Here is a 576716-nt window from a genome sequence, read left to right as displayed (position 1 = left end):
GGTTTATGGATGCAAAAGGATTCTGTATACTTATTTTATTCTATTTTATTATTTATTATATTTATTATTTTATTTTATACTTCTTTTATTCTGTTTACATGCACTTGGTAGATTTAGTCATCATTTCACTTTGCTAAGATCCTTTTTTTTCTAATTCTGTCATCTACTTTCTTGGCTCCTCCTCCCAACTTTCAATGATTCATACTATTGAGTAACGTGTTATCTATAGTTTTGTTTTGTTTAGTAAAATACCTTCTATGTGTTTTTTTCTGCTAAAATGATCCCAGAGCCCTCAGTTTGAGACTGAACAACATCATTATGGCACTCTTTGGTGCAGGTAGTAGTTATAGGGTTGCCCTTTACACTGGGGCATTGCAATGAATAGTGTAAAAAAGGACAGAGTTAGCACTAATATGCCAGGAACTGTACTTAGCATACTACTTGTTTCTATGTCATGTGACCCATGTCAGAACCTTGTCCACCCACAAACTATACTGTTTGTTTCTACATAGTGAAAATAATTAGTCCTTCAGTGTCTCAGTGAGTAAGTTAATCTTATTCCTTTTCATTTGTAGATATAAATGTGGAGACACAAACATTTAAACATTTTGATGATCTGTCATCTGTTACATTAATGTAACAGACTAATAATGAACACTGCATCACTTGGAAGGTAAAAACCAAGTTGTACCTCCTACTAACTATTTAAATCAGAGTGCATTTACTGGATAAAAATAGCTCAACTCATTAATTTTAGTAGAAATGAGGGGAGTGATACTTGCTAGAAGTTGGAATTACCCCTAAATTACCTGGAATTTCTTTATGTTTCTATTGCCAAACATATATTAGTACTGACAGAACAACTGAGTGAGAAGCAGACCTAGTGGATGAAGACTGTATGATGATGGAAAGAGCCTGGTTCTTTGAATGACCTCATGAAATGGAGCCACCTGCCGGACTCTAACATCATGTGGGACTGTTGCAGAAGAGAGAAGCAAAGATCTGTGTCCTTTAAGCCACTGTATCAATGTTTCCTTCGACTGGTACCTTGAGCAGCCCCTGTAGTATTTTGGCCTTCGTCGGCATGCCTTCATTCTCTTCCACTCAATCTCTATTATCACTCCTTTAATTCCCTGGGCTTAATAGGACAGTTCCAGATGGATATGTCAGGTACTTTAATCCCACACTGATTTAAGCTAGTGGTCTTCAGAAGGAAGATGTGTTACACACTTCCTAGATCAAAAACATACAAAACCATCAGAGGTATTCTGATAGCTTGTATCTTAAATCCTTTGTGGGATGAATTCAGTATTGCCAAGTTTTAGGGATGGATCAGGTCTCAGAGATGCTGGAGTGCTTTGGTGCATTCCCACAAAGTAAGAACTTCATCAACCCTCCATAGGATAGCACAAGTGTTCTGTGGAGTCTGAATGCTGAACACCAACTATTTGTCCATTAGAGTCCCCTGGTTTCTCGGCCTGACTTGGCCTCCAAGTGAAAAATTCTTATATTGGTCAATGATGAATAGTTGGGACATTTTCCCCACCTTTGTGCCTCCTCCATGTTTATCTGTAGAGCTTCATTAAGTGCTTTATCTTGTAGTAATAATAAAATTGTGTAGAAAATAATAATGATCCACAGCTTTCATGGAAGCTGTGCCTTTGCTCTTGGGCCCAGATTTTCCCATGCTTCCTACATACTTTCTTCTACTATGGCACAACTGTTGGTTTCTCCTCAGTGTGAGGAAAATTGTACTTTTAAAAGTTTTTCTTGGGTTAGGGGGTAGCTCAGTGGCAGAGTACATGCTTAGCATGTGCAAGACCCTGGGTTTAATCTCCAACATTGAAAGAAGAAAGGCTTTTTCTTTTTGTGACTTAGATATCCAGGACCAAAATTGGTCTTCTCATGTCCCCTACCTTAGAAAATGGTATTGCTATGAGTTTTTAAATGAGCTCAAGCACTCATCTAGTTGTGTAAATCAAGTGCTAGAATCTCATCTGTAACCACCACCTGTTTACTTTTACCTCCTAAATACCCTTTGACTCTGTTCCTTTCATCTCTTGATCTCTACACTTACCTAAGCCTCCATCACCTCCTAATGGTCTCACTATCCCTAGATGATCCCCTTCTAATCTGTTCCACACACTAAAGCCAGGGTGTACTTTCAAAACAAAAATCTCTTAATGTTACTAACCCTCTCCAAATCTTTATGCTCACCAACAAGTAGGTCTGCCCAGATAGACATAAAGAAGGGGAAAAAAACAAAAACAAAAAAACACAAGGGATTCCTAGGTTCTGCAACAAAGACATAGAAATTTCTGCATACATATAATCTGGTAGCAATTTCATCAGCAAGAAGTGGGACTGGAGGCCTGGGCAATGTGGATTACTGAGCAGCAGAACTGTTACCTCACATGGAGTGAGATCGTGAATACATGGTCAGGGATTTTCACACTTTATTATAGACCTGGTAACTGTGACAAGCCATTGACCACAGCCGATCCAAAACACACAAAAATGAGCAGAGGCATCTGGATGCCTCATGTCCTCTGTGGTGTCTTTTGTCCATGCTGACCTCAGGTCCATATTGATGCTCCAGAAAAAGTGGTGACAAAAACTGATTGGCGCCGATGGGTTTAATGTTTCCCCTTCTCAAACACAGTCCTGGTCTGTTTGTTCCACAGTCTGTAGAACCTTCCAATCCATACTTTTTGGGATCAAACTCCTAAGAAGGGGAGGGGGAGGGGATGGAAAAAAAAAGAATTAAGACGTATTATGTATGTGTATCAACTCCCCACAATAAATGTAATCATTTTTGTTATGGCTTATATATAGATGTCCCCCCAAAGCCTCATGTGCTCATAGGTGAGGCTTTTGGGAGGTGACTGGATCATGGGTGTGGGATGCTTATCACTACATTAGTCCTCTGATGGGTTTATAGCTGGTTGTGCTGTTGGGAGCTGAAGACTGGTGGGAAGAGATGAGTTACTGTGGGCGTGGCCTGGAAGGATGGTTTTATACACACACACACACACACACACACACACACACACACACAGTGGACCCTCAAGTTACAGCTGGCCTGACATATGAACAACTTGGGCTAATTAGGTTAATGGAAGATTCATCTGCCTCTTGTTATCTATAGGGTGCACCCAGGTAAAAATCCAGATCTCAGGTGTATTGACTTACAACCAACTTGAGTTATAACCAGCCTTCAGGAACTGGTCGAGTTCATAAGTCAAGGGTCCTTGAGGCCCTGCTTTCTGCTTCCTACCTGCCTTGCCATGAACTCTGTGACACCTCTGTGTTATGCTGTCCTGCCTTGGAGCCAGCCAATTATGGCTTGAAACGCCTACAAACGGTGAGCTAAAATAAACTACTCTTTAAAAAAAAACACAAAAAAACAACTACTCTCTCTTTAACTTGTGAGTGTCAAGTGTTTTGTCCCAACGATGAAAAAGTAACCAAGACAATTTTGTACTGCAAACATGTAATAAAGAAAAACAACCTTCTCTAAGTGTGGCATGTGGCTGTGTTTTCCCGTGCCTGTCTTGCCCCACTTTTTCTTACTCTCTGTCTCTCTGCAGACACAAAGACTTTCCAGTTCGTTGTTTTTGTGATTAACACTCCCTCTTGCCCCAAAGCTGTCCTTTTAGCCTGGGTACTCTTCTCTCTTCTATTCAGCTAAATGATCCCCTCATCTTTCTGAGTTTAGCTCAAGTAACATTCCTCCAGAAAGACTCTCCTGAACTGGTTGCTAATTAGATCCCATCACTAGAAGCTTTTATAGCACTTTGCATCTCATCCTAATATTGGTCATCATTACAGTTTGCATTTCTATGTAATTTTTTTATTAATACCTGTTGTTCCAGGAGAGTAGAGACAATGTCTTCTTTTGCATACTATTGTTTCCCCTGTGTCTATTCTGATGCCTGGCATGTTAGGCACTCAATAAATTTAATGAGGGAATTAATGAATGGTCTTGTTTTTGTTTTGGTAATAGGGATTGAACTTGGGACCTTTCACTTTTGAGGCAGGTGGCAGAACCACTGAGCTAAATCCCCAGCCCCTGAATGCTCTTGTTATAGAGAGAAATCATTATGTAATTGACTTTTCTCTTATTGAGTGGGATTTGGCAGCTCATTAACAAGTATTTATTGAGCTTTATGAGGTAGAGAGAATTGTTTTATATTTTTCAATAATCCTATAGTATGCAGTATATGAATGCTGTGCTGTGATTCTAAGGAAGACAATTGAGGCTTAACAAAAAGAGACTTATCTTCATCTTCTTATGAGATATGCTCGAATAAGATAAGTAACTATAGATACCAACATGCAAAGAATGAAATCACTTCCAAAAATAACACAGAGGACAAGTTAATGATGTAGCTCAGTTTGATGGAAGGAAAGTTACTAACAGCTTCCTCTTCCATCAGTGATTTTGAGTGTCCTTGTTAAGGATATCTCTGTTCTGGACAAGTACAATGTGACATGGTGACTCACCACAGGGAGTCCAGAGTAAGCACTGCATAATGCAGGCAGTTAGGGTGAGCTGATAAAAGTTCCTGTCTCTAGAAGAGGAAAGAAGCCATTGTACAGCATAGGGTCAGTGTTTGTAGAATTGTAGCAAAAAACAAAAGAAGCAAGAGTCTCATTTCTGAGGCTGAAGCTACTTTAGGGAAATGCCACTGTTTTCACCACTCATTGATGGGGACTCCATGTCCTTTACCAAATGGTTGTGTAACAAAGGAAATGACTCAAAGGGAATTAGAGGCCTCAGACTTGGATCTAGCGGCAATTCACTGATGAGTGCCATGTACAGCAACACATCTTTGTTTTCTACATCAAGCACTGTGAAGGACCTCAATGAAGGCTTCAGGGAAGGAAGTATAGCTGGTACACAAGAGCCAAGGATGAAGGATGAGCCATAAAACTTTTCCTGATAGGCAATGGAGCAACAGTAATATGAAGACCCACTTTATAAGTATCTGATGACTGTCGAATGGTGTGTTTGTCTCACTTGAGAAATACCATGCATCTTTGGGGAAACAAGCTATTTTGTTGATTAGTAAATCAGAAGTGTAAGAAAAGATTCAAAACTTTTGTTTATCCCAGATGTCTACTGAAAACCCAACATTGCAAAAGAAAGAAAGAAAGAAAGAAAGAGGAAAGAAAGAAAGAAAGAGGAAAGAAAGAAAGAAAGAAAAAGAAAGAAAGAAAGAAAGAAAAAGAAAGAAAGAAAGAAAGAAAGAAAGAAAGAAAGAAAGAAAGAAAGAAAGAAAGAAAAAAGCCCAAAGCCCAACATTCCACTGAGGAACCAATTCAGTGCCTAGAAAGGTAATCTCATTTGGACCTGCCTTAAAGGAGATGGTAATAGACGGTCAATATTTTGTTCAGTATAAAATTGATTTAAAAAACCTCCAACTACTGGTAAGTCAACATTAATACCTTTTGAAAACATATAGATTTAGAGGTGAACCAAGGTAAGGGGAGTTCACAGAGACAATGGAAATATAAGGTTAAGAGAATGGTAATATGAAAAGGATTAGTAATGAATTTTGAAACAAAAAATAAGTAGGAGATGGTAGTCATTTGTTGCTTTTGGCAGTCCAAAATCAATCTCCTTTCCATAGCTGATTTCCTTTCTTATTTCATTTCATTGCAGGAGATTTTTTTTTCTCCCATGTGTGTTGTCCTGATGGCAGAGAAAGTATATCCCTTCCTCTAAGGAAACTTAAAGAAATTCATCCTTTTTCACTCTGGGGGATGGACACATGACCTGGCTCAACCAATCAGTGAGATTCCTCACTGTCTGAGGAATCTGAATCTTGAATAAATGTTGAAAGAATCTGAGAAATAGGCCATTCACCACAGGGGTAGGACAGTAGTATTATCTGAGTACTCCCCTCTGTTGTCTTTCTGTTTAGCCCTGAGTGTCTTTTACACCTGCTGAGTTTAATAGCTTAATACTTATTTCTCTATTCTCCTGATGATTCTCTGAGCTCTTACATCCTTCTAACAAATTCCTTTGGCTCAAGACAGCCAGACTGACTAATATATAAATGGCAAATTAGTATGAAGTTGAAATGGTACAAAAATAAAGTGTTCAAAGTCATATGGTCTGGAAAATGTAGGGCTTAGAAAATTCTGGACTAGAGTCAGAGGATGTTTCTGCTGGAGGCAGAGAGAACTGACTGTGTGGCATTTCTCAGGCTTTGAAGTAAATCTCAGAATTAAGCAGAAAAGTGCTACATTTCCCCTCGGAGGACCAAGGGTATGGAGAAGAATGACATAATTGCAACAGCAATACAGAAATGACTTGAGTTTTTTTTTTAATAGTAGAAATCTAATATGGAAAACTAGATAATTTGGAAGAATTAAAAAAGTAAATAGGGGAAGGTGAGACAACACAGAAGTATGCAACACAGAAAGCAGCTACCTCCCATCCTTGCCTTGGGTGACAAAGGGAGAAGGTAGTAAAAGTATAGAGGCAAGTGGTAGATGGGGAAGGGGCTTCTGCCCTATGGGAGCCAGGACCAAGGAGGGGCATTATGACTGGTGGGAGCCAGGGTTATGGAGGAGGCAGAGTGACTCTTGGAGGTACCATATCTATAGCACAGAGAGAGGGTTAAAAACACACTGGCCCTTCTTCCTCCTGTGTTCAACCCTTCTAGGGTTGGACCTAGCTGGAAACTAGGTGATGAAATTCTGGAAAGGGCAGTTTATAGGAGGTGCACAGGAACAAATAGGCAATGACCCCAAAGAGTGGAGACAGGCCACCAAGCCAGCAAGGGTACTGGTCTATTCAAAGATAAAGGCTGAGAAGAAACTTAAAGACCTGATTAAAACCATAGTCATCTGAAAGACACTAGTTGTATTAGTTTCTTATGGCTGCTATACAAACTCTGATAAATGTAATGGCTTAAAACAAACACAAATTCAACTTACAGTTCTAGAGATGAGAAGTCTAAGGTCAATTTTACTGGGCTAAAGTCAGGGTGTCATCAGGCTGGTTTCTTCTAAAGGCTTCAGAAATGAGTCTGTCTTCTGGCCTTCTAAAGGCCACCTGCATTTTCTGGTTAGCAGCCCCTTCCTCTAATCACTCCTGCTTGCTTCTGTCATATCTCCCCTGACTGTCACTTTCTGCCTTCTTTTTGTAAAGACTTTTCATAATTGAGTCCCCCCTGAATAATCCAGGATGATCCCATTTCGAGATCCTTAATGTCATTACAACTGCTAAGTCTTACTTGTCTTATACGTGAACATATTTACAAAACTTTGGGATCAGGACATGAACATCTTTGGAAAGCCCATTGTTCAGCCTACCACATGGTAAATCTTTGGAGCTAAGTCAACTATATGTTATTTCTTGGAATGGGTATAGGCAACTAATTTACAGTTGTGTCCTGAGATCCTATTTGTCACAGAAAAATAGAACATTACACTTTGGATGAACACTGAAAGGCTATGGAATTGGCATCACAGAAAAGAAGGACATTTGTATGGGACTCAGTCTACAGGGAAGGCATTGTAAAACAAACATTTACCTTTGATCTAGGCTTGACTCAGCCAGTCTAGCATTGTGGCAGAATCCACACAAAAGCCCACCCATTTGCTCTGTTTCCTTATGTCTCTAGATCAACCATAGAATTGTAAACACACAGCCTGAAAACGATATGAGAGGTTTACAGAATCCAATTGGAATTATTGAAAAGCCTAGAAGTGCTGTGGTGTACATGACATGAATAATAAGAAAAAAGTCTAAACTTCAATTAGGCACAAAATAAAATAGCTTCAACTGGATAGGGGGTTAAAAACTTCAGATTATCTGATGAAAGAAGTATGTACAAGTATAACTTCTTTTTGTTTGTTTGTTTTTTGGGGTTTGTTTTTTTGGTTTTTTTTGGTACTGGGGATTGAACTCCAGTCCTTGCACTTGCGAGGCAGGTGGCGGAACCACTGAGCTAAATCCCTGGACCTGAACAAGTATAACTCTTAACTAGGAGCAACCTACCCCACCTGAAGGATATGGCATTTGACATTCTTTATTGTCATAGAAGCTATCAAAAAAAAAAAAAGCTCACTATGTCTTTCAGTGACTCAGACAGAATCCCCTTGATTTATTTATTCCCTGAGACTGCATTCTGGCCTCAGATGTCTGATCAATAAGCCATCTCAGGCCTTGAGATAATGATCCTATTGTTGTCATTGTTAAGCCAGAAACCTCAATTCACCTAAGATAAGAAATATAGTACAAGAAAAATCAAATATAAAGTATAACAAAACCACAATATTAAGACCTGTATGTTAAGAATAGGAACATTTATTGAACACTTGATAATAAAAGTACTTGCCATCTGTAAAAATTTGTTATATTAGAGAAGCTGACAGGTTAGTCTTCTGCATGGAATTTAAAATTGATGTTTGAATTTGGACTTATTATTTTAAAAAATAGGCATGAGAAAAATGGACTTAGCTTATAAGTAACATTGTATTATTTCAAGAAACTTACAATTTTTAATTTGTTAGACTTACAAAAATAATTTCTAAGTACTTGAGGAAGATTGTGCTTCTTCTGGTTGTATCCTGTCCGTTTACAAATTTGAAAAGCTAAAAAGATGTGAAACACATTACTTTTAATAATGAAGTTTAAAACATTAAGAGATATTTCATTAACTAAATTTATAAATGGGATTCATCATTACAGATATTTAGAATGTTTATTGTGAATTTATCAGACACCAATCAAAGGCCTCCTTTTATAAAATGTTCTAGATTTATAAATAGCTTAATGAGATTTTAAAGTTGAACATCAAGTCTTAATGTAAATCAAGTTTTAAATTTTACTAATCAGCTAATTTAATTTAAATCTGGTAAGTATAGAGTTTCCTATATACAGCTTTCCTTAGATATCAGAATACACACATCAACAGACCACACACCTGTGAAAGTTCTGGACTTCATTAGTCTAGTGTTCTCACCAAGAGAAAACAATTTAACTAGGATCACATACATGGAGGTTTAGCGAAGGCTACCCAACTCATTTAGGAGATTTTTGACCTGTTGCAAATCATAATCCATTTCTGCACTGATCTTCATCTTTACCATCATCAACTCTGCATCATTAGTTCCAAAGAGGTCTCTTCCAAATCATCGTGTTTGCTTGGTTTTCTGGCTACTCTCTAACTTGGTTCTGAAACTCTTCACTTTCCCATTGATGGAACTTATCATGCCTCACAGCACACATGTGCTCCACCTTGTGAGTTCAGAATCAGTTTGCTTTTTATTTTTCCTATGAATCTATAATATCAAGATCAACTCACTTTTGTATCTGTCTCTTCAATTTTGTAGCTTGCTTGTAAGTTTCCTTCTTTGCATTTTGTAGAGTGCTGCTCTTTTTCTCATTACCTGCCCAACCCTTGACATTTTGCTTCATTTTGTAATCAGTCTTTTAGGAAGTACCTATAATTTGTGATATTGTGTATTGATGGCATTAGATGAAAATGTTCTGCATTTAGAGTTGCATGACAAAAGGATGCCGTTGTATTTTGAGTATTGTGAGCAGAATGAGCTTTTATATGATTGTAGAACTGAAGCAACAGAGTCCTAATTTTTAAGGCAGCAGGGGAAACAAATCTGGACTAAAATAGGCGGACTGGAGCTGAAAGGCATCCTATTACCTGAGCATTAGGGCAGCCAAATGATCAATCTCACACAGCCCTGCCAGCTCACATTTTCCAGGTCATATGTCTTATCATTCCATTGTGTAACTCGGGACAATTTACAGCCTGGCAGTAGTTGCTTTATATATTTTTCAAAGTGTGTGCTAAATAGCTCTAATTCAGCCCATTTGCTGAGTTCCTCATATGTACATTTGTGTTGTTGTTGTTTTTTTTTGGTCTTGATTATTTTGTAATAGGGAATTTATTCTGACTTTATAGCATCCTATAATAAGGAGATTATAGTTGCAATCTCACTTCAAATTGATACAAAATATGCAAAGACAGAATTAATGAGGAGGTATTAGATGTATTCGCTTCAATCTTGCTATTCCATCTGGGAAAATGAATCTACATTATTTCTACTCACTGAAGATAATCTCACATATAGTGTAGTACATCTCAAAATGAATCAGCTTTTTCACAGAGAAATTTTGTTTACATAAGAGATGTAAATAGTTTAAGAGCCATCCTAATAAAATAATCACTCCAGATATTTAGGATAATGTATTCTTTGGGAAAACTACATTTTCTTGGTTTAAAATTTAAAAATTACAACCAGTAAAAAATTTGGAGTCTTCATAATCAAAGAAATCTGTATTTAATAAAAAAATCTCAAACATAAAATTTTCCTTTCTTCTAACCTCTTCAGCTATGACAAACACAGTAATTTTTCACTAAAAGCCATATTCTCTCCTTTTTTAAAATTCTTTTATTGCTACACTTTAGGTATACAACACATTTACATTCATCATTGGGAACTTGTACCTTTAAATGATGCACCTTGGTTCATATTTTTTCCCCATTCCCAGCCCTCCCTTCACTGCCTCCACCTTTCCCTAATTACAAAGACTGTTTGCATTTTTTCCATTTCTCATAATTTTTCCTTTCCGTTCTTTCCTTTGCCAGCCCCTCCCACTTCCCCTACCCCTTTGGACCTTTTCTTCCCATTTTGCATTACCAATTATTCATTCTAATCATTGGTACATTTTAGGTATATAATATAATGACATTCATCCCTGGAAATTTGCACCTTTACATAATCTCTCTTGGTTCTTATTTTTCACCCTTGCCCAGCTCTCCCTTCAACCCCTCCAGTCCTCCCTATTTACAAAGATTTTGTTCCTATTTTTCCATTTTCTCATATTAATCCCATTCCCTTCTATCCTTTCCCCTAGCCCTCCCATTTCCTTCCCCTTAGCCCCTTTTCTTCCTATTTCACATTACCTATTATATATTTAGTCCTTATTTACACTTTCAGTTTCTAACACTAGAGAAACTATACAGTATTTACAGATGTGTGTCCTATTTATTTCACTTAACAGTATCACCTCAATATGCATCCATTTAGCTAAAAATGTCACAAATTTCTCATTTTTTAATGGCTGAGTAGTACTCCATTTTATAAAAAAAAAAAACACATTTTCTTTATCCAGTCTCCGGTTGATGGGCATTTGGGCTGCTTCTAAGTTTTAGCTATTACAAATTGTGCTGCTATGAACATGGGCGCACACATAGCACTGTGGTATGATTCTTTTAATTCTTTGGGGAAGATCCCCAGCAGGGGAATAGCTGGGTCAAATGGGACTTCCAGTCCTAGTTCTTTGAGATAACTCCATACTGATTTGCACAGTGGTTGCATCAATCTACACTCCCACCAGCAGTGGAGCAGGGTTCCTCTTTTCCCACAGCCCCACCTGCATTTGTTATTGATGGATTTCATGACAGCAGCATTCTTTCTGGAGTGAGGTGGAATCTCAGCATTGTTTTCATTGGCATCTCTCGAATGACCAGTGACGTTGAACATTTTTTCATGTATTTATTTGCTATTTCTACTTCTTTATCTGAGAAATGTCTGTTCATTTCAGCTGCCCATTTTTGGATTGGGTCTTTAAATTTGGGAGGTCTGATCTTTTTAAGTTCTTCATAGATTCGAGATAGTAGACCTTTGTCTGAGGAAGAGCAGGTGAAGATTTTTTCCCACATTGTGGGTTGTCTCTTCACACTGCTGGTGGTTTCTCTTGCTGTGCAGAAGCCTTTTAATAGGAAGAGATCCCACTTGTTGATTGTTTCTGCTAGTTCATGGGCAAATGAGGTTTTGTTCATAAAATCTTTTCCTACACCGATGTCTTCAAGAGTTCTACTTAACCTCTGTTCCCACTGGTTCAGAGTTTCTATTTTAATATTTAGATCTTTAATCCACTTTGATTTTAGTTTAGTGCATGGTGAGAGATATAGGTCTAATTTTAATCTTTGGCAAGTTGAAGCCCAATTTTTCCAGCACCAGTTATTAAAGAGGCTATTTTTCCTCCAGTGAGGGTGTTTGGCTCCTTTATCAAAGATGAGACAGCTGAATGTGTCTGGCATTGTTCCTACATCTTCTAATCTGTTCCACTGGTCCTCAGGTCTGTTTCTTTGCCAGTACCATGCTGTTTCTATCACAGTAGCTTTGTAGTAGAGTTGCAGGTTGGGGATTGTGATACCCCCTGCCATGTCTCTGTTACCTAGAATTGCTTTTGGTATTCTGGGTCTCTTCTTGCTCCAAATGAATTTTTGGGTTGTTTTGTCAAGATCCATGAAATATGCTGCTGGGATCTCAATTCGAATTGCATTAAATCTATATGCAGTTTTGGAAGTATGGCCATTTTCACTATATCAATCCTTCCCACCCAGGAGCAGGGGATGTCTGTCCATTTTCTGATATCATCTTCAATCTCTCTTTTCAGAGTGCCATAGTTTTCAGAGAAGAGGTCTTTGATTTCTTTCGTTAGGATGATTCCTAGGTATTTCAGTTTTTTGGATGCTATTGTGAAAGGAATTATTTGCCCTATTTCTCTCTCAGTGAGCCTGTTGTTTGGGTAGAGGAAAGCTATTGATTTTTGTGTGTTGACCTTGTAACCAGCTACTTGACTGAATTTGGTTATTAAGTCTAGAACACTTTTGGTGGAGTGCTTGGAGTATCATGTCGTCTGCAAATAATGACAGTTTGACTTCTTCATTTCCTATCTTTATTCCTTTTATTTCTTTCTCTTGTCTAATTGCTGTGGCTAATGTTTCCAGAACTCTATTGAACAGGAGTGGTGATAGTGGATATCCTTGTCTTGTTCCTGATTTTAGTGTGAAGGATTTCAGTTTTTGACCATTTAGTATGATATTGGCTGTTGGGTTTTCATAGATGGCTTCTATCAGTTTGAGGTAGAGACCATCTATTCCAATTTTTTGTAGGGTTTTCATCATAAGTGCATGTTGGATTTTGTCGAATGCTTTTTGTGCATCTATGGAGATAATCATACGGTTTTTGTCCTTGGCTCTATTGATATAGTATATTACATTAATTGATTTTCGTATATTGAACCATCCCTGCATCCCTGGGATGAATCCCACTTGATCAGGGTGTATGACCTTCTTGATGATCTTGTGCATTCTATTTGCCGGTATCTTATGAAGGATTTTTGCATCTATGTTCATTAGTGAGATTGGCCTATAGTTCTCTTTTTCAGTTGGGTCTTTCTCTGCTTTGAGGATCAAGGTGATGCTCGCTTCCAGGAATGAATTCAGGAATATTGTTTCCCTTTCAATTTCATTGAAGAGTTTAAAGAGTAGTGGCAGTAGTTCCTCTCTAAATGACTTGTAGAATTCAGCAGTGAAGCCATCAGGACCAGGCTTTTCATGGTTGGTAAGTTTTTAATTACCTTTTCAATTTCATTGGTTGATTTTGTGTTGTTCAGAATTTTTAGGTCTTTTTTGTTCACCTTTGGTAATTCATATCCAGCTAGGAATCTGTCCATTTCTTCTGTGTTTTTCATCTTATTGGCATATAGGTTCTGGAAGTAGGTATTGATGATCCTCTGGATTTCTGCTGGGTCTGTTGTAATTTCACCCTTTTCATTCCTAATTGCATGGATTTGGGCCTTTTCTTTCCTTTTTCTGATAAGGTTGGCTAAGGGCTTGTCAATTTTGTTGACTCTTTCAAAGAACCAACTCTTGGCTTCATTGATTTTTCTCTATCATTCTCTTAGTCTCCATGGCATTGATTTCTGCTCTGTTCTTTATAATTTCCTCCCTTGTGTGAGCTTTGGGGTTGTCGTGCTCTTCTTTTTCTAGAAGCTTGAGGTGCAGCATCAGGTTGTTTAATTGGACTTGTTCAATTTTCCTAATATGTGTATTCACTGCTATGAATTTCCCTCATAAGACACTTCATTGTGTCCCATAGATTTCGATATGTTGTATTGTCATTATCATTTAATTGAAGGAACTGTCTGATTTCTTCTTTAATTTCCTCTGTGACCCATTGGTTACTCAAATGTGTGTTGTTCAATTTCCATGTCTTTATAAAATTTTTCCGGTTTCTTTTGCTATGGATCTCCAATTTCAACACACTATGGTCTGGTAATATACAGGGGAGAACTTCAATTCCTTTGCACTTACTTAAACATGTTCTATGCCTGCGTATGTTGCCTATTTTAGAGAATGACCCATGTGCAGCTCAGAAGAATTTGTATTCTGATTGTGTGGGGTGGAACACTCTGTAAACATCTGTTAAGTTCATTTGTTCAAGAGTTCGATTGAGTTCTAGTATTTTATTACTCATATTTTTGCCTAGTTGATCTATCTGTTTCTGACAGTGTGGTATTGGGTTCCCCCACTACAATTGTATTAGTGCATATATGATTTTTCACATCCCTTATTATTTGTTTTATATAGTTGGGCACACTAGTGTTTGGTGCATAGATATTTATGATTGTCATCTCTTCCTCTTGGATTCTTCCCTTTACAAGGATGTAGTGTCCTTCTTTGTCTCTCTTAATCAGTGTTGGTTTGAAATCTACTTGATCTGCCAAGAGGATAGCTACTCCTGCTTTTTTGGGGGTTCCCATCACATGGAGTATTATTTTCCACTCTTTTAGTCTATGAGTTTCTTTTTGAATCAAGTATGTTTCTTGTATGCAGCATATTGTTGGATTTTCCTTCTTGACCCATTCTGCCAGTCTATTTCTTTTGATTGGTGAATTGATACCATTAACATTGATGATTATAACTGATACATATTGACTTATCATTGTCATGACTTTTTCTTTTTCTTGGATTCTCCCCCTTTACATTTAATTTTTTGTTGTTTCTGATGAGTTCATTCTGCTATGCTTCCTGGGGTTGTTTTTTCTCATTGTCTGTTCCAAGGATATTGTGTAAAATTACTTGGAGTGCTGGTTTGGTATTTTTGAAGTTCCTAAGGTGCTCTTTGTCATGAAAGTATCTTATTTCTCCATCAATTTTGAAAGATAGTTTTGCAGGGTATATCAATCTGGGTTGGAGACTGTTTTCCCTTAGGGTTTGGAATACGTCACTCCAAGCTCTTCTTGCCTTGATGGTTTGTGTTGAGAAGTCTGCTGTGATTCTGATGGGCTTTCCTTTGTATGTGATTTGTTTCTTTTCTCTGACTGCTTGTAGAACTTTATTCTTTTGTTGAGTTTCTGGAATCTTAGCTTTTGTATGCCTATGTGTAGATTTTTTTTGATCAAGGCTATTTGGGGTCCTATATGCCTCACTTGTCTGTATGTCAAGTTCTTTCCCCCTGCTTGGGAAGTTTTCTGCCATTACTTATGTGAACAGTTTTTCTATGTCATCTGCCCTCTCTCGTGTTTCTTCTTTGACTCCAATCAGTCTGATGTTATTCTTCTTTCCATCATCTAGCAGCTGCTGGATTGATTTCTCATAGTCCCTTACAATTTTGAAGCAGTTTTTCTTTTCCTGGTCACTAATTGTAATCTTATCTTCTATATCTGAAATTCTGTCCTCACATTGGCTCATTCTGCTGTGTAGACTTTCAATGGAGTTTTGGATCTCCTGGAAATCTATTTGCATCTGTTTTATGGATTCTATTTGTTTCCTATGTTGGGATTCCATCATGTTCCTCAGCTCCCCTCTAGATTTGTTAATCATGTCTTGTACTCTCAGCACAATCTCTGCTGTTATCTGAGAAATTATTTCTGATTTCATTTTTTCCAGATCCTCTTTTGTTGCTAGTTCAGGGAGTCCAGGAGGTTGAGTATCAGATCAGAGTATTCCATCTCATCTCCCTTTGGGGTTGCTGTAGGTGATCTGGAATTCTGGTTTTGAGATTTTTCCATGTCTTCTCATTTCGACCTGGATATGGGGTTGCTGTTGGCACCCATGAGGATCACCTCCTCTGAGCTGGGAGCCATGGGAAAGTGGCTCAGAAGCCCATACCTCTGGGCTGGGAGCGTCAGGATGGACTGTGGCCCCAAATCCCCTTCCTCTGATCTGGGAGCAGTTGGATGGCAGCTCAGAAGCTCCTTCCTCTTGGTTGGGTGCAGCAGGCCAGTTTGCAGCCTGGAAGCCCCTTCCTCTGAGCCAGGAGCAGTGGGCTGGCGGCTCAGAAGCCCCTTCCTCTGGGCTGGGAGTGGGGGAATGGACAGTGGCCTTGAAGTCCCTACCTCTGGGCCAGGAGTGGCCATTTTCTCTTCTTCTGTGGCTACATTCCTAAGCACTCCAGAACTGGGAGTTAAAGGAGGAGTACTTTTATCCTTTCTGTTTTTTCTTCAACAACAGACAGATGACAATGGATCTACTGGCAGACTTCAAGGCTTTCCTAACATCATAGAAACACTAGATGAAAGGAACTTGGATCCCTGAATGGCTATATGGAGAAGATCTCTCTGATGTCACTCACTGGCTGAACCCTAACATTTACTGTATTAAGTCAGTAACATTTTAGGGTCCTTACTAAAATTAAACTGTCCTAATTAAGACATTAAATAAGCATTAGTAGCTCAGAAAAGATTGTGATCTCTGATTAAATCACTGACAATGGTAGGCATGCTTAAACATTTTTTAGGGAGGTGGTTTACTTTTTATTCTCTCTTTCTTTCTCTCATAAAAAAGACTCCAAGTCAATATGTCAGTGTTTAAGATTTCATGGAAGAAATTTTCCAGTGATAGAAATTATATGAATTTATTAATTTATAATTTAAAATGCCTCTTCTTGGCCAATAAACATGTGAAAAGATTCTCAACATCACTAATCAATAAGGAAATGCAAATCAAAACCACACTGAGGTACCACTTGGTACCTATTAGGATGTTTACTACTTTAAAAAGATAAGGTGAGGAGGAAAAAATTTGAAGGCTGTGTATTGCTGGTGAAAATTTAAGATGGTATAGTCAATGCAGGTAACAGTTCCTCAAAAAATTAAACATGGTGTTACCTTATAATTTATCAGTTCTACTTTTGAGTATATTCCCAAAAGAACTAAAAGCAAAGACTTGAACAGATTTTTTTAAACCCAAATATTCATAGTAGCGTTACTCATAATGGCAAAAAATGGAAGTAACTGAAGTGCTCATTGGTGAGCTAAAGGATAAACAAAGTACAATACACAATATACATACAATGAAATATTCAGCCTTAAGAAGGAAGAAAATTCTGACACTATAAACTGGACAAATCTAGAAGACATTATGCTAAGCTAAGTGACAAATATCATATGATTCTACTTACAAGAGGTACCTAGAACACTACAGTTCATAGAGACAGAAAATGAAATGGTGGTGCTAGGGCTGGGGAACAGGAAGTTATTGTTTAATGGGAATAAATTTCAGTTTGTGAAAATTGTTCTAGAGATGGATAGTGGTGATGGTTGTCCAACAACAGAAATATACTTCATGTCCCTGAACCATACACTTAAAAAATGGTTAAATTGGTAAATTTTATGTGTATTTTATAAAAAAGCATTTTCTTTTTCATGTACTCAACACAGTTGTTTTCTACTGGCTGCTGATTGGTAGATTAATATGGGGGAAAGAATATAAGATCAGCTTAATTTTTCTCTTTGCCAGATGGTGAATCTTAAGGAAAGTAGAACAGTAATAGGCATTTATATTGGTATATCTAATACTTGTCATTGGTTGTCAGTTTCCAAGAGTTAAGTTGATTATACCTTTGTGTTCATGATATACTATTATTCATTTTTTGCTGTATTATTTTTCCTCTTTATCTTTGATGTCCCATTTCTGTGACATATATGTGTATGCACATGTGTGTGTTTACGCGTATACATGTTTATATAATTGACATAGTGCTATAGATCTTATTCTGTTTACATTTTTTATTAACAACTAATTTTGAAAGCTCTGTCCATGTTGTTCTGTGTACCTCCAGTTTATAGGTTCTGCCTGTTATAGAGTATTCCATAATGAACTTTTATCACATTTTATTTATCCATTCCCCTAGTGATGGACAATATTTTGCTTTCCATTTCCTCCTTCCTCAAAATGAAATGCTGTGATGAACTCTGCACTTGTCATCCTTAGATCTGTGGATACTTTTCTCTGGGTTTATACTCAAGAGTGAGTGTGCATATAGTGAATTTCACCAAGTTTTTCCAATTATTTTTCCAGAATGGTTGCCCTTGTCTTATGTCCCCACCAGCAGTGCATGAGAAAAACCATTCCCTACCCGCTATTCTCACCAACATTGATTATTGTCCAATTTTTAAATATTTCCCAAACTATGTATATTGCTATGAAGGTATATTTTATTCTTCCAATTTGCATTCCTTTAATTGCTAATGAGGCTAAATATCTTCTTGTACTTGTTAGCTATTCTGATTTTTCCCTTCCATACATTGCTTATTTTTAATATTTTTTCATTTTTCTAATGAAGTCCCAATCTTTTATCTGGCAAAATTTTTTTGAAATGTCACTCTTTTATGGTTTTTGACCCTGCAATTTTTTTCATCCACTCTTTGATCCAATCACTGTTTTTCTGTAATGCTATTAGTTGAAAAGAAATCCTTTATTTTCCTGTAATCAAATCCATAATTTTTGCCTCATGCTTAATACTTTTGGAATTTTGCTTTAGATCATACTACAAGGTCACAAAGTTAGTCTTTAATACTTTTTGATTTATGTTTTTAAGCCATCTAGCATGTTTCTGTATATATAGTATGATGAAAGATAAACTTTATTATTCTCAGTATATGAAAAAGGCCAGACTTTTTCAAAGATAAAAAGGATACAATTTTCCATAGAAAAATAATAATGTGAAACACTAAAGGGTGAAATAAAAGAAAAAAGATCCATGGTCAAATAAATTGCCATAAATCTGATTAAACAGTAATAAACAGATTTCTATCCTACTAACCTTTTAAGAGTATTTACTTTGCTAGAATACATTTTGAATACTCAGGAAGGGTCTAAAGGGTGGGAAAACTACCAGTACATGGACCATTGTGGCCCATGGCCAGTTTTTGTATAAACTCTCAATCTAAGAATGTTTATTACCCTTTTTAAGGAGTTGTTAAAAAAAAAAGAGACAAAGAAGAATTTTCAACAGAGACCATATGTAACCCACAAAACTTAAAATATTTACTATCTAGCCCTCTACAGAAAAAGTTTGTAGATCCCCAGTCTATAATATGCAAAGTATCAAAAATATATTGATCCTAGATCCTCTGTGAGGGAAGAGTCCCCTGGGGTGAATGGTCTGTGAGAAGAGTAGAGAAACTCTTACCAGAAGAGCAAATCATACTAAGGAAACATGACAAGTAAATGCAATGTGATATCCCAGATCCTGGGATTCTGGAACAGGAAAGTAACTTCAAAGAAAAACTGGTGAAATCCAAAGAAGGTCCGGAATTTAGTTAATAGGAAGATATTAGTATTGATTGTATAATTTTGTACCAAAGTAATGCAAGATGATAATGTTAGGGAGAACTGAAACTGGGTGTGAGGTACATGAGAATTTTCAGTACTACATTTGCAATTTTTCTGTAAATCTAAAATTATTCTAAAATGAAATGCTTATTTTAAAAATTATGACTGGATTCCATGTAGAACAATGATGAATAGTAATGGTAATTTGGTGTTGAATTTCAGGGGTGGAGGGTTCAGAGTTGTCAAGAATTCAAAGTCAGGGCTGAGATGTAAATTACCATGGAATGTTGAATGAAAAAATGAGCACAGTACTGATGAGAAGTTCAGTATAGGTGAAAGGAGAAATGTAAATTTTTTCCCATGAACTAGCAGAAATAATCTTGTGAGAGGAGAGAGCCAAAGTGGTGGCAAATGGGTCTAGTCCAGAGAGAGCAACTCAAAATAGGGATGGTCAAAATATACAGTGAATCTTTAAATTTAAAAAATTATTACAGTAAAAGACACATTGCCATTAATCCTTCTCAAAATACTTCCTATTGATTCAAACACAATTATTCCATCATTCTTGGGACTTTCTGAAGCAGTTATGGAAATTCTCTTTTGCAAGGGTCTTTATGAGTTGTGATTAAAAACATGGAGAATGCTACTGCTAAGTGCAATCCAGTGGAAAGGCAAGCTTGCAAAAAAAAACATTACAGTGTGTCCTCATCTACCTTATTTACTGGATATAGTACTATATTCAACTTCTGGCTCTTCCTCAAAATAAAAAATGACCATGAAAGGTAAATATTTTGAATGATTCAAGACATTAAGGTAGCCATAATAGTGAAAATGAAGACACTCAAGAAAGAGGGCTTCTAGAACTACTTCAGAAAGGGGCAAGAATGATGTGATGTATGTTCAAAGCAAGGCGAATTCATTGCAAAGTGTATTTTACTGTAATAAATTTTAAAATTTATACGTTCACTATATTTGTTGATCACATGTTGTAATTTATCTGTATGAAACCATCGGGTAATTTTTGAAAAGGAAAAAAAAATTTTCCCTGGCTAGAAAAGAGAAAGTATGACTAAAAATTGTCTGCAAATCCTTCAATCATTTTAATAACTGAAAGATACAAATCATAGATAAAAATAAAATCAGTATTTTCCAATAGGCAAAATTAATATATGGAGAAAAACAAGCAGCTGTTTTGCATCCACATGATCATCTTGACCCAGTGGGTTTTGAGTATGATAAGGAAGACTTAAATTAGATATGTTGGAATGCCTTTTTGACTGAGAAGCTGTTAAGCCTTAGAATATGTCATGAAGGGAGATGTAGAATTTCTTACAATGAAAGGACTATAAAATCAAACTGGAAGGTTGGCATGTATTCTCTGTAGAATAACCCTGTACTCCAGTTTCCTACCACATCCATGGCTCTATGATTTGAAAAGAAATTTTAAAGCATAAGGTCATGGCTGCTTGTGAAAAAATCAATGATCATACAGCATTCTCCCATTTGGCTTGTCATTTTTACATTCTTAGGTCAAACTGATGAATGTTACACCAAGAAAAATGATAAACTGCCCTGCTCAGCACTGTGGGAGAATAAGGAAAACTATTGTGCATGTTCCCTTTCTTGGTTGACACTTTGGACTTGGTCCTGACCTACAACACTCCTGCTAACCTGTGACAGCCTCACCATCTGTTGACAAAATCTGAGTCCAGAGATTCTGATTCTGAACGTGCTCTGTGTTATAGTCACTCTGGCAATGTGTAGTCTGTTACAAAGAGCAAGAACAGCTTTTAGGCAGAGAGGCAGAGAAGTCCCCATTTAAAGGCCAGCTCATTTGTTGTGTCTCATGATGAAGGGCATCAGTTCTAAATCACAACCTCTGAGATTATTTATATTTTTCATACATAATCAGGAACTATCCTGGTAGCTTAGTACATTTTCTAGAAAAGTGGGTTAAACTCTCTCATCATCTCAACAGTTATAATATTTCTGTTATAAACATGTTGCTGCTGAGAATATGAGGCAGCTGTGGTTCCTACAGATAAAGTCCTAACAGGACTGGGGCATTCTGAGCAGAAGTGGATGTGTTTTTAACCTAATAGATATATCAGTCTGGCAGGGGCCTTTGGCTATCAGTGACATAGGGCAATTTTCCCACCGTGGTACTGAGATTTTTCCTCCTGACAAAAAAATATCCTTTGGCTACTGTAAAAGGCAGACAATAATGGTATTTTGTCTATTCAGAGAGCTTTCCCACTGGCTTCCTGGAAAGCAAGGTTTACCTTTCCTTCTCACCTAAGTGAGTGAGGGGATGTCAGGGAGGTGGAAATGGTGGGGTCAACAAGCTTCCCCATGCTCTAACTTGGAAGAGGGGTACTGGCTCACCATTCCCCTTGACTCTTAATAGAAACTAGGAAAACAGAAGCTAAAATCACCACCTACCTTCCATTACCCCATCTATGACTCATAGCACCATTTTACTAGATGGCTTGAGAACAGCATGGTGCATCAATCACTTACATAGAGGATGGCATCTCAGTGTTTGTTTTCATCTCAAAATTTGTCTCCACTCTCCTCCTCACCCCACTTCCAGATGATATTCTTGTGTTTCTATTACCACTGATATTCTCATAAAATCTGTAGACATGTGTAGCCCTCAAAGATGAAAATTAACATAATATTTTTTTAAAACTGCTTTACTTACATGGAGGTGACAAACTGCATATAATTTACCCATTTAGATTGTACGGTGATTTTGAGTACATTCACAATTTGTTACAAACCATTAGTACAGATATAACCACAAACAATTTTAGAACATTTTCATCATCCCAAATAGAAACCATGTGCCCAGTTAGCAGTCTCTTCTGATATCCATGAACAAAAAAATTTGGTTCCTCTGCTGCTTTTTATAACTATATATCCTGAGTAAATTCTCAGTGTATATAGGTACACTATTCATTAAGCACCTACTATGTACGGGGAATTTTCTAAGTGTTACCTCTAGTCCGCACCACAGAGTAAGTAGTCTTTTTTGCATGTCAAAGATAAACAGTTGTTCAGAGATTCAACACGGTCCATTGCTGGTAAGTAGTAGAGATATGATTCACACCCAGATGACTGTACCCTCTACATACCATCATGCATAGAGCTTGAAGAAGACTAGAATACTATGAACTGTGCAAATATGGGTGAACCCTCAAAGGTAAACCAGCTAGAAAGGAACACCAGAACCATAAGCTGATATTCTTATAAGGAATTGAAAAAGTTTGGAACAATGCAGTGACGTTGTCTTACTTGTGAGAAATTTCTGATAAATCAACAGAGGTTATTTATCCAGTGTCTTAGAAACTTTTCTTGTTGCTGAGACAAAATACTTAGCACCCAAAGTTAAAGGAGGAAAGGTATATTGTAGCTCACAGTTTGTAGACGTTTCAGTTCATAGTTGGCTGGGTTCAAGGCAGGGTAGCATGACAGAGGGGCATTGCAGAAGAGAGCAGTTTATAGTGAGCAGAAGGCAGCAAAGCAAGGAAGTAGCAAGCAACAAGCAGCAATCAAAGGCAGCAGCCCTCTTTCTGTCCCCTATAGTCTATACAGGCTACATGCCCTTAGCGTAGGTAGCACTCACACCCAGATTGGGCCTTCCCATTATCCACACCTGGAACTATGCCAAACCAATAAGTGGGCTAATTTAGTAATCACATACCCTTAATCCCAGCACCACACACTCTAGAACCAGTTACCCTTGAAAAGCCCCACCTATGACAACATGAGGTTTTGAGGGGACATCTAGACACAAGCCATCACACCCAGTCTTTTTAAGTCCTCAAGACTCTAAAGCAAAATTGTTCCTCAATATAATATTCACTTCATTAAATCTAATCTTCACTTCATCTAAACCAGGAATAGCAGATAGATATCATCTTTCTTGCCAACAATAACCTTTGGTAGTAGCTACCCAGAGCACTGTGTTCAGAAGGATCCTGAAGCCCTGTTTGGCTTTAATGGAAAAGTGACATGAAGAGCAATGTCTCCTACCAAGACAAGATTGGGCAAGTGGGACATAGGAATTTGTCATCCTACTGTATATAGGGTGAAGATTGCTTGAGCTATTGAGCAATATTGATTTTCCATGAGAAAATAGGTATTTTTAAGATCCAACCATTTAAATTCTATGGAACAAAATATAAATACATGAAATCCTAGGATGCTATTATATCAGGATTCATCCAAATATCTGTACATTTTTCTTTGCTTTAAGTTTTTTAAAAAAAGACATTCCCAAAAGATTCACAGTGTAGAAACAAAATATTGAAACTTCTTCTTCTTTTCTGCTTTATTTCCACCTCATTATCTATATGCACCATCCAATATTGAAATAGAAAATACAAGTTGCGTAATTGAGAGTGAGTGAATTAAATGCAAATGACACTAGTAGGTGCCAGAATCAGTGGTAAAATATTTTGGATCTGAGAAGCAGCAACAGGAAATAGCCTCATGTGTTTCAGGAAAAACTCATTGTAGGAGAACCAGTTGCCAAAGGTGGAAGATGCCAGAGACAAAAAAGAAAGAGGTGAACAAATCCAGGATTGAACAGATTATAACTTAATAGAGACTTATATACAGAAGTATGCTTTGAGTGGCAACAAAATCTGCACTCAAAAGAAAGAGGGAAAGTTTTATATGCTTTAGGTAGAAAAAGGTGGACTGTGGCCAACCAGAATCTACCTGGGTTTTCTCAAAAACTGTTGTGGCAAATGTCAGTTAAAAGACAGTCTGGATATGACATGAAATGCTTAGGTGACTATCTAAACAACTTTGCTCATCCTACCTGGCTTAGAACATGTGCCAGGATCACCTGCCAATCAAAATGGTGATCACAGCCAAGATGGTTATCATCAGGTCAAGTTGTATGCCAATATCATGTAACCAGAGACTGCAGGACTCAATTCTCTTAATGTTTATGTGTATTCCAAATTTTTTTCTCATTTGTCCATTAAAGATATAAGCTTGCTTTATGTTCTGTCCTATGCACCAAACACGTAACAGTGAATAAAGCCGACATGTTTCCTTCTTATAGAGTTTAAATTCTGGTGAAAGACAGGTGATAAACAAATAGCTAATTTAAGAAATATAAAAGTAACTATTAAATATGAAACATTAATACTATGTATTTTATAACTCATATAATATTTTATAATATCAAATAAATAAATATTTATAATATTAAAATTCAGTAATAGACAAATGCCTGGGGCAGCACTTTCAATAGAATGTTCATGAAGACACTTATGAAGTGGTGACATTCAATGTGAGAGCTAAGTGAACGAAGGGTGCCAATCAGACACAAATCAGAGGGATGAACACTCTAAGCAGAAGAAGCTGTTTCTCCAAAGGCAGGAATGAATCTGTATATTTGAGGAACAGGATGAAGAATTATCTGGCTGGAGAAAGAGGGAGAGGGAGATGAAGTCAGTGGAGATGGAATGTTATGAACAGATTCAAAAAGTCTTCTTGGAATAGAGTCAATAAGGCTTGTTGATGGGCTGAATGGAGAATAAGTCCAAGCAAAGAAATAAGGAAAACCTCTAGTTTCTGACTTGAGTATTAAAGTGGGGAACCTGGGTCAGGAGCTTCAGTGGGGGTGAAATGTTTCAGCTTTGTTAAGTTTGACATGTTCACTAGCAAAGTAAGTAGAAATGTTAGGTGGCTAGATACATGCTTCTGGGGTAGAAAGGCCATCTGTGTTGGATGCATAGGCTACATATAGACTAGCCAGGTATACATATGCTTGTGGATCTACAGACTTAGATAAATGGGTGGGTAGATAGGTTGGTGGATAGATGGTTGGGTAAATAGAGCAAACCAGATACAGGGTAATCAGATAATTAAAACAATGGCACATATGCCCTGCTGAGGTCCCGAGTTGTGCAGAAGACACCAAATCACACTGCTGCAGGCAGGTAGCCACCTGGTTCCACACTACAAAGATGCAGAGGACACCAGACCACCAGACCAAGGTACTGAGTCCCGCTGCTCCCGGGCCAGAGGTAGGGGCTTCTGAGCCACTGTCCCACTGCTCCTGGTCCAGAGGAAGGGAATTCCCAGTCACCATCACTCCCGCTGCTCCCAGCCCAGAGGAAAGGGCTTTTGGGCCACCTTCTGTCCCGCTGCTCCTGGCCCAGAGGAAAGGGCTTCCAGGCCACCATCCCTCCCACCGCTCCCGGCCCAGATATAGGGGCTTTTGAGCTGCCATTACACTGCTCCTGGTCCAGAGGAAGGGGCTTCCCGGTCACCATCCCTCCTGCTGCTCCCAGCCCATAGGAAAGGGCTTTTGGGTCACCAACCCTACCGCTGCTCATGGCCCCTGTCTGACCTCTCCCAGCTCAGAGGAGGTAATCTGTGCAGGAGCGAACAGCGCCCCGCCCCAGTCAAAATGAGAAAACACATAAATAAGTCTCAAAACCAGACTTCCAGATCACCTACAGCAACCCCAAAGGGAAATGAGATGGAACACTCTGATACTCAACCACCTGGACCCACTGAACTGGCAACAAAAGGGGATCTGGAAAAAATGAAATCAGAAATAATTTCTCACATAACAGGAGAAATTGTGCCCCTAGTGCAAGACATGATTAATAAATCTAGAGAGGAACTCAGGAACATGATGGAATCCCAACATAAGAAACAAATGGAATCCATAAAACAGATGCAAAATAGATTTCCAGGACATGAAAAACTCCATTGAAAGTCTACACAGCAGAATGAGCCAATGTGAGGACAGAATTTCAGATATAGAAGACAAGATTGCAATTAGGGACCAGGAAAAGAAAAACTGCTTCAAAATTCTAACGGAACATGAGAAATCAATCCAGCATCTGCTAGAAGATGCAAAGAAGAAAAACATAAGTCTGATTGGGCTCAATGAAGAAACAGGAGAGAGTGCAGATGACATAAAAAAATCTCTTCACAGAAATAATAGCAGAAAACTTCCCAAGCAGGGGAAAAGAGCTTGACATACAGAGAAGTGAGGCATATAGGACTCCAAATAGCCATGATCAAAAAAAATCTACACATAGGCATATAATTGTTAAGATTTCAGAAACACAACAGAAGAACAAAGTTCTACAAGCAGTCATAGAAAAGAAACAAATCATATTCAAAGGAGAGCCCAACAGAATCACAGCAGACTTCTCAACACAAACCATCAAGGCAAGAAGAGCTTGGAGTGACATATTCCAAGCACTAAAAGAAAACAGCCTCCAACCCAGATTGATGTACCCTGCAAAACTATCTTTCAAAAGTGATGGAGAAATAAGATACTTTCATGACAAAGAGCACCTTAGGAACTTCATGAATACCAAACCAGCACTCCAAAGAATTTTACACAATATCCTAGGAACAGACATTGAGGATCACAACCCCAGGAAGCAAAGCAGAATGAACCCATCTGGCATGACAAGAAATTAAATGTAAAGGGAAAGAACCCAACAAAAAGAAAAAGTCATGGCAATGACAAGTCAATACATTTCAGTTATAACCATCAACGTTAATGGTCTCAATTCACCAATCAAAAGAAATAGACTGGCAGAATGGGTCAAGAAGCAAAATCCAACAATATGCTGTATACAAGAAACACACTTAATTCAAAAGGAAACTCATAGACTGAAAGTTAAAGGGTGGAAAACAGTACTCCATGCGACAGGAAATCGAAAAAAAGCAGGAGTAGCTATCCTCTTTGCAGATCAAGTAGATTTCAAACCAACACTGATTAAGAGAGATGAAGAAGGACACTACATCCTTATAAAGGGAAGAATCCAAGAGGAAGAGATGACAATCATAAATATATATGCACCAAACACTAGTGCACCCAACTATATAAAACAAATACTAATGGACATGAAAAGTCATCTATGCACTAATACAATTGTAGTGGGGGACCTCAACACCCCACTGTCACAAATAGATAGATCAACTAGACAAAAAATAAGTGATGAAATACTAGAACTCAATCAAACTCTTGAACAAATGAACTTAACAGATCTTTACAGAATCTTCCACCCCACAAAATCAGAATACACATTCTTCTCAGCTGCACATGGGTCATTCTCAAAAATAGACTACATACTCATACAGAGAACATGTTTAAGTAAGTGCAAAGGAATTGAAGTTATCCCCTGTATGTTATCAGACCATAGTGCAATGAAATTGGAGATCCATAGCAAAAGAAACTCAAAAAATTTCATAAACACGGGGAAGTTGAACAACACACTTTTGAATAACCAATGGGTCACAGAGGAAATTAAAGAAGAAATCAGACAGTTCCTTCAATTAAATGACAATGACAATACAACATATCGGAATCTATGGGACACAATGAAGGCAGTCTTACGAGGGAAATTCATAGCAGTGAATACACATATTAGGAAAACAGAACGAGCCCAATTAAACAACCTGATGCTGAACCTCAAGCTTCTAGAAAAAGAAGAGCAGGACAACCCCAAAGCTCATACAAGGGAGGAAATTATAAAGATCAGAGGAGAAATCAATGCCATGGAGACAAGAGAATGATACAAAAAATCAATGAAGCCAAGAGTTGGTTCTTCAAAAGAATCAACAACATTGACAAACCTTTAGCCAACCTTATCAGAAAAAGGAAAGGAAAGGCCCAAATCCATGCAATTAAGAATGAAAAGGGTGAAATTACAACAGACCCAGCAGAAATCCAAAGGATCATCAATACCTACTTCCAGAACCTCTATGCCAATAAGATGAAAAACACAGAAGAAATGGACAGATTCCTAGATACATATGAATTACCAAAGTTGAATGAAGAAGACCTAAAAATTCTAAACAACCCAATATCAACCAATGAAATTGAAAATGTAATTAAAAACTTATCAACTAAGAAAAGCCTGGGCCCTGATGGCTTCACTGCTGAATTCTACAAGACATTTAGAGAGGAACTGCTGCCACTACTCTTTAAACTCTTCAGTGAAATTGAAAGGGAAGCAATACTCCCAAATTCATTCCTGGAAGCAAGCATCACCTTGATCCCCAAAGCAGAGAAAGACCCAACCGAAAAGGAGAACTATAGGCCAATCTCACTAATGAACATAGATGCAAAAATCCTTAATAAGATAATGGCAAACAGAATGCAGAAGATCATCAAGAAGATCATACACCCTGATCAAGTGGGATTCATCCCAGGGATGCAGGGATGGTTTAATATACGCAAATCAATCAATGTAATACACTATATCAATAGAGCCAAGGACAAAAACCATATGATTATCTCCATAGACACAGAAAAAGCATTTGACAAAATCCAACATGCATTTATGATAAAAACCCTACAAAAAATTGAAATAGATGGTCTCTACCTCAAACTTATGGAAGCCATCTATGAAAACCCAACAGCCAATATCATACTAAATGGTCAAAAACTGAAATCCTTCGCACTAAAATCAGGAACAAGACAAGGATGTCCACTATCACCACTCTTGTACAATATAGTCCTGGAAACATTAGCTACGTTAATTAGAAAAGAGAAAGAAATAAAAGGAATATAGATAGGTAATGAAGAAGTCAAATTGTCATTATTTGCAGATGACATGATACTCCCTATAGAAGACCCCAAGCACTCCACCAAAAGTGTTCTAGACTTAATAACCAAATTCAGTCAAGTAGCTGGTTACAAGGTCAACACACAAAAATCAATAGCTTTCCTCTACCCAAACAACAGGCTCACTGAGAGAGAAATAGGGCAAATAATTCCTTTCACAATAGCATCCAAAAAACTGAAATACCTAGGAATCATCCTAACGAAAGAAATCAAAGACCTCTTCTCTGAAAACTATGGCACTCTGAAAAGAGAGATTGAAGATGATATCAGAAAATGGACAGACATCCCCTGCTCCTGGGTAGGAAGGATTGATATAGTGAAAATGGCCATACTTCCAAAACTGCTATATAGATTTAATGCAATTCGAATTGAGATCCCAGCAGCATATTTCATGGATCTTGACAAAACAACCCAAAAATTCATTTGGAGCAAGAAGAGACCCAGAATACCAAAAGCAATTCTAGGTAACAGAGACATGGCAGGGGGTATCACAATCCCCAACTTGAAACTCTACTACAAAGCTACTGTGATAAAAACAGCAGGGTATTGGCAAAGAAACAGACCTGAGGACCAGTGGAACAGATTAGAAGATGCAGAAACAACGCCAGACACACTCAGCCATCTCATCTTCGACAAAGGAGCCAAACACCCTCACTGGAGGAAAGATAGCCTCTTTAATAAATGGTGCTGGAAAAATTGGGCTTCAACTTGCTAAAGATTAAAACTAGACCTGTATCTCTCACCATGCACTAAACTAAAATCAAAATGGATGAAAGATCTAAATATTAAAATAGAAACTCTGAACCAGTTGGAACAGAGGTTAGGTAGAACCCTTGAAGACATCAGTGTAGGAAAAGATTTTATGAACAAAACCTCAGTTGCCCCTGAACTAGCAGAAACAATCAACAAGTGGGATCTCTTCCTATTAAAAGGCTTCTGCACAGCAAGAGAAACCACCAGCAGTGTGAAGAGACAACCCACAATGTGGGAAAAAATCTTCACCTGCTCTTCCTCAGACAAAGGTCTACTATCTTGAATCTATAAAGAACTTAAAAAGATCAGACCTCCCAAATTTAAAGACCCAATGCAAAAATGGGCATCTGAAATGAACAGACATTTCTCACACAAAGAAGTAGAAATAGCAAACAAATACATGAAAAAATGTTCAACATCACTGGTCATTCGAGAGATGCCAATGAAAACAACGCTGAGATTCCACCTCACTCCAGAAAGAGTGGCTGCTATCATGAAATCAACCAATAACAAATGCTGGCAGGGCTGTGGGGAAAGAGGAACCCTGCTCCACTGATGGTGGGAGTGTAGACTGGTGCAAGCAGTGTGGAGATCAGTATGGAGATACCTCAAAGAACTAGGACTGGAAGTCCCATTTAACCTCACTATTCCACTGCCTGGGACCTTCCCCAAAGAATTAAAAGAATCATACCACAGTGCTATGTGTGCCCAATTTCATAGCAGCACAATTTGTAATAGCTAAATCTTGGAAACAGCTGAAATGCCCATCAACTGGAGACTGGATAAAGAAAATGTGGTTTTTTTCTAAAATGGAGTACTACTCAGCCATAAAAAATGAGAAATTAGAGACATTTATAGCTAAGTGGATGCACATTGAGGCAATACTCTTAAGTGAAATAAATAGGACACACATGTATAAATACCAAATAGTTTCTCTGGTGTGAGAAACTGAAAGTGTAAATAAGGACTAAATATATAATAGGTAATGTGGAATAGGAAGAAAAGGGGCTAAGGGGAAGGAAGTGGGAAGGCTAGGGGAAAGGATAGAAGGGAATGGGATTAATATGAGAAAATGGAAAAATAGGAACAAAATCTTTGTAAATAGGGAGGACTGGAGGGGTTGAAGGGAGGGCTGGGCAAGGGTGAAAAATAAGAACCAAGAGAGACTATGTAAAGGTGCAAATTTCCAATGATGAATGTCGTTATATTGTATACCTAAAATGTACCAATGATTAGAATGAATAATCAATAATGCAAAATAGGAAGAAAATGTCCAAAGGGGTAGAGGTAGTGGGAGGGGCAGGGGAAAGGAAAGAAGTTAAAGGAAAAATGATGAGAAATGGAAAAAAATGGAAATAAAGTCTTTGTAAATAGGGAAGGGTGGAGGGTATGAAGGGAGGGCTAGGAATGGGGAAAAAATAAGAACCAAGATGCATTATGTAAAGGTACAATTCCCAAAGAGAAATGTAATTGTGTTGTATACCTACAAGGTACCAATAAAAGAATTTAATTAAAAAAATAAAAAATAATGCAATGGCACAAAATGAAGTCACTCAAAATGTATTTATATAGAGAAGGAATCCCAAGACAAACCCTAAGGTCATTACTACATTAAAAGTTGGCAGAAGTTGAGAAACCAGAATATAAGATTATAGGGGCCAGAAGTATAGGCAGAAAATCAAGAGATAAATGGGGTAGTGAAAGTTAAGAAAAAGAAACCTCTTTTCTATGAGACAGAATTATTTCAAATGATGATGAGATCAAAAACAGAAAAGTGACCACTTAATTTGGCAAGATGGAGACCATTGGTAGCTTTGTCAAGAGTAGTATCAATAAGGTAGTGGGGAGAGAATCCAAATTTAAGGAGAGCAAGTGTGTGAAGAAATAGAGACAGTGATCAAATGAAGTCTTGTAAGAATTTTGTTGCCAAAGGGAGTAGGCTCAAGGGAGGGTTTAAGATAGAAGCTATTAGACCATGTCTCTGGGCTGATATTAATGCCATATGCTGATCCAGGCATGAAGAAGAATTAATCTGATCTATTTATCTCTTTCCCTTGCTCCTTAAAAGAGAGTCCTCTGAAAATGATTAAATTTTATTTTATAGCCACTTACTTTTCCACTAGTTTATATCTTACTGAAAGTGAAAATCATGTCTGGTTCATTCTTTCATTCTGATTCTTTATTTCAGAAAGAAAGAAAGAAAGAAAGAAAGAAAGAAAGAAAGAAAGAAAGAAAGAAAGAAAGAAAGAAAGAGAGAGAGAGAAAGAAAAAAGAATGAAAGAAAAAGAGTGAGAGAAAGAGAAAGAAAGAAAGAAGGAGGGAGGGAAGGAAGGAAGGAAAGAAAGAGGGAAGGAGGGAGGGAAGGAAGGAAGGAAGGAAAGAAAGAAAGAAAGAGGGAGAGAAAGAAAGAAGGAAAGAAAGAAAAAGGAAGGAAGGAAGAAAGAAAGGAAGGAAGGAAGGAAGAAAGAAAGAAAGAAAGAAAGAAAGAAAGAAAGAAAGAAAGAAAGAAAGAAAGAGAAAAGAAAGAAAGAAAAAGGAAAGTTTTTTGTAAAGTTCTGGGCAGGGATTGTAGGGACTCCTTTATTCTTGTGTTTACAGGGGCTAGCACAGTGCTTAGGGCACAGCAGATGCTCAATACACAGATGTGGGATTGAATGTTTCTAGAATGAGTACATGAACATGAACGAATCTGAGGAATTTTCTGTAGGAAAATTTTTTTTTTAGGCTTAAATTCTTTTATTGGTACATTTTAGGTATACAATACATTTACATTTATCATTGGGTGGTTGTATCTGTACATGATATATCTTGGTTCTTATTTTTTCCCCATTACCTGTGTGCCCTTCACCCCCTCCACCCTTCCCTATTTACATACTTTGTTTCCATTTTTTTTTCTTTTCTCATAATTTTTCCTTTCCATTCTTCCCTTTCCCCATCTCCTCCCATCACACCTACCCCTTTGGACCTTTTCCTATTTCAAAGTATCAATTATTAGTTATTAATCCTTTTAATCCTTATTTACACTCTCAGTTTCTCATGCTAGAGAAACTATTAGGTATTTACATGTGTGTCCTATTTATTTCACTTAAGAGTATGGCCTCAATATGCATCCATTTAGCTATAAATGACTCCAGTTTCTTGTTCTTTATGGGTGAGTAGTACTCCATTTTATAAAAAAACCCCACATCTCCTTTATCCACTTTCCTTTTGATGGGCACTTGGGCTCTTTCCAAGCTTTAGCTATTACAAACTGTGCCACTATGTAGGAAAATTTTAACAATGTCTTGTCCTTGATTCTAAAGTTTGTTGTTAAAGCAGACATATAACTCCAGAAATGCTAAATATAATATTTCATGTAGAAAGACAGCTTTGTTGCAGAGGAAGCCACCGACTTGCATCTAGTCCCTAGTAGGAGTGATTTTGGTTGTCTTCTGTTTTGGAATACTTGTTAACATATAGTTTGTTTTTTATTTGATTGTTTTTTGTTTTGTACTGTTATAAAGAACTCCTATTTATCATCTCATCCTTTTATCAGTCCTGAAGGAACATTAGGGAAAAATATTTATTCCTACATTGGAGGTACACAAACAGAAGCCCAGGTTTTATGATTTGCTCAAGTCCACATAGCTCATTCGTGCAGAGTAGGGCTTTGACCTTAAATTTCCTGGTTTTCAGTTCAATGAATATCTACATTCTCAATTTAATTTGAGCTCTTCACCCACATCCTGTGACTCATAGAATCCACTCCTGTTTTTATTCCATTCATTTCATTTCTGTGTAAAGCAATAAAAAAAAATCTGTATTTCTCAGGGAAGGACATAGTTCATTAAGCTTCTGCAAAGTTTTAACCTTTCCAAGACTAGAGACAGATGGAATGGACCATGATGAGGTGACTTTGGTTGGTGGGAATTGCGGCTTGGAATGAATAAAGAGCATCCAGCCTGAGGCCTAATCCTCACATGGCATTTAGGGCTTTGTGATATGCAGCCTTCTGTAGCCAACAGACAGAGAATGAAGCATTACTGTTCACCAAATCATAGCAGATGTTCTACCCTTTGAAAGGTGAGATGGAGGCCTCTTCCTCCTAAGTAACGACTGTTAAAACTGAATTGTACTTTGAAGTGTGCTCATTTGGGAAATGTTGGCATCAGTTATATATACTCGTGACTATACTATGTGGCAGTCCTGACAAACAGAGACTATGTTAGCAAATCAACATGGACACAAAAGTCTATTGTATTTCTTGGTAAATAAAATCAACATAAGTAAACTGATATGTGTATTGCAGATGTTAAAGTTTAGATTTACTAATGTATGTGCGTCAGGATATACTTTTGGTCCGATGCTGGGTGCTAGGCTAGACCACCATATTAGCATAGAAAATTCAATTCAAGCCATACAGTGTTTATTTTTATTAAGCCTGTTTATTGGTACATTTTAGGTATACAATATAATGACATTCATCATTGGAAATTTGCACCTTTACATAATCTTTTGGTTCTTATTCTTTCCCCCTTCCCCTGCCCTCCCTTCAACCCCTCCATCCCTCCCCATTTATAGAGACTTTGTTTCCTTTTTTTCATTTTCTCATATTAATTCCATTCTCTTCTTTCCTTTCCTTTAACCCTCCCACTTCCCCTTCCCCTTTGCCCCTTTTCTTCCTATCTCACATTATCTATTGTACCTTTTAGTCCTTTTTTACACTTTCAGTTTCTCACACCAGAGAAACTATTCGGTATTTACACATGTGTGTCCTATTTATTTCACCTAAGAATATCACCTCAATGTACATCCATTTAACAAAAATGTCTCAAATTTCTCATTTTTGATGGCTGAGTAGTACTCCATTTTATAAAAAACCACATTTTCTTGATCCAGTCTCCAATTGGTGGGCATTTCGGCTGTTTCCAAGTTTTAGCTATTACAAATTGTGCTGCTAGGAACATGGGTGCACATATATCACTGTGGTATGATTCTCTTAATTCTTTGGGGAAGATCCCAGGCAGTGGAATAGCAGGGTCAAATGGGACTTCCAGTCCTAGTTCTTTGAGGTATCTCCATACTGATTTCCACACTGCTTGCACCAGTCTACACTCCCACCAGCAGTGGAGCAGGGTTCCTCTTTTCCCACAGCCCCGCCAGCATTTGTTATTGCTTGATTTCATGATAGCAGTCATTCTTTCTAGGGTGAGGTGGAATCTCAGCATTGCTTTCATTTTCAACTCTTGAATGACCAGTGATGTTGAACATTTTTTCATGTATTTATTTGCTATTTCTACTTCTTTGTGTGAGAAATGTCTGTTCATTTCAGATGCCCATTTTTGCATTGGGTCTTTAAATTTGGGAGGTCTGATTTTTTTAAGTTCTTTATAGATTCTAGATAGTAGACCTTTGTCTGAGGAAGAGTAGGTGAAGACTTTTTTCCCACATTGCGGGTTGTCTCTTCACACTGCTGGTGGTTTCTCTTGCTGTGCAGAAGCTTTTTAATAAGAAGAGATCCCACTTGTTGATTGTTTCTGCTAGTTCAGGGGCAACTGAGGTTTTGTTCATAAAATCTTTTCCTACACCAATCTCTTCAAGAGTTCTACCTAACCTCTGTTCCAGGCGATTCAGCCTCTCAATTTTAATATTTAGATCCTTAATCCATTTCGATTTTAGTTTAGTGCATGGAGAGAGATATAGGTCTAATTTTAGTCTTTGGCAAGGTGAAGCCCAATTTTTCCAGCATCATTTATTAAAGAGGCTATCTTTCCTCCAGTGAGGGTGTTTGGCTCCTTTATCAAAGATGAGATGACTGAGTGTGTCTGGCGTTGTTTCTGCATCTTCTAATCTGTTCCACTGGTCCTCAGGTCTGTTTCTTTGCCAGTACCATGCTATTTTTATCACAGTAGCTTTGTAGCATAGTTTCAAGTTGGGGCTTGTGATACCCCCTGCCATGTCTCTGTTACCTAGAATTGCTTTTGCTATTCGGGGACTCTTCTTGTTTCAAATGAATTTTTGGACTGTTTTCTCAAGGTCCATGAAGTATGCTGCTGGGATTTCATTTGGGATGGCATTGAATCTATATAGCAGTTTTGGAAGTATGGCCATTTTCACTATGTTGATCCTTCCTATCCAGGAGCAGGGGATGTCTTTCCATTTTCTGATATCATCTTCAATCTCTTTTCAGAGTGCAGTAGTTTTCAGGGAAAAGGTCTTTAATTTCTTTCATTAGGTTGATTCCTAGGTATTTCAGAGTTTGGATGCTATTGTAAAAGGAATTGTTTGCCCTATTTCTCTCTCAGTGAGTCTGTCATTTGTGTAGAGGAAAGGTATTGATTTTTGTGTGTTGACCTTGTGTCCAGCTACTTGACTGAATTTGATTATTAAGACTAGAAGACTTTTGGTGGAGTTCTTGGGGTCTTCTATAGAGAGTATCATGTCATCTGCAAATAATGACAATTTGACTTCTTCATTTCCTGTCTTTATTCCTTTTATTTCTTCCTCTTGTCTAATTGCCATTGCTAATGTTCCCAAAACTATATTGAACAAGAGTAGTGATAGTGGACATACTTGTCTTGTTCCTGATTTTAGTGTGAAGGATTTCATTTTTTGTCCATTTAGTAGGATATTGGCTGTTGGTTTTTTATAGATGGCTTTTATCAGATTGACGTACAGACCATCTATTCCAATTTTTTGTAGGGTTTTTATCATAAGTGCATGTTGGATTTTTTCAAGTGCTTTTTCTGCATGTATGGAAATAATCATATGGTTTTTGTCCTTGGCTCTATTGATATAATGTATTACATTGATTGATTTGCATATGTTGAACCATCCCTGCATCCCTGGGATGAATCCCACTTGGTCAGGGTGTATGACCTTCTTGATGATCTTCTGCATTCTATTTACCAGTATCTTATGAAGGATTTTTGCATCTATGCTCATTAGTGAGATTGGTCTATAGTTCTCTTTTTTGGTTGGGTCTTTCTTTGCTTTGGGAATCAAGGTGATGCTTGCTTCCAGGAATGAGTTCAGGAGTATTGCTTCTCTTTCAATTTCATTGAAGAATTTAAACAATAGTTGCAGTAGTTCCTCTCTAAATGTCTTGTAGAATTCAGCAGTGAAGCCATCACGACCTGGGCTTTTTTTGGTAAGTTTTTAATTACATTTTCAATTTCATTGGTTGATATTGGGTTGTTTAGAAGTTTTAGGTCTTCTTCATTCAACTTTGGTAATTCATATGCAGCTAGGAATCTGTCCATTTCTTCTGTGTTTTTCATCTTATTGGCATATAGGTTCTGGAAGTAGGTATTGATGATCCTCTGGATTTCTGCTAGGTCTGTGGTAATTTCACCCTTTTTATTCCTAATTGCATGGATTTGGGCCTTTTCTTTCCTTTTTCTGATAAGGTTGGCTAAGGGTTTGTCAATTTTGTTTATTCATTCAAAGAACCAACTCTTGGCTTCATTGATTTTTTGTATCATTCTCTTTGTCTCATTGCATTGATTTCTGCCCTGATCTTTATAATTTCCTCCTTTCTATGGGCTTTGGGTTTGTCTTCCTCTTCTTTTACTAGAAGCTTGAGGTTCAGCATCAGGTTGTTTAATTGGGCTCATTCTGTTTTCCTAATATGTGCATTCACTGCTATGAATTTCCCTCGTAAAACTGCTTTCATTGTGCCCCATAGATTCCGATATGTTGTACTGTCATTGTCATTTTTTTTCTTTAAATTCTTTTACCGGTACATTATAGGCATACAATTCATTTACATTTATCATTGCATGTTTGTACCTGTACATGATATATCTTGGTTCTTATTTTTTTTCCCCATTTCCTGTGTAACCTTCACCCCCTCCTCCCTTCCCTATTTACATAGATTTCATTTCCATTTTTTTTTCTTTTCTCATAGTTTTTCCTTTCCCTCTTTTCCTTTCCCCTTCCCCTCCCTTCACTCCTTCGTCTTTGGACCTTTTTTTCTATTTCAAAATATCAATTATTCATTTTAATCATTTTAACCCTTGTTTACACTATCAGTTTCTCACACTAGTGAAACTATTCAGTATTTATACATGTGTGTCCTATTTATTTCACTTAAGAGTATGGCCTCGATATGCATCCCTTTAGCTATAAATGACTCTAGTTTTTCATTCTTTATGGCTGAGTAGTACTCCATTTTATAAAAAAACCCCACATTTTCTTTGTCATTGTCATTTAATTGAAGGAACTGTCTGATTTCTTCTTTACTTTCCTCTGTGACCCATTGGTTATTCAGAAGTGTGTTGTTCCAATTTCCATGTGTTTAATGAATTTTTCCAGTTTCTTTTGCTATTGATTTCCAATTTCATCACACTATTGTCTTATAATATACAGGGGATAACTTTAATTCCTTTGCACTTTCTTAAACACGTTCTTTGAGTGTATATGTTGTCTATTTTGGAGAACGACCCATGTGCAGCTGAAAAGAATGTGTATTCTGATTTTATGGGGTGGAACACTCTGTAAAGACCTGTTAAGTCCATTTGTTCAAGAGTTCGATTGAGTTCTAGTATTTCATTACTTATTTTTTGTCTAGTTGATCTATCTATTTGTGAAAGTGGGGTATTGAGGTCTCCAACTACTATTGTATTAGTGCATATATGACTTTTCATGTCTGTTAGTATTTGTTTTATATAGTTGGGTGCACTAGTGTTTGGTGCATAGATATTTATGATTGTTATCTCTTCTTGTTGGATTGTTCCCTTTACAAGTATGTAGTGTCCTTCTTTGTCTCTCTTAATCAGTATTGGTTTGAAATCCACTTTATCTGCAAAGAGGATAGCTACTCCTGCTTTGTTTTTGGTACCAGGGATCAAACTCTGGTCCTTGCACTTGGGCAGCAGGCAGTGAAACCACTAGGCTAAATCCCCGGCCCTACTCTTGCATTTTTTCAGTTTCCTGTTGCATGGAGTATTGTTTTCCACCCTTTAACTTTCAGTCTATGAGTTTCCTTTTGAATTAAGTGTATTTCTTGTGTGCAGTTTATTGTTGGATTTTGCTTCTTGACCCATTCTGCCAGTCTATTTCTTTTGATTGGTGAATTGAGACCATTAACATTGATGGTTATAACTGATACCTATTGGCTTATCATTGTCATGACTTTTTCTTTTTCTTGGATTCTCCCCCTTTACATTTAATTTCTTGTCACTCCCCATGGATTCATTCTGCTGTGCTTCCTGGGGTTGTGATCCTCATTGTCTGTTCCTAGGATATTATCTAAAATTTTTTGGAGTGCTGCTTTGGTATTCTTGAAGTTCCTAAGGTGCTCATTGTCATGAAAGTATCTTATTTCTTCATCAATTTTGAAAGATAGTTTTGCAGGGTACATCAATCTGGGTTGAAGGCTGTTTTCTTTTAGTGCTTGGAATATGTCATTCCAAGCTCTTCTTGCCTTGATGGTTTGTGTTGACAAGTCTGCTGTGATTCTGATGGGCTGTCCTTTGTATGTGATTTGTTTCTTTTCTCTAAGTGCTTGTAGAACTTTGTTCTTCTGTTGGGTTTCTGGAATCTTAACTATTGTTAATGCCTATGTGTAGATTTTTTTTGATCAAGGCTAGTTGGAGTCCTAGTGCCTCACTTATCTGTATGTCAAGTTCTGTTCCCCTGCTTGGGAAGTTTTCTGCCATTACTTATATGAACAGTTTTTTTATGTCATCTGCATGCTCTCCTGTTTCTTCCTTGACTCTAATCAGTCTTATGTTACTCTTCTTTGCATCATCTAGCAGCTGCTGGATTGATTTCTCATAGTCCCTTACAATTTTGAAGCAATTTTTCTTTTCCTGGTCACTAATTGCAATCTTATCTTCTATATCTGAAATTCTGTCCTCACATTGGCTCATTCTGCTGTGTAGACTTTTAATGGAGTTTTTAATCTCCTGGAAATCTGTTTGTATCTTTTTTTTTTTTTTGGTACCAGGGATCGAACTCAAGTCCTTGCACTTGTGAGGCAGGTGGCAGAACCACTGGGCTAAATCTCCGGCCCAGTTTGTATGTGTTTTATGGTTCCCATTTGCTTCTTATGTTGGGATTCTATCATGATCCTCAGCTCCCCTATTTTTTTGTCTGTGTCCTCTGTAGATTTATTAATCATGTTTTGCACTATGGTTACAATCTCTGCTGTTATGTGAGAAATTATTTCTGATTTCATTTTTTCCAGATCTTCTTTTGTAGCCAGTTCAGGGAGTCTAGGCCGTTGAGCATCAGAGTATTCCATCTCCTTTCCCTTTCGGGTTGCTGGAAGCCTGGTTTTGAGACTTGTTTACATGTCTTCTCATTTTGATGGTGGGGGGGCCCTTTTGGCACCCATGCAGCTCACCTCCTCTGCACTGCGAGCAGTGGAATGGCAGCCCATAAGCCTCTTCCTCTGGGCCCCATACAGTGTTTAAAGACCAGAGCAGACTCAAAATATGAACAACTGGGTTCTATTGCTGTAATATATAATCTTAAAACTGAACACTGAAACATACAATAAATTTGAAACTTTGTGATTGTCAGGAATTGAATGTTTCACTGAAATAATGACATTGCCTTGCCATAGTGAATTAGAAAAATACATATATTTTTCTACCTATATTTTGTTTATATATTACCATAAAGGAGTTTAATGGAAGAGCTGATTATTACTATATTGGTTGATTTTCTTCCTTCCTTCTCTCACTGAGAACATACTTTGTATTACACCCTGCTCTAGTTATTGGGGATACAATAGTAAACAAGATGGGGATGCAATAGTGAACAATGTAGACATGATCCTTGGCCTTCTGAAGATTGCACTGGAGATGGGCAGAGTACAGTGGATAGGGTGATTTGAGAGACAGACACAGGATATGTTCAAGATATATTTGGTGGTTTATTAGATGGAGTCTAGAGCAGATGAGCAAAGAGTTGTGGACAAAGAATAGCTGGATAGATGGTAACCAGTCTAGATAGGTGTGTTAGTCAACTTTCTATCACTGGGACAAAATGCCTGAAAAAATCAACTTAAAGGAGGAAAGGTTTATTTTGGCTCATGGTTTCAGACCATAGTTGGCTGGCTCCATTGTTTTTGGGCCTTTGATGCGATAGAACATCATAGCAAGGAACACATGGTGGAGCAAAGTTGCTCACTTCATGGCAGGCAAGCAGGAAGGAGTGGGGGGCGGGGAGAGAGAGAGACCAGGGACAAAATATACTATTGAAGGACATGCCTCCAATGACCTACTTCCTCTGAATAGGCTTTACATTCTAAAATTTCTCCCACCTCCAAAAGCCCATTGTTATAAATCTATAAATAGATTAATTCCCTGACCATATCAGAGCCCTCATGAACCAATCATCTCCCAAAGGCCCCAACTCTGAACACCACTGCATTGGGAACTTAACCTTTAACACAGGAACTTTTGGGGTACGTTAAGATCTAAACCATAACGGTGAGGAAGACAGAGGAGGAATAGGTTTGTAAGATAAATCCAAGTGAAATATTTAGAATGAAATTATCATAAATTGTCCTCTCTCTCATTCCATTCCCCTCTGAAATAAGAGAGAGTGTATCTGAAAGTCTTTTGGAGTCCCCAAAAGAAAATTATCATCTAAATAAGCCTTGCAGCCAAGTTTTTCCTCACCAGATTGCAATGAACATTCTAATTTCACTCTCTTTAGGAATCCTGATGGTAATCCACTTTGACATTTAAGGGTATGCCATTTGTATGCTTGTCTTTTCCTTGTTATATATTGTGAGCTTTCTGAGAATGAAAGTAGTATTTTATTCATTTGTCTCAATCTAATGTCATGCATGCCATTTAGTAGGTAACAACAATTATTTCTTGAATCAATTTATGAGTCATTTGCATGGTTACTTGCTGTAATGAATTTATGCATCCTTGTCTAGTCTTCATGTGCTCTTCACTCATAGTGCTTATATCTTATGAGACTCCTTCTAGGCAATGGGCCAGATCTATCTTGCCAACCACTCTGTCTCTAGTCCTAATACATGGTGAAGTTTCAAAAAGAGTTGATTGGTATTTGAAGAATAGGATAACATTTCTCAAAATTTTGGAAAACATTTCACATATGACACAGAGGAGGGGAAAACAAAATAATGTTAGTGGTAAACTTGAAGGGCTATGGAAGCTTTACTGAGACTTCTTAATACAGTGTTGGTATGTACACATAGGTGGATCACTTTTAGATCAGCCAGATTTGATTCAGTTATTAGACTTTAAGTTAATTTTCACAGGTGAAAAAATTTGACTAATTTGACACATTGGTTCTTGAATTTGAAAGGATAGTGACTTTCTTCATTGGTTTTTTAAGTGTTCTAAGAGCCTTGAGGGTTGTGAAACCCTGGCCAAGCTGATTGTGTCAGGCTCCAATTTGTTACTTCTGCTTTTTCCCAAGTGCGCTCATTTATAATTTCCTTTGTTTACATGTTTGTATGATTTCCATGATTTAAAAGAAAAAAATTTCCAAAGCTACTACCACATAACAATCCTAAAGTTGTTCTCAGATAATATTCTGACCTGAGATAGGTGCTGGCATGCTGGCTATCTTCGGGAAGGATCAGTTTTATCTCATAGAAAGTATTAAACTGCTTTATCAGTTCAAATGTCAGAAAGGTACAGATGTGTTTGCAAAACATAACACATTTCTAATCATTGCATTTATCATTCTTTTCTAAAAAACTGCTAATATTTTTGTTATTTCTCAACCAAACAGAACTCTCTGAAAGTAGTTACATTAATTTTGTGTGTCTGTGGATATTAGCACAGTCCCTGCATGATAAAGGCATACTAAATGAATAAATTGATATATGGGTGGATGGTTGGATGGATGGATGGACGGATGGATAATTTTGATTATCAGAAGACTGGCTGTGACACAATACACTAAGACCTAGGACTTGGTAATTGTGCTGTAATCCTGTCTCAGGAATTCTGTTTTTATAAAACCCTGAATAAATTAATTTTGTATTTCATTATGTTAAACAGAAAATTTTAAAATAGAGTGTATTTTGCAAATTAAGGTTAATGAGTCACTGTTTCTTGGGAATAGAGGGTACATGAGTGAAATTAATTACAAAGGGCTATGTTATTATAATGATAATGTTAATTATAAAACACAGCTGCTGTTGATGAAGTGAGCCCAGAAAGGAATGTAATACGAACAGTTGGTTCAAATCTTGAAACAGTATTTTGGGTGGACAAAATTATTATTCATTGTTCAGAGGACCTTAGGCCAAACTTTGATGCAATACAGGCTGTGTTGAATTTTTGCAAATTCAGTAGCTTCAATGACCTAGTAGTCAAAGGAGACATTGAAAGCCAAAGTAAATTTTGAAGAGGAAAAGCAAACACAATTGAAAAAATTAAGTTTTATACATTTTATCCAGTGCTATGCTGGATGGGTACTGTATATGTACGAATAAATATGGTATGAAGGAGAAGTTCAGGTCTGGCTGGGTCAAGTATGCCTCACTCTGATCTCTAGAGCATACTCAGAGACAAAAAACAGAGTTGAGCAAGCTCACTTCAGTGTGTAGAAACTAGATCAAGTCGACCATATCTCCTCACTCTGGGTCGTGACTCCTTCGCCTCGGCCAGACGATCACCCCATACGGTTTAAAATAAATTTAACTATGTTCTTCATTGTATATAATTATATCCCTTTCCATCCAATTAAATTATGCCAAGGCTAAAGCTGTTATAACCCCGCCTATGTAATCGCCCTTTTATTTCACTATACAAGCTTGTGTAGTTCCTCAATAAAGCAGAAGCGTTCCTGAAACCTCCTCGGCTTCGGCTGGTGACTCTGAGCCTTACCCTCCAGGTCCGGGCTCCGGAACCTAGGTCTGCAAGCAGGCTTGCGGACGACAACAATGGTAGAACCTGTCAAGTTGTTTTTCAAGGTCTAGTGCTGAAGGAAACTAGAGATGAGTTACTAAATCAAGGAAGACAGGGCATATACATAGAACAAAGAAAGTATTGAGAAAGTATTAAGAAAAAAAATGTGTTCCAGTGATATGGAAATTCATAAGGAGCAGAATAATATTTCCCTAAATATTGCTTATTACTTGGATTACTTATGCCTTGAGTTTTCAAATAAAATAAAACCTTTCATCTTTTCAATATAGCCCTTAGCATAAATAAATATGTAGCAAGTATTTCTGGCAAAGGTATGCATTCCCTGAGAGGGGAATTTCCATAAACATAATCTTCTCCTCATATATGGCAGTCAGCTCCATTTTATTTTTATCCGGGGCAGGAAGGCACTTGAAGTTGCTTAGCTATCTCTTGTTCTGGGCCAAAGTTGAATCATCAGAGTGACTGACCTCATCAAACCATGTGTTTTGTATTAAATATTTGTGCGTGTGTGTGTTTAGCAAAGAAAATGAAGACTCCCCAGACCCCAAATTCTTTGTTTTTCCTACATTTACCAGTGTTATTTTTCAATACTCTGAAAACAATGTGTCTCTAATATATTCGAATACCGCATTATTACAATGTAGGATATTAATGTAACCCAGAAAAGAATGAGAATAAAACTGTGATGTATCCCTCCCCAAAAAACAGTATTTGAACTTCATGTAAATTTTATAAAAATTTGGATGAGCTTGTTCAATTTCTTTAAAAAATATGTAAGATATATTTTTTATACATATAATTTTTTGTGTGTGTGTGTGTGCCAGGGATCAAACTCAGGACCTTGTGCTTGCAAGGCAGGCGCCAGAACCACTGAGCTAAATCCCCGGGAAATTTTTATATATTTTATATATACGAAAGCTTAGAGAACAAAGAAATAAAATCTACATAATTCCATCTAATATGCTTTATATCTTCACATATTTCTATGAATTTTTTGTATTAAATTCTTTTATTGGTACATTGTAGGTGTACAACACAATTACATTTCTCATTGGGAATTGTACCTTTACATAATGCATCTTGGTTCTTATTTTTTCCCCATTCCTAGCCCTCCCTTCACGCCCTCCACCCTTCCCTATTTACAAAGACTTTATTTCCATTTTTTCCATTTCTAAGCATTTTTCCTTTCCCTTCTTTCCTTTCCCCTGCCCCTCCCACTACCCCTACCACTTTGGACCTTTTCTTCCTATTTTACATTATCGTTTATTCATTCTAATCCTTGGTACATTTCAGGTATACAATATAATGACATTCATCATTGGAAATTTGCACCTTTACATACTCTCTCTTGATTCTTATTTTTCACCCTTGCCCAGCCCTCCCTTCAACCCCTCCATTCCTCCCTATTTACAGAGATTTTGTTCCTATTTTTCCATTTTCTCATATTAATCCCATTTCCTTCTATCCTTTCCCCTAGCCCTCCCACTTCCTTCCCCTTTGCCCCTTTTCTTCCTACTTCACATTACCTATTATACATTTAGTCCTTATTTACACTTTCAGTTTCTCACACCAGAGAAACTATTTGGTATTTACACATGTGTGTCTTATTTATTTCACTTAAGAGTATTGCCTCAATGTGCATCCACTTAGCTATAAATGTCTCTAATTTCTCATTTCTTATGGCTGAGTAGTACTCCATTTTATTAAAAAAAACACATTTTCTTTATCCAGTCTCCAGTTGATGGGCATTTGGGCTGTTTCCAAGATTTAGCTATTACAAGTTGTGCTGCTATGAACATGGGCGCACACATATCACTGTGGTATGATTCTTTTAATTCTTTGGGGAAGATCCCAGGCAGTGGAATAGCGGGGTCAAATGGGACTTCCAATCCTAGTTCTTTGAGGTATCTCCATACTGATTTCCACACTGCTTGCACCAGTCTACACTCCCACCATCAGTGGAGCAGGGTTCCTCTTTCCCCACAGCCCTGCCAGCATTTGTTATTGGTTGATTTCATGATAGCAGCCATTCTTTCTGGAGTGAAGTGGAATCTCAGCATTATTTTCATTTTCATCTCTCGAATGACCAGTGATGTTGAACATTTTTTCATATATTTATTTGCTATTTCTACTTCTTTGTGTGAGAAATGTCTGTTCATTTCAGATGCCCATTTTTGCATTGGGTCTTTAAATTTGGGAGGTCTGATCTTTTTAAGTTCTTTATAGATTTGAGATAGTAGACCTTTGTCTGAGGAAGAGTAGGTGAAGATTTTTTCCTACATTGTGGGTTGTCTCTTCACACTGCTGGTGGTTTCTTTTGCTGTGCAGAAGCCTTTTAATATGAAGAGATCCCACTTGTTGATTGTTTGTGCTAGGTCCCGGGCAACTGAGGTTTTGTTCATAAAATCTTTTCCTACACCGATGTCTTCAAGCGTTCTACCTAACCTCTGTTCCAACTGGTTGAGAGTTTCTATTTTAATATTTAGGTCTTTAATCCATTTTGATTTTAGTTTAGTGTATGGTGGGAGATATAGGTCTAGTTTTAATCTTTGGCAAATTGAAGCCCAATTTTTCCAGCACCATTTATTAAAGAGGCTATCTTTCCTCCAGTGAGGATGTTTGGCTCCTTTATCAAAGATGAGATGGCTGAATGTGTCTGGCATTGTTTCTGCATCTTCTAATCTGTTCCACTGGTCCTCAGGTCTGTTTTTTGCCAGTACCATGCTGTTTTTATCACAGTAGCTTTGTAGTAGAGTCGCAGGTTGGGGATTGTGATACTCCCTGCCATGTCTCTGTTACCTAGAATTTCTTTTGCTATTCTGGGTCTCTTCTTGTTCCAAATGAATTTTTGGATTGTTTTCTGAAGGTCCATGAAGTATGCTGCTGGGAACTCAACTGGAATTTTATTGAATCTATATAGCAGTTTTGGAAGTATGGCCATTTTCACTATATTAATCCTTCCTACCCAGGAGCAGGGGATGTCTTTCCATTTTCTGATATCATCTTCCATCCCTCTTTTCAGAGTGCCATAGTATTCAGAGAAGAGGTCTTTGATTTCTTTCATTAGGTTGTTTCCTAGATATTTCAGTTTTTTTGGATGCTATTGTGAAAGAATTATTTGCCCTATTTCTCTCTCAGTGAGTCTGTCATTTGTGTAGAGGAAAGCTATTGATTTTTGTGTGTTGACCTTGTAACCAGCTACTTGACTGAATTTGGTTATTAAGTCTAGAAGACTTTTGGTGGAGTTCTTGGGGTCTTCTATATAGAGTATCATGTCATCTGCAAATAATGACAATTTGACTTCTTCATTACCTATCTTTATTCCTTTTATTTCTTTCTCTTGTCTAATTGCTGTGGCTAATGTCTCCAGAACTATATTGAACAGGAGTGGTGATAGTGGACATCCTTGTCTTGTTGCTGATTGTATGTGAAGGATTTCAGTTTTTGACCATTTAGTATGATATTGGCTGTTGATTTTTCATAGATGGCTTCTGTCTGTTTGAGGTAGAGAGCATCTATTCCAATTATTTGTAGGGTTTTTTTTTATCATAAATACATGTTGGATATTGTCAAATGCTTTTTCTGCATCTATGGAGATAATCATATGGTTTTTGTCCTTGGCTCTATTGATATAATGTATTACATTGATTGATTTCTGTATATTGAACCATTCCTGAATCACTGGGATGAATCCCAGTTGATCAGGGTGTATGATCTTCTTTATGATCTTCTACATTCTGTTTGCCAGTATCTTATTAAGGATTTTTGCATCTATGTTCATTAGTGAGATTGGCCTATAGTTCTCTTTTTCAGTTGGGTCTTTCTCTGCTTTGGGGATCAAGGTGATGCTTGCTTCCAGGAATGAATTTGGGAGTATTGCTTCCCTTTCAATTTCACTGAAGAGTTTAAAGAGTAGTGGCAGCAGTTCCTCTCTAAATGTCTTGTAGAATTCAGCAGTGAAGCCATCAGGGCCCGGGCTTTTCTTAGTTGGTAAGTTTTTCATTACATTTTCAATTTCATTGGTTGATATTGGGTTGTTCAGAATGTTTAGGTCTTCTTCATTCAACTTTGGTAATTCACATGTATCTAGGAATCTGTCCATTTCTTCTGTGTTTTTCATCTTATTGGCATAGAGGTTCTGGAAGTAGGTATTGATGATCCTCTGGATTTCTGCTGGGTCTGTTGTAATTTCACTCTTTTCATTCTTATTTGCATGGATTTGGGCCTTTTCTTTCCTTTTTCTGATAAGGTTGGCTAAGGGTTTGTCAATTTTGTTGATTCTTTTGAAGAACAAACTCTTGGCTTCATTGATTTTTTGTATCATTCTCTTAGTCTCCATGGCATTGATTTCTCCTCTGATCTTTATAATTTCCTCCCTTGTATGAGCTTTGGGGTTGTCCTGCTCTTCTTTTTCTAGAAGCTTGAGGTTCAGCATCAGGTTATTTAATTGGGCTCGTTCTGTTTTCCTAATATGCATATTCACTGCTATGAGATTCCCTCGTAAGACTGCTTTCATTGTGTCCCATAGATTCCAATATGTTGTATTGTCATTGTCATTTAATTGAAGGAACTGTCTGATTTCTTCTTTAATTTCCTCTGTGACCCATTGGTTATTCAAAAGTGTGTTGTTCAACTTCCCAGTGTTTTTGAAATTTTTTGAGTTTCTTTTGCTATGGATCTCCAATTTCATCACACTATGGTCTGATAATATACAGGGGATAACTTCAATTCCTTTGCACTTACTTAAACATGTTCTGTGTGTGAGTATGTGGTCTATTTTTGAGAATGACCCATGTGCAGCTGAGAAGAATGTGTATTCTGATTTTGTGGGGTGGAAGACTCTGTAAAGATCTGTTAAGTTCATTTGTTCAAGAGTTCGATTGAGTTCTAATATTTCATTACTTATTTTTAGTCTAGTTGACCTATCTATGTGTGACAGTGGGGTGTTGAGGTCCCCCACTACAATTGTATTTATGCATAGATGACTTTTCCTGTGCATTAGTATTTGTTTTATATAGTTGGGTGCACTAGTGTTTGGTGCATATATATTTATGATTGTCATCTCTTCCTCTTGGATTCTTCCCTTTACAAGGATGTAGTCTCCTTCTTTGTCTCTCTTAATCAGTATTGGTTTGAAATCTACTTGATCTGCAAAGACGATAGCTACTCCTGCTTTTTTTCAGGTTCCTGTCACTTGGAATATTGTTTTCTATCCTTTAACTTTCAGTCTATGAGTTTCCTTTTGAATTAAGTGTGTTTCTTGTATGGAGCATATTGTTGGATTTTGCTTCTTGACCCATTCTGCCAGCCTATTTCTTTTGATTGGTGAATTGAGACCATTAACATTGATGGTTATAACTGAAACGTATTGACTTGTCATTGCCATGACTTTTTCTTTTTGTTGGATTTTCCCCCTTTACATTTAATTTCTTGTCATGCCAGATGGGTTCATTCTGCTTTGCTTCCTGGGGTTGTGATCCTCAATGTCTGTTCCTAGGATATTGTGTAAAATTCTTTGGAGTGTTGGTTTGGTATTCACGATGTTCCTAAGGTGCTCTTTGTCATGCAAGTATATTATTTCTCCATCCATTTTGAAAGATAGTTTTGCAGGGTACATCAATCTGGGTTGAAGGTTGTTTTCTTTTAGGGCTTGGAATATGTCACTCCAAGCTCTTCTTGCCTTGATGGTTTGTGTTGAGAAGTCTGCTGTGATTTTGATGGGCTGTCCTTTGTATGTGATTTGTTTCTTTTCTCTACGTTCTTGTAGAACTTTGTTCTTCTGTTGAGTTTCTGGAATCTTAACAATTATATGCCTATGTGTAGATTTTTTTTGATCAAGGCTATTTGGAGTCCTATATGCCTCACTTATCTGTATGTCAAGCTCTTTTGCCCTGCTTGGGAAGTTTTCTGCCAATACTTCTGTGAAGAGATTTTTTGTGTCATCTGCACCCTCTCCTGTTTCTTCTTTGACTACAGTCAGTCTTATGTTATTCTTCTTTGCATCATCTAGCAGCTGCTGGATTGATTTCTCATGTTCCTTTTTAATTTTGAAGCAATTTTTCTTTTCCTGGTCACTAATTGCAATCTTATCTTCTATTTCTGAAATTCTGTCCTCACATTGGCTCATTCTGCTGTGTAGACTTTCAGTGGAGTTTTTCATGTCCTGGAAATCTACTTGCATCTGTTTTATGGATTCCATTTGTTTCCTATTTTGGGATTCTATCATGTTCTTGAGCTCCTCTCTAGATTTATTAATGATGTCTTGCACTAGGCTCACAATTTCTCCTTTTATCTGAGAAATTATTTCTGATTTCATTTTTTCCAGATCCCCTTTTGTTGCCAGTTCAGTGGGTCCAGGTGGTTGAGTATCAGAGTGTTCCATCTCATTTCCCTTTGGGGTTGCTCTAGGTGATCTGGAAGTCTGGTTTTGAGAGTTATTTACATATTTTCTTATTTCGACTGGGGCGGGGGGCTGTCAGCACCTGCACGGATTACCTCCTCTGAGCTGGGAGAGGTCAGACAGGGGTCAGGAGCAGCGGTAGGGATGGTGACCCAAACACCCTTTCCTGTGGGCTGGGAGCAGCGGGAGCGATGGTGTCTGGAAAGCCCCTTCCTCTGGACCAGGAGCAATGGGATGGTGGCTCAGAAGCCCCCACCTGTGGGCCGGGAGTGGTGGGAGGGATGGTGGCCCAGAAGCACCTTCCTCTGGGCCAGGAGCAGTGGGACAGAAGGTGACCCAAAAGGCCTTTCCTGTGGGCTGGGACCAGCGGGAGGGATGGTGACTGGGAAGCCCTTTCCTCTGGGCCAGGAGCAGTGGGACAGTGGCTCAGAAGCCCCTACCTCTGAGCCGGGAGCAGCGGGACTCAGTATGGTGGTCTGGTGGTCTGGAGTCCTCTGCGTCTTTGTAGTGTGGAACCAGGTGGCTGCCTGTCTGCAGCAGGGTGATTTGGTGTCTTCCACATGACTCAGGACCTTGGTAGGGCATGCACAGACCTGCCTCTTCTTTATTTTATAATTTATTTATATTTTGGTTTCTCACATAAGAGAAACCATGTAATATTTAACTTTCTATGTCTATCTTATTTCACTTAACAATATGGACTCAAGATTCATCTAGTCTCCTGAAAATGATGTGAATTTATTTTTCTTTATGACTGAATAAAATCTCATTGTGTGTATGAATATCATTTTCTTTAATCCATTTGTCTGTTAATGAGCATTTAGACTGTTTTCAGAGCTTTGCTATTGTGAAAGTACTCTACAAACATGGGGTACAAACAACACTATAATATGATAACTTTAATTCTTTTTGGGAATATCTTAAGGAAAGATTGTTGGATAAAATACAATTTCTATTATTAATTTTTTGGGGACTCTCCATACTGATTTCCTTAGTGGTTGGGTAAGTTTACTTCTTTGGAGAAGTGTCTATTCAATTCATTTGCCCATTTTTTGCTTAGGTCATTTGTTTTTTAGGGTTTTGAGTTTTTTTATATATATATTGTAGATATTAGTCCTCTATCAGAAGAGGAGTAAGGAAATTTTTTTTTCCATTTTGTAGATAGTCTATACATGCTGTTGATTATTTTCTTTGCTGTGAAGAAACTTTCTAATTTGATATAATCTCATTTCTTGATTCTTGGTATTAATTATTTCTTATGCTATTGGAGTTCCATTCAGGAAGTCCCTGCCTGTGCCTATGGATTCAAGTGTTTTCTCTATATTACCTTCCAGCAGTTTCAGTGTTTTTATTTTTGTATCTAGGTTTTTGATCCATTTGATTTTATTTTAGTACAGGGTGAGAGATATGGGTCTAGTGTCATTCTTCTGCAAGTGAATAACCAGTTCTTCCAGCACTTGTTAAAGAGGCTTTTTTTTTCTCCAGCACATTTTTCACCCCTTTGTCAAATATCAGATGACTAAAAGTGCATGAGTTTGTTTTTGTATCTTCTAGTCTATTTCCTTACCCTACATTTCTATTTTTCAGGCAGTCTCTACTACTATAACTTTGTAATATAACTTGAAATCAGGAATTGTGATTCCTCTCTCTTTGCTCTTTTTGCTCAGGATTGCTTGGGCTACTCTGGTACTCTTTTGATTCCATGTAAATTTTAGGTTTGTTTTTTCTAGTTCTGTGAAGAATATTATTGATATTTTGATTGATATTGCATTAAATCTGTATATCAGTCTTGGTAGTATGACCATTTTGACAATATTGGTTCTGCCTCTCTAGGAGCAGAATCTTTCCATTTTCTGATGTCCTCTTTGATCTCCTTTTCAGAGGACTATTGTTTTTATTATAGAGGGCTTTCACTTTCTTGGTTAGGTTAATTCCTAAGTACACAATGTTTTGAAGTTATTGTACATTGTATTGTTTCCCTAATTTCTTTCTTCATGACTTTATTATTGTTGCATAGGAACACTATTAATTTTTGTGTGTTGGAATCACTTGTAGGAAAATGGATGCACCTTGAGACTTAGTATTAAGTGAAATAAGTGAGATCCAGTTTTGGGGAGTTATGAATTTTTGAAGGCATCTGGTTTTATTTTCTCATGATCATTGTGTTTTGGGTTGTAGATTCAATGGAGGATAGAAAGTTTTGCCACTATAGTAGAGATGTCTCTAGTAGGTGGATTTCTCCCTGTGATGTACTTTTGGATTTGAGAATGATTCAGTGTGCCTACATTTAATTCATCCTATTCAGAGTACTAAAATTAGTCTTTAGCACTGCACTGCAGGGAGAGAACAATGGCCAGTAATGTCAACATCCAATGAGAGAATCATATATCAACACATAATATCAAACTTGTTTAAATAGTTTTCAATCTTTTTTAACAGTACAGGAAGAAGAAGAAATAGTAATGGTAGAGAACAGGCTGGGAGCTAGAAGAATAAAAAGGAAAGAAAGAAAAACTCCAAGAGAAAAGAAAGAAGAAAGAAGAAAAATAGTTTCAGTGATGATATTTTTATGCCCATAAAGAAGTGGGGGGACAGAGAGAAGGAAGAAGAGAGAAGAAAATATGTTAAGAAATTAACCATATATTATCAAATAATTGAGACTTTGTTTAGAAAGAACTCTACTATTTTTCTACTATAGGAGAAGTCAAGTAGAGAAGTATAACAGCAGGCTAGAGAAAAATTAATCATTAATGGTGTTCAGATTAATACAGTGTATATTGAAAGGTACAGAAAGGATGTCAAGTGGGGAAAAAGGAAAAATAGAGAAATAAAAATGTATCAAAGAGAGGAGAAGAGCAGAGAGATAGTTGTTATGTGAAGGGATGTAGAGAAAGCAGGGGAAGGAAGAGAGTGTAGCCTGGAGGTGAGGGAAGAGGTAAGGAGATTGCATCCAATTGCTGAGCTGACTATCCAAGGAAGTTAAATACCCTTAAGAACAATCTTTGACATGAGAATCTATGACTAAACAGTTTAGAGTTCTATGTTACTAAAGCAAGAAACTAATATAAATACCTGTATAATGATATATATGTAAAAAGACCAAATTAATTATATTGAACAAAATACCAATAGACAAGCAAGAAAAAATAGGCCAAAATGGAGAGAAAAGTGGAAAATACATATGCATATATAAGAAACAATGGGATAGGGGCAACACACTTTCCAGTCCCCCTTCTGTCTCTCTTAGGCAGAAGCTTTCTTTCTCTCAATAAATTTTTCCTACTCAAACTCCATTGTTCCTAGAATTCATTCTTCGAATTTAGAGAACACAAACTCATGTTTCAGATATCTAGTAGGTTTGGGAGTTACATCTCTTCCCTCTATATCATTTTGGGGGTCTTCCACTGAAATTACTGGTTAGAGGGCAGAGAAGCTGAGCCAGTCCCAGCACCGGGAAGAAAGCTCCCCCACCGCCATTCCATACTTCTAGGGCAGAGAAGGTGAGCCAGTCCCCGCACCCAGAAGGAAGCTCCCCCGCTGCCATTTCACATTCCTAGGGCAAAGAAGGTGGGCCATTCCCAGCACCAGGAAGGAAGCTCCCCTGCCAGCATTCCACGCTACTAGGGCAGAGAAGGTGAGCCTCGTGGGTGCCAGAATCACCCTCCCTTCTAAATGAGAAGACACATAAACAAGGCTCAAAAACAGACTTCCAGATCACCTACAGCAACCCCAAAAGGAAACGAGATGGAACAATGTGATACTCAACCGCCAGGACTCTCTGAACTGGCAACAAAAGAGAATCTGGGAAAAATGAAATCAGAAATAATTACTCAGATAACAGTAAAGATTGTGCTCAAAGTGCAAGACATGATTAATAAATCTAGAGAGGATACAGATTAAAAAATAGAGGATCTGAGGAACATGATGGAATCGCAACATAGGAAACAAACGGAATCCATAAAACAGATGCAAACAGATTTCCAGGAGATCAAAAACTCGATCAAATGTCTGCACAGCAGAATGAACCAATGTGAGGATAGAATTTCAGATATAGAAAAAAAGATTGCAATTAGTGACCAGGAAAAGAAAAATTGCTTCAAAATTGTAAGGGACCACGAGAAATCAATCCAGCAGCTGCTAGATAATGCAAAGAAGAATAACATAAGACTGATTGGAGTCAATGAAGAAAGAGGAGAGAGTGCAGATGACATAAAAAATCTCTTCACAGAAGTGATAGCAGAAAACTTCCCAAGCAGGAGAAAAGAACTTCACATACAGATAAGTGAGGCATATAGGACTCCAGCTAGCCTTCATCAAAAAAAAAAAAAATCTACATATAGACATATAATAGGATTCTAGAAATCCAACAGAAGGACAAAATTCTACAAGCAGTGAGAGAAAATAAACCAATCACATACAAAGGAAAGCCCATCAGAGTCACAGCAGACTTCTCAATGCAAACCCTCAAGGCAAGAGGAGCTTGGAGTGATGTATTTCAAGCCCTAAAGGAAAACAGCCTCCAACTCAGATTGATGTACCCTGCAAAACTATCTTTCAAAATTGATGGAGAATAAGATACTTTCATGATAAAGAGCACCTCAGGAACTTCGTGAATACCAAACCAGCACTCCAAAAAATTTTAGACAATGTCCTAGGAAAAGACAATGAGGATCACAACCCCAGGAAACCCAGCAGAATGAATCCATTGGGTGTCACAAATTAAACCCAAAGGGGGAGAATCCAACAAAAAGAAAAAGTCATGACAAGGCTTTTAAAACTTTTAACTTCATCTCCCTAATGAGTGTATAATTCAATCTTGTTATTGTACTGGTTAGTATTTTTCTGATTCTACAGTTGCACACCTTTCCTTGTGCTGGCTATTTATCATCTTCTTATGTCTATTTTTTAATCAGGTTGTCTATTAATGAGCTGTAAGAGTTCTTTATATATTCTGGTCATAGGTTATATGCATTGTAAATATGGTCTGTTTAAGGACTACTTTTCATTTTAATGATGTCATTTAAAGTTCTAAATTTTGATGGAATCTCATTTATCAATTTTTTTCCTTTATACATCATGTTTTTTGTATCCTAGTTAGTTCTTGCCTACCCTGAATTCATAAACATTTTCCCTTATAATTTCTTCTTAAAGTTTTATACTTTCAGGCTTTCCTATTTAGGTTCATAGATCCCTTCACGTTACTTTTATGTATGGAAATAAAGTGTTGAGATTAATTTTTTATATATGGATACCAGGTGTTCTAGTGCTGTTTGCTGAAAACACTGTCTCTTCCTCGGCTCTTGAATTGAGTTTATATTCTATAAAATGCTAATGTTAAATAATCTTTCAAAACTCAGTGGACCATGTATGTGTGGTTCTATTTCTAGATTCTCTGTTTTATTCAAATGATCTATATGTCTTTCCTTACACCAACATTGCCTTGATTACTGTAGCTTTAGAAGAAGTCTTAAAATTAGGTACTAAACGTCTTCCAACACTTTTTGTTTGTTTGTTTGTTTTTTGTTTTTTGTTTTTTTTAACTTTTCTAGGTCCTTTGTACTCCTACATAACTTTTAAATTTCAATATCCAATTCTTCATTTATAGCAGTATACATAGAACTGAATTTTTATATATACCTTGTGTTTTCTAATCCTGCTAAATTTAAGTACAAGTTCTAGGGGCTCCTAGAGATTTCTTAGTATTTTCTCTGTAGACGATCATTTCATCTACACATAAAGATTTTGCTTCTACCTTTCCAGTCCTATCCTGATTGTGTCATTTTATTGCCAGACTATTTTGGTTAGGCCTAGGTTTCAAAGTTTAATGGACAGATAAAGAGTAAGCATATCTGTTCTTGTTCCCCACCTTAAGGAGAAAGCATTGTATCTTCTCCATTCACATAAGGCATTCTCACTGGAAGTATGGAGTACATGTCTTTAATCTGTTGAGAAGGTTCTGTTCTACTTCTAGTCTCCTGATAGCTTTGACTATGAACAGCTGTAGAATTTAGTCCAATACTTTTTCTCCAACTAGTGACAGGATCATATGGCTTTTTCCTTTCCTCTGATAAAATGATGACTTTTGGGGGTGGATCTTCCAATGCTGAACCAACACTGCCATCCCTATAATAAAACCACTTTCTACATACTGCCAGATCTGACAGAGTTCTAATAGTTTGTTTTGTTAAACAAATTTCCATCTATGTTCATACTTTTTCTTCTATTATCTTTATCCAGTTTTACGATTAGCACAATGTTGAGTTCCTAAAATGAGGGGAGAAGTGTTCCTTTTTTTTCTGCTTTAAATGTTTGATATAATTTATCAGTTAAAATATATACAAGCCTGTTGTTGTCATATAGGTAGGTTTTCAAGCTAGGAATATACTTTCTTTAATAGGTGCTATTCAAATTTTATATTTCCTCCAGAGTTAGTTTCATTAATTTGTCTCCCAAGGCACTTCTTAGAAGTTGTGCAATTTATTTCAAAACAGATTTTTGAAATAAGCTTTCTATATCCTTTTAAATTCTGTAAAATCTGCAGTAATGTCTTCTAGGTCTTGATATTTTAATATTAAAAATGTATAATTGATATTGTGTAATAGGAAGTAAAGGTCTAAAGAAGCAGGGGAAGTGGGAGAGGTAGGGAAAAGGAAAGAAGGGAAAAAATATGAGAAAAGGAAAAAAATGGAAACAAAATCTTTGCAAATAGGGAAGGGTGGAGGGGGTGGAGGGAGGACAGGGGAAAGGGAGAAAAAAAAAAGAACCAAGATATTCATGTAATGGTACAAGATCCCAATGATGTATGTAAATGTATTTTATACCTAAAATGTACCAATAAACTTAATGAGGGGGGAAGAAACAATGGGAAAGAAGGGAAGAAAAAGAAGAGAGATTGCGCCATTCTGTTGGTGAGGATGAACATCCCTGAGCAGACTGTCAATGTAGCTGTCTTCGGATCATCATACTCAGGAGCCTCTAGTGTTCTCAGGGACCTGGAATAGGGTTGGAATAACTCTCTTGTGTCTCAGCTTCAGAGTCCTAGTCCACACCCCTACCACAGCCTCTGCAGCAGGCTCTGTACACTCTCTCTCCGCTGCTTTTTGTTTGGGGTCCTAGGCTGTGTGCCTGCCAGAGCCTCCATGACAAGCTTTCCTGTCACAGCATGCTCAGTGCCCAGCTATGGTAGTGTTCTCTTGGTTCTCAGTGATTTCCCCAATCTCCCTCCAGCATTTGATCTCAGGTCATGAATGGGACAGCCCTACCCCTATCCAGCATTTTTTCTGCATCTCCCATGCTCAAACAAATCAGTTGCCTTGGCTCTCCAGATTTGTCTCAGGCTTGTGGTTTTCACCATACCCTGTGCTGAGGCAGGTAGACAAAAGCCTGAGCCAGGGCCATTTGGGCCATTTCTCATTATCCCCAGTGCTCACCACTTCTGTCTCTGCCTCACTCTCCCTAGTCTCTCTCTGTGTCACAGTTGCCTCAATTCTCTATGCTGTGGAGGAGACACAAGCCCGAGCCTAGGCTGTCTGGGTCAGCGATGGTGACTTCTAGCTCCACACCAGTTCTCTGTAGTTCTCTCTGGCTTACAATTCACACAGTGCCTTGTATCAAGGGGCCCTTTCCATATGCAAATATCAGGGTCCTCCAGAGAAATAGTCTATTAATAATAACATATATTTACATATTAAAATCTCTCTGTCTCTGTCTCTGTTTCTCTCTATCATCAGGATTGTGGCATCAAGTGACAGTGGGGCACTTTGCTTTTCTATTCCAAAATGAAGAACTTTGTCCAGTTCTCAAGTTGGATACCAGGGCAGGTTTCCAAGGAAAACAATGGGATAAAAGGTAAATCTCAAAAGTTTCAGAGAAGATAATTGAGATGGTGAGGATTTGCCTTGTTATTTCCTCAGAATTCTACTGGAATTCAAACTATTTCTAAAAAGGCAGTGTATATTCTCACTGTGAGAAGTCCCAGATCTGGATCCATCCTAAGAGAGAGAGGGTGGAACTATTCCTTACCTTGGCCTTTTGTACCATCTTCCTTTGAAAAAAATTAATTAATTAATTTTATTAGTACCTGTTTGTAGTACATAATGTTTACATTCCTTGTGTGGAATTAGTACCTGTACATAATAGATTTTAATTTGTTTCATTTCCTTTTCCTCCCCTCCCTTCCTCTATCTCTTTCCCTCTTCCTATTTAAGAAAGATCTATCTCCCTACTTCCTATCATCTGTATTCTATATTGCTCTTTATTTATAATTTGTTTTTCTCATACAAGATAAAAAGTGCTATATTTAACTTGGGTATTTCATTTAATACTATGGTCTCAAGGTGCATCCCTTTTCCTGCAAATGACTCAGATTTTCTTTCTTTATGGCAGAGTAGTACTTCATCATGTGTGTAAACACCACATTTTCTTTATCTATTCATCTGTTGATGGGCATATAGGCTGCTTCCAAGATTTAGTTATTAAACATGTGCTGCTATAAACATGGGTATGCAAGTATCACTGTAATACGACATCTTTAACTCTTTGAGGAAGATACCTAGAAGGGAGACTAGCTGAATCAAACAGAATTTCTAGTTTCAGTTTTTTGAGGAATCTCCATACTTATTTTCATAATGGTTGTACTAGTTTACATTTTCACCAACAGTGTCGAAGTGTTCTTTTTTCCATGTAGCCTCATCAGCAATTGTTATACAATTTCTTGGTGATGATCATTCTTTCTGGGGTAAGATGGAATCTCAGTGTTGCTTTAATTTGCATTTCTCTAGTGGCCAGTGATGTGGAACATTTCTTTACGTATTTATTTGCCATTTGTACTTCTTCTATGTAGTGTATATTCATTTTGCTTGCCTGTTTTTGATTTGGTGCCATCTTCCTTAACTTCCCCTGGCTTGGACACACCTGTCCATAGATTGGCCTTCCTCCATTCTATTGAGATTTCTGAGCCCAAGGAAAACACCATTTATACAAAATCCCACAAAGTGTGTGTCCCTCTTCCATGAATACCAGATTTGAATGTGTGCCATTCTTTCCTCATCTGGTAGTGGTCAGAGTGCCAGGACACATGACACCTGAATCGTGAGTTTTGAATTCTTTTATTATGAAATATCCTATTCATTAATTAACAAATGTATATTTTTAATTGATCAAGGCATTACTGTAGAGCTTTGAGCAAATCTATTAATCTCCCCCAGCTGACTTTGTGTTTTGTAATCTTCAGATTCCTTCTCCCTTGGGTGAGGGGCTGACAGCTTCCAAGCTAATCAATGTGGGGTAATTATTTTTCTTTCTTGTACATCTATAGAGTAAAAATCTATGTCTTTTACCTTTAGGGCTCTGTTCTCAGCATTTTTCTCCCTCTCTCCCCACCTTCTTCTGTCTCTCTCTTCTGGTCATGAAAGACTCAAAATATTTCTGGGAAGGAAATATAAAATGCATTATTTTTCCCCATCTGGGCTCCTTTCAAATTCTTCTCTTTAGAAAGAGCAAGGCTCTGCCCTACCCTCTTCCTGTGGCTAGGAGTTGACTCTTAATTCCAGTAACTCAGCTTTCAGATGTATATTTATTCACCAGCCAGATTATAACAGCATTAGAGACTGATGAGCTTGTATTGTCTGAAAATACTTGTGTGAATAATTTAAATTCTAGCAAAAACTTGGATACACAAACAAATCATAGGAGATTACATTCTCTGGTTGAATGTTAACTTTAAGCATATAATGAAGCCAAAAATAAGAGGTTGTAGGAACTCTTCTGCCTTCCCTGAAACAACAACAACAACAACAATACTAACAAACGTGGTACTTACTATGTGTCAGACATTTCTTTTGTGGTTCTGGGGATGGATCCTATTCTAGGCAAGTGCCCTACTACTGAGCTTCACCCTAGCCCCAACCCAGTGAATCATCACAGAGTCTTACAAGATAGGTACTGCTATCCTTAATTTCTGATATGGAAATTGAGTTGTGAAGAGCTCAGAAACTTGTCCAAGGAAATGGTAGTCCCTCAGAATCCACTTCATGAATTTTTAATATAAGTCCCAAAATGTTTCTCAAGCAAGAAACAGACTTAGAGAGGCTCCCCACTGCCCTTGTCATGGTGGCCCTGAATGAGGGCTTTTTGGATCTGCTCTAGCCAATGGCCAGAGCCTAGGGAGGAGAGCCATTGGAACAGCAGTTGTGACTTGATCTCTTTTACTTTGGTGCCTTGGGCCCTTTTCTCTTCTTATTTTTCTTTTCTGCAGCAAGATTCATGGAGAACCCCAGAGACAGATAAACATGTTTTCTCTCTCACTTGCATAGTTGCAGGAAGCAAATGGTGTTCCTTAAAGTAGTGCCTAGAGCAGAGTATGAGGTACAAAAGGATCTGAGATTCTGCATATCCAAGGGCTCCCAGTTGACACTGCAGCTGCCACTGCTCATCCAGGGACCAAGAAGCAAGGACCTGGATTGCCTGCTTCCCACATTTGCCAACTTCAGTGGTTAAGCTACAAGAAGCTTTTCTATTAATAATTAGTTCTTCTTCATTGAGCACATATTTGACCTAGTCTCCATTTAGTGGCTCTATTTTTAATCACTGGAGTATATATTTTCCATTCATGACAATATTAGAGGCTGAACTGTCTTGCCTTTGTAATTCATGTGTTGAAGCCCTAAACCCTGGTACCTCATAATGTGACTGTCTCTGGAGATAGGCCTTTAATAAGCAGCAAGGAAATTAAAGTGAGGCCATTAAGGTGGCCCATGACTCAGTCTGACTGGAGTCTTTATAAAAAGAGGAAATGTGGAAACACAAAGAAACACTAGGCATGCATGGGCACGGGGGACAGCCATATGAGGACACAGCTAGGAGGCCATGGATAAACCAAAGTGAGAGGCCTCAGGAGAAATCAATCTTGCCTACACCTTGATCTTGGGCTTCCAGTCTCTAGAACTGTGAGAAATAAATTCCTGTTTTTTAATCCAGCCAAGCTGTGGCATTTCATTGTGGCAGCCTGAGCAGACTAATACAGAGAGTACTTGTTAACAGGTACCCCCCTTCCCCATACCTGAAAAACCAACACTGCATGAGTGTGAGGCAGCGTTCTGCCTCCCACCGGAAAAGCTGAGAAGACAATGGTTGTTTTTCCTTCTTCTTAGCACCAACAGAAGGACAGAGGACTGGAAGTCCTTAGAGGACTCTGTGTTTGGGGTAAGATGTACAGATAAGCCAGCCCAGCTCAGAACTGTTCTCGTGGCACTAGTGGTCCCCTAAGTCCAGGGGCCAGGTGGCAGTAGAGAGCCAGTGTCCAGAAGTGGTGAGGCTCTGGTAGGTGCCATGGTAGGATAGAATGTTGAGGGGCAGGAGTAACAGTGCCCCAAGTAGGCTGTCTTACCTTGTGCTGACTGTCTTGGGTCCAAGTTTCTAAACTAATCTCAGCAATGAGCACAGAATAATTTTTAGACTATTTAGACCCAGTTGTGTAAAACTGACATCAAAAATTTTACATATACTTTGCAAATAAAAGGACAATATGAATGAATATGTAAAGACTCAGACTCTAGTCTTAATTCTGCCCCCATTGAGTGGGTCCCTCAGCCAATCTACACATCATTTTCCTCAGCTGTAAAACTATAACATGGATGTACCAGATGATCTCTAGGTACCTGATAGCTGTAAGCATCCATGGCTGATTCTGCCCTTCAGTATCCTCCCCTCACCTTGTTCCTCCTGTGAACTTCCCAGTCAATGTTGGGGTACTTTGCTTTTTTCTCCAATCCTCAAAGTTATAGCAGCCTAATCCCTATAAATAGTAATTTATTGTATTAAACGTTGCCTGTTCAAATTCTATCTTGTGAACAGACTGCTCAAAGCAGTATCTACATCTTAGGCAGCCAGATAGAGAAAGGAATGAAGAAGAGACAAAGGGTGATCCCTTGACCCTCTGTTTACCTTCAGTTGACCAGATCTAAATCACATGTCCACCTTTAGCTGCAAGGTAGACTGAGAAATGTAGTCTTAATTCTGAGAGAACATATGCAAGTAAAAATTTTTATTAATATATAGAGAGAGGAAAACAAACACTGGAGAAAATAGTTGTCCCTATCACATGGGTTGGAAATGAAATCAAGGACTGGAGGATAACTGCAAGATTTTTGCACAAGCAAAAAGCATAGATGGTGGTGCCATTTATTTCTCATCATTTTTCCTTTCCCTTCTTTCCTTTCCCCTGCCCCTCCCACTTCCCCTGCTCCTTTGGAACTTTACTTCCTATTTTACATTATCAATTATTTATTCTAATGATTGGTACATTTTAGGTATACAATATAATGACATTCATCATTGGAAATTTGCATCTTTACATAGTCTCTCTTGGTTCTTATTTTTCACCCTTGCCCAGCCCTCCCTTCAACCCCTCCAGTCCTCCCTATTTACAAAGATTTTGTTCCCAGTTTTCCATTTTCTCATATTAATCCCATTCCCTTCTATACTTTCCCTTAGCCCTCCCACTTCCTTCCCCTTTGCCCCTTTTCTTCCTATTTCACATTACCTATTATACATTTAGTCCTTATTTATACTTTCAGTTCTCACACCAGAGAAACTATTCGGTATTTACACATCTGAGTCCTATTTATTTCACTTAAGAGTATTGCCTCAATGTGCATCCACTTAGCTATAAATGTCTCTAATGTCTCATTTTTTATGGCTGAGTAGTACTCCATTTTATTAAAAAAACACATTTTCTTTATCCAGTCTGCCAGTTGATGGGCATTTGGGCTGTTTCCAAGTTTTAGCTATTACAAACTGTGCTACTATGAACATGGGCACACATATCTCACTGTGGTATGATTCTTTTAATTCTTTGGGGAAGATCCCAGGCAGTGGAATAGCGGGGTCAAATGGGACTTCCAGTCCTAGTTCTTTGAGGTATCTCTATACTGATTTCCACAGTGCTTGCACCAGTCTACACTCCCACCATCAGTGGAGCAGGGTTCCGTTTTCCCCACAGCCCAGCCAGCATTTGTTATTGGTTAATTTCATGATAGCAGCCATTCTTTCTGGAGTGAAGTGGAATCTCAGCATTATTTTCATTTTCATCTCTCGAATGACCAGTGATGTTGAACATTTTTTCATGTATTTATTTGCTATTTCTACTTCTTTGTGTGAGAAATGTCTGTTCATTTCAGATGCCCATTTTTGCATTGGGTCTTTAAATTTGGGAGGTCTGATCTTTTTAAGTTCTTTATGGATTCGAAATAGTAGACCTTTGTCTGAGGAAGAGCAGGTGAAGATTTTTTCCCACATTGTGGGTTGTCTCTTCACACTGCTGGTGGTTTCTCTTGCTGTGCAGAAGCCTTTTAATAGGAAGAGATCCCACTTGTTGATTGTTTCTGCTAGTTCACGGGCAGCTGAGGTTTTGTTCATAAAATCTTTTCCTACACCGATGTCTTCAAGAGTTCTACCTAACCTCTGTTCCAACTGGTTGAGAGTTTCTATTTTAATATTTAGGTCTTTAATCCATTTTGATTTTAGTTTAGTGCATGGTGAGAGATATAGGTCTAGTTTTAATCTTTGACAAGTTGAAGCCCAATTTTTCCAGCACCATTTACTAAGGAGGCTATCTTTCCTCCAGTGAGGGTGTTTGGCTCCTTTATCTAAGATGAGATGGCTGAGTGTGTCTGGCATTGTTTCTGCATCTTCTAATCTGTTCCACTGGTCCTCAAGTCTGTTTCTTTGCCAGTACCATGCTGTGTTTATCACAGTAGCTTTGCAGTATAGTTGCAGGTTGGGGATTGTGATACTCCCTGCCGTGTTTCTGTTACCTAGAATTGCTTTTGCTATTCTGGGCCTCTTCTTGTTCCAAATGAATTTTTGGATTGTTTTCTGAAGGTCCATGAAGTATGCTGCTGGGATTTCAATTGGAATTGCATTAAATCTATATAGCAGTTTTGGAAGTATGGCCATTTTCACTATATTAATCCTTCCTAACCAGGAGCAGGGGATGTCTTTCCATTTTCTGATATCATCTTACATCTCTCTTTTCAGAGTGCCATAGTTTTCAGAGAAGAGGTCTTTGATTTCTTTCATTAGGTTGATTCCTAGGTATTTCAGTTTTTTGGATGCTATTGTGAAAGCAATTATTTGCCCTATTTCTCTCTCAGTGAGTCTGTCATTTGTGTAGAGGAAAGCTATTGATTTTTGTGTGTTGACCTTGTAACCAGCTACTTGACTGAATTTGGTTATTAAGTCTAGAAGGCTTTTGGTGGAGTTCTTGGGGTCTTCTATATAGAGTATCATGTCATCTGCAAATAATGACAATTTGACTTCTTCATTTCCTGTCTTTATTCCCTTTATTTTTTTCTCTTGGCTTATGTTTCCAGAACTCTATTGAACAAGAGTGGTAATAGTGGACATCCTTGTCTTGTTCCTGATTTGAGTGTGAAGGATTTCAGTTTTTGACCATTTAGTATGATATTGGTTGTTGGTTTTTCATAGATGGCTTCTATCAGTTTGAGGTAGAGACTATCTATTCCAACGTTTTGTAGGGGTTTTTTTAATCATAAATGCATGTTGGATTTTGTCAAATGCTTTTTCTGCATCTATGGAGATAATCATATGGTTTTTGTCCTTGGCTCTATTGATATAGTGTATTACATTGATTGATTTGCATATATTGAACCATCCCTGCATCCCTGGGATGAATCTCACTTGATCAGGGTGTATGATCTTCTTGATGATCTTCTGCATTCTGTTTGCCATTATCTTATTAAGGATTTTTGCATCTATGTTCATTAGTGAGATTGGCCTATAGTTCTCTTTTTCAGTTGGGTCTTTCTCTGCTTTGGGGATCAAGGGGATGCTTGGTTCCAGGAATGAATTTGGGAGTATTGCTTCCCTTTCAATTTCATTGAAGAGTTTAAAGAGTAGTGGCAGCAGTTCCTCTCTAAATGTCTTGTAGAATTCAGCAGTGAACCATCAGGGCCTGGGCTTTTCTTAGTTGATAAGTTTTTAATTACATTTTCAATTTCATTGGTTGATATTGGGTTGTTCAGAAATTTTAGGTCTTCTTCGTTCAACTTTGGTAATTCATATGTATCTAGGAATCTGTCCATTTCTTCTGTGTTGTCCATCTTATTGGCGTATAGGTTCTGGAAGTAGGTATTGATGATCCTCTGGATTTCTGCTGGGTCTGTTGTAATTTCACTCTTTTCATTCCTAATTGCATGAATTTGGACCTTTTCTTTCCTTTTTCTGATAAGGTTGGCTAAGGGTTTGTCAATTTTGTTGATTCTTTCGAAGAACCAACTCTTGGCTTCATTGATTTTTTTGTATTGTTCTCTTAGTCTCCATTGCATTGATTTCTCCTCTGATCTTCATAATTTCCTCCCTTACATGGGCTTTGGGGTTGTCCTGCTCTTCTTTTTCTAGAAGCTTGAGGTTCAGCATCAGGTTGTTTAATTAGGCTCGTTCTGTCTTCCTAATATGCGTATTCCCTCCTATGTATTTCCCTCTTAAGACTGCTTTCATTGTGTCCCATAGATTCCAATATGTTGTATTGTCATTGTCATTTAACTGAAGGAACTGTCTGATTTCTTCTTTAATTTCCTCTGTGACCCATTGGTTATTCAGAAGTGTGTTGTTCAACTTCCCCGTGTTTATGAAATTTTTTGAGTTTCTTTTGCTATGGATCTCCAATTTCATCACACTATGGTCTGATAATATACAGGGGATAACTTCAATTCCTTTGCACTTACTTAAACATGTTCTGTGTGTGAGTATGTAGTCTATTTTTGAGAATGACCCATGTGCAGCTGAGAAGAATGTTTATTCTGATTTTGTGGGGTGGAAGACTCTGTAAACACCTATTAAGTTCATTTGTTCAAGAGTTTGATTGAATTCTAGTATTTCATTACTTATTTTTAGTCTAGTTGATCTATCTATTTGTGACAGTGGGGTGTTGAGGTCCCCCACTACAATTGTATTAGTGCATAGATGACTTTTCATGTCCATTAGTATTTGTTTTATATATTTGGGTGCACTAGTGTTTGGTGCATATATATTTATGATTTTCATCTCTTCCTCTTGGATTCTTCCCTTTACAAGGATGTAGTGTCCTTCTCTGTCTCTCTTAATCAGTGTTGGTTTGAAATCTATTTGATCTGCAAAGAGGATAGCTACTCCTGCTTTTTTTCAGGTTCCTGTCGCATGGAGTATTGTTTTCCACCCTTTAACTTTCAGTCTATGAGTTTCCTTTTGAATTAAGTGTGCTTCTTGTATGCAGCATATTGTTGGATTTTGCTTCTTGACCCATTCTGCCAATCTATTTCTTTTGATTGGTGAATTGAGACCATTAACATTGATGGTTATAACTGAAACATATTGACTTGTCATTGCCATGACTTTTTCTTTTTGTTGGGTTCTTTCCCTTTACATTTAATTTCTTGTCATGCCAGATGGGTTCATTCTGCTTTGCTTACTGGAGTTGTGATCCTCAATGTCTGTTCCTAGGATATTGTGTAAAATTCTTTGGAGTGCTGGTTTGGTATTCATGAAGTTCCTAAGGTGCTCTTTGTCATGAAAGTATCTTATTTCTCCATCCATTTTGAAAGATAGTTTTGCAGGGTACATCAATCTGGGTTGGAGGCTGTTTTCTTTAAGGCTTGGAATATGTCACTCCAAGCTCTTCTTGCCTTGATGGTTTGTGTTGAGAAGTCTGCTGTGATTCTGATGGGCTTTCCTTTGTCTGTGATTTGTTTCTTTTCTCTAATTGCTGGTAGAATTTTGTTCTTCTGTTGTGTTTCTGGAATCTTAACAATTATATGCCTATGTGTAGATTTTTTTTGATCAAGGCTATTTGGAGTCCTATATGCCTCATTTATCTGTATGTCAAGCTCTTTTCCCCTGCTTGGGAAGTTTTCTGCCATTATTTCTGTGAAGAGATTTTTTTATGTCATCTCCACTCTCTCCTGTTTCTTCATTGAGTCCAAGCAGTCTTATGTTATTCTTCTTTGCATCATCTAGCAGCTGCTGGATTGATTTCTCATGTTCCCTTAGAATTTTGAAGCAATTTTTCTTTTCCTGGTCACTAATTGCAATCTTATCTTCTATATCTGAAATTCTGTCCTCACACTGGCTCATTCTGCTGTGTAGACTTTCAATGGAGCTTTTCATGTCCTGGAAATCTATTTCCATCTGTTTTATTGATTCCATTTGTTTCCTATTTTGGGATTCTATCATGTTCCTTAGCTCCTCTCTAGATTTATTAATCATGTCTTGCACTAGGGGCACAGTTTCTCCTGTTATCTGAGAAATTATTTCTGATTTCATTTTTTCCAGATCCCCATTTGTTGCCTGTTCAGTGGGTCCAGGTGGTTGAGTATCAGAGTGTTCCATCTCATTTCCCTTTGGGGTTGCTGTAGGTGATCTGGAAGTCTGGTTTTGAGAGTTATTTACATGTTTTCTCATTTCGACTGGGCCAGGGGGCTGTTAGCTCCTGCATGGATTACCTCCTCTGAGCTGGGAGAGGTTGGACAGGGGTAAGGAGCAGCGGTAGGGATGGTGGCCCAATAGCCCTTTCCTGTGGGCTGGGAGCAGCGGGAGCAACGGTGGCTGAGAAGCCCCTTCCTCTGGACCAGGAACAGTGGGATGGCGGCTCAGAAGCCCCTACCTGTGGGCCAGGAGCATTGAGAGGGATGGTGGCCCGGAAGCCCCTTCCTCTGGGCCAGGAACAGTGGGACAGAAGGTGGCCCAAAAGGCCTTTCCTGTGGATTGGGAGCAGCGGGAGGGATGGTGACCAGGAAGCCCCTTCCTCTGGACCAGGAGCAGTGGGACAGTGGCTCAGAAGCCCCTACCTCTGGGCTGGGAGCAGCAGGACTCAGTACTGTGGTCTGGTGGTCTGGAGTCCTCTGCATCTTTGTAGTGTGGAGCCAGGTGGCTGCCTGTCTGCAGTGGGGTGATTCGGTGTCTTCCGCATGACTCGGGACCTCGGTAGGGCATGTGCAGACCTGGCCTGTCTGCAGCGGGGTGATTCGGCATGTTCCGTGTGACTTGGGACCTCGGTAGGGTGGTGGTGCCATTTAGTAAGATGCGTATGACTGGGATCTGCACGTGTTTTGGAGTATGGGTGGGTAGAGAAAGAATCAGGGGTCTTCTTTTGCCATATTGAAATTGATATTGCCATTAGAAACTTGAGGTAAAACAACTGATCACAGAAAACTGGGACCTGGAGGACTTATGATGAGGCAGGGAGCATTTAGAGGTCTATGAATATGAAAGGTCTATGAATATGAAATTTTAAAAAAATTACATGGAAAAATGTTTAAGTACTTTTCAGTTTTGCATTGGTTGAGTTCTATTATATTTGAATATTATTATAGAGTTTTCCCTTGCATTGCTTTTCTTTGAATAATTTTAATTTTTGTATATGTGTGTGTTTAGTGAATAATAATAAAGTTATACATTTAAAAAAAACTAAACAAAATTGGCCATGAGTTGAAGCCAGGTGACAAGAATGTGGAAGTTCGTTACATAGTTCTGTATACTTTGTACATACTTTCCATATGTTGGAAATAAGCCCCTAGACTCAATATTTCAGTGTAGATAATGAAGCACTCAGGCACCAAGAAATCTCAACAAGGCTTTTTACTTGTGCAAAAGGGCACAAGCTTGAGGTAGCAGACATGCAGGACAAAGGAGTGTTGTCCCTTTTATCTCTAACACAGGAGGAACAGCTGACTTCCTTCCCACTGTCTGGTTTGGACATTTACAACCTATCCCAGCTGGCTAACTCAGATGGCACAAGGGGAATCTGAGGGTTTGCTGGGGGAAGGGAGAGCAGAGCAGAGGAGGATGTGCAGAACAGAAAATCCTTGGCCCGTGATAAGCTCTTTGGTTTGTAGCTGTGTTCTCAGAATTGGAACTAAATGGGAAATCTTTGTAACTTAGTGTGTTCAGAAAGGGCTAGATGGGGTAGAGCCCAAGATGAAGTCACTCTTGTTTGATAGAAAAGACAGAACTTATTATTTTCCACACATAATAGAAAAGTACAAAAGAAAAATGAGTAATCAGCTGGATAAGCACTGGGACCTTATGTTGTCAGGAAATCTAATTAAGGGTATGCTTCATGAAGGAAGCACTGGTCAATGTCCAGTGTGCTGAAGGTAAGGGAGATGGGGACAGAGAATTTACCACTGGATGTGACAAAACAGTTGTCACTGGTGATCTTGTTAAGATCATTCAGTGGGTTGACAGGGATGGAAGCAGTGGTGTAGAGAATAGAGCATGAAGAAGTAAAAGGAGAAATGTTAGTTTTCTGTTCTAAAGGAGAACAGAAAAATGGGGGAAATGGAGAGAGAGGGCCATAGGGTAAGGAGTTTACTTAAATAGGTACATGAAAGCATAACAGAGGTTGACTGGAATTATCTAGCAAGGAAGAAATTGATGCTATGGGGTCAAGATGTTGAGTAGGGGAAGATGGACAAGGGCCAGCCTTGTTGAAGAGCAGGGATCTTTCTTCCATTGTATCAGGTGAGAAGACAAAACGTGGGTGGAGACACACAGGTGGAGTTCATTGGTGGGAAGATGAGGTATTTTTCATCTAATTATAAGTATTTTCTCTGTGAAGTATGAAATGAGGTCATGAAAGCAAGGAAAGAAGTTGCTTAGAGATTTGTGGAGATAGGAGGAGGTGCCAAATAGTCTCCTAAGAGAAAAGGGATTAGATTTACCAGGGAAATGGAGTGCCCATTTAGGAACTGTCATGAATTTAAATTAACAAACAAGCAGTAGGATTGTTTGATTGACTTCATCCAATTTTGGCCACTGGAACACAGCCATGAAATACACATATAGTCAGTGTAGTTGGAGTTGGGGTTTTTGCAGGTGAATTTGACTGTAGGAGAGAAGAGATAAATTGTAGGCATTGGTGCAAATGGACCACAGGCTCTAATCTGGAAGAGAAGAGAATTGACTAGAGTGTGCATTCATGTACTGGAGATTAGAGGGGCTTGTGAGTTTGCAGTGTAGCTCGGTGAGAGAATCAAGTCAGTAAATATGGAGATGGGGGAGGTGGATGTGGCTAAGACAAGCCAACCACTTACACAGAGAGTTTGGAAACAGTGTGTTTCGGTGAAGATAGCATCCATGAGGATGGATGGCCAAAGGGGGTGGAGAAAGTGACACAGGAGTTAGAGATCAAGAAAGTAAGAGCCTGGTCTTCTGCTCCTTCTTCCTCCCACCAGGCATCAAGCATACAGCTCTATCTCTAATTGTTCCTTTATGCTCATTGATTAAACCTGAGGCTGGGCCAGGTCCAGAGGGAAGAGGGAACAGGAATGTTATTTAATGTACGTGCAGAGAGAGATGCGAAATAGGAGAGGTCAGAATAGTCTCTAAATTATTCCTATTCCCTCAAGTCTAATAGAAGTGTCCATTTGTGGGATTTTTAAAAAACATACTCTAATAGAGCAATCTGAGAAAGACATACCTGACTCAATTCAATTTAACCCATATTTACAGAGCACTTAAGTGTCAAATGGCAGGCTAGGTAGTATGAGTAGGGTGGAAGAACTTATGTTCTAGCTGGAGAGAGAGCAGAAACATCCATAACAATGTCAAGCAACTTCCACTAAGTGCCAAACAGTAAATAATGAGCTCTATGTCTACCTGTAGGGGATGTGAAATTCCCAAGAGATTTGTTTGAGATTTGATTTAAAGCAGGAAGGCCTGCTCTAAAATGATGTGGCACTGAGACCAAGGAGCCCACAAATCAGAAACTTGCAAATGGTGGGGGTGGGGTTGGTTGACTGGTTAATTATCTTCTGTATACCTCCTGCTTCTCCCCCCCTTTCCTGAAACTGTTGAACCATGTTATATTGGTCAGGTTCTTCAAAGAAACAGAGCAAAATGGGATATAGGATGGCGGGGGCGGATTTCTCTAAGGAATTGCTCATTTGGCGTGTGGCGTCTGACAAGTTTAAAATCCACAGGACAGGCTAAATTGGAAATTCCAGGAAAAGTTGATACTGTAGTTTTGTGTCCATATTCCTCAGGCAATGGACTGGAATTCAGGCAAGGTTTCTTTGTTATAGTCTTGAGAACTACTTCTGCTTTGGGAGCCTCAGTCTTTGCTCTCAATGCTGTCAGCTGATTGGATAAGGTGCACATTGTCCACCATCATCTGCTTTACTCAGTTATTGACTTAAATGGTAATTTTACCTTTAAAATGCCTTTCCAGCAACATCTAGCCTGACTTTTAACCAAAAACACGGACTAGAGCTCAAGCCAAATTGACACATAATATGAACTATCACACCTTCCTATAAGATAATATGAAAGCAATCTAAACCTATTGACTTTCTCTGTAAAACTTTCATTCTACATAGAGTATAACTTTTGTGTCTTTTGTGTACATGTTACTCAGCTACTTGATGCTGAGCTCCTTGAAGGTAAATAAAAGCACTGAGTGGGAGGTTAGAGCAGACCCTTGACTTATGAACTCAATTTGTTCACGCAGGCTGGTTGTAACTCAAGTTGGTCAATTGAAGGCTCAGGCGTCTCTACACAACCTTCAAAGTCTTACTCCTGTATACAGGTAGATCTCAGTGTCCTTTAGAGAGACAGTGGCCCAGTATTTCCCAACCCCACACAGCCAAGAATGTTGTAATGGTCCTTTCAGAACTCTTTAAGGGTTAAATCTATATCAGGGACCATCTGGAAGCACAAGGGGCCAGCATTTGGGTCATAACTCAAGATTTTGGTCATAAGTTAAAACTAAAATTCTGGTTGTAACCTAAAATTTTTGTATGTCAGGCTGGTTGTAACTCATGGGCCCACTGTATATTGCTTTTATACCCTTCAGAATGTCACATCTGAGTGAGGAAGAGGTCAAGATGAAAACTATAGAACAGGCTCCAGAACTAGAGATTCCTGAAATCAAAGTATTTTAGTTACTTGTTTCTCAAATATAAACTGGGAATAACCACACTTTTAAAAAAGGATTATAATTTCTTGGGAAACTTGACTTTTAATTCATTTTTGTCTCCTCCAAAATTTGGCAGACTTTCCTATGCTATCAGGTGCCATGCTAAGCATTTTGTGTGCATAATTCACTTGACCTCAAGAAAACCTCATTGTTCTCCTACATCAGTATTATTATCATCATTTCACGGAAGCAAAGGGGCTCAATAGAGAGACTTGGACCACTTTAGCTGCTCTATGAAAATACTACAGATTGAGTAAAACAGAAACAATAGAAATATATTTCTCACAGTTCTGTAAGCTGAAAATATGAAATAAGGTACTGTTAATTCAGTGTGGGTTGAAAATTGGCTTGCCTGGCTTCTTGTAAGCAGACTTGAGGGAACCAGGACAATCTTCCCTCTTCGTTTTCATGTGGTAGAAGGGGCATGGGAGCCCTATGGGGTTTCTTTCTATAAGGGTAATAATCTCATTCATTGGGCTCTACTTCATCACCTAATCACCTCCCAAAGACCTCATCTCCTAAAACTATTACTTTGAGGGTGAATATTTCCACATATGAGTTCCAGGGGAACTCAAAAACCCATACTTCAGCAGAGAAGGTACATGCATATATATGCACATGCATATAGAGCTGGCTATGGAAGTGTGGGACTGGAGCCCAGGCTGGCCTGTGTGGAGGCCTTCCCTGCAGAATGCCCTAGCACTTCTTATTCCTTCTGATCTCAAAGGCTTTTTCCACCTGGAAACCTGCATCTGTCCCAGAGCTGGTTCCTACCCTTGGATTCTAAGAAGCCTCAGAATATCTGACAGGGGCTAGCAATATGGCAGTGCCATTTGTGCCCTGAATCAAGGAAAAAGACAGAAATCCAGTCCTTGTTTGCTGGCACCTGGTGAGCACTAGCCCAGGCTGTGGCTAATGAGGAAGGGCCAGCTTATTATAATTCTAATACCAAGAGAGTCTTTTCCCACACAGATACACCTATGGGGTGGCTGGGCCCTGGGACTGAGTACTCTTTTCTCTAGGCCTCACCAGCACAGGTGCTCAGGCAGGGTTCTCTCTTGCCTCTCTACCAGGTAGTGGCCCACTGAGGGTAGAAGCCATCTGTGTCTTAGATGTTATCAGATGTTATCATATATTCCTTGTCTGGCACAGCCCTGGCATACTTTTGCTTGAGGTTTATTGAGCAAATGGATGGAAGTATGAAGGAAGGAAAGGAGGACCCTAGGTGTATTTTTTGAAATTGGCAAGATTCATCCATACCTTCTTCATCCATACAATGATCTTTACTGAGCACCTACTATTACCAGTCACAGTGTACATGGTGGAGATATAGAGACACCTAAAATGTTCTGGTTCTGGCCCACAAGGGAAAACTCATTTATTCTTTTCTACCACTTTATCCAGAGAAGGGAAACTATAGCCTTACACCAAGCTCACTCTTTAAAATACTCTTCTGTTTCCTGGGGTTTTATAGTTCCAGGATTCTAGTTATTTAACATGCTCAAAACAGTTTTTTGTGCACCAGGGGAAGGAGTTGATAAATACAGACATTCACAGAATGTGGGGAAACCCAGATTTCAGAAACTCTGCTCTTCAGAACATTTCCCATCAGTCTGTTTTTCTGAAGCACCCACTGTACCCCACCAGGATTGAGCCTGGCCGACCTCCAGACGGAGTCCTTTTACTTCCACAGCAGTGGCCTCCACCCTTTCAGAGCACAGGGTAGAGCTAATTGCACGCTGAATGGTCATCCAAAGGAGGCTGTGGCTCATGGGTAGGAAGCAAAGTGTGTTGGATATCCTATGCAGTCCCTAAGGGTCTTGGTGCTTGGGACCTCTCAAGGACCTGGACGCAATAGTGTAATTTCCTGGACTCTGTGGAATTTTGATGTTGCCTGCTATTAAAGCTACCACAAAGTATCCTTTAGACATTAAATGCACAATATATTTCTTAGTACTGTTTACTTAGACATTAGCTTGTATCCATTCTATTGCACATACTCAGTTTAAGAGGCAGCTACTGTTTCCATCTTTAAAGATTAAGGTAAACAAACAAATGAAACATCATATAAATCAGCGATGCCAAGAGAAGCCCATAGTTTTGCTTAATAAGTAGAAATTCTTTAAAAAGGTAAGATGGATTTGATTTGATATTTGTGGTTTTTTAAGAAGAGGAAGAAACTCAAGTTAGCACCCTTTCTCTTTCTTGCCATGTGATGCCTTCCACCTTACTGTTTCAAGTATTTTGCTATAGCAACAGAAAACCAACAAGGAGCTACATTCTTTGTCACCAGTTTGTCCTAAGTGACTTAACTAATTTGTTTTCTCAGAACAGGAAAGACTGGATGAGCAGCAGGAGAGTTAGGGGTCTAGGAAAAGGTAGGCTGAGAGGAAGGGAATGGTTTGATAAGGGGAATAAAAATAATTTTGGCTCCCTTCTTCATGTTTGTGCCCTCCACAAGCAATGCTCTGTCTAAAAATAATAGGTAGATAACAGGAAGTAGGGGGATCTTTTAAATGGGAAGAACAAGAGGTGGGGAGAAGGTGATAAAATTGGGAGGAAAAAAATGGAGATAGAGCTTTTGCAAATGGGAAGGGGAACAAGAGATAGAAGGAACAGGGAGGGGTAGGGCATGAAAAAGGAACTAAGATGTGTTATGCACCTGTACCACTGCCCTCAAATTCAGTTTGTCTACATTTTGTGTATGTCTTTGGGGTCATAATCAAAAATCATTGCTCAGCCGCCTCCTTGCAAGTGCAAGATTCTGAGTTTGATCCCTGGTACCAAAAAAAAAAAAAAAAAGAGAGAGAATCATTGCTAATCCAGTCATAAATTGTATGTTTTCTTTCAAGACTTTCATAGTTTAATCTTTTATATTTATCCATTTTGATTTAATTTTTACATATGGCTTTGGGAAAGAGTCCACTTTCTTTTGTACGTGGATATCTAGTTTGCTTCACAGTATTTGTTGAAAAGGCTGTCTTTTCTCATTAGATGGTCTTGAGACCCTTTTAAAAAATATATAAACTAATAATTTATTATCATTATCAAGCACTATATACTGTAAATAATTGTATATGCTATATGTTCATACTACTGCCAGCATAGTGCATTTGTTGACACCAGTGTCACCATGAAAACCTAAGTCATGCATTGTACTAGGACATTATGACTGCTACAATGTCACTAGGCAACAGGAAATTTTCAGCTCCATTATAATCTTTTAGTGCCACCATAGTATGTCAGTGATGATGAACCTTTTAGAGCTTTCAGTACAAATAACCACTGCAGCATAAGTTTGCCATGACTAATATTAGATCAAAATGTCATTCTTTTTTAAAAAATTAATTTCATTGGTACATTTAAAGTATACAATATAATGACATTCATCATTGGAGATTTGCACCTTTACATAATCCATCTTGGTGGGACCCTTGTCATTTGGCAATGTATGAAAAGAACATTGATAAGGATTGCATTGACTCTGTATATCAATTTGTATAATACTGGGATCTTAGTAATATTTAAGTCAATTAATGAATATATGATGTCTTTCCATTAAAGAAATTCCTTTAATTACTTTCAGCAATGTTTAGCCTTTTGTCTTGATTATATTAGCTTGTAAGTATTTTATTTTTTTGATGATTTGTAAATGATACAGTATTTTAAATTTCCTTGTGGACTGATCATTGTCAATGTATAGAAATGCAACTGATTTTTGTGTGTTGATTTTGTATCGTGAAAGATTTTCAATTTGCTAGTACTGACAAGGTGTGTATGTGTGTGTATATGTATGTGTGTGTGTATAACCATTAGGCTTTTCTATATATAAGATGGTATTATCCACAGGGATCATTTTACTTAACTTTTTCAGTTTGGAGACTTTTTCCTCTGGTTCTGGCTAATGAGGCTCAGAGCCTTCTCATGCCAGGCAAGTGCTCTACCACTGAGCCACATTGCCAGCCTATAACTGCAGCTTTTTATCCAAGGAATAATTGGGGTTTGAAGAAGGAGAGGATGGTGAGAAATGGATGTGTTTGGAGTACATTTTGCAGGTAGAAAAACAACAACAGAAAAGAACAAATCATTATTTGCTTGGATTTGGGTTGTGAGAGAAAGAGTTGAGGATAACTTCTAGGTTTATAAATGAATTAACTGGCTGAATCATTGTGGTATCATCTGCTTATATGCAGAAAATGGGGGAGAATAGGCTTCAGGGAAAGAAAAGCTCTGTTTGGGTCATGTTAAATTTGGCTATTGTTGTAGATGAGGTGTATACAAGCAAGAGAAGGGGAAGGGAAGAGGTCACAAGGCAGATCTTTGGGGAAGGTTCACATTTGAAAAACTGATGGAAAAAGAGGTCCCAGAAAAGGAGAAGCACTCTGAGGGGTAGAAAAAGAACCAAATAAAGATGGAGTTTTAAGAAAGTATACATGGTTAACTGTGCAGACAAGAGGGGAAGGAAGATAAGGACTGAGAAAGGACATCTTACATGGGCCACAAGGAGGTCATCTCCAACCTTTGCAGAGAGGTTTAAACAGAATGGGTAAAGCTTCTGCCTGGGGGCAGGAGAGAAAGCATATGGGAGTGAGGAGCACTCTAAATAGCTCCCCAAAGCTATGCACTAAGATGGTTCTGTTGTTACCCTTATCCCAGAAGCAGAAATCATTTAGGAGAACTAAAAGCCACTTGAAACCTGTGACTTTAGCCCATCACATCACACCAATCTCATGTGAAAGATGCTGATAAAAAACCAAAACAACAGTAGCAAAAAACAGTCATGAGAGGGCAAGGCAACTCATCTCAGAGTCCTCTCCTTTTGAGATCGTCCCTAAGTGAAAATCTTCCTCTCTTCCTAAGAAAGAAGCTGACACCACACCCCCACCCTCAGAAACTCTACAAAGCACAGATGACCTGCTGTTCAAAGTTCCTTCTTTTCTCTCTATTGGCTGACACTGTTCATAAAATATAATTTGCTGTTTCACATTTCTTTTAAATGAACAAGCTGAATTACTTGGAGGAGAAAAACAAGAGAGATAGAGGAGACTAAAGTCACAGCATCTGAAGGGCAGAAACTTACAGGTGGGCGGGCATTTTAACTTTTGAGAATTATTGAGAATTATGCCTTATCACTTCATAGAGGAATAATCTGTGAAAAGTAAGCTTATATTGTTCTATTATAAATGTTTTTCTATCATATATATGATACTTAAAAAAATATTGAGAAAGCTCCAAAAGTAGAAGGAAGCAAAAGCCACAACCAAGATAGGCCTTATTAGCATTTTGGGAGCATTTTCTTCCATTCTTTGTGTGTGTGTGAGCACCACGTACATATAATTTTAGTTTGATTTTCATAGTTGTATCCATATAGTACAGAGAAGTTTATATCCATTTCTTCTGGTGCAGCTTATGTCTATCCATGTTGCTATGAACACTTCATAATCATCATTTTAAATTGCTGCATAAGATTGCATTGAGGAAATTTACTGTATCCAAACATTCCTCTATTTTCAAACATATAGCATCTTTCCTATTTTTTAGAGATTGGTTCATTTTACTCTGTAAAATATATTTTTTTCCACCCAGGGTCTTGGTTTTGGGGAAGAAGAGTTCAAATCTGAGAAATGTACATTTCAATGATTTTGGTCAGGGGTATGAAAGTGTAAGAATGTGAATACATAATCTGTTCATTACCCCATGAGACCCACGTCAGTGGTTCTCAACTCTAGCAACATACTCAGCCAGGATCACTTGAATCTGAATCACCTCTTGAATAATTGAAACTTTACTTTTAAGGATCAGCCAGTCATTTGTAGTGTTTTATTTTGTTTTCCAAAAACTTCTCACATGATTCTAATGAGTGGTCAGCTTAGAGGACCTAAACTATTGGAAATATTTTCCTGTCTCTGACACATACTCGAGAGTAATATGTATTTATTAATAGCAGAAGAGATATAATTTTAGGCAAGCCACCCAAACTTCCCTTCAAATATTATAGAAGTAATGCAAATTATAGAGTTAATTTGTGGGATGCATAAGGCTTTCAGAAATTTTTGTCATCTACCTCAACCACATAAACTCTTAAGATGAGACTCTATTTCAGAGTTTCAATTTACTAATGCTATAAGGAAATGGATTTTTTTTATTGCTTTGAAAATTAGCAAGAGGACTTGAGGCTCTAGAATGTTCTAAATATACCAAAATTAAGTCTATTATCTGTTACTACCTACCAAGGGAGCCCAGATTTCTTTTCTTTCGCATTTTTTTCAAGATCAAGCATCGGACAGGTATTTTTAATAGTTGGCCAATCACAAACATAGCCCGGATACAGCAAAGACAGATAGGATTTAGTTTGGAGGCAGGAGGTGGCTTGTCCTGGCTTTCTAGGAGCATTACAGACATGATACTTACTTTCCATGGGCACTGTATCCTCATATGGAAAGGTGGGCAAAACATACCAGAGCTATAGTCTCACTTCTCCCTTCAAGAACTGAAAACAAACAAAAAAGCAGATAAACCAAGTTAAAGCAGTTGCTCTGTATTATTAGACTACACAGGGATGTTCTTATTTTGATTCAACCTAACTTGATCAGTAGTGTGTTAATTATATTTTTCCTTGTTTTCATCCCATGGAAGAGAGCACTTGTTTATTATCTTTGATGAATAGAAACATTCACATAGTACTTTACAACTTAGAAACATGTCTGCACACATAGTTCATTTGACCTATGTGGCAGCCTCAAGCTCTGGAAGGTACAACTTTTATTTTAAAGATGGTAAAGATGAAGCCCAGAGAACGTGGGATCTCTCCTCAGGTGAATCCAGGACTGGCTCAATCTGGTAGAGCACAGGGCATGTAACTCCTTCCTTACAATTTGAATAATAACTATTATAAGAAGTTGATTAAACAAGTTTTGTTATACCGACATAACTGGATAATATTTAGTCAATTGAATAATGACGTTGATACTTATTTCTTGAAAAAGAAAGGTGACTATGACACAGTAACAAGTTAGGTACAAACAACATTATAATATGCACCCATTTTTGTTAAAAATTACTTATGTGTATTTGAAGAAAGATGACACTATGCACAAAAATTTAGATATGTCTGGTTGGTGGTAAAATTTATGAGTTAAATTTATTTCAGTTTCTATTATCTTATTTTCTTAATCACAAACATGCATGCTTGTGTAATATAAATTAAATAGAATTGTTTATGTCTTTCTAGTTGGCTCTTTTCCACCTGAAATTGTCTCAATTCCCTCCATTTGGCACAAAGAAGCTTGCTATTTAATTCTCTGAGTTTTGTATGTTATTGTCACATGGCATTGTGACTGTTAGCTAGCATTGACTGATGACTTCCCATGTATCAGGAACCAAGTTAATCATATCACATCCATTTTTGTCTTTGATTCTCACTTCAATTCTCCCTTGGCATATAAGAGTTTTGAAGCTTAGAATGGTGAAACAGTAAAAGTGACCAAAAGGCAGAAGTGAGACGAAGCCAGATCCCTTCTAACTCAATTGCATATGCTTGCATTCATTATAGCATCCTGCCTCCCCATGCACTGGGAGTTTAAGAGGAATTCCCTCCACCACTAAGCAACTATTTTGGAGAAAAGATGAGGTGCATTCATTGCTCTGTGTCAGGATTATTTCCAGAACTGCTATTAACTTGAATGTGCTATAGACTTCAGGACCCCTCCTGCTTTTCTAGTTTACCTTGCACAGCACAAGAAGCATGTGAATCCCCAAAAACTAAGCTTGTGTAATAGGAAGTCTCATAAAAGATCGTGCAGTTACCCAGAGAACTCCGCCAATGCAGAAACCAAGCTGGATGATTCAACGAAAGGCAAGCATTTTGCTGCAGTTGCTCAGGTTTGCTAGAAAATCTGTTTATATTCGTATCAGATGCTTTTCTAGGGGAATCAACAATTTCCATTTTGTATTGGGATTATTTATGCACTGGTCTCATCCTTTCTACTGAACCAAGAGTCTCTGGATGGACTCCTTGCATAAAACCCAGTACATGGACTCCACTGAGTACGTATAAATAAATTAATTCATCAGTGAATGTGGACTTTAGTTACAGCTTATGTTTATCTCTGTTGAACTTTATTAATCTTTTTCTATTAATCAATCCATGAAGAAAAGGTAATCTTTGACATTATCTAAAGGAAAATCTCTCCTATTTATTGGACAGATGACTTGGCTGACTCCATTGAAGAAGAAGTCCAGTAATTAATCAAAGGACCCATGATGAGGGTCTGACTAATATGTTGACAATAAAGAATTCAAAAGTTGAAAGGGCCCTTAGGAAGAGTGAGACCATACATAGAGCTGTTTTCATCTTTAGAAGAAAGTCCAAAGTCCTTGGGGGAGAGAGAGATTTCAAAGAAGTAAGGGATCAGACCTCAGGAAGACCAAGAAGGGAGAATAGAAAGGAATGAAGAAGAGAAGAGGAAGAAGTAGAGGGAGAAGGAGCAGGAGTGGAGAGGAGAGGCGCCTCTTTACTCTGGAAATGTAAAGATTAAATAAACAGTGGAGTTTAAAAGAGCTCAACCCACCGTGATTGTCTCTATTACACACTATTATACACACTATTAAAACAAGATTATTTTTATCTTGAAAAAAAAAGACTTTCCCATATGAGTCTCCTCCTATTAGCTTGTGGAGATAGTATTTTATCTCATTTGAGCCTCTAATACAAGAAAAAAATGTCTAAAGAGTACTTGAAACTATCAGAGATTGTGATGGTTGGTTAAAATAAGTTAATTTTTAAAAAGTTTTAAGTTTTACATTAACAGTAACTCTGCTCTCTGGTAAATTCTCTGAGAGATTTGAAAGTTGCTCCCCTTATTAGTTGCAACAGGTACAGATTCCTACTTGGGATTTGCTGGCACACAACTAGACAATTTGCTACCTAGACAATAGTGCCACCTCCTATAATGAGGGTACAGAGCACCATTTGGGTACATTTTGTGGCTGCCTCCTGCCCCTGTGCCATTATCCCTATGTTCCTCTTCCTAGACTATAGTTTTGAATTTCAGAGACAGAAAAGTTGCGGGGGGAAAAAACCAAACAGCATGTCATTGTAAAAGACCATTAAGGAAGGTCCCAGAAAATATTTATTGTGAGACATAAAATGAGGAGGTTGGATAATGGCTTCATTAGCTCACTCAGTGGTCATTTTTCTGAGCACACTTACATGCACATGCTGTGCTAGGCCCTAGAGGTACAGCAGCAGACCAGAGACATTTCATTCTTGACCGCAGTGGATAAACATTCAGTGTTGGGGATAGAAAGGAGCCAACTGTTGCCCCCTGGGGTAAGTGGGGCAGGGTAAGTAGAAAGCTATGGGGCTACAGCTAGCCAAGACCTGGAGGGATCAGAGAAAACTTCTTCTGGAAAGGGTGGTGTTTAGAAAGAAAATTGAGATTGATTGAAAGACAGCTACATGATGAGCTGGAACTCAAAGTATATATAAGCTATGATAGAAATGTACAATGAATGGTTAACTTAAAAAATTGATTTAAGTTAACAGATACATCATCATAATCCCCCTGAAAATATTTCCCCTAACTTTAAACACACATATTCCATCATTCTTGCCACTTTCTGAAGCAGTTCTGGAAGTCCTCTTTCATGAATGTTTTTACAGGTGTGATAAAAATACAGTGAATGCTGCTGCTGAGTGCCATCCAAAAGAAAGGCAGGTTAGTAAAAAACATTATAATGTGTCCTCATCCACCCTACTAGCCAGATCTTCCACCATGTGACTTCTGGCTGTTCCTAAAGACCAAAATAACCATGAAAGGTAAACATTTTGAATCACTTCAGGACATTGAGGCAACCATGAGAGAGCAACTGAAGATACTCACAAAAGCAGACTTCCAGAACTCCTTCAGAAAGTGGGAAGAAAATGGGATAAGTATGTTTGAAATGAAAGGAAATATTTTGAAGGGGATTAATCACAATATGTCTTTTACTGCATGTGTCACAGCAAGTAGTTACATCTTGAACCAGAGTAGGACTTGGAGACCCACAATCCCTCTCAAAGGGATACCCTCAATGACCTCCTTCTAGGACTACCTCTTAAATGTCCACAACAACTCCCAAAACTACCACCCTGCATGCAAAACCAATTACAATGAGGGACATTCAAATTAAATTGTATCTAAAAGATAGCAGTTTCTTAACTAGTTGATCTTATGCCTTTCCTTTGCTATCTTGAGAATCAGAGACTAAGTTGCAGAATAATTCTATGACCATATTTAAATCAGACATTGAATTAATATCAAATACCTCCAATCTTTCTTAATATACTGATGAAATATATTGGGAAGGGACAAAAAACTTGAATTTCTTATACCATCATAAAGTTATATATTATAGTAACCAAGAAGAGTTTAAGAAAACTGTGAGAAGCAGAGAGAATGGAGAACTTAGTCAAAAGAATGATCTTATTTTTTTTAAAGAATGAAATTATGTCTTCATTGAATTGAGAAATCTCAATATATGTTTTCTCTGCATAGGTTTGTTTGTTTATTGTGGTAGCTGAACATGAAAGAAAAGCTAGTTTGCAGAAAATATTAGGGAAAAAAAGGGAATTTAGTAAAGACAGCGGTTGCATCTTGTCTTTGGTGGCAGAGGTATTCTCTCACCTGGTTGGATGCCAGCCTTCCATAAGGCTTCAATCCCTGGGAGCATTTGTCCCTCAAGAGAGAAAAAAAAATCACGAAAAACTCCAATTTAAAAGTAAATGTTTCCTACAAATGTACTTAAATCATAGGTATCTTTTTGCACAGGAAAATTCTCAAGAAAGGAATTTAGTGTACAATGTGCAAACTGACCAACAGAAAATGGAGGAGAAAAATTTGTCAGCAAAAAATATAAGAAAAGCAGCTATTGTTAAACTACCAATCTAAGGCAGATACTTACAGGAGCTGACATTTTGGCCATACATTTTCTAAACCATCATTTTTCTCCTATGCAGGTCTTTGTCCTCATGGTAGCTCTGGTAATACACGTCTTCCTGGGGGTGTCTGTTCTTCCATCTGCTTGTGTACAGCTTATTTGTGGTGGAGGATGTCATGTCACTACATGTTCTGTTGTCTGGCCAAAGCTCTCCTTTCAGTGGAAGGTCAGCCCCACCCACAAGCTGAGCCTAAAAGTCAAGGTTTTAAGAAGGCAGAAACCTGGCAAAGAAGGGTCTGGTGGTTGCCAAGAGTTCTCATGGGTCAGAGAAAGTGCTAGAAAGTGAAGGAGGCAGACACAAACATGTGGACAGTAGCTAGGAAAAATCACTGAAGTTGAGAACACAACTACTATGATTTCAAGGAAATGTCCTAACTAGAAAACATTGTATCATACAATGTTGCATGTCTGGTTTTTAGAATTAAAACAGGAAACAAAGATAATAAAATGCAGAAGTTATTTGAAAGAGGTTTTGAATTTTTTCTGAACAGTCTGGAATTTAGTCAGGAAGAAGATCAGACAGACCAAACAATGAGCAAAGTCTACCAACCTCTCCAGCACCTCACCCCCCAAATCCCACTGCATTCTTCAGCAGTCTGAGGAGAGATGGTAAAGTGGAATAAAAATTTTACTTTTAAAAGAACCAATTAGATTAGGTAATTACAAAAAAGAAATTTCTCAGTGCATTTGGTATCCCATAGAAAGCCTGGCCTTTGTGACAATTGCACATTAAAGCTACCCCATTCATCTTACAGGATTTGCTCAGATCTTCCCCTTATGGGGAACAGAATGGCTTCAGAGACTGCTCCTCAGGAGCTTCAGTGGAATCCCATAAACACTGCCCCAAATTTCTTTCTGACAAGCTCCAGGATAAGCCCAAGCAAGGTTTGTTTGGGATCGAAAAGGACAGAAGACAAGATGAACTTTAAAATTTCCAACTATGGCATCTGAACTAAAGGAACTCTGAAGACAAGCAACTGTCAAACTGCACAGGCCCCAGTGAGGACATAGCCTATGGGCAAGGTGAATGACTAGGCCCCCAACTCTGCTTGAGAAGTCTCTCTCCGACTCAGAGCTGTTGAGAATCTGTACAATGCTAGAAAAGTGAATTGGAGATTTCTTCCCCAGGGAGCTTTCCACACCATAGATGTTTATAGAATGGGTGTTGGTTTACAGCAGGGCTGCCAGTAAACCTTCCCCCAATGGTCCAGTGTGCTGAATTCACAGCCATGCAGTGGGGAGAAATCATTGGCACCCAGCATGCAAAGGTCATTATTAGCCTGGTGGCCCATTAAGTAGCTTCTACCTTGAAGCTCTATGAGGCACTTGGAGGGTGACAGAGGGAGGAAGAACCAGAGCAGCAAAATTCTCCAAGATGCTGAGTCCATGGAAACAGGGCCCTGTGTCATTCACTCCCTTCTTCCCCGTTTACTGAGACCAACTCAGTTCCTCATTCAAAAGATGTCACAATCTCAGTTGTTTTTATCTGTGTTTCTGATCCAGTCTCCAAGAACTTAATTCACTTTAGCCCTGTGGGAAAAAAATTGAAAGTCCAAGGTCGTATCTGACAGGCCAGAAAGGTCTACAAAGATTTGCATTTCTGAAGTGACATTTGGGGCCTATTACAACAAGGCTCTGGATTAGCAATAACAGAATCAATGAAATGTCTCTTTTTGGGTGCCACATTAGTTCAGCATTTTGGGACTTCTGGGGTTTTAAAGAACATGTGTGTTGTGGAATTTTCCACCCCAGAGGGTTGCATTCTTTCTGTACAACTTCAAGGAAGTAATTCTGAGGGCATGTGCAATAACAACAGTTGATAGTTAATGTGGTGCTTTCTATGGTCCAGGCTCTAGCCCAAGTACATTCACATACCATGTTACTGCATCCTTCCAATAACCCTATGAAGTATGAACTGTTGTTATTATTGTCATTACCTTTTCATTGAAAAGGAGCTGAAGCAGAGAGAGAGATAAAAATCATCTGCCCAAAATCATAGCGCTAGTAAATGCAAGGATACGGATCCAAATCTTGAATTTGTGTTCTTCCTTTGTTTTCTCTCCTACTGTTTCTGTAGAGCTGAGAGCAACCAATGCCACATCTTCCTCTTTTAAAAATCCTTAATCATTTCTCAGTCCTTGCTTTTCTTTTTTCTATAATGCTCTGAGAAAACTTAGTGTACCTGGTACTTTTCCTAAGTCCAAATTTTAATTTAAACAGTAATAATTAACATTATTGAGTGCTTACCCTGTGTGGATGTCACATTCATGGTGCCATTTACAGATGAGGAAACAGGCTCATGAAGACAAGCCACTTGCCCAAGACTCTGCAGCTAGGAAGAGGCAGATAGGTCTTCACCTTCATCTCTCTCTTCTGAACACTTCTATGAACTATAAAATAAATGTCCTATTTGAAATTCTACAATATGTAGTAGCTCTGGGAGCTAAAATCCAAGTTATGTTCCTAAGGTTTTGGATAAAATGAAAAGCATCACTGTGGGAAGAGTTGTGAATTGCAGGATGTGTTAGTAAACAGAAGCCTATTACTGTGGAGAATTGACACCACAATTACAGAATGTTTAGATATAAAGGAGGAGAAAGAGATGCCTAATGGAACTTCAAATTCGTCTACCTGAATCATCAGATCATATTATTTGTGTCCATCATATGTGCTTTAAGGGCATGTTATGGTAATGCTTATGGTTTATTGATGGTGAGTTTACCAAATTCCCTCAGATATACGCTTGGAAATATAGGGTATGCAGCATCAGTAGAAGGCTGTTCCTTCCTGTTGCAAATATGATAATCTAGAGACGTCACCTTGATGCAGCTGCATCACACACAACTGCCAAAGCATATGAAGAACTAATCTTAGGCCCTAGGAGTTTATTAATAAGTGCCATAGGAACATTTGGGAAAAAAAAGAGAGAGAATCCCATGAGTAGTGTCATTTTGGTGAGGTGTTATGTGGAAAGCGATGAGGCTGTGGAAGGAGATTTTACCTGCAAGAGTTAATATTGTGCAGATTGGGAAAGAGGGGTAGGGCAGAGACCAGAGAGTGGCATGAAAGGCACATGCATGAAGAAGTTTCAATCCAAGTCTGGGTTACTTGGTTTTGAGGAGCAGTAAAATAACTACAATAAAGCCAGCTCTACAGTCACATGTATCACTACATTTGCTCCTTTCAGAGCCTTCTTTAGATATGGGGTCAGAGGCTTCATTATCCTCAATCTATAGATAATCTCCCCCAAAGAGCTAAGAGATATGTCTGTTCAAGGCCACCCCATTAGGAAATGTCAGAATGGGACTCAGATCTCAGTGCTCTTCTGCTTCTGTCACTTCATGGTGTGACTCTCACATGTGAGAGTTTATTGTTGCTGATGGTCTTATGTGATATAGGCACGACTGAGTCAAGTGGTGCAAAGCCTTATATTGTTGGTTGAGGAATTTGAGTTTGGTCTGATAGTTATCGGTTTACAGTGAAATGAAAATGGGATTTTAACTGGTTAAATCTAACAATGGTGTACAGGTCAGGATGTGCTTACACTTTCTGCACATTAGCTGAAAATGTCCAAGATTAACATGGTGACATTGTACACGTAGATTTAAGGACAGAATTCAAGACATATTATATAAAAACAATGATGGTAATTCTGTCAATTGATTATATGTGAGGTATAAAATCAAGGAGAATTAAAGAAATTATCCCAGTCATAGTCAAGGATCTGTTTGAAGTGAAGGATGAGTTCAGACAGGGTTTGAAATTGAGGCAGAATCATCAAGTAAGAGTATCCTCTAGGAAACTGAAATGTAGGAATGTAGTGCAGGTTAGAACTCAGGAAACATCCTTAAATTCTGAAAGAAAATTCAACTTTTTTCTTTATTTATAAAATTGAAATAATGATGTCAATTCAGCCAATCTCAGAAGATAGCCAAGCAGTGTAGATAAGATAATTGTGGAGAAAATTCGTTGCAAACTATAACGTGAATAAGGAGTTAACAAAATGCACATTTGGGAGGCAGAGAGATAGTGGCAAAGTCTCCATGGTGAACTGATGCCCCAGGGAATACAGAGGGTGGTGAGCTGAGGACAGCACTGGGGCTCAGTAAGCACCCACACTGAGTTGAAGAACTGCATATTCAGAAGGGTGAGCAGTCAGGAAATGGATAATCATGGGGCCTTAGAAGTCAGAGAAGGAGGGGAGCTTTCAAAGATGTGAGGATAATCACAGAGTGAGCAAAATGGAAGTTTGAGAAATGAGAAGGCTGTGGAACAGGAATAGATGGACTTGTGTGCGTCATGTAATGTAGCAGACATACCTGCCCAGCACTAGAGGGCTAAGTGGCATGTGCTTCTTGCCTTCCCTAATTTCGCTATACTGTTTTATATCAGGAGTCAGACGAAAGCCCTGAGTGGCTCAAATGGGCATATCAGCTAGCAGACTTGGGCTAGTATTGCTCCTTTGCTAATGGCAGTCACTGAGGCCTAAGTCCTGGTCTGTGAAGTGGCAGGGCCCTGCTGAATTACGTGCAGCTGAGGTCAACATGACCCCAATTAGAATCCTTACCCCTGAATTATCCCTTCTCACTGACCTTGTGGGTTGCTTGCTAATTGTACCTGGTCCTAGTACTGGTTTCTTCTATTCTAGCAAAATAAGCAGTGCCTACTCTCTAACAGCCCTGCCTGGTGCCATCATGCCAGGTGTTCCGTAGTAATTCACTAGATGCCTTCAAAGCTCCCTAGCTCCCTATTCCTTCTCATGATTGTATTCAATAAATGCTGGATGAGCTTGGGGGCTTTTGTCTTTGTTGCCTAGAGCAACATTGATCAGGAACCAAGACTCAGCTTCACTGTAAGTCTCATTCTGTCTATTCTTTAACCTTTAGCTGGTGCTGTGGTGGCTCACAGGAGGCTGGGACTTACTGCAGGAGTCTCCAGTGATGTCTACTCCTCCTGACCCGTACAATGTTAGATCCAAAGGAGAACCTTCTCTGACGTGGAGCAGGGCAGACATACTGTGCACATTAGGAAGAGGAACTGAGAAAAAGAATGATAGCAGTGGTTCCATTAACTCAGGGAGTTTAGAATAAAAGAAGAAAGTGGACAGAATTTCAGCATGTCATGGAATTAAGTAGCAGGAGAAGAAACTAACATTTAGTAGACCACTTGCCATGCAGAACAAACACATTCTTTCATTTAAAACCAAAGAAATCTTGGGGAACTAGCTTCATTAGCTTCATTTTAAAGATGAGGAAGCTAAACCTCAGAGAGTGAAAGTCACACAACTAGAAAGTGAGAAGGTTGGAAGTCAGACCTACTGTATTTCAATTAGAGCAGTGGTGATGAACCTTTTAGAGACCAAGTGCTCAAACTGCAACCCCAAACCCACTTACTTATTGCAAAATGCCAACACTGCAATTTGCTGACCACCAGTGCAAGGGTCAATGTTCCATTGACCACTAGCTTGTTGTTTTTTGTTTGGTACTGGTGATCGAACTCGGGTCCTTGCCCTTGCGCAGCAGGTGGTGAAACCACTGAGCTAAATCCCCGGCCCTGACCACTAGCTTTTGGCTACTCTGAAAAGGGCATCTGAGTGTATTTCCTACCTTGTGGGGGGTTCTGCAAAAACCGCAGCCAGTCCAAAGAGATATATATATGTATATATCTTGCTCTTATTTTTATAAATTCTTCACAAACAACTAAATATGATGCTGCAGATTCAAATATGCTGGGAAACAGCACAATATTAAAAGAATCTCAGTCTCTTAATTAGAACATCTCTTTGCTAAATCTTAGATATTAAATTTCAATTCTTCATAAGAAAACTCAAAACTAAAGTCTTGTGTTATTAAAACAAATGTATTAAAACTCACAGCTAGTCCAAGCAACATGACAGCTCACTGACCAGCCATGCAAAAGCTTGGATGATTCAGCGCTAATGAGTTAAGCTTGTGATGTCATTGCCTGGTGCTGTTACTCCTTTCTGAGTACATGTATGGCCTCTATGTGCACTGTTATCCAATGCTTAGCTGCTGGGGAAATGCTAGGATGACTTAGCTCGCATACTGACAGAGAGGGCTCCGTGTGCCAGCTGTGGCACACTTGCCAACGTTCACCACCACTGTAATAGAATGTCTAGTAGTAACCCCTTATCCTCAGTGAAAAAATTAAATGGAAAATTCCAGAAATAAGTTTTAATTTCTGGGCCATACTGAACAGTATGGGGAAGTCCTCTGCTGTTCCACCTCATGTCCCTCAAGTTGTGAATCACCTCTCTGTCCAGCATATCCGTGCTGTATACACTACCTGACTGTAAGTCATTTACTAGTTGTCTCTGTTATCAGATCTTGGTATTAATATTGCAGTTCTTGCGTTCAAGTCATCCTTGTTTTACTTAATAATAACATCAAAGTATAAGAGTAAACATACAAATTCGAGCCAGGGCACAAAACAGGGAAAGACAAATGAACTCTGGTACTATGTGACAATCCTGTGGAGCATATGGGGAAAACATAGTACCTGCTGACCTTGGAACTAGATTCTAGCCACTCAGGGTCTTGGAACATGTTCCTCACAGATAAGGTCCATTGTCTGTACATTCTATACCATGACTTGGGTGTGACGTTTGAAGAGAGAGGAGAGATGATAAGAGGGAAAGCCTAAAGCCATATGAGGGAGAGAAGTGAGGTTCTCCAGAGAGAAGGATCATGTCCTCACTCCCTCCCTCAAACTTCCTCCAGCAATAAACACTGCAGCAACCACAGAACTTGAGAGCAGCCTCTTCCTTTATTGTGGTTACCGTCAGCTGCTACTTGCCCCTGTAGCAGCTTCCTGACTTTGGGTTTGCATCCCACCCTTCTATCTCTGATAACTTTCTTGTTGCTAAATCCTCCTGTGCTTTTTATCTCAATCAGCCACACCCTCCTTCTTAAAACAGTTTTGCTCTTGCTCTCTTGGCATTGTGTTCTTTGTTCATCTCTTACCATTTGGCCAATCTTTCTCCATCATCATTCCAGCTTCCTGTTTTCTATGTTTGTCCCATAATTGTAGATTTTTCCCAAAGTATTTTCCTTAACCCTCTCTCCTCTTCTCTTCTTATACCCCTGTGTAACCTCATCCTTGCTTATGGCTCAGCTTCCATCAAGCCCTAACTCCATCAAATTCAGCTCTAGACTGCAGTGGGACAATTCTACTTGTCTGATCAATGCTTCACATTCAAAATGACCCAAACTGAGCTCCTTATTTCTTTCTGCCAAACAGCATCTTTCTTATTTGTTCCTTTTATTAATAAAAGACACCACTTTCCTCTCAAAATACCTGACAGGACCCCCATCTCCTCTTTTCCCTGACTTTCCATATCCGGTCCTTCCACAATCAGGTCTTCTCTCTCCTTTTGATTCCACCTAGGTCTGCTCACTTACCCTGCTCTGGACAGTCACAAGGGGATACTGACCCTCTTCTTTGCACCCAGGCTGGCCTCCCTCATCTACAGCCAGAATCACCTCTCTAAAATGCAGATCTGCTCCTCACATTTGGTGTGGGGGGGTCCCTTGCCTTCAGGATAAACTCCAAACTCCTTAGAAAGGGCCCAGATCCCTCTTGAACCATTCTTTCTCTGCCCTTGTTTGTCCCTTTGTACACATCTCCTAGACTACAGTATTAGTCATTCTTCCCAAAATTTGCCATGTGCTTTCCACTTTGGGCCTTCCTGCATCCTATTTATCTACTTGGAATCCTTGATACTTTCTCCTTAGCCAGTCATCCATCCTGAGGCCAATTGAGAGCCTCAGAATCTCAAAGAAATTTGCCCTTATTTGCCCCAGCTGGCTGCTTCCCCTCCTGTTCTCTTTGTCTCTCTCCTTTCTCTCTCCACTTCCCTCCTCTTCCCCACTCCCCCCTCCAGTACTGGGGATTCAACACAGGGCCTTTGCATTGAGCTACGTCCCCAACCTTTTTAAAATTTTTTATTTTGAGACAAGATCTCACTATGTTGCCCAGGCTGGGCTTGAACTTGTGATCCTCCTGCCTCGGCGTCCCAGAGACCTGGGACTACAGATATGCACCACTGCACCCAGCTCCCATGCATTGTCATAGCACTCCACATTTCTTTCTGATGACCCTTCTGACTTCACAGCTTTGCCTGTTCACATGTGCAACTCACCACCCTGGAGATGTGTTTGCTATACACAGGGCCTATATCTATGCAGCTCTCAAGATGGCTTTGTGGTTGAGAGGTAACAGGACACCTCAAGTGTTGTCCTGCTGCTAACTATAAAGGGCACTTGAGCACACAAGCTAGTCCATGTCTCTGCACTTTGATTTTTTCATCTAAGAAATGATCATATCAGAGCACCTGGAGCTATTATCAAGTAAGTGTACCAAGGGCTACTGAGGATTAAGTTTATACACACTGTTTGACACAGTGCTTTGAATGAAGTATAGTTCCCCACTGCTCCTTGTTGCATGAGTGAGCACCTGTGTCTGGAGTTGGGTGGGCTAGAAGAGGGAATTTACTTTTCCAGAGCCCCTGAGCAGCAAGACTGGGTGGCTTGAAGTGAGGAGCAGCCAGGGTGGCTGATGCAATCAGACAGCCAAGGGCCCTGAGATTCTCAATGTGGAAGTTAGGAGTTCCAAGGAAAATCATCAAGCAGAAGACTCAGAACATCACCTAGTATCAACCAGAGAGGATGATAACATAGCAGATGAACCAGTTCGCTCTTTCTGATGGGGTGGATGCTGCTACCCTCTCCCTCGGGGCTGCTTTACACAAAATCCCATTGTTAATTCCCACAAAGATGATGCATCCTGCACCAACCTCTGTTTTCTGGAAGATTATCTGCTCCTTATTTAGCAATGGACCACTTCAGGGAAGCTTTCTTTCTATTTGCACATCAGTTGCACCAGTATATTGCTGTTGTATGTCTAAGTCAATGTGTCTGAGTGCTTGGTTCTTTCAGGTTTCTTCAGGTAGAACATAGGTCCATATCTAAAGTCTGAGCACACCCTTGGGTACAAGTTTACTGTCAACAAAGGAGATGGGTAGGGGAAAGGAAGACTCTGCAACAAGGTCTAATGATCCCATCCAAATGCATCAAAAGATATTTCTACCAAAGACAAATAAAAATAACTTCTGTGAAGTTTTGGCATAGCTGCAGCTTTGCCATGGCCATGAAAACATTTGCATAAACTGTGTCATCCTCTTAACTGGTCACACAGTGCATTCAATTTTCTTCGTAACTCAAACATATAATCTCCATCTGCTGCTGCTGTTCCCTGTTTCTTCTTCATTGTTTAATTCCCAGTAAAGTTGTGTGAGATCCTTTTTTTGGTTCTGAGCCCCCTCAGCACATTAAACTGCGGATGCTTGTCCTTTCCCATTAACACAGTGGAAATGCTGCAGCCAAATTATTTCCCAGTTTCCCTTGAATTTACTTCTTCATGTATTTCTCAGTCTCCTGTCACATACTTAATTGGTCTGGTTGGTTTTTACAGTCATATCTAGCAGGCAGTTTTTTCCTCTTAATTTTTTTTTCAGTCAAGTGAAATGTTGCAGTGTGAGGTAGTCAAATGAATTTTACATGGGCAGAAAAAGAATAATGAAAATATTTTAAAGATTTCTCAAGAGAAAACGTTGAACTGAATGGAATTTTAAATTTGGAATGGCCCTGCTTTTTGCCAGTGGCCTTTAGCTATGTGATGTTTCTGGAAAGGATGATGTGAGTTTTCTTTCTTTAACTTTTCAGGGAATATGATACTCTTGGTATCAAAGCCTTCAGCTTCTGTAATTATCTTCTCCCTACAATTGGTGATGTTTGACAGCTGTCAACCACATCCACACCATTCCATTTCATCCACAGCAGCCCTGTGGGACTTAGAACAAACCCCAACCTTAGACAAGATTCAAAGCAACTCTAGAATGCAACGTTACTCATGGTGTTGAAATCTTTTTGATTTCTTGTGCCTCATTCTAGAATTGGGCTTCTCATACCCGAGATTTGGTTACAAATTCACTTGGGGATATGAACACCTGTCTGGGCATCCCTGGCCTGAGTCTCTGTGTCCAAGGCTTTCTCTAGCACCCAGGCTTTCAAGGACTCAGGGCCTGCTTGCACTGATCAGGCCTCCTCCCAAGTCCCAAATCCTTGCTTATACTGTGACCTAGTTGAAAGGGGCTTGCTCTCTTGAAGACTGACCTTCCCAGTGAGTTCTTATTTTCTTCTCAGCTGCTCAAGGAGTCCTGGTATCTAGGATCTGTTATGGGTCTACTTGCCCCCACTCACTTCCTTGGTAAATTACCTATTACCATCTTTGTTGATGATCTTTTATCTGTGATCATACTTGCTGGATTCAATGCCCTGCCTATGATAAGGGACATCTGTAGCTGACAGCATCCCAGAAGTAGGTTTGCCTGACCCTCTCAGGCTGTCCTTCTCATTATAATTCACAAGCTCTGTTGAACCTTGGATGGAACAAATGGTGGTCTTCATGGTTAAAGAATTTAACCCATTTCTACTTTTCAGACCCTTCTCTGGCCTCTTAGATATGAATGTTCTCTAAGATTCTAATAGAAGCCTGGCTCTAAAGTCCGAGTTATCAAAGGGTTCCCTGGAAGGCATAGACACTTAGGACAAAGGAGCAGAGTAGTCTTGAGAGGTTTTCATTATAAACGTATCAGAATAACCAGAGAATAATCAATATTTCTGTAGAGTGTACCTTTGTAGAAAATATCAAGAAGTATACTCTTTACACCTCTTATAAATGTGAGTTGTTGTCATCATCACATGTGGAGCAGCTAGGGATCACTCACACAGTGCCACATACCCAACCCTTACAATACTTCTATGGAATAGACAATTCAGATTTCTGTTTGGGTTTAAATTATGTCTCACAAAATGATATATTAGAGTTGAAACTCAGGTACCTATGAATATAATCTTATTTAGAAATATGGTTTTGCAGATATAATATTAAGATGAGGTTATCTGGAGCACGGTGTGCCCTAAGCACAATATAAAACCTCTTAAAAGAGGAGGAGATGCAAACACATAGAGAGAGAAGATGATGTAAAGACAGAAGAAAAACACTATCTGATGACAGTCAAGAGATTGGAATGATGTGTTTACAAGCCAAGGAATGGAAAGGATTTCTGGTAACTACCAGAAGCTAAAAGATACAAGAAAAGATTCTTCCTTTGTGCCTTTAAAGGATCCAAGGCTCTGCTGACAATTTGATTTCAGATTTGTACTCCACCCCCGAAGTGTGAGAAAATAGTTTTGTAATTTTGAGCCAGCTAGCAGTACTTTGCTGAGTAGGTTGAGTAGTCTTGCACACCTAGAGCAATACCCATTTTACAAATGAATTAGGGATGCTCAGAAATGCTAATTTACCCAATAGCAAATGCTTAGAGCTCCATGACTCCAAATATTTGAATCTCACACTCCCAAAGTGCTTTGCTAGTTGATCTGGCCCATAACGTAAGGGTTCCTTTTTTCTTCTATCAAAATCATATTCCAGATGAACTATACAATAATGTCAATATTTCCCAAGTAAGATTGTGTAGAATACTGATTTTAGGAGATGTGTGAATGTGTTAATATGTTTTCACAATCAAGCAGAAGGAGGGAAAATCTATATAAATCAGGGTTGTTTTTTTTTTGGAGGACCCCATACAGCTTTTAAAATCTCCAAGAGAAGGATACTAAAGCTTGCTATGTATATTGTTTAGAAGTCTCTAGAGGATTCTAGAGGGGATTTATTAGATAGGCTTACAGGAGGATTAGAAGCAGAAGAACCTACAGAGGATCTCCATCAGCACACTAAGGAGCCAGAGAATCTAGTAGTTTCTCAGTCCATTCAAGAAGCTAGAAGCCATGGAACAAGAGAGATCAAGGATACTGCACCAGTCCAAGACCAAAGGCCTGGAAGCTCCCTGCAGAGCCCTTGGTATAAGTCTGTGTCAGAAAGCTATATAAACTGGAGACTGACATCCACAGATGACAGCAGCAAAAGATGCACCTGTTGCAGTAGAATGGAGATCTCCAAATGTATACTCATGATCCTTCTTTGGAGCCTACTGACCATGTACTGAATCCCTTGAAACCATGAGGTAAATTAAACCTCTCCTCCTTTAAGTTGTGGGTATTGAGTATTGTGTCCTAGCAGTGGGAAAGATGACAAATACAGAAAATTGGTACTGAAAGTGGGGTTATGACTGTGATTGTACATGATCATGTGATTTGGAAGCCTTTGGAACTGATTTACATGAGGAATTTGGAAAGGTTTGCAGATGGGGACTAGAGAAGCCTTAAAATGCTATAAGCCAAACTTGATGGCTAATTCTGGTTGGAGGTCAAAAGATCTAATTGCCAGTAGGAATGTGGACAATAAAAGGCAGGCTCAGAAGGTTTAAACTGGAAACAATGACTTCATTATCAATTGAATTAGAGGCAAATAAAAGTTTACATTTTGTCTATGCTCTGAGACTTTTCAGGAGACTGAGAATAAGGGCAGTGGATTAATTCTTCTGGCAGAGGAAATTCAAAGGCAGCCCAACATTCAGGCCATGGCATGGATACTGCTGGCTACTTTTAGCCAGAGTTATAGTGAGAATTATGGGCAAAAAATGAACAAAATATTTTGAAAAACTTAAATTTTGGTCCAAAAGGGACCATGTGTAAAGTTGGGGTGAAAGGAGGTATGGTTGCTGAAGAGATTAGCAAGATTAAAAGTAAATCAAGTACTTTGTATTGCAACAAGAAGAAAGATACATTGATGCTGTCTCAGAAATCAGCAAGACACCATCCATTCCAAGTTTAAAAGTGGCAACTTTTCATTTCAGAAGAGATTCTCTGCAACCTCTGCTTGAGAAAGGACTTCTAGGAAATTAGTTCTCCAGAATTCATTTCACCATGCTCTGTTATCCAGGCACAGAGGCTACTGCAGCCATGGTCTAAAGTGGCCCAACTACTGCTACTGTTAACAACAGACCTTGGTGTTGTTCACTCCACATTATGCTGGTTTTATCTGTGTGAAGAATTAAAGTGTTGTGATGTCAGACAAGATTCCACCAAGATTTCAAAGGAAGGCCTAGGAGGCTTGGCAATGAGCCCCTAAAAAGGTAATGCATGAAGCTGTGGGTATGAAGCCAAAGGTACAGTGGAGACCCCAGGAAGTTGCAGATGCCAGGTTCATGGAACACTGGCTGAGGAAAACTAAAGGCAGTGAAAAGAGTCCATCCAAAAGAGGACATGCAATGAGCAAGCTATAAAGGTGGGGGTGCCCAAGCCTCCTGGAGTTCACATCTTATGACCATGTGCCCTGGATACTAGACATGAAGCTATAGAACTTAGTGTTTGCTCTGTTGGGTATTGGTTTTGCTTTGGTGCAACTGTTTTATATTTCCTTGTTGATATCTTTTGGAATAGGAATCTTTCCTCTGTGCCACTGTACTTTAAGATTATGTGAATTGTTTTTTATTCTTATAGAAGTTCACAATTTGCCTTGGGTCTCAGAAGATACTTTGACTTGAACATTTGAGAAATACTGGAACTGTTCATACTTTGAGGAGGGGAATTTTGTGATTCCAGTTTAAACAGGATAGTTGTATTAGAGAAAATAAAAACTTACTATTGTCTTTTTTAGATATTAAATATGGTTTAAAGATATGTGTTTCAGTTTCGAGTGGACAAGGGGTGGAATATAGAAGTTAAGGTGGAATGTCAATTTGATTTGCTTTGGGATCCACCCAGGGGATTGGTAGAGCATACCTCTGGTGTGTCTGGGTGGGTCACAGAGGCATGACCTCGCGGTCTATATCTGGTCCCTTGCCCCTTCCTCTCTAGTGCTGCTCCTCTGCTCTGATTCTCATCTGCCATGACCTAAGCAGCTTTCTTCCACTACACCCTGCCACCACTCCTGCCTTGGAGCCTACTGACTATGTACTAAATCCTCTGAAATGGTGGGATAAATTAAGCCTCTCCACTTTTAAGATGTGGATATTAGATATTGTGTTCCAGGAACTGGAAAACTGACTAATATACTGTATTTCTCACACTTATTTGACCATAGGAGCCTTTGCATCCCATGGGATTCATGTCCTGTGAAAGATACTTTGGGAAATGCAAAATTAAAGAAACAAAACAAAAGAAAAACCCCTTTCTTACCTTTTGTTCTTGACATCATTTTCACATCAACTGTGTTTTACAGTTTTATCCTCATATGGGTCTCTGAAGAATTGAAAAACTTTTGATGCATTGAAATACATTTATAAATCATCTCTTTAAGTACACTAAATTAACTACTGTACCTTTTTTATTCTTCAGACCACTATATGGATTTTCAAGGGTCAATGTTTTCGGGTCAAGGGCCATTATGATCATGCCTATAATTGAACAAATTTGGATCTTTTGGTTGTATCCAGGGAGAATGCATTCCATTAGTGATGAAAATTCTTACAATTTTATGTTGACTCACATCAGAAACAGGACTCAGTTACTCTTGACAGTTCTAGACCCCACCTTCCTAGTCTTCAATGTGGGCAATCTAGATTTCTCCCAAACCAGCTTTCTCTCCTCCTGGTGACCACCTTCTTATAGGATAGCTAATACATCCCACTTGACTGGCCTTGCTGACCATTATTTCTAGATGGACTGTGAAGATATGTCATAATGACATACCCACTGTTGTTCCTGGAACTTATGTCTACTTGCTTTAGAGCCACTAATTAGAATTTTCCAATGGGAAGCACTGAACCAAGAAAATGCACTGGCCCCTGGGTCCCTCTGTCTCTCTCTCCCTGTCTGTACTCACTGACCTCTCTGTGTGTGGCCCCCAGGAATGCTGTGTACTTCCAAATACTTATAAGTAAGGAAATATTATACTTCCTAATCATTAAAGGGGTTCTCTCCATATTAAGGATTCTAAATTAAAATAAATGGAAACTGAGGTGTCTGAGGAAGAGGGCATTAGGAATTGTTATAGAATTTGTACATTAAATGATAATGCCAATACAACATATAGGAATCTGTGGGACACAATGAAAGCAGTTCTACAAGGGAAATTCATAGCAGTGAATGCCCATACTAGGAAAAACAGAGTGAACTCAGATAAATAACCTAATGCTGGGCTGGGGATTTAGCTCAGTGGTTTCTCTGCCTGCTGTGCAAGCACAAGGACCCGAGTTTGATCCCTGGTACCAAAAAAACAAAACAAAACAAAAAACAACAAAAACCCCAACAACCTAATGCTGAACCTCAAGTTCCTAGAAAAAGAAGAGCAAAACAAACTGAAAGCTCGTACAAGGGAGGAAGTTATGAAGATAAGAGCAGAAATCAATGCAATGGGGACCAAGAGCATGATACAAAAGATCAACAAATCGAAAGAGTTGGTATTTCGAAAGAGTTGGTATTTCAAAAGAATAAATAAAATCAATAAACCCTTAACCAAGCTTACTAAGCAAAGGAAAGAAAAGGCTCAAATCCATGCAACCAGGAATGAAAAAGTTGAAGTCACAACAGATCCAGCAGAAATCCAGAGGATCATCAATATCTACCTTCAGAACCTGGACTCTAATAAAATGGAAAACACAAAAGAAATAGACAGATTCCTAGATACATATGAATTACCAAAGTTGAATGAAGAAGATATAAAAATTCTAAACACCCCAATAACAATGAGTGAAATTGAAAATGTAATAAAAAATTTACCAACAAAGAAAAGCCCAGGTCCTGGTGGGTTCACTGCTGAATTCTACAAGACATGTAAAGAAGAACTATTGCCACTACTATTTAAACTCTTCAGTGAAATTGAAAGGGAAGCAATACTTCCAAATTCATTCCTGGAGGCAGGTGATTGTTACTTTGATTCCAAAGGCAGAGAAAGACCCAACCAAAAAGAGAACTATAGGCCAATCTCCCTAATGAACATAGATGCAAAAATCCTGAATAAGATACTGGCAAACAGAATACAGAGGGTCATCAAGAAGATCATACACACTGGCCAAGTCAGATTTATCCCAGGGATGCAAGGATAATTCAACATACATAAATCAATAAATGTAATACACTATATTAACAGAGCTAAGGACAAAAACCATATGATCATTGAAACAGATGCAGAAAAAGCATTTGACAAAGTCCAATGCCCATTCATGATAAAACCCTACAGAAAATTGGAATAGATGTTCTTTACCTCAACCTGATAAAGGCTATCTATGAAAAACCAACAGCCAACATCATACTAAATGGTCAAAAACTGAAACCTTTCATGTTAAATTCAGGAACAAGACAACGATGTCCACTGTCACCACTCCTGTTCAATATAGTTCTGGAAACATTAGCCACAGCAAGTAGAACAAGAGAAAGAAATAAAAGGAATAAAGATGGGAACGGAATAAAGATTGGAAAGGAATAAATTAAACTGTCATTATTTGGTGGATGACATGATTCTCTACATAGAAGACCTGAAAAACTCTGCCAAAAGACTTCTGGACTTAATTGACAGATTCAGTAGAGTAGCTGGATACAAGGTCAACACTCAAAAATCAATAGCCTTCTTGTACACAAATAACAGACTCACTGAGAGAGAAATTAGGGAAATAATTCCGTTCACAGTAACATAAAAAAATGAAATATCTAGGAATCAACCTAACAAAGGAAGCAAAAGACCTCTACATTGAAAACTACAGCAGTCTGAAAACAGAGATTGAAGAGGATATAAGAAAATGGAAAGACATCCCTTGTTCCTGGGTAGGAGGAACCAATATAGTGAAAATGGCCAAACTTCCAAAACTGCTGTATAGATTCAATGCAATCACAAAACTAGAGAAAACAATCCAAATATTCAATTGGAACCAGGAGTGACCTAGAATAGCTAAAGCAATTCTAAGCAATAGAAACATGACAGGGGGTATCACAATCCCCAACTTGAAACTATACTACAAAGCCACTGTGATAAAAACGGCATGTTACTGGCAAAGAAACAGACCCAAGGATCAGTGGATTGGATTAGAAGATGCAGAAACAGCATTAGAGATACTCAGCCATCTCATCTTTGACAAAGGACCCAACCATCTTCACTGGAGGAAAGGTAGCCTATTTAATAAATGGTGTTGGAAAAACTGGATTTCAACCTGCCAAAGATTAAAACTAGACCCATATCTTTCACTATGCACTAAGCTAAAATCAAAGCAGATTAGAGATCTAAATATTAAAACAGAAACACTAAACTTGATGGAAGATAAGTTATGTAGAACTCTTGAAGACATTGGCATAGGAAAAGACTTTATGAACAAAATCTCAGTAGTGTGGGAACTAGCACAAAGAGTCAACAACTAGGATCTCACTAAAAAGCTTCTGCACTGCAAGAGAAACCACCAACAGAGCTAAGAGACAACCTAAAATATGGGAAAAAATTTTATCAGCTATTCCTCAGACAAAGGACTATTATCTAGAATATATAAAGAACTAAAAAAAAAAAAATCAGACCCCCCAAATATAAAGACCCAATTTAAAAATGGGCATCTGAAATGAACAGACATTTCTCAGTCAAAAAAGTAAAAGCAGCAAATAAACATAGGAAAAAATGGTCATCGCTAGTCATTTGAGAGATGCAGATGAAAACAACACTGAGATTCCACCTGACCCCAGAAAGAATGGCTGCTACCAAGAAATCAACCAACAACAACTGCTGGAGGGGTTGCTGGAGGGGAGAAAGGAACCCTTCTCCAGTGTTGGTGGGAGTGCAGACTGGTTCAACCACTGTGAAAATCAGTGTGGAGATACCTCAAAAAACTAGGATTAGAGATTCCATTTGACCCAGCTATTCCTTGGTATCTTCCCAAAAGAATTAAAAGAATCATACCACAGCAATATATGAGCACCCATCTTTATAGTGGCACGTTTTGTAATAGCTAAAGCTTGGAAACAGCCCAGTTGCCCAGCAACTGGAGACTGGATAAAGAAGATGTGAAGTTTGGGTTTTTTTTTTTTTATAAAATGGAGTACTATTCAGCCACAAAGAACAAGAAACTAGAGTCATTTATAGCTAAATGGATGCACATTGAGGCCATACTCTTAAGAGAAATCAATAGGACACACGTGTAGACACTGAATAGTTTCTCTGGTGTGAGAAATTAAAAGTGTAAATAAGGATCAAAATGTATAATTGATAATGTAAAATAGGAAGAAAAGGTCTAAAGGGGAAGGGGAAGTAGTAGGGGTAGGGGAAAGAAAAGAAGTGAAAGGAAAAAATATGAGAAAATGAAAAAACAGAAACAAAGTCTTTGTAAATAGGGAGGGATGGAGGGGTTTAAGGGAGGGCAGGGGAATGGAGAAAAAATAAGAACTAAGATACATCATGTAAAGGTACAAAAAAAAGAATTTGTTCTTGTGTTAGGTAATTTGGAAGTGGAATTCAGGGAAGCAAATATGGTCATTTGTTCTTATAACAAATTCTGAAAACAGAGATACAAATTTCCATCCCCAAATCCACCTGTTGTTTTCTAGATATCCAGGATGTTTTTCCTCCATAGTCTTGTGCAGTTCTGTAGTATTCATGCAGGTGCAGTCAGAAGTGTTTACTCTAACATAAACTTCTCTCTGGCTAGCTAAAATAAATTAGGGACAATGTAGTCATCCATGACAATTCTGCTTGTCTTGTCTTGGTCATTTTCTCATTGCTGTGACAAAATATCTGACATCCATATCTCTTTTTTTTGTATTAAATTCTTTTATTGGTACATTGTAGGTATACAACACAATTACATTTCTCATTGGGAATTGTACCTTTATATAATGCATCTTGGTTCTTATTTTTTCCCTATTCCTATCCCTCCCTTCATGCCCTCCACCCTTCCCTATTTACAAAGACTTTATTTCCATTTTTTCCAATTCTCATCATTTTTTCCTTTCCCTTCTTTCCTTTCCCCTGTGCCTCCCACTACCCCTACCCCTTTGGACCTTTTATTCCTATTTTACTGGTACCGGGGATTGAACTCGGGTCCTTGTGCTTGGGCAGCAGGCGGCGAAACCACTGAGCTAAATCCCAGGCCCCTGACATCCATATCTTAAAGGAGAGGTTTATTTTGGCTCACATTTTCAGAAATTCCAGTCCTTGTTTGAAAGGGTCAAACAAGAAAGGGCATAAAGGGAGGACCTGACAGAGGAAAGCTACTCATATTGTGGCACCTAGGAAGCAGAGAGGAGCTGGGAGGGGAGATGTACCCCCAGTGACCTGCCTGTAACCAGGCCCCACCTCCTAACAGCACACTCAGCTGCTGAACTCATTCATAGATTAGTGCTCCCATAATCCAACCAATTTGTACACATGTGAGATTTGGATCTAAACAATAACATTTCCTAATGAATTAAAATTTAAATCTGTACCTCCAGAAAAAAAAGTTGTCAAAGATAAAATTTGGATGATCCTCTCTGGTTGCATTGTTCCAGCTTTGGTAGTCATCAGTTGCAAGATGTGCAACACAGGGAGTCAGGCCACCCTCTGAGAGTTCACTCAAGTAGCTTGTGCTTGCCTCTTTTGAAGGTTTCTTTGCATTCTTTTTGAGAAAACATGATTTAGAAAGGGATGGTAGTGGAAAACAGCTGAAATTCTCTAACATTGTCCAGAATACACAGAATAAGTTAACGTGCAACAAATGAGTGGAAGCTTGATGTCTACATAAGAACTCTCCTAGTAGGGAAGACTATATTGCTACAGGCGTTAAAAATTATTGATTGCAACAGGAATGTGTCTTTTTCTGTCTTTGGTGGTGAGTGTCACTTAAGATGGACAGCAAAGCAGGCTGATGTATCATCTCTGAAGGAAATTGACTATTTTAATCCCGAAAAGGCCCCATATTTGTCACCATTCCTAAAGGATTAGTTATTCCTGATGGGGTTTTAAGAACTTCAGCAGAAGTATTTTGTTGAGGGTCCATGTTTATAAGACTGAAATTTGGGATTAATTATACAAGGGGAACTTAAATATTAGAAGGGATATGTAGAAGTAAATGTATTTTTAGAGTATTTTTTAAAACCCAGTTATCGAATTTTCTCAGAAATAAGTTAAATTCAGAATAGTTTCTGATATCTGAATAAAGTGCACTAGAGAGTTTTGCTTTTGTCAGAATGAGATCCTTTCCATTGAGGCTCAAGTATTTTTGCCTGATGTCTTTTCTAAAAGACCAGATAGCTAGGGTTCAGATCACACAGAAGGTGTTTAGGTGGATCTTCTAAAACTGCAAGTTTTTTGCAGTCATCTCATTATGCTGTAAGAAGATCGATTCAGTAATTCCCAGTGCATGAGGTGGAAACAGATTATTTGTGAGTCCTGTAGGAGATTGATCTTACTGTGGTCAGGCAAATGGATTATAGTGAGCATAAGTAGATTGAGGGCCTTAGAATTACCTTAGTTCTCACTACTTTTCTTGATGCTTGTAGATGATAAAGACAGAGAAGTTTCTATGCAAAAGGTAACATTTTACTATTCCTTAATAATTGTGCCAATGAAACATGTGTCTATATTTCTAGAGAGAACAATTAAGGTTTCCTCAAATGAGAAAGCAAAATGAAGCATTTTTTTTCCTACCATTACTGACGCAGCTCTCCAGCAAGGAAAAGACTTACCCCACTTTGGAAATAACAATAACCAGAACATATTCATAGAGCTATAGGAGAAATGTAAAAGGGTCAATAAGCTTAGGTTTTTCATATTCTATTTTCACATCTTTATTTGGGGTTGTGTTGATACAGCTAGGGGATGTGTTGGTACATTCTTGGCAGTACGTTTTAAATTATCTCACCAATCCTGGTTTAATATCATTGTCACTTTGTCTCTGCTATTGTAGGAATATCATGAAACAGTTTGGCTAACCTCTGCTTTTATTAGGGATCACTCTGTAGGTAAACCAACTCAAGGTTCCTTAACTCATTGTCTATTATAAGGGTTTTTGTAGTATCGAAAGATCACAATTTCTAAACTATTTTGAATTCATTGGCTCATCTAAATTCATACACCTTAAATCAGTATAAATAACCCTTATTTTTGTCAGCTGGCAAGTCTGAGTGACCATAATTAATTTAGCTATCAAAACTTATTTTATTTCTAGGAGAAGTTTACATTCCAAGAGTAAATTCAAGTCAGTGATAGCATAACTTACTTGGCACTTTTTAGACTTTCTTTGCTAGTATGAATCAACAACAAGCAAGATTGAATCAAAGTCATTCAAGAGGTTATAGATCTGTGCAATATATGGGTTGTTACCTAACAGAAGTACAAAATCATGTGCATCTTTTTCTATAGCCAGTGAAAGGAGAACCATTGGGTGGAGTGTTATAGTGATGTGTGGTGATGTTTAATGGAAAAATCAACAAATTTCTTAGGAGATTAAGTGGCTGGCTGAAAAGTCCAGAGGGTTCTTTCCTATCAATAAAAGATGTGGAGTGGGCTGGGGATTTAGCTCAGTGGTTTCATTGCCTGCTGCGTAAGCCCAAGGACCCAAGTTCGATCACTGATACCAAAAAAAAAAAAAAAAAAAGATTTGGAGAAATTATTGACTTTAATAGAGATTCTAGAATAAATTGGCTCCAGTTTTACCAGCCTCACTGCAGCTGCAATAGCTCTTAGGCAAGAGGATTGTGCAGTGGCCACTGGGCCTATTGAGAGACCAAAAGCAACCCTAGTTCTCTGTTGATTCCGTGCAATTGAATCAGAGCCCATAGCATGCTTACTGAAACTTTCCATGATGAAAGAGAAAAATGGCTTTGTGAATCTAGAAACTTGGTGGGGGGGGATTCTCTTGTGATACACAGTCATTATGGTAATGGACATGGACAGCGAACTCAGATGTCTGTACTAGTTGAAGATAGTTGCTCAAGGCAGCAAGGACTTCAGGTAGATCTTGGTGAAATTCAATTTCTGTCACTGCTCTGCAGCCCCAGACCACCAGAAACAGATATTGAACAACTTGCCTTCACTATATTTGCATCAAGGCTCCTGAGGGCCTTCTTCCATCTTTCCTGGGATCACTTCTCAAGGTATACAATGTGAACATGTTGGTGAGGAATAGAGTGTGAGAGGAAGGTGACCTTGTGAAATCTCAGTATTTTTCTAAAAACAAGAACTATTGAGCAGTTCTTTCTAGATGGAATGCTGCAGTCATCCATAGTGTCCTCTGTAAACCATACCTTTTTCTTTTATTCTTTTTCTCCCTCCCTACTTCCCTCTTTCTCTTCTTTCCTTTCTTCTTTTAGCAGTGTTGGGGATTGAACCCATGGCCTCTCACATGTTAGGCAAAAGCTCTATCACTGAGCTGCAACCCTAGACCTTTCTTTAAAAATTAAACTTTTTATTTTGACATAATTATAGATTCGTATGCAGTTGTAAGAAATAATAGGGAAACTGCTTATATCCTTTCTTCCAATGGTATCATCTCACAAAACTACAGCAGGATACTGACCTTAACACACTTAGGATACAGAGCATATCCATCACCACCAGGATTCCTCAAGTTTTCCTTTTATAGTCGCATCCACCTTCTTTCTACCCTCATTATCTTAATTCCTAGAAACTGCTAATCTGTATCCTCCATTTCTATAATTTTGTCTTTCCAAGGATGTTACATAAGTGGAATCATATGTAGGTAATTTTTTATATTATTTTTTCACATAGCAAAATTCTCTGGAGATTTATCCAAGCTGTTGCCCAATCAGTAGTTCACTCTTTCACTGCTAAGTATTCTGAGGTATGAATGTGCCACAGTTTGTGAAACCACTGAAGGGTATCTGAGCTATTTCATTTTGGGGATATTATACATAATCACTCATGTATATGTTTTTGTGTGAAATAAGTTTTTACTTCCCTAGGATAAATGCCTAGGATACCATTACTTGATTGTATTATAGTTTCATGTTTAGCTTTTAAAGAAATTGCCAAATTGTTTTCCAGGATGACTGTATCGCTTTATATATGACATGTGTTTTTATCTTTTTACTTTTAACCTGGCAATATTGCTATTTGAGTTAAGTTTCTTGCAGACTGTATAACTGTTTATTTTTATATTCCATTCAGCCAAATTATCTTCTAGTTGGTATATTCAGACCATTCATAGTTAATGTAATTACTAATATATTAAGGATAAGTCTGCACTTTAATTTTTCTTTTCTGTTTTTATTATCTTTTCATTGCCTTCTTGTTGGTTATCTGAAGACTTTTAAAATTCCATTTTGATTCATCTGAAGTGTTTTTGAGTGTAACTTTTTGTATTACCTTTTTAGTTGATGATATATACTTATTACATTGTGTAAACATTACATATCACAATCTATTAGCATCATCAAATGAGCTGCAGAAATTTTATCTGTTTATGTCTTTTTATCTTCCCTCATGTATAATATAGTTGTCTTAAATAATTCATCTACATCCATTCAAACCACATCAGACAAGTTTATAGTTTTTATTTCAAACACCAATAATTCATCTAACATCCATTTTAAACCATATCAGTTTTATAGTGTTTCTTTGAGACATACCAGACTCAAAAAGGAAAGCCTACTATATTTATCCTGCATTTTTGCTTACCATGGTCTTTCTTCTTTTCTAATGTTCCAAGTTTCCTTCTTCTATAAAATCCTTCCTTTTAAGAGAACTTCCTTTGGTCATCCTTTTAGAGTAATATGCTGGGAAAAAATTCTGAGTTTTCCATCTGCTGAGTGTCTTTTGAATTACGTGTGTTTCTTGTATGCAGCATATTGTTGGATTTTGCTTCTTGACCCATTCTGCCAGTCTATTTCTTTTGATTGGTGAATTGAGACCATTAACATTGATGGTTATAACTGAAACGTATTGACTTGTCATTGCCATGACTTTTTCTTTTTGTTGGGTTCTCCCCCTTTACATTTAATTTCTTGTCATGCCAGGTGGGTTCATTCTACTTTGCTTCCTGGGGTTGTGATCCTCAATGTCTGTTCCTAGGATATTGTGTGAAATTCTTTGGAGTGCTGGTTTGGTATTCACGAAGTTCCTAAGGTGCTCTTTGTCATGAAAGTATCTTATTTCTCCATCCATTTTGAAAGATAGTTTTGCAGGGTACATCAATCTGAGTTGGAGGCTGTTTTCTTTTAGGGCTTGGAATATGTCACTCCAAGCTCTTCTTGCCTTGATGGTTTGTGTTGAGAAGTCTGCTGTGATTCTGATGGGCTTTCCTTTTTAAGTGATTTGTTTCTTTTCTCTGACTGCTTGGAGAACTTTGTTTTTCTGTTGAGTTTCTGGAATCTTAACAATTATATGCCTATGTGTAGATTTTTTTTGATCAAGGCTATTTGGAGTCCTACATGCCTCACTTATCTGTATGTCAAGCTCTTTTCCCCTGCTTGGGAAGTTTTCTGCCATTATTTCTGTGAAGAGATTTTTTATGTCATCTCCACTCTCTCCTGTTTCTTCATTGAGCCCAATCAGTCTTATTTTATTCTTCTTTGCATCATCTAGCAGCTGCTGGATTGATTTCTCATGTTCCCTTAGAATTTTGAAGCAATTTTTCTTTTCCTGGTCACTAATTGCAATCTTATCTTTTATATCTGAAATTCTGTCCTCACATTGGCTCATTCTGCTGTGTAGACTTTCAGTGGAGTTTTTCATGTCCTGGAAATCTACTTGCATCTGTTTTATGGATTCCATTTGTTTCCTATTTTGGGATTCTATCATGTTCTTGAGCCCCTCTCTAGATTTATTAATGATGTCTTGCACTAGGCTCACAATTTCTCCTTTTATCTGAGAAATTATTTCTGATTTCATTTTTTCCAGATCCCCTTTTGTTGCCAGTTCAGTGGGTCCAGGTGGTTGAGTATCAAAGTGTTCCATCTCATTTCCCTTTGGGGTTGCTGTAGGTGATCTGGAAGTCTGGTTTTGAGACTTATTTATGTGTTTTCTCATTTTGACTGGGGTGGGGGGCTGTTAGTGCCTGCACGGATTACCTCCTCTGAGCTGGGTGAGGTGGGACAGGGGCCAGGAGCAGCAGTAGGGATGGTGACCCAAAAGCCCTTTCCTCTGGGCTGGGAGCAGCAGGAGGGATGGTGACTGGGAAGCCCCTTCCTCTGGACCAGGAGCAGTGGGACAGCTGCTCAGAAGCCCCTACCTCTGGCCCGGGAGCAGTGGGACTCAGTACCTTGGTCTGGTGGTCTGGTGTCCTCTGCCTCTTTGTAGCGTGGAACCAAGTGGCTGCCTGTCTGCAGTGGGGTGATTTGGTGTCTTCTGTGTGACTCAGGACCTCGGTAGGGCGTGCACAGACCTTCCTGTGTGCAGCGGGCTGATTTGGCATATTCAGCAGGAATGAGGACCTCAGTAGGGCGTGGGCAGACCTGCCCATCTGCAGCAGCCTGATTCAGCGTGTTCTGTGGGACAACCCTGCTGAGTGTCTTTATTTCTTCTTTTCATCTGTGGGATACTTTTGCTGGATATAGAACTCTAGGTTGGAAGGACTTTTCTTTCAGTATTTGAGGACTGTCATGCCATTTCTTTCTGCTCTCCATAGTTGCTGATGAGAAATCTGCTGCACAGTAGATTCAGGCTGTAGCTCTAACAGAAGGCACTCATGTGAACATGTCCACAAGGCCAAATGTTTCTCAAGTTTCGGACTCCAGCTTTAGGCAAATAAATTATTGGTTATTCTACATTTTATAAATTAGGAAATATAATGCAATATGAACTCTTAAACAACATTTTTCAACTAAAGTTTCAAAGTTTGAAAATTTTTCCCTGGTTCATTAAAACCCAGAAAGATAGATAATCTATGCACAGGAAGGAAAAAGGAAATGTGCAAAATAACTTTTTGTGTCTGTTTCTTTTTAACCCTTCTCTAGCCAACTCCATATCAGAAATGGAACCAAACAACAGCAGCAAGAACTGCATGATTGAAAGCTTCAAGAAAGAATTTTACCCAATTGTATACCTGACAATATTTGTCTGGGGAGCCTTGAGAAATGGCTTGTCATTTTATGTTTTCCTGCAGACTTATGAGAAATCCACATCTGCGAATGTTTTCATGCTCAACCTGGCCATCTCAGATCTCCTATTCACAAGCACTCTGCCCTTCAGGGCTCACTACTACTTGAACAGCTCCAACTGGATATTTGGAGACCTAGCATGCAGAATTATGTCTTATTCCTTATATGTCAACATGTGCACCAGCATTTATTTCCTAACTGTGCTGAGTGTTGTGCATTTCCTGGCCACTATTCACCACCTCCAGCTTCTCCATGACACCAGCTTTAGAAGTGCTTGGACCCTATATGGGATCATATGGATCTTTATCATGGCTTCTGCAGCAATGCTTCTGAAGAGTGGTTCTGAGCTGAAGAACAATATCACAACATGCTTGGAGTTGGATTCTCAGAAGCTTGGTAAGCTGTTGATCATGAACCACATTGCCTTGGTGGTAGGCTTCCTGCTGCCATTCTTCACTCTCAGCATTTGTTACCTGCTGGTCATTCGGGTCCTGTTAAAGGTGGAGATCCCAGAGTCAAATTTGCGAGCTTCTCATAGGAAAGCACTGACCACCATCATCATTGCCTTGATCATCTTCCTCCTGTGTTTCCTGCCTTATCATACACTGAGGACCCTCCACCTGATCACATGGAACAAGGATTCATGTGGAGATGGACTGCATAAAGCTGTGGTTATCACATTGGCCATGGCAGCAGCCAATAGTTGCTTCAATCCTTTTCTCTATTACTTTGCTGGGGAGAATTTCAAGGATAAGTTGAGGGCTGTATTCACAAAAGATCATCTGCAGAAGGCAAAGACAAAGTGTAGCTTTCCTATTTGTGTGTGGCTGAAAACAGAAACAAGACAGTAAGGAGTTAATAGGTAAAACTTGTTTATATAGCTTATGTCCTTCATTCACTCATATCTCCAAATTACTTTGTATTTGCATCATTCCCAACAGAAGTCGATCCCCAAAATTCAACTGACCATGACTTCCATTAATAAGGCCCACTTTAGAAATTTCACTGGGTATATTTTCAGTAATAGAGACTCAACGAGGGATGTAGTAGGAAAAAAATCCCTACTAGAGTCCTGCATGCTAAATGTCAGATTGGGGGCAAATGTCAAGCACAGTGGATCCTGCTTTTCACCAGATTCTGTACCAGATCTCTAACCTATTGAACATTTTAAATTCTTAACTTTAAGACATTCCCAACTTCCCTAGTTCCTCTTTCCTACTAAATACCTCGAGATACAGATAATTAATATACCTACTAGAGGCCCAAGTGGAGATAAAAAGCACATACTAAGAATTCAGGAGAAGAACTTAACTGTGGAGAGGGAAGGCTGCCCTGTAACAAAGTAGGTCAAGACCCAAACAGGAACAGTGAGAGAGAAGGGGAAGAAAGATTAAGGCAAGAGAGGACTAATGGTAAATGGCTGAAAAGAGAAACTTCATTTTGCCTTAGGAGTTTTCTCTAACACATTGAAATCAAGAATGTTCCCTTTGGCTCTTTTTTTGCCAGGGGTTGGAAAGGACAGGAAGAAGGGCCAGGCTATGTGTGTGTATGTGTAAGTAGAGGGGCTAGGGCACTGACCTAGGGAATGAAGGAATTGTGTATGGAATAGGGAGAAAAGATAGTCATGTATCTCGATTTTACCTTGAGCCTTGAGTTTGGAGTGACATCACTGAAGTCTTCACTTTTGCCCATTAATCCATCAGGATGGAGACCAGAATAAAGGAGGAGGCTCTGTTGATTTGGTTGGGAACTCAGGGGAAATGTAGGGTGAAGAGCAATTTGCAGAGATTGTAGAACCCCTGAAATTCTATTAGGATTCAGCAGAACATGAATAAAGGATGCAAGAAAAGCACCTGATAATGGGAGTTGTTCTTGTCTGTCCACTGAAAGAAGGCTAAGGATATTACCATTGACTACCACCGTGATTACTGTACTGCCTACAATTGAGTGATCTCCTTGGTCTAGGGAGACTGTGCCAGACTCTTTACGTCCATTAATCCCACCATACCCTCACACTTAAGCTCTAGGGGAGTTTTCATTTCACAGATGAAGAAAAGGAAGCTCAGAGAAATTAAGAAATGTGTTTGAGTTCACACTTTCAGTAAGAGCTTTAAAAACTTCCATGTAGAAATATTGACTGGGTGTTCTCCTCGTTGATTAGTTGATTTATTGATTAATATTTCTTGAGAAACTTCAGGAGCAGTGGTTGAAAGCATGAGTAAGAGCTTCCCTCTCCCACTAGGGATAGTTTCCTCCTCATTCTCACAAGAAAACCGAGGTGGTATCTTTGGGGTTGCTGACCTTCAGTACAGTGCATAGTGTGGTGTTTTGAAGCTAGGGAGGAACTAAAGCAGTCTTTACACTAAACAAGGACCCCAGTGCCTTCCCTTATTCATCTACCAGAATGAGAGATGGATACCTGTCAAGAGAGGACCCTGGAGCCTCCACTTATGGGGAAACTGCCCTTTCCTAGGACAAAAGTAGACAGACATAGATGGTTGGGGATCTTCCAACCCCCAAACTGAGTATCTGCCTTGTTATCTACTTGACAGTGAAGCCCACAATGCAATGAATCCCTTTCACTCACATAGAGTGTCTAATCAATTTGCTACAGCCTCACTCTTGATTGTGAATGACTGTCAGTGACCATTACATATTTGAAGACAGGCCTTGACACAAAAAATATGACCAAGTAGCTACAGACATTTCCAATATGTATCGCCCTTGCCCCTTTATGAAAAAGCTACTGGAGGATGCGCTCCCCTGAAATAAGAATTAAATCAAGAGAGAATTAAGAAGCAAGGAATCTAACACAGGAGAAATGTGGGAAGAACTACCAGGATGTTAATACACAGCCAGGTTAGAAAACAATTCATACAGGTTGGAACAGGAATTTCAAAGACTCTAAGCCAGACATCTCCAAGAAAGTCAAGAAATCAACTGACACACACATTTAAGGGGTTTATATTTCTTTTGGAGAGTTTGGGATGAGCTAGTGAAGAATCATAGAAAAATAGACAAGCAAAAAGATAAATGTTAGGGAAGAAGAAATTGTGTAACAGAAGGAATATTACCATAGTACAGTACATGGCTCAGCTGTGAATAACATTTATATAGAGAATAAAATAGATATAGACATACTATGATATAATTTTTTTCAGGAAACGAAGGCAGAGGTGTGCATGTGTGGGGGAGATGTATAAGAAACCTTAGTTCCCATCTTCCATCAGAGAGAATGCATATTAACTAAACCTGGAAAATAACTACATAATGATATTTAGCAGTAAATATCATAAAAAGAAGAAAAAAGGATGAACAGAGATTGCCTCTATGCACAAGTTGGAGGTAAGAAGATAGGGTGAGAACTCCTCTTTTCTTTTCAAGAACTGTTCAACTGTCTAATTTGTGAATGTTCATTGCTGAAATAAAATAAAAATTAAGTTAAATTAAATTTTAAATTTCAAATTAATTCTAAGTTTTTAAAGAAACAAGAACACTATAACAGTTAACTATCTTTTTCAGGTTCTTGTTACTGAAAAGTTGTCAGTGGTGCAGTTGCTTCTTTTGTTAACAATGTCTAGTATTTACTCATGCTAAGCTTCCATCTAGAAAAAGCAAGTGGATTTTTCATGCAATACAAGAAATTGAAAATATTACCAATCGTATTTTACAGATGAGGAAACTGAATCATAGAGAGGTAATTTGCCAAAATGTACTATACTTGCAAATGATAGAACCAGTGTTTAAATCCAGTCACTATAGTTCATGTTCTCATCAACCAAAATGACCCCATACTCTTATCTACTGAACTAAACTGTAAGGAGATATTGTCTTGCAGATGAACTGCTTCTCTTTCAGGTTGGCCTTAAGATCTTCTCATTGTCTTTTGTGTTCTGAAATATTACTATAATTTGTGGAGTTATAGATTTCTTTTTAATTAATATGGTTTTGTTTTGTTTGGTTTGGTTTGGTACTGGGAATCAAACTCGGGACCTTGTGCTTGCAAGGCATGCAGCGGAACCACTGAGCTGAATCCCCAGCTCTCATTAATATGATTTGAATTCAGTTGTGTTTAACACATTGTTAAACCCACGTTTTGCAATTTTTATTTTTATTAGAGTAGTCACTCCATATCTATAAATCCTACATCCATGGATTCCACCAACCACACATGGAAAATATTTGGAAAAAGTGTTTTGTCTGTCCTAAACATGTGCAGATTTTTCTTGTCATTAGTCCTTAAACAATATATTTATACAGCATTGTATTAGTAATCATGGGTAATCCAGAGGTGATTTAAAGTCCATGGGAGGAGGGACATAGGTTATATGTAAATATTATTCTCTTTTATATCAGAAATTTGAGCATCCACAGATTTTGCTATTACTGGTGAGTGCTGAAATCAATTCTCCATGGATACCAAAGGACAACTATAGTTTACTTGTCATTTCTTGAAATGGATTTTTTCAAAGTGACATGGTTGTAATTTATAGTTTCTTGCTCTTGTTAATCCCATGTTTCCTCCAAAATAAGTCCTAACCAGAAAATAGGTATTGGTGGTTACCACTGTGATAATGGCCAGTGACATGCAGATTATACCTCAGGATTCTCTTTCTCAGGGCCTACTCTGCAATGACAGGTAAGGCAAGGTGATTATATAGCAGACAGATATTGAGGGAGGGGAAAAAAGAAGGGCATTTCAGTTGAGGGACAAGTGAATACACTATTGTGGCCTGGTAGACACACAGATCCTAGGAGGGAGAGGAGATAAGAGCAGTTTGGGTAGGATGATGGAGATGTGTGTGTCATGCTAAGGGGCATGATATAATTCAGGAGGTCATGAAGACCTGTGGAAGACTTCTGAGGGGAGCAGTCTAATGACTACAGCTGGGTACGAGGAGCTTTACTCTAGAATGAACATATAGACTAGATTTCCAATGTTGATATAGAAATATGTATTAAAGTGAAACAATTTATTCTTGATTATCTTCAATTGCATATGGCTCTCTTTTTTCTTCTCTGCTAGAGGGGATAAGCACACATTAATTTTATTAGCTTGCCTGGAAGAAAATGGCTTATAACTTGGAGAAAAAAAGTTATTCACTTTGAAAATCTATGCCTCTTTTCACTGGTCCTCAGACTGCCTTACTTTGGCCATATTAGGGCCTTCCAGTTTTGTCTAAAACAATAAGAAAATCTACACTTGGAAATTCTTCCTGAATATATTTATGGTTTGGCTGGGATCCTTTGTTTTTTAAAAAAGTGTGATGAATAATCTTGTGATGGGTAATCTTCTCAAAGAGGGCCAACCCTCATCCAATTCATTTAGGGCCTAAACAGAACAAAAAGGCAGAGAAAGGGAGAATCTCTCCTGCTACCTGACACTTGAGCTGGGACCCTGGCTTTCTGCCCTCACACTAGGACTTATACCTTCAGCATTCCTGGTTCTCAGGAGTTCAGACTTGCATTAAAACAATGGCCTGACTTTCCTGGGTCTCAGATTGCAGAATGCATATGGCCGGACTTCTTAGCCTCCATCATGTGAGCAGTGTTTCAAAATAAACTTCTTTATATACAGACAGACAGATACATAGATATAGATACAGAAAGAGATATAAATCTATCCCTATTGGTTCTCTGGAGAGTTCTGATGAATACAAAAAGCTTCATTGGTAACTGATGGGCTCTTACAGAAACTTACAGCTCTCCTACTCTCTTGGGGAGTCAAATCATTTTGTATGCTTAGTTCTCCATTTGAAATTTTAATGCATTCTGGAATAGTTTCTCAATATCTGAGTTTTGTCTCAAAGGAAAATATAAACCTGAAAAAGCAGCATGCTTATAAGAGAATGTTTGGTCAGGTGAATTGCCAGCTATTCTTGCCCTTGATACTTTCCAGCGATGGGACCTTGGCCAAGAACTTCATTCTTTTTGCCTTAGCTTTCTTATCTACAATATGAAGAACAATACTTGCCCCATCCTACAAAATAGTCGTGAGGACAAAATAAATTATGAAATATACTGATAAATCCCTACTGAATGCAAACTATCATATGCCACCTGATATTTTGAGTAAATAAGGTTTTTATTATTATTCAATTTACATTTTAAATGCCTTTGTGAAGCTTGCCATATAAATGTCATTGAACCTTTACTTAAAGCAAAAAATTACTCTGTGTTTAGATTAGTTCCCTAATTTGCTTGTTCTTTGTATTTACTATTTTGAGTGTTCTGATAATAGCTCATACTCCCATTTCTACTTAAGAAATGATGGTGATTATGCTGAATAAAACTGCAGTGCTGGACAGAAAGGAGCTCAGAAGTTGGCTTTGCCTTTGTGATGTGGGAGAAGCAGGTGAGCCTCTGGAATCTCTCCAAGTGGCCCCTTGGGGCTCTTAGGACAAATGACTTTCATCCTATCTGCGTAAGCAGTGATGTCATGGAAGCAAAGCTGGTTATGACTCAAAGCACTCTGAGTCTTCTTAACCTTCTCTTACATGCAGATATCTATAAACAGCTTCTTACATCAACATATTTATGCAACTTCCAGAAATACGAGGAAAAGGCCATCATCTCAAAAAAGAAAATTTAGACTATTGAAGCTGAGTGCTAGAATCCATAAACCAACTCAAACTGGGTGAAACTCAGTCCTGACTGTCCTTTAGGGATAGTTGAATCTCACCATCTTAAATGAAAGGTGTAGAGTTTTGTGTTGATTTGTTTTTATTTTACTTAAAGCATCAAGAAAGAGAAAGCCACAGAACTGTGAGGACTAGGCTTTGGATTACATAAAATGTGCAGGATGAAGGGTTCCAGGAAGCAGGGGGATATGGTGGGAACACCGGAGCTCTCAAGTGGGAGATCTACCACTGATTTCTGGCTCCAAAGTCCTCAGGCAATGGTAGACTCTTCCCACCTTCTATTTTCTCCTCTATAGAGTTGAAAAGATAAAAAAAAAAAATATGTAAAAGCAACAAGAAAATTTCTGGGTTCAGTATAGGCACTCAAAGCCAGGCATGGTGGCAGACACCTGTAATTCCAGCACTCAGGAGGCTGAGGCAGGAGGATTGACATGAATTTGAGGCCAGGCTGGGCTACTACATAGTGAGATCCTATCTCAATATAGGCACTCAATAAATCTTGCTTATTTTAGTAGGAGGAAACAGGGTCAGAAAATTTGAAATATGATTAGAATATACAATAGTAACATGAGAGGAAATAAAATAATTCCTAGCTCAGATCAGAGTGTGTATGTGTGTGTGTGTGTATCTGTGTGTGTCTATGAGGTCAGTTGCATATCAAAGGAAAACATTTCTTAGAGGGAACGTATATTAGTATAACCACATGGAAATCAATATGTACATTCTGCAAAAAGCTAAAAATAGAACTAGCATGTGATCCAATTATACCACTCCTTAGCATATACCTGAAGGAATCAAAGTCATCAGGCCATAGAGATATCTTCATACCTATGTTTATTGCAGCACAAACCACAATTGTGAACTGTGGAATTGGCTTAGGTGCTTATCAAAGGATGAATGGATAAAGAAAATGTGGTATATTTATACAATGGAGTATTATTCAGCCTTAAAGAACAAAATCACATCATTTGTAGGGAAATAGATGGAACCGGAGACCATCGTGTTAACTGAAATATGACACACTCAGAAAGACAAATATCACATGTTTTCTTTCATATATGAAATCTAGAAGAAAAAAATGAAATGAGACTAGAAGGGAAACTATTAGAGAAGAAGTGATCAGCAAAGGGGAGAAGGAAGGTTGGGGAGTGAATAAGGGGCGGGATATGATGAAATTATGATATATGCATATATAAAAATGCCACAGTGAAACCCATTATTCTGTATAATTAGTATGTATTAATAAAAAATGTTAAAAAGAAAGTAAAAAAAGGGCAATGACATTTCTATACTTACAATGGAAATTCCAGAAGGGAAGCTTTTGGATCTATTTGGATGGTAGTACAGGGAAAGTTGCTTCATTTTATCAATTCTATGATTCTCCTTACATATTTACTTCTGTAATCTGTGTTAAGCCAGGGAGTTTGTGATCTAGTCATAGAATGGGGTCACATTCAAAGACAAACAGCTTAGAAACCAAAGTGTGATTAATAGCCATTAGAATATCCTATTACTTCTCTTCATTGAAATGACCAAGAGGAACTGTTTTCTTAACACAAAGAAAAATATTTTCCTTAATCTTCTCTTTGTTGTTATTATCTCTCAAGATGACAGGTGCCCCAGGGACTCTCCAAATCCACTATTCTGCACTCTCAGCCCTTATTTTTGCCTTGTATTTTTGTTACCTTGAGGTAACGCATAATGCAATAATCCTATGTATGCACTTATTAAAGGATTAACATTAGCATTTCTCTGAACCATTAAACAGTCAACAAAACTCTCAAACTACTTACATAACTAAGAAACCAAAATATATAAATCAATAAATTCCTCTTAATACTTAAACATTGCAACTTGAATCCAGCACTTCTACATTCAAAAAATTGATTTTATATTTAGAACTCCACCCAAAGCACTAGCCTCATCTTCCCCATAGTTTAGATGATGAAACCAAGGCAAAAACAATTTGAAACATCTTAGATTCCTAACCTCCCCCTCCTTAACTCTTCTGCAAACCCTTCTGTCCATTCTGGAGGTCAGAGGGAACCTTTATTCCTAATTTGATGGGCACATAGGACATGGCCACGCTTACCAGAGGCCCAATCATGCAATAAGAAACAGAACACAGAAGTGACTCATTGGATTGGATTAGTCTTATATTGACACAACAATACCACAACAATTGTTAGACTGGATGGCTAACAATAGACATGTATTTTCTCACAATTTGGGTGGCCACAAGTCCAAGAGTCCAAGATTAAGGATTAGTTTGTGGTGAGTTTACAGTCTGGCTTACAGCTGGCCTCCTTCTTGCTATGTCTTCACATGGCCCTTCACCAACAGAGAGAGAGAGAGAGAGAGAGAGAGAGAGAGAGAGAATATGTGAGAATGCCCTGGTATCTCTTCCTTTTCTTATAACACTGGTCTTGAACTGAGCTTTTTATTAGGATTTCATTTAAATTTAATTACCTCACTAAAGGCACTGTCTCCATATATAGTCACAATAGGAGTTAGACTTCAAAATATGAATTTGGAGGCACACAGTTCAGTCCATAAGAGATAATTATACCTGAGATAATCAACTTTAAGGTTTATTTCAGCTCATAGTTTCAGAGGTTTCAGTTCTGGATGCTTGCTCCTGATACTCTGGCCCCATGCCAGCACAGTACATCATGATAGGAACTGGTGGTAGAAGAGACCTTTTCATTTCATGGCAGCCAGAAACCAAGGGGAGCAGCATATCTCAATACTCCCTTTTAAGGCACACCACCAATAACCTAACTTTCTTCCATTAATCCCCACCTCCTAAAGGTTCTACCATCTCCTAACAGTGCCACCTTGGGACCCTAACTTCAATATCTGGGCCTTTAAGGAACATTCAGGATCCAAACTATAGCAATGACTCTCCTCACCCCAATGGCCTGGGCTCTTCCTGATGTCAGATTCCTCACTCCTCATGGGCTGCACTGAGTCAGAACTTTGGGTATACCTCTGAGAAGAAAAAAGGAGCTGCCACGAACGTTTTCCTGTATACACTTTTTGTTAGTTAGTTTATTTGAGACAGGGTCTCATTACGTAGTTCAGGCTGGCCTTGAACTCACTATGTAGGCTAGGCTGGCCATCCTCCTGGCTTAGCCTCTTAAGTGCTAGAATTACAGGCATGCACCACTGGCCCTGGCTGTCCCTTGTATGCTTGATCTTGTGTATAAACTTTGCTTTCCTTATTGGCTGGTGTACAGGTAAATTGAAATGAAAACAAACCTTGAGAACCCAAGCCATCATCTTGGCTATCTTCAAAACTGGACTCTCTCTTATGATAATTCTGAAGAGGCAATACGATGCAATGATGAGAGCATTATACTTGGAATCAGAAGTCCTGGGTTCCAGGCCCATTTGCTAACCACAGCTCATAAACCCCCAAGCAACTACCCCTCCCCATCTCCTCTTTCTTATTCCTTCTAGCAATGCTGGCTTTCTGTTTCCACTCAAAACCAGCAACAACCCACTGCCTTGTAAATTTCCTCTGCCTGGAATGCTCTCCCTCGTATGGTCACTTGGATCTTCCTTATTGTACTTAAAATATCACTTCTCCCAGAAAGTTCTTCACTGATCATGCCATCAAAAACAATGCCCACCCTCTATCTCTATCAGACTGTCTCCCCAGACTCTGCTCCCTTTTTCTTTATAATATCAATCACCATCAGATATTATCACATATATTTATTTGCTTATGGTTTGTCTCTCCCAATATATTGCAAACTCCACAAAGGCGGATTTATTAGTTTCATTATTGCTGCAGCCGTTGGCTAGATTAGACCTCTGAACAAATAAGGCACACAAATGCTTTGAATAAATTGAATAAATGAATGACTATGAAAGAAGGCTCTTCCTTATTTAGGTCATACTCTAGAGAGCACCTGGTATGCCCTTGGTGCCATTGGGGCCCTGTATCTCAGGCAGAGTTCAGAGGTGCCATCATCCTCAGTTTCTCCAACCATGCCAATTCTCAGCTTTCTGAAGACCATGAAGAGCAGGGTGGGGTTTGTGAGAAATATCAGAAAGGCCAGCTTCCCTGAAATTGCATAGCTTTCTCATGTAATGGCATAACAGGATAAGTGAGGAGACACAGAGCAGCTCACATCCAGGAAATGTCTTAAAGGTTAAGAACAAAATGAAGAACATTAGGGAAGTGGCCTTGAAGGAGGAGAGGTTGGGAGGCTTTTGCCAAAGACAAGGAAAACTTTGCCCGGTACATATGTGCCCAAGAGAAAAGTGTTTGTGGGATAAAAGCAGAAGACAGCAGACTAAGCAAAGGAACCTGAACAAGCCCAATGTTGGTGCAGAAAAGAAGTAATGGAAGCATGTGCTAGGGCTCTCCCACCAGTGCCTAGCACATCACAGGTCTATGGGAAGGTGCACTGAAGGCTCATTATAGGTGCGTATACTGAGTCCTAGCAAAAGGTAGCATGTTGGAAAGCAATGGAGCACAGGCAGAGTCAAGTGAGGAAGCTCTTTAAAAGAGACATAAGTGATCAGTGCCTGATCCCATCAATGACCAGCTAGGAGAACCTGGGCAAGGTACTTACTTCCTTTGTGCCTTATTTTTCTTATCACAGAGGGCATAATACTATACTTACTTACAGACTGCAGCTTAATTATATGCAAGCTAGCTCAGCACAGCCCTGACACACAACAAACTGAATATGGGAGAAAAGAAAGAGGAAGAAGGAGCTAAAGGGAGAGGTAGAGTTAGACAGGGTGAGGAGGGTGAGACAGTGAAGAGGAGGATTCAGGCTGGGCAGACACATGGAACAGAGGAGATACAAGTGTTAAGAGGTTTGAGAGGTCAAAAGACCAAGGAGAGGAGCTTTGTAACAGGGGATGGTAGAGGGTGAGCAACATCTATCAGAGGAGGAAGAAGCAGAATTTGATCAGCCAAGTAACAGAGGCCCTTACCAGAGACCCAGGCACTGCTGCTAAAGCACTGGCTCTGCTAGCTGGACTTATCCTTTTGTAAAAGGCCCAGGGAAGCCCTGGTGTTTTCTGGGTACCCACAGCTGCAATGGACAGACCCATGGAAGATGCATAGGCCTCAGCAGGAAACAGCAATTTATTAACACAAGATTCAAAAGACTCAGATACCTGCTGGGAAAGAGATAGAAGCAGAGTAAATGCATCAATCACCAAAAGCAGAACAGAACTGAAACAGTTTGGAAGTCATCAAAAGGCAGATTTTATGTTAATTTGAAATAAAATATTTGGTTAGCCAACTGCTCTCTGAGTGACTTCTTGCTTTTGTATATCTGGGGTAGACATAGCCTTGCCATACATTGTCTCAGGCTTGCTCCAAATGTGTAATATCTGATTCATTTCATCCACTGCTCAATTTACCATCAGGTTCTCCACATGCTACAAAAAAAATCTCTCATACAGCCACGCCAGAAACTTTCTCTAAAGACCAAAGTACCTCCTAGATCACCCTCCTGTGTTGCAGAATGGAAGTGCCACCTAGCAAATTGGGACAAGATACTGTCACAGTCTGGCCCCAACTTCCCATTTATAAATCCACAGGAAACAAAAGTATTGCTTATTGAGTGCCAAGATCAAAACTGATCGTGAAGTAGTAAGATGGCATTTGCATGTTCCACTCCCACTCGTTCCCACTAGGTAGTTTTCTGGAGACTACATGATGTGTGACAGCACAACAGGCTGAAGCAGATTCTGAATCCAGCTATCCTTTAAGAAGCCAGACTTCACTAAAGAGATTAAAAAAAAAAAAGGAAAACACTGTCACTCTTCTATTTTTATTTTGAAAATCCAAGGTTTTTAAAAAAGTTTATGTTAGCATGTGATAGGCTTTTTTTTACTAACCAAATGTTTCAATTAGAAATATAATTAAAAATAAATTTTGATTTCTAATGCATAAATTGGTAGAATCTACATAAACAGAAGGTCTTCGGATCCTCAATAAATTTTAAGCGTGTAAAGAGGGCTTAAGAGCAAAACAACTGCAAATTGATGACCTACCTATCATGTACTGGACGTTTCTGTGCTTTCTCTTTGGTCTTCGGGATAGTCCTGTGAAACAGAGCCTGTGATCGCCAGCTTACAGAGGACCAGAGGGAGGCCCAGAGAAAGAACCACACCTCTTAAGACCCAAAGCTGGTCTGGAGCACGCCCACTCACTGCGCTATGCCCTCTTTCTAACACCCATTGCTGTAAAACGAAGATTTTATGTAAGAGAAAGCAAACCACAACATTTAGAGATATTGCAAGTGGCAGACGTCACTTTTCAATGCTTTCTGAATAATATTCTTTGTTACTAGTATCTAGGGAAGGAAGCCAATTTAAAGCAGAAACAGATATTCCGTCCCTGGCTCAGTCCCAGGCGCAGTCCCGGGAGCATCCTCTGGACTTTGCTAAGCCTGCACTGCGCAGGGTCCCTGGAAAGACCTTGCGCACCACATCTACACTTCGCCCTCTGCTGGGCGCTCTCTGCTCACCTTTCTACTGAGAATCCCCACCCCCCACCTACAGGCACCAAGGGCATTTTACCAGAGCCTGGAAATTCTCTAGGATTTTCTAGGACACCAGACTTTTATATAAGTGTACAAGTTCACCTTCAACAGGGAACCTTCCCTGAGGTGATGGATGATTAATGGTCTCCTGATTTCCAACTTCATTTTTTTCCTACAACATTCAGAGCTCAAAACGCACAAAGAACAGCTCCTCCATGAACTTTGGGCCCACACAAACCTAGGTGCAAATCCAAGGCCTCCACCTGTAGTTCTGCAAATTTGCTTCACCTTTTTGAGTCCCACCCTTCTTAGTTTTAAAAATGGAAAAGTTAACATTTGCCTCCTAGAGTTATCAGGAGCCTGGAGTGACATTAGAGAAGGACAGGGCTGAGCAGAGCTGGTTTCAGGTCCTCCACTTCTCTTCTAGCTGTGGGAGGAGCCATTCCAATGCAAAAGGAGTCACTGCCACTGCCAGTCACCCGGGTCTGCAGGAATCTTCACCATAACCCTGGCTTCCTCCCAGTCCCCATCTACTCTGCTCCCACCATGGGACAGACTCTTCTTGTGCACTCTCAGAATATTCAGTTGAAGGTAGTGATGATGGTCTTCTCTCTCAAGGGGCTTACAATTTTCTGCAATGGTTCTCAACCCTTTCAAGAATATTTCTCAGATCATTCTCCCCTTAAAAGACTTTTTAAACAAATGTTATTTTGCGGGGTGGTTTTAAGTTCATAGCAAAACTGAATGGAAAGTACAGAGAGTTCCATATAACTTCTGCTCCCAGCCCCAACTTTCCCCATCATCAACAGCCACACTAGACTGCCACGTTTGTGACAGTCCATGAATCCACACTGCCTCATCTCATCTCCCAGAGTCCATTGCTCACACTAGCGTTTGCCCTTGTATCGTACATTTTGTGGTTTTGGACAAATGTAATAAAAGGCTTTTGAAAATACTATAATGGATTTCTCTCCTTGGAGGACATGCACCCACCAGTTTGGGCCACATAAATTCCCATGGTGGAAGGAGGAGCATGATGGGATCCTGAGACCTGCGACTCATCCCAGGGACTCCGAGCAGGAAGATTTGCTTTGGGTGGTCCTATGGTACCTCCTAATTCTGGCTGGGTATATTTCCCATATAGGAAGCATGTTATCCAGAGCTTTGTCATAGAAGGGGCACTATTTTGCCAATGGCAGTGCCCAGTGGTGCCCATGTTCCCCAGTGATGCCCGTGTCCTCATCCCTGGAAATGTACATTTTGATAGGGACTTTGGAAACGTAATTAAGAAATTTGAGATAAGGAAATGATCCTGGATCGTGGAGAGGCAATGTAATCATAAGGATCCTTATAAGTGGTATTGTGAGTCAGTGAAGGACCTGTGATGAGATTCAGGAGACAGAGTCAGACAGAGACTTGAAGCTGTCAGGCTGCTGCCATTGAAGATGGAGGAGAGGGCCAAGAGCCAAGGATTCAGGCTGCCTCTAGAAGCTGAGAAGTTAGAGAAATAGATCCTCCCCCAGAGCCTCTGAACTAGTCTTGCCAAGATCTTGATTTTAGCCCAGTGAGAAAGTGTTTGGCTTCTGACCTCTAGAAGTAATACATTTGTGTTATTTTGAGCCACTAGGGTAGTTTTAATTTATTAAGGCAGCTAAAGGAAACTAACACACACTTAGAGAAGGATGTCCTCAGAGCGTGCCCAGGTGACTAGACTGAGAGCGCATCCAGTGGTGAGCAGCAGACGCCTTGTTGGCAGGGCCTTCAGGGCAGTAGCAAATGATCTTTGAAGGCACCCATTTAACCTGTGGCTTAAGAGCAGCGACTTAAACTGTGGGGTGAATCATAGCTGCTCAGCCAGTTTGATTAGCTATGATGGTCACAAGGGAGGAGCCATAGCATTAGTGACCTTGGGCCACACTGAGACTCCCAGGTGTGCAGTGGTGTGAAGATGACTGCTACAGGAAGGTGGCAACAAAACCAAAGGAATGGGAGGGACCCTGGAATCCTCAGAGAGGTGAGAGAATCAAGGTGAGTACTAAGAAGGAGACTGGGTTTCTCACTGGCCATTACCTAAAGTAGTTGGATGGAGGCAGAAGCAATGGCTGATGCTTACTGAGCATTTGCTGCATGCTGGGAGCTGTGCTAGGCCAGTGTCCTCCTTATCATATAGGATCTTCACAATACTAAGGCAGACACTGCTCTTATTCTGATCTTCTTAATGAATAAACTAAGATTTTCAAAGGTTAACTTTCCCTGAAAGCAAAAACTAGCAAGTAAAAGATTTTGATTTTTTTAAATAGGTCTGTCTACTCAGATACTGTTCCTTCCCATCTTTGCTTTAAATCAAGTGCTACAGAAAGAACATGAGCTTTGGGGAGAATGAGATGGGTTCAAATCCCAGTCCTGCCATGTATATGCCCTTGGCCTAGTTACTTAAGCTCTGTAAGCCTTTGTTTCTCATTTATACAATGGAGAAAGTAGTATCTTTCTTTTGAGGAATTAGAGGGAGTGGTTAAAAGTTCAGGTTTGGGAGCCTGGCTCCTTGCATTAGAATCTTTTTTTTTTTTTTGGTACCGGGGATCGAACTTGGGTCCTTGTTCTTGCAAGGCAGGCGACAGAACCGCTGGGCTAAATCCCTGGCCCTTCTTGCATTAGAATCTTAATCCAGCCCCTTTATAATCTGGTAACATGAGGAAGCACATCAAATCGCTTTGTAGTTCAATTTACTCGTGTGTTTTTTGTTTGGTTAATTATCCCAGTGGGGTTTTGTAAGGGTCAAAGGGCATAGTATAGAAAGTTCCTTACACAGTGCCTGGCCCACAGGCAGCATTCTGGAAGCAGAACCAGAGCTGTGAGAAGTGAGTGGGGAATGTAAAGGCCTGGACTAAAATGGAACACTGGGAGGGCTGGGGATTTAGCTCAGTGGTTCCGGTGCCTGCCTCACAAGTGCAAGGTCTGGAGTTCAATCCCCGGTACCAAGAACATAAAAAGTAAATAAATAAAATGGAACCCTGGGGTGTTCAGTTCTTCTGGGGCTGCTTTTGCTTGCAGTGTGTGGAAAGCAGACTCAGCAAGAGGCCAGTCTGAGGACTCCTGGCAATGGGGGTGGGAGGATCCCTGAAGATGGGTGGCATAATGCCTGGTTACTGGGAAGGGCTGTGGCTGCAGGACCCTGGAGGGACACAAAGAGAATCAGAAGCCAATGTTCTGAATGGACTGAGGTTGGGTGCAGGGTACTGGAAGCCTGCACCAGGGGGAGCTGTGTGAGCATCCAGCTCCCACTCTCATTCATTTTGGGCCTGGAGACTGGAAAAAAGTGCTGAGATACACTGTGTAGGCCTTGACCCCTGCCCTTTGCTGGAGCATGCTGGAGCCAGAAACTGGCTTTTCATCATCATTAATTCTGCCATCCCTATAACAAAACCACTTTCTACATACTGCCAGATCTGACTTCTAATAGTTTGTTTTGTTAAACAAATTTCTATCTATGCTCATATTTTTTCTTCTATTATCTTTATCCAGTTTTAGGATTAGCACAATGTTGAGTTCCTAAAATGAGAGGAGAAGTGTTCCTTCTTTTTTCTCCTTTAATTGTTTGATATAATTTAACAGTTAAAATGTGTATGAGCCTGCTGTTGTCATATAGGTAGGTTTTCAAGCCAGGAATATACTTTCTTTAATAGGTGCTATTCAAATTTTATATTTCCTCCAGAGTTAGTTTCATTAATTTGTCTTCCAAGGTACTTAGAAGTTGTCAAATTTATTTCAAAAAAGATTTTTGAAATATGCTTTCTATAGCCTTTTAAATTCTGTAAAATCTGTGGTAATGTCTCCTAGATCTTGATATTGTAATTTTAAAAATGTATAATTGATATTGTGTAACAGGAAGAAAAGGTCTAAAGGTGCAGGGGAAGTGGGAGGGGTAGGGGAAAGGAAAAAAGGGAAAAGAAAAAATATGCGAAAAGGAAAAAAATGGAAACAAAGTCTTTGCAAATAGGGACGGGTGGTGGGGGAGTGAAGGGAGGGCAGGGGAATGGGTAAAAAAATAAGAACCAAGATACTCATGTAATGGTAAAAGATCCCAATGATGAATGTAACTGTATTTTATACCTAAAATATACCAATAAACTTAATGGGAAAAAAAGTACTATTTGTTGCATAAACTTGGATTTTTGCATTTCAGCGATCCTCAAAATGAGGCACCTGTGGCACTGAAATTATTGGTTTCCTTCTGTAAGGAGTTATTTATTACATTATTCTATTTGAAGCCATGATTCTCATTCATCAAGTTGAATTTAATTAATTTTCATATTTCAAGAGTATGATAGCTGCTAACTACATCTACTTGGCCAATAGCTCCCTAAAACAATCTGTGTTTTCCCCTCTTGCATTTATTTGCATCCTAAAAGGCTATATTTATTTCTCTAGAGTAAAACTGCTTTGTATGATGCCAGGCCACACTGACAAATTCTGTGGAGGGAAGAGAATCTGCTAGTAAAACACAACCCAAGAATTTGTGCCAAACAGATGAATACTGACCTTGTTTCAGTAGATGGAGGAGGGCGGAAGGGAGAAGGCCTTCTACACAGGAGCCACATCTTTCCTTTTAGGGTCTGGAGGGTGTTCTGGGCTGCCAGACCCCAGAGGAGAGGCAGTTGCAAACAGCCTCTGCCTGTGGACAAAGTACTTCAAAGTGCTTTCCATTCCGCAGGGTCTATGCCTGACTCATTTGTTGAGGCAATTTGTAAATGGATTTTCCATATTTGCTTTAGAGGAAGCTTTAGAGGAAGTCTATGTCTAGGAATGTTTTTATGTCAATCCTGACCATTTCAGATCTGCCACCTTCAGGACGGATTGTGACCTCAGGACTGTATCTGTGTGTGAGGGGTCAGGTTATATTTCTATATGTCAATGTGTACAGTACTATTTCCTCCCCCAGATTATCCCAAGAATATTGCTAGAAAGCGCTCCAAAACAGAAAGACAAGCCATTGGCAGATTTATGTTATGCATAATTAGACTGACATCTATCATGTGTCATATATATATATATATATATATATATATATATATATATATATTATGTGTCTAGGTACACATATATACAATAATAGAGACAGGGCATTAAGGTGCAATTTCTTTACAGCTCCAGCAAGATTCTACCACCAATACTGTATAACTTGTAGTCAGTACTCTGATCATTACTTATAACTGTAAACAAAGTACTTTTTTGGTTTTTGTTTTTTTGTTTTGTTTTGTCTGAGACAGGCTTTGTGTAGTGCAGGCTGACCTTAAACTCACTATGTAGTCCAGGTTGTGCTCAAATTCATTATCTTCCTGTCCCATCCTCCTAATTGCTGGAATTATAGGCATACTTCCCCATGCCTCACTGTCACACATACTTTTATAGTGACCTTTGCTTTTAATATCTACCACAACAAATTAAATATTTCAACTTTCCCAGGTTACAAAGCACTTTCTCAAATATTATTTCACTTTCCCTCATAACAGTCTGGTTTTAAAGTGTGAAGTCTAAAGCTAAGAAGGCAAGTGATGTGCCCATGATTGGGGAGTCAGACAGGACTTCCCAAAGAACATTTGTTATGTTTTCTGTGTGATTACATCTTTAGGGAGTTCAAAAATACTCAGAAGTTGTGAAGTTATGAAAAAGAATGATTATCATTTAAAACTAATGAGTAAACCTTGTCCAGCCACTGTACTGGGGACTTCTCTGTACTTCCCAAGTGATCTTTACACCCTCCTTTAGATGTAAGAAGTATAAATCTCATTTTGTAGGTGAGGACTCAGAGGCTGAATGAGGTGTGACAGTTCTGCTCTGTGCGACAGTTCTGCCTAATGCACTAGTGACTGCCAGGGCCCTCCATGCTGTCTTGGGGAGGGCTTGTGCTGAGAGAGACATCTCTCACTTCCTGCAGAGGCTTGTAGGGCTCTTCTACAAGAAGCTGCCTTAAAGGAAAAGGCTGTGGTTTTGTTGTTGTTGTTGTTGTTTGTTTGTTTATTTTATTTTATTTTGGTACCAGGATCCAACTTGGGTCCTTGCGAGCAGCAGGCAGTGAAACCACTGACCTAAATCCCCGGCCCTGTTTGCTTATTTTTGCTTTGTTTTTCAAGTCAAGGTCTTGCTTTGTAATTCAGGCTAGCCTTGAACTCACTAAGTAGCCCAGTCTGGCCTGGAACTCACAGTGATCTTCCTGCCTCAGCCTCCCAAGTGCTAGGATTACAGGTGTGTGCCACCCTTCCCAGCTATATGGTTTGTGTTAAGAAGCAACTCTGCTAAGCATCAAAGCAGTTCTTTTTCCACAAGCCTTGATGGTCCTGAGAAGGAAACCAGCATGTCACTGCAGGGTTCCAGGACCCCAGTTGCAGAAGTTGCAGAAGGCTCCCTGGGTGGCTTTGTGGTGCATGAAATCCAGCTTCATCCTTTCTCCTCTGTCACATGGGCCAATGCATCTTCCCCTCCAAGCCTCAGTGTTTTTATTTGTACAATGAAGTTGACAATGTCCACCTTCCAGGGCTCCTGTAAGGATTGCAGATACTGTTTGCTAATGAAATGTCTGGTATAAAGTGCAGTCTATGAATGTTCTCTGCATCCCCTTTCTGCCCTTTCTTCCTCACATTGTAGCAGGCTCACATTGTAGCAGACATGCAGGCAGAATGCAGCTGGTCAAAAAAAAAAGGCTCTACCTGGAAAGAGGGTCCCTGCTTGCTCTGGACGAGTCGTCTAGGTTCCTCCATTCAGACATCCCACCCACATGTGTTCTTCTACTTGGGAATTTGTAAAAATGACAAAGCAATTTAATTTTTAAAAGTAGCTGAAGGTGTATGCATTAAAGAGGACACTACTTAGACAGTTCTATTTAGTGACCACCACAAGATCTACGTCAAACTCCTGTTTCTCCTCACTGAGGACCAAGGAATTGCCCTATGGTGGTACAGACCCATGGTGTAGTGTTTATCTGTCACATCTGAAGACCCTCTAGTGTTTGATGTCAGATTTTCCTTCATTCTCTCTGCTGGACTATCTATTTATTTCTGTTTCCAAGCTGGGAATGCTGACTTGTTAGTCTTTGCTTATGCAGTTGCTAAAAGTAAAGTTTTTAAGTCATGGATCATTATCAAATTGATTTCTGCAAAAGTCTTTGCTTCCCTCACCAGCGCTCTTCGGATGCCAATGCCAGTTACTAGCTTCTCAGTCTAGATAGATGTAGTCCTGTGTGCCATGTAGCCAAACCCTACCATTTCCTGTTTAAATGATTCATGTAAGCATCAGCTTATCAGCACGTGTTAGTTACTTCATATCCAATATTCTGTGGTTTCATCATGGAAACATTGGACTCAAGATTAGAGAAAGAATGAAACATGATAAAGCCACATATTCCTAGATCATGTTTATTATTCAGGGACATAGGGAGCTAGAGTGGTATCCTGAGCTCTTGGCTACATGCAGTGATTGCAAGGTAAGATGGCATTCACATAAATGTATGGCATGATTCTTGTTCACAGAGAACCTATAATAAAGTGCTGGACACACACATGCACAGAAATGGAGAAAGTTAACCTGGTCAGTGTTTGCAATGAGGGAAATAGATAAATCATATTTGTGGATTTGGGAAATGTTTCCCACAGCTGAGAATTAAGTGGGCAGTATTCCAGGATCTACAGAAGTTGAAGGGCCAACACAAAGAAGATTCTAGGCAGAAGAAACAACTCAACATGGAATTGGGAACCCGTCTAGCATGTTTAAGGCACTGAGGGTTCATCAGCCTATTTGGTTTATTTGTTTTAGGAGAATACAGGAAATCAGCTTTGTAAAGATAAGTTGGGAGGCCAGCCCACTTCCAAGCAGTGGAATTTAGGCTAATCTTTTAGATAGGGAAATCACTGAAAGCCTCAGTGTTTCAGGAAAGGGATATTGGCAGAGGTGTTTGGAGAGGTCAGTGAGGTGCAGAAGAGACCCAGGCAGAGGAGTTGTTAGAGAACTATTGCCAAGAACTGACATGAAATTGCAAGAATCCAAACTAGGACAATGCGGGAAAAGAGAAATAAGGGATGACAGGAGAGGCAACATCACAGGTGAAAGGCAGATAATCAGAGTTGGTCTACAAGACAATTAATGTATTGTCTTGTTAACTACATCAAATTTGAGGTCTGGTGAGACAGCCAGCAAGTGAAAGTTAGAAATGGCTAGAAAGTTGCTGGAGAGACAAGGCAGTGATCAGGACTGCATTCCAAGCTGTAAACATGATCTGGGTGTCATTTGGGTGGAGGAGATAAATGATTTTCTGATGGCTTTTCTCCAGGGTGTGTGTGCTGGGTGAGACTGAAGTCAAGAGAAGGCTAGAGAAGATACTGTAAATTCTGAGAGAACTCAAGGAGAATTGAAGGAGCAGGGTGTAAATGCCAGTAGGGGCAGAAGACCAGGAGATAAAGGCTTTAATTTAAATTTTTTTTTTCTCCTGTCCTCCTACCTTCCCTTCAGCCCTTCTTACCCTCCCCATTTACAAAGGTTTTGTTTCCATTTTTTCCTTCCATTCTCTTTTTTCTCCTTTTTCCTTCTTTCCTTTCTCTCTTCCCCTCCCTGTTCCCCTTCCATTTGAATATGTTCTCCTACTTCCCTATATCTATCCTCCATTATGCTCCTTATTTCAAGGGTGTTAATATTGAAGGAAAACTTCATAAGAAGGCATAGTGGGCCCTTAGTGACAGGATGGGGTGAAGATGTACAGAGAGAGGTGTCAGTAAATCAGGAAAAGGTAGGCTGAGGAACTGATTTGATTGTAAGGCTGGCTTCCTAAGGAGGATGGCACATGCAACACTGGTTCAGGCTGACATTGATATGGAGGCATCCAAGCAAGTGGGTAGGGACAGGACCTGTGTAGTCAGAAGCTGTACTGCAAAGACCTTAGCCTCAGATGGCTTGCCCCACTGAAACAGGACCTCAGAAAGGACTAGGAGATATGCACAGGGTCATAGTCCAGACCAGCAGAAGAGCTCTAGCCAGCAGATATGTTGCAATGGTTTCTTTTATGTGTGCTGTTCTCTAGGCACTATGGTTCACAGAGATGCTTCTGGGGCTGATGAAAGGGCAGAAGGCCTCCAAACTCCCACACCTTCATTCAACCTGAACAGATCTATGTTTTGTTTTGCTCTGTTTTGTTTTCTTATTGAGTTCTGTGGTAGGATTGAATTTGAAGAAAAGATTCCACTACTAAAATAAAATTTGAAAGTTAATGATGGAAAATTTCAACTACTAGAAATAAAATGGAATATTTTATTGGGAGAGGAAAAAAAATCTTAAGACAACCTTGATACAGTTGAGTGGGCCAAAATGGTCTAGGTTCTCGTGTACAAAAAGGAAAGAATTGCTAAGCATACTCCTTGTTGTATGAAACTGTGTTTATTGAAGAGTGAAAGGGAGCAGCAGGAGCAGGCAGAAAGTCAGAATAGGCAAAAAGGGCCTTTGTAACAGGCTTCCAGTATTTATATGGCCAGAGCATCCTAGGTGCCTCCCATTGTCTTTCTTCTCTGATGTCAGCAATCTGCATGACCTCCTAAGCTTAAATCTGACTCATCGTTAGGGTGGTCTTGTGTTTAAGATTGAATGGAGAGAAGGGAGGTGGCTTACACAACTTCCCTGTTTTAAAATTAAGGAAGCATAGATAATTGTTAGGAATGGTGTAGTGTTTACAGTTGAATGAAGGGAAGGGAGTGATTCAGCTCCTTTGTTTCTAACTGTACTAACCTGAAAGTCCATCAAGAAAGGAACAATTGAATAAACAGTGCCATAGCTAATGTGTAGGCCATGCATCTGTTAAACATAACCAGCAAGAGCTACACATATAAATTGACCCAACACAGGGAGATGTTCTTGGCTTGTTACTAAGGGCCAGAAGTTAGTCTCAGGATAATGCATATGAGACACACACTTATAAAACAAACAAAAGAAAGAGAAACTTATGCATTGGGTATGTAGTGATATGAAAGATGATATAAAGAAGGCTCCACATTAGACTTTGTCTTCTTTGGGCACTTTGTATGGAGCGGGATACTTTTGTATTTTGTAAGTGGTAACCATGAGTCTGTATTTTTCCTTTATATTTCTTACTTGAAAATGACTATACATTCATCAGAAGTCGCAAAAATAGTACAGAAATTTTATGTTCCCTTCATCTGTTTTCCTCACATAACAATAATGCAATATCAAAGCTATGAAACTGGCATTTATATAATGCATAGACATTACACAGATCTCACTAGTTTTACATGCACTATTGTGTGTGTATATAGTTCTAAGCAAATGTTTCACATGCATAGATTTACTGAACCACCATCACAATAAAGATACACCATGGTTCCATCACCACAGAAATCCCTCATTTTACCCCTGCATAGTCATACCCACTCTCCCTTCCCTATTCCCTGGCAACCAGTAATCTTTTCTCCATTTCTATAATTTTGTCCTTTCAAGAATGTTATATAAATGCAATCTTATATATGCATATAATTTTTAAGAAATCTGTAACTTCTTGAAAATAAATCTTTTCTTCATGCAACATAATTTCTTTGATACTCATTCAAGTGTTTCATGCATCAGTAATTCATTCCTTTTTATTTACTACTATTTGTGTGTGGAGCTAATACTATTTATTTAATCATTTACCCATTGAAGGGCATATAAGTTGTTTCCACATGGGTTATTTTTGGCTATTACAAATAATATTGCTTTCAGCATTTGTGTACATATTTTTATGCATATGTAACTTCATTTCTTTGGGATAAATGCCGAGGAATGAGATTGTTGGGTTATAAGGTATTATGGTTTAAATCTAAAATAGTCCCCCAAAAGTCTTGTGTATTTGGAAGGTGAATGGATCATGGATGTGCTATTCTCATCAGTGGATTCATTCATTTGATGAGTTCAGTAGCCAAACGTGCTGTTAGGAGGTGGGTCCTGGCTATAAGTGGGTCACTTGGTGCATGACCTGGAAGCGTATATTTGTGCCTCAGCTCCTCCTCTCTCTCTCTCGCTCTCTCTCTCTCTCTCTGATTCCTGGCTACCATAGGTTGAACAGCTTTCCTCTGCCATGGATACCCTTCTACCACATCAATTCAGCCTTGGAACCAGCCAACTTAGGACTGAACCCACTAGAAACTATGAGCCCAGTTAACCTCTCTTACTTTAAGATGAGGGTGACAAGTATGTGTCTCAGAGACAAGAAAGTGACTGAAACATAAGGTAAGTGTAATTTAATTTTAAAAAAATCTGCTAGACTGTTTTCCAGAGTGTACTATTTTACATTCCTATCAGCAGTATAGAGTGGTCTAATTTCTAAGCATCTTTGTCAACATTTGTCATTATCATTATTTTTGTTTTGTTTTAAGAGGTACAGTGATGTTTAATTTGCATTTTCCTAATGACTAATGATGTAGAACAAATATTCATGTTCCTTTTTGCCGTTTGTTTATCCTCTGGTGAAATATCTGTTCATGTCTTTTGCCCATTTTATAATTGGATTTCTTACATTTATTATTGTTGAATTTTGTGAGATCTTTATGTATGTTACATATAAATCTTTTGTCAGAAGCATGGTTTGCAAATATTTAGTTACAGTTCAGATCCTATCTTTCCATCTTTTTTGTTGTTATTGTTAAATTCTTTTACTGGTGCATTTTAGGTATACAACACAATTACATTTCTCATTGGGAATTGTACCTTTACATAATGCATCTTGGTTCTTATTTTTTTCCCCATTCCTAACTCTCCCTTCACCCCCTCCACCTTTCCCTATTTACAAAGACTTTATTTCCATTTTTTCCATTTCTCATCATTTTTCCTTTCCCTTCTTTCCTTTCCTCTGCCCCTCCCACTACCCCTACCCCTTTGGACCTTTTCTTCCTATTTCGCATTATCAATTATTCCTTCTAATCATTGGTACATTTCAGGTATACAATATAATGACATTCATCATAGGAAATTTGCACCTTTACATAGTCTCTCTTGGTTCTTATTTTTCACCCTTGCCCAGCCCTCCCTTCAACCCCTCCAGTCCTCCCTATTTACAAAGATTTTGTTCCTATTTTTCCATTTTCTCATATTAATCCCATTCCCTTCTATCCTTTCCTCTAGCCCTCCCATTTCCTTCCCCTTTGCCCCTTTTCTTCCTATTTCACATTACCTATTATATATTTTAGTCCTTATTTACACTTTCAGTTTCTCACACCAGAGAAACTATTTGGTATTTATACATGTGTGTCCTATTTATTTCACTTAAGAGTATCGCCTCAATGTGCACCCACTAAGCTATAAATGTCTGTAATTTCTCATTTTTTATGGCTGAGTAGTACTCCATTTTATTAAAAAAACCACATTTTCTTGATCCAGTCTCCAGTTGATGGGCATTTGAGCTGTTTCCAACTTTTAGCTATCACAAACTGTGCTGCTATGAACATGGGTGCACATATATCACTGTAGTATGATTCTTTTAATTCTTTGGGGAAGATCCCCAGCAGTGGAATAGCGGGGTCAAATGGGACTTCCAGTCCTAGTTCTTTGAGGTATCTCCATACTGATTTCCACAGTGCTTGTACCAGTCTACACTCCCACCAGCAGTGGAGCAGGGTTCCTCTTTCCCCACAGCCCCACCAGCATTTGTTATTGGTTGATTTCATGTCAGCAGCCATTCTTTCTGGAGGTGGAATCTCAGTGTTGTTTTCATTTGCATCTCTCGAATGACCAGTGATGTTGAACATTTTTTCATGTATTTATTTGCTATTTCTACTTCTTTGTCTGAGAAATGTCTGTTCATTTCAGTTGCCCATTTTCAGATTGGGTCTTTAAATTTGGGAGGTCTGATCTTTTTAAGTTCTTCATAGATTCGAGATAGTAGACCTTTGTCTGAGGAAGAGCAGGTGAAGATATTTTCCCACATTGTGGGTTGTCTCTTCACACTGCTGGTGGTTTCTCTTGCTGTGCAGAAGCCTTTTAATAGGAAGAGATCCCACTTGTTGATTGTTTCTGCTAGTTCACGGGCAGCTGAGGTTTTGTTCATAAAATCTTTTCCTACACCGATGTCTTCAAGGGTTCTACCTAACCTCTGTTCCAACTGGTTCAGAGTTTCTATTTTAATATTTAGATCTTTAATCCATTTTGATTTTAGTTTAGTGCATGGTGAGAGATATAGGTCTAGTTTTAATCTTTGACAAGTTGAAGCCCAATTTTTCCAGCACCATTTACTAAGGAGGCTATCTTTCCTCCAGTGAGGGTGTTTGGCTCCTTCATCGAAGATGAGATGGCTGAGTGTGTCTGGCGTTGTTTCTGCATCTTCTAATCTGTTCCACTGGTCCTCAGGTCTGTTTCTTTGCCAGCACCATGCTGTTTTTATCAGAGTAGCTTTGTAGTAGAGTTGCAGGTTGGGGATTGTGATACCCCCTGCCATGTGTCTGTTACCTAGAATTGCTTTTGCTATTCTGGGTCTCTTCTTGTTCCAAATGAATTTTTGGATTGTTTTCTCAAGGTCCATGAAGTATGCTTCTGGGATCTCAATTGGAATTGCATTAAATCTATATAGCAGTTTTGGAAGCATGGCCATTTTCACTGTAATAATCCTTCCTACCCAGGAGCAGGGGATGCCTGTCCATTTTCTGATATCATCTTCAATCTCTCTTTTCAGAGTGCCATAGTTTTCAGAGAATAGGTCTTTGATTTCTTTCGTTAGATTGATTCCCAGGTATTTCAGTTTTTTGGATGCTATTGTGAAAGGAATTATTTGCCCTGTTTCTCTCTCAGTGAGCCTGTTGTTCGTGTAGAGGAAAGCTATTGATTTTTGTGTGTTGACCTTGTAACCAGCTACTTGACTGAATTTGGTTATTAAGTCTAGAAGACTTTTGGTGGAGTTCTTGGGGTCTTCTATATAGAGTATCATGTCATCTGCAAATAATGACAATTTGACTTCTTCACTTCCTATCTTTATTCCTTTTATTTCTTTCTCTTGGCTAATGTTTCCAGAACTATATTGAGCAAGAGTGGTGATGGTGGACATCCTTGTCTTCTTTCTGATTTTAGTGTGAAGGATTTCAGTTTTTGACCATTTAGTATGATATTGGCTCTTGGTTTTTCATAGATGGCTTTTATCAGTTTTAGGTAGAGACCATCTATTCCAATTTTTTGCAGGGTTTTTATCATAAATGCATGTTGGATTTTGTCAAATGCTTTTTCTGCATCTATGGAGATAATCATATGGTTTTTGTCCTTGGCTCTACTGATATAGTGTATTACATTGATTGATTTGCGTATATTAAACCATCCCTGCATCCCTGGGATGAATCCCACTTGATCAGGGTATATGATCTTCTTGATGATTTTCTGCATTCTGTTTGCCAGTATCTTATTAAGGATTTTTGCATCTGTGTTCATTAGTGAGATTGGCCTATAGTTCTGTTTTTCAGTTGGGTCTTTCTCTGCTTTGGGGATCAAGGTGATGCTTGCTTCCAGGAATGAATTTGGGAGTATTGGTTCCCTTTCAATTTCATTGAACAGTTTAAACAGTAGTGGCAGTAGTTCCTCTCTAAATGTCTTGTAGAATTCAGCAGTGAAGCCATCAGGGCCCAGGCTTTTCTTAGTTGATAAATTTTATTATGTTTTCAATTTCATTGGTTGATATTAGTTTGTTCAGAATTTTTAGGTCTTCTTCATTCAACTTTGGTAATTCATATGTATCTAGGAATCTGTCCATTTCTTCTGTGTTGTCCATCTTATTGGCGTATAGGTTCTGGAAGTAGGTATTGATGATCCTCTGGATTTCTGCTGGGTCTGTTGTAATTTCACCTTTTCATTCCTAATTGCATGGATTTAGGCCTTTTCTTTCTTTTTTCTTTTTTTTTTTGCCAGTTTTTTATTTATAGAAAGATAATCCCCTGGCTTTAAATAGATATGTACGTACAAATATGAACAAACTTAAAAAAATACAAACCCTTGGATAAGAAGGGGGCTTGTGAGAACTCCCTTGTCATTCTCCCTTACCCAAGGGCAGAGGGCATGAGTCCGCTTTTTAAAAGTTATTAATTTTGGCCATTCTTGCAACAATAAGCCTGTAGATGGGTGATTTACCCACAAGGTGAAAGTCGGAAAAAAATTCAGAGTTTCCACTTTCTGAACTCTATGCATCTCCAAAATTAGGGCTGCCTGCTTCCTTGTTCTGTCTTTCAACTAGTTTATCAGGGTAATGGAGACTCCCTCCTAAAATGGACCCAGAAATAAGATAAACTCATAGTTTAAAAGGGCGAGGGACTATCTGCTCTAAAGGCAAATGACAAGACAAAGGCATACCAACCCCAGAGATATACTCCCCACCCCTCAAAGGGATATAATGTCCAGCCCAGGTCCAGGCCCTAGGTTCTTTGCTCTAGTCATCCCTATTTCTTTGGTATTGTCAGAAGACAAGATTCAGTTCCTGGGTGCTGGGAGAGGGACAGTGGTTTAGCGGCTTCCTAAAGTACTAGTGAACAATGTAAGCTTAAAATTTTCCCTTTTTAAAATCTTTAAAAATAAACAAATCAAACTCCATTCTGTGCTGTACACAGCCCTTTTGACTCCCTGACAATGATTTGAGGAGAGCAGAGAAGGGGAGTCAATGTCGGAAGGGCCTCCTCACTTTCTTCCGCCTCTTTGGTTTGGCTTCTCCCTTGGGTATTGTGCTGTTGGGCTTGGAGGCTGCGGTGGCCCCAGAGCCAGGCTGAGGAGCTCCAAAGAAGTTCCCCCTTGGACATCTGGCCTGGGAGTACTTGAAAGACTCAGCTCAAGAAATCCTGAAGGTCAGCAGGAGGGGCATCTGAGGGGGCTCTCTGCCGACCACTGGTGCCTGGGATCTGAGAGCCAAATGAGATGTGATAGAGAACTCTGTGGGTATCTGGAAAGATTCCCACATGTTGACATCTAGCCCACTCTGTGATGTCATAGACTTTTCCATCCATCAGTGCAAAGTAAGTGATCTTGAGCCCCAACATGCTTGACTCTGCCCAAAAGTCTCCTTCCTCAGCAGGATGCAGCCTATTACACTCAGCACAGTATCTGGCACTCTTAGGTTTCCAGTCCATTTCAAACTTCCTATGCTTTCCTTGGCATCAACTACACATCATAGTATTCATTGCTTCCTTGAGGTCATCTTGCAGCTTGGACAGAAACTCATTCACTGACCGGCTCAGCTCATTCTCTGCCATTTGTTTCATCTCATATTCTTTCCACCTTTCAGGGTTGCTGACAATGTCCCAAGCTGCCCTTAAAACCTTGAAGGCCTCCTCAGCCCGGGGATGATGATTTTTATCAGGATGAACCATCACTGCCAGCTGCCTATAGGCCTTCTTTATTTCAGTATCTGATGCTGTGGCTTCAACCCCCACCACATGGAAAGGGTTTATCTCATCCTCAGGAACCCCAGCCATGGTCAAGAGTCGAGCCACTTCCTCTTCAGGCTAGCAGTACCGCCCACTAGCTACAGGTGCATTCCCTTGGTTATTGGTCCTCTGCTTGAACCAGGGAAACTCCAGCCAACCCCGCTGAACCATGCTTACCAGCTGCTGCCATTGCCTAATATCTCTCAGTAGGGTGAAGCAACGCTGCAAGGTGGGAGAATCCAGCCATGAAAACAGCCTGATGGCCTTATCCCTCCAGCCTAACCAGTCACCCAGGCCCACCAGAAACTGCCAGCCCAACTGGAGACAGCCCAAAAGGAGGGCCAGACCCAGGAGCAGCAAAGCACCCATTCGCCTAAGAAAACGGGTGAACAGCCCTGCCCCATAGTAAACCCTTGGTTTAGAAATTGGAATACTACCTGGGCCCAGCCCCCCAGCCGTCCTGCCCAGGCTCCCACCCAAACTTGACAAAGTTCCAAATCACTGGCTTTCAGCTGCCTGCATGCATAGATGAGATGGCCACAAGTTTCCACATACTCTCCCACTAACACCAGCAGTTCAATCAACCACCAGAAGCCTGCCTGTCCAAGCTGACATAGTTCTTCTGCTCCCCACAACCCCAGGCCTCTGCGCTTATCTGTCTGACTTCGTTTCCGGCCCAGCCGATGTCGGCCAGGGTCCCTGGGATCTCAGCATCCACTCCCCCAATTATCCTTCTTGGTCAGAAAGCGGTGCCGCTGTCTCCAGGATGGTGGTTGTTCCCCACTGGACACCCGTGAAAATTCACTTGGAAATTTAAGAGGTTCCTCATCATCATATTCCTCTTCCAATTCCTCATCTTCCCCCAAGCTTGGAGATGTACAATGGTCGCAAAAATCTCTAGAAGAGCCATCTCCCTCAGAGTAAGGCCCTCGTGGGATTCCAGGGGTTCCCTGGCAGTTACAAGCAGATGGAATGGAAAGGAAAGAATGGTTCCCATCCTCATGGTACCCAGCCTCACTCTTTGAGAGTGCCTGGTCCACTCCTGACTCTTCTGAAGATACCTCACTCTGATCAGGGTCCTCTCCTTCCCTAGGTGGTCCCGGACCCCTTGGGGAGCCATGGCTTGGATCCGACCAGTGGGCAGGATTTGGGGGCTGTGTGTACTTAGGACCAGAGTGTTCTGTGAAACAGCAGATACCATTAGGAGCAGTCCCTGTTGAGTCCCTGAGTCCTGAGAATGCAAATATTTCAGGATCCGCAGTGGGTCCTAAAGTCCTGAGGGAGGTACCACCGCTGTGGTGGGCTCCACAGAACCCTCTTTCTCCTGGGTGCCTCTGGGCCATGACCCGGGGACTTCCGCAGGGTTTTAGGTCACAGCCATCATGGTACATTCTGGTGCCTAAGAGCGGCAGTAACTCCTCCCCCTCAAGCAGCGGGGCCTTGGGGCCAGGGGGAGCTACGAGAGCAGCTCCCCCAGCTCCGCCTCCCACTCACGCTCTGATTCCTCCACTTTCCTTTTTCTGATAAGGTTGGCTAAGGGTTTGTCAATTTTGTTGATTCTTTCAAAGAATCAACTCTTGGCTTCATTGATTTTTTGTATCGTTCTCTTAGTCTCCATTGTATTGATTTCTCCTCTCATCTTTATAATTTCCTCCCTTGTATGAGCTCTGGGGTGTTCCTGCTCTTCTTTTTCTAGAAGCTTGAGGTGCAGCATCAGGTTGTTTAATTGGGCTCATTCTGCTTTCCTGATATGTGTATTCACTGCTGTGAATTTCCCTCGTAAGACTGCTTTCATTGTGTCCCATAGATTCCAATATGTTGTATTGTCATTGTCATTTAATTGAAGGAACTGTCTGATTTCTTCTTTAATTTCCTCTGTGACCCATTGGTTATTCAGAAGTGTGTTGTTCAATTTCCACATGTTTATGAAATGTTTTGAGTTTCTTTTGCTATGGATCTCCAATTTCATCACACTATGGTCTGATAATATACAGGGGATCACTTCAATTCCTTTGCACTTACTTAAACATGTTCTATGTGTGAGTATGTGGTCTATTTTTGAGAATGACCCATGTGCAGCTGAGAAGAATGTGTATTCTGATTTTGTGGGGTGGAAGACTCTGTAAAGATCTGTTAAGTTCATTTGTTCAAGAGTTTGATTGAGTTCTAGTATTTCATTACTTATTTTTTGTTAGCTGATCTATCTATTTGTGACCGTGGGGTGTTGAGGTCCCCCACTACATTTGTATTAGTGCATATATGACTTTTCATGTCCGTTAGTATTTGTTTTATATAGTTGGGTGCACCAGTGTTTGGTGCATAGATATTTATGATTGTCATCTCTTCCTCTTGGATTCTTCCCTTTACAAGAATGTAGTGTCCTTCTTCATCTCTCTTAATCAGTGTTGGTTTGAAATCTACTTGATCTGCAAAGAGGATAGCTACTCCTGCTTTTTTTCGATTTCCTGTTGCATGGAGTATTGTTTTCCACCCTTTAACTTTCAGTCTATGAGTTCCCTTTTGAATTAAGTGTGTTTCTTGTATGCAGCATATTGTTGGATTTTGCTTCTTGACCCATTCTGCCAATCTATTTCTTTTGATTGGTGAATTGAGACCATTAACGTTGATGGTTATAACTGAAACGTATTGACTTGTCATTGCCATGACTTTTTCTTTTTGTTGGGTTCTTTCCCTTTACATTTAATTTCTTGTCATGCCAGATGGGTTCTTTCTGCTTTGCTTCCTGGGGTTGTGATCCTCAATGTCTGTTCCTTGGATATTGTGTAAAATTCCTTGGAGTGCTGGTTTGGTATTCATAAAGTTCCTAAGGTGCTCTTTGTCATGAAAGTATCTTATTTCTCCATCACTTTTGAAAGGTAGTTTTGCAGGGTACATCAATCTGGGTTGAAGGTTGTTTTCTTTTAGGGCTTGGAATATGTCACTCCAAGCTCTTCTTGCCTTGATGGTTTGTGTTGACAAGTCTGCTGTGATTCTGATGGGCTTTCCTTTCTATGTGATTTGTTTCTTTTCTCTGAGTGCTTGGAGAACTTTGTTCTTCTGTTGTGTTTCTGGAATCTTAACAATTATATGCCTATGTGTAGTTTTTTTTTGATCAAGGCTATTTGGAGTCCTATATGCCTCACTTATCTGTATGTCAAGCTCTTTTCCCATTTGGGAAGTTTTTTGACATTATTTCTGTGAAGAGTTTTTTTATGTCATCTGCACTCTCTCCTGTTTCTTCATTGAGTCCAGTCAGTCTTATTTTATTCTTTTTTGCATCATCTAGCAGCTGCTGGATTGATTTCTCATGTTCCCTTAGAATTTTGAAGCAATTTTTCTTTTCCTGGTCACTAATTGCAATCTTATCTTCTATATCTGACATTCTATCCTCACATTGGTTCATTCTGCTGTGTAGACTTTCAGTGGAGTTTTTCATGTCCTGGAAATCTATTTCCATCTGTTTTATGGATTCCATTTGTTTCCTATGTTGGGATTCCATGATGTTCCTCAGCTCCTCTCTAGATATATTAATCATATCTTGCACTAGGGGCACAATTTCTCCTGTTATCTGAGAAATTATTTCTGATTTCATTTTTTCCAGATCCCCGTTTGTTGCCAGTTCAGTGGGTCCAGGTGGTTGAGTATCAGAGTGTTCCATCTCATTTCCCTTTGGGGTTGCTGTAGGTGATCTGGAAGTCTGGTTTTGAGACTTATTTACATGTTTTCTCATTTCAACTGGCGGGGGGGCACTGTTGGCACCTGCACAGATTACCTCCTCTGAGCTGGGAGAGGTGGGACAGGGGCCAGGAGCAGTGGTAGGGATGGTGGCCCAAAAGCCCTTTCCTCTGGACCAGGAGCAGTGGGATGGCAGCTCAGAAGCCCCTACCTCTGGGCCAGGAGCGGCGGGACTCAGAACCATGGTCTGGTGGTCCAGTGTCCTCTGTGTCTTTGTAGTGTGGAACCAGGTGGCTGTATAGAGGAGTGGGGGAGGAGGTTGTCCAGTGGGTTGTTGCTGGGCCGTGGGCTGATTTAGCATGTTCCGAGTGACTGGCGACCTTAGCAGGGCGTGGGCAGACCTGCCTGTCTGCCGTGGGCTGATTCTGTGTGTTCCTAGTGACTCCTATCTTTCCACCTTAATAGTCTTATGGAGAGCAAAAGCTTGTCATTTCAATAAAGTCCAATTTATTGGTTTTTCTTTTATAAATTGTGCATTTATTATTATTTTTAAGTGTTTTTCACTTTGCTTAAGAGCCTAAAAATTTTGTGTTTTCTTCTTGTTCCAAATATCTCAGAAAGAAATACACAGAGACACAGAATTCAGGTAAAATAATAAAATTTCTATTTGCAAGCAGGCAGGACCACCAGAAACCAGTCTGGCTAGTATCCGCACCCCTTTTGTTCAGCATTTCCCTTTTTATATCCTTTTTAGCCATTATCTCATCCCTAGTGGTCTTTGATGTGTAAATACAATTCCAGTTCCTATTTACAAGTCACAGACACAAGATAGGCACATATAAATTGTAAATTCACCCAGCCATTGTAACTTTGTTAGGTTAATGAAGTTATTGGATAAAGAGCCAGATAACCGTCACCTTAAACAAGAGTTATGGAAAAAGCAAATCTTAAAAGAACACATTACTTATTTTGCTTCTACACCTACCTTAATATTCAATCTACTAAGTTATCTAAAACTTTTCCCTATCATTCTAATCTTTTTATAGCTCCATGCTTTATATTTCCATTTATTATTCATTTTGAGTTAATTTTCACTTAAAAGATGAGGTTTAATTGAAAGAGGTTTTTTTGTTTTGTTTTGTTTTGGTTTTTTGTTTATGGGTATGTAACTGCTCCAGTACCATTTGCTGACCAGACCATTCTTTCTCTATTAATTGCTCTGGTATCTTTGCCAAAAGCCAATTTATTTGTGGATCAGAAGGTAGTATCAATAGTGCAAAAATGCAACCCACAGGAGAGAAAGTATTTACAAATCGTATGTATTACAAGGGATTAATATCAGAATATATAGAAATCTCCTAAAATTCAACAATAAAACAATCTGATTTAAAAGTGAGTGAAGAACTTGAGCAGACAGTTTTAAAAAGTGTAAAAATGGCCAACAAGTACAGGGAGAAACGCTGAACATCATCAAAAGGTGCAAATAAAAACTATAAGAAGATACCATCTCATATTCATTGGAATGTCTCCAAATTTTAAAAATCCTTTTTTTTTTGGTACTGGGAATTGAACTCAGGACCTAGTGCTTACAAGGCAGGTGTAGTGCCATTCAGTTAAATCCCCAGCCCTAAAAAATCTTAATCCAGAAAATAACAGGATGTGGAGAAATTGAAATGATTTGTACACTATAGATAGAGACATAAAATGGTAGAGCTTCTGTACAAATGTCTAATAATTCTTCAAAAAATTAAAAATACAATTACCATATGATTAAAAAATTCCACCAATTCTTTGAATAAGTGCAAAACAATTGAAAGTGTAGTCTCAAGAAATTTGTACACTCACCTTCAGAGCCACATTGTTTACAGTAGCTAAAATGTTGAAGCAACTCAAATTTACATTGGTGCATGAATGCATAAACAAACTATGGTATGTCCATACAATGAGATGATATTTATTGTTAAAAGGAAGGAAATTCTGCAATATAATACAAAAATATGGACCTTGAGGACATTTATGCTAAGTGAAATAGGTCACAAAAAGATAAATTCTGCCTAATTCCACTTACTTGAAAGAGTTACAGTAGTCAAAATCATAAAGAAAGAAAGTAGACTGTTGGTTGCAAGGAACTGAGGGCTTGGGGGAATGGGAGTTACTAATTAACAGGTATAGAGTTTTGGTTTTAGAAGATGAAAAGTGTCATCCAGATGGATAGTAGTGACAGTTATACCATATTATGAATCTTATTTAATGACACTAAATTGTACACTTAAAGTGACTAAGATGGCAAATTTTTTGTATGTATTTTATTAAGCACAGCAAAAAGAATCAGCATACTCATATGGGCCTATTTCTTGATTATTCTTTTGCATTGATCTATGTTTTTATACCCTCACCAAAACACACTGTCTTGATTATTATAATATGCAATAGTTTTGAGTAGATTTTTTCCACTTTATTCTTTTTCAAAGTGGTTTCAGCTATTCTAATTTCTTTGTCCATACGGGCTTTATAATAAACTTTTCTATAGAAAAGTTCAATCCATGAACATGGTATATTATTCCATTTGTTTAGCTATTCTTTTATTTCTTTCATGATCAGTTGGTAGTTATAAGCATATAAGTCTAGCACATGTTTATCTTTATTTGAAAAATCCATTGAATCAATTTTAAAGTCACTTATGTAAATAGTAAGTACAGAATCAGAAGGGTTTTGAAATGAGACCAGATAATCAAAAGTAGAATATAATATATATACAAAATGATTTTTTAAAATTACCCCACAGCAAAGTGTGTTAATGCCAACTTGCTCAGATATCATACTCACTGTAATAATGAACTCATCTTAACCAACTCAGAGAGTTTCTTCTTGTGCTGAAGAATCATGGTGGTGAATAAAGATAGAGAGAGAATTCAGTTACCACTTTCCCAACTGCTAAGTCAGTAGGACATGTTTTCCAGTTCAGTCTATTACAGTTTCTTCCATTAGATATAGAGTCATAAGAGCTAGCATCAACAAAGGTCATCTTAAATCTTACATATTTTGCAAAGATAAAAGTAAAACTGAGCTCAAATATTAATCTTTTTGTATTTTGTTCTCATTTTCCCCATGATACAACAGACAGAGCTATATCAGAAGTCAGAAAAATAAAGATGGAAATATATCATCTATAAGGAGTAAGACAAATTAAATTATACCTGAAAGAAATGTGTTTTATTTTTGAGGCACACAAGACCTTTCTCCAGCAGAGTATAATTTTTTACTCTTTTGCCACAAACAAATCACAAAGAAGAAATAGCATTTTATTATTGCACAAAGCAATTCCTGAAGAGAAGGAAATGATAAGTGTGCATTGTTGTGTCAGGCCTTTGTTCAGGCTCATGGAATATATTGAAAAACACCAACATAGGCATCTATTAAAACACCTTTCAGAAACCCACACACAGGTGGAGTAGAATTCAAGACCAAAAAGTGTAAAATGGCACACAATATTGGTCTCCCTGAGCAAAAATTGTAAATATCAATAGGAAGGTATCTAATACAAATTAGTTCGACCTACTACTTGAGATTACTTGAGAGAATTCCGAATTTAATACGAGAAAAAGTAGTGGGCACAACTGCCAGAACAGTCACAGCTGGGAGTTATGGAATGAGGCCCTTAAGAAAGATGGAATGTAATTTTGTCCAGTAGGAGGATTGAGTGGGAAGCTGGGTCTTTCCTGTTTGTACATGACTTCTAAAGTCTTCAGGAAGTTATGGTGAAGGAATGACACTTCCCAAATGAACAGAGTTGCTTGCCCACTGGTTCTAAAGGTAAATTATTTGCTAAATAAGACATAGAGGAAATAAAAGGTGATTTGATCATGGTTGGGCAGAACACAAAAATTGTCAGATAAAAGAAAATTTGATGACCAAAGAAAACAAAAACTCAATACTAATATTTATTCTGGCAAGCCACTGTACTCAGTGTTGAACAATTGCCAGCTTATTTATCCTAAAGAGAATTCACTCAACTAATTATCATGATGATGCCTTTTTATAGGTGAAGAAGATGAAGCACAAAAAGGTTAAGTGAATTATCCAATATTATTCAAATTAGCCAGTGGCAGAATTTGAGTTCATGTTCTCCAATTCTTAATTATTATACTATAAAAGAGGTATAATAGAATGCTAAGTATCTGGCAGAGAATAGAAAAATTTAGTACTAAGTCCTTCCACATTCTATAATGAGGCATCACAGTAATTTCCACTTGTAGCATAGTCCCTGCCACTGCTATTGAGACTGGAAGATTCCCATTGTAATAACTTATCACAAAGACCTACATAGAGGAATACATTACAAAGGAAGAATTTTTCTATGAGGGGAGATTTGATTAAGAGACACACAAGTGTTGAAGAAATACCAGTTTCAGACTTAAGAAGCTTTGGAACAACCATTTCAACTTGAAACAGTGGGTTAAGTTGGGAGAGTCTGACAAAAAAGGACATAGCGTCTCCAAGGTCCCAGGTCCAGTGGCATAGTTAGTCTGATTCCCAGAGACCTCTGCAGTAGGTTCCTGTCTTCTGCTTAGTGTATGACACAAGGCTGAAGAAGAAAAACTAAAAGGACTAAAAAGACAGAGAAACCAGGGAGCCAGTACAACCAATGCTGCTCATTAAGCAAAGGCCCTGGTCAGTCCAAGCCACTGATTTTTATTAGTAATCAACGGGGATAAAGACAAACTATGTGCTAAAGGGGAACTACATGTGAGGACATGGAGTTGGGCAGTTACTATGGATACTAATGCAAGCAGTGCTTGTAAAGGACAAGACAAAGCATTCTCGAATTAAGAACAGAATAGGCAAAATGTAGTTATACTTAAATCCTTGTCCTTCTAGTCAAGAAGGTTTGAATTGTGGGAATGGTATTTGAGTGTGAGTTACTCTGAGCTCAGGTTTGGCTGGAGTCACTTCTCAAAACAAGCCAACTGAGGAGTTAACTCTTTTTTTTTTTGCATTTTGAGGATTGAACTCAGGACCTTGAGCTTGCCAGGCAGGCTCAGTGCCACGGAACTAAATCCCTAGCCCAGGAGTTAACTCTTTACAGCCTGCACTGCTTATAGCCTGCTTTGGGCATAATCAATATTGTGGTCTCCTACAGTTGATAGTAAAAAGAAGAGAAAAAAAGATGAGACAGCAAATGGTCCAAACATGTGCGAAGTCAAGCCCAGGTAACATGAATATGCAGCATGCCTGCAAATTACCTCCTTCGTGATTGACTCATAATTTGCTAAAATGGCTTTGCCTATTAAGCAGACAGCTAATGGAGTTGTTAGAGAGGCAGTGCCATGGAGAAGCGAAGGGAAAGGTGGCATCCCAAGGTCTCATACTTTAGAGCACAGCCCCCTATTCTTTCACACCATCTGTGGGCAGTACCAGAAGCACAACTGAGCTTCTTCTTAAGTCTGTATCATTATAGTGGTTTCCTTCTGCTCTGTCATTATGTTTAATAGTAAAATAATACTCATCCCCCCAGATTTTGACTGAATTGCACCAGACTGCAACACATAGCACTGTTCTGTTTTAGCCATGCAACACTGGCCAGTCCTCCGGGCCAGCCATAGCTGAGCCTAAAGCTAGAACATGCCTCAATTCCAGGCTTCCTACTGGATCTCAGGGCAGAACTCAAATATGTATGTCAAGTCACAGAGGGAAAGGAAAATCTTTCTTCTTACCTCTCCTTCATAGCCTCTCCTCTGCAAAGCAGAATGGAATAGTAGCCAGCAGCCTGGCAGACAGAGGCAAAATTTAGCACTCAAATCATCTGCTTGGACCCATGATTAAATTATTCAGTCATGAAAGGGTTTTCTAGGACACAGCACCCACCTGGAACCTCTGGTTCCTTGTGCCTGCTACTTACTCTGCCTGAAATGTCCTGTTCAGACCCCTCCCACCTTGTACTTGCCTAACTTTCCCTTTCATCCCATAAGAATTGTCTTGGTAAAATTCCCCAAGAAATCTACACTGACTGCCCCAAGGGACAGTGTGTGTGTGTGTGTATATATATATATATATATATATATATATAGAGAGAGAGAGAGAGAGAGAGAGAGAGAGAGAGAGAGAGAGAGAGATGGATTTATATCTCCTATTTATATCTACACATATCTCCTTAGCACCTTGTGCTCACCCCATTACAGAGTTCATTAAGCTGTGCTACAGCTTCTTTTTTACCTTTCTTTTTCTCCCACTAGACTAAAAGCTCCATAAAGGAAGTCACTGTGTATGGGTCACAGCTGATAACTAGAGCTCAATCCTGGGCTTCAACAAATGCTTGCAAGATGAGCTGATACTGAAGTCTAGTGCATAAAAGCAAGGAAAGTGGTTTAGGAAGGGAAAGATCAAGATCACAACTACTGATGTCAGACAGGGGTGGGTTAGAATTCCAGTCTTACCAATTGGTAGCTAAGTCATGACAGACCAGTCTAAATCTTCATTCTTTCATTTGTAAACAGCAACCACAATAATTATATCAGCAGATAAGAATTATTTGCTTGGTTATCTTTACAGTACCCACCTCAGGATTGAATTCAGCATTAAGTGAGACATTCTAAGTGTTTAAAATACAACTTAGCACATGCTTAAGGCTGAGCAAAATAGCAATGTACTCTTGTCTCCCAATGCTAGCCAAATTCTTCCTCTTGTAGGATGCATTTTGAAGAAGAAAAATCATTACTATGTTTAGAAAATTCTAAAAATCCTACTTGATGAAAATGGACTTGTTTTTCAGAGGCGGCTTCCAATATGCCAGAATCACTTAGTCATCTTTTACAAAGATGAGTAAATATCTATCACGTTGTCATCCGGAATGACTCAGAGCAGCAGAGCAGAGGGTCTCATTTAAATTGTATCTCTGAGCCATTTTTTACTCATCGCAAAACTTGCCACTAGGCGGCAGCCGAGCGGAGTCCCTTCGAGAGAAGGGGGGGCCCCGACCCATAAGACCTCGGGCCCCAGAGGCCAGGCTGCTGAGAAGCCGGAAGAGAAGGTGCTCTGACTCATCTAGGGAGTATTAGTTCAGAAAATGACAAGGGCTTATTTCAAAAGCGTATAAACCATAGCATCCTCATGCCCAGAGTACTATATCCCTGTAAACCTGACAGTAATCTCCTCAGAAATAAGAGAATTTGGGAGGTTGATAAATGAAGACACAAAAGTTTATAAACTATTTTAGGCGCTTCTAATAAATTTCATCCGAAGATAATTAAGTGACATTGCAAGAATCTTCATCTAGGTCATGTGTCTTCCTTGCTTAAAAGACTTCAGTGACCATTATTGTGTGTGGGTTGAGTGGCTAGTGTGGGTATTTCTAGAGGAACATAAGCAAAAGGACATTCAATTTGCCTCCTCTTTTCATAATAACAACTGCAGAAAGTAAACCTGGATGGAATCAGATAGTGGTGGTATATAGAGGATGGAGGGAATGGATCTTCAAAAAGGTATCAGAGGGCCAGGGATTTAGCTCAGTGGCGCTGCCGCCTGCCTTGAAAGTGCAAGGTCCTGAGTTTGATCCCTGCTACCAAAAAAAAAGTATCAGAAACAACCACAATCATAACAATAAGGATAATTAACATATTAATATGCACAGTATGCCATCTGCCTTACATGTTTTATCTCATTTAATCCTTACAACCATTCTCCAAAGTAGTAATTATTACTATTGCCACTCAACAACTAGGGTAATTGAGGCTCGAAAGATCAATTTGTCTTAAGGCACACAGCTAGAATCCAGAGATAAGGTTCAATCTCAGTAGTTTGACTACAGAGCTAACAGCGGGAAGTATGAGTGCTTGGCAGGACTCCTGAATGTTCTGGAATGTTCTTTTTCACAAGACCTCTTGGTGAACTAAATTGGCTGCAGAGGAGCTGCTTCCTTTGTCTGGGCTGTACATTATAGGAGCTGAAGTGTCACCTGAGGTTATCCTGAGGGGAAGGGGCTGAAAGAGAAATAGCTCCATCCGACAAATGTTGGTAATGTGGCCCTTTATGGCTGTATCAGTCAAGGCATTCACTAGTTCAGGATGAAAGTTAGAAATTCCCAACCCTACCAGGCTTTAAATCATGGTTGTTAAACAAAAGGACTGCTTGCCCTGAAAGCTTTGTGGTCTCCTCTCCATTTTCTTCTTCCAGGCCTGGGTTCACTATGCTGTCTCGCTCTCCATAGCTTTCTTTGCAAGTGCCTTCTTGGTTACTCATCAACATGGCAAATTTGCCTTTTAAACTCAGCTCAGACATTCCCTTCTCTAGGAATCATTTTGGCCACCACCAGTGGTCCATATGGTCTCCTCTCTCCTAGAGAATTCTGTAAAGGGCGTGGTGGCGCACGCCTGTAGTCCCAGCTACTCGGGAGGCTGAGGTGGGAGGATCGCTTGAGTCCAGGAGCTCTGGGCTGCAGTGCGCTATGCCGATCGGGTGTCCCGCAATAAGTTCAGCATCAATATAGTGACCTCCTGGGAGAATTCTGTAAAAACTGGCATCAGTTCTTTTCTTGCTGTATTTCCCCCCCTTTTAGCCCTTATACTATGAACAAACTCCCTGAGAACATGGATTCATGCTAGTTCATCTTCGGCTGCACAGTCATGCCCAAGGCCTGGCACAAGTGAATGATCACCAAGTAGAAGAATTCTTAAGTACTTTGTCTGCTCTCAGGTTAAGCAGTAGAAAACCCTAAACCACAAAATTTGTATTTAAAGCAGGAACAGACTTTATGCTTTCCCAGTTCTTGGTTCCAGGTCACAGTCCTCGAGAGTCAAGATCTGAGCAGCTACAACCCGAGAAAGGACAAAAGTCTGGGACATACTTGCTATTGCTGAGGCTGTTAAAGAGGAGTGTGGGAATATTGCCCTTGGGGCTTCTTTCAGAGTCTGGGAGTGCTTGACTGGAGGTCCCTGTTTATAACAAGAAGTCAGGGGCATAGAGCCTCCAGTCCCCATCCTGGTGCTTCTGGTTGTAAACAATAGCTAGGGTTCTTCCCAAGAGGATAGCAGCCCACAAAATGTTTGTATTGTTTCCAATTAGTTACGTGGTTCCAGGGCCTGAGCATGCACCTACTCTCCTCATTCCTTGCAGATATGGTTGTACACATTTAAAAAACTATGGAGAAGCAACATTTCAGCATCAACTCAATGCTCAGTGTCAGTTTAGTGCTGTCTGCAGGCACAGAAATCAGTGCCGCACTCATCTCAAAAGAAATACCTTCTAAAACCAGCCTCCGCTGAGAGCTCCTTCCCCTGAGTTTAGAGTTCCTTCCCCTTTCTAGCATGCATCCTAAAAGGGCAAAGTAAAATGCATATATCTAGGTCCTATGCTGCCAAAGATTTCAAATATATATAGTTAGCACTTCATGCTTCAAGGAAAACAGAGAGAATAATACAATAAACATCTTTGCTTCACCACCCATCTTTTTCTCATGTTAGCATTTTGGTGTATTGTTCCCAAATTATTTTTAAAGAAGTAAATTGTAGATACAGTTGAGGATTACTGAAGTGTGGGAGTGGGGTTCCACAATCACATTACTCTCCACTATTTTAAATTTGATTCTCATTATCTCCAACATTTTAAAATATTGACTACATATGTATGGATTCATATGTAGTATTACTTTGGACAACTCTAATAAAATAAAGGAGAAATTGTATCCTACTACACTTACCTCCTGTACATTTTTTCACTAAATAATACTACTTTGAGATTTAAAAATATTGACACACATAAACTTAGTTCACTCATTTTACAAAATTGCAAAAGTAGATGCTTTCTTTATTCTGTGGTCATTGGACAGTAATTATTCTTCATTTCTTCTCTGTAGAAACAGAAGAACAGTGAAGTCTTTCATACACATCTCCTTGTGAGCTATTTAAAAATGTCTCAGGAGTAGACTTCATGGGTTATATGACTGGATATCTTTCCTAGATAAGCCAAATTGTTCTCTAAGTTGTTTTTATCAATTAACAATCACTTTATCACCAAATTATAGTCAATAGCAATGGCAAAGTTTCCATTTTTCTATCTCTTTGCTTCTTCTTTAGAGGAAACATTTTAAATTTTTAGAAAAGTTGTCAAAATGGTATAATGAAAACGTGCACACAATTTAGATTTAACCATTATTAACATGTCACCACATTTTCTTTCTTCTGTCTTCAAAATTTTCTTGGTCTTTAATTTTGCATATTTAACATATATACATATATTAAAATGTGTGTTGAAATATACATTATATGTAATGTCCTAGATAAAGGATATTCTCCAGTATAACATAATGCAGTTATCACACTCAGGAACGGAACCTTAATACAATTCTGCTATTTATTATATAATTAGCATTCAAATTTCCCCATTGGCCTTATAAAGCCCTTTATAGTTTTTCCCCTAGTCCATAACTGAATCAGGAATCAAATATTACATTATATTGTCATGTATCTTTAGTCTCCTTCAATCGCATTCATCTAGAAAATCCCCAGCTTTTTAAAAATCCTTCAGTAATATTGACATTTTTTTATCCTTACCAACTCTTTTTGTTTTTTCTATTAAATTCTTTTATTGGCACATTGTAGGTATACAACACAATTACATTTCTCATTGGGAATTGTACCTTTATATAATGCATCTTGGTTCTTATTTTTTCCCCATTCCTAGCCCTCCCTTCACGCCCTCCACCCTTCCCTATTTACAAAGACTTTATTTCCATTTTTTCCATTTCTCATCATTTTTTTCTTTCCCTTCTTTCCTTTCCCCTGCCCCTCCCAATACCCCTACCCCTTTGGACCTTTTCTTCCTATTTTACATTATCGATTATTCATTCTAATCATTGGTACATTTTAGGTATACAATATAATGACATTCATCATAGGAAATTTGCACCTTTACATAGTCTCTCTTGGTTCTTATTTTTCACCCTTGCCCAGCCCTCCCTTCAACCCCTCCAGTCTTCCCTATTTACAAAGATTTTGTTCCTATTTTTCATTTTCTCATATTAATCCCATTCCCTTCTATCCTTTCCCCTAGCCCTCCCACCTTCCCCTTTGCCCCTTTTCTTCCTATTTCACATTACCAATTATACATTTAGTCCTTATTTACACTTTCAGTTTCTCACACCAGAGAAACTATTTGGTATTTATACATGTGTGTCCTATTTATTACACTTAAGAGTATCTCTATACTGATGTCCACAGTGCTTGTACCAGTCTACACTCCCACCAGCAGTGGAGCAGGGTTCCTCTTTCCCCACAGCCCCACCAGAATTTGTTATTGGTGGATTTCATGATAGCAGCGATTCTTTCTGGAGTGAAGTGGAATCTCAGCCCTGTTTTCATTTGCATTTCTCAAATGACCAGTGATGTTGAACATTTTTTCATGTATTTATTTGCTATTTCTACTTCTTTGTGTGAGAAATGTCTGTTCATTTCAGATGCCCATTTTTGGATTGGGTCTCTAAATTTGGGAGGTCTGATCTTTGTAAGATCTTTATAGATTCCAGATAGTAGACCTTTGTCTGAGGAACAACAGGTGAAGATTTTTTCCCACATTGTGGGTTGTCTCTTCACACTGCTGGTGGTTTCTCTTGCTGTGCAGAAGCCTTTAAATAAGAAGAGATCCCACTTGTTGATTATTTGTGCTAGTTCACGGGCAACTGAGGTTTTGTTCATAAAATCTTTTCCTACACTGATGTCTTCAAGGGTTCTACCTAACCTCTGTTCCAACTGGTTCAGAGTTTCCATTTTAATATTTAGATCTTTAATCCATTTTGGTTTTAGTTTAGTGCATGGTGAGAGATATAGGCCTAGTTTTAATCTTTGGCAAGTTGAAGCCCAATTTTTTCAGCACCATTTATTAAAGAGGCTATCTTTCCTCCAGTGAGAGTGTTTGGCTCCTTTGTCGAAGATGAGATGGCTGAGTGTGTCTAGTGTTGTTTCTGCATCTTCTAACCTGTTCCACTTGTCCTCAAGTCTGTTTCTTTGCCAGTACCATGCTGTTTTTATCACCGTAGCTTTGTAGTAGAGTTGCAGGTTGAGGATTGTGATAGCCCGTGCCATGTCTCTGTTACCTAGAATGGCTTTTGCTCTTCTGGGTCTCTTCTTGCTCCAAATGAATTTTTGAATTGTTTTTCAAGGTCCATGAAGTATGCTTCTGGGATCTCAATTGGAATTGCATTAAATCTATATAGCAGTTTTGGAAGTATGGCCATTTTCACTATATTAATCCTTCCTACCCAGGAGCAGGGGATGTCTGTCCATTTTCAGATATCATCTTCAATCTCTCTTTTCAGAGTGCCATACTTTTCAGAGACAAGGTCTTTGATTTCTTTCATTAGGTTGATTCCTAGGGATTTCAGTTTTTTGGATGCTATTGTGAAAGGAATTATTTGCCCTATTTCTCTCTCAGTGAGCCTGTTGTTCGTGTAGAGGAAAGCTATTGATTTTTGTGTGTTAACCTTGTAACCAGCTACTTGACTGAATTTGGTTATTAAGCCTAGAAGACTTTTGGTGGAGTTCTTGGGGTCTTCTATATAGAGTATCATGTCATCTGCAAATAATGACAATTTGACTTCTTCATTTCCTATCTTTATTCCTTTTATTTCTTTCTCTTGTCTAATTGCAGTGACTAATGTTTCCAGAACTATATTGAACAGGAGTGGTGACAGTGGACATCCTTGTCTTGTTCCTGATTTTAGTGTGAAGGATTTCAGTTTTTCAACATTTCGTAGAATATTGGCTGTTGGTTTTTCATAGATGGCTTCTATCAGTTGGAGGTAGAGACCGTCTATTCCAATTTTTTGTAGGGTTTTTATCATAAATGCATGTTGGATTTTGTCAAATGCTTTTTCTGCATCTATGGAGATAATCATATGGTTTTTGTCCTTGGCTCTATTGATATAGTGTATTACATTAATTGATTTGCATATATTAAACCATCCCTGCATCCCTGGGATGAATCCCACTTGATCAGAGTGTATGATCTTCTTGATGATCTTCTGCATTCTGTTTGCCAGTATCTTATTAAGGATTTTTGCATCTATGTTCATTAGTGAGATTGGCCTATAGTTCTCCTTTTCAGTTGAGTCTTTCTCTGCTTTGGGGATCAAGGTGATTCTTGCTTCCAGGAATGAATTTGGGAGTATTGCTTCCCTTTCAATTTCATTGAACAGTTTAAATGGTAGTGGCAACAGTTCCTCTCTAAATGTCTTGTAGAATTCAGCAGTGAAGCCATCAGGGCCCAGGCTTTTCTTAGTTGATAAGTTTTCAATTATGTTTTCTGTTTCATTGGTTGGTATTGAGTTGTTCAGAATTTTTAGGTCTTCTTCATTCAACTTTGGTAATTCATATGTATCTAGGAATCTGTCCATTTCTTCTGTGTTGTCCATCTTATTGGCGTATAGGTTCTGGAAGTAGGTATTGATGATCCTCTGGATTCCTGCTGGGTCTGTTGTCGTTTCACCCTTTTCATTCCTAATTGCATGGATTTGGGCCTTTTCTTTCCTTTTTCTGATAAGGTTGGCTAAAGGTTTGTCAATTTTGTTGATTCTTTCAAAGAACCAACTCTTGGCTTCATTGATTTTTTTGTATCATTCTCTTAGTCTCCATTGCATTGATTTCTCCTCTGATCTTTATAATTTCCTCCCTTGTATGAGCTTTGGGGTTGTCCTGCTCTTCTTTTTCTAGAAGCTTGAGGTTCAGCATCAGGTTGTTTAATTGGGCTCGTTCTGTTTTCCTAATATGCGTATTCACTGCTATGAACTTCCCTTGTAAGACTGCTTTCATTGTGTCCCATAGATTCCGATATGTTGTATTGTCATTGTCATTTAATTGAAGGAACTGTCTGATTTCTTCTTTAATTTCCTCTGTGACCCATTGGTTATTCAGAAGTGTGTTGTTCAATTTCCACATGTTTATGAAATGTTTTGAGTTTCTTTTGCTATGGATCTCCAATTTCATCACACTATGGTCTGATAATATACAGGGGATAACTTCAATTCCTTTGCACTTACTTAAACATGTTCTATGTGTGAGTATGTGGTCTATTTTTGAGAATGACCCATGTGCAGCTGAGAAGAATGTGTATTCTGATTTTGTGGGGTGGAAGATTCTGTAAAGATCTGTTAAGTTCATTTGTTCAAGAGTTTGATTGAGTTCTAGTATTTCATCACTTATTTTTTGTCTAGTTGATCTATCTATTTGTGACAGTGGGGTGTTGAGGTTCCCCCACTACAATTGTATTAGTGCATATATGATTTTTCATGTCCATTAGTATTTGTTTCATATAGTTGGGTGCACTAGTGTTTGGTGCATAGATATTCATGATTGTCATCTCTTCCTCTTCGATTCTTCCCTTTGCAAGGATGTGGTGTCCTTCTTTGTCTCTCTTAATCAGTGTTGGTTTGAAATCTAGTTGATCTGCCAAGAGGATAGCTACTCCTGCTTTTTTTGGGTTCCTGTCACATGCAGTATTGTTTTCCACCCTTTAACTTTCAGTCTATGAGTTTCCTTTTGAATAAAGTGTGTTTCTTGTATGTAGCATATTGTTGGATTTTGCTTCTTGACCCATTCTGCCAGTCTATTTCTTTTGATTGATGAATTGAGACCATTAACGTTGATGGTTATAACTGAAACGTATTGACTTGTCATTGCCATGACTTTTTCTTTTTGTTAGGTTCTCTCCCTTTACATTTAATTTCTTGTCTTGCCACATGGGTTCATTCTGCTTTGCTTCCCGGGGTTGTGATCCTCAATGTCTGTTCCTAGGATATTGTGTGAAATTCTTTGGAGTGCTGGTTTGGTATTCACGAAGTTCCTAAGGTGCTCTTTGTCATGAAAGTATCTTATTTCTCCATCCATTTTGAAAGATAGTTTTGTAGGGTACATCAATCTGGGTTGGAGGCTGTTTTCTTTCAGGGCTTGGAATATGTTACTCCAAGCTCTTCTTGCCTTGATGGTTTGTGTTGAGAAGTCTGCTGTGATTCTGATGGGCTTTTCTTTGTATGTGGTTTGTTTCTTTTCTCTGACTGCTTGGAGAACTTTGTTCTTCTGTTGAGTTTCTGGAATCTTAACAATTATATGCCTATGTGTAGATTTTTTTTTGATCAAGGCTATTTGGAGTCCTATATGCCTCACTTATCTGTATGTCAAGCTCTTTTCCCCTGCTTGGGAAGTTAAGTTTTCTGTCATTATTTCTGTGAAGAGATTTTTTATGTCATCTGCACTCTCTCCTGTTTCTTCATTGAGCCCAATCAGTCTTAAGTTATTCTTTTTTGCATCATCTAGAAGCTGCTGGATTGATTTCTCATGTTCCCTTAGAATTTTGAAGCAATTTTTCTTTTCCTGGTCACTAATTGCAATCTTATCTTCTATATCTGAAATTCTGTCCTCACATTGGCTCATTCTGCTGTGTAGACTTTCAATAGGGTTTTTCATGTCCTGGAAATCTATTTGCACCTGTTTTATGGATTCCATTTGTTTCTTATGTTGGGATTCCATCATGTTCCTGAGCTCCTCTCTAGATTTATTAATGATGTCTTGCACTAGGGGCACAATTTCTCCTGTTATGTGAGAAATTATTTCTGATTTCATTTTTTCCAGATCCCCTTTTGTTGCCAGTTCAGTGGGTCCAGGTGGTTGAGTATCAGAGTGTTCCATCTCACTTCCCTTTGGGGTTGCTGTAGGTGATCTGGAAGTCTGGTTTTGAGACTTATTTACATGTTTTCCCATTTCGACTGGGGCGGGGGGCTGTTAGCGCTTGCACAGATTACCTCCTCTGAGCTGGGTGAGGTGGGACAGGGGCCAGGATCAGCAGTAGGGATGGTGACCCAAAAGCCCTTTCCTCTGGGGTGGGAGCAGCCGGAGGGATGGTGGCCAGGAAACCCTTTCCTCTGGACCAGGAGCAGTGGGATGGTGGCCCAGAAGCCCCTTCCTCTGGGCCAGGAGCAGCGGGACAGAAGGTGGCCCAAAAGCCCTTTCCTCTGGGCTGGGAGCAGCAGGAGGGATGGTGACTGGGAAGCCCCTTCCTCTGGACCAGGAGCAGTGGGATGACGCCTCAGAAGCCCCTATCTCTGGGCCTGGAACAGTGGGACTCAGTACCTTGGTCTCGTTGGCTGGTGTCCTCTGCGTCTTTGTAGTGTGGAATCAGGTGGCTGCCTGTCCGCAGCAAGGTGATTCGGTGTCTTCTGAGTGACTCAGGACCTCGGTAGGGTGTGCACAGACCTTCCTGTCTGCAGCGGGCTGATTCGGTGTGTTCTGTGAGACTCAGGACCTTGGTAGAGCATGGGCAGACCTGCCTGCCTGCAGTGAGGTCACCAACTCTTGATAATGTCAAACTTTTAAATCTTTGCCAAGTTGATCAGAGCAAAATAACAGCTCATTGTAGTTTTAATTTGTTTTTCCTTGATTACTAGTGAGGTTGAGAAAATTTTCATGCACATATTGGCAATTAAAATTTTATCTTTTAAAATTTGCTCCTTAAAGAAATAAGATACTTTCATGATAAAGAGCACCTCAGGAACTTCATGAATACCAAACCTGCACTCCAAAACATTTTAGACAATACCCTAGGAAAAGACAATGAGGATCACAACCCCAGGAAATCCAGCAGAATGAATCCATTGGGAGTGACAAATTAAACGCAAAGGGGGAGAATCCAACAAAAAGAAAAAGTCATGACAAGGCTTTTAATACTTTTAACTTCATCTCCCTAATAAGGGTATAATTCAATCTTATTATTGTACTGATTACTATTTTTCTGATTCTAGAGTTGCACACCGTTCCTTGTGCTATACTGGGTATTTATCATCTTATGTCTACTTTTAAATCGGGTTGTCTATTAATGAGCTGTAAGAGTTCTTTATATATTCTGGTCATAGGTTATATGCATTGTAAATATGGTCTGTTTAAGGACTACTTTTCATTTTAATGATGTCATTTAAAGTTCTAAATTTTGATGGAATCTCATTTATCAATTTTTTTCTTTTATATATCATGTTTTGTGTATCCTAGGTAGTCCTTGCCTACCCTGAATTCATAAATATTTTCCCTTATAATCTCTCCTTAAAGTTTTGTACTTTTAGGCTTTCCTATTTAGGTTCATAGATCCCTTCAAGTTATTTTTATGTATGGAAAAAAAGGGTTGAGGTTAATTTTTTATATATGGATACCAGGTGTTCTAGTGCTGTTGGCTGAAAACACTATCTCTTCCTCGGCTCTTGAATTGAGTTTATATTCTATAGAATGCTAATGTTAAATAATCTTTCAAAACTCAGTGGACCTTATATGCGTGGTTCTATTTCTAGATTCTCTGTTTTATTCAAATGATCTATATGTCTTTCCTTACAGCAACATTGTCTTGATTACTGTAGCTTTAGAAGAAGTCTTAAAATTAGGTAATAAACGTCTTCCAACACTGTTTTTGTTTTTGTTTTTGTTTTTAACTTTTCTAGGTCCTTTGTACTCCTACATAACTTTTAAATTTCAATATCCAGTTCTTCATTTAGAGCAAGTATACACTGACCTGAATTTTTATATATAACTTGTGTTTTCTAATCCTGCTAAATTCAAGTATGAGTTCTAGGGGCTCCTAGAGATTTCTTAGTATTTTCTCTGTAAATGATCATTTCATCTACATATAAAGATTTTGCTTCTGCCATGCCAATCCTATCCTAGTTGTGTCATTCTATTGCCAGACTATTTTAGTGGGGTCTAGGTTTCAAAGTTTAATGGACAGATAAAGAGTAAGCATATCTGCCCTTGTTCCCCATCTTAAGGAGAAAGCATTGTATCTTCTCCATTTATATAAGGTGTTCTCGCTGGAAGTATGGAGTACATGTCTTTAATCTGTTGAGAAGGTTCTGTTCTACTTCTAGGCTCCTGATAGCTTTTATCATGAACAGCTGTAGAATTCAGTCCAATACTTTTTCTCCAACTAGTGACAGGATCATATGGTTTTTTCCTTTCCTCTGATAAAATGATGACTTTTGGGGGTGGATCTTCCAATGCTGAACCAACACTGCCATCCCTATAACAAAACCCCTTGCTACATCCTGCCAGATATGACTTCCAATAGTTTGTTTTGTTAAACAAATTTCTATCTATGTTCATACTTTTTTCTTCTATTATCTTTATCCAGTTTTAGGATTAGTACAATGTTGAATTCCTAAAATGAGGGGAGAAGTGTTCCTTCTTTTTTCTGCTTTAATTGTTTGATATAATTTATCAGTTAAAATGTTTATGAGCCTGCTGTTGTCATATAGGTAGGTTTTCAAGCTAGGAATATACTTTCTTTAATACGTGCTATTCAAATTGTATATTTCTTCCAGAGTTAGTTTCATTAATTTGTCTTCCAAGGTACTTCTCAGAAGTTGTCAAATTTATTTCAAAAAAGATTTTTGTAATATGCTTTCTATATCCTTTGAAATTCTGTAAAATCTGTGGTAATGTCTCCTAGATCTTAATATTGTAATTTTAAAAATATATAACTGATATTGTGTAACAAGAAGAAAAGGTCTAAAAGAGCAGGGGAATTGGGAGGGGTAGGGGAAGGGAAAAAGGGTAAGGAAAAAATATGGGAAGAGGAAAAGAATGGAAACAAGGTCTTTGCAAATAGGGAAGGGTGGAAGGGGTGAAGGGAGGGCAAGTGGAGGGGAAAAAAATAAGAATCATGTAATGGTACGAGATCCCAATGATGAATGTAACTGTATTTTATACCAAAAATGTACCAATAAACTTAATGGGGAAAAAATATTTGCTCCTTAATACCTTTTACCTATTTCACTATTTCATTGTTTACTACTCTTTATAGATATATGTGTTCTAGAAATAATCTGAATACCAAACCACTCCCAGTTAAAAGCAATTTTAGCTATGATGTTGGGCTATATTGTTGAACAGAGGTTTGAATTTTAATATTCATATATATCAGTTTTGTCCTTAATGATTTTTGATTTTATAAGAAATTCGTCTCTATTCCATCTCATAATATATACTTATAAATATAAAGATCTCTAGTTTAGATCTCTAGTTTACTATCAATATATTTTTCCTGTTACCTTATGATAGAGATCTCATTTCAACTTTCCCTACATGTAATATCCCAGTACCATTTCTAAAGATCTATCCTTTCTCCACTAATTTATAATGACATCCCTCTCATATATTGAGCTCCATTTTTGGCATTGTGCTAATTCTACTCTGGAGTGGAATTTGTAGGTCATAGGGCCTAGACTTCTTTAACTTTACTAAATATCACCTGTTGCTCTCTAAGGTGTTTGTAGTGATTTATACTGCCAATATAAATGACATTTTTTTATCTCTTTGTGCCTTACCAACTCCTTTTTGGGAAAAACCCCACTGGTTTATTTGTCTATCCCTAAGCTAATATCACATTTTAGATCAGATACATCTTTGCATTAAATGTTGTTATATGGGAAGGGAGCTTACCTCTTCTCCACCCTGCACCCCTGCTAGTCCCAGGAGGAGGATGACAGACATGTGGGACAGAGCCAAACCTCCTCAGCTGGGTCTCAGCTGGCCTCTCCTACCCCCACCCCTGGCTAAATGGATGCTTATTGATAAGTACCTCTGAGATTTTGTGGTTGTTTGTATGCAGCATCAAAAGGATTCTGCAAAGATTAAATGAACAATTCCCCGCGATGTGCTTGGTACAAAGTAAGTACTCTATAAATGTAAGCTATTATTACAATTTCATTTAATGGCAGTAAATGGCCTGAGTCATTCAAGTTGGAGACCTGGGACTCACTGTGGAATCCATTATTGTCCCTACACATGTCGTCACTAAGTCCACTGATTCTACTTTCATGATATATCTCACACCTGTTACTTCTCCCTATCTCAGCTGCCCATGCCCTGGCTCAGATCCTCTTCACTGCTTACTTGGGGTATTGGCCTCCCAGCAGTGACTCTTGCCCCCTCCCAATGCTTTCTCCATGGTACTGCCAGAAGGAAATTCCTAAAATAAACTTGATAACAGTAGTCCTCATTAATTTCAGGATAATACATTAACTCATAAGTATGTTTGTCCTTTCTGACCCAGTCATAGCCTACCTTCTCAGCTTTGAGCTTGGTTTCTTACCATCCTCTTTGCTCTACACAGTACTGTCTACTGTTCCTATTAATCCTATTAGTTCCTCTCTTCCACACTCCTGTTCCCCACCTACCTTGTCCCTCTCCCACTCACACCTGTTCAGGCTCCATAAAAAATGGCTGACATTAAATCCCAATCTTTAGGTAAGTTACTCAATATTCTTTATCTCTGCTGCTTGCTCTTTAAAATGGGGATAATTCTCTGCTTTGGGGATCAAGGTGATGCTTGCTTCCAGGAATGAATTTGGGAGTATTGGTTCCCTTTCAATTTCATTGAACAGTTTAAATGGTAGTGGCCACAGTTCCTCTCTAAATGTCTTGTAGAATTCAGCAGTGAAGCCATCAGGGCCCAGGCTTTTCTTAGTTGATAAGTTTTCAATTATGTTTTCAATTTCATTGGTTGATATTGGGTTGTTTAGAATTTTTAGGTCTTCTTCGTTCAACTTTGGTAATTCATATGTATCTAGGAATCTGTCCATTTCTTCTGTGTTGTCCATCTTATTGGCGTATAGGTTCTGGAAGTAGGTATTGATGATCCTCTGGATTCCTGCTGGGTCTGTTGTCATTTCACCCTTTTCATTCCTAATTGCATGGATTTGGGCCTTTTCTTTCCTTTTTCTGATAAGGTTGGCTAAAGGTTTGTCAATTTTGTTGATTCTTTTGAAGAACCAACTCTTGGCTTCATTGATTTTTTGTATCGTTCTCTTAGTCTCCATTGCATTGATTTCTCCTCTGATCTTTATAATTTCCTCCCTTGTATGAGCTTTGGGGTTGTCCTGCTCTTCTTTTTCTAGAAGCTTGAGGTTCAGCATCAGGTTGTTTAATTGGGCTCATTCTGTTTTCCTAATATGCGTATTCACTGCTATGAATTTCCCTCATAAGATTGCTTTCATTGTGTCCCATAGATTCCGATATGTTGTATTGTCATTGCCATTTAATTGAAGGAACTGTCTGATTTCTTCTTTAATTTTCTCTGTGACCCATTGGTTATTCAGAAGTGTGTTGTTCAATTTCCACATGTTTATGAAATGTTTTGAGTTTCTTTTGCTATGGATCTCCAATTTCATTGCACTACGGTCTGATAATATACACGGGATAACTTCAGTTCCTTTGCACTTGCTTAAACATGTTCTATGTGTGAGTATGTGGTCTATTTTTGAGAATGACCCATGTGCAGCTGAGAAGAATGTGTATTCTGATTTTGTGGGGTGGAAGACTCTGTAAACATCTGTTAAGTTCATTTGTTCAAGAGTTTGATTGAGTTCTAGTATTTCATTATTTATTTTTTGTCTAGTTGATCTATCTATACCTAAAATGTACCAATGATTAGAATGAATAATCAATAATGCAAAATAGGAAGAAAAGGTCCAAAGGGGTAGGGGTAGTGGGAGGGGCAGGGGAAAGGAAAGAAGGGAAAGGATTTTAATGCTGAGAAATGAAAGAAAATGGAAATAAAGTCTTTGTAAATAGGGAAGAGTGGAGGGGCTGAAGGGAGGGCTAGGAATGGGGAAAAAATATGAACCTAGATGCATTATGTAAAGGTACAATTCCCAATGAGAAATGTAATTGTGTTGCATACCTAAAATGTACCAACAAAAGAACTTAACAAAAGAATGGGGATAATTATAGTACATTTTATAGCTGTGGCAAATATAGGAGATAATTAGTACATGGTGGATAGGTAAATATTACACATTATTAGTTTCTCATTTTTATTCTTTGATGACAGCAGTAGTGGTTCTGTCATGCAGGTTGTAAGCATATTTCTACCATACTCACCATTTTCCCTCTTAACAGAATCTTAAATATCAGGCATGTGGTTTGGGTAGGACTGAGCCCCACCTCAGCTCTTAGGATGAGTCCTGATTAACTTAAGCCTAGTACAGTATTCCATCCCCTTTTCCAAGTCAGATGGCTTTCCTTCCCTGGATGTAGAGAACAAGAATCTTTATAGTCTCAGAAGCTAAAAGCTGCCACTGGGGAACAATAAGTGAAACTAGCATTATGAGGAAGCAACTGAATGGAGGGCAAAGTGGAGGCTTGTAATTTCCTCATCTGAACTGCAGATTCAAGCTTCACCCGAAGCTAGCCCTGTATCTGGACTTCTCATGAGCCTATATATTTGTTCTATTGTTCAGGCCAGTTTAAAATGGGTTTTCTACTATATGCAACATAGCGTCTAACATACTGAATTTGAAAATGAATTCTTGCACATCTCTTCTTTAGCCTATATTGCTCTAAGTGACCAAATTCTAAGGTCCTTCATTATTATAATAGGTTCCAGATGGTCCCCCAAAAGATGTATCCACCCAGAATCTGTGAGTAACTTTATTTGGAAAAAGTCTTTGCATATGTAGATAAGTAGTTAAGATGAGCTCATACTGAATTAATCAGATTGGTTCTGAATGCAATGTAAGTGCCTTTGTAAGAGACAGAAGGCATGACAGAGAGAAGTGGGGAAGGCCACATGAAATGAGGGCAAATATTTAGTTATATAGCCACAAACCAAAGAATGCCTGGAGCCACCAGAAACTCCAAGAGATGAGCTCTCCTCTCAACCCTTTGCAAGTGGTGGGGCCCTAGGAACACTTTAGTTTTAGACTTCTAGCCTTCAGAATTGGTATTTTTTTTAAGCCACCAAGTTTGGTTAAGCTTTTACAGCAGCTGTAGGAAACGAATATACCTGTCTTAGGTGGGGATCTGCCAAGACAGAAGACCCTCATCTTTAAGAACTTCTACCCTATATTGAAGTGGCCTGAATGTATTTCTGCACAGCTCTTTTGTTACTGTAGTCCTTCCTTTTGTAACACATAATTCCTTTCCATATCATCAGGTTTGAAAATTTCATCCTGGCCCTTTTCTCTCCTTTCCATCAAAATTGAAGCCAAACCAGGGTATCCATATAAACCACATAGTCTGAGTACTGTTATTGTCAGTATCGATCCTCTCATTCTCAAAATGGTCCTGATTTGGACAGTTCATTCTCTGGTTATCCTTGTTCATAAAATCTGCCAGCCTCTGCCAAACTCATTATATTTAAGATGCCAGTCATCATCTTCCTACTCATACCTCCTTAAGGCCAGTGCCCAATGGCCAGAGCCGCATGTTTCCTCCAACACAATGGGCTGGGGTGGCCACCTGGTGCATCCCTGGACTGGCCAGTAGCAGGTGAGTTTTGTCATTTGTCTCAAAAAGGTGAATTGGATCTATTAAATTCTTCTTGAGGATTTTTGTTTGGAAAATTAGATTTGGGTGGCTAGGAATATACCTATAATGAAAGAACATGAAGCAGTGTTCAAAATTTATGTATCAATCTATGGATTCTCCAGTGATGGGGTGGAAAGAAGGCATTGGGTAATGTCACCACAGAGTCCCATGTCTGGAACTGCATTCTTGAGAGTGCTGTTCACATACGATGTCTTGTAACTGGAGCTCTGAACTGAAGCTGTGCATTGCAATAGTCCTGATTGTTTCATATCCTGGCATTTTTCTGTTCCAACTCTGGTTACTATAGATCACAATCAGTAGCTCTCAAAATTGCTGAACGTTAGAATTGCCTGGGGGCATTGTATTTTTTAAAAAATTCTGGCTCCCAAGTCATACTCCAGACCAGCAATGGCAAACCTTTTAGAGACAAGTGCCCAAACTGCAACCTAAAACCTACTTATTTATTGCAAAGCGCCAACATTGCAATTAAACCTGAATACTGAGGTTTTAGTTTAGAAAAAATGACTCATACATTAATATCTCTTGTCTTAAGAGAAAAACAAATAACACAAATGCCATAGGTTTGCCACCACTGTTCCAGATTGCTTAAAAGTCAGAACTCAAGGGTGAGGGGCACATCTCAATCATTCTGAAAACTCTTTAGGTAGGGTCAACATGCAGCCAATCATTGTTAATCCCCTTCCTCCCCTTTTTGAAGTTATTCTAGTGTGTCTCTGTTGCTACCAGTACAGCCTTAGACATCACTCTTTCTAGCCTTTATGAGGGGCTGTGACACTTCCCTAGTGTTCAGGATAGTCAGATATGGCCTATGACAGTCTTTTAATTGGCCAGCAGTAATAATCCTTGTCTACAAAAATCTTATGCATTTTGCCTAGCACTCTAAATAGTGAGGTGCTTATATTGCTGGCTAATTTCAAGTCCTGCTTCAGTAGCTTTTTGCATAAAAATGAGAATTATGTAAAATAGAATCTTGTTTTTGTTCATCCATCCTGTCTCGTTCCTCTATGGGCAGGAAGAATCATTCTCAGCTACAACTGGACTGGAATTACTTTAAAAATATACAGTAAAAGTTGATTGTGGATTTTTCTTCTGGTATTTCTTACTGATTTCAGCCTGCTCATTTTGTACCATGTTTTGTCCCTCTGCCTGGATATAAACACTCTGGTTTCAGCAGTAGCAGCTGGCAGATGCCTATAGTTTATAAAAGAATACAAAGGGTGTAAGACTATATCTGGGAATGGCTACTTGTAACAACAAACTGCCTCATACTCTGGAATATTCTTTATTAAATGGCCATGGAGGAACAGACTTTTCTGCCCACAGGGTGACTTAACTCTTATATTTGCTGGAAGAATAATTGTTTATTTGTTGGTATTAGCAGCATCTACCCATCTAACTTCTGAGTGCAGCTTTTAGAAATGTTAAATGATCTGATTCCAGAGAGAAAAATGTCTTGTGATCTATAGAGACAGGTAAGACCTATTTCCAGTCAGACAGCAGCACTGTAATTTGCTTAGTTCTCACCTGAAAAGGTAACAGGAAAAAAGTATGAGCTAAACAGTTTTCAGGTAGATGTATAGGCCTGGCTTATTTGTGATTCTCCAATTTCCAGTCTACGGTCAGTATTAATAAATCTTGGCTTCTTTAGTGAGTTCAGTGCCCATAGATTTGAATTGAGGTGGCAGACAAAGGAAAGACTATGAGAACACCAGGCCAGGTACTTTAGAGGGAGAGAAAAATACTCACCAATGTTAAAACATGGCATGTCTCTTCCTGTCATGGATCTTTAGCCTCCTATTCTTCTCTTCCTGATAAATTCATTCTTATACTTCAAGACCACATCCCAGTGACATTTCTGTGAAGGTTTCTCTGACTTCCCATGTTGGGAGAGTCAGGCCTTGGACATGATCTTAGTTACATTTCTCATTGCTAAGAAAAAATACCCAGCACCCAAAGTTAAAAGAGGAAAGCTTTATTTAGCTCAGTTTGTAGAGGTTTCAGTCCATAATTGGCTGGCTCCAAGGCAAAGTGGCACGGCAGATAGAAATCACAGAAGAGAAACAGTTTATGGTGGGCAAAAGGTAGCAAAGCAACAAGGGACAACCACAGCTCTTTCTAGCTCTTATATCTTATCCAGACCACTTAGGCAGGTTGCACTCACATTCATTGTCATTTAATTGAAGGAACTGTCTGATTTCTTCTTTAATTTTCTCTGTGACCCATTGGTTATTCAGAAATGTGTTGTTCAATTTCCATGTGTTTATGAAATTTTTTGAGTTTCTTTTGCTATGGATCTCCAATTTCATCGCACTATGGTCTGATAATATACAGGGGATAACTTCAATTCCTTTGCACTTACTTAAACATGTTCTATGTGTGAGTATGTGGTCTATTTTTGAGAATGACCCATGTGCAGCTGAGAAGAATGTGTATTCTAATTTTGTGGGGTGGAAGACTCTGTAAAGATCTGTTAAGTTCATTTGTTCAAGAGTTCGATTGAGTTCTAGTATTTCATTACTTATTTTTAGTCTAGCTGATCTATCTATTTGTGAAAGTGGGGTGCTGAGATCCCCCACTACAATTGTATTACTGCATATATGACTTTTCATGTCTGTTAGTATTTGTTTTATATAGTTGGGTCCACTAGTGTTTGGTGCATAGATATTTATGATTGTCATCTCTTCCCCTTGGATTCTTCCCTTTACAAGGATGTAGTGCCCTTCTTCATCTCTCTTAATCAGTGTTGTTTTGAAATCTACTTGATCTACAAAGAGTATAGCTACTCCTGCTTTTTGGGGGTTCCTGTCACATGCAGTATTGTTTTCCACCCTTTAACTTTCAGTCTATGAGTTTCCTTTTGAATGAAGTGTGTTTCTTGTATGTAGCATATTGTTGGATTTTGCTTCTTGACCCATTCTGCCAGTCTATTTCTTTTGATTGGTGAATTGAGACCATTAACATTGATGGTTATAACTGAAACGTATTGACTTGTCATTGCCATGACTATTTCTTTTTGTTGGGTTTTCCTCCTTTACATTTAATTTCTTGTCATGCCAGATGGGTTCATTCTGCTTTGCTTCCTGGGGTTGTGATCCACAATGTCTGCTCCTAGGATATTGTGTAAAATTCTTTGGAGTGCTGGTTTGGAATTCACAAAGTTCCTAAGGTGCTCTTTGTCATGAAAGTATCTTATTTCTCCATCAATTTTGAAAGATAATTTTGCAGAGAACATCAATCTGGGTTGGAGGCTGTTTTCTTTTATGGCTTGGAATATGTCACTCCAAGCTCTTCTTGCTTTGAGGATTTGCACTGAGAAATGTGCTGTGATTCTGATGGGCTTTTCTTTGTATGTGATTTGTGTCTTTTCTCTAAGTGCTTGTAGAACTTTGTTCTTCTCTTAGGTTTCTAGAATCTTAACTATTGTTAATGCCTATGTGTAGTTTTTTTTTGATAAAGGCTAGTTGGAGTCCTATTGCCTCACTTATCTGTATGTGAAGTTCTTTTCCCCTGCTTGGGAAGTTTTCTGCCATTACTTATGTGAACAGTTTTTTTATGTCATCTGCACTCTCTCCTGTTTCTTCCTTGACTCCAATCAGTCTTATGTTACTCTTCTTTGCATCATCTAGAAGCTGCTGGATTTATTTCTTGTTGTCCCTTACAATTTTGAAGCAATTTTTCTTTTCCTGGTCACTAATTGTAATCTTATCTTCTATATTTGAAATTCTGTCCTCACATTGGCTCATTCTGCTGTGTAGACTTTCAGTGGAGTTTTTCATGTCCTGGAAATCTATTTGCATCTGTTTTATGGATTCCATTTGTTTCCTATGTTGGTATTCCATCATGTTTCTGAGCTCTTCTCTAGATTTATTAATGATGTCTTGCACTAGGGGCACAATTTCTCCTGTTATGTGAGAAATTATTTCTGATTTCATTTTTTCCAGATCCCTTTTTGTTGCCAGTTCAGTGGGTCCAGGTGGTTGAGTATCAGAGTGTTCCATCTCACTTCCCTTTGGGGTTGCTGTAGGTGATCTGGAAGTCTGGTTTTGAGACTTATTTACATGTTTTCTCATTTCAACTGGAGGGGAGGCACTGTTGGCTCCTGCAGGGATTACCTCTTCTGAGCTGAGAGAGGTGGGACAGGAGCCAGGAGCAGTGGTAGGGATGGTGGCCCAAAAGCCCTTTCCTCTGGGTTGGGAGCAGTGGGAGGGATGGTGGCCAGGAAGCCCCTTCTTCTGGACAAGGAGCAGTGGGATGGCGGCTCAGCAGCCCCTATCTCTGGGCCGGGAGTGGTGGGACTCATTACAGTGGTCTGGTGGTCCGGTGTCCTCTGCGTCTTTGTAGTGTGGGAACCAGGTGGCTGTACAGAGGAGTAGGGGAGTGTCCAGTGGATTGTTGCCAGGGTGTGGGCTGATTCAGCATGTTCTGCATGACTCACAACCTCTGTAGGGCATGCGCAGACCTGCCTGTCTGCAGCAGGCTCTGCACTCACATTCTTAATCCTACTGCCCTTGATCCTAGCACTGCACCATGAATCAATTCCAGCATCACACACTCTAAATCCAGCCACCTCTGAAAAAGCCCCACCTATGACCACATGAGGTTTTGGGGTGACAACTAAACACAAGCCATAATATACATTATGTTATTATTGTACATATCATAGTTCCAAGTTCACTCAGCCATGGCCTGTCCCATGGCTAAGTTTGTCCCTAACAAAACCCATGTTAAAATTTGATTGCTATGTAGCAGTGTTGGGAGATGGGCCCTTGGAAATGTGATTAGGTTGTTATATTAGGAACAATGTCTTTCTCTTGGAAGTTCTGAGCCTGGATTAGTTGCTATGAAAGCAAGTTGTTATAAAGCAAGTCTGACCCTTATAGTTTGTCTCTCTCACATGCCCTTGCTCTTCTGCTTTTCTACTATGTTATCATATAGCACAAGGTACTATAGCACTAGATGCAGCCACTTAGTTGTGGACTTCCAGTCGCCAGAACTATGAACTAGATAAACTTCTTTCTTTATGATTACTATGTCTCAGGTATTCTGTTATAGAAACAGAAAATAAATTAAGACAGCCTATCTTCCTCACTAGACTAAAAACTCTTTGAATCTCTTTTATGTGTCTCTTTACATCACTGCCTATAGAAGTGCTTCCTGGCATAAGGCTATTAATAAATAGACCATAAATTTAGATCATATAAATGACACTACAAGAGTAGACAGGAATGGAATGGATTAAGAAGCAAAACCCAGCAATATGCTGTATACAAGAAACACACCTAACTCAAAAGGAAATTAATAGACTGAAAGTAAAAGGATGGAAAACAGTTCTCCATGCGACAGGAACCCATAAAAAAACAGGGGTAGCAATCTTATTTGCAGAAAAAGTAGATTTCAAACCAAAACTAATTAAGAGAGACAAAGATGGTCACTACATCCTTGTGAAGGGAACAACCCAAGAGGAAGAGATGACAATCCTAAATATTTATGCACCAAATATGAATGCCCCCAACTATACAAAACAAATATTAATGGACATGAAAAACCAAATAAACAATAACATACTTGTAGTGAGGGACCTCAACACCCCTCTATCACAAATAGACAGATCATCTAGGAAAAAAATTGACAATGAAATTCTAGAACTGAGTCAAGCTATTGAACAAATGGACTTAATAGATGTTTATAGAGTGTTCCACCCCACAAAATCAGAATACACATTCTTTTCAGCTGCACATGGGTCATTCTCCAAAATAGATCACATGCTAGCTCATATGGAAAATCTAAGTAAATGTAAAAGAATTCAAGTTATCCCCTGTATATTATTAGACCATAGTGCAATAAAATTGGAGATCAATAACATAAGAAACCACAAAACACCCACAAACACATGGAAATTGAATAACACTCTCCTGAACAACCAATCGGTCACAGAGGAAATTAAAAAAGAAATTAGACAGTTTCTACAAGTAAATGATAATGCCAGTACAACATATAGGAATCTGTGGGACACAATGAAAGCAGTTCGACATGGGAAATTCATAGCAGTGAATGCCCATATTAGGACAACAGAGAGAACTCAGTTAAATAACCTCATGCAGAACCTCAAGCTCCTAGAAAAAGAAGAGCATAACAAACCGAAAGCTTGTACAAGAAAGGAAATTATAAAGATCCAAGCAGAAATCAATGCAATGGAGACTAAGAGAACTATACAAAAAAATCAGTGAATCAAAGAGTTGGTTTTTTGAAAGAATAAATAAAATTGATAAACCTTTAGCCAACCTTATCAAAAAAAGGAAAGAAAAGGCTCAAATCCATGCAATTAAGAATGAAAAAGGTGAAGCCACAACAGATCCAGCAGAAATTCAGAGGATCATCAATACCTACTTTGAGAACCTGGACTCTAATAAAATGGAAAGCACAGAAGAAATGGACAGATTTCTAGATACATACAAATTGCCAAAGTTAAAGGAAGAAGATATAGAAATTCTAAACACCCCAATAACAGTGAGTGAAATTGAAAATGTAATAAAAAATTTACCAAAAAAGAAAAGCCCAGGTCCTGGTGGGTTCACTGCTGAATTCTACAAGACATGTAAAGAAGAACTATTGTCATTACTCTTTAAACTCATCAAGGAAATTGAAAGGGAAGCAAGCTTCCAAATTCTTTCCTGGAAGCAAGTGTTACTTTGATTCCAAAACCAGGGAAAGACCCAACCCAAAAAGAGAACTACAGACTAATCTCCCTAATGAACATAGATGCAAAAATCCTCAACAAGATACTGGCAAACAGAATACAGAGTGTCATCAAGAAGATCATACACCCTGACCAAGTCAGATTTATCCCAGGGATGCAAGGATGGTTTAACATCCGTAAATCAATAAATGTAATACACTATATTAACAGAGTCAAGGACAAAAACCATATGATCATCTCAATAGATGCAGAAAAGGCATTTGACAAAATCCAGCACCCATTGATGATAAAAACGCTACAGAAAATTGGAATAGAAGGTCTTTATCTCAACCTGATTAAGGCTATCTATGAAAAAACCAACAGCCAACATCATACTAAATGTTCAAAAACTGAAAACTTTCATGCTAAAATCAGGAACAAGACAAGGATGCCCACTGTCACCACTCCTGTTCAATATTGTTCTGGAAACATTAGCCATAGCAATTAGAAAGGAGAAAGAAATAAAAGGAATAAAGATAGGAAAGGAAGAAGTGAAACTGTAATTATTTGCTAATGATATGATACTTTACATAGAAGACCCAAAAAACTCGGTCAAAAGTCTTCTAGACCTAATTGACAGATTCAGTAGAGTAGCTGGATATAAGGTCAACATTCAATAGCCTTCTTATAAGTAAGTAGCAGACCCATTGAGAGAGAAATTTGGGAAATAATTCCTTTTGCAATAGCATCTACAAAAATGAAATATCTAGGAATCAACCTAACAAAGGAAGCAAAAGACCTCTACACTGAAAACTACAGCACTCTGAAGAAGGAGATCGAAGAGGATATAAGAAAATGGAAAGATATCCCTTGTTCCTGGGTAGGAAGAATCAATATAGTGGAAATGGCCATACTTCCAAAACTACTATATAGATTTAATGCAATACCAATTGAAATTCCAACAATATACTTCCCAGAGCTAGAGAAAACAATCCAAAAATTCATTTGGAAGCAGAAGAGACCTAGAATAGCTAAAGCAATTCTAAGCAACAGAGACATGGATGGGGATATCACAATCCCCAACTTGAAACTATACTACAAAGCTACTGTGATAAAAACAGCAGGGTATTGGCAAAGAAACAGATGTGAAGATCAGTGGAATAGATTAGAAGATGCAGAAACAACTCCAGACATACTCAGCCACCTCATTTTTTGACAAAGGAGCCAATCGCCCTCATTGGAGAAAAGATAGCCTGTTCAATGAATGGTGTTGGAAAACTGGATTTCAACCTGCCAAAGATTAAAACTAAACCCATACCTATCACCATGCGCTAAACTAAGATCGAACTGGATTAAAGAGCTAAATATCAAGACAGAAACAGTAAACTTGCTGGAAGATAAGTTAGGTAGAACTCTTGAAGATATTAGCATAGGAAAAGACTTTATGAACAAAACCTCAGTAGCATGAGAACTAGCACAAAGAATCAACAACTGGGATTTCATCTTATTGAAAAGCTTTTGCATTGCAAGAGAAACCACCAACAGAGCTAATAGACAACTTACAATGTGGAAAAAAAATTTAGCAACTGTAACTCAGACAAAGGGCTACTATCTAGAATATATAAAGAACTGAAAAAAAATCAGACCCCCCAAATTCAAAAACCCAATTCAAAAATGGGCATCTGAAATGAACAGACATTTCTCAGACAAAGAAGTAAAAACAGCAAATAAATATATGAAAAAATGTTCAACATCACTTGTCATTCAAGAGATGCAGATGAAAACAACACTGAGATTCCACCCCAACCCAGAAAGAATGGCTGCTATCAAGAATCAACCAATAACAAATGCTGGCAGGGGTGTGGAGAGAAAGGAACTCTTCTCCATTGTTGGTGGGAGTGCAGACTGGTGCAACCACTATGGAAATCAGTATGGAGATCCCTCAAAGAACTAGGACTAGAGGTCCCATTTGACCCAGCTATTCCCCTACTGGGTATCTTCCCCAAAGAATTAAAAGAATCATACCACAGTGATATATGTGTACCTATGTTTATAGCGGCACAGTTTGTAATAGCTAAGGTTTGGAAACAGCCCAAGGGCCCATCAGCTGGAAACTGGATAAAGAAGATGTGGTTTTTTTATAAAATGGAGTACTACTCAGCCATAAAGAATGAGAAACTAGAGTCATTTATAGCTAAATGGATGCATATTTAGGCCATCTTCTTAAGTGAAATAAATAGGACACACAAGTGTAAATACTGAATAGTATCTCTAGTGTGAGAAACTGAAAGTGTAAATAAGGATGAAAATGATTAAAATGAATAATTGATCATTTGAAATAGGAAATGGTCCAAAGGGGTAGGGGTGGCGGGAGGGGAAAGGGAAGGAGAATAAAGGAAAGGAAAAATTATGAGAAAGAAAAAAAGAATTGAAACAAAGTCTATGTAAATAGGGAAGGGTGGTGGGGGTGAAGGGCGCATAGGTAACGGGGAAAAAAAATAAGAACTAAGATACATCATGTTCAGGCACAAACACCCAATGATAAATGTAAGTGTAGTGTATACCTAAAATGTACCAATTAATATATAAATTTGAAAAAGTAGACAGGAATAAATGTATCTTAAGAATGCCTTATGAAGCCAACACTTACACAATTGTTTTGTTAAATCTTTTCAACAATCTTATGCAATAATTATAAATACATAAATATGAGCATTGAGGCTCAGAAGTATTAGGGTCTTTGCCAATTAATGAGAGGCAAGTCTGGGAGTCAATCTTGGGTCACTTTGACCCCAATCACATTCTCTCCCTACTCTGTGATAGCATGAGTTATTCTGAAAACTTATTTTAAGTCCAAGTGTGGTGGCACACCTGTAATCCCAGAATTTTGAAAGCCTTGGGCAGGAGGATTACAAGTTCAAGCCCAACCTGAACAATTTAGGGACTTAGGGAGACTGTCTCAAATTTTTAAAAAATTTAAAAATGGCTGGTGATGTAGCTCAGTGCAAAAGCCCTAGCTCAATCCTTAGTACTGAAAAAAAATTTAAATGGAACCATTCATTTTTCTTACTAATAAACACAAGTCACTTCATTTAAAAATTGCCATTCTGAAAATATTCTCCTAGTCTCTTATGTACAGAATGTCTGCAAAATGTGAGGCATCCTCAAGTGTATGGGAAAGTAGTTCTTTTGGGAAAAACCTAACCATGATTCATACCCATATTCAGTATCATCATTAAATTAAAATTATGAAATAACTTTGTGAGATAGGAATCCATGTTATAAGTTTCTTTCAGATGATTCTGTTATAAAAACAGAAAATAAACAGCCTGGAGTGTTTAGTACCTCTCAAAAGCAAATATCCTGTAGTATTAATAACAAATCTATCTCAATCTTTCAAGGATTTAATACAATAGCCCCATTTATAGGCAAGCTTAGAGGCTAAGAGGAAGAGGAGGAGGAGGAGGAGAGGGGTCACCTTTCATCAGTGCTTACTATGTACCAGGGACTGTGTTAAGTGTTAGAGGCCTCAGCTCATCCATTCCCTGCAATAACTTCATGACATAGACATTACTGTTATCCTCATACCACAGATGAAGAAGCAGAAGTTTAAGGAGCTTAAGTGTCTTCCTCTAGGTCAGCTACTTGTAAATAGCTCTAGCCTGACTCCCAAACCTAAGCTCTAACTCTGACATAAAAGCAGAAAGAATGATGGGGGTGTTAACAGACCCTTAGAAGACACTGTTAGCTTCCATGAACATTTAAATATACATACTCTACTATCCACAAATTCCTCTTCTTAGTATTAGTCCAAGAAAAATACTTGCACATGTTCTCAGAAGACTTAGTTGGATGATTATGATGAGAGAAAAGACAATTTTCAGGTTGCACCTTTGAAAAGGAAAGTCACTTTTTAAAAATTATAATGTATTCATTCTACGGAGTAGTGTGTATCTGCCAAGCTCTGTGCAAGACACAATGTTTCATAGTCACAGCAGGTGGTAGAGTGCTGTGGTGAAACACTATGGAAAACTAGCACCTTAAAATTAAAATATATATGTATAGATGAATATTTGGGAAAAAGATGGAAAGAAAATGGAAGGATACAGACCAATTTACTATCAATAGTTATCTCCAGGGTTAAGGTGGAGAAGGGATGGGCAAAGGAAACTTGAGCCTTATGTATAATACAAAGTAGGGCCAGGAATTTAGCTCAGTGGTGCTGCTGCCTGCCTCACAAGCACAAGGTCCCAAGTTCAACCCCCGGTACCAAAAAACAAAACACACACACGCAAAACAAAGTGGATGTCTCATTCCTCCTTTTCTCCCTCTCTTTCCCAAGGTTCAGTTTCAAGCCCCATTCTCCCAGGAATGTATCTGACCAGTAGACTGTAAATCATATTCAGAAACTTATCCACAAAAATACACAGGAAATGCCAATTTTAGATTTCTCTCTTCTCTTCATGCTATGTTATAAAAAGATTTAGACACGTGTTGAAATTGTCAATATACACAATAATACTTGGGCAATGAAAGTTTTTGCCAAATCACTAAAATCAAGCTGAAGAGAAGAGGATGAAATCTTGGGTTCCATAGATTTTTAGACAACTTTTAACTCGATGAAGTCATTTATAGTCTGAAATTCTGATAGCGTGAGTACACCAGAGAAGCCATGTAAAAGAAGATCTTGAACTCTTATGAACCCTGACATTTTCGTCATCCTCCCCTGGGTCTTGCTCCTCTATACGGCTTGCTGAAAGACACCCCACAGAAAAGAGAATCTTCTGGTGGTACTTCAAATGGAATTGTTTTCATAATTTACTTTTCTGATTGTTCAGTGTTTGTGTATAGAAATGCAACTAATTTTTTGTGTGATGACTTTATATCCTGTTACTGTGCTAACGTAATTTATTAACAATATTACTTCTTATTCTTAGTGGAATCTTTAGATTTTTTTTATATATAAGATCATATCATTTGTGAACAGAAAACATTTTACTTCTTTTCCAATTCACAAATTATTTTGTTTTCTCTAATTTTTCTGCCCAGTTGTGCAATTTTCATAGATTTTTTTTTTGTATTGCATTAGTTTTCTTCTATTCCTACTTTGTTGAATGCTGTTTTTGTGACATAATATTCAACTTTGTCAGATGCTTTTGTCTACATCAATTGAGAGGTCATATAGGGCCGGAGATTTATCTCAGTGGTTCTGCCACGTGCCCCACAAATGCAAGGACCTTTGTTCAATCCTCGGTACCAAAAAAAAAGAAAGAAAGAAAAGAAAGGTCATACGGTTTTGTCTTTCATTTTATTAATGTGGCATTACATTGATTGATTTTCATGTGCTGGACCATCCTTGCATTCCAGGAACGAATACCACTCGGTCATGGTGTATGCTCCTCTAAATGTGCTGCTCAATTAAGTTTACTAATGTTTGTTTAGGATTTGTGTGTCAATATTCATTAGGGATATTAGCCTGTAATTTTCTTTTTTTGTGTCTTTATATGATTTTAGTAAAATGAATTTGGGAATGTTTTCTCTTTCGGGAATGTTTCCTCTTCTAAAATTCTTTTAAAGAATTTTAAAATGACTGGTAGTGATTCTTTTTAAATGTCTGACAGAATTCTCCCATGAAGCTGTTTGGATCTGGGCTTTTGTTTTGTTGGTGCATTTAATCTAATGTTCTTCCTTGGAAGTTTTTTCTGTGCTGTTTTCAAACATATACCAACTCTACTTTGAATACCTAACCCTACTGTCTTCTAGCCAGCAGGGTTTCTGTTGCAAAACTTGCTGACAATCTAATAGAAACTCCCATTTTTTTGTTTTTGTGGTGCTGGTGATCAAACTCAGGACCTCATACATGTTAGGTAAGCAGTCTACCACTGGGCTATCTCCTACCCCCAGCCTTGTAGGAATTTTTTTTATATGATGAATTGCTTATCTCTTTTGGCTTCAAAAATTCTGTCTGTGACTATTGACAATTTGACTATAATGTGTTTCTGTGTTGGTCTCTTTAGCTTTATCCTATTTGGAGTTCTCTGAGCCTCTAGATTTATATGTCCATGTCATTGGATTTGGGAAATGACTATTATTTTTTCAAATAGATTTTCTGTTTCTTTCTTCCTTCTCCTCTGTAACTTTCATGATGTATATGTTATTCTTTTTTTTTTGTACCAGAGATTGAACTTGACCTTGTGCTTGAGACCCAGGTGTGATGCCACTGAGCTAAATCCCCAGCCCAATATTATTCTTCTTGATGATTCCTATAAATTCCTTAAGCTTTCTTTATTGTTCTTCTTAATTTTTGGTTCCTCTGCCTTCTTTGCGCTCACTGATTCTTTCTTTTGCCTGGTCAAGTTTGTTGTAGTGACCATTTAGTGAATTTTTCAATGTAGTTAATGTATTCTTTAGTCCAGAATTTCTATTTTGTTCTTTAGTTTCTCTATTTGAAAATTTCTTTTTTTCCACAAACTCTTTTCCTGATTTCATTTGTCTACATGTTCTCTTTTTATTCATTGAGCACCCCTCAAAACAGTAATTTTTAATTTTTTGTCACCTCACATTTCCCTTGGGTTTATTTCTAGAAATTTAACTTTTTCCTTTAACCACATTATGGTTCCCTATTTCTTTTTCTATGTCACTACTTTTTGGTGTTGGAATTTTGTCATTTAAAAAATCAGATCAACTTTGTGGTCTGATTTTATATAAAGAGGACTTTCTCCAGTCATCCAGGTAGAAATTCTGGAAAATTTCTGGACATCTGCTGCTTCTAAGTAGAGCTACTTGAAATTTTCCTGTTTCTACTGAGAAACACCTCTTCCGTCTGTAATTCCATGGCCTCCTTGTGCTGTTCCAAGTCACAGTGCTAGAATTGTACCCAGCATCATTCTGTGGGTGGAACTAGAGCATGGCTGATTATCTACGTTCTCAGAGGTCCCCAATCTGGGATATGTTTGCTGTCAGTAGGGTCTTATCAAACAAGACAGAAACAAGTCCCTCAGGCAACACTCACAAAAGTCAGAAAGTCTGGTATCTGTTCTACTCCTTTCCCTCCTCAAGGAGAAGGTAAGAGTTGGTATGTGTGTGGGGTGTTCTGGTGAGAGAGAGTGGAGAATTTTACAAATTTTCTGCTGAGCTGCAGTGTAGTTGGCTTCATGCTAATCTGTGGTGCAAGAAACATTTAATAAGCTTCTAAGTTTCTCATCAAGCATTTGGTTCGTTTGTTGCTAAATCCATGTCTCCATAGGGGATGGGAGGTCTAGACTTTCTTATCCTATCTTACTGACATTATTCCCCTGACTTTTATAATCATATGTACAGTAATTTGCATTTTTTTAAAAAAGGAAACACAAAATTTCCCTTTCTCATGTGCCACCTTTCTAGTCAATGGTATTGTTTGATCTTTTAAAATGCTCAATTTTAAGATAAGAAGTTATATTCTGCTCTGCCTATTTCCATCTCATTCTCCACATCTGAAATCATTTTGTTTCTGTTTGTGTCAGCTTGGTTTTCCCCTGTACCAGGGAAAAATAAGGCTATTAGGATTTAGGAATAGAAAATATGTGAGTGTGGAAAATTAACCATACTAGAGAAGGTGATATGTGGGAAGTAGGAGGTCGTGCTCAAAGCAGAGGCTCAGTCTGAACCCCACAAATATCTATGTCATCTTCCTTGTCAGGAGCCAACCGGTGGCCATCCAGCTGAGTTTCCAATTCTTAGTTTAAGAGGCCACCTAAAAATCACCCACAGATCAAACAGAAGGTGAGAGAGTATGTGATGACAATGAAACTCCCTTTCTCCAAGGACACTCAACCGATCATCCTGTTACCCACAGTCCCTTGTAATTCAAGTCTGCTTGACCATCACTAATTTGACCAGTCTGTAGTTAGAAACATTTTATTCTTAGCTTGAGTTTAGATATGGTGATTAATTTTATGTGTCAACTGGACCTGGATAAGAAAAGAATGCCCAGAAATCTGGTAAAGCATTATTTCTGGGTATGTCTGTAAGAATGTTTCCAGAAGGGATCAATATTTTACTTGGGGAACTCAATAAAGCACATAGTCCTCCCCGGTTTGGGTGAGCATTATCCAATCGGTTAAGAGGTTGGATAGAACTATGTAGACAAGGAATGGATTCATTGTTTGCCTAATTTTCCCATCTTCTCTTGCCCTTGGATATCAGAATCCCTATTCCTTGAGGACTTACACTATTTACACTCAATTTTCAGTTGTCTGGGCTTGAATTATTCTATGGTTTGCCTGGTTCTCCATCTTTACAGATGGCACATTGTAGATTTCTCAACCTCCATAACCATGTGATCTACTTCCTAGGATAAATCTCTTCTAAAATCTATCTATCTACAGCCTACTATTATGAATAGAATTCTGGAACTGAGGAAAAAAGCCTCTTGTAAGACTAGAGCCAGAAGACTGTGTTGTCACTGGCAGATATCTCCAGGGGCATCAGGGAATGTCAGTGATAAGGAATGTTTACTGGGAAGTGGTAGGATGTAGCGTCCTCTGGGAAGAATCTCCCTAGGTAGAAGGAAGAGGAGGACAGGTACACCAAGGAGCAAGAGATGTCAAGTTTATAAATGGAAACACACAAGGCATGGAGTCCTGCCAAGTAGTCATTTATAAAACAAAAACTGCAAAATGTATTCAAGTGGCGGTCAGTAGTGAAAAATCGTAAGCCTATTGGATCCCTATAGTGTTTCTTGTTTCTGCCTGAGCTCCACCCCTCAGTTGGCTGTTTATTAGCCTCAACAGTCACTGAAACTCTAGTAGGTCAGGCCACGGAAAGAAAGACATGTTGAGGAAGGTGAAACACAACTTCTGAGGAGCTTTTGCCTATTTCCTGGAATAGTCACAATGTTCGAAGGTTGGCAGTTTAATGTCCCCTGCCAGCAAAAAAGGGTTTCTATCCATCACTAATCAGGTGGGATGGAAACAGAGCTAGGTCAGAAACAACTGAGACTGACAAGTTTGTGCTCAACCAGGAGAAAAGCTCACATCAGCCAAGAAGGAGGCTGTTGCAAAGGTGGAGTCCTGGTGGCAGAGTACCCATTCCATCCATGGACCATTTCAGGGGGAGGGCTCCTTCACCATTTTATCAGGAATGGTAGTAAAGGGAAAATCCACCTATAATAGAAGCTAGACTGTAAGCTCCACTACCTACTATTAAGTTCCCAGGAAGCAGAAACTATCTTTACCAATGAGTCTGCAGCCCCAAGACAATGTTTAAAACCATACATTCTAAGAAAATGTTTGTTGTCCAGAGGCAGAAACCAATAGAGTGAAAAACTACTGGGTAGAAAATCTGCAAATGAACACAGACCATTTCTTCCATATCTTTTTTCCAAATGATCTTTTTGAGAAGATGACTTTGGACAATTTATAACTTCCCAGAACCTATTTTTTTGCTTTATTTTGTTTATTTTCATCTATAAGGTGGAGATAATACTTACAGGTATTATGAGTTCTTGTAAGATTAAATTTGATCATGTATGTACTGAAGTGAATGGAAACTGTAGTGATGCAAAAATATTAATCTTTGCTGTTTTTGAAATGATGGTGACAACAAAGATGATAATAAGGACAATGATCATGATGATTTATTTTAGAAGAAAGTGCTGTAAAATAGTGAAGTGAAATTTAAAGAGCCTTACTTATAGAACAGGAGTATCTGTGCTGATGGAAATAAAGGTACACAGAAGCAAGAGGCCCAGAAATGGGATTTGGCTCCTGTGGCTTCTGTAACTAGTGACACTTTGACTTTGAATCTCAGACTACAGAAATGTATCAAAGGCATTGAGTGTCTTTTCCATCTTACACAGAACACTGCTCATAGCAAGCAGTAAACATTTTGGAGCAAAATAAATGTATGAATGATTTGATGGAAGGTAATATATGGGCATTGGCCAGAGAAAGATGAGGATATTAGTTACCTAACACCAGAGATTGCTTCCTAAGAAAATTTATTCAAACAGAATCAAAACTGATATTATTACTCTCTGATTTAAAAACTGTCAGCCCTTCATTGCTCAAAAAATAAATTCCAAGTATCTTAAAAGGGCATAGGAGGTCCTTCATAAACTGGATTCAACCTGTCTCTCTAGTCTGATCTCACATCCTGTAACCCCTAATTCCTTCCACTGATGTCTTTATTCACCCTACATTCTAAGAATGATGGACATCTTCGAGTTCCCTGGAATGCTAGGTCTCTACACAGCCTGCTTCTTTCCCTTGGCAGTCTTATCCATCCTCAGACATATATCAGTGTTTCCTGTTCTTTAAAGTCCTCCTCGATGTCTCCATGCATTTATTTATTTATTCAGGGAACAAGTATTTTCTTAAAACTTTCTATGTATGAATCAGACACTAATTTAAGTTCTGGATAGAGAAGTGAACAAAGCAGACCATGTCTCTGCCCTCATGAAGTATTCATTGTATGGGGCAGGGATTAAAAACAAAGGAAAGAAAGTCAAATGTACTATGTTAGGCAGTGGCAAAAGTGAGGTGGGGAAGAAGAGTTTGGGAAGGAGATAAGCATGTCACTTTATTTATATAAAATGATGTATTAATCAGAACAGGCTGGATTAAGTTGCAATAACAAACAACCCCTAAAATCTTAGTGATTTATAACAACAAAGATTTGTTTCTAGGTCATGCTTCATGATCACTGAAGCTTTACATTCTTCACTCTGAAAATCAGCCCAGGCAGATATTTCTAGTTGCGTTAACTGAAGCTAAAGAAAATGAGATGAAGCATGCACCAGCAGTTAAGGACTTTACTAGGAAGTGGCTCGCGTCACATATGCTTACATTTCATTAGCCAATATAAGTCACATGGCCAGTGAATTAAATAAGATGTGGAAGGACAATTCTACCATTTGTCTGAGAAAAGAGTTAATCAAACATGTACAAATAGTCTTGGTGATTATTTCATGTGATTGCTGATTGAAGGGTCATTTGAGCAGTGTGGCAGTTAGGGTTGAGTGTCAACTTGATTGGCTTTGGGATTGGTCCAGGGGAATGTTGGAGCACACTTCTGAGTGTTTCTGGGTCAGTGATGTAGGGAAGGTCTTGGAGTATATATCTGGTTCCTTTCCCCTTCCTCCTGGGACTGTTCCCCTGCTCTGCTCCCCAGCCGTATTGAAATAAGCAACTTTGCTCAACCACACCCTTCTGCCATGATATTTTTGCCTTAGAGCCAGCTGACAATGGACTGAATTCCCTCAAAACATAAGCCAAATTAAGCCCTTCTCCTATAAGTTGTAGGTATCGGGTATTGTGTCTAGCAATGGGAAAACTGACCGATACAAGCAGAATCTCAAAAAAGCTCATTGGCAGATAGGATTTTTTCCCTAGTTTCTTAGACCAAGTACCTTAGAGTGATCCTTGACTCTTTCTATCTTCCTTTCATAACTCACATCTAATGCCTCAGTAAATCCCATCAACCATGATTTCAAAATACAGCCGTTGCTCACTACCTCTGCTCTCTGGTCCAATACTCATCATCTTCCCTCTGGGCAATTTCAGAAGCCTCATAACTTCTCTCTCTGCTTTTCCCTGTGCCCCCTGAAGTCTGATTTCACAGTGGCCTGAGGGGAAATTTTCCAAATTTAAGTCAGATCATGAGACTTCTCTGCCAAGACTCCCATATGGCTTCCTTTTTTTGTTGGAATAAAAGCCAAAGTCCTTATAGGCCTCATATGTTCAAAGCCCCATTCCCCAGCCCCACCCTGGAATCTCTCCAACCTCAGCCACTTCTCTTCCTCTAATTCACTTTCCTTCAGCCACACTGATCTCTTAGTGGTTTACTCAATAAATATGCATTTGAGTATTTACTGTGTGTTAGCCAACATTCCCAGGAAAAGAAGTACAATGATGAATACATAGTAAAAAAGACACATGCCAACATTGTATAGTAATTGGTGTATTTGCCAGTCTGTCTTCCTCCTGACACTATTACCTCTATTTTCATGTTGTTCATCTGTATGTCTTTGAGCCTACCACTAGACTTGGCAAAGCAAGTTATCAATACATGTTTGTGAAGAAGAAAGAAAGATAAATGGATAAAAGATAGATGATGATGATTCATAGATAGATATAGATAAAAACATGGATGGATAAACTAGATGAAAACGTGGATGGATAGATTTGATAGATAAATAATCTTCACCTTTATTGAAATTATAGCTTGAAGAGGTATAGATGAGCCTCCCACAGCTGCAAAGAAAGCCTAAAAACAGAGGGCTCTATCTGAATTCAACTAGCATTTTCAGAGAGAGGGTACAAATGAACTAAAGGTTTTTCTAGCATGCAAATGGATTCCAGACCTGAAACAATTTTAGTCTTGCTAGAGGAATCAACCTTAGGAAAGAAATAAGCTCAGGTGGTAAAGCACAGGCCATTTACATACCTCATGGTTTGAACTTTGAGGAAAGGAAAAAATATGGGTTGGTGAGATCATAAATAAAAGTAATATATTGCCCATAATATTGGGAAAGAATATACTAGAATCCTTAGAGGCTTCATTTAAATAAATAAATTTTCTATCTAAAGTTTGTGGTTAACCTCCTCATGTGAATATATAATTTTTCCACTTCCACCCATGTCTACTTCAGAGAGCACAGGCTATTGGAGTGTGTTCCAGAAACAAATTTATCTAAAGTACAAGTTGCAATCATTTTTGCTGCTAAAAATTGTAATATTTAATATAAATCTAGAAAAACAATTCATAGAGGATACAAAAAAACATTTCTAATACATTTCTCTACAAAGATGATTCTTTTCCTTTTAGAAGAATATTGCTCCCCTCTGATTGGAAACAACAACCATGTGATTTTACTGCTTTCCATGATAAAAAGGCTCCGTGGTTTGCCCTGCTTTTAGATTACTGTCCCTTCCCAGTAGTATTTGAAAGGAATTGAAACAACTGAAATTGAAACAAGCTGAGCAAGGAAGTCCTAGAATCACAGGCATGTTGACATAACACTCATGACCAGCACGTAATAACAAGCATTGTCAGACCTGTGAGCCCCTCAGATAGATAGATCTTCAAAAATTCTCCTAAGTGAGGAAATTCCACATCTTTCTAAAAATGGAAAGGACATGCCTTATATAGTATTAAAAGGCATCCACAATTTGTACTTCTCAAAACACAGAGGGGCCTATTTGTATAATTATATTATAGTATTATAATTTCTAGTTGTCTTTCACAACTCAACCAGGAGGTAAGCTCCCAATTAGAAGAGATCATGCTATTTTTAAATACAATTAATGGCACTGAAATAGGTCTGAGTACATAAAAGAAGATTGATATATGCTGATTAAATGAATGGATGCATAGCATTGCTGGAATGCTTTCATTTATCCTCTGAGAGGATGTAACATACGATTTATGGCTATTTGTTTCATTTTTGAAGTATCAACTCTGAAAATGATTTTTACTTTCTATGAAAAGAATAAAATAAACAAAGAAATATTTTGGGTGGCTAAGTTTCTGAAAAGGGAACATAAGCAGTAGGCTTATCGGTAAATGTCAGATGAAGTGGCAATGTAAATGAAGTGGTGATTTTAGTTTAAAAGACTGAGTTGGGCCTAGAACAAAGTTAAAGAGTAGGAGTTGAAGGCAAATACAAAAGAGATGAAACCACATACATGCACAGCATGCAACTGATCAGCCTAGGACTTTTAGGCTCTTTTTCTGTATGTTATCAGAAAAGGAAACTTTCAATGAAATGTTTATATTCATGGGAATTTTGTCCCTGTGGTGAGCTATATAACTTGCTAATGTGTACTTGGGAACAAGTCATCTGTGAACATACAAAAAAATCTTTCACTAGCAGACATACAAGTCATTGAACTAACTTGCTGCTGTGCCTGTCTGTTCTGCATTCTGAAAAGATTTCCTATCCTCTACAATGGCTCAGTGTGAACACTACACTGTCATTTGTCCTAATCTGGATATGGGGAGGGCAACTCTAAAGTTGCTTGAGAATGAATATTAAAGATTCCAGACACATGGGCAAATAAAAATGAGGAGGCTCAAACACAAGCGTGACAAAACAAGCAAGCAAAAGACGTAAGACACAGAAACCCTCAAGCCACCTAGAAAGAAATGTCACTCGCCTAAGTCTCTGCCATAACTTCAGGTTTTTCTTTATGAGCACAGATGGAGTAGACGTCATACACAGTCATGCCTCTATCACTGTGGCTCCTTTGAATTAGGTATACAGGGCTACAGCACTCTGCAGTAGACTACTACAGTATAGGAGTTCACAGACTCAAGTTCTGCTTCAGAACTACTTTATGATCTGCTGCTTATTAGTTGGTTGATGTATCTTCTCTTAATTTTAGTTATTTTATTTCTAGATTGAAGATAAAAATGCCGACCTGCCTCACTGCCATAGAGGAATAAATGCGAAAATGCATGTGAATATGCTATAGAGATGTGAGGTCTGTGTGGTGAACAGTGGCCAGATTTTTGAGTTGAAGAGGGAATAGATAAATGATTGTAAGTAATCGGTGGTAACTACCATGACAGAACCTCATAGGTGGCTGCCATAGACTTACTGGGTTTTACTAGCACACGCAGAGGTGACTAAACTCCGTAGGAATGGATTCATGCTAACAACACTTACAGCCAATCAATGTTTGAAGCAGTGTCAATTTATTGCTTAATACAGGAGGTTATCCTTTTATACTCCTTGTATCTACTTTCCAAGGAATCCTCTGCCTTTATTACAGTAGCCAAAAGATTGTTTTAATGAAAGGATTTTTAAAAGAGTTCTTAGTTTTACATGTAGTAGAAAACAATTATCATGGATGTTTATAGAAAATTAGTTTATTAAAATTATATTGGACAAATTGGAATTATGAATAATTAAACAATCAAGTTTGGTTACATAACTAAGATCAAAGCTCCAGATTATGCCTCAGAACTGGTATGATGAAGACACTCTCCTTCAATCATTGGATGTTAGGTAGTGCAATTTGCACTGACACACATAAGGAAACTGAAATAGTACTAAATGGTCAGTAGGAATAATGAATAATTCCACCACAGTCCCCTTCTTTGTTCTCAAACATTAACAGATACTCTTCTTCATACTACAAGATGCTCCTGCTGGACAAAATGCAACCATCCTTTATGAAGTCATACAATTTCTCCCTCTTCCCTTTTGAAAAACCAACAATTACAAATTGGTTCTGCACCCAGCTTCACATCCTGGATCTCTGAATGAGGCCATTCTCAATTCCTAAAAGAGTAATATGTCTTGATATTCTATAATTCTTGTAACATCCTATGGGTTAAATTGTAAACTGCTACCAACTCATTCTATACAAAATATTGAGGAAAAGAGAGAGAAAAGAGGAAAATAGTTAAAATCTACATATGTCACTAAAAAGGAGAGAACATATATAGATGCCATAGCTCTTTTAAAAAATTTTTTTGGTACAACTGGTCTCAAGGTACAGTAGGAACTTATGACTTTCTTCCTTCATTATCTATTCCATGTTCCTTTTCTGTGGGATTATATGGTCTTCCATTTCCGAAGGATCTGATTGCTTGATGGCCCTGAATTCACAGGATTGTTAAACTCTCTTTAACTTTTGCCATTGAACATGGCAGTTTTAAGAGTTGCTCTCAAAGTCTTACAGGTCCTAACCACACTGGTCTTTGTCCTATTGTGTAGCAGCAACTGATTCCCTCTTTAGATAGGCAGGATCAATCAACCTAGCTTACATATTAGCTCTCTTTTAAACTTACTTACTTGGTTATATGAGAATCCTGAAATAATCATCTGTAAATTTCAGTTTTAAAAGACCATTGTTTTGCTGTTCTGTGTAAATGCTCCTTCTTCAGAGTCGATACTTCTAAACTGTATAGAATTGCTAGTACATAAAGCAAAAAGAAAATGCCACTAGATATGGTTGTGAGATTTATGAACACATATATTATCTCATACTCATTCCTGCCAGTGTGATGAGTAGCACCACTAGTTCAAAGCATCTAGTGCATCCAGTAAAAAAGTACAGATGTCCACAAATTATGATGGTATGACTTAAAATATTCAACTTTACAATGGTACAAAAGCAAAATGCTTTCAGTAGAAACTGTACTTTGAATTTTGATCTTTTTCTGAAATAGCAATATGTAGAACAATACTTGCTCAGGATGCTGGGCAGAGGCAGTGAGCCACCAGTCTCAGTCGTCCACTCCAGTATGAAGGTAGCAACTGATACCCTACAATATGGTGTTGCTAAACCATGGTGTTGGTAGATTAGGCTACAACATTTTTATCTCTCAATGGGTTTATAGGGATATAATACCATTGTTAGAGAAGAACTGGCTATATTATAACCTTGGAAGATTTTGCCTCATTGCTGCCAACATAACTGAGTTTAATAGATCATTCTACTTTTCTCTAAATCTAGCTACATCTAGTCAATGCAATTATGGCAAACTAGGCTTAAAATACACATGAGATTCAGTCACTTTCCTTCCTTTTTTTTCTGTAAAATGAATCCCTTACTCAAAATCAAGGTTTTTGTGGGATACAATGATGGAGGAAGAGGCACTGTATGGGTTCTGCTTGATTTGATGGCAACCATCTTGAATTGTAACTGCCCTGACTGCTCTAGAGTAACTTTAGTCAGTTTTCCCCACATAGTTACCCAGCACACTAAAAACAAACAAAACCATTAGAGTGGTATATGGAGCTTTACAACCAGACTGAGGCCATGAGCGTGCCCTACTCTTTAATATTTTATCTAGATAAATCAGGCATATTCTGGCTTAGATGAAGTCACTCTTGTCTTAACCAATATTATATACATTCCTTCTTCTAACTCAAAGGGTTCCACTTGGTATTGCTGCTTCCCAGGGGTATATTTCTGTTATTAAGTCCCCCCCAAAATGGCACTCTGCAATCTTGGATCTGTCTGCTTCTCTTTCTTTGGTCGCATGGCACCTTGGGATTGGTTTTTACACACTAGGACTGGGTTGTTTCAGAAAAAGCATTTAGTAAGTTCATGGATGTGGTGACAGAAGAAGAATAGTAGGTATAGAAAATAAATCCAATTCAAAATTTCTCTGGGACAGTGAACCTCATCAGGGGTTTTGGTTTGGCTGACATTGTGGTCAAGTTAACAATGTTTGGAACCCAGATAGCCTTGGTAAAGGGAAGTCCATATTGTTGAGCCCATAAATAACCTCACCTCTGTTGTCCTAACCATATGTTTATGACCCCAGTGAAGAAAAATTAGGATAGTTGTAAAAAGTTGCTGATGATATCCAATGGGGTAGCTTAGCCTGTACTTGATCATATGACTAGAGCAAGTAAATAATACATACTTGACCCTCAGAGCCCAGACTGGTCAGCCAGCTAAGGTCACATTAGTTTCTAACAGGGTCTACTAGCAAGCCAAAAGATAATTTTCCAAAAATGAATAGCTGTTTTACTTGCTTCAAATCTGGAACTGCTTTTCTGGGAACATGTCTATAGGTACTCAGAATGGTTAAGTGTTTGACTGTAAAATTGTTTGTGATTATGCCAAGAAGGTTGGGAAAGCAGCAAAATCTGCATGTCTGCCTAGTATTTTCATAGGGTTTCTCCCCCAGGGCCTAGTATCTTTGATCATAACAATACATATTAGGTTCCAGCAGCTTTTTGCTCCCCAGATATCTATTTCAACAATGTAGTTGAACAACATGCTCTTTTTATATTTTTTATTAGTATATATATTGCAGTGAATAATATTTACGTCCTTTGTGTGGAGTTGGTACATATATGTAACACATTTTAATTCCCTCTTTCATTCTCTTTCTCTATCCTCTCTTAAACCTCCTTTTATTTTTTGATCCCTTTCCCATTTCAAAAAAATATATTTCCCTACTCCCTATAATCTATCTTTTATTTTGCTCTTTGTTTACAATATGGGTTTCTAATATAAGAGAAACTATGCAATACTTAAGCTTGTGCATCTGGGATATTTCACTTAACACTAAGGTCTCAAGGTGCATCCATTTACTACAAATGACTAAAATTTCTTTATGGGTAGAGTAGTACTCCATTGTGTGTAGATGCCATATTTTCTTTATCCATTCATCTGTTGATGGACATATAGGCCACTTCCAAGATTTAGCTATGACTTATGCTCCTATGAACTTGAGGGTGCATGTATCATTGTAATATTATGTATTTGTATTGTATGTATTATGTTTTAACTCTTTTGAGAAGATATCTACAAGGGAAATGGCTGAGTCAAGCAGATTTTCCAGTTTTATTTGATTTCTTGATCATAACCATTCTTCCTGGGGTAAGATGGAATCTCAGTGTTTTTGTTTTTGTTTTTGTTTTTGGTGCTGGGGATCAAACTTTGGTCCTTGAGCTTGTGGGGCAGGCAGTGGAACCACTGAGCTAAATCCCTGGCCGCTCAGTGTTCTTTTAATTTGCATTTCTCTAATGGACATTGATGTTGAGCATTTCTTCATATATTTATTGGCATTTGCACTTCTGTGAAGTGTCTATTCATTTCAGTTTCCCAGTTTTTGATTGGGCCTATTATTTTTAGAGGGGTCTAATTCTTTGAGTTCTTTGTGTATTCTAAGTATTAGTCAGTCTTTCATCTGAGGAATAGCTGGCAAAATTTTTTCCCATTCTGTAGGTTTTCTTTTCACTCTGTTGGTTGCTGTTCATTGTTTCTTTTGCTGCACAGATGCTGTTTCATTTAATAGGATTCCATTTGTTGATTCTTGGTATAATTTCCTGTGCAACTAGGGGTCTGTTCAGAAAGTCCTTGCCTATGCCTATGACTTCTTGAGTTTATCTATTTTGTCTTTCAGCGGATTAAGAGTTTCTGTTTTAACATTTAGTTTGGTCCATTTTGATTTTAATTTAGTGAGAGATATGGGTCTAGATTAAATCTTCTGTATATGGATATCCAATTTTCCCAGCAGCATTTATTAAAGAGGGAATCTTCCCTCCATTATATGTATTTGGCCCCTTTGTCAAAGATCAAATAGTTGAATATGCTTGAAGTTGTTTCTGTAAATTCTATTCATTCCATTGATTTTCATATCTGTTTTTGTGCCAGTACCATGCTATTTTTGTCACAGTAGCTTTGTACTATAATGTCAAGTACAGAATTGTGATGCTTCCTGCTTTGCTCATGTTACCTAGAACTGCTTTTGCTATTTTGCTTTTTTTTCGGATACGGGGGGGATCAAACCGGGGGTCCTGGCGCTTTTGAGGCAAGTGACGGAACCACTGAGCTTAATCCCCTGCTGCTTTTGCTATTTTGGATCTCTTCTGGTTCCATATGAATTTTAAGATTGTTTTCTCCGGTTGTGTGAAAAATGCTGGTGGTATTTTGAATGGGATTGTGTTAAATTTGTATGTCAGTTTTGGAAGTGTGGCCATTTTTACTATATTGGTTCTGTCTATCCAGAAATGGGATATCTTTCCATTGTCTGATGTCCTCTTCTATATCCTTTTTCAGCACACTGCAGTTTTTGTTGTAGAGGTTTTTCACTTCCTTAGGTTAATTCCTAAGTATTTAATTTTTCTTGGTGCTATTGAAAATGATATTTTTTCCTGTTTTTTTCCTCAGTGAGTTCATTATTTGTGTACAAAAATGCAAATGGATTTTTGTGTGTTGATTTTGTATCCTGCTACATTGTTGAATTTGGTTATTAATTCTATAAGTATTTTGGTAGACTTTTGGGGGGTCTTATATGTAGAGGATCAAGTCATCTGCAAATAATGATAATTTGACTTCTTCTTTTCCTATATATATATATCCCTTTTATTTCTTTTTCTTGCCTAATCACTCTTGCTAATATTTTGAGTACTATTGTTGAACAGGAGTGATGATAGTGGACATCATTACCTTGTTCCTGATTTTAGACGTTTTTACCCATTTAATAAGATTTTGGCAGTATGTTTGTCATAAATGGCTTTTATCATATTGAAATAAAGTCCTTCTATATACCCATTTTCTTCAATGCTTTTATCATGAAAGGACATTGGATTGTGTCAACAACTTTTTCTGTGTCTATCAAGATGATCATTTGATTTTTGTCCTTGCTCCTGTTTATGTGATGTATTATATTTATTGAACTGAATTCCATCCTTACATCCTTGGGATGAAGCCTATGTTGTCATGACCTATAATTCTTCTGATGATTTGTTGCATTGTGTTTGCTATTATCTTTTTGAGGAATTTTGCATCTATATTCATTAAGAGATTGGTCTATAATTCTCTTTTTTGGTTGTTTCTTTGTCCAGTTCTGGAGTGAAGGTAATACTAACTTCTAGGAATGACTTCGAGAGTACTCTTTTCCTTTCATTTTCATTAAGGAGCTTAAGGAGTATTGATGTTAGATCTTCCCTGAAGATTTTTTAGAATTCAGCAATGAATCCATTGGACCTGGGCTTTTCTTAGTTGTTAGAGTTTTTTAAAAATTATTATTAACTGTTTCAACTTCATTTCCTGTTATTCAATTATTGAGGTTTTTAAAATTTTATTGGTTCAGTTTTGGTAATTCATATGTACCTAGGAATTTATTCATTTCTTCTGCATTCTTCAATTTAATTGGTGTGCAGGTTTGCAAAGAAATTGTTAATAACCTTTTATATTTCAACAGTGCCTGTTGTGATTTCACCTTTTTCATTTCTAATTGCATTGATTTGGATCCTCTCTCTCTCTCTCTCTCTCTCTCTCTCGTTAGATTATCTAAGGCAGTGGTGGTGAACCTATGGCATACAGGCTGCAGCAGGTTGTTTGTATCATTGAAAGCTCTAAAAGATTCACCATCACTGGTCTAAGGGTTTGTTTATTTTGTTTATTCTTTTGAAGCACCAGCTTTTCAATTCATTGATTCTTTGTATTTTTTTGGTCTCGATTTTATTGATTTCTGCCCTGGTCTTTATAATTTCTCTCCTTGTACTGGCTTTGGGATTGGATTATTCTTTTTTGGTTTTTTGGTACTGGGGATCAAACTTGGGTCCTTGCGCTTGTGCAGCAGGCAGTGAAACCACTGAGCTAAATCCCTGGCCCCCAAGGATTATTCTTGTTTTAGTTTTTTTTTTTTTTCTTTAGTCCTGGGGATTGAACTTGGGACCTTGCACTTGCAAAGCACACTGTGGAACCACTGAGCTAAATCCCTGGCCCTTATTCTTGTTTTTTTAGGATCTTATGTGTATCCCTAGGTAATTTATTTGGGCTCACTCTATTTTTATGATGTGGGCATTCACAACTATAAGTTTCCCTCTCAGGAGTGCTTTCATTGTGTCCCATAAGTTCTGGTATGTTGTATTAGAATTATCATTCAGTTCTAGAAACTGTCATATTTCTTGACTTTCTGTAACCCATTCTTTTTCCAGAGTGTATTGCTTAGTTTCCAAGCATTGCATAATTTTTATGCTTTCTTTTATCATTGATTTCTAGTTTAATTATGCTGTGATCTGATAATATGCAAATAATTTTAACTCTTTTACATTTACTTAAGCTTGCTTTATTTGCTAGTATGTGGTCTATTTTGGAGGAAGTTCCATGTGCTGCTGATAAGAATATGTGTTCTGTTGTTGTTTGGTGAAACACTGTATATATGTATTAAGTTAATCCCTTTAAAGGTTTTATTCAACTCTGATATTTCTTTGTTGATTTTTTATCTAGTTGATATGGCTAATTGTGATAGTGGGATGTTAAGTTCACCCACTATAATTGTGTTTATGTTTATCTGGTCTTTTATGTCCAGTAGTACAGTGGTACCTCAGTTCACAAACTTAATTCATTCCATGATTCTGATCACAAACCAAATTGATTGGAAACTGAATCAAATTTCCTCATAGGGTTCAATACAAATAAGGTTAATCTGTTCTGACCCCTACAACATAGTTGTGGACCAATTTTTCTTGAAAACTGAGTCAAATTTTCCCATAATATTCAACGTAAATAAAGTCAATCTGTTGTTAACCATATGTATTTTTAACCACAAAAACATGAAACAAAGGACACTACTGTACAGTATGAAGAGAAAAAACACTAACCTTGCTTGAGGTGACTTCTGGCATGGAAGGAAGAAAGGGCGTGGGAAAAAGGTTATTGTTTGGAGGGAAAGCCCTCCTCCATAAGGACATCAGGGAGGTCTCCTTCAAGTTTCCTCTCTTCTTTGTCTCTTAGCTGCAGGGTCAATTTTGACAAAAAAAAATCTGTCTAATATCACATTTTTTCCTGCACTGCATAGCCCTCTGCAAATGAGAGATCACATTATCATTCATCAGATTCAGCATTCTGTTCATTACAGTTACATTGGGATGTTGCTTCTCAAAGAAATCTTGGCACTCATTCCATTTTTACGTAATGGATTTTATCACATCACTCTAACCTCCTCCCTGTCTTCCTCTTCCTCAGAGGAATGCTCCTCACTCTGGAGTTTTCTGCTGCTCACTCTGGAGTTCAGCAAGTTCTTCCATTGTCAGCTCCTCCTTATAGACTTCAACAAGCTCCTCTCTGTCTGCACCATTGATGTCCAGACCTATATTCTTGCCCATGGCCACAATCTCCCCTGCTATCTGTGCATCAACTGGCCACAGTTTCCTCCAAGCTGAGTTTAAGATCTGGTACATGACATTTTCCTAGGCTTTGTCAATGAGATTGATGCAGTGGAGGACATTGAAATGTTTCTTCAGAACTCTTTCAGAGTCAATGACATCTCTTTGGTGACATTAAAACTCCTGGTGAAGAGTACCTTTGTTGTACAGCTTCTTGAAGTTGCAGATCACTTGCTGGCCCATGGGCTGCAGAAGTATCATGTTGAGGCAAGGAGCTTGATCTTTTTGAAGTCATACTCAGCATCCATATCATCCACTGACTGGAGGGTGTGCCTGGGCATTGTCCATCAGAAGAAGGCACTTTCCAAGCAGTTCATTATCAGAAAGATATTTCTTAACAATGGTTGTGAACACCTTGTGCAGCCATTCCATGAACAACTGCTGGTGACCCAAGCTTTCACATTGGCTCTCCACATGCATGAGGAGTCTGGGAATGGTACACCAGTAGTGGCTTAATCTTCAGATCACCACTTGCATTTTCACTCAGCAAAAGGATCAATCTGTCCTTCATGGGCTTGTTCCCTGACAATGCCTTTTCCTCCTGCATGATATAGGTTCAGTTTAGTATCTTTTTCCAGAAGAGTTCTGTTTCAGTGCAGTTGAACACTTGTTGAGTGATATATCCTTCTGCCTTCTTGAATCCCATGAATTCTTTCTTGTAGGCTTCTGCAGCAGCCTTGTCAGAACTGGAAGCCTCACTATGTCTTATCACATTGTGGATGCCACTTCTCTTGTGGAATTTATCAAACCACCCTCTACTGGCTTTAAACTCGTTGAACCTATTGCACTTGTAGAGGGGTTTTCTTGCAATAAATCACTGCAATTTCTTGGCTTTTTCATAGATTATAGCTTCACTAATGCCATCACCTACAATGTTTTCTCATTCAACTACACTAACAAAACTTTTCCATCTCTTCTAGCACTTGTGTCCTTTATTTAGTTAGCATCATTACTCCTTTTGCCACACAGGTCCTTTGATAGCATCTTTATTCTTCAAAGTAGTCAAGATTGTAGATTTTGCCATCTTGTACTCAGAGGTCAGATCAGTCACACAAATATCAGGCTTGTGTTTTTCTACAATTTTCTTCTTCAATTCAATGGTTATTTTCTTCAAAATCTACTTAGCATTCCTGCTCTACACTTTCTTGTTACCTTCATTACTGCTCTGCAGATTCTGGTTACCTTCATTGCCATCTGCATGTTCTTGTCACTCTCATTACTGCTCTGCACTTTCGTTTTACCACCGTGCTTGCTCTGCACTTTCTTGCAGATCTGATGGGTTGAATAATACTATACAGTACTGTATGTGCTAAAAAGCACACAGAAAAGCTTCTCAGCAAGTGTGTACAGGTCTGTCTGCAACCTCAATTTTGACTAGAGGGAGCCATGACCACATGTCAGAGCAGGGAAGATGGCCACAGTACTGCTCATCACTAGATGTGGAGTTTGCAAACAGAAGCAAAATTTTGTGAATGGAGGTATTACTCTATGTATTTTATGAAACTTGGTGAGCCATTGTTTAGTGCATATATGTTAATAATTATCTTTTCCTGTTGGATTGTTTCCTTAACTAATATGTAGTGACCTTCTTTGCCTCTTTTGATCAGTTTTGGCTTGAAATCCACTTTGTCTGAATATAAGATAGCTATGCCTGCTTTTTTTTTCAAATTGAATATTGTTTTCCATCCTTTGATTTTTTTTTTAGTCTATGAGCTTCTTTTGAGGCTAAATGTGTTTATCATATAGAGCATACCATTAGATTTTGTTCTTGATTCATTCTGCCAGTCTATGTCTTTTTTTTTTTTGCTTAAATTCTTTTATTGGTACATTTTAGGTATACACTACACTTACATTTATCATTGGGTGCTTGTATCTGTACATGATGTATCTTGGTTCTTATTTTTTCCCCATTCCCTGTGCTCCCTTCCCTTTTTACAAAGACTTCGTTTCCATTTTTTCCTTTTCTCATAATTTTTCCTTTTCTTTCTTTCCTTTCCCCTTCACCTCCCACTTCCCCTACTCCTTTGGACCCTTTCTTCCTATTCCAAATTATCAATTATTCATTTTAATCATTTTAATCCTTATTTACACTTTCAGTTTCTCACACTAGGGAAACTATTCGGTATTTACACATGTGTATTCTATTTATTTCACTTAGGAGTATGGCCTCAATATGCATCCATTTAGCTATAAATGTCTCTCGTTTCTCATTCTTTATGGCTGAGTAGTACTCCATCTTATAAGAAAACCACATCTTTCTTATCCAGTTTCCAGTTGATGGGCATTTGGGCTGTTTCCAAGCTTTAGCTATTACAAACTATGCTGTTATAAACATGGGTGCACATATATCACTGTGGTATGATTATTTTAATTCTTTTGGGAAGATACCCATCAGGGGAATGGCTGGGTCAAATCAGTCTGTGTCTTTTGAAAGGGGAATTGAGACTGTTCACAATGAGAGTTATTAGAATTGACTTATTCATGTCATTGCTTTATTTTCCTGTGGCCAATTTCCTATATTTCTTTTGTATTTAACCACTCATCCTATTCATTCTGTTAGACCTTTAGTCATTGTTAACTTCACTGTCTCTTTTGAGAAATTTTTAGAATGCTGGCTTGTTAGTCATAAATTTCTTTAGGTACTCTTTATCATAAAAATATCTCATTTCTCCATCAATTTTGAAAGATAGTTTTGCTGGATGTATCACCCTTGGTTTCAAATTGTTTTCTTTTAGGGCTTGAAACATTTCATTCCAGCTCTCCTGGCCTTTGAAGTTTGTGTTGAAAAGTCTGCTGTAATCATAATGGGTTTTTCCTTTATAAGTGATATGTTGCTTTTCTCTAACCACTTTTAAGATTCTGTTCTTCTGTTGAACTTCTGGAATTTTTACTATGATGTGTCATGGAGACACATTTTTTCTGATTGTGGCTATTTGAGGTTCTATATGTCTCACTGTATGTTAAACTCTTTTCCTTATTTGGAAAGTTTTCTGCTATTATTTAAGCAAACAGTTTTTTAAAATGCCATTTGTGCTATTTTCTGATTTTTCACAAATTCCAATTATAATCTTAGATCAGTCTTCTTTGGATCAGTTAGGAGTTGTTGAACATTTTTCATGTTCTCTTGTTGTTTGTAAAATTTCTCTCATTCCTTGGTCACTGACAACAGCCCTGTCTTCTAGTTCTGACACTGTTTTCATATTAACCTTTTCTGCTGCTTGCACTTTTGATAGAATTTTTAATCTCCTGAATTTCTATTTGGAGACTATTTTGTACTCTAATTCTTTTCTGTGCTGGTCATTCATATTTTGCATCATTTTGTTTAGCTCTACTAGCTTTTTATTAGTGTCTTCTATCAACTCATTGATCATTTTGTTTATTTGACCCAATATCCGTTTACCTATACCTTTCATGAGCTTGCCAAATGCCTTATTTATCTGTTATTTTTCTCCCTGATATAATTTCCAGTAATTTGAATGTGTGAATTTTGGTTTCCTCCCTTTCAATGCCCCATGGATCAACTTTGAGGGAGCTGACATTATTGGAGGCATTTTGTTGGTTTTGTCTTCTCATGTTTTTATGTTTTGTTTATTTGTTTTTAGTGTTGAGGCTTGTGGGTTGATTTTAGTGAAAAGGTTTGTTTCTAATATAGAGATCGCTTTAGTTAATGTCTAATTTTCAATGTTGTTCTCTGGGTATGGCTAACTATTGGCCTTTCCCTCTGTCCCAGGATCCAAACAACTTCATTAACTTGGGATGGGAGGTGCAGTGTACATTGCCAAGTATTCAATTCTCCAGGTATGAGCCATAGTATTGTTAATGATCCCAAGGAAATACAGATATTGGCATCCCAAGAAAAGCAATTAATAGCAACAGCTATGTACCCTTTGCTATGGTAGCTATAGTAATAAAATCAATATCAATCATAACATCAAATACAAAATGAATATTACCAGCCTATACATTCACAATGGGCCATAATTCATATGTCTCACTTCCAGGCTAATTGAATCACCAGTGGTACATGCATGACTATCCCACTGGGTGACTTTTATTAATTTTATTAGTAAAAAGACCAATAAAATTGATTAGATCTATTTGTACTTCCAGTGGTACAAGTCACCTAATTGGACAGTCATGCATATACTACCAGTGGTTCAAGTCAGTGGGAACATATTAAAGGCCAAAAACATACACCATCCTTAACCATGAAAAAGAGATGTATAGTTACAGTATGAACACTAAGACAATAAAAATATTGACCTATGATTTTCCTACAGTAAATATTTACTATATGGAGCAGCTTTACTTTTACTAAAAATAGAACAACATTCAACACCAGCACTGTAAAATTAACTAGCTATCTAGAGATTCATAAACCTTAGTAGTTATACTAGTAAAAATAGGCATGTGGGGGAGAATCAGAGAATTAAAAAAGCAAATTTTGAGAAATTAATCAATGCGATATGAGAAGCAGGAGAGAAAAGTGAGATGGGGAATCCTATTGTGGAATAAAACAACATTCACAGGAAAGAACAAACAAGAAAAAGAAGAAAAATAGTAAACAGAGATCAAAAAATACAGGAAATATCATAAAGATAAGAAGAAAGAGAAAGAAGTTGAAAGGGGAAAACACTAAAGGAGAGAAAAGAAACTAAAAGGGAAAAAAAGGGAAACTCAAATCATCGAAAAATCTGATGAAGGAAAGATAAAAATAACAAAAAGTAGTAAAATCAAAAAATAAAAGATTGAGGCAGACAAATATCTACTTCTTTTCTATTGGCACAATATATTTTATTCTCTTTTTTTCTTTCTTGTTCTTTTAGAATATATAAGTAGGGTGTATTTTATATGCAACCATGGATAAGAGCTAATTACTGCTTTTGTTTATATAGGTCTTACATTGACCTATCAGGTTATCCCTCACCAAGCATTGCATCTGGAGTCGTTCAATATTAGGTTTCTACCAGTATATTAATTAGATCCAACCTCTTTAAAGTTTCTCTCACTTTCCAATTACATGTCCCTCTCTCTTCATTTTTCTTTCTGTTTCCATGAATAACCTCTCAAACCTCCTTTCTCCCTTCCTTCCATTCCAGATATAAAAATATCACTCTAAAATCCTATAATTTTTCTTATTTTTATTCTGTTGTCTCTTTTTTCCCTTTCCTTTCTTTTTTTCATCTCTCTTCCTTTATATCCTAGCCTACTCTTCATCAGTATGATTCTTTTGTCTTTCTGGGGTTTTGAAAGGATTGTGAACTTATAAAGCAAATTATAAATTATATGTTTATACATAGTTGGTTCTGTAGATGCTGATATAACTGGTAGTTATTCTCTCCTTGTAATATGGTGATAGGGACTGACCCTAGTGAGTTGGATGTGGTAAAAATCTCCACAATAGTGACAGAACTTTCTACTCTAGCTGACCTATAGCCCACCACACAAAAACACAAGAATCATGAGAAAAAGAGGCAATAAAATAACCACAAAAACTCATAACTCCCCCAAAACTGATCTCATGGGCACTGAAGTATATGAATTTCCAAAGAACTCACAAAACAAAGAGTTAAAATATTTAAAGAGATCTAAGGAGAAACAAATAAGATAATGAATGAAACAATTATTAAGATGTTTAATAGGCTTAAAGAAGATACAAAAAAGAAGTGGAATGATCAATTAATAAGATGATCAATGAGCTTAAATAGATACAAATAAAGAGCTGATTGAATTAAGAAAGGCAGTGAATGATATGCATGACCACTTTTGTAAAGAATTAGAAGTTTTGAAAAACAACAATTACAAATTCTAGAAATGAAAATCCAACGGAAAGTTGCAGCAGTAGGAATGATCAATCAGAGCTCAGAAAAACAGGACTTAAGGGGAGAAGGTCAATGTAGTAGAACATTAACTCAATAATATTTAAAAACACCAAGAGATAACATGAAGATGATCCAAGACCTCCTAGATAACTCTAAATGAACTAACATAAGGATAATTGAAATTTAAGAGGAATTAGAGTTAGAATCTAATAATATAAAAAAATTCACCTAAATTATTGCAGAAACTTTACAAATTTAGGGAATAAGATAGACACTCACATAAAAGAGGCATTCAGAATACCTAATACACATGACTAGAAAAGAACTCCAAGACATATCGCAGTCAAAATCTCAGAAATTCAGAACAGAGAGAATACCAAAATCTGTTAGAGAAAAATTCCAAGTAACTTATAAAAGGAACAATACTAGAATAACAGCAGATTTCTCAAAATAAACCTTAAAGCCCAGGAGAGGTTGGAGTGAAGTTTTTGAAGCCCTAAATGAAAATAATTCCCAATCCAGTTACTATATCATTCAAAAATATTCTTCAAAGTTGACAGAGAAATAAAGATCTTCCAAATAAAAAGACTCTAAAGAAATGTGTGGCCACTAAATCAATGCAGAAAATATTCAAAGAAATTCTAAACAGACAAGGCCAACATCACTCAAGAGACTAGAGGAAATACCTCTCACTGGGTGAATAGATAAACAAAAGGAAAATAAAAAAGAATCAGCACTGAAAAAATAATATAATGACAGGAATCAGTAAACACTTTCCAATAATTACATTCAATGTAAATGGTCTTTACTCTCAAATCAAAAGACACAGATTGGCAGATTGGATCAAAACAGAAAACCCAACTATATGTTGCCTGCAAGAGACTCATCTCATGCATGAAGAAACACAGATTGAAAATGGAAAAAAAAAAAAACAGATTGAAAATGGAAATCAGTATTTTATGTAGTCAGAACCTGAATACAAGCAGGAATAACTATTCTGATTTTTTTCAAAGATGACTTCAAACCAAATTGATCAAAAGAGACAAAGTTAGTACATATTGCTAAAGGGAACAATTCAGCAAGAAGAGATAATAGTTGTAAATATATATGCACTGACTGTTAGCACACACGACTTCATAAAACAAAAACTACTTGATGTAAAAGAGCAAATAGATACCTATACAATCATAGTAGGGACTTTAGTACCTCACATTCACCAATAGATCAAAGAAACAAAAATCAAATAAGGAATTATCAGAGCTAAACCATATCATTGTACAAATAAATTTAACAGATATCTAGTGTTTGATTCAACAACCATAGAGTATTACATTCTTTTCAGAAGCTCTAGGAATCTTCTCCAAAATAAACCACATTTCATGCCATAAATCATGTCTCAATAAATATAAATAAATTGAAATAATCTATTGCATCCTATCAAATCACAGTGAAACAAAACTAGAAATTAACAGCAAAAGTAACTATAAAAATTACACAAACACATGAAGATTAAATTATGCACTATTGGATAATCAATGGATTATAGAAAAATCACAGAAAAAATTTAAAAATCCTAGAATCAAATGACAATTAAAAAATCTCTTCTCAGCTTTTTGGCTAAGATCAAGTGAAATGACAATGAAAATACAGCATATTAGAATCTGTGAGACACAATGAAAACAATTCTAAGAAGGAAGTTTATAGCGATGAACACATACATCAGAGAATTAGAGTGATCCCAAATAACCCAATGATACATCTCAAGGCCTTAGAAAAACAAGAGCAATACAAATCCAAAACTGGTATACAGAAAGAAATTAAAAGAGCAGAGTGGAAATCAACAAAGTTGAGACTAAAAATTACAAAGGTCCAGTGAATCAGAGTTGGTTCTTTGAAAGAATAATCAAGATTGATAAACTCTTTCTTTCTTTTCACAAAAAGAAACAGAGAAAGCCCACATCAATATAATTAGAAATGAAAAGTTAAAATAACAACCGATCTCACAGAAATCAAGAGGATTATAAGAAATTATTTTGAAAACTTATTGTCCTATAAAATGGATAATATGGAAGAAACAGATAAATTTCTAAACATATATGACTTACCAAAATTCAGCCAAGAAGAAATAAAATCCTTGAATAGACCAAAAACAGGCACTGAAATCGAGGCAGTAATAAAAACTCTACCAATCAGGAAATGCCTAGAACCCAATGAATTGACTGATGAATTTTACCAGATCTTTAGAGATGGACTAATGTCAATACTCCTCAAACATTTTCATGAAATTAAAAGGGAAAGAACACTCCCAAAATCTTTCCATGAATCCAGCATTACCCTAATACCAATATGGGCTTAAAAACAACAAAAGGAGAAAACTGCAATCCAATATCCTTGATGAACTCAGATGCAAAAATTCTCAATAAGATACATGCAAACAGAATTCAACAAATCATTAAAACAAAATCAGACATCATGACCGAGAAAGTTTCATCCCGGGGATGCAAGGATGGTACAACATGTGTAAATTAATAGATGTAATACACCACTAAAATATGAGCAATAATAAAAATTACATAATTATCTCAATAGATGAAGAAAATCATCTCAATAGATGACCAAATCCAACATCCCTTTATTTATGAACCAGGATTTAAATAAGAATAGAAGGACTTTCCCTCAAACTCATTATAGAAATATATGACAAAGCCATAGCCAACATCATATTAGATAAGAATAAAACCTGAAGGTATTTCCTTTAAAATAAGGAACAAGACAAGAGTGTTCATTTTCACCACTCCTGTTCAGTATAATACTCAAAAGCTTAGCCAAAGCAATCAGGCAAGAGAAAGAAATAAATGGAATATGAATAGAAAGGAAGAAGATAAATTATCTCTATTTGCAGATAATGTGAGCCTTTACAAAGTTAACCCAAAAACTCCACCAGAAGACTCTTAGGACTGATAAATTCAGCAAAGTGGCAGGATACAAAGTCACTACCAAAACTCAATAGCATTCTTCTACATCAATAATGAACCCAATGAGGAAGAAATTAAGAAAACAAGTCCTTTCACAATAGGCTAAAAAGTATTAAATATGTAGAAATTAACCTAATCAAAAAAGTAAAAGACCTCTACAATAAAAATTATAGAACTCTGATGAAAGAGGTTGAAGAGGATATTAGAAAATAGAAAGATGTCCTCTGTTTCTGCATAGGCAGAATTAGTATCATTTAAGTGGCCATATTACCAAAAGTGATATATAGATTTAATGCAATTATTATTAAAATACCAACAATATTTATCACAGATCTAGGATAAAAAAAAATCTTAAAATTTACAGGAAACAGGAGAGATCCAGAATAGCCAAATAAATCTTGAACAAAAAGAACAAAAAAACCAAAGCAGGAGGCACTACAATCCCCAATTTCAAGTAATACTGTAAAGCTATAATAACAAAAACGGTATGTTACTGGCACAAAAATAGATATATGGACCGATGGAATAGAATAGAAGATGTACTTTATTCACACTCTGGGTTTCTCATATAAGAGAAACAACACAATATTTAAACTTTTATGTCTGATTTAGTTTACTTAACATTACAGTTTCAAGGTGCACCACAGGAATATAAACATAATGTACTACAAACATATACTAATAAAAAAAGACCAGAAGCTGCAGAAACATCCCACACACCCTCAGCCATCTGATTTATGACAAAGGGGCCAAAACTATTGGCTGGAGAAAAGATAGCCTTTTGAACAAATGATGTTGGGAAAATTGGTTATCCATGTGCAAAACAATGAAATTTGAGTCATATCTCCCACTATGTATTAAAAAAAACTAAAAATGGATCAAAGACCTAAATGTTAAAAGAGAAACTTTGAAACTGCAAGAAGATAACATAGATGAAACACTTGAAGTCATAGCTATAGGCAAAGATTTCTTGAATAGAACTCCAATAGCATAAAAAATAATACCGAGAATCAACAAATGGAACTACATAGAATCAAAAAGCTTCTGTACAACAGAGGAAGCAATCAACAGTAAAGAGACAATGTACAGAATGGCAAAAATTTTGCCAAACTCTTTGGAAGAAGACTAATATCTAGAAGAAGTAAAAATGATATATAAGTGCATGAAAACATATTCATCATCTTTACCATATGGAAATGCAAATCAAAACAACTGAGATTTCATCTTATTCCAGTTAGATTGGCTATCATTAAGAAAACAAAAAACAAATATGGCCAGGATGTGGGGTTAAAAGGAACACTACTACTTTCTTAGTGGGAATGTAAATTAATATAACTGCTATAGAAATCAGTATAAAGATTCCTCAAAAAACTAGAAATTCAAATTCCATTTGACCTACTCATACCTCTTTTTGGTTCATTTCTGAATTTAAGGCATTGTACAATAGTGGTACATGCCTATCCATGTTTCTAGCAGCACAAGTCACAATAGCAAAGCTCTAGGAACAGCCTACAGGTCCATCAGCAAATGAATGAATAAACAAAATATGGTGTATATACATGATGGAATTTTATTCAGCCACAAAGAATAAATTCAAGTCACTTGTGGGAAAATAGATAGATCTTGAGACTGTAATGCTAAGTGAAATAAGTCAGACACGGAAAGTTAAGTTATTGCATGATTTCCCTTACGTGAGAACCCAATTATAAACAAATTAAAAAGTAAAATAAAGGCAGACATTTTGGAGTAGGAAAAGGAAAGGGAAGAGCATAGGGAGGAAAGTAAAAGAGGATCAGAGATGACCAAGAAAAGTTATCTATATGAACAAACTTCCCACAACAAATGTAGATCTCATGTATTGCAACATATACCAATATAAAAAATATAAAAGAAGAGAAAGGGCCTCTTTCTCCTTATCACTCCCTCTCTGTGCATATGAACACACGGACATGGAAGAAAGGCCATGTGAGCATACAATCAGATGGCTGCTACCTACAAACCAACAGAAGAAGCCTCAGACTGAAACTTACATATCGATACCTTGATCTTGGATTCCAGAAACGTGAAAAACAAATTTCTGTTATTTAGGTGACTCCATCTGTAATATTTTGTTATGGGAAGCAAACAGACTAAGACACCAAGGACAAACATCGCTTTTAATTTATTGTTTTGGTGGAGGAATGGAGTCAGGAGTTTCTAACTGATCTGAACTAGAGTAGTTCTTAGCTTATGGAGCAAGAATCCAATAAGGGGATTCTAAAGATATCCAAGTAAGTATATGACAATACACTAGGGGAATTATTATGGATAGATTTGGGTTCTCACTGAGCCTACTACAAAGTGGAATTCAAGTTGAATCTCCATTTATCATACGACCTTCATAAGGCTCTATTCTCGTGGTTAAGAATGGCACGTCAGTAATTGGAAATTAGTATTGCTCAGGGACAGTTTCTAATGTCCTGAATAAGCTAGGTATTTTTTTCCTAGTAAATTAACACAGAACCCATTGGAGAATCCACAGGGTGATATATAAAAAAGTATACATGTAATGACTGCATGATGCTTACTTAAGTAGTCTCAGCTTACCTTCATTCAAGGGACTCTAGTCTATAAAGTGACTCAAACTGGGATCTGGGTGGGAGAAAGTGACTCTTTTGTGATACCTCAAGTATAGCTTTTATCCATAAGTCTTAGAGCTTTGGAATTTTCTCCAGTTAAGTAGTATCTTTATGGTATTCTTATTTATATTTGTTCTTGGGACCCAAGATCAATTAAATCAATAGCAGCATCAATCTACCCTGGGAAGGTTTTAGAAGTACTCATACCTACTGTCTCAAACTCTAGGAACAGATCCTGGACATCTACTAATTTTAATTTACCTGTTGTGTCTTAAGTTTTCCTGGTGATGCTGATGTACACAAAAGTTTGAGAACTACTGAACTAATCACTTTAAAAGGTTGTTGTGTTGGGGGATTTAGCTTAGTGGTTTCACGGCCTGCTGCGCAAGCGCAAGGACTCCAGTTTGATCCCCAGTAACAAAAAAACAAAGAAAACAAAAAAAAGGTTGTTGCTTGTTGTTTATACTGGTTTACATAATAATTTTTATGCCTACAATGGTAGGCATATCTGTTTTGCCTCTATAGTTAAGTAGCACTTGGGCTACTACTACCCAAATTTCCTAGCATCCTCAAGTAAAAATGATGATTTCATCCCAATTTCAGCATTTCTTGTTAGAAATGTCCTGGCCTACAGTGCTTTCTAAATGTGCTAACATCTCCCTCATCAATGAGTATATTTCTCAAAGCCTGAGTAAAGTGTTTATTTTTTGAGACTTCTTAGGGTTATATTGTGGGTAGGCACCATAAATCCCCTCCAATGAGCTTACTTGTCTTTCATTTATATACTGTTATACCAGAACATTTCTAGTTTCTGAAATTCAATAAATGAAGACCAGTGAAACTGAGATATTGTCAACCAATGAAGCAAACATTTAAAAGCACTCTCAGCTACCACTGTAGGTTCACGAGCTTAATTCATGCCAGGATTCTGCAAAAGATGGCTGTTTGTGTTCATATGGGAAAGATGGCTGCAGCCATATTTACTTGATGCAGAGTTCACAAGCAAAAACAAAATTTTGCCAAACACTTCTGTTTGTGAACCAAATTGTTCGCAAACAAAAGCGTTCCTGAACCAATGTACCATGTACTTTAACAATAGATTGAATTCAGAGAGTTTGCCAAGTGGTACTGTATGTCTTAGTTTATTTCTGCTGCTATAAAAGTATTTTAGAATGTTTAATTTGTGAAGAACAGAAATTCATTTCTTATAGTTCTAAAGGCTGTATGACATCTTGTTACTGTGTCCTCACACTGCAGAAGAGATGGAAGGATTAGGAGCTCTCTGAAATCTTTCTTGTAAGGGAATTAATCACTTAAAGACCTCACCTATTTATATTGCCACCTTTGTGTTTGCTAAGGTTTAAACACAAAATTAAGGTTGAAATTTAATTCTCATTATGAGGTATTAAGAAGTGGGGCCAGATAGGACCTTTAAAAGGTCAATTGGGTCATAGGAGCTTTGCCCTCATCAATGAATTAATGGGTTATTATGGGATTGGCTTTGTTATAAAATTGAGCTCTTTCTGGTCTGCTGGTTCTCTCTTACTGTGTGATGCTCTCTACCATGTGATGATCTAGCAGGAAGGTCTTCACCAGGTACCAAGCAGACACCAGTTCCACGCTCTTCAACTTTGACAATCATGAGCTAAATAAATCTCTTTTCTTCTAAATTACTCAGTCTGTGGTACTGAGTTATGCCAACTGGAAACAGACTAAACTAGGGTTTAAGTTCCAACATTTGAATTTTGGAGGGTATCTTAGTCACTTTCTCATTGCAGAGACAAAAAACCTGATACCTGCAACTTAAAGGAAGAGAGGTTTATTTTGGCTTATACTTTTAACACATTGGCAGCTGGCTACAAGGCAGAAACTGCATAATAGAAGGGTATGGTGGAGGAAAGCTGCTCATACCATGACAACCAGGAATCAGGAGAGAAGGGAGGAGCTAGAAAGGGAGATATGGTATACCCTCCCAGGCTACATCCCCAGTACCACACTACAACCAGGCTCTGTCTCCTAACTGCAAGTTAGCTATCAACTCCACTGATGAGTAAAGTGCCCCTATGATCCAATCATCTTCCAAACACATGAGGTTTTGGGCAATACCCCAGATATAAACCCTAACAGAGGGACACATACCTTCAGTAGCATGATACATATGGAGAAATTCAGCTTCATCTAAAATTATATTCTGTACTCTTTGACCAAGTGCCCTGATATGAATTTCCACAGATATTCACAATGTTTGCTGATATAAACTGATGAAATTTTACACTTATTCAGTTATCCCTTTCCTTTTGGCTTGACTTTGTAATTAGATCCCGTCATGCTGGGTTCTGACCTTGGTTTGAAATCTAAACATAATGAGGAAACGAGAAGATGAGGTTTGAGAATTGGCTGACCCTTTCCAGGTAATTACCTTAGACAAGGTCGTGTTTTAAAATTGTGAGAAAGACAGAAATAGACTCATCAGAGAGCAAAGAGGGGCTGTGTCAGCTGACAAAGGAGCCTCAGTGAGACTTTGGGGTCTAATGTGGGGGGGGGGGTAGTGTGCTCATTCTGAGTGTGTTCCCACATACCCTTACTCCAGTTCTCAGGTTATAGTCTTTCCCAAGCAATGCCTGAATTCTCACATAAGAGATGTGAGGCACCTGTGCCTTTAATTGATGTTATAATTTAAAAACTCTTTAGCGTCAACTTTGAGGTGTTGTTGTTGTTATTGTTGTTAATTGGTTGCAGTTTTTTCTTTGTTTCTTTGTTTTTGTCTTTGGATTATTGCTGCAAGTATGATCTGAGTACAAGGAATTTGGGCTGGTTGTTTGCTCTTTTTAAACTATCCAGACCACAGGAAGCAAGCATCCCATTTCCAATGCCAGGTTTTGTATCATTCAGAGTTCTTGACTACAAGAACATAAACCAACTCTAGTTAATTGAAACAGAAAAAGAATTTGTTAAAAGCTTGTTTGGTATCTTTTCAACTGATCATGAGGACTTGAAAACTAGACTCAGGAATACTCAGTCAATAACACCACTCCAAACCAGGCTTCAGAGGGCGTACCGGCAGTACTGTGGAGCACTTTTCTGTTGGCACTTGCACCCTCAGTATTGTTTGTCCACTAGGATGCTGCCATTATCATCATACCACTGCTGTCTGAGAAGCTTGAATTTTCTGTGAATGTTCTTGCTATTCTGTCACCAAAGAGAGCGCTTGTCACTTCCATGACCTTACACTGGGTTCATCTTGGGTGTAGGTCATATACCTGGTCCTTAGCTACAAGGGAGGTGGAAAAGTAGGTGTTTGGTATTCTGAGTTTTACAATACAAGACAGTTTCATCAAATAGGTGGGTTCCTCCAATTCATCCCAGAAAAGAGTTTCAGAAACTAGGCAAATAAATTAATACAAATGCCCATCATGATGTACAACATGGAATCAGAGTAAGAAAGTTTAGTTGGAGGATATCAATACCCAGTAACAGTGCTCTCTGATGTATGAAACCTCTTTCTATACCATCAGAGCATTCCTTGTGCTTCATAGTGCTGGAAGAACATTAATAAATGCCATGTCTTTAGACCTCCAAATTCTAGGCTTTGTGCTATTCATCCATTTGTTTGTTTGTTTGTTTGTACCGGGGATTGAGTTCAGGACCTTGCACCTGCAAGGCAGATGCAGTGTCACTTAGTTAAATCCCTGGCCTTGTTCCTCTATTTTTAACAAACTATTCATCAGGTTAAAGTTGTGATTCTTACATGGGGATAATTCTCACTGCTGCTCAGGGAACATTTGGCTGTGTCTAAAGACATTATCTGACTTAAATGTCAAAAGGTAGGTGCTACTGGCACCTGGTAGTGCCAGGGATGCTGCTAAACATTCTACAATGCAGAGGACAATATGAATTAAAATGCACATATAATATGCAATAAGGAATATATTCTATATATAGAATCAATATATATTATATATTATATAATATATAATATATAATCAACTAAGTCAAAATGAAAATGGTGCCAAGGCAGTCTTACTTGTCAAGTACTGATTTTACTACTTTGTCTTCCCAAAGCACTTGCCCATAAACTCTATGCCTTCTTCGCAATAATATTTATTATATTTAGCCTTGGGGGCCTCCTCTAGTCTCCATGAATAAAATGTCAGCATGGATTAGTTCAACAGAGTAGACATAATCTTAAAAGTACAAGAGAATTATCTAGCTCAGCAGATCTTAACCAGGTACAATTTTTTCCCCTTTAAGCAAAAATTAATATCTAGAGACATATTTCTTTATGTTAACTTTTTTAGTTGTCTTATGGACAAGTTCAGACTATATTGGGTAGAGGCCAAGGATGCTGCCGAATATCCCACAACACAGAATAGCCCCACAATAAACATCATCAGTTTACTTCTGGTTTTTTGGAGTTTTTTGGTACTGGGGATCAAACTTGGGTCCTTGTGCATGCAAGGCAGGTGGTGGAACCACTGAGCTAAATCCCTGGCCCAGCATCATCAGTTTAAATTGTAAGGGATGTCAAAGTGGAAAGGCTCTGGTAAGCAAGCTTACTGACATGAGAGGTAGAAGAGGAGATTATGCTTATTAGAAGAGAACAGTCACCACAGAACCAGGAGCTCAAGAGACAAGGTATGTACTACAGGAACAGGGCAGCCTTAGGTGTGGGGAAAGTTTCCTCACATGGTCCCTCTGACATGGGTGTAACTGGGCTGGGGCAGCAGTATGAGAATGGTGAGAGCCTAAAAGGGATGAGGAGAACAAAAGTCAATCTTCATGTACCCCATTATTTTCCTCCAGTGTGAAGAATAGTGGACTGAAACATGGAGAGGGTGGAGTTACATGAGAAGCCTGGCTCTTTCCCTGGCAGAGCAGGAACCTCAGTTGCTGGTAACTGCTCCTCAGAGATGAGGACTGAGCTAAAGTAATATATGGGCTGTGGATTCCAAGCCTGGTTCAAGTCAGCTCACCCTAATTGGATGAACACTAATGGGAATTCTCTATTCTGCCGGAGATTCAGAAGCATATAAGAGATACACCTACTCCAGGAAATTAGGGGTCCACAATGAGAGGTATATATATGCCTCTCGGATACAGCAGAAAATGGCACCCTGGAAGCCCAAGGCCTGTGGGAGCAATAAGGATGCAGGAAAAAATGAAGAGGAAACATGCTTCTATACAGAATAGGCCTAGCCTATACAGAATCTGCTGGGAAGGGAAGGTGCCCACTGAATTCTCCTGATATTGTGTTTTCATAGCAAACACATAATTTTACTCGGGTTGCATATCTCTTTTGGGTGGCTTTCCAAGAGGCTAGAGGAGATTATAGAGAGCTAAAAGCCCTCCAGCCACTGCTAACCTCACCACTGAACTTCCTTGGAGAGCCTATCCACTGGGGCCAGCCATGAGCAATCAGAGTAACTTGTGAGATCCATATAAAAAAACGGAAAGAGGGTACCAGAGAATGAGATGAGGCTTTCGTGGAGAGCAAAGCACCCATCATTTTAGCTATCATAACTGTGGATCCCAGGTATCATTCCAGCAGTCAGAGAGGTGGCAAGGACTCTACAAGAGACATTGTACATATATGCACTGGCACAGACATATGCAGGTACACACACATGTGCATGTACACATAAAGCTTCATAGGATCTTTGCTGTGCCTGTACACCAAGTTAATATTTATGCTCTAACACATATATCCTCCTACTTTGAAAACAAGACAGAGTGTTACACTGCAATCGGGAAGCTAATACAAGCCAAGGGATGACTGGTTTTCCTACTGCTTCAATAAATGTGACTTCTAATACGAAAAGGTAAAGGGCCTTAACCTACATTCACAAAGTCCATATCACTGGGATATGGAAGTGTGCTTTCTCAAAGCACACTTCAGCTATCCCATTTTTGGTGTCTCATGTGACTCGGTGGCGGGGCTACCTTTTTTAAGAACACCAGTTGTGCATTGCAAAACTCCAGTGGTGCCTTTCAAGTTGTACAATGCAATGACTTCCTATAGTGGAGAGACTGTACAATGCAATGACTTCCTATAGTGGAGAAACCACAAGTTTGGAAGAATATAGACAGATTCAAGTCCCAGGACAGATGCATACAACCTGAGCAGATTTAGATACATCTTTTACTACTTGATGTCTCAGTTTCCTCATCTCTAAAATAGAGATGCTCTCTACCTCTCATAAGGGGCTCAAATAAGATCAAGTATGTGCAAATCTATTCTAAAATTTATAACATTATAGAAATATAGAGTCTTAATAATATAACTTCCACAACAGCCATCTACCAGCAAAGCTCTACTATTCATCAGTGAGCACCCAAATATTCTTAATGTCTCTCTGCTGTACTAATATCATCTAGATGTTCCTGGGTGGCACCAGCCTGAAGGTTCCAATGGAATCAAATAAACATTAACTGCATACTGGCCCCCATCATCCCACAGATTTCCTATTCATTTGGTACTTTTCCAGTGTATATTATGTGTGCTTAGTGGCAGTCTTTCATATTCTTTCATCCAGTCTCTTCATCACAGTCTGCTGTGTGAAATGAGGCCTCCTTTCCCAATCACAGCTTCTAGGTTTTCAAGAAGAACAGGACTGAGGACCCCAGTGTCTCCCATTGCATCCCTAGACACTGAACCTCCCCACAGAGACTGCATGGAGCCTTGAGATAACAAAGCTTCATGAAACAGGTGCCTCTCTCTTCAGCTTTGTTAGATTTTATCACCTGGATATGAAGAACTCACTGGATCCAAGTCTCACAACGTTTCTGTGTCCAGGTCTCCTTTATTTCCTAGAGACCCCAAATGTAGCTCCTGGTGTGGTCTGGGCTGGGAACTAGACACTGGTTCACTGTTTTGTGGTTCCTTCTCTGCATCTCTCTTTGCATATCCCTGTCCATGCCCTCAAACTCTTCTTTCCCCCTTCAGCCATAAAGGGTATCTCCATGCTTACCATCTATGACCAGTGGGTACAGTAGAAATTCTATTCCCACAGGTCCAATTTCTATGTATGTTTAGCCAAGACGCACTGCTACATTTGATTTATGGAGTTATAAATAAAAGAACTGCAGAGGTTTTAAATTTTGGAACCATCATGACCAACAACACCTTTGAGTATGAGAGGGTGAGAGTTTCAATATATTTTGTCACAGTGGTTTGTCATCATGATTCACACTTAGCAAACCTCCATTTAACACTGCATCAGCATAATATTTTAATCCAGCAAGCCAGTGGACTTTAGTCATTGTTCCAATGGTACATAAATAGATCTGTTCTCACTAGCTCAGAGATCAGCTTTTCCTGCTGTGATCAATTCTTGGGTTCTTGTCTCAAAGATGATAGACACATTCCCCTCCACTCTCCAGACCAAAAGTTCTGTTCATGGGTCTGGCTCCAGAGCCTCAGATCTAGCCTAATGTAAAGGCGTCTTTCCTAAGAATGAGTCACAGGCCTGAGTCCCCATCACAACACTGTAATCCATTTCTCTACAGGGAACTTGGGTTTTCTTTTGGGGCCTTGGTGGTCTCTCAGTGATATTTTTGTTAATGAAGAAATGTGTTCAAACAACACACTTTATGACCAGGCACTTTGTTATCAGAGTTAGAGATAAAGCTGGACACATGAAATTGCTCCCTGTGAAATCTGTAGGCTCAGCCAATAACCTACTAATAGCAAAATTTAGGGGATGCTTTTTAAATCATTCTACTAAATCTCTTCTAGCAGGGTTAAATCAGGGAAGCAAAAGATAGTAGTAGAAATACAAAAACTGGGTCCAAGCCCTTGTTTGTATCATATTAGCCCTCTGACCCTGAGAAAATTATTTAACATTTCTGAGATCAAATTTTCTTCTTCTGTAAAATAAGTGATGCATAATGTATTTCTAAAGAGGATCATAATGTATATAAATCTATTCATATACAATAGAGTTTTAATAACTAGTAGTATTATTACTCAAATTGACCAGCTTTTATTCTTAAATTCTTTCCTTGGGTATTATGACACATACTGTATTCCACAGTTCTCTTTCTTCCTCATTTTCTATCCCTTGTTCACTCACTCACCAATATTAATAAAATCCTTACTTTATTGGGCCAGGGATTTAGCTCAGTGGTTGTGCCACCTGCCTAGCAAGCTCAAGGACCTGAGTTCAATCCCCGGTACCAAAAAAAAAAAAAAAATCAATGAAATCCTTACTTTATGCCACATTTTAAAAATTTATTTGTTTATTTATTTATTTATTTATTGGTACCGGGGATTGAACTTGGGACCTTGCACTTGTGAGGCAGGCAGCGGAACCACTGAGCTAAATCCCTGGCCCTTATGCCACATTTTATTAGTCACTGGGGTTATAAAAATTAATACTACATGGTCGTAGTAGAGGAGCTCACTGCTAGTAGAGAGAAACACAAACATCAATTTTAACATAATAACTACTATAGGAGAGGCCTATATAACTGTGGCCTCAGCACAATGGCCTAATGTGTTGACAGGAAACTGGGAAGGTTTCTGGCTTGAGTTTACCATTAAAGATGGTACTAATTATTTCAGGCAAAAAAGGAAAGGTATCCTGATTGGGAAGAGTATCATGTACAGCATAAGGACAGTCACTTAGCAACATCAACAGACTCCACAGAAAATATGTTGGATGATACCATTTAAATAAGTCTAAGATCAAATTGTTGTTATTGTTGTCCAAAAACTTTGGGATATAAAGGTAATCACACAAGATCGAAGTTCTCCTTGACCATCACTAACAAATGCAGATCCCAAAATGGCAACAGGGTACTTGGATCTGGGAAGTGTGAGATATGAAACCATGCTAAAAACCTAGATCTCAACCTGCATGAGATAGTCCCACTGGACAAGGCACACTAAAGCTCAGACCAGCTGAAGAAAACCAGGTTTGATTTTCATCTCAAACACATACTGTCAATGAGTGGAATGATGGGGAAGAATCACTATAGGTTTAGATACAGTTATTTTTCTTTTTCATCTCACTCATATCTCACCTTCCAGAGGATATAATTAATATTGCTCAAGTCAAATTCATATATAATGTGACTTCCCCATTAGAACTTTTCTATCAAAATATGCCAACAATTTTCTAAGATTTCCCTTTTAACCATTGGAACATTAACAATGTAGTCCATGTTCTTATTGCAAAATTCACAAAGAGGCCAGGGACAGTAGTACATGCCTGTAATCCCAGCACTTGGGAGACTAAGACAGGAGGATCACAAGTTCCAGGCCAGCCTGGGTGATTTAATGAGACAGTTTCTCAAAATAGGGGTGTGGGGGATACCTCAGCGTAAAGCATATGTGAGGCCCTGGGTCCAATACCCAACACCAAAAAACATTTCTTTTAAATGAAAAAAAAAAATTTAAATGAGCTAGGGAGATGTAGCTCAGTTGAAAGTTCTAGGTTTAATCTGTAGTACCAGAAAAAAAATCAGAGGCACCTAATAGTGTGCTGTTTAAAAGACTTTGAAAATAAGTGATGGCACAGCACCATTTACATTGGCACCCTTGTAAATTGCTGATGACATTGAAGTTGATGTTCTTTTGAAAAGAAACTTGATAATCATGATGATGATGGTGCAATTCTTGGCTAATTCATTATGCAGTACTCCTTGTGCATGTATTAATCCGTACTTCTTCTCTCCATAACTCTACTATTACTATCTCTATTTGAGAAATGAGAAAGCTGGAACACAGAGAGTTAAGAAAACTTCCCCAAGATAACACAACTAGTAAACTGCAGAGCAGAGATCCAAACAAAAGCATTGACTCTAATATTAGAGACTATATTCTGAACTATGCATTACACTTTCTTTTATTGTATCAAACACTAATATCTTTCAACATACATAGTTGTTGTACTTTTGGGAGTCAATTCTCAACAATAACAAAAACCTTTCTAATCATAGGTAATGTTATATGCAAGATTTATGTCATAGTGTTATATGCCATGGGAAGTAAACCAATTGTCCAAAGACTAGGGAACAGGGAACAGTTAAGTAAATGATGTATATTCAAGCAGTTTGACTATGTCATACCATTAAAAATGATAGGTATAGCTTCCAGGTAAATAAGAAGGATTCAACACTTGTGCCCACTATTCATCTGTATATGACAGTGAGGGGATATTTTTAAGGCTTAAAGCCACAAAGATTGGAATGAAAGGAGAGGAAACAATAGAAATTTTAATTTCAAATCTTGAGAATTCATATGTTGTCAAGTAATGTATGACTTGAGATCTGAGAAAATTGAACCCTAAATTGGCAGTGGGGAAAGGCATAAATCACTCTAATTTATATCATAGTATTCTTCAAAGCTGCAGACATTGCTGATATCAATTTAAAAATGGATTGAAAGTGGAAACTAAATATGGGGAAGAAATTGAAACCATAAGCAATTTGATACCTCATTATCTCCTCTCCTATCCTGGAAACCAGGAGATTATCTATCTCTTGACCAGTCCCAGGAAAAGGCCAGAGGTTTGGTGCTGGAGAGTTTAAGATAGATAACCTCTGGTCTGGAAGAGTGAAAGGGTCTCAATTACATGGCTCTTTCAAGAGCACTTGAAACAGATGACCACCTTCTCTTCCTTGAAACAGCTTTCCAGTTGGATTGGAGAGAGTGTTCTCTCCTGGTTCTATACCTTCCTCATAGGGTTCTATTTCATGCTGGAGTACCTCGGGATTCCATTCTTGTAGTGCTTCTCCATCTACATTATTGCCTAAGCTATCTTACTTAACCTCTCTCTTGAATTTAAATTTCCAGCCTCTTCCCTAAATACTTGACTCCTAGATCTACCTGCTACACATAAAGAACATAGTGTCTCAGACTTAACCATGTAAGCCAAACCTGCTTCTTCCACAATCTTTCCCATCTCAGAAAATGGCAATTCCATTCTCTCAGGTGTTCAGGCCAAGAGTCTTGAAGTCATCCTTGTTTTCTTCCATTCTCTGTTACCTTCTAACCAACAGATTAGTAAATCTAGAAAATATCTGGAATTTAACAATATCTCAGCACCAAATTTGTTAACAACCTGGCCCAAGACATTATCACAACATAACTAGATTATTATAATTGCCTCCTAACTGAACTCCCTGCCTTGCCATTATTCCCCCACAGTCTCATCTCACACAGCAATTTGAATAGCTCTTGTCCCTCTTATTCTCTAGGTTAATAGGCTACAGATATACCCTTCTTCATCTTCTCTAAAGATATCAGGCACATTCCCAGTTCCTGTGCTTGGGAAGCTCTTTCTTTAAATAGCCACCTGACTTACTCATTTGTATCCTTAAGAACTTGTTTAATGACATCTTCTCAGGAAGGTCTTCTTGGATCATTCTGTTTCAGATAGCCTCCCACTCCCACCCTAGGTCTGTCTTTCATTCTTCCCTATTCTGTTTTTTCATACATTTATCACTTTCAGAAAAACTGTATTTCTCTAACATCTCTCTATCTATCTATCTATCTATCTACTGTCAGTCCTAAAGGCAGGCCTTTTTATGTTTTATTCACTCCTATCTCTCTAGTGCTTAAAACATGTCTGACACAAAACAGGCACTCAGTCAAAAGTGAATGAAAAAAAGCAGCCTAGTTGAAGTAGAACTAGGAGGATATTTTTGTATGGGAAGTTGAAAATCTTGCTACACTTTTCAATCCCAGCCCAAAAAATGTTCACAGGCAGGACTTTGACTGCCAGGTAGGAAATTGAAATATCATTTTCTGAAGAATTTGACAGCTCAAGGAAAAAGAATGAAAAGGATTGACACTAAACTCCTTTGAAAATTTATACAGTTCACCTATAGAGATAACACAACTAGGCCCTCAGCCTGGAACTAAGGGGTTTCTTGAACATGGGACTTTCAGTGCTGAAACTGGGATAGTCCTAGGCAAATCAGAGTGGTTGGTCACCAAACCATAATCAACAATCCCCACCTACATGCTCAGAGTTCCCAATCACTCAGTGATAATCAAACTTACTCAGTTATGATCAAGATTACCAGACATGTTTGAAATAGTAAAAGGTCCAAAGGGGTAGGATTGGTGGGAGGGGAAGGGGAAAGGAAAGGAAAAACTATGAGAAAAGAAAAAAAATGGAAGGGAAGTCTATGTAAATAGGGAAGAGTGGAGCAGGTAAAGGGCACACAGGTAATGGGTAAAAAAAAACCCCAAGACACATCATGTACATGTACAAGCACCCAATGATAAATGTAAACATACTGTATACCTAAAATGTGCCAATAAAAGAATTTAAGGGAAAAAAAAGATTACCAGACATGTGAGCAAAGTCATTAGCTTGTAGGACTGAAACCAAAATAAATACTCATCAAAAAAGCAACGGGAGAAAACAAAGACTATACATGGAAAAGGAAAAACTTCATTGATATCCTCAGAGAGATAAGCCAATATTATATCATGAAAAGGAAAAAGAAGTTGAAGGCCAAATGTAAGAAAATTATAAAAACGATTTAGGAGACGTAAGAATTCTAGTAAGAGAGAGCAGGAAAAAGAATAGGGAAGAGGAATTATTAACAAAATAATTCACGAAAATTTCCCAGAGATGAAAGAGTTGAATTTTAAGACTGAAAGAGTCTTCTCAATGGCCACGACATTAAGAGAAATTAGATATGAGGCAGGTCTGTGCACACCCTACCGAGGTCCTGAGTCCCGCAGAAGACACCGAATCACCCCGCTGCAGACAGGCAGCCACCTGGTTCCATACTACAAAGACGTGGGGGACACCAGAACACCAGACCAAGGTACTGAGTCCCGCTGCTCCCGGGCCAGAGGTAGGGGCTTCTGAGCAGTCATCCCACTGCTCCTGGTCCAGAGGAAAGGGCTTCCCAGCCACCATCCCTCCTGCTGCTCCCAGCCCGCAGGAAAGGGCTTTTGGGTCACCAACACTACTGCTGGTTGCGGCCCCTGTCCCACGTCTCCCAGCTCAGAGGAGGTAATCTGTGCAGGCACTAACAGCCCCCCCGCCCCAGTCAAAATGAGAAAACACATAAATAAGTCTCAAAACCAGACTTCCAGATCACCTACAGCAACCCCAAAGGGAAATGAGATGGAACACTCTGATACTCAACCACCTGGACCCACTGAACTGGCAACAAAAGGGGATCTGGAAAAAATGAAATCAGAAATAATTTCTCACATAACAGGAGAAATTGTGCCCCTAGTGCAAGACATGATTAATAAATCTAGAGAGGAGCTCAGGAACATGATGGAATCCCAACATAAGAAACAAATGGAATCCATAAAACAGGTGCAAATAGATTTCCAGGACATGAAAAACTCCACTGAAAGTCTACACAGCAGAATGAGCCAATGTGAGGACAGAATTTCAGAAACAGAAGATAAAATTGCAATTAGTGACCAGGAAAAGAAAAATTGCTTCAAACTTATAAGGGAACATGAGAAATCAATCCAGCAGCTGCTAGATGATGCAAAGAAGAATAACATAAGACTGATTGGGTCAATGAAGAAACAGGAGAGAGTGGAGATGACATAAAAGATCTCTTCACAGAAATAATGGCAGAAAACTTCCCAAGCAGGGGAAAAGAGCTTGACATACAGATAAGTGAGGCATGTAGGACTCCAAATAGCCTTGATCAAAAAAAATCCACACATAGGCATATAATTGTTAAGATTCCAGAAACACAACAGAAGAACAAAGTTCTACAAGCAGTCAGAGAAAAGAAAGAAATCATATTCAAAGGAGAGCCCAACAGAATCACAGCAGACTTCACAACACAAACCATCAAGGCAAGAAGAGCTTGGAGTGACATATTCCAAGCCCTAAAAGAAAATAGCCTCCAACCCAGATTGATGTACCCTGCAAAACTATCTTTCAAAATGGATGGAGAAATAAGATACTTTCATGACAAAGAGCACCTTAGGAACTTCGTGAATACCAAACCACCACTCCAAAGAATTTCACACAATATCCTAGGAACAGACATTGAGGATCACAACCCCAGGAAGCAAAGCAGAATGAACCCATCTGGTATGACACGAAATTAAATGTAAAGGGGGAGAACCCAACAAAAAGAAAAAGTCATGGCAATGACAAGTCAATATGTTTCAGTTATAACCATCAACATTAATGGTCTCAATTCACCAATCAAAAGAAATAGACTGACAGAATGGGTCAAGAAGCAAAATCCAACAATATGCTGCATACAAGAAACACACTTCATTCAAAAGGAAACTCATAGACTGAAAGTTAAAGGGTGGAAAACAATACTGCATGTGACAGGAACCTGAAAAAAAGCAGGAGTAGCTATCCTCTTGGCAGATCAACTAGATTTCAAACCAACACTGATTAAGAGAGACAAAGAAGGACACTAAATCCTTGCAAAGGGAAGAACCAAAGAGGAAGAGATGACAATCATAAATATCTATGCACCAAATACTAGTGCACCCAACTATATAAAACAAATACTAACAGACATGAAAAGTCACATATGCACTAATACAATTGTATTGGGGGACCTCAACACCTCACTGTCACAAATAGATAGATCAGCTAGACTAAAAATAAGTAATGAAATACTAGAACTCAATCAAACTCTTGAACAAATGAACTTAACAGATGTTTACAGAGTTGTCCCCTGTATATTATCAGACCACAGTGCGATGAAATTGGAGATCCATAGCAAAAGAAACTCAAAAAATTTCATAAACCGTGGAAATTGAACAACACACTTCTGAATAACCAGTGGGTCACAGAGGAAATTAAAGAAGGAATCAGACAGTTCCTTTAATTAAATGACAATGACAATACAACATATCGGAATCTATGGGACACAATGAAAGCAGCCTTATGAGGGAAATTCATAGTAGTGAATATGCATATTAGGAAAACAGAATGAGCCCAATTAAAGAACCTGATGCTGAACCTCAAGCTTCTAGAAAAAGAAGAGCAGGACAACCCCAAAGCTCATACAAGGGAGGAAATTATAAAGATTAGAGGAGAAATCAATGCAATGGAGGCTAAGAGAATGATACAAAATATCAATGAAGCCAAGAGTTGGTTCTTCAAAAGAATCAACAAGATTGACAAACCCTTAGCCAACTTTGTCAGAAAAAGGAAACAAAAGGCCCAAATCCATGCAATTAGGAATGAAAAGGGTGAAATGACAACAGACCCAGCAGAAATCCAGAGGATCATCAACACCTACTTCCAGAACCTATACACCAATAAGATGGACAACACAGAAGAAATGGACAGATTCCTAGATACATATGAATTTCCAAAGTTGAACGAAGAAGACCTAAAAATTCTGAACAACCCAATATCAACCAATGAAATTGAAAAGGTAATTAAAAACTTATCAACTAAGAAAAGCCCGGGCCCTGATGGCTTCACTGATGAATTCTACAAGACATTTAGAGAGGAACTGCTGCCACTACTCTTTCAACTCTTCAATGAAATTGAAAGGGAACCAATACTCCCAAATTCATTCCTGGAAGCAAGCATCACCTTGATCCCCAAAGCACAGAAAGACCCAACTGAAAAAGAGAACTATAGGCCAATCTCACTAATGAACACAGATGGAAAAATCCTTAAAAAGATAATGGCAAACAGAATGCAGAAGATCATCAAGAAGATCATACACCCTGATCAAGTGGGATTCATCCCAGGGATGCAGGGATGGTTCAATATATGAAAATCAATCAGTGTAATACACTATATCAATACAGTCAAGGACAAAAACCATATGATTATCTCCATAGATGCAGAAAAAGCATTTGACAATATCCAACATGCATTTATGATAAAAACCCTACAAAAAATTGGCATAGATAGTCTCTACCTCAAACTGATAGAAGCCATCTATGAAAAACCAACAGCCAATATCATACTAAATGGTCCAAAACTGAAATCCTTCACACTCAAATTAGGATCAAGACAAGGATGTCCACTATCACCACTCTTGTTCCATATAGTTTTGGAAACATTAGCCACGACAATTAGAAAAGAGAAAGAAATAAAAGGAATAAAGATAGGAAATAAAGAAGTCAAATTGTCATTATTTGCAGATGACATGATACTCTATATAGAAGACCCCAAGAATTCCACCAAAAGTCTTCTAGACTTCATAACCAAATTCAGTCAAGTAGCTGGTTACAAGGTCAGCACACAAAAATCAATAGCTTTCCTCCACACCAATGACAGACTCACTTAGAGAGAAATAGGGCAAATAATTCCTTTCACAATAGCAGCCAAAAAACTGAAATACCTAGGAATCAACCTAATGAAAGAAATCAAAGACCTCTTCTCTGAAAACTATGGCACTCTGAAAAGAGAGATTGAAGATGATATCCGAAAATGGACAGACATCTCCTGCTCCTGGGTAGGAAGGATTAATATAGTGAAAATGGCCATACTTCCAAAACTGCTATATAGATTTAATGCAATTCCAATTGTGATCCCAGCAGCATACTTCATAGACCTCGAGAAAACAATCCAAAAATTCATTTGGAACAAGAAGAGACCCAGAATAGCAAAAGCCATTCTAGGTAACAGAGACATGGCAGGGGGTATCACAATCCCCAACCTGCAACTATGCTACAAAGCTACTCTGATAAAAACAGCAAGGTACTGCCAAAGAAACAGACCTGAGGACCAGTGGAACAGATTAGAAGATGCAGAAACAACGCCAGACACACTCAGCCACCTCATCTTCGACAATGGAGCCAAACACCCTCACTGGAGGAAAGATAGCCTCTTTAATAAATGGTGCTGGAAAAATTGGGCTTCAACTTGCCAAAGATTAAAACTAGACCTGTATCTCTCACCATGCACTAAACTAAAATCAAAATGGATTAAAGATCTAAATATTAAAATAGAAACTCTGAACCAGTTGGAACAGAGGTTAGGTAGAACCCTTGAAGACATCAGTGTAGGAAAAGATTTTATGAACAAAACCTCAGTTGCTCGTGAACTAGCACAAACAATCAACAAGTGGGATCTCTTCTTATTAAAAGGCTTCTGCACAACAAGAGAAACCACCAGCAGTGTGAAGAGACAACCCACAATGTGGGAAAAAATCTTCACCTGCTTTTCCTCAGACAAAGGTCTACTATCTTGAATCTATAAAGAACTTAAAATGATCCCAAATTTAAAGACCCAATCCAAAAATGGGCATCTGAAATGAACAGACATTTCTCAGACAAAGAAGTAGAAATAGCAAATAAATACATGAAAAAATGTTCAACATCACTGGTCATTCGAGAGATGCAAATGGAAACAATGCTCAGATTCCACCTCACTCCAGAAAGAATGGCTGCTGTCATGAAATCAACCAATAACAAATGCTGGTGGGGCTGTGGGGAAAGAGGAACCCTGCTCCACTGCTGGTGGGAGTGTAGACTGGTGCAAGCACTGTGGAAATCAGTATGGAGATACCTCAAAGAACTAGGACTGGAAGTCCCATTTGACCCTGCTATTCCACTGCTGGGGATCTTCCCAAAAGAATTAGAAGAATCATACCACAGTGATATATGTGTGCCCATGTTCACAGCAGCACAGTTTGTAATAGCTAAAACTTGGAAACAGCCCAAATGCCCATCAACTGGAGACTGGATAAAGAAAATGTGTTTTTTTTATAAAATGGAGTACTACTCAGTCATAAGAAATGAGAAATTAGAGACATTTATAGCTAACTGGATGCACATTGAGGCGAAACTCTTAAGTGAAATAAATAGGACACAGATGTGTACATACCGAATAGTTTCTCTGGTGTGAGAAACTGAAAGTGTAAATAAGGACTAAAATGTATAATAGGTAATATGAAATAAGAAGAAAAGGGGCAAAGGGGAAGGAAGTGGGAGGGCTAGGGGAAAGGATAGAAGGAAATGGGATTAATATGAGAAAATGGAAAAATAGGAACAAAATCTCTGTAAATAGGGAGTAATGGAGGGGTTGAAGGGGGGCCTGGGCAAGGGTGAAAAATAAGAACCAAGAGAGACTATGTAAGGGTGCAAATTTCCAATGATGAATGTCATTATATTGTATGCCTAAAATGTACCAATGATTAGAATGGATAACCGAAAATGTAATATAGGAAGAAAAGGTCCAAAGGCGTAGGGGTCGTGGGAGGGGCAGGGGAAAGGAAAGAAAGGAAAGGAAAAATGCTGAGAAATGGAAAAAATGGAAATAAAGTCTTTGTAAATAGGGAAGGGTAGAGGGGGTGAAGGGAGGGCTAGGAATGGGGATCAAGTATGTTAATTAGAGTTATGGAGGTCAAAAGCAAGAAATTCAACTTTTTTTTTTTTTAAGACAGAATCTTGCTGAGTAGTTCAGGCTGGCCTTGCACTCACTTTTCAGTCCAGGCTAGCCTCAAACTAATGGCAATCTTCCTGCCTCAGCCTCCTGAGTTCTGGAATTACAGGCCTGTACCACCATGCCTGGTTCAAGAGACTTGACTTTTGTGGGGAGATGGACATTGCAGGCCAATGGCAAGGGAATAGGAAGCAAAGAAATACTATCTAAACCTTGTAGAACTACTTGACTCTAAAACATCTGCCACTAAAATTAGCTAATTTTTTATTAAGTAAAATTTTTTTTAAACGCCACAATTTTTATTAAAATGTAATAGTATCAAAACTATTTAATAAATTTATATTTGATGTAACTAAGATAAACAAAGGACAAAATTAAAATATATATAGTAAAGAAACATGTGAACTGTTGGTTACCATATATATTTAATAGGTTACCATTACCCAAAGGAACTATATTAATGGCTAAGCAGAGATTGCATAGATATACAAATATGTTACTTTAAAACTTGTTTTTAAGATCTGTAAGCAGAAGTCTTACTGATTCTTTAAACCTTAAAACCCGTAATTATTAACATAATATTAATAATCCTGAAACAGGACAGAGAATATAAGAATGGTCTAAGGGTCTGAGCAATAGCCAAATTAAAATGCTACAAACAGGCAGCTCACATGAAATCTGCAGAGAATTTGAAGGACTCTCTTGGAGTTCTTTATAAAACAAATAGTAAACAAGTTTTAACAGAAATATAGAAATCAGAAAATATACATCAATAAACTTAAAGAACAGAAAACCAAGCTATTAAGTTAAAAATTTTAGAATTAAAAAAATCTGAGAATTAGTATCACTGAAAAAACTATACTTAATATTGAGAAATATATTTTAAGTAATATTAAAAATAATTTTGGAACATAATTATAGAGACCTACTGTTCCAAGAATATTAAAGTTGCCATGAATTTCCTAACAACCAGAGTTTTTGTATATCTTGGAATGCATTTATGTTACAGAAAGATTTAAGGGCAGCAGCCAATTGATCTGATGAGATTTTCTTGGTCATAATTGCCCCATAAGCTTAAGATCAAGAGCCAAAGCCGCCAGTGGGAAGTATACTCAATGTGGTGGGCCTTGAGGCCATGTCTGGCCAAATCAGCAGCAGCTTTATGGAAGGCCAGCCATGTAAGAAGGGAATCTCCCCAAAATATGATTTATTGAGGCCACAACCTAGAGCCGGTCCCACAGTCAAATTATTCACATTCTTTGGAAAGACAGAACAAGCATCAGTTGTGTTCATCGAAGGGGGACACTGTACAGGTGCACCCTGGACATTCTTTGAAATCTCTAGGCTGCTTCTGCATTCAGAAAGATGTTCAGAAGTTGGGATACAAACAGAAACTTTGTCTGTTACAATGTGGCAAGTGTGAGTTTCGTGTTGACTTAAGTGTTTGGCCATATTATCTAATCCAGAAACATCAGCTAGGAAATCACAATTAAGGCACACTAGAGTAATGCCCCTGAGATCTTCTGAATGCATCTTAAATATACAAACCTTTTACTTGGACAGTTACTATGAAAGCTCATCATGTGATTTACATAGGCTTTGCTACAGCTAGTGTTGTATCTGCAAAAACTACAGTGGATGTATGTAGGAAAATGGTTTGCAAAATCTTTTATTTCAGAACAATACTGAATGCACTTGTGAACGCCCCGACGATATCTTAAGTTCCTCAGTGCTGTATTAACTTTACCCTTTTTATTGCTATTAGCCAATGTGCTTTGTTTCTTTTGCACATTAGAGGTTTTTGATTTGTATTTAGATTTATTTCCATTAGGCTTACTTCCATTAGATTTACTGGCATTGGATTTGGGTGTATTAGGTTTACTTGTGTTTAATTTTGTGGGATTTTTTGCAGTTATATTTTTTGTCCTTGGAGGTGAGAGCTGAAGGGTAGAAGTGCTTGCACTAAAGAAGGTGTAAGTGAAGATCCTGATTGAAGAGGTGCAACTGAAGCTCGAATGGTAACTTTTGTTCCAGGAGGCAATCCTTGTAGTTGTTTAGGTTTTACAAATGTTCGATGACGTTGGGTCATGTGATCCATTTTTTCCTTGCATGTCAAAAATTGCAGCCTGCATTTTGTACAACGATGTATTCCTTTTTTCTGATGCTTCATATAATGATGCATATAGGGTGTTGCAATTTTAATAACTTTGAGACAAAATGGACACAGCAAGTTCTTAGTGTTTTCATGAGATGTCCTAAAATGAGCATCTACATCAGAAAATGATGATGATCTATAATTGCAAACCTGGCAGATATATGGCATTTCACCAGGTTTATGATTGTCCTTCATATGTTGTAAAATAACATGTTCTGTTTCAAATGATAATTCACAGATTTTACAAATGGTAGAAAATTCATGGGGGATGTGAATACTTTCAATGTGGCACTGCAGCTGAAAGGGTGTGGGGAACTGGCAGTAGCAATGCTGGCAGGTGGTGTGGTTTTTCCCAGCTCTCACTGCTCTGCTTTTCGAGTTCCAAATGGTGTTTCATGTGGTTCATGAACCGAATATTATTTTTTAGAATTTTCAGGCAACTGAGGCATTTAAAGGTTGTGTGAGTCTTCTATTCTTCCTGGACATCTCCTTCATGCTTTCCATAATAAAAGTCATTAACTAACATGATCAATTTTCCTTTCTCTGAATCAACAGACTTATTTACTGTGTTTGAAAATTCTGTTTTAGCCAGTCCTAAAAAATTATTTATCATGTCTGGACAACAATACTTCATATGATTTTTCAGAGGATCCAAAAGATTGAAATGAATATTGCACTTTGGACAAGCTCTTAGAAAAGGTGTTCCATTTTTAGACTGATTTGATGAGGTATTTGCACCTTTTGATGGCATAGCCTGGGAAGATGTCTGGGAAGGTGAGTTAATTGAAGGGAACACAGCTGAGGAATCTGTTCCAGAAACACTTTCACTGGGCTTAGGCTTTTTTGGATTAACACTGTTTCCTTCAGAAGCTGAAGGACATTTTGATATAAACGAACTTTCATTCACACCTGCTATAGAAAGTGCTGGTCCCCCTTGGTAAGGTGATAATCCTGTATCCTGGGTCAAATCAAACAGTAACTCTGAAGAATTATTAGATACAGCTTGTGATGGATTTGTTATATAACCAGGTTTAGAAAAAAGGCTGAACAATAACAGAGCTATTTGAAGGTCTAGATTCAGGATGAAAATTTACTGGCGAGGCAGACACTGGATTTGATGTTGAGTTCGTGTAGTGTTGACTTGTAGGCTTGAATGCAGTCGTAACACCTCAACTGAGTGCGCCATTCTTTATTCCCCTTGAATACAAGCCAGGGTTAACTCTATTCAAAATATTTGAAATTGCTGGTTTTGAACTTGCTATCTCCCCAACAAAGATTGGATCATCATCATCATCATCATCATCATCATCATCATCATCATCATCATCTTCTTTTACTTTCTTCTGCCATGGTTCCAGCTCTTCTTCCTCACATTCCATAAAGAGTTCTGCCATTTTTGAATTATGTTAATTGAAAAAGAGACCAATGACTAATATTTGACTTAAAATCTTGTATTTTAGCTGGGTATGGTGGCACATGGCTGTATTGTCACCATTCAGGAGGCTGAGACAGGAGGATCACCATGAGTTTGAGGCCAGCCTGAACTACATAGGGAGACCCTGTAATGGCATTATGTTAGGCCATCACAAAGCACACAGCCCTCCAGCCGGGGCCTCGCCGGCCCACTCCTCCCTGCGTGGGTACAGATGCCCCATGCGGGTCCCTAGCCAAGGCCAAGGGGCAGCTTCTGTACTCATATGCTCCGTCTCACTTTTACGTATAAGGGCACTAAGAGACGTCAAGTCCTTAAGATTCAGACTTCAACCCGTGAGTGGAGCGGGTCGACCTCAAGGCAGCCCTGAGGAGGAGGAGGAAGGGGAGGAGCGTGTGGCTGAGGCAGCGGCTCTGTCGCGGAGTGGCACCTGGGCCAGGAAGGCCTTAAGTAAAATTTTTAAAAGAAAAATTGAACACATCTAAATATGAAGTATTATGTAAGTAGGGAAAAGTACACACATCATAACTTCAAGGTGAACACACCATATAACAGCACCCAAATAGAAGAACAGAACTTTACCAATACCTAGAAAGGCCCTTTAGTGGCTCTCACCAACATCCCATTAAAGATATCCAGTATCCTCACCTGTAATACCATAAATCAGGATTCCCTGACTTTGAAATTTGTATAAATGAAATAATATATGTACACTCTTTTTTTCACTTTATTTGCTAGCATGTTTGAAGGTTCAGCTATGTTGTTTTGTGCAGCAAGACTTTCAGTATCATGGTGTAATATTCCATTTAATTAAAAATCCACTTATTTTTTATCTATTTTCTGTTGATGGACCTCTGATTTATTTCCATGTTGAGCATTTGTGTACATATATGATTTTAATAAAAATTAAAATTATCAGGCAACAACATGGAGATATGTATTGGGTATGAAACAGTAGGATATAAAATTGTATGTATCCCATGACTGCAACTGTTTGTAAATTCATTCAATAACAACAAAAATGCTTAGTAGCTTAGCATCTACAATGAACGAAGTACTGTTCTAGGCACTTAGGTACTGAAGTTTCAATAGTAAATGCAATTGTGGCCTCAATCTTTCAGGGTCTTACAAGGAAGGAGGAAAAAAGAGAGAGAGAGAGAGAGAGAGAATATTACATGCCTGATCAGTATTTCAAAGTAGAATTGTAATGATCTAATCTAACTTCCTGCAACATTTATATTGAGAACTGAAAGTAGAGAAGTGGTTAACTAGGTGAAGGGGCAGAGAGGAACTGGAAGGAAAAGCATGCCAAGGAGAAGGTACAGAGCACACAAAAGGTCTAAGGACAGAACACACTGTGTACAAAAACCTGTGTCAAGCCCAGTATGCCTGAGGCATAGGAAATGAGGAAGAGAGGGCTGCAGGACTCAGCTATGTTTAATGGCTAGGCAAGCTAATACTGAGAGGGACTCACTGAGTTTAGGACACTGAGGTCAGTGGCGACTTTACAAGGGCAATTTCAATAATATAGTGAGGACAGAATCCAGACTAGGGTCAGTTAGGAATGAGTAGAAGGTAAGGACAACAGTATTAAAATTCACAGAGGTCACATGGAAGACGCCGAATCACCCCGCTGCAGACAGGCAGGTCTGCCCAGGCCCTACCGAGGTCCCCAGTCCTGGGGAACATGCCGAATCAGCCCACTGCACACAGGCAGGTCTGTGCACACCCTACCGAGGTCCTGAGTCCCACGGAAGACACCGAATCACCCTGCTTCAGACAGGCAGCCACGTAGTTCCACACTACAAAGACTCAGAGGACACCAGACAACCAGAAAAAAGGAACTGAATCCTGCTGTTCCCGGCCAAGAGGTAGGGGCTTCTGAGCTGTCATCCCACTGCTCCTGGCCCAGGGGAAGGGGCTTCCCAGTCGCCATCCCTCTCACTGCTCCCAGCCTAGAGGAAAGGGCTTTTGGTCCACCTTCTGTCCCACTGTTCCTGGCCCAGAGGAGGGGGCTTCCAGGCCACCATCCCTCCAACCACTCCTGGCCCAGAGGGAGGGGCTTCTGAGCCACCATCTCACTGCTCCTGGTCCAGAAGAATGGGCTTCTGGGCCACCATCCCTGCTGCTGCTCCCAGCCCACAGAAAAGGGCTTCTGGGTCACCATCCCTACCGCTACGCCTGGCCCCTGTCCCACCTCAACCAGCTCAGAGGAGGTAATCTGTGCAGGTGCTAACAGCCCCCCACCCCACTTGAAATGAGAAAACACATAAATAAGTCTCAAAACCAGACTTCCAGATCACCTACAGCAACCCCAAAGGGAAATGAGATGGAACACTCTGATACTCAACCACCTGGACCCACTGAACTGGCAACAAAAGGGGATCTGGAAAAAATGAAATCAGAAATAATTTCTCACATAACAGGAGAAATTGTGCCCCTAGTGCAAGACATGATTAATAAATCTAGAGAGGAGCTCAGGAACATGATGGAATCCCAACATAAGAAACAAATGGAATCCATAAAACAGGTGCAAATAGATTTCCAGGACATGAAAAACTCCACTGAAAGTCTACACAGCAGAATGAGCCAGTGTGAGGACAGAATTTCAGAAACAGAAGATAAGATTGCAATTAGTGACCAGGAAAAGAAAAATTGCTTCAAACTTATAAGGGAACATGAGAAATCAATCCAGCAGCTGCTAGATGATGCAAAGAAGAATAACATAAGACTGATTGGAGTCAATGAAGAAACAGGAGAGAGTGGAGATGACATAAAAAAATCTCTTCACAGAAATAATGGCAGAAAACTTCCCAAGCAGGAGAAAAGAGCTTGACATACAGATAAGTGAGGCATATAGGACTCCAAATAGCCTTGATCAAAAAAAATCTACACATAGGCATATAATTGCTAAGATTCCAGAAACACAAGAGGAGAACAAAGTTCTCCAAGCAGTCAGAGAAAAGAAACAAACCACATACAAAGAAAAGCCCATCACAATCACAGCAGACTTCTCAACACAAACCATCAAGGCAAGAAGAGCTTGGAGTGACATATTCCAAGCCCTAAAAGAAAACAGCCTCCAACCCAGATTGATGTACCCTGCAAAACTATCTTTCAAAAGTGATGGAGAAATAAGATACTTTCATGACAAAGAGCACCTTAGGAACTTTGTGAATACCAAGCCAGCACTCCAAAGAATTTCACACAATATCCTAGGAACAGACATTGAGGATCACAACCCCAGGAAGCAAAGCAGAATGAACCCATCTGGCATGACAAGAAATTAAATGTAAAGGGGAAAAACCCAACAAAAAGAAAAAGTCATGGCAATGACAAGTCAATACATTTCAGTTATAACCATCAACGTTAATGGTCTCAATTCACCAATCAAAAGAAATAGACTGGCAGAATGGGTCAAGAAGCAAAATCCAACAATATGCTTCATACAAGAAACACACTTCATTCAAATGGAAACTCATAGACTGAAAGTTAAAGGGTGGAAAACAATACTGCATGTGACAGGAACCTGAAAAAAAGCAGGAGTAGCTATCCTCTTGGCAGATCAACTAGATTTCAAACCAACACTGATTAAGAGAGATGAAGAAGGACACTACATCCTTATAAAGGTAAGAACCCAAGAGGAAGAGATGACAATCATAAATATCTATGCACCAAACACTAGTGCACCCAACTATATAAAACAAATACTAACAGACATGAAAAGTCATGTATGCACTAATGCAATTGTAGTGGGGGACCTCAACACCCCACTGTCACAAATAGATAGATCAGCTAGACTAAAAATAAGTAATGAAATACTAGAACTCAATCGAACTCTTGAACAAATGAACTTAACAGATGTTTACAGAATCTTCCACCCCACAAAATCAGAATACACATTCTTCTCAGCTGCACATGGGTCATTCTCAAAAATAGACCACATACTCACACATAGAACATGTTTAAGTAAGTGCAAAGAAATTGAAGCTATCCCCTGTATATTATCAGACCATAGTGCAATGAAATTGGAGATCCATAGCAAAAGAAACTCTAAAAATTTCATAAACACGTGGAAATTGAACAACACACTTCTGAATAACCAATGGGTCACAGAGAAAATTAAAGAAGAAATCAGACAGTTCCTTTAATTAAATGACAATGACAATACAACATATCAGAATCTATGGGACACAATGAAAGCAGTCTTATGAGGGAAATTCATAGCAGTGAATACACATATTAGGAAAACAGAATGAGCCCAATTAAAGAACCTGATGCTGAACCTCAAGCTTCTAGAAAAAGAAGAGCAGGACAACCCCAAAGCTCATACAAGGGAGGAAATTATAAAGATCAGAGGAGAAATCAATGCAATGGAGGCTAAGAGAATGATACAAAATATCAATGAAGCCAAGAGTTGGTTCTTCAAAAGAATCAACAAAATTGACAAACCCTTAGCCAACCTTGTCAGAAAAAGGAAACAAAGGGCCCAAATCCATGCAATTAGGAATGAAAAGGGTGAAATGACAACAGACCCAGCAGAAATCCAGAGGATCATCAACACCTACTTCCAGAACCTATACACCAATAAGATGGACAACACAGAAAAAATGGACAGATTCCTAGATACATATGAATTTCCAAAGTTGAACGAAGAAGACCTAAAAATTCTGAACACCTCAATATCAACCAATGAAATTGAAAAGGTAATTAAAAACTTATCAGCTAAGAAAAGCCCGGGCCCTGATGGCTTCACTGATGAATTCTACAAGACATTTAGAGAGGAACTGCTGCCACTACTCTTTAAACTCTTCAGTGAAATTGAAAGGGAAGCAATACTCCCAAATTCATTCCTGGAAGCAAGCATCCCCTTGATCCCCAAAGCAGAGAAAGACCCAACTGAAAAGGAGAACTATAGGCCAATCTCACTAATGAACATAGAGGCAAAACTGCTTAATAAGATATTGGCAAACAGGACGCAGAAGATCATCAAGAAGATCATACACCCTGATCAAGTGGGATTCATCCCAGGGATGCAGGGATGGTTCAATATATGAAAATCAATCAATGTAATACACTATATCAATACGCTCAAGGACAAAAACCATATCACTATCTCCATAGATGCAGAAAAAGCATTTGACAAAATCCAACATGCATTTATGATTAAAAACCCTACAAAAAATTGGAATAGATGGTCTCTACCTCAAACTGATAGAAGCCATCTATGAAAAACCAACAGCCAATATCCTACTAAATGGTCAAAAACTGAAATCCTTCACACTTAAATCAGGAACAAGACAAGGATGTCCACTGTCACCACTCTTGTTTAATATAGTTCTGGAAACATTAGCCACGACAATTAGAAAAGAGAAAGAAATAAAAGGAATAAAGATAGGAAATGAAGAAGTCAAATTGTCTTTATTTGCAGATGACATGCTACTCTATATAGAAGACCCCAAGAACTCCACCAAAAGTCTTCTAGACTTAATAACCAAATACAGTCAAGTAGCTGGTTACAAGGTCAACACACAAAAATCAATAGCTTTCCTCTACACCAATGACAGACTCACTGAGAGAGAAATAGGGCAAATAATTCCTTTCACAATAGCATCCAAAAAACTGAAATACCTAGGAATCAACCTAATGAAAGAAATCAAAGACCTCTTCTCTGAAAACTATGGCACTCTGAAAAGAGAGATTGAAGATGATATCCGAAAATGGACAGACATCTCCTGCTCCTGGGTAGGAAGGATTAATATAGTGAAAATGGCCATACTTCCAAAACTGCTATATAGATTTAATGCAATTCCAATTGTGATCCCAGCAGCATACTTCATAGACCTCGAGAAAACAATCCAAAAATTCATTTGGAACAAGAAGAGACCCAGAATAGCAAAAGCCATTCTAGGTAACAGAGACATGGCAGGGGGTATCACAATCCCCAACCTGCAACTATGCTACAAAGCTACTCTGATAAAAACAGCAAGGTACTGCCAAAGAAACAGACCTGAGGACCAGTGGAACAGATTAGAAGATGCAGAAACAACGCCAGACACACTCAGCCATCTCATCTTCGACAATGGAGCCAAACACCCTCACTGGAGGAAAGATAGCCTCTTTAATAAATGGTGCTGGAAAAATTGGGCTTCAACTTGCCAAAGATTAAAACTAGACCTGTATCTCTCACCATGCACTAAACTAAAATCAAAATGGATTAAAGATCTAAATATTAAAATAGAAACTCTGAACCAGTTGGAACAGAGGTTAGGTAGAACCCTTGAAGACATCAGTGTAGGAAAAGATTTTATGAACAAAACCTCAGTTGCTCGTGAACTAGCACAAACAATCAACAAGTGGGATCTCTTCTTATTAAAAGGCTTCTGCACAACAAGAGAAACCACCAGCAGTGTGAAGAGACAACCCACAATGTGGGAAAAAATCTTCACCTGCTTTTCCTCAGACAAAGGTCTACTATCTTGAATCTATAAAGAACTTAAAATGATCCCAAATTTAAAGACCCAATCCAAAAATGGGCATCTGAAATGAACAGACATTTCTCACACAAAGAAGTAGAAATAACAAATAAATACATGAAAAAATGTTCAATATCACTGGTCATTCGAGAGATGCAAATGAAAACAGTGCTGAGATTCCACTTCACTCCAGAAAGAATGGCTGCTATCATGAAATCAACCAATAACAAATGCTGGTGGGGCTGTGGGGAAGAGAAACCCTGCTCCACTGAGGGTGGGAGTGTAGACTGGTGCAAGCACTGTGGAAATCAGTATGGAGATACCTCAAAGAACTAGGCCTGGAAGTCCCATTTGACCCCGCTATTCCCCTGCTGGAGATCTTCCCCATAGAATTAAAAGAATCATACCACAGTGATATATGTGCACCCATGTTCATAGCAGCACAATTTGTAACAGCTAAAACTTAGAAGTAGCCCAAATGCCCATCAACTGGAGACTGGATAAAGAAAATGTGTTTTTTTTATAAAATGGAGTACTACTCAGTCATAAGAAATGAGAAATTAGAGACATTTATAGCTAAGTGGATGCAAATTGAGGCGATACTCTTAAGTGAAATAAATAGGCCACACATGTATAAATACCGAATAGTTTCTCTGGTGTGAGAAACTCAAAGTATAAATTAGGACTAAATATATAATAGGTAATGTGAAATAGAAAAGGGGCAAAGAGGAAGGAAGTGGGAGGACTAGAGGAAAGGATAGAAGAGAATGGGATTAATATGAGAAGATGGAAAAATAGGAATAAAATCTTTGTAATTAGGTAGGAATGGAGGGGTTGAAAAAAGGGCTGGGCAAGGGTGAAAAATAAGAACCAAGACAGACTATGTAAAGGTGCAAATTTCCAATGATGAATGTCATTATATTGTATACCTAAAATGTACCAATGATTAGAATGAATAATTGATAATGTAAAATAGGAAGAATAGGTCCAAAGGGGTAGGGGTAGTGGGAGGGGCAGGGGAAAGGAAAGAAGGGAAAGGAAAAATGATGAGAAATGGAAAAAATGGAAATAAAATCTTTGTAAATAGGGAAGGGTGGAGGGGGTAAAGGGAGGGCTAGGAATGGGGAAAAAATAAGAACCAAGATGCATTATGTAAAGGTACAGTTCCCAGTGAGAAATGTAATTGTGTTGTATGCCTACAATATAACAATAAAATAATTTAATTTAAAAAAATGAAAAAAAAGAAAGAAATTAAATTATCATTATTTGCAGATGACATGATAAAAAAATAAAATAAAATAAAATAAAGAAGAGATGGCAGAAAAGATGGAGGCAGACTTTTTGGAGATTGGGAAGGGGATCATAGGAAAAAAGCAGGGGGATCAAAAATGATCAAAATATATACTTATGTGCCAATTTCCCAAAACAAATGTATTTCAAACATATAACAATAAGAACAGTTTAAACTCACTTAGACATTACAGATTTTTATGAGTGTATGGATATAGACCCTTGGAAAACTATATGTCAAAAAATCAGTATCAATATCTCTGTTCCTCACTCAAGGGCACAGATGCCAATACTATACTTTTCTAATGAAAATACGTACTTTAGCATAACAGTAGCTGGTTGTGCATCTCCATAGCTGCTCTGGGGGAATACAGGCAGCAATCTTTGTGTTCACCCACTTTGTATGATGAATAGCAAGGTGTATGTGTCAAAGTATAAACAGGTATTTTACCCATGTTATGCACCATGTTACATTTTCGTGTATATATAATTTTTTTATTTTTTTTTTTCATTTAGAATTAGCCCAATTCAGTACAATGTCACATGAAAATCTGCTTTTACAACTTTGGGAGAATGGTGAAAGTGAGTCATCAGGTGATTCAGCTACCAATGATGACTTAGATCATGTAAGCCAAAGAAGTTATGGCAGTGAGTTGGAGCAAGATATGACAGATAGAGAAGTGCAGAATGAAGACCCTTGATTCAGATGAGGAAGAAAAGTAGTAATGTAAATAAATATTTCACTCGTCAAAATGCTACAAAGTGGTCATGTATACCTGAACGACCCAATGTTAGAACGAGGTCAGAAAATGTTATTAGGTTCTTGGCAGGGGTGAAACCTATTGGGCAGAATACCAACACTGCGATTCAATGTTGGAAATTATAATGGATGATATGCTACACTAATAATGAAATACAAGTAAAACATTCTATATGCACCAATAGTAATACTCAAAAGTATGATTATCATGACACTAACTGAACTAAAAGCATTCAGGGCAGGACTTTATCATTCTAATCAGAGTCTAAAGGATTTATGGAGAAGGGACAGCTGTGGCATTGAGATCGTTAGAAAAATAATGACACTCAAGGTATTTGGTTTCCTTCAAAATTGCCTACCAAGAAAGAACAAAAACTCCAACAATTTGGCTGCTATTCACTCATTTTTTGAAAGCTTTTTTTGAACTGTCAAGCAATTTATACATTGTCTGAATACATGAAAATTGACAAACAACTTGCATTATTTCATCATTGTTGAAGCTTTTGGCAATATATGCCAAATAAACCTTCTAAATATGGTATAAAAATTTATGGTAGACGTGAAGACATTTTACACCTTGAATTTGGAAACTTATCCTGGAATTCAGCCACCAGGTCTTTATTCATGCAGTAATAAACATGACATTGTGAACAAACTTGCTGCATCTATTTCAAAAAGTAACCCAAATGTCACATTTGACAATTGGTTCACTAGTTACCTATAGTTACATTTGCTAAATGAACACCAGTTGACTAGCACAGGAACTATTCACAAGAACAAAGCCAAGATTCCTGAAAAAAATGTGGCAAGTTCACAATAGAGAAATGTACAGTACAATCTTTGAATTTCAGAAAGACATAACATTGTCTCCTAATATGGTGAAGAAAAACAAAGTAGTGTTGATACTGTCAATATTACATCATGATGACAAGATTGATAGTGAAGCCAGGCACAGTGGTACACACCTGTAATCCTAGCACTTGGGAAGCTGAGGCAGGAGTATCCTATGAGTACAAGGTTAGCCTGTGCTACATAGTGAGTTCAAGGTTAGCTTGGACTATGTAAGGAGATCCTGTCTCAAAACAAACAAACAAAAGGATTGCTAGTGAATCTTTTTTTTTTTTCTTTTGGTACCAGGGATCATATTTGAGTCCTTGAGCTTGAGCAGTAGGCATAGTGAATCTTCAACACAAATGAAGCCAGAAATGGTTTCTTGTTACATTTGGTTACATTTTACAACAAAATGAAAGGCAGAGTAGATGCTGTTGCTGAGTTATGCCGCAACTATGATGTCACATGAAACACAAAAGATTGGCCAATGGTTGTATCTTACTCAATCCTAAACATGTCAGGCATAAATAGTTTCATAATTTATTTTTAAAAATAACAAGCACAAAATATCACAGAGAAATTTTCTTAGAGCATTGGGACTAGAATTGATAAATGATCAATTACAACAGAGAAAGAACAATATGTATCTTCCCAAAGAACTCCTCAAAAGAATTCTGGAGCAGACTGATGAACAAACAGGTGAAACATCAGAAGAACCTCCTAAAAAAAAACTGAGAAGACCAGCAAGATATCAAGTAAGTCCTACCAAAGAAGATCAAAAACAAGACACATGTGCTATTAGTGTAAGTGATACTCGTGTATAAAACATGCTGTTCCCATATGTGAAAACTGCCTTAGGTGTGATAATTGAAGCAAAGATTATTTCTGTGGTAGAGTTCTGTTTATATTTTCATTTTAGTTCACCTAGGAATTTATTTCTTCTGTTATTTTTTAGATCTTGTAAGCAGGTGAACAGTTGATGTTTATTCTAAACATTCATTACATTAAAAACTTAAAATTTTATTGATATTTTATTTTCCTGTTAAGTATACATTGTTTAATATAATAAAACTCATAAAATTAAAATTAATAATTCATTAATAGAAATACTTCTAAAATATAAATGTGGGTGTTATACACCTCCCTATAATGTGCCTTCCAACAAAATTTTCTGTGATGCCCATGGGGCTTTAAGGATACAGTGTCAAGCTCTATCCCCCACTACCACCTCCCTTTTTTTGCCTCTTCCCCTCTAGATGCAAGTCTTTCTGAGAATTGGTTACATAGGACTCATGGCTGATAGGAAATGACATATTTGGTTACCACAAAAACATAAAACTCCTTATGTTATTCCTGGTGGAATGCTATCTAAAGTATTTTATCAAGAGTGCTATCTCAATCACATAGTCCTCCTTGTTTCCAGGCTTGGGAATCCAGAGCATGGGCTAATGTGGTTTCACTTTCTGTGGCTGACACCTTTTCCAGCCATCTATTTAAGGCAGCTAAGTAAGAGGCATGTCCTAGGCACCTTGGGAACCCACAAAAGAAGCCACCAAAATCTTACACTCCAAAGTCACCCTTCAGCTCAGGTGGAAGGGAGGAAGGAACTACCCTATGGAGAATTTACTAAACCACATTTCACAGGCTCCCAGACATGTGTGAAAACTCTAGAAGTTATCAGAAGGCCACCAAAGTTTGGTACAAGGGCTGGTATGGGAAGACTGCAGCTGACCTGCAAGAACAGACTCAGAGAGACCAAAAAGTCTCTAGTTGGAAAAATGGCCTGATTTTTTTAAATGAAAAATTAACCAACTCTCATGGCACTTTTCACTCCCTAGAAAGAAAAGGTGGTCCTAAAATCCAGTTTTGGACATTATTCAGAGAAATCAGCAAACTAACCTGAGATTATCTTCCAAAGTGTCAACAGTGATGTGGGGTACACGAATGATGAGCAGGAGGGAGGACCAGAGTCTTCCAGAAAAATAAATAAATAGAAATAGATCTGGAGCTGCCCCCAGCACAGAAGAGGTGAACTTTCCAGGCTGCCGAACCACCAACCCCAGTGCTGAGGAGGTGAGCATTGTGGGCACCAGCAGCACACATCCCCTGCCTGTGAAATGAGAAAACACATAAACAAGTCTCAAAACCAGACTTCCAGATCACCTAAAGCAACCTCAAAGGGATATGAGAAGGAACAATCATATACTCAACCACCTGGACTCCCTGAACTGGCAACAAAACACAATCTGGAAAAAATGAAATCAGAAATAATTTCTCACATAACAGAAGAGATTGTGCCCATAGTGAAAGACATGATCAACAAATCTAGAGAGGATGTAGATAAAAAAAAATAGAAGAGCTGAGGAACATGATGGAATCCCAACATAGGCAACAAATGGAATCCGTAAAACAGATTTCCAGGAGATTAAAAACTCCACTGAAAGTCTACACAGCAGAATGAGCCAATGTGAGGACAGAATTTCAGATATAGAAGATAAGATTGAAATTAGTTATCAGGAAAAGAAAAATTACTTTAAAATAGTAAGGGAACATGAGAAATCAATCCAGCAGCTACTAGACAATGCAAAGAAGAATAACATAAGACTGATTGGAGTCAATGAAGAAACAGGAGAGAGTGCAGATAACATTAAAAAATTATTTACAGAAGTGATAGCAGAAAACTTCCCAAGGAGGGGAAAAGAACTTCACATACAGATAAGTGAGGTATATAGGACTCTAACTAGCCTTGATCAAAAAAATCTACACAAAGGCATATAATTGTTAAGATTCCAGAAACCTAACAGAAGAAAATTCTACAAGCAGACAAAAGAAACAAATCACAGACAAAGGAAAGCCTATCAGAATCACAGCAGACTTCTCAACTCAAACTCTCAAGGCAAGAAGAGCTTGGAGTGACATATTTCAAGTCCTAAAGGAAAACAGCCTCCAACCCAGATAGATGTACCCTGTAAAACTCTTTCAAAATTGATGGAGAAATAAGATACTTTCATGATAAAGAGCACCTCAGGAACTTCAAGAATACCAAACCAGCACTCAAAAAAATTTTAGACAATATCCAAGGAAAAGACAGTGAGGATCACAACCCCAGGAAGCAAAGCAGAATGAATCCAACAGGCATGACAAGAAATTAAAAGCTAAGGGGGAGAATCAAACAAAAAGAAAAAGTCATGACAATGATAAGTCAATATATATCAGTTATAACCATCAATGTTAATGGTCTCAATTCAACAATCAAAAGAAATAGATTGGCAGAATGGATCAAGAAGCAAGATCCAACAATATGATGCATACAAGAAACACACTTCATTCAAAAAGAAACTCATAGACTGAAAGTTAAAGGGCGGAAAACAATACTCCATGTGATGGAAACCCGAAAAAAAGCAGGAGTAGCTATCCCCTTTGTAGGTCAAGTGGATTTCAAACCAAAATCTGAAACACTTCTGGTCCCAAGAATTTCAGATAAGGGATAGTCAACTTCTGTGTACAAAACTATTGTGAACATGTGCTTTTATTTCTCTTAAGTAAAAACTTAAGAACAGAACTGTTGGTTCTTAACAGTAATACAAGAAATTTCTATATTGTTTTCCAAAATGGTTTTATCATTTTACATTCATGTTAGCAGTATTAGAAAGTTCTAACTGCTTCACACCTAAGTTGACATTTGTTCTTTTAAAAATTTTAACTTAATCTCCCTAATGAGTGTATAACATGATCTTGTTATTGTACTGATTAGTATTTTTCTGATTCTAGTGTTGCACATCTTTCCTTGTGCTGTACTGGCTACTTATCATCTTCTTGTGTCTACTTTTTAATTGGATTGCCTATTAAAGAGCTGTAAGAGTTCTTTATATATTCTGGTCATAGGTTATATGTATTATAAATATGTTCTGTTTAAGGGCTACTTTTCATTTTCTTAACGGTGTCATTTAAAGTTCTAAATTTTGATGGGATCTCGTTGATCAATTTTTTTTTCTTTTATATATCATGTTTTTTGTATCCTGGGAAATTCTTGCCTACCCTAAATTCATGAACATTTTCCCTTATAATTTCTTCTTACAGTTTTATAGTTTTAGTCTTTCATATTTAGGTTCATAGATCCTTTCAAGTTATTTTTATGTATGGCAGTAAAGGGTTGAGGTTAATTTTTTAAATATGGATACTAGGTGTTCTAGTACCATTTGCTGAAAACACTATCTTTTCCTCTGCTCTTGAGTTGAGTTTAAGTTCTATAAAATGTTTTGGTTTTTTTTTTTGGTAACAGGGATTGAACTCAGGTCCTTGTGCTTGCGGAGCAGGCAGCAAAACCACTGAGCTAAATTCCTGGCCCACTATAAAGTGTTAATGTTAAATAATCTTTCAAAAATCAGTGCACCATATATGTGTGGTTCTATTTCTAGATTCTCTATTTTATTCCATTGATCTATATGATTTCCATACACCTACATTGCTTTGATTACTGTAGCTTTAGAGGAAGTTTTAAGATTAGGTAATAAATGTCTTCCAATGCTGTTTTTTTTCTTTTTACTTTTCTAGGTCCTTTTACTCCTACATATCTTTTAAATTTCAATATCCAATTCTTCATTTTTAGCAACTATACACTGACCTGAATTTTTATGTATACCTTGTGTTTTCTAATCCTGCTAAATTCAGATACAAGTTGTCGGTCCTCCTAGAGATTTCTTAGTATTTTCTCTGTAGATGATCATTTCAACTACATACAAAGATTTTACTTCTACCTTGCCAATCTTATGCTATTTGTTTCTTTTTATTGCCAGACTATTTTGGTTTGGTCCTATGTTTCAAAGTTTAATGGGCAGTTGAAGAGTAGGCACATCTGCCCTTGTTCCCCACCTTAGGGAGAAAGTATTGTATCTTTTCCATTCATATAAGGCATTTTTGCTCGAAGTATGGAAAACATGTCTTTTATCTGTTAAGAAGGTTCTGTTCTACTTCTAGAATCCTGATAGCTTTTACTATGAACAGCTGTAGAATTTAGTCCAATACTTTTTCTGCAACTACTGACAGGATCATATGACTTTCTCCTTTCTTCTGTTAAAATGATGACTTATGGGGGTGGATCTTCCAATGCTGAACCAACACTGCCATCCCTATAATAAAAATGCTTTCTACTGCCAGATCTGAGTTCTAATAGTTTGTTTTGTTTCACAAATTTTTATCTATGTGCATACTTTTTTCTGCTATTATCTTTATCCAGTTTTAGTATTATCACAGTGTTGATTTCCTAAATGAATGGAGAAGTGTTCCTTCTTTTTTCTGCTTCAAATGTTTGATACAATTCATCAGTTAAAATATGTATGAGCCTGTTGTTGTCATATAGGTAGGTTTTCAAGCTAGGAATATACTATTTTTAATAGGTGGTATTCAAATTTTATATTTCTTCCAGAGTTAGTTTTCATTAATTTGTCTTCCAAGGTACTCCACAGAAGTTGTCAAATTTATTTCAAAAAATATTTTTGTAGTACATTTTATAGATCCTTTTAAATTCTGTAAAATCTGTGGTAATGTCCTCTAAATCTTTTAACTTTATATATCTTGTTATTGGTACATTTTAGGTATACCATATAATGACATTCATCATTGGAAATCTGCACCTTTACATAATCTCTTGGTTCTTATTTTTTCCACTTTCCCCTGCCTTCCCTTCAACCCCTCCATCCCTCCCTATTTACAGAGACTTTGTTTCCTTTTTTCATTTTCTCATATTAATTCCATTCCCTTCTTTCCATTCCCCTATCCCTCCCACTTCCCCTTCCCCTTTGCCTCTTTTCTTCCTATTTCACATTATCTATTATACCATTTAGTCCTTATTTGCACTAATTTGCACTCATACTAGAGAAACTATTCAGAATTTACATGTGTCCTATTTATTTCACTTAAGAATATCGCCTCAATGTGCAAGCATTTAGCTATAAATGTCTCTAATTTCTCATTTTTTATGGCTGAATAGTACTCCATTTTATTTTTTAAAAACACATTTTCTTTATCCACTCTCCAGGTGATGGGCATTTGGGCTGTTTCCAAGTTTTAGCTATTACAAATTGTGCTGCTATGAACATGGGTGCACATATATCACTGTGGTATGATTCTTTTAATTCTTTGGGGAATATACCCAGCAGGGCAATAGCTGGGTCAAATGGGACTTCCAGTCCTAGTTCTTTGAGGTATCTCCATACTGATTTCCACACTGCTTGCACCAGTCTACACTCCTACCAGCGGTGGAGCAGTGTTCCTCTTTCCCCACAGCCCTGTCAGCATTTGTTATTGGTTGATTTCATGATAGCAACCATTCTTTCTGGGATGAAATGGAATCGCAGCATTGTTTTCATTTGCATCTCTCGAATGACCAGGGATGTGGAACATTTTTTCATGTTTACTTGCCATTTCTACTTCTTTGTCTGAGAAATGTCTGTTCATTTCAGATGCCCATTTTTGGATTGGGTCTTTAAATTTGGGAGGTCTGATTTTTTTAAGTTCTTTTTGTTTCCCATTAAATTTATTGGTACATTTTAGGTATAAAATACAGTTAAATTCATCATTGGGATATTGTACCTTGACATGAGTATTTGGTTCTTACTTTTTCCCCATTCCCCTGCCCTCCTTTCACCCCCTCCACCCTTCCCTATTTGCAAAGAATTTGTTTCCATTTTTTTCCTTTTCTCATATTTTTTCTTTTCCCTTCTTTTCTTTCCCCTACCCTTCCCACTTCCCCTGCTCCTATAGGCCTTTTCTTCCTGTTACACAGTATCAGTTATATATTTTTAAAATTACAATATTAAGATCTAGGAGACATTACCACAGATTTTACAGAATTTCAAAGGATATAGAAAGCATATTACAAAAATCTTTTTTGAAATAAATTTGACAACTTCTAAGAAGTACCTTGGAAGACAAATTAATGAAACTAACTCTGGAGGAAATATACAATTTGAATAGCACGTATTAAAGAAAGTATATTCCTAGCTTGAAAACCTACCTATATGACAACAGCAGGCTCATAAACATTTTAACTGATAAATTATATCAAACAATTAAAGCAGAAAAAAGAAGGAACACTTCTCCCCTCATTTTAGGAATTCAACATTGTACTAATCCTAAAACTGGATAAAGATAATAGAAGAAAAAAGTATGAACATAGATAGAAATTTGTTTAACAAAACAAACTATTGGAAGTCATATCTGGCAAGATGTAGAAAGTGGTTTTGTTATAGGGATGGCAGTGTTGGTTCAGCATTGGAAGATCCACCCCCAAAAGTCATCATTTTATCAGAGGAAAGGAAAAAACCATATGATCCTGTCACTAGTTGGAGAAAAAGTATTGGACTGAATTCTACAGCTGTTCATGATAAAAGCTATCAGGAGCCTAGAAGTAGAACAGAACCTTCTCAACAGATTAAAGACATGTACTCCATACTTCCAGCGAGAACACCTTATATAAATGGAGAAGATACAATGCTTTCTCCTTAAGGTGGGGAACAAGGGCAGATATGCTTACTCTTTATCTGTCCATTAAACTTTGAAACCTAGACCCCACCAAAATAGTCTGGCAATAGAATGACACAACTAGGATAGGATTGGCATGGCAGAAGCAAAATCTTTATATGTAGATGAAATGATCATTTACAGAGAAAATACTAAGAAATCTCTAGGAGCCCCTAGAACTCATACTTGAATTTAGCAAGATTAGAAAACACAAGTTATATATAAAAATTCAGGTCAGTGTATACTTGCTCTGAATGAAGAACTGGATATTGAAATTTAAAAGTTATGTAGGAGTACAAAGGACCTAGAAAAGTTAAAAACAAAAACAAAAACAGTGTTGGAAGACATTTATTACCTAATTTTAAGACTTCTTCTAAAGCTACAGGAATCAAGACAATGTTGCTGTAAGGAAAGACATATAGATCATTTGAATAAAACAGAGAATCTAGAAATAGAACCACGCATATAAGGTCCACTGAGTTTTGAAAGATTATTTAACATTAGCATTCTATAGAATATAAACTCAATTCAAGAGCCGAGGAAGAGATAGTGTTTTCAGCCAACAGCACTAGAACACCTGGTATCCATATATAAAAAATTAACCTCAACCCTTTTTTTCCATACATAAAAATAACTTGAAGGGATCTATGAACCTAAATAGGAAAGCCTAAAAGTACAAAACTTTAAGGAGAGATTATAAGGGAAAATATTTATGAATTCAGGGTAGGCAAGGACTACCTAGGATACACAAAACATGATATATAAAAGAAAAAAATTAATAAATGAGATTCCATCAAAATTTAGAACTTTAAATGACATCATTAAAATGAAAAGTAGTCCTTAAACAGACCATATTTACAATGCATATAACCTATGACCAGAATATATAAAGAACTCTTACAGCTCATTAATAGACAACCCGATTTAAAAGTAGACATAAGATGATAAATACCCAGTATAGCACAAGGAAAGGTGTGCAACTCTAGAATCAGAAAAATAGTAATCAGTACAATAACAAGATTGAATTATACCCTTATTAGGGAGATGAAGTTAAAAGTTTTAAAAGCCTTGTCATGACTTTTTCTTTTTGTTGGATTCTCCCCCTTTGGGTTTAATTTGTGACATCCAATGGATTCATGCTACTGAGTTCCCTAGGGTTGTGATCCTCATTGTCTTTTCCTAGGACATTGTCTAAAATTTTTTGGAGAGCTAGTTTGGTATTCATGAAGTTCCTGAGGTGCTCTTTATCATGAAAGTATCTTATTTCACCATCAATTTTGAAAGATAGTTTTTCAGGGTACATCAATCTGGGTTGGAGGCTGTTTTCCTTTAGGGCTTGAAATACATCACTCCAAGCTCTTCTTGCCTTGAGGGTTTGCATTGAGAAGTCTGCTGTGACTCTGATGGGCTTTCTTTTGCATGTGGTTTGTTTCTTTTCTCTCACTGCTTGTAGAATTTTGTTCTTCTGTTGGATTTCTGGAATCTTATTATATGCCTATGTGTAGTTTTTTTTTTTTTATCAAAGCTAGCTGGAGTCCTATATGCCTCATTTATCTGTATGCCAAGTTCTTTTCCCCTCCTTGGGAAGTTTTCTGCCATCACTTCTATGAGCAGTTTTTTTATGTCATCTGCACTCTCTCCTCTTTCTTCATTGACTCCAATCAGTCTTATATTATTCTTCTTTGCATCGTCTAGCAGCTGCTGGATTGATTTCTCGTGGTCCCTTACAATTTTAAAGCAATTTTCTTTTCCTCCTCACTTATTGCAATCTTATCTTCTATATCTGAAATTCTATCCTCACATTGGTTCATTCTGCTGTGCAAACTTTCAATGGAGTTTTTGATCTCCCGGAAAATTGTTTGCATCTGTTTTATGGATTCCATTTGTTTCCTATGTTGGGATTCCATCATGTTCCACAGATCCTCTATTTTTTAATCTGTGTCCTCTCTAGATTTATTAATCATGTCTTGCACCATGAGCAAAATCTTTGCTGTTATCTGAGTAATTATTTCTGATTTCATTTTTCCCAGATCCTCTTTTGTTGCCAGTTCAGAGAGTCCCAGTGGTTGAGTATCAGATTGTTCCATCTTGTTTCCCTTTGGGGTTGCTGTAGGTGATCCAGAAGTGTTTTTGAGGCTTGTATATGTGTCTTCTCATTTCCATGGTAGGGGGATGCTTCTGGTGCCCACGTGGCTCACCTTCTCTGCCCTAAGAGTGTGGGATGGTGGCAGGGGAGCTTCTTTCTGTGTGCTGGGACCAGCTCAGCTTCTCTGCACATTGCCTGGCTTCAGAGTCTCCCAGAGTGCTTCTCGTGCATCATGCAGCCAGTTAAAGTCATAGAAAGTGGTCCCGCAAGCTGCAGAACTCTCAGCAATGTGCTCAGGATACTCATTTCCTTTTTTAAGTTCTTTATAGACTCTAGATAGTAGACCTTTGTCTGCGAGACCACTGGTGAAAATGTTTTCCCACATTGTGGGTTGTCTTTTCACATCTTGGTGGATTCCCTTGCAGTGCAGAAGCTTTTTAGTAAGAAGACATCCCACTTGTTGATTGTTTTTGCTAGTTCATGGGCAACTGAAGTTTTGTTCATAAAATTTTTTCCTACACCAGTGTCTTCAACAGTTCTAACTAACCTCTGTTCCAGTTGATTCAGCATTTCTGTTTTAATATTTAGATCTTTAATCCATTTCAATTTTAGCTGAGTCCATGGTGAGACATATAGGTCTAGTTTTAGTCTTTGGCAAGTTGAAAACCAATTTTTCCAGCACCATTTATTAAAGAGGCTATCTTTCCTCCAGTGAGGGTATTTTGCTCCTTTGTCAAAGATGAGGTGGCTGAGTGTGTCTGGAGTTGTTTCTGCATCTTCTAATCTGTTCCACTGGTCCTTGGGTCTGTTTTTTTGCCAGTACCATGCTGTTTTTATCACAGTAGCTTTGTACTATAGTCTCAAGGTGGGGATTGTGATACCTCCTGCCATGTCTCTGTTACCTAGAATTGCTTTTGCTATTCTGGGTCTCTTTTGTTCCAAATGAATTTTTGGATTGTTTTCTCAAGGTCCATGAAGTCTGTTGCTGTGATTTCAATTGGGATTGCATTGAATCTATATAGCAGTTTTGGAAGTATGGCCATTTCCACTACATTGATCCTTCCTACCCAGGAGCAAGGGATGTCTTTCCATTTTTTGATATCCTCTTCAATCACTCTTTTGAAAGTGCTATAGTTTTCAGAGAAGAGGTCTTTGATTTCTTTCATTAGGTTGATTCCTAGGTATTTCAGATTTTTGGATGCTATTGTGAAAAGAACTGTTTGCCCTGTTTCACTCTCAGTAAGCCTGTTATTCTTGTAGAGGAAAGCTATTGATTTTTGTGTGTTGACCTTGTATCTAGCTACTTGACTGAATTTGGTTATTAAGTCTAGAAGACTTTTGGTGGAGTTCTTGGGGTCTTCTATAGAGAGTATCATGTCATCTGCAAATAATGACCATTTAACTTCTTCATTTCCTATCTTTATTCCTTTTATTTCTTTCTCTTGTCTAATTGCTGTGGCAATGTTTCCAAAACTATATTGAACAGGAGTGGTGATAGTGGACATCCTTATCTTGTTCCTGATTTTAGTGTGAAGGATTTCAGTTTTTGACCATTTAGTAGGATATTGGCTGTTGGTTTTTCATAGATGGCTTTTATCAGATTGAGGTAGAGACTGTCTATTCCAATTTTTTCTAGGGTTTTATCATAAATGCATGTTGGATTTTGTCAAATGCTTTTTCTGCATCTATTGAGATGATCATATGGGTTTTTGCCTTGGCTCTATTGATGTAGTGTATTACATTGATTGATTTGCATATGTTGGGATGAATCCCACTTGATCAGGGTGTATGATCTTCTTGAGGATCTTCTGCATTCTATTTGCCAGTATCTTATTAAGGATTTTTGCATCTATGTTCATTAGTGAGATTGGCCTATAGTTCTCTTTTTTGGTTGGGTCTTTCTCTGCTTTGGGGATCAAGGTGATGCTTACTTCCAGGAATGAATTCAGGAGTATTGCTTCCCTTTCAATTTCATTGAAGAGTTTAAACAGCAGTGGCAGTAGTTCCTCCCTAAATGTCTTGTATAATTCAGTGGTGAAGCCATCAGGACCCGGACTTTTCTTAGTTGGCAAGTTTTTAATTGCTGTTTCAATTTCATTGATTGATACTGGGTTGTTTAGAATTTTTAGGTCTTTTTCATTCAACTTTGCCAATTCACACATGTCTAGGAATCTGTGCATTTCTTCTGTATTTTCCAATTTATTGACATATAGGTTCTAAAAGTAGGTATTGATGATCCTCTGGATTTCTGCTGGGTCTGTTGTCATTTCACCCTTTTCATTCCTAATTGCATGGATTTGGGCCTTTTCTTTCCTTTTTCTGATAAAGTTGGCTAAGGGTTTGTCAATTTTGTTTATTCTTTTGAAGAAGCAACTCTTGGCTTCGTTAATTTTTTGTATCATTCTCTTAGTCTCCATTGCATTGATTTCTCCTCTGATCTTTATAATTTCCTCCCTTGTATGAGCTTTTGGTTTGTCCTGCTCTTCTTTTTCTAGAAAGTTGAGGTTCAGCATTAGGTTGTTTAATTGGGCCTACTCCGTTTTCCTAATATGTGCATTCACTGCTATGAATTTCCCTCCTAAGACTACTTTCATTGTGTCCCAAAGATTCTGATATGTTGTATTGTCATTGTCATTTAATTGAAGGAACTGTCTGATTTCTTCTTTAATTTCCTCTGTGACCCACTGGTTATTCAGAAGTGTGTTGTTTAGTTTCCATGTGTTTATGTAATTTTTGCAGTTTCTTTTGCTATTGATCTCCAATTTCATTGCACCATGGTCTGATAACATACAGGGAATAACTTCAATTCCTTTGCACTTACCTAAATATGTTCTATGAGGGAGTATGCGGTCTATTTTGGAGAATGGCCCACGTGCAGCTGAAAAGAATGTGTATTCTGATTTTGTGGTGTGAAACATTCTCTAAACATCTGTTAAGTTCATTTGTTCATGAGTTTGATTTAGTTCTGGTATTTCTTTGCTTGTTTTTTGTCTAGTTGATCTATCTATTTGTGACAATGGGGTACTGAGTTTGTCAATTACTATTGTATTAGTGCTTATATGATTTTTTTCATGTCTGCTAGTATTTGTTTTATATAGTTGGGTGCACTAGTGTTTTGTGCATAGATATTTATGGCTGTAATCTCTTCCTCTTGGATTCTTCCCTTTACAAGGATATAGTGTCCTGCTTTGTCTCTCTTAATCAGTGTGGATTTGAAATCCACTTGATCTACAAAGAGGATAGCTACTCTTGCTTTTTTTCTGGTTTCCATCACATGGAATATTGTTTTCCACCCTTTAACTTTCAGTCTATGAGTTTCTTTTTGAATGAAGTGTGTTTCTTGTATGCAGCATATTGTTGGATCTTGCTTCTTGATCCACTCTGTCAGTCTATTTCTTTTGATTGGTGAGTTGAGACCACTAACATTGATGGTTATAACTGATATATATTGAATTGTCATTGTCATGACTTTTTCTTTTTGTTTTATTTTCCCCCTTAGCTTTTAATTTCTTGTCATGCCTGTTGGATTCATTCTGCTTTGCTTCCTGGGGTTGTGATCCTCACTGTCTTTTCCTAGGATATTGTCTAAAATTTTTTGGAGTGCTGGTTTGGTATTCATGAAGTTTCTGAGGTGCCCTTTATCATGAAAGTATCTTATTTCACCATCAATTTTGAAAGATAGTTTTGCAGGGTACATCAATCTGGGTTGGAGGCTGTTTTCCTTTAGGGCTTGAAATACATCACTCTAAGCTCTTCTTGCCTTGAGGGTTTGCATTGAGAAGTCTGCTGTGATTCTGATAGGCTTTCCTTTGTCTGTGATTTGTTTATTTTCTCTAACTGCTTGTAGAATTTTGCTCTTCTGTTGGGTATCTGGAATCTTCCAATTATATGCCTTTGTGTAGATTTTTTTTGATCAACGCTAATTGGAGTCCTATATACCTCACTTATCTGTATGTGAAGTTCTTTTCCCCTCCTTGGGAAGTTTTCTGCCATCACTTCTGTGAACAGTTTTTTAATGTCATGTGCCCTCTCTCCTGTTTCTTCATTGACTCCAATCAGTCTTATGTTATTCTTCTTTGCATCATCTAGCAGCTGCTGGAATGATTTCTTGTGGTCCCTTACAATTTTAAAGAAATTTTTCTTTTCCTGATAACTAATTTCAATCTTATCTTCTATATCTGAAATTCTGTCCTCACATTGGCTCATTCAGCTGCATAGACTTTCAATGGAGTTTTTAATCTTCTGGAAATCTGTTTGCCTCTGTTTTATGGATTCCATTTGTTTCCTATGTTGAGATTCCATCATGTTCCTCAGCTCCTCTATTTTTTTATCTGTGTCCTCTCTAGATTTATTAATCATGTCTTGCACTATGGGCACTATCTGTGTTGTTATGTGAGAAATTATTTCTGATTTCATTTTTTCCCAATCCTCTTTCCTTGTTAGTTCAGAGAATCTGGGTGCTTGAATATCAGAGTGTTCTATCTCATTTCCCTTTGTGGTTGCTGTAGGTAATCTGGAAGTCTTGTTCTGACTTTATGTGTTTTTTCATTTTGACGTTGGGCAAGGGATCTTGTGGCACCTGTGCGGCTCACCTCCTCTGTGCTGGGAGCTGTGGCACACCTACCCAGAAGCCTCCTCTGTGCTGGGAGCTGTGACCTGCCTACCTGGAAGCCTCCTCTGTTCTGGGAGTTGTGGCATGCCTACCCAGAAGCCTCCTCTGTGCTTGGAGCTGTCTTCTAAATCTTGATTGTAATTTTAAAATCTATAATTGATATTATGTAATAGGAAGAAAAGGTCTAAAGAAGTAGGGGAAAGGAAAGAAAGGAAAAGAAAAGATATGAGGAAAGGAAAAAAATGAAAACAAAGTCTTTGTAAATAGGGAAGGGTGGAGGAGGTGAAGGGAGGGCAGGGGAATGGGGAAAAAAATAAGAACCAAGATACGTCATGTAAAGGTACAAGATCCCAATGATGAATGTAACTGTATTGCATACCAAAAATGTACAGTAAACTTAATGGAAAAAAAAATTTAAAGAAAAAAAAAATAGATCTATCTCTCCATTATAAATATAGAATTCCAACTCCATTTAGATTCTGATTATCAGCTTGCTGTGTATGGAGGACAGGATTAGCAGCTTGCTGTATGTGGAGGATAGGACAGGAAGGGCCTCAGAGCAGTCAGTGCAAAAGCATGAATTTGGGAGGTTCTAAGTGTTGTCACAAAGTAGCAGAAGCAAAGGGAGGGTGAGCTGGTGCTGTTCATGGTAGAAATCCATTGATCAGTGTTGGGACTAAGTGACAGGTCCCTCTTCATAGAAAGCATTGAGAAGAACACAGTATAATACCTACCAGTCTGTGTGACTGGTATCTAATTGCAAGGAATGATCAGCCAAACTCAAATTAAGGGACAATCTATAAACTCACTGGTCTACACTACCTAAAAAGTCCATGTCATAAAATACATAAAAGGCAGGATCAAGAAAGGCTGTAGATTAAAGGGGACCAAAGAGATGTGACAACTAACACAACACACTATCTTGGAATTTCTTTTGCTGCAAAGTCTATTATTGGGTTAACCACCAAAATATGGGCAATGTTTGTAGAATAGAGAATAATATATCAGTGATAATTTCAAAATTTTGATAATTGTGTTTAGCTATGTTAGAAAATTCCTTGTTTTTAGAAAACACACATTGACCATGTGAAGAGAGAAACAGTGCCTGGATGTATGCAACCAAGGAACACCCAAGATCACCAGCAACTACCAGAATCTAGAAGAGGCAAGGAAGGAGTCTCCCCTATAGCCTTCAGAGACAGCATGGTTCTACTAACACCTTGGTTGTTTATTTCTAACCTCCAGAACAATTGCAGAATCTATTTCTGCTATTTTAACCCTCTCCTTTATGGTACTACTTTTTTTAAGGGAGAAATGTTTATTTGTCTTACGTAGAGACTTCAGTCCATAATCAGCTGGCTCCAAGGCAAGGTGGCAGAGGGGCAACAGTTCATGGAGGCCTGAAAGTAACAAAGCAATAAGAAACCTTAACGGTGTCTTTCTGCCCCTTTTATCTTACTCAGATGACTGTGATTAGCACAGTGCCAAACCAGTAAGTGTACTGGTTTAGTAACCATACACTCTTAATCCCAGCATCACACACTAGATTCAGCTACCACATGAGGCTTTGGGGGGACATCTAGATCCAAACCATAACATTCCACCCCTGGCTCCCCAAAGACTCATGCACATCCCTTTATGCAAAAAACATTTAGTCTATCTCTAAGAGTTGCCAAAGTCTTAACAGTTTCAGCATTGCTGAAAAGTCCAAGTCCAAGGTCTCCTTTGGGATTTAAGACAAACTCTTAGCTACAAATGAAAAGAAAATTGTAAACACTTCCAACATTCAATGGCACAAGATAGACATTTCCAATCTAAAAGTTACAAACAGGGGGATACAAAGGAATGGGACCAAAGCAAGTCCAAAATTCAGCAGGGCAAACATTCAATCCTGTAGTTCCATGTCCAGCATCCCAGGCAGTCTGTGGCAAGTGGTGAACTCCAAAGGGCTTGGGCACTGGCTGTGGCTGTAGCTCCCACAGCTTCTCTCTTGGGCAAGTTCTGCTCCTTCCTTGCAGTTTTCCTCAGAGAATCCATGCTTCTGGCTTCTCCAAACTTCTGGGATCTCCACTGATCCTCCAGCTTCACACCTACAGCTTCACACCCACAGCTTCACACACTACCCTCTCAGAGGCACACTGCCTGGCCTTCCAGGCCTTCTAAAATCTGGGTGGAAGCCTTCCTGACCCCCCAACTCCTGCATTCTACATGTGCCTAAAGCCAGTGACATATGGATGCTGCCAAGGTCTGCTGCCAGCTGGAGCAGTAGCCAGGCTTCCCTCTCTCTTGGCTGTAAGGGTTTAGTGCCTAGATCCATGAGCACTAGGAACCCAATTCTGAGGAACAAATTCTCTATACCAATGCCATTCTGGAACATGGTGCCTTGAGGCTTTCTTTTTAAGGCAAAGTCTTTCACTTTTGCAATTTTGAGGCTGCAAAGGGTAGAGTCCTGCTGCTTCTTGTGATGCCCTCAGGCCATCTTTTCTATTTGCCTATTCCTTCTCAGCAATCAAGATCTCCTATGAGATCTTTCCAGGCTCCAACTTTATTGGAGCTTCCTTTCTGGCCAAACTCAGAATGTTTTACATCATTCAGCTGGGCTTTTTGCTTTTTTTTTTTTTTTTTTTTGGTACTGGGGTTGGAATTTAGGAGGTTGTGCTTTCAAGGCAGGCACTGGAACCACTGAGCTAAATCCCCAGCCCTCTTTGCTCTTGATTCTCAGCATAAATCTGGCTAAAATCTCCCAATAGCAGCCATACCATGGTCTAAACTTTAGACTGCCTTGAAATTTCTTCTTCAAGATTAGTCTACCACCCTTAATCTCAGTCTCAGGCAAAGTCTCTGGACATGAGCAAAATGCAGGCAAACTTTCTGCCAAGCCATAACATACTGGAGTCCAGCAGCCAATGCAGTCCTTCCCAGCAGTAACTTTCTGATCCTGGTCTTCACTGGCTTTCTGGTCTTCTGAGCTCTGACCAGAATCTCCCATACAGAATAGCCTAAGGTGTTTCAGCTCTACATTATCAGCTGGCATCTCTGAACCTTTCCTAACTCTTCCCCTTCCCACAAGCCAGTTCCAAGGGCTCTTGAGCCACATGGCCAGGTAATGTCACAGCAACAACCCCACTCTAGGTATCAAATTGCTGTGTTAGTTACTTTTCTCTTGTTGCTGAGACAAAATACCTGGCACCCAGTGTTAAAGGGGGAAAGGTTTATTTGGCTTAGAGTTTGTAGAGGTTTCAGTCCATAATCAGGTGCTCCAAGGCAGGGTGGCAGAAAGGCAATACTTCATGGTGGTGGAAGCAGAAAAATTAACAAGAGCTGTGGCACTTTCTTACAGTAGCTCTAGAGTACACCTTTTAAAAATTAATAACTCAAAACTCAAGAGTGATCTTCTAAAAAGGAGTAATTTTGACTGTATCATTCCTCCAGTCTAAACCTTCCAGTGCCTTCCATGTCAAGATTTTTCTGGGTACTAATAAGGCCCTCTTTCATGTTCTCTTCCTCTTGCTGTTCTCCCTTTATTTATTCCATGACAGTCACACTGGTCTCCTTGCTTTTCCTTGAAAAAGCCAAATACTCTCCCGCAGTACAGTCTGCCTCTGCCTGGAAGGTCCTCTCTCCTGCCTCAAACCTGTGCTCAGGTATCACTTTCTAAGTGAGCTATACCTTGACCACCCTGTCTAAAATTGCATCTACCACCTTCTTCACTCCAAAACTTCTCTATTCAGCTCTGTTTTTGTATCTCATTAGCACCTACTCATATATCATAAAATTTACCAATCTATTATATCTTCTCACAAAGCTAGAATATAAACTCCACAGGGTAGGGATTTACATCTGTTTTGTCCTTGAAAGCTGAAGCAGAGAACATATTCAGTAAATAGTTATTGAATGAATGAAATGAGTGAATAATTCTGTTGGGACAAAACTGATTTCTTAACAAAAGCCATCTTTTAACAGCAGACAATCCTCCCAATGGTCTGCAAAGATCAAATTCTGTGGTGAATTTATCTTCAGGCCATATTTCCCCACATCCAATTTAAACTGAGATCTTTCCAAGTCAATTAAATGAGGATTAAATGAATTACATAAAATTTATGTAAATGTAGCTAACACTGTTCCTGGCACAGAATAGATATCTAATAAATTATGTTTTCCCTCTCCTTTCCAATAAGAATGGGATTTCATTATCCTGGAAGAGGAGGTCTCTTGAGGGTTTCTCTCTTATGAGTCCTTTAGTGATAGGGACAAACGGTCTGGGACAATAGCAGCAGATGACCCAGGAATGTACATCAGAGTCTACTTTTCTAGACTTACGCATAAGCAATGCTATGTTAACAAGCAGACAAAATCGACAGGTAGCACCATAGAGGTAAGTTATGTTTCTAGTTCTTCAGCAACAGGCCTTTTGAGCTTTTGTTTTGGGTTTTTAACCATTGGTGACCTTATGCTTGTCCCTCAGCACCCTCCGGTATTTTGTGTCACCACCACCATGAACTGGCACAGTGAGTTGGAAGTTGACAGTCTCTCTGCCTTGGGATATACCTTTCCAGAAGACAGTGAAGTCACTGCCATCTCTGTCCTCACTAGAAGGAAACATATATCTCTTAAAGCACGGTATGGGGAGCTGACATTTGCTTCAATTCATACTTCTCTCTTTTACTTCCTTGTATTGAAATTATGCATGATTTTATAAAATCATTCTCTGAATGTTGTCTTTCATTATGTTCCTGGCTGTAATGTCAAATAACCCCCAGAATCCCTGAAAGTATCTTGATAAAGCATTCAAAATTTCTAAGGAAACAAACTGAAAATGAGAAAGGCTTCTCATTCTTATATATACACTGTCTCTTTTAATCCTCCCCAAGATGGATGTTACATTTTGTAGATAAGAAAACTATGGAATACATACATTCAGAAAATGCCCCTAAGACACTGTGTTACTTTCTAGGGCTACTATACAAGTTTCCCAAAACCTGGTATATCAAAACAACAGAAATTCACTGTTCTAGAAATCAGAAGTCTTAAATCAAGTCTCTGAAAAGATATACCCAAGTCCTGACATCACATTTTTTCCTCAACAACATCCATTTCCATCTATTCATTCAACAAATGTTTACTAAATGCCTTACATTTGTTAGTGGGGTTGGTTTCTCCTAAAGGCTGTGGAAAGACTACTTCCTTGCATATCTCCTAGTCTCTAGTGACTGGCAGCAATCCTTGGCTTGAAGGCTACTGTTCTAATCTCAGCCTACATCTTGATTGGACCCTCCCCTTTGAGCATCTCTGTGCCTCACATCTTCCTCTCCTTTCTCTTTTTGTAAAGACACCACTCATTGGATTTAGGGCACGTCCTAAATCTAAGCTAATCTCTCTAGATCCTTAATTACAACAGCAAAGACCCCATTTTCTAACAAGGTCACCTTCACAAATATATGGAGACATATCATTTGGGGCCATAAAACCAACTAGAGTCACTAAGAAATGACAAAGCCAGGACTCAAACCCAATTCTATCTGATTGAATTTTCCTAAATCCACTCTGCTCTCCCTAGTGCTTCCAGGAGAACTAGCATAAGCTACTGTGGACATGTACTGGCTGAGGGCAGTGCATCTTTAGTTGTCATCTTTCCCTGAGAGAAATGTTTTATTTCTAATTTTTCTATAATTTATCTCAATTCAAATAGAAGGTAAACTATGAGTCCCATTGGCAATTCCTTGGGAAGTAGATGGGCATTTATTCTAATTCTGAATATTATTTCTTCTATAGCTCTTCCTATAACAAGTTGAAACTGTTCTGAGGGTCACAGCACACTACAAGAAGCTTCCAGGAATGTCCCATTTATAAAGGTGCTGCTGACAGAGAGAGTGGTACTTTAGACCTACCTAAAATGTCTTTGTATCTCTGAATAGCAAGAGTGCTTTTGGGTACTGTGAAGTCAGGAATTATCAGAGCAAGTCCGAGTTGTCTTTACTTGGCATATCTTGAAGAAAAATTTGGCCATGGCTCAGCACATGAGAGATAATCATAAAGCCCTTGTAATATCCTGCCTGATAAGTGTCTTTTTTCTCCAAGGAGCCTTGGGCCACACCAGATCCTTTACGCTAACAATGTAACTCAGAATGGGGGCCTTAGGCCATGTGGTTCAGCTCTTTTTCTAGGAGGGCTGGAGTGAAGTCAATCACATTGGCAATTAACCATGCTTAGGTAACACCTGACCCCTGCAAAGCAAAACAAAGCAAAAAATAAGTCTGGGCGCTAAGGCTCAAGTGAGCTTGGAGTACTGTTGGCAGAACTTTGTGTCTGTTACCACACATTACTGCTGAAAGAATTAATCATTGCCCTCATGTCCCTACTATAAGAGAACAACTAGAATCTCATGCCTGGTCTCCCCTGGACTCCATCTCTGCACTTTTTTGTGCTGCTGATGTTAATCTATATTCTTTCACTGTAATCAACCATAACCATGATTGTAACAACTTTGTTGAATTGTGCAAGACTTTCTAGTGAACCATTGAGCCTGAGCATAATTTTGAGGACCCCCAAACACAGGAACTATTATCTAAGAAAAGTCCATAATTACGTTTTCACAATGCATGAATGCAAGAATATTCAATTCTTTCAAAGTCCTGCTGAATTTTAAAATCCATTATAATGAGGATTGTGCCTTTTTTATATTCATTGTCACATCTGCATCCTCCCCATGATACATATACTGCATTTTATATATACTGGATGTTCAATGAAGATCAAGTGGAAATGAAATTGAATTCTGAGACTGTAGGAAAGTAAGTATCTCTTATAACCTTTCACCATCACTCATGCATGAGTGAGCCTTGCTCTAAGTACTCTTCTGAGCAGGATTCTACCCTGGCTTTACATCGGTCACACTATACAGATCATCTGAGACTGAATTGATGGGTTTAGGATGATAAACTTTTCCAAGGTGTCTTGTCTCCTTGAAGCCTATGTGTTCAGCATTACTGTGTGGCCCCAACTGGTGTGTCTGAATTCACTCTGAGCCTTGAGAGAACATACATTCCCTCTCCTCTTCCATATCCATATCCATTGATCTTTGTAATGGACAGTTTTTTGTGTTATAGCTTCTGCAATTTCTGGCACATGTAGGAATGCTGGGCTATTATAAGTGGACAATCTTCTTGAATGTGGAAGTTTGGTGTAAGACAATCCTGGTGCTGAGAAACTCCTTAAATTGCAGTCTTGAAACAGATACCATGACCCCACAAGAAAAGCAATGACCTTAACAGACTATTTATTTATGACTAGAATTTTAATAGATTCTTTGAGGTTGGTCAAAAATCTTAGTCTTAAAAAAATAAAACTGATGAGTGGTTGAATTGTGGCAAATATTAAGGTATCTTGAAATGTCCGGAGCCAATATTATTCTCAGGGCTATCTACTTTCTTTGCTTTGACTTTGAATTCGGTCTTTTCAGTACATGATGCCAAATAGTAATCGAACAGACAGATTGGCTGGTTTTCCCTGAAACCATGTATAAACACTGAACAAAGAGGAACATTCTTCTGCTACCATCCAAAAATAGTTGAACATTTTACACTGCTTGTTCATCTATTTGTATTTTTCTCACATCATTATCTTCACTGGCAAAGTTGTCTAGGATCACAAAATGAACAAAATGGTAGATCAGTTGATTTTCAACAAAATACCAAAATAATTAAGTTGGGAAAAATAATCTTTTAAACAAATGGTTATGGAACAGTTGAATAGATGAAGACAAGAATGGAATTGGACTTCTATTCCATACTGTAAGTAACAAAAATTAACTCAGAGAACCAAAGACCTAACTATAAGGCTTAAAACTATAAAGCTCTTATAGAAAAACATAAGAGTTTATATTCACAACCTTGAGTTAAGCAATGATTTGTTAAATAGGACATCAAAACAAAGAAAATAAAAGAAAGACTAGATTTTTAAAAAGACATTGTGAAAATATTTTTAAAATGTGTGCATCACAATACACCCTTGAAGAAACTGAAAAGATAAACCACAAAAGGGGCAAAAGCAAAGCATGTACCTGATAATGTATTCATATCCTACAATCCAATAATAAAAATGCCAGTCTATTTGTAAGTGTATAAAGCATCTGAATAGACATCTTTCCAAATATACACAAAAGCATCCATAAACACCTGAAATGATACTCAACATTCTTAGCTCTCAGGGAAATGCAAATCAAAATATGATCAGAAATCATATCATATCTTCTAGGATGGCTAGAATCAAAAAGTCAGATGGTGCTGATACATGTATGGAGAATTTCAAACTTTAACACACTACTGTTGTGAATATAAAATGGTGCCCACTTTGGAAAAAGAAATTGACAGCTTTTAGAGTGGTTAAATATAAAGTTATCATATGACTCAGAAAGTCCATCTTCAGCTATATACACAAGAGAAAAGAAGCACATGTCCACACAAAAATCTGTACACAAATGATCCTAACAGGATTATTCATAATGGCCAAAAAGTGGAAACAACCCAAATGTCTATCAACTAATGGATGGATAAATAAAATGTGGTATATCTATACAATTAAATGGTTGTTAACAGTGAAAAGAAATGAAGTACTAATAATATATATGTAACATGGATGAAACTTGAAAATAATAATTATGCTAAGTGAAAGAAAGTAGTCATGAAGGACCACATATCGTGCAATTTCCACTTATATGAAATGTCCAAAATAGACAAATCTAAAGAGAAAGCACATAAATCAGGACTTGTTTAGGACTAGAAGAAAGGGGAACAAGAGGGTAGGTATGATGGCCACTGGATATACAATTTCTTTTTAGGGTAACAAAGTGATTTATGTTAATTGTAGCAGTGGTCATTAAATTGTACATTTTAAATGGATGAATTATATGGTATATGATTATATAAAAATAATATCTTTAAAGCAAGAGAGGTATTTTTGGTTTGTTTTTTGGTTATTTTTTTCTTAAAAGATGGGGTCTTACTATGTTGCCCAAGTTGGCCCCAAACTAATAGTCTCAACCAAACCTCCTGCCCCAGATATTTTTGTTTTTTAAGTTAAAATTTTAGTAGATTTTTTTCTCCCTTTCTATCCTCTTTTCAGGAGAATAGAACCAGCATTTGTTAGACACTTTTTTTTGGTGGACGCAATTCTCATTCTACCAAGACCACACAAGCTATAAAAGCAAGACTAGGTCCCCATGAGGAAGGACCTTGGTACAGTGTCAAAAATTTATACTGTTAATCTTCCTCCCAGACCTACAGGTTTTTTTAAACCTGGGTGGTTGTGCACTGAGGAAAAGGAAATAATCAATTGGGACTACCAGGCATCTGGCTCTTGTCACTAATTCTAACTGATCCAAAACATCACTGTGGTCCAACTAAGTGAGATTGTAGGGTTCAGACGATATGATGATTAATTTTGTGTCACTTTGGCTGGGCTATGGGGTGACCAGATAAAACATTGTTTTGAGGTGTAACTATGAAGGTGTTCCCAGATAAGACTAGCACTTGAACCCATGGGCTTAGTAAAGTAGAAGGCCACTCCCAATGATGATGGGCACCGTTCAATCTGTTGAGGGTCTGAATAGAACAAAAATCAGAAGGAGGAATCGCACCCCTTTTTTTCTTTCTCAGTGCTCAGGTTAGGACATCTCATCTTCTACACTAGACTTCAATTTACACCACTAGTTCCCTTGGTTCTTAGGACTTCAGCCTCAGATTGACTTGTACCACCAGCTTTCCTGGACTTTCAGCTTGCTGGCAACAGATCGTGGAGATCATCAGCCTTCATGATTGTGTTTGTCAATTCCTGATCATAGTTTCTAGAAACCCTTGATTAATACAAGTGATCAAGGGAGTTTTAGCTCAGGTTCAACTCACATGGACCCAATGGATCTCTGTTTCTAGAATGCACAACTGGAATAGACATACTTAACAGCCGGCAGAATCTCCCCACTGGTGAGATTCTGGAATGAAATCTAAACTTGTCTGACTCCAGAGCCTGTGTTCTCCCCATTACCCTAAATGTTTTGAGGGCAAAAAGCCAAAGTACTAGCAATGGGTCCCAGCAGTCCTAGAATTTATTCTACAATCTACATAATTAAGGTATAGCTGGGGATCTGGTTTCTCAGTACAGTACAGAACAAATTACAAGCAGCTGATTAGAAACACACACTCGATGGAGGCATACTGACAGCAACAATGAGGAATAAGCACTGACGACCAAACTGAAATGAAATCTACAGAAAGGAGGCAGGGACTCAAGAGCTGAGCAGCTGTGGAGATGAACCAAAATACTTCCACCTCCCCAGGCCTTGTCAAACTTGAGTGGGCCTCAAAATAACCTGGAGGGCTTACTAAAATACAGATCACTAGGGCCGGGGATTTAGCTCAGTGGTTTTGCTGCCTGCTACACAAGCCCAAAGACCCGAGTTCAATCCCCAGTACCCCCCCAAAAAAAATACAGATCACTAGGCCCCACCCAGAATTTCAAACTCAGTGGGTCTAGCATCGGGCCTGAGGATCTGCATTTCTAACAAATTCCAGGGCATGCTGCTACTGCTTGTCCAGAGGCCACACTTCAAGAACCAGCCCAGCAAACTGACAAGTGCTCCAATAATGATGTGACTCTTTAAGAAAAGATCAGATTATTCTGGGTTCCTGTATTATGTAAAGCACAGATCTATAATGCATTAAAGTAATTTTGGTCAAAATTAGTTAAAGAGATAAGGTTTGAAAATTGGAAAAATTCATTCATACAGATCCATGCTCACATATCACCTAGGAAGCAGAGGTAGAGGTTTCTCCTATTATCTTGTTCAACATCTTCTCACAATTTCTATTCCTTATCTTTTTGTCTGCTGTATTTCATTTCTTTTTTTTTGTATATCCTTTTATTGGTACATTTTAGGTGTACAATATAATGACATTCATCACTGGAGATACGCACCTTTACATAGTCTCCTGGTTCTTATTTTTCCCCCTTCCCCTGCCCTCCCTTCAACCCCTCCATACCTCCCAATTTACAGACTTTGTTTCCTTTTTTTCATTTTCTCATATTAATTCAATTCCCTTCTTTCCTTTCCCCTACCCCTCCCACTTCCCCTTCCCCTTTGCCCCTTTTCTTCCTAGTTCACATTATCTGTTATAACATTTAGTCCTTATTTGCCCTTACTTGCACTCACAATAGAGAAACTATTCGGTATTTACACATGTGTGTCCTATTTATTTCACTTAAGAGTATCGCCTCAATGTGTATCCATTTAGCAATAAATGTCTCTAATTTCTCATTTTTGATGGCTGAGTAATACTCCATTTTATAAAAAAAAACATTTTCTTGATCCAGTCTCCAGTTGACAGACATTTGGGCTGTTTCCAAGTTTTAGCTATTACAAACTGCGCTGCTATGAACATGGGCACACATATATCACTGTGGTAGGATTCTTTTAATTCTTTGGGGAAGATACCCAGCAGGGGAATAGCTGGGTCAAATGGGACTTCCAGTCCTAGTTCTTTGAGGTATCTCCATACTGATTTTCACAGTGCTTGCACCAGTCCACATTCCCACCAGCAGTGCAGCAGTGTTGCTTTTTCCCCACAGCCCCGCCAGTATTTGTTATTCATTGATTTGGTGATAGCAGCCATTCTGTCTGGAGTGAGGTGGAATCTCAGTGTTGTTTTCGTTTGCATCTCTCCAATGACATGTGATGTTGAACATTTTTTCATGTTTATTTGCCATTTCTACTTCTTTGTCTGAGAAATGTCTGTTCATTTCAGATGCCCATTTTCGGATTGAGTCTTTAAATTTGGGAGATCTGATTTTTTTAAGTTCTTTATAGATTCAAGATAGTAGACCTTTGTTTGAGAGACCGCTGGTGAAAATTTTTCCCCACATTGTGGGTTGTCTCTTCACACTCGGTGGTTTCTCTTGCAGTGCAGAAGCTTTTTAGTAAGAAGAGATCACACTTGTTGATTGTTTGTGCTAGTTCACAGGCAACTGAGGTTTTGTTCATAAAGTCTTTTCCTACACCGATGTCTTCAAGAGTTCTAACTAACCTCTGTTCCAGCTGATTCAGCATTTCTGTTTAATATTTAGATCTTTAATCCATTTTGATTTTAGTTGAGTGCTTGGGGAGACATATAGGTCTAGTTTTAGTCTTTGGCAAGTTGAAAACCAATTTTTCCAGCACCATTTATTAAAGAGGCTATCTTTCCTCCAGTGAGGGTGTTTGGCTCCTTTGCCGAAGATGAAGTGGCTGAGTGTGTCTGGAGTTGTTTCTGCATCTTCTAATCTGTTCCACTGGTCCTTGGGTCTGTTTTTTTGCCAGTACCATGCTGTTTTTATCACAGTAGCTTTGTACTATAGTCTCAAGGTGGGGATTGTGATACCTCCTGCCATGTCTCTGTTACCTAGAATTGCTTTTGCTATTCTGGGTCTCTTTTGTTCCAAATGAATTTTTGGATTGTTTTCTCAAGGTCCATGAAGTCTGTTGCTGTGATTTCAATTGGGATTGCATTGAATCTATATAGCAGTTTTGGAAGTATGGCCATTTCCACTACGTTGATCCTTCCTACCCAGGAGCAAGGGATGTCTTTCCATTTTTTGATATCCTCTTCAATCACTCTTTTGAAAGTGCTATAGTTTTCAGACAAGGGGTCTTTGATTTCTTTCATTAGGTTGATTCCTAGGTATTTCAGTTTTTTGGATTCTATTGTGAAAAGAACTGTTTGCCCTGTTTCTTTCTCAGTGAGCCTGTTGTTCTTCTAGAGGAGAGCTATTGATTTTTGTGTGTTGACCTTGTATCCAGCTACTTTACTGAATTTGGTTATTAAGTCTAGAAGACTTTTGGTGGAGATCTTGGGGACTTCTATAGAGAGTGTCATGTCATCTGCAAATAATGACAATTTGACTTCTTCATTTCCTATCTTTATTCCTTTTATTTCTTTCTCTTGTCTAATTGCTGTGGCAATGTTTCCAAAACTATATTGAACAGGAGTGGTGATAGTGGACATCCTTGTCTTGTTCCTGATTTGAGTGTGAAGGATTTCAATTTTTGACCATTTAGTATGTTATCGGCTGTTGGTTTTTCATAGATTGCTTTTATCAGATTGAGGTAGAGACCATCTGTTCCAATTTTTTGTAGGGCTTTTATCATAAATGCATGTTGGATTTTGTCAAATACTTTTTCTGCATCTATTGAGATGATCGTATGGTTTTTGTCCTTGGCTTTATTGATATAGTGTATTACATTGATTGATTTGCATATGTTAAACCACCCCTGCATCCCTGGAATGAATCCCACTTGGTCAGGATTTATGATCTTCTTGAGGATCTTCTGCATTCTTTTTGCCAGTATCTTAGTAAGGATTTTTGCATCTGTGTTAATTGGTAAGATTGGCCTATAGTTCTCTTTTTCTGTTGGGTCTTTCTCAGCTTTGGGGATCAAGGTGATGCTTACTTCCAGGAATGAATTCAGGAGTATTGCTTCCCTTTCAATTTCATTGAACTATTTAAACAGTGGTGGCAGTAGTTCCTCTCTACATGTCATATAGAATTCAGCAGTGAAACCATTGGGTCCCGGCTTCTCTTGGTTGGTATGTTTTCAATTACATTTTCAATATCCTTGATTGATATTGGGTTGTTTAGAATTTTTAGATCTTCTTTGTTCAACTTTGATAATTCATACATGTCTAGGAATCTGTCCATTTCTTCTGCATTTTCCATCTTATTGGCGTATAGTTTCTCAAAGTAGGTATTGATGATCCTCTGGATTTCTGCTGAGTCTGTTGTAATTTCACCCTTTTCATTCCTAATTGCATGGATTTGGGCCTTTTCTCTCCTTTTTCTGATAAGGTTGGTTAAAGGTTTCTCAATTTTGTTTATTCTTTTGAAGAACCAACTCTTGGCTTCATTGATTTTTTTTGTATTGTTCTCTTAGTCTCCATTGCGTTGATTTCTGCCCTGATCTTTATAATTTCCACCCTTCTAGGAGATTTGGGTTTTTCCTCCTCTTCTTCCAGAAGCTTGAGGTTCAGCATCAGGTTATTTAATTGGGCTTGCTCTGTTTTCCTAATATGAGAATTCACTGCTATGAATTTCCCTCATAAGACTGCTTTCATTGTGTCCCATAGATTCCAATATGTTATATTGCCATTGTCATTTAATTGAAGGAACTGTCTGATTTCTTCTTTAATTTCCTCTGTGACCCACTGGTTATTCAGAAGTGTGTTGTTCAATTTTCATGTGTTTATGAAGTTTTTGCAATTTCTTTTGCTATTGATCTCCAATTTCACACACTACGGTCTGATAATATACAGGGGATAACTTCAATTCCTTTGCACTTACCTAAATATGTTCTATGAGCAAGTATGTGGTCTGTTTTGGAGAACGACCCATGTGCAGTTGAAAAGAATATGTATTCTGATTTTGTGGGATGCAATACTCTGTAAACACCTATTAAATTCATTTGTTCAAGAATTTGATTGTGTTCTAGTATTTCATTACTTATTTTTTGTCTAGTTGATCTATCTATTTGCGACAGTGGGGTATTGATGTCCCCCACTACTATTGTATTAGTGCTTATATGTCATGTCCATTAGTATTTGTTTTACATAGTTAGGTGCAGTAGTGTTTTGTGCATAGATATTTATGATTGTCATCTCTTCCTCTTGGATTCTTCCCTTTACAAATATATAGTGTCCTTCTTTGTCTCTCTTAATCAGTGTGGGTTTGAAATCCACTTGGTCTGCAAAGAGGATAGCTACTCCTGCTTTTTTTCAGGTTTCCATCACATGAAGTATTGTTTTCCACCCTTTAACTTTCAGTCTATGAGTTTCTTTTTGAATGAAGTGTGTTTCTTGTATGCAATATATTGTTGGATCTTGCTTCTTGACCATTCTGCCAGTTTATTTCTTTTGATTGGTGAGTTGAGACCATTATAACTGATATAATATATACCAGTTATAACTGATATGTATTGAGTTATCATTGTCATGACTTTTTCTTTTTGTTGGAATCTCCCCCTTTGCTTTTTAATTTCTTGTCGCGCCTGGTGGATTCATTCTGCTGGGCTTCCTGGGGTTGTGATTCTCATTGTATTTTCCTAGGATTTTTGTCTAAAAATTTTTTGAGTGCTGGTTTGGTATTCATGAAATTCCTAAGGTGCTCTTTGTCCTGAAAGTATCTTATTTCTCCATCAATTTTGAAAGATAGTTTTGCAGGGTACATCAATCTGGGTTGGAGGTTGTTTTCCTTTAGGGCTTGAAATACATCTCTCCATGCTCTTCTTGCCTTGATTGTTTGTGTTTAGAAGTCTGCTGTGATTCTGATGGGCTTTCCTTTGTATGTGATTTGTTTCTTTTCACTACCTGCTTGTAGAACTTTGTTCTTCTGTTGGGTATCTGGAATCTTAACAGTTATATGCCTATGTGTAGATTTTTTTTTGATTAAGGCTAGTTGGAGTTCTATATGCCTCATTTATCTGTATGTCAGGTTCTTTTCCCCTGCTTGGGAAGTTTTCTGCCATCACTTCTGTGAACAGTTTTTTAGAATTTTTTTTGTTTTTTGTTTTCTTTAGTTCTTTTATTGGTACATTTTAGGTATACAATTCGTTTACATTTACCTTTGGGTGTTTGTACCTGTACATGATATATCTTGGTTCTTATCTTTTTCCCCATTACCTGTGCACCCTTCACTCCCTCCGCCCTTCCCTATTTACATAGATTTCATTTCCTTTTTTTTTTTTCTTATAATTTTTCCTTTCTCTCTTTTCCTTTCCCCTTCCCCTCCTGTCACTCCTTCGTCTTTGGACCTTTTTTACTATTTCAAACTATCAATTTTTCATTTTAATCATTTTAACCCTTGTTTACACTATCAGTTTCTCACACTAGAGAAACTATTCAGTATTTACACATGTGTGTCCTATTTATTTCACTTAAGAGTATGGCCTCAATATGCATCCGTTTAGCTATAAATGACTCTAGTTTTTCATTCTTTCTGGCTGAGTAGTACTCCATTTTATTAAAAAACCACATTTTCTTTATCCAGTTTCCAGTTGTTGGGCACTTGGGCTGCTTCCAAGCTTTAGCTGTTACAAACTGTGCTGCTATTAACATGGGTGCACATATATCACTGTGGTATGATTCTTTTAATTCTTTTGGGAAGATACCCAGCAGGGGAATAGCTGGGTCAAATGGGACCTCTAGTCCTAGTTCTTTGAGGTTTCTCCATACTAACTTCCACAGTGGTTTCACCAGTCTGCGTTCCCAACAACAACAGAAAAGGGTTCCTTTCTCCCCACAACCCTGCCAGCATTTGTTATTTGTTGATTTCTTGATAGCAGCCATTCTTTCTGGGAAGAATCTCAGTGTTGTTTTCATCTGCATCACTCAAATGACAAGTGATGTTGAACATTTTTTCATATATTTGTTTGCTGTTCTTACTTCTTTGTCTGAGAAATGTCTGTTCATTTCAGATGCCCATTTTTGAATTGGGTCTTTGAATTTGGGGGGTCTGATTATTTTCAGTTCTTTATATATTCTAGATAGTAGTCCTCTGTCTGAGGTACAGCTGCTAAAACTTTTTTCCCATATTGTAGGTTGTCTGTTAGCTCTGTTGGTGATTTCTTTTGCAGTGCAGAAGCTTTTTAATAAGATGAGATCCCAGTTGTTGATTCTGTCTGCTAGTTCCTGTGCTGCTGATATTTTGTTCATGAAGTCTTTTCCTATGCCAATGTCTTCAAGAGTTCTACCTAACTTATCTTCCAGAAAGTTTAGTGTTTCTGTCTTAATATTTAGATCTTTAATCCACTTCAATCTTCGTTTAGTGCATGGTGATAGTTATGGGTCTAGTTTTAATCTTTGGCAGGTTAAAATCCAGTTTTTCCAACACCATTTATTAAATAGGCTATCTTTCCTCCAATGATGGTGGTTGGCTCCTTTGTCAAAGATGAGGTGGCTGAGCATGTCTGGAGTTGTTTCTATATCTTCTAATCTATTTCACTGATCCTCAGGTCTGTTCCTTTGCCAGTACCATGCTGATTTTATCACAGTAGCTTTGTAGTATAGTTTCAAGTTGGGGATTGTGATACCCCCCAACCATGTCTTTGTTGCTTAGAATTGCTTTAGCTATTCTAGGTCTCTTCTGGTTTCAAATGAATTTTTGGATTGTTTTCTCTAGTTCTGTGAAGTATATTGTTGGAATTTCAATTGGCATTGCATTGAATGTATATAGTAGTTTTGTAAGTATGGCCATTTTCACTATATTGGTTTTTCCTACCCAGGAACAAGGGATGTCTTTCCATTTTCTTGTATTCTCTTTAATCTCTTTTTTCAGAGTGCTGTAGTTTTCAGGGTAGAGATCTTTTGCTTCCTTTGTTAGATTGATTCCTAGATATTTCATTTTTTTTGTATGCTATTGTAAAAGGAATTGCTTCCCTAATTTCTCTCTCAGTGAGTCTGTTATTTGTGTACAAGAAGGCTATTGTTTTTTGAGTGTTGACCTTATATCCAGCTACTCTACTGAATCTGTCAATTAAGTCTGGAAGTCTTTTGGTAGAGTTTTATGGGTCTTCTATGTAAAGTATCATATCATCAGCAAATAATGACAGTTTCACTTCTTCTTTTCCTATCTTCATTCCTTTTATTTCTTTCTCTTTTCTAATTGCTGTGGCTAATGTTTCCAGAACTATATTGAACAGGAGTGGTGATAGTGGGCATCCTTGTCTTGTTCCTGATTTTAGTATGAAAGTTTTCAGTTTTTGACCATTTAGTATGATGTTGGCTGTTGGTTTTTCATAGATAGCCTTAATCGGGTTAAGATAAAGACCTTCTATTCCAATTTTCTGTAGGGTTTTTATCATGAATAGGTGCTGGATTTTGTTGAATGCTTTTTCTGCATCTATTGAGATGATCATATGGTTTTTGCCCTTGACTCTGTTAATATGGTGTATTACATTTATTGATTTACTAATGTTGAACCATCCTTGCATGCCTGGGATAAATCCAACTTGGTCAGGGTGTATGATCTTCTTGATGACACTCTGTATTCTGTTTGCCAGTAACTTGTTGAGGATTTTTGCATCTATGTTCATTATGGAGATTGGCCTGTAGTTCTCTTTTTGGGTTGGGTCTTTCCCTGGTTTTGGAATCAAAGTAACACTTGCTTCCAGGAATGAATTTGGAAGCCTTGCTTCCCTTTCAATTTCCTTGATGAGTTTAAAGAGTAATGGCATTAGTTCTTCTTTAAATGTCTTGTAGAATTCAGCAGTGAAGCCATCAGGACCTGGGCTTTCCTTTGTTGGTAAATTATTTATTACATTTTCAATTTCACTCACTGTTATTGGGATATTTAGAATTTCTATGTCTTCTTCATTTAACTTTGGCAATTCATATGTATCTAGGAATCTGCCCCTTTCTTCTGTGTTTTCCATTTTATTGGAGTAGAGGTGCTCGAAGTAGGTATTGATGATCCTCTGGATTTCTGTTGGATCTGTTGTGACTTCACCTTTTTCATTCTTAATTGCATGTATTTGTCCCTTTTCTTTCCTTTTTTTGATAAGTTTGGCTAAAGGTTTATCAATTTTATTTATTCTTTCAAAAAACCAACTCTTTGATTCATTGATTTTTTTGTATTGTTCTCTTAGTCTCCATTGCATTGATTTCTGCCCTGATCTTTATAATTTCCTCTCTTGTATGAGCTTTGGATTCATTATGCTCTTCTTTTTCTAGGAGCTTGAGGTTCTGCACTAGATTATTTATCTAAGTTTTCTCTGTTTTCCTAATATGGGCATTCACTGCTATGAATTTCCCACATAGAACTGCTTTCATTGTGTCCCATAGATTCCTGTATGTTGTACTGGAATTTTCATTTGCTTGTAGAAACTGTTTAATTTCTTCTTTAATTACTTCTGTGACCCATTGGTTGTTCAAGAGGGTGTTATACAGTTTCCATGTGTTTGTTGGGGTTTTGCTGTTTCTTATATTATTGATCTCCAATTTTATTGCACTATGGTCTGATAATATACAGAGGATAACTTCTATTCTTTTACATCTACTTCGACATGTCCTATGAGCTAGCATGTGGTCTATTCTGAAGAATGACCCGTGTGCAGCCAAAAAGAATGTGTATTCCAATTTTGTGGGATGGAACACTCTGTAAATATCTATTAAGTCCATTTGTTCAATAGCTTGGTTCAGGTCTAGAATTTCCTTGTTAGCTTTTTGTCTAGATGATCTGTCTATTTGTGATAGTGGGGTATTGAGGTCCCCCACTACAATTGTGTTAGTGTTTATTTGGTTTTCCATGTCTATCAATATTTGTTTTGTATAGTTGGGGGCATTTGTATTTGGTGCATATATATTTAGAATTTTCATCTCTTCCTCTTGGATTGTTCCCTTCACAAAGATGTAGTGACCATCTTTGTCTCTCTTAATTAGTTTTGGTTTGAAATCTACTTTGTCTACAAATAAGATTGCTACTCCTGCTTTTTTCTGGGTTCCTGTGGCATGGAGAACTGTTTTCCATCCTTTTACTTTCAATCTATAAGTTTCTTTTTGAGTTAGGTCTGTTTGTTCTATACAGCATATTGTTTCATTTTCTTTTTTAATCCATTCTGTCAGTCTATTTCTTTTGATTGGTGAATTGAGGCCATTAACATTGATAGTTATAATTGATAGATATTGATTTATCCTTGTCATGATGTTTTACTTTTGTTGGCTCTTTTATTTTTTATTTTTTCCCCCTTTCCCTTTAGTGTCTTACCCTGCTGGTGGTTTCCTTCTGTTGGGCCTCATGGGGTTTTGGCCTCCATTGCTTTTTTCTAGGATATTGTTTAGAATTGCTTGGAGTGCTGGTTTGGTGTTCATGAAATTTCTCAGGTGTTATTTGTTGTGGAAGTGTCTAATTTCCCCATCGATTTTGAAAGATAATTTTGCAGGATACAACAGTCTAGGTTGGAAGTTATTTTCTTTTAGGGCTTGAAATACTTCACTCCTTGATTTGAGGATTTGTGTTGAGAAGTCTGCCATGATTCTGATGGGCTTTCCTTTATAGGTGATTTGTTTCTTTTCTCTAACTGCTTATAGGATTTTGTTTTTCTGTTGGGTTTCTGGAATCTCAACTACTATATGTCTAGATGTAGATTTTTTTTGATCATGGCTAGTTGGAGTTCTATATGCCTCACTTATCTGTATGTCCAATTCTCTACCTCTGTCTGGGAAGTTTTCCACTATTACTTCTGTGAACAGTTTTTTTATGTCCATTGTGCTTTCTCCTGTTTTTCATGGACTCCTATCAGTCTTATGTTATTCTTCTCTGCATCATCTAGTAGTTGTTGGGTTGATTTCTCGTGGTTCCTTACTATTTTTAAGAAATCTCTATTTTCATAGTCTCTAACCACAATCCTGTCTTCTATATCTGATATTCTATCTTCAGATTCCCTTAATCTGCTGTGGATACTTTCAGTGGAGTTTTTGATCTCCTGAATATCTGTTTGAATCTGTTACATGGTTTCCATTTCTTTCTTATGCTGGATATTCATGGCTTCCAGTATGTTTTTGAGCTCATCTATTTTTTCATCTGTCTCTGTTCTAGATCCTCTAATCATGGCTTTCACTCTGCTCACCATCTCTGTAGATATCTGGGAGATTATTTCTGCTTTGAATTTTTCTAGAGTCTCATTCATCTGTTTTGTTACTTCCTGTGCTATCAGTTCAGGGTATCCAGGTGGTTGGTTATGGGACTTTTCTATCTCATTTCCCCCATGATTTATACCCCTGGTGGGGTGGAAGTCTGGGTTTGTGCCTTGCTTAAATGTCTTCTCATTTTTGTTTTTGGTACTGTCCTTTGTTTAACACCTGGGTTGATTGTTTGAAATTGCTTATTGTAGGTATCTTTGTTGCTTGTAATTAGAACCCTTATGGAATGATTGCTTCTCAGAGGTGTCTTCCAGATATAGCTGGTCTTTAAGTTTTGAGTCTCTAATGACTCTAAGGCTATCTCATTTTCCTTATACTAGGAAGGTTCATTGACTAGATCAAAAACAACACCTTAGCCCAGGTGATACAATCAGCAGCACCACTGCATCAAGTAAATCTTTGGAAATAACATTTTTGGTAGTTATTAATCTATCACCTTTAGCTGTGTGAATTAAATCAAGATTAAGGACCAATCCAACATATAGTGAATAAACTCTTCAATATAACAACTTTACCCTTTGGAATGGGGAGTTAGAAGGGGTTGGGGAGGGAGGGACAGATGGGAAGAAGGATAGGGGAAGGTTAGCAGTGTGCCCAGAGGACACAGATGAGAAGGGAAAAGAGAATAATAGAAAAATAAAGAAGAACTCCAAATGAGGATCAAAACAGGGACAAAAAGGGAAGATGAACAATGTGGGAGAGCAAGAGAGTGAGTATAAGAGAGAAAGAAAGGAAAGAGAAAAGAAAGAAGAAAAAAGAAAAAAAAAGGAGAGAAGAACAAATATTTGCAGAGTAGGAAAAAAATTAAAGATAAAAGGAGCAAAAGAAAAGTAAAGAGAAAAAAACTAATAATACTAATTTTGGGAATAAAAAACAATGAAGATAAAAGGCCTCTTTCAGGGTATGTCTCTGCTGTCACAAGGCAACATGGGTAGCAGTGTGCAGATATAAATCAATGAGTCTCAGTGAGCTAGTCGCAGAACCGTGAGATTCAGGCAGATTTCTGGTGGCAAGTCCCAAGTTGAGGTCCCTGTCCTCCTGTAGGGTTGAACTCTGCAGAGTTGTATTGCAGGTTCCAGCTGCCCTTCCCCTGAAGAGAGTCCCGGTACTGATGGGAGGTGAAGATGACTCCAACTTACCCAGTACAGTGGTCTGGTGGTCCAGTGTCCTCTGTGTCTTTGTAGTGTGGAACCAGGTGGCTCTACAGAGAAGAGGCCAGAGGAGCGGTGGTGGTGGGGGGGTGTCCAGTGGATTGTTGCTGGATTCGGCATGTTCCGTGCGACACGCAACATTAGTATGGTGTCCCTGTGAACAGTTTTTTTATGTCATGTGCACTCTCTCCTTTTTCTTCATTGACTCCAATCAGTCTTATGTTATTCTTCTTTGCATTGTCTAGCAGCTGTTGGATTGATTTCTCATGGTCCCTTAAAATTTTAAAGAAATTTTTCTTTTCCTTGTCACTAATTGCAATCTTATCTTCTATATCTGAGATTCTTTCTTCACATTGCCTCATTCTGCTGCATAGACTTTCAATGGAGTTTTTAATCTCCTGGAAATCTGTTTGCATCTGTTTTATGGATTCCATTTGTTTCTTATGTTGGGATTCCATCATGTTCCTCAGCTCCTCTATTTTTTATCTGTGTCCTCTCTAGATTTATTAATCATGTCTTGCACTATGGGCACAATCTCTGCTGTTGTGTGAGAAATTATTTCTGATTTCATTTTTTCCAGATCCTCTTTCCTTGCCAGTTCAGGGAGCCCAGGTGTTTGAGTACCAGAGTGTTCCATCTCATTTCCCTTTGAGGTTGCTGTAGGTGATCTGGAAGTCTGGTCTTGAGGCTTGTTTTTGTGTCTTCTCATTTCGATGGTGGGGGTAGGGTTCTTGCTGCTTGCCCCCACGCAGCTCACCTCCTCTGTGCTGGGAGCTGTGGCATGCCTACCTGGAAGTCTTCTCCATGCTTGGAGTCACAGCATGCCTACCCGGAAGCCTCCTCTGGGCTGAGCTCTGTGGCAAGCTGATCCAGAAGCCTCCTCTGGGCTCAGAGCCATGGCACACCTATTCAGAAGCCTCCTCTGTGCTGGAAGCTGTGGCACGCTTACCCAGAAGCCTCCTCTGGGCTGTGGGCTGTGGCATGCTGACCTGGAGGCCTCCTCTGTGCTGAGAGCTGTCTCTAGTTCCTTTCTTAATATGTATCACATACTATATATTAATTTGTATATTTGTTTCTGGTCTTTCTTCTTACAGAAAATAAGTTCTATGAGAGGAAAGTTTGTTCTCCTTTGTTCACAACAAAATCTCCAGAGAACCAGGCCTGATCCTTTGTAGGATCTTAATAAATAAATAGTGAATGAATGAATGAATGAATGAGGGGGGATTCAACATGGCTGAATAGAGGAAGAGCCATGTTGAAGCTACTAAGAGAAAGTAAACTATAAATAGGTAACTGTAAGAAAGGGAGTGACATACATCCTGATGCAAAAATCAATCTAAAATAAAAGACTTTAAGATCAAACAAAACATAGGCATAGGCCTTTATACGGTAATTATCCAGCCTACAGGGCTGCCTATGTGTCTACCACCTGTGCACAGAGCAAGAACCACCATTCCCAGGAAGTTTCCCCCCAAAATGGAAAGACTGCAAATGTGTGGCAAACTCAATCCACACAGGATAGATCTGGAATATAAGACCCCTTGCCTCTTTTTCTTTCCTATAAACAGAGGACATTATAGCTGGCAACAAATTTCACTGGCCCACAGGGGTGGCGAGTGACCAGAAAACTGCTCCCTCTCCAAGGAGCCACCAGTCCCCACCCCGGACAGTGGCTAACTGGAACCTCTAGTGACAACAAGGTTAAGGACCAGCAGCAGCATTGAGAATGGCAAGTGGAACAACACAGCCCCTCCTGCCCTATGACTGGTGTGAGAAAGAGGCTTGGACTATAAACCCAAATGCAACCAGTGGCATAAGCAGCCTTGGGCTGGGAAGTCAGCACTCCCTCTGACACAAGCAGCCTTGGGCCTCAGCAACGGACAAGGGGGGGCATCACATGAAAGGAGCCAGCTGTGTGGAATAGAGGCAGCTCTGCAAGGTCTGAGAGGGGCCAACTGTACACAGAACTCTCTGTTTGAGGGCACTACAGCAACTGGGAGAGCAATGCACAGACAAATAGGGTAAGGAGATGTGAGTGGGCCATCCAGAAAGCTGCTGGCTAAAGACTGGCCCCAACCCCCATATCTAGAGGCCAAGATCAGCCTGCACCCAGCACTACTTCTACTGCAGATTTTTCAAGGTCACTTGGCTTAGATTTGGGCTCTGTCTTGTACAGAACTGTGGGTACCAGAAGAGATTTTTTCTTCTCTCTCTCATTTAGTTTGTTTCATTTTCCTTTTTCTGTTGGGTTGGGGGGGTTGTTTAGGGTTTGACTTTTATTGTTTTATTGTTTTTCCTGTCTTGTTTCTGTCTTTCCTCAACTGTCTTTCTTGATTTTTTGATATTTTCACCTGAATGAACATTTTCACTAGTCTTTCTGGTTTGCTTTGATTTTTTTTTGCTTTCTCCTTAATTCTTTCTCCCTTGTCCTCTTCTCCAGTTTCCCAAAACTTGGGTGATCATCCTCTGTCCTTCAGCCTTGCTTCTACTATATTTTTCTTCAGTTATCACTGTTTTGACCCAAACCCCTCTTAAATTTCCCCACACATACACACACACACACATAGGGTAAAATCATTCTACCGAGGGGAAACTCACTGCATACAAGTCCCCGGTTTATGTTGGATGTGGTTATACAACTATAAATCTTCTAATTTTTTTGGTACCAGGGATCAAACTCAGGTCCTTGCACTTGCTCAGCAGGCAGCAAAACAACTGAGCTAAATCTCCTGCCCACAACTATAAATCTTCGTCCTGTAGTTAAAAGTACCAAATTAGCAGTTACCATAGTTTGTCAGTTTCTAGGGTACGCTTGATGATATTGTTATTGCTAATTGTACTACTTTAGCCAGCATGCTATACCTGTTGTAGTCAGTTTTTCATCCTTGTATGACCACACTGTGATTGTCTGGGGTCATAATCATCACTATAGTCCAGTATAGAAGGAGTAGGAGCTTACTCAAATAAATAGCAACTTCACATCCCTAATAAATTGGGAAGGTAAGATCTTGGGACAGACACAAACACCAAGAGCCAGCTACACCTAGAAGAGATCTCTGAAGAATAGACATTTCCTAGGGAAGCCTCAATACTAGTGATAAAGCTACCTAACATAAGATCAATACAGAAAACAAATTAAAATAAAAAATAGAAAATGACAAGACACAGAAGCAAAATGCAACCCCAGACCTCCAGTCCATCCAGGACAAATCCAGAGGACAATGAAATAGAGGAAATCAGAAGCCACCCACTGGAAATTTTGAAATGATAACAGAAGTAAATAAACTGATTAATGAGGCTATAGAGAAAATAGGAGAAGTAATCTCTCATGTTAAAAAAAAAAAAAAGAGAGATGACAATCATAATGAAGAACCTGCTCAGTAAATCTAGTATAGACATAGATTAAAAATAAATAGAGGAGCTTAGGAAAATAATGGAAACCATGAATGCCCAATAGGAAAAAAATGGAATACATGAAACAGATTCAAACAACTATCTAGGAAATTAAAATTTCCACTGAAAGTTTGCAAAGCTGAATGAATGAAAGTGAAGGCAGAATATCAGACTTAGAAGACAGGATTGTGGTTAAAGATCACAAAAAGATCTTTTAAAAATATCAAGAGACCATGAAAAAAAATCCAACAGCTGCAATATGATGCAAAGAAGAACAACATAAGATTGACTGGGGTCAGTGAAAAAGCAGGAGTCAGTGTAAAAGACATAAAAAAACCTGTTCACAGAAGTAATGACAGAAAACTTCCCAAGCATAGAAAAAGAATTGGACATACATATAAGTGAGGCATATAAAACTCACATCAGCCATGACCTAAATAAACCTACACCAAGGCATACAATAATCACGATCCCAGAAATTGAGCACAAGAACAAAATATTAAAAACTGTTAGAGAAAAAGAAACAAATCACCTATAAGGGAAAGCCCATCTGAATCACAGCAGATTTCTCAACACAAATCCTTAATTCAAGAAGATCTTGGAGTGAAGTATTTCAAGTCCTAAAAGAAAACAACCTCCAACCCAGAGTGATGTACCCTGCTAAACTATCTTTCAGAATCAATGGAGAAATAACATACCTCCATGACAAAGAACAACTTAAAAAATTCATGATCACCAAACTAGCTTTACAAAATGCTCTGAAAGATATTTTAGAAAGAGATAACAAAGACCACAATTCCAAAAACACCAATATAAAGAAGCCACCAGGAAAGGCAAGCAATTAAACAGAGGGGATAGACAGGGAACCAACAACAGGAAAATAATATGACAAGGATAAGCCACTACGTATCAGTAAATAACCGTCAAGGTAAACTGTCTCAATTCACCAATCAAAAGAAACAGACTGGAAGAATGGATCAAGAAACAAGATCCAGTGGGGTTTTTTTTATAAAATGGAGTACTACTCAGCCATAAAGAACAAGAAACTGGAGACATTTATAGCTAAATGGATGCATATTGAGGCCATACTCTTAAGTGAAATAAATAGGATACATATGTGTAAATGTCAAATAGTTTCTCTAGTGTGAGAAACTGAGAGTGTAAATAAGGATTAAAATGAATAATTGATAATTTGAAATAGGAAAAGGTACAAAAGTATAGGGGTGGTGAGAGTAGAAGGGGAAAGGAAAGAAGGCAAAGGAAAAATTATGAGAAAGAAAAAAAATGGAAATGAAATCTATGTAAATAGGTAAGGGTGGAGGGGGTGAAGGGTGCACAGGCAATGGGGAAAAAAAAATAAGAACTAAGGTACAAGCACCCAATGATAAATGTAAACATATTGTATACCTAAAATGTACCAATAAAAGATTTAAAAAAAAGAGACAACATCCAACAATTTGCTGCATATAGGAAACACATTTAACTCAAAAAGAAATTCATAGACTGAAAGTCAAAGATTAGAAAACAATACTTCATGTGACAGAAACCCAGAAAAAAAGCAGGAGTAGCTATTCTATTTGCAAACAAAGTATACTTCAAGGCAAGACTGATCAAATGAAACAAAGAAGGTCACTGCATACTTGTTAAGGGAAAACTCCAAGAAGAAGAGACGATGATCATAAGTATGTATGCACCAAATACCAGCACACCCAACTTGATAAAACAAACATTAAAGGATATGAAAAATCAAAAAGACACTAACACAACTGTAATGGGGGACCTCAATACCCCACTGTCACAAAAACATGATTAACTAGACACAAAAATCAAGAAAGAGATATCAGAACTGAACCAAACTTGTGAACAAACGACCTTAGTAGATGTCTACAGAGTATTCAACCCACAACATCAGAATACACATTCTTCTAGCAGCACATTGGACATTCTCCAAAATAGACCAAATACTAGCTCATAGAACATGCTTAAGTAAATTCAAAGGAGTTGAAATAATCCCATGCATATTATCAGACCATAGTGCAATGAAAGTGGAAATCAATGGCAAAAGAAAGCACAAAAACTTCATATACACATGGAAATTAACAGCCTCCTGAACAACCAATGGGTCACAGATGAAATTAAAAAAGAAATCAGTCAGTTTCTACAATTAAATGATAATGCCAATAAAACATACTGGAACTTAGGGGACACAGTGAAATCAGTCTTATGGGGGAAATTTTTAGCAGTGAATCCTCACATCAGGAAAACAAAGCCAGCTCAAATAAACAACCTAATGTTTAACCTCAAATTTCTAGGAAAAAAGAACAAGTCAAGCCCAAAGCTCATATGAGGGAGGAAATTGTAAGATTAGAGCAAAAATTCATGCAATTAAGACTAAGAAAACAAGACAAAGAATTAATGAATTGAAGAGTTGGTTCTTTGAAAGACTACATAATATTGATAAATCCTTAGCCAATCTTTTCAAAAAAAGGAAAGAAAAGACCCAAACCCATCCAATTGGGAATAATAAGGGTAAAATCACAATGGATCCTGCAAAACTCTAGGAGATCATCAATATCCATGTCAAGAAACTTTATTCTAATAAGTTGGAAAATGCAGAAGAAATGGACAGATTCCTAGATACATATGAATTACCGAAGTTGAACTAAGAAGACATAAAAATTCTATATAACCTAATAACAGTCAAAGAAATTAAAAATATAATTAAAAACCTACCAACAAAGAATAGTCCAGGTATTGATGGATTCACTGCTGAATTCTACAAGAAATTTAGAGAAGATCTAATGCTGCTACTCCTCAAACTCTTTAATGAAATTGAAAGGGAAGCAATATTTCCAAAGTCATTCCTAGAAGCAAGGATTACCCTGATTCCAAAACCAGAGAAAGATCCAACCTAAAAAGGGAACTATAGGCAAATCTCCCTAATGAACATAGACACAAAAATCCTTCAATAAGATGTGCAAACAGAACACAGCAAATCATCAAGAAAATTATACACCACAACCAAGCAGGATTCATTCCAGGCATGTGGGGATGGTTCAACACATGCAAATCCATAAATGTAATATACCATATTAACAGAACGAAGGACAAAAATCATATGATCACCTCAATAGATTCAAAAAAAAGCATTTGACAAAGTCTGACACTCGTTCTTGATAAGAACCATACAGAAAATTGCAATAGATGGTCTTTATCTCAATCTGATAAAAACCATCTATGACAAACCAACAGCCAACATTGCACTAAATGATCAAAAACAGAAAGGTTTCACTCTAAAATCAGGAACAAGACAAGAACATCCACTATCACCACTCCTATTCAATACATTCTCAAAACATTAGCCAGAGCAATTAGACAAGAGAAAGAAATAAAAGGAATAAAGATAGGAAAGGAAGAAGTTAAACTATCATTGTTTTCAGATGGCATGATACTCTACATAGAAGATCACAAAAACTTCACCAAAAGACTTCTAGATTCCATAACCAAATTCAGTTGTGTAGCTGAATAGAAAGTCAACACTCAGAAATCAACATTCCTGTACACAAATAACAAACTTACTGAGAAAGAAATTAGGGAAATCTCACCTTTCACAATACCATTGAAAAAAGTGAAATATTTAGGAATCAATCTAACAAAGTAAGTAAAAGATTTGTACATTGAAAATTACAGTACTTTGAAAAAGGAGATTGAAGAGGATAACAAAATAGAAAGATATCCCTTGTTTGTGGATAGGAATAATCAAATAGTAAAAATGGCCATACTCCTAAAATTGTCATACAGACTTAATGCAATCCCAATCAAAATACCAATACCATACCTCACAAACTAGAGAAAACATTCCCAAAATTCATTTGGAACCAGAAGAAACCTAGAACAGCAAAGGCAATTCTGGGCAACAAAGCAAGGTAGGAGGCATCACAATTCCTGACCTGAAATTATATTACAGAGATACTTTGATAAAAACAACATGGTATGGCAAAAAAAACCACAAACAAACAACAACAACAACAAACCCCACAAAACCAGACCTGAGAATCAATGGAACAGAAGATGCAAAAACAACTCCAAACAGTCAGCCACCTGATCTGCAACAAAAGAGCCAAACACCTTCACTGGAAGAAAGATAGCCTCTTTAATGAATGGTGCTGGAAAAACTGGCTTTCCACATGTTGAAGACTAAATCTAGACCCATGTCTCTCACTATGCATTAAACTAAAATTAAAATGGATCAAAGATCTAAATATTAAAACAAACACTAAATCTGCTGGAAGAGAGAATAGGTAGACCTTTTGAAGACATAGGTATAGGCAAAGACTATGAATAAAATCTCAATTTCATGGGAAACATTGCAAAGAATCAACAACTGGGATCTCATCTTACTAAAAAGCTTTTTCACAGCAAAAGAAATCACCAATAGAATAAAGAGACAACCAACAGAGTGGGAAAAAAATTTTGGCAGCTGTTCCTCAGACAAAAGACTGATATCTAGAATATATAATGAACTTAAAAAACTCAACCCCTCCAAATTTAAAGACCCAATCCAAAAATAGGCATCTGAGATGAATATATTCTTCTCAGACAAAGAAGTACAAATGGCAAATAAATACATGAGCCAATATTCGACATCACTGGTCATTCAAGAGATGCAAATTAAAACAATTCTGAGGGGTTGAATAGAGGGCAGGGGAAGGGGGAAAATAAGAACCAAGAGAGATTATGTAAAGGTGCAAATTTCCAATGATGAATGTCATTATATTGTATACCTAAAATGTACCAATAAAATAATATTTAAAAAAGAAAAAAGGGGAAGAAAGGTACTGTTAAGGCCCTTTCATTGCTTGCTTTGCTACCTTTGCCTGCCAAGAACTGTTGCCCCTCTGCCATGTGCCCCTCTGCCTTGGAGCCCACTGATTATGGGCTGAAACTTCTGTGAACTATAAGCCAAATAAACCTTTCCTCCTTTAAAAAAAAAATGCTGAAATTCCATCTCACTCCAGAAAAAATGGCTGTTATCAAGAAATCAATGACAAATGCTAGTGGGGCTTTGAGGGAAAGCAACACTTCTCCACTTATCCTCAAAAAACAAGAACTAGAGGTTCCATTTGACCTAGCTATCTCCCTTCTCAGTGTCTTCCTAAAAGAATTAAAAGCATCATACCACAGCAATATATGCACACCCATGTTTATAGTAACATAGTTGGTAATAGCTAAATCTTGGAAACAGCCCAAATGCCCATTCACTGATGAATGGATAAAGAAGATGTGATTCTTTTATACAATGGAGTACTACGCAGTCATAAAGAAGGATAAACTTGAGACATTTATGGCTAAATGGATACACGTAGAGACCATACTCATAAATGAAATAAATCAGACACATGTGTAAATATCGCATTTTTCTCTGGTGTGAGAAACTGAAAGTGTAAATGAGGACAAAAATGTATAATAGATATTGTGAAATAGGAAGCAAATGTTCAAATGGAAGAGGCACGTGGGAGGGGGAAGAGGGAAATGAAGGAAGGGAAAAGAAAAGAAAGATAAAATGGAAACAAAGACCTTGTAAATAAAAAGGGGAAGAGGGGTAGAAGGGAGGGGAGGAGAATGGGAAAAATATATGAATCAAGATATATTATATACAGGTACAAATTCCCTATGATGAATCTGATCACTATATATCAAAATTATACCAATAAACTTAGTTAATGATTCATAAAAAATGAATGAATGAATGAATGAGCAAACATTTCATTTACTACAATGCATGGAGGAGATCAGAGTACAAGAAGAGGGCCAACTATCAGAAGTTACATTGCAGGAAAAAGCCCCACCCACCCCAGCCCCTCTTCGCCTCCTTTGAGAAAATGGAACTTAAGGTGAGCAATAAACCAGAGGCCTGAAATTGCTGTGCTGTGAGGAGGTTGTTTCCTTCTTGAGAGCTTGTTGGAGGTTCTAGCAAGGGAACACAGTTATTAGTATACCCTCGACCTAGGAACAGTCCTCCTCTTTCTGGGGTTGTCTGACCAGGCACACAGCTTTGGGAGGGGCACAGGTGGAGCCATGAGGAAGGGAACACCTGCCTAGCCAGCCAGATCAGCGAATCAACCCTGGTGATCAGTGAGGTGACAGATGTCGCAGCCAGATCACCCTCACATCCCTGTTTCCTTCTTTATCCAGATGCTAAAATGCAGTTCTGGCCTTAGGAAGGGGACAGAAAAGCTCCACCACAGAGCACGCACTCATATGCAGACTCAGGTTTGTTTCTGCATGGGATTCTCTGGCTGTGCCCACAATGCTTCTCAGAAAACACAGATCCAGGCCCCGCAAACCCTGCTTGGTTTATGTAGGTTTATCTATTATTTCACAAGTTCAGCATTGTTGGCAAAGGGATGTGGATGCTCTGTGGCAAACCCCTTGGCACAGTGACTCATTTGTGCTGCTGGGAAAGATGAAAAGAATACAGAAAAAACAAAACCACACATCTTACTTCCTCTCCTTTTCTCTGCCAAACTGTACATTTTTTTCCCTCATAGTCAGGCTTCCAAGAGTCCCACTACACACTTTCTTGAATATTAAACTGAAAGCCAGGTCATCTAGTCCATTTTCTGGATTGCAGAAGAAGTCATTAAGGCCTAATCTACAGAGGATGCTCCTCAAATTTGACTCTGCCCTGCAGGAGTCTACAATGTTGATTATGCCCAAAGCAGGCTGTAAGCAGTCCAGGCTGTAAAGAGTTAACCCCAGAATTGTCTTGTTTATAGAAGTGAGTCTGGCCCAAGCCTACATGCTGAGGTCAGAGTAACTTGCACCCAAATTCCATTCCCACAATTAAAACTTTTAACTAGAAGGACAATGTCCTAATTACAACCATATATTTTGTCTATTCTCTTCCTAACTCAGGAATGCTTTGTCTTTTTCCTTTACAAACCTTGTCTCCATTAGTTTCCATACTAACCACTTGAAGTCCCATCCTCACACATAGTTCACCTTTACCCCAGTTGATGACCAATAAAAATCAGTGGCTTAGACAGACCAGGCTTCTGGCTCCCTGATTTCTGTCTCTCTTAGTTCTGTCTTTTAGGGTTTTTTCTCAGGCTTGCATCATGCACTGAGCAGGAGACTGGAGCCTACTATGGAGGTTTCTGGTAATGTTTCAGGGTTTACAGTAATTGGTGCCCATCATGGAGGCTTGAACCATGAGCAATCACCTGCTCAGTTAGACCACTCAGAGCGGAAGGGGAACAGAGGACACAGAGGCCCTCAAGTTATGTTAAAGGATATCCCAACAGGAAGCAAAACCCAGAAGAAGAGGTAGGTGCTTCAGATTTGAGAAAGTAGTTAGCTGGGACTAAAACATAGGCTATCACTATATTGCCCAGGCTGGAGTGCAGTGGCTATTCACAGGCACGATCCCACTACTGATTGGCACAGGAGTTCTGACCTGGGCTGGTTCACCTGTCCTTAGGCAACTTGGTGGTCCCTGTTATGCCCAGATCGCGAAGTCCCAAAGACCACCAGGAAGCCGATTCCGATATAAGCACATGAGGGCCGTTTATTCAAGCTCGAGCAGGGGCTCCCAACCGTCACCGACACAGCAGATCAGAATTGAGAGCCCCGAATTTCAAATTAGCGGGGTTTTTATTGTGGTTACAGCAAGGTTTGGAGATTTTTCACTTAGCAGTTACATGATTGGTTGGCATTTTGCAAGCATGAAGTGTATATTTCTGATTGGCTAGGCCCATCGGGGGTTTGAGGGGTGGTTACATGTAGGTTTTACGGGGGAAAAGAGGGACAAAGGTTAGTGGTCGACTGTCACATACTGATGGTCAGCACATTGACAGATTGTTCTATAGATAGTGGACCCGGAACGTTCATTTCCTGGGCAAACAGATGGTTAAGTAATTAACTTAGGAACTTTGCTTCGTTACAGATTGTGTCTTTTGTCCCAGAGCAAGCACATTTTAACCATTAATTTGTGAGGACAATAGAGGCTAGGGGAATAGTGGATTTTAGCAAAATGGAGTCACTTTGGTCTCACAGTCCCCCACTCCCAGAAGGTCATCATATTGATGTTGAACTTAGTAAGAACACCCAATTGGCATAACACACTGCAGCCCAGAACTCCTGGACACAAAGTAATCCTCCCACCTCAGCCTCCCAAGTAGCTGGGACTGCCTGCCAACAGAGTTTGCCACTAAGTCCCCTTATCAGCAATCTATGAGCTCCTAAGGGGGAACAGATGCTGTGTTCCTCTTATGGATACAGTCTCTGGCATGTAGTAGATATCAAGAAGCATTTGATAAATGAATATATGGATGACTTACATTTATTTGTTCCTACATGTGCTCTGTAAGAGTATGATTATGAATGACATAATGAACATCTCTTTTGAGGTTAGAAAGAGACAAGAAATCATTAGGAAGGTTGCTGTGAACACTTAGGGCTGAGGTGACTAAGGAAAATTAACTTCAGCACTTACTAGGGCCTAGTGGAATTGTCTGGGTTTGGAAGCCCCATTTTCACAGTGCACTCTGAATTGATTGTTGGGAATTTCTTCAAACTAACCGAACTCATGGGAGACCAGAATGCAATTAATTAATCTACAATGTGCCAAAGGGACTGGGTATTTGAATTGGCTAATTAACCATTCTGTCCCCTTGGAAAAGTTTAATTTGGAAGCCACCTTCATTAGCTGTGTGTCTTAGTCACATTCTTTGTCACTGGGACAAAATATCCAACACTGGCAACTTAAGGGAGGAAAGGTTTATTTTGGCTCACAGTTTATAGAGGTTTTGGTTCATAGTCAGCTGGCTCCAAGGCAGAACATCATGGCACAGGGGCCTGGGATAGAAGAAACTGTTCCTGGCATAGCAGTGAGGGACAAGAGAGAGCCAAGAGAGGAAGTAGGGAGGGTGATAAGCCCTTCCATTCCATGCCTCCAGTGACCTGTGTCTTCCACCCAGATCTCAACCCCTAACAGTAAGTCACCTGTAAGTACCCATAATCTACTCGCTTTCCAAAAGCCCCACCTATGGGCATGTGAGACTTGTGGAGGACATCTAGATATAAACCACAATACTGTGTGTTCCTGGAGGACCAGTCTTAACTCTTATTCCTGTCACTCCAATCCATAGCATAGTGAATAATCACTCAAAAATTTATTTTTTCATGGAAGATAAGCTCAATGAGGGGAAGAACCTAAGAGAGTTTGTTAAATGAATGCGTGCCTGTAGTGTTCTTTCAATCAGCATAATGTTAGGACAAGGAAATCTTGTTGCATTGACCTACTTGGTTTTGATAAGTTCATGTGAACTGATAAAGCCATCTCTGTCAAGAGAATGTTGCTGCCAAGCTGATGTAATAGCATTCCACTCTCACCCACCTGGCATCTTCTTCACTGAGTGGTACTAGTGACACCAGCAACTTTTGCTTCACATCCTGAGTTTTAGTCTGCAGATCTGCTCTTTTGTCACTTTCTTTATTCAGACTGCATAAGGCTGTTCTGATTCATTTACACTCACCTTCCAATCATTCCTCCTGGCAAGTATACATCAGCAACCCACTCACCTTCTTAAAAGGGTTCAGCCAGAGCATCCCCAGCTACTCCTTTGTATTTCTTAGAGCATTCTATGCAGCACATATTGTTTCATCCTTGTTTCTTCCACAAAGCTCAATTGGGTTTTCAAGTTCAAGGTTTTCATGGTCTAACCATAGTCTGTAGCCAGCATTCAAAGGGAATCATGGAAGGAACAGACACCCAGAAAGTAACAAACCCTGCATGTCACCATAAGTGGAATCTTCCTGAGTAACTGTAACTGTGAAAGGTTTGGTTTTGCTTCTGCCCAATGAAGCCAATAACTCAAGAGTCAGAATGACAGAGGAAGAAAGATCTTTATTGGTGACAAGCTACCAAGTTGTATGATGGGAACTCTAACCCTGAATGAAAAATCTTTCCTAGGAGGAATGCGTACAAAGCTTATGGAGGAACTTGGGGAAGTATACAGCATTTTTAGTTTCAGCTAGGGGGAGGGGATCCCAGGACAGCCATAAATCCTGCAGTGGTTTGCTTTTCTGACACACATGTTATCTGAAGATCACCTGATACTCTGGGTTCTGTAACTCTAAAGCAAAGCTAGTGATGGGCTGGGGTATAGTTCAGTGGAGGAGCACTTGCCTACCATGTATGAAGCCCTGGGTTCAATTCATACTGCAAAAATAGTAAATTTACTGACTAGAAAGTTCCTTTTCTTCAGGAGTAGCTAACTTTCCAGTTAATCATTAAGATACAGAACAGGGCAGAAGAGTAGAAAGACAACTTTCTCTGGAGAACAGCTTTAACCTGAAAAGTGATGTATAATCTACATTAAAACTAGTGGAAGACTAATAATATATTGATATTAGCTTCATGACCTCCAAAGTTAGTGACTTTTAAAGTCAACTGAAAGCAAGTGAAGCTAGAGCATTTATTAGGGTTTTCCTTCAGTTACACAACTAGATCTTGGCCTTACCCATTCATTGTCAATTCTAGTTAATACATATGTAGTGCCTACTGCTCACCAACACTTTTACACATGATCTGTCTTAATTTGATGCACATAATAGTGACCTCTACTAGGAACAGAAGGTATAATAGAGTTATTTTACAGAGTAGGACATGGCAGTAGAGTTAAGTGGCTTGTCTAAGTTGGCATTGCTAATAAAATAAAGAGCAGGGATTTGAGCTGACATTATAGAACTTCAATCCAGAAATCTTTAGAATACCTTCTACCTCTATACACTAAGGATGTCATTAAGTGGCAACTTGAAGTGACTGAACCCAATATCATCTGGATCCCTTGAGTTAAGAAGATCAGGAGCAGAGTAGGAACAAAACCACCAGGTCACCACTTCTACTCTGTCTTATCCCCTCAACACTGTTCCTCAAATCCTTTCTCTGCCAATCCTTACCAAAGTGACAACTAAAGATTTAAGGCATAAACCCATGAGTATAAAGAAAACACGAAAGAAAGTGATGATGAAGAAGCAATGTCAACACAGTTTTGGGAGATGGTAACATTTTGTAGATTCAGGGGCTTTTCTGTGTACTGAACACTTGGAAGATAATCCATGACACAGAAGGTAATCTATGTCACAGAAAGTAGCAAATAAAATGAGATGGATAACTTGGAGGAGGCTAAGAAAATTAAAGGATCAAATCAGGTGGTAGAATACTAAATTGGAAGGAAGAATTGGGAGGTGGGGGGACATTTTAAAGAAAAAGTACAAGAACATTTTAAAGAAATCCACCAAACACTCAACACAATGAATGAAAAAGACACCATACCACAACACATCATCATGAAAGTCTCAATTCCTATGAAAGAGAGAATATCCTAAAGACTTGCAAAAAAGAAACACAACTACGTGTAAAAGATCAAAAATAACAATGACTTTGGACTTCTTAATACCATAAAACTAGAATATAATAGAGAAAAGCTTCAAAACAGGAACATGATAGGAACTAAATCTGTTGATTAAATATGTAGAATTAAGATATTTTCAGATGCATAGCGACTTGGATAAATTATTTCTTATGATTTTTTTTGCAAAGCTGCCAGAGTATGCAATTAGTCAAAAGCAGAAGTACAAGAAAGAAGGAAAAAGTAAATCTCAGAAGAAAGAGCAAGACACTAGATCTAGAAATCTAGCCACAGGATAATGGCAAGAAGGAATCCTGAGAGGCAAGCCCTATAACCTACCTGGGAAGGTGGAACACACCACTTTCTGGGAAGAAGAACAACAGTTCCAAGAAAGGGTTCCAGAAAAATAAATAGAACAGGTTAATTGACTGATGGCTTTGTTCATATTTTACAGATTATATGTACTGCTTAAGCAGAATTAAGGAGCTGTACAAACAGAAAATCAAATATTAGCCAGGTATGGTAGCATATGCCTATAATCCCAGAATTCTGGGAGGCTGAGGCAGGAGGATTTCAAGTTAGAGTCTAGCCTAGGCAACTTAACAAAATAGCAACAAATTAGCACCCTGTCTCAAAATAAAAACAAAAAAGGGTTAGAGATGTACTTCAATGTGAAGACCTGGGTTCAATCTCTACTACTACTACTATTACTACTACTACTACTACTACTACTACTACAAAAACAAAAACAAAATAGACTTAAGTATTAAAAGTGGGGCAAATATTAAAATATTGTATAAGAAAGGGAATATAATTATAATTGTTAATTCTTAGCTCAGCAATGGGCATTTCTGAAATGAGGAAAAACCAGAATAAACACTATAGCTTCACTTGCTTTTAATTATTTGCTTGTATGCCAATTTTAGAGGTCATGTAGCTAAGCAGTATACTTCCATGGGCTTTGCCATGGATAATTCTTCTGATATATGGGTCATGAGTAATGGCTCCCTATGTTGATTTTTAGGAACTCAGAGGAAACTCAAATGGATTGAACCCATAAACACTTCACATGGACCTGCTCAAGTGTCTGATGTGTGACATTTTGACAACAGAATGCCAGACCCTCCACCCTCATGCCATTTTCTGAATGTGCATCCAATGAAAAGCCTTAACATTCTGTTGTACATACATACTCTACCAATTATTTCACCTTTTCTTACTTTCAATCACCTTTTCCCACATCTAAGATCACCCTGTTTCTTTACCCCATAAATACCTTAAGCCCTAACCCTGAGAAAGTAGATTTGAGACTTGGGGCTGCCACCTCCTCAAGTTTGACTGCCCCCTGAACAAACTCTTTCTCTTCTACAAAACTCATGGCTTCAGTGATTGGTATATTGAACGATGGTCAAAATGGGCCTGTTTCAGTAATATTACCATAGTGCTAATACAAAATTTCTAAATACAAATTTAATAAAGATCATGTTATAACTCTGTTGATAGCTGGAAGAGGGAGGAAAAATAAACTGGAGCATGTTAAGACACATAAATCTTCACTTACCATAACAGGACAATAGCTACTGTCTGAAACAGACAAGTCAGGAAATAGCAGTAGGTGGATGTTTCTTAGAAATAGTGTTAACCTTTTTAAAGTTAAATACCAGAAAAAATAGAAAGCATTTAGAAAGGTTATAAGTTTTTATCTTCAAGGAACAGAAATAGGGAACTAGAAGATAGAAAAAATGAAACAAAGAACCATAATTCATGTAAGAGATGAAAACATAATTTTTCCTCTAACATTTTTAGGGTAACCATGGCCACTTCTTTGGGAGTTGTCCTTGGCAGAGTTACTTTGGCTTCCCTTCCCTTTGCCCAGCATTATAAATTCTGAAGAAAAGCCACATATAAATGATTTAAGATGTTAACTGCTAAATAATCTTTCTTTAGATTTTTCAGGACCAGACCATCTGGTGACCTTCAAATAACACCAAAATTCTCTAATTCTGTGCATCAACAAACACAAATCATATGAATTGTGGTGATGTTTAACTTGCAGAAAAGTACTATGTTTGTAACTAGCTCCAGGAGGTTGCCTGTGATATTCCAGCCAGAGTAAAAGGAAACATACATCTTACAAAGACCTTGCTTCACTTGTAGCCTTCCTGCCCATTGTCCCCTACTCCTCCTTTCCCTCCCTACAAAGGCCCTTTATGCCTCTGAGTTCCAAAGATGGGCTTTAAGAAAATAACCACCTTACCCATATCTTAAGGATGCTGGCCCTTGAATAAAACAGATTTACTTCTCATAACATCTCATCTCCCAGGTATTAGCATTCAAGTAATGAATGATCAAACTGAAGTCTGGTAGCATGGGTTCTTGCTTGGGACAGAAGCTGTACCAAAAGACAAGAGAAAAATGTGTATTAACATCTATGTCTCATGTATGCACACATGGGAGATACCTGAGGAATGAATAATTCTCAAGTAGATCTCAGAGAGGTGGCTTTGACTTCAGCATTAAATGTCATTACTTGCTGAAATGACCCAGAAGAGCACTTTAAACAAAGATTACATTTGTTATGCAGATCTAAGTTCAAGCCTTCTCCAAGGATAAGAGTTTCCAAAAATTTATAGACTCATCCTTTTCTTTCTGGTACAGGCAGAAGAAAGATCTTTACAAATGACTTGCTCTGTAGTTGTAAATTTACCTTGCAAAAGGGTAACTTCTACATTTGTTTTCAGAGTATTTCCTATGTCTGCAGTTTCTTAAAATAATCAGCTCAAAATAACCCTTATGACAAAGAGGCATATTTGAGGGTGACATGTTTCTGGTCTCCTACAATCATATGTTAGGATGGCATGTCCTGAACCCCATCATTTACCTTGAGTCTTTTAGTATTATATGATATAGATTCTGTATAGATAATATAGATGCAGATATACACCACTTTCTGGTGTGTGTGTATATATATATATGTATATATATATATATATATGCATACACACACACATATACATATATATTCACACATTGCTTTTGTAACAGTGGCTACTCTTGTGAATTGTCCTTTACAAGTTATGTCTCCTCTCTTTGCCCTTCACAGGTTTCCTTCTCCTCTCTATGCCTTTTCCAGTGTTATGTCCTGTCTCTTTTCCTGGCATTCTAAATTCTAAAGAAAAGCCTCAACTAAACAATTAAGATGTTGTTAACTGCTAAGTAATCTTTCTTTAGATTTACAGAACCCAGAACATCTGGTGGTCTTCAGATAATATCAGAATATAACACCCCTCCTTAGTCTTCAGTTCTGTGCATTAACTTACCCAAACCACATAAATCATTGTGAGTTTAACTTTCATAAAAATATCCATATGAGGTTGAGATTTATTGCAATATTCTAGGCAGAGAAAAAGGAAAAAAAAACACATACTCTAGATGACAAAGACTGCATTTATCTTGTAGCTGTCCTTCTTTCCTCTGCCTTTCCCTGCCTATAAAAGCCCTTTCCACTTTTGAGTTCCTCATGATAGACCTGTGAAGACAATAATACCCTCTATCTTCCAGGATACTGCCCTTGTATGAAAGTGATTTCCTTCCCACCAACTCCTGTCTCATGAGTGTTGGCAGCAGGATATGGATCTAGCAGTACTTGGATAAAAGTTAAAAATCTACAAAGAATGTTAAAGTATGTGGTATACTATAAGGAGATTTGTAGAGGTAAAGGAGGTGATCTCTTTTCCTTTTCATCATAAAGTATCATGGCTAACACACCCCATAACAAAAGAGAGGTTAACAAAAGAAAAGCAGGACAAATTTATTTTATCATAATTTTAAATGACAGGAGCCATCAAAGTGAAGATCCAAAGATACTGGGGAAGCCATCTGATTCTATGCTTAGGCTCAATGAAGCAGAGACAGTGATGTAGAAATGTGATTAGCCAAAAAAAAGAAAAAAAAGGTATGAGCTAATGGAAATGTACTGAGTTAAAAAAAAACAAAAAAACCAGCAAGGCCTTTCTGCTCAGATTCTTCTTGGCCCCTCAATTGTATTATTTCCTCCTTCCAAGTAAGGAACAGGGCCCTCCTGCACTAAGGTCTTCATTTCTTAATGGCCAACTCAGCCAGAAAAGTGGGTGAAGTTTAGTGTAATGACTGTAGCTTTTGTGGCTGATTTTGGGGAAGAATTCTGATTTCTGTGTCTTGCTTCGAGGGAGTATAAAGAATGAGAGACAGGAAGGCAGGAGAGGGAAATTTGGCCTCTCAGCCTATATATGAAGGCTTCACTTCGGGGGTATCATTTTTTGATCCCCTGAAGGAATTGAGATGGAAGCTTCAGCTCTTTAAAAATGCCCTGAGTGGCTTCCCTCTCCCCCACCTGAACTCAGCGAGGCTGTCACACTGTCCACATAGGCCTCCCTTCAGGTTCTACCTGTTCCATTACCTAAGCAAAGAGGGGCAAGCCCAGGCTGCCAACTACCTCTTCAAAGAGTGATCCAGAACCTGCTGAGCCACTTTATAACTCTCGTAGGTTCAAGGCACTTTTGTCTTCATGGTCTCTTCCTTCATTAAAAAATTTTTGGTATCTGTATTGGTATAAAATTTGTTTGATATCTGTATTGGTATAAAATTAATATAATACAAGCTAGGTTTATTATTATGTATTCTTTAATATTGTATTTTTCTCTTCTGATTTTAAAAGACATTAAAACATTTTCACTGGCCCTCATGCAGCTCACAGGCCCTGACACTGTGCCAGCTGTATCTAATGGAGAAATTGACCCAGAGAACCAAAGGCAGGAACCAGGGAAGAGTGAATGAAGCTCTCTGCTACCCTCTGCAGGATCTGGTAGGAAAGTGTCAAAAGCAAAGAAATAATACAACCCAAAGATGACAAAGTCATATTTACAATATTATCTGGTATTTGTTAAGCAGATATCATATACACTACAATAAACTATTTGAAAACACATCTATCCCATGTCCACTGATGTCTAATAGCTGCAGAAGTTGTATTTTGTGCCCAAATTCACCGAACCCATCACATGCAACCCAAGGATATGTGACCTCTGAGCCTGGCTCTTTCCCTGCCTGCAGCCCTTGTGGGATGCGTGGGGCTGCATCTGCTCCCTGTCACTCTGAATCCTTCCTTACGCACCTACATTTTGTCTTGGATGGAAAATAAGCACCACTGACCAGTAAGTGTGAAGCCTGAATGCACTGTACTCTTAAAACTCCATAAATACTGTTCCTTTGTATCTACAGAGATGAGAGTTTTTGTAAGTTTTCCCCTGCTATATAAAAGAGTACCATAAACTGAATGGCCTATAAACAATAGAAATTCATCGTTCACAGTTCTGGAGGATGGGAAGTCTAAGATCAAGGTGCCAGCTAATCTGTGCCCCAGGCAGGCCTACTTCCTGGTTCATACTTGGTGCCTTCCTACTCTGGCCTCATGTGGGAGAAGGGTTAAACAAACTGTATCAGTCACTTTTCATTACTATGACAAAATATCTGAGAAAAACAACTTATAAGAGGAAAGATTTATTTTGGCTCATAATTTTAGAAGCTTTGGTCAGTGGTCACTTGGCCCAGTGGATTTTGGCCCTACAGTGAGGCAGTTCATTGTGGGAGAAGCACATGGCAGAGAAGAGCTACTTACCTCATGGTAGCCAGGAAGCAAAGAAAGAGCCCAAGAGGGAGGAGCCAGGGACACCATATAGTCCCCAGTGACATGTGCTCATAACCTACTCCCTCCAACTAGGCCTGATCTCCTAGGTTTCCATCACTTCCCACTAATGTCATCAAACTGTCACTCCATCAACGTATTAGTCCACTGGAAAGTTAGAGTCCTCGTGATCCAAACACTTTCCAAAATCCCACATCTGGGTACATAATTTTTTTTTGGAGGGCATCTTAGATCTAAACCATAACAGAGCTCTCTGAGCCCTCCTTTTATATGGGCACCAATTCATTTCATGAGGGCTCTTGTGAGGCTTTCAACATATGAACTGGGGGGGGGGGACATCAGTTCATCCCATCTTCAACCCAAAAATTCTTTATTGAGATCTTAATGAGGCTGTTTCATTAGTATTGTGCTTCAGGCCTCAAAGACGAAAGCTGAGCCTCCACCTCCAGGTGTTTCATTTTGCAATGCTATATCCTAAGTATGGCATCCACATAAGCAGCACCCTTCCTACCTAGAGCCAAAATTCAGATGAAACTACAAGGGGGAAAACAGCTCCACTTCATTTTCCTCAAACTGTGCCTGAAAAGGACTCAGTAGGTGGGAGAAAGCAACAATTTTCATTTATATGGAATCTCAGCTTTAAGTTAATTAATCAAAACACTAAGCTACCCTGACAAATCCTTTAGGGAAAGCCAGAAGCTAAACCCTGGTATACCTTGTATGAAATAGTGATTTCAGCAGAAGCAAAATCTCACAACAGGCCTTCAAAATGTCCCAGATTATTATTTGCAGGAATATTTCTCTGTAGGAAGACTCTATTCATTTATTCCAACAGGATGATTTTCTTTTCCATTTTTCCTACCTTCCTACCCACCTTTCTACTCACTCCTCAATTAAAAACACTCCACAATTAAAAGCAAAAATAGTCTTCAGGAAAAAGAGAGATGTTTCCTAAAGTAAATGAGAAAATCAAAACAAAGGATGGGTTGAATGCCTGCCTTGATAGCAGGATTGACATAGGGTGTATGATCTATGGACCTCCAAATAATAAAAGGGAAATACTATAACTGTCTAACATGCCAAGTTTGTGTTCTCTAAAACTGAAGAACGAATTCTAGGAACAACAGAAGTTAAGACTAGGAAGAATTTATTGAAAGATAGCTTCTGTCTAAAAGAGACAGAAGAGAAAAGTGGTTGCCCACCAACCCTGCTTCTCAATGGTGTTTTATTGAGTAAAGCCACAAAGTGAGGCAGGTTCAAGGTGGGATAAAACTATAGTCAACTAATAAGATTAAAAGTATAGTTCCTTAGGTAATATTGATTCAATGGGAAATCACAAGGTGGATATGAGGTGGGGCAAAATTAGGGTCAACTTGATAATAAAATTACAGTATACTCACATAGGTAATATTGATTAAATGGGAATCAAATGGGGAAGCAAGTCATGTAGCAAGCATATATGGAATGAACAAGGATTTTCAGGAAGGGATGAGTAAGTGACCTTTTCTGGAAGGGATAGGTTAAGGTCTTACTCCCCTATTACCTATTTAGAATACCAATCACCACTGTTCATCCCTAGGGGAAATATGTGGGTGTAGTAGTTCCTCTTTTACTTGAATCCTGGCCTTCAGTGAATGTGTCTTACACCACAATTATCTTCTATGCTAAAGGCACACCCCTGCCTAACTGTCTTACAATATTTTCTAATTAGCTTAGCTGTCTACGATAAGCTGAGGCTGAAGAAAGCCATGGCCACACCAGTAATCACACATTTTGGGCTCCTCATAACCATGATAGGAGGCTTTGAGGAAATCACTTGAGTGAAAGAAATGCAGGTCTGAGGCAGAAATTTAATGAGAGATAGAAAGAATCAAGAAAATCATATATACAACAGCTAGGACTGGGCCTCAAATCATGCACTGAGTATAGTAATAGTCACCTTAGGAGAATAGGTTGGAAAGGGAATGGGAGGGGTGCAAACATTCTCTACTTTCTATTCTTTTGGAAATTTGAAGTACTTATTAAACAAAGAGCATTAATGAGATTTGACACACATAGAAAAAAGGATTATAAAACATAAATTATTACTCTCACCTACTACATGAAGATATTAAATTATTGCCTTGGTAAATCTCCAGGGGAAAGAGATAAGAGCAGAGAAGCTAGAATCAAAGGACTTGATTTTCTCACTCAACTTTCTGAGCCTCAAGTTCTTGAAGTTAAAACGAAAAAAAAAAAAATGTATCCACTGTGGTCGCTCCTATGAAGAGTAAAAATCTGATAGCCCCCGGACGCCCTACCAAGGTCACGAGTTGTGCGGAACATGCTGAATCAGCCTACGCCCTGGCAACAATCCACTGGACAACCCCCCCCCCTATGTACAGCCACCTGGTTCCACACTACAAAAACACAGAGGACACCAGACCACCAGACCACCAGACCACCGTACTGAGTCCCACCACTCCTGGCCCAGAGCTAGGGGCTTCTAAGCCGCTGTCCCACTTCTCCTGGTCCAGAGGAAGGGGCTTCCCAGCCACCATCCCTCCTGCTGCTCCCAGCCCACAGGAAAGGGTTGGGCCACCATCACTACCGCTGCTCTCGGCACCTGTCCCACCTCTCCCAGCTGAGAGCAGGTAATCTGTGCTGAATCACCCCACTGCAGACAGGCAGGTCTGCCCACACAATGCCGAGGTCCCCAGTCACGTGGAACACACACCGAATCAGCCTGCTGCAGACAGGCAGCCACCTGATTCCACATTATTAAGGCTCAGAGGACACCAGACCACCAGACCAAGATACTGAGTCCCACTGTTCCCAGCCCAGAGGTAGGGGCTTCTGAGCCGTCATCCCACTGCTCCTGGTGCAGAGGAAGGGTCTTCCCAGTCACCATCCCTCCCGCTGCTCCCAGCCCCTGTCCCACCTCACCCAGCTCAGAGGAGGTAATCCGTGCAGGTGCTAACAGCCCCCCACCCCACTTGAAATGAGAAAACACATAAATAAGTCTCAAAACCAGACTTCCAGATCACCTACAGCAACCCCAAAGGGAAATGAGATGGAACACTCTGATACTCAACCACCTGGACCCACTGAACTGGCAACAAAAGGGGATCTGGAAAAAATGAAATCAGAAATAATTTCTCAGATAACAGGAGAAATTGTGCCCTTAGTGCAAGACATGATTAATAAATCTAGAGAGAAGCTGAGGAACATGATGGATTCCCAACATAAGAAACAAATGGAATCCATAAAACAGATGCAAATAGATTTCCAGGAGATGAAAAACTCCATTGAAAGTCTACACAGCAGAATGAGCCAATGTGAGGACAGAATTTCAGATATAGAAGATAAGATTGCAATTAGTGACCAGGAAAAGAAAAATTGCTTCAAAATTCTAAGGGAACATGAGAAATCAATCCAGCAGCTGCTAGATGATGCAAAGAAGAATAACATAAGACTGATTGGGCTCAATGAAGAAACAGGAGAGAGTGGAGATGACATAAAAAATCTCTTCACAGAAATAATGGCAGAAAACTTCCCAAGCAGGGGAAAAGAGCTTGACATACAGATAAGTGAGGCATATAGGACTCCAAATAGCCTTGATCAAAAAAAATCCACACATAGGCATATAATTGTTAAGATTCCAGAAACACAACAGAAGAACAAAGTTCTACAAGCAGTCAGAGAAATGAAAGAAATCATATTCAAAGGAGAGCCCATCAGAATCACAGCAGACTTCGCAACACAAATCATCAAGGCAAGAAGAGCTTGGAGTGACATATTCCAAGCCCTAAAAGAAAACAGCCTCCAACCCAGATTGATGTACCCTGCAAAACTATCTTTCAAAATGGATGGAGAAATAAGATACTTTCATGACAAAGAGCACCTTAGGAACTTCCTGAATACCAAACCAGCACTCCAAAGAATTTTACACAATAGCCTAGGAACAGACATTGAGGATCACAACCCCAGGAAGCAAAGCAGAATGAACCCATCTGGCATGACAAGAAATTAAATGTAAAGGGAGAGAACCCAACAAATAGAAAAAGTCATGGTAATGACAAGTCAATATGTTTCAGTTATAACCATCAAAGTTAATGTTCTCAATTCACCAATCAAAAGAAATAGACTGGCAGAATGGGTCAAGAAGCAAAATCCAACAATATGCTGCATACAAGAAACACACTTCATTCAAATGGAAACTCATAGATTGAAAGTTAAAGGTTGGAAAACAATACTCCATGTGATGGGAAACCGAAAAAAAAGCAGGAGTAGCTATCCTCTTTGCAGATCAAGTAGATTTCAAACCAACACTGATTAAGAGAGATGAAGAAGGACACTACATCCTTGTAAAGGGAAGAATCCAAGAGGAAGAGATGACAATCATAAATATCTATGCACCAAACACTAGTGCACCCAACTATATAAAACAAATACTAACGGACTTGAAAAGTCATATATGCACTAACACAATTGTAGTGGGGGACCTCAACACCCCACTGTCACAAATAGATAGATCAGCTAGACAAAAAATAAGTAATGAAATACTAGAACTCAATCAAACTCTTGAACAAATGAACTTAACAGATGTTTACAGAGTCTTCCACCCCACAAAATCAGAATACACATTCTTCTCAGCTGCACATGGGTCATTCTCAAAAATAGACCACATACTCACACATAGAACATGTTTAAGTAAGTGCAAAGGAATTGAAGTTATCCCCTGTATATTATCAGACCATAGTGCAATGAAATTGGAGATCCATAGCAAAAGAAACTCGAAAAATTTCATAAACACATGGAAATTGAACAATACACATCTCAATAACCAATGCGTCACAGGGGAAATTAAAGAAGAAATCAGACAGTTCCTTCAATTAAATGACAATGACAATACAACATATGGGAAGCTATGGGACACAATGAAAGCAGTCTTATGAGGGAAATTCACAGCAGTGAATACTCATATTAGGAAAACAGAATGAGCACAATTAAACAACCTAATGCTGCATCTCAAGCTTCTAGAAAAAGAAGAACAGGACAAGCCCAGAGCTCATACAAGGGAGGAAATTATAAAGATCAGAGGAGAAATCAATGCAATGGAGACTAAAAGAATGATACAAAAAATCAATGAAGCCAAGAGTTGGTTCTTCAAAAGAATCAACAAAATTGACAAACCCTTAGCCAACCTTATCAGAAAAAGGAAAGGAAAGGCCCAAATCCATGCAATTAGGAATGAAAAGGGTGAAATTAAAATGGACCCAGCAGAAATCCAGAGGATCATCAATACCTACTTCCAGAACCTATACCCCAATAAGATGGACAACACAGAAGAAATGGACAGATTCCTAGATACATATGAATTACCAAAGTTGAACGAAGAAGACCTAAAAATTCTAAACGATCCAATATCAACCAATGAAATTGAAAACATAATTAAAAACTTATCAACTAGAAAAGCCTGGGCCCTGATGGCTTCACTGCTAAATTCTACAAGACATTTAGAGTGGAACAGCTGCCACTACTGTTTAAACTCTTCAATGAAATTGAAAGGGAAGCAATACTCCCAAATTCATTCCTGGAAGCAAGCATCACCTTGATCCCCAAAGCAGAGAAAGACCCAACAGAAAAGGAGAACTATAGGCCAATCTCACTAAATGAACATAGGTGCAAAAATCCTTAATAAGATAATGGCAAACAGAATGCAGAAGATCGTCAAGAGGATCATACACCTTGATCAAGTGGGATTCATCCCAGGGATGCAGGAATGGTTCAACATATGCAAATCAATCAATGTAATACACTATATCAATAGAACCAAGGACAAAAACCATATGATTATCTCCATAGACACAGAAAAAGCATTTGACAAGATCCAACATGCATTTATGATAAAAAAAAAAACCCTACAAAAAATTGGAATAGATGGTCTCTACCTCAACTTGATAAAAGCCATCCATGAAAAACCAACAGCCAATATCATACTAAATGGTCAAAAACTGAAATCCTTCACACTCAAATCAGGAACAAGACAAGGATGTCCACTATTACCACTCTTGTTCAATATAGTTCTGGAAACATTAGCCACAGCAGTTACACAAGAGAAAGAAATAAAAGGAATAAAGATAGGAAATGAAGAAGTCAAATTGTCATTATTTGCAGATGACATGATACTCTATATAGAAGACCCCAAGAACTCCACCAAAAGTCTTCTAGACTTAATAACCAAATTCAATCAAGTAGCTGGTTACAAGGTCAACACACAAAAATCAATAGCTTTCCTCTACACCAATGACAGACTCACTGAGAGAGAAATAGGGCAAATAATTCCTTTCATAATAGCATCCAGAAAACTGAAATACCTAGGAATCATCCTAACGAAAGAAATCAAAGACCTCTTCTCTGAAAACTATGGCATTCTGAAAAGAGGTTGAAGATCATATCAGAAAATGGACAGACATCCCCTGCTCCTGGGTGGGAAGGATTAATATAATGAAAATGGCCATACTTCCAAAACTGCTATATAGATTTAATGCAATTCCAATTGAGATCCCAGCAGTATACTTCATGGACCTTGAGAAAACAATCCAAAAATTCCTTTGGAACAAGAAGAGACCCAGAAGAGCAAAAGCCATTCTAGGTAACAGAGACAGGGCAGGGGGTATCACAATCCCCAACCTGCAACTATACTACAGAGCTACTGTGATAAAAACAGCATGGTACTAGCAAAGAAACAGACCTGAGGACCAGTGGAACAGATTAGAAGATGCAGAAACAATGCCAGACACACTCAGCCATCTCATCTTCGATAAAGGAGCCAAACACCCTCACTGGAGGAAAGATAGCCTCTTTAATAAATGGTGCTGGAAAAATTGGGCTTCAACTTGCTAAAGATTAAAACTAGACCTGTATCTCTCACCATGCACTAAACTAAAATCAAAATGGATTAAAGATCTAAATATTAAAATAGAAACTCTGAACCACTTGGAACAGCGGTTAGGTAGAACTCTTGAAGACATCGATGTAAGAAAAGATTTTATGAACAAAACCTTAGTTGCCCGTGAACTAGCACAAATAATCAACAAATGGGATCTCTTCTTATTAAAAAGCTTCTGCACAGCAAGAGAAACCACCAGCAGTGTGAAGAGACAACCCACAATGGGGGAAAAAATCTTCACCTGTTGTTCCTCAGACAAAGGTCTACTATCTCGAATCTATAAAGAACTTAAAAAGATCAGACCTCCCAAATATAAAGACCCAATCCAAAAATGGGCATCTGAAATGAACAGACATTTCTGACAAAGAAGTAGAAATAGCAAATAAATACATGAAAAAATGTTCAACATCACTGGTCATTCGAGAGATGCAAATGAAAACAATGCTCAGATTCCACCTCACTCCAGAAAGAATGGCTGCTGTCATGAAATCAACCAATAACAAATGCTGGTGGGGCTGTGGGGAAAGAGGAACCCTGCTCCACTGCTGGTGGGAGTGTAGACTGGTGCAAGCACTGTGGAAATCAGTATGGAGATACCTCAAAGAACTAGGACTGGAAGTCCCATTTGACCCTGCTATTCCACTGCTGGGGATCTTCCCAAAAGAATTAAAAGAATCATACCACAGTGAGATATGTGTGCCCGTGTTCATAGCAGCACAGTTTGTAATAGCTAAAACTTGGAAACAGCCCAAATGCCCATCAACTGGAGACTGGATAAAGAGAATGTGGTTTTTTTATAAAATGGAGTACTACTCAGCCATAAAAAATGAGAAATTAGAGACAGTTATAGCTAAGTGTATGCACATTGAGGCGATACTCTTAAGTGAAATAAATAGGACACACATGTATAAATACCAAATAGTTTCTCTGGTGTGAGAAACTGAAAATGTAAATAAGGACTAAAATCTATAATAGGTAATGTGAAATAGGAAGAAAAGGGGCAAAGGGGAAGAAAGTGGGAGGGCTAGGGGAAAGGATAGAAGGGAATGGGATTAATATGAGAAAATGGAAAAATAGGAACAAAATCTTTGTAAATAGGGAGGAATGGAGGGGTTGAAGGGAGGGCTGGGCAAGGGTGAAAAATAAGAACCAAGAGAGATTATGTAAATGTCTATATTTCCAATGATGAATATCATTATATTGTATACCTGAAATGTACCAATGATTAGAATGAATAATAGATAATGCAAAATAGGAAGAAAAGGTCCAAAGGGGTAGGGGTAGTGGAAGGAGCAGGGGAAAGGAAAGAAGGGAGAGGAAAAATGATGAGAAATGGAAGAAATGGAAATAAAGTCTTTGTAAATAGGGAAGGGTGGAGGGGGTGAAGGGAGGGCTAGGAATGGGGAAAAAATAAGAACCAAGATGCATTATGTAAAGGTACAATTCCCAATGAGAAATGTAATTGTGTTGTATACCTAAAATTTACCAATAAAAGAATTTAACAAAAAAAATCTGATAGCCCCTTATTATAGATAAATGAGCTAGGTAACAATACTATAGGCAGTCAGATAGGTCTAAGTCCTCGAGAGGGCCAGGACAAAGAAACACATGACAGCTGCACATTGGCTGAAAACCAGGCCTCAAGATGGAGACAGGATGACCAGACCCACAAACTTCTTCAAAGAACTGGGCTTAGTGAAGTATAGCTAGGCATCAACCACCCTGGGGGTGACAAGAGACCTCTGGACCCACTGCCTCCTAGGAGAACCCTTGTTCTTTCCATCCTCGCTTGCTATGTGACTTGCTTCCCAAATGGACCACCATTACCTACGTGACTATACTTGTAACCTTATTGGATGTTCATGGCTGTGGCCCACATTGTACCCACATAAGTTTCACCCTATAAAACTTCTCTGTAAAGTGGAGTCCTTCGCTACCCACTCGGGACCCCTCCTGCCCCTCAGGAGCTTTCCTATCAATAAATATCTTCCTACTTTCAACCTCTGTCATTCCTAGGACTCATTCTTTGATTTCTAGAGAACAAGAACTCAGCATATCATACAGTTAAGAGGTTGGAAGATATAATATTTCATATCTCATATTTCCCGTGATACCCTTATCACTAAATTCCTTAACTTTATGCAGTGATAGAAGTTTAAGTGCTGTGTCCTCCAAACAAAACTTCTAAGCACTTTCCTTCAGGTTGTGTTCTAGACAATGTGAGGGTTACCAGGCCTAAGGATCTGTCCTAGCAGACATAAGCCTAGATTCTTGCCCAGTGACCTCTCAGCCAGGTAGCTTGCACAAAGTTCATGGGCCTGTCACATATAAAAAAGTGTAGGTAAAGGCCAGTGGGAAACAACATTTACCTGATAACATGATCCAGTACCTGGAATGAGGCAACACAGGCTAAAACAGGTGTCATAGGCACTGAAGAAGGGAAGAAACTCAGGGTAGAGGAGGTGAGGGCATTTGCCCCAGAGCAAACTTCAGCCATGGCAACATACTCTTGAGGGATGATCTCTGAATTCCAGGAGTGACAGTAGAACAGCCACTAAATTCTAGTTTTGACTCCTCTTCCTTGACTCATTCTCACAACCCCTACCCCATCCCCCGCAGCAGGCAGCACATGGACTGGCCACCTTGTTGTGTGGTAGGAAGGGGGGAAGATGGAGAATCTCTACAGTTGGGCAGAGGGGAGACTGTCTTAGTTTATACTGCTTGAACAAAAGTACCATAGCCTAGTGACTTAAGCCAGAAATACTATTTCCAGTTCTGGAGCTGAAAGTCCAAGATTCAGGTTGCAGCATTTTGGGCTGTCAGTGAGACCTCTCTTCCTGGCTTGTACAGAGTTGCATTCTCCTGTCATCATGCCACAGAAGGAAAGCGAGCTCTCTCCTGTCTCTTCTTAGAAGGGAATTAGTCCTATCATGAGAGCTGTGCCTTCAAGATCTTATTTATTCCCATGGGCCCCATCTTCAAATACCATCACATTGGAGATTAGGGTTTCAATATATGAATTGGGGGAGACACACACACATAGTCTATAACAGGACACTTCACAGAGCTGAACCCAACACTGCAGGAAATAATTTATGCTATTCCTAACTGAAACTAAACCCATCCCAGTCACCCCAGAAAGATTAAATAAAATGAGAAATGGGGAAAAGTGTGGGTTTTTTCTCTCACTAGTTCAAAGCTTTGTAGGGAAGAGTTCATGCCGTCTGCCAAACAGAGCTACCAAGAATGGTGGCTGGGCAGGACCAAACAAGATGAGGTAGAGTGTTTGTGTGTATGTGGGGGGGGGGGGGTTGTTATGCAAACAACTGAAAAGAGGGAGCTTTCCAACTAGAGTCAAGGAAGGACGTCAAGAAGGGTGGTCTAGGGATGCTGTGGGGTCCATGGAAAGTGGCCTGGCACAACAGGAGAGGTACCAGCAAAAAGTCAGTGTTTATGCACCTGCACTTCCTGACTGCCTAAGCCCCTCAACAAGCAAAAGGGACCTGAGGAACAGGCTGTGGACATGAGACCTGAGCATGACATGGAGATGTCAAGGTGGATAGTTCAGATGTGTTCCTGCCAGAAGTTTCCTCTCTTTTGTATCTGAGCTATGGGTCAATCAAGGATGATTTATATAATGGATGTCCTGTTCTTAGGTGTTTCTAAAATGTTCCTCCTGCCTCGTCAGTTTCTAAAACTTCCCAGATGATTCTGCCTCCTCATCCTTAATGGCTAGTGTCCAATGTTGGCTAATTTTTACTTCCTAGGTTTTTGTCAACTTTTTTCAACTTTTGTGTGAAAGTTAGTCAAGTTATTAGCACTTTATTTCATTTTAAAAGTCAAAATTTGCTTACCTGCCTCACACCAAATATGCTTATCTGACAGTACAAACCCCCACTCCGTGATTAGACACTCCTGTTGTATCTCCCTCAGCAGTTAATCAGGAATCCATTTACAGTTGGTAGTTACTTGGCCTGCAGACTGTTTCCTCTGCATAAGTACTTCTGTTGCTTGCCTGAGTGTGGCACCAGCTAGTGTTAGACCAGATGACTCAAAAACTACTGGCAGATTCCAATAGAATACTGTACATAAAGACTGCACACTAGCCTAACTCTAAGGAAGGATCATAGGCTCTCTGGAGCAGATGCATGTGGAAGGAAAACTGTTGTGGCCACAGTCATGATGGGAGCCTCCAAAGTAAGAGCTGAAGTCTCTGGGTGTTGCTTTTTGCTCCCAACTGGACCCTCAGATCACCCCTAGATTATCATGTTAACCCAAAAAGTTAATGAAGATGTTTCCTCCAAAGACTTCACCTAAAACATGAGGATTGTCCTCAATTCATAATAGTGATACTAATGATAGACAGAATAGCAATAGAGTGACTGCTCTATTATTAGATTCAGAACTCACAAGATTCCACAACCTATAGAACCAAAGGATTTGGGAATCGCTGTTCTTTCTTTACATGTCAGCATCAAAATAAAAGACTTTTTTTTTTTTTTTTTTAACTGACAAAACTGAGACAGATGGTGACAGAGCTGGAAATGAACAGGAGAGATTCTTAGAAAACCAATAGTTACAAGCATCAGAAATGAGAATAGATAAACTTCAGGGCATTGATTTATGAAAAGTGTGCTATGTGCTATTTACAACTTTTTGGAGAGGAAGAGTACATTTTCTTTTTTTTTGAGAAGAGAGAAAGTTTTGAGTTATGTGACAGTATTTCCTAAAACGAGGGGTAAATGGAAGTAACAAACATTCCAATGGATATAAAAATTGGGACATTTAAATCCCTGTATGGGATTGCCAGGTAAAACACAGAATGTACCATATATTTCAATTTCAGGTAAATAAGGTGGTTTTGGTTTAGTATAAGTGAGTCCCAAACATTGTATATTTATAGATTATTCATCATTTAACTGAAATTCCAATTTAACCAGACATCCTGTATTTTTACTTGCTAGATCTGACAACACTATTATTGCAGAAAGAATGGAAAATAAAAACTCACATTGAGTTGGACATAGAAATGGTATTTTGAACACAAGAGAAAGGTCAGTGGTCACCCAATGAACACCACAAAGGATTTTTATGGAGAATGTTGGAAAAACATGCAGCACAGCACCAGCTTCTTGCTCTTATGAAAGGCTGGCTTTGTTCCTTAGAGCAATTGCAGGCTGCTCTCACTAACCCCAATTTATAACCAGCTTGGAAAATCTTCCCATAGTAGAACTGGTTTCCATGGAAACACCTGGCTCTCAAATACTCAGAGGCATTTTGAAGTGGCAGGTGTGCAGAGATTATAGTAGGTGCTCAATGAAAAATAGCAAGTAATGTGAGGAACTTGGAGATGAATTGTTTAATCATTAGCGTTTACAGAAGAGGTGACTTTTTAAATAAAATGACCTAGCAATCCAAGGTGTTTCTTTCTAGACTCCCTGGCCAATGTTTAACCTTTTAAGTATAAAAATGGACAACTCTTCACCCACGTACTCAGCTAGTTAACAGCAGAGATGGGAAAAGAATCTCCCAGGCAAGAAGCCATCATGCCATGCCACGTCCCGTGGCATAGGTTTCCTTAAAGAATTCCATAGCTAAGCCTGGGATTTAGCTCAGTGGTTCTGCCACCTGCCTCGCAAGAGCAAGGTCCCAAGTTCAATCCCTGGTATCAAAAAAAGACAAAAAAAGAATTCCATAGCTAAGACTTTCATTTTCAAAGGGTAGAATAAAATCAAAAAGTCATCTTTTATTTTTTTGCAGTGTGAATGGGACAATTTACACAGGTTCTATTTTCTCAATGCTTTGGTTTGACTGAGTTAATTTGCTTTGAACAATCAACAATCTGCAGAATCATTCCAATTACCCTCCTGTTATTTACAGATTTATGGATATCCGAAGGATCCTGGTTCCTGTCAATTTAGGTAGAACTTTTTCAACCTTTGTCCTATTTTTCATTTATCCTGTCCCCATTAAGTGATGAAACATGACCTGTCATTTCAATCTCAGTCACACATTTAGTTTGGGGTTGTGTACTTTCAGAATTATGATAAAATCTGATTCCTGATTATGTTATCATGATACTGTGTCTTTGGTAAACTCTGGTAACATTCCCAAAGACGTCTGGATACTTGACACATTTTAGAAACTACAGCAATCAACTGATGAATCTGGGCCTTGAGCACAGTATCAACAACAATAGGAGAGAAATGCACAGATTCAGACTGGGCTTCCTATTTCCTCTGCTGCACAGTAATCCAAGGCCATTACTGAATTTGGGTTCACGGACCTGGAAGCACCAGGCAGTGCTTTAGAAATGCCATCCAAAGGTATGTCATCATCTGCGACAAATTCCGCGACTGCACTCATAATTTCCTTTCCCTCATGCATGCCTTAAACTCCAGAAGAAGATACCAGGTCTCAGAACTCATCCTGTCACTTTTTAGACTGCTGAGAAGTGCCTGCTTTGATCTGAGCAAACCAAGTGCACTTTGTAAATTCACAGAGCAGTATTATGGAATAAACCTGAATGACTTCTGAGCAGCTGCCCCTGCCAGGTATACAGCTACACAGCTGGGAAATATATAAATGCCTTAGGCTTTCTCTCTTCAAATGACCACAACACGTTATAGCTAAGTAATTATAATACAAGGCAAAATGTAACATGTACCCTTAAAAGTACAGGATGTTATAGTTGAGAGGAAAAAGACAGTAAGTAGGCCTTAGCATTTTGGTAGCCTTAGCATTTTGGTAAAGATAAAGGTCAAGGAAAAGCAGACAAGGCACAAAGGAAAGCATGCCCTATTTCTATGAGGCAGGATACAGGCTTTTCCCCAGGCCCTCTGGCATCACTACCTACATCTACTCTGGACACTTTAACCAGCTGCCTGCCAGATACAAACCTCTTGACTTTTCTATTTTTGGTACCACAGATCAAGCTCCAGACCTAGCACTTGAGAGACAGGCACTGGAACCACTGAGCTAAATCCCCGGCCCTCCTCTTGACTTGTCAACAGGAGCAGAGAACCACTGTAAAGGTGGCATGTACTCATATTTTGGTAGGTAGTTCCTGGGACCAAAAGGTATCTTCAAGGTCTCAGAAGGAATGAGAAGGAAGAGTTATTTTCCCAAAGGCCGAATCTTAAAGACAAAACAAACAAGGTATGGCAGAGGCATGCCATGGGCATGCCATCTAGATAAACCTGAAGGAAAGCTGTCAAAGACAGAACAAAAGTCAAGATAAGAGAAACCACTCAACTATAAACGCCCTCTGGATCTCAGGTGACTATATCCCTCGGTGTGGTCTGGTGAGATCATTTTCCACATCCTCACCTTCTGTGGTTCTCCTTGCTAATATTGACTGCTTGAGAAAGTTCCTGGGGTGCTTAGTAGCTCTCAACCCTTGTTTATAGCTTTCATCATCTCCATCTACACCAAAGGACAGTAAACAGTTGTCACTGGCCCCAAACTTCCTACACCAGTGTCCTGGTGTGTAAAAACTTGCACCAAATGATATCCCAATAAGAAAATTCAGATCCAAGGGAGGAGAGGTCCAAAAATGCAAAGCAAAAGGAGCTTTCTCCAAAGGGTACTCATTTGCCTTCATATCAGAATGCAGGAACGCAGTGGCACCCACCAACACAGCCAAATAAATTTATTTTCTATCAGAAAGCAATCTTAATTTGGCTGATTGGTTTGACAATGACAGCTGATCTTGCCCTCTAGGTGATACGGGCATTTTTTATAAATTAGGTGATGACCCCAATATTGAACTTCCTTTCTTTCCCTTTTTTTGGTGGGATTTACTAAAATGAGCCTCAGTATTGGGCCAGGGATTTAGCTCAGTGGTTTCACTGGCTGCTGCGCAAGCGCAATGACCCGAGTTAGATCCCCGGTAGCAAAAAAAAAAAAATGAGCCTCAGTATAGGCACCACAGCTTGCCCATGATACTCCTGATGTATAAAGCCCAGACTTTCTGATACCAAGATTTGACAGCCAGATGTTGTACATAAGCTCATCATCTATCATCTTTACATGACCATCAGCCACAATCAGACAGTACCTTCTGGGTCTGGATCTTGATGGTGGGCTTCACCTTGTGGACCTTGGACACCATGTTTTCATTGTGTGTCAGCAGGGAAAGGAACTTGCCAGCCTTATCAGCCCTGGGTCCAGGATTCATGGGATCTGAGGCAAAAAGGGTATCCCAAAGGACATATAAAGAGAACTTAGGGCAAAGAATAGACTTAAAACTTATGATGCCCTAGAAGTGTTTGTTTTCTCAGGATCATAGTTCTTCAGGGTGATCTGCAGCTGCACTATTTCCAAAAACTTCCAGACACCAGCTCACACTGGTTTCTGAGCAGGAATTCTATACCACTTCCTATTAGGGCCCAGAGAGATTATATTCTTGGTGTCTCACACTGTGGCAACCAGGAAAAAAAGAACTGCAAATTTGGTTCATTTGTTTTGTTTTTGCAGTGTTGGGTATCAAACCCAAGGCCTTATGTATGCTAGCCAAGCACTCTATTCTAAGCTACATCCCCAGCTCAAGAGCTACAATTCCTTAAATCACAGAAAATAGGTGGAAAAGAACAGCCTTTACAATCACAAAACTGGTGGTACAAATTTAGATGTCAATTTAAGAACATGTAATAACATGATTATTCAGAATTATTTTAGGAGTAAATGGGAAAAGCCTCAAGAACACTGGACTTTCAAGTGCTATACAAATTAATCAGCAATGGGAAGTTTGTATAAATTGCTAGCTGTAAAATTTTACCCATGTTTATAGCAGCACAGTTTATAATAGCTAAATCTTGGAAACAGCCCCAATGTCCATCAACTGATGAATGGGTAAAGAAAATGTGGGGGTTTTTTATACAATGAAGTACTACTCTCCAATAAAGAAGGATAAGCTTGAGACATTTCTAGCTAAATGGAAGCACCTTGAGACCATACTCTTAAGTGAAATAAATTGGACGTGCATGTTTAAATACCTCATTGTTTCTCTAGTATGAGAAATCAAAAGTGTAAATAAGGACCAAAATCTATAATAGATATTGGGAATGAGAAAGGGAACAGCGGGGAGGGGGAAAGAAGGGACAAGAAAAAAAGAATAGAAGGAAAAAAATGGAAGCAAAGCTTTTGTAAATAAGGAGGGGAAAAGGGTTGAAGGGAGGGGAAGGAAATGGGAAAAAAAGAAGCAAGATATATCATGTACAGGTACAAATTCCCTATGATGAATGTTATCATGCATATCTGAAATGTACCAATAAATTTTTTAAAATTAAAAAAAAGAAATTTGAGGGCCGGGGATTTAGCTCAGTGGTTTTGCCGCCTGCTATGCAAGTGCAAGGACCCGAGCTCAATCCCTGGTACAAAAAAAAAAAAAAAAAAAAAAAAAAATTTGAATTTTCCTGCAGATGGCAGCATTGCTAAAATGTCGGCTGTAGCAAGTCTTTGTTTTTTTAATAGTTCATTCTAAACTAAATTTCTTCTCTTGTCTTGGCAATTTTAATTAGAATAAGAATGAACTTCAGCATTTGTGGTCGTGTGGAGAAACTTGCTATTTGATCAGAACAAAAACACTCGACTGAAGGCACATTTGTCAAAGGCAAAAATTATTATCTTCCCTGCCCTTTTTAGAAACCAGTTTCTTACTACATTCTAACACAGTGCTCAGCACCAAATGAGTTCTCAGAAACCATTGGATGGCTGAAAAGTTGTGTTACTTCCAGCTCCAAGGAAACTTTCATTTAAACACACAAGACAAATGTGTATCTGCAAGAGCCAAAGACACAGCTTGCCTGCATCCTGGAAGCCTGGCAACTGCCTTACTCAGGTCGGTCCCCAACTCAGCTATCTTCAGAAGAAGCAAGCACCATCCAGAACTCTAAAGGACTTTGGCACTGGCTAATATGAAACACCTGATTTTGATTATAACTGTTTACAGGGCTCATTGGGTCCAGAAAATTTTCCAATGCCATTTCACTAAGAAAATCATGTGGCTTTCTTACAGTTAATTATTGCCAGATCTTGATGAAATGACAAAACCTTTATATGTAAAAAACAGGTAAAGCATGTAGACAAAGAATCCAGGTTTATATTGAAGATTGCAGTAGCAGGAATTGAAAGCTTCTTTAAAAAAAAAAAAAAATGTGTGGGGAATGCATTTTGAAAGGAAAACCATGGTGTCCTAAGTTTTGTCTCTGATTCTCCCAATTCCTCTTTTCTAGTAGTGAGTACCCTCTCTGTGGTGTCTGCTCCACCCCCAGCTAACTGCTCACTTCTCTTTCTGGATGCAAAAACCAGTTCCCTAACAAGTTTTAACTTGTGGGTGTTGGTTGCCTCCACAGGGATGTTTGAGTACTTGTTTAATTTGAACTGAAATGCAAGGCTGGGCTTCCTACAAAAATCTTCCAACATGAACAGGTGTGGTGGAGGCTTTCACACAGGGTGGCTCCAAAGCTACAGCTGAGCTCTGGGACTGGGAAGGACTGTGGGGACGCCACTCAGTTTCCACACACCAAGCAGCCAAAGGCCCACTGCTAAAAAGCTCCTGTGGGGCCAAATCTAGGCCTGCTGAGCCAGAAGCCTGTGTTTCTTCACAACTCTGTAACCCCAACTGCCTGGACTCACCCAGAGTTGAAGAAATAATAACAATAAATAATCCAAGAAGAGCTTCAAAAAGAAAATAAGGATACTGATCACTGATAAATACAATATCCATGGTTATAGTTAATGTAATATCTTTATTTGTGACTCAGAAAGAGAAAGGGAAGGGAGCAGGTAAGGGGAGAGGAGAAGATATGGGGAAAAGTGGCTTTGACATCTTTGACATGCACCCACCTGTTTCCCACTGTGCAAATGGAGAACATGCTTCCTGGAAGAAAAGTTGAGTTGATCCCCATCTGTCACGCCTCTTCCTCAAGAAAAATCACTTACTTCCTTAGGAGGGAGGTGTGTCATCCCTGCCAGTAGTGGTGAGCACCTGGCTGTAGAAAGGATGTAGAACTCAGAGATGTTACCCACCTCCTTCTGAAGAGCCCTGGCGGGCAGAGATATGAAGCAGCTCTGCAAACCCTGAGAATTGATCACTGGCCAGAGTGACACTGATGAGCTTCCTAGTGTCTGCTCCTCCCAGGATTCTATCAGGCAGGTTCCTGTCCAGGTGTATCTCATCCATACCTGTGGACCTTAGGAAACCAACAGTGACCTCTGCAGGTGTGACCTCAAGTTCCTTCCATTACCAGTGAGATATGGAAATTGAGTGAACATCTGTACCAGGACCATACCTCAAACAACCAGAACAGGGTCTTCTTCACTTCATAGTTAGATATAGATGCAGTCACTCCCAAATCAGCCTGTAGTAGACACATCCTTCTACCATGTCTCTTCCCTGTCCTCACCAAACTCTGTAAAGGGAAGGATCAGATGCATCAAGGAGCAAGCTCTGATTCAGAGGAGGAAAAAACCTGAGAGGACACAGAAAGGAAGTTCCTCTCCCTGCCCTACAAAACTTTTCCTTGCAGTGTACTTTTTTACTCTGTACCCCTAAATAGACTATATTCATTCATTCACCCTTTCAATAAATATTTGAGAATAACCTATATTATACACCAAAGCACTTTTCTAGGCACAAGAAATACAATACTCTTCCTTCCTGGAGCTTTCAGCCTAGTAAGGGATATGGAAATTAAACTCAATTACAGTGAAGGTGCTCAGGGTCATAACAGGGCAAGTACAGGGACAAATGAATGCTGTCAGGCAATGAGTTGCCTTACAGCAGAGGGATTCTTAACTTGGGAAATCTACCTCTTTTATAGCATGTTGCAAAGAAGGCTGGTCTTTGCCTGACAGTCACATTATCTCAATCTTAAAGGGTATTCACAGCAAATACAACCCTGAAGAAGGACCCTGGTGGACAACAATCAGGGCCTCCCATTCTTGAGATGCCCAGGAAGAAAGTTCAGTGCTTCCCATAATGACTTTTCTCCCTAAATCAAACTCTAAACTCCCTCTGCTCAAACCTTCTCAGACTCACAACAGTCTTCTCTGTGCCTGATTCTTGTACTTTTTACCTTCCATTTGGACACTTAGCATCTGCTGCTGTTGTCATCTTTTGCATTCCCTCAATGTCAACCACAAATTACAGTTCAGAATCACTTTTGGGCTGGGTGCAATGGTCCACACTTGTAACATCTGCCCCTGGGAGGTTGAGGGAGGAGCATGGCAAATTTGAGGACAGCTTAGGATACATAGGGAGTTCAAGGCCAACCTGGACTATATAATGAGACTCTGGATCAAACAATCAATCAACAAACAAAGAATACTTCTGAAGGAAAGAAAGCCCTTCTGAAGCTACTCATAGAGTACCCAGTGAAAGGTAAGGATGCAGGGTACTGTTCTGTTACTCACCCTGAGAAGGCCTCGGGTAAAGGACTTAATGTCCTCCTTGTTGAATTCTTTGCCTGTAAATTAAAGATAATGATATTTGCCTAGCTTGCCTTCAGAATTAATTAGTGGTTATGTTGCACTTTAAGCCTGCACATGAAAGACTTTTGTATAAGCAGAGTGCATAATTATCATCATCATCATCATCATCACTATCATTACCTTGTGTCCAGAAGATAAAAGGTATGGGATTCCCACACAAAGTTTCCAAGATACTTGACTTTTCTAGCTTTTTAAACTCTTCTTCTATACTTTTTAAAAGAACTGACCTATTTTCCCCAGACTTAGGACTTTAGAGTCAGAAGCTGAGAGCTAGTTATAATTCCTGAGACTCATGTATCATACACCCTAACTTGCTGTGTCTTTCTCCCAGAAATTGAGCCCAAACAGTCCAAATCCATAATATAAAAGAAATGCAACAGCAGCCTACATGAGCAGAGGAAAGGGAAGGCTTTGGACAAGTTTTCAAAAATATATCATAACTCCTCAAAAAGCTATATATTTTTTCCTTCCAGAATTTCTCACTGAAAAGTTTACCTTTTCCATTTACTAGATGGCTAGATACAAAGGAATATTATTTCTATTTAATATTCTGGACTAGACCCCACATACTTGGGAGGTTATCAGTCTCTAAACTCAATACAAGTTCAAATTCTGATGGGAAAAAAGAGTTTTCCTGGGCAGATTGGCAGGGGTTTTGATGCCATCCTGCTTTGGATGGTGGGAGCTGGGAACAGAGGTAGTGTTGGTGGTAAATACAGAAAAAAGCCAAGTGAGTAGGTCCAGATTATCATAAAGAGCGTGACATTTCTTCATGCTTTAGTCAGTTTTCTTTTACTGTACTTGAGTGCCACAGTCTGGGTAATTTATAAAGAGTAAAAATTTATTCAGCTCATATTTCTAGAGTATGAACCTTGGAAGTCCTTGGAGAGATTATATTTGGGGAGAACCTTCTTCCAAGTTTAGAAATGCTTTTGATCATTCATTAGCATCAGCGACTGATCCAGGATGTATGAAGCCTAATACCTACACAATTTTTTTTAATTTTTATTTTATTGGTACATTTTAGGTATACAACATAATTACATTCATCATTGGAAATTTGCACCTTTACATAATCTCTCTTGGTTCTTATGTTTCCCCCTTCCACTGCCCACATTTCAATCCTTCCATCCCTGGCAATTTACAAAGACTTTGTTTCCATTTTTTCATTTTCTCATATTAATTCCATTCCCTTCTTTCCTTTCCCCTACCCCTCCCAATTCCCCTTCCCCTTTGCCCCTTTTCTTCCTATCTCACAGTATCTATTATACCATTTAGTCCTTATTTACACTTTCAGTTTCTCACACCAGAGAAACTATTCAGTATTTACACGTGTGTCCTATTTATTTCACTTAAGAGTATTGCCTCAATGTGCATCCATTTAGATATAAATGTCTCTAATTTCTCATTTTTTATGGCTGAGTAGTACTCCATTTTATTTAAAAAACCACATTTTCTTGATCCAGTCTCCAGTTGATGGGAATTTGGATTGCTTCCAAGTTTTAGCTATTACAAACTGTGCTGCTATGAACATGGGTGCACATATATCACTGTGGTATGATTCTTTTAATTCTTTGGGGAAGATACCCAGCAGGGGAATAGCTGGGTCAAATGGGACTTCCAGTCCTAGTTCTTTGAGGTATCTCCATACTGATTTCCACAGTGCTTGCACCAGTCTGCACTCCCACCAGCAGTGGAGAAGAGTTCCTCTTTCCCCACAGCCCCACCAGCAATTGTTATTGGTTGATTTCTTGATAGCAAGCATTCTTTCTGGAGTGAGGTGGAATCAAAGCATTATTTTCATTTGCATCTCTTGAATGACCAGTGATGTTGAACATTTTTTCATGTATTTATTTGCTATTTCTACTTCTTTGTCAGAAATGTCTGTTCATTTCAGATGCCCATTTTTGGATTGGGTCTTTAAGTTTTAGAGGTCTGATTTTTTTAAGTTCTTTATAGATTGAAGATAGTAGACTTTTGTCTGAGGAACAGCAGGTGAAGATTTTTTCCCACACTATGGATTATCTCTTCACACTGCTGGTGGTTTTTCTTGCTGTGCAGAAGCTTTTTAATAAGGAGAGATCCCACTTGTTGATTGTGCTAGTTCATGGGCAACTGAGATTTTGTTCATAAAATCTTTTCCTACACCAATGTCTTCAAGAGTTCTAACTAACCTCTGTTCTAGCCGGTTCAGCCTTTCTATTTTTAACATTTAGATCTTTAATGCATTTCGATTTTAATTGAGTGCATGGTGAGAGATACAGGTCTAGTTTCAGTCTTTGGCAAGTTGAAACGCAATTTCTCCAGTACCATTTATTAAAGAGGCTATCTTTACTCCAGTGAGGGTATTTGGCTCCTTTGTCAAAGATGAGGTGGCTGAGTGTGTCTGGACTTGTTTCAGCATCTTCTAATCTGTTCCACTGGTCCTTGGGTCTGTTTCTTTGCCAGTACCATGCTGTTTTTATCACAGCAGCTTTGAAGTATAATTTCAAGTTGGGGGTTGTGATACCACCTGCCATGTCTCTGTTACCTAGAATTGCTTTTGCTATTCTGGGTCTCTTCTTGTTCCAAATAAAATTTTGGATTGCTTTCTCAAGGTCCAGGAAGTATGCTGCTATGATTTCAATTGGGATTGCATTGAATATATATAGCAGTTTTGGAAGTATGGCCATTTTAGAGCAAGGGATGACTTTCCATTTTCTGATCTCCTCTTCAATCTCTCTTTTCAGAGTGCTACAGTTTTCAGAGAAGAGGTCTTTGATTTCTTTTATTAGGTTGATTCCTAGATATTTCAGTTTTTTGGATGCTATTGTGAAAGGAATTGTTTGCCCTATTTCTGTATCAATGAGTTTATTGTTTGTGTAGAGGAAAGCTATTAATTTTTGTGTGTTAACTTTGTATCCCGCTACTCTACTGAATTTGGTTATTAAGTCTAGAAGACTTTTGGTGGAGTTCTTGGGGTCTTCTATTTAGAGTATCATGTTATCTGCAAATAATGACAATTTGACTTCTTCGTTTCCTATCTTTATTCCTGTTATTTCTTCCTCTTGTCTAATTACCGTGGCTTAATGTTTCCAAAACTATATTGAACAAGACTGGTGATGATGGACATCTTTGTCTTGTTTCTGATTTGAGTGTCAAGGATTTCAGTTTTTGATCATTTAGTATGATATTAGCTGTTGGTTTTTCATAGATGGCTTTTTTCAGATTGAGGAAGAGACCATCTATTCCAATTTTTTGTAGGGTTTTTATCATAAATGCATGTTGGATTTTGTTGAATGCTTTTTCTGGATCTATGGAGATGATCATATGGTTTTTGTTCTTGGCTCTATTGATATAGTGTATTACATTGATTGCTTTGCATATGTTAAACCACCCCTGAATCCCTGGGATGAATCCCACTTGATCAGGGTGTATGATCTTCTTGAGGATCTTCTGCATTCTATTTGCCAGTATCTTATTAAGGATTTTTCCATCTATGTTCATTAGCGAGATTGGCCTATAATTCTCTTTTTCAGTTGGGTCTTTCTCTGCTTTGGGGATCAAGGTGATGCTTGCTTCCAGGAATGAATTTGGGAGTATTGCTTCCCTTTCAATTTCATTGAAGAGTTTAAACAGTAGTGGCAGTAGTTCCTCTCTAAATGTCTTGTAGAATTCAGCAGTGAATCCATCAGGACCCGGACTTTTCTTAGTTCATAAGTTTTTAATTATGTTTTCAATTTCATTGATTGATATTGGGCTGTTTAGAATTTTTATGTCTTCTTTGTTCAACTTTGGTAATTCTTCCATGCCTAGGAATTTGTCCATTTCTTCTGTGTTTTCCATCTTATTGTCATATAGGTTCTGAAAGTAGATATTGATGATCCTCTGGATTTCTGCTGGATCCATTGTAATTTCACCCTTTTCATTCCTAATTGCATGGATTTGGATCTTTTCTTTCCTTTTTCTAATAAGGCTGGCTAAGGGTTTGTCAATTTTGTTGATTCTTTCGAAGAACCAACTCTTGGCTTCATTAATTTTTGTATCATTCTCTTAGTCTCCATTGCATTGATTTCTGCTCTGATCTTTATAATTTCCTCCCTTGTATGAGCTTTTGGTTTGTCCTGCTCTTCTTTTTCTAGAAGCTTGAGATTTAGCATTAGGTTGTTTAATTATGCTCGTTCTGTTTTCCTAATATGCGTATTCACTGCTATGAATTTCCCTTGTAAGACTGCTTTCATTGTGTCCCATAGATTCCGATATGTTGTATTGTCATTGTCATTTAATTGAAGGAACTGTCTGATTTCTTCTTTAATTTCCTCTGTGACCCATTGGTTATTCAGAAGTGTGCTTCTCAATTTCCATGTGTTTATGAAATTCTTGTGGTTTATTTTGCTATTGATCTCCAATTTCATCACACTATGGTCTGATAATATACAGGGGATAACTTCAATTCCTTTGCACTTACTTAGACGTGTTCTATGAGCAAGTATGTGGTCTATTTTGGAGAACAACCCATGTGCAGCTGAAAAGAATGTGTATTCTGATTTTGTGGGGTTGAACACTCTGTAAATATCTGTTAAGTTCATTTGTTCAAGAGTTTGATTGAGTTCTAGTATATCGTTGCTTATTTTTGTCTAGTTGATCTATTTATTTGTGACAGTGGCACATTGAGGTCCCCCACTACTATCGTATTAGTACATATATGACTTTTCATGTCCGTTAGTATTTGTTTTATATAGTTGGGTGCACTAGTGTTTTGTGCATATATATTTATGATTGTCATCTCTTCCCCTTGGATTGTTCCCTTTACAAGGATGTAGTGTCCTTCTTTGTCTCTCTTAATCAGTGTTGGTTTGAAATCCACTTGATCTGCAAAGAGGATAGCTACTCCTGTTGTTTTGGGGGTTCCTGTTGCATGGAGTATTGTTTTCCACCCTTTAACTTTCAGTCTATGAGTTTCTTTTTGAATGAAGTGTGTTTCTTGTATGCAGCATATTGTTGGATTTTTCTTCTTGACCTATTCTTCCCGTCTATGTCTTTTGATTGGTGAGTTGAGACCATTAACATTTAGGGTTATAACTGATATGTATTGACTTATCATTGTCATGACTTTTTCTTTTTGCTGTATTCCCCCCTTTGCATTTAATTTCTTGTCACGCCCAACATATTCGTTCTGCTGGGCTTCCTGGGGTTGTGATCCTCATTGACTTTTCCTAGGATATTGTCTAAAATTTTTTGGAGTGCTGGTTTGGTATTCATGAAGTTCCTAAGATGTTCTTTGTCGTGAAATTATCTTTTTTCACCATCAATTTTGAAAGATAGTTTTGCAGGGTACATCAATCTGGGTTGGAGGCTGTTTTTCTTTATGGCTTGGAATACATCACTCCAAGCTCTTCTTGCCTTGATGGTTTGCTTTGAGAAGTCTGCTGTGATTCTGATGGGCTTTCCTTTGTATGGGATTTGTTTCTTTTCTCTAACTGCTTATAGAACTTTGTTCTTCTGTTGGGTTTCTGGAATCTTAACAATTATAAGCCTATGTGTAGATTTTTTTTTTTTTTTATCAAGGCTAGCTGGAGTCCTATATGCCTCACTTCGCTGTATGTCAAGTTCTTTTCCCCTATTTGGGAAGTTTTCTGCCATCACTTCTGTGAACAGTTTTTTATGTCATCTGCACTCTCCTGTTTCTTCATTGACTCCAATCAGGTTTATTTTATTTTTGTTTGCATTGTCTAGCAGCTGCTGGATTGACTTCTCATGGTCCCTTACAATTTTGAAACAATTTTTCTTTTCCTGGTCACTAATTGCAATCTTATCTTTTATATCTGAAATTCTGTCCTCACATTGGTTCATTCTGCTGTGTAGACTTTCAATGGAGTTTTTGATCTCCTGGAAATCTGTTTGCCTCTGTTTTATGGATTCCATTTGTTTCCTATGTTGGGATTCCATCATATTCCTCAGCTCCTCTCTAGATTTATCAATCATGCCTTGCACTATGAGCACAATCTCTGCTGTTTTCTGAGAAATTATTTCTGATTTCATTTTTTCCAGATCCTCTTTTATTGCCAGTTCAGGGAATCCAGGTGGTTGAGTATCAGAGTGTTCCATCTCATTTCCCTTTGGGGTTGCTGTAGGTGATCTGGAAGTCTGTTTTTTAGACTTATTTATGTGTCTTCTCATTTTGACTGTGAGGGGGGGGATGCTGTTTGCACTCACGCGGCTCACCTCCTGTGCACTGGGAATGGTGGAATGGTATCCCAGTAGCCCCTTCTTCTGGGATGGAAGTGGTGGAATGGCAGCCAGGAGTCCCCTTCCTCTGCACTGGGTGCAGTGGTATCGCAGCCTAGAGGCCCCTACCTCTGCAGTGGCAGCAGTGGAATGGCAGCTCAGAAGCCTCTTCCTCTGCACTGGGAACAGTGGTACCAATGCCTACACAATTTAGAAGGCCCTCACTAAGAAATTTAATACTAAAGAATAAATTAAAATTAGGTATAAAGGAAATATTTAGCAAATAGCAATCTTTAATCATCTTTCCAATACAAGTTTAAATTCTGATGGCAAAAAATGGAATCCAGATTTTTGTCATGTTTTCCACAGAGCAAACAGGATAATTTCTCTAAGAAGCTTGATTAAAATTTTCTACAATCAGTTGTGTAGGTAAGTTCCTGTCTGGTTTGCATGTCATTGTTAAAGTTCTGTACATTTCTGAGATTGTTGTTCTCAATTTTGATACTACTCTATCAAGTTTTTGTTCTCATTCTTTTTTTCTTTTTTTTTTTTATATTGGAGATTGAACTCAGGACCTTGTGCTTGCAAGGCAGGCAGCAGAACCACTGAGCTAAATCCCCAACCTATTCTTCTCACTCTTAAATTGCTACAGATACCTTGTCTCCAGGCTTTCTACCTACAGACTGAAATTCTGATAAGTGGTTGTATGTGATTCTTATCAACTCTGGAAAGAAAAAATATTATAACTATCTATGCTGCATTTTTTGGTATATTCCTGACAGGAAAGAACTAGCATTTTGGCTGGGCTTTTTTGTTCCTTTCAGTGATTGAACTAATACCTTATACACATACACTCTACCACTGAGCCACATCTCCAGCCCTTCAGTAAGCTTTTTTGAAAACCGAATCTTGGCAGAATATTCCACAGACTATCTTCTGACTCCAAATATCTCAAACCTTGTTTCACCTCCACTCTCCCCACACTTCCAGTAACAAATGGCTAGGGTCATGTCCATGTCACGAAATGACTTTGTCCCTTGCAATTTCCTGTCACAACTCAGAAGTTGGCACAGCAATAGCTTAACTCTATGTGGAAGAGACTGCAGCACATATAAATAGTTCTCACTAAAGCCAAACTAAATGTATCTCCAGTTCAACTTCCCCCAAAAGCCCCTGGACACTCACATTTCCCTGAAAATGAGGAAGAATGAAGGGGGAGAAAACAGAATGGAGTGGAAAAGAACACAATCTTAACTGATGGTGGTTGGAGTAGCTCTTGCAAATTTTATTAAAAGGATCTAATCTAACTGATAGTGTTCAGAATATCTCTTGCAAAGTTTATTAAAAGCACATATGGCCATAAAAACCTATTTCTAGAGCCTTTAAAGGGCCTATGTAAGTAATGGTCCCATAGCTTAAGCTTCATTTCCTGTGTGCAGACAGGAAACAGGTCAACACCTCAGCCCCTCCACCATGAGAGGAAGCCCTTACATCCCTCTTCCCTGAGGACCTAAGAAGATTGGAGAGGTTAAAGAGGCAAGGATGACACTTGCCTCACCAGAGCTAATGTTAGCTATGTGACTTGAAGGGGTAAATAGTAGGCAAGGAAAGTGAATTTCCTTCAGTATCATCACTCCTGGAGAGCTTTTGCAGTCAGCACAGTCAGCTGGCAAAGGAGGAAGGAGTGTGTGTGTGTGTGTGTGTGTGTGTGTGTGTGTGTGTGTGTGTTGGGGGAGGGCAGAAAAGAAAACCTGCCTAACTCTTCTGGTCTCCAATAATTACCAATAGGCACCAACGACACAGTCTTTTCTGGTATTGAATCTTGCTTTCACATCACCAAGATAATCCATCAATTCATTTATGATGCTGTTTTTTAAACTTAACCATCTTTCCTGCATTTGCATGTATGTATGCATCCTGTTACTTATAACCACTACTGGATTGTCACCAGTAGTATTTTGGATCCCTGCCTCCCATCATCAATTGTATGTTCAAAAGAAATAAAAATTATCAATACTGGTAGATCAAACAAAACCCAGAGCACTAGATAGACCAATTTAAAGCAGAAAGATAATATAACACATCCAATAGACAAACAGAAACTATTATTGGAAATCCGTTTGCTATTGGCTCTTGAAGGAAGGAACATTTTAGGGGCCTACTTTGTGTTATTAATATTATCTCCTTTTATCTCCACATTACTCCAAAGAGACAGTGTTTTTATTCATAGCTTTCAGATGAGGACATGAAGACCATAATGTAAAATCACTGCAAGAAGAAGTATGGAGGCCTGAACAAGATGCCGCAGCTAACAAAGGCTCTCTCACCAACAAGCTGTGCTTTTTCCCTATTCTAGATTAATATCTGAAAACTGCCCACAATGTCAGGTTCCCCAGCAGCCAGAGTGCCCCTCACGAAACAGCTCAGCCTTCAGATGTGAGAGCTGAACCCTGACTGGAAGTAAAGAAAGATTTTTCTCCACAACATAGTGAAATACCTTGTTCTTTACAAGGCTCCTCAGTGCTAGGTGGGTGATCCAGCCACCTCATCAGCATACTATTTCCCAGAAGAATTACCACTACCTCTGCAGACAAACTACAGAGCTGAGATTGTTTGTACAAAACTTATTTTAGAAATAGTCTAAGACTACAATTCACGAATTATACATTAGGGACCATGGGAAGTTAATATTGTTGAGTCTGAGAGGGAACAAAATCTCATGTTTACGCCATAGTAAATAAGTAGAGATATAGTTTTCACTTTGTACTCCTAGAAAAGAGTCAGGCAAATATTTGTTTTCTCTCTGAGTTCATGTGTCTGAAAGCTGATATTTTTTGCTTGTGTGCCTGAGGGTTGTTTCAAAACGAAACCAGAACATTCCTAGCCTCCCAGCATCCCTGGTGGCCACAAACAGCTGAAAATTCTACAATTGCTGTGAAATAGGTTAGAGAATGTCTCTCAGCATTTCCCACTTATTCACGAGGGCGAATACATTTTTTCTTTTCAAAATGAAGACTCAGAAAATCACAAGGCACTCATAGAGTGAGTGACCTTCCTGGTCCCATGTTTTGAGGCCACTGAGGGGGTTGGGTTGTTGCTCAAGAGAGGCAGGAATCTGGGCCAGGATCCCTTGGATTCTGTCCAAACTTCAGAGATGTTTCTTGAAGAATAAGCACATTATTTCTGAAAGAAAGAAAGAAAGAAAGAAAGAAAGAAAGAAAGAAAGAAAGAAAGAAAGAAAGAAAGAGAGAGAAAGAAAGAGAGAGAGAGAGAGAGAGAAAATCTTAACCCCCAGCAGGGAATGGGACTTGTGTGGGGTTTTTTGTTTGTTTGTTTGTTTGTTTTTGTGGTGCTGGGGATCTCCCAAGTAACTATGATATTTTGGTCTCCATGGCAGAAAGAACAAACCTTGACCCATGTGCTGTTCACAGTGCCAGACCTATGCCTGCAAGGTTGGGATGAATTTTCAGATAACAAAATTAATCATCAAGTTTAAGTGACACGTTTCTCATGGACAGAACAGAGTTTGGTACTGTCACGAACACTGGCTTTTCCCTGTGAGACCCTAAACCTCCTTCTCCAGGGCTGTGCATCTGGGGTGGCTTGTCTCTTCCCCCTTAATGCCCTCATCCTCATCCCTCTAGATATCTCAGGCTTTTTTTGATGACTGGATTTTCAGACCCCAAGGCAAGAACAAAAATTGTCACCATAAAAAGTAGGGTCCTACATCCCAGCCCAGACCTGCCTAATTAAAACATGCATTCGGATGAAATGCTGCAATCATGAAACCGTGGTCTATACCACTGTCCTGGGGAACAGTTTAAGCTGTGCCACTAACTTGCATGAGAACTAAAGCAGCCCATGTGATTTCTCTGGGCCTTGGTTTTCTCACTTGTGAAATGAGGAAGGAAAACCACTTTTAAGCACCATTGTGGTTAAGAGAGCTGGCCTTGGAATCAGGACACTCACTGCACACTGGGTCAAGTGACTCAACTTCCCCAAGACTCAGTCTATGAATCTACAAAATAATGACATCTGGTAAGACTGTTGTGAACATGGGGTGGGAAAATCTGTTTGCTTCCTGTGGCTGTTGTAACAAATTACCTCAAATATAATGGATTAAAACAACTCCAGCTTTTCATCTTACCCCTGTGGAGGTCAAAAGTCTGACCTGAGTTTTGTTGGGCCAAAATCTGTGTGTCAGCAGGACTGGGAGGCACTGGAGAAGAATCCATTTCTTGCCTATCCAGCTTCAGGAGTCTCCTTGTGACCTCAGAACCAGCAAAGGCCAGTCAGGTTGTCACAGCACATCACTCCAACCTCTGCTTCTGTTGCCAGAGCTCCTCTCTGACTTTGACTCCCCTCATCTCCTATCAATTCTGAGGAATCTTGTGATTACACTGGGCCCACCTGAAGTATCCAGGATAATCTTCCTTTGTCTTTGTCCACTGAATACCTAAGCCTGCATAATTTATAAGAATAGAAGTTTATTTCAGCTCATGGTTCTGGAGGCTGAGATTTCATGATCTGCAGCCAAATCTTAAGGGCCTCATTCTGTGTCATAACACAGCAGAAGAGTGGAAGTGGGCAAGTGGGTACATGTGGAAGAGGCAAAATAAAAATGGTGACCTTGATTTATGACAACCTGGTCTCACAGTAACTGATCCAGTCCCAAGAGAGAAAATTCACAGAAGAAAGGCATCAGTCCCTCTTGATTACTGAATCACCTGTAAAGGTCACCACCGCAAAGCTACCAAACTCCAACATGAGTTTTAGAGGAGACAAACCATATTCAAAGCACAGCACCCCGCACACACCTGCCCTCAGCTGATTAGAAACTTTAGTTCCCCTATTGCCACATAATGTAACATATGCATAGGCTCCAGGTGTTGGGACCTAGATGTTTTTTGCAGTTATTTTTCTGCCTACTACACCACATATAGGAGTTATTACTGTGCCTGGACAAAAGCACCCGATAAATGCCAGCTCATTTTATTGTGGTGTGTGATTCTGAAGACACTGTCCACAGCAGACAGTTGTATTTTGGTTGTATTTTTTCGATAAAATGATAGAGAAAGACCTTGTCAGTGGAAGTTTCTTCTCATTCTGGTTTATCTTTCTACAACTTTGGTTCCTGGGTCTAGATACACTCTCATGATTAGGGAAGTTTCTCACTCCAAGATGGGAGAGATCCCTGGCAGGCCAGCCACAGTGACCCAGCCACCATACATGTCTCAAGCTGAGTTACAGCCTTATGGCATAGTTACACAACCTAATTAACCCACTTACGTGAATTCCCTCCTACAGACCACTACTCTCTATCTTATGCACTCAGTCACTCATTCAGGTTATACTGATTCCCTGTCATGTGCTAGGCCCTGAACATAAACTGAGGTTGAATGGTCCTATCCTGTTGGCAGATCCCTGCCACCTGAAGAGGTGACAGAAGCTGCCAGTGGCATCAGAGGGCAGCTGAGTAGCCCTGGGTCCCCCAAGTTTCACTTTAACAGAGCAGCTTCAAGTTTTTCTGTTTTACACATTGAGGTTTTGTACAAGACTTTGAAAATGTTGAAGACTTTCTGGTGCTTGGCACACTGTAGGTACTCCTGTAGAGGGTCACAGCAGTCTGTCTCTAAGAGTCTGAAGGCCAGGTTGGGTGTCTAGGAATGCTGACTGCTGAGCTCCTTGTTCCAGACTCATTTGCCTTTAACCTGGAAACTTCTTTCCTCTTCACTCTTCCTACATGTGCAACCTACATGGATACCACAAGAAACTGCCCCCTACTCATTGTCTGTCTCACCTGCCTTTGAGAGAGAGAGAGAGAGAGAGTGTGTTTGTGTGTGTTTGTGTGTGTGTGTTATCCAGGCCCTTTGCACCGAGCTACATTCCTAGCCCTTTTTAAAAATTATTATTTTGAGATGGGGTCTCACAAAGTTGTTAAGTTGTGCAGGCTGGGCTTGAGTTTGAAATCCTCCTGCCTCCACCTTCCAGAATGTTGTGATTACAGGTTTGCACCAGCATACCTTATTCCTTTTTTTCCCCCAACTTTTGAGTCTCATCTTTTGCTCACCTTGCATTATTTCTGGAGTACATTTGGCCCTTTTGCCATCCTTCTGTCTCCTGTTAGTTAAAACCCAACTCATTCTCCAAACCACTTGGGTGTGTCCAACCTTAGCCAAGAAGCACTTCAATCTACCCTTTATTTACTTGGAGAAGAGCAAACCCATCCTTCCTGTCCCAGCCACTACTCTTCCCTTACCACATGATGGTACAAATATCTAACATCCACAAGGCTCTGCTGAGGCGTTTGAAATTGTTTAAATTAAGCTGTTAATCACTTACTTTCAGCTTCTAATAACACCTTATATTTGTAGTTCTTTAGAGTTCACAAAGCTCTTTGACATTATCATGTCTAATTTGAGCCTCCAACGCCCTTATGAGGTAAGCAAGGCAGTGACTCTTATTCCTGTTTTGCAAAGAAAGAGCTGGTCTCTGAGAGCTAGTGCTTTGCCCAAGGCAAGGGGCACTAAAACTGTGAAACAGGCCCCACACCCAGGTTTCCTCCAACCCAGCACTTTCTGCACAGTATGGTCTGCTCCACCTGCAAAGATTACAAAGCTTCATGACCTTTTTCAGTTTTGTTTCAGGGATGGATTTGGCAAATGAAGAAGGCATTACAGTTAATCCCAGCTGCGATTGCTGGAAAATTTGCCACACCCTCCTCAGTGTTAACTGTATGCTGGCTTTCCAAACAAACAAAGCTGGTAGGAGAAAGACAAATAGAACTTCTATTTGCATTTCATTTCAGTTTACCTTTGATTTCAAAGAAAGCAAAAAAGAAGGAACCCAGGTTTTCTGTCCTTATTACAGTCACCTTATGCAATGCTACTTGAAAATTAAATCTGCTTTGTTCTGAAAAGGAGTTTTCTTTTGATGAAATAGTACAGCCATTGGAGCCAATAAAGACACAAAGTGTGATAAAAATCTACACAATCCACCTCTGACCTGCAAGAGGATAGGAGGCTGGGGTGTAGCTCGGTGGCACAGCATGTGCTTAGCATGCCGAAGGTCCTGAGTTGCCTCTCCAGCACCACACACACACACACACACACACACACACACACACACTCACAAAGATAGAGAATAATTAAGATCCTGCCTCTTAATTATCTGGTAGCAGAAATACAATCTTCCTAGTCTCATGACTCCAAATAGTAAAATGTACAAATGTTGCCCCCTCTCTGCCCTATTCTCTCTCCTTTGACTTCCTGAACAAAATGAGTTTCCTTTTGAACCTTAGATATGTGTAAAATATATAAGATTTATAAAGATTTTGTAAAGTATTTTTTAAAATAATAGATTATACCTTCAGAATCAGGAAAAAAGAGTGGAAGCTATTGGATGCTGCCTATGAAAAGGGATCGAGGTAAAAGATAATCAGCCTTCAGATCAACTTTCCCTTACTGAGTCGCTTTAGGAGCAGAATAAGGAATACACTATAATTGGTTCCAAACTTGAATATAAAACAAAAGGCACTCCTGAGGGACTAAAGGAAGACTACCAGACCAAAAAGGATATATCAGTGATGCTCTTTAAGCCATTTGAAATATATTCTAAAGTCTTAAAAGCCAAAAATAAATCTTGGTCATCTTTGCCTACTCATTCTCTTCTTTGTTGTTTGTAACATTTGACTTCGTTTTTTATTTTATTATGATTTAAAATACATTTTGGAAAGTAAAGGTGTTCTTTACCTTAAGGGTCGTTTGACAACTTCAGACTTTACCATATTGATTTCCTAAAAGCAAAGAACAGAACACACACCATGCTTTTACATGTACATATTGTGGAAAAGATGGTGTGTTATCTTTCCATTACTGTAACAAAATACCTGATGTGATCAACATAAAAAAGGAACAATTCATTTCAGCTCCTAGGGATTTTGGCTCATGGTTTCAGCTTGTGGTTGGTTCTGTGGTTTTTGGGCCTGTGATGGGGTAGCACATGAGGGTAGAAAGGGCATGGTGGAACAAAACTGGTCATATCATCGGCCGGATGGAAAAAAAGAAGGAAGAAGAGATTAAGGTTCAACAGTATCCCTCAAGGGAGCCCCAAGTTGACCTCAAATATCCCACCAGGTCCCACCTCCTAAAGATTCCACCCCCTCCCCATGGTGCCAAGCTGGGGACTAAGACTTCAACACAGACTTTAAAGAGACATTTCCAGACCCAAACTTGAGCAAGTGGTGCTGTATGGTATTTGAAAATATACTTAGATCATAATTTTGATGGAAAAAGTAAAGTTCTAAAATATATTGTGATTTGTTTGATTCAGATATCACCTTAGGTTTAACACTATACAGCACTGTAAATATACTGGATGAAATTTAATAATAACTGTAATTGAATCAGACACACAAAGTTTCTCTCTCTCTCTTTTTTTTTTTTTTTTTTTTTTTGAGACAAGCTCTCTTATGTAGTTCAAGCTGGCCTTGAACTCACTATGTAGCCCAGGCTGGCCTCAAATTCTCCTGCTTCAGCCTCCTGAGTGCTGGTATTACAGGCGTGAGCCACCACACCCCACTAAGTTTCTCTCGTTTTAAAGCTCTGTAATTGAAAGGGACCTATGGCTTTTGTGCCCCAGACCCTGGGGCACAGAAGCCTAAAAATTTCTTTGATGAAATTATGATAGTCACTTCTAGTAACTCCTTAGAAATCTAGGGAATCCACCTATAGAGCCTTGGAGGAGAACATTTTGATCCAATGTGACAAAGACAACTGAGCCACATAAAACTTCAAGAATTCAACACTCATTTTCTCAGTTGCAAGCACATCCACAGAACACAGCAATGAGAGACTGAACATCACCTAAAGGATACAGAAATGAAAGTCTGATGCCTCATCAAGTTTCTAGACTGTGGTCCTCTGGAGAAGGCTTTCTTCACCAGTCTGCCTCATCTGGGACACACACACACACACTCATATTCTAACACACTTATACACACATACGTTTCCCCCTCCCTGCACTCCCTGATTGTGTTGCTCATGTGTAGACTGTTTATCATTGGAACTACTATATGTTTTCTGGTTTGTACTTTTTTTTTTTGGTACCAGGGATCGAACTCAGGACCTTGCACTTCAAAGTAGGCACCGGAACCACTGAGCTAAATCCCCAGCCCTCTGGTCTGTATTTTTACTAACTTGATGAGAACCAGTTTTCTGCATGTGGATAGAAGAATGAGCCTGGAGACTTCCTCTTGGATAAACTAGTAACACAAGTGTTTCTTATACTTTACCTGAGATAGGTGACATCATGCAAAGATTGCCCTACTCAGGTGCCAATCTGATGGCCTCTGGTCATGCACATCAAATCAGGTACCTTAACTCATGGCCAGTAAGTAGCTCTATCTCAGCCAGGGTGTTCCCTGACCCCAGCCCTGGGTATTAGAGGCCTTGCCTATCTTCTTAAACTTATAATTCTCTAGAAAAAGACTTGTTCCTTCCTTGAAAAGGCAGCTTACAGAAGTCATCGAGCCACACCCAATTATCCATTTTATGCTTATCAGGTTTCCCAACCTAAGCATAATTAACAGTTTGCATTGGATAATTCTGTTAGGCAAGCTGTCCTATCATTGTAAGATGTTTAGCACCATCCCTAATTTTTACTCACAGGATGTCAGTTGTATCGTGGATTTGAAATGTCCTCCAAAGGTCCATGTGTTAAAGGTTTGGTCCTCAGCTTGGCCTGTTGAGAGGTGGTAAAGCATTTAGGAGGTGGAGGCTATTCGGAGGTTTTATGCCATTGGGGGTTTTAGGTCCTCAAAGGGAGTTGTGACACCCTGATCTCTTCTCTTCCTCTTTTGTTCTCAGCCATGACATACTACATGAGGTGAATAGGGCTTCTCAGCTACATGTTCCCGCTATGGTGTATTATTCCTCCATAGGCCCAAAACAATAGGGCCAAACAATCGTGGGCTGGAAGCTCTAAAACTATAAACCAAAATGACCCTTTCCTCTTTTTAATTATCTTGGGTATTTTGTTACAGTATTGGAAAGTTAAAATGTTTCCAGACATTACCAAATGTCTCCTGGAGGATAAACTCATCCCTGGTTGTGATAACCTAATGTATATAAATAATACTGTACAAGATACATACCCATCTTGGGTTATAACAACCTGAAATTGTGTCAATCATCTTATTATAGGCAGCTAAGTTAGATAGAAGTTAATATACGGTCAGAGAGAGATTGGGGCCTTAAGGAAGTCAGCACACATACAAAAAAACGGAGACATCAGAATTGTGGCTAGAAGCAAATCTAAAGAGAGCCAGGACTCAAGATGGAGATGCAATAGCCAAGCCTGCAAGATAAGCAGCAATTTGAGACTATATTGTAATTAGCTCCTCATGGACTAGGGGGCCCAGAAAGGCATCAGGCACATAGGTGGGTGACTAAAACATCTGGATCCGTCCTCCCCTCTCTTCCCCAGAATGCCTTTGTTCTTTCCATGTACCCTTGCTACGTTACTCATTTCCCTATTGGATCAACATTAGCTAAGCAGCTATGCTTGTAACTCTATAGGTTGATTATAGTTTGATCCATGTTGTACCCAAATTGTGATTTTGCTGTATAAATTACCCTTGACGAAGGGTCTCCGTGGCCACCCATTCAGGTCCCCTCCTGTCTCTCAGGAGCTTTCTCTTAATAAACCTTTTCTACTCTTGACCTACTTTGTCCCTTGAAATTCATTCTTTGATATTTGAGGACAAAAACTCAGCACATCTGATGCCTAGCAGGTCAAGAGTTATATTTTTCTTATATCAATTTTACCATTTCATTCTCAGCAATTATCTAGCTTACCATAATACAGGTATCAACTTCATTAAAAAAAGCAAAGTATCAAGTGATAATAACAATTTGAGCTATGACAGATTTGCTTCTTTAAACTATATTCCTACTTCTTCTAGCCAAGTACATTTGTAAGTTTTTTAGGCCCCCTTTTTCTCTCATAGTACTCACTTGTATAATAAACTGTATTCCACAATTTGTTTTCTTTTCCTAATGTCTAAGTAAGACTCTAGGGTAAAGTTCCTGATAAATGCAAGCTGCAGAGTCAGTATTTATAAAACCTCTCCAAGTGCCTCTTATCACTGTCATAACAGAGCATGTCAGCAACTCAAAGAGGAAGTAAAACAAAGACGAGGAAAGATGATCTTTTAAAACTGGCATAAACATCCTCTTGTATTTGCCATGGTTTCTTGTTATCATCACTTCTCTTTTGCTGAATATTCTTTTCATGAGTCATTATTGCCAATTCTACCAGAAAAGGGATAGCATTTATTTATCTTTATTCTTACAAGAAAGGGGTGGGGAGGAAGGGAGAGAGAGAGAGAGAGAGAGAGAGAGAGAGAGAGAGAGAGAGAGAGAGAGAACATTAAGTGTCTTTCTGCCATTGCCATTGCAATTTCAGTTTAATTCGTTTTCTAGATGCTGATTAGCAGCTATGCATCACATCCTCCCTTGGGAGCTTTTATCAGCAAGCAGTCTAAAATGCTAACAGAATCTATTGCTCTAACTTCCCAGTGAGTCACACAACTTATTAAAAGCACATCAAAGTCATTGTAATCTGGATGAGTTGATAGTTGATGAAACAGAGACAAGGACATTTTATTTTCAATTAAATGAAGGTTTATGTGGCCTAATCTTAAAATTCCTTTGGCCTCAGTCCCTTATAGCTCAAAACACTTATACTTACATGTGATAATTACATTTAAACAATTAAAGCAATTCAGGTTTGGGTACAGAGCAAATAGAAGAATGGGACTGATAATTGGAAACTTTATAGAACAGCTAGGGAAAAATTACTTTCTCTTGGTCCTTTATAAAATAGGCAGGGACTTCTGTGGTAACCTAGCCCAATCCCTTTATTTTAAAATAAGGAAGTTGGGAGCCAGCCAGGAACAACAACAACAACAACAACAACAAAAAAGACATCCCAATGTTTTTCCATTAGACCATTGATGTATATTTTTTGGATACTTGGACAAGAAAGAAATATATTTGTTAATTATGATGCACCTTTATTATAATTGTAGTGCTGGATATTATATGCATCTTTTAGAAAGAGATTTGCAGTAAAGAGACCTGGACAAAAAGCATATGGCTCTAGCCCTTAAGTACAGATTTCTGGAATCATTTAGCTACTGAGTACATTTAATCTCATTTTCTGGTTTCAATGAAGAACAGATTGCATTTAAAACCATTTTGACCAGCAGAGGAGACAGTCAAGTATTTCTTGCAATAAAATGTTCTCTGCCAGTTGCTCTCGGTTGCAGCAATCCTGAGTTAAGATGCCACTAGAAAAGAAATTTAATAAGAAGAATTCAAGGCGAAGGGGTCACTGTGATTGAAGAGGCCTATCATTCTAGGAAGAGATGGAAAATGGCATTTCCTAGTGAGATGGGATAGAAGAAATAAAAAGTAGGTAGAAAGGAGATAAGAAAATTGAGATTTTAAAATTGAGGTTTTAAAACACAAAAGTTACCCAAACTTTTTTTTCCCTTTCTGGAAACTCATTCAAAACAAAATAAAACAAAAAAACTCCTATAGGTCCTTCTACAGTATGCCTGTAAATCTCACCACTACACCTGTCCTTTTCACCTGTAAATTGCTTCACCTGTAAATTGTGCTTCCTCCACCCCCAAAACAAGCAGCGTATAGATAGGCAGCCATGCTTCAACTTCAAACACATGTAGATGGCTTGCACTGCAACCTGACAAACGATGAGAATCCACATCCTAGATCACTCATCTTGAAGATGTCTCTTAAATGAAAGCTACTTCAGCTTGTAACACATCTCAGTTCCCTGAGCACCCATACTCTATTCTTAAGTGCATCCTACAATCTCTGCCTAATAAACCCTATTCGTGCCTCTTTCTGACTCGTCCTGAAATCCTTTTTCTAAGATGGGAGTCAGCAAACCTTCAAACTTATTTTAAAAGGGTAGGATAAATTTCTTATCTCAGACCCAGCCCCAGTGACACTAGCATCTACACTATTTTAGAGACCGGGAATAATGGTGCATCCTCCGTGCCAAGTTTCAAGCCATACCTACTGCATTATATCACCCTTGCCCACCTCACCCCACATTATACCACTATTATCCTCCCAACAAGGAATCATTTGGGGTTCCCCTGTACTTTGTGTAACCTTGGGTATTTAATAAGTTGGTCTGGGGAAAAATGGTACCAAGTTTAGGCCTACAATTTTGGGTCAAAAGATTGATTAGTGTCAGAACAGAAACCCAGAGGTGGAATTACCCAGGCTGTTCAAACACAAAGCCACACTTTTCACAAGGAAGCATTTCTGTGGCTGAGATCCAGTTTTCACTGCCTCTTTCTCTCTCTCTCTCTCTCCCCGCCCCCCATCACTTACTTCCTTTTTCAAAAACATCAGAATAGTAAATGGTACAATTACTGCTTAGTTATCTTTTTGATGTGCACTTCATTCCCCTGCTCCAGTATGTAAATTTATGAATTCAAATGCTAATCTTGTTGAAGGTCTGCATTATATATTAACAATAAACCTAAAAATACTATTATCAATATTTAATTGGCAAATGTCAACTTATCATGACTTTATATATTTTTAAGTGAAATATTACTGTAAACAATGGAATTACAAAAAACAACTCTTTGGGTGGGATTTTTTTAAATTTTAAAGGAATGAGTAAATCAGAATTATCAGCATTAATCTTCCAAATATCAAGATTTGTGGAGAAGAACCAGTATTACCATGAGCTTGAGGCAAAGTGTCGAATTAATCCTGCCTGATACAATGACTGCCCCACCTTGTAAAGCCACCTGTCTCCACCTGAAGATGTCAACATAAAAACATTTAGAAAGTGCTTGCTGTGCTCCAGGCAGTGAAGAGGAAACCAAAATAAAAAACCCTCATTCAGAAAACCTATAATTATAGGGGAAGTAATAGGCAGGGTATTTTAAAGGAGAAATAATAAGATGATATTGAGCAAGAAGAAATTTCAGGATGAGCTCAGAAAAACAAGATTTATCAAATTTCTCAGTATAATCAGTCGAGTCATTGTACTGTATAATGTTGTTTGGGCTATTAATATTAATAATAGTAATCATCACCTATTATGAATCCACTGTAGAGAACAATTTTTTGCAGCAGTAGAGAGAACAGACAGGCTTAAAGAAAAATGTCCCTTCAATTCTGTGATGCCAGGCACAATATAAATTCTAAGAACAAAGGTCTTAACCACCTCATTATCAAAAAATACTATCTGACTGTATGTAAGGCAAGTGCTTTCTTCCACACTTTACTCTTTTAATTAAAGATGATGATTCTTAATATGACTGACTCAGCAGACAAAACACTGGAACCAAGGTTAGTTGGGAGCATTTGTGCTTCTTACTATTTTACTTTCTGAATTAATTCACAATATAAACTTATTTTGTCATTGTGTGAAGAAATAAGGTAAAGGATATAAATAGAATGTTAGGAGAAGAATGCATATATTTAATAAAACATTTTAATGGAAATTTTTATTGTGATAATTGTAAGTTTATATCCAGTTGTAAGCAAAAATACAGAGAATATCTTTACTAGTTTCCCCCATTTTACACAACTATGGTATGATATCACAACCAAGATACTGACACTGATGCAATCTACCTGTTTTATTCGTATTTCCCCACTTCAACATGTAAATATTTGTGTTTGTGCATTTAATGCCATACAATTTTGTTTCATATGTAGGTTCATGTATCCATCACCACAGTCAACACACAAAACATTTCATCACCACAAGGATCCCTCCCTGTTTTCCTTTTATAACAAAACTTACCTGTGCCCTCCTCCATCTTTAACCACTATCAGCTACTAACCATTACTATTTTCCATTTCTAAGTTCTATCATTGTGGGTTGAGGATGTAGCTCAGTGATAGAGTGCTTGCCTAGCATGCACTAGACCCTGGGTAAAAAAAAGTTACATAAATGGAAACATATAGTATGAAAACTTTTAAGATACATCTTTTGCAAATGAAAAGGGAGCCAAGAGATTGGAGGTGGGGAAGCAGAGGAAAGAAGGGGAAGTAAATAAGAATTAAGATATGTTATGTACATGTACCAACTCTCCACAATGAATATAATCATTGTGCACTGCAAATATGTACTAATAAAAATTTAAAAATAAAAAAATTGGCTTTTTATTTTCACTCAGCATAATTTCTTGAAGATTCATCCAAGTTATTGTTTGTATCAACAGTTTTTTTCCTTTTAATTCCTAAATAGTAGTCCAATGGAATGTATATACCACAGTTTGTTTAATCATTTACTCATTGAAAGACATCTGATCTGTTTCTAGTTTTTAACTATTTCAGAAAACTCCCATGAACATTCATGTATAGGTTTTCATTTTATTTGTTCAAGATCCCAATTGCTAGGTCACATGCTAATCACGTTAGCCTTATAAGAAATCATCAGACTGTTTTCAGAGTGGCTGTACAATTTTGTCTTCCCACCAACAATGTAGGAGCAATCTAATTTCTTCACATCCTTACCACTATTTTTTTTATTTTAATCATTCAGATGGGTGTGCAGTAATATGTTGTCAATTTGAACACTTCTAATGGCAAGTGATATTGACCACCTTTTCATCTTACTTGCCAGTTGTATTACCTCTTCAGTGAGATGTCTTTTCATGATTTTGTCTATTTTCTAATTGATTTGTCTGAGGTTTTTAAATGTTGAGCTTTGAGAATTTCTTATATTTTCTAAATGTCAGCCCCTTGTTGAATATATTATTTATAAATATTTTCTCTTAGTCTGTACTTCTATATATATCCGTGTGTGTGAATGTGTGTGTGTGTGTGTGTGTGTTACTAGGGATAGAAACTAGCAGTGCTCTACCACTGAATTACACTCTCAATTTTTTCTTAAATTTTATTTTGAGCCAGACCCTTGTTAATTTGCCCAGGCTAGCCTTGAACTTGCTATCTTCCCGTCTCATCTTCCCAAGTATCTGGGACTACAGTTGTCTGTCACTGCACCTGGCTTGTGCTTTTTTCTTTTCATTTTTTACACTGGCTTTCAAAAGGCAAAACTTTATTTTGACGAGGCCTTATTTATCAATTTTTCCATTTATGGATCTTGCTTTTGGTGTCAAGTCTAAGAACTTTTTGCCTAATCCCAAATCCTGAAAGTTTTCTCCTGGTTTTTGAAATTTTAAGTTCATGTTGAGTTTATGTTTATATAATATATGAGACTTTGGTTGAGTTTTGGTTTTGTTTTTTAGGGGGGTTTCCCAAGATTTTCCCCATTTAATTACAGTTGTTTTGAATTGTCAAATCATTTTTCTGTGTGAATTGATATGATCGTACTACTTTTATTCTTTAGTCTGTTGATGTATCATCGACTAATTCTGAACACTGAACTGATCTTAGATTCCAGGAGTAACTCTCAACTGGCTTTGGTATATAGTTCTTTTATACAATTAATAATTAATTGTATTATTATAAAATATTGGCTTTAATATTTTAAAATAATTTTTGTATATAAAATCATAAGAGTTATTGGCCTATAGATATCTTTTGTTCTTTTATTTTGTCTTTTATCATGATTGTTGGCATAATACTGAGCTCATAAGATGCCTTGGTATGTGTTTCTGCCTCTTCTATTTCTGGAAGAGATTATATAAAATTGGTGTTAGCTTTTCTCTACACATTTGGTTGAATTTTTCAGTGAAAATATCTGTGCCTAAAGATTTATTTTTCACACAATTTTAAGTTGTGAATTCAGTTTCTCTTATAGTTATAGCTATTCAGATTATCTACATCATCTTGGTTGAGATTAGTTGTTTGTGGTCTTTAAGAAATAAGTCCATTTCTTCAAATTGTCACATATATAAAGGTTTGTTCAGGGTAGTTTGTGTGTGTGTGTGTGTGTGTGTGTTACTGGGGATTTAACCCAGGGAATTAAGCATGCTAAACAAGTGTTCTACCACTGAGGTGCATCCCTAGTCCTTGTTTATTTTTTATTTTGTGGCAGTCTTCTAAATTGTTCAAATTGGCCTGGAATTTGCACTGTTTCTGTCTCAGGCTTCAAGTAACCGCGGTTATAGGTGTGCATAGTAGTTGCAAGATTTATAGTAATACTTCCTGCTCTATTTTCAATGATTATTTACTGTGTGCTTTGGCTATGAGGGCTGAACTGAGTAGCTGCAACAGGGATCATCTGACCTTCAGAGGGCCCTTTACAGGAAATATCTGTCAATCTCTTAGGTTTATTTTTATTTTTATTTGTTTGGCCTACAAATAGATTAAGTCTAAATATGAGAAATTCAGCATTATACATTTTTTATTTCAAAGCTTTGATATAGCAGCATACAAAGGCAATATGAAAAGTAATGAATGCCATAAGAACAAAATACACATTTGTAGATTTGACACATGCTTGGATAATTAGGAAGGCTTTCTAGCTTGTACTAGCTTTGACCATGCAAGCTAAAGCTGCAACACAATCTTAACTCATGAAGAAATGTGTGATCATTCATGGACTTTAAATTTTGTCAAAAAAAAAAAAGCCAGGCACAATAGTGCATACCTGTAGTTTCAGTTATGGAGGAGGCTGAGTAGCAAGACCTTCTCTAAACATAAAAAATAAAGGGCAGGGGATGTTGCTCAGCGGTAGAATCTCAATACCATGGAGGAGGGGGTATCAGTCAAAAAATATGACTCTCTTGCTGTTGTTAGTTAAAAGTGTAAAAAAATTCTAACTTTGTAATAACATAAAGCTAATATTTAGTATGCTATAGTTTAAATTACTAGAAACATTAAAAATTATATTCTTATTCATCATTTATCAAGTGGTTTGAACTAGACCTACCTTCCTGTTATATTTCTTAAAATAAGGAGTGTCTTTTCTATACCTTGGCAAATGTTCCACTCCTAAGTTTGGATCAGCTACCAATATTTTATCCTTTGCACTTTAAATGTCATGAAATTATCTGAGTTCCTCCATTGTGAAGGTTTTACTGGTGTTCCTTCTTCTGAGGTACATTCATCTTTTATGTCACAACCACTTTTCTCACTTATGCCAATAGGTTTGCCTTCACTAAGTTTTCCTGACTATAAATCATAAAAGAAAGACAATCAAATCTGAGTATTTTTCAAATTTAAAATGTCAGCACTGGGGACATAGCTCAGCAGCAGAGCACTTACTTAGCACACAGAAGGCCTTGGGCTCAAGCTCCAGCACAGAAAACAAACAAACAAAAGCAATTCTTTAAATATTCTATAAAACAAAGGATACTGAAAGACAAATTAGTGACACAAAGAATGTATATTTCTAACAATGATTCAATAATCATACTGTGTGAAGAACTCCTATAAATTAAAAGGAAAAAGTCAAGTAACCATAGAAAACTGAGAATAATATAAAGAGAAAATTCAAAGAAATTGGGACCTAAATGACTAATTAGTATAATTATGGAAAAAATGTTCACACTGGTCAATAGTCAAAAAAATGAAGTTAAAACAAAAGAATAGCTTTTCATGTCTGTAAGACTGGCAGAATTTCTGATAATATCAAGTGTTGGCCAGAAGAAAGTCCCATACACTGCTAGCAAGAGTGGAAAATGATACATACACTTTGGGATATCATTTGGCATTAGGTAAATGATGATACCAATTTAAATATACTTAAGACAGAGAATTTCTACTTTTCAGAATATACTCTAGAGAAACTTTCACACTTATACTGAAGAGACCGTATAGCAAGATTTCATGAAATCACTGCTTGCAATAATGAAATATTGAAAAACAGCTTATATGTTCACCAGTTGGAAAATACAGCAATGTGATATTTGGTTAAACCATATCAAATTGCTGCCACCTTTCTTATATGACTAAATCTAATAAATTTATAAAATTAGATATCATGTAAGTGTTAAAACAAATGTACTAGATTAAATGTTAGAAACAAAACATTGGGTTTTAAAATCCATAGTATAATACATATAGCAAGATCACAAAAATATTTATGCAAACATCACTTCCTTAAGTCAGAACATGCATAACAATAAGTAGAGGTTTGTTTTCTTTTTTGAGCTGTTTAAAGATGCTAGAATGATCCATTCAAATCTATATTAGAGTTCTCCAGAGAAAGAACCAACATAATGTAGATAGATAGATAGATAGATAGATAGATAGATAGATAGATAATTTATTGAGGAATTGGCTTACTTAGGAAAATTGAAAAGTTCCATGATCTTCTACCTGTAAGCTAGAGGCCCAGAAAAAAAATCCAGTGGTGTAGTTTCAGTACAGCACAGAGATCTGAGAACTAGAGTTGCTCATCGTGTAAGCCCCAGTCTAAATCTGAAAGCCCAAGAACCAAGAGCAATGAAGGCCAAGAAAAGGAAAAGATGGATATATTAGGTATTTTTATTGTCACTGGGATCAAATACCTGACACCCACAAATTAAAGGAGCAAAACTTTATTTGCCTCCCAGTTTACAGTGTATTCAGTCCAAAGTTGGCTGGCTCCAAAGCAGAAATTCACAGTGGAAAGGCATGGTGGAGGAAAGCTGCTCATCCCAGAGTAGCCAGGAAGCAGAAAGAGAAGGGAGGAGCTAGCAGCAAGAATACACTTTTTCAGGTTATGCTTCCAGAGACCCATCTCTAAATAGGTCTCTCTTCTGAACATACACTCAACTACTGAATTTAAGGATTAATCCACTGAAGAGTATGGTATCCCCATTGCCCAATCATCTTCCAAACACATAAGACTTTTGAGGGACACTTTAGATCTAAACCATATCATTCTGTCCCTGTCTCCCTAAAGACTCATGTCTGTCTCATTATGCAAAATCCATTTAGTTCATTTCTAACAGTTGCCAAAATCTCAACAGTTCTAGCACTGATAGGAAGTCTGAGTCCGAAGTCTGAGTTCTGAGACTTGAGCAAACTCTTTAGTTGTGAGCCTCTGTAAACATAAAAAAGAGAGTTAAATACTTCCAACATACAATGGCATAAACATTTCCATTCCAAAAAAAGGAGGAACAGGAGGATAGAAAGAAATCAGACCAAAGCAAAGCAAGACCAAAACCCAGCAGGGCAAACATTCCCATAGGTACATGTCCACCACTGGGGCAAGTTGTGGGGAGAATGTGAACTCCAAAGAGCTTGGGACGCTCTCCCTTTACAGCATTACCAGTTGCAATCCACATGGCCTGTCTCTTGGACTGTCTTTGCCCAGTGCCTGGTACTTTGCTCAGCAGACATTCCACATTCCTGGCATGTCTAATTTTTGTGGTCTTCACTCCACCTTCAGTTTCACTCTAACAGGAGCACATTGCCTGGACTTTCAGGCCTTCCTTTGAAATCTGGGTGGAAATCTCCCTACCCCCACAACTCTTACATTCTGCATATCTGAAAATCAGCAACACATAGATGACATCTGGGACAGTTGCCAATTTTAGCAGTAGCTAGGATCCCTCTGATCCTGACTCAAGGGCTCTTAGTGCCTGAATGACTGTGATTAAATTTTTGGGAACCAATTCCCTAGACAGCCCTTCTGGGGGAGAGGGCCCAGGGGCTCTCTTCTCAAATGGGAGCTTTATAGTTTTACACCCTTGAGCCTGTGATTGGTGGAGTCTTGCTGATTCCTGAGATACCTTTAAACCATCTTTCCTATTGTTCTGATAAAAACTACTTGTCTTCTTAAGGCTGATCTTTTCAGCAATCATGCTCTCCATGGTCCTAACTTTGCAGGTGCTTCCCTTTATGATGAAACTGCAAACTTTTCACATTTGCCTTTTGTACCTGATTTTCAATATATATCTGACTTAAAATATCCAGCAGCACCCATGCCACACACTGAATATTGTCTGCTTTGAAATTTCCTCTGTTAGATTCATTAGTCTACCACCCTTAATCTCAATCTCCCATAAAATCTCAAGACATGGGCAAAATGATGACAAATTTTCTGCCAGTGTGTAACACACATGGCCTCTTGTCCAACTTCCAATGGAGTCCTTGATTCTAACTAAAACCTCCTGAGCCTGGCCTTTACTGTCTGCATTCCTATCAGAATTCTGGTTTTCTGAGTTCCAATCAGAATTTTCTACTAGGTCTGATTACTACATTCTAGGGATTCTCTAGCCCACGTCTGCCAACCTTTCCAAACTCTTCCTGCAAACTAGTTCCAAAGTTTTCTAGAGCAGATACAGTCACAACAACAACCCTGCTTCTGTGGAACCAATTTTCTGCATTAATCAGCTTTCTTGTTGCTGGAACAAAATAACCAGCACTCATAATTTAAAGGAGTAGAGGTTTATTTGGTTCACAGTTTCCGGTGGGTTCAACCAGAATGTGGCTGGCTCTGAGGTAGAAATGCATGGTGGAAGGAAAGCTGCTCATCCAATGGCAACCTGGAAGCAGAGAGAGAAGGGAGGAGCTGGAGACAAGAATATAACTTTCCAGGTTATGTCCCCAGTGACCCATACTCAATCAGGCCTTATCTACAATTAAGATAGGAGATGAAGAGGAGAAATTCCTGGAAGGAGGGGACCTGAATGGCAAAGAGAAAAAGAAGAAGCTATCTCTCCAAAAATGGTAAGAGCACCTGGTTCTAACAGGTAGACCACATCCAGGAAAGACAAGAGGGCACATATACTACAGGCTTCTGGTGGGCCCAAGATAAGCTTTTTAGAAACCACCACAAGCACCCAACTCTAAGCCATGCCTGGGCACACATGCTCTATAGTATGTCCTAAACAACTGAAAGTGATCCCAACTCAATTATAATTAATTATAATCTTATTTACATTGTGGTTATGAGCCCTCTTCCCACCCCGTGGGCTTTGAGCACCATGACAGTTCCTGAAAGTTCCATATGAAGACAAAAACCCAGGCTCCAACAGAAAGAAGGAGACATCCTTGATTGAAGTGAATTGCTCACCAGTTTGAAGAGCTACTCCCTCTCTGTAAAAAACCACAGATAGGATCTGAAATCTGGCTTCTTTGAAGATGTGAGCTCTTTTCACTAGCCCACTCCCACCCTAAGGAGTGTAACCTGACTAGTAAATCTATTCATGTCCTGCTCAAATCTTTGTTCAGGATATCAAGAACCTAGAACAATCACAACCCTGACAACACAAACAGCACATTTACCTAGTGAACTCATCAACGGATGAATCTTCCCCTATGATCCAATCACCTTCCAAACACATGAGACTTGGGGGGTGGGTAATTTAGATCTAAATCAAAACAATGGATATCTCAGAGAGAGAAAATTTACTGTTCTTCTGCCTTTTGTTCTGTTTAGGTCCTGAACAAATTTGATGGTTCCCATTCCATTAGCAAGGGCAGATCTTTGTTCAGTCTCCTGATTCAAACACTAATGTCTTCCAGAAATAGTCCCACAAATGTTCCCAGACATGGTTTACTCCAAATAATGCCATCAAATTATTAATACACTAATAGATTGACTAATCCACTAATGAAGTTACAGCCTTCATAATCAAATTATTTTCCAAAAGCCCCACCTCTGAGTAAAAGAATTTGAAGAACTTGGGTTTTGGGTCTATACCTTACAGTAACCAGGGTGAGAGAAGTGGCTTTGGGAGAGTGTTCAGCACTTCCTTCCCATAGCACCTTGATATACCACTCATACTGAGAGTGGTGATTAGGAAAAAGGCAGCCAAAAATTACAAATGTCCTTTGTACCATTCTCATTCATTACTTTCATTTCAATTTATTTCTTATTTGCCAAGTAACCTGTTAGCAGTTATTAATCCAAAGAGAAGACAATTACAGAAAATAAATAATTTTATGCAATATCAATAAATTTCCAGAGCTAGAAAATAAGTCGATGCTATTAATTGAGTAAAAATTGCAAACATTCTCCATTTATTCCTCAGGATTTCCCATGTATATCACATCAATACTAAATTTGTTTTAAGTAACTATTAAGGTTGACACACTTCTATTATTTCTTTTCTTTGTTTTGCTCGAGTCTCTTCATATCTAAAAGGTCATTATTTACTCCCATTGTATATTCCAAAAAAAACAACAAAAACTAAACTTCTTAGCAGTGAAGTCAAGGCTTTCTCAGTTTTCACTTCAATATAGTAGATGGCATACCCATCAATATCAATTAAAATAGGCTCAGCTCAATATGCGGAGAGCTTATAAAAACAGTGGTTTAAAGTAGACAAAAGGCAACTGTGCAATGGTCAGAAATTCAGTCTCTTTCTAAGTTGTTACTCTGTCATCCTCTACATGTAGCTTTCATCTTGTGGTCTGGCCATCATACCCAGATTGTGGCTAAAGAGAAGGAGAAAAAGTAGAGAATGCATCCCCTAAGGACAATTTCAGAAAGTTACATACATGATCATATACTTATATTCCATTGCCCAGAACTTGTCTAGGACAGGTAAGAAATATCACTTTTATTCTAAGTGGCTAGTACACAGTAAATTGTGGAGCTTCAATTCCTAAAAGAATTGATACCATGGAAATATCAGGTAGCTTTTGCCATGCCATCTTCCTCCCTTTCTTTTTTCCTTTGCCAAACAAGGGAGTATCAATTTAGTTCCTAAATAGTAACCTGGTCAGTTTTACTGGCCACCTCATAGAAAAAGGCCTTACACAGGAATGCATAAATATACTTGTAAATCTGCTTGGATCCTCTGCTCCATTTCTCCAAGGAAGCTTCCAAGAACTAAATTAGTTAGCTGATCAAGTCTTGTTCTGAAGGATGATCTAAGCGTCTTTGTTTGCTCTTGTTCTCCTCACTTACAAATGCTGGATTGCTCTCATGACAGCAGTTTCCTGGTGGCTTGCTTTGGGCATGCATGGGGTGTGAATCAAATGCTCCCTTCCACTTTACCAGAAAATTGTATTTTACTGAGAACAGCTAAGACAAAAAATAAAATTAGTACATTCACTTTAATTGTAAAGAAAAACTACTTGGAATCAACGTTAGAACCTCGTGGAAATGCTGAAGTAAAAATCAGTAGTAACTAAATTGTTCTGCACTACAGAAGGAACCGGAGACTGTAAAAAACCAGAGGCTGTAAGGGCTCAGAGGCTGTAAAGTAGAAGGATCAGAAAGAAAACCACCTACAGTAGGCCAGGGAACCAGACAGATGAGATCTGTCAATGGAAATTTGCAGGGTGTGTGTTGTGGATATGCCTGTCAATCTTTTTTTTCCTCCTCTATAAAATATTCAGTAAACTTTACTTTGCTGCTAAGAGCTTGTATGAGCAGATATTTCATGAAATTAAGAGAGTTGGGCACAGGTTAGCTCAGTGGTTCTGGCGCCTGCCTCTCAAGTGCGCAAGGTCCCAAGTTCGATCCCCGGTACCAAAAAAAATAAAAAGCGGGAGTGATTTGGGCTGGGGATTTAGCTCAGAGGTTCCAGTGCCTGCCTTGCAAGCACAAGGTCCCGAGTTCAATCCCCAGTACCAAAACAAAAAACAAAACAAAAGAGAGTTGGACAGTCTGCAGAAAACCAAGACTAATTTAAGGAAGAGAGAAGGAAAAGAGAAGGAAGAGAGAAGGAAAGTAATTAGCGAAGTCTAGAGAGCAATTTACCTTTGGCATAGAAAAAATTAATATTATTTCTTTCTTTTCTCTCTCTCCATACCTCTCAATCTCTGTCTGTCTCATTTCCTCTCAAGTCTGCCTCTGCTTTCCTCTGTCTGTGGGTCTCACCATTTTCCTTTCTACCGAAGACAGATGTGTCAGCTTTCTATCACCATGACAAAATACCCGAAAAAAAACAGCTTAAAATTGAAAGATTTATTTTGGCTCATGGTTTCAGAGGTTTCAATCCACAGTCACTTGGCTCATTTGCTTCTGGGTCTGTTGTGAGGTAGTACATCATGGCAGAAGGGCTTAAGGGAAGAAAGTTTTTCATCTCATGGGAGCCAGGAGAGAGAGAGAGAGAGAGAGAGAGAGAGAGAGAGAGAGAGAGAGTCAGAGATAGACAAGACAAAGGAAGGGGCCAGGGACAAGATATACTTCCCAAGGGCATGGCTCATAATGCATAATCCACTTCTTTCAATCAGGCCCACCTCTCAAACATGTCATCAAATCATGAATGGATCAGTGAATTACTCCACTGATGAAGCTAGAGCCCCCATGATCCAATCACTTCCCCAGAGCCCCATATTGTTGAACTGGGAACCTAAATATTGTTGCACTAAGAACCAAGCCTTCAATTACTGAGCTTTTGGGGGACATTCCCAATCCAAAGCATAACGACAGGCTTCCTCCATACAGTTAGGGCAACCACAGATTCACATTCTCCTACCCCAGAAATCACAACAGAAAAGCATCCCTCATCACACTTATATATCAATATAAAGGAAGATTCTGTTCCTGCTGAATCATTTACCTATTCTTAGACCAATCAGAATATCAAGCATATAAATGAATCATTATGGCCCAGTCTGGGTCACTTAATTTCTTCATGACCAATAAGTACTGGGCAGTATAACTGACAGCCTGTCCCCTAGTCCATTTATTGATATAATAAAACACCTGAGACTGAGTAATTTATAAATACAGAAACTTATTTTTTACAGTTTTGGAGACTGGATAGTCCAAGATAAAGGTTCTGGTGTTCAGTGCATCCCTTCTTACTGTACACATCTTCATATGGCAGAAGGCAAAGGGAATAAGAGCCCAAACTGCCCTCATCATGCCCTTGTATAATGGGCTAATCCACTTAACAACTTCCAAGAGACCCCCACCTCCTAACACTATTGTATCAGGGATTAAGTTTCTAACCCATGAATTTAGGTAGATACATTTCAGGCTGTAACACACCCCTACCCAGACTTTATAGAGTTGGAAAGAGTTACTCAGTGTAAATGACATTACTGTGACCAAATGTAATGGTCAGGCACAAAATGAGATTCTCATGAAATAGTTTCTTGTGTTCCACTGCAATTTACATGCATATCCTAAATGTAGTGAAAAACTGAGATAAAATGAATAAGATAGATCAAAACTCATTTTATCTCCTCATTATCTATATCAGGTCTGTTATGCCACATGATTCATTCTCTAATATACTGTAAAAAGGGGCTAAATTAAGACAGACTTGGGCATTAACATCTTTAAGTTTTTCATTTATTAAAGAGGACAGTAACATAGTGCTTATCTCATGGAGTTATTGTGAGGATTAAAATAGGTTATAGATGGGCCACGGATTTAACTCAGTGGCACTGCGCTTGCCTTCCAAGTGCAAGGTCCTGAGTTCGATCCCAGTACCAAAAAAAAAAAAAATAGATCATAGGTAAGGACTTAGCACAATGGCTGACACATAACATGCATACTATGAATATTATCATTATGACTGAGTGTGCTTATACCTGGTAAATAGTAAGTACTCAATAAATGTTAGTTCTTTTTCTCCTTAATAGAAGTTCTTGTTGCCATGGTTCCACATATTAAATCATTTTCTATGTCTTATCACTAATTTATATTTTAAAGCCAAATCATCTTAGGGCAAAGGAAATGCACAGAGACAATAGTTTGGGAGTACAAAGCTAAAAACATCAGCCTTGCATCTAAAAGCTGGTATTGACCTGCGATCACACCCTATGTGAGCAAAGAGACATGTGCTAGTGTTAAATTATCATCTTCCAGTCCCAAACCCTAAAAAAAAGAAAAAAAAAGGAGTAGAAGGGGAGGGAAGCAGTAGGCTTTCTGAGGACTGACTTTTTGGGGCAAGAATTCCTCTGAGCTTTTAGGCAGATATGAGAGACATACATGAGCCCTGAACTCTTTTAAGTGGCCCCGCTGGGAAAAGAAAGAAAAGCAAGGTATGAGGCCACAGGAACAAGGAAAACTGGCTAAACTGGGGCCTAGATGTCTCAATAAATTAAGTAGGTGGCAGATGCTGGGTCAGAGGTGGAGACAAGAGGAGGAACACTGGTCAGAAATGCTAAGTAATATATGGAGAGAGAGGATTTTAGGAAATTGAAGCCGAGGTATGCTGAGGAAGTAGTCAGGCTATCAAAAGTCAGGCAGCATTTCATCACATCTTCCTGGTTTCTTGAAGATAAAATTCCTTCCTGCCTATATTTGGCAGCCCAGTTGTAGATCACTGATTGCTAATTGATTCCTCGTTTGCCTAGTATCACTCTTCATTTCTCCTTCTCTATTACTCCTGGACTAAGATTAACAGATGTTTGTGTGGCAATGTTGCGACAGGGTTTAGTTCACAGGCCATACCCCAACCCCAACTGGGTAGCTTCAGGAGTCATAACCAAGAATTTCTCATCAATCTCTCTCCCAGTTTTAATTTTGGAGACCATAAAGCTGGGTTTACCTCACTTACCACATGGGTAATTATTTCAATGTACAAAGAGAGTTAAGATTTCCATTTTGTTTCTCATTCCACTAAGATATATATGAGACCATCAGTTCTAATTATACTATTGAGTTTCAGAAACATTATATCTGACCTTGCAAATGAGAGGAGGCAGTTTCCAATGTTTCTCTGGTGGCTTGGGGCTGAGGCACAAAACCCTAGTTAGGAAACAGCTTAGCAGATAGGGATCTCAGAAGGAGGGAGTATCGAATAGACACTTGTACTAAATAAGAGTCTCAGCAAAGGTTCTTCTAAGTGGGATTCTTAAACTTTCCACCAGCTGAGATGACCCTCTTGACCCAGAGCAAAACTGAGATCCTCAACTTTAAATGGCTTGGAGGGGAGACAGTACCTGTCCTTCCTCCAGGTTGCAGATTTACTACAGTATCTTTTGTAGACCATGTTGGTTCGGGTGGTATAGTAAGGTCAGGTTTGACCTCTTGGTGTTCTGGAGAAGCCTTCTAAAGGCCTTGTCTTATCTCTGACTAGACTTCAGGACAGACTGTCCTCTGAAAGGCAATATGGGTGAAGATGCTGTTCTAAAGGAAGGCTGTAAGTGATGTCAACATTTCCAGAAGTTATAAGACTCCAAGATAAAGGTGGGAGGAACACACCTCACTCGAGACCCTGAAGATGGAACAGGGTAAGAATGTCATAACAAGGAAGAAGGCTGTGATATAACCCTGGAATCCATGGCCTACTGATTTTGTACTGTGATCAGGACCAAAGCTCTATTTTTATGGCAAAGTGATTCCCACTGTCAGCAATCAGCTGAATGGGAGGGTCTATTCAACTAACACACAATCTGCAGATGACCTGGCTCAAAGTTCAATCACATCCATATTGGCTGTCAAGGGCAAGCTATTCCCTTAGATTTCTGACCCCAGGGTGGACATAAATACCTTTGTTTTCAGTTTACCTTGTACTAGGTGAGATAAGCTAAATCCTTCTGAATATTCTGTTGATGCTTGGGAAGAACTCAAGAGAAATGATCACAGAGGGTATGTAATGTAAATGTTCACCTAATCCTTGCTTTCTCTTCTTCTCTCCATCTCAAAGCTATTGTTCAAATTCCTCTGGACTCCTGCAGCCATTTATCAATTTGTTTTCTTACATCCATCTGTTCCCCTCCTCTTATTCTGAATGTATCTACTCTGTTTAAGTTCAACTGTGCCCTATGAGAACTGCTTTTCCAGACTCTTCTTAAGCTTCAGGTTCCTGAGTGTCTTCCTGGTGTTTCCAACTTCAGATTTTTGAGGCCCAGGAGAGCAAAGTTCTCTCCTATATTGAATTTTCCATAGCAATTTTTAATGCAGGACACACAACAATTATTCTATTTCCTTCATCTACTGTGGTGGTCAGCCTGGCCTCCAGTCCCCGTGCAACATCCTGTCAGGACCAGCAATGCAAAAGGGAAGAAAGACTTCTTTTCAGTTTTACTCTAGAGGCCTAGCATTTAAAAAAAAATGTTTTTGGTTTTAAGAATTTGTAGTTTCTTAGGAGAATTGGATAGACCAAAGAAATTGAAATTTCTTAAATGTAGACAAAAGGGACTACTTATCACTTTAATTAGTAAGTGAAAAATGTACCAATTTTATTTTCCTGGCTGAATGGAAAATGTCTTCCTAATAAAACATATGTTTTTCTGAAAAGTGTTTTCTCTAACAGGATGATTATGTTCCATTGGGCTAAAATATTAATTATAATAAGAAGCTGCACAAAGAAAAATGTTCAGATAAGGAAACACTTAAATGTTCCAGAAAAAATGTTTATCAGGAAATGTTATTCTAGAATCAAAACATTTCCTATTTCCAGATCAAGCCGTGGAAAAAATTATATGATATTAGTAATGAGGTCTTATATAAAAATAATTTTCATGATAGGACTACGTATTTAGAAAAAAATACATTATAAGTAATATGAGCTAAATAAAAATCACCTCAAATCATTCTTTTATAAAAGTTTATTATTCACATAAAAAAATGTAAACTTTATAGAAAAATACAGGAGTGTAGAAATTAGTCAACATCTCACCACTCAGAGATGACCATTTTTTACTATTTAAGAGAATATATTTCCAGGGGCCAGGGATTTAGCTCAGTGGTTCCGCTGCCTGCGTCACAAGTGCAAGGACCCGAGTTCAATCCCCGGTGCCAAAAAAAAAAAAAAAAGAGAATATATTTCCAAGCAGGTCTCATCAATGTAAACATACACACTTGTGTTCAATTGTACATATATAGTTTTAATGATTTGTGTTATATCAGCAATGTATCCTGATATTTTTCTCTGTCAGTAACTTTAGGTCTGCAGTATTAGTGTTCATAATTGTGCATATGTACCACATGAACCCACTGGGATGTGCCAAGTTTCAGCAACAGTTCTCCAAAGAAATCCTCATATGACAACAGTAAGAAAGTAGGAGGGGGAACTGGGTAGGTGGTGGAGGTGTCCTGTCAGAACCCTGCTAGTGAATTTCCCTGTACCACGTATCTATGGCCAGGAGCAGTCACATGCCGCTCCAGACCCTGCCAAATAAGGATGGATTGGCATGATTAGCTCTCCCCAGGATTTCTTTTCTGTGACTGATTGTGTTACTATCTAAACAAAAATCAGGGTTCTGTAATCAAGAAAAGGGTGGTCAAACACATGAAGTTTTAAGTTCAGGAATTTACAATCATTCCAACCAATGAACCAGCAACCTAGGTTGGTGACAGTTCAAGACAGCTAGTATATAAACTCATTATTTTGAAAACTGGCACATTAAGAGAAAGAATAAAATGCTTATCTTGCTTTTCCTTCATCAACTGGAAAATCAAATCATTGAGGAAGGAAGTTTTCCATTATAGAAGTATTCTAGCTAGTAAGTGAAAAAAGAAATCAGAGTAAGGATACCACTATTTCCAACATTTACTGAATTAATGAATCTAATCAAGACCTGAGACCCAATGACAAAGTTAAGAGAATTTTAGAGAGTATATTCAGGAAAATCAGATATGGGAAAATCCAGAGGATATATAATGTGGTTTCTTTAATTAATGAATATCAGGGAAACAAAAGCAGTGAGAAGGGATATCTTATTGGCTAAAAAGAACTTAGAAGACAGTTTCCATGGATAGATTTGATTTGAATTCCAAGTCACTCAAATTGTTTTTAAAAATTATGGCACTTATGAGGTATTTCAAAACTTTAACTGTAAAATATGATTACATGATTAAGGAATTAGTGTTTGCAGATATGGCAGTGGTATTTTGTATTTGTAGGAATCATAGTTGTATTTTGGTTAGGTTTTTAAAAAATTGTCCTTTTAGAGTTATTCACTGAACTATTTACATATAAAATAAGATGCTTCAAAAGGATATGACGGTGGAAAAAATGAAAGTATTAATAAAACAAGACGGTCATGAGTCTCTAATTGTTGAAGCTGAATGATGGGTAAATGGCAGTTGTTAATTTTCTATTTTTAAATGTTTGTAATTTTCTCTAATTAAAAAAAGAAGGAAAAGATAAAGAGGTGGGTTTTAGACAGTGTTCTCCATACCTTAGTTTACCCAACTAGCTTGCTATAGAATTATTTTTATGTGCTATGTTCAAACTGAATACCCAATGTGATAATATTAAGAGGTGGAATTTTTGGGAAATGATCATAAGGGCTCCACCTTCATGAAGAAATTAGTACCCTATAACAGAGATTCTTTTTGTCATGTAAGGACACAGTCAGTATTCATTCTTTGCATCATGGGAGGACATGGCAACAAGTTGCCATCTATGAAGCACAAAGCAAGCCCTTATCAGACATGAAATCTGCTGGCGCATCACCTTGGTTTTCCCAGCTTCCAAAAATGTGATCAATAAATTTCTTTTGTTTATAAGTTACCCAGTCTAATGTATTTTGTTACAGAAACCTGAGTGGATTAAGGCACCATGTTTTCCAATTATAAATAATGCTGTGATGACCATTTTTCTACATCTTTTCATACTAGTAAACTACTCAAGGTGAGATTCAAAGGGCAAATCTAATACACAAAGTCAAATTATCTTCCTCTACCAAACTATGCTTTCAGTTACATTTTAAAATTATTTAAGTGAAAATCATTGAGGTTTTTATTGGTACATTAGATTTGTAGGTATATTTTAGCAGAATGGACTGTACACTGTTTTGTTTGTTCTGCTTGTAGAGCTAGGAATGGAACCCAGAGCCTTCCACAAGCTAGGAGGCTCTATCACTGAGCTACACCTCCAGTCCCAAGTCCTATCCCCCCGACCAACCACAGAACTAGGGAGAGAACACAGGGCCATTCTACCACTGAGCTACATCCCCAGCCCTTTTGTTATTATTTAGCTTGAGGCAGGGTCTCACTAACTTGCTGAGGGGACTTGAATTTGTGATCTTCCTGCCTCAGCCCCTCTCAGTAGTAGGATTATAGGTGTGTGCCACCATGACCACCTGCATCTTCATGCCTTAAAACAGGGTGTAGCTCTTCATTCTCTCCCCTTTTGCCTTAGTAATTTTATAGTTTCATCATACTGATTTCTATATATTGATTTTATAAATGTTCCCATCACTAAATTCTGCTATTATTTCTAAAAGTTTTTCAGTTTACTTTCTTAGGTTCATAAGGTATATGTAGGTCAAGCCAAAAAGTGAGAGCAAGAAAGGTGGTATTTGACCAAGAGAGCCAGGAAAACCCAAATCCTGCCCTTGACCTCTTTCTGAGGTCCCCAGCAGAAGTACATACACCAGAAAACAAATGGTCCCTCTTATTTGCTAAGGATTTGGTCCAGACTTTAATGTTGAAGTGGATACCAAGTGTAGCTATGAGATTTAAAACTAAAGCAGGCCATGAAATCTCCTTTGTTTATTTTACCCTAGAAACCCATCTTCTCTCCTGGCTCTTATCCCCAAAATGCTGGGAAAGGCCAATCCAGGGTTGACCACTGACCAAGAAAAGCATGTGCAAAAGTAGAAAAGCATTTCTCTGATGCTGAAGGAAGCTGATTTGCAAGTTCAAAGACTGTCCAGGCCTTTCCTAGGCTGATGCATTAGATTCTTAGCCTGGTCTCCCTAGCTGAAGGCTTATCTTTCTCCCTACTGGCTCAGCTGCAGGTCTGCTCAACACAAGAACATCACATTATCCTCCTGCTTAAAATCCTTTGTGGGATTCTGTAATACATCTTGCTGGTACATTGCCATGGCCTTTTATTAGTCTACTTACCTGGGTAATTCATTTGGAAAGAGACCACATAGTTAAGTGGAAAGAGCTCCACATTGGAACCAGAGATGAATTTGAGTCCTAGTTGCTTGTCTCCACTGTAAGATGGAGCCAGAATTACTTAAATTTCAGGTTATGATTGAGATATGTCAGGAAGACCTCAGACCAAGAAAACATTTAAAAAATTACTGCTTTAACTTTAAAAAATTTTTAAATTTGTATTTTAAAGTGACTAATCAAAATTATAATATGTAACATTTTGATATATGTATAGATTATGGAACAGCTAAATCAAGCTAATATGCATTACATGTTTATTTTTATTGTGATAAGAACACTTAAAATCTCTTAGCAATTTCTAATATTCAATACACTGTTATTAACTAGAAACCATATTGTACAATAGACCTCTTGAACTTATTGTTAAAATTTCGTATCACTTGATCACAATCTCCCCACCCCCCAGTCTCAACCCTGTGTTATCATCATTTTACTCTGCTTCTATGAGCCTTACTTTTTAGATTCCACACAAGGGAAACCACATGGTATTTGTCCTACTGCACCTGCTGATTTCTCTTAAAATGTCTTCAGGGTTCATCTGTGTGGTGGCAAATGCAAATGACAGGAACTGCCTTCTTCTAAAAGGTTAATTAATATTTAACAAAGCTGCCAAGAACACAAGAGGACAGACTCTTCAAATAATGGCGTTGGGCATTTATGATAAAAAAAAACTACAAAAAATTGGAATAGATGGTCTCTACCTCAACCTGATAAAAGCCACCTATGAAAAACCAACAGCCAATATCATACTAAATGGTCCAAAACTGAAATCCTTCACACTAAAATCAAGAACAAGATAAGGATGTCCACTATCACCACTCCTGTTCAATATAGTTTTGGAAACATTAGGCATGGCAATTAGACAAGAGAAAGAAATAAAAGGAATAAAGATAGGAAATGAAGAAGTCAAATTGTCATTATTTGCAGATGACATGATACTCTATATAGAAGACCCCAAGAACTCCACCAAAAGTCTTCTAGACTTAATAACTAAATTCAGTAGAGTAGCTGGATACAAGGTCAACACACAAAAATCAATAACTTTCCTCTACACAAACAACAGACTCACCTCATAGGGCAAACAATTCCTTTCACAATAGCATCCAAAAAACTGAAAAACCTAGGAATCAACCTAACGAAAGAAATCAGCAACAGTTTTTTTGTTTTGTTTTGTTTTTGGTACCGGGGATTGGACTTGGGACCTTGTGCTTGTGCGGCAGGTGCTAGAACCACTGAGCTAAATCCCCAGCCCATGAAAGAAATCAAAGACCTCTTCTCTGAAAACTACAGCACTCTGAAAAGACAGATTGAAGATGATATCGGAAAATGGAAAGACATCCTCTGCTCCTGGGTAGGAAGGATCAATATAGTGAAAATGGCCACACTTCCAAAACTGCTATATAGATTCAATGCACTCCCAATTGAAATCCCAGCAGCATATTTCAGAGACCTTGAGAAAACAATCCAAAAATTCACTTGGAAGAAGAGACAAAGAATAGCAAAAGCAATTCTAGGTAACAGAGACATGGCAGGGGGTATCACAACCCCCCAACTTGAAACTATAGTACAAAACTACTGTGATAAAAACAGCATGGTACTGGCAAAAAAACAGACCTGAGGACCAGTGGATTAGAAGATCCAGAAACAACTCCAGATGCACTCAGACACCTCATCTTTGAGAAAGGAGCCAAACACCCTCACTGGAGGAAAGAGAGCCTCTTTAATAAATGGTGCTGGAAAAATTGGGTTTCAACTTGTCAAAGATTAAAACTACACCTGTATCTCTCAATATGCACTCAACTAAAATTGAAATGGATTAAAGATCTAAATATTAAAATAGAAACAATGAACTGGCTGGAACAGAGGTTAGGTAGAACTCTTGGAAGACATTGGTGTAGGAAAAGATTTTATGAACAAAACCTCAGTTGGCCGTGAACTAGCACAAACAATCAGCAAGTAGGATCTCTTCTTACTAAAAAGCTTCTTCACAGCAAGAGAAACCACCAACAGAATGAAGAGACAACCCAGAATGTGGGAAAAAAATTTTCACCTGCTGTTCCTCAGAAAAGGTCTACTATCTAGAATCTATAAAGAACATAAAAAAATCAGACCTCCCAAATTTAAAGACCCAATCCAAAAATGGACATCTGAAATGAACAGACATTTCTAAAACAAAGAAGTAGAAATAACAAACATATGAAAAAATGTTCAACATCACTGGTCATTTGAAAGATGCAAATGAAAACAATGCTGAGATTCCACCTCACTCCAGAAAGAACGGCTGCTATCTTGAAATCAACCAAAAACAAATGCTGGCGGGGCTCTGGGGAAAGAGGAACCCTGATCCACTGCTGGTGGGAGTGTGAACTGGTGCAACCACTGTGGAAATCAGTATGGAGATACCTCAAAGAACTAGGACTGGAAGTCCCATTTGACCCAGCTGATCCTCTGCTGGGTATTTTCCCCAAAGAATTAAGAGAATCATACCACAGTGATATATGTGCACCCATGTTCACAGCAGCACAATTTGTAACAGCTGGAACTTGGAAGCAGCCCAATTGCCCATCAACTGGAGACAGGATTAAGAAAATGTGGGTACTACTCAGTCATAAAAAATGAGAAATTAGAGACATTTATAGCTAAATGGATGCACATTGAGGTGATACTCTTAAGTGAAATAAATATGACACACGTATAAATACCGAATAGTTTCTCTGGTGTGAGAAACTGAAAGTGCATATAAGGAGTAAAAGATATAATAGATAATGTGAAATAGGAAGAAAAGGGGAAAAGGGGAAGGGATAAGTGAGAGGAGTAGGGGAAAGAAGGGAATGGAATTAATATGAGGAAATGGAAAAATGGAAACAAAGTCTTTGTAAATAGGGAGGGATGGAGGGGTTGAAGGGAGGGCAGGGAAAGGGGGAAAAATAACCAAGAGAGATTATATAAAGGTGCAAATTTCCAATGATGAATGTAATTATATTGTATACCTAAAATGTACCAATAAAATTTAAAAATAAATGGCGTTGGGAAAACTGGACAGCCCACTTGTACAATGAAATCAGTCCCTTAACTCACTTCAAAAAAAAAGAAAAATCCACACTAGATTAAAGCCTTAAAGATAAAACCTGAAACTGTAGAAGTTCAAACTGCCCCAAATCTGTACTACAAGCCTGGAGGAGGTGGACATAGTCCACTGGGGAGTTCCCAGGAAAAGGCGGAGGTGGATCCTGGGGGAGACCCCGGGGCACTGAGTCCCGGGGTCTGCGCCGAGGGGAGGGGCGGGGGCGGCTGGTAAGGGAGGAGGGGCGAGGCGCAGTCCCGTCCCCCTCCCCTCACCGCACAGCTCTTCCTTCCCCTCCCGACCGGCTGGGCTTCCCTTCGGAGTGCGTCCGCTGAGGCCGGGCCGCCACAGGGGGAGGCGCCAACTCCTGGCCTTGCTGGGCCCCCGACTGAGTAGAAACCGCGACCGAAGAGGCGGAGCACACGCAGCGCGGGCTAGCGCTGAGGTAAGGGGGTGGAGAAGAGGGGAAGCCAAGGGGAGGCGCCAGAGCTGAATCAGGACTCTCTCAGGTACCCCCGTGGGGGGCCTCCTCACTCCGGCACGGCTGCCAGGCGCCTCCTCGGCAGGGGCTATAGGGGCGAGAGCTATCCCCGGGCCTAGGGCCAAGGAGTCGCCGCGCATGCGCAAATTTGTGGTCCGGACAGGAGGCTGCACACCCGTGCGGGCCGTGGGCTGGAAATACATTGCGCCTGCGCACGGCCGCGGGCGAGGCCCACTTGAGTTTTGCAGGAGTTACGTCCTTTCTCAGGCCTTGCGCCCACGCGGTACTGCCCGTGAGTGAACCCGGGGGCCTAGGGTTGAGTTTGGCGTTGTTCTGGGACCGCGTGCCTACGAGTTGCTCAGCCTCTTAAGCTTCTGAGTTCAGGGCGCCTTGACTGGCGACCCAGCCTGAGAGTTTACCTTTCCTCCCACTCCGCTCAGTGTAGGTTGCTTGTGGTTTCATTTCTGTTGCCTCAGCCCTTGGCTCCCGACCCCTAAATGCATTTCCCTAGCTCCTGGGCCCCGAACCAGCTCGCTTACTCAGTTTCGGCTTTAGACAGTCGGCTCTGATACGGTGGGATTGGGTGGACACTGACTTTGCTAGGCAAAGCTGATTTGGAACTGGTATGGAGGAAAGGGGAGAAATTGCCTTGCTCTTCAGTGGGAAGATCCTGTTCTGCTTAGGCGGAGAAAGAACTTTACTGCCTGAGTTGAAAGTTCAGGATGGACTTTTGGCTTTTCTCTGCAGTTACATAAAATGTCGCAACAGTTCGAGCTCAAGACTAACACAGTGCATATAATAGACTTAATCTTTGTCAAAGTCGAATAAAAATGGATGAATCACAGACAGCACTTTCGAACGTTGCTTTGTCACCTAGACTCGAAAGTAATAATCACTATTTAATATTTATTGAGCCTTCTAGCTTTACATTTCCGTATATTGAGTTTCTGCTTGGGTTTACACTTTACTGAGCAGTGGTACTTGGTTAAGTCAGTTACGACTGGGGCTCCTGTGAAGAGTTTCTAACAAACATTGTTGTGTGCCTTGCAATCTTGTATAAGATACTGGTACAAACATTTAGGGGCTGTAATAGAAGAGCCCCTTCGGCCCAGAGAATTTGAGTGCTCTAGGTGAAATGTAATCCCTTTCCTACCTACTTGGCAGTGCGTACGTGTCATTTAGTAGCCGGTAAGGTACCTAGGAGGACAGATTCTCCCCCCGCCCCCCGCCTGCTGCTTTGGGTCACACTTACTGAACCTTCACTCCAGGGCTTGTGTATTTACTATTTCCTCCATGCTCATTCCTCCTCACTTTCCTACTCTGTCCAAATCTGCATGGCATGTCTTGAAACAATTATGATTATCTAAAGTGGTCACATCTCTGGTTCTCCAAGCTCTTATTCTGTAGCACTTAATCACTGTCTGAAACTATATATATAATATACAAGAAGGTATTTGTTAACTCTATCCATGAAATTGGAATCTGACTAGATTTTGTACTGAGCATAGATTCATTCAACAATTTTTTTTTTTTTTTTAACAAGCACTGTCCTATGTGCGTGGAATTTTTCAGTGAACAGAAGATCCCTTCCCTGGGAGTTTATGCTCTAGTGAAAAATGATAACCAACATTTAATTATGTTATAAAATTATAAATGCTACGAAAAAATGAAAAAGCAGTGAAAGGAAATTGGAAGTATAGATGTGGGCTGCATTCTAAACAGCCAGGTGATGGCAAGTCTAAACTGTAAGTCGAAGGTGAGGGCCGAGGATTTAGCTCAGCGGTTTCGCTGCCTGCTGCGCAAGCGCAAGGACCAGAGTTCGATCCCCTGTACCAAAAAAAATAAAATAAAATAAATAAATCGAAGGTGATGTTCAAAATGGAGAACTGGGGCTCAGAATTAAGAATTGTTCTGGGAGAAAATATTCGTTGCCATGCTGCAGCTAATTTATTCTTCATAGAGGCCCACATTGTGACTACTGTGACAGATGTCATCATCTTTGTTTAAGTACAAAATGATTTCTGCCAAATAGAGTTAAGATTACTCAGATTTTACAGTTTAGACCATCACATCAATTGAAGTGACTGGACTCTTATGTGGGAGAGACTAACCAAACAACCACTGCAGATGTGATGAGAGAAACTATACAGTTTGTTGTCCATAACCTTATGTTCTATGTCCTAGGATACAACAAGGCTCCAGTTTAAAACATTTTTTAAAAATCAAGCCTGTCCTGAACATGTATAATTTTTTTCTTATTATTCTCTGAATAATAGAGCATATCAACTGTTTACATAATATTTACACTATATTAGGTATTGTAAGTCATCTAATGATTTAAGGTATACAAAGAGGATGGGTATGTGCACTAGCTACCCTATTTCATGCAAGGGACTTGAGCACTGGCAGATTTTGGGATTTATGGGGTAAAGGGTTCTGCAACCAATCCCTCATGGATGGCTGTAGTTTCTTTATAGTTTACTGCATTTTGTGATTGCTTTTTAATGCCCCTTTGACATTAAGCCATGTGGGTGACTAGTGAAGTTCTTTTGTAAGAGTGATCATTGCTTTTTAAAATTTGAAACCATGTAGAAGGGAAGCTTAAATCACGTAATATGATACCATATTGTAATATTAAATGATGTCTTTTTCAGATTTCTGAATGAATCAGACAAACTTAACCAACCTTTAGTCTTTAATTAAAGAAAGGATAGAAAAAGAGACTGATAGGAACAATTTTAGAAAGTAAAATGTGGTTCCTTTGAGGTCAGTCCTTCACTTAAACGAAGTAGATTACAAATATTCATACACCATTACTTTAGAAGTATAAATGTAGGGAACCCATTGAATTTGCTTATGCTCTTAGGAGAGTGTCATATTCAATTTCAGGTTTTACACCTATTTTACATTAAAATATGCCTACATTTAAAGTTTATCTGGAGTTATTACAAATCAGAATTGTCCAGGAAAGGGAAACGAGAAGCAGAATTATTGTGGAGTGACATCAGGGACTCCTGTTTAAGGCTGTAAGTAGAGGTTCCCTGTAGGAATATCTACTTCAAATCCACAGATAACTCATCTCCCTCTAAGGGATATTCATCATACCCAGCAATGGCAAGCCCATATAATCCTTGCTTTCATCATCTGGAAGGAATATACATTTCATTTACATGGTGACCCCTTTCTAACAGCATGAAGATCTCCAGGAGATCTAAGTCTTAATAGCTTTTTTTTCTACATTAATCTAACATTAGAATGTCTTATCTTTTATGTCTTCAGCCTTGCTCCTCTAGCCTGAGTTTCTGTTATGTGTATCTCCCTGAGGAAAATATTGTGAGCTAACAAATATGAGTAGGTGATAGTCTGTGAGTAAATCATAAATTGAGACTTTCTTAGTCACTTTTTTGAGACTGTCTTAGTCACCCACTTAGTCACTGGGACAGAATATCCAATACCCCCAATTTAAGGAGAAGTTTATTTTGGCTAACAGTTAAGGACATAGTCATCTGGCTACAGAGCAGGAAGGCCATGGTAGAAAGGTCTGGCAGAAGAAAGCTGTTCATCCTATGGTGGCCAGGAAGCAGAGAGAGAGAGAGAAGGGAGGCGCCAGAGAGAAGATACATCCTTCCAGATCACACCTCCAGTGACCTGCCTCTTCCAAATAGACCTCACCTCCTAATAGCACATTCAGTTATGGATTCATCAGTGGATTAATAGGTATAGCACCCCCATGATCCAGTCACCTTCCAAAAGCCCTGCCTTTGAGTGCGTGAGAGTTTTGGTGGACATTCTGGATCTAAACTATAATAGCCGTACTGTAATATTTTTGGTGTTATGCTGGGTGAGATGACACTGAACAAAAGGAATCCAAATGGAAATGAGCCAAGATCAAGAGTGCTATTCGTGTTGAAGGAATTATTTATGTTGTGGTGCCAAAATTTTTAACAATTAGGATTCTATTGAATAGATATGTTAAGATATATTTAAAATTTTGATTAGCTCCATAAGGAAGTTTCAACTGGATTTACACATAACTTGCAAGTACCAACTCATGTATTCATATAACAATTTAAAACATTTTGTAGTTTGTGTTATTTTTCATTTTTGAAAGTAACAAGTGGGTGGGATGGTGTATGTCTATATTAATCGCAGCACTCAGGAGGCTGAGGGCAAAGAGTATCACAGAAAGTTTGAGGCCAGCCTGAGCTATGTAGTCAGTTCAAGGCCAACCTGAACTACATAGTGAGAGCCTGTCTCAACTCCCCCTCAAAAAAAAAAAAAAAAAAAACTCGGATAAAGAAAGTGACACTTTTGCCATGTTTGATTTAAAAGGCCAATGTTGATGAACTCAGTAGTCAGTAGTCTCTTGAAACTAAACACAGCTTCACTTTACACCGTCTGCCCCAGTACTCTTGTTGCAATTTGAAAACCTTTTACAATTAAAAGAGCAACTGAGTTTCTGTGTTCTACAAGTCAGTTTGCTGTTTTTCATAAACATATGACAACACCATTTCCTTTAAGGTTGTGCTCCATTTTCACCATCATGATATAGTTGTTTCATTTTCATTAGCATCTATGTAGGTATCTATTGTTATCTATTGTTACTTGTTATTTTCCAACATCTCATTTAAGAGGAGCTAAATAAAAGCTGACATCGTCCATTTTTGCAAGTGATAATTGAGGTTGTTTTATATTTATATGTATTTATATATATACTTATATGTATTTATATTTATATGTATTTATATTACCTGTAACTTAAGGATAACACTTTAAAAAGCTATTAATGGTAATAACTCATCAAAGCATGTACTTGGGAACTCTCATTCATGCTGCAAATTATGTGATGATGTCCTAAAGTCATTGATTTTGTTTAATTCTGTTTCTTTGATTAGACAAGCATCATGCATCATTTAGTGTATTGCCCAGGTGGAAGAGTTATTAAATAGAATTAAGGTTTTTTTCCCCCAGTATTGGGGATTGAACCCAGTCTTATGCATGTTATGCAAGTGCCCTATCACTGAGTTACATTACCAGCCCAAGAAAACTTTAAAAAAAAAATGTGTTTCTCAAACAAGACTTCAAGAGCTGACCTCATATTATCACATTGAATTTCAAAATAACTAATACTGGTATTTATCTGCAGAAATTCCTTTTTTGGGGGTCTTTTTCCTTATAGGAGCATGTCTAAAGAACAGCTATCATCATTTAGAAACTCTTGATGAACTGTAGAATATCAGCTCTAAATGCCTAACATTGGGTTGCAGTAATGTGGACACAAGCACCTACAAGCTCATATTCCTTTGCTCCACATTATTGTATTTTCTCATTTACATATTTGCTTTCCACTCAGTGCCTACCACAGGCAATAAATATTTATTGAATGAATTAGAAAAAAATGAATGTATGTCCTTTAACCAGCTTAACTTATTATCTAGGTCAGAGGTATTACTAAGTAATATGGCACATTGTGTAACAGACACACTGATTAATTCTGTTTACTTTACCAAACAATATGTACAGACTGCCAATTATATGCTTGTACAGGGAAATGAATTATTTGACCTGTTCTTTTTTTTTTTTTGTACCAGGGATCAAACTCAGGTCCTTGGGCTTGCGCAGCAGGCATTGAAACCACTGAGCTAAATACCCGGCCTGTTCTTTATGAGATTAAGAATGGATATATTTGCCACTTTATAAAGACTGTCTTCTTGTGTGCTAGTCTTCAACTGTGTAAGTTATTAAGGGTGTAAAGTCTCATACCATGCCCAAAGGAAGTTATCTGTCCCCATCAGGAATAATTTCAAAATAAACAATTGAACTATATAAGTTTAGGAAAACATCTGGAATAAGAAATGTTGTACAGCAGATAATCTTACTTGGTAGAGAATTTGGTTCTGAAAAATTACACTTGCAAAATACTTTCTTCAGTTCCCATTTCTTGAAAGAAACCAGTGGAAGAAAGCTTCTGTTTGGAGAAGCTCCTTATTCTCCCACTTTCTATCTGTATTGCAATACAATAAGATTCTACAGCAACATTTTATTACATTTAAACAAAATCAAGAAATATGTAAGAAGCTATTTTTGCAAAGCACAAAGGACTTTTTTTAAACAAAAAAACTTAAAACAAAGGACTTTTAATATGAGTAACTATGTATGAATCAAGTCATATATCCCCAAACCAACAGGTTGGGGAAGAAAATGAAGTAATATATAGTAGGATAATGAGATAATCTTACTATCATTCTAAAGTAAAATCCTATGGAATGATCTTATTCTGTGACACTAACATTATAAAAATCATGCCAGTACAAATGCCAGTCTCTGCCCTGGGTCTATAAGAAATGTTGCTCTCCTGTTCTGAAAAGAGTGGACTTTGCAAGCAGATTTAGATCAGAAACAGGAAACACGTTTTCCTAATAAACTAAAATTAAACTTTTTTCTCTATTTTGGGTTTTTCTTCCATGACATTTAAAATACTACTGTTTATGTTATTGATAAAATTTTATTTATGAGATGGCAAAGAAATTAGGGTTTATGAATTGTTATTATCAAATTCTTGTGTCCACAGTAAAGACAAAATTAGAATGGTGATATTCTGATTCAAAGATTTTTTTTAATATTGTGTAACTATATCCCCCCATACATAGATGATTAAAGATTAAAATCTTAAAAACTGCCTCACCATTGGAAACACTGTAGCATACAAATTCATTGGTAGAATTATATGGGACCTTTTATCTTTGACATTGCCTCCATCAAAACTTTCCTGTGAAAAGATTCCCATCAAAATTCTTTCATGCATATGACAAATTTTGCAGATGTCATGGACAAGATGATTTCATCATGGTTGTTGTCTCATGATAAATCATTGGTGAATTTGAATATTTTTAATATGTTTATTACTTCTATAGATAGCCTGTATCATTTGCCTATTTCTTTTTTTTATTAAATTCTTTTATTGCTCCTATTTCTTAATTGTATTGTTTTGTTCTTACTAATTTATAGGCATTTTTATATAGTTTAGATACTATTTTGCCAGCGCTTCGTTGTATATGTTGCAAATATCTTCTCCCATTCTGTGGTGTATTTTTCCTCTTTCTCAGATTTACTGGTCTTTTCTTTGTGGTTTATGCTTTCATGTTTTATTTAAGAAATCTTTCTCCTGCGCTCAGGTCATAAGGAAATTTCAGTGCTAAATACTACAGATCAGATTTTCTTTAGTATGTATTTGTTTCAGTGTCCAAATTGTTGAAACCCTCTCTTGAAACTTATGAAGTCCAAAACTTGCATTTTATAATTTTAATGTTTTTATAATTAGGTACCTCTACTGCTGATTTTTTCATAATAGAATTGATATGTTTAAAAACATTTTATTAGATAAATAATGGATTGTTAAATCTGCAAATTTATGTATATTTTTGTTCTTCTGTAATAGAATTTTTTTTTTTATTTATATTTTCAGTCTTACTAACCTTGTTATAGAAGACAGCTTTACAAGGACCTAGGAGGAACAAGATTACAGATGACAGAATACCGGGCTTCAGAAATATAAAACAATCAGGTACAAATGTTCTTGGAGGGAATGTTCCTAGCCAATCATATAAATTGATTTGGAATGAACATAGGAAGTACTTAAAATATCCATGCAGTATAGTAGAAGATCTAGTAACAAGGGCTTTGGAATTAGTTTTGGGTCTTATGCTAGCTTTGATCCTGATTGGCTGGTGACTGTTGGTCCCGTTATTGAAACATATTTACAAAATGGAGGAAATAATTATGTCTCATGCCTCTGATTGTTCATTCAGCTATTTTAAGATTAAGTGAGACACTGTCAGGCCTAATGCCTGGCAGAGGGTAACTGTTTAACTGTTGCTACTGTTGTTATACAGAATATATTTTATCAGATCATGGGTGTGTTTTTCTGTGTGTCTATTGTGGATTTTTTAAAAAGTGATGTCAGTATACCACTATAATATTGATAATTGTATCCTGATGAAATCATATGGATAACAAGGTAAAAAAACTATCGTCTCCATATTTTCCAAAAATGGTATCTCTGCAATAGAGCAAATTGGAGAAACTAGTTTTATGTATCATATTGGAATCATAGAAGAAAAAAAAAGCCAATGATTTTCTACAAAGCTGGGTAAATCAACAGATTCTTTTAGTGTCATGTAATAGTAATTAGTAATAGTAATTATAATAGTAATTAATCTTCAACCGTTTTTAAATCTTGAAGGACTTTATGATCAACAAACATGAAATTATGTTAATCTTACATTTAGTGCTAATTGAATCTTATAAAAGTCATTTCTTTGACTGTGGTAATTTCCATATGACACATGCAATTATGTTTTAACATGATCAATCAAATAAATATAATGGCCACCATTCTAAACCCCCCCCCCCCCATATCAGGGATCCAGCTCAAGACCTTGTGCTTGCCAGGCAGTCACAATGCCACTGAGCTAAATCCCCAGCTCACCACCACTGTAATTTTTATGAGTCTAGACTTGACATAAAGATGTCAAGAGAGTCATTTATTTTCCTACTTTAAAACTCAGGATTACTAGTCTCTTGTCTTAACCCTTTGTTCCCTTCTACTAGGAACAGAAGAATTTAAAATACAGTGAGTAGTCTTTACCTCTCTACTTTGATTCCTCTTACACTCCACTTATTTCCTTTTTCCTTATCCTTATCCTTTTTCTTTTTCTTCCCCTCCCCAGCACTCTACCACTGAGCCATACCCCCAGTCCTCTTCTGCCTCTTCTGTTCCCTATCTTATTTTTTATTTCAGTAATCTTGGAGGCAGACATGAAAAGGGTGTTTCTAGTTAGGATGAGGCAAAAAAGAAATCCTTGACCTGGTGGTAGCTCAGTGGTAGAATAGTTGGCCAGGATGAAAAAGGGCTTGGGTTTCATTCCCAGCAACACACACACACACACACACACACACACACACACACACCCGGACAAACACAAAGGAATCTTGATCTTGCAATCTCCAAAATGCAAAGTGTTAGAGTCTAAGGATGCTTTCAATATATATGTTGTATGCTGTGATGGTTATAGCAACAAATGAATCATGGTCTTCTATCAAAGAGATTGTAAATTCACAGAGTAACTGTGGCATGAGACAATATGAAAAGTACCATTAATGAAGTCTAAACAAACAGTCCTATGGAAATACAGAGAGGAAGTGTTCCACCTTATTTGGGATCAGGAACCACATCAGTATAAAGTTTAGTAGCAGTTATGGTGAGGTTCAGTGAAAATTAGGATTTTAACAGATCTACTGAAAACAGTATAATGTATAGAATTGGTCAAATATAGGGCTGGGGATTTAGCTCAGTGGTTTCGCCACCTGCTGCGCAAGTGTAAGGACCCGAGTTCAATCCCTGGTACCAAAAAAAAAAAAAGAATTAGTCAAATATAGCAAGCTGTCTTTCCATATGGTCAACCAGATCAAGTTTTGGTTGACAAGTTAAGTTACTCTTTTGAAAACAAACATCTTTTTTAACTTGCTTCCAAACACTAGAAATAGTGATTCACTAATAATTACCATCATTTTGAATTACAGTTATTCTGTGACTGTAATTATTATTATTAGAATTATTCTTATATACTAGAGATATATTCATAGCTGAGAAAAAATTACTCATATCTGCAGGGGCACATAAAATATTGATAAGGAACATTGTTAAGATGACCTCATTTTGATTATTGTTTTTATCTTTGTCTAATTATAAGATTCTAACTGTACTATGGCAAGTATCAGGTAAAATGTTCCAATATTACTACTTGAAATATGGATTGTATTTAAGTAATAAGGAATCAGCCTAATAAATTATTTAAAAATCCACATTATTAAGTACTCTTATTAATATCAATTTTGGGGGAGATAATATTTTATTTATATTTATATTTAATGATGAGACAGTTGTGTTCTGATTGAACTGCAGTGCACAGACACTACATCTTCCCATAGGGCTGCTCTTGTTGTCATTTCAGCACCTGCTGTCACTTCTTCATAGTAGCAAGGAATCACTGTGGAGATGGTTATTAAAGCAGTAACATTCAGTGCTATTGCTACATCCCTGATGGCTGCTATTCTGGAATTTTTTGGTTAAAGCTTAGGATAACAAAGCCATGTTCATTCTTTCATCCTTTTCATTCACTTTTCTTTTTTTTCCCATCTTAGCAAATCATATATTCTTCAGTGGATCTGAGAATTGATAAATCTGCTCTTCACAGTGATTTGGAACTTTATAATCCCAGAGAAAACTTGACCAAGGTCTGAAATTTATTTTTCCTTATCTATAGGAAGTCTACTCATTTCCTTATGCACATAAGAACCTACAGTTATTCTGGGGTTACCTTCCCGACCCGACCTCGGTGGAATGTTTCCATAAGAGTTCCAGGACAGTTACAACACCTTGTGGCTTTTATAGCTGTTTAACTCCTATGCCTAAACCTTAATTTCCTTATATTCTTTTCACCATATTTGAGCTTAGCTTATTTTCTCTGTTGGCTAGAAGTAATTGTTTTTTTCTTTTTTGAGATGGGTTCTCACTGTGTTTCCCAGACTGATCTTGAGTTCCTGGGCTCAAATGATCCTTCTGTCTCAGCCTCCCAAGTGTTGAGACTACAAGTGCACATCACCTTGCCTGACTTAGAATTAAAGTAATTTTAACCTGCCTATTTTCATCCAACATATGGGTTCCTGATTTTACCACATACTTTTTTCTCAGGGACTGCACAGGACTGAGTCCATATGGAAGAAGAACTTCCTCTTTTCTATGGAGACAGTGGCAAGGTTAGACAAAATCATGCCCTTGGAGCATGTGCATTGTGTTGCATGAAACATACTTCACTGGGTATGACAGGGTCACAGTTCATCATATTCTTTGTTTCTTTTCCATCATATCTGAACGTGACAATCAGCCAGCTTAAGTCCAAATAGTGTCTGGTTGATATTAAAAGTTTCATATCTTTTAGCATCCCAATTGATTTCCATCTGGTATTTTATTAAACTTATAAAATATATGCTCATCACCATTAAAGAGCTTAATATTGACTGTCGCTTTTATTTGTTTTCTACTCTTTTATAGTAAGTCAAAATCAATACAAAATAGAAATTAATTATGCAAACCCAGCATAATGTACAAAATTGGCAAAGCTTCTGAAACTGAACTACAGCATTACTATATGTGGATTTAAAGAGTTAATTTGTGAGCTCTTGTTGAAAGGTCCAAAAGTAGCTTACAAAAGTACTGAGAGAGCTTGACAGACTTATAAAATATTAATAGAAAAATCCCTAATTTTTCCTGGGAATGGATTTCACAAAATAAAAGAACCTGCAGAGTCAGCAGTGGAATTACTACCTTGTTACATGTAAAGTGTATATTGCTAGGAAATCCTCGAAATTTTCCATGTTGCCTTTTTTTAAAACAGGAGATTTTTTTGGTAGGCATGCCCAGCGTGTAATTTTTATTCTTTATAAATGGCTGTATTTTATTTGTTTATTTTTATTTTTATTTTTATTTTTTTGGTACTGGGATCGAACTTGAGTCCTTGCGCTTGTGAGGCAGGCAGCAAAATGGCTGTATTTTAAATTGAATTGTGACAACTGAACAGATGTTTGTAATTAAGCAAAATGTGGTCATCCACTTGATTCCTCATATTGATGCAAAAGCCTGGTACAACAGGGATCGCATACTTAAAGGACTAAGAAGGCTTCTAATTTTATGGAAGATGTATTTCTTTTGTTATATTTTTCTTCAGATAATATTAAAATCTCACTACTTTGCATTTCTCAGATGCCAGCAACAGGTGGGGGAAGTGGACCAGATGTGAGTCAAGTAGCAAAAGAACACTGGCCTGGGATTAATTATCATCTCAAGTAGTGGTATGTGTAGCCAGGAGGGTATCTGGGCCAAACTAGGACTGAATTTTAGGGATGCAGTCTTAATGACAAATAGTACCAAGCTCTCCTTTGGTCATAGTGCTTGTTTGCCCCCTACAGATTTGTCCATTGCCTATGCTGTTCTTGCTCAGCCAGTCCCTTCCTGACAGGAAGGCACAGAATGGTTAGGGGTTTCTGCAGAGATAGCTGCTGGAATGCAGAGTAACTGTCAGGTGATTGAGGCGCCTACAAGAGCTGTGTGGTGAATCCTTTCACATTGTCTTGTGAGTATGCTTTTGTGAACAGAGATCCTGTAATTACATGAGACTAACATTTATTTATTTTTTATTATTTTTTTTTGGTACAAGAAATCGAACTTGGGTCCTTGAGCTTCCAAGGAAGGTGGTGGAACCACTGAGCTAAATCCCAGGCCCTAATATTTATTTATTTTTTAAAGTGTAGCTACATGCATTTACAAATGAAATCACTAATTTTCAGTGTAACAGTACCCCCACAAACAAAAAAATGAGTCTTTGATGACTAATATCCTACAGTCACCTTCTGACAGATTTTAAAAAGCAAGATACTCACATTTCTGGTGTTTTTAGGTTCCATTGTGATTATTTGTTTTCATTAGATTGTGACCTACTGAAAGGAATGATTGCATCTCATTTTTATACCTTTAGTTCAGTAATACTATCAGACCCAAATTTCCTTGACCAGTAGTATGTTTTAATAATGTCCAGACTGCCGGTTACATTGAACACCCCCACACATTGTAATTCTAGTAGTCAGTAGAGTCATGGGCTGAGTACTATTACTTTTTGTATAAGTGGGCCAGGAAGGTAGTTCAGAACTGATGCCTTCTAGACAAGTGTTTAAGAGCTGATTAGAAATTTACAACCTGATTCTAGGCATCCATTAAACCACATTTTTGTAACAGGGCAGGCTGAAAAAAGGGCAGGTGAAAGGAGAATAGCAGTACCTATGTCCTGACTGTTTTGGACATTAGAAATAACATATAAGAACTCTGTTAATTAAAACATTTATACATCCACATTAGATACTTGATGCCACTTTCCAAACTTTGTTCTTCTTGAAATTTACAGAATGAAAATATAAAAAGTAAAAAAGCAGACTTCCTAGAAAATAAGATTGCTTCATCATATAAGGAGGTAGGTAATTTGAAGTAGAAGCTTAGACTAAAATCTAGCATAATATAATCTGTCTTTAGCTCTTTAGGGGCCTTGAACAAATTTCTCTTCTGGTAAACAAAATGTCTAATACAGAGGAAATAAATTTTTTTTATAAAAATTCTTGGATTCTTAGATTAACATAATATCACTATACAAAGTTGTTGTGTTTTAAAAATATACATACAATATAAATAGGGACCTAATTTTATACTTTCATGTACTTATAATTCCCTGTATATGCGAGATTTTTAAAAACTTGTAGATTCTCAATTAGGATTATCTTGCAGAGAATACACCCTGATGCTCTTGTAAAATGCACTCATAATTAAAGTAATTGCAGAAACAATAATTACTACTTCAGAATTAAACAAAAAAATCTAAACCTTGCTGAAAGAAAGTGATAGAAGTGAGAGAAGGCTTCATTCAAGGCACAGGGTCTGTGACTCCCTCTGATGGGGGAGTATGGTGTCAGGGGAGCTCAGCCCTATTTAGGCTCTGCCACCAACTCACAGCGGGATGCTGTTGGCAGGACAAGCTACTTTGCTCTGTATTAGTTTCTTTTTAAAAAAATTAATTTCATTGGTACATTTTAGGTATGCAATATAATGATATTCATCATTGGAAATTTGTACCTTTACATAATCTCTCTTGGTTCTTATTTTTCCTCCTTCCCCTGCCCTCCCTTCAAACCTTCCATCCCTCCGTATTTACAAAGATTTTGTTTCCATTTGTTCATTTTCTCATATTGACTTCATTCCCTTCTTTCCTTTCCCCTACCCCTCCCACTTCCCCTTCCCCTTTGCCCCTTTTCTTCCTATTTCACATTATCTATTAAACCTTTTAGTCCTTATTTACACTTTCAGTTTCTCACACTAGAAAAACTATTCAGTATTTACGTGTGTGTCCAATTTATTTCACTTAAGAGTATCACCTCAATGTGCATCCATTTAGATATAAATGTCTCTAATTTCTCATTTTTTATGACTGAGTAGTACTCCATTTTATTTTTAAAAACCCACATTTTCTTGATCCAGTCTCCAGTTGATGGGCAATTGGGCTGCCTCCAAGTTTTAGCTATTACAAATTGTGCTGCTATAACATGGGTGCACATGTGTATCACTGTGGTATGATTCTTTTAATTCTTTGGGAAAGATACCCAGCAGGGGAATAGCTGGGTCAAATGGGACTTCCAATCCTAGTTCTTTGAGGTATCTCCATACTGATTTCCACAGTGGTTGCACCAGTCTACACTCTGACCAGCAGTGGATCAGGGTTCCTCTTTCCTCAGAGCCCCGCCAGCATTTGTTTTTGGATGATTTCAAGATAGCAGCCATTCTTTCTGGGATGAGGTGGAATCTGAGCGTTGTCATTTGCACCTCTCGAATGACCAGTGATGTTGAACGTCTTTTCATATGTTTATTTGCTGTTTCTACTTCTTTGTCTGAGGAATGTCTGTTCATTTCAGATGTCCACTTTTGGATTGGGTCTTTAAATTTGGGAGGTCTGATTTTTTTAAGTTCTTTATACATTCTAAATAGTAGACCTTTGTCTGAGGAGCAGCAGGTGAAAATGTTTTCCCACATTGTGGGTTGTCTCTTCACACTGTTGTTGGTTTCTCTTGCTGTGCAGAAGCTTTTTAGTAAGAAGAGATCCCACTTGTTTATTGTTTGTGCTAGTTCACGGGCAACTGAGTTTTTGTTCATAAAATCTTTTCATACACCAATGTCTTCAAGAGTTCTAACTAAATTCTGTTCCAACCAGTTCAGTGTTTCTGTTTTAATATTTAGATCTTTAATCCATTTTGATTTTAGTTTAGTGCATGGTGAGAGATATAGGTCTAGTTTTAATTTTTGCCAAGTTGAAACCCAGTATTTCCAGCACCATTTATTAAAGAGGCTATCTTTCCTCCAGTGAGGGTGTTTGGCTCCTTTGTCAAAGATGAGGTGTCTGAGTGCATCTGGAATTGTTTCTGTATCTTCTAATTTGTTCCACTGGCACACAGGTCTGTTTTTTTTTGCCATTGCCATGTTGTTTTTATCATAGTAGCTTTGTAGTAGAGTTTCAAGTTGTGGGTTGTGACATCCCCTGCCATGTCTCCGTTATCTAAAATTGCTTCTGCTATTCTGGGTCTCTTCTTGTTGCAAATGAATTATTGGATTGTTTTCTCAAGGTCTGTGAAGTATGCTGCTGGGATTGCAATTGGGATTATATTGAATCTATATAGTGGTTTTGGAAGTATGACAGTTTTCATTGTGTCGATCCTTCCTATCCAGGAGCAAGGGATGTCTTTCCATTTTCTGATATCATCTTCAATCTCTCTTCAGAGTGCTATAGTTTTCAAAGAAGAGGTCTTTGATATCTTTTGTTAGGTTGATTCCTAGGTTTTTCAGTTTTTTGGATGCTATTGTGAAAGGAATTGTTTGCTCTATTTCTGTATCGGTGAGTCTGTTGTTCATGTAGAGGAAAGGTATTGATTTTTGTGTGTTGACCTTGTATCCTGCTACTTTACTGAATGTGGTTATTAAGTCTAGAAGACTTTTGGTGGAGTTCTTGGGGTCTTCAATATAGAATACCATGTCATCTGCAAATAATGACCATTTGACTGCTTCATTTTCTACCTTTATTCCTTTTATTTCTTTCTCTTGTCTAATTGCTGTGGCTAATGTTTCCAAAACTATATTGAACAGGAGTGGTGATAGTGGATATCCTTGTCTTGTTCCTGATTTTAGTGTGAAGGGTTTCAGTTTTGGACCATTTAGTATGATATTGGCTGTTGGTTTTTCATAGATGGCTTCTATCAGTTTGAGGTAGAGACCATCTATTCCAATATTTTGTAGGGTTTTTTATCATAAATGCATGTTGGATTTTGTCCAATGCTTTTTCTGCATCTATGGAGATAATCATATGGTTTTTGTCCTTGGTTCTATTGATATAGTGTATTACTTTTATTGATTTGCATATGTTGAACCATCCCTGCATCTCTGGAAAGAATCCTACTTGGTCAGGGTGCATGATCTTGATGATCTTCTGCATTCTGTTTGCCAGTATGTTATTCAGGATTTTTGCATCTATGTTCAACAGTGAGATTGGCCTGTAGTTCTCTTTTTCGGTTGGGTCTTTCTTTGCTTTGGGGATCAAGGTCATGCTTGCTTCCAGGAATTTGGGAGAATTGCTTCTCTTTCAATTTCATTGAAGAGTTTAAACAGTAGTGGCAGTAGTTCCTCTCTAAATGTCTTATAGAATTTGACAGTGAAGCCATCAGGACCTTGGCTTTTCTTAATTGGTAAGTTTAATTACGTTTTCAATTTCATCAATTGATATTGAGTTGTTTAGAATTTTTAGGTCTTTTTCATTCAACTTTGGTAATTTATACGTATCTAGGAATCTGTCCATTTCTTCTGTGTTTTCCATCTTACTGGCGTATAGGTTCTGAAAGTAGTTATTGATGATTCTCTTGGAGTTCTGCTGGGTCCATTGTAATTTCGTCCTTTTCATTCCTAATTGCATGAATTTGGGCCTTTTCTTCCTTTATCTGATAAGGCTGGCTAAGGGTTTGTCAATTTTGTTTGTTCTTTCGAAGAACCAACTCTTGGCTTCATTGATTTTTTTGGATTGTTCTCTTAGTCTCCATTGCATTGATTTCTGCTCTGATCTTTATAATTTTCTCCCTTGTATGAACTTTGGGTTTTTTCTGCTCTTCTTTTTCTAGAAGCTTGAGGTTCAGCATCAGGTTGTTTAATTTGGCTCGCTCTGTTTTCCTAATATGCGTATTCACAGCTATGAATTTCCCTCTTAAGACTGCTTTCATTGTGTCCCATAGATTCCGATATTTTGTTTTGTCATTGTCATTTAATTGAAGGAACTGTCTGATTCCTTCTTTAATTTCCTCTGTGACCCATTGGTTATTCAGAAGTGTGTTGTTCAATTTCCACGTGTTTATGAAATTTTTCTGGTGTCTTTTGCTATTGATCTCCAATTTTATCACACTATTGTCTGATAATATACAAGGGATAACTTGAAATCCTTTGCACTTACTTAAACATGTTCTGTGAGCGAGTATGTGGTCTGTTTTGGAGAACAACCCATGTGTAGCTGAAAAGAATGTGTATTCTGATTTTGTGGGGTCTAATACTGTGTAAACATCTGTTAATTTCATTTAAGAGTTTGATTGTGTTCTAGTATTTTGTTGCTTATTTTTGTCTAGTTGATCTATTTGTGACAGTGGCGTATTGAGGTCCCCCACTACTATTGTATTTATGCTTATATGATTTTTCATGTCTGTTCATATTTTTTTAATATAATTGGGCACACTAGTGTTTGGTGCATATATGTTTGTGATTGTCATCTCTTCCTGTTGGATTGTTCCCTTTACAAGGATGTAGTGTCGTTTTTTGTCTCTCTTAATCAGTGTGGGTTTGAAATACACTTGATCTGCAAAGAGGATAGCTACTCCTGCTTGTTTTCAGGTTTCCATCACATGGAGTATTGTTTTCAACCCTTTAACTTTCAATCTATACGTTTCTTTTTGAATTGCACGTGTTTCTTGTATGCAGCTTATTGTTGAATCTTGCTTCTTGACCCATTCTGCCAGTCTGTTTCTTTTGATTGGTGAATTGAGACTGTTAACATTGATGGTTACAACTGATACATATTGACTTATCATTGTCATGACTTTTTGTTGGATTCTCCCCTTTTTTGTTTAATTTTTGTCATCCCTGGTGGATTTATTCTGCTGAGCTTCCTGGGGTTGTAATCCTTCATGTGTTTTCCTCAGATATTATCTTAAATTTTTTTGGAGTGCTGATTTGGTATTCATGAAGCTCCTAAGTTGCTCTTTTTCATGAAAGTATCTTATTTCTCCATCAATTTTGAAAGATCGTTTTGGAGGGTACATTAATCTGGGTTGGTGGCTGTTTTCCTTTGGGCTTGAAATACATCACTCCAAGCTCTACTTGCCTTGAGAAGTCTGCTGTGATTCTGATGGGCTTTCCTTTGTATGTAATTTGTTTCATTTTTCTTAACTGCTTGTAAAATTTTGTTCTTCTCTTGTGTTTCTGGAATCTTAACTATTGTATGCCTATGTGTAAGTTTGTTTTGATCAAGGCTAGTTGGAGTCCTATATGCCTCACTTATCTGTATGTCAGATTCTTTTTCCCTGCTTGGGAACTTTTCTGCCATCACTTCTGTGAATAGTTTTTTTATGTCATCTGCACTCTCTCCTGTTTCTCATTGACTCTGATCAGTCTGACGTTATTCTTCTTTTTATTGTCTAGGAGCTGCTGCATTGATTTCTCGTGGTCCCTTACTATTTTAAAGAAATTTTTCTTTTCCTGGTCAGTAATTGTAATCTTATCTTTTATATCTGAAATTCTGTCCTCACATTGGTTCATTCTGCTGTGTAAACTTTCAATGGAGTTTTTAATCTCCTGGAAATCTGTTTGTATCTGTTTTATGGATTCCATTTGTTTCCTATGTTGGGATTCCATCATGTTCCTCAGGTCCTCTATTTTTTTTTATCTGTGTCCTCTCTAGATGTATTGTTTTTGTTTTTTTTTGTTTTTGTTTTTGTTTTTTTGGTACCGGGAATTGAACTCAGGTCCTTGCACTTGAGAGGCAGGCGGCAGAACCACTGAGCTAAATCCCTGGCCCCTCTCTAGATTTATTAATCATATCTTGCATTATGGGCAGAATATCTGCTGTTATCTGAGAAATTATTTCTGATTTCATTTTTTCCAGATTGTCTTTTGTTGCCAGTTCATGGAGTCCAGGTGGTTGAGCATCAGATTTTTCCATCTTGTTTCCCTTTGGGGTTGCTTTAGGTGATCTGCAAGTCTGGTTTTGAGACTTTTTTATGTGTCTTCTCATTTCAATGGGGGAGAGAGGGTGTGTTCTGCTGGAACTTGTGTGGCTCACCGCCTTGGCACTTGGAGGGGGCCTCTGGTGGTGGTGGTATGCCGGCCCAAAAGGCTGGCTCCTTGGTGCTGGGGAAGCTCTGCCTCTGTATTAGTTTCTTAGGGGTGCTGTAACAAATGACTACAAACCAAGCAGCTTAAAACAAAAGTTTATTTTCTCACAATTGTAGAGTCTGAAAGTCTGAAATGAAATGTTCAGTAGGGCTGTGCTCCTTCTGAACAGGGAACGATCTTCCAGCTGCTTCTGGCGGCTCCTTGTGGTCCTTGCCATGTCTTCTCCAAAAGATGCTTTACTCTCTTCTCTGCCTCCATTGTCATGTGGCCTTCTTCTTTGTGTGTTTCTGTGTGGTCCTCTCTTCTTCAGAGCACATTAGTCATTGGATTTACAGGCCCCTCCAACCTTGTATGACTTCATCTTAGCTCATTATGTCTGCAAAAACCTGATTTTCAATAAGGATACCTTCTGAGGTTCCAGGTGGATATGAAGTTTCAGATTTTGTGTGTGTGTGTGGGTAATATTCAGTGTACTGCAGCCTTGCTCTGGTCCTTCTTCAGATTTCCCATCTATAAAATGATCATTAGAATTCTTTCTAGCCACAGCATTCACCAGTTCCATGAACATGTTCCAGAAAAGATAGAATCAAAGCTATACAGTTACCCTCTGTAAACACTAGTTCCATGCACACAGATTTAATCAAGTGCATATTGAAAACATTGGGGGAGGGGAATGATGGAACATTTCTAAAAGAAAAACTTGAATTTCTCACATGCCATTGAATCCATGTAGAAGCGATGTGCAGCCTCCTGCCATTTCCCAGGTCCTCAGTCTCCTCCCAGCACTCCCTGTTTGCCTTAAGCCTCATTTGTGTTCTGTGTAGTTATACCTATGATGGTTGGGGTTTTTTGGGTCATTGTTCCTTAAAAATACAGTATATCAACTATTTACATAGCATTTGCATTGTGCTTGGTACTATAAGGAATCTGGAGATGTTTAAGTCTATGGGACAATGTCTATACATGTTATGTAAATACTACACCATTTTATATAAGTGACTTCAGCATCTGCAGATTTTGGTATCTGAGTATGTCCTGGCAGCAGTCTCCTGTGGTTACTAGAGGACAAGTATAATTTCAATACAAAGATGGTGGCCCTGCTTTTTTCTGCTTTATGTTTGTCATCCTTGGGGCAGCTGTTTATGCTTCATAGTCATCTTCTACTCCCTGCAGAACTTACTTTGAATGCAAGTTAAAGATTGTTGCCTGTGGATCAGAAAGGAACTGAAAGTTTGAGAACTTGGTAATAGAATAGTGTTTGATAATATAATCTAAGTGGAGTAGAAATGGAAACCATTGGAGCCAAGAGCAGACAGTGGAATAGATGGAATGTTGGTGTTAGAGAGGGTGGGATGGGGAGGAGAGCTGTGACTCTGGATTTACAGCCATCCATTCAAATATTTATTTGTTCACTTAACTGGTATGTACTATATAATTAACCCCATTCAAGGGTCCAGTGATGTGAATGAGACTGAATTTGTCTCTGTCTTTGTGAACTGTGCTTGAGGAGTCTGAGGACAGGGCATCTTGTAAGTCAATGATGTGGTCATTGGAATAGCAGCATTGCAGACTCATGCTAATAGACATCTTTAACTGAATCCTAAGATGGAAGAGACATATTCTTCTAGATCTGTAGAAATTAACTGGTCTACTTGACTCTATAGCAGAACTCATTTCTAGTAAGGTTGGTTTGGTAGCTGATGAGAAACAGAAGCCTTAGAAAGTCTTTGCTCATTAAAGCAAACATGAGTTTGGTGATAATTGTGGGAAATGATCAAACATGCCATCTGATAGGCATAGTGACTGTTTATATGTCTTATTGTAATTCTAAAAATTTTTGGAAGTTGAAAAGTATATAAATAAAAATGTTTCTAGTGAGGCACATAAATAAAAACTCTTTTAAAACAATTTATAATGTGCACATTTGATGTTCTTATGGGAATACAAATACTCATGATCTTAACATTTGCTGTTATGAATTTAATTGTTATCTTCCAAAATCTATATGTTGAATTCTAACACCCAATAGCTATGAATGGCAGGTATTTGGAAATAGGGTCATTGCAGATATAATTAGTTTAGTTAAAATGAGGTTATTAGGGTAGACCCTAATCCAGTATGACTGGTGACTTTATAAAAAGGGGAAATTTGGACACGACATGCATATGTGATAGACAGTGTGAACAGACAAGCCAAGAAATGAAGCTTAAAATAAATCTTCCCTTCACAATCCCCAAAAGGAGCCAAAGTAGCTGATACCTTGATTTTGGACTTTTAGTCCCCAGAACTGTTAGACAGTTAATTTATATTGCTTTGTTACACTGCCTTAGCAAACCAGTAATACTTTCTGGCTTTCTTCCTAGCAATTCCAAAGCTGAGTAGGGGACCAGGAAATCCTACTCCTCTTCAAACTGAAGGTCAGGTATAGCTTGCCCAGGAACTGAAACATTGGATCATTTCTCTCTTGTCACCATCAGCATTATTGTTTTACAAAGCTTTGTTAAGACTTAGGCAGCAGATGAAATGCCAGTGCCCCTTTTCTCCCCCTCTCTCAGTCTTTTCTTGATTTTATAACCAGTCTAGTTTCCACAGCTAAGTTTAGGACAAGCCAGTATTGAAAATATTTACTAAACATTGATACTCACCAAAGTTCAGGCTTGGGTGATTCCTGTGTCCTTGAAGATTAATAGGTGAGACCTGATTCCATCCAGGCCTCTGGTATCTGGTTGTCATGACAGCAGCATTGAAACAGGTGGCATGTAGGAAATTCCTGGTGAGAGGCCTCTGAGAGAGAGATATCACGTATTCCTCTGTAACCAGTTTAGCTTTCCTCTGCAGAAGTTAGGAAGAGCAAAGAAAGAGTATTTTTAAAACTAGTCTCAATATATTTATTGTTTTTTTTTCCTTTTCAGCCAGTGCAGGCTACTCTGTCATCTTTGAAGATGTTAGACGTGGGAAAGTGGCCAATTTTTTCCCTTTGTTCTGAGGAAGAGCTGCAGTTAATCCGTCAGGCTTGTGTCTTTGGCAATGCTGGCAATGAAGTTTTATATACTACGATAAATGATGAGGTAATTTTTCAAATGAGGTAAAATTTACCCACCCGTATTTTTAGTAATAGATTTGTTAAGTGGACGATCTTGGAGGATAACTAAGAAATAAAAATAATTTTTAAAAAGCATGGAAGTTGATTTGTATTCATAAGGAATTACTTTTAGAAAGACTGTGCCTTTTTTAGTGTAATTTATAGGCTCATCATAAATAGAGCTGCTTCAATAAGTAGTGGTTTTTCTCACAGATTTTTGTGCTTGGCACAAACTGCAGTGGCTGTCTGGGGTTAGGTGATGTCCAGAGCACCCTTGAACCTCGGAGACTGGATTCTTTGAGTGACAAAAAGATAGCTTGCCTCAGCTATGGGAGTGGTCCACACATCATCCTTGCAACAACAGGTAATAGGAACTTAACTCAACAGAGAGTTTTAGCTGCTGCTTTGTTTGTTGAGAAACAAGAGTAGGACCACCCCTGAAATTGAGAATATACTGTTTGATTGTGAAAGACTTGCCAGCTCTGCCATATGAATTTGACCATGCATTGGACAACATGAAATATGAATATATCTGAGTATCAAAATAATGTAATATAGCAGATTGAATCTAACAGTTATTGGCATTTTAGATTTATGAACAACTGCAGTAAGCCCAATAAATCCCTTCAGTTTTTACTTTATAAGTGTAACCACTGGATAAGAATACTGCACTCACTCTGGAGCATGAGAAGCCTACTTTTTGAATTTTAGATTCCTGATCTATGAGAGACTATATTTTGATTCTAGCTCTCAGCATTCTGTGCTTTATAATTTATACTAGTGACCAAGGGCTGTAGTTGGCTTTAGTAGTATAAGGAATTTATCATTCTCATGGCTATTTCATAAAGTCAGACTAATGAGATTTTAAAATTATATCTTAGAGTTTTCTTTGAGGTTAGTATTCATTTTGTTAATATTTGAACTGAAAAGAAATTTTATACATATTACTTTGTATATTTATTTATTAAAAATGAATTCTAGGGATTTTTTGTTTCTAGTAATTTCAGGTTAGATTATTCAGACCATCACTTCATTGAAAACAACTAAATTTCTAGATTTTTAAAAATTTAAAAGTTTTTCATATAGCATTGGCAAGGCAGAAAGAAATTGTCAAACCAAATTTAAGAGAAAGTATCAAGTAAGGTTAGAAGAGAACTTGAAGCCATCTTGCTTTCAGGTCGTCTTCCTAGGCACTGAAACTGAACTGTGGTTTGGATTGACTCAGGAGATAAAGAGGTCACAAGTCTGTGATAGAACTCTTCACATGCAGTCTGGAACCACAGAGGCTGCTTCCTCAGGAAAGTCTTAGCCATATCCCGAGGACTGAAGAGAATTATTTGCTCTGAGCAAAGCAGGGAGGGAGAAAGAGAGAAATGAAAGAAACCCTCTCCCTGAGAGTTTCTAACTGTGTAGTATTTGTATTTGTGTTTAATTCACATAAGACTGGTTGGTCCAAGAAATCTCAAGCCTTGAATTTGTTAGAGGTACTGGAAGTGCTTTAAGGACAGGATAAAAATTAGTACAGATTCTTTCCAGAGGAAGGCACCTTCATCAGAGGCTTGGCAAGATCACAGGTAACACTTCATTAGTAATGGACAGCACGTTGTCCAAGATAACCAGGCATACAGCAAATAAGGCACCATGAGTGGGTCAAAGACAAAATTACAACAGAGTTAAAGATTGTACTGTAATTGGCTTTTCTAAACTCAGGCAATACTTCATCCCATGAAATAGGATGAGTCTTCCAGTGAGCTGTAAGGATTAAATGAGATCCTTCCTCTAACCTGTTCAGGGACACCCCCATACACACACACACACAGGTCAGATAAACATCTTATTTTTTATTTGGTTTGGTTTGAACTCTTGACTTAGTGTAGGAGCCCAGTCCAAACCAATGGCCTTCTGTAGGTTTTACTTAACAAATGAGAACAAGCATAAACAAGAGACAGAACTAAGTGCTACACATCAGATGTTAGATTTATCAGGCACCAATTACAAGACAGCTATGTTTATCATTTGAAAATAAAAAAGTGAACTCACAGATATCTACAGAGGTCATAAAAATTTTGAAAAAGACTTAAATGAACAATATAGTAATCAAAATGAAAATTCAGTGGACAAGTTCTGTAGCAGTTTGGATACCATAAAAGACCAATAAACTGGAGGACTGGTCAGAAGAAATTATTCAGTATGTAGTGTGGAAACAATGTGGTGGAAAGTACAGACAAATGAATACATACTCTTATGATTCCACTTGTTTAGAGTTCAAGAAAAACTAAATTCTTTTATACAAGATGCATATATAAGAGGCTTTGGAGGATATACAGGTTGTAGTTTTTAGCCTAAGTAGTACATGGATGTGTGCTTTATACTTATTTGTAAAATTGTACATCTGTGTTTTATGAACTTTTTGACTTTGTAGTATATTGTACAATATTACAATAAAAAGATTTTTAAAATTAGTGCTTATTTTATAGATGAGGAAATATATTCAGAAGAGTAAAAAAGCCTTACAACCTTTTGACTTTTGATTTGATACTTTCCCTATTATTTTTAGCAGCTTTTTCTCTGATGTTTATTAAAAGTATATCTCCCAGCTGTTATAACTGCATGCATTTAAATTTCATCTTGTTGCTTTGAGGTAGAGGTCAGTTTATATTTGCCAAAGAAATTCTTGCATGAAATGAATTTGTTTTATAATAGAGAAGTTGATTGGTTCTTTGCAGCTGGATTTTAAATTTTCATTTGTGCAAGTATAGTAATATATATCTTCATATAATGAAGTAGATGTTTTAAAAGCTGGTTATCTTTCTTTTTATTTTCAGAAGGAGAAGTCTTTACCTGGGGTCATAATGGATATACGCAGCTGGGCAATGGAACAACTAATCATGGTTTAGTGCCCTGTCAGGTCTCTACTAATTTGTCAAACAAACAAGTCATTGAAGTTGCCTGTGGGTCTTACCATTCTTTGGTCCTAACATCTGATGGAGAGGTGAGAATAAAATAAAGCTCATTGATTTATTTAAGTAACATTTTACGGATTCCTTAGCAACCTGCAAGTTTGACCATTTGATTAAAATAATTCTCAAGTTCAGCATTATTCTTGATAGTCATTATGTTTATATTATGAAGTTTGCCTGTATGAAGTAAGGACTGCCATCACTGCAAAATATAAAAGAACATTTTGTTCCTTGCTATTCCAAAGGGATTATTTACAAAAAAAGAAAATCCTGAAATGTTGGAGAATATGGCTGAGGCAAAGTTAATATTTTTGTGTTATATGATATTTGGTGATAATTATTACTGTTTTGTGTAGATAACACCAATAACTAAATTTTTATAAAAGAATACATTGTGTAAGTATGATTTTTATAAAAACTTCTCTGCCAGTGTTGTAGAAATTTCAGGTTCTGAAGCACTTGGAGAACGATGGGGACCATAAATACATGCCAGTGTCCAATTGAGACACTGTAATAGACTTCACTCCTCAATCTCTTCCCCATAGGTGTATGCCTGGGGCTATAATAACTCTGGGCAGGTAGGATCTGGATCCACAGCTAATCAGGCGATCCCTCGAAGAGTCACTGGCTGCTTACAGAATAAAGTTGTTGTGAACATAGCATGTGGGCAGATGTGCTCAGTGGCAGTGGTGGACACTGGGGAGGTAAGACAAGACAGCTGTTTCATATTTTGTTTAAAAAACCATTTTTGCCATGTCAGTGTTACGCAAACATGGCATGTTTCTTATAACAGAATTGGTTGCCGTTTGTCTTTCATGACCATCCATTTTCTCATCTTCTCCCAGGTCTATGTCTGGGGTTACAATGGGAATGGGCAGCTGGGACTTGGCAGCAGTGGCAACCAGCCAACCCCCTGTAGAGTGGCAGCCTTGCAGGGCATTCGTGTGCAGCGGGTATGTCCACTGCTGGTTGTGTGTGCATGTTTTTCAATCTTCAGTGGCAAAGATATCAGTGTATTAAAACCAGTTTTCTTAGCAGGATGAAAAGTTTAGCTACTTGGCTGTCTTTATTGAAGTAAAGGCTAAAACCTTTTCCCTGAATTAAGTTGTAGCTGTTCAGAAAAGTTCTGTTTCTAGGGCACTGTCCTACACAGCTGCTGGAATGTAAATTGTTACAGCTGCTCCCAGAGAATCTTTGACAGTATGTGTTCAGAGATTTAAAAATCTTCATACTCTTTGACCTATAATTCTGCTCCTAGGGAATCATTCTAGGGAATCAAAGAGAAAGTCTCTCATAGAATTAGTTAAGAAGATATAACCCAAAAACTAAACCAAAACAAAAATCATAAAACCAACGAAAAAGGATCTTGAATAAAAGACAGTAGGTGTAGCATAATTTAATGAAACAATAAGTAAATGACTAGGTATATTACACCAAGTCTGTGTGACAAAAATGTTTATAAAGAATTATCAGTGGTATGGGAAAGTGCTCTGTTTAATGTTAAATAAAAAGAAACAAGATACAGAACTGATCACACAGTATTATTTAAAGAAATTTAGGTGCATATCTCTATGTATGTAAATAGAAGAAAACTGGAAACTCTGTTCTTGAGAGTACTTCCTATTTATACTTCTACATTTTTCACATTGCACATGTTTTACTTTAGTAATCAGAAAAAAAGAATAAAAGTGTCTCTTTTGTGTATGCAGCTCACTCCCCTTTGTTTCAAGTGAGCTGAAAAATGCCACCTGAGAGCTGCAGGAGCTGCATGGGCACCCCGAAGGGCTCAGGGTGGTCTCTGCAGTCCTGGCCTCCACAGCCTGTGCCAGTGCTGGAAGGGTATTAACATTTGCCTTTTTGGGCAGGCTTCCTCTTCTTTCTTTTCATTTTTGATCCTTAATCCATTTTGTGAAAGTAATGAAATATTTCCTTCTATTTGTAGGCCTGAGAGGATTTGTTTTTGTCCTTCCAGGTTGCCTGTGGCTTCGCACATACATTAGTATTAACAGATGAAGGTCAAGTGTATGCTTGGGGTGCAAATTCTTATGGCCAGTTGGGCACTGGAAATAAAAGTAACCAGTCCTATCCAACCCCTGTCGTTGTGGAAAAGGACAGGTAATGTGCATTTTCAAAATAACCTCAGTAGTCTTTAGTGATTAAACATGTCTTAGACATGATATAGAACTGTGGGGAATTTACTCTAGCCAGAGTATTCCTTGCTTTCTAAAACTTGGCTTGTGAGGGCCGAAGATTTAGCTCAGTGGTTCCACCACCTGCCTCGCAAGCACAAGGTCCCGAGTTCGATCCTCTACCAAAAAACAAAAAAACAAAACCTGGCTTGTGACTTGCTGGGGAGATCAACCGTGTTAAATACTCTATTTTCACTTACCTATGTTTCATTTATACCTTCAATAGCTACTCTGTGCAGACTGCAATCACTAAACTTCTAATAGCTGTTCTACATTGTTCTCTCTCACAAATGATCCTTTTCTTTTTGTTTTTAAGAGGATGTTAATAACATTTGAGGTCTATCTTCTGTGGCTTGGAAAAATGATAGTACCTTGAATGAAGTGTGAAACCAGTTCCTCTGATACTTACGAAATTTGCCAATTGAAAAGAACAGGATCATTTCATTACTTTAATCCCCAAGCTATTGTTGTGAGGAAGAGTAAAATGGTTAGGAAAATACTTAGTGTATCTGTGTACAAAGTTTTTTTTAAGTAGTTAGCATGTCTAGAATTAGTTTCCAGATTACCTTAATATTTTTGAAAGCTTTCTGAATTTCTCAGGTATGCCATATTGATGGCTTTTCACTCATTTCTTGACATAGTAGAATGTTACAAAAATATTTCATTATCATTTCTTTTAAACCAGGCTTGCAGTCATAGAAATTAATACTGATGTTTTTGTTTTCACATGCTTTTTGTTTCATTTTTTAAAAAAAAATTTTAAATAAGTATGTTGGTATATAGATTGCCTAGTGCTTATTGCAATTCTTTATATTTTTCTATTAGAATACTTAACAAAAGAACCAAATTGTCATTTTCAACCACCTCAGTTTTCATTTGTATATTGTGAACTCAATGAATTTTATTTAACCTAGGTTGAATAAGTTTTTAAAACCTATTTTTTTATTAAAAATCTTAGACTTTTGACCCCTTAAGAATTATGGAGAAGGGGAGACAATGGGGGCAAGAACTGGTACAGGTAGATGCATGCAGCCCTATCATTTGCTTATCCTGTCCAAGTATTCCTACCTACTCAGTAAGGGGAAAAGGAACAGATTGGAGGCTTTGAGTAACCACAAAAATGCCCCTCAGGACTACCAGTCCACTGAATGGGGACATTGAGCATTTAGTTTGAACAACAGAGTGTTAAAGGATAAATAAAGGTAAAACAACAATATATTTATATGGCACTTTCCCACTTCTTATGGTGCTTCCACATTTACCAAAAACTGCTCACAGAATCTGCTGTCACTTCCTACCAGTGACTTGCTCATGGTTTACTGCCGGTCCAGAGTGATGGCACAGGCTCTTCTGACTTTAGTTCCTTCCCATGGGGACAACTGTGAGGCACTGAGGTGGAAGCAGTAGGAAGCAGGGAAGCAGGGAATGGAAGGGCCTGGAGTGCCAGGTTGCTTAGCTAGACCCTAAGATTATTTGTTGCCTGTCTTTTTTAAACTGCAGTTGTTTTTGAGTTGTAAGTGTAAAAACGTTAGAGCTGGCTGTACACTTGATGTTGTCTACATAAACATTATTAGGTTGTAATGGTTGCAAAAATCATGGTGAATGTTTTCAGTGACCTGTTCCTGACTGTGTCAGTTTCCAAGGCTTGGCTTTCAGGTGGTGATTTTCTGAGCTGTCACAAAACTGGTCCTTGGTCTCAGATTTGGTCTGTGCTAGGACTTGTTCTGAACGTTCCACCCTTTCCAGTGACTGAACTTTACAGACAGGTTGTGACTTCTGTCTCAGGAAGCTTCCCTCTGACTCTTCTGGGGCCTGTGGCAGGGAATCTTGCCTAATTAGGAAAAAGATTGAATTTAGGGTGGGGTGGGGTGAGGCTTTAGGACTTAGGTGCCAGTTCCCCAAAGTGAAAAGCACAATCTTCCTACATTAGGTTCTTTGCATAAACAACCCAAGAAAACTTTTTAAAATCTTTCCTAGAGACGTCTGTTTATGAAGAACAACACTAGTATTTGTCAGTAATTTATGTTTACATAAAAGCAATTTAAAAATTAACGTAATTATCTTGTCTCTAACCCAGTCCTTCCCAATATTTCTGAAATTTCAATACTTCTCTTTGGTATTTAATTGATTGGCATCTGTGCCTTTGTTCTTAAAGTTTCATAAAAAGCATATTTTAATTAAATTGATGTAAAACTAGCTTTGCTTTGAGTTGTTAAGAATTCTGTGACTTCTTGAGGTAATCAGGAATCACTGCTCTGGATGTTTGATTATTGCTATTCCTTCTCCATGCTTTTCCTTTACAAATTACTTCTTGCCCCCCCTGTTCTTTTCTGATTTTACATCCTTTCTCACTCTCTGTTTTTTAATTTCTAGTACTTCATAGCCATTAAGCTATGTAGTTATTGCAGATCGTTTCCATTGAAGTAACACAAAACCATTCTACCAAGAACATGTAGTCATTTTTTCCTGTTAAGATTGGCTGCAACATAAAGTGTGTGAAATATTCCAGACATCCTGACAGTAAAGGCTAGCTTAATTTATAGTCATTGACAGTTGCATGTAAGTTTGGAGAAGTCCAACTTCAAAATTTGCTTTGTGGTGTGAAATCTGATGTAAAAACCAATGACTCAAGGTAAGCCAGGGTTCCTTGGCAGTTTTTTGGATCCCAGGCCTAGACCTGAAGGCTCCTTTTAAACTTTATCCACTCTCATTCCTGTGGCAGCTGCTGTAGTCAGCCCCACCCACACCCCACCCCTGATTTCCCTTCTGGAGGCAGGTGTGCCAGAGGCCATCCTAGGACGGCCAGCCTCAGTGTGCTCTGCCTGTCCCCACCCTGCCTGAGTCACCAGCTGCTGTGGTGAGTGACAAAGGTGCACCCCTTTATGAAGGCTAGTGGCAAACACACAGAAGGGAGTGTAAGAATTCAGTTATTTTGATTTTCCATGTTGAATAGTTTTGCACAGGACATTATTATAGTCCAGTCAGTGATACTTTTCATAGACTATTATTAGTGAAAAGGGAGTATTTCATTTTAAGAGGTCTCCCAGGTACACAGAAATAATTCAAAAAACCTACAAATACTTGCCTAGTCGGTCCTTGCAGTAATGCTTAAATAGGAATAGAACGAGAGCAGTTAACTAATGTTTACCTAAAGATCACTGGGCTGTTCTAATCTCCCCTCCCCAGTAGGAATACCACATTGCCTTTACTACTGAGGTGGTACTAAAATGTCTGAGGTCTTTTCCCCTTTTATTATCTGCTTAGCTATCGGTGTGTTGAACCTGCTCCCACTGCCAGACCAGCTCTGCTCTCATCTCCCTCGGCACTGCTGGGCTGGGGTTTTCTCCCCTGCCTTTTTTGTGGGTAGGGAATGGAACCTAGGGCCTTGAGCATGCTTGGCAGTGCTCTACCACTGAACTGTGTCCTTAGCCCTGGGCTGAGTATTTCTTTTTTCTTTTTTTTTCGGTACCAGGGATCGAACTGGGGTCCTTGTGCTTGCGCAGCAGGCGGCAAAACCACTGAGCTAAATCCCTGGCCCTGGGCTGAGTATTTCTTAGACTCACATGCCAAGGTATCTGGGATCTCCTTCCTCTGCATTGGTATCCGGGCCACCTGGATTCCTCCTAGGTGACATTGTTTGGAGGTGATGGTGCCCTGCTGTGGCCTCCCTCTCCTAGCCTCCTAAGCTGGTCTTTCTCGGTCACACTTTTGTTAGGTTAATATCTCAGAACACCATTTTACTCCCTGCATGGCTCTGTTCACAAAACTGTTCCCCACTTGCCGTAACTTCATATCAAGACTGAACTTTGCCCTTGGATTTAAGAGGCCCTCCAGTTCTTAGTATATCTCATGGCTCACCTCCCTTATCCTCCTTTTAGGTACTTAGTAGTGCATCTCCTTCCAGCCTTGCTGTTTCTGTCCTCTGCCCACACATTGGCTCATGCATTTCTCTCTGCCTTATTGGCTCTTGGTCCATCCCTGACAAGTGCAAAATACTCCATGGGGCTCAGTAAGCTCTCTTTACTGTAAATGTGCCCAGGTATTTTCCCTCTGCCATACTGGTGTCATTTGCAAATTGCTTGCAATGCCACTGCTGTGTCAGCTAAATTATAAACTCCTTGGAAGAGGCTTTGGAGTTTTGCAGCAGCTGTCAAATGATTTAGCTTCGGAAAGAAGCTGTTTCTATTGCTCAACTCTGCTGGGCAGTTTATTTCATGTCCTCTACACCGCAAGCCTGTGAGATGATTGGTATCTCATATCCTGTGCCCCTCTTTTTATTCTTTAAAAAGCTGATCAAGCTGATTATAAGAATGGAAGTAACTTGGTTTCTACAAACTATTGTTGCCTCAGAGCATATCCTCCTCACTACACTAGACTGCCAAAGAAGTCCATGTTGCTGCCCTCACATTCAGATATGACATGGGAGACTTGCCAGGAAAATATAAGGGAGTAGTGTATGTACTCTTTTTTGAATGAACAAATTTCTTTCACTTCCTTCTCCCATTTTCTTTATTTGTTGAAAAGAAAGTGCTTGTTGGGAAGCCAAGTACTGTAGTGTGGACCATTTTCCCATCAGGCAAGGCTTTTTTGCAGAGCACTAGATTAGAGATTTGTCAGAAACAGTTTCTTTTAAGGAAATGATAATTTTCTAAATCTGAATTTGTCATTCAAAGGATATAGTCTCTACTGTAAAGGAGGTGTTGTCCTTTAAAATGTTTAGTACTAGAGTTAAACAAAAATTACAGGAGGGCATTGTTTTGGCCTAAACTGCACTGGGCCCCTAAAGATCAAAATGGAATCACTCATGCTAGATTTCTCTTCACTAAGCTGTTTATCTGACCTGAGAAATCGAGATTAGAGTGATAACAGCCTAATTTTCTTAACTGGCCAGTTTCAGTCAATATGACAATATAGTTCCCTCTCCTTAATCCTTACACAGAAAAGGTTAGCTGACATAACCTGATGTTGTGTTCTCATTATTTTGTCTCCCTGCCCCTTCTTTACAAGGAAAGTAACTTTGAAATGACCAGTCCACTTCATGTTTTCTATGTCTAATTTCTTCTGCCCTTCTCTCTTTATGAATACAATCTTCAATTCTCAGCCCATTGGAATTCTTACTCTGTTTTGTTGAATGAAATGTTATCCAATTTTGGAACTGAAAAGAATAAAGCCAACTAAGGTCATTAAACTGTTTTAATTTTATCCTTTGATAGTAATAAGAGTATTAAGAAGCCCCTGTTGTTATGCTTTTATTCACATATCAGACTTTGTACATGGCACTTAGCATTTTATCATTTAATTCTCAAGAGACCCAAACTGCCATGAAATTGAAATTGTGGTTCCCAGAGGCTGAGTGATACTCACACAGCCCTGTGGCCTAGTGATACAATTGGGATTCCAAACACAGACTCCACTGTGGTTCCCCATAGCCTCTTTTCCTCTAGTATTCATGGGTTCTCAAGAGCTGAGAGCTGTCCTCTAATAAGCCAGTGAAATTACATGGGCCACCCATGAAAACAATTATATGTCAGCCTATGTGAGTCATGTCATATGCTGAGCACTTTCCCTCTTGGTTGTGGAATGTCAAAGTTACGGAGGCAGTGGAAGATAGATATTGCCACTCTTCCACTGACAGCGTTCAGCTGATGGGGTCTTGCCCACCCATCATATACTCTGCGTTGTTGAGTCCTTCCCAGTTAGCCAGTGAAATGACTTACAGATTGCATGTAGTAAGACACTATTGTATGCTCAGATAGAGAAAAATAAGCTAATGACCTGGCCTGCCAAGAACTTGTAATCTAACTGAATAGTTAAATGTTACCATGAAAGCTATCAAGGCCCAGCTGGAGTATTGTGGATAGGGGATGAGTGAGCCGTCTCTTACTTTGAGCCTTGAATGGGTAGGCTTTGTAAGCAGAGAGAAAGAAGGAATATTCCTACATAAATTCTGTAACCAGGAGACACAGGGGCCAAGGTATACATCTGTTTGTCCATAGGCATATGGGCCATAGTGACTCCAGGGAAGGTGGTACTGAAGGGAAGCCAAGTTCTGGAAGGCCTTGAGATTGTGTGTCAGGATGTTGTCCAGTGGGAACCATTGTAGGTCTAAAAGTCCTGGTGAGAATAGTGTCTCGGGAAAACTGCTAAGCTGCTAGCATGGTGTGATTTGGGGCTGAGGAGAAAGTCTAAGGCTGGGATACTTGGGAGGCTGATAGTGGCCAGATAGGGGGTGTGCCTGCCCCCCATGATGGTGGCTCATGGGAGACATGACAGAGAAACAATCTATGTTGCTTGTGAACTGGCAAATGAGGAGGGGACAGTCAAAGGCTACTTGCAAGTGCTGAGCCCAAGTCTCTAAGGTTGCTGGAACATAGCCTGCTATGGCAATATAGAGATGGGTACTTTGCTTGGGGTAAAAGAAAGTATTTACCATCTTCTTTGAGTATGTGTTGTGGCTTATTCTTACAGTAAAGTAAGTTTTTCTAGGTCAATAGAACAATATTTTCCACTACCAGGTGTTCTGAGAACTACTTCCCTTTGAGTTGTAAACTTAGGCACTGGGGTCATAGGCTGAGGCTGGGCTCCCTTGGGCTCCCATTGAATCTTTCCAATGAGTAGAGCTACAGAATTTGGGCTAGGAGTACAGCTCTGTTGTAGGGTACCTGTTTAGCATGTTTAGGGCTCTGGATTCCATCCCCAGAACCATAAAAAAAAAAACAACAACAAATAAGTCAAAACCACTGAATTTATGTTGTGCAGTATTAGTTGGGGGCAATTTTGAGCATGCTCTCTTTATCCCTAAAATAAGTGAAGTTTTTTTGTTTTGTTTATTCGATTATAGGAATGGAACCCAGGGCCTCACTCATGCTAATTAAGCACACACTTCACTGCTGAGCTTTATCCCCAGCCCAAGGAGGTGAAGCTTTGATTAAAATATTTATTGACCCTGCATCAAGATGGTCCACATCTTTATTAGCTATTTCTGTAATCTTTTTAAGAACAAAAAAATTAAGTCATCTCTTTTTCTTTATGATGTCTATTTGACCTGGTTGTATTTGAATTTCAAAACAGGATGGTGCATATTTTTATAGGCCTCCTGGCTAGAGGTGGTATCAAAAAGATCCTAATGAGTTACAAGTGCCATTGAAGTATGGCTCTAACATTTGGCACCTGAAAATTTAGGAGATGAGGTATGTAGGTGTTGTTTTGTTGTTTGTTTTTGTGACACCCCAAATCAGTTAAACCTAAGGGAAGCACACCACCTCATTTTTTCTTCCGCTGACTGCGTTTTTGTGGTGTTTGCTTGTGTATTTAGGATCATAGAGATCGCAGCCTGTCACTCCACCCACACGTCCGCCGCCAAGACCCAGGGTGGGCACGTGTACATGTGGGGCCAGTGCCGGGGCCAGTCAGTGATCCTCCCTCACCTCACCCACTTCTCCTGCACCGACGACGTGTTTGCCTGCTTTGCCAGTCCTGCTGTTACCTGGCGCCTCCTCTCTGTGGGTGAGCTGGTCCCTGTCCATTTGCTGCACAGCCTGAAAACTAAGAAGAAAGCTTGGTGCATTTGTTTTTGTATCACAATTTCATTATGTACGAAATCCTGATTTGTTTCCTAATAATGGGCTCCTGTGAAAGTGAACTAAGTTGATTAAAATTCTTAAAAGCATCAGGAACCAGCATTGGTACTAGATTAAAAGTACTTCTATTTGACTGCTGCTTGTTTTGTCTCTTTTTTTTCTTTTTCTGAGACAGGGTCACTCTATATAGGCCAGGCTGGCCTTGAAATCTTGATCCTTCTGTTTCAGTCTCTGGGGTGCTGAGATTACAAGCATATCACACCATGCCTGGCTGTTTTGACTGCTTTTTAATTTTACTGAGAAACAACATTTTTTTTATTTTTTATTTTTAGCTAGTATATTTATTCAAGCATTCTAAAATTTAACTTTAAATTAGTGAGGTAACTTGGGACTTTTTTTCTTCCTTGGCCAAATTTATAAGAAGATCTGTGTGGGTTTTTATCATTTATGAATTTCAGAGATGTGAATTCAAATTTAGGAGAACAAAAGCATAGTCAGTTGGTCAGTTATTTTGGGCAGTGGCATTTCCAGAGCATCAACAGAACCAGGCACATTTGAGCCTGGTTATCAACTGAGCCTAGCATTTGTGTTACTCTCTTAGAACCTGATGACCACCTCACTGTGGCCGAGTCACTGAAGAGGGAATTTGACAACCCAGATACTGCAGATCTGAAGTTTCTGGTTGATGGAAAGTACATTTATGCACATAAAGTCCTCCTCAAAATTAGGTAAGGAGTCATTTATTTTGAGAATTAAGATAAATCCATTTGTTCAACAATTATTTCATTAGTGTCCAAGGAACTATGCTAGGCATTTGGTGCTTATGAAAAAATGTAAGGTTTTTTTTTTCCCTTCTGAGGACACGGTGCAGCAGGAGGAAACATATAATAGAGGCAAAAACAAATAATGCAGATCAATACAAGTGCTGGGTGTGTGGGCAGGGAATCAAACTGTTGTCATTCTTTGGAGGGCTTAAAAAATACGCCATCCACTTTGACATTAGAGACCAGCCAGGTGGTACTACCTGGTGAGGGCATTCTGTGCTTTAACATAAATAACCTCCCCTGCTGGTAAATAAACTCAGCCCAGTGGTAATTACTCTCTTCAGTCAGCTGTGGGATACTTAACTTTTAGATGCTTTAAAAAAGAGAAAAGCTTTTCCAGACCAACAAGGTGTTGGTGAGGCTAACACAAACTTTTTAAAAATTAAATTTGTGTACTTTATGAGCAGTGAGTTGCATCCATTTTAAGGGTGCTGCTTGATGAGTTTTGTCACATGTATAAGCCTGTGAAACCTCTGTCCTGCCTCCAGATACTAAACCTTTCAATTGCCCCTTAAAGGTCTCTTAGGCACCAGCTTGGGCAGCCGTGACTTTTGTCCCCATAGATTGGTTGTTATTTTCTAGAAGTTTATATAAATGAAATGATACAGTATACATTCTTTTATGCCTGGCTTTTTCCTTTTAGCATAATGATTTTGAAATTCATTATATTGTGAAACAGATATTTAAATCTGATTTCAGTGAATCACAAACTCAGTTGGCATCTCAGCCTCAAGGCCAGGCTGTTCTGCATCTGTTCACCCGCTATAGCACAGAAGCCTTTATAAAGGAAGGGGGTAGATTAGTTTGCTGAAACAAAGTACTGTACAGGGGTAGCTTAAACAGCAGATATTTATTCTTTCACAGTTCTGGAGGCCAGAAGTCTAAGATCAAGTATTAGCAGAATGGTTTTCTTCTGAAGGCTGGGAGAATTTGTTTTGTGCTGCTGTCTTGGCTTTCAGTGGTTTGTGACAATCTTTGGTATTTCTAGGCCTTTGGCACCTTATTCAATCATCATAGGATGCTCTCCCTGCATGTCTAAGTCCAGATTTCCCCTTTGTGTAGGGACACCAGTTGTACTGGATTAGGAGTGACTATATTGACTTCATTTTCATTTGATTACCTTTTTAGAGACCGTGTCTCCAAATAAGGTCACATTCTTAAACTTAGGACTCCAACATATAAATTTTTAGGAGATAAAATTCAACGTATAATTAAGTGAAGACACAAAATTACCCAGATTTATAAAAATAAACCTCACTGATTTCTATAAATGTTGATCAGTGGATATAGTGTGAGAAAGATGGCAGGGCACCCTACTTTGTCACCATCAGCTTAGATGTGGGGGCAGCTGCCCAGACTGCCCACACCAGCAGTTTGGATTTGCAGCTTTGTTGAATAAATGAAAACTTCAGCCATCAAAGAAAGCAAGGAGCCAAACAAGAATGTTGCATTAGTCAGTTTTCTATCACTATAACAGAACACCTAAGATAATTAACTTACAAAAGAAAGGGTTACTTATTTAGTCTACTAGCAAGCTACACCCCCAGCTTAAAAGATTTATTTTGGCTCATGGTTTTTGAGGTTCCAGCCCATGATTGATTGCTTCTATTGTTTTGGGCCTGTGGAGAAATAACGTATCATGGTGGGAATGCATGACAGAGCAAAACTGCTTACCTTGTGAGGGAGCAATAGAGAAAGGGAAAGGGGACAGGTCCCACTCATTCCAGGCCCTGCTTCCAATGGTCTAAGGGCCTTGCACTAGGCCCTATCTCCTAAAGGTTCCACCTCCTCCCAACAGTGTTACCCTGGGGACCAAGCCTGTAACACATGGCCTTTGGAAGACACTTAGCATCCAAACTGTAGCAGTTGTGGAGGTGTCTGAAAGGGTGTGCTCCTCTGGGAGACTTGCTTTGGCCCAGAATTGGGACTTAACTTGCTTCAGCCCAGAATTGGGACTTAACTTGCTTCTTTCTCCCTTCAGGTGTGAGCATTTTCGTTCTTCGTTGGAAGACAGTGAGGATGATACTGTAGAAATGAGTGAATTTTCATATCCTGTATACCGAGCCTTCCTGGAATATCTGTACACAGACAGCATCAGTCTTTCTCCTGAGGAGGCAGTAGGTAATTGCCGGAAACTTTACTAAGAAATTGGCAAAATGGCAAGTAACTGACAAGGTCATTCTGTAGAACCTAAAAGAAAGTCGGTATGTGGGTAATCAGGAGTTGTGTGTGTGTTGAACCTAAACTGTGTGTGTGTGTGTGTGTGTGTGTGTGTGTGTGTGTGTGTTGGGGTAGAGGGAAGAGACAGAGACAGCTCACCACTTTTGCCATAGCAGAGATATGATTTGTTTTAAAATATCAGTAATTACAAAATGGTTCAGGTGCAAGATGATGCTATTTAGGTTAGAGGGTGTAGCAGTGGAGGTGTTAAAAAGAGATCAGATTCTGGATATACTTTGAAGATGGAGCTGGTGGGATTTGGTGATGGATAGGACTTGATGTGTGAGGGGAGGGAGGATGATTTTGCCGAGGTGTTTGGCTTGAGTAGCTGGAAGAATGAGCCATTTGTTAAGATGAGGCAGATGGATAACAACAGGTTTTGCTCTTGACTTTAAAAAGCCAGCTTCCAGCTACAAGAAATTTGAGCTGCTTAGTAAACAACTTAGAGACTGCTTGTTTTTGTTTTGTAGGCCCACCCCTAATATTTGCAGCACCCTGGGCAAGAGCCCAAATGGAGGCCTATATATCATGTCTAAAACTTTAAAGTTACGTGGTGTGATTAAAAAGTACAGTGAAAGTTTAAATTTAAAATTTTTATTGCAGGAAAAGACACATTGTCATTAATCTCCCTCACAATATTCCCACTTGCCTCAAACACACTTATCCCATCATTCTTGCCACTTTCTAAAGCAGTTCTGGAAGTCCTTTTTTATGATTGTCTTTAGTTGCATTCGTGTGGCTGCCTTGATGAGCTGAGTCTATTAAGAGACATTTGCCTTTCATGATCATTTTAACTTTGGGGAAGACTGAGAAGTTGATGGTGCTAGATCCAGTGAATAAGACGGATAAGGACACACTGTGTATTTATGAGCCTCTTTCTGATGGGCAGCACTTGGCAGCAGCTTTGACTGTATTTTTTATCACACCTTATAGACACTCACGAAAGAGGACTTCCAAGACTGCTTCAGAAAATGCAAGAATGATGGGATAAGTGTGTTCAAAACAGGGAACAGCTTGCTCCTGTTTTCAACAGCTGAATATTTGTGTAATATATTTATTCATCTTGGCTACCTTCTTAGAGCTGCACACTCAAAGCATAAATCAGCATATGCCTGTTTCCACAGCGCTTCACTGAGCATGATATTCAAAAGAATGTCAGAGTCATCTTTGAATGGTTGAATGAGTTTAAATCAGGATGCTAGAAGTGCCCCCCAGTAAACACTTCTTTCCTTCAGGATTACTAGATTTGGCTACATTTTATAGAGAAAATCGTTTGAAAAAGCTCTGCCAACAAACCATCAAGCAAGGAATCTGCGAGGAGAACGCCATCGCTCTTCTCTCTGCTGCTGTGAAATATGATGCCCAGGTAAGAAAGCACTCTTCAAACTAACCCACCTTCTGGAACAGTAGGCATCTGTTGCATAACTTCAACTAAAATAAACTCCAGGCAGATTCAAATTTAATGTAGAAAACTAATAAATTTAGAAAAAATATGTGACTATGTAATGTTAAGGTAGATGTCAAAGGCAAGAGACTATGATGGAAAGGATTGATAGCATTTCAAAAGGTAAAAAACTTTTGTACACTGAAAACATATCACAAAGAAAATGTAGAAGTCAGTGATATACTGGGAAAAATATTTGTAACATATTTATAATAAAAGAAGTTTTCCATGCTAAAAAAGAAAAATATGAGTAACTTGAAAAAAATCGACCAAAGAACAATGAAAAACTGAAAAACATGAAAAATATAAATGAATACAACTGTAATTTTTCACCTTTCAAACTGGAGCATATATTTTTTAAAAATAATACAGGCTCAGAGTAATAAGTGTTCTAAAATGGTGAGAGTATACATTTGTGCATTCTGGATCAAGTTAGTATTATTTACATATATATGCATATATATAAGTATATATAAATAACTTGGTAAAACCTCAAAGATGTAATTATTTAACAAAGGAATTTACTTATAGGTACTTATCTTAACAAATGAATTATGGTTTTGGATGAAGATTTAGCTTCAAAGGTATTTATTATAGCAGTTTATAATTTTGGAAAATGAGAAATAATGTTAATAGAAATTTGTTTATAAAATGTTAGTAATATTAAATTATGGAGCTATTCAGGGTATATCATTAAGCAAAAAACCTGTGATGCTATATTTTTTGAAGTATAAATAGCTGAATAAAAAAGACTAGAATTTCAGAAAAGATGAAAGAATATGGGAAGTGGTTATCATTGGATGGGGGGGATTATGGATGATTTTTATTTTCTGCTCTTTATTTTCTTTTCCTGAACTTTCTACAGTATCATGCATTATTATGATAATAAAGAAAACCTGTTTTAGAGCAAACGTTAGGAAACAGGCAATAACTTCTCCAAGTCAGTTTCCTTTTGGTGTAAGGATATCCTTACCTCTGGTCAAAAAATAAGGAAATGCTTTTCCACTTACGTAAATAGTATTATGCTTATTAAAGAAGATGTAGAAAATACAAAAAGTGTGAGGAAGGAAATGACTCATCAACCAGAAAAAGTTAAAACTTTCATACAACATTCTTCCTCCCCCTAGGTCGCATTATGTATGAAAATTTTTGAAGTTGAAAGATTTTTTCACCTAACATTAAGAAAAAAATCTTCCCATGAAAGCATATGGGGCCAAGAGGGTGGTCAGTGAGGAAGCTGTTCATTCCAGTAAGTAGTGAGGGTGGATTAGTCTGAGTCTTCAGCTATGAGTATATTGTGAAGGTAGAGACAATAAGATTTCCTGATGGATTAGATGGGAGGGGCACAAGAAAACATAAAGATAGCATCAAGGTTTTTGTCCTGAGAAATGAAAAGGATAAAATTGTCACAATGAGATAGGGAAAATGAGTAGGAACAGCATTTGGGGAGAAATAGCAGGAATTTGGTTTTGAATGTGTTAAGTATGCGATGTCTTACACATCCACATGAACATGTCTGATAAGCAGGTTGCATAAACTAGTCTAGAATTCAGAGGGAAATGTATTGAAAGCTGTGAGGCTGTCATGAGACTTGGGTTTGAAGATCAAGTACTTGGCACTCAGTGTATAGAGGTCAAGGAGCTAAGGGGATACCAACAAAGGAGAGTAAAAAATATTGAGCAGTGGAGAAGAGACAAACTAGAAGATGGTATCCTGGTAGCTAGGAAAAAGCAAGTATCAGGAAGGAACATGTCCTCCGTGACATCAGATGCTGCCAGTGAGTTAAGTGAGTTAAGAGAGTAATGAGAACCCCATGGGTGACCTTGGCAAGCAGTGGTGGGGTAAAGCCTAATTGGATAATGAAAGCAGAGGAATTGGAGATTGGGAATAGAGAAAACTTTTTCTGTTAAGTTTACTTATAAAAAGAAATAGGTTGCAGGGGCATTTGAAGTATAACACTTTTTAAATTTTTTTAAGATGAAAGAAATTGAAGCTTCTTTGCATAATGACAGGAACAATCCAGTCAAGGAGAACAAATTGCAGGGAACAATTACTAGAGTGGTGTCCCTCAGTAGGTAGGGCAACACAATCTAGTGAAAGAACAGGGGACTGGCATTGTATCAGCCATGGACCATTCATCCTGGGTATCAGGAAAGGGGAGAGTTCATAGGCATCTAGGGAGGCAAGGAGACATGATTCTAAGAGCTTATAGATCCTCTTTTGAGTGCTCTGTTTGCTCAGTGAAATGGAAAGTCATGTTAGTGTAGCATGATGACCAGGAGGAGGTATTGAGCCTTAAGGGGAGAGAGTATGACAGTTGTGTAGGAGAATGAATGAACTAGGAAAATGTGGAAGGATTACTCAGTATAATTAAGGGCTCAACTTTAAAAATGAAGTCATATAGAGTAGTAGCATATAGACAATATTCTTTTACCAAAAAATATTGGGGGCCTTGTTTCCCTTGTGACCAATACCACCTTAAGGCAATTTATCAAATTCCTAGAACTGCAGGAATTCCCTCCAAGTCCTGTCCTTATAATAATTATAGAAAATTCCCATTTTAGAAAGGAAGGTGGCTCTAAATGATGACTTCTTAGTGTCCTTTTGTTCTCCCACTAATTAGTCAGTTTAATGACTCTGTCCAGATCTCTAAGACTGCAAAATGCCTAGCCACCTACCTCCATGCATTCTAAAGTTTGTGTTGTTCACTTCTGAATAACCAGTGGGTCACAGAGGAAATTAAAGAAGAAATCAGACAGTTCCTTCAATTAAATGACAATGATAGTACAACATATCAGAATCTATGGGACATAATGAAAGCAGTCTAACGAGGGAAATTCATAGCAGTGAATACCCATATTAGGAAAACAGAATGAGCCCAATTAAACAACCTGATGCTGAACCTCAAGCTTCTAGAAAAAGAAGAGCAGGACAACCCAGAGCTCATACAAGGGAGGAAATTATAAAGATGAGAGGAGAAATCAATACAATGGAGACTAAGAGAACGATACAAAAAAATCAATGAAGCCAAGAGTTGGTTCTTTGAAAGAATCAACAAAATTGGCCAACCCTTAGCCAACCTTATCAGAAAAAGGAAAGAAAAGGCCCAAATTCATGCAAATAAGAATGAAAAGGGTGAAATTACAACAGACCCAGCAGAAATCCAGAGGATCATCAATACCTACTTCCAGAACCTATACGCCAGTAAGATGGACAACACAGAAGAAATGCACAGATTCCTAGATACATATGAATTACCAAAGTTGAACGAAGAAGACCTAAAAATTCTAAACAACCCAATATCAACCAATGAAATTGAAAAGGTAATTAAAAACTTATCAACTAAGAAAAGCCCAAGCCCTGATGGCTTCACTGCTGAATTCTACAAGACATTTAGAGAGGAACTACTGCCACTATTGTTTAAACTCTTCAATGAAATTGAAAGGGAAGCAATACTCCCAAATTCATTCCTGGAAGCAAGCATCACCTTGATCCCCAAAGCAGAGAAAGACCCAACCGAAAAGGAGAATCATAGGCCAATCTCACTAATGAACATAGATGCAAAAATCCTTAATACGATACTGGCAAACAGAATGCGGAGGATAATCAAGAAGATCATACACCTTGATCAAGTGGGATTCATCCCAGGGATGCAGGGATGGTTCAACATACGCAAATCAATCAGTGTAATACACTGTATCAATAGAGCCAAGGACAAAAACCATATGATTATCTCCATAGACACAGAAAAAGCATTTGACAAAATCCAACATGCATTTATGATAAAAACCCTACAAAAAATTGGAATAGATGGGCTTTACCTCCAATTGATAGAAGCCATCTATGAAAACCCAACAGCCAGTATCATACTAAATGATCAAAAACTGAAATCCTTCACACTAAAATCAGGAACAAGACAAGGATATCCACTATCACCACTCTTGTTCAATATAGTTCTGGAAGCATTAGCCATGGCAGTTAGACAAGAGAAAGAAATAAAAGGAATAAAGATAGGAAATGAAGAAGTCAAATTGTCATTATTTGCAGATGACATGATACTCTCTATAGAAGACCCCAAGAACTCCACCAAAAGTCTTCTAGACTTAATAACCAAATTCAGTCAAGTAGCTGGTTACAAGGTCAACACACAAAAATCAATAGCTTTCCTCTACATAAATGACAGACTCACTGAGAGAGAAATAGGGCAAATAATTCCTTTCACAATAGCATCCAAAAAACAGAAATACCTAGGAATCAACCTAACGAAAGAAATCAAAGACTGCTTCTCTGAAAACTATGGCACTCTGAAAAGAGAGATTGAAGATGATATCAGAAAATGGACAGACATCCCCTGCTCCTGGGTAGGAAGGATTATTATAGTGAAAATGGCCATACTTCCAAAACTGCTATATAGATTCAATGCATGTCCAATTGAAATTCTAGCAGCATATTTCATGGAGCTTGAGAAAACAATCCAAAAATTCATTTGGAACAAGAAGAGACCCAGAAGAGCAAAAGCAATTCTAGGTAACAGAGACATGGCAGGGAGTATCACAACCCAACTTGAAACTGTAGTACAAAACTACTGTGATAAAAACAGCATGGTACTGGCAAAGAAACAGACCTGAGGACCAGTGGATTAGAAGATCCAGAAACAACTCCAGATGCACTCAGCACCTCATCTTTGAGAAAGGAGCCAAACACCCTCACTGGAGGAAAGATAGCCTCTTTAATAAATGGTGCTGGAAAAATTGGGTTTCAACTTGCCAAAGATTAAAACTACACCTGTATCTCTCAACATGCACTCAACTAAAATTGAAATGGATTAAAGATCTAAATATTAAAATAGAAACATTGAACTGGCTGGAACAGAGGTTAGGTAGAACTCTTGAAGACATCGGTGTACGAAAAGATTTTATGAACAAAACCTCAGTTGCCTGTGAACTAGTACAAATAATCAACAAGTGGGATCTCTTCTTATTAAAAAGCTTCTGCACAGCAAGAGAAACCACCAGCAGCATGAAGAGACAACCCACAATGTGGGAAAAAATCTTCACCTTCTTTTCCTCAGACAAAGGTCTACTATCTCGAATCTATAAAGAACTTAGAAAGATCAGACCTCCCAAATTTAGACACCCAATGCAAAAATGGGCATCTGAAATGAACAGACATTTCTCAGACAAAGAAGTAGAAATAGCAAATAAATACATGAAAAAATGTTCAACATCACTGGTCATTCGAGAGATGCAAATGAAAACAATGCTGAGATTCCACCTCACTCCAGAAAGAATGGCTGCTATCATGAAATCAACCAATAACAAATGTTGGCAGGGCTGTGGGGAAAAAGGAACCCTGCTCCACTGCTGGTGGGAGTGTAGACTGGTGCAACCACTGTGGAAATCAGTATGGAGATACCTCAAAGAATTAGGACTGGAAGTCCCATTTGATCCCGCTGTTCCCCTGCTGGGTATCTTCCCCAAAGAATTAAAAGAATCATACCACAGTGATATATGTGCACCCATGTTCATAGCAGCACAGTTTGTGATAGCTAAAACTTGGAAACAGCCCAAATGCCCATCAACTGGAGACTGGATAAAGAAAATGTGGTTTTTTTTATAAAAGGGAGTACTACTCAGCCATAAAAAATGAGAAATTAGAGACATTTATAGCTAAGTGGATGCACATTGAGGCGATACTCTTAAGTGAAATAAATAGGACACACGTGTAAATACCGAATAATTTCTCTGGTGTGAGAAACTGAAAGTGTAAATAAGGACTAAAATGTATAATAGGTAATGTGAAATAGGAAGAAAAGGGGCAAAGGGGAAGGAAACGGGAGGGCTAGAGGAAAGGATAGACTGGAATGGGATTAATATAAGAAAATGGAAAAATAGGAACAAAATCTTTGTAAATAGGTAGGACTGGAGGGGTTGAAGGGAGAGCTGGGCAAGGGTGAAAAAGAAGAACCAAGAGAGACTATGTAAAGGTGCAAATTTCCAATGATGAATGTCATTATATTGTATGCCTAAAATGTACCAATGATTAGAATGAATAATCGATAATGCAAAATAGGAAGAAAAGGTCCAAAGGGGTAGGGGTAGTGGGAGGGGCAGGGGAAAGGAAAGAAGGGAAAGGAAAAATGATGAGAAATGGAAAAAATGGAAATAAAGTCTTTGTAAATAGGGACAGGTGGAGGAGGTGAAGGGAGAGCTAGGAATGGGGAAAAAATAAGAACCAAGATGCATTATGTAAAGGTACAATTCCCAATGAGAAATGTAATTGTGTTGTATACCTACAATGTACCAATAAAAGAATTTAACAAAAAAAATAAATAAAAAATGTTTGTGTTGTGGGTATGGATTTCTCCACTTTGTAGAATTCAATAAAAAAGATGTATATCTGTTTTGTCACACTTTCATGTGCTGTAGGCAAAAACATCATTTATAAAATTTAAGCAAGAGTACATGATTTTAAATGGGTATTATGATATTTAGTATATATCAAAAAGTGCATTTTTAATAACATGCTATACTATCAGGTGGGTATGTGAATTTTCCTTTATCCTTGAGGGCTTGCCTGGAACTGAAATATGTCACACTGCCAGTATGATCTTAGCAGCCTGCTTGGCTATGTTCAGGGATTACAGTTTCCTCACACAGTGTTTGTTTACTTAAAGGGAAATGTACTGCAAGTTTGTGTATACATTGGCATGGCTATCAGAATAGCTAGTTTTTCTGTTTTATTGCTAATTTTAGTCTTTGTCTTTAACATTTGTTATCATGTATGTCTAAAGAAGACTGTAGTATGCTATGTGTATATATAATTGCTTGGAAATTACTTTGGACTTCAATTTTTATAAATTAGTTTCAGCAACACAGAAAAGAAACTTTAAAAGTTGACCACCACCATGAAGGAAAACTTGTGCTGGGGCAAATGGCAGCACAGCCAGGATCTGAGGTTTATTGGAGGTCTCAGCAGGCTGGCCTCTTTTCTCTAGAGCAAGAAAATTATAAAGAAATAAATAAATTTGGTGGGCCTATACCATTGAGCTGTTCCCGTTTATATTGTTGAAGGTATGAGTGGTGTGATGAACTCTGTCCATCCCTGCTTTATCTTCTTGAAAAGGAAAAAAAAGGCAGTGGCCTGTTAATGATTTAAGAGAGGCAGTTTCCCAGTATTACTATTATTATGCTTATTCCTTTTCTGCTACAAGATCTTATAGGTAGAAATATTTAAAGCACCCAGGGGAACATGAAAAAGGAGTATCATGTTTTTAACAATATTGAAAGTACAATGAACGGTTCAAGTACTGACACTTGGAAAAGGTACTGAAGAATTCATAGGCTTAGGTGCCTATCTCTGGGAAAAAATAGCCGGATTCTTTGCACTGGTTGGTATGAAGGAATTTGAATGTTTTACTATTACTTAAATTTTTAGAGACATAGGTTCATGTTATATAGTTTTTATAACTGTTCTTTACATATTGTTGTACCAATAGTTCCTCCAAGTGGCTATCAAATCCTTTTTCCTTATTTGAGGAAGTCTTATACTATGGGGCATTGCACTGGAAAATATGAATTTATTAAACCATCGTTGTTGTCTTCCTAGGATTTAGAAGAATTCTGCTTCAGGTTTTGCATAAACCATATGACTGTTGTAACACAAACTTCAGGCTTTGCAGAAATGGACCACGATCTCTTGAAGAACTTCATCAGCAAAGCCAGCAGAGTTGGAGCATTTAAAAATTGATCCTTACCTGCACAAAAGGACAGAGTTTTTGTGACTTTCTATTTCCCCTGCAGAAAAGCCAGTGATGAATAATTCTCCTTAGCAACATTTATGATGAGCTACATTTGGTTTATGTCAAGAGAATGATAATTGGTCTTTGCCATCTGCTGAAATCAGAGTTTACATAGAAAGCATTGAATGGTCTGATTAGATATGGCAGTGCTTAAGGAAAACTATGCAAATGTCTTTTTTTTTTTTGGTTCCTGGGATCGAACTCTGGTCCTTGCGCTTGCGAGGCAGGCGGCGAAACCACTGAGCTAAATCCCTGGCCCGCAAATGTCTTATTATATTTGCCTTTTTTTTTCTTTTGAGTCACTTAATTTGGATAGCTTTGGTACATTGGTATATTGGTTGGTGCCATTCTGGCCAAATGTTCCATTATTCAGCTGGTGGATACTATAAAGCTAGATAAGCATTGCTGTCACTACCACATTTTCAGATCCAGCACAGTACCTTGCATATAATAGGCATGCAAGTAATTTATTGTAAATATTAAAGGTGGCTTGAAAACAGATTTGTTTATGGAATACTGGATGAAGGAATAAGTTACACAAATTTAAAATAGCCTATAATTATTGAGGTTCATATTCTTCTGATACATTGTTCTGAGGAATAGTGATTAATTTAGTGCAGTGATGGTGAACCTTTTAGAGCTTTCAATGATAATAGCCCACTGTGGCACATGTGCCATAAGTTCACCACCACTGAAGTAAAGCATTAATTAGAATTCACAAAAGGCCTTAGCAGCTAAATTGTCAAAGGCTCAAGGGCTAATTTTAATTTTCTATTAATTCTGAGTCTTTGATTTCTCATGAGATTATTGAAATATTATCTCTCTACAAAGGTTATTTCAGGGCTCATCTGCCTTACACAATTGTATACATTTCTTTGTGTTAAGGAGAATTTGCTTTTGTAAGTAAAAATGATTGTGTTTTTCTTGTAGTTGACTTTTATGTCACTATAAAACAGGTCTCAACATGACACTAGTGTAATTGTTCTAGATGAAAAGGAAGTAATACATTTCATGGACAGCATTCACAAGACACAGATATTTATACTTTTTAGATCAAAACAAGTTACCCAATTGTAAAAAAGAAACTAGAATGGGAAGTAGTGTCTGATTCTTCTAATATTGTGTCACAATATGATGTTATGTAAAGAAAACCCTTTAGAATTAGAAGTCTTGTTCTGATGCTGAACTATTTGATAATAAAGTTGCCAATTTGCACATAATAGAACAAATGTGGTTTTTTAATCTCTAAGAAGCAGCAGAATTGTATAATATTGACTTAATTCCTCTTATATATAAATCCATTTAATAAACTGTACATTTTAAAAACTGTTATTCAGATAAAATTTCTTAAGAAAGCCTACACAAAAACATAAATGGCTTATAAAACAAACCCAATCATTATTCATATTATTGCTTTTTACTGACAAGGTTACTTTTCTTTTTTCCAGTACCAGGGATTGAACTCAGGACCTTGTGCTTGTGAGGCAGGCGCAGCACCACTGAGCTGAATCCCCAGCCCATGGTGAGGTTACTTATAAGACATTTTTAAGAGCAATTTTAAGTTTACATCAAAACTGAGAGGAAGGCAGAGATTTCCCATTTATCCTCCGCCTCCACACATACATAGCTTCTCTCATTATCAGCATCCTTCAGCAGAGGGATATATTTGTTATAATTGACATATCGGCATCACTTGAAGTTCATAGTTACATTAGGGTTCACTGTTGGTGTTATACATTCTATGGATTTGGACAAATGTAGAATAGCATGGAGCCAGCATTAATAGTTTCACTGCCCTATAAAACGCTTGTGCTCCACCTATTTATCCCTTCCCTGTCCCAACCCCTGGCAGCACTGACACTTTTACTGTCTCCATAGTTTCCTGACGGTCATGGCATTGATCTCTTAAAGTATGGTAGCCTTTTCACATTTTTTTTTTCATTTAGGGGTATGCATTTCAGGTTCCCTCATGCCTTTTTATGGCTTGATGGCCATTTCTTTCTTAGTACTGTTTCAGTGTGACTATACCACAGTTTATTCAGTCATTTATTGAAGGACAACTTGGTTGCTTCTAAGTTTTGGCCATTATGAATGAAGCTGCTACAACCAACCAGGTACAACTTTGTGTAGACATAAATTTTCAACTTCTTTTGGCAAATGCCAAGTAGTATGATTGCTGTTTGTATCTTAAGAGGATATTTAGTTTTTAAAGAAACTGCCAAACTGCTTTCCAAAATGGCTGTACTATTTTGCATTCCGACCAGAAATGAATGGGAGTTCCTTTTGCGACATCCCCATCAGTGTCTAGTGTTGTCGATATTCCAGATTCTGGCTATTCTAATAGGTCTGTAGTGCTGTCTCAATGTTGTTTTAGTTTGTATTTCCCTGATGACATAGGATATGGGACATTTTTTTATATACTTACTTGCCATCTGTGTATCTTATGACTGTTTACATTTTTGACCCATTTTTAAATAAAGTTGTTTTCCTGCTGCTTGAGTTCTTTGTATATTTTGGATAACAGTCCTTTATCACATGTCTTTTGCAAAGATTTCCTCCCAGTCTGAGGTTACTTTTTGAATCTTTAGTTTCTTCTTGACAAATTATATATATATTTTTTTCCGACCTATCTAATAGAGGCAAAGGAGTCTGGATGCCTCCAGTTCTAAACCAGAGTCCTATTTTTGGAACTGTGTAGTCTTAGTCACTTGTTATTTTGTTAGCCATATACCATTTGTTTTCATTTTTTTGGATATTTTCTGTTTTATCCAACAAAGAAACCTTCAGTCATGGGAAGGCAGTTAAATAACTATGATCTTCATTTTGTTGTTGTTTCTTCTATACCTCCAATCTCAGCTCATAAGGCTTCACTGTGTCTTAGACAATCTTGTCTTCCTATTTCTGACAGGGTTTTCTGAAGCTCCTTATTAAGTGCCCTTTTGGTTTACAAACTCACTTCCTATAAAACCTGGAACTCAGAGAACAGAGAGGTTTATTTAGGGATGACAAATGGACTTCCTGTTACCAAACTCCACAATGGCTCAATACTATACTTCCAAAATATGAGTTATTACTCTGGATTTGCAGCCATATTTTCTCTGTAAGCTTTGTTATGTGAAGGGGTACATTATTATTTATCTCAGTGTATCTTATCTCTTTGCACAACATAACGATCTCTTGGACTTACAGAATATAAATGTGAGAATTCTAATTCAGTATACAGTACTTAAGCTCCACAAATAATTCTGATATTCTCCCAAGGATGAGAATCAGGTCTTCCTCTTAAAACTTGAGACTCCAGACAATAAGGAAGAACTAATTTTAGCCCAGTTTGAGAGTTGACAGATAAGTCCTGGATATGGATATATCTGTCTGAAAAAATGTTCTCTCTCTGGTCTTTGGGGACAGGGATACTAGACACTAATATGGGAAGGAAAGATCTCCTTCCTTTCTTTCCTTCTGACAGATAAGTATTTAGAAAGCCTCAGAAAAGTCCTATTTTCCTGCTATAGTATTAGGTGAGAGAAAGGTAAATTTTTATAGTGACACTGCATCAGAAATGAATGGATCTTTTCTTTTGTACAAGTTTATCTTGTTTTTCAAGACTTAAGTTTTGTTTCTTGATCCTACAAGGACGTTCAATGTTTTATAATGTGTCCAACATAATTTATCTTAACATACATAGACAAAGATTAAGACTGTACATGAATGAAGTAGGGCCCTCACAAGTTTAAGGTGCCATTTAATCCATTTTAAAAAGCAAAGGTAACCATTTTACCCCAAGCATCACTCAGGCAAGTGTCATTTCAACCAGTTGATTCTTATATTGAATAAATTTGAAAAAATTATCATTTTTATATTTCCTGTTATAAAAATTAACAAAAAATAGGCAACTTTTTTGGTCAATCTGTATTTAAGTAATTGGACTGGTAAGTGGTTAAGAATGTTGAATATGTTCTTTAGCTCAGCATTACTGTACTTTGGATCATAATATGTACAGTTTATATTTAGAGGCAGAATTCTTCACTGGTGATACTGAAAAGAAACAATTACAAACAATATAACCTTGTCTATCTTAAGCCTTCCTACTGCCATTTTCACAAGTGGTTTAAAAAATTGTGAAAAAAAGGAAAAAACCCATATCCTGCTATTATTTAAAATTTGGTCTTTACAAGAACATAGAAGCAAAACTTACAGGTTTTCCCAGATGCTTGTTAAAAATCATTTTTTATTTAGGAAATAACTGATATTGGTGTAAATAATAAATTCAGTGTTTCATATCAAAATATCACATTTAACTATAAAGTATAGCCCCCAAATAATGGACACAAAAAAAGATTTATAAAAATAGATGACTATCCCAAATTCATATTTTGTTTCTTTTAATCTCATTTACACATTATATAGTTACCATTGCTTTACTATAAAGGATATCTAAGGCAATTACCTTATAAAAAGGTATATTTTGGGCCACAGTTCTGGAAGTTGGCAGTCTAAGATCAAAGCACTCCATTGCTTTGGGTCTCTGGTGAGGGCAGCACATCATGATGGAACCACATGGCGGAGCAAACCACTTACATCAGGGGCCAGGAAACAAAGACAGGAAGGGCATCCCCCAGTGTCCTAAGCACCTCCCTTCAGGCACCCTCCTCATTTTTGTAGTACTGGGGATTGAACCCAAGGGACACTCTACCACTGAACTATCTTTCCAGGTCTTTTAATTTTCAGATGGTCTTTGCCAAGGTGCCCAGGCTAGGCTTGAACTTGAAATCCTCCTGTTTCAGCCTCCTGAGTATCTAGGATTACAGGGATGTGCCACTGTGCCCAGCTAGACTTCATCCATTAAAGGTCTTACCACCTCCCAACAGTGTCACTCTGGGGACCAAGCCTTCAGCAGTGGGCCTTTGGAGAATGTTTTACATCCAAACTGCAGCACAGCAATATATTTCTATTTAAGAAGCTATACTTGTGGTAGAAATTTAATACAGCATTTCCAAAGATAAACTTTCAAGCTGTCCTGTAAAAATCTATTTAGTATAAAGGAAAATTCTGTAGATTCATGTTGTGTACACTATATTGGCCCCGAAATGAGGAACAAAATAATCATTCTAAAAGCAAGTTTCTATGAAATCATCCAGATAATAATAGAACTAGAATGTAGGATCTTCCTATCTACCATCTGTGCCAGAAAACTAATAAAAAATAAATATATCAGTTGGACTTGTCTCATTTATTACAGTCAGCATTATATCACCAGAATGCTAAATTAATTGCCAAAAATGATAAATTTTGTTTGTCTCCTAAATATGTTTATAGTGTCATTAAGGCTGCTTGATTTTGACTTGAGAACTATATGTAAGAGTCCCATCCAAAACGAGTGCATCCTACTGATATATGCCTACTTTTCCTGCTTTATCCTATCCGCCTTTCTTCAGGAACAAACATTGCAGAAAGAAAGAAATACATTATCATCAATCAGATCATCCATTAAAGACTAAGAGTGGATGAGATACTAAGAGAGTTTACATCCAGTAGGGAACAATACTACACTGAATACAAAAATCACACCAGACCATTAAAACTCTTAAACTAATTTATTTTAAAATAGACAAACTATTAATTGTAGAAAATAGTAACATAGCAATTTTAAATTACAGTTTTAACCAGTACAAAAAAAGCAATATACCATTATTTGAAGCCTTAAGAAATCTGAATACATGATATCTGAAATACCTAAATTTGTCACTAATTCTAATGTGAACTTACTAGCAAAAAACCCGGAAGTATGGTATGCCCTTGACCTAACAACTAACTGACTTGTATGATATTCATGCAAAAATTAATGAAGAAGCTGGGTAAAACTTTCTAGTGCCTTTGTTATCAAGATAACTGTCTAAAGATTGTTTGAAACTCAACTGGGCAAAAAATAGTTTCCTAACAAATGAGGCCAGATTTCTTTTTAAAAAGAACTATGGCTTTAGACAAAGTGATTTTCCTAACTGCTAGCTGATGCTACCTTAAATACCACCTATTTTAAATTATACATTCTCTAAATAAGTTAATCATACAAGATAGTTTAAATACACCTTTAGGTGCAGGAGAGGAAGGGAAGTGCCTCTTTTTCTAATGTGGATATTTTGAAGCTTTTGCATAAACTCAGAAACATTAATGCCTAACTTACAAAGACTTTTGCCTACTTGCAATGTTGAACTAAACATAAGGTGGCTTTGAACATGCCAGTGTTAGACCATACCCACTTAAAATAGAAGATAAATAGGTAACTGCCAGTTCAAAAGATACATGGAAGACATGTACCGTTCCAGAGAAAATACAAATCTTCCAAAATTTAGGAAGGCAGATTAATTTATATCTTGATTCTTAAGGACCCAGAAACATATACAAAGTGCACTTGGGATATACTGTATTAGGGTCCTCTGCAGCAAAGCTCTCACAAGACACTATTTTTCAAGTACTAGATGGGTACTTATATATTCAGAGATCTCAATGGAAAAAAACCAAGGGTATTATTAATAATCCTCATTTTAAAGCAGAGTTGGATGAAAGAATAAGTTCTTGCAAGTTCTGAGGTATGAAAACTGTGTCAGTAGTACGACAGTATCATGTTTATATTTTTTGCTTGTACTTACAAGCAACTTTTAAAACAAGCACAGAGTACATGAGATTCCAATACTAAAATAAAATCTAAATGTGTAAAAATTAGTAATTTTTCTCACAGTTTCTAACAATAATCTGTTTCAGGAGAAGAGTTCAGGTTAATTTGGGTGAATGGGCAAATTGCAGTTGGAAGACAGGACACAGTTTCTAAGGGTGTTCATGTTAAATTAAAAAATATACATATAAATTAATAAAAACAAGAGCAAACATCACATGTATGCTACAGGGAAGGCAAAGTAGACAAGTATGAGTTAGGACTCTCACTCCAGAGACAGCCTTAACTATTCTTCAAGCACAGCAATTTTACTTTGTTTTAGAAATGCAAACATTATCTGCTATAATTTTTTAAATGGCAAGATTTACACAAGATTTTCAATCTTGTACAACAACATGAATATACCATTGACTACAACATTTAAAGTAGCTTAGGAATTACCCACACAAATATCCAACTTGCATCTCACGTTTTATTTCTACAAAAAGAGCTGGAGATACTACATGTGGCTGTGAACCTGGGAAAATTACAGTCACATCTGTGAGAGACAATGCAGCAAGAGGTGTATACAGTGTCAACCATGGTCCTGAGATCCTCACTTTTCTTCCTTGTTTGAGGTATCCATGCTGTCATTCATTTTCTGTTTTTGCATTCGTGTTCTAGTAGATGCTGGAAAGGGATGAAGAATTGTTAATAGCATTGATGGTACTGTGTAAGTTGGCATGGGGCTGCCAAACATATCATACTTATGTCAAATTGATGGAGTGCAGACTTTACACAAGCAGTGGCCTCCAAAATTTTTTAATCTTATTTCCCTGTCAGTAAAATTTTTTCCAAGCATGTACCACCCAAAGTTGTCAGTACTGTATATGTGCATAAATTATAAAACACATACCCTTAATATTAAAATGAGATGAGATTAAAATAAACAGAACTTCTCATATTTTCTTTATGCACTCCCCCAACTGGTCTGCATAGTCCCCTTCCCCACTTTGCAGAACACTGTTCCACAGATGATGAGTGTAAGTCTCATGCGTTTGAACAGACTAGAACCATGGGCTACTGGGTCTGCCAAAGTAAGTGGTGGTATTCTCTACAAAGCTAGGGATTCCCTTGTGTTTGGATATGGCTTACAGGTACTGAAAAATTAAATTGAGCATGTAAAATTTTTAAATAATTATTAATTATAATATGGACAAAACCAAAACACTTACTTATTTTAAGTAAAAATTATTGACTTTAGGGGTGGGCAGGTGGTATAACTCAACAGCAGGGGAGAGGGGAGAAGGGGGGAATAAGGAAGAGAAGGAAGGAGTGAAAGAAAGAAAAAGAAAAAGAAGGGAAGAAAGAAAGAGACAGACAAGACAGGGAGGGAGGCAGGCAGGAAGGAAGGAAATACAGATTTGGAAAAGAAAAAAGCCAATAGTCCCTTCACCCCTTCTACTCGACCACCATACAATTAGCACTCTATGATGATCTTTCTTAAATGCCAATTTTTAGGCAAACAGAGTATCTTGGAGAATGCATTAGCCTCAGGAGTTGAAACTTCCACCACTTGCCCCCAATTTTCCAGCTACATGTAGGCCCTAAACTTTGGCCTGGCATAAGAAACTCAGCATTACACCTAAGTGTGTCACAGGAAATACACTGACTACAGGCACATTGAACTTTTCTCTAAGAAAATATACATGTTTTTACAGCTTTCTGCTCCTTTTGAAATGCATGTCTGTGGGCTCCAAAATGCTTCCAAATGTCTACAAGGTCTAATTTTGGTTATGGGCATCTTGTCTATTTTCATGTACTGGGAGGAAAGCTGTAACTATTGAAAAGTTAAAATAAGAATATATTAGTTAATAAAAAAATCTAAAATTTTAAATGCTTGGTATATTTAGTTTTAACTGTAACACAGTAGCAACTTTGAAAAATATCAACCAAAAGCATTCTTTTAAATAGTTTATATTTCAAAGTTAGAATCTACAAAAATGAGTTGAAAGCCTCTCCTTACAAATTAATTGGTACCGATTTGACCTGGGACCTATAATGATAGTTTTAACACCATTCATTTCCTAAATATTTTTTTCTTTCCAAGTCCCGGTTCCCTTTCCTACCATATTATTGGATCTGGCACCAGATATCAGGAATTGTACTTGCTATCGTAGGAACATACCTAAGACAACCTAGTAGCAGTCAACAAACATTTCTCTTTCCTGCGCTGCTTCTCATCTATTACTATACTTGGCTTAATTTTTTTACAGTCTCAGAATAGCTTATGATAGAATTCCATCTGTTCTAACACTGCAATTTTTTGTGTGTGTGTGTGGTGCTGGGGATCAGACCCAAAGCTTGGAGCAAGCTATAAAACTACCACTGAGTGAGACTCCCAGCCCAACATTGCAGATTTAGATCACTCTGAAACTTGCAAAATGACTTGGGGTTCTTAATCAAAATTCTATTCTCTGGTAATAGAAAACTTTGTTGTGTTGTTCTTTTGGTTTGCTTATTTTTGAGAGAGTCTGACTATGTAGCCCAGGCTGGCCTCAAACTTCTGATCCTCCTGCCTCAACCTCCTGAGTGCTGGCATGCACCACCAAGCCCAGCTATCTAGAAAACTTTTATTTCAAAATGTTTTAAGTTGTGCAAATTAAGAAAACTCAACAATAGCAGAATAAAAAATTATTCTTTAAATAAAAGTGAGGATATTTAGAGATGATAGCCTTTCCCTGTACCTCACGCTGTGAAAGAGCTCTCCAATATATTTCTGCTGACTCAGACTGGTATCTTCTGACCATATCCATTGCACTGAAGATGCAGTCAGGCAATGTTTCACTTCTTAGTCTTTCTGCATAGAAGACTGTAGAAAGGGTCATGATGACCTTCTCTTTGCAGCACACATCTTATCTACAAATGTATGAGGTAAATAATATACTCTTGATTGAATTATATTTTAAATGCCTAAGCAAGTCTGCTACTTGAAAGAAGCAGCCTATATGTCCATCAACAGATGAATAAAGAAAATATAGTATTTATACACCATGGAGTACTACTCTGCCATTAAGAAGGATAAACCTGAGGCATTTGTATGAAAATGGATGCACTTTGAGACCATGATCTTAAGTGAAATAAATCAGACATACAAGTTTAAATATCACATGGTTTCTCTTATATGAGAAACCTAAATTATAAATAAAAAGGAAAATAAAAGATAAAAGGAAATACGGAGCTAGAACTCTCTCAAATGGGAAGGAGGGCTGGGGATTTAGCTCAGTGGTGCCACCACCTGCCTCGTAAGTGCAAGGTCCCGAGTTTGATCCCCAGGATCAAAAAAAAAACAAACCCCAAAACAACAAATGGGAAGGAGATCAAGAGATGGAGGGAAGGAGGAAAAAGAGAAGGGAAAGGGGGTAAAAAAAGGAGTTAAGATGTGTTTTGTACATGTACCAATTTCATGCAAGGTATGTAAACATCAGGTACTGCAAACGTACTAATAAAAATAAATGCATAAACAAGTCTGCTACTTGAAGGAATTATGTGTGTGGTCTTTTATAAAGGTACAAGGCTTTTCTGCAATGAAAACAATGACTTCTTTCATTTACATAAGGTGGAAATGGTGGTACTTACTCATTTCTGCTAGTTTCTGTTGAAATTTAGACTCGCCTGGAAGATGTTTACTGCAGATGGAAAAAAAAGCATAATGTTTTTATGTTTTCTATGTCTATGTATAAATGAAAAACTCAAATTTCTAATAACTATGGCATTTTCAATATTTTATGTTACTTCTCTAGTGAGGAGCTTTTATAAGCTTATAAACTGACAATCTAAAGTCATGAATTTATTATCCTATATATTTTTTTCATGAGTTCTTATAAACACAGTAGCTAATATTTTCAGGAGCATTTTTAAATTTAGTGTTAAAATTTTATCAATAGTCTTGTAAAAAACACTAGATTTTTAAGATCTGATATTTACATTGAGTTTCAATAGATGGTACTATATATGATTTTTACAGTGCTTTCAACTTTAGGCTACTTTCATAGCTATTGTTTGGAGCCATTACAACTTCCATGTAAAATTGGCATGAAAAGGACTGGTTGGAGTCAGTGCTGAGACGCTGAACTCTACCGATGACCAGCTCAGCTACTGAGAAACATTTTAGGATGGTTCCTACCTTCCGTCTGCTTCATCTGATCCTTCGATGTCAAAGCGTAGTTTTTTCAGTGGTTTAGGAGGATTGCTTCCTTCAGCACTTCTTTTGAGTACACGGTCACTATTACCTACCATCTGATTTATTTTCTGGAACTTCTCAGAAGTCTACAAATTACAGAGGTCTTTATTTTAAATTAAATGCCAGCATTTTGAAGTTAACAACCATAAATTGTGCTTTGAGGTATGTCACAAATCAGGCAGAAGTTATCTCTTTACTTTAACTTTCTGCTTCAGTGAACCAAATAAGCAGTTTCAAAAATTTCAAAATCAGAACTACTATACCAGTTCTGCCCTCTTCTTTAAAATCCCTGTCTTTTCCCTTGATGCACCTACCTTCCTCTAACACCTCTGCCTACTACTCTGAAAGTCCTGACTCTTCACTGTTAGATACTGCACCTAAAACAGGGCTCTTTCCCAGAATGCAACAAAGCTGGGTCAGCTGTCTGGAATCTTGTTTTTAGCAGGGAGGGGACAGACCAGGAATTAAACCCAGAGCCTTCATACTGAGCTAACTCTCCAATCCTTTTTATTTTTTATTTTGACACATGGTCTCTCTAAGTCACTATGTTACACAAACAGGGCTACATACTTCTGATCCTCCTGTCTCAGCCTCCCAGAGTGCTGGAATTACAGGCATATGCCACCGTGCCCAGCTTTGACAATTTTCTTAGGGTCTTATACAATGAGACAGTCACAAGAATTTGGTAATAGACAATGTGTTCACTTAATACTAATTTTTGATTCACTTTATGGGTATTATGTTGACAAGTCATATAATTTATATATTACAAACCACCACTGATATGGGATTGGTTGAAATGCTGCTAGTTCAAAAAGTGTTTTAAATTAAAAAATCAAATATCCAAAAACTTCAGGATTTGAGTCCAGGCAGTATTACTGAAGATGATTTGAGATAACACCTGAGGGGCAATATGTCACAGCAAAGCAAAAATGATTTGGTAAAAACCACTAAAGTGGGTACACGACCTTATCTTATCCAATGGACAAATATGTGGAAAAATTCTATTTGTTAGCTATCTGTTTTAGAACCAGAGTGGCTGTCTCAGGGATGTATATTAATGTGCTTACTTGGACTAAAAAAAAATGAAGACAGACATTCTGATAGAAATTAAATCTGGGGCCTGGAGAGTTAGCTCAGTGGTCCACCGCCTGCCTCGCAAGCACAAGGTCCCGAATTTGATCCCCAGTACCAAAAAAAAAGAAATTAAATCTGATTTCACTGGTGGACTTTATAGTAGGATTAGCTTTGCCACTTATGCTTTGTTTTCCAGAAATCAAATGAAAATACATATTTTGTTAAAAATATATTTAGATCATATATACAATAGGACAAAATCCTGTGTCCATATTAATAACTTCTGGCTATCAGCTTTAAAATATGGAATTGTATACAATATTTTCTCAATTAGTTTAGAGATTATGGCAAGTAAAAATGTTTGAATGCCTCTATTTTATATCTAAACAGCTCCAACCCTACTTGTTATGGTTCCATGTTTCTGTGAAGCCTGACAGCTGTAGCCTATCCTGAATTAATATTTTAACACTTGGTCATTTAGCATACAAACAATATTCTTCAGTTATTTTGTTTTGGGACAGTGTGGTTAGCAGCCTCTCAAATGCCTAGAGATCCCCACTTCCTGGTATTCACACCCTAATGTGATCCTCTTTGCCTTAAGTGTGGGCTGGACTAGTATGGTCTTGCTTCTAACCAAGATAATAAAAGTAAAGTGATGAGATGTTATGTCATTTTCAGTATTAGGTTATAAAAAGATTATGACTTCCATCTTGCCCTTTTTTTCCTTCCCTTCTCCCCTTCCAGGGAGTCCTTGCTGTGAGGGAAGCAAGCTGCCATATGCATTAGCAAGTAGCACTTTGGACAAATCAAAGTGGCAGGGAGCTGATGGCTTGAGCCAAGAGCCAGGGAGGATCTGCTAGAACTATATAAATGAGTTGATCAGTGGACGCTCTTCCAGTCAAGCCTTGATATGACTAGAGCCCCAGCTGATACTTTGATCACAACACTGAAAAGAACGCTGGATGTGGTTATGTCCTTCCCAGATTATTGACTCCTAGAGCCTAAGATAAGAAATGTTCACTAATTTTAGGAGTAATTTGTTTTGCAGCAATAAATTACGCAGGCAGTCTTCTCATTATAGAGTGTAAGCCTAGGTCAGTGGTGGCGAACCTATGGCACACATGCCATAGTGGGCTGTTTCTATCATTGAAAGCTCTAAAAGTTTTGTCATCACTAAATCATGTAAGAATCTAAACTCTTTGGCAAGTTGAGAAGGCATCACATATTAACAGTAACACACACTGAATATGGGACTGCTAAACTAGTGATGTTCCAATAGTGACATTAATGGAAGGCCAGTTAAAATAGTGGGTTCTTAGCCTGGAATAATGGTTTCAAAGCTAAGCTTTGCCGTCACTTTCCAAAAGACCACCATATAATCCCTCCACTTTCACTGGGCCAGGGTCTCATGTAATCAATTCTTAATCAATATACCACAGAAAGAATATCCTGAAAGTCTGACAGAAAGGACAAGTAAAAGTGTGTGTGCATGCATGTGTGTGTATGTGTTAGAAGAAAGCAAGTAGTTAGGGACAAGCTGGTGATATCTGGATGGTGCTTACATTTTGGATTATCTCATTTCAAAACATACTCGTATTACTGAACTTCAAACTGTTTTGTAAAGATTCCTGGATGTTTGGTCTTTGTCCCCAGTTTCTGGCACAGAGCCCCTAAAACCACTGGAACTTCCTGAATGATAAGGGTGATAGGATCACCTTTTGTTCTAATCAGGTGATGCTTGTTGGGCCCCAGATAGCTTCAGGATGGGGGCTGGTTGCCAGGAAGATACTTTTTGACCTATGTCCTAACCTCCAAGGTGAAGAGAGGGCTGGAGATTGAGTTAATCAATTATTCCTACATAAGGAACCACACCCTATTAAAATCTTTCAACAGCAGGGCTGAAAGAACTTCAGAGTTGGTAAGTGCACAGGGACATACCTCTTGTGCAGGAGACTCTTCTGGACCTCACCTGAATATCTCTTCATCTGCATGCTCACCTGTATCCTTTATTATTATATTTGTAATAGTAAGGAAAGTATTTTCCAGAATTTTGTGAGCCACTGTAGGAAATAACCAAACCTGAAAGGGAGAGGTGTTGCAGGAATATCCTGACTTTTAGCCAAAACAGATGAATATATGATATAACCTGGGGACCTGACACTTGTGACTGGTGTCTGAAGTGAGGGAAGTCTTGTAGGACTGATCTTTTGAACTTGTGGGGTCTGGTGCTAACTCTGGGTAATCAGCATCAAAATTAAAATGAATTATAGAACACCATTTGTGTCAAGTGTTGGAGAATAGGCGGTGTAAGAAAAAAACCCCACAATTTGGTGTCAGAAATGCTTTGAGTAAAAATAGTGCACATATATGTATATGCACATAAATGTGTGCTATATATATATATACACACACACACACATTATTACACATTATGTAATCTTAGAAGAATGGAAAACAGTTTTGAAGTCTACTAATTTTAAGTATGATTTGAAATTAAACCTGATTTAAAAAGAAATCTGAGATAGAGATATCTTCTAAATTCTGTTTAACTGGATAAGGTGTTTGACTAACAATTTAAAATTCAAATTGTAGAAATATTTAATTTTTTTATAAGTACACAGATATCCACCTACAAGAACACCAAAAAAGGATGATACACAGGTACACAAGAGCACTTGTATATTGCCAGTTATTTTAATTGTATTTCATAGAAAGAAAATACTCACCCCAAATGATTCACCAATTGACACTAGGATTCTGTCAAGTTAAGATGAAATGCAAATTAGTTATGAAAATCATGTATAGATTTTGTAAATGTGCAGAGATGAATGTAGAAATATCATCCTGAGCTGTGAGAAACACTGAAACGGAGGTATTCTATATACTGCAACCACTAATAAGTCATAGTCATTTGGAGCTTATTCTCACAGTGCTAGCCTAATCAAACATTCAGCTGGTTTCTTAGTGTTGTTGTATTTTTTTTCCTGGTGTTGGGGATTGAACTCAGGACCTAAACACATGCTCTACCATTGAGCTATATCCCTAGCCCTCTTAGAGGTTTTTGTTTCCTTTCTTTTTGTTTTTCCATACTGGGGATGGAACCTAGGGCCTTGCACACGCTAGAAGGTTCTCTACTAACCCTTCCCTTAGATTTTTAAAGCAAGAATTCTAGGTCTGTAAGAACATATTCTGCTATTGGCCATAGAGGGTAAAAGTTTACCCCTGAGTAACTCTTCATAAATCAATGGGTAAATTATCAAATTTATTTCACATTTTCTCATTTGAATTTCAAGTTATAGTACTAATAATCAGAATTCTAAAAAAGATCTATAATTAAGGTTATTTATTATATATCTTTAAATCAGAAATCTCTACAAATCTTGTGTTTGAACCATATAATTTATGTTCTTGATAATAAAGCTGAAGAACAGCATTTCCTAACATAAAGGTTTAAAATATACACATGAAACTGGTACATGGATATACAGACTTTATTGTCCTCCATTCCCTTGATAAGTGGTCATTATCCATATAAAATATTTGATTAACTATTTGATTAAATATGTTGCATAAAGAGTATTAAGATGCTTTCTTGATGTGTGATCAATGATTTATCAGTTAGGATATGTGACTTTTTTGCTAAAGAACTACACAGAATTAAAGTCATTAAGATCAGCAAATAGCTACATTCACTATATTTTGGATTAATTATCATCATTAAAAAAGTATCTAAATATACATTTTCATGTGGGAGCTTGGGACTGTGTGAATGTACTTAGACATGGTATGGCATCTTAGATGCCCATAATCTAAGTTGTAGATATCAGTACACAGGTAACCAACTACATGAACACCAAATAAAGCAAGCTACAGGGACACACAAGAGCACCTGCATCATATTTTCATTATTTTTACTTAATATTTTCCTGTAGAGTTTGAAATTTTAATCCCAAGTATGCATTACTCAGGTCATTAAATGTACCATACAGACATTTCTTAAAAATCGAATACAGCCCTTTCTTCTTTGCTTTTTTGCCCATTCAGTACAACTACATGGGCTGACAATTTCTGAAATGAAGCTACATTAACTATACTAGCTAAACAGCCTCTTACTTTATACAAATAAAGTCAGGTTCAAATAACACATGATAACATATAATTAGTAAATTGAAGAACTTCAAAGCCAGAGAGTACTTGTGGTTGGATGTGGAAGATAATATAATGACTTTTAGTTGCACTGAACCTTTCATCTGAGAATTTAAAACAGTTTCACACTCATCATTTCCCTAATCTGCAGTACCCTTCTGAAGTAGAAATAGAGATGGTGCCCAAGGCAATGTAAGAAGGCCACAGGCAGAATTAAGGATGGACCTCTAAAGACTTAATTGAAAGTCATTTACATTTAACAAGTCATCTTCATTTTTATAACAAGTAAAATGGACCAGGTCCACAGAAAGAATTTATAGGAAATCCAGTAAGGTACAGAATAAAATTTGCTAACCTAGAGTAATCTTTGTTTAGCACACTGGCTACTTACAAAAATATAGAAATGTTTCCCCAATGTATACCCATACTGGTTCTCAGACTGTTTACAAAAGAAGAGATCACAGCAGCAAGGAAAGTTGACTAAATCTGCGAAGTCATTCAAGTAAATAGACTTTATTTGGTGTCAAATTCTTATCATGTCAAATATAAATAAGGAAATTAGAATCTAAGAGTCTAGCTTATTTAAAACAAAGAGAGCTTTACATTTTTATGCTTAGATAAAAATGTTTGCCTCTTATTTTTATTATCACTTCCTTAAAGAGAAAACACCAACCTTGATCTCGGAGTCATTTTTGTTGGCGTTGGTAGACCTTCTGAAATTTTGTATGGACTCTTCAGCGGTGATATATAGATGTTCCCCCCAGGAATTCGTAAGGGTGAACTAGAAAACTTGTAAGGGCTTCGAGGAATGTGAGGTATTGGTGACAAGGTAGGAGGCTACAGCAAAATCAAGAAAGTAAATTTAATTTTATTAATTTTATTTAATGTTTCAGTGAGATCTATTTCTTTATAATTAGATTTCCTCAGATGATACTTTCCACATACCCTCGTGGAAGCATACTGCAAAATGTTTGTTTTCAGTCTTTGCATGAAAACTGAGTTGTAGAATACTATAATGGAATCATACTCCTCTTCTCTAATCAAAACTCTTTTGAATGTCTGCGGAAGAATAAGAAAAACACTTATTAAATAAATTTAAGGACTCTCTTTAGATTTTCTTTTTTAATAGTTTGTAATACTTTTTAACTAGTAAGAAGCAATATCATACAGGAAAAATAACCTGAAAAAGCCTTCCTAGGCTTGGATTCTAGGTGCTCTATGAGAAGTGAAAGGTTACAAAATGATCCCGAGAAGCAGACAGGCAGCAGCAGATGCCTCCCCAAAGACAGCTGGGCCTCCCCAAAGACAAGAGTGGACAGTCTGCCAGAATAAAAGGCATTTTGGGACTCAAAGGACCAGAGCTGAACAAAAGCCAACAATATTACCCATCAATGTTTAGATGATATTTTCTTCCCTGTACTTCCCTGCATCCCTCTCATGTAAAGGGTTCAAAAGTTATACTATTCCATTGCAAGAAGCAGTCAGGAGAAGCTGTATTTTTTTGACAGCGAGATTCTACTAAAGTTTTAGTTATATAAAAGCACAAGGATTTTATTTTATTTGTTTATTTATTTATTTGTAACATTGGGATTGAGCCAAGGGGCTCTTCACATCCTCAACCTTTTTAAAATTTTGAGACAGGGTTTCACTAAGTTGCTATGTTGCTCAGGCTGGGCTCAAGCTTGTGATCCTCCTGCTTCAGCCTCCTGGAGCATCAGGATTATGGGACTGCGTCACAACACCAGGCTAAACAAATATTTTATAGGATGCCTCAGATGTACAGAATTAAAATGACTGTGTTTAGAAAATAATTCCAAACACATAGCTAAAATAACCTGGTTTATATTACTCTGGAAAATTCCAAAGATAAACTGGAAAATAACCCACAACTCACCTGTATTTTACAGTACTACTGCTGCTCTATCAGGCAGATAACTAGAAACAAAATGTGTTTACACTGATGTTATTTCTTATAAGGCTGCATTTACACTGGCTTTCCCTATGGAGTAATAAAAGTAACTTAACAGAACATTTAATATCCTAATTATGTCAAGTTTATTAGAAATATCCTACTCATTGGAGGATATAGTATTATTTATTAACTTAAAGTATGGATTTGAATAATTTCATAATTTGCCTTAGCTTTCCAATTCCATTTTAGTTACAAATAATTAATAAATAATATTAAAATTTTAATTTGCCAATTTGTATAAGATCAAAATATATGATTTAATGGCTGAAATTATCTGTATTATAGATATGAATTTATCCAAATAAATTTTACCATGAAAGATTACCTACCTCCTGAACAGCATGAGGGAGATCCTTGTATGCAGTTACAATGATTTTGAATTTAAGGTCTATATTCTTCACTTTGCATATGCCATACATAGAACACATCATAATCTAGTAAATAAAAGTGATGTTAAAAATAGTCAGAATGTTCATTACATGGTTTTGTTCTTAAAAGCATTCTGTCATCTTTCTTTTAGCCTCAAAAGAGGGAAATTTAATTTCTATAAGTTTTTTTTCTCCCATCCTGAACTTGTACTGAAAGTCTATGTGAAGTTCTTAACCCAACAAAACACACACACAATAAAACAAAACACAAACACTCAACTCTCAATTATTCAGAACTCACTGTCTGGTTTGTAAATAACCCCAACTTTAACCCATATTCTTTAGTGTTTCCCAGAGGAGAAATGTTGAAACTGGAATACAGTAATAATGCAGTATTGTCCTGGCAAAAGAATAGCTATATAGATCAAGAGAACAGAACTGAGACTCAAGAAATAAACATTTATAATTTATAATCAATTGATTTTTCAAAAACTTACAGCGGGGAAAGAAAAGACTTTTTAAAGAAGTAGTGCTATGGAGGAGGGGCTAGAAGTATTGCTCAGTGGAGTGCTTGCTTAGCATGTATGAGGCCCATGGTTCAATCCCCAGCACTACAGAAAATACCAAACAACAACAAACAAATCATACAAAACAAAAAGTGTGCTGAATAACTAATTATCCACAACAACAACAAAAAAATGGGAGTTGGACCACATCTCACATTATCTACAAAAAAAAATAGCTTAAAATGGATTTAAACCTATATGTAAGACTTTTGGAGGAAAACAGGGGTAAGTCTTAACAACTTCAGATTGGCAACAATTTCTTAGGTATAACATCAAAGCACCAGTAACAAAGAAAAAACAGATTAGTGGACTTCATCAAAATGAATAACTTTTGTGCTTGAAAAGATACCAGTAAGAATGTAAAATGACAATTCATAAAATGGTAGAAAATATTTGCAAATCATATACTTGGATAAGGAGTTTATGTATAGAATATATAAACATCTCAGTGAGACAACCTGATTTCAAAATGAATAAAGGATCTTAACAGATATTTTTCTAAAGAAGATATAAAAATGGACAATAAACACAGAAAAAGAGTTAAAAGGCAAATACAAATCAAAATCACAATGTGACAATATATCACATCCACTAAGATGGCTATAATAAAGATAATTTGGAGAACATATAGAGAAACTGCACCATTACACACTATTGTTAGAAATGTAAACTAGTACACTTTCAAAAATAATCCAGTCATTTCTCAAACAGTCAAACATAGTTATCATTTGACCCAGCAATTTCCCTCCTAGGTGTACACCTTTAGAGAAGGGAAAGTATATATCCACACAAAATCTTGTACCTGAATGTTCATAGTAATATTATACACAATAGCCCCAAAACAGAAACAATACAAATGTACATCAATCAATAAACACAATGTTGTATAGATACATATAGTAGAATATTATTTGGGAATAAAAAGAAATAAAGTACAAACTACAACATTGATGAATTCTGAAAATATGCTAAGTAAAAGAAGCCAAACACAAAAGATCACAAATTATACGATTCTATTTATATGAAATGTTCAGAATAGGGAAATCTATATAAATAGAAAATACATTAATGTTGCCTAAGGTTGAAGGGGTAAATCAGGAGTTTTACTCCTAAAGGTTATGGAGTTTCTTTTTGGTATGATGAAAATGTTCTAAAACTGATTGTGGAGATGGCTGCACACATCTGTGAATATAAGGAAAACCACTGAATTGTATACTTGAAATGTGATTTGTACAGTATATGTATTATATCAACAAACTGTTACCCCCCCCCAAATAGTCCTTTTAGTCCATTTTAAGAGAATAAAAAGAAAGATAATTCACTCTGGTTATAACTCCATCCATCCATCCAACAGGCAGTTTTAGACCAACTGATTTTTAAATCTCCTACATTTTCTACACTAAAATGAAGTCTAGCTTATTACAACACACAAAAAAGCTTATAATAAACAGGTTCTTCAGTGATTTTTATAGATAAGAATGCTGTAAGTCCTTAAGTTAGTAAAATACACTCTTAAACTCTAAAGCTATAATTTAAAAAGTTATAGCAAAAATATAAATGGTAGCCAACAAGTGAACATATAAAAAGTCTACTAGGTTAATCTAGCTCCTTATGTGAATCTAGCCTCTTCTTAAGAAACCAACATATAATTAACAAATGAGAAGGAAGAAAAATATGAAGTGCTTGAATTTCTTACTTGGTCCAAATGTCTGTCTTTCATCAGCTCATACTCATTTTGCAGTGTATGCTGAAAAAGGGTCCAGATGATGTGCTCTAGTTCTGGGTGGTCAGACAGAAGGCGTGCACACAGAGTATTTAGTCGGAGATATGCTAATCGGTACACTGTAGAAACAAGAGGAATGAATATCTTTACTTTAAATGTTCAATTACAAATGGCTATTTTTCAAATCATTACATTGCTTTAACCATAATGCTGTTCAATAACATGTTAATAGCACCCTCACTTCTACCACTGTTTTCCCTATGAATAAATGAACAGGCACTATTGGAATCATTTGATATGTATTAACATGCTCCCACCAGCTTGAACCACTGCTGGTACATGCATGGCTGTCTCATCAGGCAGCTTGTACCACTGTTGGTAGAAGTGGTACAGTTAGGCATGGGACCACAGATGCATGTACCACAGGTGGTTTAAAACACCCAGCAGCGAGACAATTGAATTACGACCCAGTCGTGAATGTGTTAATTCACTCAATTATCTCAAAAACCTTATAATGTAATTATTATTATAGGACAGATTACTGTTACTATCCTTTCCATTTTACAGATGAGGAAACTGAGACACAGAGGTATTAAATGACTTGCTTAAGGTCACACTTTCTAAGTAGAAGAGGCACGATTTGAACCTAGTCAGCCTGGTTTTAGAGTCCATGATCTTGAGCTCTTGAAAGTAATTTACTCACCTTTTTTGTAAAAGAGGGAAAGGGAGGTAGATTTCAATGGCTTCTGAGTCTGGAAGGCTGAGGTTGCTTGTGTCTCTGCGTTTGCAGTAGAATTTCCACGTGTAGTTGAACCTTTTCTCTTTGGCGATCTTATAGGAGAAAGATACCTAGATGTATTCAAAGGGAAAGTTTTCATTTAAAGTTTGCTGAGAATCACACATACACACAAACACACACACCCCAAGTTGTACACATACATCCAGACACATATTATCTATTTAATCTGTTATTCTATACCAAATTTTCCGAGCAGGCTATTTTAAATGCAAACTTGGATAATGAACGAGAAACTAGAATCATTTATAGCTAAATGGATGCATATTGAGGCCATACTCTTAAGTGAAATAAATAGGACACATGTGTAAATACCGAATAGTTTCTCTAGTGTGAGAAACTGAAAGTATAAATAAAGATTAAAAGGATTAATAATGAATAATTGATACTTTGAAATAGGAAAAGGTCCAAAGGAGTAGAGGTGGTGGGAGGGGAAAGGGAAAGGAAAGAAAGGAAAGAAAAAATTATGAGAAAGAAAAAAAAATGGAAACGAAATCTATGTAAATAGGGAAGGATGGTGGGGGTGAAGGGCGCACAGGTAATGGGGAAAAAAATAAGAACCAAGATACATCATGTACAGGTACAAGCACCCAATGATAAATGTAAATGTATTGTATACCTAAAATGTACCAATAAAAGAATTTAAGGAGAAAAAAAATGCAAAATTGGAAAGACGGCTTAATGAAAAAATTATGCTTCTCATCATCATATCTAATTGTATTTTAATAAATGGCTTTTCCTAGGAATTAACTGACTTACTAGGAAAAATAATTGTACATGAATAATTTTCTATTTTAATAGTTACAGTGGTATTGAGACCAGAAAATGACTCCAGTTTAAAAAACAAGTTATTAACACCAAATAGTGTTGTAATATCTATCTGATTCTCCCAACAATTTTTTATTGATAACTATAGTTCATATGTATGACTTAAGTTATACACATACACACCTCTAACTTACAAAGTACAGAATTTTATAACTTAATACTTCAAATAATATCATCGAAACAGATTATACCTGTGTATTAAATATGACAGGTATAAATCAAGGCAGGGATATTAGCAAATATTATCTCCTGATTTACAGCAATGCTATTGCTATGTGTTACCCTCTATTTAACAGAATAATTCAAATCTATTTTCTTATTTTGTTTTAATAGGTGAGAAATAACTCTGAATAAGTTGGACTTGTATCTTACTATGGGCATTTCCATTATATATAGTTTACTAACTAGTGCAACAGGAAAAGGGACTCACTCGCACAATGAGTTTTCTAAGTACCAGTACTGTATTTGGTTTCCTATCCCCCTTGGACTTCCTTCCCTTCACTCCCCTAAACCTAACTAACAATTATATAATGACTTAACTTGGGCAAGGGTTAGTCTCCCTTGAGTTCTAGATGCAAATCTCCAATTAACTAATGGCTTTCACTACTTGAATCTCAAATTTAATATGGCCAAAGCAGAATGCTGCATTTCTTCCCCCAGTTTTTCCCATCTCAAAAAATGGTTCAACATTACATACTAGAATTTTAAAGTAAAAAACATAAGGTGTTGAGTTTTGGGGGGTTTTTTTTGTATGAAAGTTGAACCCTGAGGCTTTGTACTGAACTACATCCCTAGCCAGTTTTGAATTTTTAAAATTTTGAGACAGGGTCTGCTAAACTGCTGAGTTGATCAGGCTGGGCTTAAACTTGTGATTCTCCTGCCTCAGCCTCTCACAATGCCAGGATTACACACAGTTTTCCCCATCTCAAAGAATGGCTTCGCATTATATCTAGTATTTTAAAGTAAAAAACCCAGAAATTACATCTCCATTTTCCCAGTTCCTCAAATCTGACGTAAACCCTATTAAATTAAATTCATCTCTAATCTTTCACTTCTATCTTTAAAGTTATATCTTAGACCAACTCACCCACATCCCTCTTTTCAAATGATCTCCCCACTAGTTTTCTTGCCCTGATCCTTTCTGTTCCCCAAACCCATCTGTACCTTCAAACAGCAGTCAGAGAGAGGTACTTTAAAAATACAAATTATAGTGAGGTGTATTCCTGCTTAAAAGGTTTCCCATTTTCCTTATAAAGTCCAAATTCCTTACTATGTCCTATGGTAAACTACAAAATCTCACCCCAGGATATGTCTGCAATCTCTTCTTGTACCATTATCCTCATGCTCAAGATACCCCATTCACAGTGGATTTCTTTCTAGTCCTCAGACAAGCCAAGTTCCATCTGCCCTAAAAGATGAAGATTTTTGCCTGGCTAGCAACCACTTGTCCTTCAGGTCAAAATATCACCTCATCAGAAAAAGGAAAGTGTTCCTAAATATTCTATCATCCTCTCAGTTTCTCTCTTTCATATCACTCTGTTCATTTAATTTATAGCACTTGTTATAATCTAAAATCAACTTATGTATTAGTTTACTTGTTCATTGGCTCCTTTCTCAAGAATGTAAAACTATGAGCAGGAAGGACCTAGGCCATTCATTTTATTTCTGTCTTCCTGGCACTTAAAAGATTAACTATATCTTGAATTAAAGAAAAAATAAGGCTTGACTTCTTTATGTAAAAGTGTTGCCTACCAAACAAATGAATACAGATTCTACATGAATGCAGAAATACTGTAAATACAAGTTAGCATTGAATGACATCTCTGGAAAATGGTCTCTGTACTAATCACAGAACATTGTAATACCAATTCCTACACAGAACTAAAGAGAAATATAACAATAAGCACATTTCTATAAAAGGTAATATAGCTAGACCGATTAAGAACATGGGCTTTGGGGTCAGATTGCTCGGCTGGATTTCTGTTGACCTTAGGCAAGTTATTTTATTTCTCTAATTCTTACTTTATAGGTAACTGACAGAAATAACTACTACCTTCTAGAGGTGGTATGAAGATTAAATGAAAAACATGAATCTAAAGTATGTAGGTAACTGCCCAGAACAAATGAGCCTTCAATAAATGTTAGCTACGCTGTCTTCTCCCATTATTATTACCATGCACTAGCCAACTGTGTTGATCCACATTCCATACTACTCCCTTGATTTATCTTATGCTTCACTCCAGATGAACTGATCTGTACTCTCTGGACAATGTTTTTGCCCTCTCTGGCTATAATGGGTACATGGTATTTCTGGTTCTGGCTCCTGAAACACTATTCTGTCTCCTCTTTTCCAATTTTCATGTTAAAATCCTATTTAATCTTTAAGGTCCATCTAAACTGCCATTTTTGCTGTGAAAACTGCCCCTCATTACACCAATTCCATGTGACTCAGTAGCACTTTGTATTCCTTTACATAACTTTAAAATTTAGGTCATGCATCTTACATTCCTAATTCATAAAAGCAGGAAAAATGTCTTATACAAAAATTCAGTTTTCTACAATTTCTATATAGTACCTTGCATTATCCTTACGTTCAAAATCAGTCTGCAGTTTGAATGGACAACATAATATATATCCTACTTACATATCAGCTGCAGTGTGATTATTTTGGAGAGGAAGGTTGAGTGGACAAGTAGATTCAAGGTGTTCAGCTGGTCCTTCTTGATCTTTTGACTGTTTAATAAGATCAAATAAAGGGGAATCCTACATGAAAGAAAATGACATTAAAACATTAGTATGCTTTTTCTCATGTACATATCAAAATCATATTGTTTGACATGGTGAATAATATGAAATCAGGGACAACTGACAGTGGCTATTTAGAAGTCACAATGAGGGGGCCAGGTATTTAGCTCTGCAGTGCCACTGCCTGCCTTGTAAGTGCAAGGTCCTGAGTTCAATCCCCAGTACCAAATAAAAAGAAAGTCACAATGAGACACTTTCCTGGGAACTGAAATTGTCAGTTAACAATTTTATAATATATACATATACACAAACACAAAAGGGTAGGAAAAATATACAATCTTAAATGCTTATACAAATTGAGTATCCTTTGTCCCAGTGTTTGGGACCAAAAGCATTTTGAATTTTGACTTTTGAAAAAATATTTCAATATATGTAAAGAGATCTCTGGTCATAGGACCCGAGTCCAAACACAAAATTCATTTATGATTTATATATGCTTTATATACACAGCCTGAAGGTAATTTTCACAATACTTTTAGTTGTGTTTTGACTGTTACTCATCACATATGTAGCATTATGTTTGTACTCAAAAAGTTTCAGGTTATTGGCTAAAAATATGCAGTGCAGTGGGAGAGTGCTGCTTAACATGTACAAATCCCTGGGCTTAATCCTCAGGACAGAACCCACCCCCAAATCAGATTTTTAAAAATTCAGATTTCATTCATAGCAGTGAATGCCCATACTAGGAAAACAGAGTGAGCTCAAATAAACAACGTAAGGCTGAACCTCAAGCTCCTAGAAAAAGAAGAGCAAGACAAACCCAAAGCTCGTACAAAAGAGGAAATTATAATCAATGCAATTGGCTATGAGAATGATACAAAAAGTCAAAGCCTCAAAGTCTTGGTTTTTCAAAAGAATGAATAAAATCAATAAACGCTTAGCCAACCTTAACAAAAAAAACAAAAGAAAAGGCTCAAATCCATGCAACCAGGAATGAAAAAGGTGAAGTCCAACAGATCCAGCAGAAATTCAGAGGATCATCAATAGCTATTTCAAGAAACTGTACTCTGCTAAAATGGAAAACACAGATGAAATGGACAGATTTCTAGATACATATGAATTACCAAAGTTGAATGAAGAAGATATAAAAATTTTAAACACCCCAATTACAATCAGTGAAATTGAAAACGTAATTTAAAATTTACTAACAAAGAAAAGCCCAGGTCCTGATGACTTCACTGCTGAATTCTACAAGACATTTAGAGAAGAACTACTGCCACTACTCTTTAAACTCTTCAATGAAATTGAAAGTAAAGCAATACTCCCAAATTCATTCCTGGAAACAAGTTTTACTTTGATTCCAAAACCAGGGAAAGACTCAACCAAAAGAAAGAACTACAGGCCAATCTCACTAATGAACATAGATGCAAAAATCCTCAATAATATACTGGCAAAGAGAATACAGAGCATCACTGAGAAGATAATACACATTGACCAAGTCAGATTTATCCCAGGGATGCAAGGATGGTTCAACATATGTAAATCAATAAATTTAATACACAGAGCCAAGGAAAAAAAATATGATCATCTCAATAGATGCAGAAAAAGAATTTGATAAAATCCAACACTCATTCATGATAAAAACCCTACAGAAAATTGGAATAGATGTTCTTTATCTCAACCTGATAAAGGCTGTCTATGAAAAACCAACAGCCAACATCATACTAAATGGTCAAAAACTGAAAGCTTTCACGCTAAAATCAGGAACAAGACAAGGATGTTCACTATCACCACTCATGTTCAACATAGTTCTGGAAATATTAGCCACAGCAAGTAGACAAGACAAAGAAATAAAAGGTATAAAGATGGGAAAGGAAGAAGTTAAACTGTCATTATTTGCTCACGACACGATACTCTACATAGAAGACCCAAAAAACTCGGCCAAAAGACTTCTGGACTTAATTGACAGATTCAGTAGAATAGCTGGATACCAGGTAAACACTCAAACGTCAATAGCCTTCTTGTACACAAATAACACTCACTGAGAGAGAAATTAGGGAAACAATCTCTTTCACAATAGCATCCAAAAAAATGAACTATCTAGGAATCAATATGACAAAGGAAGTAAAACACCTCTACATTGAAAATTACAGCACTCTGAAAAGAGATAGAAGAGGATATAAAAAAATGGAAAGACATCTCTTGTTCTTGGGTAGAAAGAACCAATACAGTGAAAATGGCCATATTTCCAAAACTGCTATATAGATTCAATGCAATTCTGATTGAAATCCCAACAGTATATTTCACAGAACTACAGAAAACAATTCAAAAATTCATTTGGAACCAGAAGAGACCTAGAATAGCAAAAGCAATTCTAGACAATAGAGATATGACAGGGGGTATCACAATCCCCAACTTGAAACTAGACTACAAAGCTACTGTGATAAAAACAGCACGGTGCTGGCAAAGAAAAAGATCCAAGGATCAATGGAATAGATTAGAAGACGCAGAAACAACTCCAGACATACTCAGCCACCTCAACTTTCACAAAGGAGCCAACCATCCTCACTGAAGGAAAGACAGCCTCTTTAATAAATAGTATTGGAAAAACTAGATTTCAACGTGCCAAAAATTAAAACTAGACCCATATCTTTCACCATGCACTAAACTAAAATCAAAGTGGATTAAAGATCTAAATATTAACACAGAAACACTAAACTTGCTGGAAGATAAGTTAGGTAGAACTCTTGAAAACATTGGTGTAGGAAAAGACTTTATGAACAAAATCTCAGTAGAACAGGAACTAGCCCAAAGAATCGACAAATGGGATCTCATCTTATTAAAAAGCTTCTGTACTGCAAGAGAAACCACCAACAGTGCTAAAAGACAACCTATATGTGGGAAAAAACTTTTATCAGCTGTTCCTCAGACAAAGGACTACTATCTAGAATTTATAAAGAACTTTCTGAAATGAACAGGCACTTCGCAGACAAAGAAGTAAAAGCAGCAAAGAAACACATGAAAAAATGTTCAATATCACTGGTCATTCAAGAGATGCAGATGAAAACAACACTGAGATTCTACCTCACCCCAGAAAGAATGGTTGCTATCATGAAATCAACCAATTACAAATGGTGGTGGGGCTGTGGGGAAAGAGGAACTCTGCTCCACTGCTGGTGGGAGTGTAGACTAGTGTAACCACTGTGGAAATCAGTATGGAGATACCTCAAACAAGTAGGATTAGAGGTCCCATTTGACCCAGCTATTCCTCTGCGGGGTATCTTCCTAAAAGAATTAAAAGAATCATACCACAGCGATATATGCACACCCATGTTTATAGCAGCACAATTTGTAATAGCTAACACTTAGAAACAGCCCAACTGCCCATCAACTAGAGACTGGATAAAGAAGATGTGAGTATTTTTTATAAAATGGAGTACTACTCAGCCATAAAGGATGAGAAACTAGAGACATTTATAGCTAAATGGATGTACACTGAGGCCATACTCTTAAGAGAAATAAATAGAACACACATGTGTAAATCTCGAATAGTTTTTTTGGTGTGAGAAACTGAAAGTGTAAATAAGGATCTAAATGTATAACTGATAATGTGAAATAGGAAGAAAAGGTCTAAAGGAGTAAGGGAAGTGGGAGGGGTCGGGAAAAGGAAAGAAGGGAAAAGAAAATATACGAGAAAAAGGGGCCAGGGATTTAGCTCAGTGGTTTCACCATCTGCTGCACAAGCACAAGGACCCAGCTTCGATCCCCGGTACCAAAAAACAGAAATGAGAAAAGGAAAAAATGGAAACAAAGTCTCTGTAAACAGGGAGGGGTGGAGAGGTTGAAGGGAGGGCAGGGGAATGGGGAAAAAATAAGAACCAACATACATCATGTAAAGGTACAGGTTCTCAATAATGAATGTAACTGTATTATGTACCTAAAATGTACCAATAAACTTAATGAAAAAAATTCAGATTTCCGAGTTTCAGGTTTGGGATGCTCAACCTGTTTTAGAGAAGGTGGAAGTTAGAGAATAGACAGAAAAGACCCAATGATTCTAAATAATAAACATATGAACACTTAATAAAAGTGAAAACAGAGGTAAAATACAGTTTGATATAGTTTATATCTAGATGTCCCCCAAGAGCCTCATGCTCACAGGTGGGCCTTTAGGAAGGTGACTGGATAATAGGGCTTACAGCTGACTTGATGTTAGTAGGTGGGGCCTGGCTGGAAGAGGTGGCTCGCAGGAGGTGTGGCTGAAAAGATTTAATCTCCCATCCTCACTCCTCCTTTTGCTCTCTGCTTCCTTCCTCTCCACTAGGAGCAGGCCCCTCTGCCATGCCAGCCTTTCTGAGCACCAACCACGGAAGGACTGAAACTTTTAAAATATAAGCCAAACTACAGTAAATCTCTTCTCCTTTAAGTTGTGGGTGGATACTATCTCTCAGCAACAAAGATAGTTAACTACTAATACTACACTGTTTTATTCACAAAGCTAAAAACTGGTTCCTTGAAATAACTAATAAAAATATACAAATCTCCAGTCAAGCTGATCAAGAGATAGGACAGATAAACAGTACTAAGAATGAAGAGTGGGGGGCTGGCGATTTAGCTTAGTGGTAGAGCTGCCTGCCTCACAAGCGCAAGGTCCTGAGTTCAATCCCCAGTACCAAAAAAAAAAAGGAATGAAGAGTGGGACATAACTACAAAAATTACAGATAATAGGAGACTGTTATAAGTAATTTCATATCAATAAATTGGAAAGCTTAGACCATGTGGGAAAATACTATAAAAATATAAATTACCAATGCTCAAAAAATATAGCCTGAATATTCCTACAACTATTGAAGAATCTGAATCAGTAATTTAAAATCTCTGCACTCAGAAAACACAAAGCCTTTCTGACTTTTCCAGGGACTCTACCAAAAATTCAGGTGGCAGATAATCTAAGTTTTACTTAAACTTTCTAGAATAGAGAAAGTAGAAGTATTCCTTATCACATTTTATGAAGCTAGCATATCACTGATATTAAAACTTGTCAAAGGCATTACAAAAACCTAAATTCTAACCCATTTTTACTCATGAACAGATACAAAAATCCTAATCAAGAAGTATTAGCAATCCAAATTCGAGTGTTTAAAAAAAGAAAATTCATAATTCCTAAATTGAGCTTATATATTACAAGATTTGGTCAACATTAGAAAACCTATAATGCAATTCCCCTCACTAATAAATCTAAGGTGAAAAATCAAAATCAAAGCAGAAAAAGCTCTTATTTTAAAAACTCATTTGTACTGTATTATAAAAAACCCTCAGTAGACAAGGAACAGAAGGACATTTTCTAATTTTTTTTTTTTTGGTACCGGGGATCGAACTCAGGACCCTGTGCTTGCAAGGCAGGCGAGGTACCACTGAGCTAAATCCCTGGCCTGATATTTTCTAATTTGATAATTGGCATCTACAAGCAAAATACCCACCGCAAATATTATATATAATGATAAAACATTAAAGGCATTCCCTTAAAAAGCACATACAAGAGAAATACGCCATGTCTATTCAGCATTGTTCTTGAAGTCTCAGCTCAATTAAACAAAGAAATAAAAGATCAAAACACTAGACAGGAAGAAACAACAAAAAACATCATTACCCACAGATGATCTGACATTATAAAAAAAAATCTCGACATATTATTAGAATAAGAAACATGAGAAAGGATTGCTCTTATGAAATCAATACAAAACTATTTATATTTCTATATAAGCAAAAAGTTTAAAACTATAATTTTAAAACATCATTTATAAAAATAAAACTAAGTAAAAATCATTAGTAATACTGATTCATAAACTGTAACTTTCTAGAGGTGACTTCCTACAAGGGTATATGATGGAATCCATAAAAGGGGGGAGAATTTCTAGTGCTTACACTATACATGCATACAAACTGAAAACTTCTATATGACAAAACTACCACAAATTAAACTAAATCTTTAAAAGGTAAATAATCCTAATTAAAGAGAGCAAACTGAATGGGTACACTGACTCATGCTTTCTCTACCCCACTAAAATGGGGAGTCAATGAACTCATCTTAACAGACTTAAACCTAATGAAAGAGAATGAGAGGAAATAATCAGATGAAAAAAATTTAAAGCTGAAAAGCAAATGGAGAAATGGTAACTTGCTCAGTAATGAATTAAGTTGAATGGGAAAACTAGCAGTAGAGAAAACCAACAGGCAAACTCAATGAACTTTTAACCCTTCAAAAGTGATTTAGTGGGGCCCGAGATATAGCTCAGTGGTTGCAGCGCCTGCCTCACAACCACAAGGTCCTAAGTTTGATCCCCGGTACCGCCCGCCCCCCCCCAAAAAAATGAATTGGCGATAGCAGATACCTCAAGGTGTGGTAGGGATTAACAACAGCAGAATTGATTGGAAGTCTACTCAAGAAAAAGTTTGATTTCTAGATATTCTCCCTTTCTCCTATATTTACTGATGGGAAAAATACATATATTTAGTATCTGAAGAAAGTAAAACAGCATTGTCTGGACTAGGAGGTTCCTGATGTATTCTAGGAAAGTATAACCATACTGAAAATCATAGGATTAAGGACAAGTTTATGTAATGATGACTGTATATCCCAGACTGCTGCTTTTCTCCAAATCCTATCTTTCCAGACATTAGAATAAGAAACATGAGAAAGGACTGCTCTTATGAAATCAATACAAAACTATTTATATTTCTATATAAGCAAAAAGTTTAAAACTATAATTTTAAAACATCATTTATGAAAATAAAACTAAGTAAAAATCATTAGCAATACTGATTCAAAAACTGTAACTTTCTAGAAGTGACTTCCTACAAGGGTATATGATGGAATCCACAAAAGGCATAAACACAAATCCAATCCAGGCATAAACTCAGAAGAGTCAGAGCTGAGTAATATGATGAGTCTAAGAGAGAAGACCTAAAGATATCAAATGAGGGTTTAAGGAATTGTCCTAGCCAAGCCCCCATACAATTGAGTTTACAAACCCCACTCATTCAGATGTTCTAGCTACTTTTTACTGATTTAGCACTTGCACATTCAACTGTTTTCTTACCTTTCAGCAATTTGATGTGATTATTTCATCTTAGTCACTTGGATATATATATATATATATGAATGAATGTGTTAAAGATGTTCTCTCTCAACTTCCAGGAGGAAAAAACTGTCTTTAAAATTTACTTCTCCTTCTCTAGATATCAAGTAGATACTTGATATATTTTGAATACAAATGTGAAAATCACAGTCATTATAGTATGTGTCACTGTAAAAGTTCTATGGTTCTCAACTTTTTTCGGCCCCAGTGGACCAATAAAAGATAAACTACCATTTGTAATAGGATTCTCTAAGTAGAGGTGGTGTTAGGCATGGGTTATCTTCCATGGAGGAATCAGAACACGGGGGCATATATGATTTGGAAGAAGGAGGATCTACACAATGTAGTATTTATTGCCAAGGCATTCTTTCCTATATCTAATAAGGGCACACTGAAAAGCAATCTTTCATCTGAGTAAATCAATCCTAACAAAATCTCGCACATTCATTCTGACCAACACATGTATCGTTATACTAAGTGTTTCACATTTTCTAGCCATTGATGAACTGAGTATATTTATTAAACTGAAGTGGTGTGGGTGTAAACCCACATATGTTCACCAGGAATGGCCTACTCTCATATTTCTCTTAAGGACATTTTAGGAGACCCTAAGTCCTCACAAAAACATGCAATTAATGGGACCTACATGTATTAAAATTAACTGGGTCCGGCTGTCTATCCCGCCGCACCCGGCCCAGAGGAAGGGGCTTCCCAGCCACCATCCCTCCTGCCACTGCCAGCCCAAAGGAAAGGGCTTTTGGGCTGCCATCTGTCCCGTTGTTCCCGAAACCAGAGGAAGGGGATTCCAGGCTGCCATCCATCCTGCCACTCCTGGCCCCTGTCCCACCTCTCCCAGCTCAGAGGAGGTGAGCTGTGTGAGTGCAAACAGCACCCCCCCACCCCCCCCAGTGGAAATGAGAAGACACATAAATAAGTTTGAAAACCAGACTTCCAGATCACCTACAGCAACCCCAAAGGGAAATGAGATGGAACACTCTGATACTCAACCACCTGGACCCACTGAACTGGCAACAAAAGGGGATCTGGAAAAAACGAAATCAGAAATAATTTCTCACATAACAGGAGAAATTGTGCTCCTAGTGCAAGACATGATTAATAAATCTAGAGAGGAGCTGAGGAACATGATGGAATCCCAACATAGGAAAAACATGGAATCCACAAAGCAGATGCAAATAGATTTCCAGGAGATGAAAAACTCCACTGAAAGGCTACACAGCAGAATGAGCCAATGTGAGGACAGAATTTCAGATATAGAAGACAAGATTGCAATTAATGACCAGGAAAAGAAAAATTGCTTCAAAACTTATGAGGGAACACGAGAAATCAATCCAGCAGCTGCTAGACAACGCAAAGAAGAATAACATAAGACTGATTGGAGTCAAAGAAGAAACAGGAGAGAGAGAGTGCAGATGACATAAAAAAACTGTTCACAGAAGGAATGGCAGAAAACTTTCCAAGCAGGGGAAAAGAACGTGACATACAGAGAAGTGAGGGATATAGGACTCCAAATAGCCTTGAACAAAAAAATCTACACACAGGCATATAATTGTTAAGATTCCAGAAACTCAACAGAAGAACAAAGTTCTACAAGCAGTTAGAGAAAAGAAACAAATCCCATACAAAGGAAAGTCCATCAGAATCACAGCAGACTTCTCAACAGAAACCATCAAGGCAAGAAGAGCTTGGAGTGACATATTCCAAGCCCTAAAAGAAAACAGCCTCCAACCCAGATTGATGTACCCTGCAAAACTATCTTTCAAAATGGATGGAGAAATAAGATACTTTCATGACAAAGAGCACCTTAGGAACTTTGTGAATACCAAACCAGAACTCCAAATAATTTTACACAATAGCCTAGGAACAGACATTGAGGATCACAACCCCAGGAAGCAAAGCAGAATGAACCCATCTGGCATGACAAGAAATTAAATATAAAGGGGGAGAACCCAACAAAAAGAAAAAGTCACGACAATGATAAGTCAATACATTTCAGTTATAACCATCATTAATGGTCTCAATATACCAATAAAAAGAAATAGACTGGCAAAATGGGTCAAGAAGCAAAATCCAACAATATGCTGCATACAAGAAACACACTTCATTCAAAAGGAAACTCATAGACTGAAAGTTAAAGGGTGGAAAACAATACTGCATGTGACAGGAACCCGAAAAAAAGCAGGAGTAGCTATCCTCTTGGCAGATCAAGTAGATTTCAAACCAACACTGATTAAGAGAGACAAAGAAGGACACTAAATCCTTGCAAAGGGAAGAACCAAAGAGGAAGAGATGACAATCATAAATATCTATGCACCAAATACTAGTGCACCCAACTATATAAAACAAATACTAACGGACATGAAAAGTCACATATGCACTAATACAATTGTAGTGGGGGACCTCAACACTCCACTGTCACAGATAGATAGATCAACTAGACTAAAAATAAGTCATGAAATACTACAACTCAATCAAACTCTTGAACAAATGAACTTAACAGATGTTTACAGAGTCTTCCACCCCACAAAATCAGAATACACATTCTTCTCAGCTGCACATGGGTCATTCTCAAAAATAGACCACATACTCACACACAGAACATGTTTAAGTAAGAGCAAAGGAACTGAAGTTATCCCCTGTACATTATCAGACCACAGTGCGATGAAATTGGAGATCCATAGCAAAAGAAATTCGAAAAATTTCATAAACATGTAGAAATTGACCAACACACTTCTGAATAACCAATGGTCACAGAGGAAATTAAAGAAGAAATCAGACAATTCCTTCTATTAAGTGACAATGACAATACAACATATCGAAATCTATGGGACACAATGAAAGCAGTCTTACGAGGGAAATTCATAGCAGTGAATACGCATATTAGGAAAACAGAACGAGCCCAATTAAACAACCTGATGCTGAACCTCAAGTTTCTAGAAAAAGAAGAGCAGGACAACCCCAAAGCTCATACAAGGGAGGAAATTATAAAGATCAGAGGAGAAATCAATGCAATGGAGACTAAGAGAATGATACAAAAAATCAATGAAGCCAAGAGTTGGTTCTTCAAAAGAATCAACAAAATTGACAAACCCTTAGCCAACCTTATCAGAAAAAGGAAAGAAAAGGCCCAAATCCATGCAATTAGGAATGAAAAGAGTGAAATTACAACAGACCCAGCAGAAATCCAGAGGATCATCAACACCTACTTCCAGAACCTATATGCCAATAAGATGGACAACACAGACAAAATGGACAGATTCCTAGATACATATGAATTACCAAAGTTGAACGAAGAAGACCTAAAAATTCTAAACAACCCAATATCAACCAATGAAATTGAAAAGGTAATTAAAAACTTATCAACTAAGAAAAGCCCAAGCCCTGATGGCTTCACTGCTGAATTCTACAAGACATTTAGAGAGGAACTACTGCCACTACTGTTTAAACTCTTCAATGAAATTGAAAGGGAAGCAATACTCCCAAATTCATTCCTGGAAGCAAGCATCACCTTGATCCCCAAAGCAGAGAAAGATGCAACAAAAACGGAGAACTACAGGCCAATCTCATTAATGAACATAGGTGCAAAAATCCTTAATAACATACTGGCAAATAGAATGCAAAAGATCATCAAGGAGATCATACACCTTGATTAAGTGGGATTCATCCCAGGGATGCAGGGATGGTTCAATATATGCAAATCAATCAATGTAATACACTATATCAATAGAGCCAAGGACAAAAACCATATGATTATCTCCATAGACACAGAAAAAGCATTTGACAAAATCCAACATGCATTTATGATAAAAACCCTACAAAAAATGAGAATAGATGGTCTCTACCTCAAACTGATAGAAGCCATCTATGAAAAACCAATAGCCAATATCATATTAAATGGTCGAAAACTGAAATCCTTCACAGTAAAATCAGGAACAACACAAGGATGTCCACTATCACCACTCTTGTTCAATATAGTTCTGGAAACATTAGCCACGGCAATTAGACAAGAGAAAGAAGTAAAAGGAATAAAGATAGGAAATGAAGTCAAATTGTCATTATTTGTAAATGACATGATACTCTCTATAGAAGACCCCAAGAACTCCACCAAAAGTCTTCTAGACTTAACAACCAAATTCAGTCAAGTAGCTGGTTACAAGGTCAACACACAAAAATCAATAGCTTTCCTCTACATAAATCACAGACTCACTGAGAGAGAAATAGAGCAAATAATTCCTTTCACAACAGCATCCAAAAAACTGAAATATCTAGGAATCATCCTAACGAAAGAAATCAAAGACCTCTTCTCTGAAAACTATGGCACTCTGAAAAGAGAGATTGAAGATGATATCAGAAAATGGACAGACATCCCCTGCTCCTGGATAGGAAGGATTAATATAGTGAAAATGGCCATACTTCCAAAACTGCTATATAGATTCAATAAAATTCCAATTGAGATCCCAGCAACATACTTCATGGCCCTTGAGAAAACAATCCAAAAATTCCTTTGGAACAAGAAGAGACCCAGAATAGCAAAGGCAATTCTAGGTAACAGAGACATGACAGGGGGTATCACAATCCCCAACTTGAAACTATACTACAAAGCTACTGTGATTAAAAACAGCATCATATTGGCAAAGAAACAGACCTGAGGACCAGTGGAAGAGTTTAGAAGATGCAGAAACAACGTCAGACACACTCAGCCATCTCATCTTCAATAAAGGAGCCAAACACCCTCATTGGAGGAAAGATAGCCTCTTTATTAAATGGTGCTGGAAAAATTGGGCTTCAACTTGCCAAAGATTAAAACTAGACCTATATCTCTCACCATGCACTAAACTAAAATCAAAATGGATTAAAGATCTAAATATTAAAATAGAAACTCTGATCCATTGGAACAGAGGTTAGGTAGAACTCTTGAAGACATCGGTGTAGGAAAAGATTTTATGAACAAAACCTCAGTTGCCCAGGAAGTGGCACAAACAGTCAACAAGTAGGATCTCTTCTTATTATAAAGCTTCTGCACAGCAAGAGAAACCACCAGCAGTGTGAAGAGACAACCCACAATGTGGGAAAAAATCTTCACCTGCTCTTCCTCAGACAAAGGTCTACTATCTCGAATCTATAAAGAACTTAAAAAGATCAGACCTCCCAAATTTAAAGACCCAATCCAAAAATGGGCATCTGAAATGAACAGACGTTTCTCAGACAAAGAAGTAGAAATAGCAAATAAATACATGAAAAAATGTTCAACATCACTGGTCATTCAAGAGATGCAAATGAAAACAATGCTGAGATTCCACCTCACTCCAGAAAGAATGGCTGCTATCATGAAATCAATCAATGACAAATGCTGTCAGGGGTGTGGGGAAAGAGGAACCCTGCTCCACTGCTGGTGGGAGTATAGACTGGTGCAAGCACTGTGGAAATCAGTATGGAGATACCTCAAAGAATTAGGACTGGAAGTCCCATTTGATCCCACTATTCCCCTGCTGGGGATCTTCCCCAAAGAATTAAAAGAATCATACCACAGTGATATATGTGCACCCATGTTCATAGCAGCACAGTTTGTGATAGCTAAAACTTGGAAACAGTCCAAATGCCCATCAACTGGAGACTGGATAAAGAAAATGTGGGGTTTTTTATAAAATGGAGTACTACTCAGCCATAAAAAATGAGAAATTAGAGACATTTATAGTTAAATGTATGCACATTGAGGTGATCCCCTTAAGTGAAATAAATAGGACACACATGTATAAATACCGAATAGTTTCTCTGGTGTGAGAAACTGAAAGTGTAAATAAGGACTAAAACGTACAATAGGTAATGTGAAATAGGAAGAAAAGGGGCAAAGGGGAAGGGGAAGTGGGAGGGGTAGGGGCAAGGAAAGGAGGGATTGGAATTAATATGAGAAAATGGAAAAATAGGAATAAAATCTTTGTAAATGGGAGGAATGGAGGGGTTGAAAGGAGGGCTGGGCAAGGGTGAAAAATAAGAACCAAGAGAGATTATGTAAAGGTGCAGATTTCCAATGATGAATGTCATTATATTGTATACCTAAAATGTACCAATGATTACAATGAATAATCGATAATGCAAAATTGGAAGAAAAGGTCCAATGGGGTAGGGGTAGTGGAAGGGGCAGGGGAAAGGAAAGAAGGGAAAGGAAAAATGCTGAGAAATGGAATAAATGGAAATAAAGTCTTTGTAAATAGGGAAGGGTGGAGGGGGTGAAGGGAGGGCTAGGAATGGGGAAAAAATAAGAACCAAGATGCATCATGTAAAGGTAGAAGTTCCCAAAGAGAAATGTAAATGTGTTGTATACCTAAAATGTACCAATAAATGAATTTAAGAAAAAAAAATTAACTGGGTCCAACCTAGGCAAAACTGTTCATAAAAGGAAGATATATTTGTCATCTCCAGCTTCCCTCCTCTTTTCCTAACAGAACAAACTAAAGCTGCCCCCCAAATCCTATCCACTTCTACCTCAGGACTCCAAGAAAAATAGTTAATATTTTCTAGAACATCTGGCTTTAGTTTTCAACTGTTTTATAATGCAAACTCCTACTTTCTGACATGCCAGTAACTCATTTGGAGGGTAGCATACAGAATCCCTGAGGAAACTTTCTAAACATACATGCCACATTTCCCTTTAAACTCCCTACCTGCAAAGATTTTAATATACTCAAGAAGAGAGAACATCTACATTTTCTAAAAGTTTCTGAGCAGTTCTACTTTCTATCTCCCTCCCACCCTATCTCTACAACATCTGTAACATATCCTCCATTACTTCCTCAAAAACTATTAACTGTATTTTTCTAATTCTGATATAAATTTCTGAAAAGTGATTCACTATCCTTACTTAAATAGCAATACTGTAATAGCTCTCTATCCTGTCTTTTTAGGTTTCAAAAGCCTCCTTTCAACCTTTTCCAAAACTCTATTTGCTAATAATAATCCAAGTAAATTTGAGGTCTGTCAGGTATAAAAAGAAGTTTCTATTGTGAAACTCAGAAATTCCCTAACACATAATGAACACAGACATTCCTCGTTTAACAGCCAAGTTCCATTCTTGCAATTGTTAAATTGTTAAATGAGGAAATGTATATTATAGTATGTGTTGCATTATTCAGAACAAAGAAATGGTCAAAGGAAACTCCAACTTGATGACTTTGCTTTTATCTGCATAACTGATATGCAGTACTGTAGTGTATAACAGATCATAAAACTATAGTACTGTGTAACACAATCAGCAAAAATTACAGTACTATATACACAAGGTTCACTGTACAAAAAGAGACACCGAGGATCTATAAACAAGATGTATAGAGCTGAATTGTACAAAAAAACGATGGGTCATAAGTCTGAGCAGCAGGTTGGAAGTCTAAACAGCATACCTCAGTTGTAAGTCTGAACATCTGTTAACAGGTTGTTAAACAAGGAATGTTTGTATACAGGAAATATTTCTAGGATGTTAACACACAACATGGCCATTTTATGAGTTAAATTAAAAAGCAAAACACAATCAAGAAAACTAATGATATGATGTGCTTTCTAACTGACAGTGAATGACAACTGTGGCAGCCTGCCTTCTGGCTCATCTCAATAATCCCTGACATTGATTATTTATGGCCTTGTGTAGACTGCTCTTATAGCAGGGTTAGTCTATGTAGCTAAGGTATATGGCAAAAGTGATGGCATATCTTTTCTGAGATAAGCATATTAAACACTTGTGGTTACCATCTTAGGTACTCTTTCTCTTATAGGATCTCTTGCTCTGTGAAGAAGCAGATGCCATTTAATGACAAATGCCCTGGAGAGGCCCAGGTAGCAAAAAACTGGAGCCTTTGGCCATCAGCCCAAGAACAACTGAGACCTGTCAACAACCATGGGAGTGAACTTGGAAGCCAATTCTCCAACCCCAGTAAAGCCTTAGATGACTGAGGAGCTGGCTGATAACTGAAGGATCGCTCATGAGAAAACCTGTGCCAAAACCACATAGCTAAGCCACTCCCAGATTCCTGACCTTCATAAATTGTGTAAGAAACATTCGTTGTTTTAAGTTGCTAGTAGCTAACACTTCAGTAGATAACTAATATAGAAGCTGATGTTTTAAAAAAAAACTATGGAGAAAAGCTTGGGTAATTTAATTTTTGATAATGAAATACATGTATTTTTCACTGTAACACTGTTCCCATCCAGGATTCAGGTGGCAGTTTTCTCCTGTACTCAGGCAAGCTCCCTCATGTCATTATTTATCTATTCAAATTAATTATGAGCATAACTGTTCTTAGTACAACACTTCACTGTTGTGCTACTTAATCCTGTGACGGAAACTAGACTCTCATTGTCAGTAAGATTAGTAGATATCCCACCAAATGAATAATATTAATAGAAAAAGTTGAAGCCATATGTGTATTCTAAATGATCTTTCATAATTAGAATATATTTCTAAAATAAGCATGAAGTATTCCAGAAATTAAAGGACATCAAGGCTATGAAGTCATAGTGCTCCTATAAGAGATTATCTAAGTAAGCATAAGATCTCCAGAACTAGTAGGAAAATTAACAATAGGGGAAGTGGAAGGCAGGAATTGCTGTTGTTTTCTGGATATTTTAAGGATTATTGGACCTACAATACAGGAAATGTTTTTGTACTACCCTAAGCCAAATTCTAAGATTGTTCTAAGAAGGTTTTGTCTTGTGAAAGAAAACTAAAATAGAAAACAGGAAGAAAAATTAGCCTTGTGTTCTTTTCCATTTTATTTCCCTGGTCCTTTAGTACTGGTATTCCACTGGATCCTCTTGCCAATATATATGCTGACTGAACCACAATTATGACTCTAACTATATTTGTATTACTCCTATCAATATTATTGACTAAAACTATGCTTTTAAATTATAGATCCATACATCCAAATGCATATAAAGATCTCCACACAGAGGTATCACAAATACCTCAAATATAAAATGTTCAAACATTAGCATCAACTCATTACCTTCACCACTAGTTATGATTCCTTCAATATTTTCTTTGGTTAACTGTGTGATCAACTATCTAATCTCTCATCTCTCTACAAACCTTAGAATTATCCTTAGTTTTCCTTAATTATATCTAGGCTTCTAATATTTTCATTTAACCTTTTAATTTTAAAATATTTGTACCTTTATATTTAAAATTGTCTTCCTGTGGATAGCATTTATTTGGGTCTTGCTTTTTATACACTCTAATTATCTTTTAATTGGGCTGCTTGAAACATTTACATTTAATGTGATTATTGACATGGCTAGCTTAAATCCTGTATCTCTTTTTCTTACATCTTCTTTTTTTTCTCCATACAACAAAGGTACAAAAGCAAACCAATGGAGAAAGGATCGCCTTTACAGTATGGTGGTAGATACATGAACCTCCACCTTCTCCCCAGATCAGGCTGCCAAGTGTCCCTTACTGGGTCTCTGAACTGCTGGTCCTCTACTACTCTAGTGTCTCTGGTCTAGGAAGAGGAGTCTTGGGCCTGGGGGCTCAAATAGGCATCTGGCCAGGTTCTTTGTTGTGGCTGGCTCCCTTTTGCTGGCTTCCCCTGCCCATGGGCTTCCTATTGGGAAAGGGACTCTCAGGAGTATTGAGGTTGTTGGGGAAAGCACCTGAAGCAGATACTCCTGGCAGAACAATAGTAAAATACTGTTTCTGTTAAAAAACAATTCTCTTTCATTATCAAGACTGAATCCCAAAACTGATTCATTGAAGTAGAATTTTAAAACTTCAAGGTTTCAATTTATAATATGATGAAATGCAAAGCCATTACTACTAGGGACCTTGCTCCTAATTATCAAGATCTTTAAGATCATATTTTCTTCTGACCTTTAAATAAATATTGAGGTTATAAAGACTAAAGTTGTAAGACATGACCCTTCTCAAGAAGAAACTAACTCAAAGATGATGAAGGGAATAAATGTGAATAAGCCAAACTACACATTTTTCTAGTACTCATAAATAATTCCAAAGATATTGTTTTATGCAATAAATACCTATGAAGGGGGAAATTATTTTGGTCAATAGTAAAACAAAACAGTGAAAGGGTTTATCAAATAAAAATAACACTGTTATCAAGGATTTAAAAGTGTTTTTTACTAGTAATTGAAAATGGTTTAATTTAAATACAATCTATCCTGCTTATTTAAGGCTTATTTAAAGGCAAAAGTCCTTTCTACAAAAATTTTTTTTGCAACATTCATCTCCATTAGGTACTCAGGAAATCCCTGAAAAAGCCCTCTGTAAGTATATTACAGAGCAAGGAAACAGAATCCCAACTCTTTCCCTCAAATATTATCCATCTTGCATAAAACTTTTATTGCTTGACATAAAATTTTTTAAATTTATAGTTAGTAAATCTAAATGTTCTTAAATGTTATAAAATATGAAAGTACATTTTCCTGTTTTCTAAATTTGCCTAAGTATGCACACTTTCCTAAATAGAAAAACACATAGCATTTTTTCAAAAAGATTAAATTCTATAAGAAGTGAATGTATTTCTAACCAATTATACTCAAAATATGTCATGAGAATATTCAGGTTTTCATTTACATGCATGTTCAAATCAGAAATTAACTCATTCATTTCTCCTAATGATTAGAATAGATAAGTGGTTAAAATCACTGAGAAATTTATAGTAAGAAAGTTTGAAAGATACTATAGAATGTGTCCTTACCTAAGAGCACATTAAAAGAAAAAGCAGTGTCCCTCTTTAAATCGTAAAGATATTATTCTCTGATTTAAACTATACAAGCATATCAGGACAGACAGAAATTAAATGTAGAAAATTATAAACAGCTGATTCATTAGTGCACTAGGGTAGGATTATCTTTTTTTTCCTTCTTATTTCATTCTACTTCTTTTGTACTGCTTTTTAAGAGCCTTAATGGTATATCTTTACTACATTATAAATTTAAAATTTAAGGGCTGGGGATTTAGCTCAGTGGCATAACACCTGTCTGGCAAGTGTGAGGTCCTGAGTTTGACCCCTACCAAAATAAATAAATAAATAAATAAATAAATAAATAAATAAATAAATTTTAACTTTACTCCTAGGGAAAATTTAAGTACCAAAGAGATAATGGAATGATGTCATATGCTCTTAGAAAACCGTGCAGTGGGTCCGTGAAAGGTGAAATTAGGGTTCTAGGCAGTAGTGTTGGGTAATGTTTGTGTGTCAGAACAGGAGTAAGGGGGCCAGGGATTTAGCTCAGCGGTTTCTCTGCCTGCTACACAAGTGCAAGGACCCGAGTTTGATCTCCGGTACCAAAAAAAAAAAAAAAAAAGAACAGGAGTAAGGCCAAGGACTGTCTCTTTGAAGGACAGACACAATCTTAAGTTGATCCAGAATTAGGATACTATGTTATCACAGAGACAAGACAAATAGGATATAAGTACACTGAAGATCCTGGATGTTCATCCAGGCATAGTTAGAATAGAAGACAGCTGATATAGGATGTAAGATGTCCCTGATATCAGGAAAAGTGAACTCAGGAGAAGAAAGTTCAGTCTCTTAAACTAATAGAGTGCTAGCCAACACATCAAAGAGTAAAATACATGAATGTAATCACGGAACAGGGAGAAACAAAGTCAAGGTGGACTCTGACTTGAAATGATTCCACTGACCTGGGGCTCCTCTTAATGAAAGACAGCTACTCTCTTTAAGTAATTTGAGGACACTGTCAAGTAGCCAAAAGCAAAGTAAAAAAACTTTTGTAGTTTATGAGGAGTCATGCAAAACAAATATCAGAAGTAGATAAGCACAGTTCTACCAAGTGGAAATGCTATTTGGAAATTTCCAATTTCCATGACAATCTTGGGACATGAACTTAGTAAGTGAATTTATGGGAGACAAGGCAAGAAATATTGATTGGGAAAGGCTTTTTAAAGATATTGATCAGTTAAAAATTAATTTTCCAAAAAAAGATTAATTTTCCTGAGATATTCATATGATTCTTTTCTTATTTCTTTCAAGTCTCTGTTGAAATGTAAAGCCTTCTTTGACCTTCCAATATAGGATAGTAACAGCCCACTCTTCTTTTTCCTAACTATATTTTTCTTCACAGAACTTATAATCACAATTTTGTAACTGCTTATTTATTGACTGGTTGTCTCCTCCACATAAAATATAAATTCAGTAGTTTTTTTTCACTGTTGTTTTCCCTGTAACTAGAACAGCACTCGGTATGCAGTTGACATTTAATCAATACTCACTACTGAATAACAAGTACCACTGGATCCAGAGATGAATTAACAATAAACAGAAAAGATATTTGCACTGCTGGTAATCAAACCCAGGGCACTGACCACTGGGTTATATCCTCTGCCTAGCAGGAAAAAACTTTTTTAAGTGCCTCTCCCATTTTCCTATAATGACCAAGACAACAATCCAGCGACTTCTTCTGGGCAGGTCAAAAGGGTCCACCTCTGTTTAACTAAAACCGCAACAACAAAAGGCTGGGTTTTAAAACAAGGCCTTTTGTAGAGGAAGTCTTTCCGGTCCTTTGTTTCTGTCCTTCTGAGGTAGTGCTGGTAACATATGGTACTGATGGGAAATGTTCACTTGTTCCAAGAATTTGAATCAGTTAATTAAAACAATTACACCAGCAAAACTAATAAAAGAAATGACCGTGGAAATTTTGTACTGGGAATGAATGGCCAGTGGCTTAGAACTTTACTCGTTCTTCTATACCTTGGAAAATCCGTATTTATTAATAAGTCACTTTCTTTGAATTCTAATTGGATTAAGGGCAAAATATCTATATGAATGCCTAAAGTCAAAACATTTCTGGTTTCAAATATATTTGTAACAATGTTCACAGAACTAGATCTTAAAAACACCTGTCATCTGTAAAATAAAATAAATTCTAAACTAATACAGTCATTTATTTTGAAGATAAAACCTTTAAAAAGAAATATTAAATTTGGACTCTGAAAACAGAACTCTTTCTAAGGACAAAAATGCTATACTTGTTCAGATCCCTTCCCCATTTTTTGGAAAGATTATTAATTTTTAGTTATTTCTAATACATTTCTTTCTACAAAGAAATGTGCCACTTAAATACTATGTGAAAGGTGATATGATCAACTGATAATTTTCTTTTTACTTTATAGTAGTGTTGCAAGAAAACTACTAAAACCTGTATCTTTTTCTTTAAAACTTCATACTTCAAGTGATCCTTATAAAACTTTTCTATTTTGTTATTTTTAAAATTTATTTTATTATTTCTTTTTGGGGGTGCTGGTGATCAAACCCAGAGCCCTGCACATGCTAGGCAAGTGTTTACCACTGACCTACACCTGTGATACTGTTACTTTTTAAAGATGCACTCCTTTTTTTCCCCCAGAACTTTTATACAGTGACTGTTTTTAATGCAGTAATTTTAATTTAAATTATTTATATAGCTCGAGCTAATACTGGTGTAAGGGATAGTCTTCCCTTTTTTTTCTCCAAATTGCTACCCTGAAGAACTACTTTTTTTTTTGCACTTTATTAAATTCTTTTATTGGTACATTGTAGGTATACAACGCAATTACATTTCTCATTGGGAACTGTACCATTACATAATGCATCTTGGTTCTTATTTTTTCCCCATTCCTAGCCCTCCCTTCACCCCCTCCACCCTTCCCTATTTACAAAGACTTTATTTCCATTTTTTCCATTTCTCATCATTTTTCCTTTCCCTTCTTTCCTTTCCCCTGCCCCTCCCACTACCCCTACCGCTTTGGACCTTTTTTTCCTATTTTGCATTATTGATTATTCATTCTAATCATTAGTACATTTTAGGTAAACAATATAATGACATTCATCACTGGAAATTTGCACCTTTACTACTACTTTTTATTGAATTGTTTATATTTTTTCATTGATCTGAAGTGCTAAAATTATCATATATCAATTCACCTAATTCTAGGTCTTTATGGTCCATTTCTAGGTTCACCTCATAAATAAATGCAAATTAACCAAGATGACTATATAGTTTTGACCTGTTAAAAGTGATAATTACCTGGCCTAAGTGAGGATATGGGGACACAGGTATTACTGAAAGGAGTCCAAATTAGGAAGGAAAGAATTTTTCTTCAAAATGAAAATGCTAGCTTATATAACTCACATAGGTATTTCTATAGGCAAACAAAATTATAGGTTTTAAGGACATTTACTAAAACCTATTGGGATTTTTACTGGATTGGCATTACATTTATACATTTGTTCTAGATAAATTGTCACTTTTCAGGTGTTCTTTTTATGGTTTGCATTAAAATCTTGTAGTCTTTTGCTTTGTTTTCATCTCAACTCTATACTTTGCCTATTAAGTTTATTACTAAGGTATTTTATATTATTTGTTCTTGCTCTAAATTGAGTCTTTTTTCAAATTTCTAAATGATCATTGTTGATATAAAAATTGTAAGGCTAATGGGAAGTCATTTTAAAATGACATGCATAATTTTTGAAATTTTATTTTGATTGAAAACATGTAAGATTTATATTTGTTTAAAAAATCTCTTTATGTATAGTCAAGGTCCTTCTCTGAGCAGAGTTCCAAGTTGTTTTTCTTCTCTAAACTATACTAATTTTGTCTGTGTATGATTTATACTATGTGTAGGGTGAAAATAGAACCAGAGAATCCATTTTTCTTGTTTATGCCATCTTCCTTACATCTTTCACAGATATATGTATGCATGTAACTCAGTGACAATATTTTCAGAAACATGTCTCTGAGTCATTATAAAACACTGAAATTGGTTTTATTAAAAACAAGATTTTTTGTCCTTATATTTTATAACATTACATTTCCGTGTACAACTAGCAAATATAAATCCAGGAGCAAACATGCAAAAACTATTAAGATGCATATATTTTCATTATTGGAAGGCAAAAGGACTCAGGTATAATAGAGAATAGCTTTCTAGACCCAGGCTTCAGCTTCCAGGTGCATTCACAGATAGCAATCCTTCTCTACCTCCACCACTCAGTAATGGGTTTAAAAAGGTCAATAAATGCTTACTGAAATAAACTGAAGAGTACCTAGATTTCTGATACTAAACAATGCTGCAAAATATTACATTTACTATTCATAGAAGACCCTTGCTCTATTTATTTGGAAGGAACAGTGATATTTCCTTCCTCTGCATAAAATTTGGCACAGTACTTTGTACAAACCTAAACAATTTTTTTATTCAACAAAGATGAAGCTGAAAATGAAGAATGTTTGCCCTACTTTAATCCTGATGGATGAAAACTTCTAAAAGATTAGTTAAATTTAGTTTAACTTTTTAGTGTTTAAAAAAAGTTTATGTAGCTTACATATAAGAACAAAGCTTTGCTTAACAAACTTTTGAGTTTTTTAAAAAAGCTTATGTGGCTCACACATATAAAAACAAACTTTTGCTTTGCTTAACAGTCACCTAAGCTATGAACAAAATTTCCTGTCTTATGTGAGGAACAACAATAACAACAACAACAACAAAAAAGTTGGAACCTTTTATAGCAGGAAAAGTTAGGACTAAGTCAAGAAACTAGGATTCTAGTTCCAGTTCTGGAAAAATTCAATCAAGCAACTTAGGAATTTGCTTCCCATGGCTTCAGTTTCCCCAGTTATTCTGTGTGACTGACTACAACAGCAGAAATGGTGAAGAAAATGAATACTGCCTTGCAATAGGTATAAAACAGACTTGTATTGTGAGGTTCTAGGATGTAGTGCTATCACCAACATTAGAGGATAGGTGCTAACACTAGCACAATATGTCAACAACTAAGCAACTCAGAAATAAATATTTTAAAAAAATAAGAAGGGGCCAGGGATTTAGCTCAACAGCATCACATCTGCCTGGCAAGCAGAGTTCTGAGTTCGATCCCCAGTACCAAAAAGAAAAAAAAAAAAAGAAAGAAAACCATATGTCTATTTGGAGATTTAAGTCTGCTATGTATTAACGGTGCCAAAAAGGTATATAAAATATATCAAATGACAACTTCTTTTTCTGGCATAAAGCACAGGACCCCTATTAAGTCAAGAAAACAAAACCAGGCTGAGGATATAGCTCATTAGTACTGCCTTGCATGCAAAAGGCCCAGGCTCAATCCCCAGAACTAATGCACATAAAAACCCCCCAGAAATCTTTTCATTCTATGTTCTTACAACTTATCCTTTATCTCTATAAAATTAAGATATTATAACCTACTTCCTCTATAATAGCACTTTTTACAGTGTTACAGTTAAAATGTATTTTCACTTCATTTTGTTTTGAAAACCATCTGTAAGGCCAGAAAGGCACATTGTATCTATTCCACAGTTCAGGGTAAGACTCTGTCCAAGACAAAGTCCAAAAACTGAAGACAAAAATTTTAGATTTTAAGATTAGAGTTCTTTATACAATGCATTTATGCATATACTTATGTATGTTTCCATCTGACAAATCTGTAAAGAAACTAGAGTGCATGCATATAGTGAGGAGCTAATTTGTAATTCTGGCTTCATCAGTTACTCTACAGTTCTAAGCAAGCCACAACCTGTACATTCAAGTTTCTTCATCCATAAAATGGAAACAATATAAAAAGAGTAAAACGCGTTCTGAACATTTGAAATTCTTGTGGAGATTACGTTAGAAAGCTAAGGACTGAAAAGGATTCTAGAGGTCTAACTGAATATTCTCCTTTTACAGATACATAATAGACAAGTCAAATTATTTGCTCAAGGTCACATTTTTTAGTAGCTGGGATTAGAATCCAGGTCACTTAACACCTTGTCAAATTGGTCTTTTCACCACACCTTGCTATTTCCACAGTAGTTGAAATATTTTTTAAAACTGCAACCCATCTTGTCATTCTATGACCAAGTTAAGCTCTTATGTCCCAAGGCATACACTGTAGTGAATAATTAACTTCTTTTCTAGGAATTTAGTGTAGGACTGGGTTATGTAGTATTGTTGTGAGAATGGAGAAAATAGTCACTAAAATAATATTCTGAATTTTGGATGGAAAGGCAATCTGACTCTACTAATGGAGTTATACGAAGACATTATTGCCAGATTGGGTTTAACTTTCAATTGAAATTAAATTTTTTTATTTAATTATAAAAGCTAAACTTCATTAGACATCACCTCTGGAGGCCCTGTACTATACTGGTAGACTCTCATCTCTACGCTATACAAACATTTATCAATATGCTTTGCACTAACATGATTTGTTTTTTAATCTTAAATGAATTGCATGAGTATGTCTTAAAAACAAGACAAAGTACTACAGAAATATAAAAAGGAGTAGATGAGATTGAGAAGATTCCATAGGAAAATGTGGTAGGATTGTAAGAGGTAGACATGAAGAAGAGGGGAACAAGAAGAGATAGGAGGAAAAAAAGGAAGAAGGAATAACCAAAGAATAAGCAGAGATAAATATGCTTATTGAAGTTTTAAATCTTAAAACACAGTAACATTATTGCTCCTCTTAATTCCCTTTATCTTCTTTGCTTGGACCTGCTACAACCATCATTTCCATCCACTTTTAGTTTGCTATAATCACCATTCATTATCCTTTAAATCTTTCCTCTTCTACTCCTATCCAACCCCTACAAAATGGTTCAAACCTTTGAACTTGGGTAGATGACGAACGCTTCAGTAAAAAAGTAACATAAAGTTTTAAATGCCTGCAATAAGGATAGAAAAATAAATCACTTCCACATGATATCAAACAGGCTCACAGTAAAACTAAATCTGTCTACAACTTAATAAATTCTCCATATAGGCTAAAAGATCTTTTTATAGGAAATATATTCTGTCTACACAAGTTACAAATACTTATCAAAATAAAAATGTCTTGTATCTAAACCTAAATAGAAAACTTACTGTAAATAAACTGACTTCAAAAATTTCCAGAGAAAACTTTGTTGTTCTCCTAAGTGTAGAGACAGAAAAGACCCACATCTCATCAGAGCAAACATTTGCTTTATTCAAAATGAGCATACTCAGAATAAACTATGCGTTTTCTCACATTTTAATTATCACTGTTCAACACTTTCTTTTGAACCTGAGCAAATTTATTTTTTGCTTTTCACATATCGTCTGATTCAAAAAAAATTGGGGGGAATATCCCTTACTGTCAATGTCATGTTAGATACAACTCTCTACCCTCACTGGAGATTGAAACTAGGGCATTCTACCATTGAATATTACACATTCCCAGGCTCCCTCCCCTACTTGCCCTTTTTTGGCGACAGGGTCCTGAAGAAACTGGCCAGGTTGGACTTGCAATTGTGATCCTCCTGCATCAACTTCACAAGTAGCTAGGATTACAAATACGCACTACCATGCTCAGCTGGCCTTCAAAACTTTTAATGGGAGGACGCCATACCACCACCCCCAGCAACAAGGAGGTGAGCTGCAGAAGCACCAGCAGCACACAACATCACCCTCCCCCGTCCCCCACCCATTGAAATGAGAAGACACATAAACAAATCTCAAAACCAGTCTTCCAGATGATGTAAGCAACCCAAAAGGGAAATGAGTTGGAAAAATATGATGCTCAACCACCCAGACTCCATGAACTGGCAAAAAAAGACAACCTGGAAAAAATGAAATCAGAAATAATTCCTCAGATAACAGCAGAGATTGGGGCCATAGTGTAAGACATGACTAATAAATCTAGAAAGGACACAGATAAAAAAAATAGAGGAGCTGAGGAACATAATGGAATCCCAACATAGGAAACAAATGGAATCCATAAAACAGATCCAAGCTGATTTCCAGGAGATTAAAAACTCCACTGAAAGTCTACACAGCACAATGAGCCAAGGTGAGGACAGAATTTTAGATATAGAAGATAAGATTGCAATTAGTGACCAGGAAAAGGAAATTTCTTTAAAATAGTAAGGGAACATGAGAAACCAATACAGCAGCTGCTAGACAATGCAAAGAAGAATAACATAAGACTGACTGGAGTCAATGAAGAAACAGGAGAGAGTGCAGATGACATTAAAAAAAAAAACTGTACACAGAAGTGACAGCAGAAAACTTCTCAAGCAGGGGAAAAGAACTTGACATTCAGATAAGTGAGGCATATAGGACTCCAACTAGCCTTGATCAAAAAAAATCTACACATAGGCATATAATAGTTAAAATATGAGAAACCCAACAGAAGGAAGACAATTCTACAAACAGAGAAAAGAAAAAAAATCACATACAAAGGAAAGCCTATCAGAATCACAGCAGACTTCTCAATGCAAAGCCTCAAGGCAAGAAGAGCTTAGAGTGATGTATTTCAAGCCCTAAAGGAAAACAGCCTCCAATCCAGATTAATGTACCCTGCAAAACGATCTTTCAACATTGATGGAGAAGACACTTTCATGACAAAGAGCAACTTAGCAACTTCATGAATATCAAACCAGCACTCCAAAAAAATTTTAGATAATATCCTAGGAAAACACATCAAGGATCACTACCCCAGGAAGCCCAGCAGAATGAATTCACTGGGCACAAGAAATTAAATGCAAAGGGGGAGAATCCAACAAAAAGAAAAACTCATGACAATGATAAGTCAATACGTATCAGTTATAACCCTAAAAGTTAATGATCTCAATTCACCAATCAAAAGAAATAGACTGGCAGAATGGGTCAAGAAGCAAAAACCAACAATATGCTGCATACAAGAAACACACTTCATTCAAAAAGAAACTCATAGACTGAAAGTTAAAGGGTGGAAAACAATACTCCATGTGACAGGAACCCCCCAAAAAGCAGAAGTAGCTATCCTCTTTGCAGATCAAGTGGTTGTCAAACCAACACTGATTAAGAGAGACAAAGAAGGACACTACATCCTTGTAAAGGGAACAATCCAACAGGAAGAGATGACAATCACAAACATATATGCACCAAACACTAGTGTAGCCAACTATATAAAACTAATACTAACAGACATGAAAAATCAAATAAGCACTAATACAATAGTAGTGGGGGACATCAATACCCCACTGTCACAAATAGATAGATCAACTAGACAAAAAATAAGTAATGAAATACTAGAACACAATCAAATTCTTGAACAAATGAATTTAACAGGTGTTTACAGAGTACTGCATCCCACAAAATCAGAATGCACATTCTTTTCAGTTGCACATGGGTCATTCTACCAAATAGACAACATACTTGCTCATAGAATATGTTTAAATAAGTGCAAAGGAACTGAAGTTATCCCCTGAATATTATCAGAACAAAGAGCGATGAAATTTAAGAATATAGGAAAAGAAACCTCAAGAATTTCATAAACACACGGAAAGGGAACAACACACTTCTGAATAACCAATGGGTCACAGAGGAAATTAAAGAAGAAATCAGACAGTTCCTTCAATTAAATGACAATGACAATACAACATATCGGAATCTATGGGACACAATGAAAGCAGTCTTAAGAGGGAAATTCATAGCAGTGAATACTCACCTTAGGAAAACAGAGTGAGCTCAATTAAATAACCTGATGCTGAACCTCAAGCTTCTAAAAAAAGAAGAGCAGGACAAACCACAAGCTCATACTAGGGAGGAAATTATAAAGATCAGAGCAGAAATCAATGCAATGGAGACTAAGAGAATGATACAGAAAATCAATGAAACCAAGAGTTCGTTCATTGAAAGAATCAACAAAATTGACAAACCCTTAGCCAACCTTATCAGAAAAAGGAAAGAAAAGACCCAAATCCATGCAATTAGGAATGAAAAGGGTGAAATTACAACAGACCCAGCAGAAATCCAGAGGATCATCAATACCTACTTCCAGAACCTATACATCAATAAGGTGGAAAGCACAGACGAAATGGACAGATTCCTAAATAGGTATGAACTACCAAAGTGGAATGAAGAAGACCTAAAAATTATAAACAACCCAATATCAATCAAGGAAATTGAAAACGTAATTAAAAACTTACCAACTAAGAATAGCCCGGGTCCTGATGGCTTCACTGCTGAATTCTACAAGACATTTACAGAGGAACTACTGCCACTACTGTTTAAACTCTTCAATGAAATTGAAAGGGAAGCAATACTCCCAAATTCATTCCTGGAAGCAAGCATCAACCTTGACTCCAAAGCAGAGAAGGATTCAACTGAAAAAGAGAACTATAGGCCAATCTCACTAGTGAATACAGATGCAAAAATCCCTGATCATATTCGGGCAATTAGAATGCATAAGATCATCAAGAAGATCATACACCCGGACCAAGTGTGATTTATCCCGGGGATGCAGGGATGGTTCGACATACACAAATCAATAAATGTAATACACTATATCAACAGAGCCAAGGACAAAAACCATATGATCATCTCAAAAGATGCAAAAATTTTTTTGACAAAATCCAACATGCATTTATGATAAAAACCCTACAAAAAAACTGGAATAGACGGTCTCTACCTCAACCTGATAAAAGCCATCTATGAAAAATCAACAGCCAATATCATACTAAATGGTCAAAAACTGAAATCCTTCACACTAAAATCAGGAATAAGACAAGGATGTCCACTATCACCAGTCCTGTTCAATATAATTTTGGAAACATTAGCCACAGCAATTAGATAAGAGAAAAAAATAAAAGGAATAAAGATAGGAAATGAAGAAGTTAAATGGTCATTATTTGCAGATGACATGATACTCTATATAGAAGACCCCAAGAACGCCACAAAAAGTCTTCTAGACTTAACCAAATTCAGTAAAGTAGCTGGATACAAGGTCAAGAAACAAAAATCAATAGCTTTCCTCTACACGAACAACAGGCTCACTGAGAGAGAAATAGGGCAAACAATTCCTTTCACAATAGCATCCAAAAAACTGAAATACCTAGGAATCAACCTAACAAAGGAAAATAAAAACCTCTTCCTTGAAAACTATAGCACACTGAAAAGAGAGATTGAAGATGATATCAGAAAATGGAAAGATATCCCTTGCTCCTGGGTAGGATCAACATAGTGAAAATGGCCATACTTCCAAAACTGCTATATAGATTTAATGCAATCCCAATTGAAATTCCAGCAGCATACTTCACAGACTTTCAGAAAACAATCCAAACATTCATTTGGAACAAGAAGAGACCCAGAATAGCAAAAGCAATTCTAGGCAACAGGGACATGGCAGGGGGGATCACAACCGCCAACTTGAAACTATACTACAAAGCTACTGTGATTAAAAACAGCATGGTACTGGCAAAGAAACAGACCTGAGGACCAGTGGAACAGATTAGAAGATACGGAAACAACTCTAGACACACTCAGCCACCTTATCTTAACAAAGGAGCCAAACACCCTCACTAGAGGAAAGATAGCCTCATTAGTAAGTGGTGCTGGAAAAATTCGATTTCAACTTGCCAAAGATTAAAACTAGACACCTTTATCTCTCAACATGCATTCAACTAAAATCTAAATGGATTAAAGATCTAAATATTAAAATAGAAACTCTGAACCAGTTGGAACAGAGGTTAGGTAGAACTCTTGAAGACATTGGTGTAGGAAAAGATTTTATGAACAAAACCTCAGTTGCCCTTGAACTAGCACAAACAATCAAAAAATGGGACCTTTTCTTATTAAAAAGTTTCTGCACAGCAAGAGAAACCACCAGCAGTGTGAAGAGACAACCCACAATGTGGGAAAAATTTTTCACCTGTTGGTCTTCAGATAAAGGTCTACTATCTAGAATCTATAAAGAACTTTAAAAAATCAGACCTCTCAAATTTAAAGACCCAATCCAAAACTGGGCATCTGAAATGAACAGACATTTCTCAAAGAAGTAGAAACTGCAAATAAACATATGAAAAAATGTTCAACATCACTGGTCATTCTAGAGATGCAAATGAAAACCATACTGAGATTCTACCTCACCCCAGAAGGAATGGCTGCTATCATGAAATCAAGGAATAGCAAATGCTGGCAGGGCAGTGGGGAAAGAGGAACCCTGCTCTACTGCCAGTGGGAGTACAGACTGGTGCAACCACTGTGGAAATCAGTATGGAGATACCTCAAAGAATTAGGACTGGAAGTCCCAATTGACCTCGCTATTCCACTGCTGGGGATCTTCCCCAAAGAATTAAAAGAATCATACCACAGTGATATATGTGCACCCATGTTCACAGCAGCACAGTTTGTAATAGCTAAAACTTGGAAACAGCCCAAATGCCCATCAACTGGAGACTGGATCAAGAAAATATTTTTTTTTAATAAAATGGAGTACTACTCTGCCATAAAAAATGAGAAACTAGAGACATTTATATCTAAATGGATGCACATTGAGGCGATATTCTTAAATGAAATAAATATGACACATGTGTGTAAATACCAAATAGTTTCTCTAGTGTGAGAAACTGAAAGTGTAAATAAGGACTAAATGATATAATAGATAATGTGTAATAGGAAGAAAAGGGGCAAAGGGGAAGGGGAATTGGGAGGAGTAGGGGAAAGGAAAGAAGGGAATGGAATTAATATGAGAAAATGAAAAAATGGAAACCAAGTGTTTGTAAATAGGGAGGGATTTAAGGGAGGGCAGGGGAATGGGGAAAAAATAAGAACCAAGAGAGATTATATAAGGTTGCAGATTTCCAATGATGAATGTAATTATATTGTATATGAAAATGTACCAATAAAATTCATTTAAAAAAATTTAATGAGAGAATACCTCCATGAATAAAAGAATACTTTTGATCAATACTTTTGATCTTTGGTCAATTTCATAGTAAGACCAAATGGCATCTTATTTGTATTTTGGAAAGAAGATTTTTTTGGAGAACAATGCTATAGAAATATAAATAAAAGGCTCCCTTTTTATTTACTACAAAAATATTTAGCATTTCTTCTTTTCTGAAGCAAGAGCCTCATACATGTTTCTTGTTAAGCCTGGTTTCAAAATCAGAAATCCTTAAACATTAAGAATAAAAAGTGACTCCTTGATTTGTTATACCTACAAGTGAAAAAAATGCAGCAGTTAAACATTCAAAGTATTCAAAGAAGCAGAATCAGATATGGAAGCAGCAAGGCACCCTTGTGCAGTTCAACTCCCTTCCTTTTACAGCCAAGAAACCAGAATCCTAGAAAAGCCAAGTGACTGCCTATGAAGCTTCTCTTGTTCTCTGCCTAGTGCTCTTTAATAGTACACTTTTACACTTTCCTTTTAAAAAATATACATGGGATTCACATTTTATTGCTTACACACATGTATTTATTTCTGTATTACTTTTTACATAGAATCTGCATTAGCAACTGACAGCCTAGATTCCTTCCAGTGTACATAGAGAAAAAAATGTCAAAATATTTCAGCAATATTTCCAAGAAACAGCTTGGAGGCTTGAGTTGTTGATCTTTCTTCTCTTCAGATCTGTATTTCCTATCTGTTTCTAGTCATAATGTTTGAGAATCTCATAAAGGCTCCTAAGGAGGGTGCGGTATATACAAAAGGGATTTCAAGGTCCCCAGGTACAGATCCTTTGCATTAGATGATCAAACTAGCCCAATGTTAAAATACCACATCATGTATCTACCAACAAAAAAATATGTTTTCTCAGAACCATAGCTTGATATTTAGTATTTTTCCTCAAATAAGAGTCAGTAATAAATGGCATTTCATTAATAAATATTTCCACCATTACAAAATATTCTATATGTATAAAGTTTCATAATATATTTCTGAGTTAAAGAGAAGTTTTTTTTCTTGACATTCTAGAAAGATTCTTTTCACTAAATGAGGACAACATAATCCGCTACACATATTTTTTTTATTTTGCCTGTGTCAAATGCAACAGTTTCCCTTAGCTTTGGTTTTTCTGATATTATTTCCCACACTTTCCTACACTTCTTCCTCCCCACACACGTATGACTTTAATTCTTTTACTAATGTATAATGGATTTATGCTTTAAGGTTTGGTTCTTTTGGGGGGGGTGGAAACATTTATTGAACTCAACATTAATTTTTAGAATAATATGAAATGTTTAAAATAATTTCTCTCATATTTTTCATATTTAGTTACTTTAGTTTACGGTCCTGGAGATGGAACCCAGGGCCTCACACATGCTGAGAAAGTGCTTTACCACTGAGCTACATCCCCAGTCCTCATGTTTTAAAGTGTTATGTCTTTCACACTGACTTTCTATTTAAAATTTTTAACTAAAGTATAATTTGCCTATCATAAAATACTAAAATCTTAAGTGTTTGTTCCATTGGTTTTGATAGCATATTCATTTTAAAATTATAGTTGCTATAAGTTCTTTTTGGAAGCAAGAAGATAATATATAATTAGTTGAGTGACTCAGGAGTTGATCTGAAAAGGTCTAATAGGGGGCAATAGGTAGACCACAGGACTAGAAACAGGAAGAGAAGACATTATAATAACCATATAGATCAGAGTGAATGGATTTATACAAAAAAGATGGCAGTCCAAATAAAGAAGGAACAAGATAAAAATGTTATTACTACCAAAGCAAGAAATAACCTATATGAAAAAGAAAAGACTGATTGAGGAACACACCTTACACTGTATTGATTTATATTAGTGTTCAATAAAGGTTTAACATTGTTTTGAGCCTGTTTTGAAGCAGGCCTGGGTAAGTTTTCCTCAAAGCCATATCACAGTAGAATTAATCAGGAACTCAGAAGTTACCCAAATCCTTAAACTTCTGATAACTAACAAAATATTCCCTCTCAATCTGAAAAAAAAACATACATCTAAAAGATTGAGACTATTAATGTACTAATAAAAAATTTACTTTATAAGCTAGGTGGTTATTCACTTGGCTTTTGTATATAATTAAAATTTGAAAAGTGATGAGATGCATAATGAGATTTACTATACTTCAAATCAACTGTATAGGTATACTATATTCAAATCAGTTGTATACGTATACTATTGCAACAGTCCTGAATAAAATTTATCTTTACCACTTCAGCTTCTGACTTTGGTTTTCTTTTCTTTTTTTTTTTTTGCACCGGGGATGGAACTCAGGAACTTGAGCTTGTGAGGCAGCCATAGCACCACTGAGCTAAATCCCTGGCCCCTGACTTTGGTTTTTTTATTTCACCACCTACCCACCCACCAGAAAAAAGAAAAAAATCCATATAAGAAAAACTGACTCCCACTCTTAAATTTCAGAAGTGTATAAATCCCACCTTAAGTTTGTATGAGTTCATCAAATACAAAAGCATCTATTTAATATACTTAATTCCCTGAATTTTTAAAACTTTCTTTGTAAGTAGTCTTTGTATAAAAAAATCCTAAGGATTTTCCATAATATCAAATTTCACTTTGGTCCCATAAGTTGGCAAATAAAATACCTCAAAAAAATCTAATAATAATACATTATATTCTTCCTGCTGAAACAGCTCCATTGCTATTGCTTATTAGAAACAAGTCTCAACAAAAACCCAAGTTTATTGCTATGATTCATTCATCAGCAAACACATCAGTATCTATTAAGGGTCAAAATTGTGCTAAGAATTAGAAATACAAAGATATACAAATATACAGATAATAATGAAAATAATGTTGAATAATGAATAATTTAACAAATAGTTATATATTCATTTTTAAACATCAACTCAAACACGAAAAAACTAAAAATAAACAGGGGAGTAACAATTATATGAAGAATATTCCAGTATAGAATATATTTTAATTCTTTGAGAAAATACCACATTCAAAATGAAAGTAAAAGTAAACCAGGTCTAGGCTTATTAACTACTTTTTCACTACTGCCCACTCAAATTTTCTAACAGCTTTCTAATATAAACACATCTGTGCCTTTTTTTATACCAAAGAAAATACAAAAAAGATACAAAGTAATTCAACTCTTAATGTTTTAAGTTTATTGGTTATAAGTCATATTTATACCATTTGATTGTAGATTAATTTCCAAATTGAAATAATTATAATTCATCAACATACATAAGTAAAAATGTGGAAACAGTATAAAACAATATTGTAATGTGTTATTTTTAAATTAGCTAAGTAATTTATTAAGGAAAAATAAATTCCTCTTAAATTCCTTAACTGATACTCAAGAATACTAACAGTAAAACACAACTAGATCTACTCTTTTCTCAAAGAGGATACTTTAGGGGCTGAGGGCATAACTCAGTGGTAGAACATGTTCTTGCCATGCACCAAACCCCGGTTTCAGTCTTGGAAGCCGCATGCACACACACGCACATCAATATACATACACACACACACACACACACACACACACAAAAGTAGTTCAAAATAAGAAAAACATGTATCTCAACAGTGTGACAGCCTTAATCCTTGAGGAAATAACATTTACATTCATCTGCCTTCATTCCATCCATATGTTCTTTTGATTGGGGGAGGGGATGAGTATACTTTCAATAAAATACAGAAACCATTCATAGGAACTTTTAAATGAAAATAAGACCTAAAATACATTACAGCATATGGTTACTGTCATAGCAAGACAGTGAAAAATAGAGCTGGGAAGAACAAAAATAAAATTATGAATCTAAAATTCAGCTACATAGAACTGTTATTCTCCATAAACTATTCCAATCAATTTAAGAAGAAAGGCATTTTGCTTTCAAAAAGAATACACCTTCACTGGTGCTTAAATTGTGGGTAAAATAAAATTAATACCATACCAAAGATAAACATTCTCTCTCTTTTGTATTTATTATTATTGTTATTATTATTATTATTTTGTGTGTGTCTGTGTAGGTGCGCACACACATGCACTGGGGATGAAATCCAGAGCATAAATGCTAAACATATGCTCTATTGTGGAGCTAAATTTGTGAAACGGGTAATATAAAAATTGAAATAGGGCCTGGGATTTAGCTCAGTGGTGCTGCCGCCCGCCTCGCAGCCACAAGGTACTGAGTTCAATCCCCAGTACCAAAAAAAAAAAAAAAAAAAAAAAATTGAAATAGCTCTAAAAGAATAATTCAGTCTCATAGGAAGGATGTTAGGAAATTATCAAAAACTAAAGAGAACCAGAATTAAAGCTAGTCACAACCACACCAATCAAGTTGAATCTGAGTAATCAGAAAAAACCAGAAGACACAAGAGTGGCAGAATTACCACTGGTCTCTAAAAGTCTGTCTTTCAGTCATTAAATGGTTCTTTAAATTGCTATATTAAGATATTCCTAAAAACTATAATTTACAAGTGTGCACCCATATATATTTTATTTCTAAAAAAAGGTCAGTGCCAAACATAGAAGCAACTGAATGAGAGAAACAAGAGGCTTAAACTGATTTTTTTCTCTCTCAATTATTACTATGCAAATAAAACAAAACAAAAACAATTCTGAGATGCTGCCAGAACCACAGAAATCATTTCCACATAAAAAGCCAGCTAAGCAGCCAGTGACCATTTGCAAGCTTCCTAGGTATATTCCCAGCAGACACATTATCAGATTAAAGGAACTGCAAACAAACTGGGCTGAAACCTTTCTTTGTTCAAACCCAGCCCCTTCTTCCTGTGATGTCATATTACAAATCTAGCAAGCCTTTCTTTTTCCTCTCAGAGAAAGCCCATCTCACAGTTACAGCTGGCAACTTCGGAAAAAGCTTCAACTCAGCAAGAGCTAACATGCTTAGGAATTTACTTCAGAACCTATAAAAGATTCTTCTATTTACCACCGTCTGGGATCTGCTGCAGGAATACCAAAAAGGAAAATCTCATTTTAAAAAAGTAGAAGACAAATTGGGAATGTTTAAGTCTCTGAAACTTTGCATTGAAAAGCAAAATAAGATTGTTAACCTAAGCTTAAACATTTTGGAGTGTAAGAAACTATTAGCTTTGGAACATTCATCTTGACTACGGAAATACAAGTTTACAAAACAAAGTGGCTGTATTTCCAGACTCAGAAACGCAGCTTTTCTTTATGTCTGCAATCTTACGGGTTGGCTTCATTGACTGCGACCCTGGATTCATGGATTATCAGGAGACTAGAAAATGAGAGTACTTTCCTGTTGAAGAACCTACTAGAAACTTTGGAGCAGTAAGTTTCATGTTTCTTTTGGAGATTTCAGAGAAAGAGAAAGCATTTTATAAAACTGGCCAAAGATCCAAACTCTGCAATTATACTGGAAGTTATAGTGGTCAAAATCTGAATACCAAAGGAGACAGCAGCTGACAAAAGGACCTCGGCAACACAGAAGGACCTCCACACCACAAGCTGGACGCGCCTTTATAATGGTAAGCACAAACAGCTCCCAGTGCCCCTATGATGACTCTTTTAAGTACACACTGTATGGGTGCATGTTCAGCATGGTGTTTGTGCTTGGGTTAATATCCAATTGTGTTGCCATATACATTTTCATCTGCATCCTCAAAGTGCGAAATGAAACTACCACGTACATGATTAACTTGGCAATGTCAGACTTGCTTTTTGTTTTCACTTTACCCTTCAGGATCTTTTACTTTGCAACACGGAATTGGCCATTTGGAGATTTACTCTGTAAGATTTCTGTGATGTTGTTTTATACCAATATGTACGGAAGCATTCTCTTTTTAACTTCCATTAGTGTAGATCGATTTCTGGCAATCGTCTATCCTTTCAGGTCAAAGACTCTAAGAACCAAACGAAATGCAAAGATTGTTTGCATTGCCGTGTGGTTAACTGTGATGGGAGGAAGTGCACCAGCAGTGTTTTTTCAATCTACCAACTCACATCCTAACAATACCTCAGAAACCTGCTTTGAAAACTTTTCGGAAGCCACGTGGAAAACTTACCTCTCAAGGATTGTGATTTTCATCGAAATAGTGGGATTTTTTATTCCTCTAATTTTGAACGTAACTTGCTCTAGTATGGTGCTAAGAACTTTAAATAAACCTGTTACATTAAGTAGAAGCAAAATGAACAAAACGAAAGTTTTAAAAATGATTTTTGTACATTTGGTTATATTCTGTTTCTGTTTTGTACCTTACAATATCAATCTTATTTTATATTCTCTTATGAGAACACAAACATTTGTTAATTGCTCAGTAGTGGCAGCAGTAAGGACAATGTATCCAATCACTCTCTGCATTGCTGTTTCCAACTGTTGTTTTGACCCTATAGTTTACTACTTTACATCAGACACAATTCAGAATTCAATAAAAATGAAAAACTGGTCTGTCAGGAGAAGCGATTCCAGATTCTCTGAAGTTCAAGGAACAGAGAATTTTATTCAACATAGCCTACAGACCTTGAAAAAGATATCTGACAATGAATCTACAATATAAGCTATCTGAAATAAAACCACTGGGACCTTAACTGGGACAGAACCTCAAAGCTCCATCAACTGTGAAGTGTTCTCTTGGAAAACTTTTTCCTCCACCTCCAAAAGAAAATTAACACATGGACAGTTAAATGTTTTTAAAGAAGATTTGTATTCAATGTGTTAAGCGTTAAAATATATTCTATTGTATATACTCCATTTTATTTTTGAGCCACTTTAATGTGTTCTTTCCTCATTAAAAAAAATCTCTTTAAAAACTTATTCAAGTCTAAAAATGACTCATTTAAATCACGTGGTGACTATCTGTACTCTTTAAACTGTTCCTTTATTCCTTTTTAGACTAAATTATTTAATTTGTTGAATTTTTTATACTAAATTTTATGCTAACTCGCTTACTTATGGTTAAATATTTAATGCTAAATTGAATTTATTTCATCTGTTTCATTTTGAATTAAAGTTATTAATCATAAAGAGTAATCTGAACCAAGCATTTTGAGTATTTCCCCAAAAAGTAGCTACAAATGTAATCTTCTGAAGAGTAACAACACTATTTGACCACCTTAAGTAGTATCAATTATAGATAATGTATAAGGCTTTTATTTTTGTAGGCAAGTCATAAAAACCAGATGTTAACTAGTATGTTTTGAAATTAATATTTTCATTCATTTTCTGAATATAACACCCAATTTAAAAATGGCATATGCCACAAAAACTGAGAGGGAGGAAACTAATAAAATGTTATTTTGCCAAGTAATTTTTTAAAACATAAAATATAATGAGGTGTATTTTAAAGGTACATGTATGTCACAAAAATAAAGAACTTGGATTTTAAGTATCTTAGGTGAGAAAAACACCAGAGGTAGTGAAATGTAATACTCTGTACTTAGTGACATAGACCTAAGATGTCTTACTTACCTTCCCTCTTCTTAACCATTTTAAACCAAATATTGAATACTTGAAAATGCTATTTCAAGTAGGCAAAATGTTAGTGAATGTCAAAATAATTTATTAAATAAGACAGTTCCTCACATAAGAAACGACAAAACTGTAAGTCCAAATAACTAAACACAACTGCATTTTCATTTCACAAAACATAAAAAAGGTATGGATTAGAGCTACATTTTAGAAAAGTATCAGTTACACAAAAATGTTTATTATTTAATGTATCTGTTTTTGCCTCAAATTCAAGCAGTTCTCCAAAGTTAGCAAAAAAAATGTTTTCTGTGTGAGAAAAAGGACATATGATTGAATTCAGAATTAATCCTATTTAGTTTTTACCTTCTTAATCTTTCAAGTCTGAATACAACTTAAATAAATACTTTTTCAGATATATATTTGAATTTTACTATTCTCTGGGTTTGGGCTATAATGATTTCTCTTGAACTTAAGCCAAAAGGCCAAGAAGCGATTGGGATACACTGATTTCAGACAAATCACAATCATTTAGTAGATTAGGTAAATATGTTTTCAATAAAATAATAGCAGGGTTTTTCTTTAGGGACCCATCATCTCCTTTAGGTAAATTGAAAGCAAAGTAAATCCTTTAAAATACAAAACCAAAAACTGGTGAAGATAGTAAGCATGATCCTTTATATCCCACAAGAAGTAATATATATACTGTAAATGTACATTCTTTAATGAACCTAAGGTTCCTGGATTTAGTATCACACTCCAGAAAAGAAAATGCATTTAGCACTCTTAAATGTAGGTTTTGAATTGAAAAGCAACTAACAGTCTACTGATCTGGAATGAAGGGTCTGGGAGTTCTATTAACTTGCAGATTTTCTCAGAAGTTTTCTGGCTTAAAGATAAGTGAGTAAAAGGTAGATCTAAGGTAGATCACAAGCATGAATATTACTTCAAAATACTAGCAAAGACAGCAAATAGTTATTAGGATATGCTCATGGAGACATTTTCACTGCTTTCTTGTCAATAGGAGAATTATATGAGTAAAAGTTTTCTAAGATTCCTCACAAATCAGTATATAATGAAATGACAAATATTACTTTTCTCATCTAAAACTTTAAATAATAACTTAGCTATATGGACAGAAAGAGTAGCAGAACAAAATTACTTTGTCAGTGTTGTACTTCAAGGTAAATTATATATTCCAATGGTTTTCTTTTTTCCTTTACTCAGTAAACATATTAATATTAGAATGCTGAGAATCTTACTCGTTATTACCTTACAATGATAGAATGTATCAATTCCTCTCATTTACAAAACTAAGCCACTGTCTTTAACATCTGCATAAAGGAGTAGGTGATGTTAATCTCGTATTAATTTCTTTCAAAGAAACTAAGCTCAGAAAAATTTTCAGGTGTGGGAAACAGCTTCACAGCATTCTAACAACTGGTCCTGAACTTAGAAATTATCTTTTCAGAGAAAATATCATTCAAGTAACTAGTTTAAAAAATATATACATTGTACATAATATATCCACAGAAAGAGAAACTAAAGACACTTTTACGAGAGTTATCAGTAAACCTTAATTCAACCTTACATTCAACATAATGAAAGTAAATTTGAAGTAAAATCCTAATTATAGATAGTGGTATTTAAAGAAATTAGCCACACAGTTGAAGAACAGAAAATAGAAAATGAAGCAAACTTCACCTTCCCAACTGATAAACATTTGTTTCATGAATGGGAGGTAGCTATTAGAGTAAAGCAATTGTTTTTTGGTTGTGCAATACTGGATCCCCAGATACTCAGTCTTTGTCAATAAATTAAATTACTATTGCCTGGAAGAATCTCTACTCCCTCCCCAAACCCAAAGTTTTTAAATTCCTGCATGCCAGTCCAATTCGAGATATCACAAATGAAGGAAGATGTGACCTGGTGCTGTTAGTTATAAATGAATTTTTGTATAGAAAAACTTTAGATGTGGATGAAATCTCAGAGTAATTCTAAGGTAAAAATGTTTTTCAAAGCCTCTTTGGGGTTGGCATGGAAACTGAATTACTCATTTATAACATGACAGCTAAGAAATAAATTCCAAATTCAGTAGGATTAATAAATTTATGACTACAAAACAATATTTAAAGCAACTGGATTATTTAATGATGAACACCATTACTTAATTAGCAATATTTTCCAGAAATCAACATGTACATACTTCTAAAATCATGAATTATCAGATTACTATTTTGTCCCTTTATCATTTTTACTTAATGTCTGACAGTTTTATAGAAAAACAAAGAATATCAATTAAACAAGACAACAGACCATACAAGAAAATAATAGGAAATTCTTAAGCAAACTCTTGAGTCTTCTTTTTCTCTCTCTCTCAAAAAGATTTATTCCAACAACTTCTTAAAAGGATATAAAATTCTCTTTCATCCGAAAAGCAGTGGTTAAAAACATAACCTAAGAGAAAGGTTACCAGAAGTAGGGATAATTCAAGAATATTAATCAATTTTCAAAGTCAACACTTGGTTTACTCATATAGAGTCAAACAATCCAGTGATTTTTAAAAAAAAAATGTGCTGGGGAAAAAATCCAGGGCTTTGTACATACTAAGCAACTGCTTTACCATTGAGCTACATCCTCAGCCCTGATTTTTCAAAATAATTACAGTTTAAGTAAATGTTAAGAAAAACAAGTTTTAGCTACTACAAACTGTGTTATGAACATGGGTGCACATATATCACTGTGGTATGATTCTTTTAATTCTTTTGGGAAGATACCCAGCAGGGGAACAGCTGGGTCAAATGGGACCTAAAGAAAATGTGGTTTTTATATAAAATGGAGTACTAGTCAGCCATAAAGAATGTGAAACTAGAGGCATTTATAGCTAAATGGATGCCCATTGAAGCCATACTCTTAAGTAAAATAAATAGGACACGTGTAAATACCGAATAGTTTCTCTGGTGTGAGAAACTGAAAATGTAAAGAAAGATCAAAATGTATAATAGATGTGAAACAGGAAGAAAAGATCTAAAGGGGAAGGGGAAGTGGAAGGGGTAGGGGAAAGAAAAGAAGGGAAAGGAATATATATGAGAAAAGGAAAAAATGGAAACAAAGTGTTTGTAAATAGGGAGGGGTGGAGGGGTTGAAGGGAGGGCAGAGGAATGGGGAAAAAAATAAGAACCAAGATATATTATGTAAAGGTACAAATTCCCAATAATGAATGTCAGCATATTGTATACCTAAAATATATCAATAAAATTAATGAATGGAAAAAAAATAAAATGGAACAGAGTCTTTCTCAAATGGTGATGATAGATGGAGAAATATTTGAATGTTACTAACTTCTTAAAATGTCATCATACTTTATCACACAATCCTTATGGACAGAAATTTGGCAGTATATAACAAGCATACTTATATTTACCCTTTTGCTCAGCATTCTCACTTCCAAGTATTTATCCCAAAGACACAATTTCAACAATATGAATACATACACAGACATACAAGATGATTCATCACTTCTAGGTACTTACTCTGAAGACACAATTTAAATAATATAACAGTATACAGTACATGGCAGAAGGTCCTGGGTTCAATCCTTATCACCAAAAAGAATACCGACAAGGTTATTCAGTGCAGCACTATTTAAAATTGCAATATACTAGAAACTGCATATCTGTGATTGGTTGAATAAATTGTAGTGTACACACACAAATATGTAATACCATGCAGCATTCTCATTACTAAAATAATGAGAAAGATCTTCACAATCTGATATGGAGTGATTTCCCAAAAGTGTTGGTAAGTGAAAAAGTGTAAAAACTGTACATGGTATACAACCTTTTATCTAAGAAAAAGACAAAATAAGGAAACATGTATATATACATACTTCTTTTGACAAAAAGAAATGAAGGGTGGATAAACCAAGGTATGGGATGGGAAATGGGGTACAAGGGATATGAAAGAGTATGACACTTGTCTAATTGTACCTTTTTTATTTGTTTGAGACAGGGTCTTGCTACAAAGCCCAGGCTAGCCTCAAACCCTTGACCCTACTACCTCAGTCTCCTGAGCATTGGGATTACAGCTGTGCACCACCATGCCTGGTTCTGATTACACCTTTCTGTATAGTTTTGACTTTGGGAAGAATATTAATGTTGCACGTCAGCAATCAGCAAACTTTCTCAAGTTAGACAAATATTTTAGGCCTGCAAGCTATGTAGTCTTCCTGCAACTTCTCAACTCTGCATGGCAGTGCAAAACCAGCCACAATCAGTAAAGTGGCTGTATTTGAATAAAACTTTATTTACAAAAACAGGTGATCAGCCCATGGGTTGTTACATGGCATCTCCTGTTTTTCACAGTGCCTGGCATATAACTGGTCTCAATAATCAGCTGTCAAATACATGAACCTTGATTTCTTTTTGAAGACGGGTATGAGTTATAATCAGGGCTTTGCTTTAGGCTACTGTAACTTTAGTTAACTTCTCTATACCTCTTCATCTTTAGCTAAGGGCTTTGGGCTGGGTAAAATGCAAGGCACATTCCACACCCTGTGATTCTTATTCTAGTCACTTAAGTCTTTCATCCCTTCCTTACATTTAATAACCACCATCAACATTGTTTCTATGTCATACTGGGTCTACTGTAATTACTCCCTCACTCAGCCTGGCTCTTATTTTTCTCTCTAAACTCTCTAGAACAGTTTAACCAGATTCACCTATGAAATTGCCACTTTAACCCTGCCACTTAATGTCCAGTTTTAAAAGCTGTCAGATTCCCCAATGAAAATGAAAGGAAAAGTCCATTTTAAAAATTCTGTTATGGTTTATATTTAAATACTATTATGGTCCCAAGAACTTCAAGCACTCATAGGCAGGGCTTTTGGAAGATAACCGAATTACAGGGGTGGAATAGCTGAGTGTGATGTTATGAGGTAGGCTCTGGTCAGATGAGGCAGGTCACTGGGAGTGTGACCTGGAAAGGTCTATTTTCCTTGCCGCTCTACTTCCTGGCTGTCATGAGGACAGCAGCTTTCCTCTGCCCAGGCCCTTCTACCATGCCTTCCTGCCTTGGAGATAGCCAACTATGGACTAAAAATGTAAGCCAAAATAAGCCTCTCCTTTAAGCTGTAGGTATTTTGTCCCACCAACGAGAAAGCAACTAGCACAAATATGAACTTTGAGGGGGCCAGGATGTAGCTCAGTGGTGTAGTGCCTGCCTGGCAAGTGCACCTGAGTTTAATCCCTGGTACTGAAAAAAAAAAAAGGACTTTGAAAATATATAAAGTTCTTCAAAATATGGCCCTGACTGATTTTTGGTTTGTTTTCTATATCCCAAATAAGACTCTTCCGCTTCAGTGTGGCCTACTACTACTTGTCCAGTGTTCCTCTCTGTTGACATTAGACATTTAGGTGTAGCATACACTACTCAGAGTCCCAGCCTTCCACACCCCTCTTCTGTGTTAAAACCTTTTTCATTTAACAAGGCCCAGTTCAACTTCTAGCTTAAAACAAAGCTCTCCTATGATTTTGCTGTGTATATCACTTATTTGTTATTATTCCTTTTGGTAGGTTTTGTTTTGTTTTTTGTTCAGATTATTTTGTTTTGCTTGAGAGAGGGTCTCACTATGTAGTTCAGCCTGGTCATGAAGTATGTAGCTGAGGGTGTCCTTGAATTTGCAGTGATCCTCCTTGCTTCAGTTTCCCGAATGCTCGGATTAGAGGTGTGCCACTACACCTGGTTTTGTTTTTTAGAACCTTGCTGTGTTATTCAGGCTAGTTTCAATCCTACCTCCCTCATCTCAGCCTCCCAAACAGGTGGAACTGCAGGCACACAACAGTGCACTGAACTGATAGTTATCTTTTTATAAGAGTTGTGTCTTAACTTCCTAACTAGACTATCAAGCTCCCGAGGAAAGGGACTGGGTTTTATACTTCTTTGTATTATTTACAGGATCTAACACAAGTTTGAAAGGAAGTAGAGAACAGAAGGAAGAGGCCTATATTAAGAAAAAATTGGATATAATTTGCATGCTAGGCTAGCTTTTAATAACTAATTCTTATTTACTGATATAGAACCTTCTCTGAGTATTTTATCTGAATAGTTCTAATAAATGTTCTATATCTACACTTCACCAAAGTGATGACTTATTTAATTCTTGAAACCCAAAGGAAAAAAGTGAATTTTCTTTTGTCAATACAAGCATTCAACCCTTGTAGTTACTACTGTAACTCATTAATTTATCAACTTTAAACTGTACGTATTGAAGCCCTACCATTTAAATGAGGTTAAACAACTGCTAAAAGAAACCATTTTGTCCTTGAAGACACTCTTTTTTCATTTTGTTGTTTTTTTCCTTGAAGACACTCTTTGAGGAAATATCTTACTTCTTATTTGGAAGAACTGCTTTCCTAGGTCTGCTGCATCCGAAAAATCTTTCCCATTTTTTTTCCTTTGCACTGCTATAATAGTTGCACTTTACATCCCATGATTTTATTAGATCCCCTTATCTTCCCTTTCTTGGGTCCCTTTTTCATTTTGTGTTCTCTAGTAATTTCATTTCAAACAGGACAGTCAAGAGATAAACTATCTGAGTCCCCGTGTGGCTGAAAATTATTTCATTTTATTCTCATGTTGGACAACAGAGGACAGATGAAGAATTTTAGGTTGTCAAATATGTACTATTCCTGATGAGAAATGAAATGCTAATTTTTATCTTATTCCGTTGTAATAATTTATTTTTTCTCTCCAGAAGCTTTTATAATTTTCATTTTTAAAATTAAATTCTTTTACTGGTACATTGTAGGTATACAACACAATTACATTTCTCATTGAGAATTGTACCTTTACATAATGCATCTTGGTTCTTATTTTTTCCCCATTCTTAGCCCTCCCTTCACGCTCTCCACCCTTCCCTATTTACAAAGACTTTTTTTCCATTTCTCATCATTTTTCCTTTCCCTTCTTTCCTTTCCCCTGCCCCTCCCACTACCTCTACCCCTTTGAAACATTTCTTCCTATTTTGCATTATCGATTATTCATCCTAATCATTGGTACATTTTAGGTATACAATATGACATTCAGCATTGGAAATTTGCACTTTTACATAGTCTCTCTTGGTTCTTATTTTTCACCCTTGCCCAGGCCTCCCTTCAACCCCTCCAGTCCTCCCTATTTACAAAGATTTTGTTCCTATTTTTCCATTTTCTCATATTAATCCCATTCCCTTCTATCCTTTCTCCTAGCCCTCCCACTCCCTTCCCCTTTGCCTCTTTTCTTCCTATTTCACATTACCTATTATACATTTAGTCCTTATTCACACTTTCAGTTTCTCACACCAGAGAAACTATTCAGTATTTATACATGTGTGTTCTATTTATTTCACTTAAGAGTATTGCCTCAATGTGCATCCACTTAGCTATAAATGTCTCTAATTTCTCATTTTTTATGGCTGAGTAGTACTCTATTTTATTAAAAAAACCACATTTTCTTTATCCAGTCTCCAGTTGATGGGCATTTGGGCTGTTTCCAAGTTTTAGCTATTACAAACTGTGCTGCTATGAACATGGGCGCACATATATCACTGTGGTATGATTCTTTTAATTCTTTGGGGAAGATACCCAGCAGTGGAATAGCGGGGTCAAGTGGGACTTCCAGTCCTAGTTCCCTGAGGCATCTCCATACTGATTTCCACAGTGCTTGCACCAGTCTACACTCCCACCAGCAGTGGAGCAGGGCTCCTTTTTCCCCACAGCCCTGCCAGCATTTGTTATTGGTTGATTTCATGATAGCAGCCATTCTTTCTGGAGTGAAGTAGAATCTCAGCATTGTTTTCATTTGCATCCCTCGAATGACCAGTGATGTTGAACATTTTTTCATGTATTTATTTGCTATTTCTACTTCTTTGTCTGAGAAATGTCTGTTCATTTCAGATGCCCATTTTTGGATTGGGTCTTTAAATTTGGGAGGTCTGATCTTTGTAAGTTCTTTATAGATTTGAGATAGTAGACCTTTTTGAGGAAGAGCAGGTGAAGATTTTTTCCCACATTGTGGGTTGTCTCTTCACACTGCTGGTGGTTTCTCTTGCTGTGCAGAAGCTTTTTAATAAGAAGAGATCCTACATGTTATTTGTGCTAGTTCATGGGCTACTGAGGTTTTGTTCATAAAATCTTTTCCTACACCAATGTCTTCAAGGGTTCTACCTAACCTCTGTTCCAACTGGTTCAGAGTTTCTATTTTAATATTTAGATCTTTAATCCATTTTTATTTTAGTTTAGTGCATGGTGAGAGATATAGGTCTAGTTTTAATCTTTGGCAAGTTGAAGCCCAATTTTTCCAGCACCATTTATTAAAGAGGCTATCTTTCCTCCAATGAGGGTGTTTGGCTCCTTTAACAAAGATGAGATGGCTGAGTGTGTCTGGCGTTGTTTCTGCATCTTCTAATCTGTTCCACTGGTCCTCAGGTCTGTTTCTTTGCCATACCATGCTGTTTTTATCAGAGTAGCTTTGTAGTAGAGTTGCAGGTTGGGGATTGTGATACCCCCTGCCATGTCTCTGTTACCTAGAATGGCTTTTGCTAGTCTGGGTCTCTTCTTGTTCCAAAGGAGTTTTTGGATTGTTTTCTCAAGGTCCATGAAGTATGCTGCTGGGATCTCAATGGGAATTGCATTAAATCTATATAGCAGTTTTGGAAGTATGGCCATTTTCACTATATTAATCCTTCCTACCCAGGAGCAGGGGATGTCTGTCCATTTTCTGATAGCATCTTCAATCTCTCTTTTCAGAGTGCCATACTTTTCAGAGACGAGGTCTTTGATTTATTTCGTTAGGTTGATTCCTAGGGATTTCAGTTTTTTGGATGCTATTGTGAAAGGAATTATTTGCCCTATTTCTCTCTCAGTGAGTCTATCATTGGTGTAGAGGAAAGCTATTGATTTTTGTGTGTTGACCTTGTAACCAGCTACTTGACTGAATTTGGTTGTTAAGTCTAGAAGACTTTTGGTGAAGTTCTTGGGGTCTTCTATATAGAGTATCATGTCATCTGCAAATAATGACAATTTGACTTCTTCATTTCCTATCTTTATTCCTTTTATTTCTTTCTCTTGTCTAATTGCAGTGGCTAATGTTTCCAGAACTATATTGAACAAGAGTGGTGATAGTGAACATCCTTGTCTTGTTCCTGATTTTAGTGTGAAGGATTTCAGTTTTTGACCATTTAGTATGATATTGGCTGTTGGGTTTTCATAGATGGCTTCTATCAGTTGGAGGTAGAGACCATCTATTCCAATTTTTTGTAGGGTTTTTATCATAAATGCATGTTGGATTTTGTCAAATGCTTTTTCTGCATCTATGGAGATAATCATATGGTTTTTGTCCTTGGCTCTATTGATATAGTGTATTACATTGATTGATTTGCGTATATTGAACCATCCCTGCATCCCTGGGATGAGTCCCACTTGATCAGGGTGTATGATCTTCTTGATGATCTTCTACATTCTATTTGCCAGTATCTTGTTAAGGATTTTTGCATCTATGTTCATTAGTGAGATTGGCCTATAGTTCTCCTTTTCGGTTGGGTCTTTCTCTGCTTTGGGGATCAAGGTGATGCTTGCTTCCAGGAATGAATTTGGGAGTATTGCTTCCCTTTCAATTTCATTGAAGAGTTTAAACAGTAGTGGCAGCAGTTCCTCTCTAAATGTCTTGTAGAATTCAGCAGTGAAGCCATCAGGGCCCAGGCTTTTCTTAGTTGATAAGTTTTTAATTACATTTTCAATTTCACTGGTTGATATTGGGTTGTTTACAATTTTTAGGTCTTCTTCGTTCAACTTTGGTAATTCATATGTATCTAGGAATCTGTGCATTTCTTCTGTGTTGTCCATCTTATTGGTGTATAGGTTCTGGAAGTAGGTATTGATGATTCTCTGGATTTCTGCTGGGTCTGTTGTAATTTCACTCTTTTCATTCCTAATTGCATGGATTTGGGCCTTTTCTTTCCTTTTTCTGACAAGGTTGGCTAAGGGTTTGTCAATTTTGTTGATTCTTTTGAAGAACCAACTCTTGGCTTCATTGATTTTTTTGTATCATTCTCTTAGTCTCCATTGCATTGATTTCTCCTCTGATCTTTATAATTTTCTTCCTTGTATGAGCTCTGGGATTGTCCTGTTCTTCTTTTTCTAGAAGCTTGAGGTTCAGCATCAGGTTGTTTAATTGGGCTCATTCTGTTTTCCTAATATGTGTATTCACTGCTATGAATTTCCCTCATAAGACTGCTTTCATTGTGTCCCATAGATTCCGATATGTTGTATTGTCACTGTCACTTAATTGAAGGAACTGTCTGATTTCTTCTTTAATTTTCTCTGTGACTCATTGGTTATTCAGAAGTGTGTTGTTCAATTTCCACGTGCTTATGAAATTTTTTGAGTTTCTTTTGCTATGGATCTCCAATTTCATCGCACTATGGCCTGATAATATACAGGGGATAACTTCAGTTTCTTTGCATTTACTTAAACATGTTCTATGTGTGAGTATGTGGTCTATTTTGGAGAATGACCCATGTGCAGCTGAGAAGAATGTGTATTCTGATTTTGTGGGGTGGAAGACTCTGTAAACATCTGTTAAGTTCATTTGTTCAAGAGTTCAATTGAGTTCTAGCATTTCATTACTTATTTTTTGTCTAGTTGACCTATCTATTTGTGACAGTGGAGTGTTGAGGTCCCCCACTACAATTGTATTAGTGCATATATGACTTTTCATGACCGTTAGTATTTGTTCTATATAGTTGGGCGCATTAGTGTTTGGTGCATAGATATTTATGACTGTCATCTCTTCCTCTTGGATTCTTCCCTTTTATAATTTTCTTAAGAATTCTGAATTTCACCAAAATGTATCCACATTTATTCATCATGTTTGAAATGTTAAGTGGGCCCTTTTCTTCTGAAGCCATCTGGCCCTTCGTTAAACTTTGGGAAATCTTGTTATTTTTAATTGTTATTATTTTCTCTAATCTTTCTTGTGGGGAGGAATAAAGAGATACTGAATCAAGGTGCTTCATAATATCAAAGTAATGAGCAATATAGCCAAAAAGCAAAAATAGTTTATAATATTTTCCTCCAAGGAAAAATTACTTTTCCTCTTTTTTTCCCCAAGTCTGTTATAAAAGTCTGGATTTATCTGTTTCTGCTCTTCTTCTGACTTTGATACCATCAGGAAACACCAGCCCCGTGTTCATGTGTATGCAAAACATGAGGTGGAGTAGGTCAAGCATATACATGGTTTTACACTTACAATGGTTCGACTTATGATTTTTCTTTATAATGGTGTGAAAGTAAAACACATTCAGTAGAAACCATACTTTAAACTTTGAAATCTGATCTTTTCTCAGTGTAGCGCTAAGTCCTACAATACTCTTTCAATGCTGGGCAGCAGCAATGAGTCACAGCTCCTTGTCAGCCACATGATCACAGGGACAAACAACTGACATTCTGTAGTGTATTGTGTTGAGAACCTACAATGTTTTAGAAGTTAAGAGTACTGACTGCATTTTTGACACATGATATTTTCAACTTGCAATGGTTTTATTGGGGTGGAACCCCACTGTATGTTGAAGGTATCTATTTGTACAGTTTATGCACTTTACGGAGCTGTGGCACAAACTGCACACCAAATCTACAGTTGCTGTGTATCAGAGATGTCTTTTTCTAGTACATTAGCACAGAGGGAGGTTCATTTTCCTGATTCCTGTAAGCTGACATGGCCTGAGTACAGGTGTTTCACGTTTCCAACATCTGGTTCTCAACAAGTACTGCCCAGACCAGCAGCATCAGTGTCTATTGGAAACATGTTAGAAACACATATTCTTGGACCCTACCCTGGAAACTGTGGGGCTGCACATGGCAATCTGTAATCTGTATTTGTACAAGACTCCCAGATGATTCTGATACATGCTAAATTTTCAAGATCACTGCCTGGTATTTTAGAAATTTCTCCCGATTACTGCCCTACTGTGTTTGCTACTTGTAGCTTGTGCTCTCTATGACTCCCTTTCCCACCAGAGACCTTTCCTGTGTGTATTCTGTACTGTGGGCTACTTTTTGTTATATCCATCAACAGACCCTTCATTTACTTTTTATTCTCAAAAATGAATCAACACCTCTACTTCCTTCTATAGTTTTTCACACTTCAGAGTGTGAGCACTGCTGGGCTTCAATGGTGTGTGTGTGTGTGTGTGTCTGTGTCTCTGTGTGTCTGTGTGTATGTGTTTATATGTGTTTCTTTTCTGGGAGAAAAGAAACTTTTGTATGTTTCTGGGAGAGAAGGGAGGTAAAAGTGTATGGTCAATAGTCTGTTATTTTGAACTAGGAAAATTCTCTTTTTTTAAAAGCAATTGCAGACGTAAGTCAGTGAAGGCAAACCTGTTAGATACTGAGTGCCAAGCTGCAACCCAAAACTCACTTACTTATTGCAAAGGGACAACACTGAAATTAAACCTGAATATTGAGGTTTTAGTTTAGAAAAAACAACTCATACATTAACATCTTTTGTCTTAAAAGAAAAAATACAGTAATATGCATGCCATAGGTTTGCCACCATTGGTTTAAGTTATACAAGAGAAACCCTTTTACTTCAGCTAAAAAATAATGAAAGGATTAACTCATCAAAACAAAGCAAATCTTTATAGCAAATTTTTATATTATGAACATACTTTTCAATTTAATTTTAATTAAAAATAATATTCCATCTAATTTTACCATTCATTGATAGCTCATATTTTAATAGAGTATTAAGATCCATGAATCATATTCCAATTCCTTATTTTAAAATAATGAGCTTTTATTTAATTATATGAATATGAAATATTTACATGGGACTAAAATCTAGGCTTCTCAGGAAAGCAAGTTTTATTGTAATACTTGATGAACAGAAGCAGCAGTTTATCTGAATAAAAAATACTTAAGACTTAGCACTAAAATTATGCTATTTGCCTTATATATCACATATGTATAATTTTTACTGATGACCAAAATAACTAGTTTCAAAAGTGTTGGGCAAAAATTGCTAAACTGTATGTTGTGATCTCAAGACTTCTTCATATCAAAAAGATTAAAACACACATAATTCAATAAAATCTTAGCAACTTAAGAGAAGGAAAAAATATGGACAAGTGTTAAAAATAAAGAAAAGGATATGTACAATAGTTTCTCTAAAGATACTATGGAGTTGATCCTAGAAAATAATTACCAAGGTCAGAGGTACAAGTTTTGCATTATCATGTCTCCACTCCCCTACACCCTCAAGACATTCACTTTTCATTGGAATTTAACTTTGGAAGTTTTTTTCAGACAACTCTGTTCAAATATATAGGTTCAACTAAATTAGATAGTGGTAATATGTAGTGGTAGTATGTAGTATGTAGTGGTAGTATGTAGTACTTAAAGTATGCAATGTTAGATAATATAAAAAACAAATTAAGGGGGCTGCCTGCCTTGAAAACGCAAGGTCCTGAGTTCAATCCCTGGTACAAAAAAAAAAAAAAAACCAAATTAGTGATCTGAAAGTATGTAATATTTAAAGTAGAAGTTATTTTAAAATCTAGATAGGGTATAGTGATAAAAAAAAATGACCAGATTATTACAATTCCAGACAGGAAAACAGACTCAAAAGTTAGTAAGATTTTTAAATCTTTGAATAATTCTTAATGAGTACTAAAAAACCTTAGAGAGAACGTCTCTGTTATAGTTTAATGAAGGTAAGAACCACTAAAACTTAGCAAGAATAATAAAACAGTTTTGAAAGGGTAAGAATCAAACCCAGCTGTTTCCTATTCTACATTTCCTTGTCATGTTCTAAATGTAGCACTTACAGGAAGACACCAAAAATACTTCTGATATTTAGTCATTTCAGGCAAAAGTAGAAAAGCTTAAAAACTAGTAAGCAAATTAATAAAAACCACACATACTAAGGGCTCAAATATGCATGCTGAAATGACTGGGTTGTGACAATCCAGTTTTAAAATCATTCTATAAATATATTTAAAAGAAAAATACCAAAATGTTGTTCTACTTAACAATTAAGGGTACGTGAACTCACGATTTAAGAAAAATTGGACTTGACTGGGTCTAAAATTTTACTTAGTAACAGCCTTTACTCTGCTTGTCAGAAGTTATACCAATTAGAACAGATAATCTCATATTTCTCCTGTTTCTTACACATCCAGAATTCCAGAGCTCATCCTCATACTCCAGTTAAGAAATGATTCTAAGTTTAAAACTGAAAATCCTAAGACTCTATCCAAATAATTCCCAAACATTGGGACCCTGTATTAGATCCTCTGAATAAGTGTTCTGTGTTTCCATTCCCACAGGTTAAGTACAAAAGGTATTTCCTAGCTATTCTTCTAAGTTATTCTCTCCCTTCTTGTTTGTACTTAAATAGCGAACTAACACTGTCCTTGGGGTAATCACTGACATAAACCATAACTAAAGCAATATAACAAATGCCAAATACAGTGTAACACCCAAAGGCAACAGCACGTACATTTATCAATGCTGAAGTGCAGTAACACATTTTTCCTACTGAATGTTTTCTACTTTGAGAATATGGGATAGTGGGGATAAGGAAAAAAGTTCTCCATATGTACAATAAGCCAGGGTAAACAGGTACAATACTGATTACATGTGTTTTCAGTTGTGTTCTTAAGAAATCACTGCACAGTAGAGGAAAAGGAATGAAGTAAATGGAAATAGCAATTAAATGTAATGTTTCTGATTACATTCTACTAGGTGCTTACCACTCACAATAACTCTGAAAGATGTTATTATCTCATTTTACAGACAAGAAAAGTTGAGACAGTGATCCTTAACTTTCTCAGAAGTACACCAAAACAAGTTATATGTCATCTTTGAACCTCAGGTTTCTTTATCTACAAAGTAAGGCAATGTTTATCCTTTCAGGGCTCATTGAAGATTAAATGAGATCTGGCGATCCAAAGCCCAGGCTCCTTCTGCTACAGCACAGTAACACTCAGACACAAACACAGATAAAACATAAGGGAAAAAACCAATCATGACAGTACAACTTCCCAAAAGTAAAGTAAAACACACTAAGAGGCAGCACAGAAGAGTAACAGACTCTGGAACAGGAGACCCTGATACAAAGCTCTTACTCTGCCACCAACTAATTTTGTGGATAAGGGAAGGTTTCTTAGTTTCTATGTGCCTCAGTTTTTTCATCTGTGAAAGGGTTATAATGAGAGAATTTGTGCTTCATAAAGTTTTAAGAAGTAAAGGAACTTACATATGTAAGCACTTTTTACAGAGCCCGTACAAATACAGAAACATTATCTATTACTATTTCTACACTGAATGTCAATGAATACTGGCCAGACCAGCAGCATCAGTGTCTACTGGAAACATGTTAGAAACACATATTCTTGGACTTTACCCTGGAAACTGTGGGGCTGCACATGGCAATCTGTAATCTGTGTTTGTACAAGCCTCCCAGATGATTCTGATGTGTGCTAAAGTTTGAAGATCACTGTCAGGTGCGTAAGTAGAGATCATTTTGATGCTGATCTATATAATCAGGAAAGATTCCAAAGAAGTAAATGATGAGTTTTTTTCCAAGAAATGCCTCCTAAACCAAGTTTCTAGGAGCTACCGAAAGGACATTGCTGAGTTGCTGGATTTTGGGTTTTATCGTTGTTGACATCTCTGAATTTCTTTAGTTCTTGTGCAAATTCATGAACAAAGAGCATGTAATGTGTACAGTATGGATGGTGCAGGGAGGAGGGACAACATGAACAGACAAGTCACAAATACTTCTTCACAGTGAATTCTGGCAATGTCTCATGTGCATTAAGAGTATTTTAAGATTAAAGAAGGGGCAGATTCATATAGACCTTGAGTTCAAGTACTGGAAATCACTTAAGCAAAAGTTTAGGTATGAAAAAGACTTTATGTTTAAAACTATTTTAATACATAGCTCTGGATCAAGAACCTGAATTTACATAAGCATTTAATATAGGAGAAGATGAGCATTAGTTTATAATATTTATCTCCATTTCTTTAAGTTTTGTTTTTTAAAAAAATAATTTGTGAGGAACTACATAAAAACACATTTAATACCTTATTGATCCTTATCAATTACAAAGAAGAAAGTTATTTTATTAAATTCAGCTTATATTCTTAGATCTTTAATCAATCTATATCTCAATGGATAATTATTCAAATTAAAAATACAATTTTGCATTCACATAAGCTAATTTTTTATTCTCATTTTTGTAATCCTACTGCATATTTATATTTTTGAATCCTTCTTAGAATTTTCTTTAGAATTCGAAAAGGTAGCTCTTTTGATAAAGGAAGTATTCTTCAAAAGTAGATGTAGTTTCTGTGCTAATTATTTTTAAGAGGTGTCTGTGTACACTTACCTACTTTTTCGAGGGAAATCTTGAAATAGAATACATACTTCCTTTCTTTTTCAACACGGGATATTTAGAGTACTTTTTCTTTTCCAGCTAGGGACACCATTATAAACACACCTACATTATTAGTAAGAACTTCTCATTTGCCTCTGGAGAATGTTGTGCTCTTTGCCCAATGCTTTTCTCTTACTTTTCCTCTTTTTTGGGGGGTTATTTCTCAGTGTTTTAGTGTCTGAGAAGCCACTATACTTGTTGGCTCCAGCTTAAATCTTCTAAACTAATTAAATTAATATTCACTATTGTAAATGTCCTTTTTCCTCTGAGTTTTTTGTTGTTGTTTTGAGTGTTGTATTTTTGAGACAGGGTTTTGCTATGCAGCTCAGGCTGGGCTTGAACTCACAGTGATCCTCCTGCCTCAGCTTCCCAAGTGCTAGGACTACAGGCGTGCTCCACTACACCAGCCTTATCCTCTTAGGTTTTTGAATCAATTGTATTGACAAAGTTCTTTTCTTTCAAGTTGATTACTTTTTTACTAGTGATTTTAAAACCCTAGTGTCTATAGGAATACAGATTCTTTTCAAGGAGGTCTTGGGTGGGCTGGAGATTTAGCATTTCCTACAAGCTCCTGGATGATTCTCACTCTGCTGGTCTGTGGGCCATTCTTCTGGATGACTGATTCTAGATTAATTTTACAGGGCTAGATTTAATTTACAGGGCTTTCAAATGAAATTCTCTGTTGGTTCTTTCCTAATTCTGCAATGGAGAGAGTATAAACATGACTCTACTTTGCATATGAAGAAAGAGAGGCACAGAGTATCTGTATCCTTCTTGGGAGTCAATTAGTAATGGGCAGAAGGAGAAAACTGACAGCAACCAGCTGCTCTATGCTGGGCATCAAAAGTATTTGCCTAATTTAATTCTCATAATAACCCTATGCAATTGATAATACTATTTTCATTTTCTAAAAATGAACATTGGCTCAGGAAGGTGAAGCAATTTGTGCCACATTACCCAGCTAGCATTTGGTTCCAAATTTCACATTATTTTCTAGTTAAGTACATGTCACAGTATCAAATTATTTCAGTTAAATCATTCACACTGTATTACCAGTATAACATACAGTCAGGCATATGGGATAGTATATATAGTAAGCTCAACGTGCTTTAAAACTTTATAATGTAACTTTTAAGACTACTTTAATATTGACCTACCATTGCACATTTTCAAACCTGCTGCAAGGTTTTAATGTAGACTGATGATTGACTGGATCTCAGGAAGGGTAAATGAAAACATTTTTAAAACTAATAATCAAATCTGAGAGACACGACAAAGTATTTTTTAAAAATCACAGGTCTCTATCAAACTATAAAGAGAAGAGAATGCTTGGTATTCAAGCCTAGAAAACTTGAAAAGTAATTTTAAAAAATGGGTATTAGAAAGTGAAGTTGAATTTTAGGCTAAATGAAATAATTTCAGTTTTGAGTAGTGAAATCAAGCCCCCTAAGTTACTTGAGAAGCTCCTAGCTGTGGGAATAAAAGGCATGGTATTAGAAATAAAACTCAGTCACAGAAATAAAGGTTAATGGCTTAGCTATGTTGTCAGAAGAAATTGGATTTTAAAAAATTAACATATTTTCCTCTTGCTGGAAAAAAGTAAATACATTGTTATTTTAAATAATTCATGAGGCTCTTTTAACTATAAATATGTCTTTATATTGCTTCATTGTCCTTATTTATATTTATAAAAAGCATTAAAGGGACTTCATCATTATCTAAAAATTCATTTGCCTTCCTGAAACACAGTGCTCCCTAAAATGTAACTTAAAAAAAAACAACAAAAAAAGTCTTGTAATACTAAAACCTTTGTGCAAAGTGCACCAGAGGTTAATGATACACCACACAAACAGACAACAGATATCCTTTCTGGCTTTTTCAAAGCCACAGGCTTTTCTCCCTTTTGTGTTAACTTCCTGTCAAATCTGACATTTCAAAAGAATACCAAAGAAGCTTAAAACTCTGTTTATAAGATTGTCACCAAATCAGGACTCCAAAAATACAAGCTAATCATTACAACTGTACACATGTTTCAAACAGTCCTTCATTTAAAACTTGGAAAAATTATTTGAAAGAAATATTTTCAATCTTTTTTTATATAAAACTATGTTGCTCAAAAGTTAATTGAAACTTGCTAATACTTGGCAATCACAGAAAAAATCACTATGACAGAATTCAATTTAATAAGTTAGCTACATTTAACATTTAAATATTCAACTTTCTTGTGACATTAAAATTTAATGAGGTAATAGTTAATAATTAGCATTTCATTGTTCTCCATACAGTAAATAGTCCTCCAAAATAGTACTCGAAGACCCAATGCATTTATTGCAGGAACAGAAATTACACCCTCAATATTTTTAAGTGTATATATATATATATATATATATTTCATATTTTAAAATACTTCATAAATCATGAAGTCTTAAGTTTAGTAATATTGTTGAATTTTGGGGGGGGGGGTTTAGCGGGGATGGAACTCAGGACCTTGCACTTGCGAGGCAGGTGCAGTGTCACTGAACTAAATCCCTGGCCCCACATGGTCAATTTTAATGAAGGAAAGGAGACCAAATTTGTTTAAAGGACCACAAAACTCAATAACACAAGCAAAGCAGCAGTAAGTTTCAGACACTAAACAATAGGCTGCATAAGACAATGGTCTCTTAGAGAAAGAAAACAAAGGGTAAGCCTACATTCATCACAGCTTACTGCCTGGAGAGTGTGTCCAGGTCCCAACACAGGAGTAATAAATAGAAACAGAGCCCAGTGTTCCCCAAGAAACAGAAATGATGAGAAATCAAAGGTTCCAAGGCAGTAAAATTAGAACAAAGTGCTCCTATGGGGGGTTGCTCTTGAATCACTGACTGGGTACCCACAGCACATACCCCAGAGGAAACTACCCAAAGCCAAGGAAAGAATCATTAGAAGGAGCAGAACTATCCTTGCCATAGGGAGAGGACACAGGGCCAGGAGAAATTCTGATTTCCACCAAAGTAGAAAAACCCTGTGGTATATGAGGACAAGTACTCAGGTAGAGTACTCAGAAGGGCACTCCCTGGATAGTGGGGGAAAATTAGCCAAAGATTAAAGATTATTGTTTAAAAATATTAAGAAAAAATAAAACATTGGTAGAATTGGATTGCCCACAAATAATATAATTGTACCTCAAAATACAATTCAAAAATAATAAAAGGACTAGGAAAGTAGCCAGGACTCAGTAAGGTAAAATTCACAGCATTTAACCTCCAATAAAATATTTCCAAGTAGGCAACCCCCTAAAACAAACTAACAAATGCAAAAAGGAGAAATATCCAATTGAAACAGCTCTAACAAAGACATAGACATAAGAATTAGGAGACGAGGAAGTTTAAAAGTTTTAATACCTATATTCCATACATTCAAGAAGGTAAAATAGTACAGACATATTAAAGATATGAAAGAACCCAAATATAAGTTCTAGAAATGAGAACTACAGTAACTGTAGTATTTATACAGCAGATGGAATTAATAGATTAGACACACTGGAAGAAAAAAAATGAACTTGAAGACATCACTATCAAAACTATCCAAAATCAAATACAAAGGAAAACCATTTAGATTTTAAAAAAGTAAAGAACTGAGCACCAGTACTGAAATATGTGTGACTGAACTCTTCTAAGAAAGGGGTAAAGGAAGTCAACAAAGATACTGTAAAAGGTTATGGCCCAAATTCCCAAATGTGATGCAATCGATAACTCCACACATCAAGCAGAACTACAGGCAAAAGAAACATAAAGAAAACTAAACAGAGGCACATCATAATCAATTTGTGTAGTCAGTGACAAAGAGAAAATCTTACAAGCACCCAGAAAGAAAACTCTAACTACAGAGAAAGAAATACAAAGTAGACTTCAAAAATGATGCAAACTAGAAGACAGTGGAATGACATTTTTAAAGCACTAAAATTAAAAAAGTATTCCTCTAGAATTCTATAATCAGCAAAATATCTTTCAAAAATGAAATATTTTTCCAGACATACAATGTTGAAAGAATTCCTCACCCAACAGACCTGTTCACAAAAAACGTTAGGAACAACAACAAAAAGTCCTGTAGCCAGGAAAACAATACAGATGTAAATCTGTACGAGGAACAAAGAGAACTAGAAAGATAAATATGTGGACAAATAATACTCTTTTCATTTTCTTTCTTTTAAATCTCTTTAAAAGATAACTGATGGTAAAGCATAAGTAATATTAATGTTCTATAGGGCTTATAACTTAATGTTGAAGTAACATATATAACAATAGCACAAAAGTTAGGAAAGGGGAAATGGAAGAACCTTGTGCACTGGGCTGAGGATTTATTTTTCAAGAGATGAGCTCTTAAACACTTATGCTCAAGCAATCCTCCTACCTCAGTCTCTAGAGTAGCTGGGATTACAAGTATGTGTCATAGTGCGTGGCTCCGAGCTTCTTATACTATATGTGAAGTGGTGTAATACTAAAGGCAAACTGAAAAGTTAAAGATGAAAGCTATGAATCATAAAACCACCAATTACAAAATAAAACAAAACAAAGAAGTTTGGGAAGTAACTGAGAAGATAAAAGGAAATTAAAACATTCAATGCCAAAGAAGGCAGAAAAGGGGGGAAAAAGGAATAAAAAAAAAATTAGGATGGAGAATTTAAACTCAACTATATCAATAATCACATTAAATTTAAAACTTCTAAGTATCCAGTCAAAAGGCAGAGATTGTTAGACTCAATTATATGCTACCTATAAGAAATCCATTTTAGGCATACAGACACAAAAAGTAAAAAAAAATGAATAAGGTAAAATGTCATGCCAATGTTCATGAAAAGAAAGCTAAGGTGGTTTTACTAATATCCCAGAACAAAGTATTTACCAGGGATAAAGAGGTTTATTTCATAATTATCTAGGGGTAAATCATCAAAGAGCACTACAGTTCCTAATTTTTTTTTTTGCTTCTAAATTCTGTGAGTCTCTGGACTAGGTATTATGAGAGTTTCTTTTCTTAAGTCAGATGGGAATTTTACTTTTCAGGACCTCTCTAGCCCTCTGCCTCACCTAGTCCCTTCTGCACCAAAGACAGCAGGCTCTAAGTTCACATTTCTCCTTGCTACCACATGTCCTAGATGACTGATTCTCTCAGCCTCTTGGTTCCTTGACCTTCTCATTCCCAACAGTCTTCATCTCCATTCCAGTTCAGTCACACACTCTCAAGTTCATTTCTCTGAATACAGTAATCCACCCAGAAGCATTCTGTCTCTGGAACATTAAAATTAAACGACTGACTAAAATCTCTTACCTTTCATTCTCACAGTTGCTTCACTGCATCTATGAAACCTCATTAAAAGTTTCTGTTTCTTCAAACCTATACTTTACCAGTCTCCTCATATCCTTGGTATACAGCTGAAAACTCTAAACCATAACATTCTAATTATTCTATGACTAAAATCCTCAACTTCCCTGCTTCATTATCATTCTATTGCATCTGCCTCGCCTTCCTCCAATGCCTACTTCAATCTACTGTTCATGTTTTCTAATCCCAGTCTTGGCTACTAGGTGATGCTGGGGGGAAAACACATATCTGGGGGCACTACAAATGGTTTCTACCCTCAAAATTGCCTTTAAAGCTTTAGTGCAGTCTTTTCACCAGTCTGCTTCTCTATTAGTCTTCACAACAACAACTTCAAATCACATACACACTCCTCAAACTTTTAATTGTATCACTTTGTACTCCCCATCCCACCTCCACCTACTCACCCTCAGCAAACGCCTCTGCTCTCTTTCAATAATTAAAAGTCATCAAATAGCAATTTCCTCAAATTCTTGCCATGGCAACCACACACTACCTTACTTGCTGTTGCCCTCATTCTTTCTCTTTTGCCACAGCAGTATTTCCCATCCCGCATCCTCTTCTGAAATGGGACTGTGCCTTTCCCCATCCTCTGAATCTGGGCAAGCCCAATGAATGACTGCTTCGACCAAATGAATAGCTTCCAGCAAGAGAACTCCTAGAAGCCTTTCAGAAGCCTGTTGCTTTATAAGGAATGTGACTACCCTAACACCAAAATACTATGAGAAATAGCTTCTCACATAAGAGGGCCAAGAGGATATTATGCAGTGTGGATCTGGGAAAGGAAGAGGGAGGACAGAAGTGAGCAAAGGAAATGTGAACAGAGGAGCAGAAAGGTGCCAGACTTGGAAGTATAGAAGCATCTTGGAAGTGGATCAGAGATAACTGTCCAGTCAAGTTTTCCCAAATTCCCAACCCAAAAAATCCTGAACAAACCAAAATGGTTGTTTTAAGCCACTAAATTGTTTCCCAGGAATAAAGAACACACCTAATGGTTCTATAAAAATTTAACCCATCACTTCCATTAAAAAAATAATTTGTCTTCCAAGATACTTCTTAGAAGTTATCAAAGTTATTTCAAAAAAGATTTTTGTAATATGTTTTCTATACCCTTTTAAATTCTGTAAGATCTGTGGTAATGGTCTTCTACATCTTGATATTGTAATTTTAAAAATGTATAATTGATACTGTGTAATAGGAAGAAAAGGTCTAAAGGAGTAGGGGAAGTGGGAGGGGTAGGGGAAAGAAAAGAAAGGAAAAGAAAAAATATGAGCAAAGGAAAAAATGGAAACAAAGTCTTTGCAAATAGGGAAGGGGGGGTGAAGGGAGGGCAGGGGAAGGGGAAAAAACAAGAACCAAGATACTCATGTAATGGTACAAGATCCCAATGATGAATGGAACTGTATTTTATACCTAAAATGTGCCAATAAACTTAATGGGAAAAAAATAATCTATTCACCTCACATTCTCCAAGCTTTATCTTCACTTCTGGTATATCTGTAGTTCCCTCCTCAGGCAAAATTCTGGTAAAAGCCATCTACAGTTACTGTCTCCACTTCTTTATCTGTCATTCACATCTCCTCTTATTCTCCCCACTATGCTGAACAGTCTTTGCTACTACCATATCGCCAGGAAATTCCTTGTTGCTAGAAATTTTCAATTACTGGCTGGTTCTACAATGTCTGAAACAGCAAGCACTCTCCAGACTTGGCAATGCTCTTTCTTCATGACACCACTTTTCCTACTTTCCTCCTAGTTCTCTGGTTGTTCTATTTGAATCTTTTTTGTATTCAAGAATGAATGTCTTCAGTGCCTTCTTTAAATGTCGGAGCTCCTTGGGTTTGTCTTCAGCCTTCTTCTCACACTACCCTTGCCTCTTAGGTGACTTTTCCATTCTCTAAACTTCAGTTACTCAGTAAAACACAGGGATTAAGAATATTGAAGCCAGAAAGGCTGGTTCAAATCATTGCACTGTCATTTAGCTTGTGTAGTGTCAAGCAAGTTATTAAACTCAAGATATTCATTTTCTCATCTAGACTATCACTACCTCATGGATTATTATGAAAATTCAATAACATTATAAGAACTACTCACTAAAGTGGCTGGCACAAAGTAAACTGTCAGTAAAGAATAGCAACTTTTCATTATATGTGTACAGAAGCTCTCAAATCCATATTCCTAGTGTAGCTTTCTTCCTAACCTCAACATATATTAAACACACATATTAAAAAACTATTCCTAACACATATATTAAAAAACTATATGGCAACTCTATTTGAACGACCTATAATTACTTCAAACACTATCAAAAGGAAGTTATTCTCCAAAGAAAATCTCATCCAATCCTAAATATCTCATTTAAAAGAATGACACTATTATCCATTTAGCTACATAAGTGAGAAACCTGGGTGTCATCATAAGTTGACTCCTTTGTTCCTTATTTACATTATGTAATTAACTGCTGTATATATGTTGATTCACCTAACAAGCAATATGCACATATAATAAGATACAATGTTTATAAATGACTAGTAGGTAGTATAGATAGTAAACACAATAAAGGAGGGAAAAGCATTTCAAAATTCAAGGACTAGCAGAAACAAACATGGTTTCACAAATAACGAAACAGACAAGTCTGAATGGAGAGTACAGGCAAGGCATACTCAAAATTTTTGGACTTACAACCTTTTTACATTCTTAAAATTACAAAGAGCTTTTGTTTATGTGAGTTACATTTATCAGTATCTACTATTAGTACTCAAATTCTAATCAAAATTTAATTAAAGCCAAGTTTTAAGAATATTTGAGTTATTTTCAACAATATGTTAACACAACTAACATTTTCCAAAAAAATAATCATATTCTTTTAATAAAAAAGAATTAGAAACACTGGTACTGTTTTATACACTTGCTAATATCTGGTTTAATAAGAGACCTGAATTCTCATATCTGTTTTTATATTTCTTTGTTGTAATATGTTTTGGTTGAAGTACACAAAACAAACAAACCGTGCCTCAGCTGGAAAATAAGAGTATTTCAACAGCCTGTTATGAAAGCATGGTTATCTTTCTTGAAACTACATCAAAACTCAACAAATAATTGTTTCTTAAAGATTAACTGCAGTATGGAATCAGAGTCAATGCGCAGAAATACACTTTATATTCTAAGTACCTAAAATCCACGGTCTATCTTAAACTTTTAATGAATCTCTTACGCATGATTTACATGATATATTAGGCATTTGGTAATACTGGTTCACTGAATTTTGTAGATCTCCCAAATGCTGACAGAGCTCTTTATAGAACAAAAACAATCACATTCACTGATATCATCACTGATTTCATCAGAGAAGTCTTTGAAGTTACCAAGTTTACAGTGGTAGATACAGGTTTTCTTGGGTTTTAATTTTCACTTGAAAACACATTGGCAACCATCAATGTCAGTTATGTTCCTTAAAGTAAAATGGTCTTTGTTTATTTTCAAGAAAATTTCTGCCAAATACTTATGCCTAAACAATTATGCTTGTCAGACTTACAAGTAAATGATGTGTTTCTTGAAAAGAGTGACTACCTCAGTTTACAACAACTAATAATACTAATGCTTCTCCTCAAGACAACTATCACACTTTGGTATGAGCTTTACACACACTTCAATTTCATCATACTGAATGATAAAAAATATTTATATGCAAAGTGAAGATTTAATAAAATTAGTACTCTTTAACTGCTTCACCAAGAGCCTTCTTAAATGAAGCTGACACACTTTGTTTTTTTTTAAATAGGAGTATGCAGTGGTAAAGAATATAATTGACTACTAACCATTTTGGTGCCACTACCTTAAATCATGGAAAGGTGTCAACAGTTTTACATCATCAACTTGAATGACAACAGACTAAAGAAATGTAAATAGTATCTTTTTTTTTTTTTTTGTGGCACCGGGGATCGAACTCGGGTCCTTGCACTTGCGCAGCAGGCGGCGAAACCACTGAGCTAAATTCCTGGCCCAATAGTATCTTAATAGTAGTATGAAAATAGTTTTATCTTATAGACTCCCTGGAGTGGTTTCAGGTACTCCTAGGGAATCAGTCCCCACTCTGAACTGGTGACATAAGAAAAAAGGAAGAGACAAAGCTTCTAAAAAAGTCTTTGAGGCAAAAAATAGTTGACCTAGAGCTCCCCATTCTAAAAACATGCACTTGATTCCTCTGGCCTTCTTTATATTTGGGAAATTTCAGAATTATATCCATGTTATATTGTGAAGATTATGGATGCTTTTTTCTCAAATAAGTTTTGGGGGTTTTGTTTGTTTCACAAGCAATTATCTTTGCTAAACTTGAACTATACACACAGTTCATTGGGCAGCAACTCCAGTCACAGTTCAGATGTTTGAGTCTGTCACATTGGTTACACATAGCAATGATTCAGGTTTCTGTCAGAGATGTGGGTCAACACAGTTTGGGCTCCCTTTCTCTGGCTCTTTCCCTTGCAAAGTTCCTCTACATTCTTCAGGTGTTAAAGTTTTTCCAGCTTCAGGTTTCTAGCCTCCTTGGTCAAAGAGCTCTTCCAAGTTTTCCCACTGGCACCTTCTCCCCACACTATGGACTTTCCCCACACATCCAGCACTTAGCCCCACACTACAAATCTCCTTCCCCACAGGCTCACAGTTCCCTTCCTCCCCTTCTTAAGTAGTCTTCCTGTTCTCCCTTTCCTGACTGCAGGCTGCTGCTTTCTGTACTATGTACAGGTTGTACAGTGACTTTTTTTTTTTCAGGGCATCATGCATTCATTTTTCCATCATCATCAGATAAATGTGTCCCCAACAGAAAATTTTTATCTGAGGAATTAGCACAAGATCTGCATTTTAAGATTTCTTTGGCTGATGTAAGAAAAGAGGCCTTAAGGTAATAGATGAGAGATCAATAGCAAGAGCCCACAGAAGTACAGGAAAGAGAGAGACCATTTAGAGAATAAAGTACCCAATATAACTTGGTTTATATAGATTTATTGAAGAAAACTAAGATTTCATCACCTACTAGCATTATGAATTTAACAGATTTAACAAAATACCTGCAAGTCATATAACTTAACCCTTTGGTTTGGTACATTCTAAATCATTTCTAACCTTTAAAATTTCCAGGGAATGAGATTTTAGTAGATTTTCCAATAGAATGTCCCATCATTATATACTTATTTATTGCCTACTAATCTCCTTGAGATGAAACGAAACAGAAGTGTGCTCTTTCCTTCTTGATTTATTTCTCAAGACTGTCAAGCAAAGATGTTGAACTTATTTCCCTACAGAATTATTAAAAATATAGTGGTGTTCTTCCTTTCATTAAATTATTAGGGGAGTAGGGTGGAGTGTAGCTCAGTAGTAGAGCATCTGCCTACCATGTGAGAGGCCCTGGGTTCAATCCCCATCAATCCCCACCACCAAAAAAAAAAAAAAAAAGAGAGAGAGGTGGGAGGTAGATAGTACCTCACTTGATGTTTCCCTTAGTCAATAATACTGTATGAATATGTTCCCATTAACCTACAGAATTAATCAATAATTTTTATTGTGATATAGAATCAAAAGACTATGAAAGCTTGCTATGGGTCTTGATACAGGTATTGGCTATACAGGTGTGCTCAATTTGTGAAAACGTCATCGAACTATCACTTGAAATATATACTTTTTTGTATATACATTATACTTCAAATAAAGTAAAGTTGGTCAAAGTTCAAATATATCTGCCATGTCCATTCTCTATAATGCCAATTTTTCTCACAGTGAGAATACACACACAGTGTCCTGTTTGTGAGGCATGATTTAGCTTCACAAAGTTATCCAATACCGCCCGAGGTTTTTTATATTAAAAAAGTAATATAAAGTCCAAATATTGATAATATATCACTAAATACAAGTCCTGTATTGTTTTATCTCTTAGAGGTATCACATTTAGGGTTTATATTCACAGCCCCTTGACTTCCACATCATCGTATCATAAATTACATTCTTTTCCAAACTTTAGACATGTCATTTTTCTCCAAAAATTCTCAAAAATAAAGAAATAATATTTAGAGTCCTTGAATGCTATAACTGAGCTAAGCAGGCCTGAGTACAAGCAATGTTGGAAACAATTTCTATTAGTTCCTCTTCAATTTTCAGAGTCTTTATCCTTTTTGTATCCTCACAATGTCTACTTCAATACAAGGTACACAGCAGACATTTAATAAATGTATGTTTATAGAAATAAAATCATTTAAAAGAAACAAGATTAGTCCCTTTCAGATGATATAGTAATGTTCTGATTTCAATTTATAGAGAAGACACATAAGTCTCTGAAACAGCACTTATTTTTAAATTTTATTTATCTATTTATTTTTACTACTTTTATTTAATCTCCAAAGTTTCAAAATTTTTCTTCTAATCACTCCTTTTCTTATCAAGTGGAAGTCCTACAGTTACCAAATTCAATAATAGCAGCATATTTTTCTATCAATTTTCTGTACTTCTTTCTATGCATTGTCTATATGACAATATGAGAAAACAGTAAGAAATGAGTTATCACTTAGCCAATGAATATTGAAAACATCAAAAAGTTACAAAGTTGCATACTTCTAATGTAACTGAAGTCTTAATTTTTATTACCATTTATATAAGTTGGCATAAATTAAAAAATATATAATATCCCTTATCTAAAATGCCTGTGATCAAAAATGTCCTAGATTTTGGAATTTTTCAGGTTTTGGAATATTTGCACAGACTTTATTGGTTAGGCATTCTAATCTAAAAGTCCAAAATTGCAAATGCTCCAAAATTTAAAAAATTTTTGAGCATCAGGTTGGCCCTTAACCTAAATATGCTTAGCATGCAACACAGTTTCTAAAGAAACCGACCATTAATCTACAAATATGATGATTCACAAAGTATTGTCCAACTACACAAATTTGAAGACCATAACAGGATGTTAATTAATATTTTACAATTACTACATAGAAAATGTCACTTTTATTAAAACAAAAGCATTACCAATAACTTAAATGTTATAAATAGAATACCTAAAAAATACAATTTGGACCCTAATAATCCTTTAAATAATACTAATAATTGAACAATAGTATAGATGTTTGTACTACATTTAATGATGGAATAAAAATGAATTCTACTAAAAAAAATGAATCCTACTAAATCAAACAAGAAAAAAATGTACCTTTAAATTATCTAAATAGTATAATCTCAAAAATTTAAATTTGTTGAAATTTAAGAATAGACATTTAAATCAATAATAACATTTGCACTTCAAATGAATTACCTACATACTTTACATATTTGGGCTTTATTTTATAGTGCTATGTTTTAAGAAAAGGTATTCCTAAGTACATCACCATATAAGATGGTCTGGGGAATTCAAATAAAACTATTTTAATATTCCACTTGTTTCCTGGGCTTGAATAGTGTTATAAACTAAAACAATAATAAATACCGAATAGTTTCTCTAGTGTGAGAAACTGAAAGTGTAAATAAGGATTAAAATGATTAAAACAAATAACTGATAATTTGAAACAGGAAAAGGTCCAAAGGTGTAGGGGTGGTGGGAGGGAAAGGGGAAAGGAAAGAAGGGAAAGGAAAAATTATGAGAAAAGAAACAAAATGGAAACAAAATCTATGTAAATAGGGAAGGGTGGAGGGGGTGAAGGGCGCACAGGTAATGGGGAAAAAAATAAGAACCCAAGATACATCATGTACAGGTACAAGTACCCAATGATAAATGTAAACGTATTGTATACCTAAAATGTACCAATAAAAGAATTTTTAAAAAATAAAAAAATAAAATAAAAAAACATTCTTCATTAAATTTTATATTTGCTCTTAAGGTAGATGTTAAGATATACTTCTAACAGATAATTTATTAGCCATATGCATATGAGTCTCTTTATTTTAGCTAGTTACTTACTGAGAGCCATGCAAGGGATTCCATGATTCGATGTTCACATCTTTCTAAATGTTTTATCATTTCTCTTGTCAAGTTGGCTTCTGCTTTGATAAAACTCTCAATCACTTTGTAAAAATCAAAGGCTTTTAAATTAAGTACATTCAGAATCCATGGGAAGGATAAATCTGTTCCAGAATCAAGATTCTGAGATGTACTTCCTAAAAATGAAAGAAAAAATGTATAGATATGAAATGTTAAGACTTGAACTAAGTATTTTTATTTGGAAGGTCTTAAATATTGTAGCAAGGTTAAACTATTTTTATTTGGAGCAGAATTTTTTATTCTGGAGTATACAGACTCCCCAAACATAGTCTTCAAATTTTGACTGTATGTGTACCTATATTTTTCGTAGAAAAAACACTCATGGATTTTAAAAAATTTGAAAGGTCTGAATATCCTAAACTTTTATTACGGACAGGCTTAAAATCTTACCAGAAATTCCCTCCCATATCCATTTTAGTGCTCATTAATCCTTGGTGGAAAAAGGGTAAGATGCATGAAGATTTTGCTAATTTCATTAGTTACAAAAGGGTTTTTCTTTAAAATTAGCTATTAATGAGGATTCAGTTTTCCATATGTGTTTACTAAAGTTACTCTTTTGTTATGTATTTGTATCCTTAGAAAAATGTTCCTCTGCAAGCAAAACTTTTAAAAAACATTTGTAACATACTTCAAGTTAAATTTTAAATAATATTTTAAATTATTTAAAATTACATACTTAATTATATTTAAAAAATACTTATCAGCCTTTGTTCTGTTTAGCAGTAAATTACTAAATTTTCATAGTTGGCTTAAAAAGAACCAAAGTTTGGAGAATTCCAGCTCTAATCTTTATTGTCATGGCCATAAAGATGGCAACTGGCTGTTCTTTAATGCTATTTTGGCACTTAACAATCTTACAGTTCTTTGAAGGGATTTCCTAGATTCAGTAAGTTCAGAATAGAAGCCTAAGGAAATATCATCCTTAAAGTGACTTGAAATGATTCAGATAATAAGCCACTCAAATTTTTTATGTCATTCAGTTAGATTCTTCAGAATATAATGATCTAAAATATATCTTTCTTCTCCTTAAAACCCCCTTCCAAAAAACACAACACACTGGAGGTTTCTTTAAAACTTTAAATTGAACTAAAATGTCTATTTACTAAAATTTAACTTACTGCTATATGTAGCCATTACAACTTCAAGAGCACAGGCCAATAAAGACATATGAAAGACGTTGTCATTCAAAAGTTTGCTAAAGGAAAAAAAAAAAAGAATAATTTAAAATATTTACTTTTATAAAAAGAAGAAATATTCCTACTAAAACTAAAAAATTTACCTAAAATTTTGAATGGATAATCGTTCTTCTTCCTAAAACAGATAATTTCAGAAAGAGTTTAAATGAAACCTTATGTGTCAGTATTGAGGACTTTTCTATTATATTCTTTTTAACTTACTGATTTAAGCATGGATTCCATCACTCGGTAGTACAATCGGACTCCAAGTTTGTATCGCTATAAAGAAGAATAAGATCACAATATTTTAGAAAATCATGATAATTATTAATTTATGGTAAATTTTTTCTTGAAATACACTTTTTAATACCCTTATTAAGAATATGGCTACTAAAAGAACACAAAAAGGTAGCTTGTCTAAAACAAGATCTATGTATAAAGTGATAGCTAACATTACCAATAAATTATCATGAGGGTAGGTCTGCTACTTGATTTTCCTTTATTCCCCTTCAGTCTACATCAAGGATAGGTTATATACCCAGTACTATTTTAAGCATTTTACATTTTTATGATTAAGAGAATAGTCTTTGCCTATAAAACTTAGTATAAATTGCACGTGCAAAAACCACACAAAACTGACCTTATTAGCAAAACGTTTTAATCAAATAACTAGTTTCTATCAGTTGAAAGAATAACCAAATTTGAGTTCCATACACTTATATGCACATACAGACCATATTCCTTCAATCTAAATTAAGAGCACAAATGTCACGTGCAACCAAAAAGAAATTTCTAGTATACTTGCTAAATACACTGGTGGCACCAAAATATAACCTCAGTGAACTAGAATGAATGTGTTCAGAGAATTACAATTTGCAAATTTATTTTTACATACCACCTTCATTAATGGCACATAGTAAAGCAGAACAAAAGTAGAATCTGAATTTCACTGAAGTTAAACAACATATTCAACATCACACAGATAATAGCAGAACCAGATATAAACCCAGACTAAATCCAGAGCCCATATTCTTACCCAATGTATTGATTTTATTTTTTACTTTAGATTTCCTGAAATAATACCACTGAGAAATGGCATAAATGCTATAACTTCATGCACAAATGTATATATGAATATTCATACATGTAGAAGTCAAAGTATATAAATAAAAAATTGAGTGTAAGATTTTAATTTCTTTTACTCCTAATTTCCACAGTTTCTACAATTGGCATATGCACTTTTGTTTTAAGTGGGAAGTAGTTTCCCATAAAGTTTCCTGTAAATAACAGCATATGTGGGCAGCTGGGATATACTATCTGCCAGTATTTTATACGATTAGACAAATACTATTAGAGTATTTGTACAGTCTGGACAGAGAGTGCCTTTAAAATGCTATATAGTGGCACTAATAAAAATGAGCTCAAGTTACCTGTGATCCAATCTCAACACATCCCTGTCCAACAGCATTAGCAAATTTCTCTTTAAAGATGTGTCCAATATCCTTCACTCTTTTCAGAATATTTTCTTTTGGATTCACTGTGCAATTCTTTAAGAAATATAAGCAGAAATCAATATTGAGGATACTGCTTAATCAGACTTAAAATTTTCATTCATAGTAAAGGTTTCAATTATTTATAAAAATGTGAGAACACTTCCACAATAACAAGGTAAACACAAGTACAGAAAATAAGTGGACAATAGATTTTTCACTGGATGTTAGTGACCAAAAAATATTTGAGTACAACTAAGAAACCATTACCTAAATTTTCCATTGCTAGGCTAGGGAAGAGAGTTGCTAGACCTTCCATTCAAAATATGTTCTCAGAAAATATCTTCAATTAAAAATTATATTAGGGTGTATGTTACCCCACCACCACCAAAAACAAAGAAAACTAAGAATTGAGCTTAGTATCATTCCCTAAATTAAAACTATCTTTAAAAAGAGGCAAGAATTAGCTAAATCATTTAACTACGATTTCAGATACACTAGATGGAGAAGCAATTACAAATGAAATTCCAATGGATATGTATCATTTGGAGTTGGGCTATATCAACTTTAATAATTAAAACACATCACAGGATGATATATTAAAATGAATAGTATGATATAGCATTTACTAATTCATATTGTCATACCAAAACATATCACAAACAATTCTTACCAACTATAAATATTGATATTTTTACAAGTCAAATACATTCAAAATATTATACACTAGAAAATAAACTTTCTAACATTACAATTATAATTTTCTTGTAATATATACATTGCCATTCAAAAATTTCACATCTTAGAATATCAACAATTTTATATTCTTGAAAGAATAGAGAGAAGGTAAATATCAAACTAGAATTGAAAATCCAGCTAAATCATCCCATAGAAAACAAAGGTAAGGACATTTTCAGACAAAAAAAATTTTCATCCCAAACTAACCTCACTAAAAGAATTATTATTATTATTATTATTTTTTTTTTTTGGTACCGGGGATCGAACTTGGGTCCTTGCGCTTGCGCAGCAGGCAGTGAAACCACTGAGCTAAATCCCCGGCCCCAACTAAAAGAATTATTAAAGAATATATCTGAAGAAGAAAAAAAAGATCTCAGAAAGGAAGTCTAAGGTACAAGAAGGAATGGTAAACAAGGCAAATGGTAAACATAAGAAAATATAACTATATCTAAATAAATTAATACTATTAAAATAAGATATAAGAAGATAATGGATAATTACATGTTGGATGGGAGATAAATGTTTTAAAAATAGCCTTCTAATTTTAAATTTTTACACCAAGATATCACAAAATATCATGTTTCATATATGGCTTACATTGAAATAGGAAATCAGAATTTCTGATGGTTGATCACTTGATGAATTTAAAATCATCATTAATTGTTGAATAGTATTCATAACAGTCCTAGAGCAGAAAAAAGAGAAGAAATGTTAAGTAATAAAAGAAAAAAAAATGCCTCTATCTCTCAAGTTAAGAATATTTACTAGGGCCAGGGATTTAGCCCAGTGGTGCTGACACCTGCCTCTCAAGCACAAGGTCCAGAGTTCAATCCCCAGTACCAAAAAAAATTTTTTTTTCTAACACATGGTCACCCCCATTTATCCTTAAAAATTCCCCAAACTGAGGCCTCATTTTAAAAAAAGCTTATTACACCATGGTTTACAAGGAAATACATTTCACTTAAATCTTGAAGTATTCATAATCAATAAGTTTTTATAATTATACAACTGATTTACTAGTAAAACTAATTATTAATAAAACATGAATTGGTCAAACTAGTGATAAAGACAGCAAGATATTTAGTAACTTTTGTAGAATCAAGTGAGTCTCCTTTACAGAGATCTTCAAGAAGACAGGATATTAAGTCCTGAGTAATATTAAAAGATCTCTCTTAAAGATCTCTTTAATTCTGTAATTCTACAGGGTTTGTGTGTGTGTGTGTTATAGCATAAAAATGTTCCAATTTTAGAGCAGCAAGCACATCTGAGACACTGTACAATGTTTAGGGCTGAAAGGGTCTTTCAATATTATTTAGTAAGACATGTTCAATGCTCTCAGCCACACCTCTCTAAACTGGTATCCTTTCAAACATATTGCCATGCAACTTCTGTGGCTTCTATGCCCATTAATCTATTGAAGCTCCAATGACCAAAGCAATAAATGACCAACTGCTAAAACCAAAAGACCTTTCTCATTTGTACTGACAACTATCTTGATGCATTTGAGACTCCAACACGTGCTCTTTCCTGAAACTCACCACCCATTTCAGTTTTCTTGGCTTCACCCTCTAAAACTCCCTTTATTACAATCTAACTTCTACAGCCCTTAAATGCCAGATTTTGGCCCTTGCCACCCATTCTTGCTATGATATACCCTCACTTCAGTCAGTCACATCTATTTTTATGATTTTAACTCTACCTGATGATTCCCAAATCTATTAGGGGCCTGATACCCTACTGTTTACTAGATGTGGTCTTAATAAATGCTCAAAGAACAAGACTGTAAATATGAATTCATCAAATATTTATCAAGCCTATTCTTGCTACCTCATTCCTACCATTACTCTCTTGGTTCAGACCTTTAGCATCTTTCAACTAAATTACTGCAATAGATCAGTCCACAGATTCTTTACTTGATGTCTTCGGTAAAGCCTATACATATGAACTCTAAAAAAAATTCACCAAGTGATTCTAATCTGTACCATGATTAAGAAGAAGAGAAGGACAGGTCTATTCATCATCTTCTTCTGTCCTCTTCAGTCCATACCCTCACAAACTACTAACATAAACTTGTAAAAATCAAGTCTGACTTTACCTTTACTCCTGCTTATAACCCATTTATTCCATAATTTACATCATGCACAAGGGCATACCAAGCCTCTAATACCTATTCTCCCTCACTGCTGTTTCTTACACTTCAATCATTAGAGTTGCTAATGGTTCCCCAGATATATTATGGTATTTCAAACTTCCACGCCTTTGTATATGCTATTCCCACTCCCTAAAATGCCTGTCCTATGAAATAGATGTTTCAAAATTTAGTGCAGACAGTACTTCAAAAAGTCTCTTCTCTGTCATAGTGCACCTAGCACAATTTTTTCCCATTCTGTAGGTTCTTTTCACTGTACTGATTATTTCCTTCACTATGCAGAAGCTTTTTAATTTTATAGGATCCCACTTAATGATTCCTGTTGCTACATCTTGTGCAATCAGCATTGTTTTTAAAAAGTCCTTTCCTGGCAGGTGAGGCAAGATAGGCTGATTGGGGCTGGTACTTTTGATCTCTAGTTTTCAAGAATGAGTATTTTCTGGCTAGGTCTTATTTTCAGGGAAAGAGAGTACACTAAGAAGAAGTGGTGGTAGTGGACATCCTTGTCTTGTTCCTGATTTTAGGGAGAAAGCTTCCAATTTCTTCCCATTTAAAATGATGCTGGCAGTAGGTTTGTCATAAATGGCTTTTACCAGATTGAGATAAGTTCCTTCTATACCTATTTTCTTCATGACTTTTATCAATAATGGATACTGGATTTTGATAGCTTAAGTATTTTATTTGTTTGCAGCTAAGCTTGTTAACACTATATAATGAAAATGTACAAAGAATAATGTTGCAGTTTTGGGTGAGATTTAAGTCAAAGACATTCATTAATAAGGAATCTTCGTATGTGTATATTCCAGAAATTTCTCTAAGCCATTTGATCAGAACATTTTGTCTCTGAGCATTACCTTAGTTTGAAAGGTATTGGCATAATTTTGAATTTAACTGAGAATTTTTCAAAATAAGCTGTAATTAAAAAAAACTATTCTATATTCAAACTAAAACAATTTTAATAGAACTTTCCTTTCCAGAAACAATAAAGGAAACAAAGCATTTTGTAAAATGAGGTCCTGCACAAGTCACAGTAAAAAATAAATGTATACTTAACTTCCACCTCCTCAAAACAGAAGCTACTTTCTGTTCCCCAGCCTTGGAAACAAGGTGAAGAACAGCCTACAAGCAATGTCGGGCAAGAGGCTGCCAAAACAAAGCTCAAGCGGTTGAACATGGACATCTCAGGAAAGTGTTTGGGGGAACCTGACTAAAGGATCTGAATTCTATTTTAATAACTGATACAAAAGTGAAGTGGCTCCTCCCAAGTAGCAGTGCTGCCAGGGCCTGGCCTAGTCCTGTACTCACCTATGTTACTCTCCCGCTCTAGGGGAGATCTTTTCCTTTTAGAGGCTCAGTATCCAGGGAGCTCTCTGTGTGAATGAGGTGAGTGCCGACTCCATGGGGTATTTTAAGGCTTGGAGTCAAAGTATTTTTCTAACAGGCTAGGCAGAGTCCATGTATCAAGGCCTATATCCAGTTTGTTCTAATTTCTCACCATATTTTGGAGATCTAGGACCGCAGATCTTTGCTTTATCATCATAATCACACTTAATGTCTATCCTAACTTACGATTCATATTTTGTGCCTGGAAACAGTCCCTGTATTTAACAATAATACCTACACATAAAACAATCCACTGTTACAACTTATATGCTCACAAAACATTAATGATCTTCTGTAGACCAAGCAAATGTTTTTAACCATAATTGTCATGCATCAATTCACAGCCAGAATGCCCAAGATCAAAAAAATTTGCACAATACAAATGATAACTTAAAATATACACACACATATATACACACACTCTCACACACACTTCTTACAGAACTGTGCTTGGGGAAACTCCATTTGTTGAGTGCCACTGAAGGCATATTTTGCTAAACTGCTGCTTCAGGTATTTTTGTTTGGAATATCTATCACAATAGGGCAGAGCTGTTTATTGGATGAGCAGAAAAGAAAGATATGCTTGTGCCAACCAGAAAATTTTAAGGTCTTTCAAGTTGTATAAAATGGAGCTGCAGAAACATTTAAGTGTTCTCAGGATGCACAGTTTGGAGCTGAAATGTGATATTAAACCAGTTGCAAAAAGTGTACAGCAATCATCTCTTGAGGTCAAACCTGGTACCCAGCTATGCAAGAAAGCTTCAGGATACATAGCTTGTTGGCCTTGTCCCATATCGCCCCATAATTTGATCATGTGTGAATTTCACAAAAGATTCATACTGCACTGCTAATTTGATATTAAGGATTTGCTCATATTCCTCTCGAATTTTATCTTCATAGTCTTTTAAGAGCCTCTCACATATTATTCCAACTTGTCAAAGGGTACAGCTGGGCTGGTCCTTCTTCATCCGGGAAGAACCTGGAGAACTAGGTACCGTGAGTGCTGAGGAGTGAGGCTAGCTTTCTGAAGCGCAAGCTTCACTCTGATAGAGAACAACTTCTAAATGTCTCCACCTCTGATAACGACTATATCCTTGCTTTATGTTCTGAAAAATTTGCTCCAGAGTTGGAAGGCACCGCTTGCTGCCGGGCGGGGTGGGCTGCTGTAGAGTCTGTGGCGGGGTCTTTTTCTGAAGTGGCAGCAGCAACTCAGCATCCGGGGGCCTGAGGCCCGGAGTGGGACCGGGCAGAGGGGTGCAGCGCCGCCATTTTGGGGAACCGGGACTCAGCAGCACCGCCTGGAACTCCATGGGCCGCTTCAGTGTTGCCCTGCACGCTATGCTGCTGAAGGGCCACAGATCAGGAGGCAACGCGGCAACAACTGCGGTCTGAGCTCTGGCTCCTCAGCGGGGCTCACAAGCCAAGCCGGCTCCAATGGCCGGATACTGGATTTTGTCAGAGGCTTTTTAAACATCTCTTGAGATGATCATGAAGATTAATATCTAGAATTTACAAAGAGCTCAAAAAAAATCACACCCCTAAAATAAAAGACCCAATAAAAAATAGGCAACTGAAATTAACAGCCATTTCTCAGAAGAAGTATGAATGGCCAATAAATACATGAAAAAATGCTCAACATCCCAGGTCATCAGAGAAATGCAAAAAAAACAACACTGAGATTTCTTCTTACTCTAAAACCTGGCTATCATAAAAAAATCAAACCATAACAAATGTTGGCACAACTGGGTGGGGGAGCCCGTCTACACAGTTGCTGGCAATGAAAATTAGTAAACCACTATGTGAATCACTATGGCAATCCCTCAGAAAACTAAAAATAGAAATTCTATTCTACTCAGATATTCCCCTTCTTGATATCTTCCCCAAAGAGTTAAACACATCATACCTCAGTGACACACGCATGTCCATATTTATCACAGCACAACTCATAATAGCTAAATCTTGGAAGTGGGCCTATATATCCATCAACACATGAATGGATAAAGAAAATGTTGTATGTATACATAATGGAGTACTTCTCTGCAATAAAGAAGGATAGACTTGACTCATTTGTAAAAAAAAATGGATGACTCTTAACACGGTGTTAAGTGAAATAAATCAGATGCACAAGCTTAACTACAGCAGAACTTCTCTTATATGAGAACCCCAAAGTATAAGTACTTTTAAAAAATAAACTATAGACAATAGAAAACAAGGAAATAGATCTTTCACAAATGACAAAGAAATCTAGAGATAGAGGTGGGGAGGTTGGGCAAGGAGAGGAAAGAGAATAAAAAGATATGTCAAGTACAGGTACCTACTTACTCTCCCGGAAATGAATATAAAAATACTGTACTGTAAATATGTACTAATAAAAATGAATAAACATAAGAAAAGTCTCTTCTGTGTCATCTCATTAACTTGTCCATAAGTCTGTTGCCATTCTTATACAATGTGTTTATTTATATGTCTATACAAACATTTGAAATATATTATTGATAGTCTAATATGTAACAAGCATTATGTTAGGCCTTAATTATTAAATGGTGAAAAAGGCCCTCGACGCTGACTCTGCCCACCAAGCAGTGTGGGCTGCGTTCCCAGGCTCCCAGAAAAGAGAGGGCTGCCCACAGCACAGAGGAGGTGAAGCTTCCGGGGTGCCACACAACTGTCCCCAATGCCCAGGAGCAGAGCACCACCCAGCACACAGCAGGTGAACCTTCCAGGCTGCCATACCACCGCGTCCAGCACCCAGGAACAGAGCTGCCTGCAGTGCAGAGGGGGTGAACCTTCCGGGCCGCCATACCACCACACCCAGCACCAAGGAACAGAGCTGTCCCCAGCCCAGAGGAGGTGAACCTTCCCGGCTGCAGTACCACTGCATCCAGTGCAGAGGGGATGAGTCGCACAGGCACTAAGAGCACAATACACTACCCCTCACCTGGAAAGGAGAAGACACATAAAATAAGTCTCAAAACCAGACTTACAGATCACCTACAGCAACCCCAAAGAGAAAAGAGAAGAAAAATCTGATTTTCAACCACCTGGACTCCCTGAACTGGCAACAAAAGAGATTCTGGAAAAACTGAAATCAGAAATAATTTATCAGATAACAGCAGAGATTGTGCCCACAGTGCAAGACATGATTAATAAAACTACAGAGGACACATAAAAATATAGACAAGCTAAGGAACATGATGGAATCACAACACAGGAAACAAATGGAATCCATAAAACAGATGCAAACATATTTCCAGGAGATTAAAAACTCCACTGAAAGTTTATGCAGCAAAATAAGCCAACGTGAGGACAGAATTTCAGATATAGAAGATAAGATTGCAATTAGTGACTAGGAAAAGCAAAGTACTAAAGGACCATGAGAAATCAATCCAGCAGCTGCCTGATGACACAAACAAGAACGACATGAGACTGATCGGAGTCAATGAAGAAACCAGAGAATGCAGATGACATAAAAAAACTGTAAACAGAAGTGATGGCAGAAAACTTTCCAAGGAGGGGAAAAGAACTTGACACACAGATAAGTAAGGCATATAGGACTCCAAATAGCCTTGATTAAAAAAAAATCTACACATAGGCATATAGTAGTTAAGATTCCAGAAACTTAAAAGAAAACAAAATTCTACAAGCAGTTAGAGAAAAGAAACAAATCACATACAAAGGAAGGCCTATCAGAATCACAACAGACTTCTCAATGTGAACCGTCAAGGAAAGAAGAGCTTGGAGTAATGTATTTCAAGCCCTAAAGGAAAACAGCCTCCAACCCAGACTGATGTACCCTGCAAAACTATGTTTCAAAACTGATGTTGAAATAAGATACTTTCATGACAAAGAGCACCTTAGGAACTTCATGAATACCAAACAAGCACTCCAAAAAATTTAGACAATATCCAAGGAAAAGACAATGAGGATCACAACTCCAGGCAGCCCAGCAAAATGAATCCATGGGGCACAAGAAATTAAATGCAAAGGGGGAGAATCCAACAAAAAGAAAAAGTTGTGACAATGATAAGTCAACACATATCAGTTATAACCATCAATGTTAATGGTCTCAATGCACCAATAAAAAAAAATACACTGGCAGAATGGATCAAGAAGCAAGATCCAACAATATGCTACATACATGAAACACACTTAATTCAAAAAGAAACTCATAGACTGAAAGTTAAAGGGTGGAAAACAATAATCCGTGCGACAGAAACACACAAAAAAGCAGGAGTAGCTATCCTCTTTGCAGATCAACTGGATGTCAAACCAACACTGATTAAGAGAGACAAAGAAGGACACTAAATCCATGTACAGGGAACAATCCAACAGGAAGAGATGACAATCATAAACATATATGCAACAAACATTAGTGCACCCAACTATATAAAACAAATACTAACAGACATGAAAAATCAAATAAGCACTAATACAATAGTAGTGGGGAATCTCAATACCTCACAGTCACAAATAGATAGAGCAACAACTTAGACAAAATATAAGCAACGAAATACTAGAACTCAATCGAACTCTTGAACAAATGAACATAACAGATGTTTACAGAGTGTTTCACCCTAAAGAATCAGAATACACATTCTTTTCAGTTGCACATGGGTCATTCTCCAAAAGACCAAATACTTGCTCATAGAACATGTTTACATAAGTGCAAAGGAAATGAAGTTATCCCCTGTATATTAACAGACCATAGGGTGATGAAATCAGACAGCAATACCAAAAGAAACCTCAAGAATTTCATAAACACATGGAAATTGAACAAAACACTTCGGAATAACCAATGGGTCACAGAGGAAATTAAAGAAGAAATCAGACAGTTCCTTCAATTAAATGACAATGACAATAAAACATATCAGAATCTATGGGATACAATGAAAGCAGTCTTTCGAGGGAAATTCATACCAGTGAATACTCACCTTAGGAAAACAGAAAGAGCTCAATTAAACAACCTGACGCAGAACCTCAAGCTTCTAGAAAAAGAAGACCAGGAGGAACTGAAAGCTCATACAAGGGAGGAAATTCTAAAGATCAGAGCAGAAATCAATTCAATGAAGACTAAGACAAAGATACAAAAAAATCAATGAAGCCAAGAGTTCGTTCTTCGAAACAATAAACAAAACTGACAAACCCTTAGCCAACTTTATCAGAAAAAGGAAAAGACCCAAATCCATGCAATTAGGAATGAAAAGGATGAAATTAGAACAGACCCAGCAGAAATCCAGAGGATCATCAATACCTAATTTAAGAACCTATACGCCAGTAAGATGGAAAATGCAGAAGAAATGGTCAGATTCCTAGATACATAGGAATTACCAAAGTTGAATAAAGACCTAAAAATTCTAAACAACCCAATATCAATCAATGAAATTGAAAACATAATTAAAAACTTACCAACTAAGAAAAGCCGAGGTCCTGATGGCTTCACTGCTGAAGTCTACAATATGTTTAAAGAGGAACTACTGCCACTACTGTTTAAACTCTTCAATGAAACTGAAAAGGAAGCAATACTCCCAAATTCATTGCTGGAAGCAAGCATCACCTTGATCCCCAAAGCAGAGAGAGGCCCAACTGAAAAAGAAAACTATAGGCCAATCTCAATAATGAACATAGATGCAAAAATCCTTAAAAAGATACTAGCTAATAGAATGCAGAAGATCGTCAAGATCATACACCCTGAACAAGTGGGATTCATCTTTGGATGCAGGGATGGTTCAACATACACAAATCAATCAATGTAATACACTATATCAATAGAGCCAAGGACAAAAACCATACGATTATCTCCATAGACACAGAAAAAGCATTTGACAAAATCCAATATGCATTTATGATAAAAAAAATCCTACAAAAAATTGAAAGAGATGGTCTCTACCTCAACATGATAAAAGTCATCTATGAAAAACCTACAGCCAATATCATACTAAATGGTCCAAAACTGAAATCCTTCACAATAAAATCAGGAACAAGACAAGGATGTCCACTATCACCATTCCGGTTCAATATAGTTTTGGAAACATTAGCCACAGCAATTAGACAAGAGAAAGAAATAAAAGGAATAAAGGTAGGAAATGAAGACGTTAAATGGTCATTATTTGCAGATGATATGATACTTTATATAGAAGACCCCATGAATCCACCAAAAGTCTTCTAGACTTAAAAGCAAATTCAGTCAAGTAGCTGGATACAAGGTCAACACACAAAAAACAATAGCTTTCCTCTACACGAACAACAGGCTCACTGAGAGAGAAATAGGGTGAACACTTCCTTTCACAATAGCATCGAAAAAACTGAAACACCTAGGAATCAACCTAACGAAAGAAATCAAAGACCTCTTCTCTGGAAACTATAGCACTCTGAAAAGAGAGATGGAAGATGGTATCAGAAAATGGAAAGACACCCCTTGATCTGGGGTAGGAAGAATCAACACAGTGAAAATGGCCATACTTCCAAAACTGCTATATAGATTCAACGCAATCCCAATTGAAATCCCAGCAGTATATTTCATGGGCCTTGAGAAAACAATCCAAAAATTCATGTGGAACAAGAAGAGACCCAGAAGAGCAAAAGCAATTCTAGGTAACAGAGATATAGCAGGGGGTATCACAACCCCCCAACTTGAAACTATACTACAAAGCTACTGTGATAAAAACAGCACGGTACTGGCAAAGAAACAGACTTGAGGACCAGTGGAACAGATTAGATGTAGAAACAGCTCCAGACACACTCAGCCACCTCATCTTTGACATAGGAGCCAAACACCCTCACTGGAGGGAGGATAGATTCTTTAATAATTAGTGCCGGAAAAGTTGGGTTTCAACTTGCCAAAGATTAAAACTACACCTGTATCTTTCATCATGCACTAAACTAAAATCAAAATAGATTAAAGATCTAAATATTAAAACAGAAACACCGAACCGACTGGAACAGAGGTTAGGCAGAACTCTTGAAGACATTGGTGTGGGAAAAGATTTTATGAACAAAATCTCAGTTGCCCATGAACTAGCACAAACAACAAGTGGGATCTCTTCTTTTTAAAAAGCTTCTGCACAGCAAGAGAAACCACCAACAGTGTGAAGAGACAACCCCCAATGTGGGAAAAAAGTTTCACCTGCTGGTCCTCAGACAAAGGTCTACTATCTAGAATCTATAAAGAACTTAAAAAAATCAGTCCTGCCAAATTTAAAGACCCAATCCAAAAATGGGCATCTGAAATGAACAGACATTTCTCAGACAAAGAAGAAATAGCAAATAAACATATGAGAAAATGTTCGACATCACTGGTCATTCGAGAGATGCAAATGAAAACAATGCTGAGATTCCACCTCACCCTAGAAAGAATGGCTGATATCAAGAAATCAACCAATAACAAATGATGGTGGGACTGTGGGAAAAGAGGAACACTGCTCCATTGCTGGTGGGAGTGTGCAATGGTGCAACCACTGTGACAATCTGTAAGATACCTCAAAGAACTAGGACTAGAAGTCTCATTTGACCCAGCTATTCCCCTGCTGGGTATCTTCCCCAAAGAATTAAAACAATCATACCACAGTGATATATGTGCATCCATCTTCATGGCAGCACAATTTGTAATAGCTAAAACTTGGAAACAGCCTAATTGCACATCAACTGGAGACTGGTAAGAAAATGTGGTTTTTTTTTAATATAAAATGGAGTACTACTCAGCCATAAAAAATGAGAAATTAGACATTTGTAGCTAAATGGATACACACTGAAGCTATACTCTTCAGTGAAATAAATAGGACACACACGTGTAAATACTGAATAGTTTCTCTAGTGTGAGAAACTGAAAGTGTAAATAAGGACTAAAAGGTATAATAGATAATGTGAAATAGGAAGAAAAGGGGCAAAGGGGAAGGGGAAGTGGGAGGGGTAGGGGAAAGGAAAGAAGGGAATGGAATTAATATGAGAAAATGAAAAAATGGAAACAAAGTCTGTAAATAGGGAGGGATGGAGGGGTTGAAGTGAGGGAAGGGAAATGGGGAAAAAAGAAGTACCAAGACAGATTATGTAAAGATGCAAATTTCCAATGATGAATGTCATTATATTTTATAACTAAAATGTACCAATAAAATTAATAAAATTTAACGAAAATATGGTGAACAAAAAGTCATGGTCTCATGAACAGAATTTAAAGACTATTATGGATATTGGTGAAAAGTGAACACACAAATGAAGTTATAATTATAAACTATGACACAAGCTATAGAGGAACAGAATAAGATGTTATGAGAAAGCAAAAAGAACACTTTAAAGAAAACTGTACTTTTAAAAAAGCACTGTTTGCACTAACCTTAGAAGAAAAATTACAGCTAGCAATCCATGGAAATGAAGGAAGAATTTTAAGAAGAGAATATCAACTATGAAGACTTTCAAGTACAAAAGATCTTGGAATGTATGGGTGTCGCCTTGTGTCTAGAGGTTGCCCCAAAGCCTCATGCAGACCTAAGGTGGGGCTGAATCTAGAGTGTGTGCTGCTGAGATTAAGGGTATGTGATTACTAAACCACATGAGTGACTGGTTTGGCACCGCCCTAATCCCGATAGTATGGATGGGATAAAAGGGGCAGAAAGACACTGTAATTTTTTTTTTTGGTACCAGGGATCGAACTCAGGTCCTTGTGCTTGCAAGGCAGGCATGGTGCCCCTGAGCTAAATCCCCGGCCCAGACACTGTTCTCTTGTTTCTTTTGCTACTTTCTGGCCACCAGGACTGTTTTGTCTCTGGAAGGCATGTCTGCTATGCCACCCTGCCTTGGTGCCAGCCAATTATAGACTGAAACTTCTACACACTGTAAGCCAAATAAACCTTTCCCCCTCTAACTTTGGGTGTCAGGTATTTTGTCCCAGCAATGAGAGAAAAGTAACCAACACACTGAGAAACTGAAAGATCAATGAATAAGTCTTTGCATTATATTCCAATTGTAACTGGAAGCACCCAGTTTTAACACCATGATCTTATTTACATTTTCTAAAATGTTTACATTTTTAAAAATTTATTTCAGTAGAAGACATATTGCCATTAACCCTCCTCCTCAAAATACTTCAAACACTTATCCCATGGTTCTTGCCACTTTCTGCAGCAGTTCTGGAAGTCCTCTTTTCGGAGGGTCTTTTTTTTTTCATTAAGTTTATTGGTACATTTTAGGTATACAATACAGTTATATTCATCATTGGGAACTTGTACCTTTACATGCTGTATCTTGATTCTTATTTTTTCCCCATTCCCCTGCCTTCCAACCCCTCCACCCCTCTCTATTTCCAAAGACTTTGTTTCCATTTTTTTCCTTTCCCTTCTTTTCTTTCCCTACCCTTCCCACTTCTCATACCCCTTTAGAGGTTTTTAAAGTATTGTTCATGAGGCTTTGTGGAGAGCAGATTTAATGGTGGGATGGATAAAGGACAATGAGAGCAGCAGCACAAAGACCAGTTAGCAGGCTACTATAAAAAATCCAAGAGAAAGATGACTTGGCCAAGAATGGTGAGATTAGAAATGGAGAAAAGAAAATAGATTCTAGAAATAGTTTAGATTCAACAGATGAAGATGTAGAAAGTGAGTGACACAAAGAACATTAATAATAAGTTATAATCCAGATTCAACAGACGAAGATGTAGAAAGTCAGTGATACAAAGAACATTAAAAATAAAGTATAATCCTTCAAGATAATAAGCAGATCGAATGGTGATTTTTTTTCTTTACTGAGATGGAACACATGCAAATTTTAGGTTACATTCCTTAAGAATAGATAGAAAGAACTAGGTCTAATATTTGTAACCTAAGCAACTCATAAAATACTTGTGACATAAAGAATATTCAATATATATTTTTGACTTGTATATACAAATATAAAATGAAACGAACAAAACCAAAACACTATAAAGCATCAAACTTAAAGAACTTAAAATTAAAATTAGAAAAATTCATACCTAACTGGAGTATGTGGAGGAATCACATTTACCTCTTCATCAGGGTTACTTTTCTGTGGTGTTCTCTGCATTTCAAAACTAAACAACAAGCAAAGTCATTCATGCAGAAAATTTACAATTTGTGCCTTGTGAATCAAAAAAGGCATATGATACCTCCTGTTGCTTCATAACATCTCAAACAACATGGTAATCAATTATAGAAAGGACAGGAAATAGGTGATTCAATCAGTACCTAAATAAATTATTATCTTTTCACCACTGTTTTTCAGTGTGGATCTCTTTCCATTAGGTTTATGACAAAGAGTTGCACCAACCATTAAGTATTTTCTTGAATGTTTTAGATGTTTTTTTGCTAGTGGTATTAATAACCAAGTTGTTCAGAAGTCAAAAATATTGAAGTTCAAGTTTTCCAATGCATGATGTCTTCTAAACATTTTATTTCTGCTTACATAAAATTTAAAACATTCAGCAACCTACTTGGGACCCCTTTCGTCTCTCAGGAGCTATTCCTATTTCCCATTCCTATTCCCCAATAAATTTTCCTACTCTTAAAAAAATAAATAAAATAAAATTTACAACATTTTACTGCATTTAATTTCCAAATTACATGTAACATTTTCAAGTTATATTAAAATATTTCATACAAAAGACACAAAATTAACTTTACTTATAATTAGTCAAAACCTTTTTATAATTACTTCCAACCATCCATATGCTAGGATGGATGGTTCAAAAAAATACATTTCAAGAGAAATACATTAATAATTTAAGAGAATATATTTTTTTGAATTAATTTACAAAAACCAAGTAGCCCATAGTAGATAAAAAGAATGAAAAAAAAAAAGACCACCACTTTAGTAAACTAATAAGTTCAACCATTTTCTTTTGGTGAACATTTTAAAAATTATTATTAGGCTACTGGGAAAAAAAGATAATAGCTGAGGAGTACGATTCATATAAATTGCTATTTGTTACTAAATTATATGCTAGGAATACTGTTAATCTTTTCTTTATAAATTCTAAGTCACTAACTTATTAAAATCTTATTTAATCTACCTATATCACTATTAATCTATATAAAAAACATATCTATAAAAATATACCATGTGCAATACCTGTCTATAGGATCAGTCTGAAGAGTTTTATCATGATCCAAAAATAATCTTGCATCTATATCTTTGTTTTTAAGATAAATTTCTTCATACTGTTTAGACAGACTTTCAACCTCAAAAGAAAAAAATACTGATTATTCTTTCATGTTATTACATCTCCCAGCATACAGAAACAAATCTCATTAAAAGAATTTTTGTGTGATATACATTTAATTTTACATTGAATTTGCATAAAATAAAATTAAAATCAAAGCCTTTCTAAAAGTTTAGAAAATTGCAAACTTTTTCACCTTCAATTTTAAGCCTATTTTATGCATGAATTTCATTTATTACAACTTGATGTTGAGAAAGATCACCAATGCCACAAAACAGTATTTAAGATAAAAAAAAATATACTCATAAATTGAGTATGTCTTGTCTAAAATGGGAAAAAAAGTGCTTCAGATTTCAGATTTTTTTAAATTTTGAAACACAGTACTTATATACATAAAATGAGATATCAGGGATTGGATCCAAATCTAAAAACAAAATTCATTTCTTTTATATATACATTATTATACAGTATATTACTGAAAGTAATTTTATAAAATATATTTAATAATTTAATAATTTTGTGCATGAAACGATGTTTCATGGTACAGAATTTTCTACTTGTGGTCATATTAATGCTCAAAAAATTCCAGATCTAACAATGCACTTCACGTTTCAGATCAGAGATTCTCAACCTATATAATAGCCAGTTAACTGCCAAGATTCTCCAAATGTCCCATATATCCTTCACTTTTTAATCTTCTTCACTTTTAATCTTCTTTAGCAACATAAAATAAAGAGGTTTTTTTTCAAATATTGTGGCAAAACCTCTTGTTCTACCAATCTTTTCTAAATCTTTTGGCTCACTCTACCTCTTTTCAATTAAGTATCTCAGGCAAAAGAAGACCAAATAATTAGCCCAACGGACAGGAACATGTTTTTCAAGTGACAGAATCTATTATTATTTATCAGTTCTGATCCATAATTTTCTAATTATAAGTTGAAAATCAATGCCCAATAAACAACTCTGGGCAAGCTGTGTACTGTGTCCTTTCTGTTTTGTTTTGCTGGTGCTGGGTTAAAACCTAAGATCTCCACCAAGCTAAGCAAGCACTCTACCACTGAGCTACACTCCCAGCTGCTGCTGGGACTTTTAAAGCCAAAGTGTTTCCAACCTGAGAGAACTAAAATTGCATTCTAAAAGGAGTGCTTTATAGTTTAGATCTAAAATATCCCACAAAATTCCCATGTATTTAGAAGGTGACTGGGTCATGGGGGTGCTATCCTTATTAGTGGATTCATCTACTGATGAGTTCAGTAGCTGAAAATGCTGTTGGGAAATGGGATGTGGTCGGAGGTGGGTCACTGGGGATGTGACCTGGAAGGGAATATTCTTGTTCCCAGCTCCTTTTTCTGTCTACTTTCTGGTGCTTTGTACCAGGTACTTTTTTCTCTGCCATGCCTGCACCATGCTGTTTTTGCCTTGCAGCCAGCCAAGCATGGACTGAAACTGTGAGCCAAAATAAAACTCTCCCACTTTAAATTGTAGGCGTTTTGTATTTTGTCTCATTGATGAGAAAGTAACTAAGACAGTGTGGGAGGAGGGAATTTAGTAAAACGTAAACTTTATGATTGTGTAAGTATATTAAGCAGAAAAGTCATTCATGCTTGTTAAGTTTACATTGTTCCTGCTCTATTAGTGAAGCACCAGTAATCTATCATCTATTGATTAGCTGTCATATATGAAATATGAGGAAAACTTAGTTTTTCTTAACATTTCTATTAAAACCGTTATCCTACCTAAGGAGAAAAAAAGATTACTACAACTAAGATTCTTTACAGTTTCAAGTAGCGTATCTTTTGGTACAAAAGCAGTAACAACATTCATTAATACTATAACTGGTCCCTTTTTGCCTCTCTGGTATGGTATCTTTACCACTCTTCTTCCCTATATCCCAGTGTAACAGGATTATATGGAGTTCACTGATGAGGGCTATACATCAGATATCACTAAGCTTTTGAATGTACTATACAAAGTCCAACTCCTGGAAATGTCATATCTTATAAGGCTTACTCAGCTCAGAAATCATCACATAACTTTCAAACAATTTTCAAGAAACTTATCTGTCCCAGTTTGGATCATGTAGCTTTCCTCTGAAATATCACAGAACCCTGGGCACACTTAAGAGACTCCTGTAATGTTCTATTTCTGTTTGCCTCTCCCATTAGCACCCAAAGAACAGTGACGAAGAATTAATCTGTGTATTAACAGTTACCAGTACAATGCTTGGCACATTATTAAACAGTAAACAATTTTTTTGCTGAAGTCAATTAATTCAAGAATTAGCTACTGAGTCAGGTTAAAGAATCAGCTGTGTAGCTGTCAAATTTCATGTCTTTGGTCTTGGTGATTACTACTAGCTACTTCTAAAACACTGCTTTATCACTGATTTTATTTATCACTGATTATCTTTTCACCATATAGTTCACCTTACCATCTAAAGTTCTCAGTTATTCTGTTCTCAATGAAAAGACATTTGTGGCAAAATGTGAAAAGAAACAGGCAGACAGAATGTATACCACTTAGGTAAAATATTTCTGCAATACAATCACAGTCACTTCAACCAAATTTATTTTCAATGAAGTGATTTTTTGTTTCTTTCTCCATTTTGTTGTTCTTTTGTTTTATGGTACTGGAGATTGCCTACAACCCCATCCCTTTTTACCTTTTGAGACAGAGTCTCACTAAATTGCCCAGGTTAGCCTTGAACTTGTAATCCTCCTGCCTGAACCACCCAGAGTGCTGGAACTACAAGTGTGCACCATTGTGCATGACCTGAAGTGTTTTCATTTTCGGTACCAGGGATCAAACTCAGGACCTTGCACTTGTGAGGCAGGTGTGGAGCCACTGACCTAAATCCTGGGCCCCTGAAGTGGTTTTGAAAAGAACTCAAAGGAGATATTCCAAATTACAGTACTGCCTTAATGTTAATTATGGATCCTATGCTTAATAATGCCTAGCAAAGGAAATTAGCATCTATTTCATTATGTATATTCAGATACTAAGTGGCATTTAGAAATTTAAAAGCCTACATTCCGTTTTTAAATTTTAGTTAAGATAAATTTCTAATACACATCGCAAAATGATGTTTATTTATACAATTGTATATGTTCAAGTTTTTTCTGTTACCATACAAAAATTGATTTCATAATTCTACTTAGCTAGATTTCTTTGAGTAAAAAAATTTGATACACAGTAAATTGGTCTTAAATGTAGACAACTATACTTCTCCAAATTCTCAAACATATCAATTTTAATTAAATTTTCATGATTACCTCTGGAAGTCCATTAGAAGTTACTATTCCAAGAGAGTTCATAAAAGGTATAAAGTTTTTAAAATAAACATTTTTCACCTGAAAAAGATAGTTACATGTCCATTACCATTTAAAACAAAGCAAATTTGTCACTATTAACATTAGAATGAAAGTGTTAACTCATTTGATCAGTGACATACATTCAAACTAATACTTATTCATCATTAGTTTACTTTTTAATGTATGTGAGCCAGATTCCAAGTCCTAAAATAGAGGGAAATGGGGAAGAGTTAATGAAATGGTATTTATAGGAAGAGAAACCATTGAAATCAAGTTCAATATTCCTCATTTAACCAATGACAAAAGACAAGGCACTCAGATAAATTAAGCAATATGACCAAAATTGCACAGCTAAAAAGTGGTAGAGTTGGAATTATAATCTAAAGTTTTAAGCATAAATTTAAGAAAACAATTTCACATACAAAATTAATACCCAACAATTCATTTCAAAACCAAATAAGGGCCGGGAATTTAGCTCAGTGGTTCTGCTGCTGCTTGCCTCGCAAGCACAAGGACCTGAGTTTGATCCCCGGTACCAAAAAAAAAAAAAAAAGAACCAAACCAAACCAAATAAAAGTGTTTCATGAGATTATGAACTAATTTATGCAAAAGTACCCTAGAGTAAACCATGGATTAAAAACCCAACTCAAAACATCGGGAGTTATTATATTCCTGGCTAATTTATACTTGCAATGCATTAGAGAATTTTAAACAACTTGTTTTTCTTTATTTAGCTTCCTATCTAAACTTGAAGTCCACAATTAAGATACGAGTAATTTAATATCAGCTCTTATCTTCTACTTCACAAATAAATTGTAAGAAGTAAGTCTCTGAAATGCTTGCTACTTTTGTTTTCTAATTAACTTCCACTTACCTAGAATATCTGTAAGGTAATACTTAATTAGTATGACTAGCCAATATTTACATAGCCATAAGTGCTAAGTTTAGACAATAAGTGTCAATTAAAATATCACTAAAGCATTTAACTATACTTTAATCATAACTATAAAGATTCTAAATTCTAAGAAAGTGTTTTAAGATGAAAAGTTCGAAAATAATTTATTCCTAATCTTAAAATTTTGTAAGTGTTTATGAAATCCAGAGAATTAAAAACCAGGAATCAGAAAAACTACATTTACTACTGTTTGTTATCTTGTGGATAAGCAACAGAACTGGAATAAAAAGAAGTATTTCAATTATGGTTGTCAACTTATTTATGAAGGTAATTTGTCATTGTAGAACAGTAAAAGTAAATATGTATGTTTATATAAATTTGATTTATCTATATTTGTTGAAATTAACAGGAATCACAGTACCACAACCCAGATATCTTGATAAATCACTCTAGTACTTCTTAAACAAGATTCTGGAAACATACCCTTATCCTTCCCAGAGTTGACAGAGAAATTTCAACATTTCACATTGCTATCCAGTGGTAGCAAATGGTAGACAATATAACAAACTAAGAAGGAACAGCACAGTGGAGTGAAAGGAGCACTAGTATCAGATATCCCAAACTTCAGCATAGATTCAGTTAGTAATGAGCTATCAGACTCTGGTAGCGTAATTATCACTAAAAAAGAAGCTGAGTATATTACTTCTAAGATTCTTTCCAATTCCAATGTTCCAAACTTGTGAACAAGATAAATAATTCCCAGTTATGTATGTGTATTCTCCACCAGCCATTAACATCTAGTAAAATATTTAGAAGGTAGTTATAGAAAGCTGAACATAAATTCAATTTCAGTATCATTCATCACTGAACCAAAACACTAAGGCTTTCTTGGCAAGGTATTTTAACACATTAGAGGTACTGTATTAGAAACCTCAGTGGAATCAAAGAAAAAATACATTTGAAAACTACTGTCTTGATACACATTTCAGTCATTTCATAGTGAGGGAGCAACTCTCTTTAAAAGCAAAGTAACTGGATATGAAAAAGAATTTTCTTCTAAATATTTTGCTACTGCAAAAGAGTTGGCACTAATGAAAAAAAAAGCATGCTCAACATACAAGAAATATATTCTATTAGGAAGAACTTATATTTAAATCTGTTTTAAAGGAATATCTATAGCTTATATCTATATAACTTTTAAAACAATCACAAAGGAAAATTACCTCATCTATATTACATTCATGTTCTTTACAGAGAACTTCAATAATTCTTGTGTCATTTTCTAGTTGTTTTGCTATCCGCGCACTCCTGTTCTGACCTCGCCTGGGTGTTCGAGGTGAGCCATTAATGGGAATTACAGCTGTTTCTGTAAAAATGGTAAATTAGATAAGAACAAGTGCACATTCCATCACATAAAATAATGAAAAATTTTAATTATAGTATAAATGTTTTAATATGTAATTATTACTAGAAAAGTCAGAAATAATCCTGGTACTATTTATTATTCTTACTTACTAGGGTTCATTATAAGAGTAACAATTGTATCTTATTTATTGAATACTTATTGTAAATTACATCCTAATAGCCTTTGCTACCCCTATACTCCTCTGTCCCATATATCCGCCCCAAAATTGTAAAATACACACAGGTCCATACACACAGAGAAGGCCACAGAAACAACCAACTTAAAACAAATTTTAAGTGTATCCTTCTTATTTTGAAAGAAAATAAACATGTTTCTATTTCAGAGCCTAAAAGATAATGAGCAAATATTTTTGGATTCAATTTCTAAGTGGAATATAAAAACAAATTTTAGAAGTTTTAATAAATGCCTTTTAAAGGTAGCTATGTATGGTAATGTCTTCAAGAGTTCTACCTAACTTATCTTCCAGCAAGTTTAGTGTTTCTGTGTTAATAATTAGATCTTTAATCCACTTTGATCTCAGTTTAGTGCATGGTGATAGATATGGGTCTAGTTTTAATCTATGGCAGATTGAAATCCAGTTTTTCCAACACCATTTATTAAAGAGGCTATCTTTCCTCCAGAGAGGATGGTTGCCTCCTCTGTCAAAGATGAGGTGGCTGAGTATGTCTGGAGTTGTTTCTGGATCTTCTAATCAATTCCACTGACCCCCAGGTCTGTTTCTTTGCCAATACCATGCTGGTTTTATCACAGTAGCTTTGTAGTATAGTTTCAAGTTTGGTATTGTGATACCCCCTGCCATGTCTCTGTTGCCTAGAATTGCTTTTGCTATTCTAGGGCTCTTCTGGTTCCAAATGAATTTTTGGATTGTTTACTCTAGTTCTGTGAAATATATTGTTGGAATCTCAACCTCAGTAGCACGGGAACTAGCACAAAGAATCAACAACTGGGATCTCATCTTATTAAAAAGCTTCTGCACTGCAAGAGAAACCACCAACAGAGCTAAGAGACAACCTACAATGTGGGAAAAAAATTTTAGCAGCTGTACCTCAGACAAAGGACCACTATCTAGAATATATAAAGAACTTTAAAAAAATCAGACCCCCCAAATTTAAAGACCCAATTCAAAAATGGGCATCTGAAATGAACTGACATTTCTCAGACAAAGAAGTAAAAGCAGCAAATAAACACATGAAAAAATGTTCAACATCACTGGTCATTGGAGAGATGCAGATGAAAACAACACTGAGATTCCACCTCACCCCAGAAGGAATGGCTGCTATCAAGAAATCAACCAATAACAAATGTTGGTGGGGTTGTGGGGAGAAAGGAACCCTTTTCCATTGTTGGTGGGGGTGCAAACTGGTGCAACCACTATGGAAATCAGTATGGAGATACCTCAAAGAACTAGGACTAGAGGTCCCATTTTCCCAGCTATTGCCCTGCTGGGTATCTTCCCAAAAGAATTAAAAGAATCATATCACAGTAATATATGTGCGCCCATGTTTATAGCGGCACAGTTTTTAATAGCTAAAGCTTGGAAACAGCCCAAGTGCCCATCAACTGGAAACTGGATAAAGAAGATGTGGTTTTTTTATAAAATGGAGTACAACTCAGCCATAAAGAACGAGAAACTAGAGACATTTAGAGCTAAATGGATGCATATTGAGGCCATACTCATACATGAAATATAAGACACACATGTGTAAATACCAAATAGTTTCTCTGGTGTGAGAAACTGAAAGTGTAAATAATGATTAAAATGAATAATTGATAATGTGAAATAGGGAGAAAAGGTCCAAAGGGGTAGGGGAAGTGGGAGGGGTAGGGGAAAAGAAAGAAGGGAAAGGAAAAATTTTGAAAAAAAAAAAAATGAAAACAAAGTCTTTGTAAATAGGGAAGGATGGAGGAGGTGAAGGGAGGACAGGAAATGGGGAAAAAATAAGAACCAAGATATATCATGTAAAGGTACAAGTACCCAATGATAAATGTAAATGTACTGTATACCTAAAATGTACCAATGAAAGAATTTAAGGGAAAAACGATAGCTATGTAAATACAGTAAGGTTTTAATAAGCTTTGATTTTTTAAAAATTCCCCTGGATTATTTTGAACATTATGGATTCAAACTGAATATAGGTTCAGCTACTGAAGAGATTACTACTAAAGACAATTAAGTAAAAGAATTATTTATTGTTTCTAGATGCAACCAAGAAGTTTCTAGTCCTAATTTACAAGAAATTGAGAAGATGGGAGCATATTAAAACTATACTACTGTAGAAAACTCAACAGGATACTAAACCGATTACTTATTTGTTTGGTTATTATTTATTTTGGTGCGGGGAATTGCACCCAGGGCCTTGCACATGCTGAGCATGCACTCTACCATTCTGCTTATTTAATAAACTAATTTGGAGAGGAGGGGAGGAACATTGTTTGTTATGTGTGTGTACTATGGATTGAACTCAGGGCTTTCACATACTCTACTACTGAACTACATCCCCAGCCTAGAGGAGGAAATTTTATACAAGTTTTAAAAGCTTATGAACTGATTACAAAGCGTAGATCTTTTTTACATTCTGATTCCATTAACATAAAAAATTTTTAAATTCCATTTATGAGATAACTGAGAATAAGAATACTTACCAGATACTTAGTGATACTAAAGAATCATTATTAATTGGCTTTTAGATGTGATAATGGTAAGGCTATTATGCTTTTTAGAGTCTTCACCATTTACAGATATACACTAAAATAATAAAGATGATATAGTACTCAAAGTTGTACTTCAAATAATACATCTGGGGGAACTGGGCAGGTGATGAGGCTATAGATTGGCCATAAATTATATATGTTGAAGCTAGGTGACAAGCAGATGGAGACTTACATACTGCCTACTTTTGTATTCATTTGAAAATTTCCATAACAGAAGTTAATTAAAAATTCACTATACTTAGTCAACTCAATTCAATATTTTATCCTGGTTTCCTTAACACAGCATTTACAGAATTAATTGTAGATTTGAATTATCTAAAAAAACAAAGATATCAACCTAAAGTAACATGCTACCTCAACTTATTAAAGTTATAACACTGAAAAGTAAATAAGAAAAAAGCAGATAAAGGAAATTTTAAATGAGACATTTTTGAAATATTACTTTCTATATATAATTTTAAAAAATTTCTCCCTCTGCTTTGCATAGTTTCTGCTAAATGAAGGTTTTTACCTCTTCTACCAAACCATGTTCAACAAATATTTAAAATCTACTCCAGGGCCCAGGATGTAGATCAATGATGCTGCACCTGCCTGGCCAGGTCCTCCTAAGTTCAATTTCCAGTACCACCAAAAAAAAAAAACCTACACCAGACTTCATTATGTTATTGTTCACATAGACTAACTGAGCTTCAGCCTTTCATCTGCTTCAATACTTTGAGACTTTCAAGTTTTTAAGTTCTCATCTATTATTTTTAGTTTATTATTAAACACTTTCATCATTTCAAGAGCAAGGAATCAGTTCATCCTTGGTTAAGTGCACATTTTTCTAGAGTATATGTGAATTTGAAATCCTACTCTTGGAGCCGCAATTTTAGTCTAAGAGGAATGACATTTAATACTTAATTACATTTAATTACATTAGCAATTTTTATTTAAGTACACTTTCGATGTCATTATTCACTGATACAGTATCAACTACAGTTCATATATCAAAAAGTCACATACTTATTATTTATAGTACCCAATACTAGTAAAAACCTTAGTTAAGCTGTTCCTATATAATGGGCCACTCTTTCTCAAGTAGCTTCATTCATTTCTGTCCTGTCTCTTGCTCTTCTTTATGAGAAATATTCTCTCCACCCTTCTTCAATGGAGTGTCTTCCCCTAACCTTACCTTGTCTTCAACACCATTTCAAACACCACTCTTTCATGCTGTATTCTTTGGCTTCCCACAGTTGGCAAAATTTAACTCCTAAACTCCCATGGCATTTGCTTTATTTTGACCCAGACCACTTTCTGGCATATTCTCTATTATTTGCTTAACATACCTTATCTTTTCTTCTATAAATTACTCTACTTTATGCTGCTATCGTTTGAATCTGGAATGTCCCCAAAGAGCATGTGTTGAAGACTTAGTCTCCAGCAAGATGCTGCTAAGAGGAGGAAACTTCAAGAGGTGGGGCCTAGTGAGAGCCCTTAAGGGCATTTGCAGCATACTCTTGAAGAGGACAATGGCAACTCCAACCTCTTTATCTTTCTCTCCTCTGTCATGAGATGAATGGTTTTACTCAAATATGTGTTTCTGCCATTATGTGTTGCCTTGCCATTCTGCCATTATGTGTTGCCTTGCCACGGGCCCAAAGCAATGGGGCCAATTGATCGTGTACTAGAACTTTGAAAACTGTGAGGTAAAATAAACCTTTCCTCTTTATAAGTTGATCATCTTGGTATCTGCTACAATAACAGAAAGCTGGGAATATAAGGGAAGAATCCATGTCTGATTTATCATCATCCTCTCAGTTTGAGAACCATACTAGATCTTCTAGACATTCAATAAATTACTACTGAAGAAAAAGTAGAAGGGGCATAAATTATCTAAAATACTCACTATATGGTTCTTTGAGGAGTGCAGCAGGTGAAAGTTTTATAAAATAGTCAAGCACACATAGCATTAACTGAAAAGAAATCACCAGGTCATCTTCCATTTGCAATACTTCTCCTGAAAATAAAAAAGGTTTACATCTTTAAGAAAAGTTAGAAATAATTTTAAATCAAAGAAAATTGTGGGTATGGGTATATCCATATAGTCATTCATTTGATAATCACTAGAGACATGATAGATTTTTCCCTTTTTATGTTTTGTTAAAAAAATCAAAGTCAGGTTTAAAACATATAAAGTTATGAAACTATAACTTTAAAGTTAATTTCATAACTGTATGTTACATAGTTATATGTTATAACTTTAAAGTTATAAAATGAATAAAGTATTAATTTACCCTAATAATTCATTCTTATGTCTAAAATCATTTGTATTTTGCTTTTTAAAAACTTACTTCTAGCTTTTATATGAGCTACAGAATTTACTACTTGTGAAAATAATTTTAAAAGTACAATAAATGCTAATCTTTAATTCTAATTATCTATGAACCTCATATATATTTTTTAACCTCAAATATTTTCAATATGAGCTGCCTCCAAAATATTACACTAACCAAAGCCATTAAGAATAACAAAACTAGTATATAATTGTAAGTTCATCTACAATTATTTAGCACAAATTTTTTAATATACAACTAGAGGGCTATGAAAAAATAATTGCATATAATAGATACCTGAGAAAATAAATTATATAGCTACACATAATAAATCAATCACAGATCAAATATACCCATTGCACATTTGTTTATGGCTCTATTATTTTTGAAAGAGAAGTTTAATTTGACACATTTTTTATCTTCTGGATACTTGACTGCTAAACCAGTAATAGTCCCAACAAATACTGAAGAGGGAGAAAGTATATGAGAAAACTATCAGGCAAGTTTTCTAGATCCATAGATAGGGTACAAAAATATGTTTGCAATATACTCATAAGTTATTATGAAATACCACAGAGGTAAAGAAAGATATCAAGCACTTTGAGGTAAAAATAGTAGAAAAATCAGATGAAAGAATCTCTTTCTATATCTAACACAATGAAAGGAAAACATATACTGGTTGAGTGCTAGTATCAATCTAAATTTGAGGGTAACTCAGAAGGAATCCTCCTTTTTTTTCCTCTTTTAAATTGGAAGAAGTAGAAATTGCTCACAGAGGGGTAAAATGGAAGAAGTAAACAACTATAGCTAGTTGATAAACATAAAAGATGCTAGTTTAGTGTGGTCCCCTGGGAACAATCTGAATTTCAACACAATCTTGTTATAGAAAAGAATTATGGAATTCATTCTAACAAAAACTCAGAACAAAGGCTCACGTGACTCCAGATGAATATTTTACTTTCTCCCCTATCTTCTAACTGAAAGTCAGTATAATAAAAATACCTTCTAACATACAGTAGTTCTTTAGAAATACAAGCAAACTACAGATGAAGTACAAAGTAAGTGAAGGGAGCTTTCATCCACATATTAAAGGAAACATAGAATGAGCCGCAGAAAGCCCCAGCAAGATGAAGGAGAAAAGTGGCTATAAAAATATATTTCAGAAAAGAAAAAATAGAATCACAGCATAGGAAGGGAAAAAAAATCAGAAAACTCAGTGCAGAATAGAATCTAAAAGAAGAAAAATCCCCTAAAGGGTCTTGCACTAAGAATTTAAACTCAAATTATGTAAAAACAAGGATTAAGCCAAGCCAAGAAAAAAAAATTAAGAACCAAATAATACCATTAAGAGGGCCGGGGATTTAGCTCAGTGGTTTCGCCGCCGGCTGCGCAAGCGCAAGGACCCAAGTTCGATCCCCGGTACCAAAAAAGTAAAATAAATTAATAATAATAACACTATTAAGTAGTTTGACTCAAAATAGAAGAGTTGAGATAAAAACAATCAACATATTAAAAAAAGACAAAAAAATTATAATCTTACGACAAAAATAATATGGAGGCCAAAAAACAATGCAACATAAGGTAGTTAGTGTTCTTGAAATAGTAAAGAGTAACCTAATTAAATAGGACATTTAACAATATAGTATAGTAAGGTTTCTCTGAAAAGAAAAGTAGAATCTCAAGTTTAAAAAGACTTTTGGTGTTCCAAGAAAAACTAATGCAGAAAAATAAAAATGCAGAGATATCGTGGCAAACATATTAAACCTAAGAATGAAGGGTGGAAAAACAAAGTTCTTCAAGTATTCAGAGAACTAAATGAGGAGGGAATTATAAGCTAGCCTCAGATTTCTCAAGAGATATGCCAAAAAAATCTATGGGAGACAAAACATGACTTAAGATTAGAATATGCAGCCAAGTTGTCCTTTGAGTAGAAAGGCTATGAACATGATCCATACTCATGTCAAACATAGGAAAATAGCACCCAAAGTCTATTTACTAGCAATTTTTTGTATTTCTTTTATTTCTTTTCTTCTATAAAATTCAAGTAAAATTAATTTTTATATTTGAAACAGTATAAAATTCAAGTAAAATTAATTTTTATATTTGAAACAGTACTATTTTAAAGACAGATCCTATTTAAAGACTACTTTAAAGACAGACCCTACTTTTACAAAATTATGGGGCCAGGGATTTAGCTCAGTGGTTCCACCACCTGCCTTGCAAGCACAGGGTCCCAAGTTCGATTCCTGAGACCAAAAAAGAAAGAAAGAAAGAAAGAAAGAAAGAAAGAAAGAAAGAAAGAAAGAAAGAAAATTATGTCTGTGAATGTATTGATCTACCCATCTGTTTAATCAGGATGTATACACAAATATATATCTGGAATGATAATCACATGATTTTAATGATGGTTATTCTTGGGTGGGTTTTATGTAATTTTTCTTTGCACTTTATTTATTTATCTTGAACAAATATTTTTATAAAAAGAGTAGATATTTATTCTTTAAAAAAGAGGGCTAGGGTACAGCTCAGTGGTAAAGTGCTTGTCTAATCTGGGTGAGGCCCTGGATTCCATATCCAGCAACACTTGAAAGAAGGAAAAAAAGGAAGGGAGGGAGGATAAAATATTGATATGAAATGAAATAGTCCCAAAATTATTTCTACTACAAAATTATAAGAAGTTTCTAACAATTAATAAGCCATGCAGAGAATGGCGTGAGAGGTTCATTAACCCAATAAAAATTTTGTGCTTAGTCCAAAAGAACATCGATTTAATCATTACATTTTAAACACTAGCATGTAATAAACACAGTGAATTTACCTTTAGCTAGTAAAAATGTGATCCAAGAAACTTTCAGCACCAACGCAGAACTTATTTCGGCAGATATTCTAGTACACAAATAGAAAGCAGGAATAAAAAAGAAAAACTTAATACTGACAAAGTTTTCTAACTAAACCTTTGGGGCACTTTGTTGTTGTTGTTGCTGTTTGGTACCGGGGATTGAACTCAGGACCTCATGCTTGCCAGGCAGGCATGGCACCACTGAGCTAAATCCTGGGCTTATTGTTTTTAATTATAGACCTGAGTTAAGTGCATAAAAGAATACAGTACATTTTAAATACACAATTTGTAACTGAACTCAATTCATCCTTCAATTCACATAGAATAGTATATTTTTAAAGAAAATACTGATATCTCAATTCTAATTTAAAACCATTTACAGGACAAAGCATTCTATAATGTATTTGGTTTCAAATTACCTTAATATTTGTGTGCTCTTTGTTTTCTAACTAAAATTAACATGGTAAGTAGAAAAATGAAGATTTAGGTGACTGGTTTGCCAATTTAACATTCTGCCATGATAAATTTTTTACAGACATTCACTTGTTGGAATTAATAGATGCATATCAATTAATATACAACTCTTCATTATATCAAATTATCTTCAATACCACTACTTCAGTGAGGCAGAAAATCTGTACTACTTATCTGTTTCCAAAGAAAAACTCTGGAGCCCTATGTGAGTATACTATTATAGTATGGACCATACATTTAAAAAAATAATTTGGCAATGTTAATATAATCTTTATTTATTCTTATACAAAATTAATGTTCTGAGTCTTGTTAATAAGGTGCCTGTGACAGACCCTCAATAAATATTTAATCAATTGGTTGCATTTCCCAGAGGTGGTAATCATTTTTCACTGAACCCATTTTCACCTATTGTACAGGTCACATCCTTTTTACATGTCCTTTGGTGTTATATTTCTTTATAAGAAAAATAACTGACATAGGACGTTATGACCTTAACCTATGAAATAGCCTATTAACATCAACAAAGTAATTCTAATTTTATCAATAAGCTTGAGATTACTCCAGAAAAAAACTTTTTGAAAGTGAAAACTCTCTGTTACTTACGAACTGCTGGGTGGTGTCAAATATATAAGTTCACATGTCCTGAAAGAAAGAAATAATTTTATTAACATTATGGCTTTTTAAATATTTTCATACTATAGAAACCACAGCAATTTTTTAAAACTTCATTCATCTTTAAAAGTGTATATTATTATTATTATTATTATTATTTTGGTATCGGGGATCAAACTTGGGACCTTGTGCTTGCAAGGCACGCGCCAGAACCACTGAGCTAAATCCCCAGCCCAAAAAGTGTATATTTTAAAAACAAAACACATACAGCATTGTGAAGCAAAGTTAAAGTACATTTCTCCAATATATAACACTTCACCTCATTCTAATATCTAATTACAAAAAGATTCCATGGGTTCATTTTTAACTCATAACTGGTGATATAGTTATAATCTCATATCAGATCATAACTAATGACCAATTAATAGTTATACTTCACATGGTTTAACCTATAATAAACACACTTTGGTATCAGAGTTAATCTTCTGGATAACTCTCTAGAAAAAGGTATAAATAAGGCAGAAAAAAATTCCTGCTGATCCAAGGCCAGTAAGGTTAACTAAATTGTCTCATATGACTAGTCAATTAAAATTCTAAATCCCTTTTACAGAGGCCTGAGTGGTTTTTTAAGGCCAAAACTGATTATGTTCCTCCCTACCTTAAAATCATTCAGACTCTCCACTGTCTGCAAGGCAAAGTTCAAACTCACCACCAGAGGGTCCCTTCCCACTTCTCAGCATTAGCAATATCAAACCACACCCTACTACTACTGTGGCTTTTTACACATGGTAATCACTCTGTCTAGCATGCTCAGTTCCAGTTCCCACTCATTTTGCCTGGAAAATTTCTATTTATCCTTTAAACCCTATTCAGATATTGTCTTTTTCTATAGGTTTTTTTCCTTGACCAAAATCATCACTAGAGTTACCCTTCTTACCAGATACAGTAACACTTTTGCTCATTACATTAATTTCTTAATTGCTTAAGTACAATCAATCTTCTACATCACAGCATAACATCCATTATTGTATCTATTTTTCTAAAAAATATATTTTATTTATTTATTTGCTATAAATTCCTTGATGATCATAGTGATGTATGATTTTATATTCCCAATACCTAAATTACAGCCAGTTAATGTCTGTTAATGCCTGTTGCGGTGTGGTAAATAATTCACAATAAAACAGCTCATAGCCTAGATTCTTAAAGTACATGCTGCTTTCATAAGATTTTAATTGATGTTAAATACATATAAAGATATATAAGTAGTATAGTAAGTTAAGGAAATGCTGAACTCAACCAATGACTTATTCCATGGGCCTTCTAAAAACCTTGGGTTGCTAATGCACTTTGTGACTGTGTAAGAGGAAACAGAGTATGCAGAGTTTCCTAAATTGGGCAGAAATTTTTTTGTTCCAAAAGCTAAAATACACAGAAAGTTTACTATGTTTATACCAGGCACTAGACTCCAGCACTGTCTCTGCATTATCTCACTTACTATATTAAAAACTTAACATGGAGGTACTATTATCAACTTGATTTATGTATTAGAAAACTAAGCACAAAAATTAGGTGACTCACTTATCTAAGATCATCCTTACTACATGTTGGAACCCAGATTACAATCCAATTCTGTCTGACTCAAGACTACATTCTCTTCTCCACTAAACTCTCCCTCAGCTCCCACTATTTGGTAAGGCACCATCTTTTTCAGAAAGTTCTTTGGGATCTCTAGTCTTGTATCCTATTTACTAACCTGGAAACACCATTGTATTCAACTGGCCTTTAGGAAAAACATAGGCAACAGGATGTAGGAAGATCTTGAGCCTTTCAGACTCTCCATACATTTTTAAGCTTTCAGATTTCAATATTCAATAGCTGCAATTATTTAACTTTAATTTTCTTTTATGTTATTATCTGAATTTTCTACCCTCTAAATAATTCTCTATAATGCTCTTCTTTCCATATTTCCGAACTACTTATACTATTAAAAATATAGACACAAAATATATATTTAATAAATATAATATATAAGATATTAACATGAATCTGAACATAAAAAGAAAGAACATTGCCCACTTATTGATCAATGCTGTTTACAGAAAAAGGATACCATCTTTTAAAAAGTAGACCATAAAGTCTATAATTACTTGTTAGTATATTCCATCTAACTCTTCCTTAGCCTCCAGAAGAATCAAATACAATTCATCAGTAGAAAGTATGATGAGTAAAGAAAAAAGGTAAAACAGAAACTAATACCAAAGCAGGTTACTGATCTTAGACAACATAGGTAGTTTCTACTTTTTGGAGGTCTAAATAATAACAAAAATCTCTAAAGCTTTTTTATACTTATATTTTTATGATAAGCTCCCTGATATGAAGTAAAGGGTTATAAGCAAATTTAAAGGACAGAAAAGAATTTAAAGAATCATCATTAAATTTTAAAAGGATAAACACTATATAAATAATCTGATCAACAGTATAAAACAGTATGCTAAAAGAAGAAACATTCTAAAGTATAAAAAGTGACTATCTCTAGAACTGAAATTTTGATTGATTCATATTTTATGGCTTTCTGTAATTTCTAAGTATTCTATAATTAGTTTGCATTCCTTATGGAAATTACTTATGTATTTCATTTAATAATAAAAAATTCTCCTTTTTTCTTGTGCAGGAAAAAAACTACTATCTTCAAAAAAGAACAAAACTAAATAAATGTAAGAAAAAACATTCCTTCAAAACCCCGAGGTCAACCCTTGGATTTTTATCTCTACTTTTGTCATCCTCCATCACACTGCTGAAGTTTTAGTCACATATCAACCAAGAAAAAGGGAAGGAAAAAAAATAGATGTATGCTTCTGAGAAGATGCTTCTTTCCAGAATTGGTCTCCATCCTCATTCTCTCTAGAATATCTAAGGACACGCATTACCCCTTTACCATTCTATAAATAATTACTTTTTTAGCTACAATATCAACTTTCATATGTATGTGCTCAAATCCAATGAACCTCAAAACACAGTAACAGGCACATGCCATACTAAGGACTACAACACTTGGGTTAGGAGACCACAGTTTGCATAAAAAATATATTTTAAAACTTAATTCAAGTCTATTCATTATTATTCTGTTGAACAGTAATATTGAAATCTCTTCTAGACCATCACTGGGAACACAAAAATCACAATTTGGTACTACAAGTCACATACATCTCCCATTACCAAAATGTTTTTTCCTTCCAAACTAAGTAATGCCGTGAAAACAGTTAAAATTTAGATCAGTATTAAGAAATAGAAGACTCTGGACAAGTAAGACTAAAATGAGAACTAAGCTTTAAGTTTGTGAAAACAAATGAAAATAAAAAATAGCAAAACAATTAATTTTGGAGGAAGCATTCAGAATGCACTTAAGCGGATAAAAAAGCTAATAAAAACATCACAAAAGAGACAAGCCTAAGGGGCAATACTTAATAATTTTGCTAAGTATATAATAGTTTCAACATGGTATCAAACTCTAAACAGTGACATGAAAAATCAGGGTACAGCACTAATAAAAGTCTTACTTTACCTTTCTAATTTGCTGTAGAGTGCACACAATACATTGTACTTCTTCAATAGTCTTGACATAGCATTATCAACTTTGGTACTGGTATCAATTTCTTTTACTAAATCAAAGAATTTATAGACACTACAAAGAAAAGAATAAAAAAGTGGAACAGTAATTTTAAAAATTTATTTTATTTTCAAAACACAGGCATTTTAATTTGAAAGATTATTTTCTCTACATCAAATCATTATCATGTTCTTTGGAAGGAATTATTTGACTTTGCTAGAATTTTAAAAGAAAAAATTTAACCATCCTCAACCTATGCCCCATTATCTATATATCCATGTTACATCAATTTATGATTGAGCATATAAGAAGACAAGGCTCATGAAAGGATATCTACATATATACTGATTGCTAAGTCTATTTGAATGGGTTGTTAAATTTATTTTTAAATGACACATAAAAATGCAAGTTTACATATTAATGGGGTATCACATGATGTTTCAGTAAATGTACATATCATGTCATAAGATAAATATATCTATCTCTTCAAACATTTATCACTTCTTTATGGCCAAATGCAAAATCTTTTCTTCGAGCTTTTTTGAGATATACCTATAGTACAAAATCACTATTAAGAGTCACCCTATATCCGTATGTGTAAAAACCACGAGTTTCTGGCATGTGCAAGGCCTTTGATTCAATCCCCAGCACTGCAAAAAAGACAAAACAAAAAGTTTTTTTTAAAGTTTGTATCCATTTATTTCATTCCAACACAAAACCATGTGGTTTGTGGTACTGTTTCCCTTTCCATACTTAGAACTCTTCTCCAAAGCTACCTACTCTCCCGTGTGGACACTCTCCTTTCCTGGCTCCCTCTTCTAGACTGCCCTGACTTCTTCACCCTGTTAGGGTTGACGACCCACAGTGGATAGCCCTCATTTCCCTTGTACTATGACTCCCTGCACTAACTGCCTACACACCCTGCTTGATCTCTGACACTGCACACCAAGCAGCCCACACCAAGATAACCCCACACTCCCACATGGCTGCCCTCCTCACCCTACTTTGGCTCTAACATCTCTGGTCTTCTTGGCACTCCCATGCCAGAGATTCATACACTGACATTCTCTGCCCCATGGATAGATTTAGAACTGAATTGATAGGGAAGGAGAAACCAGATCAAAAATTTTAAATTGTTTAAATAAAGTCATTCGTTATTGTTTTCTATTAAACAATGTTTGAAACATCAATATATACATTTTCTGTTAGGGCATCAAAGACAGCAATCACCAACTATATCTGATACTCTAATTTTAAGTTTGAGAAAGGAATTACACCAAAGCAACTAACTGGATCAAATATTCTTACTCACTAGGCCCATTTACAGGCTATCCAGCAACCAACAAGAGCTTCAGCCAAGTTAAATACAGAGGCATAGATATGCGCCTGCAGACCCAACACTCAGGAGGGTAAGACAGGGGATCCTTTGACTTCAGGAGTTTGAAACCAGTCTGGGCAACACAGTGAAACCTTGTCTATAAAGTAAAATTAAAAAAAGAACCCAAAAATGGTCATTACAAGTTTCCATAAGATAAACTGGGTGCAGAGGTGCATGCTTGTAATCCCAGCTACTTGAGAGACTGAGGCAGGAGGATCAAAAGTTGGGCATCTTGGGCAATTTAGCAAGATTCTACCTTGAAATAAAAAGTAAAAGGGGGCCGGGGATTTAAACTCAGTGGTGCCGCCACCTGCCTCGCAAGCAGAAGTTCCCGAGTTTGATCCCCAGTACCAAAAAAAAAAAAAAAATTAAAAGGGCTGGGCCAGGGATTTAACTCAGTGGTGCCACACCTGCCTGGCAAGTGCAAGGTCCTGAGTTCAATCCCCAGTGCGGGGGAAAAAAAAGAAAACAGGGGGCCAGGGATGTAGCTCAGCAACACAGCACCTGCCTGGCAAGCACGAGGTCCTCAGTTTGAGACCCAGGACAAAAAAAAAAAAAATTAAAAGGGCTGGTTGTAGCACAGTAATAGAGCACTTGCCTAGTATGTGTGAGGTGCTGGGTTCAATTCCCAGTAATGAAGAAAAAGAGAAAGTTCCCATTAGATAAAACAGATGGGAGCAGTCATAATAACCCATGGGGAAAAGCAAAGGAGTTAGAAATGCTAGAAGATAGAGATTAGGATGTTGATTAGAAAAGAGAATGCAGTAAATATGCGCAGTCCAGAAGAGGAAGAAGAATCAACCACAGAACAATACTTATTAAAGAACCACTCTTGGGCTGGGGATTTAGCTCAGTGGTGCCACTGCCTGTCTTGCAAGCGCAAGGTCCAGAGTTCAATCCCTGGAACCACCCTCCCACAAAAAAAAGAAAACCACTCTTGCTTTCTGTTTTTATAAAGTGTATGCCAATATCTGTGCTTAGAGTATCATGAAAACTGGGGACTGTTAATAACAAAGCCTTGTTCTATGGGTAACTTAAGGAAAAAAAGAAGACAGGGACAGAGGAGAGAGTTAGTGCCTATGGCCTTGAGGGCTTGACTCTATGAACTATTTAGGTTATTGATGCAATTTCTGTATATTTATGAATATAAAAATATAACAATTTTATCTAACTAATTTAAATTAAATACCAGTTAGTTTTAATTCTAGAGGGCTTTACTCAAGTAGAAACATATACAACTACCCATCTAGTAAAATTAGTTACTATTCTGTTTTATAAATATGTTGCAAAGGAATGACTGGAAGTCCTGGAAGGTTTTGTAAGATAAAGTTCATGAATTATCAGAAACAAATTAGTATATTCTTCCAAGGTTTATAAGTTCAACAAAACATTTGTTAAGTAACTACTGGGTCAAGCACTGTAATGGATACTCAGCTGTATATACAGCAGTCTGAAAAATAATGTTAATTTATCATATCTACTTCGTTAAAATCTCAAATTTTAATAAATCTTTTATAATAGACCCAACACTACTTAAAGGTTTTAATATATAAGCCTACTTTATAAATCCTTGTTCTTTTGTAGAACTTACCAACAGTTATAATTAAGACAATCTACAAATGAATAATGACAGACAAAAATTTTCCCAGGACACAAACTGCTACATTTTTAAGAAGTACAGCATAAGTAAACTTCCATAAAGGGCTCCATGAGAGAATGACAATTCATTATTTGACCCGTCTTTTATGTCTTATTTAATTTAGCATTTCTCACTAATTTCCTAAAGTATGTTAAGAGAAAAGTCTTAAAATAGTTTTCTTTAATAGGAGAGCCCTAAATTTATACAAGAAATTTTACCTGGTTTCTATATTTTTCTGTAGCTCAGTAAAAGTGAATGGCATCTCATCTAGGTCAACCGCTGCAATAAAGATACAGATTCCCCATAGTTCCATTTTCTTTTGAATATAACCTTTCTGTGAACAACAGTAAAATGGTCAAATATTTCATTAAATCATTCACACATTGACTATTGCATTCAAACTGTGTTATATGTGATTTTTTTAATTTAACATAACAAAACACATGTTTTTAAATTGTTACACTGGTACTTGAAAATATTTTATTTTACATTAAATAAACACAAATTTTAGATTATAAGATTAAAAAATTAAAAGATGGAAGGTTAAATCATAACTTCTTGTAGAAACTTTAAGAGTCTGTTCTTTGAGGGCCGGGGATTTAGCTCAGTGGTTCCGGCGCCTGCCTCGAAAGCGCAAGGTCCCAAGTTCTATCCCCAGTACCAAAAAAAAAAAAAAAAAGAGTCTGTTCTTTGAAACAATTTCCTTTTTCAATAATCCAGTATCATCAAACTGACACTAAAAGATTTTAGAATCTCTAACACAACTTGTTTAAAGAAAGACAAGCCCACTTTCTTATTTGATTACCCTTCATTTGCTGATTTTTCATTCTTTCATCAATTTGTCCATTTAAATATATTCTGACCTTTTGTAATTCTTATGTCTTAGTTTCTTTAAGTCCCTTAGTTGTAAAAATACAAATAGTGCACAGTCATTTTATAAGAATTAAATAAGATTATATTTATGAAGCCATTAGAATAGTGTCCAGCATTTATTTCATACTCAATGAGTGATGGCTATCATTATCATTAGAATACATTTTTCCCCAACAATACATACTACCTTCTAAATACATACATAAATTTTGTAAAGTTTGGATTACATTAAGTTTAAAACAAAAGAAACGTTAAATTTTCTAATGATCTACTAAACAGTTGGAATTATTAGCTTACTCTCGACTGAAGATTACAATAAACCTGAGAAGAAAAATATGTGATAAAATTTTACATTGTTCTGAAATCAATTATAGAGAAAAGATATGTAATATAATTTACATTGTTATGAAATCTCAATTATATATGAGTTTCAGGTTAAAGTGAATGACTTAGTGAGACCTTGTCTCAAAATAAAAACTGAAAAAGGGGCTGAGGATGTAGCTCAGATAGGCCCTGTGTTCAATCCCCAGTACCTCAAAAAAAAATTTTTATAGCTTAATGGTGGTGATTATAAAGGTAAACATAACTGTCAAAATGTATTGAACCGTGCACTTAAAACTGATATATTTTATGAATAACTGATAATGTGAAATAGGAAGAAAAGGACCAAAGGGGTAGGAGAGTGGGAGGGGTAGGGAAAAGGAAAGAAGGGAAAGGAAAAAACATGAGAAAAGGAAAAAATGGAAACAAAGACTTTGTAAATAGGGAAAGATGGAGGGGTTGAAGGGAGGCCAGGGGAATAGGGAAAACATAAGAACAAAGATATATCATGTAAAGGTACAGGTTCCCAATGATAAATATAAATGTATTGTGTACCTAAAATGTACCAATAAAAGAATTTAAGGAAAAAAAAACTGACATATTTTAGTGTATGGAAAGTACACCACAATGAATTTATTCCAAAACTACATTACATACTTACTATTTCTGAAACAGAATATACAAAGTATACATACTTCATCACTGTTATGAGGATCACTAAGTCTGTACTTTAGTAAAATGAATGAACATCAGCTTTTGTGGGTTTATATTAATAAAGCCAGATTTTCAGGAACTAAGACGTGAAAGGTTGTTGATCTGTATGATGAGGCTAACTCTCAAAGTCCATATTTTTTTTAATTTTTATGTTTACTTCTCTCATGTTACTGTACATTGGCTTGCTTCTTTGCCCTCAAACGATTAACTCTTGAATGTCAGTGCTCTCAATGTATCTGCTTATAGCAAATCCAGTTTTTTCCTTCTGTCCTTTAAAGGCTGGAAAATGAAGTTAACTAAAGTGGCTAAAAGTTAGTATGTTGTTTAATCACTTTTTTAAACACCCAATTTTATTAGAACATAGGCCACACAATTCAACATAAGATTGTAACCAATCAGGGAGGGTTCTTTTGCTGAAACTTGGATAAAAACCACAATTAGGCAAAATGTATCTCTTTCAGCTTAACAGTCTTGAGCTTTGTATGCCAGCAGCTATACCTCTTAGTGTTAGCGACCCTCCAATCACTCTCCAGCTGTCAGCCCTCAGAGGACTACATAGGGACTATAGATGGTGGCTTCAAGCAATTCTCCATTGTTCTTTGTATTCTCTAGCTGACAACCAGCACAGTATTTCCAGCCTGGCTGCTGGCTACTTTTGGTGTTACCAGCCAGCCTTTGTGTAATCAGCTCTTAGTATACCATTTCAAGCTACTGTACTTGAGATAGAAACCACAAACAGGCAAAAATATACTACCTAAAAGAGGCTTTATTAGGACTTATGCTTCAGTATAAGTAGAAACAGTGCACAGACCTACCAGCAAAGGATATGGAAAGGTTGCTTAATGTGGGGGAAAAGGTCAGCTCACCACATGTGCAACATCAGCATTTGTTTAGTCCTGGATAGGGAAGGAGCTCCACAGGGACCTGACTGAGGATGGCTATAGTGGGGTGGAGTCATCTGAGATGGACAGAAGCTTGCTGCAGCCAAAGCAAATGTCACCTAGAGCAGCCATAGGGCATCTGGTTGGCTGCGAGGCATTTGAGATGGCCACAAAAGAAAAAAAATAAAATACCTCTTGGGATATGTCAATCCCTTCTACTCAAGATAATTTGATATAAAATACCTAAATGAAATGTTCTATAAATAGGATGTGATTTTTTTTTTCAGTACCAGGGACTGAACTCAGGACCTTGTGTTTGTGAGACAGGCTCGGTCCCACTAAATCCCTGCCCTAAATCAGGTTCTGATTTTTAAGGATCTGAGGAACTTTTCCATGAGTAAAATATGACCTTAATTTCAGATATGGCTTTGTCATTTTCATTTTCTTAGTTATTTTAAAGAGCAAAAGTTATTAATCTTGATTAAGCTCAATTTATTTTTTTTTCATTTACAGACTCTGCTTTCAGTGGTAGTATCTATGAATCTTTCTCTAATGCCAAGTTCACAAAGATTTTCTCCTATGTTGTCATCTAGAATTTTACGTCTGTGTGATTCATTTGGGGTTAATTTTTATAAATAGTACAAGGTAGGAAATGATTCATAGTTAACAGTGTTCTGATTGATCCAGTTTCATTCACTGAGAGGACCATCCTTCCTCTATTGAACTACCTTAACACTTTTGTAGAAAATCAACTGATAGTGTATGTGTGCATCTATTTCTGGATTCTCTATTCTGTTCTGCTGATCAACTTGTCTTTCGTTTCACCAGTACTACCAATGTTTTCATTATAGTAGTTTTATTCATTTTAAGTTGAATTTGATTCAAGATTTTTTTTACCTGAAAAAGCCATCTGATTTAACCTCCCATTGAGGACTGAAAACTAAAACCTGGAGAGGTCAGGTTTGTTTAATACAGTTAATGCCACAGATCTAAAACCCAAGTCTCCCAACACCCAGGTTACTATAGCTCCATTTTTTAAAGAGTTTTTCCTTACTACAAGTCTATACTGATGTTCTCAGAATTTTCACTATTGAAATCTTTAATCTCATCACTGTCTCCAAGAGTTCTATACTTTTAAATTGTGGTCTTGATTTCTATTTTATTGAAAAGAATGAAGAATCACAATACCTAAAGCCTCAACATTCTCTCACATCAAATAATTTCTATTTACCTTCTAGTTTTTCTAAAAATGTCTGCATTTCATCAATGAAAATGCATCTAGGTATTTCTTCTCTTCTAATTTTAACAAATGTACATTCTGATGAATTCTCATATTAAAAATTCGAATCCCTCCCACTTTAGATCACATTGCCTTTTATATTACAAGATGTAGCTTATTAATCCCTCATTGTCTTAAAATTTCTTACAGTCTTCTAAAACTTTTTCTCTTTACTTAGATTTAAACTTGCATCACCTTAAAAAATAATAATGTCCTATTCCAAGCCTTAAAAGAAAACAGCCTCCAACCCAGATTGATGTACCCTGCAAAACTATCTTTCAAAATGGATGGAGAAATAAGATACTTTCATGAAAAAGAGCACCTTAGGAACTTCATGAATACCAAACCAGCACTCCAAAGAATTTTACACAATAGCCTAGGAACAGACATTGAGGATCACAACCCAGGAAGCAAAGCAGAATGAACCCATCTGACATGACAAGAAATTAAATAAAGGGGGAGAACCCAACAAAAAGAAAAAGTCATGGTAATGACAAGTCAATACATTTCAGTTATAACTATCAATGTTAATGGTCTCAATTCACCAATCAAAAGAAATAGACTGGCAGAATGGGTCAAGAAGCAAAATCCAACAATATGCTGCATACAAGAAACACACTTATTTCAAGAGGAAACTCATAGACTGGAAGTTAAAGGGTGGAAAACAATACTCCATGTGACAGGAACCTGAAAAAAAGCAGGAGTAGCTATCCTCTTTGCAGATCAAATAGATTTCAAACCAACACTGATTAAGAGAGACGAAGAACGATACTACATCCTTGTAAAGGGAACAATCCAAGAGGAAGAGATGACAATCATAAATATCTATGCACCAAACACTAGTGCACCCAACTATATAAAACAAATACTAATGGACAGGAAAAGTCAAATATGCACTAATACAATTGCAGTGGGGGACATCAACACCCCACTGTCACAAATACATAGATCAACTAGACAAAAAATAAGTAATGAAATATTAGAACTCAATTGAACGCTTGAACAAATGAACTTAACAGATGTTTACAGAGTCTTCCACCCCACAAAATCAGAATACACATTCTTCTCAGCTGCACATGGGTCATTCTCCAAAACAGAACACATACTCACACACAGAACATGTTTAAGTAAGTGCAAAGGAATTGAAGTTATCCCCTGTATATTATCAGGCCATAGTGCGATGAAATTGGAGATCCATAGCAAAAGAAACTCAAAAAATTTCATAAACATGTGCAAATTGAACAACACACTTCTGAATAACCAATGGGTCACAGAGGAAATTAAAGAAGAAATCAGACAGTTCCTTCAATTAAATGACAATGACAATACAACATATCGGAATCTATGGGACACAATGAAAGCAGTCTTACGAAGGAAATTCATAGCAGTGAATACGCATATTAGGAAAACACAATGAGCCCAATTAAACAACCTGATGCTGAACCTCAAGCTTCTAGAAAAAGAAGAACAGGACAATCCCAGAGCTCATACAAGGAAGAAAATTATAAAGATCAGAGGAGAAATCAATGCAATGGAGACTAAGAGAATGATACAAAAAAATCAATGAAGCCAAGAGTTGGTTCTTCAAAAGAATCAACAAAATTGACAAACCCTTAGCCAACCTTGTCAGAAAAAGGAAAGAAAAGGTCCAAATCCATGCAATTAGGAATGAAAAGGGTGAAATTACAACAGACCCAGCAGAAATCCAGAGAATCATCAATACCTACTTCCAGAACCTATACGCCAATAAGATGGACAACACAGAAGAAATGCACAGATTCCTAGATACATATGAATTACCAAAGTTGAACGAAGAAGACCTAAAAATTCTAAACAACCCAATATCAACCAATGAAATTGAAAATGTAATTAAAAACTTATCAACTAAGAAAAGCCTGGGCCCTGATGGCTTCACTGCTGAATTCTACAAGACATTTAGAGAGGAACTACTGCCACTACTGTTTAAAATCTTCAATGAAATTGAAAGGGAAGCAATACTCACAAATCATTCCTGGAAGAGAGCATCACCTTGATCCCCAAAGCAGAGAAAGACCCAAATGAAAAAGAGAACTATAGGCCAATCTCACTAATGAACATAGGTGCAAAAATCCTTAATAAGATAATGGCAAACAGAATGCAGAAGATCATCAAGAAGATCATACACCCTGATCAAGTGAGAGTCATCCCAGGGATGCAAGGATGGTTCAATATAAGCAAATCAATCAATGTAATACACTGTATCAATAGAGCCAAGGACAAAAACCATATGATTATCTCCATAGATGCAGAAAAAGCATTTGACAAAATCCAACATGCATTTATGATAAAAACCCTACAAAAAATTGGAATAGATGTTCTCTACCTCAATCTGATAAAAGCCATCTATGAAAAACCAACAGCCAATATCATACTAAATGGTCAAAAACTGAAATCCTTCACACTCAAATCAGGAACAACACAAGGATGTCCACTATCACCACTCTTGTTCAATATAGTTCTGGAAACATTAGCCACGGCAATTAGACAAGAGAAAGAAATAAAAGGAATAAAGATAGGAAATGAAGAAGTCAAATTGTCATTATTTGCAGATGACATGATACTCTATATAGAAGGCCCCAAGAACTCCACCAAAAGTCTTCTAGACTTAATAACCAAATTCAGTCAAGTAGCTGGTTACAAGGTCAACACACAAAAATCAATGGCTTTCCTCTACATGGATGACAGACTCACTGAGAGAGAAATAGGGCAAATAATTCCTTTCACAATAGCATCCAAAAACTGAAATCCCTAGGAATCAACCTAACGAAATAAATCAAAGACCTCGTCTCTGAAAACTATGGCACTCTGAAAAGAGAGATTGAAGATGCTATCAGAAAATGGACAGACATCCCCTGCTCCTGGGTAGGAAGGATTAATATAGTGAAAATGGCCATACTTCCAAAACTGCTATATAGATTTAATGCAATTCCCATTGAGATCCCAGCAGCATAATTCATGGACCTTGAGAAAACAATCCAAAAATTCATTTGGAACAAGAAGAGACCCAGAATAGCAAAAGCAATTCTAAGTAACAGAGACATGTCAGGGGGTATCACAATCCCCAACCTGCAACTATACTACAAAGCTACTCTGATAAAAACAGCATGGTGTGGCAAAGAAACAGACCTGAGAACCAGTGGAACAGATTAGAAGATGTAGGAACAACCCCAGACACACTCAGCCATCTCATCTTCAATAAAGGAGCCAAACACCCTGTTTAATAAATGTTGCTGGAAAACTGGGTTTCAACTTGCCAAAGATTAAAAGTAAAACTATATCTTTCACCATGCACTAAACTAAAATCAAAATGGATTAAAGATCTAAATATTAAAATAGAAATGCTGAATCAGCTGGAACAGAGGCTAGGTAGAACTCTTGAAGACACTGATGTAGGAAAAGATTTTATTAACAAAACCTCAGTTGCCTGTGAGCTAGCACAATCAACAAGTGGGATCTCTTCTTATTAAAAAGCTTCTGCACAGCAAGAACCACCAACAGTGTGAAGAGACAACCCACAATGTGAGAAAAAATCTTCACCTCTTCTTCCTCAAACAAATGTCTACTATCTAGAATGTATAAAGAACTTAAAAAATCAGACCTCCCAAACTGAAAGACTCAATCCAAAACTGGACATCTGAAATGAATAGACATTTCTCAGACAATGAAGTAGAAATAACAAATAAACATATGAAAAAATGTTCAACATCACTGGTCATTCGAGAGATGCAAATGAAAACAACACTGAGATTCCACCTCACTCCAGAAAGAATGGCTGCTATCATGAAATCAAACAATAACAAATCCTGGCGGGGCTGTGGGGAAAGAGGAACCCTGCTCCACTGCTGGTGGGAGTGGAGACTGGTACAACCACTGTGGAAATCAGTATGGAGATACCTCAAAGAACTAGGACTGGAAATCCCATTTGACCCCGCTATTCCACTGCTGGAGATCTTCCCCAAAGAATTAAAAGAATCATACCACAGTGATATACATGCACCCATGTTCATAGCAGCACAGTTTGTAATAGCTAAAACTTGGAAACAGCCCGAATGCCCATCAACTGGAGACTGGATCAAGAAACTGTAGTTTTTTAATAAAATGGAGTACTACTCAGCCATACAAAATGAGAAATTAGAGACATTTATAGCTAAGTGGATGCACATTGAGGCGATACTCTTAAGTGAAATAAATAGGACCCACATGTGTAAATACCGAATAGTTTCTCTGGTGTGAGAAACTGAAAGTGTAAATAAGGACTAAATGTATAACAGGTAATGTGAAATAGGAAGAAAAAGGGCAAAGGGGAAGGAAGTGGGAGGGCTAGGGGAAACGATAGAAGGGAATGGGATTAATATGAGAAAATGGAAAAATAGGAACAAAATCTTTGTAAATAGGGAGGACTGGAGGGGTTGAAGGGAGGGCTGGGCAAGGGTGAAAAATAAGAACCAAGAGAGACTATGTAAAGGTGCAAATTTCCAATGATGAATGTCATTATATTGTATACCTAAAATGTACCAATGATTAGAATGAATAATCGATAATGGAAAATAGGAAGAAAAGGTCCAAAGGGATGGGGTAGTGGGAGGGGCAGGGGAAAGGAAAGAAGGGAAAGGAAAAATGATGAGAAATGGAAAAAATGAAAATAAAGTCTTTGTAAATAGGGAAGGGTGGAGGGGGTGAAGGGAGGGCTAGGAATGGGGAAAAACTAAGAACCAAGATGCATTATGTAAAGGTACAATTCCCAATGAGAAATGCAATTGTGTTGTATACCTACAATGTACCAATAAAAGAATTTAATTTAAAAAACTGAAAAATATAATAATAATGTCCTTCAATCCCAGAACCTTATTAAGATACTATTCTCATTACACTCACACACACTCCCCCGTCTTAGTCACTTTCTCAGTGCTGGAACACAATACCCAACACCCACAACTTAAAGGAAGAGATTTATTTTAGTTCACAGTTTGTAGAGGTTTCAGTCCATAGTCTGCTGGCTCCGAGGCAGGATGGCATGACAGAGCGGCCTGGCAGAGGACAGCTGCTCATCTTACGCCAGACAGGAAGCAGAGAACACAAAGGGAGGAGGCAGGAAGGAAAATAATAACGTTCCAGGTCACACCCACGGTGACACCTCCCCCAACCAAGCCCTGTCTCCTAACAGTGAGTCAACTGAAAAAAAATACTGCTATAATCCAATCAACTTCCAAAAGTACTGCCTATGATCACCTGAGGCTCTAGGGGGACATCTAGATGGAAACCATAACACCTCCCCTGACTAAACATGCGTATCTCCACACTCACCATACACATTCCTACAGTGTGCGCACACACTGCATTCACTGACACACACCACTCTCACTGTATAAACACTACTGTACTGAGATTCTTATCTAGGTCTTCAAAGATCTTGGGCTTTCTAAACCGAATGGCTTTTTGTTGTTTCATCCTAGAAGACATGTTTGCAGTCTTTTTCTCCTTCAATCTACCTCTGTGAAACTTCTTCCTTAGTAGTTGAAATACTCTAACATCCTTGTACTCATTCTATCTCTGGACACTTAAGTGTTCCTTTATTTCAAGGGCTTTTTCCCACTATTCTCTACTTTCCCCAGCAATCTCATATACTCCCAAATCATTCCCTTCATCTCCATATAGGTAGTTTTTCATGTCTCATTCTCCTTTCCAGACTAATAGTTTTTTAAGAACCAGGTCTCATTTTCCAATAAAAGATTACAACCTAAAACCTGTAACTGATGTAGTTTCTTGCAAAGTTAGATGAAAATATGAAAAACACCTTAGAAGAGCACTTTAAAAATTGTTAAAACAAAAGCAAAATAATTCTTCTTACTCAGCCAAAACAATCACCAAAAGACATACTAAAATTTGGGAGAAAAAAATGGTCAAAGAACAAGCATTTTGCAAAATAAAATTTTTCAATAGACTTTTTGAAAATGCTGAACCTCAAAACAGTGTCAAGGAAAGAACATTTTATTAACATATATCAAGATCCTTTAAAAAGTTCAATTTAGGGCCAGGGATTTAGCTCAGTAGTTCCGCCGCCTGCCTCACAAGTGCAAGGTCCTGAGTTCGATCCCTGGTACCAAAAATAAAAGTTCAATTTAATATCTATGAATTTATTTAAAATAACTGGAAAGCTGAGTCAAGATTTAGTGTAACTGGTGTTCAAAAGAATTATTCATAAAAATAGCGGGAAATGGCTAAATATCTTAAAATAGAATGGTTAAATAAATGATGGAGCTGTATTATAGAATAATGCAAAATCCAAAACATTTTCAAATATTATTATAAAGACATGGGAAAATAGCCAAAATACAGTGCTAAGGGGGAAAAGAACTTGAATACAGTACAGTATTATTTCCGTATTTTTAATCTAAATTGTAAAAAACTAAAAAGGTAAGAAAAGGAATGCATATATGTGTGTGCATATAAATTATTATCTCAAGTTGGTAGAATTATGAATGGTTTTAATTTTCTTCATTAATCCTAGATATATTTTCTAAATTATCTACAATTGTAAAATAGAGGTTAAGTCAGTAAAAATACTAAATTTTTATAAATCAGGATAGAGAAAACTCAGGAGTATTCCTGAGAAAAATCTTTAAAATACCAAAATGTTAATGTCCTGTTGAGCTCGTATCGGTTTCTTTTCCTCCTTTTTTCCTAACATATATATTACAATTTAAATCAAAATCTACTATCAGTATTTGAAGAAGCTACCCTACTGTGGTATCATTTAGCTGAGTTCATTTGAACCACCCTAATAATAACCCCTAATTAACAACAACTTCTATGGTCTCACATTTTTATAATACACTTACTTGTGAAAGAGCCCCACCAAGTGGTGGCATGCATCATACAGGAAACAAAAAATTACTACTACTATCAAAATTTAACATGAAATTGAACTGCAATTTCACAAGTTAAAAATAATATTTTCAGTAGCCTGTACTTTTTGAGCTACAAAAGATGAAAATAAGCCAATAGAAAAATCTTCTATATCTCGGCGTAAAAAGAATACATCCTTACAATTAATTCATCAGACTTTAATGAGTGACAAGCAATAAAGTTTACAGTGAATATATTACAGGATAGTATTAGAGCAAAATAGGAGAAAATATTGCCTTTAAATTCTATGCCTGGATTTCCTTCTCACATAGGTTTTATGTACGAACAAAAGGAGTAACATGAAAATATGCCAGGAAATTCCCCCTTTCAATTGTACAGCATTAGCTGACAGCAGTCTAAGTGTTAAGGATATTCTTGTATATCCATAAAAATAAAATGCAGGACTGGCACAGTCATGAAAAGAATTACAAAGTTTGCCCTGCTTAAACTTAATTACATTTCTGACACAATATGTTAGGGTTAATACCAGCTGGATCAATCATCCAGTTACACAATACTTTTGAGAGGTGTGTTGATTCTACATATACCTAGAAGTTCAGATCTACTTGGTCATCTGCCCACAGATAAGTACCTGAAACTTGTTCCCTTAAGAACACCTAAAGAGTTCAGTGCACAGGCCTATCTAAGCTTTTAACTGGACTCTGATTGGCTTGCTTACTCATTTGTCCCTACATATCTCAACTAGTTTGTAAGCATCTTGAAGACAGAAAAAAAATGTATCTAACTTACTACTGTATCCCAAGAACTAACCTCATACAACATCCAGCACTAAAATGGTGTTAAATGTATCTTTAAAAAAACAAAGTTGGAAATGGCCGTATCCTGATGGAGTTACTTCTAAATTTCTTTTAGTAAAGTCAGAGAAACAATTAGCAATCAAATCATCAAAGTGTAAAATAAAACCATTGGTTCTACTCTGGCTTCTTCAGCTTCTATTCACATACTGACAGCAAACTAATAGTTTCAGCAATGGTAAATCACGCAAAGAAATGATATCACAGGGCCGGGGATTTAGCTCAGTGATTCCTCCACTTGCCTTGCAAGCGCAAGGTCCTGGGTTCGATCCCTGGTACCAAAAAAAACCCAACCCAAACCAAACCAAACAAAAAAGAAATGATATCACAGGCCTCATTTTCTAAACACATGGTATATAACTGACCTAAAATTTAATTTCTGGTAAAGCTCTTTGCTTAGCTTATTGAGATCAAAGCTCACAGATGATCTACCCAAGAAGATAAGACCAGGAGAGAAAACTGCTACCATCCTCCACTTCTTGGCTTTTCTGTAACAAAGCTGCAAAATTCAAATTTACCACTCCTGGGAACAAGGTTTTAAAAACACTGAAGAGACAGGTTAATTCCTACAACTCAGACTCAATTATATGGATAAAAGGTACCTTCCAAAGTTGATATGTCAATTTCTTCTATCATATATCATACATACAGCTTCAGAAAAGGAAAATATGGATGGGGATTTAGCTCAGCAGCACAGCACCTGCCTTGCAAGCGCAAGGTCCTGTGATCGACCTCCAGTACAAAAAAAAAAAGAAGAAAAATACCCCTAGTGAATAAAAGAATTCACAAATTCACATTATTTTTTGTAGCTTTATTGAGGTATAAATTACTAATAAAATTGTATTTGAGATATACATGTTTTGATACATGAATACAATGTGTAGTGATTACTACCATCAAACTAATATGTATTATCACTTCACAATTGTAAGTTTTGTATGAACATAAATAGGAATATTTAATATCTTCTAGGCAAATTTCAAGTATAAAAATATTAATTATAATCACATATTACATATTAGGACTTCAGGCTTCATTAATATTGTAACTAAAAGTTTATACTCTTTAACCAACATCCTCCCAATTTCCCACAATCTCTTTTTTATTTTGTTTCTATGTTTTTTTGTTTTTTGGTACTGGGGTTCGAACTTGGGATCTTGCACTTGCGAGGCAGGCAGCAGAACCCTGAGCTACATCCCCGGCCCATGTATTTTTTTAAAGATGCCACATATAAGTGAGATCATAAAACATTTGTCTCCCAGTGTATCGATTATTTAACTTAATATAATGATCTCCAGATTCACCCACGTTTTCAATAGTGACAAAAGTACCTACTCTGTTAGGCAGAGTAATATTCCATTATGTACACATGCATATCACATTATCTTTATTCCTTTATCCACTGACAAACACTTCGGTTGTTTCCACATCTTGGCTACTATGAATAGTGATGCCATTAAAATGAGAGTAAAGATATCTCTTTAACAAACTGACATCATTTTATATATATGATATATATATCATATATATATATCATATATATATCCAGAAGTGAGACTGTTGGACAATGTGGTAATTCTATTTTTAATATTTTGAGGACTCATCATACTGTTTTCTATAAAGGATGTACATTTACATTTTCACCAAGAATGTGCAGTTTCCCTCTTCTCCACATACTTCCAACACCTGTTGTCTCTTGACTTTTTTTAAAAAAGCCATCCTAGTATGTGTACAATCATATCTCATTATGGTTTTGTTTGTTTGTTTGTTTTTGGTACTGGGGATCGAACTCGGGTCCTTCCGCTTCTCCAAGGCAGGCAGTGGAACCACTGAGCTAAATCCCCGGCCCCTCATTATGGTTTTGATTTGCATTTCTCTGATGATTAGTCAATTTAAGTACCTTTTCATATTCCTACTGTCCATGTGTATATCTTCTTTGGAAAATGTTTATTGAGGTCCTTTGATCATTTAATGGGTTTATTTGCTTTTTTACTACTGAGTTATAAGTTCCTTATACATTTTGGATCTAACCACTAATCAGACATATAGTTAGCAAATACTTTCTCTCATTCCATAGATTTACTTTTCATTTTGTTGACTGCTTTCTTTGCTGTACAGAAACTTTTTTAGTTTGATGTATTCTCATTTATTACTTTTTGCTTTTGTTGCCTGTCTGTGCTTTGGATGTCTCATCAAAAAAATTACTGCCAAAACTAATGTCATGGACATTTTCCACTATGTCTTCCAGAATTATTATGTTTAAGAATTTAATCCACTGAAGCTGATTTTCACATGTGAGGATCTGATTTCATTTTTTTTGCCACATAAAAATCCATTTTCCTGAGAACCATTCACTGAAAAGTTTACCCTCTCTCTATAGTGTACTCTTGGTGACTGTATCAAAGACTAGTGACCATGTATCTCCAGGTTTATTTCTGGGCTTTCTGTTCTATTCTCTTTTTTTTTTGGTATCGGGGATCGAACTTGGGTCCTTGAGCTTGTGCAGCAGGCAGAGAAACCACTGAGTTAAATCCCCGGCCCTCTGTTCTATTCTATTAGTCTATGTGTCTATCTTTATACCAGTACCATGCTCTTTTTATTACCATAACTTGGTAATAGGTAATATAATTTGAAATCAGAAAGTATGATGCCTCCAGGTTTCTTCTTCCTCAATACTGTTTTTGCTATTTAGAGACTTCTGGATTTCTGTAGAAATTTTAGGATTTTTTTTCTTCTACTTTGTGAAAAATGCTACTGGAATTTTCATAGGGATTGCACTGAATCTGGGTATCACTTTTGGTAGAATGAACATTTTAATAATATTAATTCTTCTGATCCATGACTATGGGATATTTTTATATCTGCTTATGTCTTCAATTTTTTCGACATTTTATAGATTTTCAACTCTGGTTAAATGTATTCCTAAGTATTTTATTCTTTTTGATGATACTGTACATAGGATTTTTTAAAATTTTCTTTTTGGACAGTTGTTAGCATATAGAAATACAAATAATTTTTGTATGTTGATTTTGTCTCCTGCAATTTTACTGAACTGGTTATTCTAAAAATTTTTTGTGGAGTCTTTAGGGTTTTCCATATACCAAGATCATATCATCTGCAAATAGAAAATTTTATTTCTTCCTTTCCTATGTAGATACTTTTTATTTTCTTTTTCTTGCTTAACTGCTCTGGCAAGAACCTCCAGTACTATGTTTAATAGGAGTGGCAAGAGAGAGTGTCCTTATTCACTTCCCAATCTTACAGGAAAAGCTTTCTCACCATTAAGTGTGATGTTAGCTATGGGCCTGTCATATGTATCTAGTACTCTGTTAAAGGTACATTTCTTCTATACATAATTTGTTGAGAGTTCTTATGAATGGATGTTCAATTTTGTCATATGCTTTTTGTGTCCCTATTAAGACGCTCATATAACATTTGTCCTTCTTTCTGTTACTATATCATATTACCTCTTAATAAAATTAGAAAGAAAAGCAGTAAAGAAATAAGACAGATAAGAAAAATTATTACTCAACATGATGTAACTGACACAGAACATTTTAACTGTCAAAAGCAGAATATATATTCTTTGCAAATATCCATGGACATTCATTAAAATCATTTTCTTGGATATAAAACATCTCAAAAATTTTAAACAATTATAAAGAAATTAAAAAGCACACAATTCAATAAGAAGCCAACAATGGAAAGATATTAAAAAATAGGAAAACTTCTGAAAATTAAACACTATACTTATTAATCCATTCAAAACAAGACGCAAGAGAAGTCTGAAAATATTTTCAACTGAATGAAAACAGAAACACAATGTATCAAAATGTGTAGGCTACAGCTAGTAGTGCTTAGAGAAAAATTTGTAACATTCAATGTTTGTACTAAAAACGAATAAAATGCTCCAAAGACATCACTGCCATGAGAAACTAGAAAAAAATAAAAACCAAAGCAAACAAAAAATAGTAATAATAATAATCAATAAAATTGAAAACAAAAGCTGGACTGTGAAAACATCAATTAAAACTGATAAAACTCTAGCCAGGTAGATCAAGAAAAAAGAGAGAAAGCACAAATTACCAATATTAGCAGGGAAATGTCTATCCTGTAGATATTAGAAAGATAATTAGGGAAAAACATGAAAACCTTTCTTATACACCATCAATTAACTGGGTATAACTGGCATCTATAAACCACTTCTCCAACACCACTGGAATATAAATTCTCAAGTTTACATGGACTATTCACTGAGACAGATCATATTCTGAGCCACAAAATACACCTTAACAAATCCAGAAGAAATAGAAATCATACAATGTATGGTCTCAGACCACAATGGATTTAAACTACAAATCAAGAACTGAAAAACACCTGGAAAATGTGAAAATACTCTAAATATGACATGGATCAAAGAAGAAAATTCAAGAGAAGTTGAAAATTTAAACTAAATGAGGCCCGGAGGTGTGGCTCAGTGGTTCCTCTGCCTGCCTTGCAAGCCCAGGGTCGTGAGTTTGATCCCCGGTACCAAAAGAAAAATGAATAAATAAACAAAAAAACAGACAAACTAAATGAAAATACAACTTGTTGAATTTGTGAGATGCAACAAAAGGAGTTGGATCTCCTTTTGGAACACATGTATAAAGGACCACATATATTTAAAAAACAGAAATATCTACAATCAATAATCTAAGCTTCTTCAACAGGATAACAGGAAAACATAATTAAATTCAGACTAAGCAGAAGAGCAGAAATAATGAAGTACAGAGCTGAAATGAATAAAATTAAAAACAATAAATTGAGAAATTCAATGAAACCAAAAGCTAGTTCTTCAAAAAGATCAATGTAATCAATAAGCTTCTAGCCAGATTAAAAGAAAAAATAGAAAAAATAAATTACTAATATCAGAAACAAAATAAGAGAAGTCACTGATGTCATTATAGAATCTTCTGACCAAAAAAGGATAATAAAGGAATACTTTGAACAATTTTGTGCCCACATATTGATAACCTAGGTGAAATGGGCAAGTCCATGAAAGATATAATCTGCCAAAACTCACACAAGAAGAAATGCACAATGTGATAAATCCATTATCTAAAGACAATAGAATCAGTACTTGGAAAGCACCCAGCCCAGATGGGTTTACAAATGAAATCTACTAAACATTTAAGAAACAAATTATACTGATCTTTCTCAACCTCTCCCAAAAGATAGAAGCAGATCTCATTCTATGAAGATCTAACTCATTCTAACTCATTCTAGGAAGCCAAAATTATCCCAATACTGAAACTGGACAGAGATACTAGAAGCAAGAGTAAACAAATAAAAACCTACAGACAAATGTCACAATAAAATACTAATAAACCAAATTCAGCAATGTAAAAAAAAAATTAGGTGGAACAGAAAGAACACTTGCTTGCAAGATTCAGTGTTCAAATAACATAATCCGTAACACCAACATTCAGAAAGAAAACTCACATGGTCATATGAATATGGTGCAGAAAAAGCATTTGACAAAAACCATTTGTGATTTAAAAAAAAAACACTCAGAAAATTACAGATTAAGTGGAACATCCTTAATTTGTTAAAGAACACCTACACAAAACCTGCAGCTGACATCATACTTATTGGTGATAAACTAGAAGCTTTCCTACTAAGATCAGGAAAAAGGAAAGGATATCATATTTCATCACACTTTCTTAACATCATATTAGAAATCATTGTTATTAGACATTCTTGTTATTTAAAACAAAAAGAAAAAAGGTATACAAAGTGGGGCAAAAAAAATTGCATTTGTTTGCAAATTATAAGACCATGTAGAAAATCTATTCATGAAAGCCATCAGTTTCAAAAACTATAGGAACAAATGAGCAGTCATAACAAGGTTTCAGGAGAAAAGATTAGTGTAAAAAATTGCTTTCCTATATTCCAGCAATAAGCAAATGGAACCTGAAATAAAAACACATTACTGTTTATATTAGCATCCAAAAAATGAAATACTTAACATAAATCTAACAAAATGTGTATAAGATCAGTATGAGGAAACTATAAACTCTAATAAAAGAAATAAAAGAACTAAGTAAGTGGACAAATGTCTCATGCTCATGGATAGAAGACTCAATATTGTCAATATCTCAGTCTTTGACGTCAGTATGTTGACCTGTAGATTCAACATAATTCCAATCAAAAATCCCAGTAGGTTATTTTCGTCATATCTACAAACTGATTCTAAAGTTTATAAGGAAAAGCATAAGACTCAAAACAGCCAAAACAATGTTGAAGGAGAGAACATGGCAGCAGGAAAGGAGAGAGCCACCCACTCCTGCAGATTTCTCCATCCTGCTAAGAAAGACCCCAATGTCTTATTTAATATAGTTGATGGTACTAGGCAAAAACAAGATCTTTGAAACGTTTTAACAACTCCTGGAGAGAACGTCTGTTGAAGGCCAAGAGAGTGTATGAAGTGGTTTCAGAAAATGGGTTTGAAAAGAGATGGGCCAGGAACCCAGACACCCTGAGACTCACCAGAGCCATGTTCATCTCAGACCAACTTTGTGGATTCCACAACTTGGCAGTGGGAACTGGCCAATTCGGAGCCCACACTGCATTTTGTTTCCCCTCAGCATGGGGCAACAGAAGCACTGACCAACTGACTGACTTGATCATAAACAAGGCCAACATCCAGGGAGAGAAGGTAAGCCCAGAGGGTTGGCAGCTCCAGAGTCAAACAATGGACTAGGCCAGCAGCACTACCCCAAGAAAAGTCGATGGTTATTGTACACTGCAAAAACAGCATGGGTTTTACTCCAAAAGTGACTCCTTCTGTATGGCAGGCTAGAGTTGGAGAAGAAACTCAATGCAGCACCCATCATTCTGACAGGACTTAATCAGGAGACATTTAAGGAAGGGTAACTATTTAAGCCGAAGAACAACTACAAAACAACTTCCTGTCAAGGTTTCTGGAGTTAGCCTATCACAGTGACTAGATGAGAGATTACCACAAGAGACAGACACAGACAGAGTAGAGTGCAGGCCAGATACAGACACCCTGAGAACTTTAAGCTAAGTCTGGCAAGAACATAGGACCCCACATTCAGGGGCTATGCTAGGCCCTGTGTGTGTGGCTTTCAGAGGCAGCTGGGGGTGAAATACTGACATTAAGTCCAGCAGTATGCTTGAATCCCAGCAAGCTGCCTATATCCAGCACAGAGATCAGTAGTCTGACCGCTTTTCCCATCTACAATTTGAGCAAGGATGCTCTTCAACTTGGACAGTTGCCACAGCCCAGAGTGTATGAACAAAGGGAACTCTGGAGCAGGAGGAGGGCACCTCACAAACCCATAGGCCATAAAGCTAGGTGGAGAAAACCATGAACTGCTGGACTCCAAAACTGCAGATCCTAGGAAGAAACCACTCATTCAAAAATACAAAAGAATTTTTGGGAAGGACTCATTTTCTTTTTTTTTTCTTCTTCTTTCTTCATTGGTTTTGGGGACTTGGGGGGTTTTGTCCATTTTTCTTTTTTTTTTAATCTTTTCTCTCTTTTACTTTGGTCTTTATTTCGTTCTGGTTCTTTTTTCCTTTTTAAAATGCTCTTTTCTGTTACTTCTATTTAATTTTACTAATTTCTTTTTATTCCTTAATAGCATATTTTATCTCACTTTTCTGTCCTCCTTTTCATCTTCCACTGCTTCATTTTTCAAATTTTATTTCTTTCATTCTCCTATTCCCCACTCCCTCCATCTTTACTAGTATAATCATTAAGCTCTACTAATGTTTAAATAGTTAACTCTGTGTTATCACTGCTGAATTCTTTTCTATTATTAGGGGAGGTACAGTTGTAGCATTTAGTAAATATTTATGTCAATATCTACTTTGTCATAGTGTTTATAATATAATTACAGATCTCAGTTCTATGACTAAGGGTGATACATTATCAATTCTTATGGTACGTCAATATCCAGTTTATCTTTGACACTATTATCGTTAGTGATTTTGTTGCTTTTGCTAGAGTGGCTGAGTTATTATTAATTGGTTTTCTCGGTATGCCAATATCTGGATTGCCTTCGTGTTCTTAACAATATTATGGTCCTTTCCAGGACAACTGGGTGCTAAGCCAATTACACTGCATTCTCCCCTGTCAAATTAATAGAGATGGTTGGATCTTGGGACAGAGGCAAAGGCCTATAGATAGGCATGTGCAGATGCCTAACTAAAGAGGTCTCAATACTAGAAACAAAGTCTTTCCATTATAATCAACCTCCAAACAGCCAAAAAAAAAAAATCCAAATCAACTACAGGTATTATGCAAACACATGGATTTTATATATTACATTCTTGAATGATCAGTGGGTCACAAAAGAAATCAAGGAAGAAATAAGACAGTTCCTATATTCAAACGATAATGCCAGCATATCATACAAGAACGTATGGGAAATAACGAAAGTGGTCCTCAGAGGGAAGTTTAGAGCTATGAATGCCCACATCAGAAAAATAGAACAAATCCAAATAAATAACTAATGATGCTCCTCAAGCTTCTAGAAAACCAAGAACAGTCCCAAAGATAGTACAAGGAAGCAGGAGTAGCTATCCTATTCGCAGTTAAAATAGATTTCAAATCAACACTAATTAAGAGACACAAAGAAGACAACTACATCCTTGTAAAGGGAACAATCCAACAAGAAGAGATGACAATCATAAATATATATGCATCAAATACTAGTGCACCCAACTATATAAAACAAATACTAATGGACATGAAAAATTAAATAAGCACTAATAGTAGTGGGGAACCTCAATACCCCGCTGTCACAGATAGATCAACTAGACAAAAAAATGAACAACGAAATACTAGAACTAAACCAAAATCTTGAACAAATAGACTTAATAGATGTTTACAAACTGTTCCAGCCAACAAAATCGAAATACACATTCTTTACAGCTGCACACAAGTCATTCTCTGAAATAAACCACATATGTGCTCATAGAACATGTTTAAATAAATGAAAGGAATTGGAAGTTATCCCCTGTATACTATCAGATCATAGTAGGATGAAATTGGAGATCAATAGCAATAGAAACCACAAGAATTTCATAAACACATGGAAATTGAACAACATTTCTGAACAATCAATGAGTCATAGAGGAAATTAAAGAAGAAATTAGACAGTTTCTACAATTCAACAACAATGCCAATACAACATACCAGAATTTATGGGACACAACGAAACCGTCTTACGAGGGAAAGTCATAGCAGTTAATACCCACATTAGGAAAACAGAGTGAGCTCAAAAAAACAACCTAATGCTGAACCTCAAACTTCTAGAAAAAAAAAAAGCAAGACAAACCCAAAGCTCATACAAGGGAGGAAATTATAAAGATCAAAGCAGAAATCAATACAATGGAGACTAAGAGAACAATACAAAAAAATCAATGAAGCAAACGGTTATTCAAAGGAATAAACAAAATTAACAAACCCTTAGCCAACCTTATCAAAAAAAGGAAAAAAGGCCCAAATCCGTGCAATTAGGAATGAAAAGGGTAAAATTACAACAGGCCCAGCAGAAATCTAGAGGATCATCAATACCTACTTTGACAACCTATAGGCCAATAAGATGGAAAACTTAGAAGAAATAAACAGATTTCTAGATATGTATGAATTACCAAAGTAGAACAAAGAAGACCTAATTCTAAACCATTGAATATTAATCAAGAAAATTGAAAATATAATTTAAAACTTACCAACTAAGAAAAGCCCAGGTCCTAATGGCTTCACTGCTGAATTCTACAAGACATTTAGAGAAGAACTATTATCACTACTGTTTAAACTCTTCAATGAAACTGAAAGGGAAGCAATACTCCCAAATTCATTCCTGGAAGAGAGCATCAACTTGATCCCAAAAGCAGAGAAAGACCCAACCGAAAAAGAGAACTATAGGCCAATCTCCCTAATGAACACAGATGCAAAACTCAGTAAGATACTGCCAAACAGAAAGCAGAAGATCATCAAGAAGATCACACACCCTGATCAAGTGGGATTCATCCCAGGGGTGCAGGGATGGTTCAACATACACAAATCAATAAATGTAATACACTATATCAATAGAGCCAAGGACAAAAACCATATGCTCATCTCAATAGATGCAGAAAAAGAATTCAACAAAATCCAACATGCATTTATGATAAAAACCCTACAAAAAATTGGAATAGATGGTCTCTACCTCAATCTGATAAAAGCCATCTATGAAAAACCAACAGCCAATATCATACTAAATGGTCCAAAACTGAAATCCTTCACACTAAATTCAAGAACAAGACAAGGATGTCCACTATCACCACTCTTGTTCAATATACTTCTGGAAACATTAGCCACTGCAATTAGACAAGAGAAAGAAAAGGAATAAAGATAGGAAACGAAGAAGTTCAATGGTCATTATTTGCAGATGACATGATACTCCATATAGACGACCCCAAGAACACCACCAAAAGTCTTCTAAACTTAATAACCAAATTAAGTAGAGTAGCTGGATACAAGACCAACACACAATAGCTTTCCTCTACATGAACAACAGACTCAGACTCAACAAAAGCAATAAAAGACCTCTAGTCTTAAAACTGCAGCACTCTGAAAAAAGAGATATCTTGCTCCTGGGTAGGAAGAGCCAATACAGTGGAAATGGCCATACTTCCAAAACTGCTATACAGATTCAATGCAATCCCAATTGAAATTCCAACAGCATATTTCACAGACCTGGAGAAAACAATCCAAAAATTCATTTGGAACAAGAAGAGACCCAGAATAGCAAAAGCAATTCTAGGTAACAGAGACATGGCAGGGGGTATCATAATCTCCAACCTGCAACTATACTACAAAGTTACTGTGATAAAAACAGCATGGTACTGGCGAAGAAACAGACCTGAGGACCAGTGGAACAGATTAGAAGATGCAGAAACAACTCTAAACACGCTCAGCTACCTCAACTTTGACAAAGGAGCCAAACACCCTCACTGAAGGAAAGATAGCCTCTTTAACAAATGGTGCTGGAAAAACTAAGTTTCAACTTTCCAAAGATTAAAACTAGACCTGTATCTTCCACCATGCACTAAACTAAAATCAAAATGGATTAAAGATCTAAATATTAAAACAGAAACACTAAACTGGGTGGAAGAGAAGTTAGGTAGAACTCTTGAAGACACTGCCGTAGGAAAAATCTTTATAAATAAAACCTCAGTCGCACATGAACTAGCACAAAGAATCAACAAGTGAGATCTCATCTTATTAAAAAGCTTTTGGGCTGGGGATTTAGCTCAGTGGTACCATGCCTGCCTTGCAAACATAAGGTCCTGAGTTCAATTCCCGGTACCAAAAACAAAACAAAACAAAAGCTTCTGCACAGCAGGAGAAACCACCAACAGCATGAAGAGACAACCCAAAATGTGGGGGGAAAATTTTATCAGCCGTTTGTCAGAAAAAGGTCTATTATCTAGACTATATAAAGAACTTTAAAAAATCAGACCTCCCAAATTTAAAGATCCAATCCAAAAATGGACATGTAAAATAAACAGACATTTATTAGACAAAGAAGTAGAAGCACCAAATAAACATATGAAAAAATGTTCAACATCATTGGTCATTTAAGAGATCCAAATGAAAACAGTGCTCAGATTCCACCTCACCCCAGAAAGAATGGCTGCTATCAAGAAATCAATCAATAACAAAGGCTGGTGGGGTTGTGGGGAAAAAAGGAACCCTTCTCCACTGTTGGTGGGAGTGCAGACTGGTGCAACCACTGTGGAATTCAGTATGGAGATACCTCAAAAAATTAGAATTAGGTGCAACCACTATGGACGTCAGTATGGAGATACCTCAAAGAACTAGGACTAGAGGTCTCATTTGACCCAGCTATTCCCCTGCTGGGTATCTTCCCAAAAGAATTAAAAGAATCATACCACAGTGATATATGTGACCCATGTTCACAGTGGCACAGTTTGTAATAGCTAAAGCTTGGAAGCAGCCCAAGTGCCCATCAACTGGAGACTGGATAAAGAAAATGTGGTTTTTTTGTAAAATGGAGCACTACTCAGCCATAAAGAATGAAAAACTAGAGTCATTTATAGCTAAATGGATGCATGTCGAGGCCATACTCTTAAGTGAAATAAATAGGACACACGTGTAAATACTGAATAGTTTCTCTAATGTGAGAAACGGATAGTGTAAACAAGGGTTAAAATGTTTAAAATGAATAACTGATAATTTGAAATAGGAAAAAAGGTCCAAAGACAAAGGAGTGAAGGGAAAGGAAGGGGAAAGGAAAAGAGGGAAAGGAAAAACTATAAGAAAAGAAAAAAAAAGGAAATGAAATCTATGTAAATAGGGAAGGGTGGAGGGGGTGAAGGGCGCACAGGTAACGGGGAAAAAAATAAGAACCAAGATATATCATGTACAGGTACAAACCCCCAATGATAAATGTAAACGAATTGTATACCTAAAATCTACCAATAAAAGAACAACAACAACAACAAAAAACTAGAATTAGAAGTCCCATTTGACCCAGCTATTCCCCTGCTAGGTATTTTCCCAAAAGAATTAAAAGAATTATACTAGCGTTATATGCATACCCATGTTTATAGTGGCACAGTTTGTAATAGCTAAAACTTGGAAACAGGCCAATTGTCCATCAGATGTAGGGTTTTTTATAAAATAGAGTACTACTCAGCCATAAAGAATGATAAACTAGAGACATTTATAGCTAAATGGATGCACATTGAGGCCATACTCTTAAGTGAAATAAATAGGACACGCATGTAAATATCAAATAGTTTCTGTGGTATGAGAAATTGAAAGTATAAATGAAGATCAAAATATATAATAGATGATGTGAAATAGGAAGAAAAGGTCCAAACAGGAAGGGAAAAGGGAAGTGGAAGGGGTAGGGAAAAGGAAAGAAGGGAAAGAAATAAATATTAGAAAAGGAAAAAATGGAAACAAAGCCTTTGTAAATAGGAAGGGATGGAGGGGTTGAAGGGAGGGCAGGGGAAGGGGGAAAAATAAGAACCAAGATATATCATGTAAAGGTACAAATTCCCAATGATGAATACCATCATATTGTATACCTAAAATGTACCAATAAACTTAATGAATTTTTTAAAAAGCTAGTATAAGGAAGGAAATTATACAGATCAGAGCAGAAATTAATGAAATCAAGACTATGAATACAAAGAATCAATGATTTGAAGAGCTGGCTCTTTGAAAGAAAAAGCAAAATCTTTCCTAATCTTACCAAAAAATAGGGAAAGAATATATCCAAATCTATGTAATTAAAAATGAAAAAGGTTAATTCACAAGATACACTGCCAAAATTCATATTATTAGCAACTACTTAAAAAAACTATTACAATAAATTGAGGTATTAATAAGAGATAGATTCCTGGATACATATGAATTACTAAAACTAAACCAAGAAGATATAAAAATCCTCAATAGTCCAATAGTAGACAATGAAACTTAACCAGTAATCAAAACTAAAAAGAACAACAACAAAAACACCAAAACCTACCAACTAAGAAAAGCCCAGGACCTAATAACATTCACTGCTGAATTCTAAAAGAACTTAAATGTTAATATACCACATGAACAGAAGAAATTACAAAAATCACAGGATCATCTCAATAGACACAAAAAAGGCCTTTGACAAAATCAAACATCCATTCAGGATAAAGAAACTGAAGAAAATAGGTATAGGAAGACCATATCTCAATCTAATAAAAGCCATTATGATAAATCAACTGCCAACATCATACTACATGGGGAAAAACTGAAACCTTCCTCTCTAAAATCAGGAACAAAATAAGTATGTCCACTATAACCACTCCTGTACGGTACAGTACTTGAAACATTAACCAGATCAATAAAACATGAGAAAGAAATGAAAGGGGATATGTATAGGAAAGGAAGAAGTCAAATTATTACTATTTGCAGATGACCCTCTACGTAGAAGATTCAGAAATTCTATCAAAGGACTCTTAGAATAACCAAATTCAGTAGCATTGCAGGATATAAAAACACATAAAAATCAATAATGTTCCTATTCACCAATAATGAACTCACCAAAAAACAAATTAGGAAAACATTACCACTCACAGTCATCATGAAAAAATACATACTTAGGAATTAACCTAACCAAGGAAGTGAAAGATTTCTACAAAGAAAACTATTCTGAGAAAGAAGATTGAAGAGGATATTAGAAAATGGAAAGATATCCTTTGCTCCTGGACAGACAGAACCAATAATGTCAAAACATATACTTCTAAAACTGATATACAGATTTAACACAGTTGTAATCAAAATATCAATAGCATTCCTCACAGAGAAAATAATTCTAAAATTCATATGGAACAAAAAAAGGACCTAAAATAGCAAAAGCAATCCTAGGCAACAATAGCAAAGCAAGAGACATCCCAATGCCAAACCTCCTGTTATATTATAAAGCTACAGTGATAAAAACAGCATAGTACTGGCACAAAAATAAATATGTAGATCAATGAAACAAAATAGAAGATGCAGAAACAACTCCAGGCACATTCAGCTATCTGATCTTTGACAAAGGGTCAAAAAACATACAGTGGAGTAAAGATAGACTCTTTAACAATGGTGCAAGGAAAACTGGCTATCCACATGCAGAAGTTTGAATCTAGACCCTTATCTCTACGGTCCAAACAAAAATAAAAATGGATCAGAGATCTAAATATTAAAATGAAACAATCTTCTGTAAGATAAAGTAGGTAAAACTCTTGAAAACATAAACATAGGCAAAGACTTTCTGTACAGAGCCCCAGTTGCTCAAGAAATAATACCAAGTATCAACAATGGGATATCTTACTAAAAAGCTTCTACACAGCAAAGGAAACAACCAACAGAGTGAAAAGATAACCTACAGTATAGGAAAAATTTCCACCAGCTATTCCTCACACAAAAGACTAATATCTAAAATATATAACTCAAAAAAAAAGAGAGACCTTGCAAAATAAAAGATCCAATCAAAAAATGGGCCACTGAAATGAACAGATATTTCACATAAGACAAGGTACAAATAACCAATAAATACATGGAGAAATACATGTTCAACATCTCTGGGCATTAGAAATGCAAATTGAAACAACACTGAGATACTATCTTACTCCAGAAAGAATGGCCATCATCAAGAAATCAAATAATAACAAATGCTGGAGAGGCTGTGGGGAAAAGGGAACCCTTCCACATTTTTACTGAGAATGTAAACTAGTATAACCACCATAGAAATCAGTATGAAGACTCCTCAAAAAACTAAAACTACAGGGCCAGGGATTTAGCTCAGTGGTTCTGCCACCTGCCTTCTAAGTGCAAGATCCTGAGTTCAATCCCCAGTACCAAAAAACAACTAAAAAAACTAAAATTAGAAATTCCATTTGACCCAGCTATTCCTCTTCTGATATATTCCTGAATGAGTTAAAGACATTATATTACATTAAAATTCTGCCTGCAAAAAACTTTGTTAAGAGAAGACAAGCTACACACTGAGAGAAAATATTTGTGAAAAATATATACGATAAAGGACTATTATTCAAAATATGCAAATTACATGCATACCTATGTTTACAGCAGCACAATTCATAATAGCTAAATCTTGAGAGCTGCCTATATGTCCATTAACAGATGAATGGATAAACAAAGTACAGTATTTATATACAATAGAATACTATTCTGCCATAAAGATAAACTTGAGTCATTTGTAGAAAAATGGTTCACCTTGAGACCATAATGTTATGTGAAATAAATCAGACATACATGCTTAAATATTGTATGCTTTCTCTTACAAGAAACCCAAACGGTAAAGAGGAAAACAAAAGACAGATAATACAAAGTAGGGAGATAAATCTTTTGCAAAAGGGAAAGGGACAAAAAGATAGATGGAGGAGAAAGGGAGGGAAGGGGACAGGGATAAAAAAAGTATTAAGATGGTTATGCACATGTACCACCTCCCCACAAGGAAAGCAATTATTATGTACTGCTAACATGTACTAAATTTTTTTAAAATACTGAAGGAGAAGAATAAAGTCTGGAGATTAGTTAGTAACCAAGACTTACTGTAAAGCTATAGTAGCAATGATGAGGCACTGGAGAAAAAACAGACAAATTCACCAAGAAAAAATAAGAGATCATAAATATACTCACATATATATAGTCAACTGATGTTTGATAAAGAAGCAAAAGTAAATAATGAAGAAACGGTATCTTTTCAACAGTGCTGAAACAAGTGGACATCCACATGCCAAAAAATTATAGACTCAGACTGTACACTTTTCACAAAATTAACTCAAAATGGGTCAGATTGAAATATGAAATGTATAACTATAAAACCTCATAACACAGGAGAAAATCTAGTTGGCCTTGGGTTTCTGATAGCATTTAGACACCAAAGCAAGGCATGACACTAAACAAAATACTAGTAAGACGTAGTACATTAAAATTTTTTAATTCTGCCTGCAAAAAAACTTTGTTAAGACAAGCTCCACACTGAGAGAAAATATTTGCAAAAAACATATGATAAAGGACTATTATCCAAAATATGCAAAGAAATCTTAAAATTCAATAAGAAAAAAACCCCATCAAAAAAAAAGATCTGAACGGACACCTCACCAAGGAATAATGGCAAATTAGATATGAAATCAATATCATGAGATCAAGAAATTGCAAATTCAAACAAGATACCATTACATTGGGCCTGGGATTTAGCTCAGTGGTTTTGTCGCCTGCTGCGCAAGCACAAGGACCCAAGTTCAATCCCCAGTACCAAAAAAAAAAAAAAGATACCATTACATACCTATTAGGATGAAAAAAAAATCCAAAATACTGAAAACACCAAATACTGATAACCATTCTATATCTAGTGAATGCAAGAGGGTGTACTTAGAAACTCAGCTGTCAGTTTCTTACAAGGTTAACATACTCATATCATATGATCTATCTATTATGCTCCTTTATGCTCCAAGGACCTAAAGACTTACATCCATAAAAATAAAACCCACACATGTATATTTATTCACAATTGCTAAAATGTGGACAAAATGAAGATGTCCTTTATAGTAGAACAGATAAATTGTGGTACATTTAGACAATAGAATATTATTCAAAACTAAAAAGAAATGAGCCACCAAGCCATGAAAAGACATGAAAGAAACTTAAAATGCATATTACTTAGTAAAAGTCATAGCAAAAAGCTATGATGAAATGGCTATATACTGTTTGGTTACCATATTGTATTCTGGAAAAGGCAAAACTATGGCAATAGAAAAAAGGATCAGAGGTTGCCAGGGACTCAAAGGAGGATAAGACCAATAGGCAAAAGTTTCGTAGGGCAGTGAAACTACACATTCTGTATGGTACTAAAATGGTAGATTCGTGCCATTACACATTTGTTAAAATCCATAGAATGTATATATCAAGAATGAACCCTGATGTAACTTATGTACTTGGGTATAAATAAGGGTGTATAACATATATTTATCACCAATATCAAATGTACCTCTCTGGTGGAGATAATGACAAGTGGGAAGGCACAAAAAAATTACAAAAAGTATTTGACTGGGTATTTCTGCCTCAAGTTATGATAGTGTAACAGGGATCAGACTTACTGTTTGGCCTGAAATAACTAAAAATCCAGGAAAAACTTTGAAATAACTCGACACTAGACAGCAATTATACCATCTGAGTTCTCAAAATAACATGCTACAGAAAGATTCCAGGCAGCAGTATAAGGAGGAAGAAATGAAGAAAAATAATATCATTATATATTGGCTAGACAGAACTGGTAATGAGAGGACATTGCTGTAGTGTGAATTTGGTTTGTCTCCTCTGAAACTCACATTGCAATTTGAATGCCACTGTGGCAAAGATGGAAGGTGAAGCCAAACTAAGGGGTGATTAGACCATTAAGAGGAAGTAATATCATTCTCATGAGACTGGATTAATTCTCAAGGGAACCAGTTCTTAACTCTGATGGTACTGGATTAATTACCACAATAGCAAGTTGTTATAAAGTGAAGTCATCCTTCATATTTCTTCTCTTCTGCAGGCTTCTACTTGCCTTTTTGCTTTTTCACCATGTTAAGAAGCACAGCACAAGACTCTCATCAGATGTGGATCTTGGACTTCTAGTATACAAAACCATAACCAAAGATTATGCTCTGGTTAACCATAACCAAGGTAAGCTCTAAAAGCATACCCTGTTTTACTGTTTTGTTGTACTGCACTTCACAGATACTATGATTTTTATAAATGGAAGGTTTATAGAAACCCTGCATAGGGCAAACCTATTGGAGCCAGTTTTCCAAGAGCATTGTGCTCATTTCATGTCTTTTTGTCATGTTTTGGTAATTCTCTCAATATTTCAAAGTTTCTCATTATTATTGTATCTATTATGATGATCTGTGATCAGTGATCTTTCATGTTATTATTATAACTGTTTTTGGAGAGCAAAAAACTGCACTCATATAAAACAATGTACTCAGTCAATAAATACATGTGCTCTTGCTGGGTGTGGTGGCAAACACTTGTAATCCTAGCACTTGGGAGGCTGAGACAGGAGGATCACTGGAAGTTCAAGGCCAAACTGAGCTACATACTTAGTTCGTGCCAATCTGAACTACATAGCAAGACCCTGTCTCAAAACAATGTGTGTGTGTGTGTTCTGATTCAGGACTGCTCCCTCATATACTGTATTTATCTATGTTCATTTATATTCTCTCTCTCTCTGTCTCTATAAACACACACACACACACAACACACACACACACACACACACACAGAGGCCTCCCTATTCCTGGAGACACAATATTCAAATTATGCCAATTAGTAACACTACAATAACCTCTGAGTGTTCAAGTGAAAGGAAGCAGCACACATCTCATCTTAAATGCAAAGCTAGAAATAATTAGGCTTAGTAAGGAAGACACATCAAAAGTCAAGATAAGCTGAACACTAAGCTCTGTGTCAAACAACCAAGTTGTGAATGCAAAGGAAAAGTTACTGAAAGAAACCAAAAGTGTAGGCCGGGGATTTAGCTCAGTGGTGCTGCTGCCTGTCTCGAAAGCGCAAGGTCCCAAGTTTGATCCCCAGTACCAAAAAAAAGAAACTAAAATTGCTACTCCAGTGAACACACAAATGATAAGAAAACAGAACAGTCTTATTGCTGATACGCAGAAAGTTTTAGTAGGCTAGATACATGATCAAACCAGTCACCATTTTCCCTTAAATCAAAGACAAGTCCAGAGCAAGGATCTAACTCTGTTAAAGTTTGTGAAGGCTGAGTGTTATGGTTTAGATCCAAAGTGTTCCACAAAAGTCTTATATGCCTGAAAGCCAACTGGATCATGGAGGTGCTATGTTCATCAGCAGATGAATCCACTAAAGAGTTCAGTAGTTAAATGTACTGTTAGGAGGTGGGACCTGGTGGGAAATGGGTCACTGGGATACACCCTGAAGGATCCTTTCCCCTTCCCTTCTCTTTCTCTGCTTTACACTGTCATGGGATGAACAGCTTTCCTCTGCCAGGCCCCTCCACCATGTTTCTGCCTTGGAGCCAGCCAACTTTAGTCTGAACCCAGTGAGGCAAATAAAACCTCTCCTACTTTAAGCTGTGGGTATCCCAGCAACAGAAAAGTTACTAATAAAACTAGTGGGCTGGAGATTTAGCTCAGTGGTGCTGCCGCCTGCCTCGAAAGCGCAAGGTCCTGAGTTCAATCCCCAGTCCCCCCTAAAAAAAAAAAGAAAGAAAACTGGTCCCAGGAGTGTGGTCACTGCTGTGAGTGTATCTGACTGTGTGGTTTAGAAGCTTCTGCAATTTGTTTGCAGGAGGAGTTTGGAAAAATTTGGAGAAGTGGGCTAGAGAAGTCCTATACTACTGTAAGCAAAGAGTGATGGGGGATTCTGGTTAGATCTGAGGACCAGAATGCTAATAAGAATGCAGACAATAAAGGACAAGCTCACAAGGTTTCAGTTAGGAACAAGGACTCCATTGGCAGTTGGACTAAAGGCCATATGTGTTACCTTCAGTCTATACTTTACCCATGTCATAAGACTTTGTATAAGGGTGAATTTAAAGATAGTGGACTAATTAATCTGGCAGAGGAAATTTTGAGGCAGCCCAGTGTTCACGCTGTGGCACGAGTACTGCTGGGTGCTCTTAGCCACATCTACAATAAAAATCAAAAAGAAAAGGAAAGGTGAATGATTTGAAAAACTTGTAACCTGGCCATAAAGTGCCTGCAAAGTAGTTACTGAAAAGATGAGCATTAAAAAGAAGCCAAGTGCTTTTCATGTGGACAATAGGAAAGATGGCTTAAAGCCGTCTCAAGAATCAGTAAGAAATGCCTACCACAGGCTCAAAGGTGGAAAAGTGAAGCTTTGAGAGTCACATGGACCCTAGATCGTTCAGGTCTACCTAGGAAAGTGTTTCCCAGACTTCATCTGTCTAAGCCCTCAAGAGATGCTGCAGCCATGGGGGTTTGGGGGGTTGGCACTACTTCTCCAGCTGGCAGCAGACCTGGGCCTCACCTACATGACAGTGGTTTTTCACCCATGAAGAATCCAAGAGTTGTGAAGTCATGGAGGATTCCATACACATTAGAAAGACGATCTGGGAAGTCAAGCAGTATGCTTCTCAGAGAGAAATGCATGCAGCTTTTGAAGCCAAAAGTGCAGAGCAGATCCCAGGATGTTGGAAATATCAAGAATGTGGAATGTCTCCTTAGAAAAGTTGCAACCAGAGAAAACCGAAGAAAAAGGTCATATACCTTACAATCAGCAAAACCATAAAGGCAGGACTCTTCTCCATTCATATAAAGCGTTTTTGCTGGAAGTATGGAGTACATGTCTTTAATCTGTTGAGAAGGTTCTGTTCTACTTCTAGTCTCCTGATAGCTTTTACCATGAACAGCTGTAGAATTTAGTCCAATACTTTTTCTGCAACTACTGACAGGATCATATGGCTTTTTCCTTTCCTCTGTTAAAATGATGACTTTTGGGGGTGGATCTTCCAATGCTGAACCAACACTGCCATCCCTATAATAAAACCACTTTCTACATACTGCCAGATCTGACCTTTAATAGTTTGTTTTAGTAAACAAATTTCTATCTATGTTCATACTTTCTTCTTCTATTATCTTTATCCAGTTTTAGTATTAACACAATGTTGATTTCCTAAAATGAGGGGAGAAGTGTTCCTTCTTTTTTCTGCTTTAAATGTTTGATATAATTTATCATTTAAAACATATATGAGCCTGTTGTTGTCATATAGGTAGGTTTTCAAGCTAGGAATATACTTTCTTTAATAGGTGCTATTCAAATTTTATATTTCCTCCAGAGTTACGTTCATTAATTTGTCTTCCAAGGTACTTCTTAGAAGTTATCAAAATTATTTCAAAAAAGATTTTTGTAATATGCTGTCTATATTCTTTTAAATTCTGTAAAATCTGTGGTAATGTCTCCTAGATCTTGATATTGTAATTTTAAAATGCATAATTGATATTGTGTAATAGGAAGAAAAGGTCTAAAGGAGTACGGGAAGTGGGAGGGGTAGGGGAAAGGAAAGAAGGGAAAAGAAAAAATATGAGAAAAGGAAAAAAATGGAAACAAAGTCTTTGCAAATAGGGAAGGGTGGAGGGGATGAAGGGAGGGCAGGGAAAGGGGAAAAAAATAAAAACCAATATACTCATGTAATGGTACAAGATTCCAATGATGAATGTAACTGTATTTTATACCTAAAATGTACCATTAAACTTAATAGGAAAAAAATAAAATACCTAAGTAGGTAGAAATATACTTTAGATGCTCTGGGATAATTATACCCAAGTCATATGTCCAAGATACTTCAGTCCTCTTTTCATTTTAGATAAGGAGTTGAGACTACGTTCAAATTATTGGAATTATGAAACCTGTGTTCTCTCTCTTTTTTTTTTTTATCACCAGAGACTCGTAAAAACTGCTTTTTAGCCAGGTTTGGTGGCACATGCCTATAATCCCAGCACTCAGGAAGCTGAGGCAGGAGGATTGCCTTGAGTTTAAGGCCAGCCTGAGCTACCCAGCTAGATAGCAAGCCCCTGTCTTAAAAAAAAAAATGCGTTTTAAGGTTTTTTTATACTATGATAATAAGAAAAAAAATTCATTCCAAGTGTCTATCTGGAGTGAAATTTAACAGTAATTGTCAAATCATAAAAATGTTTATAGCTTTTAACTCAGTAATCCAACTTGTAAGAATTTATTCTAATAAAATATCAGATTACTAATTAATTTATTTAACAAATTTCCAAGGACTTACTTTGTGCCAGGCACCATTTTTATGAATAAGGGTGTATATCACATTATTTTACTGCATCAAAAATTTGGGAAAAAACTAAACACCCATTAATAGTTATATTAGAATATATCCAGCAAATAAAATACTATACTGCAACTAAAAACTACATTGCCCAAAATACTTAAACATAAGAAAATGTTAAACAACAAAAAGCTACATGTAAATGTATATAACCATATGTATGATCTCAAATTTGTATTTTGAGATATTTCCTGAGGATCTTGGTCTAGGTAACTTAACCTCTCTGTACCCAGTATCTCATCTATAAAACAAAATTTTACATTTCACATGTAAAATAAATATTTTATATCTTTTTTTTTTTTTTTTTTGGTACCAGGGATCAAATTCTGGACCTTGTGCTTGCAAGACAGGTGGCAGAAACATTAAGCTAAATCCCCAGCTCTATATCTCATATTATTAAATGACTTATTTGCAAAGTACTCACAATATTCCCCAAGTACATATGAAAACAATAATAATTATTTCCTGCTGTTATTATTACATATATATATATATGCAAAGAAAAACTGAAAGAAATATATCAAGGTATTATGATAAATTCTAAAAAACTAACTCTGAAACAGAAACGATGAGGAAATCTGAGTAATGACTGCATATTAGAAGATAATAAAAGTTATTTTTAAGACATGTGTTTCTTTAAAGTCCTTATAGTGAAGTATTTATGAATTAAATATATCTAATATTTGCTTTTAAATACTTTGTGCAAAGCTTATGTAAGGAGATGTTTATCTAAACATTTTTAATGCTTTCAGAGGTAAGTCACCTCTGGTTAATGGAATTATTACAAGCTTTTATTTTCTTTACATTTTCTATTTTTCAAATTTTCTACATTTTTCTACAGAAATTATTTTTACAATGAGAAAAATAAACTTCAAAAAACTTTTAAGAAAATCCTTACCAATACTCCGTCCACAGATGAAACTTTCTCCCAAGTTAACCAAGCCCTTTCTCTGACACAATCTGCTATCTTTAATTTCTGACATAATGCAGTAAAATCAGGTTCTTCAGCTTCTTCGAACTCAAACCTGCCAAATGAAAATAATCATAAAATAGGTACACACTTACAAATCAAACTGATTAAGTAAACATTTTTTCCAATAGTCTGAATAGCACTATTCAAAAGAAAACATCACAAAGTATTTTCAGAACTTATTTTATCTTTTAAAAAATTACTCTTAGAATTTAAACATATGTTTATCTTTTTCACAGTCTTCCCAAAATAAGAATATCACACAGTGAAAAATATCTGTGGGCATGGTGAATCAAATATACTTCAGAGCAGCGAAAACTGCTATGAGAAAGAAAATAAATACAATAGTCAACACTGGGAAAACGGGATAATTATAACATCAAGAAAAGTCCATAGGTAATATTAAAAATGCAATTCAAGGTCAGTGATTTTGTTAAACTGTAGTCTATATTTGTAGTATTTTATATAATCTCCCTACTAATATTTCTCATGATAATTAACTTGATACCAATTTTTGCATCCCTTATTTCAGCTCTTTCTCCTTGATCTTTCTTAACCAAAATAGCAACAATTCCTGTTGCTAACTCTTTTTTCATTCATTTAGTATCTATATCACATCTAATAATAATAGTACTAATAATACAAGAAATAACTTAACTTTTGAGTATTTACTATGGCCATATACAAAGTGTCTCAGATGCATGGTTTCACTTACTCACCAGCTATATATTAAGCCAGTACTTTAATTATCTTTGTTTTATAGATGTCTACCAAACCAGCTAAAGCACTGACTTGAGATCATAGCCAAGTCAGAAGAAACCATTATATAAACCCAATAGACTATCACAACGTAGACCACCATTCTAGGTTGTCTTCCTCAACACGTTAGCTTTTGATTATTCCAAAAATGAAGGTGTAGCATGCGGTTCTCCTCAGTTTCCCTTCCAACTATATCACTTAGGCCAGAGACAATGCAACAGAAATAACACCTCAAGTTTCAGATAGAAATGGGCTCTGTCACTGAAAGTGCAGTTGGATAGGACCCTGAATCCATCCCTAAGCAAGTTTCTCAGCTTCAGATTGCCAGATGGTGGTCTTGCCATTGCTGCCTATAGTCATGTGCCACATAACATTTCAATCAATGACAGAGTCAGTTACAACAGTTGTCCCATAATATCATAATGGAACTGAAAAAGTTCCACCACCTAATGACATCTTAGCTAACACAAGGTCATAGCACAATGTCATTACTCACATGTTTTTAGTGCTGCTAACATAAACAAACCTACTGTGCTGCCAGAGTAGCACATTCCATTACATACAGTACACAGTAAAAAATGACTGTAACTGGATTATGTATTTAACATACTATATTTCTTATCATTACTTTAGAGCTTACTGCTACTTTTTAAAAGAGAGTTTACAGTAAACCTGTATGCTGTATTATGCTAGCAGGAGCTTCACACATTCTGATTGTGGCAAGAAGCTATATGAAGCAACTGACCTACACCATCTAGGTTTGTGTAAGTGCACTCTGATGTCTGCACAATATTTACCATGCGCCGAGGATTTAGCTCAGTGGTTTCGCTGCCTGCTGCACAAGCGCAAGGACCCAAGTTCGATCCCCAGTACCAAAAAAAAAAAAAGTTCACCAAATGATGCAGTTCCCTGTGATTAGGCACATAGGACTGTAGTTAATCTACAGAGATCTATGCTAACGAGAACTTTCATGGGTATGGAAAAACAAGAATAGACCACATCTTATATGCATTTGCTTTATAGAAGAATTTCTGATAATTTCATGGTGTGAAGATACATAAAATAATATGTTGAGAAAAAATGAAAGAAACAAGGTCCTTCTCCAGGTGACAGCAAGAACTTCAAATTTTCTGCTTACTCTATAATAACCAAAAATGCTTCCAAAGCTGTGTGAATGACAAAGAATTTGTTAGAGTAGATATTACTGTTCTTTCCAAAAGGAAATTTTCAAGCACTGGATACATCAGTTTAATAGAAAGTTAAGTTATCTTCTCCTAAAACATTCCCCAAACCTAGATTTTTTCTAACCAATATGATTTTAACTGGCCTATAAGACAGTCCACTTAAATATCTGAATTTTAAATAGTCTCGCACAGTCCATTTCCAAAATCTTATTTCAATCTTTCACACTTTGGCATGAATTCTGTTAGGGTAGTCGAAAGAAAGGTACTATTCAATGAGGATAAAATGGGGCTTGGTGATAGACTAGAATAGGAGAAAGAGTGATGAGTACAGAAACAAGTCCTATTTCCCTGCAACAGCAAAACAACTGTTGATAATAATGACAATTACACTCCTTCAATTTTAGTTGCTTAATCATAAATTAGCGTGGTAGATAAAAATAATATTTTGAAATACAATAAATACCTCCTTGTCGTGTTCTACTGCATCCACAAGGACTTGTTTAAATTTAAATTTCATTTAATTAGAGGGGAGGAGAAGTTCCTTGTGAGAACAAGAACACTACTAACTTTGTACCAACAAAAAACAAATCCAAAAGGGTTACCAGGATCCTTGTCGGCTCAAAATCAAAAGCGAAAATGGAAGAAATAATGAGGCAAGCTGAGGTCGACTAAGACGCAAAAAGGGTCGCATCCAATGGGGAGAAAAAGAGTTTAGAAACTTCTAAGCACTGTGCCTCAAACGTCTCACGAAACTTTTGCCAATATACCAGCAGTTCCTCTATAGAGTTATGCTCTACCAGTCACCACAGATGGGCTTAAGCCTCCAAGGCCTCAAAGCATTGTTCTAAGGAAATCTCACAAAGCCCCTCAGCCGAGTATCCCGTGGGCAACTGACACCCACGACCCTGCATTTCACATCCCAGGCCTCTCGCAGGGCTGGGCTGTGTGGATGCAGTGCACGCCCAGAGGAAAAGACTCCCAACTGTTGCATCGCGGGAAACCAAACAGAAAGTCAAACGACCCCGGGAGTACTCCAGATCTCCACGGAAGAAAAACTCTACAACAGTCATTTTTGTGTACGTACGTGTGTGTGTGCGTGCGTGTCTGTGTGTGCGTGTGTGTCCCGTGTGCGCGCGCGCGCGTTTGCTGGGGGCTCGCAGTGACCAGCCGCCTCCGAGCCTTAGTCCCGCCGGCGGAAACACTGCACCTGTCACTTCGCTCAGGAACCCGCGCCCCACCCGCCCGGCACCTGTCAAGCCGGAGCCGAGACCCCTACGAGAATGCCCTCGCCTTGCTCGCGAACTCAAAGAGCCCTGACACGCCCGCGCTGCGCCTCGGCGGGGGACAGAGCCCGAGCCTCCTGGCTTCGGGACCGGCCCGGAGCAGATGCACCTCCGCCCAGCCTCCGCACCCTCAGGGCACCCTACCCGCCGGCGGGCCACGGTGACCGCGGCTCAGGGCGCTCACCTGGCCAGAGGCAAGTCCTCGGGGCCACTGTCCTGCTCTGGGTCCTCCTCAGGAGGGGGCGGCGGCGGCGGTGGCGGGGGTTCTACCGCGGTGGCGGCTGCTCTTCTGGGGGTTTTGGGCGGCATGACGCGCTCCCGGGGCCGGAGCCGGCGAGCTATGGAGGAGCGCGGGCGGGCCGGCGCGCGCGCACGTCGGGGCACGCCCCGTCCTCTCCTGACTCCCGTTACAAAAATAATTTGAACGTCCCCTGAGAAAAACCGGACGCGCCCTCCCCCGCCCCGCAACCGAGCGCCGCGGCCAACCGCGGGAAAACGTCACTTCCGCCCTCGGCGTCACGTCCGCGAGGCTCCCGGGCTCGTCGGCGTCTGGGGGGAACCGGGGCGCAGCCGGTGGGGCGCGGGCCGGGACGCGGGGGCGCGAGGGCGCGCAGACTGGGCGGGAAAGCCGGGCCGCCCCGGAAGCGAGCGCTGCAGCCTGCGCACGCTTCTACCCGCTTCTACCCGCTTCTACCCGCTTCTACCCGAGCGCTCCCCTCGAGGCCGGCGTGCCTGTAAGGCGGCTTTACAAAGAGCCTGGTGGGTGACCTCCGGGTCCCCCATCTCTACTAGTGCGGCTGATCTGCCGGACTGAAGCTGGCCCCTTAGGGCTTATCGGGCGAGCGCACTGTGTGGGCACGCCCCTCTCCCGCCTCGAGCCGCGCCCCCATCTTGGGCTCCTCCAGCCCAATCCGATAAGCACTGTCAGCCAAAACAAAAACAAACGTGGGATGCTGAGCGGGGGCCGAACTTTGCCAGTCACTAGGGGTTACAAAGTGTAGGGCTAATACTGGCCTTATGAGGATCCCGGGTTAGGAAAGGGAAACTATGGACAATGAACAGATTATAGTGTAATAAAAGGTGTTAGTGGTGTAAAAAGAGGAAAGCACCATCTAAACGTCCCAGAGAGATCTTCAGAGGATCCGTGGCATTTTAGTAGAACTTTGCCCGGCAGGCTTACTAGGCAGGCTTACTACAGTATGTTCCAGGCCAGCGCAGACTGCTTTATATAATTTTATTTAATTCTTAGAAACACCTCACCAAAATGGGTAGTGTTTGGGCCGGGGATTTAGCTCAGTGGTGCCGCCGCCTGCCTAGAAAGCGTAAGGTCCTGAGTTCGATCCCTGGTACCAGAAAAAAAAAAAAAAAAAAAAAAAGATAAAATGGGTAGTATTAGCGGTGCACGACACACATTAGGAAAAAGACTCGGAGGAGTTAAATTGCTCCATATCACAAAATAGATTGTTGGCAGAAGACCTGATCCCACATATATTTGACTCCATGTACCGATTACATTATGTTGCAAAAGCATGAAAACATCGAAAAAGACCTTACTGAAACAACCACCATCAAACATTAGCTTAGAAGCTGTATCTCTTCTGTCTCTTGGTATTAATATTAATAGATGTCTCACTTAAGTACGTGATTTTCTATCTTTGACACTGTTAATTGCCCATTCAGAACTCCCCAAATGGGGTGCTGTGAATAAAGTACAACTGTGCTCTGTTGTAAATGTTCTTATCTAGAACAGCTGAGCAAGGACTGAGGCAGCAGGAACCTTCAAGTGGTTTATAAACCTGGGTTTAATGCAGTAAACTGTATGACAGACTATGATTTTCTCTTGTCTACCATGACGTGCCACAATGTGTGAAAGCTTGGCAAGCACTCATCTACTCAACAACCAATCCTGCTTAACTTCAGAAACCTTCTATTTGGAGGATCAAATGTTTGTTAGGAGGTAGGGTCCTGACCCAGGTCCAGCCTCAGAATTAATGTGATTAAAGTGATAGTTTTATTCACCTTGCCCTGGGTTTTCACAAAAGCTCAAGATACAATTTTTATTTTTGAAAGATGGACAGTTTGTTGGGAGCCCAATAAAGTAAGATACAGGAATGGCTCAGTTTTACCCCGTAACTATTATCATGAGAATATGGCAATGGCCAATTGCTGCAGCTGTCGTAACCTGAGGCAGGCCACCTTATGGCTGAGGCAGAAATGCTAAGATTAGTACAGTACAATTATCAATAGAATCTATGTCCTTAGTAACATATCAGAGCTTCTGATTTGACCATCCCTAAAGCTCACCTCAGCTGCTGTTTTTAGCTATTTGGACCAGAAAACATTGTCACTGTCTTAGTCACTTTTCTGATCAGTGAGACACAATACACGACACAACTTCTTTAAATTTTTTATATTTTTTAGTAGATGTTTGCAGTACGTAATGATTACATTCATTATGGGGAATTAATACATAACACCTTTCAATTCTTGTTTTCCTCTTCCCCTCCACCTCCCTTTTTACCAGAATCAGATTCATTTATTTATTGTATAAG

The 576716-nt window shown here is 37.3% G+C and overlaps 5 protein-coding genes, 1 long non-coding RNA gene and 3 pseudogenes across 32 annotated transcripts; 3 read left to right on the top strand and 6 right to left on the bottom strand.

The window, feature by feature from the left end:
- Window positions 1-108682: 108682 nt before the first annotated feature.
- On the top strand, window positions 108683-109841 carry Cysltr2 (cysteinyl leukotriene receptor 2). The gene has a single exon (XM_021257844.2). It carries the CDS (start codon window positions 108762-108764, stop codon window positions 109824-109826), a length of 1065 nt encoding a protein of 354 aa, XP_021113503.1. The 5' UTR covers window positions 108683-108761; the 3' UTR covers window positions 109827-109841.
- Window positions 109671-356194, bottom strand: LOC147822277 (uncharacterized). 4 transcript variants are annotated; one of them, XM_087197424.1, is made up of 9 exons: window positions 355786-356194; window positions 329431-329505; window positions 313480-313532; window positions 312357-312476; window positions 311911-312056; window positions 309122-309246; window positions 290703-290837; window positions 253102-253170; window positions 109671-109802 (listed from the first exon to the last, which is right to left on the bottom strand). In XM_087197424.1, the coding sequence occupies exons 1-5, from the start codon at window positions 356192-356194 to the stop codon at window positions 312027-312029; spliced, it is 687 nt and encodes a 228-aa protein (XP_087053550.1). In that variant the 3' UTR covers window positions 109671-109802; window positions 253102-253170; window positions 290703-290837; window positions 309122-309246; window positions 311911-312026. The 4 variants fall into 4 exon arrangements, with proteins under 4 accessions (XP_087053550.1, XP_087053551.1, XP_087053552.1 ...); XM_087197425.1 differs by lacking the exon at window positions 109671-109802 and adding an exon at window positions 238880-239661; XM_087197426.1 differs by lacking the exons at window positions 109671-109802; window positions 290703-290837 and adding an exon at window positions 238880-239661.
- LOC101698335 (dnaJ homolog subfamily C member 14 pseudogene) lies at window positions 137335-139886 on the bottom strand (annotated as a pseudogene).
- Window positions 225858-228168, bottom strand: LOC101698717 (zinc finger protein 280D pseudogene; annotated as a pseudogene).
- Window positions 355795-405659, top strand: Rcbtb2 (RCC1 and BTB domain containing protein 2). Of its 24 annotated transcripts, none has more exons than XM_087197415.1 (19): window positions 355795-355955; window positions 361583-361724; window positions 363457-363555; window positions 366195-366287; window positions 366745-366809; window positions 367813-367901; window positions 368019-368182; window positions 369008-369073; window positions 377973-378128; window positions 378356-378506; window positions 380968-381134; window positions 381648-381806; window positions 381948-382055; window positions 383075-383217; window positions 390607-390797; window positions 391473-391599; window positions 393677-393816; window positions 395151-395281; window positions 402968-405659. In XM_087197415.1, the coding sequence occupies exons 9-19, from the start codon at window positions 378003-378005 to the stop codon at window positions 403106-403108; spliced, it is 1584 nt and encodes a 527-aa protein (XP_087053541.1). In that variant the 5' UTR covers window positions 355795-355955; window positions 361583-361724; window positions 363457-363555; window positions 366195-366287; window positions 366745-366809; window positions 367813-367901; window positions 368019-368182; window positions 369008-369073; window positions 377973-378002; the 3' UTR covers window positions 403109-405659. The 24 variants fall into 24 exon arrangements, with proteins under 24 accessions (XP_087053541.1, XP_087053544.1, XP_021113504.1 ...); XM_087197416.1 differs by lacking the exon at window positions 355795-355955 and adding an exon at window positions 356149-356283; XM_087197418.1 differs by lacking the exon at window positions 367813-367901.
- On the bottom strand, window positions 374965-378042 carry LOC147822276 (uncharacterized). The gene is made up of 2 exons (XR_015445903.1): window positions 377706-378042; window positions 374965-375570 (listed from the first exon to the last, which is right to left on the bottom strand). It is a non-coding gene; the product is annotated as an uncharacterized LOC147822276 (long non-coding RNA).
- Window positions 405660-408735: 3076 nt separating the features above from the next.
- Window positions 408736-574976, bottom strand: Rb1 (RB transcriptional corepressor 1). Its single transcript, XM_004844186.4, has 27 exons — window positions 574349-574976; window positions 570867-570993; window positions 535944-536059; window positions 532664-532783; window positions 529090-529128; window positions 527992-528059; window positions 524747-524857; window positions 519944-520086; window positions 517787-517864; window positions 514424-514533; window positions 513309-513386; window positions 500416-500503; window positions 499021-499137; window positions 497813-497869; window positions 497695-497726; window positions 497534-497610; window positions 496335-496531; window positions 428173-428291; window positions 424608-424753; window positions 423878-424023; window positions 421577-421681; window positions 420221-420334; window positions 419949-420112; window positions 417856-417886; window positions 413996-414138; window positions 413449-413498; window positions 408736-410499 (listed from the first exon to the last, which is right to left on the bottom strand). The coding sequence occupies exons 1-27, from the start codon at window positions 574471-574473 to the stop codon at window positions 410426-410428; spliced, it is 2775 nt and encodes a 924-aa protein (XP_004844243.1). The 5' UTR covers window positions 574474-574976; the 3' UTR covers window positions 408736-410425.
- On the top strand, window positions 463918-465909 carry Lpar6 (lysophosphatidic acid receptor 6). The gene has a single exon (XM_004844185.3). It carries the CDS (start codon window positions 464621-464623, stop codon window positions 465650-465652), a length of 1032 nt encoding a protein of 343 aa, XP_004844242.1. The 5' UTR covers window positions 463918-464620; the 3' UTR covers window positions 465653-465909.
- On the bottom strand, window positions 500510-506151 carry LOC147822275 (akirin-1 pseudogene; annotated as a pseudogene).
- Window positions 574977-576716: the final 1740 nt, after the last annotated feature.

The sequence above is a fragment of the Heterocephalus glaber genome, unplaced genomic scaffold (assembly GCF_053883595.1).
Source record: "Heterocephalus glaber isolate CG9 unplaced genomic scaffold, H.glaber_assembly_v1.0 deba00001666, whole genome shotgun sequence".
Lineage (NCBI taxonomy): Eukaryota > Metazoa > Chordata > Mammalia > Rodentia > Bathyergidae > Heterocephalus > Heterocephalus glaber.
This window is presented reverse-complemented; position numbering and strand designations above follow the sequence as displayed.

What these genes read in the sequence shown, in the direction of transcription:
- LOC147822277 (XM_087197423.1), bottom strand. Translation starts at nt 356,194, where the DNA reads ATGTATTTCCAGCCCACGGCCCGCACGGGTGTGCAGCCTCCTGTCCGG. An exon ending in GGGGAAGGAAGAGCTGTGCG is followed by an intron (nt 329,506 to 355,785) that starts GTGAGGGGAGGG and finishes ACCTCTCAACAG; the next exon opens with GCCAAGCTGAGGACCAAACC. An exon ending in CACGATACAACTGACATCCT is followed by an intron (nt 313,533 to 329,430) that starts GTGAGTAAAAAT and finishes TTTAATTTACAG; the next exon opens with GCAAAGAATTCAACAAGGAG.
- Cysltr2 (XM_021257844.2), top strand. Translation starts at nt 108,762, where the DNA reads ATGCACAGGAAGGAAAAAGGAAATGTGCAAAATAACTTTTTGTGTCTG.
- Lpar6 (XM_004844185.3), top strand. Translation starts at nt 464,621, where the DNA reads ATGGTAAGCACAAACAGCTCCCAGTGCCCCTATGATGACTCTTTTAAG.
- Rcbtb2 (XM_021257845.2), top strand. Translation starts at nt 366,768, where the DNA reads ATGGAAGAAGAACTTCCTCTTTTCTATGGAGACAGTGGCAAG. An exon ending in ATACTACGATAAATGATGAG is followed by an intron (nt 378,129 to 378,355) that starts GTAATTTTTCAA and finishes TTTTTCTCACAG; the next exon opens with ATTTTTGTGCTTGGCACAAA. An exon ending in CATCATCCTTGCAACAACAG is followed by an intron (nt 378,507 to 380,967) that starts GTAATAGGAACT and finishes TTTTATTTTCAG; the next exon opens with AAGGAGAAGTCTTTACCTGG.
- Rb1 (XM_004844186.4), bottom strand. Translation starts at nt 574,473, where the DNA reads ATGCCGCCCAAAACCCCCAGAAGAGCAGCCGCCACCGCGGTAGAACCC. An exon ending in TGTAATGGCTACATATAGCA is followed by an intron (nt 496,532 to 497,533) that starts GTAAGTTAAATT and finishes TTTCATTTTTAG; the next exon opens with GAAGTACATCTCAGAATCTT. An exon ending in AAGACAGACATTTGGACCAA is followed by an intron (nt 421,682 to 423,877) that starts GTAAGAAATTCA and finishes TTTATTTACTAG; the next exon opens with ATTATGATGTGTTCTATGTA.